Source organism: Bombina bombina, chromosome 1 (assembly GCF_027579735.1).
Source record: "Bombina bombina isolate aBomBom1 chromosome 1, aBomBom1.pri, whole genome shotgun sequence".
NCBI classification, from domain to species: Eukaryota; Metazoa; Chordata; class Amphibia; order Anura; family Bombinatoridae; genus Bombina; species Bombina bombina.
Genome location: NC_069499.1, coordinates 1,520,037,169 through 1,520,559,668, shown reverse-complemented (window position 1 = coordinate 1,520,559,668; position 522,500 = coordinate 1,520,037,169). Strand labels below are relative to the sequence as shown.

The 522,500-nt window shown below is 39.5% G+C and overlaps 3 protein-coding genes across 5 annotated transcripts in view; 2 read left to right on the top strand and 1 right to left on the bottom strand.

Annotated features, from left to right (window-relative positions):
• The first annotated feature begins 89,598 nt into the window (after window positions 1–89,598).
• Window positions 89,599–353,057, top strand: TOM1L1 (target of myb1 like 1 membrane trafficking protein). Of its 3 annotated transcripts, XM_053708287.1 has the most exons (17): window positions 89,599–89,830; window positions 169,628–169,712; window positions 182,128–182,206; window positions 194,720–194,869; window positions 196,945–197,076; window positions 242,933–243,019; window positions 251,844–251,918; window positions 264,649–264,765; window positions 272,883–273,016; window positions 283,394–283,454; window positions 287,255–287,405; window positions 301,663–301,759; window positions 308,707–308,767; window positions 310,294–310,402; window positions 325,776–325,866; window positions 326,436–326,509; window positions 350,847–353,057. In XM_053708287.1, the coding sequence occupies exons 1-16, from the start codon at window positions 89,773–89,775 to the stop codon at window positions 326,500–326,502; spliced, it is 1,554 nt and encodes a 517-aa protein (XP_053564262.1). In that variant the 5' UTR covers window positions 89,599–89,772; the 3' UTR covers window positions 326,503–326,509; window positions 350,847–353,057. The 3 variants fall into 3 exon arrangements, with proteins under 3 accessions (XP_053564262.1, XP_053564271.1, XP_053564276.1); XM_053708296.1 differs by lacking the exon at window positions 242,933–243,019; XM_053708301.1 differs by lacking the exon at window positions 89,599–89,830 and having other exon boundaries at window positions 169,653–169,708.
• An 18,868-nt stretch (window positions 353,058–371,925) lies between these two features.
• LOC128654383 (cytochrome c oxidase assembly protein COX11, mitochondrial) lies at window positions 371,926–400,284 on the bottom strand. Its single transcript, XM_053708280.1, has 4 exons — window positions 399,983–400,284; window positions 389,844–389,999; window positions 376,783–376,908; window positions 371,926–372,534 (listed from the first exon to the last, which is right to left on the bottom strand). Exons 1-4 carry the CDS (start codon window positions 400,229–400,231, stop codon window positions 372,352–372,354), a joined length of 714 nt encoding a protein of 237 aa, XP_053564255.1. The 5' UTR covers window positions 400,232–400,284; the 3' UTR covers window positions 371,926–372,351.
• Window positions 400,246–522,500, top strand: part of STXBP4 (syntaxin binding protein 4) — a 736,191-nt gene continuing 613,936 nt past the window's right edge. Inside the window, exons 1-5 of the mRNA XM_053721597.1 lie at window positions 400,246–400,346; window positions 412,113–412,171; window positions 418,728–418,860; window positions 453,824–453,930; window positions 519,004–519,014. Coding sequence (XP_053577572.1) covers window positions 412,149–412,171; window positions 418,728–418,860; window positions 453,824–453,930; window positions 519,004–519,014 — 274 coding nt within the window. The 5' untranslated portion in view covers window positions 400,246–400,346; window positions 412,113–412,148. The remainder of the gene's footprint in view (window positions 400,347–412,112; window positions 412,172–418,727; window positions 418,861–453,823; window positions 453,931–519,003; window positions 519,015–522,500) is intronic.

Here is a 522,500-nt window from a genome sequence, read left to right as displayed (position 1 = left end):
GTCTTAAGTATGGGAATAACGTAAATTATATATCATTGGATGATCACATTAACTTTCTATACTGAACTATAATGTGCAAAGGCACAAGGAGTATTTGAATGATATATTTTACAGAATATTATAGATTGAATGACATGATTTCAAGCTGGATGTTATTATTTATGATATTGCTTCTATGTAAGGAATTTTAGAATATAAACTAGTGAAATATATGAAGAGAAAAATGGAGAATAAAAGTTTAAAGTGACAGTATGCACCATTTTTCATATATCTACATGTAATAGACACTACAATAAAGAAGAATATACACAGATACTGATATAAAATCCAGTATAAAACCTTTTAAAAACTTACTTAGAAGCTCCCAGTTTAGCACTTCTGATGATGTTAGGCTGGGACACCCAGTGAAAGGGGCTGGGAAAGCAGACACTCCCCCTCCCACTTTGCTGCATATGAAAAGACAGATTACACAAACAGAAGACAACATGAGTTTGTAAATGCGTGTATACATCTAATACTGTGGGGCTTGGTTAGGAGTCTGAAAATCAGTACAATCTTATTAAAGGGACAGTCTAGTCAAAAATAAACTTTCATGATTCAGATAGGGCATGTCATTTTAAACAACTTTGCAATTTACTTTTAGTATCATTTTTGCTTTGTTTTCTTGGTATTCTTCTCCTTCTTCTTTAGTTATAAAGCGCCAACAGATTCTGCAGTGCTGCCCATGGGTGCAAGGATAGGAGTACAACGGAGAAACAATACAATAAAAGACAAAATTTACAGACAGATACAGGGGGAAGTGAGGGCCCTATTCCCATGGGAACTTACAATCTATTCTTAGTTGAAAGCTAAACCTAGGTAGGCTTATATGCTAATTTCTAAGCCCTTGAAGACCACCTCTTATCTCAATGCATGTTTACATTTTTTCCCAACTACAGGGCATTAGTTCATGTGTGCCATATAGATAACATTGTGCTCATGCCCGTGGTGTTACCTAGGATTCAGCACTGATTGGCTAAAATGCAAGTCTGTCAAAAGAACTAAGATAAGGGGGCAGTCTGCAGAGGCTTAGATACAAGGTAATCATAGAGGTAAAGGTATATTGATATAATCGTGTTGGTTATGCAAAACTGGGGAATGGGTAATAAAAGGATTATCTATCTTTTTAAACAATAAAAATTCTGGTTTAGACTGTCCCTTTAAAAAAATAAGCAGAACTATACATTGTTACAAAAACACCCAAAGATGGGTTATATAAATTGATCGTCTACAAAGCATTTTAGCAAAGAAAAATCTAGTGTACAATGCCCCATAATTACTTCTATTATCAGATTTGCTTTGTTCTTTTGGTATCCTTGGTTGAAAAGTAAAGCAAGGTAGGCTGATCAGAGCTCAGGAGTGTGCACTTGACTTAGCAGTGTCTGCAACTATGTATAATATTGCTATAAACATTGCTGCAAACATTGCTGCCAGATGGATAAAAACACATGCAGGCTCCTGAGCTCACCTAGGATTACTCTTTAACAAAGCATACCAAAAAAACTAAGCAAAATTGATACCATGGGGCCTATTTAACAAAGGTCTGACAGTGCGGATCATGTCCGACAGACCTCGCTGAATGCGGAGAGCAATACGCTCTCCGTATTCAGCATTGCACCAGTAGCTCTTGTGAGCTGCTGGTGCAATGCCGCCCCCTGCAGATTCACGGCCGCCAGCAGGGGTGTCAATCAACCCGATTGTACTTGATCGGGTTGATTTCCGGCGATGTCTGTCCGCCTGCTCAGAGCAGGCGGACAGGTTATAGAGCAGCAGTCTTTAGACCGCTGCTTCATAACTGGTGTTTCTGGCGAGCCTGAAGGTTCGCTAGAAACACGGGCTTCAAGCTCCATACAGAGCTTGATAGATTTGCGCCTAGAAGTAAATTGGAAAGTTGTTTAAAATTCCATGCTCTATCCATTTAAGTGTAATTTTGACTTTACTGTTCTTTTAGAGCCGATAGCTAAATGTTCTAAAAAAAACATATAACCGTTGTGGGCCAGATTACTAGTGGCGCATTAACAGTTATACGCCAGCGATAAGGGGTTAATGGCGAGTGTTTGTGCATGTCGGGTTTGCCGCTCGTAATTTCAAGTTGAAATGTGTTTTGAGACATTTTTTTGACTCGCTTAACAGTTAACTATAGGGCTCTGAAGTCGCTGTAATCATTCTAGCGTAAATCACGATTGCGATCGCGCGTTTACATTTACTTTCAACTTGTAACATGGACAGAATATAACTTGCGCACAAACGACACAAAGTCCCAATATCACTTGTGCGCAAACGATATTGCGCCACTCATAATCTAGACATTATGAGTCTGTGATTCACTGATGACATTTGTGATAAAAAAATCTATAGCTCATTCCAAATTAGTAAAAAGAAAGGGCTCTTGTATTACCTTTTTATTAAAGATGTGTGGGTTATGCAAATTTATATTCAATGATCCCTTAAAGTAAAATTATAGTCAAAATTACATTTTCATGTTTCAGAAATAACAAGCATCAAAACAGAAATCAAATTAACTTATATTACTTATATCAAATTGACGTTGTTCTCTTTTGGACATTGTGTTTCTTTCTATTTGAGTTTACCTAGGAACGCTCAGGAACCTCCAGTGTATAACATTGTTACAAACATTTTTCAGACACTGCTGCTATAAGATCTTTTGAGCCTACCTCAGCAAAGAATACCAAGAAAACAAAGAAAATCTGATAACAGAAATATGTACATAGGAATTTTTTTTCAATTATAAATTTATTGAGGACAGTATACCTTTAAATATTCGCACACTTACACGCATGAGATACGTGCAAGCGCTTGAACACATGACCATTATCAGATTTTATTTAGATTATTAACTTTTTCATCTTTGAAAATAAATGTCTTACTTTAGGATCTTTTAATTCTTGAACTTAAAGGGGCATACCAGCCAAAATTAGAATCCACCTGTTTCAAAAGTGTATTTAGGTATGCATCGTGCACCAGCATTTTAAACTCAACACTTGTTCAGAGAGCCTTAGGTGCTTGTATCATATAGTAATGACTCAATTTCTAAATTGCTGAAATGATACAAACCCCATTGGCACTCTGAGCAACTGCACTATTTAAAATGCTGGTACGCCGAGAATATCTAGCTATGCTTCACATGCATGGACAGAGAAAAATGTACTAGAAACATTTTTGGTAATACATACCGTATATATTGCAAATATATTTCCATGCAAAGACGTAATTCATCTATGAGCATTTAAATTTTGACCGGAATGTCCCTTGAAGAGGTTTCCCCCCCCCCCCCCAATGCACAATCTTTTATAAAAGGAAACATTTATATTTTCATGCAAACTTAATAAAGAAAATAACATTTCAAAATACTGCAAGAGGTAAAAAAAAAAAAAAAAAAAAACTTGTATGGCAATATATAAGATAAATAACATAATGCAAAAAATGTGTACGCAAATAAATACGAGGGCAAAATGGAAACTGTGTAAGTGAATGCACCATTTGTCAATTTATAGGCTACTTGAGCAAGTACCATTGCAAAATTATGTAAAAATATGTACAGCTGTTATAACATTTGGTATCCTTAGATTATTGCCACATAAAGCTAGATAAACTGAATTATTTACTTGCACTATCAGAAGGCCAATAACAAAAATGTTCTACCTGTAATATACTGAAATGGCAGTATCAGATTTTATAGGGCATAAAACTAAGGCTAGCATAATGTTGTCTTTACACTCAAATGTGTATCAGGACGATAGTTATAATAATGCACAGATTCTCCTTACATCTTGTACTAGATATGGGTAAATATGTGAATAACCTTCTAGAGACGCAGCATAGCGTACACATACATTGGTATAAATTGTTATGGTATAATTAAAGGGACATGAAACACAATGTTTTCAATTTACTTTGATTATCAAATTTACATTTTTCTTTTTGCATCCTTTGTTGAGAAACAGGTAGTGCTTGTTTCTGCAACATTATATGACAGAAAGTTTGCAAGAATACTTTTAACAATATTATGCATTTGCATAAACACAAGATGACAGCAGTGTTTTCTGCCATGTAGTGTTCCAGACATGGGAATATTACCTACCTAGGTATGCTCTTTACCAAAGAATGGCATAAGAACAAGGTAAATTAAACCCTGAAAAGGTTGCAGACAGATTAAGAAGCAGTGGCCTGAAGACCAAAGACAGGTTCTTCTTCCCTTTTGGTTTTAGGCTCGCATGAGCAAGCTTACACCTCAATGTCTAAGAAGTTCCTTGTGCACCTTCATAAAGGGGGGGGGGGTCTCTTCCAGCTTGTAGCTAGGTAATCATAGGAAGCTTTACTTAGGTTATTGAGGCTGATTGGTTGCAAGGAGCTCTGGAATCTGATGTTGAGTATTGCTTCTACATCCCTAAACCCCTTTGTTATAGGCTACTGCTATGGGTAGGGATCTTTACACAGTAATCTGCTAAACTCACTGGGTAATTGCTTTGTTTCTGACAACAGATTTTACATCTAATGCATGAAATGCAGTGTGACAATGTGACAATGTGGCATAATTTATTTGGGGACTCAATAGATATATTAATTATACAAAAGGTGGTCACATAAACATATATGTATGAAGCAGAGTTTTTTGGGGGGTTTTAATGTTATTGACTTTATCAGAGACATGGGTCACATGATTCTTCTCAGTGGATAGAGACCTGCAAGTCAGTTATTTATATTAGTTAACGAATGACATCTATTTATATGCATACAAGAGAGTGTTCTTAAGAAACAAGTCTAAAAACAAATAAATCCCTAACTTGTAAGAGTAGTTTCTTCATTTTGGGGCCACATTGCATAATAACTATCAAAGGATTCACATGTTAATTGGCGTTCTGTAACTGTTTAGGTTAATAAATGTGGAGATCCCTAGCCCAGTTAAAAAAAAAGTCTTAGTTAAATAGTAAACCAGTGCGCTCACAGTCTAACCACAACAATGGAAAGAGACAGTGGCCAGAATGAAATTTACAAAATACTTAAAGTGATGGTAAATCCTAGCGTTTGTGAAACGCTTGGATTTACCAGTTCAACAAATTAAGGGGACTTTCAGTCATGAAGTATAAAATACTTCATTCTGAAAGTTCCTTTACTTGTCTTCAGCGTTCGTTGCACTGAGCGCCTTAGGCAGCCCATGGCAGAACACTATTTTGTCAATGAGGTGACGTTTCCACCTCTTAGCCAATAGCTGTGTGGGCCAGCTGGCATTATGCCGGATAGCTAACACACTATTGGCTAAGATCACCTCAATGCAAAATATCGTTCTGCCGTGGGCAACCTGAGGTGCTCAGCGTGGAGAACGCTGCAGACAAGTAAAGGAACTTTCAGCATGAAGTCTTTTGTAAATTTCATTCTGGCCACCATCACTTTAAAGGATCTGTGTATTCATTATACTATATATGTATGTTTGAAAGTATATTTTAGCATTTTATACACATTAGTGAATACATATGTGTATTCATTTGTATGTGTTCATATATTTTTGCAACAATCACCTAGGTTACGAGTTTTGCATTCGTGTTTTAACGCTGAAAAAAATGGCAATTTTAGCGTTAAAACAGCAACACAACCATTACGAGTCTTGTCAGTATAGCCTTTTAGCCTGTAACGCAACGTCAGTCCCGCACTAAAAAAAATGATCTTTTTCATGGGATTCCCCTAGTTCTGCCATTACGAGTTTTGCGGTGAGGCTAAAAAATTTACAGCCTATACCGACATGATCCGTTTCGCAATCTGAGAGCAGCAATCATGAGTTTTATGCAACAAAACTTTTTACATAAAACTCATAACTAAAGTGTTACAAAGTATACTAACACCCATAAACTACCTATTAACCCCTAAACCAAGGCCCTCCCGCATCGCAAGCACTAAATTAAAGCTATTAACCCCTAATCGTCTGCTCCTGACATCGCTGCCACTAATAAAATGTATTAACCCCTATTACGCCGCTCCCCGACATCGTTGCCACTATACTAAAGTTATTAACACCTAATGCCCCACACCCCAACATCGCCCACACTATAATAACGATATTAACCCCTATTTCGCCGCTCCCCGACATCGCCTCCACTAAATAAAGTTATTAACCCCTAAACCTCTGGCCTCCCACATCACTACCACTAAATAAACCTATTAACCCTTAAACTGCCAGCCCCCACATCGCCAAATACTAAATTAAACTATTAACCCCTAAAACTAATAACCCCCTAACTATAAATTAAAATTACAAGATCCCTCTCTGAAAATAAATAAAAACTTACCTGGGAAATTAAAAAAAAAAAGTTTAAACTATAAATTAAACTAACATTACTATTAGACTAAAATTAAAATAACTATCAATTAAATCAATTAAATTACTCATTAAATGAAAAAAAAATCAACATTTACAAAAAATTAAAAATACTAAATTACAAAAAATTTAAAATACAAAATTACAAAAAATAACAAACAAAATTTTCCAAAATAAAAACAATTACACCTAATCTAATAGCCCTATCAAAATAAAAAAGCCCCCCCAAAATAAAACCCTAGCCTACAATAAACTACCAATAGCCCTTAAAATGGCCTTTTGTAGGGCATTGCCCTAAAGAAATCAGCTCTTTTCCCTGTAAAAAAAATACAAAGATCCCCCAACAATAAAACCCACCACCCAACCAACCCCCCAAAATAAAAAACCTAACTCTAACAAAAACCTAATCTACCCATTGCCCTGAAAAGGGCATTTGCATGGGCATTGCCCTTAAAAGGGCATTCAGCTCTTTGTCTTGGCCTTAAAAGGGCATTTAACTATTTTAAGACAAGCCCAAACCCTAATCTAAAAAAACAAAACAAAAAAAAACCTAACACTAACCCCTCTTTAGGTACTTACAGTTGCTGAAGTCTGACTTGAACGATCTTCATTCCAGCGGCTCCATCTTTATCCAGGCGGCTGCATCTTCATCCATTGAGGGACTGGCATCTTCTTCATCCACTGCGGAGGCGGAGCGATCGATGCGCGGAGGCGGAGGTCCAGGCAAAGGTTCAAGGCAGAGGTCCAGACGGAGGTCCAAGGCGGAGGTCAATTGATCCAACGTGGAGGTCCTCTTCATGCGATCATCTGCCGCACACTGAGGATTCAAATGCAAGGTTCCCCTTTTATACTGGGGGTAACCATTGCATTCCTATTGGATGAAAAATTTAAATCAGCCAATAGGAATTGGAGCTGCTAAAATCCTATTGTCTGTTCAAATCAGCCAATAGGATTTAAGCAGCTCTCATTCCTATTGGCTGATTGCCCTTTTAAGGCTAATGCCCATACAAATGCCCTTTTCAGGAGTAGATTAGGTTTTTTAGTTAGTTTTTTTTTTTTTGTGGGTTTGGGGGGTGGGGTTTGTAATATTAGGGGGTGTTTGTTTTTATTTTACAGAAAAAGAGCTGATTTCTTTAGGGCAATGCCCTACAAAAGGCCCTTTTAAGGGTTATTGGTAGTTTTTTATAAATTAGGGTTCTTTTATTTTGGGGAGGGTTTTTTTTAAAACAGGGTATTAGAATAGGAATATTTTTTATTATTTTGAATAATTTGTTTGTTATTATGTGCAATATTTTTTTTTTCTTTCTGGGTGTTTTTTTTTTTTTTAGAATAGCCATTTTTTTATTTTTAATGGGCAGTAAAATAGCTGAATGCCCTTTTAAGGGCAATGTCCATAAAAATGCCCTTCTCAGGGCAATGGGTAGATTAGGTTTAACTTTATTTTTATTTTGTGGGTTTGAGGGATGGGGGGTTTTATACTGTTAGGGGGTGTTTGTTTTTCTTTTGTAGGAAACAAGCTGATTTCTTTAGTGCAATGTCCCAATTTACTTTTATCACCAATTTTGCTTTGTTTTCTTAGTTGAAAGCTAAACCTAGGAGGTTCATATGCTAATTTCTTAGACCTTGAAGGCCGCCTCTAATCTAAATGCATTTTGATAGTTTTTCACCACTAGAGGGCATTAGTTCATGTTTTTCATATAGATAACATTTAGCTCATGCACGTGAATTTACCATGGAGACAGCTCTGATTGGCTAAAATGCAAATCTGTCAAAAGAACTGAAATAAGGGTCAGTCTGCTGAGGCTTAGATACAAGGTAATTACAGAGGTAAAACGTGTATAATTATAACTGTGTTGGTTATGCAAAACTGGGGAATGGGTAATTAAGGGATTATCTATCTTTTTAAATAACAAAAATTCTGGTGTTAACTATCCCTTTAAGGGCCCTTGGTAGTTTATTATAGATTAGGGATTTTTATTTTGGGGTGTTTTTTTTTTTTAAACAGGGTATTAGAATAGGAATAATTTTTATTGTTTTGGATAATTTCGTTTGTTACTTTTTGTAATGGTAGTTTTTTATTTTTTGTAATGGTAGTTGTTTCTTTGTAATGTTAGGTTTTAGTGTAAGGCATCTTAGGTTTTACTTTTATTTCACAGGTAAGTTTGTATTTATTTTAACAAGGTAGTTAATAAATAGTTAATAACTATTTACTAATTAGTCTACCTAGTTAAAATAAATACAAACTTACTTATATTGTAGCTAGCTTAGGTTTTATTTGTATTTGACAGGTAATAGTTATTATTTAGTTAATAATTGTAAGTTTAATTTAGGTCTATTTTAATTATGTTAAAGTTAAGGGGTGTTAGGTTTAGGGTTAGGGTTATGGTTAGGGTTAGGTTTAGGGGTTAATAAAGTTTATTTTAGGTTGTTGCGATGTGGGGTGCTAGCAGTTTAGGGGTTAATAGGTTTATTTAGTGGTAGTGATGTGGGAGGCCAGAGGCTTAGGGGTTAATAACTTAATTTAGTGGTGGTGATGTTGGGGAGCGGTGGAATAGGGGTTAATATCTTTATTATAGTGTGGGCGATGTTGGGGTGCGGGAGAATAGGGGTTAATAACTTTTTTATAGTGTCGGTGATATCAGGAGCGGCAGATTAGGGGTCAATAGATTTATTTTGGTGGCGACGATATCGGGAGCGGCAGATTAGGGGTTAACAACACTATGTAGGTGTCAGCGATGTCGGGGGAAGCAGATTAGGGGTGTTTAGACTAGGGGTTTATGTCAGGGTGTTAGGTTTAAACATAACTTTTTTTTTCCCCATAGATATCAGTGGGGCTGCATTACTGGGCTTTTCATTCTGCAATCACAGGTGTTAGGTTTTTTTCTAACACTCTCTCCCCATTGATGTCTATGGGGAAAGCGTGCACGAGCATGTCAAAGCAGCGCTTGTATTTTCTGCGGTATGGAGCTCAACACAACCATATCGCATGCACAACTCGACTTTTCTAAAACTCGTAATGGCAGCAATGTGGAGGGTGAAAAAAATGCAACTTTTTTGCGTTTGTTTCGCACCGTCTATAGCACAAAACTTGTAATCTAGGTGTATGTGTTTATATGTTTTTGTATGTATACACAAACTGCAGCCACACACACAGACAGACAAAGAGACAGACAGACATAGAGTACATACAGACAGACAGCACTTTAATTAAGTGATATATCCCACTTACGACCTCTCAGTTACAGCAGCCATCTGATTGTCCTCACTATATTATTGTTTGTCACATATTTCAACATTACAGTCCTTAATATTTGCTTTTTTTCACATATCCTTATAGTCCATAAAATTTAAAGGGTTAGTAATTTAACATAAAATAGATGTGCACTGCGTTCATCAGAAAATAACTATGTCGCCATTTATGTCAAATGTAAATTGCGTGTGTAGATAACGGTATTGGATTAAAGACAATAATAAGACATTTTTGTTGCTTTTATTTATTTTATCCTTTTATTGTTTTGCATAAAATCTTATTCTTATTGGTGTTAAATTTATTTATTTTTGTTGATGACTTTTTACTGAAAATACAAAGGTTTTAGCCAAAATGCTGCCTAAACGGACATGATTTACCACTGCTGATAAACCCTCTGTTCACTAAAGTAGAATATTATTGATTGCTAGAAGTGAAGTCATAAAACTGCTGATAATGACTGATAGGTCTTTCATGCATTGGGGAGGAAGCACTATATACCCAGCTTATATTGCTGTCTTTGGTATAAAGGTGAAGTATTCAGCTGCATCTGTTCTCTTTGCTGACATGAACCATCTGGTAAAATAATCTGGTTCCTTTATAATGATAAAAGACCATAGCTATTTCAGTAAGAGCTGAGTCCTAAAGCAATTTTATTGGTTAGCAGAGCACAGGTCATGCAGACGTTGGTTTGTGCTGGTCTTTTGTCCCAAGGAAAAGGAAATCTGTCTTTATCTTATTATAAAAATCTCCAGGGATTTGCTGTGTAATCAAAAACCCCACTGTGTCATAAAAATATATATAAATAGAATTTTTCATCAATTCAAGTAGCTGACAGTTTTGTAACAAAAATCATTTTTTGCTCCCTGGCTGCCAGAGAAACCTCCGGCAGCCAAGGAGTAAAATTATAAACCGTTATTTTCGTATATTATTAAAAAATAATACATTTGTGCGCTGTATATAATTTGTGCTTTTTAGCAAAGTATATGCTGTTACTGTTAGTAATTTATTATGATTGTGTATCTCGGTTACAAATTTATAAAGGTCTTAAAATTAAAAAAAAATGGTTCTTAAGTATTTTTATTTACCTTTTATAATATGTGAACCTTTTGTATGTTCTTGACTAGGGAGCAAAGAAAAATGATTAATTAAAGGCATTAGAGCAAACATTTTTATCATGTGTATATAAAAACAACGTGTGAGTATAAAAGAGCAACAGTTAAAAATAAAAAATCAAAAGTTAAAGGTGGAAGGCTATTTAAAGGACAGAAAGTGTTAAAAATTGTTTCTCCATATATAGTGGTTGATTTTATTTTTATTTTTATTTTTTCTGGGATTGGAAAAAACAGAAATGGACATTTTTTTATTTTTTTATTTAACAAAATGATCACTGTCAACACACAGACGAGATTATTAACTCAATCGAAATACGATCTCCATTTTCCAACAACAGCGCTAAGAACTTCTGATAATGGATGACAATCAGTGAACTCTGAAACGGATTAATGAGGTTAATGGAGTTCATGTGTGTATTTTGCAATTGGATAGATTGGTGCTTATGATAAGTGTTAGACTTTTAATATTTGAAAATTATTTTTTAATTTATTTTTAATTCATTAAAGGGACAATCTAGTCAAAATGTAACTTTCATGATTCAGATAGGGCATATCATTTTAAACAACTTTATAATTTACTTTTATAATCAAATTTGCTTTGTTCTCTTGGTATTCTTTGTTGAAAGTTAAAATTAGGTAGGCTCATATGCTAATTTCTAAGCCCTTGAAGGCCGCCTCTTATCTCAGTGAAAGTTGACAGTTTTTTACAGCCAGACAGCACTAGTTCATATGTGCCATATAGATAACAGTGTGCTTACTCCAGTGGAGTTACTTAGGAGTCAGCACTGATTGGCTAAAATGCAAGTCTGTCAAAAGAACTGAAATAAGGGGGCAGATACAAGGTAATCACAGAGGTAAAACGTGTATTAATATAACTGTGTTGGCTATGCAAAACTGGGCAATGGGTAATAAAGGGGTCATTTATCTTTTTAAACATTAACAATTATGGAGTAGACTGTCCCTTTAAGAAAGCCCTAAATCGTGCAAACAATATATGAAAAAAATATTGTGGGGCCAATCTGGGGCTATATTACATTTAAAATATTAAAACACTTAAAACCAATACATTTCAAATTATTAACAATCCTGGTAGATGTTTTTTTCTTCATTTTTGAAGCAATATTCCCATCTTCAACAAACCTATAAGTGGGTCCCATCTATACTTATTGACGTCATTGATCCTCATTTACAGTCTGCGGGACCAGGCTGTCTACAAGTAGCCTTTCTTGTGAAGTCTGTTAGCATAGGAAGTTCATTACGTATTTATTAGACTTGTACTGAATAATTTGTTTTAGACTAATTATTCAGAACAAACAATCTGAAAATGTACCCGTAGCACACTGGGGAGCCACGCTAATATGGAGAATTATCACGGCCAATCATATTGTTCCCAGTGATTTTTGTAGTGCATAAGCTCATTTACACTATGGGGTGGGCCGATGGGCCTCCGAAACAGAATGAGCTGCTAAATAAATGGAGCCTTTGGTGTCTGACTGAAAGTATCAAAGAAAATCACATAAACATACTCAAGAGTTTTTAACCTCTTAAGGACATATGACGGAATTTTTCCGTCATAAAACAATTGAGCAACCTGAAAGCTGTGTCCTTAAAGGGTTAAGGGGATTGTTTGTAGGGCGCTATGCTAACAAAACTACTGCTTTAAATGCTGTCACACCATCTATTGTATCTTGTGTCCTGATTTCTAGCATGCATGGTAAAACAGTGCTTCTAAGCCATTACAAAATGGTGCCATGTAAGTTAGCTGAGTTTATTTTGGGCCCCAGTTTCATCAAGATATTTATAAGGTCTACTTTTTTTTTCACTCTGTATATTTTGCACTTAAAGGGGTACTATACTCCAAAAAAAAATGTATCCTTAAAATGAAAGAGCAACATTGATGGTAATTTATTTATTTATGCTGCTAAAAAAAGGGGGGTAAAAGCTGTTTAATTTTAACATGAAATATATAGCTGTATCATATGCATACTTTCTGCTAATTTGGGCCTCCTGGCCAGCCAATGAACCTTGGAAGGATGTATTTTACTGATACATTTGTACTAGATTCAAATTAAATTTAAATAGCTTTAATCATGGACAAAAATCACCATATTTTACTGTAGCTATTTTATATGATGATAGATAACAATTTAAGTGCAATGTCCTTAGAGCTGGCATGAGGCGGTGAGCTTATATTTTATGTTACAATAGGACTGCACTTTGGACAGGGCGAGAGGGGCAACAACCCAGAGTCCCACGCTTTGAGGGACCCCGTAGGGGTGAGGTTCTGAGAATGTGCAAACTACATCCTGTATATAGTTTATGAAGAAGTGGTTATGCTATCAGAAGGTGTAATATTTAGGGTTATTATTTATATTGGTAAGACTGAATGTTGGAACAGGGTTGGGTCATCCAGGGGGTGGGGTATACAGGGGGAGGGGCATACACAGAGAGTTGAATAATTTTCTTGCCCATGGTTCAATTTTCTAAAAAGAAAATCCATATCTTGGGCTAAATTGAGCTATTGTAGCCTAACGGCTTCAATTTTAGTGTAGTATTCAGGCCCAGAGGTTTTATGATTCATAGGTGAGACTCATTTGCTCCTCGGCCTGGCTCATCATGGTGTCTTCTTGCTGACACTGTTCTCCGTGCAGCACTGACATGGATGCTGGGGCCTAATGCATGATCACAGCCACCTTAAGCCTTAGCATCACCACTGAAAGCAGCTAATGGAAGAACTGAGGAAGTAGAAAGGAGGGGAGAGGTTGTGGCCACTGGCCCTCACTTTGCCCCTGGATGGAATGTGCCCCTAGGTCCTATGAACCCCAGGTGACTGTATAGGTTTGCGTAATGCCCAGGCAGACGACTCTGGTAGTATTTATATCAGGATGTTGAGGTAATTTTTAGAGAACCAACAGAATGTGTATTAGTTCAGGACATGTGCATACTTTCCAACAATTCCCACAAGTTTTCTTAGATAGGTAAGTTAAAGAACTTGTGAGCAGGGGCCCACCACATTTTTTGAGCGGGACTGTCATGAGATGCAGGACATATGCAGGACACAGCAATGATGGTACAACTCTATTTTATTACAGAGCACAGAAACATACATCTAGTCAGGTTGATTTCACTAACCAACTGCGACACAGACTACCGGACCTAAGCCCCGCCCCCAACTAGTGACATCACATCCTGCTCTCATCACATCTTCCCCTTTTTCAAAGGCGAAGCATACATTTGAATATAACAAATAACAAGGTATACGAACAGAGTATACAACAACATTTTTTTTCGAACAATATATAAACAGATAGGTTCAGAAAATATAAACACATCCTGACTTGGACATCGGGGTAGACTACCCTAGTCCACAGTGACCATGGGATTATTCTGCCCATACTTCCGGTCACTGTTCTAGCTAAAGTCAGTCCCTATATCGGGCCAGAAGTCTCACCACTCTTCCGCTTGATGTAACTTTGCATGAACTGTCCTCTGATACAGAAGATGGTGAATTAGAGTCCGCTGGTGGCAAAGATATATCCCCACTGTGATTTTGCTGAGGGGAAGGCACCTCTCTTAGAACAGGGGATCCCACCGTCGGTGGTACTGAGGCATCCAGTTCCAGACTCTCAGGTACAGGCTGAAGATGTCTTCGGTTACGGCGTGTAACCGTCCCACCCTCAGTAAGGACTGTATAAGACCTTGGTTCTGGAGATCGGCTAACTACCGTAGCAGGTGTCTTCCATTTCTTCTCATCATCCAGTTTAATTCTGACAGTTTGCCCAGCATTCAGTTCCTGTAAGGGCCGGACAGAATGTCTCCTGTCGTAGAAGAAACGATAACCCTTTTTGGCCTCTTCATCCCTCCTAAGGACTTCGTCCCGAGGAACAGGGCCAGGCGGCTTGAAGACACCCACTGAGGGTAAAGTGGTGCGAATATGGCGTCCTAGCATCAGCTGTGCCGGGCTAAACCCGGTAGCTTGAATGGGCGTCGCCCTGTATGGCAAGAGGGCCAGGTACGGCTCAGATTGCTTTAGAATGAATTTTGTTGTTTGAACTGCAGATAATGTGGACTTGACGTGGAATGTACAAAGTCATATTCCCTGCTGAAAGCACTGAACTCTGTAGAAGTGAACTGCATACCATTATCACTCACCAGCTCCATTGGAATGCCCCACCAGGCGAACAAGCTTTTCAGGCGAATGATAACGGCTTGACTTGTGATATCATTCAGGGGTGCAATTTCTAAATACCTGGAATAGTAGTCGATCACAACAAGGAATTTTTTTCCGTGCAGTTCACACAAATCAGCAGCTATTTTCTGCCACGGCCCGCAGGCACCGGAGTAGAAATCAAGGGCTCCCTTCTCTGAGTAGGCCGGCGTTCCCAGCAAAAAGCACATTTAGACACGCTGTAGCTGCCCTTTCTCTGCACTTTGTAATGCCTAAGTGGCCATCGTGAATCCTGTTTAACATCTCCTTACTCATGCTGACAGGAATTACAATGCGGTCTTGGAACAGTACCAACCCCTCCAGCTCCGCGAGCTGCGACCTCTCTGGCTGGTAAGGACTTAAAGACATCCAGGCTGCCTAGCTCTTGGGCCAGCCTTCTTTTATGTACTTTATAATCTCTTGCAGATCTGTGTCCAAATATGTCTCTTTCTTTATTTCCTCCAGTTTCCTTGAAGAAATAGACTTAGAGGCCAGAACTGAAACAACATACACTTTCACATCAGATTCTGTGGAGGATTCTTCAGCAGCAGCCAGCGGGAGCCTGGATAGTGTATCCGCCACAACCAGTTGTTTCCCCGGCACATGCACTGCCTGAACATTGAACCTGAGTAGTCTCATTAAAAGTCTCTGGCATCTCAAGGTTGTTTTGTCAATGTCATAAGAATTGATTAAAGGGACTAGCAGTTTGTGGTCAGTTTCCAGACTAAATTTCTCCAAACCCACTAGATAACGCTGAAAATGCTCACAGGCCCAAACTGCAGCCAGGCAGTCTTTCTCAATTTGAGCGTATTTTGACTCCGCAGCCGTCAGTGTGCGGGAACAGTAGGAGATGGGCTGTAGTTAATTTTCATTTAACTGCAGGAGTGCAGCCCCCAACCCATAACTGCTTGTATCGGCACTAACCACAGTCTTTTTTGAAGGGTTGTAGAACCCCAGCACTGGGGCAGACCCCAGCAGGGACTTGGCCTGCAGAAAAGCTTTTTCTTGTGAAGGTCCCCAGACCCAGGCAACGTCTTTCTTAAGCAACTCTGTGATAGGGTGTAAAACTGTTGATAAATCTGGAAGAAACTTGCCCACGTAATTTACAAGGCCCAATATCTGTCTCAGCTCATGTACATCAGAAGGACTTTTCATCTGTTCAATAGCACAAATTTTCTCGGGGTCTGGCTTGATGCCATCCCCATTGATGATATGCCCAAAGTAGCATAATTCAGTTTTCCTAAAATGACATTTTTCTTTATTCAGCTTCAGCCCAGACTCTTTGATAGCCTGTAGCACACAACTTAAACGCTGATCATGCTCCTCCACTGTAGACCCATACACTAGAATGTCGTCCATGACGACTGCTGTGCCCACGTGGTCACTCAGGAGAGAACTCATTTCCCTTTGAAATATTTCAGGAGCGGAGGATATCCCAAAGGGGAGTCTGCAGAAGCAGAACCGACCTACCGGTGTGATAAAGGTAGTCAGTTTGCGGCACTTTTGATCCAGGGGGATCTGCCAAAAGCCGCTAGAAGCGTCTAATGTGGAAAAGAACTTCGCCCCAGCCAACTTTGGAGCTATATCTTCTAATGTCGGCAGCACAAATCTCTCTCTCTTCGCTGCCTCATTCAACCTTTTCAGGTCCACACAGATGCACACCTTTCCGTTTTTCTTTGCAACTGGAACAATGGGGGAACACCAATCAGTCGCTTCAACAACCTCTTCAATAACCCCCATAGACTTCATGCGCACTTTCTCCACTTGAGGCATGAGCGGGAACGGAATTCTACGGGGAGTAGAAATACTGTATGGGACTGCGTCACTTTTAAGTGCTATACGGACTGGTTTGCAATTCAATAGGCCCAGCTCGCCAAACATATCTTCGGAAATCTCATTCACTCTGGCCACGAGGCCCAAGTCACAGGCTGCTTTTCTGCTCAATAAATTGTTAACACACTAACCTCGAATCACATGCACCCACATGGTGAACTTTCTTTGCTTGTACTCACAGCTGGCAAGAAATTTCCCCACACAATCAATGCGGCCACCAGGACTATGGACATTTGTAGTAACCTTCGCCAGCTGGGGCTGTCGAGGCAGTTTCATAAATTCAGCAAAAGACATTACAGTGATATCTGCTCCTGTGTCAATCTTAAAATCTTAAAATCAACTTTGGCTCCCATTACAGTAAAAGTAACCTCCCAATCTTCCTCTGAGCTTGGCCGTTCCACAACGGACCCCACAAAAGACACTTCCTGACCCTCCTGGTCACTGTCCACCTGCATCTTCTTAATGTATTCAGTTTTACACACCACTTCAAAATGGCCCATTCTGTCACATTTTCTGCATCTTTTATCTCTGGTCGGGCATATAACACTCTGATCATGGGCACGGTAGCACTGTATGCACCGTATGCATCGGGCATGTTGCGCCCATCCACTTCTAGGCCTTTCCATTACTTTAGATCTACCGCTCACACTGTGCCTTTCACTAGCAGTTTTCCTGGACTGTTGCATCCACAATACTCTCAGAGCTCAGATCAGCACCAAATTTTCACCAGTTCCCTCTGGCGGGCCATCCTAATAGCCCCATCTAATGTTAAATCTCTAACTGCAGCTTCAGTGAGACTTCAGCATCTGCAATTCCAATAACTATTCTGTCTCTGATTTGCTCTTCTTTAGCAACACCAAACAGAATTCAGCTAATTCATACAGGCTGCGCACAAATGACTCCACAGATTCTCCCACACGCTGATTACGTTTGTGAAAACAAGCTCTCTCATGAATCACATTTCTTTTGGGCACAAAGTGGGCACTGAGTTTATCCATAACTATATCAAAGTCAAATTCTTCCCCTTCTTGGAAAGTAAAAGCATTGAACACTGGCTCCACATCTTTCCCCATAGAGTATAAAAGAGAATTAACTTGTACATCACCACTCTCCTTGTTCAGTTTGGAAGCAATCCTGAAGCGCTGAAACCGCTGACGCCATGCGGGCCAAGCTGCAGGCTGAGAAAGTCAAAAGGCTCAGGTGGGGTAAACTTTGACATTGCAATCGATCAGGAACAGAAGCGCAGGCCAGAACTTCTGACACCATGTCATGAGATACAGGACATATGCAGGACACATCAATGATGGTACAACTCTATTTTATTACAGAAACATACATCTAGTCAGGTTGATTTCACTAACTAACTTAGACACAGACTACCGGACCTAAGCCCCGCCCCCAATTAGTGACATCACATCCTGCTCTCATCACAGGGACCATGATGGAAGGGGAGTGGACAGCAAAGATATGTTGTGGTTGGGTCCCTGAAAACAGGAGATGCTGAGAAACTCAGACCTCTTAACCTTACAAATGAGGAATGAAATATAAGCTTTTAATTCTAAAAGTGCTGATGTTTTAAAAGCGAAATTGAATTTACTACAAAGTACCTATTGCAGCTGACATCATGTTTAACAGAAAAGCTTGTCAGTAGGGTTGCTGGCTGTCCATCACTAAAAATGCTGGACAATCAGTAGGAGAATTAGCACGATGGTGGCTGGAGTCACACAATGCTCCCCCCAAAATCTCCCAGTCATGATTCAACCAAGTATGTTTTTCACAACTGAACAGTTATTTTACGCCATGACTGCCAGTAACATATAAATACATTATTTTATGTCTTCAGCTGTTGCACTACAGCTTTTTCATAACTGAATAGTCATTTTACCTCAAGGCTGTCAGTAAGACAGCAATACATTATTTTTCCTCTTTAGCTGCTAAACCACACATAAACAGTAGTGGTTTGACCCCCGTGACTGACACTTACTTTTTCTGCTCCATACTTCTAATGCATTGAGCATAAGAGGCCTTTTACATTTAATGAAAACCTATGGACATTTAAGTGTATTTTTGTGAAACGTTTTACTGGACAGCCTGGTAAAATACTGGACTGCTCAAGTTTAATACTGGATGCCTGGAAACCTTACTTGTCAGACTAAAATGCAGGTTCATGTTAACGGAACCCATAACCAACATTTCCCTAAGGGTTTATTACTATGAACATTTTTATTTATTTTGTGAGTGTGTGGATGTGTGTTTGTGCGTACTTGTGTGTGTGTGTATATGTATGTGTGTGTGTACTTGTGTGTGTGTGTGTGTACATGTGTATGTGCATATGTGTGTACTTGTATATGTGCATATATGTGTATGTATGTGTGTACTTGTGTATGTGCATATATGTGTATGTATGTGTGTACTTGTATATGTGCATATGTGTGTGTATGTGCGTGCATATGTATATATATGCATATGTATGTGTTTATGTGTGTGTGCATATGTGTATATGTGTGTATATGTGCGTGTGTAGGCATATGTGTGTGTGTGTGCCTATGTGTGTGTGTGCGCCTATGTGTGTGTACAGTATGTATGGGGGGGTGCATACTTGTATTTGTGCATATGTGTGTGTGTGCGTATGTGTATGAACTTACTTGTATATGTACATATGTGTGTGAGTGTGCATATGTCTATATGTGCATATCTGTGTGTGTGTGTATAAGCGTGTGTGTGTATATATACATGTATGTGTGCGTGCATACGTGTATTTATGTATGTGCTTGTGTTTTTGTGCATACGTGTATATCATATGTGTGTGTGATATTTATTAAAGTTTTCCTGCATTTCTCTTCTGTTTAAATAAATGTACTTTAGTGAATACGTTTCCCTCCTTATCTAAAATAAAAAAAATTTTGCTCAAACAATTAATAGCTAGATATGCAACTTGTATTTCTTGTTTGATTCAGTTTAAATTAAAATAAAATGGTTTTAAGTGACCATTTAAACAAGTGTATGGTTCATGTTGAAGTTTTTTATTTTTATTCTGAAACCTACAGGACACTCATATTTGTGCACATCTGGGGCGCGATCCGATATACGGCGTACTTTTCGGCGCAAGCAAGGTAACCCGCGCCACCCGTAGTTTCACCTTGCACATTGGGGTATCCAATATACCCCGCCGGCAGTTGCTAAAGTGCCATAAGTCGGACAAACTAGAGATGTCCAGAAATAAGCGTAAGTAGACATTTCTGGAGTCGCCAGCGAATTACGGCACTTTAGAAACTGCCGGCACCTAAAAAAACTAACTAAACTTTTAAATCTCCCGTAACTGTCTAACACGCCTCCCAAAAATAGCCCGACACGTATACCCCTCTATCCGCAATCCCCCCTCTCACTCCTAACAATAAATGTATTAACCCCTAGACCGACAACCCCCCACAACGCAATAAGCCTAATTATTAACCCCTAAACCGCCATAGCCCACACCGCAATAAACCTATGCTAGTATTAACCCCTAAACCGTTGCTCCCGGACCCCGCCATCACCTATATTAAATATATTACCCGCTAATCTGACCCCCCTACACCGCCACCACCGATATTAAATATATTACCCCCTAATCTGACCCGCCTACACCGCCGCCACCTATATTAAATATATTAACCCCTAATCTGACCCCCCTAAACCGCCACCACCTATATTAAATATATTAACCCCTAATCTGATCCCCCTACACCGCCGCCACCTATATTAAATATATTAACCCCTAATCTGACCCCCCTACACCGCCGCCACCTATATTAAATACATTAACCCCTAATCTGACCCCTTTACACCGCCGCCACCTTTGTTAAATATATTAACCCTTAATCTGACCCCCCTACACCGCCGCCACCTATATTAAATATATTAACCCCTAATCTGACCCCCCTACACCACTGCCACCTATATTAAATACATTAACCCCTAATCTGACCCCCCTACACCGCCGCCACCTATATTAAATACATTAACCCCTAATCTGACCCCCCCTACACCGCCGCCACCTTTATTAAATATATTAACCCTTAATCTGACCCCCCTACACCGCCGCCACCTATATTAAGTATATTAACCCCTAATCTGACCCCCCTACACCGCCGCCACCTATATTAAATACATTAACCCCTAATCTGACCCCCTTACACCATCGCCACCTACATAAAATATATTACCCCCTAAACCTAAGTCTAGCCCTAACACCCCCTAACTTAATTATTATTTAAATAAATCTAAATAATATTAATATAATTAACTAAATTATTCCTATTTAAAACTAAATACTTACCTATAAAATAAACCCTAAGATAGTTACAATATAATTAATAATTACATTGTAGCTATTTTAGGGTTTATATTTATTTTACAGGTAACTTTGTATTTATAGTTAATAACTATTTAATAGCTACCTAGTTAAAATAATTACTAAATTACCTGTAAAATAAATCCTAACCTAAGTTACAAATACACCTAACACTACACTATCAATAAATTAATTAAATAAACTACAATTATCTAAGCTAAAATACAATTAAATAAACTAAACTATATTATAAAAAAACCACTAAATTACAAAAAATAAAAAAAATATTACAAGATATTACAAGAAGTTTAATCTAATTACACCAAATCTAAGCCCCCTAATAAAATAAAAAGCCCCCCAAAATAATAAAATTTCCCTACCCTAAACTAAATTACAAATAGCCCTTAAAAGGGCCTTTTGCGGGGCATTGCCCCAAAGTAATCAGCTCTATTACCAGCCCTTAAAAGGGCCTTTTGCGGAGCATTGCCCCAAAGTAATCATCTCTTTTACCTGTAAAAAAAAATAACAATCCCCCCCCACATTACAACCCACCACTCACACACCCCTACTCTAAAACCCACCCTATCCCCCCTTAAAAAAAACCTAAGTCTAACCCCCAAGTGGTCCTTACCTGTCCTGAAGACCCGGCGGAGAAGGTCCTGTTCCAGGCGGTGAAGTCTTCTTCCAAGCGGCGACCTCTTCTTCTTCCAGGAACCAGCCAGTGCGGAGCGGAGGAGTTGAAGACCGATGACCGTGGAGCTGAAGACCGCCGACTCTGGAACTGAAGACCGGCGACGCTGGAACTGAAGACCACAGAGCCATGGAGCGTGGAGGATCCTCTTCACACAATCTCCGCCGTACACTGAATAGGAATTCAAGGTACGCGATTAAAAATGGCGTCCCTTGAATTCCTATTGGCTGATTTGAGCCTTCAAATTCAAATCAGCCAATCGGATGAGAGCTACTGTAATTCTATTGGCTGATTTGAATAGCCAATAGAATATCAGTAGCTCTTATTCTATTGACTATTCAAATCAGCCAATAGAATTACAGTAGCTCTCATCCGATTGGCTGGTTTGAATTTGAAGGCTCAAATCAGCCAATAGGAATTCAATGGACTGGTAATAAAGCTGATTACTTTGGGGCAATGCCCCGCAAAAGGCCCTTTTAAGGGCTATTTGTAGTTTAGTTTAGGGTAGGGAAATTTTATTATTTTGGGGGGCTTTTTTATTTTATTAGGGGACTTAGATTAGGTGTAATTAGATTAAACTTCTTGTAATATTTTTTTATTTTTTGTAATTTAGTGTTTGTTTTTGTAATATAGTTTAGTTTATTTAATTGTATTTTAGTTTAATTAATTGTAGTTTATTTAATTAACTTATTGATAGTGTAGTGTTAGGTGTATTTGTAACTTAGGTTAGGATTTATTTTACAGGTAATTTAGTTAATTATTTTAACTAGGTATCTATTAAATAGTTATTAACTATTTAATAGCTGTTGTACCTAGTTAAAATAAATACAAAGTTACCTGTAAAATAAATATAAACCCTAAAATAGCTACAATGTAATTATTAATTATATTGTAGCAATTTTAGGGTTTATTTTATAGGTAAGTATTTAGTTTTAAATAGGAATAATTTAGTTAATAATATTAATATTATTTAGATTTATTTAAATAATAATTAAGTTTGGGGGTGTTAGGGTTAGACTTATGTTTAAGGGGTAATATATTTTATGTAGGTGGCGGCGGTTTATGGGGGTCAGATTAGGGGTTAATATATTTAATATAGGTGGCGGCGGTGTAGGGGGGTCAGATTAGGGGTTAATATATTTAATATAGGTGGCGGCGGTGTAGGGGGGTCAGATTAGGGGGTAATATATTTAATATAGGTGGCGGCAGTGTAGGGGGCTCAGATTAGGGGGTAATACATTAAATGTAGGTGGCAGTGGGGTCCGGGAGCAGCGGTTTAGGGGTTAAACACTTTATTAGGTATTGAGGTGGGGGATTGCAGTTGACAGGTAGATAGACATTGCGCATGCGTTAGGTGTTAGGTTTTATTTTGCAGGCATTTTAGGGAGTTACGGTGCTCCCATACTCAGCGCAAGGCTTCCTACGCCTGCATTTTGTGGCGAGGTGAAAATGGAGTAAGATTTCTCCATTTTCGCCACGTAAATCCTTACGCTGTATATTGGATACCAAACTGCGCATGTTTTGTATGTCAGTCTATGGGCCAAAAAACTACGGGCGAAGGCAAAAATATAAGAGCGTAACTTCTATGTTACGCCATATATGTGATACCAAACCCGCGCAAAATCTGGCATCACCGGCTTCTGCGGGCGACGCTGCATATCGGATGGGCCCCTGGTAAGGATAATCCCGCAGTTCTATTGGTCACAACAATATGCTCCACAAAAATGTTTTTGTGCACAATAACGTGTTTTTGAAAAATAAATTGTAATTATTTTTAAAATGTGACAGTGAAAAATAAAAAATACTTTAATGAATATATATATATATATATATATATATATACAGTATATATATATATATATATATATATATATATATATATATATATATATATATATATATATATATATATAGCAAAAAACAAGAAGCACTCCAGAAGTCTTTCAAATATTATCACCTTTAATAGTGAACGTTTTCGGGCAATAAACTGCCCGTCCTCAAACTTACAAGGTTACCAAAACTTACCACCCAGCTGTGTTATAGACCGCCACCAGAGAAAAGTGGCGGTCTATAACACAGCTGGGTGGTAAGTTTTGGTAACCTTGTAAGTTTGAGGGCGGGCAGTTTATTGCCCGAAAACGTTCACTATTAAAGGTGATAATATTTGAAAGACTTCTGGAGTGCTTCTTGTTTTTTGCTATAATCCTATTTTTGTTAGCACCCAAAGCTGTTGCCTACTTAGGATCTGGAGTGCACTTTGCCTGTTTATATATATATATATATATATATATATATATAAGCTGTGTGGAATCTGTTGTCCCTCTACAAATAGATGAAAATGTTACATATATATATATATATATATATATATATATATATATATATATCTGATTGATTGTTGAATATACAAAGGAGAACCTTTTCAAATACAAATCCCTTTAATGTTTTTGTAACTGTAATTTCTTTATTGTATTCTAATTGCAGCACAGACCAATTACGCATTAAAAATGTGTACGTCAATATAATTTATCGTAGTTGCAAACCATGAACTTGTTGGAAAGATCTGAATGTAGAAGCAGCTAGTTTTGGTGTAATAAATGAGATTTTCATTGGCAAATCGTTGTAATGTATGTAATGTTTAGGTTTACTGCTTTCTGTTTGTGCTGAGCGTTGAAAGAATAAATCTCTGAAACGTGTAAAATGTGCAGTGAAGGTTGGATTTTAACAGTGTAACATCTCTTGCAAATATATTTCCCATTATTTGTTCTGAAAAAGCCTTCACCTTCTGCTGTATCTGCTGAAGAGGTTCAATGCCTCTTTTGAAACATATTGGAGCAGATTAGCTAGTTTAAACAGTACACAGAAATACCTGGTAATTCCAGCCCAAATTATAGCATTTTTTAATGACAGATTGAGTTGTTCTAAGAAAAAAAAATCAAAAGAAAGCAAATTGAGTAGAAAAACAACAGTACAGCACTGCCACCTAGTGTTAGAAATAGGAAAAAGCATCTATTTTTATATAAAAGGGAGTCGCTGCGTTTCTTCTCTGTTTAAATTTCTTATAGGGTTGGAAATTTAGAAACTACATGATCAACAATACCAAAAACATTAAGGAACCAGAAAAAATATCTTAAATTATCATTAAGAGCCCTAGTTAATGTATAATGTGCTTGAAATCTTTAACAAGTATGTAATCAAGCAGTGAAATCATTATTAAATAAAATTAAGGGATTTTAAATCCATGAAAGCTTGCAACTGTTTTGACTTTTAGCTAGAAATCAATGGTATTATGTCTAAATTTGCACTTGTCGTGTTATTGAGACTGTAGACTTGGGGTAAAGGGTTGGGGCAAAAAGTTGCACTAGACATAACATAAATACATGTACACTCATATATTGTCATGCTCATAGTAGCGGGTTCAGGGGTTTGGAGCTCATGTGTAGAGATGTCGGATTCAGGGCTGTCTTGTGTACTTAAAAGGGCCAGTGAGCTGAACCTACCCCTTTTAGGCGTAGCTTGTCATGAATTTTTCATGACAGAACAGACTCCATGTTGTTATTTTTTTGTTTTAAGCTTAACCAGGGCTCAGCTATTATTACATTGAATTTTGTTTTCCGCAGTCTTGCTGGCTGAGAAGTTTCATATCAATATGTTTTCCATTATTCAAGGTAGTCCTTGCTTAGGCCCCAGCTAGTCGCTTATTTCTGTAAATAAGTGCAGTTTATAACCTTGATTGTAGTCTAGGAATGTTGGGATAAACATAAATATAATAAGTATTTTTCTAATATTTTTACCCTATATGCGAAAGCCATCTACTGTTAGAACAATAATATTTCATCTAATTAATTTTATGTTAATTAAAGATTAAAATATTATAATTAATGACTCCTCCTAGATGAGAGTAGTGATGTCACGAACAGTTCGCCGGAGAACAGTTCCCGGCAATCTTAGCTTGTTCGCGTTCGCCGCGGCGGGCAAACATATGCGATGTTCGATCCGCCCCCTATTCGTCATCATTGAGTAAACTTTGACCCTGTATCTCACAGTCTGCAGACACATTTCAGCCAATCAGCAGCAGACACTCCCTCCCAGACCCTCCCAGCTCCTGGGCAGCAGCCATTTTAGATTCATTCTGATCCTGCATTCTTAGTGAGAGGAGTGATAGTGCTGCTGCTGCTGATTTTTTAGGGAAATTGATAGCTAGGCTAGTGTATTCAGTGTCCACTACAGTCCAGAAGGACTCATCTGATCTCTGCTGTAAGGACAGCACCCCAAAAAGCCCTTTTTAGGGCTAGAACTTCAGTCGTTTTTTTTTTTTTTTTTTGTAATCTAATTGCATTTGCCTGCCTCTCCGTCTGTGTGTGAGGCTCACAGCATATACTGTGCCTACTTGCTCACTGCCACCACTCATATCTGGTGTAACATTAGTGTAAATTTAAAAAAAAAAAAAACTTTTACATCAGTCTGCTAGTGTTATTTAATTTGAGTTGCCAGGCCAGCCTGCCACTAGTGCCAGCCTGTGTGTCAGGCTCACAGCATATACAGGGAGTGCAGAATTATTAGGCAAATTGTATTTTTGAGGATTAATTTTATTATTGAACAACAACCATGTTCTCAATGAACCCAAAAAACTCATTAATATCAAAGCTGAATAGTTTTGGAAGTAGTTTTTAGTTTGTTTTTAGTTATAGCTATTTTAGGGGGATATCTGTGTGTGCAGGTGACTATTACTGTGCATAATTATTAGGCAACTTAACAAAAAACAAATATATACCCATTTCAATTATTTATTTTTTACCAGTGAAACCAATATAACATCTCAACATTCACAAATATACATTTCTGACATTCAAAAACAAAACAAAAACAAATCAGTGACCAATATAGCCACCTTTCTTTGCAAGGACACTCAAAAGCCTGCCATCCATGGATTCTGTCAGTGTTTTGATCTGTTCACCATCAACATTGCGTGCAGCAGCAACCACAGCCTCCCAGACACTGTTCAGAGAGGTGTACTGTTTTCCCTCCTTGTAAATCTCACATTTGATGATGGACCACAGGTTCTCAATGGGGTTCAGATCAGGTGAACAAGGAGGCCATGTCATTAGATTTTCTTCTTTTATACCCTTTCTTGCCAGCCACGCTGTGGAGTACTTGGACGCGTGTGATGGAGCATTGTCCTGCATGAAAATCATGTTTTTCTTGAAGGATGCAGACTTCTTCCTGTACCACTGCTTGAAGAAGGTGTCTTCCAGAAACTGGCAGTAGGACTGGGAGTTGAGCTTGACTCCATCCTCAACCTGAAAAGGCCCCACAAGCTCATCTTTGATGATACCAGCCCAAACCAGTACTCCACCTCCACCTTGCTGGCGTCTGAGTCGGACTGGAGCTCTCTGCCCTTTACCAATCCAGCCACGGGCCCATCCATCTGGCCCATCAAGACTCACTCTCATTTCATCAGTCCATAAAACCTTAGAAAAATCAGTGTTGAGATATTTCTTGGCCCAGTCTTGACGTTTCAGCTTGTGTGTCTTGTTCAGTGGTGGTCGTTTTTCAGCCTTTCTTACCTTGGCATGTCTCTGAGTATTGCACACCTTGTGCTTTTGGGCACTCCAGTGATGTTGCAGCTCTGAAATATGGCCAAACTGGTGGCAAGTGGCATCTTGGCAGCTGCACGCTTGACTTTTCTCAGTTCATGGGAAGTTATTTTGTGCCTTGGTTTTTCCACACGCTTCTTGCGACCCTGTTGACTATTTTGAATGAAACGCTTGATTGTTCCATGATCACGCTTCAGAAGCTTTGCAATTTTAAGAGTGCTGCATCCCTCTGCAAGATATCTCACTATTTTTGACTTTTCTGAGCCTGTCAAGTCCTTCTTTTGACCCATTTTGCCAAAGGAAAGGAAGTTGCCTAATAATTATGCACACCTGATATAGGGTGTTGATGTCATTAGACCACACCCCTTCTCATTACAGAGATGCACATCACCTAATATGCTTAATTGGTAGTAGGCTTTCGAGCCTATACAGCTTGGAGTAAGACAACATGCATAAAGAGGATGATGTGGTCAAAATACTCATTTGCCTAATAATTCTGCACTCCCTGTACTGTGCCTACTTCCATCCTCAGTGCCACCACTCATATCTGTTGTAACATTAGTGTAACTTGTTTAAAAAGAAAAAACTTTTACATCAGTCTGCTAGTGTTATTTAATTTTAGTTGCCAGGCCAGCCTGCCACTAGTGCCAGCCTGTGTGTCAGGCTCACAGCATATACTGTGCCTACTTCCATCCTCAGTGCCACCACTCATATCTGTTGTAACATTAGTGTAAATTTTTTAAAAAAAAAAAAAACTTTTACATCAGTCTGCTAGTGTTATTTAATTTTAGTTGCCAGGCCAGCCTGCCACTAGTGCCAGCCTGTGTGTCAGGCTCACAGCATATACTGTGCCTACTTCCATCCTCAGTGCCACCACTCATATCTGTTGTAACATTAGTGTAACTTTTAAAAAAAAACTTTTACATCAGTCTGCTAGTGTTATTTAATTGCAGTTGCCTTCCTGCCAGCGTGTGTGCCAGGCCCACTTGCCAACTAGTGCCACCAATCATATTTCTTATAACAGTAGTGTAAATATTTAAAAAAAAACTTTTTTGACTGTGAAACATCAGTCTGCTAGTGTAATCTAATTGAAGTTGCCTGCCTGCCAGCGTGTGTGCCAGGCCCACTTGCCAAGTTAGTGGCACCACTCATATTTGTTGTTGTAACAGTAGTGTAAATATTTTAAAAAAAAACTTTTTTGACTGTGAAACATCAGTCTGCTAGTGCAATCTAATTGCAGTTGCCTGCCTGCCTGCCAGCGTGTGTGCCAGGCCCACTTGCCAAGTTAGTGGCACCACTCATATTTGTTGTAACAGTAGTGTAAATATTTAAAAAAAAAACTTTTTTGACTGTGAAACATCAGTCGGCTAGTGCAATCTAATTGCAGTTGCCTGCCTGCCAGCGTGTGTGCCAGGCCCACTTGCCAACTAGTGCCACCAATCATATTTGTTGTAACAGTATTGTAAATATTTTTAAAAAAAAAACTTTTTGACTGTGAAACATCAGTCTGCTAGTGCAATCTAATTGCAGTTGCCTTCCTGCCAGCGTGTGTGCCAGGCCCACTTGTCAAGTTAGTGGCACCACTCATATTTGTTGTAACAGTAGTGTAAATATTTAAAAAAAAAACTTTTTGACTGTGAAACATCAGTCTGCTAGTGCAATCTAATTGCAGTTGCCTGCCTGCCTGCCTGCCAGCGTGTGTGCCAGGCCCACTTGCCAAGTTAGTGGCACCACTCATATTTTTTGTAACAGTAGTGTAAATATTTAAAAAAAAACTTTTCACTCTGAAACATCAGTCTGCTAGTGCAATCTAATTGCAATTGCCTGCCTGCCAGCGTGTGTGCCAGGCCCACTTGCCAACTAGTGCCACCAATCATATTTGTTATAACAGTAATGTAAATATTTAAAAAAAAAAATTTGGACTGTGAAACATCAGTCTGCTAGTGCAATCTAATTGCAGTTGCCTGCCTGCCTGCCAGCGAGTGTGCCAGGCCCACTTGCCAACTAGTGCCACCAATCATATTTGTTATAACAGCATTGTAAATATTAAAAAAAACTTTTTGACTGTGAAACATCAGTCAGCTAGTGTAATCTAATTGCAGTTGCCTGCCTGCCTGCCTGCCAGCGTGTGTGCCAGGCCCACTTGCCAACTAGTGCCACCAATCATATTTGTTATAACAGTAGTGTAAATATTTTTTAAAAAAAACTTTTTTGACTGTGAAACATCAGTCTGCTAGTGTAATCTAATTGCAGTTGCCTACCTGCCAGTGTGTGTGCCAGGCCCACTTGCCAACTAGTGCCACCACTCATAGCTGTTGTAACAGTAGTGTAAATATTAAAAAAAAAACTTTTTGGACTGTGAAACATCAGTCTGCTAGTGTAATCTAATTGAAGTTGCCTGCCTGCCAGCGTGTGTGCCAGGCCCACTTGCCAAGTTAGTGCCACCACTCATATTTGTTGTAACAGTAGTGTAAATATTTAAAAAAAAAAATATTTGACTGTGAAACATCAGTCTGCTAGTGTAATCGTATTGCAGTTGCTTGCCTGCCAGCGTGTGTGCCAGGCCCACTTGCCAAGTTAGTGGCACCACTCATATTTGTTGTAACAGTAGTTTAAATATTTAAAAAATAAACATTTTTGACTGTGAAACATCAGTCTGCTAGTGCAATCTAATTGCAGTTGCCTGCCTGCCTGCCTGCCTGCCAGCGTGTGTGCCAGGCCCACTTGCCAAGTTAGTGGCACCACTCATATTTTTTGTAACAGTAGTGTAAATATTTAAAAAAAAACTTTTCACTCTGAAACATCAGTCTGCTAGTGCAATCTAATTGCAGTTGCCTGCCTGCCAGCGTGTGTGCCAGGCCCACTTGCCAACTAGTGCCACCAATCATATTTGTTATAACAGTAATGTAAATATTTAAAAAAAAAAATTGGACTGTGAAACATCAGTCTGCTAGTGCAATCTAATTGCAGTTGCCTGCCTGCCTGCCAGCGAGTGTGCCAGGCCCACTTGCCAACTAGTGCCACCAATCATATTTGTTATAACAGCACTGTAAATATTAAAAAAAAACTTTTTTGACTGTGAAACATCAGTCAGCTAGTGTAATCTAATTGCAGTTGCCTGCCTGCCTGCCTGCCAGCGTGTGTGCCAGGCCCACTTGCCAACTAGTGCCACCAATCATATTTGTTATAACAGTAGTGTAAATATTTAAAAAAAAAACTTTTTTGACTGTGAAACATCAGTCTGCTAGTGTAATCTAATTGCAGTTGCCTACCTGCCAGTGTGTGTGCCAGGCCCACTTGCCAACTAGTGCCACCACTCATAGCTGTTGTAACAGTAGTGTAAATATTAAAAAAAAAACTTTTTGGACTGTGAAACATCAGTCTGCTAGTGTAATCTAATTGAAGTTGCCTGCCTGCCAGCGTGTGTGCCAGGCCCACTTGCCAAGTTAGTGCCACCACTCATATTTGTTGTAACAGTAGTGTAAATATTTAAAAAAAAAATATTTGACTGTGAAACATCAGTCTGCTAGTGTAATCGTATTGCAGTTGCTTGCCTGCCAGCGTGTGTGCCAGGCCCACTTGCCAAGTTAGTGGCACCACTCATATTTGTTGTAACAGTAGTTTAAATATTTAAAAAATAAACATTTTTGACTGTGAAACATCAGTCTGCTTTTTTGTGTCAGGCTCACAGCGTATACTGTGCCCACTTGCCCGGTGCCAACACTCATATCTTGTTTAATAGTAGTGTAAGTGTACATTTAAAAAAAATTAACTTTTTGGATTGTGAAACATCAGTCTTCTTTTTTTGTGTCCGGCTCACAGCGTATACTGTGCCCACTTGCCCAGTGGCACCACTCATATTTTGTTTAATAGTAGTGTAAGTCTACATTTAAAAAAAAAATGACAGGCAGAGGGAGGCCATCCCGCAGGTGCCGTCGTGGTCGTGGTGCTGTGATTCCCTTTGACCCTACAATAATGCACAGTGTTCAGAGGCCACGTGCCATGAATGCGAAAAGTTCTGAGGAGGACCTAGTTGACTGGCTAACACAGGACACCCAATCTTCTACAGCTTCCGCTCGGAACCTTGACGCACCATCCACCTCCAGCTTAGCTTCGGGCATCTCTCAAGTGACCAGTGCCACTCGCCCGCCTGCCACCACCACCAACACTAGCACCACAGCCGCTTCACTTGATCTGTCAGATGAGTTATTGACACATCAGTTGGAAGAAATGAGTGATGCGCAAACATCATTGACAGAGGATGTAGATAACAGTGATATGTTTCAGGCAGCATTACAGACATGGACGTATGGTGTGATGATGATGGTGATGTTGTACCCGCTGCTGCTTCCTTTGTTGATTTGTCAGATACAAGTGAAGCGTTTGATGATGATGCGTCTGTTTGATGATGATGCGCTAGAAGAGAAGAAGAAGAGGGGGAAAGTTCAGATGGGGAGACAGAGAAGAGGAGGAGGAGACGAGTTGGAAGCAGGGGGAGGTCGTCGCAAGGAGCTAGTGGCACAGTCAGACAGCATGCATCGGCACCCGGGGTCAGCCAGAGAGCACGCCAATCAACGCATGCTGTTGCCACCACCAGAATGCCGTCATCGCAGAGCTCAGCAGTGTGGCATTTTTTTTGTGTGTCTGCCTCTGACAACAGTGATGCCATTTGCAACCTGTGCCAAAAGAAACTGAGTCGTGGGAAGTCCAACACCCACCTAGGTACAACTGCTTTGCGAAGGCACATGGTCTCACATCACAAACGCCGATGGGATGAACACATGAGTAGAAGCAGCACACAAACTCAAAGCCGCCATCCTCCTCCTGGTCCAGCATCTTCAGCCACGTCAACCACTGCTGTACTCCTTGTCCCCTCTCAAGCATCCGCCACTCAGTCTCTCTTACGTAGCAGTTCCTGGTCATCTGCCCACAGTCAGGTGTCTGTCAAGGACATGTTTGAGTGTAAGAAGCCAATTTCCCAAAGTCACCCCCTTGCCCGGCATCTGACAGCTGGCTTGTCTGAACTCTTAGCCCGCCAGCTTTTACCATACAAGCTGGTGGAGTCTGAGGCGTTCAAAAAAATTGTATCTATTGGGACGCCGCAGTGGAAGGTACCCGGCCGAAATTTCTTTTCACAAAAGGCAATCCCCAACCTGTACTCGATTGTGCGAAAGGAAGTAATGTCATGTCTGGCATACAGCGTTGGGGCAAGGGTCCATCTGACCACTGATAGCTGGTCTGCAAAGCATGGTCAGGGCAGGTATATCACCTACACTGCGCATTGGGTAAACCTGCTGATGGCTGACAAGCATGGAATGCGTGGCTCTGCAGAGGAGTTGGTGACACTGCCACGGCTTGCAGGCAGGCCTGCTGCTACCTCCTCTACTTCTCCTATTCCATCCTCTTCCATAACCTCTTCCTCGGCTGAGTCCTCTTCTGCTGCTGCGTCTTGCTCCACATCAACGGCACCCCCCCAGCTCCCCAAGTACTATTCAACATCCCGGATACGGCAGTGTCACGCCGTCTTGGGGTTGACTTGCCTGAAAGCAGAGAGTCACACCGCACCAGCACTCCTGTCCGCCCTAAACGCACAGGTGGATCAGTGGCTGACTCCGCACCAAATGGAGATTGGCAAAGTTGTTTCTGACAATGGAAGTAATTTGGTGGCGGCATTGAAATTGGGCAAGTTGACACATGTGCCGTGCATGGCACATGTGTGTAATCTGATTGTACAACACTTTGTGCATAAGTACCCAGGCTTACAGGACGTCCTGAAGCAGGCCAGGAAGGTGTGTGGCCATTTCAGGTGTTCCTACACGGCCATGGTGCACTTGTCAGATATCCAGCGGCGAAACAACCTGCCAGTGAGGCTCTTGATTTGCGACAGCCCAAAACGTTGGAATTCAACACTCCTAATGTTCGACCGCCTGCTCCAACAAGAAAAAGCTGTTAACGAGTATTTGTATGACCGGGGCGCTAGGACAGCCTCTGGGGAGCTGGGGATTTTTTTTGCCACGTTACTGGATGCTCATGCGCAATGCCTGTAGGCTCATGCATCCTTTTGAGGATTTGACAAACCTAGTCAGTCGCACCGAAGGCACCATCAGCGACATCATACCATTTGTTTTCTTCCTGGAGCGTGCCCTGCGAATAGTGCTGGATCAGGCCGTAGATGAGCGTGAAGAGGAAGAGGAAAAGTTGTGGTCTCCATCACCACCAGAAACAGCCTTATCAGCATCGCTTGCTGGACCAGCGGCAATGCAGGAAGAGGATTGTGAGGAAGAGGAGTTAGAGGAGGAATGTGGCTTTGAGCAGGAGGAGGAGGAAGACCAAGCACAACAGGCATCCCAGGGTGCTCGTTGTTGTCACCTATCTGGTACCCGTGGTGTTGTACGTGGCTGGGGGGAAGAAGATACCTTCAGTGACATCACTGAGGATGAGGAACGGGACATGAGTAGCTCGGCATCCAACCTTGTGCAAATGGGGTCTTTCATGCTGTCGTGCCTGTTGAGGGACACTCGTATAAAAAAGCTAAAGGAGAACGAACTGTACTGGGTGTCCACGCTACTAGACCCCCGGTATAAGCATAAAGTGACTGAAATGTTACCGAATTCCCACAAGTTGGAAAGGATGGAGCAGTTCAAAAATAAATTAAAAAGTATGCTTTACACAGTGTATAAGGGTGATGTCACAGCACAATGGGAATCTAACAGGGAAAGAGATGAAAGTAATCCTCCTCCTCCCACAACCATGCCGGCAAGGACAGGACGCTTTCCAGACGTGTTGTTGATGGAGGACATGCAAACCTTTTTAACTCCTATGCATCGCCACAGCCCTTCGGGATCCAGCCTCAGAGAACGACTCAACCGACAGGTAGCAGACTACCTCGCATTAACTGTGGATCTCGACACTCTGAGGAACGATGGACCCCTTGACTACTTGGTGTGCAGGCTTGACCTGTGGCCTGAGATATCCCAATTTGCAATTGAACTTCTGGCCTCCCCCGCTTCAAGTGTCCTGTCAGAAAGGACCTTCAGTGCAGCAGGAGGTATTGTCACTGAGAAGAGAAGTCTAGGTTAAAAAAGTCTTGATTATCTCACCTTTATTAAAATGAATGAGGGATGGATCCTGAAGGGACGGAGATTGGGCGATACATTCGAGTAAAAAAGACCTGATGAGATGAGCTGCCTTGGGCTAAAAATGGTACACACGCTGCTGTATTTTATCTTCGAATGCCGGATGACTTGCATGACTTTTCCGCCAACAACTAGGGTTCACGCCGCAATGTTTTAGGGCACTTACCTAATTTTTCAGGCATGTGTACATGCCTAATTTTTCTGGCCTCTGGTGCTGCACTGTGGCTTCAAAACCGAAACCAAAAAAAAGGCACATAACAGGGATTAAACTGCTAAGAATAGTACTACTTAACACACCACTCATATCTGGTGGCACAGTAGATTGCACGCACAGTGCCCCAAATTTGAAGTAGGAGGACCGACCAAGCATCTTTTTCCATCTCCCGGTTCCTAAAAATTATCTATGGGTTCCTAAAAACGATGCCATACCTGTACTCGATTGTGCAAAAGGAAGTCATGGCATATGGGGTATTTCATGCTGTCATGCCTGTTGAGGGTCGGGGACCCTCTTATAAAAAGGCTGAAGGAGAACGACCTGTACTGGGTGTCCAAGCATCTTTTTCCATCTCCCGGTTCCTAAAAATTATCTCTGGGTTCCTAAAAACGATGCCATACCTGTACTCGATTGTGCAAAAGGAAGTCATGGCATATGGGGTCTTTCATGCTGTCGTGCCTGTTGAGGGTCGGGGACCCTCGTATAAAAAGGCTGAAGGAGAACGACCTGTACTGGGTGTCCAAGCATCTTTTTCCATCTCCCGGTTCCTAAAAATTATCTCCGGGTTCCTAAAATCGATGCCATACCTGTACTCGATTGTGCAAAAGGAAGTCATGGCATATGGGGTCTTTCATGCTGTCGTGCCTGCTGAGGGTCGGGGACCCTTGTATAAAAAGGCTGAAGGAGAACGACCTGTACTGGGTGTCCAAACATCTTTTTCCATCTCCCTGTTCCTAAAAATTATCTCTGTGTTCCTAAAATCGATGCCATACCTGTACTCGTTTGTGCAAAAGGAAGTCATGGCATATGGGGTCTTTCATGCTGTCGTGCCTGTTGAGGGTCGGGGACCCTCGTATAAAAAGGCTGAAGGAGAACGACCTGTACTGGGTGTCCAAGCATCTTTTTCCATCTCCCAGTTCCTAAAAATTATCTCCGGGTTCCTAAAATCGATGCCATACCTGTACTCAATTGTGCAAAAGGAAGTCATGGCATATGGGGTCTTTCATGCTGTCGTGCCTGTTGAGGGTAGGGGACCCTCGTATAAAAAGGCTGAAGGAGAACGACCTGTACTGGGTGTCCAAGCATCTTTTTCCATCTCCCAGTTCCTAAAAATTATCTCCGGGTTCCTAAAATCGATGCCATACCTGTACTCAATTGTGCAAAAGGAAGTCATGGCATATGGGGTCTTTCATGCTGTCGTGCATATTGAAGGTGGTGGACCCTTGTATAAAAAGGCTGAAGGAGAACGACCTGTACTGGGTGTCCAAGCATATTTTTCCATCTCCCGGTTCCTAAAATCCATGCCATATACACGTCCTCTAGGGCCTGGTTTCTCAACAGCCAGGCCGTGGCCCAGTACCGGGCCGTGATAGCCCTGCTGGTGGGCCCTGACCTGTCATGCCCCCACTGCACACTCTTACCCCAATGCACACAAGGGGCAGACTGAGACCAATCAAGGCCCCAGGAAAACTGTCTCACACTGACCCAAATGTATTCAAATTTATGCAAATGAACATGGTAGCCTCCCTGCCCTAACCCCAACAGGCCCATCAACCTCCAGAGCCAGGACCCCCAACATTAAGGGCCAAAGAAAGGGCCCCCAACCTTCAGGGCCAGACCTCACACTCCATGTCCCTCACAGCGACAGACCCTCGGCAGGACCCCCACACTCCAGGGCCCCCACTAAACCCACATTGAACTGCTTAGTTACTGATAGGGAAAATCTCTGCTGCTTACTATAAATATATATATATATATATATATATATATATATATAAATAAAACTACCGGGCCCTGGACATGTCCAGCTAAAATTTACCGGGCCTTGAGGTCACTTTGGTTGAGTCTAGGGGACACCGCAGTGGAAGGTACCCGGCCACAATTTCTTTGCACAAAAGGCAATCCCGGACCCCAACCTGTACTCGATTGTGCAAAAGGAAGTAACCTTACCATGGGTCACAGACCGCATGTCTTATTGTAATTCTCTGTCAGGGAAATTATATATCTATCAAATCTATCTATTTATCTATCGAATCTATCTAACTATCAATCGTATCTATCAAATATATATTGCATCTATTGATCTATGTAATTCGTATCTCAAATGTATATTGCATCTTTTAATCTATGTAATTCGTATCTATCAAATGTATATTGCATCTTTTGATCTATGTAAATCGTATCTATCAAATCTATATTGCATCTATTGATCTATGTAATTCGTATCTATCAAATGTATATTGCATCTATTGATCTATGTAATTCGTATCTATCAAATGTATATTGCATCTATTGATCTATGTAATTCGTATCCATCAAATGTATATTGCATCTTTTGATCTATGTAATTCTTATCTATCAAATGTATATTTCATCTATTGATCTATGTAATACGTATCTATCAAATGTATATTGCATCTATTGATCTATGTAATTCGTATCTATCAAATGTATATTGCATCTATTGATCTATGTAATTCGTATCTATCAAATGTATATTGCATCTTTTGATCTATGTAAATCGTATCTATCAAAACTATATTGCATCTATTGATCTATGTAATTCGTATCTATCAAATGTATATTGCATCTTTTGATCTATGTAATTCGTATCTATCAAATGTATATTGCATCTATTGATCTATGTAATTCGTATCTATCATATGTATTTTGCATCTATTGATCTATGTAATTCGTATCTATCAAATGTATATTGCATCTATTGATCTATGTAATTTGTATCTATCCAATGTATATTGCATCTATTCATCTATGTAATCTATGTATCTATCTATCAAATCTATCTATCTCGTGGCCGGACTGTTTTGTGACAGCCACTTGTGTTTCAGCCAAATTTGAAGTAGGAGGACCGACCAAGCATCTTTTTCCATCTCCCGGTTCCTAAAATCCATGCCACATACACCTCCCCCGATAGGGGGAGTAACAGGTATTAAACTGCTAAGAATAGTACTACTTAACACACCACTCATATCTGGTGGCACAATAGATTGCACGCGCAGTGCCCCAAATTTGAAGCAGGAGGACCGACCAAGCATCTTTTTTCATCTCCCGGTTCCGAAAATCCATGCCATATACACGTCCCCTGGTGGCGCAACTGCCTCTGGGAACCTTACCATGGGTCCCAGTCCGCATGTCTTATTGTAATTCTCTGTCAGGGAAATTATATATCTATCAAATCTATCTATTTTTCTATCGAATCTATCTAACTATCAATCGTATCTATCAAATATATATTGCATCTATTGATCTATGTAATTTGTATCTATCAAATGTATATTGCATCTATTGATCTATGTAAATCTTATCTATCAAATGTATATTGCATCTATTGATCTATGTAATTCGTATCTATCAAATGTATATTGCATCTGTTGATCTATGTAATTCATATCTATCAAATGTATATTGCATCTATAGAGCTATGTAATTTGTATCTATCAAATGTATATTGCATCTATTGATCTATGTAATTTGTATCTATCAAATGTATATTGCATCTATTGATCTATGTAATTCGTATCTATCAAATGTATATTGCATCTTTTGATCTATGTAATTCGTATCTATCAAATGTATATTGCATCTATTGATCTACAGTATGTAATTCTTATCTATCAAATGTATATTGCATCGATTGATCTATGTAATTTGTATCTATCATATGTATATTGTATCTATTGATCTAAGTAATCTATGTATCTGTCTACAAATGGACTGTTTGCTGTTGTTTGCGGTGCGTTACACGGGGAGTTTGGTCTGTCACTGTGAAGCGGGCGTAACCCTTACACTACCTGATCGATACAACATCATACCTGATGTTTTAAAGCACGTTATTCCAAACAATTTAGGAATGTTAGATGATTTAGGCCCTTTATGGCTTAAAACCAACTATGTAATTTTCCGTGGGAGTTTTGCCATGGATCCCCCTCCGACATGCCACAGTCCAAGTGTTAGTCCCCTTGAAACAACTTTTCCATCACTATTGTGGCCAGAAAGAGTCCCTGTGGGTTTTAAAGTTCGCCTGCCTATTGAAGTCAATGGCGGTTCGCCCGGTTCGCCGGTTCGCGAACAATAGCGGAAGTTCGAGTCCGCCGTTCGCGAACTGAAATTTTGAGGTTTGCGACATCACTACTTGTATGATGTGTCAGGTCACAGACCAGTGAGATTCTTTCTCTTTTTAACCAATCGCATGGTATATAACTTCTGGAGCATTATGTTCCCTGCTGTCAATAGACTTACAATGTAATGAATGCTTGTTTTTATCATAACAGATGCCTATCACAATAAAAGTGCACCGTACACTTGTATACATTCGTATAAAAAATGAGTTAATATTTTTATTAAACAAATTTGTTTCTTAATATCCAAATATATTTGTAGAGTATTTATTATTACCAAATTATTATCTGTAAAGAGCTTGAAGTGAACATAGAAAATAATATAATAATGGTAAAAAAGAATGTGTGCAAATGAGTGAATAGTTTAGGGCGAAAATTAATCAGGATAAATAAAAAAGATTGATGAAAATTAATAAAGAAAATTAAGTGATAACAATTATAAACAATAGTAAGGGGTGAAATACCTAGGCATTCTGTGTAATAACAAAATGTTTTTTGGATTGTACCATGAAATAGTATCTTAGGGGTGAAAAAAGTGACTTTTTAATATACCTTTTATACCATAAGTCTCAAAATATTACATTAAAGGGACCTTAAACACTAAATAAATGCTAGATAGAAACCATAGAACAATGCATTCAAAGAAAAGATTAGTCTGAGAATAACACGTAGATGTATTGTTTTTAAAGTTTCATTAGTTGTTTAAATATTGACAAAATAAGTGTAAAGTTTTAGGGGCCCATTTATCAAGCTCCGAACGGAGCTTGTGGGCCCGTGTTTCTGGCGAGTCTTCAGACACTCTTGTGAGCTGCTGGTGCAATGCTGAATACGGAGAGCGTATTGGTCTCTGCATTCAGCGAGGTCTTGCGAACCTGTTCCGCACTGTCGGATCAGGTCCGCAAGGCCTTTGATAAATTGTCCCTATAGTGTCTATAAAACAATGGGAGCTGCCATGTTGTAACTTAGGTTACCTTCTCTGCTGTGGCCAATTAGATACAGTTATAAATAGGTCACTAGAGTGGGCAGCCAATGGCTGTGTTGAATATAACAGTGTTTTGCACTTCCATTTCTAACAGGAACTGAAAATCTCACAATTTCATATATGATTTATCATTTTATATTACCATCTCAAAGTGTTTAATGTCCCTTTAACCTAAGTGTTTTCACAATAGACCGATAGTTGTCTATGTACAGTTGTCATTAGATTACTAATATCGTTATTGGTGATAATCTTAGTGTTACTTAGAGAACTAAGAAGTCTAAATCTTAATAATAATGACACTTGAGATATTTACATCACCTGATAGTTTGGCCAATAATCCTCTATCTTTTGTAAGGATACTATCAGACATGGGGATATATTTTTACCACCTTTACATGGGGTTATATATTAACCACATGGGTTATTATCTATAGCTACAAGCTATTGCACCATGATGTGTTTATGATGTATTCTTGATTAATTGGACAATATATCCATTGTTATACCATAGTTGGATTGTATATATAGATTATTATTATTATTATCAGTTATTTATAGAGCCCAAACAGATTCCGCAACACTATAAATGTAGGTGGTATACAAGGTCCTGCCTAGAGTCGCACTATTGTAGTCAGCTCTTGTGAAGGTGATCTGCAAGCAGTTGGGCTCATAAGTTTACATTCTAAGGGGGTTCATGGTGGATAGCAATGGAGGAAAGGAACTGGTATTAGGAAAGGTTAGTGTAGATTATAATGAGAATAGTCTTTAGGGAGTGCTTGAAGCCTTTAAAACTAGGGGAGAGTCTTGTGGAGTGAGGCAGAGAGTTCCACAAGATTGGAGCCAGTCTGGAGAAGTCCTGTAAACGGGAGTGTGATGAGGTAATAAGAGAGGAGGAGAGTAGGAGGTCATGAGCAGAGCGAAGGGGATGGGAGGGAGAGTATCTGGAGACAAGGTCTGAGATATAGAGGGGAGCAATGCAGTTGAGGGCTTTGTTTGTCAGAGTCAGAATTTTGTGTTTAATCCTGGCGGGAAGAGGAAGCCAGTGATTGTCAGAGAGGTGCAGCAAATGAAGAGCAAGAAAGATGAGCCTGGCAGAGGCATTCATTATGGATTGTAAAGGAGCTAGAAGGAAGCCAGGGAGACCAGATTGGACTTTTTTATGTCTGAAGAAGGGGGTAAACCCCCAAAAACATTCATGTATTAAAGGTGACCTTCCTGAGAAAGAATTCCCAGTGAGTGCTCTCTTTATTATGGATATATATAATAGTTGTGTACATTTATTACTTTCCTGATATAGAACTGCAAATTGTATATTAAGGTATGGGTAAGTAAGATATGTATTTCCCTGTCAATACTGACGTTTGGTAGATGCGCTAGGTGTATATCAGATTTAATAGCTGTTGGCTTTTTCACTTTCTTCCTGAAACATTAAGAAATCTGCCAGGTCTGTAAAAGTATACGACTATCTGTCTTACAGGATTTTATCATTAGATGAATAACTATGTATGTTGCCGACTATCACACAAAATTGCAGTGGTGTGCTCAGCTCTATTAGACTCAGATTGCTACACAAGCCTCCTATGTTTTTAAGGTCAACAGCTGGAGGGTTATTTATCAAGAACATTGGAGTTTGAAACAAGAAAGATTTATATCAAAACTTTTAGAGAAAAAGTACAGAATACAGTGTATGCTTTAAAGGGAAGTTTAAATTAAAGGGAAATGAAACCCAAATTTTTTATTTCATGATTCAGAAAGAACTTTCAAATTTACTTCTACAAATTTTCTTCATTCTCTTGGAATCCTTTCTTGAAGGAGCAGCAATGCACTACTAGACTTTAGCTGAACACATCATGCGAACCAATGTCAAACAGTATAAATGTGCAGCCACCAATTAACAGCTAGCTCCCAGTAGTGTGCTCTTGAGCCTACCTAGCTTTGAGTTTCCACATAGGATAGCAAGAGAACAAAACAAAAAAATAGATAATAGAAGTACATTGAAACATTGTTACAAATTGTATGCTCGATCTGTATCAAAACAGTTTAATGTTGATATTACTGTCCATTTAAAGTTTCATGAGTCAAATAAAACCTGTGGTTAAGAAAAAAAATCCAATATACTTTTATCAAATTTTTCTTTTTCTCTTGGTATACTTTGTTGGAACTTAGCTGTTAGAATGAGAGCATACTAAGGTAGGCTCTAGAAGTGTGCACAATGGCCTAGATCACTGTTTCTCAACTCCAGTCCTCAAGTACCCAAATAGGCCAGATTTTTATGTAGTGTTGCCACCTCGGCCATGTTTTCCTGGATGCTGCAGGGAGGGAGTAGGGACCTGTATTTTGCTGTTCATCAGCACTATCCATGCGATGTCCATAGGCACAATACATGTTCTGCCCCCATTACCATGCAGCATGCGTAACTCATAAGTGTCCAGGAAAACTGGCCGAGGTGGCAACCGTAGTTTTATGTTATCTTAACTACAGGTGAAATAATCAGCTAATTGGTGAGAGTAGATTAGTAGCCATGGTTACTGGTCAGCTGATTATTTCACCTGTGTTCTAGTTAAGATATCATGAAAATATGGCCTGTAAGGGTTACTTGAGAAATGGAGTTGAGAAACACTGGCCTAGATTGCAAATGGAGTGTAAATATATTAGCACTATTGTGCACTAACCTTACAGAAGTTAAATCAAAAGCACTTTTATGTTTGCGCTCATATTACAAGTTGAATTAGCCTCAAGTGAAAATCTAGGTCACGCTAGCATTGTGTCGGATAGCGCGGTGCACTAAATGTGGGCACGCGCTGAAAACTCATGTCGGCTATCCCTCGAGCACTAAGCCAAAGTTTAAATAGTGGAGTTTTTAACTAACTTTTAAACTGTGATTTTGTATTGAGATATATGTTTAAAACACTACACCCATACATACATTCATACACATATATGTAGGCACACACACACATGATCAAAGTCAGGCCGCCAGCCTCACGTGCCCACACCCCTTTCATTAGAACATGTCTCTTGTGGAAGACAGTGTAGCAAGTTTGATGGGGGTGCAGCTGCAAACACTGTGTAACTAGTCAGTGCCAATCACCCTCAATCATCATGCCCACTTACCTGGCCTGTTGCAGATTACGACTGGCATGTGACACAGATTAGGACCACTGCTAGCTAGCCCTAGCCCCACCCCACTTTTTCACTGACTTGGAGAGCAACAGAGAGGGGCAGAGCTGTGCAGTTCAAATAATCCATGAGAGAATGTAAATGCTTGTGTTGTTCAGTGTCATTATCTTTTCTTCTCAGGCTGTTTTGAGTGTTTGTGGGGGGACAGAAAGATTGGCTTATATTTATACAGGCTGTAACTGGGGGGCAGTTTTATATGTTAGCTCTTAGGCTGTGGAGGCTAAAATATATTTTATATAATTCAGTTCTTTGTAACATTGGCAGTGTGGTCAACTAAGTGGACAGTCAGGGGCATATTTATCAAGCTCTGTATACGATCGGGTTGATTGACACCCCCTGCTAGTGAAAAGAGCGTCAATTGCCACTGGATGGTTTACACAGTTATATACTTTAGCTCTTAGGCTATGGGGGGCTTAAAATATTCTTTAAAAAAATATATATATTTGAAATAGATCCCTTTGGCAAGTCTTTTTAACTGTTTTTGTTTGGATACTCCAGGCAGTATATTAATACAAATAAGTATTAGTATTGTATTGTTTATCCGCATTATTTCTATACCCTAGGACTAGCTGCAAAGCCTAATTTCTCTGCTTTTGACCCTGCACATTATGACTGTAACTAATTAATATAGTAAAAATGCCTAAATGAAATGTGTATTTACTGATGCCCTGGAATCAGATTTTCTTTTTTATACAACTGCACATGGTAGACATTCAGACATGAAAGATCATATAAACCCAAAGAAATAAAAAAAACGCACTCTCAGCATCAACATTTTTTAAAAAAAATGTTTTCTTACCTGATATAAAATTTTATTTCATGGTGGTGAGAGTCCATGATCCATTGCTCCTGGGAGTTACCCTTCCCTAACCCTAGAAGGAGGCAAATATTCCATAACCCCAAGAACTCTATAAAACTCCTCCCATCTCACCAGTACCTCGGTCAACGTATAGCAGACACAAAGAGGTAGGTAATAAGAGCAAACAAAATAGGAGCAGGGAAAAATGATGTGTGCAAAAAAAAGGAAATCAAAACCCTTAAGCCTTCAGAGACCCTCAGACATCCCACCAATCCTGAAAAAAGTGTGTCAATAGAGACAACAAACAAAAAAAGCCCAATGCATAAAGAGCTAATAGCTCATCTACCAAGACAGAAACAGATCCCCCTGTTTCTGCGCGAGCCTTCAGGCTCGCCAGAAACAGCTGTTAACAAGTAGCGGTCTTAAGACCACTGCTTCTTAACTGGTCCGCCGCCTCTGAGCGGCAGACAACAATCAAACCGACCGAATATGATCGGGTTGGTTGACACCCCCTGCTAGCGGCCGATTGGCTGCAAATCTGCAGGGGGCTGCATTGCACAAGCATTTCACTAGAACTGTTTGTGCATTGCTAAATGCCGACAGTGTAAGCTCAACTGTCTTTGCTCTGCCAAAAAAAGTCTCATAAAAACTGAATCTATAAGTCTCATAAAAACTGAATCTATAACCCCCCCCCCCAGAAAAGCAACCTTTATCTGAGAACCAGTAAACTGTTGGGAAAAATAACTTTCCATCCATGTTGTTGAAGAAACAACAACATTCTGAAGGAGAAAAATACTGCCAAATGGAAAGATGGAACTTAAACCAAGATACCATCCATGCCAAGAAAAAAAAGCAATACCCTAGGAACTCATTAGAGATAAGAGAATATCCAGAACCTCAGAGAATATTCTGAGAGCTGCAGCAAGACCAAACGGATGAGCAACCACCTGAAAAACCTCATCCAAAAAAGCAAATCTCAGAAACCACTGATGATCCCAGAAATAAGAGCATAAAGGTAAGCATCCTTAAAATCTATTGCGGACATAAACTGACCACACAAAAAGATCTAAATGGTTTCCATTTCAAAAGTCGGAACTTGAGAAACTTGTTCAAAGTCTCTCGATCAGAATAGATCTGAAAAGTTCCTTCCAACTTATTGAACAATGAATAGGTTGGAGATCCCATCTACCTAAACCTACAGAATTTCTATGAACATAGAATGGAAAAAAAACCTCCCTTGGGAAGCCTTGATCTGAAACCTAATCGATATCCTTGAATACAAGGAAGATGAACAGACTAAAACCAAGCTTACTGAAAAAAGAATAACTTACCCCTTATCAAAGCCTCTGGATTGAGGGTTGCACCTGTATGCAAGGAGATAAATTAGCCTGGTATCTAGCTTTGCATCCTTGCAAACAGAGGGTATAGTGCTCAAATCCAGTAAAAGACATTGACACATAAAGCAAAAACCGTTCTATCATTTCCAGGTTGAACCAAAAGAACTCTGTTACTAGGAGGAAAAAAGATTTCTAAGCCCTGTTCCAATGAAAGGGACACAACCCATATCTGAGCTTAAAATATTCCCTTGAACTATTAGTCCTGATGAAGAAAATGTCCTTATCCCCAGACACTGTAGAAATAATGAAAATCCAAACCAGAACCAAATAAACTCTCTCTCTGTAAAGAAAGAGGTAAACGTCTGGCATTATAAATCCTGTCAGCAGACAAGATTCTAAATATAATGTACTTCTAGAAAGAACAGCTAAATAAATACTTTAGCATTAATGAGTAACAACAAAAGAAAGCTTTTGCACACTTAAACAACATACAAGGTTTTCTCACAGGCATAATCAAAAGTAAACTGCCCAGAAAGACAAAGATCAAGCAACAGCCACATTAGCAATACATATCACTGGACTGAAAATATAACTTGCTTGCAAATAAGACCTCCTAAGGAAGGAAATAAACTTCCTTCCTAGAGGGACTTTAAAGGAATAGCTATCTTCCAAAGAAATGCTTGAACTTATAGCCAGATTAAAAATTACATCAACCGTTTTGAGACTAGCTTCCAAAAGCTCACTAATAGAAGCCTGAAAAGGATACGAATTCTTAAACATTGAAATGAAATAAAAGAAATAGAAATACCTGACTTAGTCCAATTTCTGGACATAATTTCAGATACTACAACATGGACAAGAAACACATAAAGGTATTAAACAGTATACAACATTTAACTGGTATATCCCCATCTACTTTGGGATCATGTAACCTCTATAGTAAGTAAGAAAGCAAAAATACTCTTAAAAATGAATATGCTTAACATAATATGTAATAAAAGGATATCAGTAAAAGAATAACAGTAAGATTCCAGATTAACAAAAAAAACACCCCTCTGAGAACACAGCAGCCTCATAACTAGAAACATTAACCTTAGCAGGCTAAAAACTAGTAGAAGATACATTCTGAACTGACCTTTTACACTTAGTTGAAAGAAAAATGACCAGCAACATTTCAGCACTGTTGTTCAAAAGACGTTCCTATTTCCAGAGGGAAAAGCAGTATATTCTTCCTGTAAGGAACAAACAGAAGGAGCAATAATACCTTTTAATGCAAGAACAGTAGTAGTAATGGTCAGAATGCATTAAAACAGTAATACATTTATTGTATAAGATTGCTGGAGGAAGTACCTTAGCATATAACAATATAAACATTTAATCTTGGTAGTAATAACTAATATAACACAAGTACATCTTGCATCCAGACAGCACACTAATAAAGTGTCATATATAATAAAAAAGGCACCAAAAAGTATGCACACTATCACGCTGACACATGCCAATGCATGCAGACCCGAAGGCTGGCGTCAAAAAAGTATGCACGCTAAAACTAGATATAGTAAGAAAGAGAAATCAATAATGAAAAATAGGTGCTCAGCTATGTGATTTCTTCCTGAAATACAGATCTAATCCTTTCAAACAGTTTTCTGAAAAAAAAAATTTGAGGAATGATCTTGTACAAATATTTTTCTTTTTTCCAATAACAACTTCTTTTTATAATTACTTAAGGTAAGTTTATCCTGCTTACCAACTTGTACCTCAATCTTATGAGGTAAGAGGTCAGCTCTTGGAGGGTAAAGATGATCTTTGTCTCTTGTATATAAGAGTCTCCAAGTATCCTGGTCTGCCTGTTGAAACCTCTTTTCAGATGTCGCTTCAATGTAAATCCCGGACTCTCTTATTTTATTTTAACTGGTGGTGAGAAACCTTGTCCCCTCAGACGATCATTCGGGATGTGCACTAATGAACCTGGATCACATATTCCAGCCCTGCATCTTGTTTGACCGTACTGCCGAAAGCAACATCTTGATGGACTATATTCCTTTTTTGCAAGACCAGTCTCCCTTTCCCTGTGTCTTCTGTAACATCTTTTTGTCTAAGTTCCTTCACTGCAATTGCACTGTGAAAGTGATCCCATTTTGCACCAGAACTATTTTGCAACCTGTACAAAAAGACTTGTGGGTGTGTGTTCATGTGCCCATATGATTGGCTGTTGCCTACATTGATTGCTCCATTTGTATGCCCTATGTGTCACTTCCAGTATCACTGATACCGATGTTCAGCTGGGAGTCCGGCTTGTACACCGTTGCGAGTAATGCATGCTGCATTACAATAGTAAGTACCTTATTGTTTTGTCGGGTTTAGCACACATTGCTAGCCATTGATATATATGCAAGCTTTGACCATTAACATGTTGTTTAAACTAGTTTGTTTTTCTCTGATTAGGTTATGTGGATCTGTTTGTGGGCTGTGGTTGTTGGCTCAGAGGCATTTTGGTTAGCGGTACGTCATATTCTGCTCTCTACTTATGTGCATTGTTATATAAGTTAGATTGTTAGTCTTGGATTAGGGTAGTTTAATTTGATTTCGGCTGTCGGTACAGGGGCTATGTGTTAGGCGGTACTTGTGTGATTGATCACATTCTACTCGATACTTATGTGTTCTGAGACTACATGGGTGGCTTACATGTCTTATGAAGCGCTAGTATATTTGAGATCCTATGAATGGTGTTGACATGTTTTTTATTCTGTGTTGGACATGAGTATGTTACATTTTCTCATACATAGGGGGTTTGAAGCAGGAGCTTTTACCCTATGCAGGTGATTATGTATTATTTGGGTCACTACTATGTATGGTTGTGAACACATATGTGATTTTCCATTCTTTATGACTGGTTGAGTTGGTCATATTTTTTGGCTTGTACTGGTCCAGCATGAGTAGGTGTGTAACTATTTATACAGCTAGAGTTTATGAACTATTTCTTATAGTGAACGTTGCGCCTCATATATTTATGATGTTGTTAATAGTAGCTGTCATTGGGGCTACAGAGTATGAGAGAAATTTTGACCTTTTCTTTTTTTCCTTGATTTTTAATATGTTGAGCTCAACTGTGAGCTAGCATGCCATTTTTCTGTGGTGAAGGATTATCACTGTTGTAATTAATTTTTAATATGTGTTTAGTATTGTATTTTGTCTGTTGTATTGTCTTCTTAGATTCCATTTGTATATTTTGTATTTTTTTTAGATCATAATTGTCTTGAAGAAGGCCCACAAATGGGTCGAAATGTCAACATTTAAACTAATGTGAAACACATTTAGAAATAAAATTGCACTGTTCTTTGCTTCAATACAAGTCCTGTGAGTGCCCTTCTACTTCAATACATTTCTACATATTGATAAGAGGATAGCACCCAGGCAGTGATTACACCTGTGTGGAAGGAGTGCTGGGCTACCCGCTATTTATTATTTACAGTATCTCACAAAAGTGAGTACACCCCTCACATTTTTGTAAATATTTTATTATACCTTTTCATGTGACAACACTGAAGAAATTACACTTTGCTACAATGTAAAGTAGTGAGTGTACAGCCTGTATAACAGTGTAAATGTGCTGTCCCCTAACAATAACTCAACACACAGCCATTAATGTCTAAATTGTTGGCAACAAAAGTGAGTACACCCCTAAGTGGAAATGTCCAAATTGGGCCAAAAGTGTCAATATTTTGTTTGGCCACCATTATTTTCCAGCACTGCCTTTAACCCTCTTGGACATGGAGTTCACCAGAGCTTCACAGGTTTCCACTCGAGTCCTCTTCCACTCCTCCATGACGACATCACAGAGCTGGTGGATGTTAGAAACCTTGCTTTACCCCACCTTCCATTTGAGGATGCCCCACAGATGCTCAATAGGGTTCAGGACTGGAGACATGCTTGGCCAGTCCATCACCCTTACCCTCATCTTCTTTAGCAAGAGAGTGGGCATCTTGGAGGTGTGTTTGGGGTTGTTATCATGTTGGAACACTACCCTGTGGCCCAGTCTCCAAAGGGAGGGGATCATGCTCTGCTTCAGTATGTCACAGTACATGTTGGCATTCATTGTTCCCTCAATGAACTGTAGCTCCCCAGTGCCAGCAGCACTCATGCAGGCCCAGACCATGACACTCCCACCACTATGCTTGATTGTAGGCAAGACACACTTTTCTTTGAACTCCTCACCTGGTTGCCGCCACACATGCTTGACACCATCTGAACCAAATAAGTTTATCTTGGTCTCATCGGAGCACAGGATATGGTTCCAGTAATCCATGTCCTTAGTCTGCTTGTCTTCAGCAAACTTTGTGTGGGCTTTCTTGTGCATCATCTTTAGAAGAGGCTTCCTTCTGGGATGACAGCCATACAGAGCAATTTGATGCAGTGAGCGGCAAATGGTCTGAGCACTGACAGGCTGACCCCCACCCATGTTGAGACCTGTTTTGAGTGTAACCTGTCCTGTGAAACCGCTGTATGGTCTTAACCCCATGCTGCAGCGCAGTTTCAGGGTCTTGGCAATCTTCTCATAGCCTAAGTCATCTTTATGTAGAGCAACAATTCTTTTTTTTTCAGATCCTTAGAGAGTTGCCATGAGGGGCCATGTTGAACTTCCAGTGACCAGTATGAGAGAGTGTGAGAGCAATAACACCAAATTTAACACACCTGCTCCCCATTCAGACCTGAGACCTTGTGACACTAATGAGTCACATGACACCGGGGAGGGAAAATGGCTAAATGGGCCCAATTTGGACATTTCCACTTAGGGGTGTACTGACTTTTGTGGCCAATGGTTTAGACATTAATGGCTGTGTGTTGAGTTATTGTGAGGGGACAGCAAATTTACACTGTTATACAGGCTGTACACTCACTACTTTACATTGTAGCAAAGTGTAATTTCTTCAGTGTTGTCATATGAAAAGATATAATACAATATTTACAAAAATGTGAAGATGTGAAGGGTGTACACACTTTTGTGAGATACTGTATGTATGTATGTATATATATATATATATATATATATATATACATTTGGTTGTAATAATATGATTTGTATGCATAGACTAATTTTATCTGTAAGGTAATGAAAGAGAGTCAGACACCATTATCTGTGTGCATGTTCTGACAAAGGGGGGCGAATCATGTCCGCTTGACCTTGCTAAATGCTGACAGCATACACTGTCGGCATTTAACATTGCACAAGCATTTCTAGTGAAATGCTTGCGCAATGCCGCCCCCTGATCATTCGCGTCCAATCGGTTGCTAGCAGGGGCCGTCAATCATCCCGGAGAAGTTAAGAAGCAGCGGTATTATGACCGCTGCTTCTTAATTTCCGTTTCAGGTGAGCCTGAAACGATGGGCGTAGAATGGAGCATCCGCTCCTTTCCAATTTACTTTTATTATTAAATTTGCTTTGTTCTCTTTGTATTCTTTGTTGAAAACTAAACCTGCGTAGACTCATATGCTAATTTCTAAGCCCTTGAAGGCTGCCCCTTTTAACATTTTTTTACGTGTTCCATATAAATAACATTATGCTCACTCCCGTGGAGTTATTTATGAGTCAGTACTGATGGCTAAAATGCAAGTCTGTCAAAAGAACTGAAATAAGGGACAGTCTTCAGAGGCTTATATACAAGGTAATCACAGAGGTAAAAAGTATATTAATATAACAGTGTTGGTAATGGAAAACTGGGGAATGAATATTAAAGGAATTATCTATATTTTTAAACAATAAACATTCTGGAGCAGACTGTCCCTTTACGTTCTAAGCCTGTACTCTGTACTGTGGCTGGTCTACTGGTTGCTGACCTCTGGAACATAACTTTTGATTATTCTTTTGCTCCTTCTGCTGTGACATTTGGTTATTGATGGATACTTTGGTATTGAACTTTGGCCTGGCTGACACTTGGTTTTGCTTATCTGGTGACAACAACTTCAACATGTTCTTGACATCCGTATAAATCACATCTCTTGCAAGTTTGGTCCAAGATTGATTATATTTAGCTGTAATTATAGATGCGCACCCCAACAGGAAGTTATGTAAGGTTTATGACAGCCAATTAGGTTTCTGCTGTAGATAAGGTTTTAGCGTTAGTTGCAGTACATGTAAACCTGGATTTTAATTTATTTATATTCCATGTGAGCCTTGGAAAAGAAACAAAATTGGTTCAAAGAGTAGAGATCTGAAAAATGTGGACAAGAACCAAATGTTGAAAAATGAGAGTTCAATCCTCACTATAATAAAGATTGTACTAAATGTATAGTCAGTTAATATAAGCACACTCAAGCATGTATACATGACTTTTTAATATTTTCTTAATATTAAATATTATACCTTGTATAAATGTTGGTAACGGCGTTTGTGTTTTTATTATATGTTATTTATTGTTTTGTTTTTTTATCAATTGCATAAATATTCAAAGAGAAATTAATAGACTTGGGGGCCACCCCCTGCAGATTCGTGGCCAATCAGCCACTAGCAGGTGGTGTCAATCAGCCCGATTGTATACGATCAGGCAGATTGATATCCGCAGCCTCAGAGGCGGCGGATGAGTTAAGAAGCAGTGGTCTCAAGACCATTGCTTCTTAACTGCTGTTTCCGGCGAGCCTAAAGGCTCACGCGGAAAAAGCTGCATTGGGGCCGATTGATAGCTTGCTAAATCGGCCCCATTTTGTCACTAAGGAAATGTAGTACAGAACGACATGGAGTTTAATTTTTAACGACTGTTTACAGTCTCTAAAGGTTTCTGTACCAGAGGGTTTAGAGAGTTGTGGTATAATGTGGCACAATGTTGGGGAATGGTTATGTGAGAGGTGGCAACCTCAAAGTTATATCCACCCATTATAGTTATAGCCAGTCCTCACCTGAACTACACAATACTGCACTGGACTTTGTGTATGCACATACTGATCTCCATTAGAGTTTATTCATTATAGAGTTGGTTATGTATTTGCAAGGGCTTTAATTGGTTAAAAAAACTCATCAGAAATGCAGGTTGTGCACAGCTTAGGGACTGATTGCTTACTGGTTGATGAGGACAACTCCCAAATCTCTGTTGATGTCAGTGACAGGCAGGGGTGGAACTACTGTTGGTGGAGCAGGTGCAGTTGCTCCAGGGACCAGGTGCTAAAGTGCCCAAGTAGCCAGTCTATACAATTACAAAGGCATGTACAGAATGTGTACATTCCTTATGCAGAGGAGCCTATTATTAGTGTAGGTTCTAGGTCTATGTCTATCTATCCTCACAATCATTATACAGAGCAGCATGTATATTATTACTATTTCTTACTATTTAGTTACCTTTGGGGGGGGGGCAAACATTATTTTGCACCAGGGCCCTCTGTTGAGTAGATCCGCTACTGGTGACAGGGCCTCAAAATCTTAAAGCACCAGTAAATACAGTAGATTTACATAATTAACAAATGCATGATAAAGGCAATGCAATAGCACTTAGGGGTCGATTTATCAAAGGCTTCACAAGAGAACCTGCACATCGTATTTATCAAGCAGCGGTCATTATACTGCTGCTTTCTTAACCTCTTCGCCACCTCTAAGGTGGCGAAATTCAATCTCCTCGGTCTCGTCCGACCGGGGAGATTGGCTGTGCGTGGGCAGGGGGCGGGATTGCACACAAGCGCACAATAGCGCTCGTGTGCAATGCTGAATTCTGCTAGGGGAATTCAGCCCACCAGAGGTATATAATTGCCCCTGTATATAATTGCCCCTGTCCACCTCAGCTTTATAAATCGCCCCTGAACTTTAAATGTGTAGTATATTTTTTTCTAACAAATTTTAAAGTTCTGTCTATTTCCACTCACCCTATATCATGTGACAGCCATCAACCAATCACAAAGGCATATACGTATATTTGGTGAATTCTTGCACATGCTCAGTAGGAGCTGGTGACTCAAAAAGTGTAAATATACAAAGACTGTGCACATTTTGTTAATGGAAGTAAATTGGAAAGCTGTTTAAAATTGCTACTCTATCTGAATCATGAAAGTTTAATTCTGACTTGAGTGTCCTTTTATTTTTTGCAGAGCTGTATGTTTGCAATATATTGCTTAATTTCTCATATGTACTATGTATTTATAAAAACTAAGTTTAATGTATATTTAAAGGGACATTGAGATTTTAATATAAAATATTTCATTGTGTGTAGTAAAAACAATTTGCAATATACTTTCATTATTTATTGTGTTCCCTTTTCCTGTAATTTATCTCTGAAATTGTAGAATTACCAATTCCTCTGAGTTTCGATAAAGTAATGTGAGCTGCTATGTTGTAAAATAGTTACTCTAGATTTACTAGTCAGTTAGTAACAGTTATAGATGCCCTAGTAAAGTAACTAGCTATTGTTTGCTCTTTAGTGACTCTATTATATCCATCTCTAATTATCGTTAGCAAAAGTGATTAGATAAGGGAAATCTAGGTTTTAACATGGCAGTGTCCATTACTTTATGGAAACTAAAATTTTACACTTTGTTTTTCTATATTTAAAGGGATAGAAACATCTAAATTGATAAGTGTGTGGGTGTATTTAAATTTTAAATAGAAGCATTTTTGCAATAAACTTTCATTAGCACAAAGTAAAAAGGACTACTGTTTTTAAGTGGCATAAACACATATGCTGTGAGGGCCCATGCCCCCTTTTCAAACACTACACCTTCTCAGAGTGTCAGCAGTGGCTTATATGACACAAATTAAAGGGCCACTAAACCCAAATTCTTTCTTTCATGATTCAGATAGAGAATAGAAATTTAAACAACATTATAATTTACTTCTATTATTTATTTTGCTCAATTTATTAGATATCCTTAGTTGAAGAAAAAGCAATGCACATGGTGAGCCAATCACACGAGGCTTCTATGTGTAGCAACCAATCAGCAGCTCTGAGCATATCTAGATATGCTTTTCAGCAAAGAATATCAAGAGAATAAAACAAATTAGATAATATAAGTAAATTAGAAAGATGTTTAAAATTGCATTATCTTTCCGAATCATGAAAGAAAAAATGTGGGTGTCATGTCCCTTTAAGTTTTCACAACACATTACATACCAGGATCAGCTCTCTGAGCTTGAATACTAGTGCAAGTGCCCTTGCAGCATATGTGTGTATGCCCCTCAAAACGGGAAGTAATTTGCAAAACACGCTTCTGTTTAAAATTGAAACACAATCCACGCACTTTTCAATTTTAACATTTCTATCCCTTTAATTAACTATTATAATTGTAAAAAATACACCTACGTATTATTCTCAGGCTTCTCTTTGCTTTGAATACATCATTATCTAGCAAGTATTTTGCATTTATTTATTGTCCATTTAATAGTTTGTTCTAATGTTATTAGATATCTGTGATTACTCTATTCATGGATAGATTCCTCTGATCGGCAGATTCCCTATAGATGAATGTAACAGATCTTCTCAGAAAACACAGCCGCAGCTACAAAGCAAGTCTAGACCCATTCATAGGATGAAACAAAAAGAAATGACAATACTAGCTTTGCTGTCAAGCCTTTCCAATGTACAATAATGCCAAGTACAGTCTAACATATTCATACAGTAAGACAGGCAAGAGCGTGGACTAAACTATTAGGCATTTAACAGCAGTAATAGCCAAACTGCTACAATTGCACGATAATGTTCTCAAAAAGCAATGAGATAATTCTACCAAAGTTGTTAAATTGTATAGCTTCACCAATCCTCTGTAAAGATCTCCCTAATATAGTAATAGCATTGAGAGCTTGGCTTAAAATGATGTCAGAAGGTGCGATAATTTGTCAATGTAGACAAGCTATGAATTCAAACACCAAAGGGACTCTCCTAGCAAGGCAAATTGATATTTAACATTAACATTTCTGTGATGCATATGAAAGAGCCCTGCGTTAATATGCTAAACATAGTTTTGCATGAGTAGAGGTTCCATTAAAGCTGTTTAAACTAATCAGAAATGCAGAGTGTGCACAATTTAGGGACTGATTGCTTACTGGCTGATGAGGACAACTCCCAAATCTCTATTGATAAACAGTGACAAGGCCTGAAAATCTTGAAAACAAAAATGAGTTTTATTTTGGATAAGACGGCAAATAAAGAAACAAATAGTAATACGTTAGGCGAGTTTTTGATCCTTAGGCCTATAGTCTTGAAGGATCTCTGACAAATTAGAGCATGTAATTTATTCACTAGAATGGCCCTTTAATAAAGATCACTAAGAGTGCGTCTATCTTTACTGTATACAAGAGTATTTTAAACCTCCCCAATCACAGCACTGTGGCTGCCAATGCTTTGCAACATATGGTGCTGCAGTAGCCAGACTGTGGCTCCAGGATTGTTGCTGCCGCGAGAGGTGACATTGCCACTAGAGGGCAAATAAGCCAACTCAGTATTACACAATATAGGTCTAACCACTAATGCTAACCTCAAATGTAACCTTTACCATGACCACAGCCATTAACCCTAATGACAATCTATAAATCTAGTCCCAACCACTAACCATTTACCATAAGAGACAGGAAACCCCCCAAAAAAGTTTCATGGTTCAGAAAGAGTATACATTTTTAAACACATTTCCAATTTACTTCTAATATCAATTTTTCTTCATTCTCTTGGTATCCTTTGTTGAAGGTGCAGCAGTGGGAGCTAGCTGAACATATCAGTAAACCAATGACAAAAGGAATCAATCAGCACCTCGCTCCATCCTCCTGAGCCTACCTAGGTATGCATTTCATCAAAGGATGGGTTTCACGTACCTTTATTATTGTACCGAACGTTATATGAGTTTGTCAACATAAAACTAGCAATGATTGATAGTAACAAACAGCTTCCCAGTAAAGAATGGCCTAATACTTTTATGATGTATTTGCTTAATTGTTATGACTGTTAGTTCTATATCCTGGAAGAAAAACAATACACGAGGAATCTACAAGTGATTTTAATATTACAAAAAAACAAAAACAGTATTGCCCAATATTTTTCCCGATTTCAAGTTTCTTCAACAAATGTAATTTCCGGCTTGCGGGAAACATTTTCATGTACAAAAGTTATTTTAAGTTGTCCTTATTTAAATAATTAGAGAGGCTAAGGTTTTGTAACACGGCAGCATATTACATCATTGTGCTTTTATGTCTAGTGTGCAATAACCTAACACATGTCTCCACAGGACTTTATTCCTTTACACCAGGGCCAGCCCTATTTTTCATGTAGTCTGTTAAATACACGCCCCATTATTCTCAAAGGGATTACTGAAATACTCCTTCCTAATTCAGGGCCATAAAAATGTTACATGATCTAGGAAATACAACTTACAAGGAAATACTTTGTCAGCTTAAAGGGACATTACACACTTTGATATGGTAACATAAAATGATAAATCATATACAGGCATACCTCACTTTATTGTGCTTCGCTTTACTGCACTTTGCAGATATTGCTCTTTTTACAAATCGAAGGTTTTTGGCAACCTTGTGTTGAGCAAGTCTATAAGCCCCATTTTTGCAACATGTGTACACATGTAAAAGACTTAAATACACATAAATACAAATACACACATAAACACATATATACACATGAATACACACCTATATAAACACACCACCAGCAAAATGATTATGACTCACTGAAGGCTCAGATGAGGGTTAGCAATGCATTATTTAGCAATAAAGTATTTTTTAATAGAGGTATGTACATTGTTTTTTTAGACACAATGCTATTTAACACTTAAATTGACATGAAACCCAATTTTTTTTTCATGATTCAGATAGAGAATACAATTTTAAACAACTTTCCAATTTACTTCTATTATTTAATTTGCTTCCTTCTCTTGTTATCATTTGCTGAAAGGTTTATCTAGGCAAGTTCATGAGCAGCAGAGAAACTAGGTTCTAGCTGTTGATTGGTGGCTGCATATATATATATTGAATGTGATTGGCTCACCCATGTGTTCAGTTAGAAACTAGTAGTGCATTGCTGCTTCTTCAACAAATGATACCAAGAGAATGAAATAGATTAGATAATAGAAGTAAATTAGAACGTTGTTTAAAATTGTATTCTATATCTGAATAATGATAGAAAATTTTTGGGTTTCATGTACCTTTAATAGACTACAGTATAGTGTAAATATAACTTGTATATGCCCTGTGAAACAAAAAAGTGAGTGTGACGCACTTTATTGCTATATTCACTTTATTGGGGTAGTCTGGAACTGAAACTGCAATATTTCTGAGGTACGCCTGTGTAAAAAAACTTTGCAATATACTTTCGTTATTTATTTTGTCCCCTTTCCTGTAATTCTATTTTGAAATTGTGAGCTTTTCAGTTCCTATTCAAAAAACGGTTCTATTCCACACAGCCTATGGGACCGAGTTATTAAGCACACAGGACGGAGGAATGATGTGTTCTATAGGAGCTTCAGAAGAGTCAGTAGACTGAGGAAACGGACGGGAAAGAGCATCAGCCTTTTTATTCTTGGTCCCAGGAAGGTAAGAGACTATGAAGTTAAAACGAGAAAAGAACAAGGCCCACCTGGCCTGTCAAGGATTGAGTCGATGAGCAGTTTCTAGGTACGTCAGATTCTTGTGGTCAGTGAGAATCTGAATGGGGTTTGTGATACCCTCTAGCCAATGACACCATTCTGTAAGGGCCATCTTAATGGCTAAGAGTTCACAATTACCCACATCAAAATTCCTCTCTGCAAGAGTAAACCGTTTGGAAAAAAGGCTACAGGGTGCAATTTGGAGGTTAAAGGGTCCCTTTGGGTTAACCTCTAGACTGTAGGTCAGGATCAGGATGGCGGAGCACAGAAGCAGAACAAAATACCTTTTTCAGATGAGAGAAAGCGTCCACAGCTACTGGAGGCCATTTCTTGCAATCTCTGTTTCGTTTAGTCAGCTCAGTGAGTGGAGCAACGATTTGGGAGAAGTTCTTTATAAACTTGCGATAATAGTTGGAAAACCCCAATAATCTCTGTAGTTCCTTCAATGAGGTGGGTTGAGGCAATTTCAGAACTGTGGTTAGATTTGTAGGATCCATGGCAAAACCCTCCTTTGAGATGACATATCCAAGGAACTGGATCTGGACTTGATCAAATTAACATTTCTCCAGCTTGGCTACCAGAGAATTGTTTCTGAGGCGAAGAAGTACCTGTTTCACATGCTCATGATGCTCCTAAAGGGTGGTGGAGAATATAAGGATGTCATCCAAATAGACGATGACAGTACGATTAAGGAGGTCACGGAAGACATCATTGACGAATGCTTGAAAGACAGCATGGGGCATTGCACAGCCCAATTATTTATTATTATTAATATAAATAATAATATATAGTTATATAAATATCTATGAACATAGTCTGTATACAGGATAACATTTATAGGGATCAAATAGGTAGAGTGCCCTGCCAAGAGTTGCACTGTTGTAGTCAGCTCTTATGAAGGCGATCTACAAACAGATGGGCACATAAGCTTACATTCTAAGGGGTTCAAGGGGAAAGCAATGGAGTAAGGAAAGGTTAGTGTAGGTTGTATGCATCCCTGAACAGTAGAGTCTTTAGGGAGCGTTTGAAGCTGTTAAAACTAGCAGAGAGTCTTGTGGAGTGAGGTAGGGAGTTTCACAAGATGTGAACCAATCTGGAGAAGTCCTGTAAATGGGAATGTGAGGAAGTAACAAGAGAGGAGGACAGTAGGAGATTGTGAGCAGAGTGAATGGGACAGAAGGGAGAGTTTCTAGAGACAAGGTCTGAAATGTAGGGGGGAGCAGTGCAGTTGAGGGCTTTGTATGTCAGAGTGAGGAGTTTGTGTTTAATACTGGAGGCAAGAGGAAGCCAGTGAAGGGATTCGCAGAGAGGTGCAGCAGATGAAGAGCGACGTGTAAAGAAGATGAGCCTGGCAGAGGCATTCATTATGGATTGCAAAGGAGCTAGGCGGCTAGGTAGATCAGAGAGGACAGAGTTGCAGTAGTTGAGACGGGAAAGGATGAAAGAGTGGATTAAAATCTTAGTTGTGTCTTGTGTAAGGCAATGTCTAATTTTAGAGATGTTTTTAAGGTTGAAGTGGTAGGCTTTAGCCAAGGACTGAATGTGAGGAGTGAAAGAAAGGTCTGAGTCTAGTGTGACCCCAAGACATCGGGCATGCGGGGTAGGGGTAATGATGGAATTATCAACAGTTATAGAAAATTGGGGGGTGGGGGGCAGAAACTTCTTCCTTGGTAACAGGGGCAAAAGAGCTAAATTTATGGGTATTTGGGTTTTGGATAAAAGTGAGCTTTTGAGAGGGTGGGAGATTGGTAGTATGTTGAGAGCTGATTTCATTTCTGATTGAGTCAATTTTGTTATTGAAGTAGCTGTCAAAATCTTGAGCTGAGAGAGAAGTTGTATTAGGAGGTGGTGGTGGGCGGAGAAGAGTATTGAACGTGGAAAACAGACATTTTGGGTTAGAGGAAAGAGTAGAGATGAGATTAGTGAAGTATTGTTGCTTATAAAGATTAAAGGCAGAATAGTAAGAGTTCAAGATGAACTTATAGTGAAGAAAGTCAGCTGAACTCCGAGATTTCCTCCAGTGTCGCTCAGCAGTACAGGAACATTTGCGTAGGTACCGTGTCAGAGGAGTATGCCAGGGCTGAGGATGAGAGTGTGGTTTCTGAGCTATGGTAGGAGGGGTCAGATTGTCAATGACCGCTGTAAGGGTGTAGTTATAGTGATACATAGATTGGACAGGGCAGGAAAAAGAGGGGATGGAAGAGAAGAGAGGCTCGAGAGAGCTAGCAAGCTGTTGCTGATCTAATGACTTAGTGCTTCTGTGAAGCTTGGTGTGAGGGGTAGAGGGCGGTGGCATTGTAGGGATGGAAGTAATGATGCAAGTTAGGAGATGATGGTCAGAAAGAGGAAAAGGGGAGAATGTTAAAATTTGAGATAGTGCATCAATAGCTGAAAATTAGATCAAGGGAGTGACTTTGGTCATGTATTCATAATGCCCTGCTCTTGTGTTAAAGGCAGTCTTCCACTCGTCGTAAAAAAAATATCCCTAATAACCTTTAGGGGAGGTGGGAAGGAAGGTATATCAACCTGGACCTCCTAGTACAGTCCTATGTGTAATAGGAGGTAGTGCCTAATGTCAGGATTAGATAATTAATTATAGAGTGTAAAGAATAAGAAGCATTATTTGGGCACACTTACAGGTCATATTACCATGAAAAGTTAGGTGGTGAGGTACGGTATGTGTGAGAAGAATTCAATAATTCATTGATAAAACATAACATTTATTAATCATATAAAGATAAAACTGTGGACCATGCCACTATTTAAAAACAAGTATAGAAAGAATGTGTGATTGTGTTTTAAAAAACAAAATTCCATATACCTTCCTTCCCACCTCCCCTAAAGGTTATTAGGGATATCTTTTTTACTATATTTCAAAGACTATTCAGTAGTCATACTTTTGGGAATAAATATGACCTCTATCAATTTGATGGAGGACTTTCTTAACAGAGAGAAAGATAGAAAGGCAAACATCGTTAAGCAGAGGGTTTAAATAAAAATAACTTTGAAGATTGGGAATCAGGCTTGAAAGTTCTTGGGGAGCTATTAAGAAAACATACAAGGCCAACATGGAATAAAAGCACATATGACAGATACTTTGCCAAACACATAATCCCCAGAGGCCTTAGAGTCGGACTTTTTCCCACTTTCAGCTTTCACATAGAAAGCTATAGAGGGAGATGGGAACAAGCTCTGATCTCATGCTCAGAAACCCTTGTAGCCATCCTGTCAGATTACAAAACAGAGATAGTGGAAGAATTGAACAAAGACATATCAGAAACTAATATAAAACTTAAAGCCTTTGAGGCCTTAGATAACTTCAAAACAGCATATAGGAATTTGAGGGATGAACTGGATGTGATAGAAAAAGAGATTATAAAAACTAAATGTGAAAAATTAAGTTGTGACATCAGAGATTTTGAACAGGGTAGGGTATTCACCTGGGATGAACAAAACCCCAGACGTAGGCAAAATTGCATCTAATACCAATAAAGATGATGTTTCTACCTCTGAGTTTGAGTCCTCGGCAGGAGATGAAGGGGCAGAGGGACTATCAAATAGAACTCTCCTAGTACCTAATGCCGATGATAGACAAGCACTCCTTTCAAAAAACGAGAAGGAAGGAAAACAAAAAGTAAAAGAAAAAGAAGGGGAGGGAAGAACAGAATGAAATTTGAGAAACAGAACTCGTTGGGGATACAAGAACAACGCGAGATCCCAGGAAGATTGGTCCAGTCGACCAAGGTGGTAGACACAAACAGTCTAGAGATAATAAATCTCTCTAATAAAGTCCTATCTATACATCATACTAGTGTATTAAGTAGAGGACTGTCTTTCTCACCCTCAAACAAGATAGATATCTAGAGATATGTTTGGACAGGTTCAATCAGACTTATACAGAAAAGAAACCGCTACAAATGCCATACTTAATTATGAAAGTGCACACCACCCTTTGACCAAAAAAGAGATTCCCTTTGGAGAATTCCTTAGGTTGAGACGTAATTGCTCTGATTTGCCTACCTTCAAAAAGCAAGCTAAGGATATGAAAAACAGATTAAAAGTCAGAGGATACCCTAAGAGTGTCCTAAAAAGAGCATACCATATGGCTCTACATACGGATAGACTAGACCTGTTGAAACCAAAATCCAGAACTAACACGGACAACAGATTTCGCTTCATTGGTACCTTTAATGAAGCACATAAAGAGATAAAAGAAATTCTAAACAAACATGCCCATATTCTCAGAACAGATGATGATCTCTCAAAATGTCTGGGGGACACAATCGCTATAAGCTGGAAGAGAGTACCCACAATAAGAGACAAAATAACAAGAAGTCACTTTGTGAAACACATTAATCGAAGGAAGGATAGGTTCAAGGGCACATATGCATGTTGCACATGTATATTTTGTCCCTACATGCTGAATGTACAACAGATTGACATTTTTCCTACCGGTACGATATATGTAACTGACTTCTTTAACTGTAAGAGCAAAAATATCATATACTGTATCGAGTGTAAATGTAAAAAGACATATGTTGGGACGTCTAAACGCAAGTTTAGAAAGCGCCTGGGGGAACATATATGCAGTATTAAAAATGCTAGAAAGGATTTGGAAAGAGATAAGAAATTAACAACGGTGGCTAGGCATTTCCTAGAGAAACACGACTGTAAACCAGATCTCCAATGTTGGATACTCCAAAAGGTAGACAAAAAGAGGGGAAGTAAGGGCGCTAAAAGCTAAATGACCAGGAACACTAAATAAAATGTATATACATATTTAATAAACAGTCAAAAAATGAAAAGTTAAAAATCAATCAAACATATATCTCTAAAACATCGGGACGTCTCCCTGTATATCTATTGAAAGTGCACTGTGCCAATAAAACAAATATAACAATCTAAAAATATATTGCAATATGAAAAGTTCAGAATCCAAATGCCAGAGTGCGATAAAGTGGTAGATACTGCATATATAGAAAGTTTACTCCTTAGGATATTGCCGTTATAGTATTAGCAAAGTCTCATATTGTAGTTTTTGGTCTTATATAACTTAAATACGTCTATACCTTATCTCAGATGTCTGGTATATTGTTTTACCCATAGCCAGTCTGTGTCACTTAGCCTTCGTGTGTGTTCCTCAAGGTTTCGGCGTCTGACGTCACTACTTCCGACTCGGGGGCTCGTCTCTATCCGGCCAACCACAAACCACCGTGAATTCCTGTAAGGTACTCCACTGTTCACCGAATATGAGTAGGCTCTCTATGGTCACAATTACAGTTGGAGATTGCTCTTAGTGCTGTGCATGCAACCTCTTTCCTACTATCTGCCAGGGGATATGAAAGTCAAAGTACAACCCGGGTTGATGAGTACTTTTCTATATGCTGATGGTTGATCCTCAGAGTTTAGTATATGGTACTAGTTTCGTTTCAACGCGTTTCACTCCTTTCAGAGCTTTATCAAGATTCTAGTGGCTGGATGGGTAGGACGACGAGAGGGAAGTATTCTGCAAGTTCTCTCTCTCTCAGCTTGTCTCTCCTGAAAGCGAGAATCCAGACTGATGCAAAGTGTTATGAAATTATCCAGGGGGGAAGATGGAACATCACGATAAGTGAGCTCATCCTTGATGCGCTCATACAGTCCTCTCCTGAAGGCCGCTTTGAGAGCACTCCATTCCAAATGGTCTCATGTGCCAAGGTGCAAAATTCAATGGTGCATTGTGCCACAGATCTATGCTCTGGCAGAGATCCAAGAGAGAGTATTCTGCAGCAGAAATGTGACCAGAAGTACCAAATACGGAAGATAATGCAGAAATGAAGTTATTTGCATCGTTCAGGAGCTGAGCACTCTGTTCAAAAAGGGGAGAGACCCAGGCTAGGGCCTTATCCTTCAATAAGGAAATAATAACGGTGACCTTTTACTGATGAGACTGGAAGGTATGAGGGTTATTGCAGAAATGCAGTCTGCACTGGTTGAGAAAACCCCTACAATTGGTAGTACCATCATACTTGTCAGGCAACGGTATCCTGGGTATACTACCAGAAGCAGGGAAGGAGGTTGCGGCACTAGCAGCAGGGACAGGCTGTGTGGCAACAAAAGCAGCATTTTTTGTCTGCAACAAGTGAGGAGAGCATACTAGTAATAGTCTCCAGTTTGAAATCCAGACTTTGCAGGCGTGAGGCGTGGGTTCCCAACATTTGTCCCTGAAGAGAGAGTGCTCTGGCTACCTCATTTGGGTTCATGGCCCAAGTATAATGTAATGTTTGTGGGATATTTCCCCATCAGACCAAACTTGGCCAGTAGTCTTCTTATCCCAGCATCAAGTGAAAGGATAAGAAAATTTCCCAGAACAAAGTGAGTTTAAGAAATGAGGTAGTACTCACAATAGACAGGCTACTCCTTCACGGCAATAAGGGTAAGGCAGAGAATGGTCAGAGACAAGCAGAGTCCGGCAACAAGTAGGATATCCAGGTATCAACAGAACAGGGTTAATAAGAAGAGTGGTCAGAGACAGGAAGAGTTCAGCAACAGAAAGGCAATCCAGCTGTTCAGGGGTAAACCAGTAGAATGGTCAGAAACAGGCAAAGTTCAGTAACGTTAAGGCAATCCAGAGTATCAGCAAAGACAGAAGATTAAAGTAGCACCCAGGAGCACAAGATAACTTATACTTGGGCAGTGTAGTAAGGAAAAGAAAGCAGGCAGATTGGCGCAGAGAAAACACAGGTGTGATCCAAGCAACATCCAGGAAGAAAATAGAAAGTAGTACTAATGGTAAGTACCTATAGGTGACAAATATTTTGTAATCAACAAGCACCTACTAGGGGGGCAATATAGCACTAAGGAGACTCATAGAAAAATGAGTTACAAAGTCTGTAACAAAAAAGAGTGTTTACCCCAACAATTATATAGGCAAAATTATCACTGAATAATACAGGAACAATTGTATAACCATTCATACTTTGGGGCCTATCTATCAAGCTCCGAATGGAGCTCAACGCCCCGTGTTTCTGGCGAGCCTGCAGGCCGGAATTCAACCCGATCAAGTCTGCAGGGGGCGGCTTTGCACCAGCAGCTCTTGTGAGCTGCTGGTGCAATGCTGAATACGGAGAGAGTACTGCTCTCCATATTCAGCAAGGTTTTGCAGACCTGATCCACACTGTTGGATCAGGTCCGCAAGACCTTTGTTAAATTGGCCTCTTTATCTTTATTGGTTTAACTATTCAATCACACATGTTTAAAAACACTTAAACTCTCTAGATATCGATATATAGCATAGGTGTGTGAATAACACCTCTGAGAATCATGTATCTAGATGCGAAACATTGTAATCGGTTTGTATAATATCAAGCAGTCAGATACAAACAATATCTTTTATAGCCGGCTATTAAAGAATTAAGAAATAACGTTGTAGCAAGAGGACCTGTTAATATGTGGGATGTCAGATTACGAGATTAAAGCTATCTAGCTAATATTTTATCTGTATTTATAAAGTCCTTGCTTGCACAGTTAACTTTAGCACAGCTTGTTTAGTTTAATAGATTCTGTGTGAATAATACCTCTGAGAATCATGTATCTAGATGTAAAACATTGTAATCGGTTTGTATAATATCAAGCAGTCAGATACGAACAATATCTTTTGTAGCCAGCTGTTAATGAATTCAGAAATAACGTTGTAACAAGAGGATCTGTTAATATGTGGAATGTCAGATTACGAGCTTAAAGCTATCTAGCTTATACTCTATCTGTTATTATAAAGTCCTTGCTTACAAGGTTAATTTTAGCACAGCTGTTCAGTGTAATAGATTCTGTGTGAATAATACCTCTGAGAATCAAGTATCTAGATGTGAAACATTGTAATCGGTTTGTATAATATCAAGCAGTCAGATACAAACAATATCTTTTGTAGCCGGCTATTAATGAATTCAGAAATACCATTGTAACAAGAGGACCTGTTAATATGTGGGATGTCAGATTACGAGATTAAAGCTATCTAGCTAATACTCTATCTGTAATTATAAAGTCCTTGCTTACACAGTTAACTTTAGCACAGCTGTTCAGTGTAATAGATTTTGTCTGCTAAAGACAATTCTATAGAGGGGGCTAGATTAACGTTTGACTGACTTGTTTTACTATCATAGCATAATGTCTGATCTCAGAATATAACACACATTTACATGCTATTGGCAAAAATTATTGCAATCAACAACTTATCATAGGGAGTAAGCGGTTAAACAACCTTGAGGGGTCTGGCTTCAGAGAGTACTGCATCGGTTGTGATCTAGTCCAGGTAGGACGAACAAAAGAGGCCCCTTGAACAATAATGTGATGGTTTAACCAATAAAGTCAGAGAGTGTTGAGTGTTGGGATTTAAGTATATCAGTTGTGATATCTGAGTATAGTCCCTGCATGTCACACATATACATGTGTATTTTGCATACAAAGAGAGAAGCGCTCTACCAGGAACGAACAACAGCTCAGTGGCTTGTTCTATGGCGATTTACCACCCGGAGGCAGCCTCTTTTAGACCAGTGTGCTTTTCACAGAAGAAAACTTTTCTGAAGTATATCAGTCTGATCCCGCCAAGTAAGGTCAGTCCAGCCCCGAAATACCAGGCAATTCTCCTCTGAACAAGGAACATGACAACCCCAGACGATCGTTTCGGCCTCCTATGGGCCTCGTCAGTGAGGTGCAGCCACATTCCTCTAAGCACACTGGGCAAGGAGTCCACGTCTGGTTTCCCCCATCACCCATAGGGAGACTTCCCCAGGGTCATAATAATTTGCATACAAAGAGAGAAGCGCTCTACCAGGAACAAACAACAGCTCAGTGGCTTGTTCTATGGCGATTTACCACCCGGAGGCAGCCTCTTTTAGACCAGTGTGCTTTTCACAGAAGAAAACTTTTCTGAAGTATATCAGTCTGATCCCGCCAAGTAAGGTCAGTCCAGCCCCGAAATACCAGGCAATTCTCCTCTGAACAAGGAACATGACAACCCCAGACGATCGTTTCGGCCTCCTATGGGCCTCGTCAGTGAGGTGCAGCCACATTCCTCTAAGCACACTGGGCAAGGAGTCCACGTCTCGTTTCCCCCATCACCCATAGGGAGACTTCCCCAGGGTCATAATAATTTGCATAGAAAGAGAGAAGCGCTCTACCAGGAACGAACAACAGCTCAGTGGCTTGTTCTATGGCGATTTACCACCCGGAGGCAGCCTCTTTTAGACCAGTGTGCTTTTCACAGAAGAAAACTTTTCTGAAGTATATCAGTCTGATCCCGCCAAGTAAGGTCAGTCCAGCCCCGAAATACCAGGCAATTCTCCTCTGAACAAGGAACATGACAACCCCAGACGATCGTTTCGGCCTCCTATGGGCCTCGTCAGTGAGGTGCAGCCACATTCCTCTAAGCACACTGGGCAAGGAGTCCACGTCTGGTTTCCCCCATCACCCATAGGGAGACTTCCCCAGGGTCATAATAATTTGCATACAAAGAGAGAAGCGCTCTACCAGGAACGAACAACAGCTCAGTGGCTTGTTCTATGGCGATTTACCACCCGGAGGCAGCCTCTTTTAGACCAGTGTGCTTTTCACAGAAGAAAACTTTTCTGAAGTATATCAGTCTGATCCCGCCAAGTAAGGTCAGTCCAGCCCCGAAATACCAGGCAATTCTCCTCTGAACAAGGAACATGACAACCCCAGACGATCGTTTCGGCCTCCTATGGGCCTCGTCAGTGAGGTGCAGCCACATTCCTCTAAGCACACTGGGCAAGGAGTCCACGTCTGGTTTCCCCCATCACCCATAGGGAGACTTCCCCAGGGTCATAATAATTTGCATACAAAGAGAGAAGCGCTCTACCAGGAACGAACAACAGCTCAGTGGCTTGTTCTATGGCGATTTACCACCCGGAGGCAGCCTCTTTTAGACCAGTGTGCTTTTCACAGAAGAAAACTTTTCTGAAGTATATCAGTCTGATCCCGCCAAGTAAGGTCAGTCCAGCCCCGAAATACCAGGCAATTCTCCTCTGAACAAGGAACATGACAACCCAAGACGATCGTTTCGGCCTCCTATGGGCCTCGTCAGTGAGGTGCAGCCACATTCCTCTAAGCACACTGGGCAAGGAGTCCACGTCTGGTTTCCCCCATTACCCATAGGGAGACTTCCCCAGGGTCATAATAATTTGCATACAAAGAGAGAAGCGCTCTACCAGGAACGAACAACAGCTCAGTGGCTTGTTCTATGGCGATTTACCACCCGGAGGCAGCCTCTTTTAGACCAGTGTGCTTTTCACAGAAGAAAACCTTTCTGAAGTATATCAGTCTGATCCCGCCAAGTAAGGTCAGTCCAGCCCCGAAATACCAGGCAATTCTCCTCTGAACAAGGAACATGACAACCCCAGACGATCGTTTCGGCCTCCTATGGGCCTCGTCAGTGAGGTGCAGCCACATTCCTATAAGCACACTGGGCAAGGAGTCCACGTCTGGTTTCCCCCATCACCCATAGGGAGACTTCCCCAGGGTCATAATAATTTGCATACAAAGAGAGAAGCGCTCTACCAGGAACGAACAACAGCTCAGTGGCTTGTTCTATGGCGATTTACCACCCGGAGGCAGCCTCTTTTAGACCAGTGTGCTTTTCACAGAAGAAAACTTTTCTGAAGTATATCAGTCTGATCCCGCCAAGTAAGGTCAGTCCAGCCCCGAAATACCAGGCAATTCTCCTCTGAACAAGGAACATGACAACCCCAGACGATCGTTTCGACCTCCTATGGGCCTCATCAGTGAGGTGCAGCCACATTCCTCTAAGCACACTGGGCAAGGAGTCCACGTCTGGTTTCCCCCATCACCCATAGGGAGACTTCCCCAGGGTCATAATAATTTGCATACAAAGAGAGAAGCGCTCTACCAGGAACGAACAACAGCTCAGTGGCTTGTTCTATGGCGATTTACCACCCGGAGGCAGCCTCTTTTAGACCAGTGTGCTTTTCACAGAAGAAAACTTTTCTGAAGTATATCAGTCTGATCCCGCCAAGTAAGGTCAGTCCAGCCCCGAAATACCAGGCAATTCTCCTCTGAACAAGGAACATGACAACCCCAGACGATCGTTTCGGCCTCCTATGGGCCTCGTCAGTGAGGTGCAGCCACATTCCTCTAAGCACACTGGGCAAGGAGTCCACGTCTGGTTTCCCCCATCACCCATAGGGAGACTTCCCCAGGGTCATAATAATTTGCATACAAAGAGAGAAGCGCTCTACCAGGAACGAACAACAGCTCAGTGGCTTGTTCTATGGCGATTTACCACCCGGAGGCAGCCTCTTTTAGACCAGTGTGCTTTTCACAGAAGAAAACTTTGGTGAAGTATATCAGTCTGATCCCGCCAAGTAAGGTCAGTCCAGCCCCGAAATACCAGGCAATTCTCCTCTGAACAAGGAACATGACAACCCCAGACGATCGTTTCGGCCTCCTATGGGCCTCGTCAGTGAGGTGCAGCCACATTCCTCTAAGCACACTGGGCAAGGAGTCCACGTCTGGTTTCCCCCATCACCCATAGGGAGACTTCCCCAGGGTCATAATAATTTGCATACAAAGAGAGAAGCACTCTACCAGGAACGAACAACAGCTCAGTGGCTTGTTCTATGGCGATTTACCACCCAGAGGCAGCCTCTTTTAGACCAGTGTGCTTTTCACAGAAGAAAACTTTTCTGAAGTATATCAGTCTGATCCCGCCAAGTAAGGTCAGTCCAGCCCCGAAATACCAGGCAATTCTCCTCTGAACAAGGAACATGACAACCCCAGACGATCGTTTCGGCCTCCTATGGGCCTCGTCAGTGAGGTGCAGCCACATTCCTCTAAGCACACTGGGCAAGGAGTCCACGTCTGGTTTCCCCCATCACCCATAGGGAGACTTCCCCAGGGTCATAATAATTTGCATACAAAGAGAGAAGCGCTCTACCAGGAACGAACAACAGCTCAGTGGCTTGTTCTATGGCGATTTACCACCCGGAGGCAGCCTCTTTTAGACCAGTGTGCTTTTCACAGAAGAAAACTTTTCTGAAGTATATCAGTCTGATCCCGCCAAGTAAGGTCAGTCCAGCCCCGAAATACCAGGCAATTCTCCTCTGAACAAGGAACATGACAACCCCAGACGATCGTTTCGGCCTCCTATGGGCCTCGTCAGTGAGGTGCAGCCACATTCCTCTAAGCACACTGGGCAAGGAGTCCACGTCTGGTTTCCCCCATCACCCATAGGGAGACTTCCCCAGGGTCATAATAATTTGCATACAAAGAGAGAAGCGCTCTACCAGGAACGAACAACAGCTCAGTGGCTTGTTCTATGGCGATTTACCACCCGGAGGCAGCCTCTTTTAGACCAGTGTGCTTTTCACAGAAGAAAACTTTTCTGAAGTATATCAGTCTGATCCCGCCAAGTAAGGTCAGTCCAGCCCCGAAATACCAGGCAATTCTCCTCTGAACAAGGAACATGACAACCCCAGACGATCGTTTCGGCCTCCTATGGGCCTCGTCAGTGAGGTGCAGCCACATTCCTCTAAGCACACTGGGCAAGGAGTCCACGTCTGGTTTCCCCCATCACCCATAGGGAGACTTCCCCAGGGTCATAATAATTTGCATACAAAGAGAGAAGCGCTCTACCAGGAACGAACAACAGCTCAGTGGCTTGTTCTATGGCGATTTACCACCCGGAGGCAGCCTCTTTTAGACCAGTGTGCTTTTCACAGAAGAAAACTTTTCTGAAGTGTATCAGTCTGATCCCGCCAAGTAAGGTCAGTCCAGCCCCGAAATACCAGGCAATTCTCCTCTGAACAAGGAACATGACAACCCCAGACGATCGTTTCGGCCTCCTATGGGCCTCGTCAGTGAGGTGCAGCCACATTCCTCTAAGCACACTGGGCAAGGAGTCCACGTCTGGTTTCCCCCATCACCCATAGGGAGACTTCCCCAGGGTCATAATAATTTGCATACAAAGAGAGAAGCGCTCTACCAGGAACGAACAACAGCTCAGTGGCTTGTTCTATGGCGATTTACCACCCGGAGGCAGCCTCTTTTAGACCAGTGTGCTTTTCACAGAAGAAAACTTTTCTGAAGTATATCAGTCTGATCCCGCCAAGTAAGGTCAGTCCAGCCCCGAAATACCAGGCAATTCTCCTCTGAACAAGGAACATGACAACCCCAGACGATCGTTTCGGCCTCCTATGGGCCTCGTCAGTGAGGTGCAGCCACATTCCTCTAAGCACACTGGGCAAGGAGTCCACGTCTGGTTTCCCCCATCACCCATAGGGAGACTTCCCCAGGGTCATAATAATTTGCATACAAAGAGAGAAGCGCTCTACCAGGAACGAACAACAGCTCAGTGGCTTGTTCTATGGCGATTTACCACCCGGAGGCAGCCTCTTTTAGACCAGTGTGCTTTTCACAGAAGAAAACTTCTGTGAAGTATATCAGTCTGATCCCGCCAAGTAAGGTCAGTCCAGCCCCGAAATACCAGGCAATTCTCCTCTGAACAAGGAACATGACAACCCCAGACGATCGTTTCGGCCTCCTATGGGCCTCGTCAGTGAGGTGCAGCCACATTCCTCTAAGCACACTGGGCAAGGAGTCCACGTCTGGTTTCCCCCATCACCCATAGGGAGACTTCCCCAGGGTCATAATAATTTGCATACAAAGAGAGAAGCGCTCTACCAGGAACGAACAACAGCTCAGTGGCTTGTTCTATGGCGATTTACCACCAGGAGGCAGCCTCTTTTAGACCAGTGTGCTTTTCACAGAAGAAAACTTTTCTGAAGTATATCAGTCTGATCCCGCCAAGTAAGGTCAGTCCAGCCCCGAAATACCAGGCAATTCTCCTCTGAACAAGGAACATGACAACCCCAGACGATCGTTTCGGCCTCCTATGGGCCTCGTCAGTGAGGTGCAGCCACATTCCTCTAAGCACACTGGGCAAGGAGTCCACGTCTGGTTTCCCCCATCACCCATAGGGAGACTTCCCCAGGGTCATAATAATTTGCATACAAAGAGAGAAGCGCTCTACCAGGAACAAACAACAGCTCAGTGGCTTGTTCTATGGCGATTTACCACCAGGAGGCAGCCTCTTTTAGACCAGTGTGCTTTTCACAGAAGAAAACTTTTCTGAAGTATATCAGTCTGATCCCGCCAAGTAAGTTCAGTCCAGCCCCAAAATACCAGGCAATTCTCCTCTGAACAAGGAACATGACAACCCCAGACGATCGTTTCGGCCTCCTATGGGCCTCGTCAGTGAGGTGCAGCCACATTCCTCTAAGCACACTGGGCAAGGAGTCCACGTCTGGTTTCCCCCATCACCCATAGGGAGACTTCCCCAGGGTCATAATAATTTGCATACAAAGAGAGAAGCGCTCTACCAGGAACGAACAACAGCTCAGTGGCTTGTTCTATGGCGATTTACCACCCGGAGGCAGCCTCTTTTAGACCAGTGTGCTTTTCACAGAAGAAAACTTTTCTGAAGTATATCAGTCTGATCCCGCCAAGTAAGGTCAGTCCAGCCCCGAAATACCAGGCAATTCTCCTCTGAACAAGGAACATGACAACCCCAGACGATCGTTTCGGCCTCCTATGGGCCTCGTCAGTGAGGTGCAGCCTCATTCCTCTAAGCACACTGGGCAAGGAGTCCACGTCTGGTTTCCCCCATCACCCATAGGGAGACTTCCCCAGGGTCATAATAATTTGCATACAAAGAGAGAAGCGCTCTACCAGGAACGAACAACAGCTCAGTGGCTTGTTCTATGGCGATTTACCACCCGGAGGCAGCCTCTTTTAGACCAGTGTGCTTTTCACAGAAGAAAACTTTTCTGAAGTATATCAGTCTGATCCCGCCAAGCAAGGTCAGTCCAGCCCCGAAATACCAGGCAATTCTCCTCTGAACAAGGAACATGACAACCCCAGACGATCGTTTCGGCCTCCTATGGGCCTCGTCAGTGAGGTGCAGCCACATTCCTCTAAGCACACTGGGCAAGGAGTCCACGTCTGGTTTCCCCCATCACCCATAGGGAGACTTCCCCAGGGTCATAATAATTTGCATACAAAGAGAGAAGCGCTCTACCAGGAACGAACAACAGCTCAGTGGCTTGTTCTATGGCGATTTACCACCCGGAGGCAGCCTCTTTTAGACCAGTGTGCTTTTCACAGAAGAAAACTTTTCTGAAGTATATCAGTCTGATCCCGCCAAGTAAGGTCAGTCCAGCCCCGAAATACCAGGCAATTCTCCTCTGAACAAGGAACATGACAACCCCAGATGATCGTTTCGGCCTCCTATAGGCCTCGTCAGTGAGGTGCAGCCACATTCCTCTAAGCACACTGGGCAAGGAGTCCACGTCTGGTTTCCCCCATCACCCATAGGGAGACTTCCCCAGGGTCATAATAATTTGCATACAAAGAGAGAAGCGCTCTACCAGGAACGAACAACAGCTCAGTGGCTTGTTCTATGGCGATTAACCACCCGGAGGCAGCCTCTTTTAGAACAGTGTGCTTTTCACAGAATGAAATGAACATGGCACGGAAGTTTTTCCAGCTTTTGTTCTGTCTCAGCTGAGTGCATCTCTCTCTATTTTTATATTTATGCAAATTGCTCTTGGGTCTCCCTAAGAGTAAAAGGGGAAACCAGACGTGGACTCCTTGCACACATGCCCTTAGAGAGATGTGACTGCACCTCACTGACAAGGCCCACAGAAGGCCGAAACGATCGTCTGGGGTTGTTGTTTCTCTTGTTTAGAGAAGAATTGCCTGGTATTTCGGTGCTGGACTGTCATTGGGCAGGGTCAGACTGATATGCTACAGAATATTTTTTCTCTGTGAAGGGGCATAGTGTGCTAAAAGAGTATGCACCCTGAGTGGCACCCTAAAATGAACATGGCACGGAAGTTTTTCCAGCTTTTGTTCTGTCTCAGCTGAGTGCATCTCTCTCTATTTTTATATTTATGCAAATTGCTCTTGGGTCTCCCTAAGAGTAAAAGGGGAAACCAGACGTGGACTCCTTGCACACATGCCCTTAGAGAGATGTGACTGCACCTCACTGACGAGGCCCACAGAAGGCCGAAACGATCGTCTGGGGTTGTTGTTTCTCTTGTTTAGAGAAGAATTGCCTGGTATTTCGGTGCTGGACTGTCATTGGGCAGGGTCAGACTGATATGCTACAGAATATTTTTTCTCTGTGAAGGGGCATAGTGTGCTAAAAGAGTATGCACCCTGAGTGGCACCCTCAAATGAACATGGCACGGAAAGTTTTTCCAGCTTTTGTTCTGTCTCAGCTGAGTGCATCTCTCTCTATTTTTATATTTATGCAAATTGCTCTTGGGTCTCCCTAAGAGTAAAAGGGGAAACCAGACGTGGACTCCTTGCACACATGCCCTTAGAGAGATGTGACTGCACCTCACTGATGAGGCCCACAGAAGGCCGAAACGATCGTCTGGGGTTGTTGTTTCTCTTGTTTAGAGAAGAATTGCCTGGTATTTCGGTGCTGGACTGTCATTGGGCAGGGTCAGACTGATATGCTACAGAATATTTTTTCTCTGTGAAGGGGCATAGTGTGCTAAAAGAGTATGCACCCTGAGTGGCAACCTCAAATGAACATGGCACGGAAGTTTTTCCAGCTTTTGTTCTGTCTCAGCTGAGTGCATCTCTCTCTATTTTTATATTTATGCAAATTGCTCTTGGGTCTCCCTAAGAGTAAAAGGGGAAACCAGACGTGGACTCCTTGCACACATGCCCTTAGAGAGATGTGACTGCACCTCACTGACGAGGCCCACAGAAGGCCGAAACGATCGTCTGGGGTTGTTGTTTCTCTTGTTTAGAGAAGAATTGCCTGGTATTTCGGTGCTGGACTGTCATTGGGCAGGGTCAGACTGATATGCTACAGAATATTTTTTCTCTGTGAAGGGGCATAGTGTGCTAAAAGAGTATGCACCCTGAGTGGCACCCTTAAATGAACATGGCACGGAAGTTTTTCCAGCTTTTGTTCTGTCTCAGCTGAGTGCATCTCTCTCTATTTTTATATTTATGCAAATTGCTCTTGGGTCTCCCTAAGAGTAAAAGGGGAAACCAGACGTGGACTCCTTGCACACATGCCCTTAGAGAGATGTGACTGCACCTCACTGACGAGGCCCACAGAAGGCCGAAACGATCGTCTGGGGTTGTTGTTTCTCTTGTTTAGAGAAGAATTGCCTGGTATTTCGGTGCTGGACTGTCATTGGGCAGGGTCAGACTGATATGCTACAGAATATTTTTTCTCTGTGAAGGGGCATAGTGTGCTAAAAGAGTATGCACCCTGAGTGGCACCCTAAAATGAACATGGCACGGAAGTTTTTCCAGCTTTTGTTCTGTCTCAGCTGAGTGCATCTCTCTCTATTTTTATATTTATGCAAATTGCTCTTGGGTCTCCCTAAGAGTAAAAGGGGAAACCAGACGTGGACTCCTTGCACACATGCCCTTAGAGAGATGTGACTGCACCTCACTGACGAGGCCCACAGAAGGCCGAAACGATCGTCTGGGGTTGTTGTTTCTCTTGTTTAGAGAAGAATTGCCTGGTATTTCGGTGCTGGACTGTCATTGGGCAGGGTCAGACTGATATGCTACAGAATATTTTTTCTCTGTGAAGGGGCATAGTGTGCTAAAAGAGTATGCACCCTGAGTGGCACCCTAAAATGAACATGGCACGGAAGTTTTTCCAGCTTTTGTTCTGTCTCAGCTGAGTGCATCTCTCTCTATTTTTATATTTATGCAAATTGCTCTTGGGTCTCCCTAAGAGTAAAAGGGGAAACCAGACGTGGACTCCTTGCACACATGCCCTTAGAGAGATGTGACTGCACCTCACTGACGAGGCCCACAGAAGGCCGAAAACGATCGTCTGGGGTTGTTGTTTCTCTTGTTTAGAGAAGAATTGCCTGGTATTTCGGTGCTGGACTGTCATTGGGCAGGGTCAGACTGATATGCTACAGAATATTTTTTCTCTGTGAAGGGGCATAGTGTGCTAAAAGAGTATGCACCCTGAGTGGCACCCTAAAATGAACATGGCACGGAAGTTTTTCCAGCTTTTGTTCTGTCTCAGCTGAGTGCATCTCTCTCTATTTTTATGTTTATGCAAATTGCTCTTGGGTCTCCCTAAGAGTAAAAGGGGAAACCAGACGTGGACTCCTTGCACACATGCCCTTAGAGAGATGTGACTGCACCTCACTGACGAGGCCCACAGAAGGCCGAAACGATCGTCTGGGGTTGTTGTTTCTCTTGTTTAGAGAAGAATTGCCTGGTATTTCGGTGCTGGACTGTCATTGGGCAGGGTCAGACTGATATGCTACAGAATATTTTTTCTCTGTGAAGGGGCATAGTGTGCTAAAAGAGTATGCACCCTGAGTGGCACCCTAAAATGAACATGGCACGGAAGTTTTTCCAGCTTTTGTTCTGTCTCAGCTGAGTGCATCTCTCTCTATTTTTATATTTATGCAAATTGCTCTTGGGTCTCCCTAAGAGTAAAAGGGGAAACCAGACGTGGACTCCTTGCACACATGCCCTTAGAGAGATGTGACTGCACCTCACTGACGAGGCCCACAGAAGGCCAAAACGATTGTCTGGGGTTGTTGTTTCTCTTGTTTAGAGAAGAATTGCCTGGTATTTCGGTGCTGGACTGTCATTGGGCAGGGTCAGACTGATATGTAACAGAATATTTTTTCTCTGTGAAGGGGCATAGTGTGCTAAAAGAGTATGCACCCTGAGTGGCACCCTAAAATGAACATGGCACGGAAGTTTTTCCAGCTTTTGTTCTGTCTCAGCTGAGTGCATCTCTCTCTATTTTTATATTTATGCAAATTGCTCTTGGGTCTCCCTAAGAGTAAAAGGGGAAACCAGACGTGGACTCCTTGCACACATGCCCTTAGAGAGATGTGACTGCACCTCACTGACGAGGCCCACAGAAGGCCGAAACGATCGTCTGGGGTTGTTGTTTCTCTTGTTTAGAGAAGAATTGCCTGGTATTTCGGTGCTGGACTGTCATTGGGCAGGGTCAGACTGATATGCTACAGAATATTTTTTCTCTGTGAAGGGGCATAGTGTGCTAAAAGAGTATGCACCCTGAGTGGCACCCTAAAATGAACATGGCACGGAAGTTTTTCCAGCTTTTGTTCTGTCTCAGCTGAGTGCATCTCTCTCTATTTTTATATTTATGCAAATTGCTCTTGGGTCTCCCTAAGAGTAAAAGGGGAAACCAGACGTGGACTCCTTGCACACATGCCCTTAGAGAGATGTGACTGCACCTCACTGACGAGGCCCACAGAAGGCCAAAACGATCGTCTGGGGTTGTTGTTTCTCTTGTTTAGAGAAGAATTGCCTGGTATTTCGGTGCTGGACTGTCATTGGGCAGGGTCAGACTGATATGCTACAGAATATTTTTTCTCTGTGAAGGGGCATAGTGTGCTAAAAGAGTATGCACCCTGAGTGGCACCCTAAAATGAACATGGCACGGAAGTTTTTTCCAGCTTTTGTTCTGTCTCAGCTGAGTGCATCTCTCTCTATTTTTATATTTATGCAAATTGCTCTTGGGTCTCCCTAAGAGTAAAAGGGGAAACCAGACGTGGACTCCTTGCACACATGCCCTTAGAGAGATGTGACTGCACCTCACTGACGAGGCCCACAGAAGGCCGAAACGATCGTCTGGGGTTGTTGTTTCTCTTGTTTAGAGAAGAATTGCCTGGTATTTCGGTGCTGGACTGTCATTGGGCAGGGTCAGACTGATATGCTACAGAATATTTTTTCTCTGTGAAGGGGCATAGTGTGCTAAAAGAGTATGCACCCTGAGTGGCACCCTAAAATGAACATGGCACGGAAGTTTTTCCAGCTTTTGTTCTGTCTCAGCTGAGTGCATCTCTCTCTATTTTTATATTTATGCAAATTGCTCTTGGGTCTCCCTAAGAGTAAAAGGGGAAACCAGACGTGGACTCCTTGCACACATGCCCTTAGAGAGATGTGACTGCACCTCACTGACGAGGCCCACAGAAGGCCAAAACGATCGTCTGGGGTTGTTGTTTCTCTTGTTTAGAGAAGAATTGCCTGGTATTTCGGTGCTGGACTGTCATTGGGCAGGGTCAGACTGATATGTAACAGAATATTTTTTCTCTGTGAAGGGGCATAGTGTGCTAAAAGAGTATGCACCCTGAGTGGCACCCTAAAATGAACATGGCACGGAAGTTTTTCCAGCTTTTGTTCTGTCTCAGCTGAGTGCATCTCTCTCTATTTTTATATTTATGCAAATTGCTCTTGGGTCTCCCTAAGAGTAAAAGGGGAAACCAGACGTGGACTCCTTGCACACATGCCCTTAGAGAGATGTGACTGCACCTCACTGACGAGGCCCACAGAAGGCCGAAACGATTGTCTGGGGTTGTTGTTTCTCTTGTTTAGAGAAGAATTGCCTGGTATTTCGGTGCTGGACTGTCATTGGGCAGGGTCAGACTGATATGCTACAGAATATTTTTTCTCTGTGAAGGGGCATAGTGTGCTAAAAGAGTATGCACCCTGAGTGGCACCCTAAAATGAACATGGCACGGAAGTTTTTCCAGCTTTTGTTCTGTCTCAGCTGAGTGCATCTCTCTCTATTTTTATATTTATGCAAATTGCTCTTGGGTCTCCCTAAGAGTAAAAGGGGAAACCAGACGTGGACTCCTTGCACACATGCCCTTAGAGAGATGTGACTGCACCTCACTGACGAGGCCCACAGAAGGCCGAAACGATCGTCTGGGGTTGTTGTTTCTCTTGTTTAGAGAAGAATTGCCTGGTATTTCGGTGCTGGACTGTCATTGGGCAGGGTCAGACTGATATGCTACAGAATATTTTTTCTCTGTGAAGGGGCATAGTGTGCTAAAAGAGTATGCACCCTGAGTGGCACCCTAAAATGAACATGGCACGGAAGTTTTTCCAGCTTTTGTTCTGTCTCAGCTGAGTGCATCTCTCTCTATTTTTATATTTATGCAAATTGCTCTTGGGTCTCCCTAAGAGTAAAAGGGGAAACCAGACGTGGACTCCTTGCACACATGCCCTTAGAGAGATGTGACTGCACCTCACTGACGAGGCCCACAGAAGGCCGAAACGATCGTCTGGGGTTGTTGTTTCTCTTGTTTAGAGAAGAATTGCCTGGTATTTCGGTGCTGGACTGTCATTGGGCAGGGTCAGACTGATATGCTACAGAATATTTTTTCTCTGTGAAGGGGCATAGTGTGCTAAAAGAGTATGCACCCTGAGTGGCACCCTAAAATGAACATGGCACGGAAGTTTTTCCAGCTTTTGTTCTGTCTCAGCTGAGTGCATCTCTCTCTATTTTTATATTTATGCAAATTGCTCTTGGGTCTCCCTAAGAGTAAAAGGGGAAACCAGACGTGGACTCCTTGCACACATGCCCTTAGAGAGATGTGACTGCACCTCACTGACGAGGCCCACAGAAGGCCGAAACGATCGTCTGGGGTTGTTGTTTCTCTTGTTTAGAGAAGAATTGCCTGGTATTTCGGTGCTGGACTGTCATTGGGCAGGGTCAGACTGATATGCTACAGAATATTTTTTCTCTGTGAAGGGGCATAGTGTGCTAAAAGAGTATGCACCCTGAGTGGCACCCTAAAATGAACATGGCACGGAAGTTTTTCCAGCTTTTGTTCTGTCTCAGCTGAGTGCATCTCTCTCTATTTTTATATATATACATGTGTATACCTTTAAACTCTCCTTGACTCCCTGTTTAAGGCCCCTCCTCCTCTACCTCTTTGCTAGGTAATTTGCCACAGTGGACTACTGTCTCCCTTCTGAGCAATACTTCTAGCCTGTTTCTGCAGGTTTTCCGACCGCTACGCTAAACCTTGGTATTTGAAGATATCTGTATCCACTTTTCAGTCTCTTCTTACAGCTTTTGTCACTGCCTACAGCTACCGGAACATCAGGCTACTCACCTCCGGTCTCTTTATTGGGACTCAGCACTTCCCTCAGCACGCTGTTCACAAGCAGCACCACTGACGTCACAGAGCCGACCCGCTCTCCTCTGCTCTCCTTTGCTGAACAATCCAGATACCATTCCTGCAGCTGAAGTACGGTATTGTCTTCCATTTAACTCCATATCTTCTGTATGCTGCTTGCTACTCATAAAGTTATACTTACCATAAAGACTGCCTCCCATCAGCTTATGAATTGTGCATCTATAATCTGTGCTTTCAAGCTTCTCACACGCTGTGTGTTAATTAACAAACTGCTACCTCCTGCATGTGATCTGTGACTCTGCCTTACCTTGCTATTTCTGGACTATGTCTTGCTAATAACTCCTACTGCAAAAATGCCAGTGACAAAACTGAACAGATATCTTTAATTCTTATTGACAATATTTAGTGATATCCTGTTATTAGGAATCGTACTACAGTCTTACATTATAATCTATTCTAAATCTCTACTTCTTCCTGTAAATGACTATATCGTCATCCCCCAGTGAATGAGCATAGCAGGACTCCTAATAAAATCTAAGAGTCCGTGGTCTGGTGTGAGACTGGGTGGTCTGGTGTGAGACTGTTTTGAGATTTTGGGGAATATTTAAGAAAGCTCAATATAAACTAAATACAATCCTTACACTGCACCATCTGTGCAACATGCAAAGCTGTAGAGGTCTCATATGAAAACATATGAAAACAAGCAAAAGGGATCACAACTGATGCTGCAATCATGAGACCTAAAACGTCCATGCATATAGCCACTTTTCTGTTACGGATAGAGTCATGGACACTGAATCTAGCTGGAAACCTAAAAAGGTGACCTTTGTATGAGGAATCAAGAAACTCTTTGATAAATTGATCATTCAACCATGTTTTTGAAGAAACAGCAGAAGATGGTTTGTGTGAGATTCTGCTAAATGAAAAGATTGAGCTAGTACCGTCCAAATAAGGAAACACAGAAAAACCATGCTCTCTGATTACAGATAGAAGGGCACCTAGAACTTTTGAAAATATTCTTGGTGCTGTTGCAAGGCTAAACGGAAGAGCGACAAATTGGTAATGCTTGTTTAGAAAAGAGAATCGATAGTGATTTGGATGAATCGGAATGTGAAGGTAAGCGTCCTTTAAGTCTATTGTGGACATGAAGTGACCTTGCTGAATAAAAGGCAGAATAGTCCTTATAGTCACCATCTTGAAAACAAAACGATTTAAAGTTTTCAGATCCAAAATTGGTCTGATAGAATTTTCCTTCTTTGGTACAATGAATAGATTTAAATAAAAACTCAATCCTTGTTCCTGCTGTGGAACTGGGACAATTACCCCTGAAGGTTCTAGATCTGAAACACATTTCAGAAAGGCTTGAGGTTTTACTGGGTTTTATGGTACATGGGTAAGAAGGAATCTTCCCAAGGGAGGTCTTATTCTGATTTCTATTCAATACCTCTGAGAAATTATATCCTGAATCGACTGTCTTTGGACAGAGTCTGTCCAAACTCTTTGAAATAGCTTTAGTCTGCTCCCTACCAGAAGAACCGGCTTGAGGGTCGCACCTTCATGTAGGTTTAGGATTGGATAGATTCAATTCGGAGATGGTCTCCAATTAGAGTCAGAGGCCTTATGGGAAGGAGTGGTTTTCTGTTCTCTATTCTAACTAAAAGGAAATAAAATGATTGGGAGCTTTAAATTTACCCTTAGATTTCTTGTCTTGGGGCAGAAAAACTCCCTTACCCCCAGTACCAGTGGAGATAATAGAATCCAATTGTGAACCAAAAAGATTTTTACCTTGAAAAGAGAGAGACAATAATCTAGTTTTAGACAACATGTCAGCATTCCAATATTTAATCCATAAAGCTCTTCCAGTTAAAATGGCTAAAGACATGGATTTGACATTGATCTTCATAAAATCAAATATAGCATCACAAACAAAATTATTTGCATGTTGAAGTAAAACAATAATGTTAGATCATTCAGAATCTGAAGACAACTGCTGTGCTAAACTGTCTAACCAAAAAAGTAGAAGCAGCAGCAAATTAACAGGTCTAAGAATATAGCCAGTATGTAAATATGCCCTTCTTAGATAAGATTCAAGCTTACTATCTAAAGGATCCTTTAAAGAAGAACTGTCTTCCATAGGAATAGTAGTACGTTTGGCAAGAGTGGAAATTGCCACATTCACTTTAGGAACTGTTTCCCAAAGTTCTAAATTGGCCACAGGTAAAGGATTCACTTTCTTAAACCTAGAAGAAGGCTTAAAAGAGCTACCAGGCTTAGAACATTCTTTAGCAATCACATTAGAGATAGCGTCTGGAATAGGAAATACTTCAGGAGTAATAACAGTAGTCTTAAATACAGAATTTAGATGGTTACTAGCTTTATCATCAGGAGGTTTAGACTCCTCAATACCCAAAGTAAAAAAAACTTCCTTGAAGAGAGAGCGAATATATTCTATCTTAAATAAAAAAGATGATTTGTCTATATCTGTTTCTGATGTGGCATCCTCTGAATCAGAGGAAACCCCATCAGTAGAGGATACATCAGTATGCTGAAGGTCAGAACTTAATTCACTAGGTTTGGGAAAATTTTGCAAAACCCTTTTACGTTTATTTAAAGGTGGAATAGCACCACTGCATTCTCTAAAGCTGCAGGAATAAAATCTTTCATTTCTGCAGTAATGCTATGTACATTAGACTGAGATGGAATAACAGTGGGTGTATTTGTACTCATAGAAATATTATCAGCATTTAACAAATTGTCAAAACAAGAGCCACATAATTGATCTAAAGAATTTAGATCAGCTTTACAACAAACACACTTAGCTTTGGTAGATATGTGTTCCGGAAGCTCAAATCCTATGGTAACATCAGAGGCAGGTTCAGTTTGAGACATAATTGCAAAACTAAATTTGATAAAAAATGAATTAATTCTGCAAATTTATATCCATGCTCCTATATTAGATATATATATAACAGGCTTGAGAGAATTGGAAACAGAGCAAAAATGTATAAAAAAAAAAAGAAAACTGATTAATAAAACAATGCTGCATGAAAGCTTTCTAAGCGTTTTCTGAGAGTACTGAATGAGCAGGAGGCGGAGCTTATAACAGCATATTTGACGGGAAATTTTGGCACCAAAAAAACGTTGCAAAATGATGACACGTCACGCTATGGCATAAAAAGATTCATCAAATGGGCGTTTGCGCGCAAATTTCTAATACACCTATCACTCTAAAAAGCAGCCAATAGAATGCGAGCTCAATCTGATTGGCTGATTGGATCAGCCAATCGGATTGAACTTGATTCTGATTGGCTGATTCCATCAGCCAATCAGAAAATTCCTACCTTAATTCCGATTGGCTGATAGAATCCTATCAGCCAATCGGAATTCGAGGGACGCCATCTTGGATGACGTCCCTTAAAGGAACAGTCATTCGTCGTTCAGTCGTCGGTCCGGATGGATGTTCCGCGCTGGAGGTCTTCAGGATCCTGCCGCTTCGCTCCGGATGGAAGAAGATCGAAGATGCCGCTTGGAGAAGATGTTTGCCGGTCCAGATGTCCTCTTCTTGCCGGATAGGAGGAAGACTTTGGAGCCTCTTCTGGACCGGATTATGGATCGCCAACCCCCGCTTGGGTTGGATGAAGATCTTGGAGCCAGGACGGATCGGTGATACCTGGATGGTGAAGACAAGGTAGGAAGATCTTCAGGGGCTTAGTGTTAGGTTTATTTAAGGGGGATTTGGGTTAGATTAGGGGTATGTGGGTGGTGGGTTGTAATGTTGGGGGGGGGGTATTGTATGTTTTTTTTTACAGGCAAAAGAGCTGAAATTCTTGGGGCATGCCCCGCAAAGGGCCCTGTTCAGGGCTGGTAAGGTAAAAGAGCTTGTAACTTTTTTAATTTAGAATAGGGTAGGGAATTTTTTATTTTGGGGGGCTTTGTTATTTTATTAGGGGGCTTAGAGTAGGTGTAATTAGTTTAAAATTGTTGTAATATTTTTCTTATGTTTGTAAATATTTTTTTATTTTCTGTAACTTAGTTCTTTTTTATTTTTTGTACTTTAGCTAGTTTATTTAATTGTATTTATTTGTAGGAATTGTGTTTAATTAATTTATTGATAGTGTAGTGTTAGGTTAATTGTAGGTAATTGTAGGTAGTTTATTTAATTATTTTATTGATAGGGTAGTGTTAGGTTTAATTATAACTTAGGTTAGGATTTATTTTACAGGTAAATTTGTTATTATTTTAACTAGGTAACTATTAAATAGTTCTTAACTATTTAATAGCTATTGTACCTGGTTAAAATAATTACAAAGTTGCCTGTAAAATAAATATTAATCCTAAAATAGCTATAATATAATTATGATTTATATTGTAGCTATATTAGGATTTATTTTACAGGTAAGTATTTAGCTTTAAATAGGAATAATTTATTTAATAAGAGTTAATTAATTTCGTTAGATAAATATTATATTTAACTTAGGGGGGTGTTAGTGTTAGGGTTAGACTTAGCTTTAGGGGTTAATCCATTTATTAGAATAGCGGTGAGCTCCGATCGGAAGATTAGGGGTTAATAATTGAAGTTAGGTGTCGGCGATGTTAGGGAGGGCAGATTAGGGGTTAATACTATTTATGATAGGGTTAGTGAGGCGGATTAGGGGTTAATAACTTTATTATAGTAGCGCTCAGGTCCGCTCGGCAGATTAGGGGTTAATAAGTGTAGGCAGGTGTCGGCGACGTTGTGGGGGGCAGGTTAGGGGTTAATAAATATAATATAGGGGTCGGCGGTGTTAGGGGTAGCAGATTAGGGGTACATAGGGATAACGTAGGTGGCGGCGGTTTACGGAGCGGCAGATTAGGGGTTTAATAAAATATGCAGGGGTCAGCGATAGCGGGGGCGGCAGATTAGGGGTTAATAAGTGTAAGGCTAGGGGTGTTTAGACTCGGGTACATGTTAGAGTGTTAGGTGCAGACGTAGGAAGTGTTTCCCCATAGCAAACAATGGGGCTGCGTTAGGAGCTGAACGCTGCTTTTTTGCAGGTGTTAGGTTTTTTTTTCAGCTCAAACAGCCCCATTGTTTCCTATGGGGGAATCGTGCACGAGCACGTTTTTGAGGCCGGCCGCGTCCGTAAGCAACTCTGGTATCGAGAGTTGCTTTTGCGGTAAAAATGCTCTACGCTCCTTTTTTGGAGCCTAACGCAGCATTTGTTTGAACTCTCGATACCAGAGTTAATTTTATGGTGCGGCCAGAAAAAAGCCAGCGGAGCGTTAACAGCCCTTTTACCGCCGAACTCCAAATCTAGGCCTTAGTGTGTCTAAGGTTAGAGGTCTTGGGGATTAGCTGTTAGGGCGTTAAGCAGTGTAGGGGTTATTGCAGTGGGGGTTGTGGCAGATTAGGGGTTAATAGGGTAGGGGATTTATTATGATGGTGAGTTAGGGGTTAATAGTGTAGCGGTTAACACGAATGGTGGGTTATGACTGATTATGGGTTAATAGTGTAGTAGGGTAGTTTGTGATGTGGGTGTGGTGGTTTAGCAGATAATAGTTTAGGTAGGTGGTAACAATGGAGGTTATGGCAGATTAGGGGTTAATAGTATAGCGGGGTTAAGTTGCGCTGGAGATGAGGGTGCATATGGGGTTAGCCGCAACTTTCAATTTTTACTAAGCTGCCTTTGTTTAACTTTGCAATGTAAAATATGCAGTTATGTAAAACTATATAGTCTTTTATAACATACTAGTCCTAAAGCCCGTTCACACGGGCCATTTTTTGCAGTACAGCGGTCCCACCCCTTGCGCTCTCTCCCTCCCCCTCTCTTTTGCTCTCTCTCTCTCTCTCTCTCTATTTTGAGCTCTCTCCCCCCCTCTCTTTTGCGCTCTCTCCCCCTCTCTTTTGCACTCTCTCTGTCCCCCCTCTCTTTTGCGCTCTCTCTCCCCCCTCTCTTTTGCTCTCTCTCTCCCCGCCTCTCTTTTGAGCTCTCTCCACCTTCTCTTTTGCGCTCTCTCCCCCTCTCTTTTGCGCTCTCTCTCCCCCTCTCTTTTGCACTCTCTCTCTGTCCCCTCTCTTTTGCGCTCTCTCCCCTCTCTTTTACGCTCTCTCTCCCCCCTCTCTTTTGCGCTCTCTCTCCACCCCTCTCTTTTGCGCTCTCTCTCCCCCCTCTCTTTTGCGCTCTTGCCCCCTCTCTTTTGCGCTCTCTCCCCCCTCTTTTGCGCTCTCTCTTCCCCCTCTCTTTTGCGCTCTCTCCCCTCCTCTCTTTTGCGCTCTGTCCCCCCTCTCTTTTGCTGTCTCTCTCCCCCTCTCTATTTTGCTGTCTCTCTCCCTCCTCTCTTTTGCTGTCTCTCTCCCCCCCTCTCTTTTGCTGTCTCTCTCGCCCCTCTCTCTTTTGCTGTCTCTCTCCCCCCTCTCTTTTGCTGTCTCTCTCCCCCTCTCTTTTGCTGTCTCTCTTCCCCTCTCTCTTTTGCTGTCTCTCTCCCCCCTCTCTTTTGCTGTCTCTCTCCCCCTCTCTTTTGCTGTCCCTCTCCCCCTCTCTTTTGCTCTCTCTCTCCCCTCTCTTTTGCTGTCTCTCTCCCCCTCTCTCTTTTGCTGTCTCTCTCCCCCCTCTCTTTTGCTGTCTCTCTCCCCCTCTATCTTTTTGCTGTCTCTCTCCCCCCCTCTCTTTTGCTGTCTCTCTCCCCCCTCTCTTTTGCTGTCTCTCTCCCCCTCTCTCTTTTGCTGTCTCTCTCTCCCTCTCTCTATCCCCCCTCTTCTGCTCTCTCTATTCACCCTCTTCTGTTCTCTCTCCCCCTCTCTTTTGAGCTCTCTCTCTCTCTCCCCTCCTCTCTCTCCCTTCCCCTCTCCCCCCCCCCCCCCTCTATCTCTCCCCCTCTCTATCTCTCTCCCTTCTATCGCGTGACCGTGCCCGGCCACGCCCCCTTCATGCCCGACCACGCCCCCTTCATGGCAATTCACGCCCGACCACGCCCCCTTCACGCCGGTCACGCACACTTCTGCTGCAGATCAGCTAGGGACTCAAAGGCCAGGTGTGTTTGTCCTCGTGCTGTCTCTACTGCGCATGACAGCTTCGGACAAACACACTTGGCCTTTTATTATATAGGATTTATATAACGAAAAATAAATTATTGTTTAAAAAAAAGACCACGCAAAAAAAAGCACAGCTGTTTAAAATCACTACAATACTTAAAATATATATATAATATAAATGATACATTGTATATACATGTATTGGCATAACTCTTATAGTTTTAATAGGAAGGTTTTTTTTGTCTAGTATTATTAGGGTAGATTGCAGATATGATGTAGATGTAGGTGTTCAGTGGGAGTAACCTGCAATTTAATGGGTTAACATTGCCAGTAGTGCAATATATTCCAAGTGTTCCAGGTTAGGTACAGGTTTTTAGCTAGTTGTCCTGCCACCTTTTTAGTGGTGAGACTTTTTAGTGTGAGGAATGTAGTGCTTCTACACAGAAACCCCTTTAGTTTCAGCGAACGCACTGTCTATGCTGCGTAGAAACACTTCAAATATGCCCCCCCCCCCCACTGATATTCCAGACAATGTGAAGTGACAATGTCGGTGATCTCTATTATTTCCTATGGGAGATACATCGCCACTTGTTGACACAGTAAGGTCCGAACCCAAACAGGCAGTTGCTCGATGTTTTGAATATCGGGCCTTAGTGCGTGAGTGATAAATATATTTAGTGCACCACTTTTATTCTGGCCCTTTATGTTAACCCTCAGTAAAGGTAAAGTTCTGTTTAGAAGCCATAAGCACTGATGATTGGCAGAGTCATGCAACTGCTAATGCTGATTGGTCCACCATCTGTTTCCTGCTTGAGACCTGTAACAAATTAGATCATGCCATTTTTCCACTGCAATGTCTATTTAATATACATGAAGGTTCTTATCATACATCTTTTAAGCTATTTATAATTTTTTTAAACCATGAACCATTTTAGTAAAAGAAGCAAGGGCATAATGGTTTACATAGGTACATAGTTTCCTTTGTTGAAGAAACAGCAATGCACTTCTGGGACCTAGCTGAACACATCAGATGAGCCAAAAGCATGAGGCAAATATGTGCAGTCACTGTTCAGCAGTTCCTGAGCCTACCTAGGTATCCTTTTCAGCAAATGATGCCAAGAGAACAAAACCAATTAGATATTAGAAGTAAAATGGAAAGTTGTTTAAAATGATCTGCTCTATCTGAATGATGAAATAAAAAAATAAAGCTTTCATGGTTCACATAGAGTATGCAACATTACGAGACAATGCTTCTATTAGCAAATTTACTTCTCTTGCTGTCCTTTGTTTAAAACCATACCTAGGTTATTGCCGTGGAATCTGTTGGCGCTCTACAAATAACCGATAATAATAGATAGGCTCATGAGCAGCAATGCACTAATAGCAGTTAGCTGGTGAATGATGGCTGCACACATATGTCTTTTGTCATTGGCTCACCAGCTAGCTCCAAGTTGTGCATTGCTGCTCTGGAACAGACTATAATTATGTGTAAAATCCATTTTCAGTTATCTGCCAATAGTGCAACAATAAAATGATCTGACATATTACTGCAGTGTCTGTCACTTTAAACGGATAGAAAAGTAAAAAATAAACTTGCATGATTCAGATAGAGCGTGTAGTTTTAAGACACTTTTAAATTTAGTTCTATTTTCAAATGTGCTTTGTTCTCTTGGTATCCCTTGTTGAAAATGAATACGCACATATAATGCACTAGTGGGAGCTAGCTGCTGATTGGTGCCTGCACACATTTGTCTCTTCTTATTGGCTAACTAGATGTGTTCAGCTAGCTGTCAGTAGTGCAATGCTGCTGATTCAGCAAAGGATAACAAGAGAATGAAACAAATTTGATAATAGAAATACATTGGAAAGTTGTTTATAATTGCATGTTATATCCAAATTACGAAAGAAACATTTTGGGTTTCCTATCCCTTTAAGTCTCCCTGAAGATTTTTATTCCAGTAGAAAATGATAAACAAAATGATCCTGTCAGTTATTTCTATGTAAGCCTATGTTTACATGCAAACAAAACATGTTCAAACCAGAGTAAAGTTTCTGCTCTCAGGGTTTACACAAAACATGACCACAGCCAACACTATCTCTATACAAAGTACTTTTATACTAATTTTGCATCACTGTACAGAGGGACAGATATATAGATAGATAGATAAATAGATAGATAATAGATAAATAGATAGATAAATAGATAATAGATATATAGATAGATACATATATAGATAGATAACAGATATATATATATATTAAATAGATAGTAAAACAGATGATAGATAGATAACAGATATATTTATATAGATAGATAGATATAGACAACTAGATAGACAGATAGATCGATAATAGATAAACAGATGATAGACAGATATAGATAAATATAGAGGTAGATAAATTGATAGATAGATGATAGATAGATAGACAATAGATAAACAGATGATAGATAGATATAGATAAATTGATAGCTAGATAGATAGCTAGATAGATAGATAGATAGATATAGATAAATTGATAGCTAGATAGGTAGATAGATAGATAGATAGATAGATAGATAGATAGATAGATAGATAGAGATAGATCTGATGGTCACATAAATAATTTTTATATTTTATAATGTATTCTATTTGCTTCCTAAAGATTATTTCCTGTATGTTGACATGGCCGTGGTTCCTGTTCTCCAGTTAAATTGTATAACTGATTTTAAAAAAACACTCCCTGCAGCCTTATCATTATCTCACATATTTTCCTTTGGCTGTCACAGTCCACAATCTATATTTGCCTAAGCACTGTACGCTGTTTCCTGGGTATCCATTAGTCACAGACTCCTCCTCCCTCAGCCCAGCCCATTTTGAGACAGGTAAACTGGTTCTCAGCTGCTAGTTGCAGCTTTTTTTTCCTACTCTATTTTACAGACTTTTCATGGAAGCTACAAACCCAGAATGTAAAAGATCTTTTGGAATCTGAATATACAATTTTCTCCCATGAGATTTAATCGGTGACTGCTTTGTTTACATGACAACAACTTGTTGAATAAGCATGGCTTTTGGGAAGAGTTCCAGAGATCCGTTCAGCACCCCTGTGGGGCATCTAATTGGTGAGTGAGACCTGTATGCAGCTGTTTAATAACACCGAGAGTGTACACTGCCCCTTGAATTGTGTTTCACATATAGGTAACTATATTCCAGGTTTGTTCACTGTGAGAAAGAATACAGGAACACTTTTTTTCCAGCATATAAGGGGTGTTATTTATACAATCTAAAAAAACAAAACCTGCTTTGCAGAAAGATCTAAGGTGTTTAATTATATGACAGAAGAAGAATATAGGGGGATTCAGCCACAAATACATAGGGTTTCATTCCATGCAGTTCTTGGTTCTAAGCAGTGATTTTGTATTCAGTATGGTAGAGAATGAAGCAAACACATAACAAAGATACAATTACTGGCCATGCAAATCCAAGTGTGTCGTGTTGTGCTCACCTGTATGTGTAGACGTTGTCTAATGATAACATATACACGAGGCCTATAATTAGGAACCTTAAGAATAATAAGTACATACTGTGTATGGAAAGTGAATAATATAACAAAACTGGCCCATAATATGATTTAAAGATCAAATCAACCCAATTCACTAACAGTTCAGAAAACTTTTTAGAGATAAAATCTCACAAGCTTCCATGAGTTAGCATTCCAACTTTTAGTGAATAAGGATAATATAGAAATTGGAAAACGTATCTCTCATCCAGGGACGGATACTAGGCCTGGGCTTAAGGCAACATCATTTAGAGTGGGTAGCAAATTTTGAAAGGTAGATTCAAGAGCTAAAATGTTAGGGTTGATAGGTTCGGGGTTCTTCAGGTTTCCCAGTGCCTGAAGCAGTACAAAAACTAGATATGTCACTGATTTCATCAAAATAATTGAAATTCTTAGGTAATGTAGGTCTTTTTTTTTTTCTAATACACTTTATGGTACCTTAATGAAGGTGACGGTGACAAGAGTACCTTACTGGAGGTGACAACAAGGCATATTGTTTTTATTTATAATTGTAACAAAATGTTACCTTGTACTACAAATGATATTGCAGAGCTACACAAGGAAGGTCATATGTCTTACTGGTTTTTATACATATTTTTGTACACCCACAAACCTTCACAAACACACACCTACACACATCTACATACACACAAACACACCTACACACACACACACCTACACACACACACATCTACATACACACAAACACACCTATACACACTCCTACATACACACACACCTACACATACGTATGCACAGACAGAAACCTACACACACCTACACATGAGCGCGTGCACATATATACACACCTGCATACACACACACACACACACCCCTACACAAACACACACACATACACCTACATACAAACAAAAACACCTACATACACACAAACACACCTACACATATGTACGCACAGACACACACTTACACATGTGCGTGCCCACATACAGTATACTCACCTACATACACACACCTACACAAACACACACAGACCTAGATACACATAAACACTCCTACACATACAGACACACCTACACATGCACTCGAACACATATACACATCTACACAAACATTCAAACACCTACACATACCCACACACACATTATATATATATATATATATATAGAGAGAGAGAGAGAGAGAGAGAGAGAGAGAGAGAGAGAGTTAGAAAAAGGCATGCACTCTCTGGATTTGTGCAAAAAAGTGCTTTAATGGAACGTCAAACAGGTAACGTTTCGGGGATCAATCACCCCTTCATCAGACCAAGTGAACAAACACTAGTGATTATAACAGGTGTGAACCCCACCCCCAATCAAAGAAGAACAGCCCATCTTGTAACAGGAAATGACATAGAAATATTTAAAATTCCAAATAAGATTCTATGTCAAATATAAGTGATCAGAAATAACATAATATAGGGCTGTATACATAATATATACACACAGTGTTAACCATTAAAAAAGGGAAGAAAAGTAAAATAAAATAATTAAAAGTAAAAATATATACACAATAGGGTCCTAATAAGTGAGTTCTATCCATCGATCCTCATTATGATGCGGGAGAGAGAGAGAGAGAGAGCTACTACAGGGACTAGTGTCGCAACTAGTAATATAAACTTGTCATATACAATTCAGTACCAAACCTTGAAATAACAGAACCGGATAATAGACATGCACTGCGTTGTCTATTCGTGTTGTGTCTACGTTGAGGGCCTTTCGCTTACACAATTTATATGAGTTTATATGCGTTTGGAGCGATCTTGATACACTGTATGTAATTGCTAATACTATCTAAGACCTGTGAGATTTTAGCGATCTACTTAAGACATGACGCAGTCTGACACGCCCTCGTCTTGAATACTTGGCGTTCTAAATGTGCTTTGTTTGTAGCAGTGCATGTCTATTATCCGGTTCTGTTATTTCAAGGTTTGGTATTGAATTGTATATCACAAGTTTATATTACTAGTTGTGACACTAGTCCCTGTAGTAGCTCTCTCTCTCTCCCGCATCATAATGAGGATCGATGGATAGAACCCACTTATTAGGACCCTATTGTGTACAGTATATATTTTTAATTTTGAATTATTTTATTTTATTTTTCTTCCCTTTTTTAATGGTTAACACTGTGTGTATATATTATGTATACAGACCTATATTATGTTATTTCTGATCACTTATATTTGACATAGAATCTTATTTGGAGTTTTATATATTTGTATGTCATTTCCTGTTACAAGATGGGCTGTTCTTCTTTGATTGGGGGTGGGGTTTACACCTGTTATAATCACTTGTGTTTGTTCACTTGTTCACTTGGTCTGATGAAGGGGTGATTGATCCCCAAAACGTTACCTGTTTGACGAGCCATTAAAGCACCTTTTTGCACAAATCCAGAGAGTGCATGCCTTTTTCTAACTTTGTGAGTACACTTGCCTGCACCCTGGTAGTTGCCCTTTAGGTGAGAGTGCGCTCTACATTGGAATTTTATATATATATATATATATATATATATATATATATATATATACATATATACACATACGTTTATACAAATACACATACACACAAACATATACCTACAAAAACACATACACACATCTATACACACACACATACATACACACATACATACATACATACATACACACACACACACGCACGCACACACACATACACACACACATACATACACACATACATACATACACACATATATATATATATATATATATAAATACACACATACGTTTATACAAATACACATACACACAAACATATACCTACAAAAACACATACACACATCTATACACACACACACACATATACACAAACACGCACAGACACATGCACCATTGCAGAAAAATACAAATGCAGACTGTGTTCGTTCAATAAATGATATAAATTTGACTATAAATAATGTCCAGTTGATATCACTATGGGCCTGATAATCAAAACCTTGCAGCTCATGTGAGATGATCTAAGAAGTCTCGTTGGTGCAGCAAGTCCCTTTAAAGAATTTAAAAACGCAAATGTTATCTTGAGACATGTTAATGTAGTTATGTAATGTTCTTTATGTGAAACAGAGACTTCTACATTACAATACAAGGATTTCTCTCCATGGCGGCAAAGTTTTGAATATCAGGCCCTGGGACACAGTCTTCATGGATAAAACCAGCACCAACATGCAAACACTTTCCAGCGTTCCCCACTTCTTGCTATACTGAGTCATGAGAAACATAAAATACTGGGATATGTACCAAGAACAGGTGTGGTCCTGAACAAGCCTCTCCCTTTATTCTGTATTTATACTCAATGCATCCCGTATTGTTAACATCATGGTTCATTATGTTCTACTAAATTTGCTTACTGGAGCTTGAGATCTGTAGCAAAACCTTATTATTTTATAAGAGAGAGTTTAGCTTATCAGCGAGTGAGCTATCAATCCTTAAGGCCCTGTTGTAAACAGACATGCACTTCCTGATTGCTTTAAAATAAACTGCTTTAACATAATAAATGCAAAAACATTTAACATATGTGAATTGTGCCCTTTGATATGTATAAATGAGGATGATAATATGATCAACATATTAACTCTCTAGAGTCTAGAGCTGTGTTTTTTAGCCCCAGTCCTCAAGGGACACTAACAGGACAAAGTTATTTGATCTATAGAGCACAGGTGAAATAATCAGCTGATGAGTGAGAGGTTAGTAACCATGGTTAATGATCAGCTGATTATTTCACTAGTGCTCTAGTAAATATCTAGTCCAGATAGCACCTTGAAAACTAGAGTTGAAAAACTCTGGTCTAGAGCATGCTAGTGTATGTAATAGTGAACTACTGTAAACACAGTTAAAATGTTTCCCAGAAGTCAATAATCCCATTTAGAGGCATTTTTTGTAGAAATTTCTCTCATTTTCCTCAAAAATGTAGACTGAGGGGGGCGGAGCTAGCCAACACCGAGAGAAGTCATCCATCTGTATAGCTCCTGAACCTTTTAAAAAATAAATACAATTTAAGAGCCATACTTCCACTGGGATTGGACTTAATTCCTCCTAACAGACTACCGACTACCCCCGGTTGGACTTGAGAGCAGATCCGGACGTGTGCCTTATCAAAAATAAAGTTTCTGAGTGAGATCGTGAAACGCTGAGGCCTGGGGCCTTTCCAGCTGAGGGAGTAGCGAGACGGTCGGAGTGAGATCAATCGGTCTCACTCGACATTCATTTGGCCACAACTGCAGGAGGATTTGAGCTCTAACAGCACAACTAGGAGTTAGAGATCGCTGGAAGCGGTGGCTGGGTGAATCATCGGCTAGGAAGGCTGGGGCTGAGGTTTGGCGCAAGTCGCCATTTTCAAGGTGCGCAATAATTGAGAGCCCGGCCCCAGACCCCTGATTAAATCTAGCCCCAAAAACTACAATTCAGACCTTGCAACAGAGTTCCAATATAACCCCCCACAGTGCTCTTTATGGTATGTGAATGAAGCTGTGAAGCAGTGATAAGGGGAGGACATTAACGTTTGTGCAGCCCGCAAACCACAGCAGCTACAAACCTTAGCTTCCCAAATAACACAATTCTTCCCCAAGGAACCTAATAAAAAAATAAGGAAGCAACACTTACACCTCCTGCTTTGTTGGGGGATCTTTGTTCAGGAGGGAACATAAGACCTATACAGTCTCCAACATTTGAATCCCCAGACATCCACACTATCAGGCTCTGCTGCATAGTAGATTGGATTCACCAGCAGTAAACCTACACTATATTAACACCAACCTAGTGTCACACAACAGTACTCACTCCCTATCCCTTTTCTTGCCAACCTGTGTGTTGGTGGGTCATATGATCAACTCCCTTCCCGTGATCGCCCTGTGAGGGTAACCTCCCTGGGGAGCTGAGTGCCACAGCAGCCCAATTAACTTGCTTGGGGGATCAGAGGGCCCACTAACGATTGAGGAGTGAAAAATCACTAAGATCCATGTCTCTTTCTACATTTATCTAACCATTAGCAATAAAAATAAGAGATAACCCCGACATTGCTGGAATTCAAATTGGGCCCCAGAATTATAAGGTCTCATTATTTGCGGATGATATCATACTCACACTTACCAAACCACTCCTGTCACTCCCGTCTCTATATTCTATTATCCACATATTTGGACTCCTGTCGGGCTACAAAATTAATGAAGATAAATGTGAGGCCATAGGAGTTTATCTCCCGCAACAGACAAAAAAACTTCTAGAAATCAACTTCTCATTCAGATGGCCTAAACAAACGCTTAGATATTTGGGAATCAATTTGACAGCCAAAGTATGTAACCTTTACAAAGCTAACTACACTCCAATGTTTAAGCACATTAATCAGTTAATGACCAAGTGGGCTAAATCTAGAATATCCCTCTATGGCAGAATTCTTATGGCCAAGATGACAGTTCTCCCTAAACTCCTCTATCTATTTAGGTCCCTACCACTTACTGTACTAATGCTTGAGTTATGCAAAATCCAGAAAGATATATTACATTTTATATGGCAGGGTAAAAGAGCACGCATAAACAAACAGCTGATGCTCAGAGGCCGAGTGGAGGGTGGAATTGGGGTTCCTAATTTGATTGCCTTCTATCAAGCAGCACACATGGCACAAACACTTCACTGGGCCAAACATGAGAGTGACAGGCAGTGGGTCGAACTGGAGGCCAGGTTCATTGATTTGGATAGAATAGACAGAATCCTCTGGACTCCCAAAAACAAAAGACCGCAGAGAAAAGTTGTTTTCATAGCTATTGAGCATATACAGTTGTGGGACAAGTTAACCCAAAAATTTCCCTTGCTAAACCGAAATTCCATTCTCACACCCCTTGTGGATATAGATTCTCCAATAGAACAGACACTGGAAACCAAATGGGCCAACAAAGGCCTATACAGAATAGCAGATGCTTTGACACATAATAAACTCATATCTTATGATCATTATACAAAGCTAGATGGTGCAAAAGGCTTTCAATGGTTCCATTACCTTCAATTAAAATCCAGAATTGGCGGATACTGGGTGGGGAAACGGGGAGCATCGGCACTAGGTTTGAGGGGTTGTACTTGTCTAAAGAAGTAATCAGAAGTTACATTTTTAAGTTGTATTCAATTTTCAATACTACTAGTAGAACTGTTAAGCCAACTTTCATGATAAAATGGGAAGAGGAGCTGAGTACCACTTGGACACTTGAGCAATGGGAAGAAAACATATTTGGTGGTATGGCCTTCTCAGTAAATGCCTTCCTAAAAGAGAATCTTATGAACGTCGCCTATAAGTGGTAAATATACATAGCAAGATTCCACAACACATCAGAGTCAGGAAACCAAATATGTTACAGAGGTTGTGGGGAACGAGGCACATATCTTCATATGTGGTGGGTTTGTACCAAAATTAGAGGTATATGGGAAGAAACATCTAAATTTCTAGAGAAGTTGTTTTCTAAGATAACTCTCACACCAGAACAAGTCCTGTTACACTTTCCAAATAAGGACATTCTCAAACACTATCATAAATTAGCTGAAACGGTATTCACGGTAACAAGATTGAGCATAGCTAAATTTTGGAAATCAGCTCCTCCATCCTATACATATGTGCTACGTAAACTAGAATCCCATTATCTTAGAACTGAACTGACGGCAAAAGATACTTAATAGACAAAGCCAAATTTTTACGGAATGGAAACCCTACATAATGTTTTATGAGGAAACTAGAATGATAATCAGAATAACTGATTCATAAATTAGAAATGTATTTCTATAGTTTGCTGGGATGATACTACGACCTTAAGCTTGATGAATGATATTGATGATTCAGTTTTTTTTCGAACTTAACAGCTTGTTGAATATGGGAATTATTTCAATCTATGTACGAATGTGCAATGTTTTCTATTTTTTGTTATACTTGTTTATTTATTTATAAATAAAGAAAAAAATGTTTTCATCAACAACAAAAAATGTAGACTGAATTTGTACACATAGTGAATGGTTTTATAACAAAAAAGTAACTAACATACACTGTTTAACGAGCAGCAATGCAACACAGAGTGATCAGGTATATAGGAAGTAGACAAACATTGATGCTACAAATGCTGGAAATGTACAAATTGTTGGTGTATAGGCAGTTATCCCCCACACAGTAGACATGTATATATGTAAATCTACATTTATTTTAATTTGCATGTAAGTACAGGTATACTGTCATAATTTTTGACAGTTCACTGAATTCCTGATGCAAAAGCACTCACATGCCTTCTTAAACTTATTTAGGAAACACTCACATTTCTCTCAAACTTAGTATAAAGTATATCCTGTTTTGAACAAAATACCTAATAGAGGGCCTGAATACAAGTGGAGCTGTATTAAACGCTCCCGCTAGCGTGCAAACTTTCCTAACATCTTCCAAAAATATAAATTATGAAAAAAACATAATTTATGTAAGAACTTACCTGATAAATTCATTTCTTTCATATTAGCAAGAGTCCATGAGCTAGTGACGTATGGGATATACATTCCTACCAGGTCCCAAACCTCAAAATGCCCATAAATACACCCCTCACCACACCCACAATTCAGTTTAACGAATAGCCAAGAAGTGGGGTGATAAGAAAAAAGTGCGAAAGCATATAAAATAAGGAATTGGAATAATTGTGCTTTATACAAAATCATAACCACCACAAAAAAAGGGCGGGCCTCATGGACTCTTGCTAATATGAAAGAAATGAATTTATCAGGTAAGTTCTTACATAAATTATGTTTTCTTTCATGTAATTAGCAAGAGTCCATGAGCTAGTGACGTATGGGATAATGACTACCCAAGATGTGGATCTTTCCACACAAGAGTCACTAGAGAGGGAGGGATAAAATAAAGACAGCCAATTCCTGCTGAAAATAATCCACACCCAAAATAAAGTTTAACGAAAAACATAAGCAGAAGATTCAAACTGAAACCGCTGCCTGAAGTACTTTTCTACCAAAAACTGCTTCAGAAGAAGAAAATACATCAAAATGGTAGAATTTAGTAAAAGTATGCAAAGAGGACCAAGTTGCTGCTTTGCAGATCTGGTCAACCGAAGCTTCATTCCTAAACGCCCAGGAAGTAGAAACTGACCTAGTAGAATGAGCCGTAATTCTCTGAGGCGGAGTTTTACCCGACTCAACATAGACAAGATGAATTAAAGATTTCAACCAAGATGCCAAAGAAATGGCAGAAGCTTTCTGGCCTTTTCTAGAACCGGAAAAGATAACAAATAGACTAGAAGTCTTACGGAAAGATTTCGTAGCTTCAACATAATATTTCAAAGCTCTAACAACATCCAAAGAATGCAACGATTTCTCCTTAGAATTCTTAGGATTAGGACATAATGAAGGAACCACAATTTCCCTACTAATGTTGTTGGAATTCACAACTTTAGGTAAAAATTCAAAAGAAGTTCGCAACACCACCTTATCCTGATGAAAAATCAGAAAAGGAGACTCACAAGAAAGAGCAGATAATTCAGAAACTCTTCTGGCAGAAGAGATGGCCAAAAGGAACAAAACTTTCCAAGAAAGTAATTTAATGTCCAATGAATGCATAGGTTCAAACGGAGAAGCTTGAAGAGCTCCCAGAACCAAATTCAAACTCCAAGGAGGAGAAATTGACTTAATGACAGGTTTTATACGTACCAAAGCTTGTACAAAACAATGAATATCAGGAAGAATAGCAATCTTTCTATGAAAAAGAACTGAAAGAGCAGAGATTTGTCCTTTCAAAGAACTTGCGGACAAACCCTTATCTAAACCATCCTGAAGAAACTGTAAAATTCTCGGTATTCTAAAAGAATGCCAAGAAAAATGATGAGAAAGACACCAAGAAATATAAGTCTTCCAGACTCTATAATATATCTCTCGAGATACAGATTTACGAGCCTGTAACATAGTATTAATGACAGAGTCAGAGAAACCTCTTTGACCAAGAATCAAGCGTTCAATCTCCATACCTTTAAATTTAAGGATTTCAGATCCTGATGGAAAAAGGGACCTTGTGACAGAAGGTCTGGTCTTAACGGAAGAGTCCACGGTTGGCAAGAGGCCATCCGGACAAGATCCGCATACCAAAACCTGTGAGGCCATGCCGGAGCTACCAGCAGAACAAACGAGCATTCCTTCAGAATCTTGGAGATTACTCTTGGAAGAAGAACTAGAGGCGGAAAGATATAGGCAGGATGATACTTCCAAGGAAGTGATAATGCATCCACTGCCTCCGCCTGATGATCCCGGGATCTGGACAGATACCTGGGAAGTTTCTTGTTTAGATGGGACGCCATCAGATCTATTTCTGGAAGTTCCCACATTTGAACAATCTGAAGAAATACCTCTGGGTGAAGAGACCATTCGCCCGGATGCAACGTTTGGCGACTGAGATAATCCGCTTCCCAATTGTCTATACCTGGGATATGAACCGCAGAAATTAGACAGGAGCTGGATTCCGCCCAAACCAAAATTCGAGATACTTCTTTCATAGCCAGAGGACTGTGAGTCCCTCCTTGATGATTGATGTATGCCACAGTTGTGACATTGTCTGTCTGAAAACAAATGAACAATTCTCTCTTCAGAAGAGGCCAAAACTGAAGAGCTCTGAAAATTGCACGAAGTTCCAAAATATTGATCGGTAATCTCACCTCCTGAGATTCCCAAACTCCTTGTGCTGTCAGAGATCCCCACACAGCTCCCCAACCCGAGAGACTTGCATCTGTTGAAATTACAGTCCAGGTCGGAAGCACAAAAGAAGCCCCCTGAATTAAATGATGGTGATCTGTCCACCATGTTAGAGAGTGTCGAACAATCGGTTTTAAAGATATTATTTGAGAAATCTTCGTGTAATCCTTGCACCATTGCTTCAGCATACAGAGCTGAAGAGGTCGCATGTGAAAACGAGCAAAGGGGATCGCGTCCGATGCAGACCTAGAATTTCCATGCATAAGGCTACCGAAGGGAATGATTGTGACTGAAGGTTTCGACAAGCTGCAATCAATTTTAGACGTCTCTTGTCTGTTAAAGACAGAGTCATGGACACTGAATCCATCTGGAAACCCAGAAAGGTTACCCTTGTCTGAGGAATCAAAGAACTTTTTTGTAAATTGATCCTCCAACCATGATCTTGAAGAAACAACACAAGTCGATTCGTATGAGATTCTGCTAAATGTAAAGACTGAGCAAGTACCAAGATATCGTCCAAATAAGGAAATACCACAATACCCTGTTCTCTGAATACAGACAGAAGGGCACCGAGAACCTTTGTAAAAATTCTTGGAGCTGTAGCTAGGCCAAACGGCAGAGCCACAAACTGGTAATGCTTGTCCAGAAAAGAGAATCTCAGGAACTGATAATGATCTGGATGAATCGGAATATGCAGATATGCATCCTGTAAATCTATTGTGGACATATAATTCCCTTGCTGAACAAAAGGCAAGATAGTCCTTACAGTTACCATTTTGAACGTTGGAATTCGTACATAACGATTCAATATTTTTAGATCCAGAACTGGTCTGAAGGAGTTCTCCTTCTTTGGTACAATGAAGAGATTTGAATAAAACCCCATCCCCTGTTCCGGAACTGGAACTGGCATAATTACTCCAGTCAACTCTAGATCTGAAACACATTTCAGAAACGCTTGAGCTTTTACTGGATTTACTGGGACACGGGAAAGAAAAAATCTCTTTGCAGGAGGTCTCATCTTGAAACCAATCCTGTACCCTTCCGAAACAATGTTCTGAATCCAAAGATTGTGAACAGAATTGATCCAAATTTCTTTGAAAAAACGTAACCTGCCCCCTACCAGCTGAGCTGGAATGAGGGCCGCACCTTCATGTGGACTTAGAAGCAGGTTTTGCCTTTCTAGCTGGCTTGGATTTATTCCAGACTGGAGATGGTTTCCAAACTGAAACTGCTCCTGAAGATGAAGGATCAGGCTTTTGTTCTTTGTTGAAACGAAAGGAACGAAAACGATTATTAGCCCTACTTTTACCTTTAGATTTTTTATCCTGTGGTAAAAAAGTTCCTTTCCCACCAGTAACAGTTGAAATGATGGAATCCAACTGAGAACCAAATAATTTGTTACCCTGGAAAGAAATGGAAAGTAAAGTTGATTTAGAAGCCATATCAGCATTCCAAGTTTTAAGCCATAAAGCTCTTCTAGCTAAAATAGCTAGAGACATAAACCTGACATCAACTCTGATAATATCAAAAAAGGCATCACAGATAAAATTATTAGCATGTTGTAGAAGAATAATAATATCATGAGAATCACGATGTGTTACTTGTTGTGCTAAAGTTTCCAACCAAAAAGTTGAAGCTGCAGCAACATCAGCCAAAGATATAGCAGGTCTAAGAAGATTACCTGAACACAGATAAGCTTTTCTTAGGAAGGACTCAATTTTCCTATCTAGAGGATCCTTAAACGAAGTACCATCTGACGTAGGAATAGTAGTACGTTTAGCAAGGGTAGAAATAGCCCCATCAACTTTAGGGATTTTGTCCCAAAATTCCAATCTGTCAGACGGCACAGGATATAAATGCTTAAAACGTTTAGAAGGAGTAAATGAATTACCCAATTTATCCCATTCTTTGGATATTACTGCAGAAATAGCATTAGGAACAGGAAAAACTTCTGGAATAACCACAGGAGCTTTAAATACCTTATCCAAACGTTTAGAATTAGTATCAGGAGGACCAGAATCCTCTATTTCTAAAGCAATTAGTACTTCTTTAAGTAAAGAACGAACAAATTCCATTTTAAATAAATATGAAGATTTATCAGCATCAACCTCAGAGACAGAATCCTCTGAACCAGAGGAGTCATCAGAATCGGAATGATGATGTTCATTTAAAAATTCGTCTGTAGGAAGAGAAGTTTTAAAAGATTTTTTACGTTTACTAGAAGGAGAAATAACAGACATAGCCTTCTTTATGGATTCAGAAACAAAATCTCTTATATCATCAGAAACATTCTGCACCTTAGATGTTGAAGGAACTGCAACAGGCAATGGTACTTTACTAAAGGAAATATTATCTGCTTTAACAAGTTTGTCATGACAATCAATACAAACAACAGCTGGAGAAATGGCTACCAAAAGTTTACAGCAGATGCACTTAGCTTTGGTAGATTCAGCACTTGACAGCGATTTTCCTGTAGTATCTTCTGACTCAGATGCAACGTGAGACATCTTGCAATATGTAAGAGAAAAAACAACATATATATAAAGCAAAATTGATCAAATTCCTTAAATGACAGTTTCAGGAATGGGAAAAAATGCCAAGAACAAGCCTCTAGCAACCAGAAGCAATAAAAAATGAGACTTAAATAATTGAGACTAAAGTGACGCCCATATTATTTGGCGCCTAAATGCTTTTGGCGCCAAAATGACGCCACATCCGGAACGCCGACATTTTTGGCGCGAAATAACGTCAAAAAATGACGTAACTTCCGGCGACACGTATGACGCCGGAAACGGAAATAGAATTTTGCGCCAAAAAAGTCTGCGCCAAAAATGACGTAATAAAATGAAGCATTTTCAGCCCCCGCGAGCCTAATAGCCCACCGGGAAGAGTCAAATTTTTGAAGGTAAGAAAAAATGAATAAATCAAAAAATGCATTATCCCAAATATGAAACTGACTGTCTGAAAATAAGGAAAGTTGAACATTCTGAGTCAAGGCAAATAAATGTTTGAATACATATATTTAGAACTTTATAAACAAAGTGCCCAACCATAGCTTGGAGTGTCACAGAAAATAAGACTTACTTACCCCAGGACACTCATCTACATATAGCAGATAGCCAAACCAGTACTGAAACGAGAATCAGCAGAGGTAATGGTATATATAAGAGTATATCGTCGATCTGAAAAGGGAGGTAAGAGATGAATCTCTACGACCGATAACAGAGAACCTATGAAATAGACCCCGTAGAAGGAGATCACTGCATTCAAATAGGCAATACTCTTCTCACATCCCTCTGACATTCACTGCACGCTGAGAGGAAAACCGGGCTCCAACTTGCTGCGGAGCGCATATCAACGTAGAATCTAGCACAAACTTACTTCACCACCTCCATCGGAGGCAAAGTTTGTAAAACTGAATTGTGGGTGTGGTGAGGGGTGTATTTATGGGCATTTTGAGGTTTGGGAAACTTTGCCCCTCCTGGTAGGAATGTATATCCCATACGTCACTAGCTCATGGACTCTTGCTAATTACATGAAAGAAATTAGAAGTATGTTTTTGTACAAAAGCTGACATCTAAATTAAAGGTGAATAAGTAACACTTGAAATAGTATACCCAGTGTTCATCTGATGCCACTCCCACAGTCGCTATGTGCAGCTCAATCAGTTAGTGATTGCAGATGGATTTTCATGCCCTTTTTTATATATATTAAATATTATTCATAAATCATAATGCAATAGTGCTGCAAAAGGAAAATTATTCCAAAAATGTATGCAGGTTTAATAAGAGGGGGGAAAGTTATGGATGCAGTATATGGCAGTTACAGTTGTGAAGGGAATAATGGTAATCTACCAGATTGTTGTATGCCTCTTTAGCTCTAAATCACTGTAAATCGGTTTAAACATAACAAAATCGCTGCATATTTTTAATATGTGGACAAAATTATATTATTCATTAATACTTGACAATACAATTGGTTTCCTAGGTTTATTTTAGCTGGTCAATGGAGAGTTTTGAGTTTTTGTTGGTTGCTAAATCTTATATACCCAGCAACCTGCACTAATAAGACAACTATTTAGCTTTCATTCTGATGACTTAGGAGTTTAGTAAATAAAACGCATCGTTGTCTAGGTAGCCTAAATTCTTTATTATTATATCATCTTTGAAAATACCAAAATAAGTATGGTTCAAAGGAAGTAAAGAATGTTCTATATATGTTATTTTTTACCACAGTATAATTTCCTTGTAAAAGGGGAATTTTCCCTTTCTAAAATAACTTAGCTTCTTGTTTTTGGAACTTTAAAGTGATATTAAATTCAGTTTGTATATCCATAGTGTAAACCAGCAGTTAATCACTAAATATGCATTAATAACTATAATTTTGTTAGCAAATTTTACATTATTTAGCATCACAGTGACTAACCCAAGGAAATATCTATATTTTTACTATATCTCCACTGAAGTGGCCAATTAGAGAGCTATATAAATGAATTTCTATAATGAACAAGCAATCACTGTGTAGTATGTGCACACCAGCCTCACTGAGGGAAGTAAAAATATCACAATTTTTACAATTAGATTACAGGAAAATGAGTCAACATAAATATTTTTTTACTAATTAAAGGATTATAAAATACAGTAGAATTGCATAATTAACAGTCAAATATGACTTACTGTGTATATCATCACTGTGGAAGTCACTTAAATGGAGCTTAGATATGCATGCTGGACGTTACAGACTTAGAAAAAGTTCAAAGAAGGGCCCAAAACTAATAAGGGGAATGGAGAATGTAAGCTATGAGAAGAGGTTAGTCAAACTTGGTCTGTTTTCTCTAGAAAAGACACTTGAGAGGTGACATGATTACTTTATATAAATATATTGAAGACCCATATACAGATATGGCGGAAGCACTATTTATGCCAAGAAAATTGTTTGGGACATGAGGTCACAATTTAAGGCTGGAGGAAAGGAGATTTTATCTCCAGCAATGTAAACTTTTTTTCACTGTAAGAGCAATTAAATTGTGGAACTCATTTCCTAAGGAGGTAGTAAATGCCAGTACCTTAGATACATTTAAAAATGGTTTAGATACATTTCTGACTAGAAACAGAATTCAGGGATTTGATTACTGCTATTAAATGGGTCACCTTTTTAATAAGATTAATTTAGGATCAACTGGAGCTTTTATTGTAGATAAATTAAGATTTGTATAAGTTGAAGTCGGTGTCTCTTTTCAACCTCATCTACTATGTTACTATGCTGGTATCAGGCTCACTGGGCTATCACTGGATTTCTCAGGAGTGAGACAGTCTAGTGATGCCCAATAAATCGTCTGGCTTGTCTCAAACCCTCCCTTTCTCTCCCTGTGAGCACATAGGTCAATAAAAGTGTGACATTTATTTTAAGAAAGTGTATTATTTATGTATTTTTTTTTATAAATTTTATTTTAATTAAGTGGGGGGGTTTTTTGTTTGTTTTTTATCCCAAAATCTTATTATTTGCCCCTGGTGATCAAATGGATACATAAAATGTGTCTTTCTCCACATCTATAGATTTGTGTAGCAGTTTTGTATTGGGTGACCGCTATTAAGCATACAGCCCAAGCATAGCAAATTTTAGTAAAGTGATGGTATAGAATAGAATTTGTATTGTTTTAAAAGATAATCCCTTTATTACCCATTCCCCAGTTTTGCATAACCAACACAGTTATATTAATATACTTTTTACCTCTGTGATTACCTTGTATCTAAGCATCTTCTGACAGCGCCCTGATCACATGACTTTTTATTTACTATCTATTGACTTGCATTTAGTACTGTGTTGTGCTAAATCTTAAATAACTCCTCGGGCGTGAACACATTGTTATCTATATGGCCCACATGAACTAGCAGTCTCCTGTTGTGAAAAGCAAATAAAAAAGCATGTGCTTAAGAGGCTGTCTATAGAGCCTTTGAAACAGGCAGGAATTTAGAGGTTTAAATGTTATAAAGTATATTAATCTAGCAATGTTGGTTGTGCAAAGCTGGGGAATGGATAATAAAGGCGTTAAATATCTTTTTAAACAATAATAATTTTAGTGTAGACTGTCCCTTTAAAAGATTAATGGGACCCTTTGAAAATATATGAATTTTGCAATTTACTTACATTAGCAAAAACGTGTCTAGTAAAAGTTATTACTATTTCAGCAGCATATGCACATATGCTACATGTGACTAGTGCATCAGGATTTAAACACCAGGCCTGCTCAGCTGTGTATAAATGCCAGTGAAGACTTAATTTGTGTCATAGAAGCCACTGCTGACTCTCTGAGAAGGTGTGGGGTTTTGTTGCTAGTGTATGGGGCCCTTACAGCATATCTGCATATTCTGCTGAAAAACAGAAATAACTTTTACTGGAAGCTTTTTTGCCAATGGAAGTACAATGCAAATATGTTTCCTTTTAGAAATGAAATACACCCATTTTTCATTTCAAGTTTGCCCTTTGTATCTTTTTAAATCTATGTTCTCTGCATTTTACATTACTCACTTCAAACCTAATCAAGGAGTAACAGAAGACTCCATAACATTTCTCATAAATATCAGAACTTTCTTTAGACTTATTTTTTATGAAGGAGGAACTTAGCAAGAATGTTCTTTTTAGTAAATACTGTGTTGGAGAATTAGAGAATGTGTACTTTTTACTACCATGAAAAGGTCTTCGAACTAAATTTTGTAAAAGATGATCAATTCATTTCAAATATGAGATCTCCTTTATAATGAGTTTTTTTTTGTCAACCTCCATTTTTTTCCTTTGATTGCCAGTGCCGGATTGCATTTCTCATGTGTTAATAACAATGCACATTCATACACCATATTCATCTACAGGATTACGATTGGCTAGTGAGGGTCCTTTTGTTCTGGAGACAAGGACATAAAGAAAAAAAGGATTAAAACATATACTTATTATACAAAAGAAATCTGTATTATTCATTGCATAATGTATCTCAGATAGGAAGCTGCAGTTTCAGACAGTTCAAACAGTTTTCAATTTGTGTTTCATGCCCCTTTAAGGTTTTTTGCTACATTGTTGCTACAGTTTTTGCTACACTAAAGTAGATGCATTTTTTAAAAAAAAAGTTTCACTTTATTTCCATGATCAAATTGTGCACAATCTTTTTTATGCATACTTTTCTAAAGGCACTAGCTCCTAGTGAGCTTTTGCAAGAGTTCAATGTATGCGTAATGCACATATATGTCTGTGATTGGCTGATGACTGTCACATGATACAATAGGCAGGGAGATGAAAGGAAACTTAGAAATGTGTAAGGCGAAAATCAACTGCATGTCTTAAATTCACAGGAAGTGTTATTTTATTGTCCTTTTATTATGCATTTGCTGATTATGCAATTGTACGTTGTTTAATGATCCTTTAAGCAATTTTGAGCGTGAAACAGTTGTTGGTTGTGGGGGGGGGGGCGTTGAGCATATCTAGATACTGTAGGGCTTACAGAGAATGGCGCAAAAAACAAAAACATTCAGCAAACAGCAATTCTGTGGTGAAAATGCTTTATTATTGAGGATGGTCAGAGGAGCGCAATGAAGTTGACCAAAAGACAACAGTAACTAAAATAATCACACAATACAACATTGCTATGAAGAAGTGCTTCTCTGAATGCACAACACATTTAGCCTTGACGTGCATAGGCTACAGATGCAGAAGAGCAAACCTGGTTCCACTTCTGTCAGCTAAGAACAGGAATCAGCTAAGAACGTATCATGTCCGCCGCACATCGATAAATGCAGACAGCAATACCGCCCCCTGCAGATTCGTGGCCGCTAGCAGGGGGTGTCAAACAGCCCGATCGTATTCAATCGGGCTTATTGCTTTCCACCACCTCAGAGGTGGCAGACGAGTTAAGGAGCAGCGGTCTTAGGACCGCTGCTTCTTAACCTCCGCTTCAGGCAGAACTAAAGCGGAGTGGGTTGGAAGCAGCATCCGCTGATTCATAAATCGATCCCTGAGTGTTTATCGGCTTGCAGGTATATACTTTAAGATCAATTGTCATCTTTATTCACAAGAGTAACAAAGGAAAGTCACTTCCAAGCAGCTAAGTCTTGGGTTTTAAAGGGGCATTTAAATCTACAAGAATATATTTTTAAAGAAAATTCATTTTTTTACAGACATTGCATTGCTGACACAATTTTTTTTATAATAATGGAAATTTTGGCTGTCTATCAACAACGCTTCATTACATTAGCTATCTTTATCAAAGTGTTAGCATTCTAAATTTACACATCTTTTATGACGCAAAAATATTTTTTATATATATATATATTGCTATTTTAAACATAGTTTGAGTTTCCTTTTCAGTTCAATTTGCTATTTAAGTTCTCTGGTATGTATCAGTTAATGGCTTCCAGGGATTCTTTAGCATTATGATATTATTGGGAAAGCAAGGTTGCATTGTGTTTTATATAAGAACACAAATTTACTAACATTTTCAATTATAGGTAAACATTCCGTTTTAAATTAATACTTTCTCTTGTAAATGTTAAACTATTTTTTTATGACTTCTTAATGCACTATATCATTTCTCTATGATGAAGTCACATTAGATTATAAGAAGCAAATTTATTAACCCCTCCCTCACAAGCACTGCTTTCAGACTAGTTGTAACTTATTCCTTTTGTGTTTTTGGAACCAGAAGATTTTATTTTTTTATTTTTTTTTAGGATAGATTCCTTAAGATATTTTCTGCAATATTGAGTGCCAGCATTAGTATTAAGTTCTCTGTTATTCTTGCTCCTAAAATCCATTGCCATAGAAACCACATAACCAACTGTTATGAACTGAGCAAGCTATAGATAGTTATGACTTTAAAAATAATGGCATAATTGCTATAAAAATGTGTACAAGGTTATCTAAGAGTCTAATAGGGAAACTTAAAGGCAGTTTAAACCTTATACTGAATCTCCCCAGTGTACTTACACTGTCCGGTTAGGGTCCTTGGGGGGATGACCCAGAAATGTAGTAGTTGGTGCCAGGGCACGGTTGGGTGTGTAGTGTCCACCAGGAGATTTTGCATATCTATACTTAGCACAACCCCACCAAGTAACAATATTCTACATTCAAGGAACCCCAGGGAGTTCTGGTGAACAGGAAGAAGAAGAATTGCCAACAAGGGCATGACAGTGAGCTTCCTCGTGGGTGGGTGGGCTGCTCACATGTCAGTGTCCTCCTCTTCTCTGCTACTGTCACCCCCAAGGGACACTCCTGGGGTAATTTAAAAGACCACACTCAATTCAGTAGAATTACACTATTAACACGTACATAATAAAAAGACAATACAATAGCACTTACTCTGAATTTCAAATAAGCAGTAGATTGTTTTTAAAAAAAAATATTTATTTCTCCAATTTTTTGGGCCCCCTGAATTATGTGACAGACATTAGCCAATCACAGACTAGTATATGTATACCCTGTGAGCTTTTGCACATGCTCAGTAGCTTCCCCAGAATATAAAAATACTGTGCAAAATTTGATAATGGAAGTTAATGGGAAAGTGTCTTAAAACTGCGTTCTCTAACTGAATCATAAAAGTTTATTTTGACTTGAGTGTCCCTTTAAGTAATCTTGGTGCAGTTAGATATTTGGGAGATAGGGCGCTATTTTAAGTTCAGAAAATAAAAGCACTTTATTTAAGAAAATAAGGGGGAAAAATCATTTAAAAAAAAGTTAAAAAAAACTGTTGTCCTATCCCCTCACTACATGTACAATACGCTTATCACCTATCTCAAGTTGCAAGGAGAGGTCATAAACAAAGTAAATGCAAGCTTAGTCCTGGAAATCCACTTCCAGTAGTATTTCAAATTAACATGTTTGGCATTTAGAGGGTTTAAAGAATACATTTGTGTCTATAGCATATACAGTGATCTAAAGAAAGTGTAATAAACATGCAGTTTTTCTATGTAAACGTTAACTTGTTTTTAAGGTTTGTGCAATGTAGCCAGCAAACTGCAGCTGCATAATGATTATGGAATACAATGGGGGGATTCTCAGTTAAGCTATGATGTTTTGCAAGATTTTCTTTATTATACACTGAAGTGTCATAGCACTTACAGGGCCAGGAGACTATAAAATATTAATATTCTACAGCTTGTACAGAGCAGTATGAAGTCAAAATGTCAATCTGTTCTGTCTAGAAGAGTGAAAGAGAGAGAAAAAGGTAAAGAGATAGAGAGAAAAAAGAAATGAAACGGGAGAGAGAGAGAAACAATCGGCTAGATTTGGAGTTTTGTCGGTAACGACCCGAAAAACTAACGCCGGCTTTTTTCTGGCCGCACCATAAAAATAACTCTGGTATTGAGAGTCCACATAAAGGCTGCGTTAGGCTCCAAAAAAGGAGCGTAGAGCATTTTTAACGCAGCTTCAACTCTCGATACCAGAGTTGCTTACGCAAGCGGCCAGCCTCAAAAACGTGCTCGTGCACGATTCTCCCATAGGAAACAATGGGGCTGTTTGAGCTGAAAAAAACCTAACACCTGCAAAAAAGCCGCGTTCAGCTCTTAACGCAGCCCCATTGTTTGCTATGCGGTAACCCTTCCTACGTCTGCACCTAACACTCTAACATGTACCCCGAGTCTAAACACCCCTAACCTTACACTTATTAACCCCTAATCTGCCGCCCCCGCTATCGCTGACCCCTGTATATTATTATTAACCCCTAATCTGCCGCTCCGTAAACCGCCGCTACTTACATTATCCCTCTGTACCCCTAATCTGCTGCCCTAACATCGCCGACCCCTATATTATATTTATTAACCCCTAATCTGCCCCCCACAACGTCGCCTCCACCTGCCTACACTTATTAACCCCTAATCTGCCGACCGGACCTGAGCGCTACTATAATAAAGTTATTAACCCCTAATCCGCCTCACTAACCCTATAATAAATAGTATTAACCCCTAATCTGCCCTCCCTAACATCGCCGACACCTAACTTCAAACATTAACCCCTAATCTGCCGACCGGAGCTCACCGCTATTCTAATAAATGTATTAACCCCTAAAGCTAAGTCTAACCCTAACACTAACACCCCCCTAAATTAAATATAATTTACATCTAACAAAATTAATTAACTCTTATTAAATAACTTATTCCTATTTAAAGCTAAATACTTACCTGTAAAATAAATCCTAATATAGCTACAATATAAATTATAATTATATTATAGCTATTTTAGGATTAATATTTATTTTACAGGCAACTTTGTATTTATTTTAACCAGGTACAATAGCTATTAAATAGTTAAGAACTATTTAATAGCTAAAATAGTTAAAATAATTACAAATTTACCTGTAAATATTTTGGGGCGCTTTGTTATTTTATTAGGGGGCTTAGAGTAGGTGTAATTAGTTTAAAATTGTTGTAATATTTTTCTTATGTTTGTATATATTTTTTTATTTTTTGTAACTTAGTTCTTTTTTATTTTTTGTACTTTAGCTAGTTTATTTAATTGTATTTATTTGTAGGAATTGTATTTAATTAATTTATTGATAGTGTAGTGTTAGGTTAATTGTAGGTAATTGTAGGTAGTTTATTTAATTAATTTATTGATAGTGTAGTGTTAGGTTTAATTGTAACTTAGGTTAGGATTTATTTTACAGGTAAATTTGTAATTATTTTAACTATTTTAGCTATTAAATAGTTCTTAACTATTTAATAGCTATTGTGCCTGGTTAAAATAAATACAAAGTTACCTGTAAAATAAATATAAATCCTAAAATAGCTATAATATAATTATAATTTATATTGTAGCTATATTAGGATTTATTTTACAGGTAAGTATTTATCTTTAAATAGGAATAATTTATTTAATAAGAGTTAATTAATTTCGTTAGATGTAAATTATATTTAACTTAGGGGGGTGTTAGTGTTAGGGTTAGACTTAGCTTTAGGGGTTAATACATTTATTAGAATAGCGGTGAGGTCCGGTCGGCAGATTAGGGGTTAATAAGTGTAGGCAGGTGGAGGCGACGTTGTGGGGGGCAGATTAGGGGTTAATAAATATAATATAGGGGTCGGCGGTGTTAGGGGCAGCAGATTAGGGGTACATAAGGATAACGTAGGTGGCGGCGCTTTGCGGTCGGCAGATTAGGGGTTAATTATTGTAGGTAGCTGGCTGCGACGTTGTGGGGGGCAGGTTAGGGGTTAATAAATATAATACAGGGGTCGGCGGTGATAGGGGCAGCAGATTAGGGGTACATAAGGATAACGTAGGTGGCGGTCGGCAGATTAGGGGTTAAAAAAAATTATTTGAGTGTCGGTGATGTGGGGGGACCTCGGTTTAGGGGTGCATAGGTAGTTTATGGGTGTTAGTGTACTTTAGAGCACAGTAGTTAAGAGCTTTATAAACCGGCGTTAGCCCAGAAAGCTCTTAACTACTGACTTTTTTCCTGCGGCTGGAGTTTTGTCGTTAGATGTCTAACGCTCACTTCAGAAACGACTCTAAATACCGGAGTTAGAAAGATCCCATTGAAAAGATAGGATACGCAATTTACATAAGGGGATCTGCGGTATGGAAAAGTCGCGGATGAAAAGTGAGCGTTAGACCCTATTTTGAGTGACTCCAAATACCGGCGGTAGCCTAAAACCAGCGTTAGGAGCCTCTAACGTTGGTTTTCACGGCTAACGCCAAACTCCAAATCTAGGTCAATGAGAGCAAAAGAGACATAAAGAGGTAGTGAGATAGAGAGTGAAAGAGAGGAAAAATGAAGGAGAAATGAGGAGAGAGGTAGTGACATAATTAGTCATATTTCTGGTGTTTTATCTATTTATTAAAGGGACTGTAATCTTTCTTATCAGATTGAGCATGCAATTTTAAACAACTTTCTAAATGACTTCTATTATCTAATTTGCTTTCTTCTTTTGGATTCTTTGTTGAAAAGCATACCTAGGTAGGATCATGAACGGCAATACACTACAGGAAGCTAGCTGGTGGTTGCTGACTGCACATATTTGCCTCTTGTCGTATGCCTACCACGACTATATTTAGTAAGCTTGGCTAGAATTGTCTGCAGCCTTCATAATGCATAGGGACCGAATTATCGAGCTCCGAATGGAGCTTGATGCCCCTTGTTTCTGGCGAGAAACAGAAGTTATGAAGCAGCGGTCTAAAGACTGCGGTGGAGAGAAATCAACCCGATCAAATACGATCGGGTTGATTGACACCCCTGCAAGCGACCGATTGGTGATTCTGATGAACTGCTTGTGCAATGATAAATGCCGACAGCGTATGCTGTCGGCATTTATCGATGTGCAGCGGACATGAAACGCTACATCGTATCATGTCCGCTCGCACTTTGATATATATGCCCCATAGTATTAACCAGTATTTCATCATATATACAATCTGCTTGGCAACCTTTGGAAATTACATATACCATTGAAATATCATGGCGCAAGGAATTTTCTTTGGGATTAGCATATGTTGACAGGATGATCTTGGAATATGATGTTTAAAAATGTGTTGCTATAGATATCTAATTTTTATGAGTAAAGTGATAATATTGTATTTACCTTTACAGGCTAACTGTTCTGCTGCCTAATGTCAATTATGTATGATCAATGTTATGAACTAGATATGTGCGATTCGTTTCCGATCGATTCGGAAATTCGGATCGAACCGAATTTCCAAATTAAAATACTGCCGAATTTACCGAATAAATCCGAATTACTTCGGATTTATTTGGTAAATTCGGATGGCCATGGATTACACTACTATTGTACAGTATAAATCTAATCCCACCTAACACTTACCGAAAATCCGAACCGAATCGAACCGAATCCAGCCGAATTTAGTACATAATACTAGTCTAATCCCACCTAACACTTACTGAAATTCCGAATTTCCGAACCGAATCAAACCGAATTCAGCCGAATTTATTTGAATCCGAAACAAATCTGAACCGAATTTATTCGAATCCGAATGAATCCGAAACAAATCCGAACCGAATTGATTAAAATTTTTCCGAATTCGAATTTCTCCGAACCGAAATTTTAAAAAATCCGAATCGAATCGAACCGAACCGAATTTTTTCGCCATGCACATGTCTATTATGAACAGTATTTTTTGTTTATGCAGCTTCCTAGATCTTCTTCTATGTTTTGTATGTAGACATCCTGGTCTGTTTTAGTTTTTGATTTCCATTTACAACAACCAGGGTCAGGCTTAATTAATTTAGCTGAATTACTAATTTAGCCTCAGATATAATGAGCATAGTTCATGATATAATAGGTTTAATTTCTTTATTGCTCCACATTTAGTTTCCTCAGTTTTCCCAAAATTTTAATATACTACCTATTTAAAATGGAGGGTACTGTTTGCTTAAAGGGACACTAAACCCACTTTTTTCTGTCATGATTCAGATAGAGCATGCAATTTTAAGCAACTTTCTAATTTACTCCTATTATCAATTTTTCTTTGTTCTCTTGCTATCTTTATTTGAAAAAGAAGGCATTTAAGCTAAGGAGTCAGCCAATTTTTGGTTGAGGACCCTTGACAGCACTTGTTTATTGGTGGGTGAATTTATCCACCAATCAGCAAGAAAAACCCACTAATCGGTTTGGCATCTAAACTTATGTTAGTTATGTTGGTTATGCAAATCTGGGGAATGGTAAATAAAAGGATTATCTATCTTTTTAAACAATAACATTGTTGGCGTTTACTATCCCTTTAATGACAGTAGAGTGTTAATAACAGCTAAATATTTATTGTGGGTTCGGTTCCAGACCACAGCAATAAAGCGAATATCGCAATAAAGCGAGTCACACAAATTTTTGGGTTTTCCAGTGCATATAGAAAAGTTTACACTATACTGTAGTCTATTAACCGTGCAATAACATTATGTATAAAAAAACAATGTACATATCTAAACTAAAAAAATATTTATTGCTAAAAAAAATGCTAACCATATTCGTGATCTTTTTGCTGGTGGTGTGTATGTGTGTGTGTATATGTATGTGTGTATGTATGTATATGTGTATGTGTGTGTGTATATATATATATATATATATATATACTGTATATATATATATATATATATATATATATATATATGTGTGTGTGTGTGTGCCTACAGTGTATGTGTGTATATATATATATATATATATATGCAGCCAAAAGAAAATGCACTCTCAGGACTTTCATAAACAGGTTACTTTTATTTCTGTAACGTTTTCGGAGGTCTTGCCTCCTTCATCAGCATAAATAAAGTGAAAACAAACAAACTCTTAAATAGTGACATACTCACTCAAAATCATTTCAAACCACTACCTGTGCTGGCGCCAAAATTACCGGTGTTGGAACGCATAATGCGTTCCAAATGTGCTAAGTGGCGGAAGTAGTGCGCCAAACTACTTCCGGTTGTCAAAATTCTATAGCCGTAAATAATCGGCTTTCTCTATGTGAATGCCATAATTATAAAACCATTGTGGCATATTATCTAAACGCATAAAGCAAACTCTTAGCGTGCAAACGATTGTGCTGATACTTTGATTAGTGATAGTAAATGTGACAGCCGCTTGTTGCCATGACAACTTAAACAATGCTGGAGTGTAATCCTGTACAGGGACAGACTAACAGTAACTATGTTTCTGAATACACCAAAGTGTGTTAAAATAGGCATGATGTTTGGCTACAATGTGAGTGTTTAAAGATGGTGTATATATTGATAAAAGAGGATAAACAAATCTAATTATTAGGCACGCCAGCTGATATATTGTGCTATATGTATATATGTGTGTAGTGTTACCTTATATTGAAGATATTGAGTCAATGTGTCCAATATTCATAGAGGAATCTCATATGGAGATATGTACCTCCGATATATAGCCTTCAAATTCTACATAACTAAAATATTAACGATTATCGTTTATCTGCGATCTTCCCATTAGTATGAGCTGTTAACATGCATATTATTCCTATCCTCTGTCAAAAACCCTTTATGTATTTTTGAAATTTATACCGCTCACCTAGTTCCTATTCAGTGATGGGGTTATATATTAACACCATATTAATTCTCGTTATAAGAGCTACGTGGGTCATATATGTATATTCCACTGCTATCTTGTGGCTAACAATGCCCTCATATGCTCCCTATTTAAACACTCCAAAGCGTTTAGGCACAAACGTACAAAAGATGAATAAACTTAAACTTAAAAAATAAACTTAAAAAATAATAAATAAAAGCAATTGATGTGACGGTCTTTCCATTAATTTAAACACTATCCCATTCGGGATGGATTTAGCTCTAATAGTCCTTGATTTTCATATATGCAGAATAAAGGACGTTGAGTCATTCACTTCTGTATTTATGTATAATGTGATCCACTCTGAGTTTATTTCTGTGCGTTCTTCGTTGTCTTCTATTGCCCCCTGGACCTCTAGGTTAATATTGCCTTTAGGATTGAATGCTTAGTATGCATCATATTCTCCTGGTTATTATGCCATCAAATTATTTTCCATGTTGTTGTTTTCTTCTTCCTGGGATGCTTAAGGATCTAGTGTCCAGTTTTGGCTATGTGTACTGCTATGTGTGAAAAAACTGGTAACTCCAAGGCACCACTATCCGACTTCCACGCAGGTATTAGAAATACCAAAGACTCCTACCCCTGGTGCTGTGTGCCAACATGGTTTAGGAGCACCCCTAGAACGAGGCACGCCGACCATACGGCGCACAGAGTCATAATAGTCTAGGTGCCGTACCCTGCGCTTGTATCACATTATATAGCTGTATTACACCAAAGCCTTGAAGTCAGGGGTGGTGTTGAGCCCCCCTGGATAAATGGTACCCAGTCGGTACATCCATTGTGCCTCCCGTTGCAGAAGTATTTTACCTCTGTCTCCCCCTCTATCTAATGGGGGTACATGATCAATGAGTGTGTATCTTATTGATGCCACCGAGTGTCTGTACTCTGCACAGTGTCTCGCTACCGGTTGTTCTGATTCCCCGGATTTGTGAGCCGACCTTATGGCATGCCGATGATTGGCCATCCTTTCTCTCAGGGTACCTGTCGTTTTACCGACATAGTGCCAAGAGCATGGGCATACCAATAAGTAGATGACAAACGTGGTCGTACAGGTAATCGAATGTCGTATGTGGAACTGCTTGTTGGTATGGGGATGGTTAAATATTCTGGTACTTATAAGTCCATTACAGGTAGTGCATCCTAAGCATCGATAAGATCCTCTGATGTTGGTATGTGTCCTGGGATTATAGCTTGCCTTTGAGTCAGTCTTGACTAATAAGTCTCGCAGATTTGTGCCCCTCCTATAACCGACCATAGGCGTAAGATGTTTGCTAAATTGTAATTTTGGATCAGTGGAAATGATAGGCCAATGTGTCCTTAAAGAGAGTCCAGCATTTCTGGTACTAGGAGAAAATGTAGTTGCCAGTATAATTCTGTCATCCCTGGTTTGTCTAGGTTCTTGGGCCAATAGTTGTGCTTGTGTTATTTGTGACACTTCCTTCATCATCTGGCTGATTTGTTGGGTCTTATATCCCCTCTCTTCAAATTTTGCACCCATTTCAGACAACTGGGTGGCTCCTAATATAGGATCCGAATTGTTTCTAACTGTTCTGATAAGCTGCGATTTCAATATACCCTTTAGTAATGCTGGGGGGTGACAGCTATCTGACCTCAATAGGGAGTTCCTGTCCGTAGGTTTACTGAATAGTGTGCATCCTAGTCCCTGTGTGGTTTTATATACTTTGAGGTCAAGAAAGTTAATAGACTCTGTGTCACTCAACATTTTGAATCTAACAGTGGTCTGTGTATTGTTGATCGTTTCAAACCACTCATGGAGGTCATCCATGCCCCCTCTCCAAATCAAAAAGATATCGTCAATATACCTACGGTAGAAAATGATGGATGAATTACATTTTCCCCATAGGTATATGTTCTCAAAATGTGACATGAAGATGTTAGCATAGGAGGGGGCCATGGATGACCCCATGGCCGTACCCGCTATCTGAAGAAAGAATTTGTTTTCGAATCTGAAATAATTCTTGTGTAAACAAAATTCAATGAGAGATAGTAAGTATTCAATGGGGGGTCCCTCATAGAGGGGATTGTTCGTGAGGTGTGCCCTAACTGCTTCTAATCCCTCCCCGTGGGGAATGATAGTGTACAGGCTGTTCACGTCCATGGTGACCAAAATGTCACCAGTCTGGACGTGAACAGCCCCCAACAGTCTAATAAATTCGCTGGTATCCAGCAAAAAGGATCGTGTTCCTCTGACAACCGGCTGTAGCAGCAGGTCAATGTACTGTGACACCGGTTGGCATAAGGAATCTACTGCCGACACGATAGGACGACCCGGAGGTGCCTTTGCATCCTTATGCACCTTTGGTATTGTGTATAATATGGGTATCCTTGGATGTGGTGTGATGCAATATTTCTTGATGTGTTCAGAGATGAAACCCTGTTCGCAACCCATCTGAATTAAATCATCCAATTGTTTTTTGTATGTATCTGTTGGATCACCCTTCAGAGCCATGTATGTAGATGTATCTGAGAGTTGATGTACGATATCACTTTTGTAGTAATCATAGTTCAAAAGGACTATGGCCCCTCCCTTATCCGCTGGTCTAATGGTAAGGGAGGTGTCATCCTGGAGTGTTTTAATAGCTTCTCTTTCTATTTGTGTTAAATTATGTTTCCATATAGAATGCTCTCTGTCCTTATCTAGGTCTTGAGAGACCATACGAATAAAGGTCTTGGTGCTGGCGCTATAATTGGTAGGCTCAAATGTGCTTGGTATATGACATTGGCGTTCAATTGCGGTTTTGGTGTTATCTGATATAGTGTTCTGGAAAAACTCCTTAAGCTTTAAGGTTCTGCAAAATTTGTGAATATCAACTTTCTGTTCATACTCATTGATTGTTGTGCTGGGAACAAATGATAGTCCCTTATTCAGAAGTTGTATTTCACCATTTGTCAGAACATGAGAGCTTAAATTAATTATTGCATCCCTCGCCTCCCCCTTCTTGGTGGTCTGTGTCTTGGTGCCCGCCCGCCTGATGTGGGGTCTCGTATGTCTGCTCTCTGTGAGCGTGTTGTAACCCCTAAAAAATGTCTTGGTGTTGACTGTGCATTGTAATGGTCAAAATTGTCACCTGTACCCGGTGGGGTATATGGCCTTGCACTAGGGGCTCTCTCATTATCGGTGGACTCAGCTCCACTTGTATCCACTGTGTCAAAGCGTACACGCCTATCTCGCTGTCTTCTCCTGGGCTGTATCTCTCTAGTGCCTGTGAGCCATTTGTATACCTTGCCCTGGGAGTAATCTAACTTAACGGTATCCAGTTTCCTATTTTTAAATGTAATTAAATCATTTTTGTATTTATCAATTTGAGTTTTGATTTTGGATAACCAGTTTTCTTGTTGATCATTAGCAAGAATTGGGTTATGTGTTGTTTCAAACTGCTGAATTTCAATTTTAACCTTAGTTAAGATAGAAGTGACTTCTTCAATGACCAACAATATTAAATCAAAAGAACATTTGTTTAGAATATAGCACCACTTCTTTCTGAATTCAGGGTTGTCTCTGCCTATGGTGGGAATATTGTGTACCCTAAACCCCCTTGGAATTTGCCCATTTCTGTGGTAGTCTGAGAGATAGCTCCCATGTAACGATAAATCTATCTCACGTTTTTTCAATTTTAACAATGCAAAATATAAGTTAATAGGAGTCTCACCAGTCGTTCTGGATATGGGTGCAAACAATATGCGGTTAGCATCATCCTCGGTGTAGGAAACCGTCCCTGTTTGTGCTGCTTTGGCTTGTATTGCCGGATCTTCAACCGTTTCCACATAAATGGCAATAGGATCTTGTTGGTTCTCACCTTGTGATGACATGGTTAGTTCCGGAAAATAAAGGAGCCTATAAAACAAATTCCACAGCAATCACACTGACCCTTTATGAAAAAGATGTGTCCAATCTTGTATATTTAGAGCCAAATCACAGTACGAAAGTTCCGTTTATCAAGTGGTAGAAATGATGAGGTTAATTCAGGAGGGGCACGCCTGGTCGTGTGTATAGGTATCCAAAACACCAAAACTCGCCCACAAAGGAAAAATGCCTGGGTGCAAATTTGTAGAAGATATGCAGCCAAAAGAAAATGCACTCTCAGGACTTTCATAAACAGGTTACTTTTATTTCTGTAACGTTTTCGGAGGTCTTGCCTCCTTCATCAGCATAAATAAAGTGAAAACAAACAAACTCTTAAATATATATATATGTGTGTATACATATTTACATGCGTATAGATGTTTTATAAAAATATAAAACAGATGATATATATATATACATACATATATATAAAAAGCAGTATAGTATATTAGAAATAATTATAATAATAAGTCTATACGTGGTGTTATACCACAAAAGACAGCATTCTAAGAATATTTTAAATGGCAACGTCTAGCAATTATTATTGTAATGTGAACTTAGAGTTAAAATTTCAGTAGCAAAACAGTACAGAGTACACTCAATAATATCAAGAACAGTAAATTACCACTTATAAACAGTTTTGGCCTTGAGCAGGGAGTATACTATTAGTTCCAAATGAGTCGCATGACACGCCTGCATGATAGGTTTTATGTGACTGTAGTTGCCACAGACTTGACTGGTTGTTAACAAGACAAAGTTTAAACTTTCATGGCTGAGCTAAATCATGAAATTTTAGGAGCCATTTAATCTTACGTCTATTATCAAATTTACTTTGTTCTCTTGATATCTTTTGTTAAAAAGCATCCTAGATAGACTCAAAAGTAGCAATACACGACTGGGGGATCTATTTATCAAAGCGTCAACTGAAAATACGCTTGAATTCCACATCATATTTGTTGCGAGATTGATCCGCCGTAGTTATCAAAGCGTCAAGATCGGCAAATGTTGAAATTTGTGACGTAATATGCGATCCCACGATCTCAATCTGACTCAACCAATAGGATTTTTTCTACCTTAATTCCGATTGGCTGATAGAATTCTATCAGCCAATCGGAATCTAAGGGACGCCATCTTGGATGACGTCATTTAAAGGAACCTTCATTCGTCGGTAGTCGTCGGAAGGAAGAGGATGCTCCGCGTCTGATGCCTTGAAGATGGAGCCGCTCCACGCCGGATGGATGAATATAGACGATGCCGTCTGGATGAAGACTTCTGCGGGCTTGGATGGAGACTTCAGCCGCTTCGTTGAGGACTTCTCCCGGCTTCTTGGAGGATGGATGTCGGATCTTCAAAACTGTAAGTAAATCTTCTGGGGTTAGTGTTAGGATTTTTTTAAGGGTTTATTGGGTGGGTTTTAGTTTTAGATTAGGACTTGGGCTGCAATAGAGCTAAATGCCCTTTTAAGGGCAATGCCCATCCAAATAGTTAATTTAATTTGTAGTTTAATGTAATTTTAGTATAACAGTTAGGTTAGATTAATTATTAATTTAATATAGTTTAATGTAATTTTAGTATAACAGTTAGGTTAGATTAATTATTAATTTAATATTTTAATATAGTGTAATATAATTTTAGTATAACAGTTAGGTTAGATTAATTATTAATTTAATATAGTTTAATATCATTTTATTATAATACTTATAATAGGTTAATTATTAGTTTAATATAGTTTAATTTAAATCTAAAGGTAAGTTTAAATTTATTATAAGATAGGGAAGAGTTAATATTTAATGTACAGTTAGCGGGTTGTTAGGTTTAGGGATTAATTGGTTAATTTAGTTAATGGCGATGTGGGGGGCTGGCGGTTTAGGGGTTAATATGTTTATTTAGTTGCGGTGGGCTCCGGGAGCGGCGGGATAGGGGTTAATACTTTTATGTAGGTGGCGGCGGTGTCGGGGTGGCAGATTAGGGGTTAATAAGTATAATGTAGGTGGTGGTGGTGTAGGGGGCTGCAGATTAGGGGTGTTTGGACTCGGGGTATATGTTAGGGTGTTAGGTGTAAACATAACTTTCATTCTACCATAGGAATCAATGGGATATCGGGCAGCAGCGAACATAAGCTTTTGCTGCTTTCAGACTCCTATGGCATCCACCGCCGCCAGGGCGGCGAATTGAAAACCAGGTACACTGGGCCGGAATAGTGGCGAGCGTACCTGGTAGACATTTATTAACTAGCAAAATTAGTCAGATAGTGCCGAATTTGAATTCGGAACATCTGTAATGATGTAAGCATCGATCTGTGTCGGACTGAGTCCGTCGGATCGTATGTTACGTCACAAAATTCTACTTTTGCCGGTCTGTAGGCTTTGATAACTAAGGCGAATCAAGCTCGCCACAATTACGCTGCGGAATTCGAGCGTATTTGCGGTTGACAGCTTGATAAATAGGCCCCACAGTGTAGTATTTTAGACGAGGATTTTAAAATTCTAATTGATGTTTGATTCAATATAGTCTTAAGCTGATAGCTCAAAGGGATAGCCCACCTAACATTAAACTGTCATGATTCAGATAGAGCAGAAATTAAAATCACCTCTTTACTGCCATGCTATTTTCAGTGTATTTCTTCCATTTTCAGTAAGAAATGTCATCTTATATGCCAGCCCATTTTATAACACCTGTGAAGGGGTGGTTTTTAAAACTATATTGCAATCAGGAGGGGTTACACAGGTACAGAGAGAAAACTGGCCCAGCTCTTAAAATATCCATTAATTGCAAATAAATACATATGATACCCTGATTACATTATATATTTGCAATTATTCCTGCTCAGAATAATAATAATAAATTTACACTATATACATATAGTGGTATAAATAAACACAGAGATATGAAGACAACATTGTTTAGAACAAAAAGAGGAATTTAGGGAAAGTAAATATGTTTGAAAAAGATTTCTGACATAACACACACACACACACATTTATATATACTGTATATATACAAGTATGTGCAAAGATATATGTACAAATTCTAGCATTAATAATCATTTATTAAAAAAAAGTATTATATAACAGATTTTTTTGTATAACAAATAAATATAAAAATAACTTTCTATGAAATATTGTTTGTTGAGGTATAAATGTAGCTATTTCTTGGAAATTAACAGTTGAAAAATAAAAGATTAGCTTTAGAGAAATGTACTTGTTCATGGACACTAATAAAATGGTATAAATAAAGTTTGGTAAAACCCGAATAACAGCGACATCAATGACTGTTAGTTAACAACAGTCCGATGCTCTTCGCACCGTACTTGATGCGCGTGTTTTTGACGTCTTTTTTGATAAATAAGGGGATCGTATTCAGATCCACGTCAGCGATGTCTTGCAAGCGTATTGACGCCGGCGAATGCACTGAGATTGACGCTTTGATAAATAGACCCTTGGGAGTTATCTGGTGGATATTGGTGGCTACATGCACATGCTTCTTTTCATTGGCTCAAAATGGGCTAAAAGTGGAGCACTATTGTTAGCGCGGGACGCAATAAGCAATATTGCGACAGCATTAACTAGAGCGCTTATTACAAGTTGAAAGTAAACAAAATTTGCACTCACCAGATTAGCTCGACTGAAGACCTTGCATAAAAGGGTTAAATAAAATTGCATCAAACACAATATATATACATTTAAAGGGATAGTCAAATCCAACATTTTTATTGTTTAAAAAGATAGATAATCCTTTTATTACCCATTCCCCAGTTTTGCATAACCAACACAGTTATATTAATATACTTTTTACCTCTGTAATTACCTTGTATCTAAGCCTCTATTGACAGCCCCATCACATGGCTATGTATTTATTATCTATTGACTTGCATTTTAGCCAATTAGTGCAGTGTCAGCCACAACTCCACGGGCGTGAGCACAATGTTATCTATATGGCCACATGAACTAGCTCTCCCCTGTTGTGAAAAGCTAATAAAAAAAAGCATGTGATAAGAGGCTGTCTATAGTGGCTTAGAAACAGGCAGAAATTTAGAGGTTTAAATGTTATAAAGTATATTAATATAATAATATTGGTTGTGCAAAGCTGGGGAATGGGCAGTTAAGGCGTTATCTATCTTTTTAAACAATAACAATTTTGGTGTTGACTGTCCCTTTAAATAATAAATATATATAAATATAATAAAAATAAAAATGTTTTATAAGGGTTAAAAGGTATATGGTATATGGAAATGTATTTGAAAGGGCTATAATGTGTATATTTATGTGTAAAAAGGTGTATTTGTGTATATGTTATGGGTAAAGTCAGATATCCTAGGATTACCCGGGTTAAGCTGAATTACCCAAGCGGCTGTGGGTAAACACTGATGTAATGTAATTCCCCCATCTACACTATTTTTTTGCCTCTGCCTGCGGGGTTCAAGGAAGGCACCAAACTGATCCTCTGCCATCCACCCCAAGTGAACCCCCCAGGGGGAGACAAAAAAGATATTGAAGATGTGTGAATTACAGTGCATTGTATATAGATTTGATGCAGTGACTCAATGCACTCTGAGAAGATTTATCATGTTACATCGGGCTTTACACAGTCCCACAGCCACTTGGGCAATGTCAGGTTTATCCGGGTAATGCTAGGTTTACCCAATTTCTTACTTTACCCACAACACAACATATATATGTGTATACATGTGTCCATACATGTGTATTTATGTGTTTATATGTGTAAATATGTATATACATACATACACACACACTTTTGAGCCATTTCCACTCAAATACCTTTAAACATGAAATATAATTTTTATTATCTTTTTATATATTTTAATGTGTTTCACTGTGTTTTTAATATAAATATTTTACATTCCAATGATCTTCACTAAGAAAAAAATGTTCTTTGTATTTTTAAATAGATATTTCTATTTATATGTATATCTATACCTGTATATATTCAATAGAAATATTAGGATAGGTATATATTTTACAAAATAAATCATCATATTTATAGAAATAAATAATTAAAAATAAAAGGATAATTTTCTTCTATGTTAATGACATTGGAATGTAAAATATTTATAACTAACTGCAGCTTTAGATCAGTTAGTCTAATGTCTTTTCGGGTTAGCGGGCGAGCAATAAAGTCTTCGGACTTTCGCTCGCATGCTTTTCTACTTTTTACCTGTAATCTACATTTAAAGTAGTAAGCATGTAAGTGAAAAAATCTGTTAGAGCACCACTTGTAATCTGGCCCAATATGTGTACAGCTAGCTCACAGCAGTACATTGCTGCTTTGTAGCTGACTAACTATGCATTTAAGCCCTTTGCCAGTGAATGCAGTCAATAGTATAATAATAAAATCCTCAGATCACCTTATTTTTGTACTTGTATAACCCTTTAATAGGACTGATGTACTAGTAATGCATTTCATCCTCATATCAGTGAACTATGAGCATGTAAAATATAAGAATTGAAAGTTAAAGAGAAAACTTCTTTGATCATTCTATGGTGTTGAATAGAATGCTTTTATTAAAAGGGTGTAAAACTAGTTTATGTTTCACCCAGCACTTTAAAGGACATGGCCAGATTTAATTATAACATTGTGTTCTGATATAACAGCCGCATAATCCTAGAGATTTGCTTTCGTTGTTTTAAAATGTTACTTTAACTGACTCATCTGTAATGAAGACCCATGATTTACCTGCTAGATGAAAGTCATTAATTTTTTGGGCATATCATTGAATCCATTAAAAGAGTAATCCAGCACCATAGATACCTCACACTGCAGAATTATCAAGGTGAACCCTGCTACATATTAGCAGAAAACAAAATGCAAAGCAATGCCATTTTTACCAACCTAATGTTTATGCCAGTAACAAGTCAGGATTGGTTCTTCCAAAAAGGAAATGGTGGGTGGTCAGGGTCAGACTGTCCTACCAGGACACCAGGAGATTTCCCAGTGGGCTGCTGGTGCTGCAGCCGGCCAAACACAATTCAAAAGGGCTGTGACATCGGTACTTGCAGTCACTTATGGATACACCAAATGTTTTTATCCTTACTGTGGATAGTATGTAGGGAATCGGGTAAGTACACTTGTGTAACCCCCACCCTGTACACCCCACCACTCTTAGCACACAGACCCTTTTCGCTCACAGCGGGCTGCACACAGTGGTGGATCCTGGGGATGGGGGCAAAGGGGCATGTGACGGATCCCCTGCTACCCCGACTGGGTAGCTCCACCAAAACAATCTTCCAACACCTAGAACCAGCCGCTATGTAGCAGAGAGAGAGAGTGATTTCAGAAATCCCCACCCAAAAAATTAGACAACTAGCATTTAGGTGGAACAAAGAAGAACACTATTGGGACGAACACACAACATTTATACAGGAACTCATCTTGATAAGACAAAGGACAATCCCACAATATTTACCGTTATTCCCGCCCCTCCAGACAGGCTGGTGCCTCCATAGCAGCCACCTTACCACAGAGTACCCAGGGGCGGCGGTTTCGGGGTGATCCCAGTGAAGCAGAGTCACTTCCAGGGTGTCATTTTGAAGCTCTCGGTCCAAAAAGTTACGTGATTTGTTACTGGGGACCGGAGTTACAGCCTGGTAAAGATTGGGGGTAGGGGTGTCCAAAACCCCCAGTTCCCCAAGTAGCCCCCTCCTGCAATTCCACCACCCCTTATCCTCCCTAGGGGCTACCCATCCCCAAAAGAGCGGAGCTCTGGGGCAAAGGGCCGCTGGGGTGACCAGGGGCAAAGTTAGTGGGTGTCCTGCTGTATTGTGGCGGACCGGGAGTTCCAGGAGCCCGGCCAGCCGGAGAGGGGTTAGGCGGTTGTCTGTTGTAAGGCGGCTGACCGGGAGTTCCAGGAGCCCGGCCAGCCTAGGAGGGTTTTTCCGGTCAGAGACCAGCTCTTCTCTGACAAAGTAGGAACCCAAAAACAAGCACACAGAAATTCCTAGAGATCATGGTGGCTCTGAGGAGCCCAAGTCCACTGACAAACAACAGGGGTGAGGTAGTAGGGGGTAGGGGTTTAACCCTTGCAGCCCGGTGCACTTGACAGGGCACCCAGGATTTGCTCATCTTGATACAGGTGCAGATTGAGGACTGTGGGCTAAGGCCGCCAGTGAGTTGGGGCTGGTTGCCAAAGCCCCACCCACCTATCAGTCAGGTCTTGTAGGGCTCCATTAAATTTTTTAAGCCCCCTACACCCCAAGCACAATCTCAAAGAGGTTCATGCACCTCTGTATTTTTTCTTCATCCGTAGCAGCAGTTATGTATATTGCACCTGTCACTGGCACAGATGCTCTAACCTCATTTACCTCCTTTTTACCTCTCCACATGCAGCGCTGTTATCCTTGGCTGTGAATTGTAAGAGGACAGAATCCTCATCATAAGGTCAGAGGGGAAATAATTGCTTTCTCAGGGTGAGATTTTATAACCATGTTATTTTCCACCTCACTCATATATAGTTATACATTGGGCAAGAGAACCTGTCTGCCTGCAATCGCCGCATGCGATTCTGCATCACATGACAAAACAAATTTAAGGACAAAGATAAATTGTACAGGTACATAAGATTACACAATTATTAGAACATATGACAACGTGACAGTGACCATAGAGTCTCAAAAATGAATGTCTAAATTGTATCTGCAAAGCAGCACTAATCATATGGACCAACAGCCCTCGTTTTTCTAACATCCTAAAGCAAATAAGGCCACTTTTTGACCCCTCACACCAAGAAAATAATGTATTTGAGGAGGAATACATAATCACAAGGCCACTCGTGGACCTTCCTAGTGAGGGATGGTTGTGCTATTTGTTAAATATAAAAAGAAATGATATGAACAAGTAAGTCACAGAACTAAACATTGATCAAGTATAAGGTTCTTAGCAAAACTAGACAAGAGCAGAACTTATGGATAAATATTTTCCCCATATAACTACTTTCCTGCTGTACGCTGCCATCAAGTAGCTTCTGTCAGCAGGGTCAAAATAAAGGGCTCTTGTTGCAATGCTATTACTTTTAGTAAATACACAATTTAAAAAAAAATTAAATGTCAACAATAAAAGGCAAACATGTAAACTGTGTTACCAGTCGTAATAGTAAAAGGGACATGAAACCAATTTTTTTTTTTTTCATGATTCAGACAGACCATGCGATTTTAAACAACTTTCTAATTTACTTCTATTATCATTTTTCTTCATTCTCTTGGTATCTTTTGTTGAAAAACAGGGAGGCTTCTGGAGCACTAAATGGCAGCACTATTTCCTGTCATGTAGTGCTCCAGATGCCTACCTAGGTATCTCTTCAACACAGAATATCATAGGAACAAAGCAAATTTGATAATAGAATTAAAATGGAAAGTTTTTTTTTTAAATGGTCTGAATCACAAAAGAAAAAGTTTGGGTTTCATATCCCTTTAACCCCTTAAGGACCACAGCACTTTTCCATTTCTGACCGTTTGGGACCAGGGCTAATTTTACATTTCTGCGGTGTTTGTGTTTAGCTGTAATTTTCCTCTTACTCATAAAAAAACTTCAAAATTAGCGATATTTACATTTTAACACTGATATCTGTATCATGTATATATTTTTTTGATAGACAACCCAAAGTATTGATCTAGGCCCATTTTGGTATATTTCATGCCACCATTTCACCGCCAAATGCGATCAAATAAAAAAAAATTGTAAAATTTTTCACAATTTTAGGTTTCTCACTGAAATTATTTACAAACAGCTTGTGCAATTATGGCACAAATGGTTGCAAAAGCTTCTCTGTGGTCTCCTTTGTTTAGAAATAGCAGACATATATGGCTTTGGCGTTGCTTTTTGGTAATTAGAAGGCCGCTAAATGCTGCTGCGCACCACACTTGTGTTATGCCCAGCATTGAAGGGGTTCATTAGGTAGCTTGTAGGGTTAATTTTAGCTTTAGTGTAGAGATCAGCCTCCCACCTAACACATCCCACCCCCTGAACCCTCCCTAACCCCCCTCAAACTGCTCTCTTCCCTCCCACACCTCACAATTGTCACCGTCATCTTAAGTACTGGCAGAAAGTCTGCCAGTACTAAAAAAAAGCATTTTTCCCCCCCCAATTGATTCTGCAGTGTTGGATCCCCTCTTAGCCCCCAACCTCCCTGATCCACCCATACAGCTCTCTTACCCTCCCCCCTCTACCTATTTGTGTGTATGTGTGTATGTATGTTTTTATGTATGTGTGCGTGTGTATGTTTGTATGTGTGTATATGTTTTTATGTGTGTGTGTGTATATTTTTATGTGTGTGTATGTTTGTATGTGTATGTTTGTGTCTCTGTGTGTGTGTGTGTATATTTGTATGTGTGTGTGTATATTTTTATGTGTGTATGTGTGTGTGTATGTTTGTATGTGTGTGTATGTGTGTGTATGTGTATATTTTTAAGTATGTGTATGTGTGCGTGTGTATGTTTGTATGTGTGTATATGTTTTTATGTGTGCATATGTGTAACAACCTATGGAGGTTTATTAGAACAGTAACTGAAACTCAAGTGCAGAAAAGCAGCAGCAAGCACAAACAAATATCCAGAGAACAAGGTATCCAAAAAGGGGTGAGGCAAAATCAGCGTCAAGCAGGCCAAAGTTCAAGGCAGGCGCCAAAAAGAGAAGTCAGGGATAAGCAAAGGTCACAAAATACAAATAACAGGATTCACAAGGAATAAACGCCAGGAGTTCATAAGCAGGATGCAAAACAACCAAGCACTGACTGACTATAAAGGGGTTACTGAATCACATGACCTGGCCTAACCTGTTGGTACAAGTTACCTGAAGTCAATATAAGTGGAGGTAGGACTTGGCGTCATCTTGGTTACTTCACTCTCCTTGTCCCACCTTCCGGCCATGCTCCCGAGCTCCGCCACCGTGACCGGTTATCCTGCATGGCGGCCGCCATCTTGGATAGACGGAAGGACCGCTGTGGTGACCTTGGCTGTGGGCTGAGTTACAGAGGTAAATGACCAGGGAGCAGGGGCTTCAGGTATCGTGATCGCCACAGAATGACTTTGTGAACGCCGCAGAACAGGTGAACAGTGACACCAGGGTATGTGACAGTATGTATATATATGTATGTGTGTGTATGTGTCTTTGTGTGTGTGTAGGTTTGTGTGTGTGTGTACATTTGTATGTGTGTGTTTGCGTGTCTGTGTATGTGTATATTTGTGTGTGTGTGTTTGTATGTGTGTCTGTGTATGTGTATTTTTTTATGTGTGTGTATATGTTTTATGTGTGTGTGTATGTTTGTATGTGTGTACTGTATATGTTTTTTTTTGGGTGTGTATGTTTATGTGTGCGTCTGTGCGTATGTTTGTATTTGTATATGTTTATATTTGTGGGTGTATGTGTGTGTATGTACTGTATGTGAGTGTGTATATTTATGTTTGTGTGTGTATATGTTTATATATGTGTGTATGTTTATATGTGTGCGTGTGTATGAGTATATGTATGTAAGTGTATATTTATGCATGTATATATGTTAATATGTTTGTGTGTAAGTTTATATGTGTGCATGTGTGTGTATGTATTTATGTAAGTGTATATCTATGTATGTGTGTCTATGTATTCATTTTCCTCGAAATGTTTACACCAATTTTTAAGAAAAAAAAACATTGGGGAAGGAGTATCCCACTAATCCCTTTGAGAAAAATGTGTCACCTGCATTTTATGGACTCAGCAGAATAGAGGACTGGTCTTCAGGAGCTGCTTTTTATTCCCATACTGGCCCTATGGGTGGAGGTTTGCTATTGAAAAATAATTGCAGCAAACAAGGCATTAATGCTGTCAAAACATTTTCGCACTCATTTTTGCTTTGAAAATGTTAAGAATTACCTTATATGTTATTCTATAGCAAGACAACAGAAATCTCTATTTACAAATTAGATTTAAAACCATCATTTTGTTGGCAAAATTTGCATTATTTTTCAGTCCAGGGACATACCCATACCCCTTATATAGCCCCTTGAACATTTTTTTACTTATCCAGCTTCTATGGAGACAGTGAAAAGCAACAATTTGGGTTAAATTACAGGACAAATCAGCTAAATATATGATAAATATATGCTACATTGTTTGATTTTTAATATGCATAATTAAAGGGGTATACATGCATAAGAACATTTTGTTACTACACTGTTGGATGTATAGCTACTGTATATGCTTATCTCCAGACTATTCAAACCAATAATACATGGAAAACTATCACAAATTTAAAAATAAAGTTAGCTGAGGTGTGAATTTTAGTATGTCCCAAAGCATGCTGGGATTGCTGTTCTGTATTTAGAGAACAAAAGCTAATGTTGGATACTGGTATATCAGCATAAGAGCCTGGTGGTGTTAATTAGTGCTTTTATATGATGAACAATATTAAAGTGGTGAGTATCTGATTTATTTTAATTATTTTCTTTCCTACTATTTCAAAGTAATTATTTCATAGCTATTCAGACATTTTTTATTCGTTATATTTCTTTTCTTTTTGACAGATCTTTTCTATTTAGTTAGTAGCATCAATAATAATGATTACTAATTAGTATGTACAGTAAGTTATTGTAATAGAACAATTACTAATTGGTATTATGAAAATTATATACATTTATTCCTGTTTGCTATTCAGTTGCACTGTTTGAGTGTGCAGTATAAGGAGAGACTTACATCATCATTAAAGGTGTCTTTAAAAAGATTTGACAAGAAACTAAAGGAAATTTTCTGGTTAAATTTTTTTTTTAGAGAAATTTAAATAGCTCTCCAATGAGAGGGTCCTTTCCAGTGTACCAGAGGAGAATATGCAAATGTGCGGCTTTTTGCAGTGTTTTCAAAAATTGTTTTTCAATTGTTTTTTCAGTGACTTTTATCCTCAGCCCAATCATCACAACAGGGGTGCAATCTAAAAGAGTAAGAAACACCATAGTCTTGACCTCATAAAAAACATAATTTATGTAAGAATTTACCTGATAAATTCATTTCTTTCATATCGGCAAGAGTCCATGAGCTAGTGACATATGGGATATACAATCCTACCAGGAGGGGCAAGTTTCCCAAACCTCAAAATGCCTATAAATACACCCCTCACCACACCCACAATTCAGTTTAACGAATAGCCAAGCAGTGGGGTGATAAAGAAAGGAGTAGAAAGAATCAATAAAGGAAATTTGGAAATAATTGTGCTTTATACAAAAAATCATAACCACCATAAAAAGGGTGGGCCTCATGGACTCTTGCCAATATGAAAGAAATTAATTTATCAGGTAAATTCTTACATAAATTATGTTTTCTTTCATGTAATTGGCAAGAGTCCATGAGCTAGTGACATATGGGATATCAATACCCAAGATGTGGAGTCTTCCACTCAAGAGTCACTAGAGAGGGAGGGAATAAAACAAAAACAGCCATATTCCGCTGAGGAAATAATCCACAACCCAAAAATAAGTTTATTTTCACTTTTAAAAGAAAAAAACTTAAATCAAAAAGCAGAAGAATCAAACTGAAACAGCTGCCTGAAGAACTTTTCTACCAAAAACTGCTTCCGAAGAAGCAAATACATCAAAATGGTAGAATTTAGTAAATGTATGCAAAGAGGACCAAGTGGCTGCTTTGCAAATCTGATCAACTGAAGCTTCATTCTTAAAAGCCCATGAAGTGGAGACTGATCTAGTAGAATGAGCTGTAATTCTCTGAGGCGGGGTTTGACCCGACTCCAAATAAGCTTGATGAATCAAAAGTTTCAACCAAGAAGCCAAAGAAATAGCAGAAGCTTTCTGACCTTTCCTAGGACCAGAAAATAAAACAAATAGACTAGAAGTCTTCCTGAAATTTTTAGTAGCTTCCACATAATATTTCAAAGCTCTTACCACATCCAAAGAATGTAAGGATCTCTCCAAAGAATTCTTAGGATTAGGACATAAAGAAGGGACAACCTAAAATTCACAACCTTAGGTAAAAATTGAAAAGAAGTCAGCAAAACTGCCTTATCCTGATGAAAAATCAGAAAAGGAGACTCACAAGAAAGAGCAGATAGCTCAGAAACTCTTCTAGCAGAAGAGATAGCCAAAAGGAACAACACTTTCCAAGAAAGTAGTTTAAAGTCCAAAGAATGCATAGGTTCAAATGGAGGAGCCTGTAAAGCCCTCAGAACCAAATTAAGACTCCAAGGAGGAGAAATTGACTTAATGACAGGCTTAATACGAACTAAAGCCTGTACAAAACAGTGTATATCAGGAAGTATAGCAATCTTTCTGTGAAATAAAACAGAAAGAGCGGAGATTTGTCCTTTCAAGGAACTTGCAGACAAACCCTTATCCAAACCATCCTGAAGAAACTGCAAAATTCTAGGAATTCTAAAAGAATGCCAGGAGAATTTATGAGAAGAACACCATGAAATTTAAGTCTTCCAAACTCTCTAATAAATCTTTCTAGAGACAGATTTACGAGCTTGTAACATAGTATTAATCACTGAATCAGAGAAAGCTCTATGACTTAGAACTAAGCGTTCAATTTCCATACCTTCAAATTTAATGATTTGAGATCCTGATGGAAAAACGGACCTTGAGATAGTAGGTCCGGCCGTAACGGAAGTGGCCAAGGCGGGCAACTGGACATCCGAACCAGATCCGCATACCAAAACCTGTGTGGCCATGCTGGAGCCACCAGCAACACAAAAGACTGTTCCATGATGATTTTGGAAATCACTCTTGGAAGGATAACTAGAGGTGGGAAGATGTAAGCAGGTTGATAACACCAAGGAAGTGTCAGTGCATCCACTGCTTCCACCTGAACATCCCTGGACCTGGACAGGTATCTGGGAAGTTTCTTGTTTAGATGAGAGGCCATGAGATCTATCTCTGGAAGCCCCCACATCTGAACAATCTGAGAAAACACATCTGGATGGAGAGACCACTCCCCTGGATGTAAAGTCTGGCGGCTGAGATAATCCGCCTCCCAATTGTCTACACCTGGGATATGCACTGCAGAGATTAGACAGGAGTTGGATTCCGCCCAAGCAAGTATCCGAGATACTTCTTTCATAGCTTTGGGACTGTGAGTCCCACCCTGATGATTGACAAAAGCCACAGTTGTGATATTGTCTGTCTGAAAACAAATGAATGGTTCTCTCTTTAGTAGAGGCCAGAACTGAAGAGCCCTGACAATTGCACGGAGTTCTAAAAAATTTATTGGTAATCTCGCCTCTTGAGATTTCCAAACCCCTTGTGCTGTCAGAGACCCCCAAACAGCTCCCCAACCTGAAAGACTCGCATCTGTTGTGATCACAGTCCAGGTTGGGCGAACAAAAGAAGCCCCTTGAACCAAACGATGGTGATCTATCCACCATGTCAGAGAGTGTCGTACATTGGGATTCAAGGATATTAATTGTAATATCTTTGTATAATTGATTCAGCATACAAAGCTGTAGGGGTCTCATGTGAAAACGAGCAAAGGGTATTGCGTCCGATGCTGCAGTCATGAGACCTAAAACTTCCATGCACATAGCCACTGAAGGGAATGACTGAGACTGAAGGTGCCGACATGCTGCGACCAATTTTAAACGTCTCTTGTCTGTTAGAGACAGAGTCATGGACACTGAATCTATCTGGAAGCCTAAAAAGGTGACCCTTGTCTGAGGAATCAAGAAACATTTTGGTAAATTGATCCTCCAACCATGTTTCCGTAGAAACAACACTAGTTGATTCGTGTGAGATTCTGCAGTATGTAAAGACTGAGCTAGTACCAAGATATCGTCCAAATAAGGAAACACCGCAATACCCTGTTCTCTTATTACAGATAGTAGGGCACCCAGAACCTTTGAAAAGATTCTTGGAGCTGTTGCTAGGCCAAATGGAAGAGCAACAAATTGGTAATGCTTGTCTAGTAAAGAGAATCTCAGAAACTGATAGTGATCTGGATGAATCGGAATATGAAGGTATTCATCCTGCAAGTCTATTGTGGACATATAATGTCCTTGCTGAACAAAAGTCAGAATAGTCCTTATAGTCACCATCTTGAAAGTTGGTACTCTTACATAACGATTCAAAATTTTCAGATCCAGAACTGGTCTGAACAAATTTTCTCTCTTTGGTACAATGAATAGGTTTGAATAAAACCCCAAACCTTGTTCTTGAGGAGGAACTAGCATGATTACCCCTGAAGACTCCAGGTCTGAAACACACTTCAGAAAAGCCTGAGCTTTTACTGGATTTACAGGGATGCGTGAAAGAAAAAATCTTCTCACAGGAGGTCTTACTTTGAATCCTATTCGATACCCTTGAGAGACAATGCTCTGAATCCAATGATTTTGGACAGATTCTATCCAAAAATCCTTGAAAAACCTTAATCTGCCCCCTACCTGCTGAGCTGGAATGAGGGCCGCACATTCATGCGGACTTAGGGGCAGACTTTGGTTTCGTAAATGGCTTGGATTTATTCCAATTTGAGGAAGGCTTCCAACTGGAAGCAGATTCCTTGGGAGGAGGATTGAGTTTTTGTTCCTTATTCTGACGAAAAGAACGAAAATGGTTAGAAGCCTTAGATTTACCCTTAGGTTTTTTAATCCTGAGGCAAAAAAACTACTTTTCCTCCAGTGATAGTTGAAATAATAGAATCCAGCTGAGAACCAAATAAATTATTATCTTGGAAAGAAAGAGATAGTAATCTAGATTTAGATGTCATATCAGCATTCCAAGATTTAAGCCACAAAGCTCTTCTAGCTAATACAGCTAAAGACATGGATCTAACATCAATTTTGATAATATCAAAAATGGCATCACAAATAAAATGATTAGCATTTTGCAGTAAGCGAACAATGCTAGATATGTCAGAATCCAATTCATGTTGCGCTAAATTTTCCAACCAAAAAGTTGATGCAGCCGCAACATCACCCAAAGAAATTGCAGGTCTGAGAAGATGACCTGAATATAGGATTGAGTGGCTTAGAACACTGATTGGGGGTGGAAACACCTGTATCGTTTTTTGCTCCACAGAAGAGAAGTCTGTATCTAAGACTTGTGGTAATATTGTAAAGGTGTATGTAAAGCGCTGCTTTCTTTTTTCTTTTTTCTTTTTTCTTCTGAATATAAATAGGCCTTCCTTAGATAAGATTCAAGCTTCCTATCTAAAGGATCCTTAAAGGAAGTGCTATCTTCCATAGGAATAGTGGTACGTTTAGGGATCTTTTCCCAAAACTCTTTAGATTTTGCTGGTAAAGGATACAATCTCTTAAACCTTGAAGAAGGAATAAAGGAAGTACCTGGCTTATTCCATTCCCTAGAAATCATATCAGAAATAGCTTCAGGAATGGGAAAAACACCTGGGGAAACCACAGGAGGTTTTAAAAACAGCATTTAAACGTTTATTAGACTGAACGTCAATAGGACTGGTCACCTCAATATCCAAAGTAATTAACACTTCTTTTAATAAAGAACGCATATACTCTATTTTAAATAAATAAGTAGATTTGTCAGTGTCAATATCTGAGGAAGGATCTTCTGTTTCAGGTAGATCATCATCAGAAGAGGATGAATTATTATGTTGTTGGTCATTTGAAATTTCATCAGCTAAATGAGAAGTTTTAAAAGACCTTTTACGTTTATTAGAAGGTGGAAATGCAGACAAAGCCTTCATAATAGATTCAGAAACAAATTCTTTAAAATTTACAGGCATATCATGCACATTAGAAGTTGAAGGAACTGCAACTGGCAATGTACTATTACTGATAGAAACACTATCTGTGTGTAAAAGTTTATCATAACAACTATTACAAATGACATTCGGTGGAATAATTTCTACAATTTTACAACAAATGCACTTAGCTTTTGTAGAACCCATGTCAGGCAGCAATGTTCCAGCAGAAACTTCAGAGGCAGGATCAGATTGGGACATCTTGCTCAATGTAAGAGAAAAAACAACATATAAAGCAAAATTATCTATTTCCTTAAATGACAGTTTCAGAAATGGGAAAAAATGCAAAAGCATAGGTCTCTTGATAGAAAAGAAAGCAGGAGGCAAACAACAATGGGGTATTGAAATAATGAAGAAAAAATTGGCGCCAAGTATGACGCACAACGTAACGTAAACTTTTTTGGCGCCAAAAATGACCGGAAATGACACACTTGCGTCACTAATGACGCTGCCGTGTGAAAGGTCTCGACGTCACGTATGACGCCGGAAATTACGAAGTTGCTTCAAAAACGTAATTTCTCGCGCCAAAAAAGTTTGCACCAAAAATGACGTAATAAAGTCTAACATTTGACGCACCCGCGGGCCTAATACCCGCAAATGCAAAAAGTAGTCAAATTGAAAAAGACTAAACCCCAGGTAAGAATACATTTCTTAAAGTGTTTATATTCCCAAATATGAAACTGACAGTCTGCAGAAGGAAATACATGAACCTGACTCATGGCAAATATAAGTACAATACATATATTTAGAACTTTATATAATTTGCATAAAGTGCCAAACCATAGCTGAGAGTGTCTTAAGTAAATGAAAACATACTTACCAAAAGACACCCATCCACATATAGCAGATAGCCAAACCATTAATAAAACAGTTCTTAGTAGAGGTAATGGTAAATTTGAGAGTATATCGTCGATCTGAAAAGGGAGGTAGGAGATGAATCTCTACGACCGATAACAGAGAACCCATGAAAAAGCCCCCCATTAGAGAAATCATCGTATTCAATAGGTGATACTCCCTTCACGTCCCTCTGACATTCGCTGTACTCTGAGAGGAATCGGGCTTCAACAATGCTGAGAAGCGCATATCAACGTAGAAATCTTAGCACAAACTTACTTCACCACCTCCATAGGAGGCAAAGTTTGTAAAACTGAATTGTGGGTGTGGTGAGGGGTGTATTTATAGGCATTTTGAGGTTTGGGAAACTTTGCCCCTCCTGGTAGGATTGTATATCCCATATGTCACTAGCTCATGGACTCTTGCTAATTATATGAAAGAAAACATTCTTGCCTATTCTGAACAGTATAGTGCATTACCTCCAATGCATCTCATATATTGTGAGATTGTCACAGGTTGGGAGGTCTGTATATGTATACATGTGTATGTGTGTATATATATATATATTTAGCTGTTTTTATTTCAGCTTTATTGTTTAACTGATTCCAGTTTGCTTTTATCCCCTACCTTCTTGTGTGTGTGAGTAATTAGGGTAGGGATTATTTTTCACCTTTGTTGGACCAGCAAACAATATAAATTTAAAAAATTTAAGGGATAGAAAACTACAAATTTTTTTTCTCCCCTCATACAGAACATTCAATTTTAATCTGTATTGCCATAGATATCTATCACTTTAAAAGTATGGTTTTAGTGGGGGCGGAGCCGGGCCAAGCTGGGAAATGGCCGCACATTGAAAGGGCTCCCATCACCATAGCCAGCAAAAACTGCTAAACACAGTGCAAACCCTCATGTTTTAAGCACTAAACTAGAGCCGGGTAATGAGGGGAGCAGGGCGCACCATCTGACACCGAATACCTGTCTCGATCACCAGATTACTTGAGAGCCGTTAATTTCCGCATGCGGTACAGGCCGCAAGCAGCGCGACGTACTTCACGCTACCCAGGAACAATACACCTCACCTGGAGCGGGCTGAAGCCCGTTACGGGGCGGCTACAACTTTATACCGGAGGGGAGAGGGGCGAAAACAGAACGCCTGACTGAGGAACACTAACAGGAGATTAGCCGCGATCACATAGCGGAGACTGCTGGAAAACGCCTAAGGTAATAACTGTCTCACTGCAAGGGACTTACCCCCCCATATTACCCTCACAGAAAGGACAGGGACCCTCAGGCTAGACAAGGGCATAGCAACTAAGTACCTCCGCACTTAATTTCCTAACGCAATTACACTCATTTAGGCAAGGACCAAGTGAAAAAGGTAGGCCATTATTACAGGGCTGTGACATAAACCATCAGCAATATAGGTCACAGCACGCACGTGGGCCTCTGAGTTCCAGCACCACTAACTAGTAACTACTGTCCTTAGAGCAACCATTGCTGCTTATTTACTGATCTCAAGCCTACACAACACCACATCTCGCAGCTCAAGTGCCTTGGGTGAAGGACCCACTTATCCCTCCCTATCTTTATCTTTGGATATTCTGGTAAACTACAGAAGCTGCTAAATAACGCGCACCCTTGAGCTTCCCCCAAGTACCTCAACCCTATGTGATGCCTTGCAAGAAACAACACAAAGCAGGAAAACTAAAGCCTAATAACTCCCTCAGCCACTATTTAAAACCTGTTGAATCTAAAACAGACAACAGCAGAGAGGACATGGCAAATAGACAGGACAAAAAATCTATGCAAAGCAATCAAGATGATACATCCCAGACACCTAATATCACAAAAGACGACTTGCAGCACCTATCTTCAAAAGAGGATATACAGGGTGTACTACAAGAAATGAGGTCTCTTTTTGGGGATCTAAGAAAAGATATTAGTGCCTTGGACCACAGGGTCTTGAAGATAGAGGAACAACACAACGCAGTCACAGAAAACATCAAACACAACACAGCGGACCTACGGAGTCAATCCGAACAAATTTATTATCTAACAGACAAAATGGAGGACTTGGACAACCGTTGCAGACTCAACAACCTCAGGTTCCGAGGGGTGTCTGAGACAGTTCACCCTCCTGCTATTGAGGGTTATCTACAAGCCCTTTTCAGGATAATTAAGGACGATCCTTCTGCTAATGAGATCCCAATTGAAAGGGCCCATAGGGCTCTCAGGCCGAAGCCTCCCCCTAAAGCCCCTCCTAGGGACATCATAGTTAAGTTTTTGAGTTTTAAGGACAAGGAAGAAATACTCAAGAGCGCAAGAGCAAAACACCCTATCCTACATGTAGGGGAGGAAATACAGATTTTCACAGACCTGTCCCCAGTCACCTTGCAGAAACGCTGTGAACTATCTCATATAACATCTTATTTGCGCAAGAATAAGATACAGTACCGCTGGGGGTTTCCAGTCTCCATAATAGTGACCCAAAACAACAAGGCGGTAATCTACAGACCTGGCATTAACACTCAACTCTTCTACAAAGAACTGGACTTAACAAAGAATGCTGATATAACCTCACAACAGTCATCAAGAGGAGTTTCGCCCAGACCAGGATCATCAAAGGACAATGCTAATTCAGATGAGTAGATGTGTATTCAGTTTGTTGCTAAGAAAATTAACATAGGCATACCACTAGTTAATGTAAATCCTTTTCTTTTAACTCATGCAGGACTGTCAAGGAACATGCCTCCTTGAGGCATATCACTCAGAATGCTAGATAATCTTTCAACATAGAGTTAGAGGTGTCTTTGTATAGATCAGTTCCTAACAAGAAATGATTGGTTAAGCAGTTTAATATGTTTGCATTGACGTTTCTGTTCCCTCACCATCCATACAAAACGAAGATGTTTAGAAATATGTGATTACCATCCTGGATCTCTCTTCCCACTCCCTTTGCCCTTTCCCCTCTCTTCTTCCTTCTCTCCCCTGACCTCCTCTTTTTCCCCTCTCCCTCCCTCTCTTTTACCCCCTTCTCCCTTTCCCTATCCCCCTTCCCCCCCACCTTTCCTTATCCCCCTTCTCCCCTCACCCCCCCTTTTTTCCCCCCTCACCTCCCTCTCTACACCTCCCCCTTCCCTCCCCTCCCTTCTCTTCCCTATGGGGAGTATAGTTACTATAGGTCTGAAATTAGACGATGGGAACTATGCTCGCTATTAGCTAATGCTTGTTTAGTTAAATTAACCTATGCAAAGTTTTCAGTTCTATCGCTGATAACAAGTAAATACAGGAACATTGTTGTTTTTGCATTTTGATAAGTTCACAATAATTTTCCTAGTTCCATGTCATTTTTATATAATGTGAAATTTTACTGTTTAAGAAGATACCCCTGACCTTTCTCTTCCCCTCTTATGCCCTTTCCTTCACCTCTTCTTCCCTTTATCCTCTTCATCTCCCCTCTCCCCCTCCTCCTAACATGCTTTCTTTACTATCTGAATAAGTTATCTGGAGCTCTCTGGATAGCTCTTGTCTTGCCTAGTCCTGAGAGAGAAGGACTAAGGTCGTAGCTAATACTATACTATTCTTCATTTCTACAACTATACTTAACTCTTTCCCTTTCTTGCTCTTTCTCTCCTCCTCTTAAATCCCTACCTTCTTCCCCTCTACCCTACTCCCCCCCCCTTTTTTTTTTTTTTTTCTCCCATTCCAAGATGCAGCCCAAGATCAGCAAATTCCAAGACCACACATTACAGATAACCACAATTAACGCCAAGGGTTTAAATAACCCAGGGAAGCGATCAATAGCCTTTCGAGACCTGAACAAAATTAATAGTCATATTCTCATGATCCAAGAAACACATTTTCAAAAAGGGAAAGAACCCAAATGGTTTAATAAGCAATACCCCTCCGCTTACTTCGCCTCCAGCCCTAACAAGAGTGCAGGTGTGGGCATTCTAATCCACAGATCCTTACCCATACAAATTCTCCATGTCGAAAGGGATCCCACTAGCAGGTACATTCTACTGAAGGGCCTTCTGTACAGTCACCCTATCACGATCATTAACATTTATGCCCCGAACCAATCACAAACCGGCTTCTTCAAAAAGATAGCTAACTTGATCCTAGACCACTCGAGTGGTGTAGTTTTTCTAGCAGGAGATTTCAATCTTGCAATGGAGCCACACATAGATTCCTCAAGAGGGACCTCTAGCCTAGCAGCTAGAAAACTGAAAACTATAAAAAAAAATCTTATACGATCTTACACTCCATGACATATGGAGGACCCTGCACCCCTCAGAGAGGGATTACACTTTCTATTCCAATCCCCATAAGTGTTATACAAGGATAGACCACATATACACTGACTCACAGGGCCTCTCTATCACAGGGGATTGCAGCATTGGCCCGATCACGTGGTCAGACCACGCCCCAGTGACTTGCAATATACTCTGGCCAGACATCCCAGTTTCACATAAAATTTGGAGGCTAGAGGACTCTTTACTAAATGACACAATATTTCTAGGCCTGATCCAAAAGGAAATCACTGAATATTTCTCCCTAAACGCTCAAACCTCTTCCTCTAGACAAATAGAATGGGAAGCACATAAATCTGTGATCAGAGGCATGTTCATAAAACAGAAGTCTAAATTAAATAGATTATCTAGTGAAAAACACACTAAACTCTTACAAACGATTAGATCTCTGGAAATAACCCATAAACAAAACCCTCACAACGAGCAAACCCTTCACGAACTTACGGACTACAGGCTACAGCTCAAACAGCACTTAACAGAAATACACCAATGCAAAGCGTTATACCTTAAACAATACTTTTACGAAGGAGGTAATAGACCCGTTAAAATATTGGCCAGAAACTTAAAACGAAAACAATTAAACACATATGTTCACTCCCTAGAGACATCTGACGGCAAAACAGTGAAAGATAGCCCTAAGATAACGGATACCTTCCGAAATTATTATAATAAGCTCTATAACCTAGGTCATCAAGCCCCTCAGGGCTCCTTTACACTTCACAATCACTTAGACCACTACGTCCAAAACTTACATCTCCCAACAGTAGACAAAAAGACAGTTGACTCCTTGTCCGCAAAAATAACATCAGAGGAACTCCAACAAGCCATAAAAGATATCCCCTCTGGGAAAAGCCCTGGCCCAGATGGACTTACATCCACATACTTTAAGAAATGCAGGGAAGTGTTAGCACCACACATGCTACAACTGTATAACAAACTTAGGCCTAGATTTAGAGTTGGGCGGTAGCCGTGAAAACCAGCGTTAGAGGCTCCTAACGCTGGTTTTTACCGCCCTCTGGTATTTGGAGTCAGTCAGGAAAGGGTATAACGCTCACTTTCCAGCCGCGACTTTTCCATACCGCAGATCCCCTTACGCAATTTGCGTATCCTATCTTTTCAATGGGATCTTTCTAACGCCGGTATTTAGAGTCGTGGCTGAAGTGAGCGTTAGAAATCTAACGACAAAACTCCAGCCGCAGAAAAAAGTCAGTAGTTAAGAGCTTTCTGCGCTAACGCCGGTTTATAAAGCTCTTAACTACTGTGCTCTAAAGTACACTAACACCCATAAACTACCTATGTACCCCTAAACCGAGGTCCCCCCACATCGCCACCACTCGATTAAATTTTTTTAACCCCTAATCTGCCGACCGCCACCAACGTTATACTTATGTACCCCTAATCTGCTGCCCCTAACACCGCTGACCCCTATATTATATTTATTAACCCCTAATCTGCCCCCCTCAACGTCGCCTCCACCTGCCTACACTTATTAACCCCTAATATGCCGAGCGGACCGCACCGCTACTATAATAAAGTTATTAACCCCTAATCCGCCTCACTCCTGCCTCAATAACCCTATAATAAATAGTATTAACCCCTAATCTGCCCTCCCTAACATCGCCGACACCTAACTTCAATTATTAACCCCTAATCTGCCGACCGAATCTCGCCGCTACTGTAATAAATGGATTAACCCCTAAAGCTAAGTCTAACCCTAACACTAACACCCCCCTAAGTTAAATATAATTTAAATCTAATGAAATAAATTAACTCTTATTAAATAAATTATTCCTATTTAAAGCTAAATACTTACCTGTAAAATAAACCCTAATATAGCTACAATATAAATTATAATTATATTATAGCTATTTTAGGATTTATATTTATTTTACAGGTAACTTTGTATTTATTTTAACCAGGTACAATAGCTATTAAATAGTTAAGAACTATTTAATAGCTAAAATAGTTAAAATAATTACAAAATTACCTGTAAAATAAATCCTAACCTAAGTTACAATTAAACCTAACACTACACTATCAATAAATTAATTAAATACAATATCTACAAATAAATACAATGAAATAAACTAACTAAAGTACAAAAAATAAAAAAGAACTAAGTTACAAAAAATAAAAAAATATTTACAAACATTAGAAAAATATTTCAACAATTTTAAACTAATTACACCTACTCTAAGCCCCCTAATAAAATAACAAAGACCCCCAAAATAAAAAAATGCCCTACCCTATTCTAAATTAAAAAAGTTCAAAGCTCTTTTTCCTTACCAGCCCTGAACAGGGCCCTTTGCGGGGCATGCCCCAAAGAATTCAGCTCTTTTGCCTGTAAAAAAAACACATACAATACCCCCCCCAACATTACAACCCACCACCCACATACCCCTAATCTAACCCAAACCCCCCTTAAATAAACCTAACACTAAGCCCCTGAAGATCTTCCTACCTTATCTTCACCTCGCCGGGTATCACACCGATCCGTCCTAACTCCGATGTCTTGATCCAAGCCCAAGCGGGGGGCTGAAGATGTCCATGATCCGGCTGAAGTCTTCATCCAAGCGGGAGCTGAAGAGGTCCATGATCCGGCTGAAGTCTTCTATCAAGCGGCATCTTCAATCTTATTTCTTCGGGATCCATGTTCATCCCGCCGACGCGGAACATCCAACTTCACCGACGACTTCCCGATGAATGACGGTTCCTTTAAGGGACGTCATCCAAGATGGCGTCCCTCAAATTCCGATTGGCTGATTGGAACAGCCAATAGAATGCAAGCTCAATCTGATTGGCTGATTGGATCAGCCAATCAGATTGAACTTGATTCTGATTGGCTGATTCCATCAGCCAATCAGAATTTTCCTACCTTAATTCCGATTGGCTGATAGAATCCTATCAGCCAATCGGAATTCGAGGGACGCCATCTTGGATGACGTCCCTTAAAGGAACCGTCATTCGTCGGGAAGTCGTCGGTGAAGATGGATGTTCCGCGTCGGCGGGATGAACATGGATCCGGAAGAAAGAAGATTGAAGATACCGCTTGATAGAAGACTTCAGCCGGATCATGGACCTCTTCAGCTCCCGCTTGGATGAAGACTTCAGCCGGATCATGGACATCTTCAGCCCCCCGCTTGGGCTTGGATCAAGACATCGGAGCCAGGACGGATCGGTGTGATACCCGGCAAGGTGAAGATAAGGTAGGAAGATCTTCAGGGGCTTAGTGTTAGGTTTATTTAAGGGGGGTTTGGGTTAGATTAGGGGTATGTGGGTGGTGGGTTGTAATGTTGGGGGGGTATTGTATGTGTTTTTTTTACAGGCAAAAGAGCTGAATTCTTTGGGGCATGCCCCGCAAAGGGCCCTGTTCAGGGCTGGTAAGGTAAAAGAGCTTTGAACTTTTGTAATTTAGAATAGGGTAGGGCATTTTTTTTATTTTGGGGGGCTTTGTTATTTTATTAGGGGGCTTAGAGTAGGTGTAATTAGTTTAAAATTGTTGTAATATTTTTCTAATGTTTGTAAATATTTTTTTATTTTTTGTAACTTAGTTCTTTTTTATTTTTTGTACTTTAGTTAGTTTATTTCATTGTATTTATTTGTAGATATTGTATTTAATTAATTTATTGATAGTGTAGTGTTAGGTTTAATTGTAGATAATTGTAGGTATTTTATTTAATTAATTTATTGATCGTGTAGTGTTAGGTTTAATTGTAACTTAGGTTAGGATTTATATTACAGGTAATTTTGTAATTATTTTAACTATTTTAGCTATTAAATAGTTCTTAACTATTTAATAGCTATTGTACCTGGTTAAAATAAATACAAAGTTGCCTGTAAAATAAATATAAATCCTAAAATAGCTATAATATAATTATAATTTATATTGTAGCTATATTAGGGTTTATTTTACAGGTAAGTATTTAGCTTTCAATAGGAATAATTTATTTAATAAGAGCGACGTTGAGGGGGGCAGATTAGGGGTTAATAAATATAATATAGGGGTCGGCGGTGTTAGGGGCAGCAGATTAGGGGTGCATAGGGATAATGTAAGGCTAGGGGTGTTTAGACTCGGGGTACATGTTAGGCTGTTAGGTGCAGACGTAGGAAGTGCTTCCCCATAGAAAACAATGGGGCTGCGTTAGGAGCTGAACGCGCCCCATTGTTTTCTATGGGGGAATCGTGCACGAGCACGTTTTTGAAGCTGGCCGCGTCCGTAAGCACCGCTGGTATCGAGAGTTGAAGTTGCGGTAAATATGCTATACGCTCCTTTTTTGGAGCCTAACGCAGCCATTCTGTGAACTCTAAATACCAGCGGTATTTAAAAGGTGCGGCCAGAAAAAAGCATACGTAGCTAACGCACCCCTTTGGCCGCAGAACTCTAAATCTAGGCGTTAGTGAAGACCCCACACTGACAAATACTCTACTAGAAGCGCACATAACAGTCATAGCCAAACCAGGTAGACAACTCACAAGCCCGAGTAATTATAGACCCATATCATTAATCAACACAGATATGTAAATACTAGCCAAAATTTTAGCCAATAGATTGAACAAAATCCTACCAGCCCTGATAGATAGGGATCAAGTTGGGTTTATTCCAGGTAGGGAAGAGAGATAACATTACTAAGGTCATCCAACTAATCAATCACGCAAAGGTTACGAGCACTCCCATGGTCTTGTTCGCAACAGACACGGAGAAGGCCTTTGATAGGGTAGGATGGCCTTTCTTGCAGAAAGCTATGAGTGAGATGGGCATCCTACAAGCCTTTTTAAACATGACAATGGCACTTTACTCGGCCCCGAATGCGAGGGTTCGAGTTAACGGGACACTCTCGGACACATTCTATATAAGCAATGGAACAAGGCAGGGATGCCCACTGTCACCCTTACTGTTCGCTATATCTATTGAGGTCTTAACTCAGAAAGTACGGTTAAATGATAAAATTAAAGGCGTGAAGGTAGGCACCCAGGAGAATAAACAGGCTTTATATGCAGATGACGTGCTCTTCACACTCACTGATGCTGAAACATCTGTACCAGAATTATTGCATGAACTTGAATCATACGGGGCTATGTCCAACTTCCATCTTAACTTAAATAAATCTGAACTAATGAACATTAATACCCTCCCACACCATATAACCTCCCTCTACAAGAAATATAATATACAGATAGCTCATCAAAAACTCAAATATTTAGGAATATACCTTGTGTCCAGGACCTCTTCAAACACAATTACATCCCCTTAAAAAATGACATCATTAGGGACCTCTCTAGCTGGAAGACCAAGCCTCTCTCGTGGTTGGGGAGGATAGGAGTATTTAAAATGAACATCCTCCCTAGAATCCTTTACATCCTTCAAGCGTTACCCATCCCTCTGCAAGGAGGTTATATCAAACAACTGCAATCTATAATAGAGCAATACATTTGGGCAAACACTAGGCCAAGGGTACCGAAGAAAATGATGTATATGCCAAGAGACAGAGGAGGGTTGGGCCTGCCAAATTTGGCAGTATATAGAAGATCGATTTTCCTACAGAGAATAGTGGAATGGTCACACAACAGCACAGACAAAGCGTGGATAGGTCTAGACAGGCAAATATTTGCAATAAATAACATAGGTACTCTAGCATGGATAGAGCATAGGCCAAAACACTTGCATAAGTACATCATCTCAGCGGAGACCCTGCTGGAATGGGACAAGACACTGGCCACCAGCACTCATATCTCATTTAGAACATCGCCCCTAACGCCAATAATTGAAAACCTTGACCTTCCATACTGGAAATTGGGCTTCCGCAACTCTTCCCATTACGGTCTAAGAGAGGGATCAATGCAGTTCCTTAGAGATAATAGTACCCTGAAAACACAAGCTCAACTTGCTGAGACCCATAGGGAGATCTTCACCCCCTGGCTCAATTTTAACCAACTACTCCATTACATTTCTCATCATAAAAAGCGGCAGATATGGGTCGTAAACCCACGCACTTCGAGTAACTTTGTATTTGCCCAAATTTACCCAGACATCTCATATCTTTGCTATATAAGATCAGCTCTACTGAGAGCGAGTCACCCCTACCATCATATACTACTATATGGAACACAGAAATAGCACAAGACATAGGGTCAGACTCCTGGAAACAAGCTTTTGCACTTACAAAGCGTTCCTCTGTATCAGCAAACATCCAAGAAATGCACTTTAAACTTTTGAGCAGGTGGTACCTCACCCCCGTTAGGCTTCACAAAATATTTCCCACACTAAGCAACACCTGCTGGAGAGGCTGCGGGGAAGAGGGCTCTATCCATCACATTTGGTGGTCATGCCTCAAATTCGGCTCTTATTGGGAGAATATCTTCTCCTATATATCCAATTTACTGAATATTCATCTCCCCAATTCGATGGGGAGCATCATGTTTTGCTCCTTACCCAAAATCAAAGATCCGGCTAAACTAGCTCTTCTACTGATTATGATCACGGGTGCTAAAAAATTGATACCCAAGAGATGGAAAACCCAAAAGATTCCTACAATTTAGGAATGGAGGAACGAGGTTACGGATCTTCTCATCCTTGAGAGATATCATTACCTCAAAATAGACAGACTAGAGATACACGTGATGATACTGGCAACTTGGAATGGTAACATTTGAAATTCTCCTCCCTTCCTCTCTCCCCCAAATGCAGCGCTGCGGCATTTGACTGCACTCACTATCTCACTACCATGAACTTTCTGTGTGTGCTGCAGACACAAGCCATGTGCATTGCAATCAGTTCCAGCTGAGTTCAAGGAGATCCCACAGACCGATACTGCCTACAGCGTATTGGAGCATTGACGGTGACGTCATCTGCCTGGGGGTGTCTGTCGGGCGACTCTCAACGGTCCAGACTTGCGGTGTAAGGCACGCTGAAAGTGCCGCCACGATTGTGAGTATTCACTCAGAGGGTTTTTTTTTTACCTGTATATATTCCCTCCCACCTAAACGATACTGTTTTATGGGTCTGGCGCCTCTCTTTCCATCTTTTTGTACATCTAGGATTCCGTCGGGAGTTCATTTGGGGAGCGCAGCCTCTGTACCAAGCCCACCGGAACGGAACTAATATCCAGCAGCGCACCTCCTGAGGATAGCTGGATTATCCTTTTTTAAATGATTTAACTAATAAAGCTCTTTTGAAAAAAAAAAAAAAAAAAAAAAGTACGGTTTTAATATACTTTATTTTATAAGATTATAATGTAGCATAAGCCCTCTAGAAGTAAATGATAATCTTCCATAAAGTGCAATCGTACGCACATATCATCATTTCCAAAGATGGCCGCCTGCTCATGCCCACTTGTATCCATACACCTGCTATGTCACAGTAACGCTCAAGTAGTTGCAGGCTTGGCATTACTGTGTACAAGCAGGAAGGGCTGTGCTAATGGGAGGTTACTTGCACTGCTTGGCACTCCCTTTTACTTACGTAGCTGTGCTGCTGTTTTCTGAACATCATAACAGCATAAAAGAAAGCACAGGATGGAGACTTCGCTATTTGTTAGGCCTATAGTATGATAGAATTTAAGGGACCCTGTCTTTTCTTTTATGCAATATTATACCTTGTATACATCATTTGATGTAGATCTATCATTCAGATATAACAACATGGTAGGACATTCACCATCTGGAATCTGCCTTCATATGGAACCAGAGCAGCGATCGGGCTCCGGTTCCATATGCAGGCAGATGCCTGGAGTTTAGGAACTCCATCTCTCGGCTGTAAAGTTACACCACTGGTGCTTCCTGCAGCTCGGACGTATATATATATATATTTAATCCAGTACCTTATAGATAAGAGAATATGGTAGAGCTATATGAGATACCATGGCTAAAGTAGGGGATTTCAGCACTCAAAATTATAACCCATTTAATCCAATTTCTTAGATATGTAAGACTGCGGAACAGCATTGAATCCAACGTGCATTAGATTTTTTAGCATGCAATCAATGTTTCTTGTAAATAAGTTGCTAAACAAAAAAATGCCTGCCCGGGAAATTCAAATTCTAACTGAAGAAGCAAGCCTGGATCTTGCGGTAATCAAGCGGTTCTTACAAGTCGCCTGGATACAGTTTATGCACAGAGGCAAATAATTCACCTGCAAGTTTGTGTCCCCAGTGAGCAAGGAGACACGGTTGTGAGAGGTGAGATAAGGATGTTGGAGGCTCATGTCCCGCTCCGGTTTCTATTAGCCCTGTGATTTTGTTTTCTCGGATGTTGCTGCGATATCTACACACAGGTCTGTTTCACTATTTCTGTTTTTCACCACTGTGATATGGTTTATCTGCTATCAAGCTGCACAAGTCCCCAGTTTAAGCTAACATTAGAGGACACTTTTATCTCGGTTAACACATACCACTAAACATATGTTTGCAAATTGGTTCATTCAGTTGGATTACAAAGTTGATACAAATTGCTACTAACTGAGACATCTGATCTCCTCTATTCGGGACTTATATGGTCTGTAAAAAGGACTTTATTTTTCTCCTCATCATAGAGGAATCTATATGAATGTTTAACTTAAGTGTATATTTCGGTTGAGAATCTATAAGCTGTGTGTTTCCAACTTTTGCTTGCTGCATATGTTTTTTTATATATCTGTGATGACTCTTTAATATGTTTGATATGCCTTATTTTTAATCCACTGCAGTGGTGTATTCTAGAGATAATGAGTAATTTCAAGCTGTTTATTTTGTGGTAGCAATTTTTTGCAATAAACTGTTTGCATGTGGTTAAGTCTGTGCATGTGCAGTTCATTCTTTTTGGATTCGATGCTGTTCCGCAGTCTTACATAGCTAAGAAATTGGATTAAATGGGTTATAATTTTGAGTGCTGAAATCCCCTACTTTAGCCATGGTATCTCATATAGCTCTACCATATTCTCTTATCTATAAGGTACTGGATTAAATAAATTTTTGAGGGGTCTGCACCACGTTTGATTTCAGCTGACCCTGAGTCATTCGGTATACATATAAATAATTTCATCAGAGTAAAAATTCCTAGTGTCTTTGTATAAAGATAGGTTCTGGTTTTTCTTGTTTTTCATCCACAATTTTTGAATTGATATATATATATATCTACGTTATGCGGTACGATGAGCTTCGTACCCCATGACGGATATATACGTCCAATAGTGTTAAAGAGTTAAAGAGACATGAAAGTCAGAATCATACTTCCATGATTTAGATAGAGCATCATTTTAAGACTCTTAAATTCAAATCACATCAAATTGACTTTGTTTGTTTGGCATTCTTTTTGTGTACACATTACCCTCAGCCTCAGCAAAGCACTACTGAGAGCTAGCTGGTGAATGGTGGATACACACATATGCATATTGTCATTGGCTCACCCGATGTGTTCAGTTAACTCTCAGTAGTGCATTGCTGATATGTAGCTAACTTTAAATATAAGTTTAACCCCCTTTGCAGAAGTTAAACATATATTTATTTGTAAGCAATAGTGCAATAATAAAATAGTCTAACATATTTTATGCTCTGTCTTAATTTATAAAAACTTTGATGTCCCTTTGAACATTTTTACATTTCTTTGTAGCTCACACTTTATGTGCAGAATACAGTCTACAGTGAACAGTGCAAATATAGAATTGTCACTCTGTCTATGCCAAAATAATGCTGCCAAACCTTTGTGTTTACCTAAGGGTCAGCTTACTTAGGCCTAGATTTAGAGTTCGGCGGTAGCCGTCAAAACCAGCGTTAGAGGCTCCTAACGCTGGTTTTGGCCGCCCGCTGGTATTTGGAGTCAGTGATTAAAGGGTCTAACGCTCACTTTACAGCCGCGACTTTTCCATACCGCAGATCCCCCTACGCCATTTGCGTAGCCTATCTTTTCAATGGGATCTTCCTAACGCCGGTATTTAGAGTCGTTTCTGCAGTGAGCGTTAGAGCTCTAACGACAAGATTCCAGCCGCCTGAAAAAAGCAGGAGTTAAGAGCTTTCTGGCTAACGCCGGTTCATAAAGCTCTTAACTACTGTACCCTAAAGTACACTAACACCCATAAACTACCTATGTACCCCTAAACCGAGGTCCCCCCACATCGCCGCCACTCGATTAAAATTTTTAACCCCTAATCTGCCGACCGCCACCTACGTTATACTTATGTACCCCTAATCTGCTGCCCCTAACCCCGCCGACCCCTATATTATATTTATTAACCCCTAACTTGCCCCACACAACGTCGCCGCAAGCTACTTAAAATAATTAACCCCTAATCTTCCGACCGCAAATCGCCGCCACCTACGTTATCCCTATGTACCCCTAATCTTCTGCCCCTAACATCGCCGACCCCTATGTTATATTTATTAACCCCTAATCTGCCCCCCACAACGTCGCCGACACCTACCTACACTTATTAACCCCTAATCTGCCGAGCGGACCTGAGCGCTACTATAATAAAGTTATTAACCCCTAATCCGCCTCACTAACCCTATCATAAATAGTATTAACCCCTAATCTGCCCTCCCTAACATCGCCGACACCTACCTTCAATTATTAACCCCTAATCTGCCGACCGGAGCTCACCGCTATTCTAATAAATGTATTAACCCCTAAAGCTAAGTCTAACCCTAACACTAACACCCCCCTAAGTTAAATATAATTTTTATCTAACGAAATAAATTAACTCTTATTAAATAAATGATTCCTATTTAAAGCTAAATACTTACCTGTAAAATAAATCCTAATATAGCTACAATATAAATTACATTTATATTATAGCTATTTTAGGATTAATATTTATTTTACAGGTAACTTTGTATTTATTTTAACCAGGTACAATAGCTACCTAGTTAAAATAATTACAAATTTACCTGTAAAATAAATCCTAACCTAAGATATAATTAAACCTAACACTACCCTATCAATAAAATAATTAAATAAACTACCTACAATTACCTACAATTAACCTAACACTACACTATCAATAAATTAATTAAACACAATTGCTACAAATAAATACAATTAAATAAACTATCTAAAGTACAAAAAATAAAAAAGAACTAAGTTACAGAAAATAAAAAAATATTTACAAACATAAGAAAAATATTACAACAATTTTAAATTAATTACACCTACTCTAAGCCCCCTAATAAAATAACAAAGACCCCCAAAATAAAAAATTCCCTACCCTATTCTAAAATACAAAAATTACAAGCTCTTTTACCTTACCAGCCCTGAACAGGGCCCTTTGCGGGGCATGCCCCAAGAATTTCAGCTCTTTTGCCTGTAAAAAAAAACATACAATACCCCCCCCCAACATTACAACCCACCACCCACATACCCCTAATCTAACCCAAACCCCCCTTAAATAAACCTAACACTAAGCCCCTGATGATCTTCCTACCTTGTCTTCACCATGCCAGGTTCACCGATCCGTCCTGGCTCCAAGATCTTCATCCAACCCAAGCGGGGGTTGGCGATCCATAATCCGGTGCTCCAAAGTCTTCCTCCTATCCGGCAAGAAGAGGACATCCGGACCGGCAAACATCTTCTCCAAGCGGCATCTTCTATGTTCTTCCATCCGATGACGACCGGCTCCATCTTGAAGACCTCCAGCGCGGATCCATCCTCTTCTTCCGACGACTAGACGACGAATGACGGTTCCTTTAAGGGACGTCATCCAAGATGGCGTCCCTCGAATTCCGATTGGCTGATAGGATTCTATCAGCCAATCGGAATTAAGGTAGGAATTTTCTGATTGGCTGATGGAATCAGCCAATCAGAATCAAGTTCAATCCGATTGGCTGATCCAATCAGCCAATCAGATTGAGCTCGCATTCTATTGGCTGTTCCGATCAGCCAATACAATGCGAGCTCAATCTGATTGGCTGATTGGATCAGCCAATCGGATTGAACTTGATTCTGATTGGCTGATTCCATCAGCCAATCAGAAAATTCCTACCTTAATTCCGATTGGCTGATAGAATCCTATCAGCCAATCGGAATTCGAGGGACGCCATCTTGGATGACGTCCCTTAAAGGAACCGTCATTCGTCGTCTAGTCGTCGGAAGAAGAGGATGGATCCGCGCTGGAGGTCTTCAAGATGGAGCCGGTCGTCATCGGATGGAAGAACATAGAAGATGCCGCTTGGAGAAGATGTTTGCCGGTCCGGATGTCCTCTTCTTGCCGGATAGGAGGAAGACTTTGGAGCACCGGATTATGGATCGCCAACCCCCGCTTGGGTTGGATGAAGATCTTGGAGCCAGGACGGATCGGTGAACCTGGCATGGTGAAGACAAGGTAGGAAGATCATCAGGGGCTTAGTGTTAGGTTTATTTAAGGGGGGTTTGGGTTAGATTAGGGGTATGTGGGTGGTGGGTTGTAATGTTGGGGGGGGGGTATTGTATGTTTTTTTTTACAGGCAAAAGAGCTGAAATTCTTGGGGCATGCCCCGCAAAGGGCCCTGTTCAGGGCTGGTAAGGTAAAAGAGCTTGTAATTTTTGTATTTTAGAATAGGGTAGGGAATTTTTTATTTTGGGGGTCTTTGTTATTTTATTAGGGGGCTTAGAGTAGGTGTAATTAGTTTAAAATTGTTGTAATATTTTTCTTATGTTTGTAAATATATTTTTATTTTCTGTAACTTAGTTCTTTTTTATTTTTTGTACTTTAGATAGTTTATTTAATTGTATTTATTTGTAGCAATTGTGTTTAATTAATTTATTGATAGTGTAGTGTTAGGTTAATTGTAGGTAATTGTAGGTAGTTTATTTAATTATTTTATTGATAGGGTAGTGTTAGGTTTAATTATATCTTAGGTTAGGATTTATTTTACAGGTAAATTTGTAATTATTTTAACTAGGTAACTATTAAATAGTTCTTAACTATTTAATAGCTATTGTACCTGGTTAAAATAAATACAAAGTTACCTGTAAAATAAATATTAATCCTAAAATAGCTATAATATAAATGTAATTTATATTGTAGCTATATTAGGATTTATTTTACAGGTAAGTATTTAGCTTTAAATAGGAATCATTTATTTAATAAGAGTTAATTTATTTCGTTAGATAAAAATTATATTTAACTTAGGGGGGTGTTAGTGTTAGGGTTAGATTTAGCTTTAGGGGTTAATACATTTATTAGAATAGCGGTGAGCTCCGGTCGGCAGATTAGGGGTTAATAATTGAAGGTAGGTGTCGGCGATGTTAGGGAGGGCAGATTAGGGGTTAATACTATTTATGATAGGGTTAGTGAGGCGGATTAGGGGTTAATAACTTTATTATAGTAGCGCTCAGGTCCGCTCGGCAGATTAGGGGTTAATAAGTGTAGGTAGGTGTCGGCGACGTTGTGGGGGGCAGATTAGGGGTTAATAAATATAACATAGGGGTCGGCGATGTTAGGGCAGCAGATTAGGGGTACATAGGGATAACGTAGGTGGCGGCGGTTTACGGAGCGGCAGATTAGGGGTTAAAAGTGTAATGCAGGGGTCAGCGATAGCGGGGGCGGCAGATTAGGGGTTAATAAGTGTAAGGTTAGGGGTGTTTAGACTCGGGGTTCATGTTAGGGTGTTAGGTGCAGACGTAGGAAGTGTTTCCCCATAGGAAACAATGGGGCTGCGTTAGGAGCTGAACGCTGCTTTTTTGCAGGTGTTAGGTTTTTTTTCAGCTCAAACAGTCCCATTGTTTCCTATGGGAGAATCGTGCACGAGCACGTTTTTGAGGCCGGCCGCGTCCGTAAGCAACTCTGGTATCGAGAGTTGCATTTGCGGTAAAAATGCTCTACGCTCCTTTTTTGGAGCCTAACGCAGCATTTGTTTGAACTCTCGATACCAGAGTTAAATTTATGGTGCGGCCAGAAAAAAACCCGCGGAGCGTTAACAGCCCTTTTACCGCCAAACTCCAAATCTAGCCGTTAGTAAATATATTTGCTTTGCAAAGTTACTGAATATGCAACAATAATAATTTTGCTGAGGTATTCTACTGACAAGGAACTTTTGGTTGTGTTCCATCTCCTTCAAATTTAAATTGGCAACACTTCAAGTAGTAAAAAAAAATAACACAAGTAATAAAATATATTAAGTGCCAAATCAGCAGCTTGGTTTCTATATTCCTGCTTGTTTTACAAATAAAAGAACTCACAGTTGCAATGGGAATTATTTAAAAGGGGCTACTACACACAAAGATAAAGGTTAATTAAAGGGATACTGAACCCAAATTTTTTCATTTGTGATTCAGATAGAGCATGCAATTTTAAGCAACTTTCTGATTTACTCCTATTAGCAAATGTTCTTCATTCTTTTGGTATCATTATTTGAAAAGCAAAATTATAAGTTTAGATGCCGGCCCATTTTGGTGAACAACCTGAGCTGTTCTTCCTGATTGGTGGATACATTCATCCACCAATAAACAAGTGCTGTCCTAAGTTCTGGACTTTCTTTTTCAAATAAAGATAGTAAAAGAACAAAGAAAAATTGATAATAGGAGTAAATTAGAAAGTTGCTTCAAATTGCATGCTCTATCTGAATAACAAAAGAAAAAAAATTGGGTTCAGTGTCCATTTAAGACAAGGGGGTTAAAGGGACAGTCAACTCAAAAATGTTTATTGTTTAAAAAGATGGATAATACCTTTATTACCCATTCCCCAGTTTTGCCCAGAAAACATGGTTATATTAATATACTTTTTATCTCTGTGATTACCTTGTATCTAACCATCTTCTTACAGCACCCTGATCACATGACTATATCTAATGACTTGCATTTCAGCCAATTAGTGCTGTGCTGTTAGAACCCTCAGGCGTGAGCACAATGTTATCTATATGGTTCACATGAACTCAAACTCCCCTGTTGTGAAAAGCTAATAAAAACTAGCCCTTTAGTATGCTTTATTGTACTATTGGGCCTAGTAGTCTAGGCCCAATAGTACAATAAAGCATACTAAGGGCTAGTTTCTCTAAAACTTGCTGGCACAGAGACAAATGATCAGCTTTATTTTAATGTCAGGGTATAGGACAATTAAAATGACAAGTTAAAATGAATCCTAAGCTCCGTCTCAGTGTATCTCTTCCCAAAAGATAAACAAATAAAACAAAATGTGTGCAAGTAACAGAGATAAAGCTCTAAAATAGCACGGATACCAGGATGAAAAATAAAAAAATCAATTTAATATACGATCAACATCTAAATTCTATGTTTACATAAATAGGGATTAAAATATATCAATAAAATACAGATACACTTCTAATTAAGAAGTCAAAAGCTCTGGTGGATTCATTAAGTGGGGTAGAGATAAGTGGTGGTAACTGAATAGCAAACAACAGATAATATCACCCAGAGTATATTGGATAAACACCTTCTTAAAAAAGACTCCAATGCCTCTAATGTCTCTGCACCAATTCATGTTGCCTATTAAGCCTTAAAGGAAAGTTTGTATCACTTTGTATATGTGCTTAACAGATGAAAGGTAGCTTACCAGCTGCTCCTATAGGCCTTTGAGGATAAGTGGTATCAGCGTGTTTGTGTGTCAAACATGGAAATCAGGTAGCTTACCAGCCGCTTCTATAGGCCTTTGAGGAGAAGTGGTATCAGCGTGTTTGTGTGTCAAACATGGAAATCAGGTAGCTTACCAGCCGCTCCTGTAGAATTTCAGAACGCTGTATGACTTAATGTATCCATTAGAGCTTTTGACTTCTTAATTAGAAGTGTGTTATATGTATTTTATTGATATATTTTAAGGGAGACGTCCCTATTTATGTTTACATACGCCTAGATTAAGAGTCTTGCGTTAGGGTTAAAAAGCAGCGTTGAGAGGTCCCAAAGCTGCTTTTTAACGCCCGCTGGTATTACGAGTCTTACAGGTACAGGTGTACCGCTCACTTTTTGGGCGCAACTCGAAAATACCGCAAATCCACCTACGTCAATTGCGTATCCTATTTTTTCAATAGGATTTTCCTAACGCCAGTATTACGAGTCTTTCTAAAAGTGAGCGGTACACCCTCTACCTCCAAGATCCCTAACGCATTTGAAAGTCAGTAGTTAAGAGTTTTAACTGCTAACGCCGTAGTATATAACTCTTAACTAAAGTGCATAAAAGTACACTTAACACCCATAAACTACCTATTAACCCCTAAACCGAGGCTCCCCCACATCGCAAACACTAAAATAAAATTTTTAACCCCTAATCTGCCGAACGGGACATCGCCGCAACTATAATAAATATATTAACCCCTAAACCGCCGCACTCCTGCCTCGCAAACACTAGTTACATTTTATTAACCCCTAATCTGCCATCCCTAACATCACCGCCACCTACCTACATTTATTAACCCTAATCTGCCGCCCCCAACTTCGCCGCCACTATATTAAATGTATTAACCCCTAAACCTAAGTCTAACCCTAACACCCCCTAACTTAAATATAATTTAAATAAATCTAAATAAAATTACTATTATTAACTAAATTATTACTATTTAAAACTAAATACTTACCTATAAAATAAACCCTAAGATAGCTACAATATAACTAATAGTTACATTGTAGCTATCTTAGGGTTTATTTTTATTTTACAGGCAACTTTGTATTTATTTTAACTAGGTAGAATAGTTATTAAATAGTTATTAAATATTTAATAACTACCTAGCTAAAATAAATACAAAAGTACCTGTAAAATAAAACCTAAGCTAAGTTACAATAACACCTAACACTACACTATAATTAAATTAAATCCCTAAATTAACTACAATTAAATAAAATTATCTAAATTACAGAAAATAATAAAATAATTACAAGTTTTTTAAACTAATTACACCTAATATAATCCCACTAATAAAATAAAAAAGCCCCCCAAAATTATAAAAAGCCCTACCCTATACTAAATTGCAAATAGCCCTTAAAAGGGCTTTCTGTGGGGCATTGCCCCAAAGTAATCAGCTCTTTAACCTGTAAAAAAAAGTGCAATACCCCCCACCCACACACCTAACCCTACTCTAAAACCCACCCAATCCCCCTTAATAAAACCTAACACTAACCCCTTGAAGATCACCGTACCTTGAGAAGTATTCACCCAACTGGGCCGAAGTCCTCAACGAAGCCGGGGGAAGTGGTCCTCCAGACGGGCAAAAGTCTTCATCCAAGCCGGGAAGAAGAGGTCATCCAGACAGGCAGGAGTCTTCATCCAGACGGCATCTTCTATCTTCATCCATCCGGAGCAGAGTGGGTCCATTTTCAAGCCTTCCGACGCGGAGCATCCTCTTCATCCAGAGTCTTCTTACTAAATGACGGTACCTTTAAGTGACGTCATCCAAGATGGCGTCCCTTCAATTCTGATTGGTTGATAGAATTCTATCAGCCAATCGGAATTAAGGTAGAAAAAATCCTATTTGCTGATCCAATCAGCCAATAGGATTGAGCTCGCATTCTATTGGCTGTTCATCTTGGATGACGTCACTTAAAACCGTCATTTAGTAGGATGCTTCGCGTCGGATGGCTTGAAGATGGACCCGCTCCGGATGAATGAAGATAGAAGGTGCCGTCTGGATGAAGACTTCTGCCCATCTGGAGGACCTCTTCTGCCCGGCTTGGATGAAGACTTCTGCCCGTCTGGAGGACCACTTCGCCTGGCTTTGTTGAGGACTTCGGCCCGGTTGGGTGAAGACTTCTCAAGGTAGGGTGATCTTCAAGGGGTTAGTGTTAGGTTTTATTAAGGGGGGATTGGGTGGGTTTTAGAGTAGGGTTGGGTGTGTGGGTGGTGGGTTTTAATGTTGGGGGTATTGCACTTTTTTTTACAGGTTAAAGAGCTGATTACTTTGGGGCAATGCCCCGCAAAAAGTCCTGTTAAGGGCTATTTGTAATTGAGTATAGAGTAGGGCTTTTTATTATTTTGGGGGCTTTTTTATTTTATTAGGGGGATTAGATTAGGTGTAATTAGTTTAAAAAACTTGCAATTATTTTATTATTTTCTGTAATTTAGTGTTTGTTTTTTTTCCCTGCCAAACAGCTCTCTATCCTCCCCCACCCCACAATTGTCCCCGCCATCTTAAGTACTGGCAGAAAGTCAGTATTTTTTTTTTAAAGCATATTTACATATGCTGCTGTGTAGGGTCCCCCCCCTTAGCTCCCAACCTCCCTGATCCCCCCAAACAGCTCTCTAACCCTCCCCCTCTACCTTATTTGGTGCCATATTGGGTACTGGCAGTTGTCTGCCAGTACCCAGTTTATACAAAAATATATTTCTTTTTTTATTTTATTTTTTATTTTCTGTAGTGTAGCTTCCCCCCCAAAAGACCATCCCCCCACCCCCTCCAAGATCCCTTCGCAACTTATTAACCCATTCCCTCCCCCCTTTCTCCCACTTGGAAGTTTTTTTTTCTGTAGTGCAGCGTTTCCCACCCGCTCCCTCCCCATGCAAGCACGCACGCACCCGCCCGCCTCCTCCCGTGCACTTGCGCGCGTCCGTGCGCACCCACAGCGGCCACACCCTCGATCCCGCCATCGATGGCCGCCCACCTGCCTCCCACTTTGGCTCCCACCCACCAACGATTTTCAGCCATCAATGTCCGGTTCAGAGAGGGCCACAGATATCGAGGCACCACTGCAATAACTGGAAAGCGGCTGGAAGTGATCAGGATCGCTTCCAGCCACTTTAAACCCCAATGTCGTACAGGTTACGTCGCTGGTCTTTAAAGACCAGCTTGTGCAAGACGTACCCTGCACCACATGAGTCGTTAAGGGGTTAAACTGCATATTAACATATGTTCTTCACATATAAAGTATAAATGTAGCCACCAATCAGCAAGCGCTACCCAGGGTACTAAACCAAAAATGGGCTGGCTCCTAAGCTTACAATCCTGCTTTTTCAAATAAAGATACCAAGAAAACCAAGAGAAAAATTGATAATACGAGTAAATTAGAAAGTTGCTTATAAATGCATGCTGTATCTGAATCATGAAAGGAAAAAAATTGGGTTTAATATAATTTTAAGATTGTATAATGTATATATTCAGCACAGGCACATCCATTTTTAAAAAAACATAATTTATGTAAGAACTTACCTGATAAATTCATTTCTTTCATTTTGGCAAGAGTCCATGAGCTTAGTGACATATGGGATATACAATCCTACCAGGAGGGGCAAAGTTTCCCAAACCTCAAACTGCCTATAAATATACCCCTCACCACACCCACAATTCAGTTTAACGAATAGCCAAGCAGTGGGGTGATATAGAAAGGAGTAGAAAGCATCAGCAAAGGACATTTGGAAATAATTGTGCTTTATGCAAAAAATCATAACCACCATAAAAAGGGCGGGCCTCATGGACTCTTGCAATATGAAAGAAATGAATTTATCAGGTAAGTTCTTACATAAATTATGTTTTCTTTCATGTAATTGGCAAGAGTCCATGAGCTAGTGACATATGTGATATCAATACCCAAGATGTGGATCTCCACTCAAGAGTCACTAGAGAGGGAGGGAATAAAAATAAAAACAGCCATATTCCGCTGAAAAAATTAATCCACAACCCAAAAAAATAAGTTTATTTTCATTTTTGAAAGAAAAAAACTTAAATCAAAAGCAGAAGAATCAAACTGAAACAGCTGCCTGAAGAACTTTTCTACCAAAAACTGCTTCCAAAGAAGCAAATACATAAAAAACAGTAGAATTTAGTAAATGTATGCAAAGAGGACCAAGTTGCCGCTTTGCAAATCTGATCAACTGAAGCTTCATTCTTAAAAGCCCATGAAGTGGAGACTGATCTAGTAGAATGAGCTGTAATTCTCTGAGGCGGGGCCTGACCCGACTCCAAATAAGCTTGATGAATCAAAAGTTTCAACCAAGAAGCTAAGGAAATAGCAGAAGCCTTCTGACCTTTCCTAGGACCAGAAAATAAAACAAATAGACTGGAAGTCTTCCTGAAATCTTTAGTAGCTTCCACATAATATTTCAAAGCTCTAACCACATCCAAAGAATGTAAGGATCTCTCCAAAGAATTCTTAGGATTAGGAGATAAGGAAGGGACAACAATTTCTCTACTAATGTTGTTAGAATTCACAACCTTAGGTAAAAATTGAAAAGAAGTCCGCAAAACTGCCTTATCCTGATGAAAAATCAGAAAAGGAGACTCACAAGAAAGAGCAGATAACTCAGAAACTCTTCTAGCAGAAGAGATGGCCAAAAGAAACAACACTTTCCAAGAAAGTAGTTTATTGTCCAAAGAATGCATATGTTCAAATGGAGCAGCCTGTAAAGCTTTCAGAACCAAATTAAGACTCCAAGGAGGAGAAATTGACTTAATGACAGGCTTAATACGAATTAAAGCCTGTACAAAACAGTGTATATCAGGAAGTATAGCAATCTTTCTGTGAAATAAAACAGAAAGAGCGGAGATTTGTCCTTTCAAGGAACTTGCAGACAAACCCTTATCCAAACCATCCTGAAGAAACTGTAAAATTCTAGGAATTCTAAAAGAATGCCAGGAGAATTTATGAGAAGAACACCATGAAATGTAAGTCTTCCAAACTCTATAATAAATCTTTCTAGAGACAGATTTATGAGCTTGTAACATAGTATTAATCACTGAGTCAGAGAAACCTCTATGACTTAGAACTAAGCGTTCAATTTCCATACCTTCAAATTTAATGATTTGAGATCCTGATGGAAAAACGGACCTTGAGATAGTAGGTCCGTTCGTAACGGAAGTGGCCAAGGCGGGCAACTGGACATCCGAACCAGATCTGCATACCAAAACCTGTGTGGCCATGCTGGAGCCACCAGCAACACAAAAGACTGTTCCATGATGATTTTGGAAATCACTCTTGGAAGGAGAACTAGAGGCGGGAAGATGTAAGCAGGATGATGACACCAAGGAAGTGTCAGCGCATCCACTGATTCCGCCTGAAAATCCCTGGACCTGGACAGGTATCTGGGAAGTTTCTTGTTTAGATGAGAGGCCATGAGATCTATCTCTGGAAGACCCCACATCTGAACTATCTGAAAAAACACATCTGGATGGAGAGACCACTCCCCTGGATGTAAAGTCTGGCAGCTGAGATAATCCGCCTCCCAATTGTCTACACCTGGGATATGTACCGCAGAGATTAGACAGGAGCTGGATTCCGCCCAAGCAAGTATCCGAGATACTTCTTTCATAGCTTGAGGACTGTGAGTCCCACCCTGATGATTGACATAAGCCACAGTTGTGATATTGTCTGTCTGAAAACAAATGAATGGTTCTCTCTTTAGCAGAGGCCAGAACTGAAGAGCCCTGAGAATTGCACGGAGTTCTAAAATATTTATTGGTAATCTCACCTCTTGAGATTTCCAAACCCCTTGTGCTCTCAGAGATCCCCAAACAGCTCCCCAACCTGAAAGACTCGCATCTGTTGAGATCACAGTCCAGGTTGGCCGAACAAAAGAAGCCCCTTGAACCAAACGATGGTGATCTATCCACCATGTCAGAGAGTATCGTACATTGGGATTCAAGGATATTAATTGTGATATATTTGTATAATCCCTGCACCATTGATTCAGCATACAAAGCTGTAGAGGTCTCATGTGAAAACGTGCAAAGGGGATCGCGTCCGATGCTGCAGTCATGAGACCTAAAACTTCCATGCACATAGCCACTGAAGGGAATGACTGAGACTGAAGGTGCCGGCATGCTGCGACCAATTTTAAACGTCTCTTGTCTGTTAGAGACAGAGTCATGGACGCTGAATCTATCTGGAAGCCTAAAAAGGTGACCCTTGTTTGAGGAATCAAGAAACTTTTTGGTAAATTGATCCTCCAACCATGTTTCCAAAGAAACAACACTAGTTGATTTGTGTCAGATTCTGCAGTACGTAAACACTGAGCTAGTACCAAGATATCATCCAAATAAGGAAACACCGCAATACCCTGTTCTCTGATTATAGATAGTAGGGCACCCAGAACCTTTGAAAAGATTCTTGGAGCTGTTGCTAGGCCAAATGGAAGAGCAACAAATTGGTAATGCTTGTCTAGAAAAGAGAATCTTAGAAACTGAAAGTGTTCTGGATGAATCGGAATATGAAGGTAGGCATCCTGCAAGACTATTGTGGACATATAATGTCCTCGCTGAACAAAAGGCAGAATAGTCTTTATAGTTACCATCTTGAAAGTTGGTACTCTTACATAACGATTCAAAATTTTCAGATCCAGAACTGGTCTGAATAAATTTTCTTTCTTTGGTACAATGAATGGGTTTGAATAAAACCCCAAACCTTGTTCCTGAGGAGGAACTGGCATGATTACCCCTGAAGACTCCAGGTCTGAAACACACTTCAGGAAAGCTTGAGCTTTTACTGGATTTACAGGGATACGTGAGAGAAAAAATCTTCTCACAGGAGGTCTTACTCTGAATCCTATTCGATACCCTTGGGAGACAATGCTCTGAATCCAATGATTTTGGGTAGATTTTATCCAAAAATTCTTGAAAAACCTTAATCTGCCCCATACCAGCTTAGCTGGAATGAGGGCCGCACCTTCATGCGGACTTAGGGGCTGACTTTGGTTTCCTAAATGGCTTGGATTTATTCCAATTTGAAGAAGGCTTCCAATTGGAAGCAGATTCCTTGGGGGGAGGATTGAGTTTTTGTTCCTTATTCTGACGAAAGGAACGAAAACGGTTAGAAGCCTTAGATTTACCCTTAGGTTTTTTATCCTGAGGCAGAAAAACTCCTTTTCCCCCAGTGATAGTTGAAATAATAGAATCCAACTGAGAAACAAATAAATTATTACCTTGGAAAGAAAGAGATAGTAATCTAGATTTAGATGTCATATCAGCATTCCAAGATTTAAGCCACAAAGCTTTTCTAGCTAATACAGCTAAAGACATGGATCTAACATCAATTTTGATAACATCAAAAATGGCATCACAAATAAAATGATTAGCATGTTGCAGTAAGCAAATAATGCTAGATATGTCAGAATCCAATTCTTGTTGCGCTAAATTCTCCAACCAGAAAGTTGATGCAGCCGCAACATCAGCCAAAGAAATTGCAGGTCTGAGAAGATGACCTGAATATAAATAGGCCTTCCTTAGATAAGATTCAAGCTTCCTATCTAAAGGATCCTTAAAGGAAGTACTATCTTCCATAGGAATAGTGGTACGTTTAGCAAGAGTAGAAATAGCCCCATCAACTTTGGGGATCTTTTCCCAAAACTCTATAGATTTTGCTGGTAAAGGATACAATTTTTTAAACCTTGAAGAAGTAATAAAAGAAGTACCTGGCTTATTCCATTCCCTAGAAATCATATAGAAAAACCCCTGGAGAAACCACAGGAGGTTTAAAAACAGCATTTAAACGTTTATTAGACTCAACGTCAATAGGACTGGTTACCTCAATATCCAAAGTAATTAACACTTCTTTTAATAAAGAACGCATATACTCTATTTTAAATAAATAAGTAGATTTGTCAATGTCAATGTCTGAGGAAGGATCTTCTGTCTCAGATAGATCCTCATCAGAAGAGGATGAATTATTATGTTGTTGGTCATTTGAAATTTCATCAGCTAAATGAGAAGTTTTAAAGACCTTTTACGTTTATTAGAAGGTGGAAATGCAGACAAAGCCTTCAGAATAGAATCAGAAACAAATTCTTTAAAATTTACAGGTATATCATGCACATTAGAAGTTGAAGGAACTGCAACTGGCAATGTACTATTACTGATAGAAACACTATCTGCATGTAAAAGTTTATCATGACAACTATTACAAATGACATTCGGTGAAATAATTTCTACAATTTTACAACAAATGCACTTAGCTTTGGTAGAACCAATGTCAGGCAGCAATGTTCCAGCAGAAACATCTGAGACAGGATCAGATTGAGACATCTTGCACAATGTAAGAGAAAAAAACAACATATAAAGCAAAATTATCAATTTCCTTATATGACAGTTTCAGGAATGGGAAAAAATGCAATAGCATAGACCTCTGAAAAAAGCAAGAAGCAAACATACAAGGGGTGTTAAAATAATGAAAAAGTTTGGCGCCAAGTATGATGCACAACGTAACGTAAACTTTTTTTGGCAGCAAAAATAACCGGAAATGACACACTCGCGTCACTAATGACGCAGCCGTGTGAAAGGTCTCTGCGTCACGTATCACGCCGGAAATGACGAAGTTGCGTCATAAACGTATTTTTTCGCGCCAAAAATATTTTCGTGCCAAGAATGACACAATAAAGTTTAGCATTTGACGCACCCGCGGGCCTAATACCCACAATTGCAAGAAGTAGTCAATTGAAAAAAAGACTAGACCCCAGGTAAGAAATACATTTCTTAAAATGTTTATATTCCCCAAATATGAAACTGACGGTCTGCAGAAGGAAATTCATGAACCTGACTCATGGCAAATATAAGTATAATACATATATTTAGAACTTTATATAAATGCATAAAGTGCCAAACCATAGCTGAGGTGTCTTAAGTAATAAAAAACATACTTACCAAAAGACACCCATCCACATATAGCAGATAGCCAAACCAGTACTAAAACAGTTATTAGTAGAGGTAATGGTAAATTGAGAGTATATCGTCGATCTGAAAAGGGAGGTAGGAGATGAATCTCTACGACCGATAACAGAGAACCTAGGAAATAGACCCCCGTTAGGGAAATCATCGTATTCAAATAAGCGATACTCCCTTCACGTCCCTCTGACATTCGCTGTACTCTGAGAGGAATCGAGCTTCAACAATGCTGAGAAGCGCATATCAACGTAGAAATCTTAGCACAAACTTACTTCACCACCTCCATAGGAGGCAAAGTTTGTAAAACTGAATTGTGGGTGTGGTGAGGGGTGTATTTATAGGCATTTTGAGGTTTGGGAAACTTTGCCCCTCCTGGTAGGATTGTATATCCCATATGTCACTAGCTCATGAATTACATGAAAGAAATTAAAATAAAGCACTGCAATACATTTTTGAAATTTTTTATTTTAAATAGGATAGAGAAAATATTTGAGATTCATGTCCATTTAAAGGCACACGAATATCATTTTTTATAACACACACAGAGCTAACAATCATTTATTTATTGTACAAGATTCAGATTTCAATGTGAAATTACCAGGATGTAATTTAAACAGTTTATTGTTTGACTTTACACCTGCCTAAAATGTGTGTATTTTCTGCAGTCGCCCATCACATTTTTACTTATTTTGTGTTTCAGATGGAAATCAAATACATATAGATTACATTTTTATTATTTTATAGTAGAACAAGAGGAGGTGATATATATTTTATTTATTGTGTGCTGTGATCGTATTAGGTTTCTTCACCTTTCTATAAATGTTTAGTTGGAAGGTAGGTATATATGAATACGTTTACTGATGAGGCCGTGACCTCTTTTTCATACATAGAACAACAAGAAGTATGCAGCGTAGGGCTGCAGGTTTCAGAAAATAAGTCATTTATTTTAGCCAACCAAATGGTAGGAAATAAGAAATAGATACAAATTTATAAGTTCAAACAAACAAAAAAATAAGCACATAATGGGTCAGCACTTTTCAGTTTACTCATTTGAGGATTTTTAGTCAAAGCTACAGTGACAGCTACTGTACAATTCTTCCTGAAACTTGGCATAGGGATAGAAATCACAGGGTAGTTATACCTTCTGATTGATTAAAAAATACTCCAGAAATCTAAAACTTCTAAATTGTATGTGTGGTGTATGTGTGGTGTATGTGCGGTGTATGTGTTGTGTATGTGTGGTGTGTGTATGGTGTGTGTGTATTTGTGTGGTGTTTGTGTGTGTGTGTGTGTGTGTGTATGTGTGTGTTTGTGGTGTGTGTGTGTGGTGTGTGTGTGTGTGTGTGTGTGTATGTGGTGTGTGTTTATGTCTGTGTATGTGTAGTGTGTGTATGTGTGTGGTGTGTCTGTGTGGTGTGATGTGTGTGTGTTTATGTGGTGTGTATGTGTGTTGTATGGTGTGTGTGTGTTTATGTGGTGTGTATGTGTGTGGTGTGTCTGTGTGGTGTGATGTGTGTGTGTTTATGTGGTGTGTATGTGTGTGGTGTGTGTGTGTGTGTCTGTTTGTGTGTGAGCGTCAGAAAATGTGTCTTCATTAACAGATGCACATTTTGACCGTCTACAACAAAGTTATACTGATGTCATTCTGATTTGATTTTAGTAAATTTCAGGTACAATTTTGGTGACCAACTGACTGACTGCAAGATTTCAAATCAGCCCAGCTGGTATATATTGCCCAGGAAACTGGATTTAGTTACTATAGAGAAAGTTTAGGACAATTTTATGCTAATTATAAAGGATTGTTTAGATAGGTTTGATACTATGGGGCGATTTAAAGGTTTACTTTCTGTTATAATTTTTAAGCCAAACAACTAACATATTAAAGTTAATAAACATTAATTAAAACCTACTGACCTATATTTTCTCCAAAACAAAGTTTCATAACGTTATAAAAGTTATATCTTTTATTCGCCGATGATGTCACGTTATCCTGCCCACTATTTTCAGCACTGCGTGTTCAAAATACTTAAACCAATGAAATTGTGTTTAAAGCGCCATTTTGAAACCTAGGTATTGTAAACGGATTGGTACAGAGCAAAGGATACCCACGGAGTGGGTTTGGAAAACAATTAAATTTGCAGACAAGATTTCTGATATACGGTAGAGATATGTTAATGAAATGCTATTGATAAAAAGCGTATTTGGGGTAGTTAGTTAGTAACAGGCATAGAAAATATTTACTTACAGTGGCCCTTTAACAAGGGCCAAATGGCCCTTATTCCCCTTGTTTCCGCGCAAGCCTTCCGCTGCTTCATAACTTGTCCGCTACCTCTGAGGCTGCGGTCTTCAATCCGCCCGATCCTATACGATCCTATATATCGGGCCGCGAATCTGCAGGGGATGGCATTGCATAAGCAGTTCTGGTGAACTGCTTGTGCAATGATAAATGCTGACAGCGTATGTTGTTGGTATTCAGCGATGTCTGTCTGTCTGATACGTACAGTGTATCATGTCGGACAGACATTGACAAATCTACCCCTATGACTAGAGAACTTAATTTGTGTTTTTTTGTGTGGATTAAGGTTGTTAAGATTTTTGTGTTAAGATTTTTGTGTTAAGATTTTTGTGTGGCTCAGATTGTTCTTAAAATATAAAGATTCATAGCTTATTTTTGCATGAATTAAAGGGACATAACCCCCCACATTTTGTGTATAATTCAGACAGAACATACAATTTGAAGCAACTTTTCAGTTTACTTCTGTTATAAAATTTGCTTTATTCTATTTTGCTGAAGAAGCAGCAATGTACTACTGGGAGTTAGCTGAACAAACTGGGTGAGCCAATGAAAGGAGGCATATATGTGCAGCTAGCTTCCAGTAGTGCATTGCTTCTCCTGAGACTACCTAGATATGCTTTTCAACAAAAGATACCAATTAGATAATAGAAGAAAATCTGAAAGTTGTTTAAATTTGCATTCTTTATCTGAATCATGAAAGAAAAAAAAAGTTGTATGTTCCCTTTAAGAGAGCTTGGATAGAGAATTTGTAATTTTGTATAGAATTATTTTATTTTTTGAATCTTCAGATTGTTATTACACTGACTGACGTTTGGTAAACTTCCAAAATTTGTTTAATCATTTATTAAATGTTCCTTCCCCCATATCATGTGACAGACATTAACCAATTACAAAATGCATATATGTATATGCAAATTCTGCCACATGATCAGTGGGAGTTGGTGCCTCAGAAACACTGTGTACATTTTGATAATTGAAGTGAGTTGGAAAGTTGTTTAAAATTGCATGCTCTATCTTAATCTTGACATATTATTTTATTGACTTTAGTGTTTGAATAATATAAAAATAATAATTTTACTTTTACTTATTATTTTTACAGACATTAACACATCTGCTACAGTTAAATCTGAAGACTGGGGTCAGTTTATGAATATCTGTGATTTCATTAACACTACAGGAAGTGGGTATGTAGTCTTTTTATGTTTTATATATATATTATGTATCATAAAAGATATTTTTAGGTAAAATATCTCCTTTTTTTCCTTGAGATGTTCTTGTGATATTTTCTAGTCAGCTTTTTACAGATGTGTTTGTATTAAAGCACTCAGCTCGGGATGGGTGAATGTGTTTATATTCAAATTTAAATGCTAGAACGAATGTTATTGTAGAAATTCGATTTACATAATAGAATGTTGATAGGAACGAATATTCTTAAAAATTCTATTATCGAATGTTATTTACAGTTTTCAAATGTCACATTTGAATTCGAATGTCACATTCGAATGTCACATTCGAATTCAAATATTACATTTATAAAACACAATTGTAGACTAGAAATACTATTTTGAATTTGAATGTCACATTCACATTCAAATATTACATTTAAACACAGTATTAGACTAGAAATACTATTTCGAATTCGAATGTGACAGTCAAATTCGAATGTCACATTCAAATTCGAATATTACATTTAAAAAACACACGGCCAGATTACGAGTTTTGCGTTAGAGGCTATGCGGTGCTAACGAGCAGTTTTCTCTCACTGCTCACTTACCAGCAGCGCTGGTATTACAGGTTTTTACAAACCCGGCGTTAAAAGGCAAGAAGTGAGCGTTGAGCAAAATTGGGCTCCTTACCGCACTCCAATACCAGCACTGCTTAAGTCAGCGGTGAGCTGATCGTACGTGCTCATGCACGATTTCCCCATAGGAATCAACGGGGAGAGCGGCTGAGAAAAAATCTAACACCTGCAAAAAAGCAAGCATTGATTCCAATGGGGAAATAAAATTTATGTTTACACCTAACACCCTAACATTAACCCCAAGTCTAAACACCCCTAATCTTACACTTATTAACCCCTAATCTGCAGCCCCCGACATCGCCAACACCTACATTATACTTATTAACCCCTAATCTGCCGTTCCGGACACCAGCGCCACCTACATTATATGTATTAACCCCTAATCTGCTGTCCCCAACATCGCCGACACCTACATTATATTTATTAACCCCTCATCTGCCGCCCACCAATGTCGCCACAACCTACACTTATTAGCCCCTAATCTGCTGCCCCCAACGTCACCGTCACTATAATAAACATATTAACCCCTAAACATCCGCACTCCCGCCTCGCAAATATTAGTTAAATATTATTAACCCCTAATCTGCCATCCCTAACATCGCCGCCACCTACCTACATTTATTAACCCCTAATCTGCAGCCCCCAACGTTGCCGCCACTATACTAAATATATTGACCCCTAAACCTAAGTCTAAACCTAACCCTAACACACCCCTAACTTAAATATAATTACAATAAATCTAAATAAAAATTAATATTATTACCTAAATAATTCCTCTTTAAAACTAAATACTTACCTATAAAATAAACCCTAAGCTAGCTACAATATAACTAATAGTTACATTGTATCTAGTTTAGGGTTTATTTTTATGTTACAGGCAAGTTTGTATTTATTTTTATTTTATTTTTTTATATTTGTAATTTTTATTGATTTTTGTTAGAATAAAAGTGGAATAGATACAACAACTGTACGAGACAATCGTACATCAAGTACAAATACAACAAATATCATTGCATTTACGAAAACCAGACATGAAGAAAATTTTAATAGAAAGTGAATCAGTGTCCTAACAGGACATAGGCTATCATCGAAAGGGGGGGGGGGGAGGGGGGGAGGGAGAGGAAAGGGGCAAAGGGTAGGGATATTACACTAAGATGATTTCAAGGGGGGGGGGTTAGTGCGACTTTTGTAAGGGTGGTGTCAGATCTACTGTACATGTGGTTAGGGGTGTTCTGCCATTTAGGTTTCGAAGGTAGGGAGCCAGAGGGTATCGAAGCTGTTTTTCCAGTCGGACCAGATCAGTTCAAAGAAATCGGTCCTACCCGAGGCATAGTAGATGCTCTTCTCCATAGAGTACATGTAAGCCATGGTGGATATAATATCCGACCAGGCTGGGGGAAGGGATCTTTTCCAAGATCTCGCTATATTAAGTTTAACTGCTGATAGAAGGTAAATACAGAGAGCCCCATAATGTTTGGGTAGTTTACAGACACCTAAATGAAATAGGGCCGTCTCGGGAGTTCTGGGTAGGTTAATACCAAGACTGGTTAGTGTAGAGAAACATTTGTTCCAGAGAGGTTTAAGTCTGGGACAGCTCCCCCAAATGTGGATCATATCTCCTATGTGCGTGCAGTCTCTCCAACAAGTGGGGGAGGCCTCTGGAAAGATCTTTGCCAGCCTAGCTGGGACATAATACCAGTGTGTGAGCACTTTAATGTAGGTTTCAAGGATGGTGATGCAGTGAAGGGTTTTCTTTGTGAAAAGGAGCGTGCGTTGCCACTCTAGAGAGGGTTTCGTAAAGTCTAACTTCCGTTCCCATTTCAGAATATGCTGGGCTTTGTCGACTGGGGCAGCGCCTTCCATAAGGGAATAGTGTAAGGACATTGGTTTGCCCAATCTAAGCCCCTGTTGCCATCTAGCTTCCCATATGGTAAGCTGTCGAGATAGAGATGGTTTGAATCCCCACCTTAAGTTTGTATTTATTTTAACTAGGTAGAATACTACCTAGCTAAAATAAATACAAAAGTACCTGTAAAATAAAACCTAACCTAAGTTACAATGACACCTAACACTACACTATAATTAACAATTAAATAAATTAAATTAGCTAAAGTACAAACCCCCCCCACTAAATTACAGAAAATAATAAACAAATTTCAAGATTTTTAAACTAATTACACCTAATCTAATAGCCCTATCAAAATAACCCCCCCAAAATAAAAAAAAAACCTAGCCTAAACTAAAATAGCCCTTAAAAGGGCCATTTGCGGGACATTGCCCCAAAGTAATCAGCTCTTTTACCTGTAAAAAAAAATACAAACAACCCCCCCGAACAGTAAAACCCACCACCCACACAGCCAACCCCCCAAATAAAATACTAACTAAAAAAACCTAAGCTCCCCATTGCCCTGAAAAGGGCATTTGGATGGGCATTGCCCTTAAAAGGGCAGTTAGCTCTATTGCAGGCCCAAACCCTAACCTAAAAATACAACCCACCCAATACACCATTAAAAAAACCTAACACTAACCCCCTGAAGATCGACATCGATGCAATCAGCCAATAGGATTGAAGTTCAGTCCTATTGGCTGATCCAATGCTGAGCCAATAGGATTTTTTCTACCTTAATTCCGATGGAAGTCGATCTTCAGAGGGTTAGTGTTAGTTTTTTTAAGGGTGTATTGGGTGGGTTTTATTTTTAGGTTAGGGTTTGGGCCTGCAATAGAGCTAACTGCCCTTTTAAGGGCAATGCCCATCCAAATGCCCTTTTCGGAGCAAAGGGGAGCTTAGATTTTTTTAGTTAGTATTTTATTTGGGGGGTTGGTTGTGTGGGTGGTGGGTTTTACTGTTGGGGGGGTTGTTTGTATTTTATTTACAGCTAAAAGAGCTGATTACTTTTGGGGCAATGCCCCGCAAATGCCCCTTTTAAGGGCTATTGATATTTTAGTTTAGGCTAGGGTTTTTTTTTTTTTTTGGGGGGGGCATCTTTTATTTTGATAGGGCTATTAGATTAGGTGTAATAAGTTTAAATATCTTGTAATTTGTTTATTATTTTTGTTTTTTTTGTACTTTAGCTAATTCAATTTAATTTATTTAATTGTTTTTAGTTTAGTAAATTTATTTAATTATAGTGTAGTGTTAGGTGTTATTGTAATTTAGGTTAGGTTTTATTTTACAGGTACTTTTGTATTTATTTTAGCTAGGTAGTTATTAAATAGTTAATAACTATTTAATAACTATTCTACTTAGTTAAAATAAATACAAACTTGCCTGTAAAATAAAAATAAACCCTAAGCTAGCTACAATTTAACTATTAGTTATATTGTCGCTAGCTTAGGGTTTATTTTATAGGTAAGTATTTAGTTTTAAATTGGAATTATTTAGGTAATAATATTAATTTTTATTTAGATTTATTGTAATATATATTTAAGGGGGTGTTAGGGTTAGGTTTAGATTTAGGTTTAGGGGTTAATACATTTAGTATAGTGGCGGCGACGTTGGGGGCAGCAGATTAGGGGTTAATAAGTGTAGGTAGGTTGCGGCGACATTGGGCGGCAGATTAGGGGTTAATAAATATAATGTAGATGTTGGGGGCAGCAGATTAGAGGTTAATACATATAATGTAGGTGGCGGCGGTGTCCGGAGTGGCAGATTAGGGGCTAATAAGTATAATGTAGGTGGCGGCGATGTTAGGGACGGCAGATTAGGGGTTAATAATATTTAACTAGTGTTTGCGAGGCGGGAATGTGGCGGTTTAGGGGTTAATATGTTTATTATAGTGGCGGCGATGTCCGAAGCAGCAGATTAGGGGTTAAAAATTTAATTTTAGTATTTGCGATGCGGGAGGGCCTCGGTTTAGGGGTTAACAGGTAGTTTATGGGTGTTAGTGTACTTTTTAGCACTTTAGTTATGAGTTTTATGTTACGGCGTGTACCATAAAACTCTTAACAACTGACTTTAAAATGCGTTAGGGATCTTTGAGGTAGAGGGTGTACCGCTCACTTTTTGGCCTCCCAGGACAGACTCGTAATACCAGCGCTATGGAAGTCCCATAGAGAAAAGACTTTACGAAGTTTACGTAAGTCGTTTTGCGGTAAGGCCAAAGAAGTGTGCGGTACCCCTAAACCTGCAAGACTCGTAATAGCAGCGGTAGTGAAAAAGCAGCGTTAGGACCTGTTAACGCTGCTTTTTCAGCCTAACGCACAACTCGTAATCTAGCCGACAGTATTAGACTAGAAATACTATTTCGAATTTCAATCTTACATTCAAATTTGAATGTCACATTCGAATTCGAATATTACATTTCGAAATTGAATTCTATTATCCGAACAAATATTTTCGAATTATATTGAAAAATTCAAAAACGAAAAAATTTGAAAATAGAATGTTAGGCCTAGATTTAGAGTTTGGCGTTAGCCGTGAAAACTAGCGTTAGAGGCTCCTAACGCTGGTTTTAGGCTACCTCCGGTATTTGGAGTCACTCAAAAAAGGGTCTAACGCTCACTTTTCAGCCGCGACTTTTCCATACCGCAGATCCCCTTACGTAAATTGCGTATCCTATCTTTTCAATGGGATTTTTCTAACTCCGGTATTTAGAGTCGTGTCTGAAGTGAGCGTTAGAAATCTAACGACAAAACTCCAGCCGCAGGAAAAAAGTCAGTAGTTAAGAGCTTTCTGGGCTTATGCCGGTTTATAAAGCTCTTAACTACTGTACTCTAAAGTACACTAACACCCATAAACTACCTATGTACCACTAAACCGAGGTCCCCCCACATCGCTGCAACTCGATTAAATTTTTTTAACCCCTAATCTGCCGACCGCCACCAACGTTATACTTATGTACCCCTAATCTGCTGCCCCTAACACCGCCGACCCCTATATTATATTTATTAACCCCTAATCTGCCCCCCACAACGTCGCCGCCAGCTACCTACAATAATTAACCCCTAATCTGCCGACCGCAAAGAGCCGCCAGCTACATTATAGCTATGTACCCCTAATCTGCTGCCCCTAACACCGCCGACCCCTATATTATATTTATTAACCTCTAATCTGCCCCCCTCAACGTCGCCTCCACCTGCCTACACTTATTAACCCCTAATCTGCCGAGCGGACCGCACCGCTATTATTATAAAGTTATTAACCCTTAATCCGTCTCACTAACCCTATAATAAATAGTATTAACCCCTAATCTGCCCTCCCTAACATCGCCGACACCTAACTTCAAACATTAACCCCTAATCTGCCGAATGGAGCTCACCGCTATTCTAATAAATGTATTAACCCCTAACGACAAAACTCCAGCCGCAGGAAAAAAGTCAGTAGTTAAGAGCTTTCTGGGCTTATGCCGGTTTATAAAGCTCTTAACTACTGTACTCTAAAGTACACTAACACCCATAAACTACCTATGTACCCCTAAACCGAGGTCCCCCCACATCGCCGCAACTCGATTAAATTTTTTTAACCCCTAATCTGCCGACCGCCAACTACGTTATCCTTATGTACCCCTAATCTGCAGCCCCTAACACCGCCGACCCCTATATTATATTTATTAACCCCTAATCTGCCCCCCACAACGTCGCCGCCAGCTACCTACAATAATTAACCCCTAATCTGCCGACCGCAAAGAGCCGCCAGCTACATTATAGCTATGTACCCCTAATCTGCTGCCCCTAACACCGCCGACCCTTATATTATATTTATTAACCCCTAATCTGCCCCCCTCAACGTCGCCTCCACCTGCCTACACTTATTAACCCCTAATCTGCCGAGCGGACCGCACCGCTATTATTATAAAGTTATTAACCCTTAATCCGTCTCACTAACCCTATAATAAATAGTATTAACCCCTAATCTGCCCTCCCTAACATCGCCGACACCTAACTTCAAACATTAACCCCTAATCTGCCGACTGGAGCTCACCGCTATTCTAATAAATGTATTAACCCCTAACGACAAAACTCCAGCCGCAGGAAAAAAGTCAGTAGTTAAGAGCTTTCTGGGCTTATGCCGGTTTATAAAGCTCTTAACTACTGTACTCTAAAGTACACTAACACCCATAAACTACCTATGTACCCCTAAACCGAGGTCCCCCCACATCGCCGCAACTCGATTACATTTTTTTAACCCCTAATCTGCCGACCGCCAACTACGTTATCCTTATGTACCCCTAATCTGCAGCCCCTAACACCGCCGACCCCTATATTATATTTATTAACCCCTAATCTGCCCCCCACAACGTCGCCGCCAGCTACCTACAATAATTAACCCCTAATCTGCCGACCGCAAAGAGCCGCCAGCTACATTATAGCTATGTACCCCTAATCTGCTGCCCCTTACACCGCCGACCCTTATATTATATTTATTAACCCCTAATCTGCCCCCCTCAACGTCGCCTCCACCTGCCTACACTTATTAACCCCTAATCTGCCGAGCGGACCGCACCGCTATTATTATAAAGTTATTAACCCTTAATCCGTCTCACTAACCCTATAATAAATAGTATTAACCCCTAATCTGCCCTCCCTAACATCGCCGACACCTAACTTCAAACATTAACCCCTAATCTGCCGACTGGAGCTCACCGCTATTCTAATAAATGTATTAACCCCTAAAGCTAAGTCTAACCCTAACACTAACACCCCCCTAAATTAAATCTAACGAAATTAATTAACTCTTATTAAATAAATTATTATTTTACTTACCTGTAAAATAAACCCTAATATAGCTACAATATAAATTATAATTATATTATAGCTATTTTAGGATTAATATTTATTTTACAGGTAACTTTGTATTTATTTTAACCAGGTACAATAGCTATTAAATAGTTAAGAACTATTTAATAGCTAAAATAGTTAAAATAATTACAAATTTACCTGTAAAATAAATCCTAACCTAAGTTACAAATAAACCTAACACTACACTATCAATAAATGAATTAAATAAAATACCTACAATTACCTACAATTAAACCTAACACTACACTATCAATAAATAAATTAAATACAATACCTACAAATAACTACAATGAAATAAACTAACTAAAGTACAAAAAATAAAAAAGAACTAAGTTACAAAAAATAAAAAAATATTTACAAACATAAGAAAAATATTACAACAATTTTAAACTAATTACACCTACTCTAAGCCCCCTAATAAAATAACAAAGCCCCCCAAAATAAAAAAATGCCCTACCCTATTCTAAATTACTAAAGTTCAAAGCTCTTTTACCTTACCAGCCCTGAACAGGGCCCTTTGCGGGGCATGCCCCAAGAAGTTCAGCTCTTTTGCCTGTAAAAAAAAACATACAATACCCCCCCCCAACATTACAACTCACCACCCACATACCCCTAATCTAACCCAAACCCCCCTTAAATAAACCTAACACTAAGCCCCTGAAGATCATCCTACCTTGTCTTCACCTCACCGGGTATCACACCGATCCGTCCTGGCTCCGATATCTTCATCCAACCTAAGCGGGGGCAAGACATCCACTGAAGAAGTCCAGAAGAGGGTCCAAAGTCTTCATCCTATCCGGGAAGAAGAGTAGATCCGGACCGGCAACCATCATCTTCCAAGCGGCATCTTCTATCTTCATCCGATGAGGACCGGCTCCATCCTGAAGACCTCCACCGCGGATCCATCTTCATCCGGCGACGTCCAACTGAAGAATGACGGCTCCTTTAAGGGACGTCATCCAAGATGGCGTCCCTCGAATTCCGATTGGCTGATAGGATTCTATCAGCCAATCGGAATTAAGGTAGGAATATTCTGATTGGCTGATGGAATCAGCCAATCAGAATCAAGATCAATCCGATTGGCTGATCCAATCAGCCAATCAGATTGAGCTCGCATTCTATTGGCTGATCGGAACAGCCAATAGAATGCGAGCTCAATCTGATTGGATCAGCCAATCGGATTGAACTTGATTCTGATTAGCTGATTCCATCAGCCAATCAGAATATTCCTACCTTAATTCCGATTGGCTGATAGAATCCTATCAGCCAATCGGAATTCGAGGGACGCCATCTTGGATGACGTCCCTTAAAGGAACCGTCATTCTTCAGTTGGACGTCGCCGGATGAAGATGGGTCCGCGGTGGAGGTCTTCAGGATGGAGCCGGTCCTCATCGGATGAATATAGAAGATGCTGCTTGGAAGATGATGGTTGCCGGTCCGGATCTACGCTTCTTCCCGGATAGGATGAAGACTTTGGACCCTCTTCTGGACTTCTTCAGTGGATGTCTAGCCCCCGCTTGGGTTGGATGAAGATATCGGAGCCAGGACGGATCGGTGTGATACCCGGTGAGGTGAAGACAAGGTAGGATGATCTTCAGGGGCTTAGTGTTAGGTTTATTTAAGGGGGGTTTGGGTTAGATAAGGGGTATGTGGGTGGTGGGTTGTAATGTTGGGGGGGGGTATTGTATGTTTTTTTTTACAGGCAAAAGAGCTGAACTTCTTGGGGCATGCCCCGCAAAGGGCCCTGTTCAGGGCTAGTAAGGTAAAAGAGCTTTGAACTTTAGTAATTTAGAATAGGGTAGGGCATTTTTTTTATTTTGGGGGGCTTTGTTATTTAGAGTAGGTGTAATTAGTTTAAAATTGTTATAATATTTTTCTTATGTTTATAAATATTTTTTTATTTTTTGTAACATAGTTCTTTTTTATTTTTTGTACTTTAGTTAGTTTATTTCATTGTAGTTATTTGTAGATATTGTATTTAATTAATGTATTGATAGTGTAGTGTTAGGTTTAATTGTAGGTAATTGTAGATATTTTATTTAATTAATTTAATGATAGTGTAGTGTTAGGTTTAATTGTAACTTAGGTTAGGATTTATTTTACAGGTAATTTTGTTATTATTTTAACTAGGTAACTATTAAATAGTTCTTAACTATTTAATAGCTATTGTACCTGGTTAAAATAATTACAAAGTTACCTGTAAAATAAATATTAATCCTAAAATAGCTATAATATAATTATAATTTATAGTGTAGCTATATTAGGATTTATTTTACAGGTAAGTATTTAGCTTTAAATAGGAATAATTTATTTAATAAGAGATAATTAATTTCGTTAGATGTAAATTATATTTAATTTAGGGGGGTGTTAGTGTTAGGGTTAGACTTAGCTTTAGGGGTTAATACATTTATTAGAATAGCGGTGAGCTCCAGTCAGCAGATTAGGGGTTAATAATTGAAGTTAGGTGTCGGCGATGTTAGGGAGGGCAGATTAGGGGTTAATACTATTTATTATAGGGTTAGTGAGGCGGATTAGGGGTTAATAACTTTATTATAGTAGCGCTCAGGTCCGCTCGGCAGATTAGGGGTTAATAAGTGTAGGCAGGTGGAGGAGACGTTGTGGGGGGCAGATTAGGGGTTAATAAATATAATATAGGGGTCGGCGATGTTAGGGCAGCAGATTAGGGGTACATAGGGATAATGTAAGTAGCGGCGGTTTACGGAGCGGCAGATTAGGGGTTAATAATAATATGCAGGGGTCAGCGATAGCGGGGGCGGCAGATTAGGGGTTAATAAGTGTAAGGTTAGGGGTGTTTAGACTCGGGGTACATGTTAGGGTGTTAGGTGCAGACGTAGGAAGTGTTTCCGCATAGCAAACAATGGGGCTGCGTTAGGAGCTGAACGCGGCTTTTTTGCAGGTGTTAGGTTTTTTTTCAGCTCAAACAGCCCCATTGTTTTCTATGGGGGAATCGTGCACGAGCACGTTTTTTGATGCTGGCCGCGTCCGTAAGCAACTCTGGTATCGAGATTTGAAGCTGCGTTAAATATGCTCTACGCTCCTTTTTTGGAGCCTAACGCAGCCTTTATGTGGACTCTCAATACCAGAGTTATTTTTATGGTGCGGCCAGAAAAAAGCCGGCGTTAGCTTTTCGGCTCGTCACCGACAAAACTCTAAATCTAGCCGTTAGAATGTTATATAAACATTCAAAATGTGATTCAAACGAGCGAATGTATCAAAAAACAATTTAATTTCGAATTTTTAGAAACATTCGCCCATCCCTACGCGCAACCCGTCCCTGGGATTATTAGCATTTTAGCCCCCAGTTATGTTGGGATCCAACCCTTCTTTATAGCAACCTCAGAATAAAAGGACTGACAAGAGCGCAATATCATCAGATAAACAGATTTACTAAATGGAAAATACTGACAGAGGGTACGTTAAAACAAATTCTTTTATTCAGAAAAGACCAGGACACAATTGCAATAAAATTCATAGCTTTAATAAAAATCAAAGTTATAAGCTCAGACAAATAAACAAACACATTTTTACAGATGGGCTGCATCACTCTCAAGTGATTCTGCATTTGGGCATACTATTCCTTTAATATGGCTGCTCTGTCTATAACAGCTGGCAATAATTATTATATCATCTATTGGCCTTAGAAAGTCAAAACTTTTATAAAACTTTACAAGATTGTTTTGACATTTTCCCCCATACATATTTTTTGGATTCTTTATACAATAACTAACGTTGTGCTATTTTTAGCTTTCATACCCCTGAGACTTGAACAAATAGTGTGCTTAATATCAACTAATTCCTGACCTCTTTCTGAGGATCCTGTGCAGATACTTATAATGTGCGTGTATAGGAAGTTACACTCTTAAACATGGTTATTTAGTATTTGTCTTCACAGGTCATGCGAGCAAATTAAAGGGACACTCAATCAAAATTAAACTTTCATTTTTCAGATAGAGCATGCTATTTTAAACAACTTTCCATATTACTTCCATTAACAAAATGTGCACAGTCTTTTTATATTTAAACTTTTTGAGTCACCAGCTCCTACTGAGCATGTGCAAGAATAAGCGTGTATGCATTTGTGAATGGCTGATGGCTGTCACATGGTACGTGTATGCATTTGTGATTGGCTGATGGCTGTCACATGGTACAGGGGGAGTGGAAAAAGACATAACTTTTAAAATTGTTTGGTCCTTTAAGTTAATGTGGCTCATTTTTTTAAAAAAAAAAAAAAAGCTCCAATCTCTTTACAAGTGTTTTACTGATATACCAAGAAGTAAGATATTTCAGTTCCTGTATTTAGCCTCAAGGAAATACATATTGTGATGCCTGACAACCTGAGTTGGTATTGGCATGTACAAAAATAAGTTGCATGTTGTGTCTTAGATATTCCTGTACAACGTAAGCTCAATCTTAAAGGGACATAAAACCCCAAAAATGTATTTCATGATTCAAATAGAGCATATCATTTTTAACAACTATCCAATTTCTTCCGTTATCCAATTTTCTTTGTATTGTTGCTATTCTTGTTGAAAAGCTGGATGGTAAATTTAGGAGTGTGCACGTGTCTATTGTACTATACAGCAGCAGTTTTGTAACAGTGTTATATATTAGCAAGCGCTATAGTTAACAGCACTATTTCCTGTCATGTAGTACCCCAGATATGTGCACACTACCTATCTATATATCTTTTCAACAAAGAATAAAAAAGAGAATGAAGTAAATTTCATAAAAGAAGTAAATTGTTAAAAAAATATATTTCTTTAAAGTGACATAAATTCTATATATATTTTATAAGCATAGTATTGTTATTCCCCCCCCCCCCTTCCTCAAGTCATTGGTGCTGACATTTTGAAATCTAGCTTTCACTGCATTCTAATACTGACCTGTTTGCACTCTTCTTCAGATACATGCAGTGAAAACTAGGTTACAAAATGATGGCACCCATAATTAGAGGGAAGTGCATGAAATGTTATTAAGGGTTTAGTGTCCCTTTAATAGGCTTGTAAACAAATACACTAATATGTATTTTGTATTTTAAGGTCCAAAGATGCAGTAAAAGCTTTCAAGAAAAGGATCAACAAAAGCTACAACCATAAGGAACTGAAATATTCACTCTCAGTAAGTAACATGATTATTGTATTGCAGGGCTTAACAAATCCTAGTGCCAGGAGGTCACTGGCTCCATGAAATTAGGCCATGGTTCCCTGTTTTGGAGTCCCCAAGACACCGATTTATCTTGGTGCTGCTGAATCCTTTCTAGGCCTCTCAGCTTTGAAATACAAATCCAACTTATAAAGCAATTAAACATGACATTGAAAAAGGTCGGCATACAGAATAAATTCTTTAAATGTATCTAAAATGTTTTGCAGATCAGGATTATACCCCTTTAAAATCCCGTTGAATATGTTATTCTTATCCTATATGGGGCTAGATTACGAGTGAAATGGTAGTTTGTGCTCCCACTTGGGCGTTAACTCTGCTAGTCTTCGGCTTTTTGAACAAGACAGGTTCACTCGCTTGCATGCTAACCCGATGTGCACAAAAGCTGAAGTCCAACCGCGTTAATGTATTCCCCCATCAACCTCAATGGAGGGGGAAAAGTTAAAAAAACACCTTTATGTTTTATATATATATATATATATATATATATATTTCTTCCTATATATATATATATATATATATATATATATATATATATATATATATATATATATAATATATAGGTATATTTATATGCAGATATATATATATATATATATATATATATAGGATTATCTATTTATAAATACACCATATTCCCCTATGTGAAGAAAATAGTTACAGTAAATACTTATTTAAACCCTTTTTTAACCCCTTAACGACCGAGGACGTGCAGGGTACGTCCTCAAAAAAAAGGCAGTTAATGCCTGAGAACGTACCCTGCACGTCCTCGGTTTGGAAAGCAGCTGGAAGCGATCCTGCTCGCTTCCAGCTGCTTTCCGGTTATTGCAGTGATGCCTCGATATGGAGGCATCCTGCAATAACCTTTGGTAGCCATCCGGTGCAGAGAGAGCCACTCTGTGGCCCTCTCTGCACCGGAGATCGGTGGCTACCTGCGTTGGTGGGTGGGAGCCGGACCGGGAGGCGGGTGGCGGCCATCGATGGCCCTGGTTATGTGCAGGGGGGGCGGGATCGTGGGCGGGGACGAGCAGGGGCGCGCACGGACGCGCGCGCGTGCACGGGAGGGCGGGGGCGGGCGCGTGCACGGGGAGGGAGCGGGTGGGAACCGCTACACTACAGAAAATGATTTAATAAAAAATGTATAAATTTCGAAATCTTTTAAAAAAAAAAAGATCAGCAAGGTGGTGGGGGTTTGTCTGTGTGGGGGGGGGGAAGCTACACTACAGAAAAAAGCCCCAAAAAAATAAAAAAAGCACTTTTTTTTGCAAACTGGGTACTGGCAGACAGCTGCCAGTACCCAAGATGGCCCCCAATGAGGCAGAGGGGAGGGTTAGAGAGCGGTTTTGGGGGGGATCAGGGAGGTTGGGGGCTAAGGGGGGGATCCTACACCCTAGCATATGTAAATATGCTAAAAAAAATTTTTATTTTTTTTAAAAAACCCTTTTATTTTAGTACTGGCAGACTTTCTGCCAGTACTTAAGATGGCGGGGACAATTGTGGGGTGGGGGAGGGAAGGGAGCTGTTTGGGAGGGATCAGGGGGTGGGATGTGTCAGGTGGGAGGCTGATCTCTACACTAAAGCTAAAATTAACCCTGCAAGCTCCCTACAAACTCCCTAATTAACCCCTTCACTGCTAGCCATAATACACGTGTGAGGCGCAGCAGGATTTAGCGGCCTTCTAATTACCAGAAAGCAACGCCAAAGTCATATATGTCTGCTATTTCTGAACAAAGGGGATCCCAGACAAGTATTTACAACCATTTGTGCCATAATTGCACAAGCTGTTTGTAAATTATTTCAGTGAGAAACCTAAAATTGTGAAAAATTTAACTTTTTTTTCAATTTGATCGCATTTGGCGGTGAAATGGTGGCATGAAATATACCAAAATGTGCCTAGATCAATACTTGGGGTTGTCTACTATACTACACTAAAGCTAAAATTAACCCTACAAGCTCCCTAAAAGCTCCCTAATTAACCCCTTAACTGCTGGGCATAATACACTTGTGGTGCGCAGTGGCATTTAGCGGCCTTCTAATTACCAAAAAGCAACGCCAAAGCCATATATGTCTGCTATTTCTGAACAAAGGGGATCCCAGAGAAGAATTTACAACCATGTATGCCATAATTGCACAAGTTGTTTGTAAATAATTTCAGTGAGAAACCAAAAGTTTGTGAAAAAATTTGTGAAAAAGTGAACGATTTTTTGTATTTGATCGCATTTGGCGGTGAAATGGTGGTATGAAATATACCAAAATTGTCCTAGATCAATACTTTGGGATGTCTACTAAAAAAAAATATATACATGTCAAGGGATATTCAGGGATTCCTGAAAGATATTAGTGTTCTAATGTAACTAGCGCTAATTTTGGAAAAAAGTGGTTTGGAAATAGCAAAGTGCTACTTGTATTTATGGCCCTATAACTTGCACAAAAAGCAAAGAACATGTAAACATTGGGTATTTCTAAACTCAGGACAAAATTTTGAAACTATTTAGCATGGGTGTTTTTTGGTGGTTGTAGATATGTAACAGATTTTGGGGGTCAAAGTTAGAAAAAGTGTGTTTTTTTCAATTTTTCCTCATATTTTATATTTTTTTTTTATAGTAAATTATAAGATATGATGAAAATAATGGTATCTTTAGAAAGTCCATTTAGTGGCGAGAAAAACGGTATATAATATGTGTGGGTACAGTAAATGAGTAAGAAGAAAATTACAGCTAAACACAAACACCGCAAAAATGTAAAAATAGCCTTGGTCCCAAACGGACAGAAAATGGAAAAGTGCTGTGGTCATTAAGGGGTTAAATATGAATATTGCATGAATATGTTTTTACTATATTTACCAGGAGACACAGGTGTGTGGAGTGTGACGTTAACTGACGCGTTTCACGCCCTTCTGGCGCTTTGCCAAAGATGTGGCATCTTTGGCAAAGCGCCAGAAGGGCGTGAAACGCGTCAGATGACGTCACACTCCACACACCTGTGTCTCCTGGTAGTCACACCGCTATTGTATGCTGAGTGTTTGTCCGACATGCCACAATAAAGGTATGATTGAATCACTTTACTTCGACTTATGTGCCTGTGTTGTGCCTTAAACAGTGGACATTTTATTTGGTCTGGGAGCATACTATAGGGGATATTCTTCTTTATTTTTATATATATATATATATATATATATATACACACATATACATATAGTAAACAATCATTATAGGAAAAGCACTCTTTGCAATTGCAGTGGGCATACTAGGTAGTTTGGTGTAAATATTATTGTGTATGTACAAATATATATTGATATTTAGCTATTAGATGAAGATTATACATAATATGTGTGTAGGTTTAAATAGCTGTTTAATCAATTATTAAAGGAATAGGAAAGTCAAAATTAAACTTGCATGATTCAGATAGCACGTTATTTTAACACACTTAAATTCACTTCAATTTTCAAATGTACTTTGTCCTCTTGATATCCACTGTTGAAAAACAATATGTACATATCCTACACTAGTGGGAGCTAGTTGGTGATTGGTGCCTGCACACTTTTGTCTCTTGTGATTGTCTGACTAAATGTGTTCAGCTAGCTCCCAGCACTGCAAAACTGCTACTATATCAAGGGAATGAAGCAGATTTGATAATAGAAGTAAATTAAAAAGCTGTTTAAAATTGTATGTTCTATCTGTATCCTGTAAGAAAAAAAAGGTGTTTCATGTCCCTTTAACTGAGCTGAATCATTGATAAACCACCTTAAGAAGGGGGCAGACCACCTTAAAGGGACACTAAACCCTAAACTTTTCTTTCATTATTCAGATAGAGAATACAAATTTAAACAACATTACAATTTACTTCTATTATTTATTTTGCTTCATTATTTAGATATTGTTAGTTGAAGAAAAAGCAATGCACATGGGTGAGCCAATCACACAAGGCTTCTATGTGCAGGAACCAATCAGCAGCTACTGAGACTATCTAGATATGCTTTTCAGCAAAGAAAATCAAGAGAATAAAACAAATTAGATAATGAAAGTAAACTAGAAAGTTGTTTCAAATTGGATGCTCTTTCTAAATCATGAAAGAAAAAATAAGGGTATCATGTCCCTTTAAGGTAGGAGAAGAGGGCAGGGCTACCCCAATCACATTTTTTAACTACACTTGTGAAAACAACACTTCATGCTCAAATCATATAAATACATTAGTTTAGGATTGGTTAGCAAAGGTCATTTTGGGACAGGGACATCAGTGAAAGGTAAAACAATATAATTATTTGATAAAATAAAGCTTTATTATTATTATTTGTGAAATACTTCTCAGATATGAGCGTGCATTATCATTAGGGTTGCAACCGCGGCCATGTTCTCCTGGACACATGAGTTACACATGTTGTAGGGTATGCAGGGAGGAACATGTATTTTGCTGTTCATCAGCACTATTCATGTGCTGTTCAGAGGCACAATACATGTTCCGCCCTGCTTACACTGCAGCATGTGTAACTCATAAGTATCCATGAAAACATGGCCGAGGTGGTAACCCTAATTATCATGCAACTTACAGTTTGTGTCCCTTATGATGGTGGTGTCTATTACTAAATCTCTACACTTATTTCTTTAATAGTTAAACAACTAATAAAATTTAAAAATACATTGTATTAAACTCAGGCTAATCTTTGCTTTGAGTACATCATTATATCTAGCATTTAACTAGTGTTCATATTTAGTGTTCCCCAGATGGTTTTGAAAATATATATATCACTCTCATTATGATTTTTGGTATTTCATCTTTTATGAGATGTAAATCGACTTACATTATGTATTTAATAACATCTACAGCACGTGGGGCGTACTTCACAAGATATACGTACACGTGTTAGAGAACATTTAGCAGATATAAGGCATAAAGATCCTTGCTCAATTTTACATTTTATTGATGTTCACAAACAAATAGTCACAATATTTAAATGGCAAGCAATAGAAAAACATAATTTATATAAGAATTTACCTGATAAATTCATTTCTTTCATATAAGCAAGAGTCCATGAGCTAGTGACGTATGGGATATACATTCCTACCAGGAGGGGCAAAGTTTCCCAAACCTCAAAATGCCTATAAATACACCCCTCACCACACCCACAAATCAGTTTAACGAATAGCCAAGAAGTGGGGTGATAAGAAAAAAAGTGCGAAAGCATATAAATAAGGAATTGGAATAATTGTGCTTTATACAAAAAAATCATAACCACCACAAAAAGGGTGGGCCTCATGGACTCTTGCTAATATGAAAGAAATGAATTTATCAGGTGAGTTCTTACATAAATTATGTTTTCTTTCATGTAATTAGCAAGAGTCCATGAGCTAGTGACGTATGGGATAATGACTACCCAAGATGTGGATCTTTCCACGCAAGAGTCACTAGAGAGGGAGGGATAAAATAAAGACAGCCAATTCCTGCTGAAAATAATCCACACCCAAAATAAAGTTTAATGAAAACATAAGCAGAAGATTCAAATAGAAACCGCGGCCTGAAGTACTTTTCTACCGAAAACTGCTTCAGAAGAAGAAAACACATCAAAATGGTAGAATTTAGTAAAAGTATGCAAAGAGGACCAAGTTGCTGCTTTGCAAATTTGATCAACCGAAGCCTCATTCCTAAACGCCCAGGAAGTAGAAACTGACCTAGTAGAATGAGCTGTAATCCTTTGAGGTGGAGTTTTACCCGACTCGACATAGGCATGATGAATTAAAGATTTCAACCAAGATGCCAAAGAAATGGCAGAAGCTTTCTGGCCTTTTCTGGAACCGGAAAAGATGACAAATAGACTAGAAGTCTTTCGGAAAGACTTAGTAGCTTCAACATAATATTTCAAAGCTCTAATAACATCCAAAAAATGCAACGATTTCTCCTTAGAATTCTTAGGATTAGGACATAATGAAGGAACCACAATTTCTCTACTAATGTTGTTGGAATTCACAACCTTAGGTAAAAATTCAAAAGAAGTTCGCAACACCGCCTTATCCTGGTGAAAAATCAGAAAAGGAGATTCACAAGAAAGAGCAGATAATTCAGAGACTCTTCTGGCAGAAGAGATGGCCAAAAGGAACAAAACTTTCCAAGAAAGTAATTTAATGTCCAATGAATGCATGGGTTCAAAAGGAGGAGCTTGAAGAGCCCCCAGAACCAAATTCAAACTCCAAGGAGGAGAAATTGACTTAATGACAGGTTTTATACGAACCAAAGCTTGTACAAAACAATGAATATCAGGAAGATTAGCAATCTTTCTGTGAAAAAGAACAGAAAGAGCAGAGATTTGTCCTTTCAAGGAACTTGCGGACAAACCTTTATCTAAACCATCCTGAAGAAACTGTAAAATTCTCGGAATTCTAAAAGAATGCCAGGAAAAATTATGAGAAAGACACCAAGAAATATGTCTTCCAGACTCTATAATATATCTCTCTAGATACAGATTTACGAGCCTGTAACATAGTATTAATCACAGAGTCAGAGAAACCTATTTGACCAAGAATCAAGCGTTCAATCTCCATACCTTTAAATTTAAGGATTTGAGATCCTGATGGAAAAAAGGACCTTGCGACAGAAGGTCTGGTCTTAACGGAAGAGTCCACGGTTGGCAAGAGGCCATCCGGACAAGATCTGCATACCAAAACCTGTGAGGCCATGCTGGAGCTACCAGCAGAACAAACGAGCATTCCTTCAGAATCTTGGAGATTACTTTTGGAAGAAGAACTAGAGGCGGAAAGATATAGGCAGGATGATACTTCCAAGGAAGTGACAATGCATCCACTGCTTCCGCTTGAGGATCCCGGGATCTGGACAGATACCTGGGAAGTTTCTTGTTTAGATGAGAAGCCATCAGATCTATTTCTGGGAGTTCCCACATTTGAACAATCTGAAGAAATACCTCTGGGTGAAGAGACCATTCGCCCGGATGCAACGTTTGGCGACTGAGATAATCCGCTTCCCAATTGTCTATACCTGGGATATGAACCGCAGAGATTAGACAGGAGCTGGATTCCGCCCAAACCAGAATTCGAGATACTTCTTTCATAGCCAGAGGACTGTGAGTCCCTCCTTGATGATTGATGTATGCCACAGTTGTGACATTGTCTGTCTGAAAACAAATGAACGACTCTCTCTTCAGAAGAGGCCAAGACTGAAGAGCTCTGAAAATTGCACGGAGTTCCAAAATATTGATCGGTAATCTCACCTCCTGAGATTCCCAAACCCCTTGTGCCGTCAGAGACCCCCACACAGCTCCCCAACCTGTAAGACTTGCATCTGTTGAGATTATAGTCCAGGTCGGAAGAACAAAAGAAGCCCCCTGAATTAAGCGATGGTGATCTGTCTTACAATCGGTTTTAAAGATATTAATTGGGATATCTTTGTGTAATCCCTGCACCATTGGTTCAGCATACAGAGCTGAAGAGGTCGCATGTGAAAACGAGCAAAGGGGATAGCGTCCGATGCAGCAGTCATAAGACCTAGAATTTCCATGCATAAGGCTACCGAAGGGAATGATTGTGACTGAAGGTTTCGACAAGCTGAAATCAATTTTAGACGTCTCTTGTCTGTCAAAGACAGAGTCATGGACACTGAATCTATCTGGAAACCCAAAAAGGTTACCCTTGTCTGAGGAATCAATGAACTTTTTAGTGAATTGATCCTCCAACCATGATCTTGAAGAAACAACACAAGTCGATTCGTATGAGATTCTGCTAAATGTGAAGACTGAGCAAGTACCAAGATATCGTCCAAATAAGGAAATACCACAATACCCTGTTCTCTGATTACAGACAGAAGGGCACTGAGAACCTTTGTAAAAATTCTTGGAGCTGTAGCTAGGCCAAACGGCAGAGCCACAAACTGGTAATGCTTGTCCAGGAAAGAGAATCTCAGAAACTGATAGTGATCTGGATGAATCGGAATATGCAGATATGCATCCTGTAAATCTATTGTAGACATATAATGCCCTTGCTGAACAAAAGGCAGGATAGTCCTTATAGTTACCATTTTGAATGTTGGTATCCTTACATAACGATTCAATATTTTTAGATCCAGAACTGGTCTGAAGGAATTCTCCTTCTTTGGTACAATGAAGAGATTCGAATAAAACCCCAGCCCCTGTTCCAGAACTGGAACTGGCATAATTACCCCAGCCAACTCTAGATCTGAAACACATTTCAGAAATGCTTGAGCTTTCACTGGGTTTACTGGGACACGGGAAAGAAAAAATCTCTTTGCAGGAGGTCTTCTCTTGAAACCAATTCTGTACCCTTCTGAAACAATGTTCTGAATCCAAAGATTGTGAACAGAATTGATCCAAATTTCTTTGAAAAAACGTAATCTGCCCCCTACCAGCTGGGCTGGAATGAGGGCCGCACCTTCATGTCGACTTAGAAGCTGGCTTTGCTTTTCTAGAAGGCTTGGATTTATTCCAGACTGGAGATGGTTTCCAAACTGAAACTGCTCCTGAGGATGAAGGATCAGGCTTTTGTTCTTTGTTGAAACGAAAGGAACGAAAACGATTATTAGCCCTGTTTTTACCCTTAGATTTTTTATCCTGTGGTAAAAAAGTTCCTTTCCCTCCAGTAACAGTTGAGATAATAGAATCCAACTGAGAACCAAATAATTTATTACCCTGGAAAGAAAGGGAAAGTAGAGTCGATTTAGAAGACATATCAGCATTCCAAGTTTTAAGCCATAAAGCTCTTCTAGCTAAAATAGCTAGAGACATAAACCTGATAATATAAAAAATGGCATCACAGATAAAATTATTAGCATGTTGAAGAAGAATATTAATATTATGAGAATCATGATCTGTTACTTGTTGCGCTAAAGTTTCCAACCAAAAAGTTGAAGCTGCAGCAACATCAGCCAATGATATAGCAGGTCTAAGAAGATTACCTGAACACAGATAAGCTTTTCTTAGAAAGGATTCAATTTTCCTGTCTAAAGGATCCTTAAAGGAAGTACCATCTGCCGTAGGAATAGTAGTACGTTTAGCAAGGGTAGAAATAGCCCCATCAACTTTAGGGATTTTGTCCCAAAACTCTAATCTGTCGGACGGTACAGGATATAATTGCTTAAAACGTTTAGAAGGAGTAAATGAATTACCCATATTATTCCATTCTCTGGAAATTACTTCAGAAATAGCACCAGGAACAGGAAAAACTTCTGGAATAACCACAGGAGATTTAAAGACCTTGTCTAAACGTTTAGATTTAGTATCAAGAGGACCAGAATCCTCCATTTCTAATGCAATTAGGACTTCTTTAAGTAAAGAACGGATAAATTCCATTTTAAATAAATATGACGATTTATCAGCATCAACCTCTGAGACAGAATCCTCTGTATCAGAAGAATCATTAGAATCAGAATGATGATGTTCATTTAAAAATTCATCTGTATAAAGAGAAGTTTTAAAAGACTTTTTATGTTTACCAGAAGGAGGAATAACAGACATAGCCTTCTTAATGGATTCAGAAACAAAATCTCTTATGTTATCAGGAACACTCTGAACATTAGATGTTGATGGAACTGCAACAGGTAATGGTACTTTACTAAAGGAAATATTTTCTGCATTAACAAGTTTGTCATGACATTTAATACAAACAACAGCTGGAGGAACAACTACCAAAAGTTTACAGCAGATACACTTAGCTTTGGTAGTTCCAGCACCAGGCAGCGATTTTCCAGTAGTATCTTCTGACTCAGTTGCAACGTGTGACATCTTGCAATATGTAATAGAAAACACAACATATAAAGCAAAATTGATCAAATTCCTTAAATGACAGTTTCAGGAATGGGAAAAAATGCCAGTGAACAAGCTTCTAGCAACCAGAAGCAAAAAATAACGAGACTTAAATAAAGTGGAGACAAAAATTGACGCCCACATTATTTGGCACCTAAATGCTATTAGCGCCAAAAATGACGCCACATACGGAACGCCGACATTTTTGGCGCAAAAAACCTCAAAAATGACGCAACTTCCGGCGACACGTATTACGCCGGAAACAGAAAAAAAAAATTTGCGCCAAGAAAGTCCGCGCCAAGAATGACGCAATAAAATGAACCATTTTCAGCCCCCGCGAGCCTAACAGCCCACAGGGAAGTCAAATTTTAAGGTAAGATAAAAATGATATATTTAAATGCATTATCCCAAATATGAAACTGACTGTCTGAAATAAGGAAATGTTGAACATCCTGAGTCAAGGCAAATAAATGTTTGAATACATATATTTAGAACTTTATAAAAAAGTGCCCAACCATAGCTTTAGAGTGTCACAGAAAATAAGACTTACTTACCCCAGGACACTCATCTACATGTTGTAGAAAGCCAAACCAGTACTGAAACGAAAATCAGCAGAGGTAATGGTATATATATAAGAGTATATCGTCGATCTGAAAAGGGAGGTAAGAGATGAATCTCTACGACCGATAACAGAGAACCTATGAAATAGACCCAGTAGAAGGAGATCATTGAATTCAAACAGGCAATACTCTCCTCACATCCCTCTGACATTCACTGCACGCTGAGAGGAAAACCGGGCTCCAACCTGCTGCGGAGCGCATATCAGCGTAGAATCTAGCACAAACTTACTTCACCACCTCCATAGGAGGCAAAGTTTGTAAAACTGATTTGTGGGTGTGGTGAGGGGTGTATTTATAGGCATTTTGAGGTTTGGGAAACTTTGCCCCTCCTGGTAGGAATGTATATCCCATACGTCACTAGCTCATGGACTCTTGCTAATTACATGAAAGAAAAGATCAGTTTCAAACTGAGGGGTGGTGACCATTTCTAAGAACTTCACAAGAGAGAAACGTATTGAATTTTTCATTTAAATCTAGAACACTGCTAGGTTTAAGTTCAGCCTATGATCTTATAAATTATTGGGAATAGACAAAATATATAAATTTACAAAAATATATCCAATCTGAAGTCAATATATGACATTGTATATAAGAAAAGTAAAAAGCAATTTAAAAGCATTGTTGTTTGAATTCAACTATAGAAAATGTATTCACTAATTGTATATTCAGGGGTCATATAGTGAAATAGGCTTCCTAAGGGTTAAATGGGAGTGTGTGGTTTTATCTAATCGCATTATCGCACGTGTGTGCGTTTTTTCTACAGCCTGAGGGCTAAACGCGTCAGATGCACTTTGTTTACAAATTGTTCTTTCCCTACTTAAAGGGATTTGAAACCCAACATTTTTCTTTCATGTTTTAGATAGAGAATACAATGTTAAAAAACTTTCCATTACTTCTATTTAATTTGCTTCCTTCTCTTGTTATCCTTTGCTGAAAGGTTTATCTAGGTAAGCTCAGGAGCAGCAAATAACCTAGGTTCTAGCAGCTGATTGGTGGCTGCATATATATACCGATTGTCATTGGCTCACTCATGTGTTCAGTTAGAACCAGTAGTACATTGCTGCTCCTTTAACAAAGCATACCAAGAAAATGAATCAGATTTGATAACAGATGTAAATTGGAAAGTTGTTTAAAATTGTATGTTCTACCTAAATCATAAAAGAAAACAAATTGGGTTTAATGTCCCTTTAAGAAACAACAAAAATACGCCTACTCCTAAATAGTCTTCAAAAACAACACCTCTCCCCCTCCAATCTACCATAAATGTTTCAGCTAGACTCATCCACCTAAGTCACGATCAACATCAGCTGCCCCGCTCTTCCAGTCCCTACCCTGGTTCCCCTTACACTTTAGAATACAATTCAAAATATTACCCTTAACCTATAAAGCAATCAACAACCCTCATTCCCAACTATATTTCCTCTGTCATCTCATGACCCAGCTTCCTTAATCACCCTCTGACCTACGTCTCTCCACTTCTATTACACTTCCTCCATCTCTCACCTCCAAGACTTCTCACGTGCTGCTCCTGTTCTCTGGAACTCTCTACCCCGCTCCATCAGATGGTCTACAACCTTGTATAGCTTTAGATACTCTCCCATACCACCTATTTAAAGAAGTTTACCATCTCTCCTCTGTTTTTTATCCTAACCCAATACACCTTGAACTGCCTTCACTCGTTGCTGAAATTACAATCAACTTAGCTTAAATCTTATGTCACTGCACCCTCAACCTGTAGACTGTAAGCTCTTGAGGGCAGGGATGCCCTCTTCTTGTACTAACCTGTTTTGTTTATTTTGTTGTGTATTTGTTTCTTACTACAAATCTTTATCATTGTATATTTTTGTACCCAGCTCTACTAAATTTTACAGCTCTATACAAATAAATTATATTAATAATATTAATATTACTTTTATTTTTAGCATTGTCCTTTAGAACACTCATCTAGATGTCTATACATAATAACTATCTTGTATTAGTAGGTAGGAGATGAATTTGCATTCTTGCTGATTTCCACCTTCTTTTTATACATTAAACATGACTCATGCACTACATATATTATTTGTACCAATACATTTGTTTTTTCTACAGCTGCTGGAGATGTGTATGCAGAACTGTGTGCCAGCTTTCCAGTCCTTAGTGGTGAAAAAGGAATTTTGCAGAGATGTGCTTGTTAAAATGTTAAACCCAAAGTACAGCCTGGCAGTACAGATGCAAAACAAAATCCTTCATCTTATCAGGGTAAGATCTATGGAAGAATAAATAAAATGCAAATTGAAAACAAGCAATTTCTTGAGGGTTGATTGTGAAGATTCCAAAGCAAAGTACATTTTGAATTTAAAAGATCCATCAGAAACATTATCATTGCCTACAATGTTTATTTAATATATAGGGGAAATATATATTTGATTTTTTTATATTATTTGCAGTTATAGTTTAAAGGGAAGGTGAAAAATAGTATCCCTTTTAATTTGTTTCTTATGATCTATTTTATCTGCTGTATTAAATTATTTACAAATATTCTACTTTACAAATAACAACTTTCTTTATATAGATTATTATTGTAGCGAAGCTATGTAAACAATAGACATATTTAGAGATCAACCTCCCAATCAGAGATGTGATAGCATAGCCCATTTGAAAGGGTGTTCTTGCAGCTTCTATTAATCCAAGTCACTTTTTTCAGATGCTTTCCTAATTATATTTCTTATCATATTTCTATAAAATTGATGGTAGCATTCAAGTATTCCCAACTAATGAGTAATGTCTCCAAAGTGACATGATTAAGTGTGAATAACCCATTGTTGCTGTGTGCCTATATGCTTTCTGTAAGCTAATAAATGACATAAAGACAAGAATATTCCTCTTTATTTGGTGCTGTGGAATTCTGCTGTTAACGTGTATGAGGAGTATATATGGAACAAGTTTCCTGTTTAGTAAAATTACAGGAATTATGTTTATATATTTAATAGTTCCCTCCCTGTTTAAGCCTTTCCTTGTATAACCCTAGGCACGCCCTTTAGCCCCTGATCCCATTTAGGAAGCTGCTATGGTTTCAGGATAACCAAATGGCTAGGACGTTCCATGCCCAGCCGTTAAAGCCCAGCACAGTTGGGAAGGCATGGAACGTCCTAATGGCAGGAAGGGGTTAAGATTAAACTATTTCACATATATGGAAAAAGTACAAGGTGCATTCTTCTAAAAGATTATTATAGACCTGACATGTTTTGGGACTTAAGATTGCCTTAATCTTAAACACTTATTTCTCCCTATCCTAATACAGATACCTGTCACTCTGCCCTCCTCACCTGTATGTGTCATACTTGAGCATAAAGTTTTGCCTAGTTGTCTTACATATCAAGTTGTATTTGCTTTTAGGTTAAAACGAACCCCCCCCCCAAAAAAAAAAAAACAGGTGTACTTAAAGGGACAAAATATGTTGTGATAGTAAAATACTCTAATGGACTAGAGTGTTTTATTGTTACACTACAACATACATCTAACTATGGGGTTGATAACAATCCTGTAGAAAAAGTTTTTAGGTATTTTTGTAGATAAATCATTAGATAAACATTGCTATAGGATTGTGATTAAACCCTATATGCTTAAAGGGACAGTCTAGTCCAAATCAAACTTTCATTATCCAGATAGGGCATGTAATTTAAAAAAAAAATCAATTTACTTCTATCACCAATTTTGCTTTGTTCTTTGGTTTTCTTAGTTGAAAGCTAAATGTAGGAGGTTTGTATGCTAATTTCTAAGCAATTGAAGACCTCCTCTTATCTCAGGGCATTTTGAGAGTTTTTCACCACAAGAGGGTGTTAGTTCATGTGTTTCATATAGATAAACACTGTGCTCAAGCACGTGGAGTTCCTAGGAGCCAGCACTGATTGATTAAAATGCAAGTCTGTCAAATGAACTGAAATAAGGGGCAGTTTGCAGAGGCTTAGATACAAGATAATCACAGAGGTAAAAAGTGTATTAATATAACTGTATTGGTTATGCAAAACTAGGGAATGGGTAATAAAGGGATTATCTATCTTTTAAAACAATAAATATTCTGTTGTAGACTGTCCCTTTAAATTCGGAAACACTTCTACCGCTGGATATAATTAGTTAGCCAATCAAGAACAGCATATGTGTGTAGAAGCCAATAGCCTGCATGAGTCCAGCTGAGCAGCAGAAGTCTATTGCTGCTCTGAAAAGTAAATTTGAGTTCAACCCATTTAAATGGTTAAACCTCTGTTCTGTGTACCATTACAACTACGGTGTTTAAGAAACAGTAGGTGACTTGTTTGTATATTTCTTTAAACCAGACATGGTCGACAGGTTTACCAGAGAATGTTGATACAAGTGAAATTAAAGAATTATATTTGGAGCTGGTAAAGAAAGGCATTCGATTCCCGTCAGTGGAGGCAAATGGGGAACCAGAGACTGAGAAAGCGGAGGTATGTGATTGGCTAGTTATTACTGCACATGTTGTATCATTTGTATAAATGGATGGATGTAGAATTTGGAGAGTTTAAAGAAACATTATAGTGCAAAAAAAATTCTAATTTGTTAAAGGACCACTAAACAAAAAAATTTGTAAACGACATGATTTTGAACGTTCATATCTGAGAATAATTTTACAATGAAAAGTGCAGCTTTATTTTGTCAAATTCGTATATTGTTTTATGTTTGTTCATTGCACAGATTTCCCCGTCCCCCAGAACAAAAGAATCTTTGCTAACCAATCACAAACTAATATTCAGATATAGCACAAACTCTCACCTAGATTAGGATTTTTGCGGTAACAGGGGTGCGGTGCTAACGAGCAGTTTTCCCTCACTGCTAACCTACAGACAACGCTGGTATTACTGGTTTTAGAAACCCATCGTTAGGAAAAATGAGCGGAGAGCAAAATTTTGCTCCACATCTCACCTAAATACCAGCGCTGCTTACGGTAGCGGTGAACTGGCAAAACTTGCTTGTGCACGATTTCCCCATAGGAATCAATGGGGGAGAGCCGGCTGAAAAAAAACCTAACACCTGCAAAAAAGCAGCGTTCAGCTCTTAACACAGCCTCATTGATTCCTATGGGGAAATACTTTTTAGGTCTACACCTAACACCCTAACATGAACCCCGAGTCTAAACACCCTTAATCTTAAACTTAGTAACCCCTAATCCGCCGCCCCTGACATTGCCGCCACTATATTAAAGTTCTTAACCCCTAAACCTAAGTCTAACCCTAACCCTAACCCCCCTAACTTAAATATAATTTAAATAAATCTAAATAAAATAACTACAATTAACTAAATTATTCCTATTTAAAACTAAATACTTACCTATAAAATAAACCCTAAGATAGCTACAATATAACTAATAGTTACATTGTAGCTAGCTTAGGATTTATTTTTATTTTACAGGCAACTTTGTATTTATTTTAACTAGGTAGAATAGTTATTAAATAGTTATTAACTATTTAATAGCTAACTAGTTAAAATAAAGACAAATTTACCTGTAAAATAAAGCCTAACCTAAGTTACAATTACACCTAACACTACACTATAATTAAATGAATTCCCTAAACTAAATACAATTAAATACAATTATCTAAAGTACGAAAAAAAACACTAAATTACAGAAAATAATAAAATAATTACAAGTTTTTTAAACTAATTACACCTAATCTAATCCCCCTAAAAAAATAAAAAAGCCCCCCAAAATAATAAAAAGCCCTACCCTATACTAAATTACAAATAGTCCTTAAAAGGGCCTTTTGTAAAAAAAAAAGTACAATACCCCCCCAGCATTAAAACCCACCACCCACACACCCAACCCTACTCTAAACCCACCCAATACCCCCTTATAAAACCTAACACTAACCCCTTGAAGATCACACTACCTTGACAAGTTTTCACCCATCCGGGCCGAAGTCCTCAACAAAGCCGGGCGAAGTGGTCCTCCAGATAGGCAGAAGTCTTCATCCAAGCCGGGAAGAAGAGGTCCTCCAGACGGGCAGAAGTCATCATCCAGACGGCATCTTCTCTCTTCATCCATCCGGCGCGGAGTGGCTCCATCTTCAAGACATCCAACGCGGAGCATCCTCTTCAAATGATGTCCAACTGAAGAATGAAGGTTCCTTTAAATTACGTCATCCAAGATGGCGTCCCTTCAATTCCGATTGGCTGATAGAATTCTATCAGCCAATCGGAATTAAGGTAGAAAAAATCCTATTGGCTAATGCAATCAGCCAATAGGATTGAGCTTGCATTCTATTGGCTGATCCAATCAGCCAATAGAATGCCAGCTCAATCCTATTGGCTGATTGGATCAGCCAATAGGATGGAACTTCAATCCTATTGGCTGATTGCATCAGCCAATAGGATTTTTTCTACCTTAATTCCAATCAGCTGATAGAATTCTATCAGCCAATTTGAATTGATTGGATGCCATCTTGGATGACGTCATTTAAAGGAACCTTCATTCTTCAGTTGGACGTCGTTTGAAGAGGATGCTCCACGTCGGATGTCTTGAAGATGGAGCCGCTCCGCGCCGGATGGATGAAGATAGAAGATGCCGCCTGGATGAAGACTTCTGCCCCTCTGGAGGACCTCTTCTTCCCGGCTTGGATGAAGACTTCCGCCCATCTGGAGGACCACTTCGCCTGGCTTCATTGAGGACTTCGGCCTGGTTGGATGAAGACTTCTCAAGGTAGGGTGATCTTCAAGGGGTTAGTGTTAGCTTTTATTAAGGGGGTATTGGGTGGGTTTTAGAGTAGGGTTGGGTGTGTGGGTGGTGGGTTTTAATGTTGGGGGGGCCTTTTAAGGCCCTTTTAAGGGCTATTTGTAATTTAGTGTAGGGTAGGGCTTTTTTTATTTTGGGGGGCTTTTTTATTTTGTACTTTAGATAATTTTTTTAAATTGCAATTAATTTTATTTAGTTTAGGTAATTAATTTAATTTTAGTGTTAGGTGTAATTGTAATTTAGTTTAGGTTTTATTTTACAGGTAAATTTGTCTTTATTTTAACTAGGTAGTTATTAAATAGTTAATAACTATTTAATAACTATTCTACCTAGTTAAAATAAATACAAAGTTGCCTGTAAAATAAAAATAAACCCTAAACTTGATACAATGTAATTATTAGTTATATTGTAGCCATCTTAGGGTTTATTTTACAGGTAAGTATTTAGTTTTAAATAGGAATAATTTAGTTAATGATAGTAATTTTATTTAGATTTATTAAAATTATATTTCAATTAGACGGTGTTAGGTTTAGGGTTAGACTTAGGTTTAGGGGATAATATATTTATTATAGTGGTGGCGATGTCCGGTTCGGCAGATTAGGGGTTAAAAATGTATTTTAGTGTTTCCGATGTGGGAGGGCCTCGGTTTAGGAGTTAATAGGTAAGTTATGGGTGTTAGTGTACTTTTAAGCACTTTAGCTAAGAGTTTTATGCTACAGCGTTGTAGTGTAAAACTCTTAACTACTGACTTTTAAATGCAGTATCAGTCTTGACAGGAGAGGATCTACCGCTCACTTTTGGTTAGACTCGTAATACCGGCGCTATGTAAGTCCCATTGAAAATATAGGATACACAATTGACGTAAGTGGATTTGCGGTATTTCTGAGTCTGGCCAAAAAAGTGAGCGGTGAGCCTGTCATTTCAAGACTCGTAAAACCAGCGGGCGTTAAAAAGCAGCGTTGGGACCTCTCAACGCTGCTTTTTAACCCTAACGCACAACTCGTAATCTAGCCGTCTGTTTGCACATCTGCAGTTGAGAGAGACTGGGGATGTCTGTCCATATCTCTTCCCTTAAAGGGAAAGTCAACTAAAAAAAATGTATTGTTTAAAAAGATAGATAATCGCTTTATTACCCATTCCCCAGTTTTACATAACCAAAACTGTTATATTAATTTACTTTTTACTTCTATGATTATCTTGTATCTAAGCATTTTCTGACAGCCCCCTGATCACATGACTTTTTATTTATTATCTATTGACTTGCATTTTAGCTGTGTTGTGCAGAACCCATGGGTGTTAGCACAATGTTATCTATATGGCCCACATGAACTAGCAGTCTCCTGTTGTGAAAGCATGTGATTAAGAGGCTGCCTATAGTGACTTAGAAACAGGCAGAAATTTAGAGGTTTAAATGTTATAAAGTATATTAATATTTCAATGGTGGTTGTGCAAAGCTGTGGAATTTGTAGTAAAGGTGTTATCTAACTTTTTAAACAATAACAATTTTAGTGCTTACTGTCCCTTTAAGGTGGTTTAGCACTGATTCAATATAGTTACTATTGCAAAGAATGCTTCTCCTATAATGATTGTTGAAGCAATACTGATAATCCACCCTTTACAAACATGTGACTGCTGAGAAACTTAGGGAGGGGTTAAAGTAAACAAAAGCTTACATAAATTGCCTAAAACTATTAATCCAATCCTCCCTGTGAGAAAGTAAAACAATCACACATTTTAGATGTATTTTACAACAAAGGCAGCAAAAGAAATAATGAATGTATATTGCAATAATGAAACATTGAAGGTGTTTCATTATTTTTTTATTTTTGCACTATTGAGGCTCCAATTCTGTGTTTAACCCACACAAATGCATCAATAACAAATCAGAGCATGCCATTTCTCTTGTTAAGTGTGTTCAGTCCATGGGTCATCCATTACGTATGGGATATATTCTCCTTCCCAACAGGAAGTTGCAAGAGGATCACCCAAGCAGAGCTGCTATATAGCTCCTCCCCTCACATGTCATACCCAGTCATTCTCTTGCAAGTCTCAACAAAGAAGGAGGTCGCGAGAGGAGATAGGAGTTTTTTACCTAATTATTCTTCAATCAAAAGTTTATTATTTTAAAATGGCACCGGAGTGTGCTGTTTTTTCTCTCAGGCAGTATTTAGAAGAAGAATCTGCCTGCGTTTTCTATGATCTTAGCAGACGTAACTAAGTTCCACTGGCTGTTCTCGCACATTCTGAGGAGTGGGGTAACTTCAGAAAAGGGAATAGCATGCGGGGTCCCCTGCAAATGAGGTATGTGCAGTAATATTTTCTAGGAATGGAATTGACTAAGAAAACACTGCTGTTACCCATATGATGTAAGTACAGCCTTTAATGCAGTAGTAGCGACTGGTATCAGGCTGATAAATGTATGCGCAGTTGAGTTATTTTCTAGGGACTAGAATTTGACTGAGAAAATACTGTTAATACTGAAATAAATGTATGAGCCTTAACTGCAGTAGAAGCGACTGGTAGCAGGCTTAGTGATAACTTTGCATAACACTGGAAAGTTGTTTTTAAAACGTTTACTGGCATGTTTTTCGTTTTGTGAGGTACTTTGGTGATAAATCCTTTTGGGCATGATTTTTTTCCATATGACTAACGTATATTTCTGCATAGAAACCGTTGTAACAGGTCTCCCACTGTTGTAAATGAGTGGGAGGGGCCTTTTTTAGCGCCTTGTTGCGCAGTTAAAATTCTAGCACAGTCTTCCTGCTTCTTCCTCCTTGATCCAGGACGTCTCTAGAGAGCTCAGGGGTCTTCAAAATTCATTTTTGAGGGAGGTAATCCGTCACAGCAGACCTGTGACAGTGTGTTTGACTGTGATAAAAGCGTTAAATCTTAAATTGATTATCCGTTTTTGGGTATTGAGGGGTTAATCATCCGTTTGCTAGTGGGTGCAATCCTCTGCTAAATTCATACATTTACTGTTAAAATTGTTGGCTATAACTGAATTAGTTCATTGTTATTTCAACTGTGACAGTTTTTTGTGTTTTTAAAAGCGCTGCAGCGTTTTTTCTATTGCTTGTAAATTTATTGAAAGATTTTTTCCAAGCTTGCTAGCCTTCATTGCTAGTCTGTTTAAACATGTCTGATACAGATGAATCTACTTGTTCATTATGTTTAAAAGCCAATGTGGAGCCCAATAGAAATATGTGTACCAATTGTATTGATGTTACTTTAAATAAAAGTCAGTCTTTACCGGTAAAGAAATTATCACCAGACAACGAGGGGGAAGTTATGCCGCCTAACTCTCCTCACGTGTCAGTACCTTCGCCTCCCGCTCAGGAGGTGCGTGAGATTGTGGCGCCAAGTACATCAAGGCCCTTACAAATCACTTTGCATGATATGGCTAATGTTATGAAAGAAGTATTATCTAATTTGCCTGAGTTAAGAGGCAAGCACGATAGCTCTGGGTTTAGGACAGAGCGCGCCGATGACACGAGATCCATGTCCGATACTGCGTCACAATTTGCAGAACATGAGGACGGAGAGCTTCATTCTGTGGGTGACGGATCTGATCCGGGGAGACCGGATTCAGAAATTTCAAATTTTAAATTTAAGCTTGAGAACCTCCGTGTATTGCTAGGGGAGGTGTTAGCGGCTCTGAATGATTGCGACACGGTTGCAATCCCAGAGAAATTATGTAGGCTGGATAAATACTATGCGGTACCGGTGTGTACTGACGTTTTTCCTATACCTAAAAGGCTTACAGAGATTATTAGCAAGGAGTGGGATAGACCCGGTGTGCCCTTTTCCCCTCCTCCGATATTTAGAAAAATGTTCCCAATAGATGCCACCACACGAGACTTATGGCAGACGGTCCCTAAGGTGGAGGGAGCAGTTTCTACTTTAGCCAAGCGTACCACTATCCCGGTGGAGGATAGTTGTGCTTTCTCAGATCCAATGGATAAAAAAATTAGAAGGTTACCTTAAGAAAATGTTTGTTCAACAAGGTTTTATATTACAGCCCCTTGCATGCATTGCGCCCGTCACTGCTGCAGCGGCATTCTGGTTTGAGTCTCTGGAAGAGGCTATCCGCACAGCACCATTGGATGAGATTATGAACAAGCTTAAAGCCCTTAAGCTAGCTAATGCATTTGTTTTGGATGCCGTTGTGCATTTAACCAAACTAATGGCTAAGAACTCCGGATTCGCCATCCAGGCGCGCAGAGCGCTATGGCTTAAATCCTGGTCAGCAGATGTAACTTCTAAATCTAAATTGCTTAATATTCCTTTCAAAGGGCAAACCTTATTCGGGCCCGGCTTCAAAAGAAATTATTGCTGACATTACTGGAGGTAAGGGTCACACCCTTCCTCAGGACAGGGCCAAATCAAAGGCCAAACAGTCTAATTTTCGTGCCTTTCGTAATTTCAAGGCAGGAGCAGCATCAACTTCCTCCGCTCCAAAACAGGAAGGGACTGCTACTCGTTACAGACAGGGTTGGAAAGGCAACCAGTCCTGGAACAAGGGCAAGCAGGCCAGAAAACCTACTTCTGCCCCTAAGACAGCATGAAGAAAGGGCCCCCTATCCGGAAACGGATCTAGTGGGGGGCAGACTTTCTCTCTTCGCCCAGGCCTGGGCAAGAGATGTCCAGGATCCCTGGGCGTTGGAGATCATATCTCAGGGATACCTTCTGGACTTCAAAACTTCCCCTCCACAAGGGAGATTTCATCTGTCAAGGTTATCAACAAACCTAATAAATAAAGAGGCATTTCTACGATGTGTAGAAGACCTCTTAGTAATGGGAGTGATCCACCCGGTTCCGCGGACGGAACAAGGGCAAGGTTTTTACTCAAATCTGTTTGTGGTTCCCAAAAAAGAGGGAACCTTCAGGCCAATCTTGGACCTGAAGATCTTAAACAAATTCCTAAGGGTTCCATCGTTCAAAATGGAAACTATTCGAACCATCCTACCCATGATCCAAGAGGGTCAGTATATGACCACAGTGGACTTAAAGGATGCCTACCTTCACATACCGATTCACAAAGATCATTATCGGTACCTAAGGTTTGCCTTTCTAGACAGGCATTCCCTTCGGGTTGGCTACGGCCCCGAGAATTTTTACAAAGGTTCTGGGCTCGCTTCTGGCGGTACTAAGACCGCGAGGCATAGCGGTGGCTCCGTACCTAGACGACATTCTGATACAAGCGTCAAGTTTTCAAAATGCAAAGTCTCATACAGAGAAAGTTCTAGCATTTCTGAGGTCGCATGGGTGGAAAGTGAACATGGAAAAGAGTTCTCTGTTACCACTCACAAGGGTTCCCTTTCTAGGGACTCTTATAGATTCTGTAGAGATGAAGATTTACCTGACGGAGTCCAGGTTATCAAAAATCCTAAATGCTTGCCGTGTCCTTCATTCCATTCCAAGCCCATCAGTAGCTCAGTGCATGGAAGTAATCGGCTTAATGGTCGCGGCAATGGACATAGTGCCATTTGCGCGCCTACATCTCAGACCGCTGCAACTTTGCATGCTAAGTCAGTGGAATGGGGATTACTCAGATCTGTCCCCTTTACTAAATCTGGACCAGGAGGCCAGAGATTCTCTTCTCTGGTGGTTGTCGCGGGTTCATCTGTCCAAAGGAATGACTTTTCGCAGACCAGATTGGACGATTGTAACAACAGATGCCAGCCTTCTAGGCTGGGGTGCAGTCTGGAACTCCCTGAAGGCTCAGGGATCGTGGACTCAGGAGGAGAAACTCCTCCCAATAAACATTGTGGAATTAAGAGCAATATTCAATGCTCTTCTAGCTTGGCCTCAGTTAGCAACACTGAGGTTCATCAGATTTCAGTCGGACAACATCACGACTGTGGCTTACATCAATCATCAATAGGGAACCAGGAGTTCCCTAGCGATGTTGGAAGTCTCAAAGATAATTCGCTGGGCAGAGTCTCACTCTTGTCACCTGTCAGCGATCTACATCCCAGGCGTGGAGAACTGGGAGGCGGACTTTCTAAGTCGCCAGACCTTTCATCCGGGGGAGTGGGAACTTCACCCGGAGGTGTTTGCTCAACTGATTCTTCATTGGGGCGAACCGGAGCTGGATCTCATGGCATCTCGCCAGAACGCCAAGCTCCCTTGTTACGGATCCAGGTCCAGGGACCCGGGAGCGGTGCTGGTAGATGCACTAGCAGCCCCTTGGGTTTTCAACATGGCTTATGTGTTTCCACCATTTCCGTTGCTACCTCGACTGATTGCCAGGATCAAACAGGAGAGAGCATCTGTGATTCTGATAGCGCCTGCATGGCCACGCAGGACCTGGTATGCAGACCTAGTGGACATGTCGTCCTGTCCACAATGGTCTCTGCCTCTGAGGCAGGACCTTCTAATTCAGGGTCCTTTCAACCATCCAAGCCTAATTTCTCTGAGGCTGACTGCATGGAGATTGAACGCTTGATTCTATCAAAGCGTGGTTTTTCGGAGTCGGTTATTGATACGTTTATACAGGCTCGGAAACCTGTTACCAGAAAAATTTACCATAAGATATGGCGTAAATATTTATATTGGTGTGAATCCAAGAGTTACTCATGGAGTAAGGTTAGGATTCCTAGGATATTGGCTTTTCTACAAGAAGGTTTAGAAAAGGGTTTATCTGCTAGTTCGTTAAAGGGACAGATTTCTGCTCTGTCTATTCTTTTACACAAACGTCTGGCAGAGAATCCAGACATCCAGGCTTTTTGTCAGGCTTTGGCTAGGATTAAGCCTGTGTTTAAAACTGTTGCTCCTCCGTGGAGCTTAAACTTGGTTCTTAAAGTTCTTCAGGGTGTTCCGTTTGAACCCCTTCATTCCATTGATATTAAGCTTTTATCTTGGAAAGTTCTGTTTTTGATGGCTATTTCCTCGGCTCGAAGAGTCTCTGAGTTATCTGCCTTACATTGCGATTCTCCTTATCTGATTTTTCATTCAGACAAGGTAGTTCTGCGTACTAAACCTGGGTTTTTACCTAAGGTTGTTTCTAACAGGAATATCAATCAAAAGATTGTTGTTCCATCATTATGTCCTAATCCTTCTTCAAAGAAGGAACGTCTTTTGCATAATCTGGACGTAGTCCGTGCCCTGAAGTTCTACTTACAGGCAACTAAAGATTTTCGGCAAACTTCTTCTCTGTTTGTCGTTTATTCTGGTCAGAGGAGAGGTCAAAAGGCTTCGGCCACCTCTCTCTCTTTTTGGCTTCGTAGCATAATACGTTTAGCCTATGAGACTGCTGGACAGCAGCCTCCTGAAAGGATTACAGCTCATTCCACTAGAGCTGTGGCTTCCACCTGGGCCTTTAAGAATGAGGCCTCTGTTGAACAGATTTGCAAGGCTGCAACTTGGTCTTCACTTCATACCTTTTCAAAATTTTACAAATTTGACACTTTTGCTTCTTCGGAGGCTGTTTTTGGGAGAAAGGTTCTACAGGCAGTGGTTCCTTCTGTTTAATGTTCCTGCCTTGTCCCTCCCATCATCCGTGTACTTTAGCTTTGGTATTGGTATCCCATAAGTAATGGATGACCCGTGGACTGAACACACTTAACAAGAGAAAACATAATTTATGCTTACCTGATAAATTTGTTTCTCTTGTAGTGTGTTCAGTCCACGGCCCGCCCTGTCTTTTTTTGAGGCAGTTCTAAATTTTAATTAAAACTCCAGTCACCACTGCACCCTATAGTTTTTCCTTTCTCGTCTTGTTTCGGTCGAATGACTGGATATGACATGTGAGGGGAGGAGCTATATAGCAGCTCTGCTTGGGTGATCCTCTTGCAACTTCCTGTTGGGAAGGGAATATATCCCATAAGTAATGGATGACCCGTGGACTGAACACACTACAAGAGAAACAAATTTATCAGGTAAGCATAAATTATGTTTTTTGCAATAGAATGCCATTTTAACATAAAGAGAAGTATGTTTGAATGTAGAAGGAAGAGTTTGATTATTTTAAGAGCGGGGATTCCTAAATCCAGTACTCAAAGCAAATCTACAACCAGGATTTTGTTTAGTTGATAGTTGTTCAGATTTATGTTGTAATTTCAGGAAACGTTGTAAAAAATAAAATACCTGCATTTAATAATGTTTTTTTATTTAATTGCTAGTGAAATCTTTTAACAAATAAATGAAGGAATGAATCTTGTATCGTTTGTTGCTCAAACAAAATATATTTTTGTGCTGAATAACCCATTTTATTCTGCCAGAGTTGTTCCTGTTTAGGCATAAATTACACTTTAAATTTAAACTTGTTTAACTGCAGCTCTTTTAAACACATGATATAAACACTAAGTACAATGATCTTTTAACACTGGATGTGCATGGCCAGATTACGAGTGGATCGCTATTTAGTGCTTTCGCTAGAGCGTGGGGATGCGCTCATTACAAGTTGAAAGTAAAGAGTATGCTCTCTTGCGCTAACCTGACGTGCACAAACAACTTATAGTGGAATTAAAATATTGCGTGCGAGATAACCTATTCACCCATAGAAGTCAATGCGCTATCCCGACATAAAGAGATGAATATTTCACATTCCAATGTTCTTCACATGGAAGAATATGTTCTATTTATTCATAAATACATATTTCTACATATATCTGATGGTATTTGCATACAATATATATCTATACCTATCTATACATACATTTACTGTATATACATGATAGATCTAAAAACATATATATATATATATATATATATATATATATATATACAGTATATATATATATATATATATATATATATGTATGTAGGTAACAGATATAGATTAGTTGCATGTAAAGAGCGCTCACCTGCTTCTATCCACGATCATCTGTAGAACCGGCACAATGGAGCGAGGGCGGGGACACACCCCCTGCGTTGACCAATGCCTAGACTGCTACTGCGGGCGGAACTGCCATAAACTCCCCAAACAAAACATTGACAAGTAATCCAATATGCAGAAGCGCCGTACAAAGCACAGTGTGTTGAAGAAATATCAGTAACAAATCTTTCTTTCAGGGGTCTTTTAGTTTTACCAGTATACTGTATTTTACACATTTTACAGGTAAGTACATATACAAGTACAAGTTAACTACTTTATTAACTGTGCGACCACTCATGTTGTATATGTACTTACCTGTAAAACGTGTAAAATACAGTATACTGGTAAAACTAAAAGACCCCTGAAAGATTTCTCCAACATCTTAGATCCGTAGAAGACAAAGAGGCAGATACCCCGGTATCTAGACATTTAAAACGAGTACACAACTCAGATATTTCCTCCCTCATTATTCAAGGAATAGATCATGTTACAAAATGGAAAAGAGGAGGTGATAGGGAGCTATTACTATATAAAAGAGAGATTTCTTTCATGTAATTAACAAGAGTCCATGAGCTAGTGACGTATGGGATATACATTCCTACCAGGAGGGGCAAAGTTTCCCAAACCTTAAAATGCCTATAAATACACCCCTCACCACACCCACAAATCAGTTTTACAAACTTTGCCTCCAAGGGAGGTGGTGAAGTAAGTTTGTGCTAGATTCTACGTTGATATGCGCTCCGCAGCAAGTTGGAGCCCGGTTTTCCTCTCAGCGTGCAGTGAATGTCAGAGGGATGTGAAGAGAGTATTGCCTATTGAATGCAGTGATCTCCTTCTACGGGGTCTATTTCATAAGGTTCTCTGTTATCGGTCGTAGAGATTCATCTCTTACCTCCCTTTTCAGATCGACGATATACTCTTATATTTACCATTTCCTCTACTGATTCTCGTTTCAGTACTGGTTTGGCTTTCTACAAACATGTAGATGAGTGTCCTGGGGTAAGTAAGTCTTATTTTCTGTGACACTCTAAGCTATGGTTGGGCACTTTATTTATAAAGTTCTAAATATATGTATTCAAACATTTATTTGCCTTGACTCAGAATGTTCAACTTTCCTTATTTCCAGACAGTCAGTTTCATATTTGGGATTATGCATTGAATTATCATATTTTTTCTTACCTCAAAAATTTGACTTTTTTCCCTGTGGGCTGTTAGGCTCGCGGGGGCTGAAAATGCTTCATTTTATTGCGTCATTCTTGGCGCGGACTTTTTTGGCGCAAAAATTCTTTTCCGTTTCCGGCGTCATACGTGTCGCCGGAAGTTGCGTCATTTTTTGACGTTATTTTGCGCCAAAAATGTCGGCGTTCCGGATGTGGCGTCATTTTTGGCGCCAAAAGCATTTAGGCGCCAAATAATGTGGGCGTCTTATTTGGCGCTAAAAAATATGGGCGTCGCTTTTGTCTCCACATTATTTCAGTCTCATTTTTCATTTGCTTCTGGTTGCTAGAAGCTTGATGTTTGGCATTTTTTCCCATTCCTGAAACTGTCTTATAAGGAATTTGATCTATTTTGCTTTATATGTTGTTTTTTCTCTTACATATTGCAAGATGTCTCACGTTGCATCTGAGCCAGAAGATACTACAGGAAAACCACTGCCTGCTGGATCTACCAAAGCTAAGTGTATCTGCTGTAAACTTTTGGTAGCTATTCCTCCAGCTGTTGTTTGTAATAATTGTCATGACAAACTTGTTAAAGCAGATAATATTTCCTTTAGTGATGTACCATTGCCTGTTGCAGTTCCCTCAACATCTAAGGTGCAGAATGTTCCTGATAACATAAGAGATTTTGTTTCTGAATCCATAAAGAAGGCTTTGTCTGTTATTTCTCCTTCTAGTAAACGTAAAAAGTCTTTTAAATCTTCTCTCTCTACAGATGAATTTTTAAATGAACACCATCATTCTGATTCTTTGGACTCTTCTGGTTCAGAGGATTCTGTCTCAGAGATTGATGCTGATAAATCTTCATATTTATTTAAGATGGAATTTATTCGCTCTTTACTTAAAGAAGTACTAATTGCTTTAGAAATAGAGGATTCTAGTCCTCTTGATACTAATTCTATACGTTTGGATAAGGTTTTTAAAGCTCCTGCGGTTATTCCAGAAGTCTTTCCTGTTCCTAATGCTATTTCTGCAGTAATTTCCAAGGAATGGGATAAATTGGGTAATTCATTTACTCCTTCTAAACGTTTTAAGCAATTATATCCTGTTCCGCCTGACAGGTTAGAATTTTGGGACAAAATCCCTAAAGTTGATGGGGCTATTTCTACCCTTGCTAAACGTACTACCATTCCTACGTCAGATGGTACCTCGTTTAAGGATCCTTTAGATAGAAAAATTGAATCTTTTCTAAGAAAAGCTTATCTATGTTCAGGTAATCTTCTTAGACCTGCTATATCATTGGCTGATGTTGCTGCAGCTTCAACTTTTTGGTTGGAAACTCTAGCGCAACAAGTAACAAATCGTGATTCTCATGATATTATTATTCTTCTCCAGCATGCTAATAATTTCATCTGTGATGCCATTTTTGATATTATTAGAGTTGATGTTAGGTTTATGTCTCTGGCTATCTTAGCCAGAAGAGCTTTATGGCTTAAGACCTGGAATGCTGATATGGCTTCTAAATCAACTCTACTTTCCATTTCTTTCCAGGGAAACAAATTATTTGGTTCTCAGTTGGATTCTATTATTTCAACTGTTACTGGTGGGAAAGGAACTTTTTTACCACAGGATAAAAAGTCTAAAGGTAAAAACAGGGCTAACAATCGTTTTCGTTCCTTTCGTTTCAACAAAGAACAAAAGCCTGATCCTTCGTCCTCAGGAGCAGTTTCAGTTTGGAAACCATCTCCAGTCTGGAATAAATCCAAGCCTGCTAGAAAGGCAAAGCCTGCTTCTAAGTTCACATGAAGGTACGGCCCTCATTCCAGTTCAGCTGGTAGGGGGCAGGTTACGTTTTTTCAAAGAAATTTGGATCAATTCTGTTCACAATCTTTGGATTCAGAACATTGTTTCAGAAGGGTACAGAATTGGTTTCAAGATGAGACCTCCTGCAAAGAGATTTTTTCTTTCCCATGTCCCAGTAAATCCAGTGAAAGCTCAAGCATTTCTGAATTGTGTTTCAGATCTAGAGTTGGCTGGAGTAATTATGCCAGTTCCAGTTCCGGAACAGGGGATGGGGTTTTATTCAAATCTCTTCATTGTACCAAAGAAGGAGAATTCCTTCAGACCAGTTCTGGATCTAAAATTATTGAATCGTTATGTAAGGATACCAACGTTCAAGATGGTAACTGTAAGGACTATATTGCCTTTTGTTCAGCAAGGGAATTATATGTCCACAATAGATTTACAGGATGCATATCTGCATATTCCGATTCATCCAGATCATTATCGGTTCCTGAGATTCTCTTTTCTAGACAAGCATTACCAATTTGTGGCTCTACCGTTTGGCCTTGCTACAGCTCCAAGAATTTTCACAAAGATTCTCGGTGCCCTTCTGTCTGTAATCAGAGAACAGGGTATTGTGGTATTTCCTTATTTGGACGATATCTTGGTACTTGCTCAGTCTTTACATTTAGCAGAGTCTCATACGAATCGACTTGTGTTGTTTCTTCAAGATCATGGTTGGAGGATCAATTTACCAAAAAGTTCTTTGATTCCTCAAACAAGGGTAACCTTTCTGGGTTTCCAGATAGATTCAGTGTCCATGACTCTGTCTTTAACAGATAAGAGACGTCTAAAATTGATTACAGCTTGTCGAAACCTTCAGTCTCAATCATTCCCTTCGGTAGCCTTATGCATGGAAATTCTAGGTCTTATGACTGCTGCATCGGACGCGATCCCCTTTGCTCGTTTTCACATGCGACCTCTTCAGCTCTGTATGCTGAACCAATGGTGCAGGGATTACACGAAGATATATCAATTAATATCTTTAAAACCGATTGTTCGACACTCTCTAACGTGGTGGACAGATCACCTTCGTTTAATTCAGGGGGCTTCTTTTGTTCTTCCGACCTGGACTGTAATTTCAACAGATGCAAGTCTCACAGGTTGGGGAGCTGTGTGGGGATCTCTGACGGCACAAGGAGTTTGGGAATCTCAGGAGGTGAGATTACCGATCAATATCTTGGAACTCCGTGCAGTTTTCAGAGCTCTTCAGTTTTGGCCTCTTCTGAAGAGAGAATCGTTCATTTGTTTTCAGACAGACAATGTCACAACTGTGGCATACATCAATCATCAAGGAGGGACTCACAGTCCTCTGGCTATGAAAGAAGTATCTCGAATTTTGGTTTGGGCGGAATCCAGCTCCTGTCTGATCTCTGCGGTTCATATCCCAGGTGTAGACAATTGGGAAGCGGATTATCTCAGTCGCCAAACGTTGCATCCGGGCGAATGGTCTCTTCACCCAGAGGTATTTCTTCAGATTGTTCAAATGTGGGGGCTCCCAGAGATAGATCTGATGGCCTCTCATCTAAACAAGAAACTTCCCAGGTATCTGTCCAGATCCCGGGATCCTCAGGCGGAGGCAGTGGATGCATTATCACTTCCTTGGAAGTATCATCCTGCCTATATCTTTCCGCCTCTAGTTCTTCTTCCAAGAGTAATCTCCAAGATTCTGAGGGAATGCTCGTTTGTTCTGCTAATAGCTCCGGCATGGCCTCACAGGTTTTGGTATGCGGATCTTGTCCGGATGGCATCTTGCCAACCATGGACTCTTCCGTTAAGACCAGACCTTCTGTCACAAGGTCCTTTTTTCCATCCGGATCTGAAATCCTTAAATTTAAAGGTATGGAGATTGAACGCTTGATTCTTTGTCAAAGAGGTTTCTCTGACTCCGTGATTAATACTATGTTACAGGCTCGTAAATCTGTATCTCGAGAGATATATTATAGAGTCTGGAAGACTTATATTTCTTGGTGTCTTTCTCATCATTTTTCTTGGCATTCTTTTAGAATACCGAGAATTTTACAGTTTCTTCAGGATGGTTTAGATAAGGGTTTGTCCGCAAGTTCTTTGAAAGGACAAATCTCCGCTCTTTCTGTTCTTTTTCACAGAAAGATTGCTATTCTTCCTGATATTCATTGTTTTGTACAAGCTTTGGTTCGTATAAAACCTGTCATTAAGTCAATTTCTCCTCCTTGGAGTTTGAATTTGGTTCTGGGAGCTCTTCAAGCTCCTCCGTTTGAACCTATGCATTCATTGGACATTAAATTACTTTCTTGGAAAGTTTTGTTCCTTTTGGCCATCTCTTCTGCTAGAAGAGTTTCTGAATTATCTGCTCTTTCTTGTGAGTCTCCTTTTCTGATTTTTCATCAGGATAAGGCGGTGTTGCGAACTTCTTTTGAATTTTTACCTAAAGTTGTGAATTCCAACAACATTAGTAGAGAAATTGTGGTTCCTTCATTATGTCCTAATCCTAAGAATTCTAAGGAGAAATCGTTGCATTCTTTGGATGTTGTTAGAGCTTTGAAATATTATGTTGAAGCTACGAAATCTTTCCGTAAGACTTCTAGTCTATTTGTTATCTTTTCCGGTTCTAGGAAAGGCCAGAAAGCTTCTGCCATTTCTTTGGCATCTTGGTTGAAATCTTTAATTCATCTTGCCTATGTTGAGTCGGGTAAAATTCCGCCTCAGAGAATTACAGCTCATTCTACTAGGTCAGTATCTACTTCCTGGGCGTTTAGGAATGAAGCTTCGGTTGACCAGATCTGCAAAGCAGCAACTTGGTCCTCTTTGCATACTTTTACTAAATTCTACCATTTTGATGTATTTTCTTCTTCTGAAGCAGTTTTTGGTAGAAAAGTTCTTCAGGCAGCGGTTTCAGTTTGAATCTTCTGCTTATGTTTTTTGTTAAACTTTATTTTGGGTGTGGATTATTTTCAGCAGGAATTGGCTGTCTTTATTTTATCCCTCCCTCTCTAGTGACTCTTGTGTGGAAAGATCCACATCTTGGGTAGTCATTATCCCATACGTCACTAGCTCATGGACTCTTGTTAATTACATGAAAGAAAACATAATTTATGTAAGAACTTACCTGATAAATTCATTTCTTTCATATTAACAAGAGTCCATGAGGCCCACCCTTTTTTGTGGTGGTTATGATTTTTTTGTATAAAGCACAATTATTCCAATTCCTTATTTTATATGCTTCGCACTTTTTTTCTTATCACCCCACTTCTTGGCTATTCGTTAAACTGATTTGTGGGTGTGGTGAGGGGTGTATTTATAGGCATTTTAAGGTTTGGGAAACTTTGCCCCTCCTGGTAGGAATGTATATCCCATACGTCACTAGCTCATGGACTCTTGTTAATATGAAAGAAATGAATTTATCAGGTAAGTTCTTACATAAATTATGTTATTTTGGATTTTTAACCTCCAGACCAGTGATCCTAAAGGTCTAAATATGAGGTGGGATTTAGATCTTTTCCTTTAGACTAACTATTCTTAATATTGCTAATAAGTCATCTTTAGTTGTGTGAGTTTGTATATACTTTCGGTTGATTTATTATCAGCACCACATTTTGTTTCTGTATATATTCTATAGGGGTATGCACTTAACCTTAAGTACAGTTTCTGCAGTGAAAAAGAAAGAGAAAAATAGAATAGCTAGACAAGCATCTTTTATATATTCTTGTATCACTGTGCAGATTTTGATACAATGTACAAGTTTTTTTGTGATGTGCATGTAATTTAAGCCTTTAAAATTTATATGAAAGTTCTGGTTTATCTTGATAATAGTCTATTGACATAATCACATATTGGCATATATTTGACTTATCTAATATATCTATGACTGCTTTATGTTAACAGGCAATACATTGGCTCTTCTCACATACACTAATGAAATTTGCCATATAAATACTCTTATCCAATCAGGTTTTACTATAAAGAATTTTGTTAATTGAACAGCCTTAAAAAAGGCTCATGAACTGATTCACAGGTAAGCAGTGATCAAGTGCGCAAACTCGTCTGCGTGTGAATCTGTTCTATTTTTCAACCTGATGTTTGTGTTGCTGGCCATTTGGCTAATCTGTTTTTAAACTTTGGAATAAAGATTTTTTTTGTATTTTTTACCCTTTTGGACTTTGCTCATCTATGTGATTGTTACTGATATTTCTTCAACACACCGTGCTTTGTACGGTGCTTCTGCATATTGGATTACTTATATATATATAGGTATATCTGTTTAAAAATAAAAGAACATATTCTGCTATGTGCAGAACATTGGAATGCAAAATATTTACAGTAAACACACAGTATTACACTTTTTTATTGCATAAATATGATTTTACATGTTTTCATTTACTATATATATATATATATATATATATATATATATATATATATATATATATACACACACATACATACATATACTTCTTACGAGATGCATATGTATGTATCTCAATGTTAAAGCCCTTTGCCTATTTGATGTTGTTATTATGAGTGTAAGAGAACTTTGTAATGTATTTTTTTATGTGTTTTGTGACCCTTTTTTGTTTTGTGAAACAGTTAACCACATCTCAGAGTATGCGCTAACCCGATGAACATTAACTTGAATTGCGCTCAAGAGATTGTGTTTACTTTCAACTTGTAATACCAGCGCAATTTAACCTGCGTGCAAACGAACGTGATAAACCGATATCGCTTGTGCGCAAATGTTTGTGCTCCACTCGTAATCTTGCCCACAGTTGGGTAGTAGAAAGAGGAATGGATGGGATTTAGATCACTTAAATCATTAGTACTGTTTCAAATTATAAACAGTTGAAACAATTTTCAAACCTTTCTGCAATTCATTTCTACAAAACTTGAGTTGATTATTTACTTTTATTTTTTTATTTAATCATCATTTTACAATGTTCAGTTACTTTCTCATCTGTGTCTTAAAGGGACATTTAACACCTCGTGTGCTTTGTCTCACACTCCCCAGAGAGGCCAAAAAGCTAATGCTGTAACCTACAAATGCTGCAAATCACTTACAGCTAGATTTGGAGTTTTGTCGGTAACGACCCGCGTAGCTAACGCTGCCTTTTTTTTGGCCGCACCATAAAAATAACTCTGGTATTGAGAGTCCAAAAAAAGGCTGCGTTAGGCTCCAAAAAAGGAGCGTAGAGCATTTTTAACGCAACTTCAACTCTCGATACCAGAGTTGCTTACGCAAGCGGCCAGCCTCAAAAACGTGCTCGTGCACGATTCCCCCATAGGAAACAATGGTGCTGTTTGAGCTGAAAAAAAAGCTAACACCTGCAAAAAAGCCGCGTTCAGCTCCTAACGCGGCCCCATTGTTTCCTATGGGGAAACACTTCCTACGTCTGCACCTAACACCTTAACATGAACCCCAAGTCTAAACACCCCTAACCTTACACTTATTAACCCCTAATCTGCCGCCCCGCTATCGCTGACCCCTGTATATTATTTTTAACCCCTAATCTGCCGCTCCGTAAACCGCCGCTACTTACATTTTCCCTATGTACCCCTAATCTGCTGCCCTAACATCGCCGACCCCTATATTATATTTATTAACCCCTAATCTGCCCCCCACAACGTCGCCGCTACCTACCTACACTTATTAACCCCTAATCTGCCGAGCAGACTGCACCGCTATTATAATAAAGTTCTTAACCCCTAATCCGCCTCACTAACCCTATAATAAATAGTATTAACCCCTAATCTGCCCTCCCTAACATCGCCGACACCTAACTTCAAACATTAACCCCTAATCTGCCGACCGGAGCTCACCGCTACTATAATAAATGGATTAACCCCTAAATCTAAGTCTAACCCTAACACTAACACCCCCTTAAGTTAAATATAATTTTAATATAACGAAATTAATTAACTCTTATTAAATAAATTATTCCTATTTAAAGCTAAATACTTACCTGTAAAATAAATCCTAATATAGCTACAATATAAATTATAATTACATTGTAGCTATTTTAGGATTAATATTTATTTTACAGGCAACTTTGTAATTATTTTAACCAGGTACAATAGCTATTAAATAGTTACCTATTTAAAATAATTACAAAATTACCTGTAAAATAAATCCTAACCTAAGTTACAATTAAACCTAACACTATACTATCATTAAATTAATTAAATTAAATACCTACAATTACCTACAATTAAACCTAACACTACACTATTAATACATTAATTAAATACAACATCTACAAATAAATACAATGAAATAAACTAACTAAAGTACAAAAAATAAAAAAGAACTAAGTTACAAAAAATAAAAAAATATTTACAAACATTAGAAAAATATTACAACAATTTTAAACTAATTACACCTACTCTAAGCCCCCTAATAAAATAACAAAGCCCCCCAAAATAAAAAATGCCCTACCCTATTCTAAATTAAAAAAGTTAAAAGCTCTTTTACCTTACCAACCCTGAACAGGGCCCTTTGCGGGGCATGCCCCAAGAATTTCAGCTCTTTTGCCTGTAAAAAGAAACATACAATACCCCCCCCCCAACATTACAACCCACCACCCACATACCCCTAATCTAACCCAAACCCCCCTTAAATAAACCTAACACTAAGCCCCTGAAGATCTTCCTACCTTGTCTTCACCATCCAGGTTCACCGATCCGTCCTGAAGAGCTCCTCCGATGTCCTGATCCAAGCCCAAGCGGGGGGCTGAAGAGGTCCATGATCCGGTCGAAGTCTTCATCCAAGCGGGGCAGAAGAGGATCTTCCATCCGATTGAAGTCTTCATCCAGGCAGCATCTTCTATGGTCTTCCATCCGGAGTGAAGCGGCAGCATCCTGAAGACCTCCAGCGCGGAACATCCATCCGGCCCGACGACTGAACGACGAATGACGGTTCCTTTAAATGACGTCATCCAAGATGGCGTCCCTCGAATTCCGATTTGATGATAGGATTCTATCAGCCAATCGGAATTAAGGTAGGAATATTCTGATTGGCTGATGGAATCAGCCAATCAGAATCAAGTTCAATCCGATTGGCTGATCCGATCAGCCAATCAGATTGAGCTTGCATTCTATTGGCTGATCGGAACAGCCAATAGAATGCGAGCTCAATCTGATTGGCTGATGGAATCAGCCAATCGGATTGAACTTGATTCTGATTGGCTGATTCCATCAGCCAATCAGAATATTCCTACCTTAATTCCGATTGGCTGATAGAATCCTATCAGCCAATCGGAATTCGAGGGACGCCATCTTGGATGACGTCATTTAAAGGAACCGTCATTCGTCGTTCAGTCATCGGGCCGGATGGATGTTCTGCGCTGGAGGTCTTCAGGATGCTGCCGCTTCGCTCCGGATGGAAGACCATAGAAGATGCTGCCTGGATGAAGACTTCAATTGGATGGAAGATCCTCTTCTGCCCCGCTTGGATGAAGACTTCGACCGGATCATGGACCTCTTCAGCCCCCCGCTTGGGCTTGGATCAGGACATCGGAGGAGCTCTTCAGGACGGATCGGTGAACCTGGATGGTGAAGACAAGGTAGGAAGATCTTCAGGGGCTTAGTGTTAGGTTTATTTAAGGGGGGTTTGGGTTAGATTAGGGGTATGTGGGTGGTGGGTTGTAATGTTGGGGGGGGGTATTGTATGTTTCTTTTTACAGGCAAAAGAGCTGAAATTCTTGGGGCATGCCCCGCAAAGGGCCCTGTTCAGGGCTGGTAAGGTAAAAGAGCTTTTAACTTTTTTTAATTTAGAATAGGATAGGGCATTTTTTATTTTGGGGGGCTTTGTTATTTTATTAGGGGGCTTAGAGTAGGTGTAATTAGTTTAAAATTGTTGTAATATTTTTCTAATGTTTGTAAATATTTTTTTATTTTTTGTAACTTAGTTCTTTTTTATTTTTTGTACTTTAGTTAGTTTATTTCATTGTATTTATTTGTAGATATTGTATTTAATTAATGTATTGATAGTGTAGTGTTAGGTTTAATTGTAGGTAATTGTAGGTATTTAATTAAATTAATTTAATGATAGTATAGTGTTAGGTTTAATTGTAACTTAGGTTAGGATTTATTTTACAGGTAATTTTGTAATTATTTTAACTAGGTAACTATTAAATAGCTATTGTACCTGGTTAAAATAATTACAAAGTTGCCTGTAAAATAAATATTAATCCTAAAATAGCTACAATGTAATTATAATTTATATTGTAGCTATATTAGGGTTTATTTTATAGGTAAGTATTTAGCTTTAAATAGGAATATTTTATTTAATAAGAGTTAATTAATTTCGTTAGATTAAAATTATATTTAATTTAGGGGGGGTGTTAGTGTTAGGGTTAGACTTAGCTTTAGGGGTTAATCCATTTATTATAGTAGCGGTGAGCTCCGGTCGGCAGATTAGGGGTTAATGTTTGAAGTTAGGTGTCGGCGATGTTAGGGAGGGCAGATTAGGGGTTAATACTATTTATTATAGGGTTAGTGAGGCGGATTAGGGGTTAAGAACTTTATTATAATAGCGGTGCGGTCCGCTCGGCAGATTAGGGGTTAATAAGTGTAGGTAGGTGGAGGCGACGTTGAGGGGGGCAGATTAGGGGTTAATAAGTGTAGGTAGGTGGAGGCGACGTTGAGGGGGGCAGATTAGGGGTTAATAAGTGTAGGTAGGTGGAGGCGACGTTGTGGGGGGCAGATTAGGGGTTAATAAATATAATATAGGGGTCGGCGGTGTTAGGGGCAACAGATTAGGGGTACATAGCTATAATGTAGGTGGCGGCGCTTTGCGGTCAGCAGATTAGGGGTTAATTATTGTAAGTAGCTGGCGGCGACATTGTGGGGGGCAGGTTAGGGGTTAATAAATATAATATAGGGGTCGGCGGTGTTAGGGCCAGCAGATTAGGGGTACATAGGGATAACTTAGCTGGCGGCGCTTTGCGGTCGGCAGATTAGGGGTTAAAAAAAAATCGAGTGGCGGCGATGTGGGGGGATCTCAGTTTAGGGGTACATAGGTAGTTTATGGGTGTTAGTGTACTTTAGGGTACAGTAGTTAAGAGCTTTATGAACCGGCGTTAGCCCAGAAAGCTCTTAACTCCTGCTTTTTTTCTGCGGCTGGAGTTTTGTCATTAGAGCTCTAACGCTCACTTCAGCAACGACTCTAAATACCGGAGTTAGAAAGATCCCATTGAAAAGATAGGATACGCAATTTACGTAAGGGGATCTGCGGTATGGAAAAGTCGCGGCTGAAAAGTGAGCGTTAGACCCTTTTTTGAGTGACTCCAAATACCAGAGGGCGGTAAAAACCAGCGTTAGGAGCCTCTAACGCTGGTTTTGACGGCTACCGCCAAACTCCAAATCAAGCTGCTTTAGGTTATTTGCAGTATTTAGAAAACCTTGGTTACAGAATCTGCTTTGCTGTGCAAGTTTTTTGTTGTGTTTTTATTAATGTGAGTGACATGAGCCCATAATGACAAGTCATGGCTTTTCTATGTTTTTTCTGCCCTCTGAAAATATGATATATCAGCACATTTTTGGTTCAGAACCTGGGTTATGCTTGCTTATTGGTGGCTTAATGTAGCCACCAATAAGCAAGCGCTATCCAGGGTGCTGAACATAAAATGCGCTGGCTCTTAAAGGGACATGAAACCCAATTTTTGTTTCTTTCATGATTTAGAAAGAGCATGCAATTTGAATCAACTTTCCAATTTTCTTCTATTAACTAATTTGCTTCATTGTCTTGATATCCTTTGTTCAAAAGCATATCTAAATAGGCCCAGTAGCTGCTGATTGGTGGCTGCACAAAGATGCCTTGTGAGATTGGCTCACCCATGTGCATTATTATTTCTTCAACAAAGGATATCTAAAGAATGAGACATATTAGATAATAGAAGTAAATTGAATTTTGCTTAAAATTTTGTTTTCTATATGAATCTTGAAAGAAACATTTTGAGTTTCATATCCCTTTAAGCTTTACATTCCGGCTTTTTAAATAAAGATAGCAAGAGAACTAAGAAATATTGATAATAGGAGTAAATTAGAAAGTTGCCTAAAATTTCCATGCTCTATCTGAACCATGGAAGAAAAAAATTGGGTTCAGTATCCCTTTAAGTAAACTAGTTCACTACTGCTCTGTATGAGCATGAGAAGGGGATTATGTGACAGACAGATGGTTAATACTGATTTGAATGCAGCTAATATGGGTTACTGTGCCTGACAAGAGGTAATAGTGCTGTGTATGAGCCTGACAAGGGGGTAATGTGGCCGACGGGGTTAATAATGTATTGAATGAAGCTTATATGGGTTACTGTTGCTTACAAGGGGTAACAGTGCTCTGTATGAACCTGACAAGGGGGTAATGTGGCATACAGGGGGTTAATAGTGATTTGAATGCAGCTGATATGGGTTACTGTGGCTGACAAGGGGTAACAGTGCTCTGCATGTGACTGACAGAAGGGGATTGCAGTTTCTCTCTGGTGGGGGTTGCAGATTAAACTGTGCACACAGCTTTTACTTCATTCTTTGAGGCCAAAAAAATCAACCTGTTTAAATGTTGTTCTTTCATAAGCTTAATAGATTAAGTACAATGGGGCCGAATTATCAATGTCTGTCCGACATGATCCGCTGTGCTTATCATGTCCGACAGACATCGCTAAATGCCGACAGTATACGCTATCTGCATTTAACATTGTACAATGGTGAACTGCTTGTGCAATGCCACCCCCTGCAGATTTGCGGCCAATCGGCTGCTAGCAGAGGGTGTCAATTAACCCAATTGTATAGGATCGGGTTGACTGCTGTCCGCCACTCAGAGCAGGCAGACCAGTTAAGGAGCAGCGGTTTTAAGACCGCTGCTTCATAACTGCTGTTTCCGGCGAGCCTTCAGGCCCTTGATAAATCAGCCCCAATTGGGCCGATCTATCAAAGTCTGGCGGACATGATACGCTGTCGGCATTTAACATTGCACGCAGTTCTGGTGAACTAAAAAAACAGAAGAATCTGCACAACGGAGCACTCCTGATTCAAAAGTCCGCCAACAACGGCACAATAGAGAGAGGGCGGGAACTCATTTCCCTTACTCACAGGATAACTGGGTCATGGGTCAAGGCAGCTCCTTCCTGCGTGACTACTCAGCACGCCAAATTGAACAAAGTGAAATTAGAAGTAGGAAACAAAAGCGCACTTGAAATCCCAGTATATTAAAAAAAAATCAAAATTTTATCATAAATCCTTGTAGGGTAAAAACATGGGTATCAAAACATACAAAAAGAATTCCAGAATGGTGTGCAGGTACTCAGTGTGCAATGCTGCCCCCTGCAGATAATCGGCCGCTATCATTGGGTGTCAATCAACCTGATCGTATAGGATCAGGTGGATTGCAGACCGCAGCCTCAGAGGCAGTGGACCAGTTAAGGAGCAGCTGTCTTAAGACCACTGCTTCATATCTGCTGCTTCCGACGAGCATGAAGGCTCACACGGAAACAGGCATCAGGGGCCATTTGGCCCTTGATAAATCGGCCCCAATGTCTCTTTAAATAGCTGACCAGCTACCATACTGTAAACATGCCATGTGATCTCTACCGCGGCTCATCCAAAAGGTTGCTCAGATTTTGTACTGTACTACTGACATGGCTTTCATAGTATTTTTTTTTCTTGCAGTCAATTTAAAGCGAAGTTAAAGGAAGAAACATGCAAAACAATACTGTAATGTGTTAGTGCATTTTATTATTGTACAACTGCCTGCAAAGGAGTTAAACACATACTTGAAGTCAGCTTCAGAGCAACAATGCACTACTGGTACTTGGGAACACGTGGTGACCCAATGACAAGAAACATGTGTGTGTAGTCTTCAACCACCAGCTAGTTCCCTGCTTCTGAAACTACCTAGGTGTGCTTTTTGGCAAAAGATACCAAGAGAACAAAAAAAGTAGTAAATGTCTCTTTAAAATTGTATTCTGAATCATGGAAGTTTAATTGTGGCTAAGTAGCAGGGCCGTCCTCCTTTGTGTGAATGAGAATCCCATGTAGTATTATTTCATATAAATCAGCTAAATTCATTGATATATATATATATATATATATATATATACACACATACTAGTCCTAAAGCCCGTGTACACAGGCCATTTTTTGCAGTAGAGCGGTCCCACCCCTTGCTCTCTCTCTATCCCCCCTGTCTTTTGCTCTCTCTTTCTCCCCTCTCATTTGCTCTCTCTTTCTCCCCTCTATTTTGTTCTCTCTTTCTCCCCTCTCTTTTGTTCTCTCTCTCCCCCGTCTCTTTTGCTCTCTCTCTCCCCCCTCTCTTTTGCTCGATCTCTCCCCCCTCTCTTTTGCGCTCTCTCCCCCATCTCTTTTGCGTTCTCTCCCCCTCTTTTGCGCTCTCTCCCCCCTCTCTTTTGCACTCTCTCCACCCTCTCTTTTGCAGTCTCTGCCCCCTCTCTTTTGCGCTCTCTCTCCCCCTCTCTTTTGCGCTCTCTCCCCCCTCTCTTTTGCGCTCTCCCCCCCTCTCGTTTGCGCTCTCTCCCCCCTCTCTTTTGCTGTCTCTCTCCCCCTCTCTTTTGCTATCTCTCTCCCCCTCTCTTTTGCTGTCTCTCTCCCTCCTCTCTTTTGCTGTCTCTCTCCCCCCTCTCTTTTGCTGTCTCTCTCCCCCTCTCTTTTGCTGTCTCTCTCCCTCCTCTCTTTTGCTGCCTCTCTCCCCCTCTCTTTTGCTGTCTCTCTCCCCCTCTCTTTTGCTGTCTCTCTCCCCCTCTCTTTTACTGTCTCTCTCCCCCTCTCTTTTGCTGTCTCTCCCCCCCCTCTCTTTTGCTGTCTCTCTCCCCCCTCTCTTTTGCTGTCTCTCTCCTCTCGTTTGCTCTCTCTCTCCTCTCTTTTGCTGTCTCTCTCCCTCTCTTTTGCTCTCTCTCCAATCTCTTTTGCGCTCTCTCCCCTCTCTTTTGCGCTCTCTCGCCCTCTCTTTTGCGCTCTCTCCCCCTCTCTTTTGCGCTCTCTACCCCTCTCTTTTGCGCTCTCTCCCCCTCTCTTTTGCACTCTCTCCCCCTCTCTTTTGCGCTCTCTCCCCCTCTCTTTTGTGCTCTCTCTCCCCCCTCTTTTGCGCTCTCTCCCCCCTCTCTTTTGTGCGCTCTCCCCCCCCCTTTTGCGCTCTCCCCCCCCCTCTTTTGCGCTTTTTCCCCCTCTCTTTTGCGCTCTCTCCCCCTCTCTTTTGCGTACTCTCCCCCCTCTCTTTTGCGCACTCTCCCCCCTCTCTTTTGCGCAATCTCCCCCCTCTCTTTTGCGCACTCTCCCCCCTCTCTTTTGCGCACTCTCCCCCCTCTCTTTTGCTCACTCTCCCCCCTCTCTTTTGCGCTCTCTCCCCCCTCTCTTTTGCGCTCTCTCCCCCCTCTCTTTTACTGTCTCTCTCCCCCCTCTCTTTTGCTGTCTCTCTCCCTCCTCTCTTTTGCTGTCTCTCTCCCCCTCTCTTTTGCTGTCTCTCTCCCCCTCTCTTTTGCTGTCTCTCTCCCCCTCTCTTTTACTGTCTCTCTCCCCCCTCTCTTTTGCTGTCTCTCCCCCCCCTCTCTTTTGCTGTCTCTCTCCCCCCTCTCTTTTGCTGTCTCTCTCCTCTCGTTTGCTCTCTCTCTCCTCTCTTTTGCTGTCTCTCTCCCTCTCTTTTGCTCTCTCTCCAATCTCTTTTGCGCTCTCTCCCCTCTCTTTTGCGCTCTCTCGCCCTCTCTTTTGCGCTCTCTCCCCCTCTCTTTTGCGCTCTCTACCCCTCTCTTTTGCGCTCTCTCCCCCTCTCTTTTGCGCTCTCTCCCCCTCTCTTTTGCGCTCTCTCCCCCTCTCTTTTGTGCTCTCTCTCCCCCCTCTTTTGCGCTCTCTCCCCCCTCTCTTTTGTGCGCTCCCCCCCCCCTCTTTTGCGCTCTCCCCCCCCTCTTTTGCGCTTTTTCCCCCTCTCTTTTGCGCTCTCTCCCCCTCTCTTTTGCGTACTCTCCCCCCTCTCTTTTGCGCACTCTCCCCCCTCTCTTTTGCGCAATCTCCCCCCTCTCTTTTGCGCACTCTCCCCCCTCTCTTTTGCGCACTCTCCCCCCTCTCTTTTGCTCACTCTCCCCCCTCTCTTTTGCGCTCTCTCCCCCCTCTCTTTTGCGCTCTCTCCCCCTCTCTTTTACTGTCTCTCTCCCCCCTCTCTTTTGCTGTCTCTCTCCTCCCTCTCTTTTGCTGTCTCTCTCTCTCCTCTCTTTTGCTTTCTCTCTCCCCCCTCTCTTTTGCTGTCTCTCTCCCCCTCTCTCTTTTGCTGTCTCTCTCTCCCTCTCTCTATCCCCCCTCTTCTGCTTTCTCTATGCACTCTCTTCTGCTCACTCTATCCACCCTCTTTAGAGCTCTCTGTCTCTCGGCATCTGGCCCCATCTGGCCCCGCCCGCGCCACGCCCGGCCACACCCACTCCGCACCCGTCCGACCACGCCCACTCCACCACACAACGTCAGGTCAGTTGGAAGACCAGGTGTGTTTGTCCTCGCGCACAGTCTCTACTGCGCATGACAGCTTTGGACAAACACACTTGGCCTTTTATTATTATAGGATATATATATAATTTTTTTTTAAACTGTTGTAGAGTTTCTTGTTAGACATTGTCCCTAACCCACTTCATGGTGTATTTGCTAATCTTTTACTCAAAATATAAACTGATAAATTTATTTGGTACATTTAATTTCATCATTTATTTTTAATTATATTTTTATCTGTTGTTGTTTTTTTTTTATTGTATGTCATGCTTCCCCTGTTTTGGACACTATTTATGGAGGTTTATTAATATTGCCCAACAACAAGTTATTTCCTATTTGTTCCTAGATTGAGCATCTCTTTTGTTCTATGATGTTAAAATAAAAGAATAATGGACTATTTCTGAACAAACTGAATCATTAGATTAACATTTAAAACAAATAACGCTCTTTTTTTGAGTCTTAAAATACATATGGCCAGAAGTGAAGTGCAAAATATAACTTTCGCAAATGTGCGCTGGTATTACAGGTGAGGTGCAATGCGAACACAAGATTGCACTAAAGCATTACGCTCACGAGAGCAGGCTTCTATAGGTTCCAATGGGAGCCTCATTCTCATGCCGTCAGACACAGCTGAGAACCTAGCGCAGCGAAGGGGGTAAGTCAAGCAGCAATGGGCAGCAAATTTAAATATATATGTATATGATTATATATATATATATATATATATATATATGTGTGTGTGTTTATGTGTGTATATGTGTATATTAACACATAAATATATATGTATATAAGCATATACATATATATTTACAGGGAACACACAATTTCCATAGACCGCAATGTAAAGAAAACTAACACCTAAGTTTGGGGGCAATTGGGAGACATTTAGAAAATTAACCAGAGGTCTGACCTCTGGTTAGTTTTCAGAGCAGTAATTGCTACCGCGAGCTTGCAGTAGCAATAACCAACCACTAGTAATGGCTGGTTATTTATTGCACGCCCACAAATAGGCAAATTTGCCCATTTGCAGGCGAGTGATTAGTTAGCGGTCCACTTGTACTCTAGTCCAAAGTGTTTGTCTTCTTAGTAATTGTTTATTGTCAGTGAAACTTTTTCAGCTTTTTTTAAAAACAACACCTTTTTCAGCTGTGTACACTATCGGCTCCATATACTAAAAGGCTAGCAAACAACATTCTCAGTTAGGGAATCTGTCTTTACAAAGAGCAAATAGCCGGCGCTGCAAGTCTGCTGCCTATAGTTATCTTTGCACAAGGATTCCCTTGTGCATTGCCAACCATTGCTTTTGCACAACCAATAAAACGAGAGAAGAGCCTGTCAGTTAGAGTGATTTATGTTTGCTACTCTAAGCTCGTATCGCCACTGCTTCTAAACTTGCAGTAAGCCCTAAAACATGCAGCCCTATGTGCTCACTGAAAAAAATGCTAGTGCAACAGTACTCTTATCTAATATGTTATTTTTAATTACAGGTAACCCTCAGTTTACGCCGGGGTTAGGTTCCAGTAGGAATGGTTGTAAATCGAAACCGTTGTAAATTGAAACCCAGTTTATAATGTAAGTCAATGGGAAGTGAGGGAGATAGGTTCCAAGCCCCTCTCAACATTGTCATAAGCAACACCTAATACATTATTTTTAAAGCTTTGAAATGAACAAAATATATAATTAAACTAAGTTAAATGAACAAAAACATTTGCTAAACAGCATTATAAACCTAATAAAATAATCACACAACACAGACTTCACTTGCATTTTTCTGCAAACAGTTCTTTCTATGCATTCCAATCTGGACTGAGTTATAGACAGGAAGATCTTATTCCTTTGAAATCTGCTCGATAGCTCAGGTCTGGTTAAACTGATTAATTTCAGCTTGCTTGGCTTTGCTGCAACACAAGCAGACAGCTCCACCTACTGGCTATTTTAATAAATGCACTGCTTCTCAATGCTTTTCAACAGCAGTCACATGACTGGAAAAAAAGGTTGTTATTCTGAAACGGTGTAAATTGAACCGTTGTAAAACGAGGGCCACCTGTATACTCCTAGATTGTAAATTCCCACAGGAATAGGGCCCTTAATTCCTCCTGTATGTGTTTGTAAAATCTTGTCTTGTCTCTTACAAGTTTGATATCATTGTTTTATTTAAATTAATTGTACCCATGGACAGTGCTGCGGAATATGTTGGCGCTTTATAAATAAAGTATAATAATTATACTTATAACTTTAGTTAACGTGGCGAAAGCCACTTGTAATCTGACCCAGTGAGTGAATAAAGGCTATAACTGGGTTTTTAGCTCAGCTTATGCTGCAGTTAAATCTTCTTTATAAGGCCCCTTTTATCAAGCTGCATATGAATGAGCGAACCTGCAGCAAAATGAAACAGCGTTCATCAGACCGCAGCTTCCTAACCAGTACACCAGCTATAAACTTGCAGATTAAATTAACCAGGTATGTTTGCCCTGGATTGATTGACAACACCTACTCACACTCACAAAGGCCAGCATTTATCATCTGCTGGGCGGACAGTGTTATCTCAGGTGAACCAGTCCCCCCGGGATCACAAAATGCGAAACGCTAGTGTAATATTAGCAATGGCAATTTATTGCAGCAATACGCTGTCCGTATTTAACATTGCACAAGCGTTTTGCAATTTGCAATGATAAATGCTGGCCTATGTGTTAAAAGCCGTTCTACCTCCAACATTTTGCAATGACCTCCAAATATGCTTTGCCATAAGTTATTCTCATATTAGGTTTTAGATTGTCTGCAAGGATCTTGACCAGATCTAGAGCCCATACTAAACCATGAAATGTAAGTAAAAATATTAACTATAAAGCTAAATATCAAAGATGTAGGATATTGATGGAGGACCTTATATCCTCCGACCTTTCCCGCATTGTTTTTGACTGCTCTCCTAGCTCTATCTGCATTTTGCAAAAAAAGCACTACCTTGCCAATTCTATGCAGCCGGTTCCTCAGAGGTTACAGAAATGATTGACAGCTTATGGCACCTTCTAGTACCCCCTAAAAGTACACCCTAAAACTGCCACTGGATACAAGAGTAATACACAGGTCGGGGAATTCAGAAGGTAAAAATCACAGTATTGGCTTTCAAAAGAACAAAATAAATCTTCAGAATAAATACCTTTAAAGGTACATTTAACACATTGAGATGGTAATATAAAATGTTAAATCGTGTGTGTGTATATATATATATATATATATATATGCAACATTTTCCTGTAATTCTATTCTGAAATTGTGAGCTTTTCTGTTTCAACACACGGGGTTTGTTTTTCAACTAGCAGCGGCGGTTGCTACGGTTGCTGGAGCTGCGTCATATTGGTGTAACGCCTTATTTGATATGATTGAGGGCGAACCCTCTTTCGAGGAGGTGCAGGAGAAGATTAAGGCCCTAAAGGTGGCCAATTCCTTCATTCGTGATGCTAATATGCAATTTATCCACCTGAATGCTAAGGTATCAGGTTTTTCGGTTCTAGCACGCAGGGCTCTGTGGCTAAAATCGTGGGTTGTGTGCATTTCTGGGTTGTGTGCCTTAAAAAGGCAAAGACAGCAGCCTTGTCTTAGACATGACCTCTAAGACAAGGCTGCTGTCTTTGCCTTTTAAGGGCAAGATCCTGTTCGGTCCTGGTCTGGACTCTATCATATCCACGGTTACAGGAGGCAAGGGTGCCATCCCCAGGATAAGAAATCAAAACCTAAGGGTTCTAATTTTCGTCCTTTTCGTGGGGATAAGGAGCAACGCCAACAGACCTCAGCGAAAGTGGACCAACAGAAAGGGCACCTGGAAGCCTGTCCAAGCCTGGAACAAGTCTAAGGAGAACAAGAAGCCAGCCGAGACTAAGTCCGCATGAAGGGGTGGCCCCCAACTGGTCGGTGGACCGAGTGGGGGGCTGATTGTCTCTATTCTTAGACAACTGGTTGCAGGATGTCCAGGACCCCTGGGTTCTGGAGGTAGTTGCCCAGGGTTACAGGATAGGGTTCAAGTCCTCTCCGCCCAGGGGCAGATTCCTTCTGTCAAACTTCAAGGCCGGAAAAAAGGGAGGCTTTTCTGGGTTGTGTGCTGGATCTCTCCGCTCTAGGGGTTATCGTACCAGTACCCCATGCAGAAAGGGGTCTAGGGTATTACTCCAATTTGTTCGTGGTCCCAAAGAAGAAGGGCACGTTCCGCCCAATTCTGGACCTCAAATGTTTAAACAAGTTCCTGTCCGTTCCATCGTTCAAAATGGAAATGATAAGATCCATTCTGCCCATAGTTCAAGAGGGGCTGCAATGACCTCTATAGACTTGAAGGAGGCCTACCTTCATGTTCCGATTCACAGGGACTATTACATGTTCCTCAGATTTGCCTTTCTGGATCAGCATTTCCAGATCGCGGATCTCCCCTTCGGTCTGGCGACGGCCCTGAGAGTCTTTACAAAGGTTCTGGGGGCCCTCCTAGCAGTAGCTAGATCCCAAGGCATCACAGTGGCGCCCTACCTGGATGACATCCTGGTTCAGGCCCCATCATTTCATCTGGCAGAGGCCCACACCATGGTCCTGCTGCAGTTACTTCAATCTCACGATTGGAAGGTCAACTCTGGTTCTCTGGTTCCCAGTACCAGGGTGGAGTTTTTGGGCACGATCATAGATTCTGTCTCCATGAAGATCTTTCTCACGGACAAGCAACGCACAAAGATGGCGTCTACCTGTCTTGCCCTTCAGTCTACAGTGAGACCATCTGTAGCTCAGTGCATGGAAATGATTGGGCTCATGGTCTCCAGCATGGACATCATTCCATTCACCAGGTTTCATCTCAGAACTCTTCAATTGTGCATGTTGATATACATGGATGCATGGACTCGGATTTCCCTCTCCTGGTGGATCCACCCGGATCACCTGTCCATGGGGAATCCTTCCTGAGACCGTCCTGGGAGATTGTGACCACCAATGCGAGTCTGGTGGGATGGGGAGCTGTTTGGGGTGCCAGGATGGCACAGGGGAAGTGGTCTCACTTCGAGTCTCTTCTTCCAATAAATATTCTGGAGCAATCTACAATGCTCTGAGGGTGTGACCTCGCCTGGAAGACTTCGGCTTTATCTGGTTCCAGACGGACAATATTACCTAGGTGGCTTACATTAACCACCAGGGGTGCACGAGGAGATCCCTGGCAATGAGGGAGGTGTCTCGGATTCTGGAGTGGGTGGAGGCCCACAACTGTTCGCTCTCTGCAATCCACATCCCGGGTGTGGACAACTGGGAGGCGTATTTTCTCAGCAGGCAAACTTTTCACCCGGGGGAATGGTCTCTTCACCCCGAAGTGTTTGCGGAGATCTGTCTCAGATGGGGGACGCCAGAGATGGATCTCATGGCATCAAGATTGAATTGCAAGCTTCCGCGATACGGATTGAGGTCAAGGAACCCCCAGGCGTAGCTGATAGATGCATTAGCGATGCCTTGGAGGTTCGGTCTAGTATACAAATTTCCTCCGTTACTGCTTCTTCCTCGTGTAGAGAGAGTGTCCTCCCTTCTGATTGCACCCTCGTGGCCAAGGAGGACGTGGTTTACGGATCTGGTGAGGATGTCATCCTCTCCGCCGTGGAGGTTACCCTGTCGCAGGGATCTGCTGGAGCAGGGTCCTTTTCAACATCAAAATCTAGCTTCTCTGAAGCTGACTGCGTGGAGATTGAACGCTTATTCTTGGCAAAGAGGGTTTTTTCTGAGAATGTGATTGACACTCTAGTTCAGGCAAGAAAGCCGGTCACTTAACGCATCTATCAAAAGGTGTGGAGGACTTACTTGTCCTGGTGTGAGAGTCATGACTACCCTTGGCACAAGGTGAGGGTATCCAGGATTTTGTCCTTTCTCCAAGAGGGTTTGGAGAAGGGTCTTGCTGCTAGTTCCCTAAAAGGACAAATTACGTCTTTATTGGTTCTGTTGCATAGGAGACTCGCGGGTTTCCCTGACATCCAATCTTTTGTTCAGGCTCTGTCTCGAATCAGGCCTGTTTTTAGGCAGGCTGCTCCACCTTGGAGATTAAACTTGGTTCTTAAGGTCTTACAGAGGGTTCCGTTTGAGCCTATGCATTCTCTTGACATAAAGGATTTCTCTTGGAAGGTTCTCTTTCTGTTGGCCATTGCATCGGCACGCAGAGTCTCTGAGCTGGCAGCCTTGCAATATGAGCCCCCTTATCTGGTGTTTCATGCGGATAAGGCTGTTCTTCGCACAGGCTTGGGGTTTCTCCCCAAGGTGTTGTCTAACCGTAACATCAATCAGGAGATAGTTGTTCCTTTATGTCCTAACCCTTCTTCTCCTAAGGAGAGGTTACTTCATAACCTGGATGTGGTTCGTGCTTTGAAATTCTATCTTCAGGCCACAAAGGATTTCAGACAATCTAAATCTCTTTTTGTTGTATGTTCAGGGAAGCGCAGGGGTCAGAGGGCTTCTGCTACTTCTTTGTCTTTTTGGCTGAGGAGCTTGATCCGCTTGGCCTATGAGACAGTTGGACATAATCAGAGGATTACGGCTCATTCCACTAGAATGGTAACTTCATCCTGGGCCTTCAAAAATGAGGCTTCTATGGAGCAAATTTGCAAGGTGGTTACCTGGTCCTCCTTGCAAACCTTCACTAAGTTTTACAAATTTGACGTTTTTGCTTCTGCGGAAGCTGTTTTTGGGAGAAAGGTTCTACAGGCTGTGGTGCCCTCAGATTAAGGGTCCGCCTTTTACCTTCCCGGTTTCATTCAGTGTCCTCTAAAAGCTTGGGTATATGTTCCCACAAGTAATAAATGAAGCCATGGACTCTCCTCCCCTTTAGATGGAAAACATAAATTATGCTTAACTGATCATTTTATTTCCATTGTGGGGAGCAGAGTCCTCGGCCCCCACCCGTATCTCTGATGGGCGGACCTAAATTTAGTATTTTCTTCTGGCACCATTTATACCCTGATATTTCTCCTACTGTTCCTTGTTCCCTCGGCAGAATGACTGGGGGATGAAGGGAGTGGGGGAGGTATTTAAGCCATGGGGGCATATCTATCAAGCTCCGTATGTAGCTTGAAGTCCCGTGTTTCTGGCGAGCCTTCAGGCTCACCAGAAACACCAGTTATGAAGCAGCAGTCTAAAGACCGCTGCTCCATAACCTGTTCACCTGCTCTTAGCAGGTGGACAGACATTGCCACGTACGATCGGGTTGATTGACACCCCCTGCTGGTTGCCGCAAATCTGCAGGGGGTGGTGTTGCACCAGCAGCTCACAAGAGCTGCTGGTGCAATGCTGAATACGGAGAGCATATTGCTCTCCGCATTCAGCGAGGTCTGTCGGACCTGATCCGCACTGTCGGATCAGGTCCGACAGACCTTTGTTAAATAGGCCCCTTTGGCTGGGGTGTCTTTGCCTCCTCCTAGTGGCCAGGTTCTTAATTCCCACAAGTAATGAATGAAGCTATGGACTCTCCTCCCTACGATGGATATAAAATTATCAGGTAAGCATAATTTATATTTTTTATATTCAGCATACATTTCTTAGGGATTTTTATGTCCTTATAAAAATTAACATAATAGATAAATGCTCCATTAATAATAATAGGCAGAGTTGCTAATTTCTTTTTCTTGTAGCAGGCATGTGTCTTTGTTTTTGGACGAATTCCATATTCATCCCATTTCATCTGAAAGCAATACATGAACAACCCGTTAAAGGACAACTAAATAATTGACAAATACACAATAAAAAATACAACACAATAGCACTTTCAAAGTTAATCCGATTTTCCCTCCCCCTATATCACGTGACAGTGATTAGCCAATAACAAAATGCATATACGTATATACTGTGCACTTGAATTGTTACCTTCTGGAAAGTATTTGAAAGTACTGAGTACTAGAACACCTGGCACTGGAGCAGCCTTTTTTCACAGGCCATTTACCTTATGAACAAATTAGTCTACCTCCAGGGTTCTTCTCAGTGGAACACTACCATTGCTAGTGCAATCCTTACTGTTAGGGCAATTCTCTATAGTAATAAAGTTTGTTTATATTGCATTTTTTGCACATAAATGTACTTTTTCCCAGAAAATTGTATTCTGTCTTAGTAATTATGTTTTATATTGTACATTGTATCTCTTTATATTTATGTATCTGTTCTGATATTGTATATATAACATGGAGGCTCATTCACCAAGAAAAATACCTTGCACACCTGGCACACACCTCCCTCACATTCTCTTCCCTTGAAGTCCATACAATTCATTTATTCTCACCCCCATCTGTTCATGTTACTGTCATTTATCAACCCCCCCCCCCCACCCCGGTCACCAACCCATTTCCTTGACCACTTCATCTCATGGCTACCGTATTTCCTCAACTGTAACTCACCTACCATCATTCTTGGGGACTACAATATTCTCATTGATAAGATTCAAAGCTTCTGGAGTTAACCTAATCATTTGGTCTCTCACAGTGGAATAATTCTCTCACTCACAATGATGGACATTAAATTGACCTAATCTTCAGCCACCATTGTTCTGTTTCTCAGTTTACTAACTACACATTCCCACTCTCTGACCACCATCTCTTGAAATGTATCATCACTACACTGACTGCACACCTAACACCTAACCCTTCAAATAGTCTCCAACACACGTAAACACAAAACTACTCTCTCACACTGTAAACCCCCTTCTCCCTGTAATCTCCTCTCCACTATTTTAATTTCCACCCGTAAAGGGGCAAATTTGCTTGTTTACGTGCGCACTTTAAATAACCGGCCAGTACAAGGGGCATGAAGCAGTTATAAGGGGTTAAAGTGAGGGGATGTGGGGGTAAAAAAAATTGGCGCTGAAAAGTGCCTTTACATAGCGGCCTATGGGGACTATTTTAAACTGCAAATATATATACAGGGAGTGCAGAATTATTAGGCAAGTTGTATTTTTGAGGATTAATTTTATTATTGAACAACAACCATGTTCTCAATGAACCCAAAAAACTCATTAATATCAAAGCTGAATATTTTTGGAAGTAGTTTTTAGTTTGTTTTTAGTTTTAGCTATTTTAGGGGGATATCTGTGTGTGCAGGTGACTATTACTGTGCATAATTATTAGGCAACTTAACAAAAAACAAATATATACCCATTTCAATTATTTATTTTTACCAGTGAAACCAATATAACATCTCAACATTCACAAATATACATTTCTGACATTCAAAAACAAAACAAAAACAAATCAGTGACCAATATAGCCACCTTTCTTTGCAAGGACACTCAAAAGCCTGCCATCCATGGATTCTGTCAGTGTTTTGATCTGTTCACCATCAACATTGCGTGCAGCAGCAACCACAGCCTCCCAGACACTGTTCAGAGAGGTGTACTGTTTTCCCTCCTTGTAAATCTCACATTTGATGATGGACCACAGGTTCTCAATGGGGTTCAGATCAGGTGAACAAGGAGGCCATGTCATTAGATTTTCTTCTTTTATACCCTTTCTTGCCAGCCACGCTGTGGAGTACTTGGACGTGTGTGATGGAGCATTGTCCTGCATGAAAATCATGTTTTTCTTGAAGGATGCAGACTTCTTCCTGTACCACTGCTTGAAGAAGGTGTCTTCCAGAAACTGGCAGTAGGACTGGGAGTTGAGCTTGACTCCATCCTCAACCCGAAAAAGCCCCACAAGCTCATCTTTGATGATACCAGCCCAAACCAGTACTCCACCTCCACCTTGCTGGCGTCTGAGTCGGACTGGAGCTCTCTGCCCTTTACCAATCCAGCCACGGGCCCATCCATCTGGCCCATCAAGACTCACTCTCATTTCATCAGTCCATAAAACCTTAGAAAAATCAGTCTTGAGATATTTCTTGGCCCAGTCTTGACGTTTCAGCTTGTGTGTCTTGTTCAGTGGTGGTCGTCTTTCAGCCTTTCTTACCTTGGCCATGTCTCTGAGTATTGCACACCTTGTGCTTTTGGGCACTCCAGTGATGTTGCAGCTCTGAAATATAGCCAAACTGGTGGCAAGTGGCATCTTGGCAGCTGCACGCTTGACTTTTCTCAGTTCATGGGCAGTTATTTTGCGCCTTGGTTTTTCCACACGCTTCTTGCGACCCTGTTGACTATTTTGAATGAAACGCTTGATTGTTCGATGATCACGCTTCAGAAGCTTTGCAATTTTAAGAGTGCTGCATCCCTCTGCAAGATATCTCACTATTTTTGACTTTTCTGAGCCTGTCAAGTCCTTCTTTTGACCCATTTTGCCAAAGGAAAGGAAGTTGCCTAATAATTATGCACACCTGATATAGGGTGTTGATGTCATTAGACCACACCCCTTCTCATTACAGAGATGCACATCACCTAATATGCTTAATTGGTAGTAGGCTTTCGAGCCTATACAGCTTGGAGTAAGACAACATGCATAAAGAGGATGATGTGGTCAAAATACTCATTTGCCTAATAATTCTGCACTCCCTGTATGTATATGCTTATATACATACAGTATATATTTATGTGTTAATATGTGTATATACACATATAAACACGTAAATATATATGTATATACACATATAAACACGTAAATATATATCTATATACACATATAAACACATAAATATATATCTATATACACATATAAACACATAAATATATATCTATATACAAATATAAACACATAAATATATATCTATATACACATATAAACACATAAATATATATCTATATACACATATAAACACATAAATATATATCTATATACACATATAAACACATAAATATATATCTATATACACATATAAACACATAAATATATATGTATATACACATATAAACACATAAATATATCTGTATATACACATATAAACACATAAATATATCTGTATATACACATATAAACACATAAATATATCTGTATATACACATATAAACACATAAATATATCTGTATATACACATATAAACACATAAATATATATGTATATACACATATAAACACATAAATATATATCTATATACACATATAAACACATAAATATATATCTATATACACATATAAACACATAAATATATATCTATATACACATATAAACACATAAATATATATGTATATACACATATAAACACATAAATATATATGTATATACACATATAAACACATAAATATATATGTATATACACATATAAACACATAAATATATCTGTATATACACATATAAACACATAAATATATCTGTATATACACATATAAACACATAAATATATCTGTATATACACATATAAACACATAAATATATCTGTATATACACATATAAACACATAAATATATCTGTATATACACATATAAACACATAAATATATCTGTATATACACATATAAACACATAAATATATCTGTATATATTCATATACATATATATTTTAAATACCCCCTGTGCTGCACTAGGTTATTTGCAGTGTCTCACAGCATCAGAACAAGGCTCCCATTGGAGCCTATGGAAGCTTGTGAGCGCAATGCTTCCAGGCAATGCAAACATGAGATTGCGTTCGCATTGGGCTTAACTTGTAATACCAGCGCACATTTGCGTTCGCTGGTATTACTGAGTGGAGCGCAAATATTGTATTTGCTACCCATAGGAAATAGCCAACAAATGGATTTTCATTAATAAAATAATTCTGTATAACCCGCTTAACAATTTTTTTTTCCGTGACGAATGACTTATCTGAAATAATGTATTTCTCCATGCACTTGTATTTTTTAGTACATTTTCACCATAAACAAAAAAGAAAGAAAAGGAAATTTATCAAAAATATTTTTGTTTATGCTGCTTAAAGCAGAATATGATTTACTAAGTTTCGGACAGCATGGTTACGTTGTTTTATATTGTATTCTGTGATTCTTGTTTTCTGGACTATTGAAGTTTTCCCATAATTACAGTTCATTGAAGCAGTTAATTATTTTAGTGTGTTTTGATGTAATTAGATCCTGTTTATCATGTTTGCCCGGCTGCACTGTTTACTTTGCGAGCAAAGGCACCAAAATTGATTATTTTTTTTTTATGTGCGTTTCCTTTTCTATTCTCCCATCTGTAGTAAAGAAACTCTAATTAACAATCAGCAAGTGACACGTCTACATACTAAATATTATTTTAACAGATGCTGAAGTACTAGATTGTACTTGCAGGCACATTATTAGAATTTTCAGTTGTGTTCTAAAATTTCCTTAACAAATTGCTGTCAATCTGAAGGATCAAAATTATTTCTTTTAAAAGATTAAAAAATAAAAATAAATTCACTAAAGATATTTTGCATAGGTAACCTCTTTCTACACCATTTAGAGAAGATAGGACAGACTGGCTGGTCACCACATCTGCTGAAGCCTCACAGGTAGACCTGAGACAGAAAGCCTGGGGCATTCTGAACAAACATAACATTTGCTGCACCTTCGCTGCGTAAAACATATTTCTCAAAGAGCCCACAGCACTGAGGCAAATGCATATGGCACACGCAAGTGCAATAATAATTCAGACAATAGAGACCTACCACATCTTATGGTTTTATTACAAAGAGATAAATAAACTGTAGACATAAAATTTGTCTATCTAAACAGTATGGGGTAAAGTTACCAAATGTTGGGCTGCCCGACATCGATCAGTACCGAAACAAGCATTTCTGGTGAAGTGTTTGTGCAATGCCGCCCCCTGCACATTTGCGGCCAATCGGCCGCTAGCAGGGGGTGTCAATCATCCCGATCGTATCTGATCAGGATGATTGCTGTCCATCGGGATGATTGCTGTCTGCCACCTCAGAGGTGGCGGATGAGTTAAGGAGCAGCAGTCTTATGACCACTGCTTCTTAACTTAAGTTTCAGGCAGACCTGAAACTTCGGGGGTAGATTGCAGCATCCGCTGCTTGATAAATCTACCCCTATAGCTCAAGTCCCTGTAGAACCCTGTACAGTCTCTATACTGGTGGTGCATGTTGGGGCCCTTGATGTATTCCAGGCAGTGCTACCTGTTTGAGTGAGCACAGAAAAGGTGTCCCACTACCTAAATCACCCAAAAAAGGCGATCTGGCTGAAATCTGTCCTTTGTGGTCTTTTAGTCTCAACATGCGGGCCAATAGTATTTTTTCAACCTTAATTCCGATTGGCTGATAGAATTCTATCAGCCAATCGGAATCTAAGGGACGCCATCTTGGATGACGTCATTTAAAGGAACCTTCATTCGTCGGTAGTCATTGGAAAGAAGAGGATGCTCCACGTCGGATGTCTTGAAGATGGAGCCGCTCCGCGCCGGATGGATGAAGATAGAAGATGCCGTCTGGATGAAGACTTCTGCAGGCTTGGATGAAGACTTTGGCTGTTTCGTTGAGGACTTCTCCCGGCTTCTTGGAGGATGGATGTCGGGTCTTCAAAACTGTAAGTAAATCTTCTGGGGTTAGTGTTAGGATTTTTTAAGGGTTTATTGGGTGGGTTTTAGTTTTAGGATTAGGACTTGGGCTGCAATAGAGCTAAATGCCTCTTTTCAGGGCAATGGGGAGCTTAGGTTTTTTTAGTTAGCTTTTTATTTGGGGGGTTGGTTGTGTGGGTGGTGGGTTTTACTGTTGGGGGGTATTTGTATTTTTTTTTACAGGTAAAAGAGCTGATTACATTGGGGCAATGCCCCGCAAAAAGCCCTTTTAAGGGCTATTTGTAGGTTAGGGTTTTTTTTATTTTCGGGGGGCTTTTTTATTTTCATAGGGTCCTTAGATTAGGTGTAATTTGTTTAAAGCTTTGATAATTTCTTTTTTATTTTTTGTAACTTAGTGTTTATTTTTTTTGTAACTTAGTGTTTATTTTTTCGTGTAACTTAGTGTTTGTTATTTTTTATAACTTAGTTGTAAGTTTTTTGTAACTTTGTAATTTTTTAGTGTAGATTTAATTTATTTGAGTAGGGTTAGGTGTAAATATATAATATAGTTAATTTAATTTGTAGTTAGTTTTATGTAATTTTAGTATAAAAGTTAGGTTAGATTAATTTTTATTTTAATATTGTTTAATGTAATTGTATTATAATAGTTAGGGTAGGTTAATTATTAATTTAATATAGTTTAATGTAATTTTAGTATAAAAGTTAGGGTTGATTAATTCATAGTTTAATACAGTTAATTTAAATCTAAAGGTAAGTTTAAATTTATTATAAGATAGGGATGAGTTAATATTTAATGTAAGGTTAGCGGGTTGTTAGGTTTAGGGGTTAATAGTTTAGTTTATGGCGATGTGGGTGGATGGCGGTTTAGGGGTTAATAGGTTTAGTAAATGCTTGTGATGTGGGAGGCCAGGGGTTTAGGGTTTAATAATTTTATTTAGTTGTGGTGGGCTCCGGGAGCGGCGGAATAGGGGTTAATAACTTTTATTTAGATGGCGGCGGTGTCGGGGTGGCAGATTAGGGGTTAATAAGTATAAAGTAGGTGGCGGCGGTGTAGGGGGTGGCAGATTAGGGGTGTTTAGACTCGGGGCTTATGTTAGGGTGTTAGGTGTAAACATAACTTTTATTCTACCATAGGAATCAATGGGATATCGGGCAGCAGCGAACATAGCTTTCGCTGCTTTCAGACTCCAGGTCGGCGGATTGAAAACCAGGTACGCTGGGCCGGAATAGTGCAGAGCGTACCTGGTAGATATTTGATAACTTGCAAAAGTAGTCAGATAGTGCCGAATTTGCATTCGGAACATCTGTAGTGACGTAAGCATCGATCTGTGTTGGACTGAGACCGGCGGATTGTATGTTACGTCACAAAATTCTACTTTTGCCGGTCTGTAGCCTTTGATAAATAAGGCGAATCAAGCTCTCCACAATTACGCTGCGGAATTCCAGCGTATTTGCGGTTGACGGCTTGATAAATAGGCCCCAATGTCTGCAAGAAAAAAAAAGGTATTATTTGCGTTTTACCTCACAGAAAAAAAAGATTTTAAATGTATGTGTTAATGCAATGAGGGCCAAACAACTAAAAATAGTTTCAGTATAGATGTGTGAAAATGGCTCAGCAGCGAAGAGGTTAAATAAATCGTATACAAACATTATGTATGGCCTAGTTCTGTGCTATAGTACCAGTTAAATACTAAATCCGCTAATATGGCATTCTTGATATGTTCCCCTCATATATGGTATTTTTTCCTGAACTGTATGTTTCCTTGGTACCCTTTTTTTAGTGCATATCGACTGCACACCTTATGTATGTTATAACTTGTAACCTATGTTACTTAAGTAATTTTTCTGATATGCTTTACTAGAGTACTAATACATTTTATTACATTTAAAAATCTAAAAAATCATTTTTTGATTGTAATTCATCTGTTAAATTGTCTGAATAGTCAAATAATGCATTTGAACACATTGTGATAAATTGGTTGCATGGGGGTTTTCAAACCATTTGAAATGGGTTTGTATTCAAACACTCAAGAAAATCTATCTATGCAATATATTTTATAAAGTCCTTTTTTAAGCATATGACCCTAATATTTTATGTGTATACAAATTAGAATTTTGCTTGAATGGAATGGGGTACAGTATCAATAAAGTTTTTTTTGTGGTTTTTTTGTTTGTTTGTTTTTGCTTAATCTTGTAGCAGCATATAAACTCTAAAATAACTAGAAACTATAAGGTGTGAAGCAAACTCAAAAGTGTAAAATTACACATACATTTATCAATTGTTCAACAGTTTACAATATTTTTTATAAGAAGCCACAAATATTCCCTAATCTCACATAAATACTTTCATAAATCAAAGCATCATTTTCTAAGATTTGACAAAGAAAATGACAGAAGTCTCTGAACCCTTTTTAAATACAGACAGATAAGTACAGAAAATGATGTGGGGTTTTTTTGTACTATTTGTTACTGTGCATTGTGTGTATTATTTTATTTATACAATACATTCCCACAATGAAAAAATGACCAGTCCTTAACTTGAGAGCTGCATATTAGTGAAATTATCTTCATTCTGCAAAACGCATGAAAGAAATAAAAGCTCTCTTTATCAATAGAGTCTGCATTAAGTATTTAAGTGTATTTATAGTATATTTAACTTATGGAACACTGTATGTATTCAAAATGAGGTTTTATGTATTGTATGAAATGCTGCTGAAAACGGTTATATTGTACAAGCCTTATTGCTTGTCCTTGATGTAAAAATAAATGGTTTGTGACAGTACACTTCTATCTCTCAATTTAAGTCTTTCTCTCTGTCTCTCACCTTCTCTCTCTCGCTTTCTCTTTTCTGTTTTAATCTCTGATTTGAACAGCCAATAGGATTTCAGTAGCTCTCATCCTATTGACTGATTTGAAAATGTCAGCCAATAGGAATGCAAGGTATCCCATTTTTTAAACGGGTACCTTGTACTCAATCCTCAGTGTATGGTGGTGATCGTACGAAGACGATCACCATGCTGGATGGCTCTGCAGTTGCCGGTCTTGTTCCGCGGTCACCTCAGTGGAGGCTCCTCTATAGGAGCACTTGAGCACGTGAACCCCCTGGCCCCTGATGCCCCTGATGAACACCCTGACCCCTGACGAAAAAAAAAGAAAAAAAAAGAGTGAGAAATAAAACAAAATAAATAAAAAAAATTTTTTTTTTTTGCTGATTTAAATAAAAACATTCATCCAGGCTCCACTGCAGTTTTAACTAAAAACATTTAAAATGGTCATTTTAAAACATTTAGGCTGAAAGTGGAAAGGTCTTTTGCCTAATACTTCTATCTATCGCACGTGCGATAGGTAGAAGTATAGGCAAAAGACCTTTCCACTTTAAAACTGCATTGACTGCAGTGCCACCTACAGGCCAGCCTATAGCTCTCCTTACCGCACAGCTCTTAGTGTGCGAGAGGCAGCTGTCACGTGACACTCGCACACTAAGAGCTGTGTATGTGAGCACTGGGAGGTGGAGCATCTGGGCTGACATCAGGCATCATGATCTCATCGGCTGGTGGCGGGAACTACAGTACTGAAGAGGAGGGAGCTGCAGCAAAAGACTGAGTGCCTGTCTGCCTGCCGAGTGAGTAATGTTTTTTCCATGTGGCATGTTTGTCACCGTCTCCCATACTGATCATATTTCTACTAGAAGAATAAGAGAAAGAGATGGCACTAGGCACATTATATAAATGACTGTCTGAGGGATATGATCTATACAAGTGACCCCTTGTTCTGGTCATATTGGATGAATAAATTTATATAATGTGCCTACTGCCATCTTTTTTTCTTATTCTTCTGCATCTTCTGCATTAATTCACGTGACTGTGTGAGTGTGACTGTTTCTCTTCTTGCCATGTTCCTGATTGTCTAGGTCTGGCAGGAAGAGAGGGAGCCGAGTCACATGTCCTGGGACTCCTGCAGAGAAGAGCTGCTGGTGCTAAGAAGGACCAAGTTAGTGGTGAGTGCGTGGAAATCTGGATTAAAACTGTACATTGACAGTCTGTGCTCTCTTGATGCTCAAATTTGCCAAACTGGTGTTCAGATTCACATAAACATATTTAGTTATAGCCACTCTGCTTACTGTTAGTCATCCGTGTAGTAACTGACCTTAATCTTAATCAGAATTTTAACAATGGTCAGTTACTTCACGGATGACTAACAGTAAGCAGAGTGGCTATAACTAAATATGTTTATGTGAATCTGAACACCAGTTTGGCAAATTTGAGCATCAAGAGAGCACAGACTGTCAATGTACAGTTTTAATCCAGAGACATTGCGAGGCAGTCAGTCACATGGGTTGCTGCAAACTGTGAACGGTGTTATGCTCAATTTACTAAAAAATCATCCCTCCCTTCTGCTGTCAAACACTTACTGTCTGTCTTTTCTCCACAAGCTGGAATAACTTCATTATCTTCCATATTAGTAAAGCTTGAATCCCATACTTAGTATAATCGTGAGATGAGCAGTGCAGCAGTCATTTGGATAAAGTCTAACTTTGTTTCTCTGTGTTATTACTGCTGGACATGGAATTTACACTGACATTTGCTATGGACAATTAGACATGTATACCTTTACTTTTAGTATAGCCAAATGTAGGCACTGGTAGCACATTTTATAAATCATTTTAGAGTGTCTGTATTGTAGGAAAATGTGGACTTTTTGATTAACTGTATGTCACAAAGGAATGTGTAAGGTATGATTGTTTTTACGTTAGCCCTACACTAACAGCTGCAGGTACTGTCTACCGTAGCTACATTGGTAAGGAACTCCAGTCCCACATCTGTCTTTGATTCTAAACTTCCTCCCCCGTGTCTCTCCAGCAGTCAGTGAGAGGCTGAGAGCAGGCAGTGGCACTGCTACTAGGAATAGGAAGGGGAGTGTGTTAACTCAGAGCAGCAGCCTTTATGTGAGTAGGTGTCTTGTAGCACTAGCAGGCGACTTACTCTTCATCTTATCTGCACTAATCATAAGACTGTTAAAATGTTTATAAAATTGTCACGTATTGTATTTGTTTTCTTTTTCATAAAAAATATTTTTGTCTCTGAGGACCTCTAGTGGTCATTTGTAGTATCGCTTTTCTGACAGCAAATATAATTAAATTTTTCATGATTAGTGATACTGTCTGCCCTCAACAGTTAAAAAAAGAAATTAACATAAATTTTATCTGTCTATTTTGGTTCTATGTCAACCTGGTGTCAATTTAAAAAAATATTGGAGAAGAGAGGGGGAAAAAAAGGCAAAAAATAAATAAATAAAAAAGACTGGCTATATTGTTAGAGAATTAATGCTGTTTAGTTTATTAGCTAGTGTCACTATCAAAGAAATATCTCTAACTGCATCATCTGCCCCATTATACCTCTTTAGTCAAGATTTTATCTTAAAATTCTACATTTGTTTGAAATGTTTTTTTTATTTATTATTTATGCAAATGATAATTTGCCTATTATTTTGTACAAATCTGTACTGCTTCAAAAAAAAAATTCAAACAAGTGTAGAATTTTAAATAAAATCTTGACTGAAGAGGTGATCTTATTCAATCTAAGTGCTGCAGTCTATATATATATATATATATATATATATATACATATATATATATATATATATAGTGTGTGTGTGTATATATATATATATATATATATATATATAGTGAACCCCCATTTGAATAACCCACGAGCCGCCACTGGGTCACCTCCGCTCTGCGTCGCCTTTGTCCTGGATGAAGCTAGAAGAGCTCCCCGTGCTGGAAGATGTCGCCGCCTCCAAGAAGACTTCACCGCCTGGAGGAAGACCTTATTTTTTATAATTTAGTTAATTTTTTTCTGTAATGTTAGACTTTTGATTTTTTTGTAATTTTAGATTAATTTAATTTTATCTTAGTTTTTTTTTTTTAAGTAATGTTAGGTTTTTTTATTTTAATTATAACTTAGTATTTTTGTATTTAATGTAATTGGGTTTAATTCAGGGGGTATTAGGTTACGGGGCTTAGTAATTAAATTAGTTATTTGCGTTTTGAATGGTTTGGCGGTTTAGGAGTTAATAGCTTAATTAGGTTTATTGCGATATGGGGGAATGGCAGTTTATGGGTTAATAGGTTAGTTACTTTGCGATGTGGGGTGATGGTGGATTAGGGGTTAATAGATGTATTAGGTACTTTGCGATGTTGGAGGATTTAGGGGTTAACACTTTTATTAGGTAGATTGCGATGTGGGTGAATGGCGGATTAGGGGTTAATAGTTTAATAGGCATAGTGCGTTGTGGGGGTTGGCGATTTAGGGGTTAATACTTTTATTATTAGTTGCGATGTGGGGTAATGGCGGATATAGGGGCTTTGACGTGTCGGGTTTATTTTTGGGAGGCGGGTTAGACTTTTACAGGAGATTTTTTTTTTTTTAAACTTTCTTAGGCGCCGGCAGTTTATAAACTGCCGTAAGTCACTGACGCCTCCAGCAATGTGTATTTACCCACGGTTTATCCGACTTACGGCAGTTTATGAACTGCCAGCGGGGTTTATGTGATTCCCCAATGTGCGAGGGGAAATTATGGGCGGCACGGGTTTCATCAGTTATGCTGAAGCTTGTGCCGCATATGAAATCTTGCCTAGTTGGTATTGTGAAATTGCATAAATGCAGTTGATAGAGTGAGAAAGTATTATCTATAGTTTCTATTGGCTGCTCATTACAAAACATGTTTTAAAATGTGAGAAATGCTGCTGCCATTTTTATGCAAAATATTTAATATCACTTACTGGTAATCTTGTTTCTAAATCAAAAACATGCGAAAATGCAAAACATGTTTTGTTTTTTTATATTAAATCAACTGTGAAAAAAAAATGTATACTGTACACCTCATATACAAATGCACTGCGTACCCATAATGCACCAGCTCAAACGGCTTGAACAGTGAACCAGTCGGGGCAGTATATGTGTGTAGCATACAATCACCAGTCATGTTCAACTCTGGAGCAGATCTGCATTGCTGCTCAGAGATTACTTTAAAGTGATGGTAGACTTTAGCTAATCAAATGCCATATATGTAATCTTTGCCATTAAAATAGTCCATGTGTACCTTTAATTCTCTGTGAAAAGCACATGTTGAGCAAAAAGAGGCTGCTTATTGGGGTAACTAGCCATAGAACAAGCTATTATGCTATTGTTCATTCCCAGTTTGAGCGTTTCTCTCTTTTTATTTATGCAAATTATGACTCTTGGGGAAGTCTCCTTAAGCGTGATGCGGGAATCCAGATGTGGACCCGTTGCTCAGTGTGTCTGGAGGGATATGGCTGCACCTCACTGATGAGGCCCTAACCCTAATTTGACCACTCCTGTAGAATGCTACAAAATGGTCACGAACAGCTATTTGTTTTTCTTCTGTGAGGTTTCTGAGACAGTTTCCATTCTGTCCAGTGAGACATCAGCAACCTAATAAAATGAACATGGGAATAATTTAATTTCTGAACATTTACAAAATCTGTTGTGTGAGCGTATCTCTTACCTACTGTTTTTTTTTAAGCTTCTAGTGGTTCTTGTTTATATATATAAATTACAGTCCACTAGCGTAGCCAGTGTTTTCCCCAGGGTCTTTCTAGTGGGCACACCCCAAACTGATTTTACAGACCATCTGGATAAAATTTAAGCCAATAATAAGATAAGATAAGTTAATATTAAACGTTTTCTATGTTTGTTGCTCAAATTATCATTAAACCAATTTGTGTTAGAATATGCAATTCATTTGTGCATTGGATAGCTTATGTAATATTTATAAATTATAGAAAATGTTATATTACACTGTCCCCTTTCTGCTGGCAAACTTTTCTGTGGAGGACACTGGTAGTGCTATAAAATATAGATAAATTGGCTTGAGTGAATTTCAAACATGATCTTGTCTTAAAGGGAGAGTAAAGTCAAGACTAAACTTTTATTATTGACAGAACATGCAATTAAAAAAACAACTTTCAAACCTATTTCTATTGTCTAATTTTCTTTCGCCTAGATTTAGAGTTCTGCGTTAGCCGTCAAAACCAGCGTTAGGGGGTGCTAACGCTGGTTTTTACCGCCCGCTGGTATTTAGAGTCAGTCATTAAAGGGTCTAACGCTCACTTTCCATCTGCGACTTTTCCATACCGCAGATCCCCCTACGCCAATTGCATATCCTATCTTTTCAATGGGATCTTTCTAACGCTGGTATTTAGAGTCTTGGCTGAAGTGAGCGTTAGAAATCTAACGACAAAACTCCAGCCGCAGAAAAAAGTCAGGAGTTAAGAGCTTTCTGGGCTAACGCCGGTTCATAAAGCTCTTAACTACTGTGCTCTAAAGTACACTAACACCCATAAACTACCTATGTACCCCTAAACCGAGGTCCCCCCACAACGCCGCCACTCTATTAAAAATTTTTAACCCCTAATCTGCCGACCGCACACCGCCGCCACCTATGTTATCCCTATGTACCCCTAATCTGCTGCCCCTAACACCGCCGACCCCTATATTATATTTATTAACCCCTAATCTGCCACCCCAAACGTCGCCGCCACCTACCTACACTTATTAACCCCTAATCTGCCGACCGGACCTCACCGCTACTATAATAAAGTTATTAACCCCTAATCCGCCTCACTCCCGCCTCACTAACCCTATAATAAATAGTATTAACCCCTAATCTGCCCTCCCTAACATCACCGACACCTAACTTCAAGTATTAACCCCTAATCTGCTGACCGGACCTCGCCAACACTATAATAAATGCATTAACCCCTAAAGCTAAGTCTAACCCTAACACTAACACCCCCCTAATTTAAATATAATTTAAATCTACCGAAATAAATTAACTCTTATTAAATAAATTATTCCTATTTAAAGCTAAATACTTACCTGTAAAATAAACCCTAATATAGCTACAATATAACGAATAATTATATTGTAGCTATTTTAGCATTTATATTTATTTTACAGGCAACTTTGTATTTATTTTAACCAGGTACAATAGCTATTAAATAGTTATTTACTATTTAATAGCTACCTAGTTAAAATAAATACAAAACTACCTGTAAAATAAATCCTAACCTAAGTTACAATTAAACCTAACACTACACTATCAATAAATTAATTAAATAAAATACCTACAATTATCTGCAATTAAACCTAACACTGCACTATCAATAAATTAATTAAATAAAATACCTACAAATAAATACAATTAAATAAACTAACTAAAGTACAAAAAATAAAAAAAGAACTAAGTTACAAAAAATAAAAAAATATTTACAAACATTATAAAAATATTACAACAATTTTAAGCTAATTACACCTACTCTAATCCCCCTAATAAAATAACAAAGCCCCCCAAAATAAAAAAATGCCCTACCCTATTCTAAAATACAAATAGAAAAGCTCTTTTACCTTACTAGCCCTTAAAGGGCCTTTTGCGGGGCATGCCCCAAAGAATTCAGCTCTTTTGCCTGTAAAAAAAACATACAATACCCCCCGCCCCAACATTACAACCCACCACCCACATACCCCTAATCTAACCCAAACCCCCCTTAAATAAACCCTAAGCCCCTGAAGATCTTCCTACCTTATCTTCACCTCGCCGGGTACCACCGATCGGTCCAGGCTCCGAAGTCTTCATCCAAGCCCAAGCAGGGGCTGAAGATGTCCATGATCCGGCTGAAGAGGTCCATCATTGGGCAGAAGTCTTCATCCTATCCGGGCAGAAGAGGAGATCCGGACCGGTAGACATCTTCATCCAAGCGGCATCTTCGATCTTCTTCCATCCGACGACGAGCGGCTCCATCTTCAAGACCTCCTGCGCGGATCCATCCTCTTCTTCTGACGTCCTAACACAGAATGTCTATCAGCCAATCGGAATTAAGGTAGGAAAATTCTGATTGGCTGATGGAATCAGCCAATCAGATTCAAGTTCAATCCGATTGGCTGATCCAATCAGCCAATCAGATTGAGCTTGCATTCTATTGGCTGATCGGAACAGTTACAATAATATTTTATTGGTTTTGCAACAGTTCAGTTTCATTTGAGACAAGAGATAACCTTTTTTCTTTATTTTCCAATGAATAGCAAGCAGATACTTTGAATCAATAACAAGGACTTTAAACACTAAGGGCTAGATTACAAGTGGCGCTCTAAATTATCATCTGGGATGGTTATGAATCACTGCACTAACCCTAGCTAAGTTTATAAGCTGTGTGAACAGCGATACTTTGGCGTAAAGGGAACCTGCTGAAAAGCAGACTGAAGTAAAAAGGTGTGCAGAATCCTTTGCTGCATTGGAAACAATGTAATTCAGAGGTTTTCTGTGGGAAAACAAGCCTCTGGGCCTGTCTAGATTTGTTAATGAACTACACAATGAGCTATTTTGTTTATACATATATATATATGTTTGTGTAAAAAAAGGATTTTCTTAGATGTGAACTAAACCTAGGTTTAGGTCACACTGGAGGCGCTAAAGCAAACACTTATTGATGAAAAGCTGCTGGAGTGGGCCTATAGGTGTGTTCACACTACCCTTACGTGTAATCACACTGTATTAATTAAAGAGAAAACAAGGAGTGGCTCGCTGCACAGCGCTAATCAGATGTTCCAAAATAAGTAAAAGACCTAAGATGTGATAGTACCGTGATATAACCTTTTACAAATACACACAGTAAATAATCTGACCGTTCTAAACTAGTAAGCGGTCACTACTGTAATAGAGTATTGGCAGTATCAATTGAGTTAAAGAACTGCTATAAATAGACACAAAGTAAAGTAAGTAACAACATAAAACAGAAATGAAACCAAAGGTATACGAAAAAAATGTAGCAATGTGGCTAAAGGTCTTCTTAGCACTGAGTTCAAAGGCTACTATAATACAATAATACAGTCTTATACAGGATCTGCAGTACAGATATTTAGTCCAGACTTGTAATACTTCTAGACAGTGAACGACAATCCTTGTAGGGGCTCACAGCCTACTTACTTTCGTGGACCTCAATCACATGAGGTAAGATACAGGTATAGTCGACGGTAGTCTGCTCCACCGTTCCCCAGATGGTTTGCCTCAATTCCCGTGTGAAATCCCAAAAGGTTGTGGCCTTCTATGGGTTAGCGAGGCTCCGTGGGATGTTCGTGACCTGTTCGCCTCCCCAGACTTATCTCCCTTCACCGGGAGAGATGGTGACCTTCCTCTTACGGTTCCGGTGTCACTGGTTGAAGCAGATGCGCATGGCAAACGACTACCGGAGCTGATCGGCTGATGAGCTGCGAGTACGGTAATACGTGAATCACAGGAGTAAAATAGTAACGGATTTACCTGAAAGTTCTATAATGCACAAAAATAAATAAACAACAACGCCAGTGAGCCACTTCCAGAACACAGCAGGTAGTAAAGGTAAATCTTAGTAACTAATAACCAGATGAGATGTGAGAGCATCTGGTTATAGAACTTTCAGGTAAATCCGTTACTATTTTACTCCTGTGATTCACGTATTACCGTACTCGCAGCTCATCAGCCGATCATCTCCGGTAGTCGTTTGCCATGCGCATCTGCTTCAACCAGTGACACCGGAACCGTAAGAGGAAGGTCACCATCTCTCCCGGTGAAGGGAGATAAGTCTGGGGAGGCGAACAGGTCACGAACATCCCACGGAGCCTCGCTAACCCATAGAAGGCCACAACCTTTTGGGATTTCACACGGGAATTGAGGCAAACCATCTGGGGAACGGTGGAGCAGACTACCGTCGACTATACCTGTATCTTACCTCATGTGATTGAGGTCCACGAAAGTAAGTAGGCTGTGAGCCCCTACAAGGATTGTCGTTCACTGTCTAGAAGTATTACAAGTCTGGACTAAATATCTGTACTGCAGATCCTGTATAAGACTGTATTATTGTATTATAGTAGCCTTTGAACTCAGTGCTAAGAAGACCTTTAGCCACATTGCTACATTTTTTTCGTATACCTTTGGTTTCATTTCTGTTTTATGTTGTTACTTACTTTACTTTGTGTCTATTTATAGCAGTTCTTTAACTCAATTGATACTGCCAATACTCTATTACAGTAGTGACCGCTTACTAGTTTAGAACGGTCAGATTATTTACTGTGTGTATTTGTAAAAGGTTATATCACGGTACTATCACATCTTAGGTCTTTTACTTATTTTGGAACATCTGATTAGCGCTGTGCAGCGAGCCACTCCTTGTTTTCTCTATAACATATATATATATATATATATATGTGTGTGTGTCTGTATATATATATATATATATATATATATATATATATATGTGTGTGTGTATATATATATATATATATATATATATATATATGTGTGTGTGTATATATATATATATATATATATATATATATGTATATGTGTGTGTGTATATATATATATATATATATATATATATATATATATGTGTGTGTGTGTGTGTGTATATACATATATATATATATATGTGTGTGTGTGTGTGTGTATATATGTGTGTGTGTATATATATGTGTGTGTGTGTGTATATATATATATATATATATATATGTATATGTGTGTGTGTGTGTGTGTGTGTGTGTGTGTGTATATATATGTGTGTGTGTGTGTGTGTGTATGTAAAGAAAAAAAAATGTGTATATCATTTTTAATTCATTAAACTATCAACAAGCATGGTTATAAAAACGCTGTATATAAAATAAGGGTAACAGCTTTGTGGATTTAAAAAAAAAAAAAAAATTAAAAAAATTAAATTCAGCATTTCTTTAAATTTTCGTTTTCTAATTAGTTTTTTGTGTTTGCAGTTTTCCATACCCACGGATCACTCCCCTGCCTCAATCTCTATGGAGTCTACAGCAGTACATCTCTCTCCTGAGCAGGTACAGCATAAAAACCTACAGACATAGGTTGGCGCAGACAAAAATATTAAGGCAGCATTCTTAATAAGAACCATGACATATTTGCTAGCATCTATTCTTTTTTTAACTAATGTTTCATGTTATGCCATACAATAATTTGATCATATTTTCTTTTTCATGTACCCAGTTGACCACACTCTGTTTCATATATGAAATTTGTCTCTCCTTCCCCATCACTGTGTTAGTTGTAGTACACCATCCTGGTCCACAATAGTAAAAACATATATGTTAAATCAAAATAAACATAAAAAGAAACAGATTGTGTTAAAAACAACAAACAACTTTTCTTGCTACCATCACACAGCTTTTTCTACTGTCACATGATTTTACATCAAAAGTCCTCTACTGAGCATGGGCAATAAACTGACTACAGCTACAGCAGATGAAAGGAAAATATATTCCTTCATCTTCCTGTGAAGACCACAACCCCTTTTGTGACAGTAAGTAATAGACCCTTCAAAAATTAGGTTAAAAATAGAAAAAAAATGGTAAAATCCTTTTAAAATGATGAATAATAAAGATTTAAATGATTTCTATTAAGTATAACACACTGTTTAGTTATTATTCCAACAATTACTGTTTTATAGCCCTTAAAGCATTCATTTAAAAAAAAAAAAAAAAAAAAAAAAAACCTTCTCCACACCACTTCTCACCATACAACCTCCCTAAACTCGACTACTACACTCAGTAGTATTTCAGAACATACTTTGAAGGACCTTTATTTTTGTTTGCTTTATAGTTCCATGAACTTTTTTGTAGAATACTTTATCTCCCGCTTACTCTTTCTTGTATTTATATGCATCAAATCTGCTAAATGAGTCACAGACTCTAACAAATTGTCTCTCTAATCCACAGCATACTGAACCCAAACACTGGGAGATACAAAACTGTTTGGTTTATAGTATTTGGTTCCCCAATTTTTCTATGAACCTTTTTTATAATAAAATCCTGCAAAGCCAACATTTGTCTTAAAGGGATACTAAACCCAATGAGGCCCATTTATCAAGCTCCGAATGGAGCTTGAGGGCCCATGTTTCTGGCGAGTCTTCAGACTCGCCAGAAACAGCAGTTATGAAGCAGCGATTTAAAGACCGCTGCTCCATAACTCTGTCTGCCTGCTCTGAGCAGGCGGACAGGAATCACCACAATTCAACCCGATCGAGTACGATCGGGTTGATTGACACCTCCCTGCTGGCGGCCCATTGGCCGCGAGTCTGCAGGGGGCGGCATTGCACCAGCAGCTCTTGTGAGCTACTGGTGCAATGCTGAATACGGAGAGCGTATTGCTCTCTGCATTCAGCGATGTCTGTTGGATCTGATCAGCACTGTCGGATCAGGTCCGACAGACATTTGATAATTCGGCCTCAATTTCTTTCTAATGACAGGGTGAGTCCACGGATCATCATAATTACTGTTGGGAATATCACTCCTGACCAGCAGGAGGAGGCAAAGAGAACCACAGCAAAGCTGTTAAATACCACTCCCTTACCCACAACCCCCAGTCATTCTCTTTGCTTGTATCAGTTGCAAGGAGGGGTAAAGTTAGGTGTCTGTTTCTTCAATCAAGAGTTTGTTATTTTTTTAGTAGTGCAAGTTTGCTCTGGTCTTTTGGGGTTTAGCCGTAGTCCATGTCAGTCTCTTCAGTAGAGCAGTGGTGGCTTTTAAGAATTTTGGAACTTGTGGGGTATAATCCCCACTGTGCCTCCCAAGTAGTTTTGTGCTGCCCTTCTTTAAAAGCCTGAGCAGGTTTACTCAGTCTTTTTCGTTTCCACAGGTTCATGTGAGGGATGATGCCTTTCAAACCTTGTGAGCTGCCCTGCTGCCAGGCAGATTGTTATGGAGGTAAGTGTTATTTTTATTTCTGGTATGTGAACAGAAAGTTTGGCACTTATTGGGTTAATTTTCTTGGGATAATATCCCTGCTTGTGTGCAGGTGTTTTTACTTTGTAGCAGTTTTGTGGGGCACTGTTAGAGGCTTTAGGTATTCTGGCTCTGGCTTTTTTTTTTAGGAGTGCTAGTTATTATTCCTTGTTATGGCTCTATGAAGGTTATTTGTTGTTTGTGTAGGTTACACTTGAAGAAGCGCAAACTGGTCACGCAGTTTCTTTTTACTCCCAGCGGCTGTTTTGCTGAGATGAGTGTCATGCCGGCCGGGAGGTGGTTGTGTACGCCCACGATGGGCGGAGTTTGTTTAGCGCGAGTCTTTGCACGCTTTTCCTTCAGTTGCTTCCTAGTAACGGAAGTGAGAGGTTGTCGGCTTTTTCTTTGGCGTTAGTGGTTGCTGAGAGTGGAGTCCGGATTGTTTTTGTTTTCATTTTATCCTCCGGTCTTTAGGTAAGCACCTCAGCAAGGCTTGTTGAGGTGTATAGGTGCTTGATAAGGGCTCAGGGTTCATTTGAATTTCTGGCCCTTTATGTTAACGTTACTTTCTTAAAGAGATAGTAACGTTTTATTTTGGGGTTATTTTTTTCTGCAGCATTTATTTGAATAAATTATTTTTTTGTTTTTATTATTCATTGTGGAAAATGGACCAAGAGTACCTGCAAGCTGTTGCTTGCACTTTATGTGGAGCCACCTATCCCTTTTTGTTCCTCATGTATTGAGAGAACATTGCATTACAGGGATAGGCTTTTTGATTCAGAGCCTTCATTGTATAAGGCGGATGTTGTTCAGGGGTCTCCTGTTCAAGCTATACCGCAGCTTTCTCCCCATTCATCCCAATCCTTATCCTCTTCTCATGCAGTGCCCTGCGTTTTGTCTCAGGTTGTTATTTCTTTACAGGGTATGGTGACCCATATATCTTCGGCAGTATCTGAGGCTTTGTCCGCTTTTCCTGTGTTGCAGGGGAAGCACAAAAGGAAGTATAAGGTTTCTGACTCTGTTGCAGTTATGTCAAATGTTTCATCCCATAGGTCTGAGGAGGAAGATACTTCTGTGGCGTCTGAGGGTGAAATTTCAGACTCTGACAGTGTAATTCCTTCTTCTGATTCTGCGTTTTTTCCTTCAGGTTTAAGCTTGAGCACCACCGTTTGTTACTCAAGGAGGTTTTGGCTACCTTGGATGACTCTGACGCGACGGTCATAGTTACTCCTAAGAAGTCTAGTAAGCTTAATACGTTTTTTGATGTTCCTTCCGCGATGGAAGTGTTTCCTGTTCCAGATCGTGGAGGGAGCAATATCTACCTTGGCTAATAGAACCATCATTCTTATGGATAAGAAGTTGGAGGCATTGCTTAAAAGGATGTATGCTCACCAGGGAACATGCAGTGTGTATTGCTACTGTCACTAGTGCGGCAGCATATTGGTTTGATGCGTTGTCTGATTCTCTTCAGCAAGATACTTCTCTGGAGGAGATTCAGGAAAGGATCAAGGCTCTGAAGTTGGCCAATTCCTTTTTTGCGGATGCTTTCTTACAGGTCGTTCTATTCTTTCTTTGGTTGAGGAGGGTCAGTTCATGACCACAGTGGATTTAAATGATGCATATCTGCATATTCCCATCTACAGGGACCATCACAGGTTTCTGAGATTTTCATTTCTAGACAAACATTTTCAGTTTGTCGCTCTTCCATTTGCTCTTGCAATAGCTCCCAGAATTTTCTCAAAGGTTCTGGGAGCGTTGTTGGCGGTGCTTCGGTTGCAGGGTGTTGCAGTGGCGCCTTATCTGGACGACATTCTGGTTCAGGCCCCATCTTTTCAACAAGCAAGCTCCCACACGGAGTTGTTGTTGTCTTTTCTGCGCTCCCTCGGTTGGAAGATGAATTTAGGAAAAAGTTCCTTGATTCCAGCTACAAGAGTGGTATTTTTGGGAACCATTATAGATTTGGTTCTTCCCATAAATATCCTAGAGCTTGTGGTCATCTTTAATGCTCTTTTGACGTGGCCTCAGTTAGCTTCAACCCAGTTTATCAGGTTTCACTCGGACAATATAATGTCAGTGGCTTACATCAATCATCATAGAGGAACTCGGAGTTCCTTGGCCATGACAGAGCTTGCCAGGAATATTCAGTGGGCAGAGACCCACAGTTGTTGTCTGTCTGCGATCCACATTCCAGGGGTGGACATTTGGGAAGCGGATTTTCTGAGCAGACAGACTTTCCATCCAGGGAAGTGGGAACTTCATCCAGAGGTTTTTTCTTACTTGATCCTCAAGTGGGGACAGCCGGAGTTGGATCTCATGGCATCTCACCAGAATGCCAAGCTTCCGAGGTATGGGTCAAGGTCAAGGGACCCTCAAGCTGTACTGATAGATGCTCTGGCAGTTCCTTGGGATTTCAGTCTAGCGTATGTTTTCCCTCTGTTCGCTCTCCTTCCATGGGTCATTGCTCGAATCAGGCAGGAGAGGGCGTCAGTAATTCTTATTGCTCCGACATGGCCTCGCAGGATCTGGTATGCAGATCTGGTGGAGATGTCGTCATTTCCACCTTGGAGTCTTCCGTTAAGTAAGGACCTTCTTCAGGGGCCCTTCCTTCATCCAAATCTTGTTTCTCTGAAGCTGACTGCTTGGAGATTGAATGCTTGATATTATCTAAGCATGGTTTTTCTAAGTCGGTTATTGAGACTATGATTCAGCCGCATAAGCCTGTGACTAGAAAGATTTACCATAAAATATGGAGTAAATATCTGTATTGGTGTGAATCCAGAGGCTACTCTTGGAGTAGAGTTAGGATTCCTAGGATTTTGTCTTTTCTCCAGGAGTGTCTGGAGAAGGGTTTATCTGCTAGTACCTTGAAGGGTCAATCTTCTGCTTTATCTATTTTGTTACACAAGCGTCTGGTGGATGTGCCAGATGTTCAGTCTTTTTGTCAGGCCCTGGTTAGAATCCGGTCTATGTTTAAGTTTGCTACTCCTCCTTGGAGTCTTAATTTGGTTCTTAGAGTTCTTCAACAGGCTCCATTTAAGCCTATGGTCCATATTTATCAAGCTCCTTACGGAGCTTGAAGGGCCGTGTTTCTGGCGAGTTTTCAGACTCGCCAGAAACACAAGTTATGAAGCAGCGGTCACCAAGACCGCTGCTCCATAACCTGTCCACCTGCTCTGAGCAGGCGGACAGATATCGCCGGAAATCAACCCGATCGAGTACGATCAGGTTGATTGACACCCCCTGCTGACGGCCGATTGGCCGCAAGTCTGCAGGGGGCGGCGTTGCACCAGCAACTCTTGTGAGCTGCTGGTACAATGCTGAATACGAAGAGGGTATTGCTCTCTGTATTCAGCGAGGTCTGGCGGACCTGATCTGCAATGTCGGATCAGGTACGCCAGACCTTGATAAATAGAGACCTATGCGTTCTTTGGATATTAAGATGTTATCCTGGAAAGTTTTGTTTTTGGTTGCTTTTTCGTCGGCTCAGTTTCCGAGCTTTCAGCGTTGCAGTGTGAATCTCCTTTCCATGTTTTTCATTCTGATAAGGTAGTACTGCGTACTGCGTTAGGTTTCCTTCCCAAGGTGGTTTCGGATATCAATATTAATCAAGAGATTGTTGTTCCTTCCTTGTGTCCTAATTCTACTTCTCATATGGAGCGTATGTTGCACAACCTGGATGTGGTGCGTGCGTTAAACTTTTATTTGCAGGCGACTAAGGATTTTCGCCAGTCTTCTTCTTTATTTGTTGTTTTTTCTGGGAAGCGCAAGGGTCAGAAAGCTACGGCTACTTCTCTTTCTTTTTGGTTGAGGAGTGTTATTCTCTTGGCGTATGAGACTGCTGGACAGTAGCCTCCTGAGAAAATCACGGCTCATTCCACGAGGGCTGTTTCTTCTTCTTGGGCCTTCAAAAATGGTGCTTTTGTAGAACAGATTTGCAAGGCTGCCACTTGGTCATCTTTGCACACTTTTTCTAAATTTTACAAATTTGATACTTTTGCTTCTGCTGAGGCTTCTTTTGGGAGAAAGGTTCTTCAAGCAGTGGTACCTTCTGTTTAGGTTTACTGCCTTGTCCCTCCCTTATCATCCGTGTCCTCTGGCTTGGGTATTGGTTCTCAGCAGTAATTATGATGATCCGTGGACTCACCGTGTCATTAGAAAGAAAACAAAATTTATGCTTACCTGATACATTTATTTACACGGTGAGTCCACGGCCCAAACTGTATTTTTCAGTTTATTATTCCATAAACCTCAGGCACCTCTGCACCTTGTATTACTTCCTTTCTCCTTTCCCTTTGGTCGAATGACTGGGGGTTGTGGGTAGGGGAGTGGTATTTAACAGCTGTGCTGTGGTGCTCTTTGCCTCCTCCTGCTAGTCAGGAGTGATATTCCCAACAGTAATTATGATGATCCGTGGACTCACCGTGTCAAGAAATAACATAATTTATGTAAGAACTTACCTAATAAATTAATTTCTTTCATATTAGCAAGAGTCCATGAGCTAGTGACGTATGGGATATACATTCCTACCAGGAGGGGCAAAGTTTCCCAAACCTTAAAATGCCTATAAATACACCCCTCACCACACCCACAATTCAGTTTAACGAATAGCCAAGCAAGTGGGGTGATAAGAAAGGTGCGAAAGCATCAAAAAATAAGGAATTGGAATAATTGTGCTTTATACAAAAAAATCATAACCACCACAAAAAAGGGTGGGTCTCATGGACTCTTGCTAATATGAAAGAAATTAATTTATCAGGTAAGTTCTTACATAAATTATGTTTTCTTTCATGTAATTAGCAAGAGTCCATGAGCTAGTGACGTATGGGATAGCAGATACCCAAGATGTGGAACTTCCACGCAAGAGTCACTAGAGAGGGAGGGATAAAATAAAGACAGCCAATTCCGCTGAAAAAAATAATCCACAACCCAAATCAAAAAGTTTTAATCCTTATAATGAAAAGAACTGAAATTATAAGCAGACGAATCAAACAGAAACAGCTGCCTGAAGTACTTTTCTACCAAAAACTGCTTCAGAAGAAGAAAACACATCAAAATGGTAGAATTTAGTAAAAGTATGCAAAGAAGACCAAGTGGCCGCTTTGCAAATCTGATCAACAGAAGCTTCATTCCTAAAGGCCCAGGAAGTAGAAACTGACCTAGTAGAATGAGCCGTAATTCTTTGAGGCGGGGACTTACCCGACTCCACATAAGCATGATGAATCAAAGACTTTAACCAAGATGCCAAAGAAATGGCAGAAGCCTTCTGACCTTTCTTGGGACCAGAAAAAAACAACAAATAGACTAGAAGTCTTTCTAAAATCTTTAGTAGCTTCAACATAATATTTCAAAGCTCTAACTACATCCAAAGAATGTAACAATCTTTCCTTAGAATTCTTAGGATTAGGACATAACGAAGGGACAACAATTTCCCTACTAATGTTGTTAGAATTCACAACCTTCGGTAAAAATTGAAATGAAGTCTGCAACACCGCCTTATCCTGATGAAAAATCAGAAAAGGAGATTCACAAGAAAGAGCAGATAACTCAGAAACTATTCTAGCAGAAGAGATAGCCAAAAGGAACAATACTTTCCAAGAAAGTAATTTAATGTCCAGAGAATGCATAGGCTCAAAAGGAGGAGCCTGTAAAGCTGTCAAAACCAAATTAAGACTCCAAGGAGGAGAGATTGGCTTAATAACAGGTTTGATATGGACCAAAGCCTTTACAAAACAATGAATATCAGGAAGATTAGCAATCTTTCTGTGAAAAAGTACAGAAAGAGCAGAGATTTGTCCTTTCAAAGAACTTGCAGACAAACCTTTATCCAAACCATTCTGAAGAAATTGTAAAATTCTAGGAATTCTGAAAGAATGCCAGGCGAATTAATGAAAAGAGCACCAAGAGATGTAAGTCTTCCAAACTCGATAATAAATCTTTCTAGAGACAGATTTCCGAGCCTGTAACATAGTATTAATCACTGAGTCAGAGAAACCTCTATGACTAAGAATTAAGCGTTCAATCTCCATACCTTCAAATTTAATAATTTGAGATCCTGATGGAAAAAAGGGCCTTGAGATAGAAGGTCTGGCCTTAACGGAAGTGTCCAAGGCTGGCAACTGGCCATCCGAACGAGATCCGCAAACCAAAACCTGTGAGGCCATGCTGGAGCCACCAGCAGTACAAATGAGCGCTCCAATAGAATTTTGGAGATTACTTTCGGAAGAAGAACTAGTTGCGGAAAGATATAAGCAGGATGATAATTCCAAGGAATTGACAACGCATCCACTGCTTCCGCCTGAGGATCCCGGGATCTGGACAGATACCTGGGAAGTTTCTTGTTTAGATGAGAGGCCATCAGATCTATTTCTGGAAGTCCCCACATTTGAACAATCTGGAGAAAAACCTCTGGATGAAGGGAGCATTCGCCCGGATGTAACGTCTGGCGACTGAGATAATCCGCTTCCCAATTGTCTACACCTGGGATGTGAACCGCAGAAATTAGACAGGAGCTGGATTCCGCCCATACAAGTATCCAAGATACTTCTTTCATAGCTTGAGGACTGTGAGTCCCCCCTTGATGATTGACATATGCCACGGTCGTGACATTGTCTGTTTGAAAACAAACAAACGATTCTCTCTTCAGAAGAGGCCAGTACTGAAGAGCTCTGAAAATCGCACGGAGTTCCAAAATATTGATTGGTAATCTCGCCTCCTGAGATTTCCAAACCCCTTGCGCTGTCAGAGATCCCCAAACCGCTCCCCAACCTGATAGACTCGCATCTGTTGAGATCACAGTCCAGGTTGGACGAACGAAAGAGGCCCCTTGAATTAAACTATGGTGATTCATCCACCACGTTAGAGATGATCGAACATTGGGATTTAAGGATATCATTTGTGATATCCTTGTATAATCCCTGCACCACTGGTTCAGCATACAAAGCTGGAGTGGTCTCGTGTGAAAACGAGCAAAAGGGATCGCGTCCGATGCAGCAGTCATGAGACCTAAAATCTCCATGCATAATGCTACCGAAGGGAACAATTGAGACTGAAGGTTTCGACAGGCTGAAACCAATTTCAGACTTCTCTTTTCTGTCAGAGACAAAGTCATGGACACTGAATCTATTTGGAAACCTAAAAAGGTTACCCTTGTCTGAGGAATCAAGGAACTCTTTGGTAAATTGATCCTCCAACCATGTCTTTGAAGAAACAACACAAGTTGATTCGTATGAGATTCTGCAGAAAGTGAAGACTGAGCAAGTACCAAGATGTCGTCCAAATAAGGAAATACCGCAATACCCTGTTCTCTGATTACAGAGAGAAGGGCACTGAGAACCTTCGAAAACATTCTCGGCGCTGTTGCTAGACCAAATGGAAGAGCAACAAACTGGTAATGCTTGTCTAGAAAAGAGAATCTCAGGAACTGAAAGTGATCTGGATGAATTGGAATATGCAGGTATGCATCCTGTAAATCTATTGTAGACATATAATGCCCTTGCTGAACAAAAGGCAGAATAGTTCTTATAGTTACCATCTTGAATGTTGGTATCCTTACATAACGATTCAATATTTTTAGATCCAGAACTGGTCTGAAAGAATTCTCTTTCTTTGGTACGATGAATAGATTTGAATAAAACCCCAGACCCTGTTCCAGAACTGGAACTGGCATAATTACCCCAGCTAACTCTAGGTCTGAAACACATTTCAGAAACGCCTGAGCTTTTACTGGATTGACTGGAATGCGTGAGAGAAAGAATCTTCTCACAGGCGGTCTTACTTTGAAACCTATTCTGTACCCTTGTGAAACAAGGTTCTGAATCCAAAGATTGTGAACCGAATTGATCCAAACATCTTTGAAAAATCGCAACCTGCCCCCTACCAGCTGTGCTGGAATGAGGGCCGCACCTTCATGCGGATTTAGGGGCTGGCTTTGACTTTCTGGAAGGCTTAGATTTATTCCAGATTGGATTAGGTTTCCAACCGGAAACCGTTCCTTTAGGGGAAGGATCGGGCTTCTGCTCCTTCTGACGAAAGGAACGAAAACGATTAGCAGCCCTGTAATTACCTTTAGATTTTTTACCCTGAGGCAAAAAGGCACCCTTTCCACCAGTAACAGTTGAAATTATAGAATCCAACTGAGAACCAAACAATTTATTACCTTGGAAAGAGAGAGAAAGCAAAGTTGATTTAGAACTCATATCTACATTCCAGGATTTAAGCCATAAAGCTTGTCTAGCTAAAATAGCTAAAGACATATACCGGACATCAACTCTAATGATATAAAAAATGGCATCACAGACAAAATTATTAGCGTGTTGAAGAAGTTTAACAATGCTATAAGTGTTATGATCTGTTACTTGTTGCGCTAAAGTCTCCAACCAAAAAGTTGAGGCCGCAGCAACATCAGCCAAAGAGATAGCAGGTCTAAGTAGATTACCTGAACATAAATAAGCTTTTCTCAAAAAAGATTACATTTTCCTATCTAAAGGATCTTTAAACGAAGTGCTATCTGCCTTAGGAATAGCAGTACGTTTGGCAAGAGTAGAGATAGCCCCATCGACTTTAGGGATTTTATCCCAAAATTCCAGTCTATCAGATGGCACAGGGTACAATTTCTTAAACCTTGGAGAAGGAGTAAATGAAGTACCCAGACTATCCCATTCCCTAGCAATCACATCTGAGATAGCATCAGGAACGGGAAAAACTTCCGGAATTAACACATGAGGTTTATAAACCGAATTTAAACGTTTAGTAGTTCTAGAATCAAGAGGACTGGACTCCTCCATATCTAGAGCAATCAAAACTTCTTTAAGCAATGAACGAATAAACTCCATTTTAAATAAATATGAAGATTTATCAGAATCAATATCTATAGTAGAATCTTCCGAACCGGAAAAAACCTCATCAGAAACAGATAAGTCAGAATGATGGTGGTCACCTAAAAATTCATCAGAAAAATTAGAAGTTTTGAAAGACCTTTTACGTTTATTGGAAGGAGGAATAACAGACAGAGCCTTCTTAATAGAATTAGAAACAAATTCTTTAACTTTAACAGGAACATCCTGAACAACAGATGTTGAAGGAACAACAACAGGTAAAGGATTATTACTAATAGAAACAGAATCCACTTTGGAAAGTTTATCATGACAGCTTTCACAAACCACAGCTGGGGTAACAGATACCACAAGTTTACAACATATACACTTAACTTTGGTAGGTACAGCATCAGGCAACGTCTGTTCATTAGAGGATTTAGATCCGGGGTCAGGATGAGACATCTTGCAATATGTAATAAAAAGAAAAAACATATAAAGCAAAATTATCAAATTCCTTAAAAGACAGTTTCAGGAATGGGAAAGAATGCCAAAATAATAAGCTTCTGGAAACCAGAAGTCATGATAAAAAAATGTTTAAATAAAGTGAGTAAAAGATCCGCCCACATTTTTTGGCGCAAAAAAATGTCTGAATACGCATGCGTAACAGAATACAACTTCCGGTGTAACGTCACCGGAAATGACAATTTTTTGCGCCAAAAAAAGTATGCGCCAAAAAATGACGTAAAAAGAAACATTTTCTGCCCCCGCGAGCCTAACAGCACACGGTAAAAAAATGGTCAAATGAAAATTTTTCAAGGTAAGAAAAAATAAAGTAATGCATTATCCCAATAATGAAACTGACAGTCTGTATAAAAAAGGAATACTGAAAACCCTGAATCAAGGCAAATATAAGTTTATAGACATATATTTAGAACTTTACAAATAAAGTGCCCAACCATTAGCGCAGAGTGTCACAAAGAATAAGATTTACTTACCCCAGGACACTCCTCTACATGTAGTAGATAGCCAAACCAGTACTGAAACGAGAATCAGTAGAGGTAAAGGTATATAGAGTATATCGTCGATCTGAAAAGGGAGGTAGGAGAAGAAATCTCTACGACCGATAACAGAGAACCTATGAAATTGATCCCCTAGAGGTAGACCATTGTATTCGAATAGGCAATACTCTCTTCACATCCCTCTGACATTCACTGCACTTCGAGAGGAAAACCGGGCTTCAACCTGTTGCGAAGCGCATATCAACGAAGAATCTTAAGCACAAACTTACTTCACCACCTCCATAGGAGGCAAAGTTTGTAAAACTGAATTGTGGGTGTGGTGAGGGGTGTATTTATAGGCATTTTAAGGTTTGGGAAGCTTTGCCCCTCCTGGTAGGAATGTATATCCCATACGTCACTAGCTCATGGACTCTTGCTAATTACATGAAAGAAAAATAAATTTATCAGGTAAGCATAAATTATTTTTTTTCTTTCATGATTCAGATAGAGCATGCAATTTTAAGTAACTTTCTAATTTACTCCTATTAACAATTTTTCTTCGTTCTCTTGCTATCTTTATTTAAAAAGCAGGAATGTGATGCATAGGAGCAGGCCCATTATTGGTTGAGAACCTGGGTTATGCTTGCTTATTGGTGGGTAGATGTAAGCCTCCAATAAGCAAGCGCTATCCATGGTGCTGAACCTAAAATGGGCTGGCTGCTAAGATTTACATTCCTGCTTTTAAAATAAAGATAGCAAGAGAATGAAGAAAAATTGATAATAGGAGTAAATTAGAAAGTTGCTTAAAATGTCATGCTCTATCTGAATCATGAAATGTGGGTTCAGTGTCCCTTTAAGTATACGTCACTGCTAACTGCTTTTTTATTATAACAATTAAACAGACTGTTTCATATCCCTTTAAATTTTGATTCTTGTTTATGGGGGAAAAAGATGCACAGAGATTTCCAGTGGGGGATTAGGGTGAGGATGATCACCATGTTTTGTTCTATTTATTTAAAGATTGGAAAATTATACAGTGAGATTGACATGGTAAAAATGAATGTAAAAGTGATGTCAGAGATACTGCTCGAAACTTCACCAGGAACTGAGAAACCTGACGACATGGAGCTTCTACAGGTAATTATTGTAGATCCTTATAATGATAGATGATAGATAGATAAATAAATAGATAGACAGACAGATGATAGATAACCAGATGCTATGATGCATAGACATGCAGATAAAACAGATTGATGAACAGGAAGACAAATGGATGGGCAGATGGACAAATAGACAGGCAGACAGATGCTATGATGCATATGCGGGCAAATAAAAACATATATTATCAATAGATAGATAGATAGATAGATAGATAGACACACAGATTATTAGATTGACAGGCAATCAAACAGGCAGATAGCAACAGAAATATAAGTTTTGGATAGATAGATAGATAGATAGATAGATAGATAGATAGATAGATAGATAGATAGATAGATAGATAGATGGGTAGACAGTCGGACAGACTGACAGGCAGGCAGACAGATGCTATGACGCATTGACACATAGACAGGCAAATAAAAACAGATATATTAGTTTTGGATAGATAGACAGACAGATGTACTGACAGGCAGGCAGAGTGACAGGCAAGCAGGCAGACAGATGCTATGATGGACAGACAGGCAAATAAAACAGATATATTAGTTTTGGATAGATAGACAGACAGATGTACTGACAGGCAGGCAGAGTGACAGGCAAGCAGGCAGACAGATGCTATGATGGACAGACAGGCAAATAAAACAGATATATTAGTTTTGGATGAATAGACAGACAGATGTACTGACAGACAGGCAGACGGACTGACAGGCAAGCAGGCAGACAGATGCTATGATGCATAGACAGGCAAATAATAAAACAGATATATTACTTTTGAATAGATAGACAGATATATAGATAGATAGATAGATAGATATATAGATAGATAGATAGATAGATAGATAAGTAGGCAGACAGATGCTATGACACATAGACAGGTAGATAAAAACAGATATATTAGTTTGGGGGAACAACTGAGAAATGAGAGAGCACTTTCCTATTGAAGTAACTAAGACAATATTTGTAAGCAAACAGCCCACTTGGGCACATATGGCTTTTGGTAATCTTCTCAAGAGCATTGCTAGGTTTTAAATAGACGAGAGAAATCTGCGCACCTGATGTATACAATTATTTGTAGAATAAACATAATAATAATATTACAGCTCTAAGTGTGTATCCATTCCACAATCAGGGAACAGTCATGGGCGCACACTGTTACATTTTTCTTTTTTATATTTTATAAAAAAATAATTGAGGTTCAATTCAAGGCATACAAAATAGAAAAAAATATCAAGAAAATTTGTTTCAAGGCATACAACCAATATGAGCCATAAGATCGCTGCTCCTTAACTCGTCCGGCACCTCTGAGGAGGCGGACAGCAATCCGCCCGATCGGATACAATCGGGTGATTGACACTCCCTGCTAGCGGCCGATTGTCCGCAAATGTTCAGGGGGTGGCATTGCACAAGCATTTCGCTAGAAATGCTTGTGCAGTGATAAATTCCGGCAGTGTATGCTGTCTGCATTTACCAATGTGCGGCGGACATGATCCGCTACATCGGATCATGTCCTCCCACACATTGTTAAATTGGCCCCAAAGTTTCTCAGCAATAATTGTGTAAAATAATATAATGTGTAGTTTAGGTTTTCTACTATATCTGAGTGTAGCTAAGAAAGCATAGTATCACACTAAATAGTTACTATAAACTGTAAAATAACTATATTATTAACACTGAAACTCTAAAAATTAACTAGCAGGAGATTAGGTAAAAATAATCAGAATATACAGTATATCTGGTGCCCTGGTTATTTCTTATATGTATGGTCTCGTCAATCTGAACTCCTATCAAGTAGATTGTCCCAATAAATGCTGTTTGCACATCAAGTAAATTCAGCAAACTAATAGCGTGTACATTTCAATTGGTGAAGCAAAACAAATAGAGAGATAAGAAATACAGCGTATTACCTCTAAAAGTCAATCAAACCGGGAGTTATAATCAATATAGATAATTGTGTGCATATTTGAGAAATATAGCCATATAACTTATATATAGGCAAGCAAATAGAGGGGCGCCTCGTGTGTGTATCTGTAGGTTCAAGAAGTGATATATAAAAGGTGTTGAAAAGGTACTCACATTTTGATAGAGTATACTTATGTGCTGGTAGTGGCAGGCTGATAGATTCAGGGTGCACCAGCTCACCCTCTACCGGTATCAAGAACAGTCTGCAGTATATCTGGATCTTATTTAATCCCAAAGAAGGCTAGGACAAAAATAATTATCCAAAAGCAGGGTGAAAAGTAGCACCAAGGTTACTAAATGGCTGTATTATAAGCAATTCTACCAAACTGCTAAAAGTTAAAAAGTCTTTATTAAAAACACATTTAAAAATAAGAAGCAGCAGGTATATAAGGGGGTATTGTACAGTCCCCTAAGTATATGCAACGCATTTCTCGGCTCTCATACTTGGCTTTTTCATCAGGCATACCTATTACAACAATACAGCTCTTATTTAAAGCTTGAGCTAACCTATAAGGTTCATGATTAAAGAATAAACCACATGTGTAGACTAATTAGTCCACACCTGAACAATTTAAACAACATTGTTTTGTGTCAAAAATGAATACATCCATTTGTTACAATGTCATAAATAAATTCATGGTAAATAAACATTTACACATTTATACACATTTGTATTTCATTTTGTTATGAACAAAATTTTAAATATCTATCCACAAATCTTTACATGCAAGCATGTTTTTTAATTTTTTATATCTTTTGTTTTTAACCCCTCTTTTTCTAAGAGGATAAAACAATTCTGATTGAATAGGGACAAAGAAGTGAGTCTCAATGAGCATACAATCCAAGCCAAAGAGCAGGTGCCCATTTATCTCAAATTGCAGCCATTATAGTCTCCGGCCATCTATATGTCTAACAACAAATGTTATTCAGAGTTTTTTTTAGCATACAGAAAATACAACAGAGAGGCACTGTGCTAGGTACCGTACATAATTATACCATACATAATGTCACACTAAAATCTGAGTCCACAGGAAAATTTCTCCTGTTAGCAAGTCACACTAAATAAACTCTAAGGTTAAAATAACCAAGCCACCCAAGCCGCAGGCAACTGGTGTAATTATGTTCATTTAAGAAAGGTATAATAAATATTCAATTCCATATATAGCTTAAACATTGATTTTATCTTTGCAGATTATTTTTATAGTCAATGTTAGGGCTATAATTTACCAGCAATAGAAACTCATAAAGTAGAAAACACTTTTATGTTACATATAACCAAGTACGATCCACTTGCAGTGTTACTCACAATTTATAATAGAAAGCTATAATTCTCATGTAAAAGGAACTCATAAAATAAATAACACTTTTACATTAGATGTCCAAAAAATCTCTTGCAGCATTACCCACAATGTATAATATAAAGCTAGAATTTTTATGCAATGGGAACTCAGAAGATAGGTAACACTTGTATGGTATCTAGCGAACGTTGAAGCCTCCTGCGACCTTATTCCCAGAATGTAGCATTTGTACTACCTAAGTGCAGAGAAATGGTGTGTATGCAAATAGATTACCAGCCATACTAATCAACGGTATAGAGGAACATAATATGTTCCGCTTGACATCCGCATAGTACAATTATATAGCTGTTCAAGAAAGTCTCATATCTATAGATCTTCATACAGAGGCAGCTAAAGGAACTTAAATAGCAGTGTTCTCAGCAAAGTCTGTCCGATACCGGTTCTAGAATAGCTGCATTCACTTTCTCCCAAAGAAGAGCAAAATAGCTGCACTGTCCGTAGTGAACTAATGTTGGCGGTCTTGAAAAGATCTCCCTCGCCATTCTTCTTCCCCCTTAACAAACTAATGTTGGCAGACTTGAAAAGATCTCCCTCTCCATTCTTCTTCCCCTTAACTACCATGACTAGCACCTCAGGCTTGTTGCTGCTTGTCAGGACTCCAGCTACTCCCAATCAGGACGATTGCATCCTACCAAGTGACTGCTACGAGCAGCTTCACAACAAGCCTCCTCTCGTCTCTCATAGCTGGCCATATGTCCTCATACCACATTGAGGTCTTGGGGACCTGAGCCTCTATAGAATCAGTATTTTTACTTGCCTTAACTGTTGAAGTACTGTAGATATGCAAACAATCTCCGGTTGCAGGGGCCCATTCTTCTGTATATAAGATGTTGTGATCAATCTGGCAGCACACCTCTGGTCTTGAGGTGGTGTTGGCATGCACTTCATACTTCTGCTCCATTAAACATGTCTCCATTTGCTCCCGTCCATTTTCTCACAAGTATAGTGCAGAAGGGGTTGTTTCTACCTCTGGTTGCGCAATCAGCCTGTCAATCCTTTGACAAATTTCATATTAAAATTCCTCCAATAAAGTTGCTAGTTAAAGCTCCTTCATATCTATATTAAAAGTATTGCTCTGGTGGCTTCTCCCAATTAACTTGGGTGGGGGGAATGCAGCAGCCTAAACTCTGCAGTTAGACTATTATTAGATAGCTGTGGTCTTGTTAATAGTGTTGCCCTCGTGGCTTCACTGGATACCATAGGACAGGAATATGATCCTAGCAGGTGCTCTCTAGTCCATCAAATACATCACTGGATAATGGTTTTCACAAGGATCCTAAATAAAAATCTATACTATTGCAGTAACATCTGAGAAAAACTCCAAAATCTATAAGCAATCTAAGAGCTAATGCAATGCATGTCCTGCCGCTCCAGCAGTTAGCTCCACCCCTAAAGTTACATTTTTATTATGATGAGTTATATCAGGGACTGTTTCGGAGATATTTAGTTCAGTCAGTACAGAATTATGCTAAGTTATCATCAGTCACCTGTGACATAGTAATATCCCTGGTTTTTTTTTATTTAAAAAATACCCTAATCTCAGAAATATTAAATTTAATTAATAAAAGCCCAGTATAAAACAATGTACTTAAAGATATTTATTACTCAACTATGTTTCTACCATGTATATAAAAAAGCAACAGTTTAAAATGTTAAAACTGTTCAATTTTAATCTGAAATTAACAAGTTGTATATAACTGTGTACAACTGATCGCAATGACTCGCTCGCTGATAGAAACAACTGATATAGACAACTCCCACAGGAAAAGTGGGTTAATTCAGTGCAGGAATGTTAGTTTGAAAGAAAAGAAAGAACTTGAGAACAAAACTCTATCACACATTATGAAACATTCCCTTTTAGATCGAACATATAACAGTTTGAACATTGTTTCCTTTTAAATATGCTGTAGTTTATAGGCGCAGAGGGCATAACTGACAGAAAGCCTTTTCCAGCCTCTCCAGCTTCACCAGTTCTTGTTATTTTATGCAGTTGATTCATGAAAAAAATGAAGAGGTTAGTGAGCTTAAGGGACTTGGCTTCCTAGAGCCTCATAGGGACTGATGAAGCTACACTAGTCAGCCACAACATTAAAACCACTGACAGGTGAATAACATTTATTATTTTATCACAATGGCACCTGTCAAGGTGTGAGATATATTAGGCAGCAAGTGAACAGTCAGTCCTTGTGTTGGAAGCAGGAAAAATGGGCAAGCAAAAAGATCTTAGTGACTTTCACAAGAGCCAAATAGTGATGGCTAGGCGACTGGGTCAGAGCATCTCCAAAACGGCAAGTCTTGTGAGTTGTTCCCGGTATGTAGTGTTTAGTACCAATCAAAAGCGGTGCAAGGAAGGTCAACCGGTGAACCGGCATCAGGGTCATGGGTACACAAGGCTCATTGATGCATGTGGGGAGCGAAGGCTAGTCCATCTTGTCCGATCACACAGAAAAGCCACTGTAGCTGAAATTGCTGAAAAAAATAATGCTGCCCATGATAGAAAGTTGTCAGAACATACAGTGCATGGCAGTTTGCTGCATATGGGGCTGCGTAGTCACACACCAGTCAGAGTGCCTATGATGACCGCTATCCACCGCTGAAAGCTCCTCTAATGGGGACATGAGCTTCAGAACTGGATCATGGAGAAATGGAAAAAGGTTGAATGGTCTGACTAATCATGTTTTCTTTTAGATCAGGTGGATGGCCAGGTGCGTGTGTGTCGTTTAACTGGAGAAGAGATGGCAGCAGGATGCACTATGGGAAGAAGGCAGGCCGACAGAGGCAGTGTTATGCTCTGGGCAATGTTCTGCTGGGAAACATTGGGTCCTGGCATTCATGTGGAAGTTACTTTGACACGTACCACCTACCTAGAGATTGTTCCAGAAGACATGCACCTCTTCATGGCAATAGTGTTACCTGATGGCAGTGACCTCTTTCAGCAGGATAATGCACCCTGACACACTGCAAAAATTGTTCAAGAATAGTTTGAGTAACATGACAAAGAGTTGACTTGGCCTCCAAATTCCCTCAATCCGATTGATCATCTGTGGGATGTGCTGTTGCAATAAATCCGATCCATGGAGGCCCCAACTCACAACTTTCAGGACTTAAAGGATCTACTGCTAATGTCTTGATGCCAGATACCACAGGACACATTCAGAGGTCTTGTGAAGTGCATGCCTCAATGCATCAGAGCTGTTTTGGCAGCATGAGGGGGACCTACATGATATTTTAGGCAGATGCTTTTAATGTTGATAAAGGCCCACTTATAGGGGCCGAAACGCGTTGACACACAATGGTAAGCCTATTTACAATATCATACAAAGATGGCATAGATATTCTTCACTATTGTTATTTATTTATTTAGGACACTTCAGGATTTTCACAAGGACTTCAAGGATAATCAAGGGATTCGAATTGGGACATACTGGGATACTCCACACACAGCAAGTTTTTTGAATTTTTACTATTACTTTTTCCCATCCCAGATTTTTGGCATTTTTGCACACGTGTTTGCAGATTTTTTATTTTCGCATTTTTTTGTATCTCTGCACATTTTTTGCATTTCCACACATAATTGACTGATCGGCCGACTACTTTTGAGGATATTTTTTTTTTACTTTTTTACTTTGGACTTATAAAAGACATTTATTTCTTTCAGTAGTTTTATTTTAGTCACTCTTGGACATTTTCTATTCCAACTTTATAGGGTTAAATCCTTGTAAGATTGCACCTTATGACACGATCTTTGATATTATACTCGACTAATCATTAATTAGAACGCTCTGTCATCAATATTAGTTTTCAGCAATAATATTGCTAATTTTAGGAACAATATTTTAAACATTGTTTATACATGGATCCATGTTTTTAATTTTAATGTATATTGTATATTTTTTATGTTGGATAGTATTTTAATAAATTTTCATATTTGAGCCAGCTTAGGCTTTTGTTTAAGCACTCTATACACACCCTTTTATTTTATATTCAGTTTTTATAGGTTTGCTAGGAAACCTTTTGTATAGAGCTAAAGGTGATTTTACCTAGTGCTTAGTCTTCCAGTTCTATTACACTTCTCTTATGCACAATCCCAGACAACATCTACTATAGGGAAGTTGTCAGTGTGTACTGGCACTACTCCCCTATCCATTATGGCTACTGGCGGCTCAAGACATTGTGCTGCCTGGGGCCAAACCTAAAGTAATGCTCTTCCAAATCTCTGTGCACTATAGCCTAAACGCAGCCATACTCATTAGCCTAGAGTCCAGCAGAATGAAATGTTACACAAGAGCATGGTTATGCCCAGCTAATGGTCCTATATGAGAGTTTTAGCCAAATTAAGCTCTTCTAATGTGTCAAATGGTTTTGGGTCCTGTGGTCGACCTGCTCTAATTATAGACCCAGCCCTGGCACTGAGGGTATCTTTTAAGGATACTTGGTGATAGATTATCATTCCATACTGGTAATGATAGTTCCACAAAAGAACTGTACTTGCATAACTGTAGCTACTTTGCAAGTTATCATATTCAGTTTGATACAGTAGTATGTGGTATATGAGTAGCAACTGCTTGCAAGACATAGTAGGAAGTAGTGGTGGCCTATACTTTCTATAAAAGCCACAAAAGGAAATTAGTAGTCATATCCTATGGCTTTCACCATAATCCTGCAGCTTTACTGTAACTAGCCGGTTTTATTCTGTTAGAATTTATTGGTTTATTGTCCATTAAGGATGTCTCTTTCAACCCTTGATAAACACAATCTTTTGTCATTGCTACTTTATAGGATCTGCAGAAAGCATGCCAAGAAATGCAGAAGAGAATTCTGAAGCTTTTAGAAACAGTGCAAAATGAGGAAGTCATTATAGAACTGGTGCAAGTAAATGATGATTTGAATAATGTATTCCTAAGATATGAAAGGTAAATTTAAATTTTTATTTTATTTTATTTTTTGTTTGTTTCTTGTTACTACTAATTGTACCTACTGTTCACTGTGCATGAAAGTCTTTATTTCCAATATTCCTGTTTAATTTTATATATATATATATATATATATATATAGAGAGAGAGAGAGAGAGAGAGAGAGAGAGAGAGAGAATTATTCCATTTATGGTACACTCTGAGTTAAAATTCAGAGTTTTATTTCCTACTAAAATATTTAATTATGCATTGTACAAAGGTTGCAATGTACACAAAAAGACATATGCTCAAAACCTTATGTAACCTCCATACTAAATACCCATAACATCAGCAATCAAATATCTATTAGAGACATTAATACTGGTATAAAATATGAGAAAAGAGAACATTATAATTGTAACATGGACTATGTGGTATATTTAATAAAATGCCTTTGTGGGAATGTTTATATAGGGGAGACCACTAGAAAAGTTTTTGAAATAATAAATCAACACAAAAAGTAAGATGCAACACAAACTGAGCCAACTGCAGTTCCAGGTTTTGGAACAGGTTAGTTGTAAGAGAATGGTTGGTGTTATGGGCCGCATATAAATTTATGGCTATGAAAAACACAAATAATATGGGCCAAATTACAAGTGTCACACCAATTTTTGCTTAAGCACTAATTACACTCAAACTAAAAAAATGATCTAGTCTGGGTTAACGTGTGTATTACAAGTTGAAAGTTAGCACGCAATCAAAAGACTCAGGCACGCTAACTTCAGGATATTGTGACGAAGCTGACTCCTCCCCATAGGCTTAAATGGGGCGCATTAAAAGATGCCTTATTAATTAACATTAGGGTGCTAACCCGACACTGCACTATATCAACTCAGCTAAAGCTAAAGGTGTGCTAGGAATACTTTACATTCCTATGTTCTTCACATAGAAGAAAATGTTATTTTTATTTTTAAACAGATCTTTCTATATATCTGATTATTTTTTATGTAAAATATATATCTATACCTATATATCTATAACTATATATCTATATGAATATATAGAGATATAGATAGATATATGAATAGATATTGTATATATACAGATATACTGTATATAGAAATATCTATTTAAAAAAAAAAACCATTTTTCTAAGTGAAGAAAATAGGAATGTATTTATATTCAAAACACATTAAAACATGTTAAAATGAATAAAAATTATGTTACATGTTTCAAGCTGTTTGACTGTAAAGGGCTCAAAAGCAGGGTGGTATAAAAACATAAATTATGCTTACCAGATAATTTCCTTTCCATCTGTATGAGGAGAGTCCACGGCTTCATTCCTTACTTGTGGGAATACTGAACCTGGCCACCAGGAGGAGGCAAAGACACCCCAGCCAAAGGCTTGATACCTCCCCCACTCCCCTCATCCCCCAGTCATTCTGCAGAGGGAACAGTAGGAGAAATATCAAGGTATAAATGGTGCCAGAAGAACAAAAATGTTTGGTCCGCCCAACAGAGGAAATGGGTGGGGGCTGTGGACTCTCCTCATACAGATGGAAAGGAAATTATCTAGTAAGCATAATTTATGTTTTCCATCTTAATATGAGGAGAGTCCATGGCTTCATTCCTTACTTGTGGGAAACATATACCCAAGCTCTAGAGGACACTGAATGAAAATGGGAGGGTAAAACGAGAGGCAGACCCTCTTCTGAGGGCACCACATCCTGCAAAACCTTTCTCCCAAAAGCTGCTTCAGCCGAAGCAAAAATGTCAAACTTGTAAAATTTTGAAAAGGTATGTAAGGAGAATCAGGTAGCCGCCTTACAAATCTGCTCCATAGATGCCTCATTCTTGAAGGCCCAAGAGGAAGCCACTGCTCTAGTAGAGTGAGCCGTAATCCTCTGAGGAGGCTTATGTCCCGCTGTCTCATAAGCTAAGCGAATAATGCTCCTCAACCAATAAGACAAGGAAGTGGACGAGGCTTTCTGCCCCTTACGCTTCCCAGAATAGACAACAAACAAGGAAGAAGTCTGTCTAAACTCCTTAGTGGCTTGAAGATAGAACTTCAAGGCCCGAACCACATCCAAATTATGAAGTAACCGCTCCTTCAAAGAAGAAGGGCTAGGACACAAGGAAGGAACAACAATCTCCTGATTGATTTTGCGATCAGAAACAACCTTAGGAAGAAAACCTAACCCAGTACGAAAAACAGCATTATCAGCATGGAATACTAGGTAAGGGGGCTTACATTGCAAGGCAGCCATCTCAGATACTCTGCCTGCCGAGGCAATAGCCAGTAAAAAAAGAACCTTCCAAAAAAATAATTTAATGTCAAGGCCATGCATAGGCTCAAACGGAGCCCTCTGCAAAACCTTAAGAACAAGATTTAAGCTCCAAGGAGGAGCGCTAGGTCGAAACACAGGTCTGATTCTAGACAGAGCATGAACAAAGGACTGGACGTCTGGAAGCTCAGTGAGCCTCTTGTGCAGTAAAACAGAGCTAGCCAAAAGGCCCTTCTCCAGACCATCCTGGAGAAAAGAAAGAATCCTGGAAACCGTGAACTTATGTCAGGGAAATCCACGCTCTTCACACCAGAATAAGTAGGTCGTCCACACCTTATGATAGATGCGACGAGCAACCGGTTTATGGGCTTGAATGAGAGTATCAATAACTCTCTCAGAAAAACCTCTCTTGGCTAGGACTAAGCGTTCAATCGCCACGCAGTCAGCCTCAGAGAATCTAGATTTTGATGAACAAAAGGACCCAGTTCCAGCAGATCCCTGTGACAAGGTAACCTCCATGGAGGAGAAGATGACATCCCCACTAGATCTGAGAACCCCATCCTTCACGGCACGAGGGAGCAATCAGTATCACAGATGCCTGCTTCTGTTTGATGCGGGCCACTACACGAGGAAGGAGTGGTAACGGCGGGAAAAGGTAGATTAGACTGAACCTCCAAGGCACTGCAAATGCATCTATTAGCTCCGCCTGAGGATCCCTGGACCTCGACCCATATCTGGGTAGCTTGGTATTGAGACAAGATGCCATGAGATCTATGTCCGGCATCCCCCACCTGTTGCATATCTCCGCAAACACTCCGGGATGGAGAGACCATTCCCCCGGATGAAAGGATTGTCTGCTGAGAAAATCCGCTTCCCAGTTGTCCACGCCCAGAATGTGGATCACTGACAGCAAATAGCTGTGGGTCTCCGCCCACTCCAGAATCCGAGATACTTACCTCATTGCTAGGGAGCTTCTCGTCCCCCCCTGATGGTTGATGTAAGCCGCCGAGGTTATGTTGACTGATTGGAATCTGATAAACTGGGTCGAGCCCAGAAGGGGCCAAGCCTTCAGAGCATTGAAGATTGCTTGAAGTTTCAAGATGTTGATTGGGAGGAGGGATTCCTCTCGAGTCCATAGTCCCTGTTCTGTTCTGGCACCCCAAACAGCTCCCCATCCTGAGAGACTCGCGTCCATAGTCACAATCTCCCAGGATGGTCTTAAGAAGGAAGTCCCTTGGGACAGGTGATCTGGACAAAGCCACCAGGAGAGAGATTCTATCGATCTGCTGTCCAGAGAAATCTGTTGAGACAAATCTGAATTGCCGTTCCACTGTCTCTGCATGCATAGCTGAAGAGGTCTGAGATGGAATCTGGCAAAGGGGATGATGTCCATGCAGGACATCATGAGTCCAATTACCTCCATACACTGAGCCACAGGTGGCCTGAAGGAGGTCTGGAGGGCAAGACAATTGGAAGTTTGCTTGTAACGTCTCTGGTCTGTAAGAAATATCCTCATAGATATGGAATCTTTTATCGTACCCAGGAACTCCACCCTGGTACTGGGAATAAGAGAACTCTTTTCTAAGTTTATCTTCCATCCATGAGATCGAAGAAGAGAAAGAAGAGCTTTTGAATGGTCCTCTGCCAGACGACAGGACGGTGCTTGAACCAAAATATCATCAAAGTACGGCACCACTGCAATCCCTCTGGTTCTGGACACTGCGAGCAGAGTCCCTAGAACTTTCGTAAAATTTCTTGGAGCAGTGGCTAGATTGAACAGAAGTCCAATGAACTGGAAGTGCTGGTCCATAAACGCAAATCTTAGGAACTTGAAGTTTTCCTTGTGAATAGGGATGTGAAGGTAGGCATCCTTCAGGTCTATCGTGGTCATGAATTATCCTTCCTGGACTGATGGACCTTATTGTCTCCATCTTGAACGAGGGGACAGACAGGAATTGTTTAAACACTTTAGGTCTAGAATTTGACGAAAAGTACACTCCTTCTTTGGGACCACAAACAGGTTTGAGTAGTATCCCAGACCTCTCTCTGATGGAGGTACTGGTACAATGACCCCCCAGGGCGGAGAGATCCCTCACACACCCTAGAAAAGCCTCCCTCTTTTCTGGCCTTGAAGACAGGTTTGATAAGAGAAATCTGCCCCTTGGAGGATGAGACTTGAAACCTATCCTGTATCCCTGAGCAATGACCTCCAGTACCCATAGGTCTTGCATGTCCCCAAACCAAGCTTCTGAAAAGAGTGATAGTCTGCCCCCTACCAAATCCAAAGCCAGATCGGGGGTCACCCAAATTTGACTCGGCAGACTTCTCATTCTGCTTGGATTTATTTCAGGACTGAGGAAGTTTCCAAGTTCCCTTGGATTGCTCCCTTAAATGGGAGAGAAAGAAGTCTAGTCCGCAGACCAAGATTTCAACCAGAGTGCCCTATGGGCTAGCACAGAAAAATCTGAAGCCTTGGCATTCAGGCGAATAATCTGCATATTTTCATCATAAATAAAAGAATTAGCTACCCTTAGGGCCCTAATTCTTTCCAGGATCGTGTCAAGGGGACCCTCCACCTCGATCAACTCAGTCAAGGAGTCGCACCAGTAGGTAGCCGCTCCCACAACCGCAGCAACAGCCGCTGCTGGTTGGAACAAATATCCTGTATGCTGAAACATTTTTCTTATAGAGTTTCCAGCTTCTTATCCATGGGCTCTTTAAATGACAAACTATACTCGAGATAGCACAGTCTACCTTAGGGACGGAACCCCAGAACTCCAACTGAGAGTCCGGAACTGGGAACAATTTCTTAAAGGAAGAAGAAGGGGAAAAAGAAGAACCTAGTCTTTTCCATTCATTCTTAATAATGTTTGCCATCTTTACGGGAACCGGGAAAGTCTGTGGTACAACCCTGTCCTCGTAGACCTTATCTAATTTAGGAATGCAAGGTTCCTCAGGTTATTAAGGCTCAGGAACCTCTAACGTAGCCAACACCTCCTTTAGCTGAAAGCGTAAGAGTTCAATCCTACATCTAAAGTCTGGTTCCTCCGCAGCTGGAGGCTTAGAGGCAGCAGATTCCGACCCAGAAAGAGCATCCTCTGAAGTATCAGAGGCTCCTTCATCATCGGATAATCTTGTATCAGATAAATCCAATAAGCTAGTAGATGACCCCTGGGAAGGATAGCAATATTTAACCTTTCACTTGCGCTTAGCAGTGCGAGGTAAAGCAATAAAGGCCGCAGACACTGCCATCTGTAACTGTTCAGTAAAGTCTGGTGGTAAAAGGGCCCCCCCAGATGGAGGAATAGGAGTGCTATGGGAAGCTGCATGTGTATTAGGAGATGAATGTAGGGTGCGCACCTCATGGGATGGAGACTCCTCAGACGTAGAAGGCTCAGTAGTACTAAACATATTAGCTTTCTTTGATAAGATTACTTTATCAAGGCATGTGGAATATAATTGAGCAGGTGGGTATACGTGGCCTCCTCACAATATAGACAGGCATTAGCTTTGGGTAAAGAGGGAGTACCCTCTAACGTATCAGAGTCCTTATAAAAAAGGAGAAAAACAAAGATAAATGGCACCTTTATACCTCCAATGGCTGGGGCACTCACCACCTCCTATGACCCAGGCCCAAGAGAGAAACCGGTTTGACCCAGGCCCAAGAGAGAAACCGCTTTGTCTTCAGACACCGCTACGGTCAGGAAGAAGAGAATCACTATGTCCACACCCGGTCACATGGTGCGCCATGCAGGACCGCCCCTGTCCCACTAAAAGGGTGCCAAGCCTAACTGGCTGTGCATCGCTCCAAAGTGAAAGTAAAACCTTTACGTTCCAACATCTGCCTGAGCCACATCTCATACATGTCACAGCATAAACACGATATTAAAAATATGTGATTAATCCCTCCTGTTCAATAATACCCTTCCGGAGACATTAACCCTCGATTCCATTCAGATAAAAGGAGTCACACTGTGACCCTGTCTTCTTGCGTTATCAATTGTGTATAAAAAATTAAACGATCTTACCGGAATCTATGCTGTGGAACAGAAACACAGCCTCTCAAGTTTGACAGTCTTGTAGCATTGCTCCTGACATGGACTTGAGTGATAGAAGCAGGCAGTGAAACTCGTCAACACTGATTGCTTAGGAGCTGTTAATACGAGTCTGGATGGGTTTGCAGAAAGACTCTGCCTGCATCTCCAGACTCTAACATTCGCCAATGCTCTCACTGAGAGGGTGACAAGACTACTTAAAACTCCAGTCCCATTTCGAAGAGTACTACCCTCCATAAGGAACTACTCTGTATCTTCTGACACTTCTCTGCCAACCTCCTGTGACGAAAGGCAAAGAATGACTGGGGGATGTGGGGATTGCGGGAAGTATTTAAGCCTTTGGCTGGGGTGTCTTTGCTTCCTCCTGGTGGCCAGGTTCAGTATTCCCACAAGTAAGGAATGAAGCCGTGGACTCTCCTCATATTTAAATAGAAAGCAATTATTGGTAAAAAAAAAATAGGATTTTTTTTAAAAATAAAATGCTTTTTTTGATGAAAAATCTATCTAAATAAAGTTTCTATTTAATGTACTTTATTCTCCGATGGTTATTCATCCTGAAATAAGGATTTGCTGTAATGGTTAATGTTTTGGTGAATTATTTCCATTAATCCATTGACAACGTCATGCTATCCCAGAGGTTTCTGTCAGATAATTTTTTTATTTTTATTTTCTGTTTAAAAGATACAGTATTCACATATTCTTGGTTTTGTAATTCTCAAAACTGTAAATTTGTGTCTGCAGAAATATCTTGCCTCTTCACATCAAAAATGTTAAAAAAATAAACATACAGAGTTGAGAAATAGACCTTAAAGGGACATAACCCCACTTATTTTTAATGATTCTGATACAGCTTACAATTTTCAGATTTCAGATTTGTACTTTTATCAAATTTGCTTCATTCTCTTGATATCCTTTGTTGAAGGAGCACAATGATATACTGGGAGCTAGTTGAACATATTGAGTGAGCCAATGACAAGAAGCTAGCTAACAGTAGTGCATTGCTCCTGAGTCTACCTACATATGCTTTTCAACCAAAGATACAAAAAGAACAAAGCAAATGAGATAGTAAAAGTAAATTGGAAAGTTTTTTAACATTGCATGCTCTATCTGAATCATAAAAGTTTAATTTTGACTACTGTTGCTGTAATCGTAATGCCATTGTTCCCCTGCAAATCTACGTACAAAGAATACTTACTAAGTTTCAAGAAGCTCAGTGAATTGAAGATTGTTTGGAGCGTTAAAGATCTGCACAAGGACCTAAGTGTGAGGAGGGAGGGGCAAGTAGTAAAAATGAAATATAATATTATTGTTTAATTAAATAAAGCTAGTTAAATTGCTATTATTATGGTAATCATTATTTTTCTCCTTCCAATAAAGTAGAGCTATAAATGGACCCAAATATGAACCTATTAAACTGGAGATATTTCACCTCCCAATAATTTAATTAATTGAAATGATCTAGCTATTTCTAATTGTTTATAACTAAATCCGTATTTTCTGATAAAACTGGAAAAATTATCTGAATTATTATTATTATAAAAATGAAACCTTTATGTAGAAAAGCATGATTTCAAATTATTTAAATTGAGTCTTACCGCTAATTATTTAAATTGTGCTTTAAATCATGATTTAAATCAAATCCACCTTGCTCAAAAATGTATATATGTGTTTATATGTGTTTATATGTTTATGTGTGTGTTATGTGTATATATGTATGTATGTGTGCACATATATACACATATATAGACATGTATACATACACACATACACATATTTAGACATATGTATGTATATATATACTGTATATTGAATCCTTTTCCAGTCAAGCACTTTGTCATATATCATATCCCTTTTTAACCCTTTTAAAACATTTTTAACAATATTAAAATAAATTTTTTTTAAAAAAGTGCATATATGAGTATAATACTTTATTTTATAATTTTTTTGATGTGTTTGGTGAAAAAAATTTTTTAGCCCTTACACTTTACTTAACTTGAGCTAAATGTTGTAGCGCAGTTTGGGCTTTTACTTGAGTCAGCCATTCTAATCCTTCTCTAGTAAATAGGATTTACCATGGACTTGTAATATCAAGTTGTACTCTAATGATAGCACGGTCCAGCGATATTGTGTGCCACTTAATATTGGCACACCACTTGTAATCTGGGCTATATATATATTTGTTTATTTAAATGTCCACATTTTTAGTTCTGCTTTTTCCTGGGGCCATACAATCTAGAGTAGAGGACAGCCAGATGGACATCCCTGATAGAGTATTGTGTACAGTTCTGACCTAACTATATGTAGCTTAAAGGAGAAAAGGGAAAGAGGTGATATGATAGTAACTTTATTTTAAAGGGACATTTAATTTGTTTTGTTCACTTTTTATCCTTTTTTGAAAAGTATTCCTAGGTAGGCTCAGAAGCTTCTGATTGGTGGCTACACATATATGCATCTTGTCAATGACTTTCAGCTAACTCCCAACAGTGCATTAGTGCTCCTTCAACAACGGATACCAACAGAGTGAAGTGAATTAGATAATAGTTGTTTTTAGAATTGTATGTTGTATCTGAATCATGAAAGAAAATGTTTGGGTTTCATGTCCCTTTAAGGGAATCAATGCTGAAAGCATTTTTCAGAAAAAGAGCAACACCTGAACAAGAGGTCATGATGTTATGTTAAAGGGTAGCAGATTCAGGAGAGATTTGCACAGAATAGGTGGTTGATTCATGGGATAAATATAGAGGTTTTAAAAACAAATACTGTCTAGGACTTTAACCTTTTAACGCTGTTATGCCGTTTTATTCTGTCATATTTACACTGGGCTTTAAAGCCGTTATGACGGAATAGAACGTCATAACAAACGGCTGTCCTGAAGCCTTCTGTGCTTCAAGGACTTGATCGCGGTCTGGAGGGCGTTCCTAGGGTTGTAGGGACGCCCCCCAGATGCGATCCAATAATTGAAATCTCGCGATCGTGCACAGGTGTTCCGATGTAGGCACTTTAACCCTGTCACGAAAGGGTTAAGAATGCCTGGGTCTGGGAAAAGCACAAGGCTTTCCTACAATATAAGTGACCTTACACTTTGTAGGACATATAGATATGGAGATATAGATTAAGGTTTGGCAGCAATAAGATGTTTTGGTCAAAAAATATAACTATCCACTTGCAATACCACATTGTATGTTATTCTTTAATGAGGTTACGCAAGACAACGCACCCAGCGCTGCCGAATGCACTACACTTGTAATTTAACTTAAATGTGTAAAATGATAAAAAAATGTATTACTCTATAAAGTATTATAAGTTTCATGTCTCTTTAAAATGCTTCATAAAGGATGTGCTCAGTGCTTATGGTGAGAGTCATCGTAAAAAGTGAACATATGAGAGCATTTCTGCAGAATCAGTGGGTTTCCTTTAGTTGAACTGCATCATGCTTCTAATACAGTCTGTACACACTGAGGCTGCTAAACATTTATTTGCTTAAAGGGACAGTCTAGGCCAAAATAAACTTTCATGATTCAGATAGAGCATGTAATTTTAAACAATTTTCCAATTTACTTTTATCACCAATTTTGCTTTGTTCTCTTGGTATTCTTAGTTGAAAGCTTAACCTAGGAGGTTCATATGCTAATTTCTTAGACCTTGAAGCCCAACTCTTTCAGATTGCATTTTAATAGTTTTTCACCACTGGAGGGTGTTAGTTCACATATTTCATATAGATAACACTGTGCTCGTGCACGAGAAGTTATCTGGGAGCAGGCACTGATTGGCTAGACTGCAAGTCTGTCAAAAGAACTGAAAACAGGGGCAGTTTGCAGAGGCTTAGATACAAGATAATCACAGAGGTTAAAAGTATATTATTATAAATGTGTTGGTTATGCAAAACTGGGGAATGGGTAATAAAGGGATTATCTATCTTTTAAAACAATAAAAATTCTGGTGTAGACTGTCCCTTTAAATCATTTTGTTCCTAATTCAATATTTTAGTTTTGTGGAAGGAAATCTACAGCAGCCTAATGTATCTCATTACATAATATCTGAAATGATCTATCTTGCAGGTTCTCACGAACAAGAGCTAACAGGCCGTCTGTGCTTATGAGGCCAGCTCCGGTCTCAGAGGTAAGATATGACAATGCAAATGTATTAAACCTATGTAAGATGCAGAATAGCTTTTAAATGGACATTTTCCATAAAAATTAAAAAGAGCAGCTTGATTTAAAGGGACACTGAACCCAAATGTTTTCTTTCGTGATTTAGATAGAGCATGCAATTTTAAGCAACTTTATAATTTACTCCTATTATCATTTTTTCTTCTGAGGAGGCGGACACAGATTGTATGAAAGATTGCGTGACACCCCCTGCTAGCGGACAATTGTCTGCAAATCTGCAGGAGGCGGCGTTGCACCAGCAGTTCACAAGAGCTGCTGGTGCAATGCTGAATGCGGAGAGCGTATTGCTCTCCACATTCAGCGATGTCTGTCGGACATGATCCGCTGATCGGATCATGTCGGACAGACATTTCATAAATAGGCCCCACTGACATTACTTAAAGGGATACTGAACTCAAATTTTTTCTTTCGTGATTCAGATAGATCATGCAATTTTAAGCAACTTTCTAATTTACTCCTATTATCAAATGTTCATCATTCTCTTTGTATGTTTATTCGAAAAAGCAAGAATGAAAGTTTAGATACCGGCCCATTTTTGGTGAACAACCTGGGTTGTCCTTGCTGATTGGACAGCACTAAAAATCAAGTGCTGTCCATGGTTCTGAACCAAAAATGTGTTGGCTCCTTAGCTTAGATGACTTCTTTTTCAAATAACTATAGCAAGAGAATGAAGAAAAATTGATAATAAAAGTAAATTAGAAAGTTGCTTAAAATTGCATGCTCTATCTGAATCATGAAAGAAAAAAATTAAGTTCAGTGTCCCTTTAATTCATATTGGATGACATTAACATGAAAGTTTAATTTTGACTTTACTGTCCCTTTAAATACCATATATTGATCAGAGTATCTAATCTCACCACTCTATCAGTGAGTCATACCAAAGTATAAGAAGCATTTATAGTCAATTTTTATTTCAAAAGACAATTAACAACGGTAAAACTCAGTGGGCCAGATTGCGATAGGATTGTTATCATTTGCGCGAAAGCGATATTGGGTGTTCACACTCGTAATACAAGTTGAAAGTAAATGCAAATTTACGCTAGAATGATTACTGCATCCTCAAAGCTCTGGTTAACTGTTTCACTAAACTAAAAGGTGTCACAAAACACATCAAAAATACATTAGAGAGTACAGTTACACTCATAATAACACCATCTTATAAAAATGTGTCCAAAGAAATATTGCACTCAAAGTTATGAGATCTCAGGTGCTTAAAAAACAAGTTAGGCAAAGGGCTTTAACATAGAGATACATACATATACATGTCTAACGATTTATATGTATGTTTATATATATATATGTATATATACACTCACCAGCCACTTTGTTGGGTACACCTGTTCAATTGCTTGGTAACACAAATTGCTAATCAGCCAATCACATGGTACCAACTCAATGCATTTAGGCATCTAGACGTGGTGAAGACGACTTGCTGGAGTTAAAACCGAGCATCACAATGAGGAAGACAGGGGATTTAAGTGATATTGAATGTGGCATGGTTGTTGGTGCCAGACGTGCTGGTCTGAATATTTAAAAAACTGCTGATCTACTAGGATTTTCATGCACAATCATCTCTAGGGTTTACAGTGAATGGTCCGAAATAGAGAAAATATCCCGTGAGCTGCGGTTGTGTGGACGAAAAAACCTTGTTGATGTCAGAGGTCAGAGGAGAATGGGCAGACTGGTTTGAGATGATAGAAAGGCAACAGTAACACAAATACCCACTTGTTACAACCAAAGTATGCAAAATACCATCTCTGAATGCACAACACATTGAACCTTGAAGAAGATGGGCTACAGCAGCAGAAGACCACACACCAGGTGCCACTCCTGTCAGCTAAGAACAGGATACTAAGGCAACAATTTGCACAGGCTTACCAAAATTGGACAATAGAAGATTGGAAAAATGTTGCCAGGTCTGATGAGTCTTAATTTCAGCTGCGACATTCAGATGGTAGGGTCACAATTTGGCACAAACAACATGAAAGCAAGGATCCATCCTGCCTTGTATCAACGGTTAAGGTTGGTGGTGGTGGTGTAATGGTGGGGAGGGGGGATATTTTCTTGGCACACTTTGGGCCCCTTAGTACCAATTCAGCATCCTCTGATGACTACTTCCAGCAGGATAATGCAACATGTCACAAAGCTCAAATCATCTCAAACTGGTTTTGTGAACATGACAATGAGTTCACTGTACTCCAATGGCCTTCACAGTCACCAGATTTCAATCCAATAGACCACCTTTGGGATGAGTTAGAACATGAGATTCGCATCATGGATGTGCAGCCGACAAATCTGCAGCAACTGCGTGATGCTATCATGTCGATATGGACCAAAAGCTCTGAGGAATGTTTCCAACAACTTGTTGAATCTATTTCACGAATAATTAAGGCAGTTCTGAAGGCAAAAGGGGGTCCAACCGTTACTAGTTGTACATATGTTTTTATGTTTTTATATGTGTATATATGTATTTACAGACATATATACACATATAAACACATACATATATATGTACATAGTGCATTGGACCCCTTTGCTGTCAACTAGATGAAAACACGAAAAAGCATATTTATGCAATATTCATTTATAATAAAGTGTTATACTGTGTATTTACTGTAAATATTTCACATTCCTATGTTCTGCACATAGTAGAATATGTTCTATATATTTATAAATAGATATTCCTATTTATATCTGTATATATCTATACACATATATAATCATATAAATATATAGCTTTAGATCTATATTGTACCAAAATACCACCAGCAATATATAGAAACGTATTTAAGAATAAATAGAACATATTTTACTATGTAAAGAACATTGGAATGTGAAATATTCATATTTTTATGTCAGGTTAGTGCATTCAAGAATAGGTGTTCAGATTAGCACACGAGTGGGGTGTCTTTTATTGCTCAATTGACTTCTATGGGGAATACGTTTTCACGCTCGTGATATTCTAACCTTTTTTACGTGCATCCAATTTGTGTGTAATTGATAACTTTTTACTTTCAACTTGTAATTTCGAGCGCAACTCAACACGCAAAATATTTACTTCTAGCGCAGTTAGCGCGCAAGCGAAAGCACTAAATAGCACTCCACATCTCATAATCTGGTCCAGTATATTTATATGAAAGTGATAAAAAAAAGTCTAAAATCATTTCTAGTGTGCATGGTCATTCGACAGCTTTGTTAGCTCATGGATTTTGGCTAATTTTTGTGCCGGTTTTATGCTTGTGAAAGATCACCACACTAAGATCTGGATTTCCCCAGATCTTATGTGATCTTTCAGAAGCATAAATCTGGCATTGACAATAGCCGAAGTCCACAAGTGGCCGCTCACTTCTGCGCATTCAGCAGCTAACAAAGCTGCCGAATGCCCATGCCTAATTTCTAGGCATGGGCGAAAATGTGTTATTTGGCATTCATTTACAAAACAAAAGCCCAATATGGCCACAAGCAGTGGCATTTATCTACTCTTGGCGCCGGATTTATTAGTGACGAAGTGCAAAATTCAAAGATCTGGGCTTGCACGGGTCTTTGTGTGTTGCACATTGACACTAAAAAAATTGACACCAAAATACCAAATGCTGCTGCCTGTGGCCATATTCTGCATTTGTTTAAAATAACACATTTACACCCTTGTCTTATAATTTCTTTTAAATTATAAATGATAACATGCACAACACATTTTGTGACAGTTCACCTTTAAAGAACAGTTTCTTAAGTTTCTCTCTATTCTTCCAGATCAATGACAACCAGCCTTCAGCGCCATCACTTATTGAGATTGACCACCGGTCTCCAGGAGTTAATAAACAAATCAACGCAGATGATATGACTATACCTTACAGCACCTTTTATGAATCAGTGACAGACACACCCTGTCCTCTGGTCACAGGTAAATTACTGATGCTACAGTGTAGATTAGAGAATGGGGTCTATTTATTAATGTACGGACAAACATGATCCGATATAGCGAATTTATCAGTGCACCAGCAGTTACTGTGTGCAGTAATCCCTTTCTTTAAAGTGACAGTAATGTATGCCACTTGATTCTTTCTATGTCTTTCTATAAAATATTTCTTTAAAGGGTTGCACCAGGTTTTGTTAAACATAGTAGTATTAACTCCTCCCTCCGATTCTATATAATAAGTTCTTGTGAACTGCTGGTGCAATACAGCCCCCTGCAGAGGCGAGCCTGAAGGCTTGCGTGGAGACAAGGGGAACAGGGGCCATTCGTCCCTTGTTAAATAGACCCCTTTATGTTAAAACAATTCAAATTGCAATAAAGATGATAATTGATTAACTAATTATGTGAAATATGTAATACATGAATTGCTACTAAGGTTTACTGTTTAATAAGCTTAAGAATGGGCATCAATATATTTTCTATGAAGTGCACATTTTGAAAGAGAAAGAAAAGTCAAAATTAAACTTTCATGATTCAGATAGAACATGCAATTTTATACAACTTTCCATTTTACTTATTTTATAACATTTGCTTTGTTCTGTTGGTATCCTTTGTAAAAAAAAAACATACCTAGGTAGGCTCCGGGGAATCAATGCACTACTGTGAGCTAGCTGCTGATTTCTTTCAGACATATAAGCCTCTTGCCATTGGTTCACCTGATGTGTCTAGATTTACTCTTTAACAGAGGATACCATGGGAATGGGGAAATTTGATAACAGAAGAAAAGAAGAAAAATACTTTAAAGGGACATGAAACACATACACCTAGATTACGAGTTTTGCGTTAACAGGGGTGCGGTGCTAACGAGCAGTTTTCCCTCACTGCTTAATTACATACAGCGCTGGTATTACGAGTGTTTACAAACCCGGCATTAGCCACAAAAAAGTGAGTGTAGAGCAAAATTTTGCTCCACATCTCACCTCAATACCAGCGCTGCTTACGTTAGCGGTGAGCTGGTAAAACGTGCTTGTGCACGATTTCCCCATAGGAATCAATGGGGGAGAGCAGGCTGAAAAAAAACCTAACACCTGCAAAAAAGCAGCGTAAAGCTCCTAACGCAGCCCCATTCCTATGGGGAAAATACATTTATGTCTACACCTAACAACCTAACATGAACCCCGAGTCTAAACACCCCTAATCTTACACTTATTAACCCCTAATCTGCCGCCCCCGACATCGCCGACACCTGCATTATATTATTAGCCCCCTAATCTGCCTCTCCGGACACCGCCGCCACCTACATTATAGTTATGAACCCCTAATCCGCTGCCCCCAGCATCGCCGAACCCTACATTATATTTATTAATCCCTAATCTGCCGCCCCCAATGTCACCGCAACCTAACTACATTTATTAACCCCTAATCTGCCGCCCACAATGTCGCCACCACTATAATAAAGTTATTAACCCCTAAACCTAAGTCTAACCCTAACCATAACCCCCCTAACTTAAATATAATTACAATAAATCTAAATTACTACAATTAACTAAATAATTCCTATTTAAAACTAAATACTTACCTATAAAATAAACCCTACGATAGCTACAATATAACTAATAGTTACATTGTAGCTATTTTAGGGTTTATTTTTATTTTACAGGCAACTTTGTATTTATTTTAACTAGGTAGAATAGTTATTAAATAGTTATTAACTATTTAATAACTACTTAGTAAAAATAAAGACAAATTTACCTGTAAAATAAAACCTAACCTAAGTTACACTAACACCTAACACTACACTATAATTAAATAAATTAACTAAATTAAATACAATTAATTACAATTAAATAAAATTATCTAATGTACGGAAAAAAACACACTAAATTACAGAAAATAATAAAATAATTACAAGATTATTAAACTAATTACACCTACTCTAATCCCCCTAACAAAATAAAAAAGGCCCCCAAAATAAAAAAAGCCCTACCCTACACTAAATTACAAATAGCCCTTAAAAGGGCCTTTTGCGGGGCATTGCCCCAAAGTAATCAGCTCTTTTACCTGTAAAAAAAAAGTACAAATACCCCCCCAACATTAAACCCACCATCAGCCAATAGGATTTTTTCTACCTTAATTCCGATTGGCTGATAGAATTCTATCAGCCAATCGGAATTGAAGGGATGCCATCTTGGATGACGTCACTTGGTAAGAAGACTCCGGATGAAGAGGATGCTCCGCGTCGGCTGTCTTGAAGATGGATCCGCTCCGGATGGATGAAGATAGAAGATGCCCGTACTGGAGGACCACTTCTGCCCGGTTGGATAAAGACTTCTGCCCGTCTGGAGGATCACTTCTGCCCGGTTGGATAAAGACGTCTCACGGTAGGGTGATCTTCAAGGGGTTAGTGTTAGGTTTTTTTAAGGGGGGATTGGGTGGGTTTTAGAGTAGGGTTGGGTGTGTGGGTGGTGGGTTTTAATGTTGGGGGGGTATTTGTACTTTTTTTTTTACAGGTAAAAGAGCTGATTACTTTGGGGCAATGCCCCGCAAAAGGCCCTTTTAAGGGCTATTTGTAATTTAGTGTAGGGTAGGGCTTTTTTTATTTTGGGGGGCTTTTTTATTTTGTTAGGGGGATTAGAGTAGGTGTAATTAGTTTAAAAATCTTGTAATTATTTTATTATTTTCTGTAATTTAGTGTTTTTTTTCGTACTTTAGATAATTTTATTTAATTGAAATTAATTGTATTTAATTTAGTTAATTTATTTAATTATAGTGTAGTGTTAGCTGTTAGTGTAACTTAGGTTAGGTTTTATTTTACAGGTAAATGTGTCTTTATTTTAACTAGGTAGTTATTAAATAGTTAATAACTATTTAATAACTATTCTACCTAGTTAAAATAAATACAAAGCTGTCTGCAAAATAAAAATAAACCCTAAGATAGCTACAATGTAACTATTAGTTATATTGTAGCTAGTTTAGGGTTTATTTTATAGGTAAGTATTTAGTTTTAAATAGAAATTATTTAAGTAATTGTAGTAATTTTATTTAGATTTATTGTAATTATATTTAAGTTAGGGGGGGTTAGGGTTAGGGTTAGACTTAGGTTTAGGGGACGTTGGGGGTGGCAGATTAGGGGTTAATAAATGTAGGTAGGTGGCAGCGATGTTAGGGACGGCAGATTAGGGGTTAATAATATTTAACTAGTGTTTGCGATGCGGGAGTGCGGCGGTTTAGGGTTAATATATTTATTATAGTGGTGGAGATGTCCGGTTCGGCAGATTAGGGGTTAAAATATTTATTTTAATGTCTGCGATGTGGGAGGGCCTCGGTTTAGGGGTTAATAGGTAGTTTATGGGTGTTAGTGTACTTTTTAGCACTTAAGTTAAGAGTTTTATGCTACGGCGTTGTAGTGTAAAACTCTTAACTACTGACTTTAAAATGCTGTACCAGGCTTGACAGGAGAGGGTCTACCGCTCACTTTTGGTCAGACTCGTAATACCGGCTATGCAAGTCCCATTGAAAATATAGGATACGCAATTGACGTAAGTGGATTTGCGGTATTCCCGAGTCTGGCCAAATAAGTGAGCGGTGAGCCTGTCATTTCAAGACTCTTAATACCAGCGGGCGTTAAAAAGCAGCGTTGGGACCAGCCAGCGCTGCTTTTTAAGCCTAACGCACAACTCGTAATCTAGCCGATATTTTTCTAAACAACTTTACAATTTAATTCTATTATCTAATTTGTTTTGTTCTCTTGGTATCCTTTGCTGAAAAGTATACCTAGGTAGGCTCAGGAGCTGCTGATTGGTTGCTACAGATATATGTCTCATATTATTGGCTCACACAATGCTCACAGTAATGCATTTCTGCTTCTTCAACTAAGAATAGCAAGAGCACAAAGACAATTAGTAAATAGAAGTAATTTGGAAAGTTGTTTAAAATTGTCCTATCTCAATCATGAAATAAAAAATTTTGGGCTTCATGTCCCTTTAATGTGTTATATACAAGAAACTAGACTTGGTTAGCTGCCAAATGTGAAAGAAGATGCCCACTTGCGGCCTTCAGCTCTTTTGGGAGCCGGATTTCTGCTTGTGAAAGTGCAACACACTAAGATCTTATTGTTTGCACAGACTTTAGTGTGTTTCATTTTCACAAGAAGAAATCCGGGTCTGCGAGTGGCTAATGAAGATGCTGAATGCACATGTCTACAAGCAACAGTGCAATAATAATAAACTGCATAACTGCAAAGGGGTTGAACACATTGGAGGAGCCAATGACAAAAGTAGCTAGCTCCCAATAGTGCATTGCTGCTACTTAGCCTACTAACTATGTATGCTTTTCAACAAAGGATACAAAGAGAACAAATTAAATTTGATAATAGAAGTAAATTGGAAAGTTTCTTAAAATTGCATGTTTTATCTGAACCATGACATCAATATGGAAAAGGGAAAATGTGTATGATAAACAATCAATAGAAATTATTATCAAGGGAAAGATTTCTACTTCAATATAAGGTAATAGGCAAATTACCTGGTTTGTTGGCAGGAACAAGTAGTGCAGAGAATGAGCAGCAAACAGTTGTCTAACATCTGGGAGTGAGCAATATATTGGGAGTCCACAGTAATAGTTTAGAACATAATGATACATCAAATCTGCTACTGGAATGAGTTTTCTAAATCAATGAAACATGTTTTTGGTTACTCACTTGATCTAATAAGTTGAGGTCAGCCATTTTGTGAAATATTTCCAGCCTGGTTTGTTTGTGTTGCTTTTAGAAAGAATACTTAGGATCAACAAATTAGACTATAATTGTCAGCATTTAAACTAATGCTTTAGTAATGCTTCTGTACAATACTATTGCTACAAATAAAGCCATAGTGTATAGAATATTTCTCATTTCACTTTTATGGCTCAATTAGAGTAAACAATTGAAGAATTAAAAGAGTTGGAATTTAATTATCATCAAATTTTACTTTTTCTCTTGATATCCTGAGCCTGGTTTAGTATTTCCATGAGGGCACACTAAAGTAAGCTCATGAACTCATGGAGGACCATTAAATACAGAAGAATTTAATTATATTACTGCTACTGCTCAGGCCAATTAGGGACAGATATGTGGCATGGTTAGACTTGGAAAGTCTGCAGTGCTTATTTCCAATGCTTACAATTAGAAAACTTACAATTTATATTACAGGAATAAAGGGCAAAATAAATAATGCATTTTTTTTTACCAACCATAACTGAACATGTAATATTACAATCTTAACATGTTTTACTTTACTTTCAGTTTCTATTTGTGTTTTTTTTTTGTTTGTTTTTTGCCTTAAGCCATTAGGACGTAGATGCTACCTCACAGGGTACTTTGCCTAGCATACCCTTTTGAAATAGTACCTACGTTCGAACTTCTGGCTCATGCTGTGGTCCCTGCTGTCAGCTTTGACAGTGAAGACTGCAGCCAGAGGTAGAAGGCATCTGCCTTCATATGGTAAGCCATATGAAGGCAGATCGCCAATACAGACAGTGACACTCTTGTGTGATGTCATGGGAGGTGTGAAAAGGGAAGAAGGGCAGATGGCACATCGCAGGAGGGGGGTAGGGGAGGGTTTCCTACACTACAGAAAAAAGTTTGGTAAGGGAGCCATATATGTCTGCTATTTCAGAACAAAGGGGATCCCAGAGAAGCTTTAAAACCATTTTTGTTATGACTGTGGAAGCAGTATGTAAAGAATTTTTAAATTCTTTACATTCTACATACATAATCAAACCCAAAGTTTGTTAAAAACGTAAATATTTTTTTTTATATGATCGCATTTGGCGGTGAAAAAGTGTCATGAAATATACAGAAATGGGCTTAGATCAATACCTTAAGATGTCTACTTGAAAAAAAAAGTTTTGATAGATTTCTGTTTAACCCCTTTAAGACGAGTGCCATACCCTGTACATCGTTGGTCATTTAGCCCTTAAGAAACAGTGCCATACATTACAGAAGTGTGGTGCACAGCTGCAATTAACGGCCTTCTCATTATCAAAAAGCAATGGCAAATCATGCATGTCTGCTATTTCTAAACAAAGGAGATCCCGGAGAAGCTTTTACATCCATTTGTGTTATGATTGCACAAGTGGTATGTAAATAATTTCAATAAAAACCCAATTTTGTTAACATGATCGCATTATGTGGTGAAACAGGGGCATGAAATATATCAAAATGGACCTAGATTAATACCTTGGGTTGTCTACTTAAAAAAAAAATAGTTTTAATAGGTAAATAAAAAACAAGGCTCTACTATTTCTGTTAAACACCTTACGTACAGCGTCGTACCCTGTACAGCGCTGGTTGTTTAGAGTAGACCTTAGGGACCAGGCCACACCCTGTATGGATCTGCTGTCCTGGGCCTCTTTCTGATGCAATCTTGCTAATAGTGGCGAGATTGCGCTATTTCTGCATGCCTCACAAGATACACTCTTTTCCTTCTCTGCATCGGGTAATGGTGCTGCCAATCGTTGGTGGTGTGGGAGGGTCAGGAAGGAGGCGGGTGGGTGGCCCATTGCTTGTGGGGGGCGGGGGGGTAGGGAGGGCAGTGGGAACAGGCTACAATTTCCACACAGAGTGGGAGGGAGAGAGGGAAAAATTAAATATTAGAGAGGAGAGGGGAGCCCTAGAAAAGGATCGCTTGGAGGGGGGGTTATATAAACTGGGTACTGGATGACAGCTGCCAGTACCTAAGATAGTGGACACAATTTAGAGGGGAGAGGGTTAGAGAGGTGTTTGGGAGGGATCAGGGAGATGGGAGGGTAAAGGGGAACTCTACACTGCAGAAAATAAAAAATAAGATTAAAAAAGCACAAAAAAAGCACTAAAACTTCACATTGGCAGACTGTCTGCCAGTACCTAAGATGGTGGTGACCAGTGTGTGGGGGAAGGGGGGTGAGGGAGGGAAGAGAGCTATGAGAGGTAGGTTTTAGGGGTGGGAGGTAACAGGTGGGAGGGTAATCTCTACACTACAGGTAAACTTAACCTTACAAGCTACCTGATTAAATTTCAGGAATGGGGTTTGCAGCTGCAATCGGCAGCCTTCTAAATACAAAAAAGCAATGGCAAAGCATGCATGTCTGCTATTTCTAAACAAAGGCAATCCCAGAGAAGGTTTTACAACCATTTGTGTTATGACTGCATACAGGGTATGTAAATAATTTCAGTGAGAAACACAAAGTTTGTGAAAAAGTTAAAAAAAATTAAAATGATCACATTTCACAGCAAAACGGTGGCATGAGATATACCAAAATGGGCCTAGATCAATACCTTGGGTTGTCTACTAAAAAAAAAAGATATAGTTTTGACAGGTAAATAAAAACCTGGCACTATTTCTATTTAAATGGAGTAATGGCAAAATGCTAAAAATTATCCAGTCTTTTGGGCAAGTTTTTATCTGAAATGCCTGATCCTTAAGGGGTTAAATTAGCTAAAATTCCTGGTCCTGAAGGGATTAAAGTTCTCTTTATGATAATAAATATTTTAGGTCTATATATGTCGCTAACCCATAGCCTTAAGCTATTTTCATAAATACAGGGGATAGAAAAGCATTTTTCTTTTAAAAGTGTGTGTATTAATAATTGATACAGATTAAAAAAAAGAAGATTAAAAGCAGGCATGATATAGTGCTGCCATTAGCAGCTTAGAAAACAGTTCTCCGCCACCCTCATTTTCATAAGTAGTTTTATTATAAACCTGGTATTTCAAATGTTTTTAAATGTGAATAACCAGCTTGCTTGAAACTTTGTATTTCAGTTGTGATTGACTCTCACAATTAAAGATTTCATGTGGATCTGTACTGTAGCAATTGAATATTTTTATGCTCAAAAGTACAGATTTTTCAAAATTCTGAAATTGAAGTCAGTGTGAAATATTTAGCCAGAGGCACATAGAAATCCATTAAACACATTTGTTTGACATTTAGCAGGGTGACAGTACCAACTGCCCAGATATACCCTTTTATCAAAAGCCATTTAATCTGTTTTTAGTTTCTGAGATATAAACACTTAAAAGTAGCAGTTTGTTGCATTTTTATGTGCATGCAAAAATGTATTTGCAAACTTTGTACAACGTGAAAATATTAAAGTTTAGATAAATTAATTTTTGGATTTTTACAGAATTGTCTTTACCCAGCTATGGCTGATTCATCGGTCCAGTTGCCTGGATTACCTGCTCTGTACTAAACAAATAATTATATTGTTTTACTTAAATTGACACCAATTTTCATATAACTGCATGTAACAGACACTACTATAAAGAATATGCACAGATACTGATCTAAAAATCCAGTATAAAACATTTTAAAAACTTACTTAGAAGCTCCCAGTTTAGCACTGTTGATGAGGTTAAGCTTGGACACCCAGTGAAAGGGGTTGGGAAAAAAGAAGAGTATAAATTCCCCCCTCCCCCTCTGTAATGCATATGAAAAGACAAATAACGTAAACAGGAGCCAGCAGGAGTATGTAAACGCACGTATACATCTAACACTGTGGGGCTTGGTTAGGAGTCTGAAAATCAGCACAGTGTTATTAAAAATAAGCAAAGCTATGCATATTTACAAAAATACTACCAGGTGGGCTATCTAAATGGATCATCTACAAAACATTTGTGCAAAGAAAAATCTATTGTAAAATATCCCTTTAATGTGGAGAGGTTTTTCTCTCACCCAGTGGTGGCTCTACAGGGACGTATGGGGCATAAGAGGAGCGAGAAAATTAATCTTATTTTACTAAGTATGATATATTTACGCAAATCAAAGCCTATCAGTGAACACCCATTAATGAGATACACAGTTGCCAAGGCAAAAACTGCCTTTAAACAATCCCTCAGGGACCTCATAATACTGACAAGACATCTTATAAAATCTCTCCAGACCAGAGAGCTTTAGGTAATCTGGCCATTTTATTAATTATTATAGTTTATTTATAAAGCGACATCATATTGCGCATCGCTGTGTAGAGAGCCTGGCCCTTGAGTCACTGTAAGCTGTAAACTATTTTTACATAAAATGAAAAACAGGACAGGTGGACTTGTAAACTTATATTCTAAGTCAGATGTATCAGATTTGTAGATAGCCATTTGGACAATTCTGTGAAATTGGTGTGTACATACGTTCCTTTCTTAAGTTGATGAGAGTCCACAATTCTATACTGTTGGGAATTCATCACCTGGCCACCAGGAGGAAGCAAAGACATCCTACACCACAGCTTTAATATCCCTCCTACTTCCCTGACCCTCCCAGTATTTCTTTGCCTCGTTCATAGGAGCAGGCGAAGATAGAGGTGTTTGAGTTTTATTTAATTTTCTTGGGATATATTATTCCTTTATTCCCTTATGAGGTGATACTTGAAAGAGAGGGGTTTAGGCAAGTACTGGCTGTGCAATGTAAATCTCCTTGTGGCAGTTGTAGTCACAAGCTGGCCACAGGTGTTGCTGGGACAGTTTATTTCGCCTCCTCCTGTTGGACCATGAAGATGTACACCCTCACTATATCATTTACTGTTAGCTACAGTTCAGGATGGGCTTCTACTGCATCCTTTGGAAACCACAGCTGAAGGGTAAGAGTAGTGGAGTGGGATCTCTTTTAGTGTAAGTACCCAAGTTTTGTTGCATTATATTACCTGCTTTGTTTTTAATTATTTGTTTTAATAAATACTATACATTTAAATTTTTACTCATTCTTTATTGTATATATTTATGTATTTACACTTTAGCTTATCTAGTGGCGCTCCCACCCTTTGATATTTGTATCGCTATAATTTGATTAGGAATCAGTAGGAGCTAGTGTAATATTCTTTATTGGTGCTTCAATATTACGTATCTATTCTTTATTTTGGTAGTGGCTCCTTTAAATCCCTCTGCTCAGGAAGCAACTGTTTACCTCAGTGCTCCACTTGCTCATTTACAGGAGTGCTGAGGTTCTCACAGATCTCAATGAGTTTAGTCTCCTCAGGAGGCAAGACTACAAATAAATGTCTTGGAACTCAGGGTGATCTTCAGAGTTCTTCAGTCTTGGCCTCTTGTCTCATCAGTTACTTTCATTGGTTTTCAATCAGACAATATCAAGGCAGTAGCCTACATCAATTATCAAGGAGGTACCCCCAGTTCTTTAGCAATAAAAGGGATATCTCGGAATCAGTCAACAACTGGGAGGCAAACTATCTGAGTCATCAGACCTTACATTTAGTGAATGGTCCCTGAATCAGAAGCTTTTTGACCAGTTGGTAAATCGTTGGGGTCTTCCAGAGATAGACTTTATGGCTTCTCGCCTGAACCACGAACTTCCCAGATGTGGAAAAGGTCAAGGGATTCCCACGTGGATCTGATAGTGGTGCCTTGGTCTTATCAGCTGATTTATCTGTTTCCATCACTTGTTCTCTTGCCCAGAGTTATTGCCCGGATCAAGCAGTAGCAAATCTCAGCAATGTTAATTGCTCCCACTTGGCCTCGAAGGACATGGTATGCAAATCTTGTCTAGATATCCAGTGTTCCTCCTTGGCATCTTCGTTAATTGTCAGGATCCCTTCTTTTATCAAAATCTTCAATCCCTAAGGTTGACTGCTTGGAAATTTAATGATTAGTTATGTCCCAAAGAGGATTTTTTGACTCTGTTATAGAGACTTTGATTCAGACTCATAAGCCTGTCACTAGGAAGATATACCACAACGTTTGGAAGGTGTATTTTTCTTGGTGTTCTGATAGGCGATATTTGTTGTATTCTGTTTGAATTGTGGACTCTCACCAAATTAAGAAAAAAAACATAATGTATTCTTACCTGATAAATTCCTTTCTTTCTTGATGTGAGAGGCCACAAACCCAACAGATTGTGCATAGTGGTGGCATTTCTAGTTTGCACCTCTTTACCCTACTATATTTCTTACTTCTTCTTCTTCCTATTCTTGGCTATACGAAATATTGGGAGGGTCAGTGAAATAGAAGGGATATTAAAGCTCTGATATAGAGTGTCTTTGCCTCCTCCTGGTTGCCACCTGATGAATTCCCAACAGTAAGGAATAGAGAATTCTCACCAACAAGGAAGAAAGGAATTTATCAGGTAAGAATAAATTATGTTTTTCCAAACTTTTAAATATTATATTGAATTTTTTTGTTAAAATAATAATCAAGCAATAACTAGGCTGACCTACAGGTGTGTTGTGGTCGGATAGTTTGGTAGGTCAGGGGTGGGTAGTCCATAGTTTCACTCTGCAAATAGCAATATTTGCAATAAATGAGAAGCTGTGGAGTAAGGAGATTCACAGACTGTTATAATTAGGGTGACCATATTGCCGCTTTAAAAAGGGACATATATGAAAAATACATATGTCAGGGTAATTATACAAAACATTTCTTTAAACAGCCCTGACATATGTATTTTTCATATGTGTCCCTTTTTAAAGCGGCAATATGGTCACCCTAGTTATAATCCCACAATATGTATGACAATTGGGAACTCTAGAATTCATTAGGGCATGTATATTTTGAACTGAAATATATAGTTTCTCCACAAGAAGTAAAACACATAGGTACATTCTGCTCAGGAGCTGTAAGCCTTGCAGCAGGGTTATGCGACTGCCACTTCTGATCCACTGATCTGGTGTGAATCTTTTTTTTTTTTTTTTAATTATTGCATTAGAATGTTGCATTTAACATTAAAAAAAAAGCTGTTCCAAAAGCCATTATGCTGTGCAAACAGGTCAAGATGTATCTCAGATCAGAATAGGAAAGTTGAAAAGTCCAAGAAAAAAAGCTTGCAAGGTAGATTATTATTAAAAGAAAAGGCCATGTTGTAACCATGTTGTAACTGGATTTTTCAAGGACAGGTCTAGAATTTGAATTTTGTCAAGAAGGACATTTTGCAGGGGTTGTCTAAGAGATTATAACAGACACCCTGCTCTGATCTAGAACATATGTAAAACAAAGATTGTACTACTTTTTTGCCTTTAAAATAAAACTTTTGTTTCTGCTCTTTAAAGGGATAGAAAGGTCAAAATTGAAATGTGCATTTTAAATTGAAATAGAAGTATTTTTGCAATATGCTTCCAATAGCAAAAATGCTTCTAGTAAAAGCTATTACTGTTTTTAGCGGCATACGCAAATATCCTGTGAGGGCCTGTGCAGCAGTATTCAAACACTATGCATGCTCAAAGAGGTTGCTGTGCTGTGTATTGCTTTTGAAGACAGAATTTGTGTCATACAAGCCACTGATCCCCCTCTGAGAATGTGCATACTGGTGCATGGGGCCCTCATAGGATATGTGCGTAAGACTAATAACGTATATTAGAAGCATTTTTGCTAATAGAAATATATAGCAAAAATGCTTATATTTCAAACTGAAATGCACCTATGCACATTTTGTTTTTGACCTGTCTATCCCTTTAACCCTTTAAGGACACAGCTTTCAGTTTGCTCAATTGTTTTATGACGGAAAAATTCCGTCATATGTCCTTAAGAGGTTAAAGGGACATCAAAGTTAAAATTTAACTTTAAGGATTTAGATAGCTCATGACATTTTAAGAGACTACTATTATCAAATGTATTAAATTCTTATTTATCCTTTGTTAAAAAAACATGCCTAGATAGCTTTGCCCTGAGATCTATCAACAGGTTTTAGGAAACATTAAAGTGTCAGTAAACCTTAAAAATAATGTTATATAATTCTGCACATAGTGCAGAATTATATAACATTATATTAGCGCAAACGTTATAAAACAAAATTTCCCCTTTGAATTTTAAAAAAAAACCTGCTGTTTTACAGACCCGCTCTCTGTGATCTTCTGAGCGGGTCTTTTTTTTCAAACAGCGAATCGGGCCAGCTGTATAGTCACAGCCCGGCCAGACCGCGCCATAGCACTAAGTGCAGCTCGCTCCTGCTGTCTGACAGAGCAGGAGCGAGCTGCACTTAGTGCTATGGCCCGGTCGGGCCGGGCTGTGACTATACAGCTGGCCCGATGCGCTGTTTGAAAAAAACAGACCCGCTCAGAAGATCACAGAGAGCGGGTTTGTAAAACAGCAGGGTTTTTTTAAAATTCAAAGGGGAAATTTTGTTTTATAACGTTTGCGCTAATATAATGTTATATAATTCTGCACTATGTGCAGAATTATATAACATTATTTTTAAGGTTTACTGTCCCTTTAAAGAAATCAGAGATCAAAAAATAAATAAATCATGATACTGATAAAGTATTGCACATTGGCTATAATCACATTTTTTAGCAAATAAGTTTCTGGTATCTCCTCCATTCTCATCCATTTCTGCTTAATATCAGCACCATTTGGCTCTTGCTATAAATTATTCTTAAAGAGCAATACAATTCAAAATGAAACTTTCATTATTCAGACAGAATATAGCATTTTAAGATACTTTCAAATGACTTCTTTTATCAAATTCACGTCATCCTTTGGTATCCTTTTGCTGAAAAGCATACCTAAGTAGGCTCAGGTGCAGCAATGTGATTGGTGGCTACATTCATATGCCTCTTGTCATTGGCTCACCATGAGCCTGATATTCAAAACACAAATGTTAACTTGAGACATGTTTATGTTGCTATGTAGTGTTCTTTATTTGAAATATAGACTCCGACATTTACAATACAAGATCTAAAAAACAAAACAAAGATTTTGCACGATTTTTCTCCATCCAGGTTTTGAATATAAGTCCCCATATGTGTTCAGCTAGCTCCCAGTAGTGCATCGCTGCTCTGGAGCTTTCTTTAAAGGGACACTAAAGTTAAAATTAAAGTTTATGATTCAGATAAAGCATGTAATTTAAAAAAAAAAAAACTTTCCCATATTCTTCCATTATATATTTATATGCACAATTTCTGAGTCTCTAGCTCCTATTAAGCATATGCAAAAGTGCACAGTATATATGTACATGCATTTTGTGATTGGCTAGTGGCTGTCACATGATACGGGGGAGGGGGGATTGTATTAACTTTGAAATTTACCAGAAAATATTTTACTGCTCATTTTAAATTTGAAGTAAGTGCTATTGCATTCTCTTTTTATTGTGTATGTGTCACTTACTCAATGCTACTGTATTAATGTGTTTAAATCCTTGTATAATTTCAATACATTATTATTTGCAATCAACAGTAACATCACAAAATGCATTAGAACATTTTCTTTTTTTAATTTTCATGTATTCTGAATTCTCAGACTTCAACTCCTCTCGTATCTGGAGACTAAATATTTCATATTTTTGTTTATTTCTAATTTCAGATACTGGAACTTCAGTACAGCCTGTTCCTGGGCAGCCAAAACCATTTATTTATCCCCAGATGGATTTACTAGGACTCAGAGAAGCTGTGAATACACCGTAAGTGCAATAGACAGATAATAATAAATACAAAAATTACACTTTGCTTTTCTGTTGCAAAATTTTACATTTGTTTAACTTATTTGCTTCTATTATGTAGAGAAATGCTTTCAAAATATAACTTTGTGTCATTTATATTTACTTTATCTGCTGCCAATTTTATTATGGATTTGAAAGGGATTTAATTATTTATTTTCATTTATTTGCCAGTGTCTGCCCTTGTATTGCTGAACTGAAACTGAAAATAACTGAAATTATTATTTTCTGGTGCTGAATAAGGTTCAGGATTGTGTTTTTCGGTCATTTCGGTCAACCAAAGCCTATTTTGATACACCTTATAGGCTTACACTGATGAAGACACTCACATGACCAAAACCCGTTGGTGGGCAGGGCTCTGGAGGTGCTACTTTGGGCAAAATTGATAAATTTGCAAGTGGACAGGATTCACATGTTTGTGAACCTGTCCGCATCTTATCGCAAATAGTGGGGTGAATTTGTTCCCCATATTTATCATTGCACAAGTGCAATACCGCCACCCTACCCTCATGCAACAAATTGCACGAAGGTGGAGATTGTCAATTACCCCGGGCGAATAAATCCAGGGTGATTTCGATCCGCCAACTGCAGTTTGGCAAAGAGGATTTATGAAGCAGTCGGTTTAAACTGCAGACCACCGTTGACTGCAAGATTTAATAAGGCTGAACCTGGCATTGTTAACAACTATTTGTTAGATGTAAATTAAATCAAAACCCAATGTTCTTAGTGCAGTTTAACTTAGGTTTCCTTCCAGTTTTGCTTATTTTTAATACCAGTTTTTCTTGTTTAAACTAAGCATAAAAGCAATTGAAAAAAATAGATCTGTGAATCCTGCAGATGTAAAGGGCATCATAAATGCACCAAGAGCTGAAAAATGCCCCTGAGGAACGTCTATGATCAGCCCAACTGCTGATACGTTTATGTTGCATAAAATAAGAAATACAATTGTATATTTAAAAAAACAAATTTATTCCTGAATACGGTGCTATAAGCAAAAGGTGAAATCTAAATTGAATATAACCTAAATGTATTTATGCTTAAACTTGTCTCTCATTGACATAGAATGTAAAACATGCCCATTGAAAGATACAGAGAATTATTAAATACATTTTCCTTAAAGGGACATAAAACCCAAAATGTTTCTTTCATGATTAAAGGGACACTGAACCCAAAATTTTTCTTTCGTGATTCAGATAGAGCATGAAATTTTAAGCAACTTTCTAATTTACTCCTATTATCAAATTTTCTTTATTCTCTTGGTATCTTTATTTGAAATGCAAGAATGTAAGTTTAGATGCCGGCCCATTTTTGGTGAACAACCTGGGTTGTCCTTACTGATTGGTGGATAAATTCATCCACCAATAAAAAAGTGCTGTCTAGATGTCTGAATCAAGAAAAAAGCTTAGATGCCTTCTTTTTTAAATAAAGATAGCAGGAGAACGAAGAAAAATTGATAATAGGAGTAAATTAGAAAGTTGCTTAAAATTACATGCTCTATCTGAATCACAAAAGAAAAATGTTGGGTTCAGTGTCCCTTTAAGATAGAACATATACATTTAAACAACTTTCCAGTTTACCTCTATTATCATATTTTCTTCATTTTCTTGTTATCATTTGTTGAAAAGCAGGAAGGTAAGTTTAGGAGTGTGCATGGGTTTGTAGCACTATATGGCAGCAATTTTGCAACAATGATATACATTAGCAAGAGCACTAGATGGCAGCACTATTTCCCGTCATGCAGTGCTCCACATATCTCTTCAACTAAGAATAACAAGAGAACAAAGCAAATTTGATAATAGAAGTAAACTGGAAACTTGTTTACAATTGTATTCTCTAGCTGAATCGTGATATGAAAACTTTGGGTTTCATGTCCCTTTAAAGCGATCGTAAACTTGACATGTTTTAAAATCAGGTCTGGAATCTAAGCAATATATGCCATGTTTCCGTCATCCACTTCAAAATACTTTTTTTTGTGAGCTAAAGGTTTTGACTGTTCTCCAATCGGTGCTCTAGCCATATGGCACTCACACATTTTTTTTCTAGCTAAATCACTGATTGGAGAACAGTCAAAACCGTTGGCTCAAAAAAAAAACAAAAAAAAAACGTGAGTCGATTTCTCGGCTGGATTTATGTTAGTGTATGAAACTAAATTATGTTATGTCTTTATACACAAAATTAAAATAAATTTGAAAAAAAAGAGAGTTTTAAATTTGGCGGCGTATTAAGTTTTGAAGTGGGTGGTACGGGGTATTAGAATGTCACGGCAAGATTAAAAAGTAAGTTACAGAGCATTTTCATTAGAAGTGATCATTTAAAGCCCCTCTAAAATATCGCTTAGATTCCGGACCTGATTTTTAAACATGTAAAGTTTACCATAACTTTAAATGAATTCCATGAAGAACATTACACCACATGCGTCTCCCAAATGCAGCTCCCTACTATAATGAATCTACCCTAGTATAACAACTAAAGCAAAACATTTTTTAAAACGCAGAACAAATCTCTAGACTCAGGACATATATCAATGTGCGAGCGGACATGATACAAAGTAGCGTATCATGTCCGCCGCACATCGATAAATGCTGACGGCATAAGCTGTCAGCATTTATCATTGCACCAGCAGTTTCGCGGCCAATAGGCTGCTAGCAGGGAGTGTCAGAGCTTGATAAATATGCCCCTCAGTGTTAAGCTAAGCAAACTAAGGGCTAGATTATGAGTGGATCGCTATCTGTTCCGTGCAAGCAATAAGGGGTTATTTTGTGGCTTTTTGTGTCGGAAGTAGCGTGTATATTAGTTGAAAGTAAGCGCATTCCCTTGAGTGCAAACAAATTTAATGCACGCCGGGTTAGCATGAGTGGCTAACTGCTAAGCGCAACAAAAAGGTTGCACAAAACACATCAAAAATACATTTTAAAGTACAGGTACAGTCATAATAACACTGTCTGATAAAAAAATATTTAAAGGAACATGAAACACAATTTTTTTCTTTTTTGAGTCAAATAAAGCATGTGTATCCTTTATAGAAGGGTGCAGCAATGCACTACTGAGAGCTAGCTAAACACATCAGTAGACCAATGACAAGAGGCATATATGTAAATCCACTAATCAGCAGCTATCTCCCAGCTCCTGAACCTATTTAGGTATCTTTTTCAACAAAGGATATCAAGAAAACAAAGCAAATTAGATAAAAGAAGTACATTAGAAAGATGTTAAAATGGTATGCTCTGTCTGAATCATGAAAGAACATGTTTATGTTTCGTATCCCTTTAAAAAAAATTGCATTAAAAAGTTATTAGGGTATAAATATATGAGGTCTCAGAGATAAGAAGGAAAAAAAAGTCTGCAAAGGGCTTTAACATAGAGATACATACATTCACATGGCTAAATAAATATATATATTTAATTTTTTTCCCTTTTAACTTGTAATACAATGCGCGCAAAAAGCCTCTGTCTAGCAAAGATAAAGCTAAATAGAGCTCCACTCATAATCTAGCACTAAATATGTCTTCTCGCAAACAAACAAAGCACAACAGTCAGGTCTGCCACATTTTCTATTTCATATAGTAAAAAGGTTATATTATACCATAATTATACAATTATTTATAATTAGATAAAAGCAAGGGTTCAATTAAATGTATGTTATTAACATAATTACGACCAATACTGTAATTAATAATAATATTTTAAATAGATATGAGCTAAAAAAAATGTAACTTTGCTTTAGAAAAGATAAGCAATACACTTTGGCTGGTATTTATTATTCTGCATGTGGACAATGGTTCTCATAGAGGGCCTGATAATAAAAAGTTTGCATTTAAAAGGATGAAAAACTACGTTTAGCCTCACAGGGACAGTCAATTATCAAAGAAAATAATATTAAAGGGCCATAATGCCCAAATGTTTAAACACTTGAAAGTGATGCAGTATAGCTGTAAAAGCTGACTAGAAAATATCACCTGAACATCTCTATGTAAAAAAGAAAGATATTTTACCTTAAAAGTTTATCAGTAGCCACATCTCATTGTAAAGGACTTCTAAGCAGCAAATCAGTATGTCTGTCCAGGGACAGAGGAAGGAGCGAGCTTTTGTGCACACTCATCTTATTTCCCCATGCAGTGTAAGGAAGTTAAAATGAAATCTCATGAGAGTTAAAGGGACAGTCAAGTAAAAAAAAAAAACTTTCGTGATTTAAATAGGCCATGCCATTTGAAACAACTTTCCAATTTACTTTTATTACCAATTTTGCTTTGTTCTCTTGGTATTCTTAGTTGAAAGCTAAACCTAGGAGGTTCATATGCTAATTTCTTAGACCTTGAAGAACACCTCTAATATGAAAGTATTTTGACAGTCTTTCACCACTAGAGGGCATTAGTTCATGTGTTTCATATAGATAACATTGAGCTCAGGCACGTGAAGCTCGTAGGAGTGAGCACTGATTGCCTAAAAATGCAAGTCTGTCAAAAGAACTGAAATAAGGGGGCAGTTTGCAGAGGCTTAGATACAAGGTAATCACAGAGGTAAAACGTGTATTATTATAACTGTGTTGGTTATGCAAAATTGGGGAATGGGTAACAAAGGGATTATCTACCTTTTTAAACAACAAAAATGCTGGTGTTTACTGTCCCTTTAAGTCAAATCTCATGAGATCACAGTAACAGAGTTCATGACCTCAGCACTGCTGATGCTGATTGGCTGCTGTTAATTTCTTCGTTTTTTTTTTATTTATTTTTTTACCTGCAGCTGAATTTCTGTGTCTTTTGCACATTTAGTGTACTTAAATTACGATTTACGCTGAGCATATTTAACATGATTTATTCCTGTGTAATTTACATACAAATTTAAATTTTTTGATAAAATATGTTTTTTAGTAAACAATTTTGTTTCGATTTTTGATGTACCGCATATTTTGTGTCAATGGCTTAATTAATCGTTTCATATGATAATTAAAGTATGGGAGCACCGTAACTCCCGTAACTGCCTGAAAATATAAACTAACACCTAACGCATGCGCAATATCTATCTACCTGTCAATCGCAATCCCCCACCACAATAACTAATAAAGTATATAAACCCCTATATTCACCATCAAACCCACACCGCAAGTAATAATTATTTTACCCCTATATAATAATAATTAAAGTATTAACCCCTAAATCCGCCAACCCCAACATCGCAAACTACCTAATAAAACTATTAACCCCTAATCCACCATTAACCCACAACGCAATAAATTATTTAAGTATTAACCCCTAACCTGCCATACCCACACAACGCTAATAAATCTATTAACCCCTAAACTGCCAAAGCCCACAACTCAATGAAATAATTAAATTACTATGCCCCCTAACCTAACACCCCCTAAATTAACCCAAATTACCTACATTAAAAATACTAAAGTTACTAACTATTAAAATAAAAAACCTAACATTACTTTAAAAATAAAATTAAAAAGTTTAAAGTAAGCTACAATTACAGAAAATAAAAAAGTCTAATATTACAGAAAATAATTAACAAATTATCAAAAATTTAAAAATTAAACCTAATCCCTATGAAAATAACCCCCCCCCCAAATAAAAACACCCCCTAATCTAATTCTAAACTACCAATAGCCCTTAAAAGGGCTTTTTGTAGGGCATTGCCCTAAGCTGAACAGCTCTTTTACCTTCAAAATAAACAAAGTCCCCCCTAACAGTAAAACTCCCCACCCACCAAACCCCCCAAAATAAAAAACCTAACTCTAAAAAACCTAAACAACCCATTGCCCTGAAAGGGGCATTTGTTTGAGCATTTAGTTCTTTGCTGCCCTTTAAAGGGCATTTAGCACTTTTACGAAGTGCCCACCCTAATCTAAATAATAAAAAAAAAAAAACCTAAGTCTAACCCCCAGGTTGGTACTCATGGTTCCTGATGTCCGGCGGAGAAGATCCTGTTTCATGCGGTGAAGTCTTCTTCCAAGCGGCGACCTCTTCTTTCTTCTTTCAGGAACAATCCGGCACAGAGCGGAGGGTGGAGCTGAAGACCGGCGACCCTGGAACTTTAGACTGACGACCGTGGAGCCATGAAGCATGGAGGATCCTTTTCGTACGGTCTCCACCGTACACTAAATAGTGAATTCAAGGTACGCGATTAAAGATGGCGTCCCTTGAATTCCTATTGACCGATTTGATTCTTCAAATTTAAATCAGCCAATGGGATGAGAGCTACTGAACTTCTATTGGCTGATTTGAATAGCCAATATTAGTTACGATGTGGGTTTGATGGGGGATATAGTGGTTTTACGTGTCAGGTTTAGTTTTGGGAGGCGGGTTATATTTTTACTGGAGATTTGATATTTTTTTTATTTTTCTTAGGCGCCGGCAGTTTCTAAAGTGCCGTAAGTCACTAGCGGCTCTAGAAATTTGTATCTACGCTCATTTCTGGACATCGCTAGTTTATCCGACTTACAGCACTTTATGAACTGCCGGCAGGGTTTATTGGATACCCCGATGTGCGAGGTGAAATTACAGGCGGCGTGGGTTGCAGCGCTTGCGCTGAAGCCTGCGCTGTATATGTAATCTCGCCCCTTGTTTTCAGGGTAAAAGGTAGCTTTAGATCATTCCACCAGGCAAATAGAAGTACTGGCGTACATTCTTAAATAATCTCGCCAGCCCACAGATCTTTAGATAATCGGGTCCAGAGAACCCGTTTGTGACGTCCACAATCTCTGAGCTTGCGGAGATATTGAGAAGCAGCGATCGTACGACCAGTTCTTCTTAACTTTCAGTTGCCAACTCACAGACCTGAAGCTGCTTAAGAAATTGGAGCCTTTCACATGATAATGGAAAATTCTGGGTAGGACCATAAATGTATTACTGATACAATAAAACATATTCAATGTGTTTACCACTTTTCTTGTTTCCAATTTAACATAGGCTTTCATATGTGACCCAAACTCAAGTTCCCAGTGTTGTCCCAAGAAGCGTGTATGACAACGTAAGTCTAAAAACTGGCTGATAAATTACATTGTTGTTGTTGGTTTGCTTGAAAGATAATATCAAGCATATGGAAATATGTTCTATACTGTATGTTTACATGAGATATAAAGTTCTTATAAAAAATGCATTTTGCACTATAGAATAACAACTTAATAGGATATAAAACTAACCTGGTTCCAACAATAAAGCTCATAAATTAAAAAAAAATGTAAAATCAACAATGATTATTGCTATTGGCAGAGTTTTGTAATAGTGGGTCATTAATGTTAAAGGGAAATTAAACCCACATTTTCCCTTCATGATTAAGAGCATACAATTTGAAATCATTTTCCAATTTATTTCTATTATTTAATTTGCTTAGTTCTTCTGGTATCCTTTCGTCAAAAGTATACCTAGATAGGCACAGAAAGTGGGAGCTTGCTGCTGATTGGGGGCTGGACATAAATGCCTCTTGCCATTGGCTTACCAATGTGTTCAGCTAGCTCTCCGTAGTGCATTGCTGCTCCTTCAACAAAGGATATCAAGAGAATGAAGCAAATTGGCTATAGAAGTAAATTGGAAAGTTGTTTAAAAATGCATGTTTTGGTGTCCCTTTAAACATTTTAAACCATTTCAGAGTCCTGCCCTACAATGCCCAAAAGAAGATGCAGTGAGCTGATAAAATCATATTGCTTGTTCTAGAGCGTAAACAACTATTATTTTAAGAATCTCACAATAAGGGTGTTAGATTGTGATAATCTGTGTTATGGATAATTGTTTTCATATGGAATAAATACAATAAAGGGACATTTTTTTTTCATTATTCAGATAAAACATAATTTTGAACAACTTTCAAATTTACTTCTCTTATCACAGTTAAACATTTTTACTCTTGGTATCCTTTGTTAAAAAGCATATCTAGGTAGGATCAGGAGCATGCACATATCTGGAACCCTATATGGTAATAGTTTTGCTGCAATGCTTTTTTTTACAGTCTTATACAATTTTCAGCACAAGATGACAGTAGTTTTTGTACAATATATAGGATTGTTACAGAACTGCTGCCATATATTGATCCAGACACATTAACACTGCTGAGCATACTTAGGTATTCTCTTCAGCAAAGGACAACAAGAGAATGAAGTACATTTGATAATAAAAGTAAATTGGAAAGTTATGTGAATCAGGAATTTTAATATAATACAGTGTTCTTCCCTGGACCTTTTTAACCCGGCTGATTGTACTGACCATCCAGCTCATTTGTAAGCCAATATTAAGCTAAAATGTTTATTACACAAATTATCATTAAATACATTTATGTTAAATTATGAAATTAATGTGTGCTTTGGATAGCAGAAAATGTTATAATATAAAGTATTAGACTACGCTGACCCAGCTACTTCATAATTCTACCAGACTGGCAAGAACACTGTAATATAATATAATATAACTTAATTAGCAACTCTATTCATTTATGAATTTAGAAAATAGCTGATTATTTTTCTTCCCCTTTCTTGAATATTTTACGTTTGCTTCTAATTTTAGGTTTCAGTTCCATCTGCAACACCTCTGCTTCCTACAGTTCCAGCTCTTCAGCCCACACTTATACCTTTGCAGAGCAACATATCTAAACCCACATCCGATAGCAACTCAGGTCGGTGCTAGAGACTATTGCCTGTGACACTGAAGGGAAAGGGTTGGGGGAGGAGCTATTTGTGAATCAGGATTTGTTTCCAAAAGCATAAAGCAATTTAGGGCCAAATTGCAAGTGGAGTGCTAACAGTTACGCGCAAGCAAGTGGTTTATTGTGTGCGTTTGCAAGGGTCGGGTTGAGCGCTCATATTACAAGTTGAAAGTAAACGCAAACAACTGAGCACAATCATGATTTACGCTAGAATGAATAACGCATTCTCAGAGCTCTGATTAACTGTTTCATGAAACAAAACACATCTAAAATACATTACAAAGTACACTTATACTCATACTAACACTAGCTGCTAAAAATTATTATAAAAAGAATATTGCGCAAAAAAGTTATAAGGGCTCAAAGATATCAGCTCTTAGTTGTTAGAAAAAAAAAGGCTTTAATAAGATATCTATAAAGATGTATATGTATGTTTCTGTATATATGTTTGTACATATGTATTTATGTTTTTATATGTGTATATATGTATTTAAGGACATTTACGCATATAAACACATAAATACATATGTACAGACATAAAACATAAAAATAAGTGCATTGGAACCCTTTGCAGTTTAGTAGATAAAACATATAAAAACATATTTACGCAATATTCATTTTTAATAAAGTGTTATACTATGTTTTTATTGTAATTATATCACATTCCAATGTTCTGTACATAGCAGAATATGTTCTATGTATTTATAAATTGATATTCCTATATATATCTGTATATATTTATACCTACATATAATCATATATATATACTGTATATATATATATATATATATATACATATATTTTGTTACAAAAAAACATCAGATATATATATAGAAATTTGTATTTATGAATAAATAGAACATATTCTGCTATGTGCAGAACATTGGAATGTAAAATATTTATATTTTTATGTCGGGTTAGTGCACTTGAGAATATGTGATTGTGTTTGCGCGTGAGTAGGGTGTTTTTTCCACTTTTTTTGCTCTATTGTCCTCTATGAGGGAATAGGTTATCGCGTGCGAGATATCCTAAGTTTGGCTTTTTACACGTGTTAGGTTAGCGAACGTGTGAAAACAGTTTACTTTCAACTCATTATCCCAGTGCAACCGTCACGTGCAAAAATCCTTATTCTAGCGCAGTTAGTGCTCGAGCGGGTAAACTTTCTTTCAAAAGATTGACCTTGCAACATGCTGCACATTAATTGCTTGATCTATGCTGGGACTAATTCATATTTCTTTCATGCAATTAGCAAGAGTCCATGAGCTAGTGACGTATGGGATATACATTCCTACCAGGAGGGGCAAAGTTTCCCAAACCTCAAAATGCCTATAAATACACCCCTCACCACACCCACAAATCAGTTTTACAAACTTTGCCTCCTATGGAGGTGGTGAAGTAAGTTTGTGCTAGATTCTACGTTGATATGCGCTCCGCAGCAGGTTGGAGCCCGGTTTTCCTCTCAGCGTGCAGTGAATGTCAGAGGGATGTGAGGAGAGTATTGCCTATTTGAATGCAGTGATCTCCTTCTACGGGGTCTATTTCATAGGTTCTCTGTTATCGGTCGTAGAGATTTATCTCTTACCTCCCTTTTCAGATCGACGATATACTCTTATATATACCATTTCCTCTACTGATTCTCGTTTCAGTACTGGTTTGGCTTTCTACTACATGTAGATGAGTGTCCTGGGGTAAGTAAGTCTTATTTTCTGTGACACTCTAAGCTATGGTTGGGCACTTTTATATAAAGTTCTAAATATATGTATTCAAACATTTATTTGCCTTGACTCAGGATGTTCAACGTTCCTTATTTCAGACAGTCAGTTTCATATTTGGGATAATGCATATGAATAAATCATTTTTTTCTTACCTTAAAAATTTGACTTTTCCCTGTGGGCTGTTAGGCTCGCGGGGGCTGAAAATGCTTCATTTTATTGCGTCATTCTTGATGCGGACTTTTTTGGCGCAAAAATTATTTTCTGTTTCCGGCGTCATACGTGTCGCCGGAAGTTGCGTCATTTTTGACGTTCTTTTGCGCCAAAAGTGTCGGCGTATAGCGATGCGGAATCTGTTGGCGCTCTACAAATAACCGATAATAATAATAATAATAATGTGGTGTCATTTTTGGCGCCAAAAGCATTTAGGCGCCAAATAATGTGGGCGTCTTTTTTGGCACTAAAAAATATGGGCGTCACTATTGTCTCCACATTATTTAAGTCTCATTATTTTGTGCTTCTGGTTGCTAGAAGCTTATTCACTGGCATTTTTTTTCCCATTCCTGAAACTGTCATTTAAGGAATTTGATCAATTTTGCTTTATATGTTGTTTTTTCTATTACATATTGCAAGATGTCCCACGTTGAAGCTGAGTCAGAAGATACTTCTGGAAAATCGCTGCCTGGTGCTGGAGCTACCAAAGCTAAGTGTATCTGCTGTAAACTTTTGGTATCTGTTCCTCCAGCTGTCGTTTGTACTGTTTGTCATGACAAACTTGCTAATGCAGATAATATTTCCTTTAGTACTGTTACATTACCTGTTGCTGTTCCGTCAACATCTAATATTCAGAGTGTTCCTGATAACATAAGAGATTTTGTTTCTAAATCCATTAAGAAGGCTATGTCTGTTATTCCTCCTTCTAGTAAACGTAAAAAGTCTTTTAAAACTTCTCATTTTTCAGATTAATTTTTAAATGAACATCATCATTCTGATACTGATATTGGTTCTTCTGATTCAGAGGATTCTGTCTCAGAGGTTGATGCTGATAAATCTTCATATTTATTTAAAATGTAATTTATTCGTTCTTTACTTAAAGAAGTCCTAATTGCATTAGAAATTGAGGATTCTAGTCCTCTTGATACTAAATCTAAACGTTTAGATAAGGTTTTTAAATCTCCTGTAGTTATTCCAGAAGTATTTCCTGTCCCTGGTGCTATTTCTGAAGTAATTTCCAGGGAATGGAATAATTTGGGTAATTCTTTTACTCCTTCTAAACGTTTTAAGCAATTATATCCTGTGCCATCTGACAGATTAGAATTTTGGGACAAAATCCCTAAGGTTGATGGGGCTGTCTCTACTCTTGCTAAGCGTACTACTATTCCTACGGCAGATGGTACTTCCTTTAAGGATCCTTTAGATAGGAAAATTGAATCCTTTCTAAGAAAAGCTTACTTGTGTTCAGGTAATCTTCTTAGACCTAATATATCTTTAGCGGATGTTGCTGCAGCTTCAACTTTTTGGTTAGAAGCTTTAGCGTAACAAGTAACAGATCATAATTATCATAGCATTATTATTCTTCTACAACATGCTAATAATTTTATTTGTGATGCCATCTTTGATATCATTAGAGTTGATGTCAGGTATATGTCTCTAGCTATCTTAGCTAGAAGAGCTTTATGGCTTAAAACTTGGAATGCTGATATGTCTTCTAAGTCTACTCTGCTTTCCCTTTCTTTCCAGGGTAATAAATTATTTGGTTCTCAGTTGGATTCTATTATCTCAACTGTTACTGGAGGGAAAGGAACTTTTTTACCACAGGATAAAAAATCTAAAGGTAAATTTAGGTCTAATAATCGTTTTCGTTCCTTTCGTCGCAACAAGGAACAAAAGCCTGATCCTTCATCCTCAGGAGCGGTATCAGTTTGGAAACCATCTCCAGTCTGGAATAAATCCAAGCCTTTTAGAAAACCAAAGCCAGCTCCCAAGTCCACATGAAGGTGCGGCCCTCATTCCAGCTCAGCTGGTAGGGGGCAGATTACGTTTTTTCAAAGAAATTTGGTTCAATTCCGTTCACAATCTCTGGATTCAGAACATTGTTTCAGAAGGGTACAGAATTGGCTTCAAGATAAGGCCTCCTGCAAAGAGATTTTTTCTTTCCCGTGTCCCAGTAAACCTAGCGAAGGCTCAAGCATTTCTGAAATGTGTTTCAGATCTAGAGTTGGCTGGAGTAATTATGCCAGTTCTAGTTCTGGAACAGGGGCTAGGGTTTTATTCAAATCTCTTCATTGTACCAAAGAAGGAGAATTCCTTCAGACCAGTTCTGGATCTAAAAATATTGAATCGTTATGTAAGGATACCAACATTCAAAATGGTAACTATAAGGACTATCCTGCCTTTTGTTCAGCAAGAGCATTATATGTCCACAATAGATTTACAGGATGCATATCTGCATATTCCGATTCATCCAGATCACTTTCAGTTTCTGAGATTCTCTTTCCTAGACAAGCATTACCAGTTTGTGGCTCTACCGTTTGGCCTAGCAACAGCTCCAAGAATTTTTACAAAGGTTCTCGGTGCCCTTCTGTCTGTAATCAGAGAACAGGGTATTGTGGTATTTCCTTATTTGGACGATATCTTGGTACTTGCTCAGTCTTCACATTTAACAGAATCTCATACGAATCGACTTGTGTTGTTTCTTCAAGATCATGGTTGGAGGATCAATTTACCAAAAAGTTCATTGATTCCTCAGACAAGGGTAACCTTTTTAGGTTTCCAGATAGATTCAGTGTCCATGACTCTGTCACTAACGGACAAGAGACGTCTAAAATTGATATCAGCTTGTCGAAATGCAGATGCAGGGATTACACAAAGATATCTCAATTAATATCTTTAACACCGATTGTACGACACTCTCTGATGTGGTGGACAGATCACCATTGTTTAGTTCAGGGGGCTTCTTTTGTTCTTCCGACCTGGACTGTAATTTCAACAGATGCAAGTCTAACAGGTTGGGGAGCTGTTTGGGGGTCTCTGACAGCACAAGGGGTTTGGGAATCTCAGGAGGTGAGATTACCGATCAATATTTTGGAACTCCGTGCAATTTTCAGAGCTCTTCAGTCATGGCCTCTTCTAAAGAGAGAATCATTCATTTGTTTTCAGACAGACAATGTCACAGCTGTGGCATACATCAATCATCAAGGAGGGACTCGCAGTCCTCTGGCTATGAAGGAAGTATCTCGAATTCTGGTATGGGCGGAATCCAGCTCCTGTCTAGTTTCTGCGGTTCATATCCCAGGTATAGACAATTGGGAAGCGGATTATCTCAGCCGCCAAACGTTACATCCGGGCGAATGGTCTCTTCACCCAGAGGTATTTCTTCAGATTGTTCAAATGTGGGGACTTCCAGAAATAGATCTGATGGCCTCTCATCTAAACAAGAAACTTCCCAGGTATCTGTCCAGATCCAGGGATCCTCAAGCGGAAGCAGTGGATGCATTGTCACTTCCTTGGAAGTATCATCCTGCCTATATCTTTCCGCCTCTAGTTCTTCTTCCAAGAGTAATCTACAAGATTCTGAAGGAATGCTCGTTTGTTCTGCTGGTAGCTCCAGCATGGCCTCACAGGTTTTGGTATGTGGATCTTGTCCGGATGGCCTCTTGCCAACCGTGGACTCTTCCGTTAAGACCAGACCTTTTGTCGCAAGGTCCTTTTTTCCATCAGGATCTCAAATCCTTAAATTTAAAGGTATGGAGATTGAACGCTTGATTCTTAGTCAAAGAGGTTTCTCTAACTCTGTGATTAATACTATGTTACAGGCTTGTAAATCTGTATCTAGGGAGATATATTATAGAGTCTGGAAGACTTATATTTCTTGGTTTCTTTCTCATCATTTTTCCTGGCATTCTTTTAGAATTCCGAGAATTTTACAGTTTCTTCAGGATGGTTTAGATAAAGGTTTGTCTGCAAGTTCCTTGAAAGGACAAATCTCTGCTCTTTCTGTTCTTTTTCACAGAAAGATTGCTAATCTTCCTGATATTCATTGTTTTGTACAAGCTTTGGTTCGTATAAAACCTGTCATTAAGTCAATTTCTCCTCCTTGGAGTTTGAATTTGGTTCTGGGGGCTCTTCAAGCTCCTCCGTTTGAACCTATGCATTCATTGGACATCAAATTACTTTCTTGGAAAGTTTTGTTCCTTTTGGCCATCTCTTCTGCCAGACGAGTTTCTGAATTATCTGCTCTTTCTTGTGAGTCTCCTTTTCTGATTTTTCATCAGGATAAGGCGGTGTTGCGAACTTCTTTTAAATTTTTACCTAAGGTTGTGAATTCTAACAACATTAGTAGAGAAATTGTGGTTCCTTCATTGTGTCCTAATCCTAAGAATTCTAAGGAGAGATCATTGCATTCTTTGGATGTAGTTAGAGCTTTGAAATATTATGTTGAAGCTACTAAGAATTTCCGAAAGACTTCTAGTTTATTTGTTATCTTTTCCGGTTCTAGGAAAGGTCAGAAGGCCTCTGCCATTTCTTTGGCATCTTGGTTGAAATCTTTAATTCATCATGCTTATGTCGAGTCGGGTAAAACTCCGCCTCAAAGGATTACAGCTCATTCTACTAGGTCAGTTTCTACTTCCTGGGCGTTTATTAATGATGCTTCGGTTGATCAGATTTGCAAAGCAGCAACTTCTTTGCATACTTTTACTAAATTCTACCATTTTATATGAAAGTTTTTTTTATTGACTTTTGAATGTTATTACATACAGCATCTTAAATAACAGTTAGAAACATAAAAACAAAAAATACAAATACAATAACATTACAGCCTTCAAGTGATTGAATATGTGAGTTTTCCACACAAGACAAGAGTAATTTTGGTTTATCGACCTTTCAGTAACATTCCAAAATATAATGGTGTGTTAATTCCGCTTTCCATCTAGCCTGACTCAATCTCAATCATGATCAAATCCCTATTTCCTCCCCCCCTCATCTCTACCCATTCATCTTGCTCCTGAAGACTCAATTATCTCACTCATTGAGGATTGTTTCCTACTGATCTTGTTGGTTTGCTAGGATTCTAGCTCTATTTTCTTTTTCAGTATACATAATATATGGTTCCCACTGTTGTATAAACTTATCCCTGGTATTAAGAAGCTCTGCCGAGGCGCTACTCATTGTAAAGTGATAATCTATTCTACTTTTAATATATTCAAATGAGGGTGGATCCACCTTCCAAAATCTAGCTATGCTTACTCTCACAACCGTGCAGATCAAGGCTATTAGCTTGTGATGTCTTTTCACTTTATTATCTGGAGGAAAATGAAGCAAAGCCTGTTCAGGGGTAAGTGTGATATTAGTTTCTAGAATTAGGCTTAGATACCTTGAAGTCTGATTCCAAATCTCTGTAACCTTTCCACAATGCCACCACATGTGTAAGTATGTCCCTTCCTCCCCACAACCCCTGTAGCACAAGTGGGGCCTGCTGTCCTGTGTATTGGCAAATCTTGTGGGATATATGTACCATTTATAGAGTACTTTAATATAGTTTTCCTTCAACATGGCATTTGGAGAAAACGATAGACCTCTATTAATGTTTGATACCCAATTATCTATTGTCCATGTCCTGCCCAAATCCTGTTCCCATTTAGTCATTATTACACTCTTGTCCCTATTTGAGCCACCATTAATAGCCGGATAGAGCAATGCTATCAGTCCCCTCCTAACCTCCTTCGATAAACATAGTGATTCTAATATAGTATTGTTTGGAGGCTTATCTAATCCCATTATCTCTCGAACTCTGGATTTAAGTTGTAAGTAGTGGAACCACTCATTTTGCCCGGGTGTGCCTAGCTCTGCATATTGAGAGAAGGATAGTAGGTCACTATTAACATAAACATCTGCTATTCGGTAGAGGCCTTTATTCTCCCATTTCCTTTGAGTATGTATGTCAACTAAAGATTCAAGAGGGGAGAGCGGGGTCAGTCTGGACCTCTCGTTGAGTAAATGATACTTCCTAGTCGTTGTGTCCCAAATAAAAGCAGTGTGTGTGATCGCAATGAACTGTTTGATGTGACCGGGTCTGTTTTGTTGTGTTGCCCAAAGAATATTATCCAATCTTCTTACATTAAGCATGTCTTTTTCTAGTTGGACCCATTGTGGTGTAAGTCCTAATTTAAACCATTGTGTGGTCTGGGCCAATCTAGCTGCATAATAATATGATATTAGGTTAGGTAATCCGATGCCTCCCTCTCCCCTATGTCTCATCATATTGTGTTTGTTTATTCTAGCCCTTTTCCCTCCCCAAATGAATTTTAAAATTGCCTTCTGCATTACATATAATTCTGACAACGGTATTGAAATTGGGAGTGTTCTGAATAGGTATAGGAGTTTGGGCAATATTGTCATTTTGACAGATATTACTCTTCCATACAGGGAGATGTTAAATTTAGTCCATTTCACTAATAGCTCTCTAATGTGTGTGAACATGGGGACATAATTTTCCCTATAAAGTTAGTGCACATCTTTTGTGAGGTTGATTCCTAGATATTTGAGAGATGATTTGGCCCATTTAAATGTAAAGTTAATTTCTAATAATTTCTTTGTTGGCTTTGGGAGATATGTGCTAAGGGCCTCACACTTGCCTTCATTAATTTTATATCCAGACAACTGTCCAAATTTATTTATTATGGAATATACCATCGGGAGCGAAAGTAAAGGTTTTGTGACTGCAAGGATGACGTCATCAGCAAATAATGAAATTTTATATTCCTTATCCCCCACCCGTATACCTGCAATATTTGGATTATCCCTTATCCTAACCGCCAATGGCTCAATACATAGAGCAAAAAGTAGGGGTGACAGGGGGCAACCTTGTCTTGTGCCATTACGGATTTTTATTCTGTCTGATTGATACCCTGAGAGTCTTATGTATGCATCTGGGCTTGAATATATCTTTTTTAAGGCAGTAGTGAAGGGGCCTTTAAATCCCATTTTGCTAAGCACTGCAAACATGTATTCCCAGTTAACTCTATCAAATGCCTTCTCTGCGTCCAATGCTAGAAACAGAGAAGGCATCTTCCCAACTGTCGCATAATTAATCAGGTCAATCACTTTCCTAGTGTTATCTGGTGCCTCTCTTTGCGAGATGAAACCCACTTGGTCATTGTCTATCAAATTTCTAACGGGTAGGGTCAATCGGTTAGCCAAAATTTTTGTGAATAATTTTAGGTCCTGGTTGATTAAGGAAATTGGCCGGTAATTTTGGCAGTATTGTTTGCTCTTGCCAGGTTTTGGAATGACCGTCACCCTTGCAGTCAACAAATCTGGGGGAATATCTACTCCTTGCAAGATGTTATTAAACAGTATCCTCAATTGGGGAGCCAGTGATAACTGCAGGTCTTTATAAAATGAGCCTGGAAACCCATCAGGGCCTGGTGCTTTGTTTCTTTTAAGTTCTTTGATAGCCAGCATAATCTCTTGTATTGTTATGGGGGAGTTCAAATTCTCTAGTTCTTTTTCTGTGATAGTTTTTAATTTGCTATCTTCTAGGAATCTAATCAATTCTTCTCTCTTGTTATTATTTGTATTACTACTAGGTAAATTATAAAGATTGTTATAAAAGTTGGCAAACTCATTGGCTATTTGTTGGGGATCATTTGTGACTTGTCCCAAGGTAGTTTGTATTTGTGGGATTGTAGTCGCCCTTGTCAGGTCTTTTAGTTTATTTGCCAGCATCCTATCTGGTTTGTTTGCGTAAATATAATATCTGGTGTCTACCGCTTTTATCGACTGGATCACTTCTCTATCTAATAGTTTGTTTATTTCTTCGTTTTTAATTTTAAGTAATTTTAAGACCTTTTTTTGGGGGCTTTTTTTTATTTGTTCTCTGAGTGCAGCAATTTCTACCCTCAAGCTATCTAGTTTGGCATTATAATTCTTCTTTATTTTGTTAGATTCGGCAATTAGCAGGCCTCTCACCGAGGCCTTAAGTGCACTCCATACAAAATTTGGATTGGACGTTGATCCTGTATTAATATCTACAAAATCTTTAATGTGCTGCTGTACTTTCTGAAGAACAATGGTATTCTGAAGTAGGCTAGGGTGGAGTGACCAGGATCTAACTCTATTGGGGTTGATCATTCCCTCTAGATCAATTATCATCATATCGTGATCAGACCATGAACAGTTATGAATAAACGCTAGCTTTACCAGTGGCAATAGGACCTGACTGATTAGGATCAAGTCTATTCTTGAATGGGTACCATGCACTGTGGATTAATAAGTGAAATCTTTAGTTCCCTTGTTAAGTGCCCTCCAACTGTCTATTAGATTGAAGTCTAGTAATAAGTCAGCTAGAAGCTGTTGGGCTGGTGTTGTTCTCCTTTTTTTATGGGGTGTTTGTGAAGTTCTATCTAGATCGTCATTTAACGTTAAATTAAAATCTCCTCCTATTATGATTTTACTTCTCTTCCATGACAGGAGTAGTCTGCCTATTTTAGTAATGAAGGGGCCCTGATTCTCATTGGGTGCATATACATTCATTAATACCACTGGGACGTTATGGATTGTCCCCTTGACTATTAGAAATCTCCCTCCCTTATCTTTAACTATCTCTTCCTCCTTAAAGTTCAGAGAGGTATGTATGAGGATGGAAACTCGGCATTTTTTCTTGTCAGTGAATGCATGATATTGCAATGGAAAGCTCTTATCCCAATATTTAGGTGTTACATCTGAGGTGAAGTGCGTTTCTTGGAGCATTATTATTTGGGCTTTCTGGGCCTTGTAATCTATAATAGCTTTTTTCCTTTTTGTGTTGGAGTTAAGCCCCCTAACATTGTGTGAAATTAATCTAATGAATATGACTTCTTACCGCGAGCACTGCTTATATAGGTCCTCTTTATAAGTCGCCTATCTATACCTCTTACCTTTATACCTGAACATCTTAGGAAAGCAACATTCTTAATACCTCGAATATTACCCTTTATATTAATTGTCTTGTGAACTTCTATTTTGATGACACTTGAGACTGCATACAAACATATATAAAAACATAACATTAACATAAAACTTAGTGTGTTTGAACAACTGAATAACATTTGAACGTTTTTCTTGTTTTAAATAAAAATAAACAATATAATCAACTCTGGAACTAACATATATTGATCTATGATCTCATCTTATCACATAAGGCAGATTTTAGAGAACCAATCATATCCTTGGTATTAGCATCAGTGAATATCAAGTATTAGTATTAGGGGAAGGTTAGAAGGGAATGAGTGGGAAAAAGCTGGGGGTAAAGAAGAATGAATAATTAGGGTAGAGGAGAGCAAGCAAACAATGAGATTACCCCCTTTCAACATTGTTCATCGTTCTGGTAACAGTACCTTCATCTTAAATATTATTATTATCATTGTATGATCCATAGATCACACTTCGGTTTTCTTTTTCTCTTTATCAAACCTCGAAGCTGTCTCTGTTGAGAGAATCACGGCACTGGGTATGCCTCTGTGCTATTGTTGCTTCCACCATCTTCTCTTGTGACATTAGATTTGGGTTTTTTAGGTCTCCCATTCCTATTTACCTCAGTCCATTCTTTCTGTGGTAGTCTCCTAGTGGTTTGTGGGGGGTCCGGCAAAACATCTTCCTCTATTGGAATCTCAAGCTTGGCAAGCAGCAACCGTCCCTCTTCAACCGTGGTGCATGAATAGGTGGAGTTCTTACATGTGAAGATTAATTTGAACGGAAAGTTCCATCTATATCTCAATTTTTCTCTTATGAGGGCTGTCACTACTGGTTTCAATTCTCTTCGCCTTCTTAGTGTCACTGGTGATAGATCTGTAAATATCTGGATATTATGCCCTTCATATGTAATTGTGCGTGCTTGTCTTGCAGCTTGAAGTATTAGTTCTTTAACATGGAAATAATGTAGTTTGACTACTACATCTCTTGTCTTGGATTGAGAGGGTTTGGTTAAGGCTCTATGGACCCTGTCCATCAAAAGCATGGAGGGTTCTGTATCTGGGACAAGTTGATGAAAAATCTCAGTTACATCTGCTTGCAAATTTTTGTACTCTTCTGGAAGATTCCTTATTCTGAGATTGGAGCGCCTCGATCTATTTTCCAAATCTTCTACTTGATCCTCCAGCTTCTTGATGTATATAGAATGATCCATTAGAGTAGTTTTAATCTGAGGGATGTCTTCTGAGATATCTTCCAGCCTATTTTCAATCTCCGTTGTTCTTCCTCCAATCTCTTTGATGTCTTGCTTAAGGTCATATAAAGCTGTTTTTAGTTCCTCATGGAAGAAAGTTTTGATTTGAGACAGAAGCTCATTATTTGGTATATCTCCAGGTTGTCCCACCTCATCATCTGATGTTTCTGCTTGAGTATGTTGTTTTGGAGGACTATTAGCTTTGTCTGCTGCTTTCAATTTTAGCTGTGACTTAGTGAGGCACTCTTTCACAGATTGGTTTCTGCTCTTCATCTTGAAAAAATTATTTACGTCTTCCCTTAATCAGTTCAGAGTGTATCTTCCCCTCTATGTCGCTAGGCTTCTTAGCGTGCAATTTAATTATTATGAATAAAGGGCAAAAGTATGGATTTATTCTCTCATATTACATTTATTTAAAGATCATGACTGGCTTTATTTGTTCCAGGTTGATATTTAATGCTTTAACATTGCTTTTGAACTTTATATATAATGGTGCAGAGCATTATTATTGGTTTTTACATAGGAAATTGCAGTATCTCCATCTCCTGACTTTTAGGGCCCTGAAAAGTTCTCTAATCGTATCCCGAAAACACCACTGAAGCTGCACCTTCAGGTTAGAGAGTCTTGTAGTTGTTATCTGTGAAAACCCTTATAGAAGAGATACTGAACCAAACTTCCTATTTATTTCCCTTTACATTTGCATGTGCAGTCTACAGGTAAATGAAGAGTTTATTAGTTGCTTATGTTCTTGTTGTCATTGTTTTAGTTCATTATATTAACTTTATAGCCCTTACAATGTCCAATACTCCCATAGAATGGAGTCTCAATATTAGGCCTTGTAGCCTCTAATGAAAATACAATAAAAGTAATTCCTTGATAGTCTGATTTTTGCTAGTGTAAGTGTCTGAAATATCTAGATGACAGTGATGTATATTACACACAGTGGTTTGCTGCTTGTTTGTTACTAACACTGTGAAGGTTCCTTCTTTTCTCCTCCTTTCAGTCTTTAATGTGTAATCTGCCTATATTTAATACCTGCTTAGATCCTGATGTGCAGTTATTTATCAGGGATGGTAGTTCTGCCTGCTTTAATCTTATTCTTTCATGAAGATTTCAGGCACTTTAATGAGCCAGAGATTTCCGAGGTAGGCCGAAGCCTGGGATTTTCCTGAAAATCCTCTGGAACTCCTTTCTGGGTAGATCGAAATTTGCCTCAAACTCAGCCAAATTTCAGCCAGTGGTCCCTTGTAGTGAGTAAATACTGCTCCAAAGTTTTATTCTGGGAATCAGCTCCTAAATAGTGCTTTTTAGGGCTAATAAATGACAGGTTTTAACTAGAGCTCTGTTAAATTGTGACTGTCTAGGCTGCTGGCTAGCTCCTCCTCCCTAAATTCTACCATTTTGATGTGTTTTCTTCTTCTGAAGCTGTTTTTGGTAGAAAAGTACTTCAGGCAGCTGTTTCAGTTTGAATCTTCTGCTTATAATTTCAGTTTTTTTCATTTAATCTTTATTTTGGGTGTGGATTATTTTTCAGCGGAATTGGCTGTCTTTATTTTATCCCTCCCTCTCTAGTGACTCTTGCGTGTAAAGATCCACATCTTGGGTAGTCATTATCCCATACGTCACTAGCTCATGGACTCTTGCTAATTACATGAAAGAAAACATAATTTATGTAAGAACTTACCTGATAAATTCATTTCTTTCATATTAGCAAGAGTCCATGAGGCCCACCCTTTTTTGTGGTGGTTATGATTTTTTTGTATAAAGCACAATTATTCCAATTCCTTATTTTTTATGCTTTTGCACTTTTTTCTTATCACCCCACTTCTTGGCTATTCGTTAAACTGATTTGTGGGTGTGGTGAGGGGTGTATTTATAGGCATTTTGAGGTTTGGGAAACTTTGCCCCTCCTGGTAGGAATGTATATCCCATACGTCACTAGCTCATGGACACTTGCTAATATGAAAGAAATGAATTTATCAGGTAAGTTCTTACATAAATTATGTTTTTCCCCAAATAGACCACAGCAAGGAAAACAAGATAAACATATCCAAGATGCCTGGATTCCAAAACAATGAACAGTTTATTTTTTTTTTAATAATAATAATTAAAAATAATTCACACATCTGGAGAGCCAATGACATATCTATGATTACGGTCTCCTAAACCAGTCAGACATTTATGTGTTTGGCTTAGGATTTTTTATCTATTTCCTGTATTTTTAATGTATCCGAATAAAGAGTGATTTTTTACTTTTTTCAACTATGGAGCCTTTTTGGACTCTTTTTTTGCATGACACATATATGCATAGCCACAAAGTAACAGCTAACCAGTAGTGCATTACTGCTCCTCAGCCTACCTAGGTATGCTTTTTAACAAAAGATACCAAAGGAACAAAGTACATCTGATAATGGAAGTAAATTGAAATGTCTTTTAGAATTGCATGATTTATCTGAACCATGAAAGCTTTTACTTTGATGTACAATTTTGCAATTTTTACATTATACTATTATTTGGAAGAAGAAGAATTTCCTAATTTAAATGAGTTTCTCATAGGTGTTTTGATTGTGACATGGCAGTGGTAGGAAGAGAGGCACAGTTTCAGAGGCCTCAAATATTTATTATTTCAAGTGTATCCTACTGATAGATATCATTTTTTTATTGATCATGTGCTAACAAGATAGTCATGTGACTTCTCATTTGAAAGAGGATATGCCCTTCTTTTCACCATGTACCTCTAGATTGCATGGAACCTTTCCTGTTTATCCCTAGGGCATTTGCCCCTCTTGTCCCCCTCCCATAGACACTACATATTCTATAGTGAGATTATGAGATATGATTATAATTCATAATTTGTTATCTTTATCTGTATGTTTCTTGAGACATTCAATTTCATATTTGCACCGGACGATCATAATCTAGATGTTACAGTTTAGATACGCATCAAATCAGGTAGAATTACACTATTTTCTATAACCATCACAGCTGGATTCTGATATCAAACAGATTACGTATATGAGACAGAAGAACAGATTAAACTGAAATTTAGATTTTGTTTTGCATATTTTCTTGCAAGTACTTTTCAACATAGTCTGAAACCTTTACAAATACCCACAGCTGGCTGCACACATCATGGAGCAGATCTAGGGTCGCTATAGACCATACATTTTCGGGGTGCAAATATATCAAGGGTGTATGGATGGGTAATTTTTTTTTCAAGCGGTTTCCTTTCTATTTTTTTAAATGCCCTATTCTCTCCTCTAACTCTCTCCTTGCTTTGCATGAATCAATGAACAAACAAACGACACCACCTCTCAATGTAAGAGCAGTTGGCACCTTTGCAGTTTTATATTTTTTTTTTACTTTTTTATTTCAAAGCAAAAAAATAAAAAAGTACATTACATAATTTTCCTTTTTTTTGTTCTAGATGTTTCCCAGAAAAATTCTTCATTACCCGTTTACTACGAACTTTTAGAGTTTGATCCTCTTGCTGAAAGTAATGGAGTTCATACAAAAGAGTACGTAATGAGTATATTTTTTATGTATCATGGGTTAACATTACACCAAGCTCCATATATTTGGAAATATACAATAAAAAATAAAGTGATCATGAATAATCTGGTGAATGCAAGCCAGTGTGTCTGATATTGTTAGAATTAAAGGGATACTGAACTCAAATTCTGTTCCTTTCATGATTCAGATAGAGCATGCAATTTTAAGCATCTTTCTAATTTAATCCTATTATCAATTTTTCTTCAGTCTCTTACTATCTTTATTTTAAAAAGGAAGAATGTAAGCTTAGGAGCTGGCCCATCTTTGGTTCAGCACCTGGGTAGCGCTTGCTGATTTGTGGTTAAATGTAGTCACCAATCATCAAGCACTACCCAGGGTGCTGAACCAAAAATTGGTTGCACCTAAGCTTTACATTCCTCCTTTTTAAATAAAGATAGCAAGAGAACAAAAGAAAATTGATAATAGAAGTAAATTATAAAGTTGTTTAAAATTTGGGGTTAGTATCCCTTTAATAATTCTGTTAATATTTTGTTTTAAATTAGTGAACCCTGTTTTGTTTTTCTGTTCATTCCAGTCCCATTTATGAAGAAATTGATAGCACCTTGTGGAAAAGAGAGGCGAAAAATTTTACAAGCTGCTGATTTATTGGTAAAGATATTTTTACTTTCTTCAAGAAGCCCTTTTTTTCCCCTGGAGAATTGAGATAATTGATACAGTGATACAAGAAAATAATTTACAAAATATGAATCAATTGCTGAGATATTTGTTGAGGGAAAGCTATTCGCAATCTACCAGTATTGTTCCATTCATTAAAAGCACATAAAAAAGAAAACGCCCTGATATGTTAGAACATTTTATTATTGCACTCTTACTTGTATAACTGTGTTTGTAAACCCTGCACATTGATTAAACACATAGGGGCATATTTATCAATATTTAACTTCTTCAAGTTATGAAGCAGTGGTCTAAAGACCGCTTCTCCATAACTTGTCCGCCTGCTCTGAGGCGGCGGACAGAAATCAATACGATCGGGTTGATTGACACCCCCTGCTACCGGCCGATTGGCCACAAATCTGCAGGGGCAGCATTGTGCCAGCAGTTCACAAGAACTGCTGGGGCAATGATAAATGTTGACAGCGCATGCTTTCGGCATTTATCGATGTGCCGCAATGTGCAGCGGACATGATACGCTACTTCGTATCATGTCCACTTGCAAATTGGTAAATATACCCCATAGTTAAAATCAGCTCCAGAGGAGAAATGCACTACTGGGAGCTAACTGAACATATCTGGTAAGCCAATAACAAGAAACTATATCTCTTTCAGTAGTGTTGAATATATGCACATTGTTTTTCAACAAAGAGATACAGAGAACAACGTCAATTTCAAAAAGGAAGTGAATTTAAGTGTCTTAAAATGACATGCTCTATCTTAATCATGCAAGTTTTTATTTTGACTTTCCTATGAAGTTTTAAAGAGGTGAGTTGATTTAGTTGTGATTATATGCATATATTTAATAAACAATATTTGTATTAAACCTAGGGTTCTTTTCAGTAGATTGTGACACCATTTAGTGGCCCTATGTATTCATAAGACCTTACAGATCTCTTCCTGATTTGTTTATTCTTCAGAGGCCGTACTTCTGAAGAACAGACATGTGCAGTCTTGAAAGCTTATAAAATATTAAATCTTGATTTATGAATATGTTGGCCCATTAAAATGTATCACAACCTACTAAAATAGCATTCTGTATAGGACCAATATAGAAGCAGACCTCCCAATTGTCTCAGATATTAAAGGATTGTTAGGGCTCTGAGTTTTGACCACTGTTCCTTCCACACCTCCCTTTGTCAGAGCAAACAGCCCAAACACGTTGGGCCTCTGAACACAAGACCATAGTTGCCAACAGTCCTCCAGGATGCTGGGATTTGTATTTTTGTCCCACGCATTATAGCATCTGACTCTGCAAATTTTTTACCACAATTAGCCAAGATCCTTTTTTTTTTAACCAGCAAACACCCCACCTACCCGCTCCCCCTAGTGTTAAACTGCAATGTTTTTTTATTTTTAACTAATGGTACTGGGTCTGGTGGAGGAGAAGGAATGGAAATATCAGCTGAGCTCTGCAAAGCAGTACTGTACTACAGGTGGCTGGCCCTTCAGTGAATTTACTTTGTGGTCTTTAAAATAGCTGATTAGATTCTTAGGGGCGAATTTAATAAGCAGCCGGTGCTGCTTTATGCACCTGTAGTTTCCGGATCACCGGGAACAGCAGTTAAGAAGCAGCGGTCATAATATCGCTGCTTCTTAACTTGTCCACCACTTTTTAGGTGGGGGACTGCAATCATCCCGATCAGATACGATCAGGATGATTGACACCCGCTGCTAGCAGCCGATTGGCCTTGAATGTGCAGGGGGCGGCATTCCACAAGTATTTCACAAGAGATGCTTGTGCAATGTTAAATGCCTACAGCGTATGCTGTCGGCATTTAGCGATGTTGGCAAAACATGGTTCCCTATAGCGAATCATGTCTGCCCGACATTTGGTAAATTGACCCCTTAGCATTGTGTCAGTCTGTAATGCTTTAACAACAATTGTTTATTTAGTTAGTTTGTAGCTTTTCAAGTTCAATCAGTTCACTAAGTGAATGAACTGGAATAAAGAAAAGCAATTTAATTTTAATTAAGAGAATGACCCCACCTGAAATAGGGATTTGTTAGAATGTGAGCATATTGCAGGGTAGCAATAATTTAATATACTTTTAACTTCAAACTGAGAATTCTCACATGCCTTCCAACAACTAATTGTATGAGTGATGATCTCTAGAAGCTTACGGTAAGAATGATTTTAGAATACTGACTTGATTGCAGTTCATATAGTTAGAAGATTCATCATAAGTTGTAGCTCATATTTACAAGATATATCATCAGATACAGTTCATATATTTACAAGGTTTATCATAGGATGCAGTTCATAGGTTTTCAGTGTTTGTTATATATTGCAGTTCATAGTTGTACAATATCAGTCGTATAACGTAAGTCATATATTTACATGGTTTATAATATGTTGCAATTCCTTGTGTAGAAAGGTAAGAGCATAAGATGTTATAACTTTAACAGGAACATAACGTCTCTAATATCAAGAGAATACTTGCGTGTAGAGCTGTGTAGTGTTTTGCGAAGCAGATTAAGGAGCTGCGGTACTGTGACTGAATCACTCCAGAGCGAGGCTGTCTGACGTCTGAATAGTAGCGTAGGTTGATGTAACAAGCAATTGGAGGATCCAGTGTTGCAAGTTAACAATCCGTAGGTATAGCTAGATTTGTAGAGATTGTTCCACATTGCAAGGAGAGAAAGACTAAAGTAATTAAACCTTTATGAAAAGGTAAACAAGGGTTCATACTCTTACTAATAAGAGAAAGTAAAACGGCTGTGAGAGCTAAAGTGAACAGCTACAGGTGTAATTAAGAAACACAATAACTAAGCACTGTTTAGGAGGATATGACATCCTTAAATAGCAGATGGTGGTAAAGGAAGGTGTTCTTCTTAAAGGTATAGATCCCATGACACAGTCTCTGCAAAGACTGCTGTGCAGAGCAGCACAAAGCAATAAAGTGTACTACCTGCCGACCGCATATGAAGAGGAGGGAAGGTTACAAACATAGCATAGCAGGAGAGATAAATGCCAGTCAGGGTGTTGATACAGAGGCACATCTAGAATATCTATTCCACAACATTCTAGAATATCTTCCACAACAACACAGCACATGTATCTCAGAATCTCTTGGGAGAAAGACTTTAAGGTAATTCTTTATTACCCCTAATACTGAAGCACACAAAGCAACAACACAAAGATATCATTTTTTTTTACTGTGAAATAATTTCAAGTTTGTCAGAATGTATGCCTTAAAGGGATATTAAACACTATGGGGCCTATTTATCAAGCCATCAATCGCAAATACGCCGGAATTCTGCAGCGTAATTGTGGAGAGGCTGATTCCCCTTATTTATCAAAGCCTATAGACCGGCAAAAGTTGAATTTTGTGACGTAACATACAATCCGCCGGTCTCAGTCCGACACAGATCGATGCTTACTTCACTACAGATGTTCTGAATGCAAATTTGGCACTATCTGACTACTTTTGCTAGTTAACAAAAATCTACCAGGTACGCTCACCACTATTCCGGCCCAGCGTACCTGCTTTTCAATCCGCCGCCCTGGAGGCGGCGGATGCCATAGGAATCAATGGGAGTCTGAAAGCAGCGAGAGCTATGTTCGCTGCTGCCCGATATCCCATTGATTCCTATGGGAGCAAAAAAAACTTATGTTTACACCTAACACCCTAACATGTACCCCGAGTCTAAACACCCCTAATCTGCCACCCCCTACACCGCCGCCACCTACAATATACTTATTAACCCCTAATCTGCTGCCTCAACACCGCAGCCACCTACATTATACTTATTAACCCCTAATCTGCCGCTCCCGACATTGCCGCCACCTACATAAAGTTATTAACCCCTATCCCGCCGCTCCCGGAGCCCACCACAACTAAATAAAGTTATTAACCCCTAAACCGCCAGCCCCCCATCGCAATAAACTAAATTAACCTATTAACCCCTAAACCTAACAATCCGATAACTTTATATTAAATATTAACTCATCCCTATCTTATAATAAATTTAAACTTACCTTTAAAATTAAATTAAACTATATTAAACTAATAATCAACCTACCCTAAAATTTATAATAAAATTACATTAAACTATATTAAAATAAAAATGAATCTACCCTAACTATTATACTAAAATTACAGTTTGGGGATTTATTTCTGCTTAATGTGAGCGCTTTTTAGGCTCATAGGCTGTATGTTTTTGGCTTGGAACAAACAGATTTCACTTTAGTTTTTGAAGTGTTGTCAGCTCATAATAGCTTGGCACCCTTTTTCATAGCAGGGGAAGTCCTGTCTTACGTACCACGTGACCGGGTGCGGTCTCTTTCATTTTCTAAGATCCTGCTGCAGACATCACTCCTGAGGAGAGTGTGTTCACTATTAGCTGTCTGGGTCTAGGAGGTGGTGAGTGCCCCAGCCATTGGGAGTATTAAGGTGCCCTTTTTTAAATAAAAGCATTTTTTTCTTTTTGATTGTCCTTCTGTGGATATATACAACGCTATGGAGGACTCTGATGCTACATTAGAAGGTTCCACTCCTTCTGTACTGATTAATAATTGCTGTTTATATTGTCAGGAGGATGTGGTTTGCCCGCCTGCTCAATTTTGTTCCATTTGCCTAAACACTGTTCTAAAGTCTAAGAAGGGAGACAAGCCTGCTAATACTCATAGCGCTATTAGCCCATCTGAGCCGTCTACTTCTCAGGAATTTGGGTCCCGATAAATTTCTACCCTTTCTACATTACCCGCTCCACATGCAGTTCCCTGCGTCTCAACTAATCCTCCATCTGAAGGGGGCTTTTTTCCAGCTGACTTTATCGCGCAGTTACAAGGTTAAACATAGTACTCCTGACTGTTTGTCAGATTTAGCTACTATATCCCAGCTATCCGAGTATGAGTTAACCGCTGTAGCTTCAGAGGATGAACTTTCTGAGTCGGAGACTTCAGTAACTAAACCTCCTTCAGTGGAGGAACCCTCCTTTAGATTTAAAATTGAGCATCTGCGTTTTTTTTTTTTTAAATTCTTTATTTATGTAACCAGCACTGAACAAGGCAACAAATGGTATGCACAACAAAATTTGCAAAATATGATGACAAAAATTGCTACCAAAGACAGCACTGTATTTTCTTCTATAATCTATTAACATAGCTACTCCAGACATTACTTATCCTCTCTCTCTCCTCTTCTAACTTATTATAACTAGTTCCCCCTATCTAGCAAGTCAACAGATAACAGTATAGCTTGCATAACATATTGGGTCAGATCAAAAGTTCTCCAAGAGTCTCTAGTATTTTGTAGTTCTTTGCAATCAGCAAGTCATTGCAGCTCTATTATGAGTGAGTCTCTCATTCGATGTTGGGTTGCATATATCAACAGATTAATTTCCCCTCCTCCCCATCTAGCTCTGCTTCCTACTCTCTCCTGACTTAACCCAGGGCGCCCCCCCCAGGGTTCTGTTCCTGTCTCTCATCTTAGTCTCTCCATTGGTTTATTACCTTGTTAATTGGGAAGTTTAGAAAATGTTCCATTTGCCCCGTAACTGGGCTTCCAGAACGAATTCTGAGTTTTTGAGTGGGTACAGAATTTGTCTCTGGTGTGTTAAGTCTAAGCTGTGAATCAAGGGTTCCCATTTGTTGAGAAAATGTTTAGTTAGTTTTATGATGTCACCCTGTGTGTCTACTTGTTCACGAACCATTTGCTGTTGTAATTCTAGTTTGAGATGTGCTAGTGTTGGTGGGTCAGGCTCCATCCACTTCTTGAAGATGAGCTTTCTGGCAAACAGTATGACATTATGAGTAAATGCCATATGTTTGTTTGTGTCTGACTGTGTGTGGAGGAATATCACTACGTGAGTGTTTAGGTCTATACTCCCTCCCGTAACTCTCATTGCCCACTTGTGTGCCATGTTCCAGAATCTCGTGAGTTTTGGGCATTGCCAAATCATATGGAGAATGTTGGGGTTTGGGTGCGCGCATTTTGGACAAAGTCCCGAAGTCTCAGGACTCCATTTGTGGAACATCTTTGGTGTTATGTATGCATTATGTAGTAGCTTTGTATGTGATTCCCGGATGTCATTTGATAATGATGCCTTCCTCACCTTTGAAACACTTTGTTCAATGATTTGGTCTGTAACTGGATTTTCAGTCCAAGTGCTCCATTTATGTTGAATTTGATCCCTCGTAGCTTTATTAGTCAGCGTTTGGAGTGCTGTGTATGTATGTGAGATTGAGGTCGGTCCTCCTCTTGTCAGGGTCAGTAGCTTGTATATTTCACAGTTGGTGTCCGGCATGTCTCCCATCCCCAGAATGCTTTGAACGTAGTGTCTTGTCTGTAGGAATGCGAAGTGGTGTTTGTAAGGTAGATTAAATTCTAATTGTAATTCGGTAAACGATTTGACTGATTTTTGGTCTGGCGTCAGGACTTGTCTGATAGTAGTCAATCCCCTTGTTTCCCATTGTCTAAAAGGCGATGTGGTGAAGCCCGCCTGGAAATTTGGATTACCTCGTAGGGGTAGGTATACAGTATTCTTGCATGTTATTTTAAAGGCCCTGCAGATTTTCCACCATGCTATTACAGGTTGGAGGAAGATAGTATTGTGCCCCACTATTCCCTCTAGTTGTGTGCGAGTCATGTGTGGGAGCATTTTTAGTGACCACGGAGCAATAAGTTCTGTCTCTAGTGCACTATTGGTGAAAACATTTCTGTCCAAAAACCAATCCATTACATATTTAGCTAAAGCTGCCCAGTTGTAGTACTCTGTATTTGGGAGTGCTAGTCCCCCCATCTCTGGTGTGCATGTCATTTTTTTATGTCCTATTCTATGTCGTTTCCTTTTCCATAAAAAGTGTAGTATGTCTCTGTTTAGTGCCTGTAGGTCTTGTTTGTGAATGAGTTCGGGTAGCATTTGTAGTGCATATAGCAGTTTGGGAAACAGGATCATTTTAATTAGCCCCACTCTTCCCGACAATGTCAGTGGTAGTGGTGTCCAATTTAGGAGTGTGCGTCTTAGTTCCTTGATTAGTGGTCGGAAGTTAAGTCCATACCACTGTCTGGGGTCTCTAGAGAGAATAATACCTAGGTACTTAAACGAGTTAGTTACAATCTTAAAGTTATCTTGTAATGGTTCTGCTGGCGACTCATTCCGTAGCCACAACAGCTCTGATTTATCTTTATTTATGCAATATCCTGAAATTTGACCGAACTTGGTTATGGTGTGCATTAAAATAGGGATATTTCGCCTGGGGTCTCTTGTGTATAGAATCATATCATCTGCGAAAAGGGATATGTGGAGGGTTTCTTTGCCTATAGTTAATCCTTCCGTGTTTTTCCTAATTTTGGTTGCTAATGGTTCAAGGGCCAGGTCAAAAAGGAGCGGAGAGAGTGGGCATCCCTGGCTCGTGCCTCTCATTAGCGGGAAAGAGTTTGATGGTTCGCCATTAACTAGAATTGCTGCTCGGGGTTCGTTATACAGTGCGTAAGTGGCTGTCATAAAGTCGCCCTGGATCCCAAATTTCCCAAGAGTTGTGAAGAGGTGGTCCCATATTATCTTGTCGAACGCTTTCTCAGCGTCTACCAATAGTATACAAGCGTCTCCTTCCCTCTGGTCTCCCTCCTGCTTTTCTTCCCCCCAGTAGTGTGACAGGACTAGCTGCAATTTTCTCATGTTCTTAACTGAGGATCTACCCCTAACAAACCCTGTCTGGTCTTCGTGTAGCAGGTCCGGTAATATCCCCGTCAGTCTATTGGCTAAAATTTTGGTAAACAGTTTGTAGTCTGAATTGAGTAGTGAAATTGGTCTATACGAGGATGTCAGTAGTGGGTCTCTGTCTGGTTTGGGGATGACTGTCACATTCGCTTCCATAAATCTGTTTGATAGGTCTGCCCTTCCTTTCATTATGGCATTGAACAGTAAGGTGAGTGTCTCCGCCACCTCCTCCTTGATCATTTTATAGAACTCCCCCGGTAGGCCGTCTGGCCCGGGGGTTTTCTCTAGGGGAAAAGCGTCAATAGCTCCAATAATCTCCAGGGAGTTCACTGGGCTATTTAAGGTCTGTAACTGCACCTCAGTTATTTGAGGGAGGGCTAAGTCCTTCCAAAAGTTTTGTTTCAATTCCTCATCTACCCTCTGGGGGCTATACAGTTTGGAATAGTAGTCTACAAATGTCTTATGTATATCCTCTTTCTTTGTTAGTATTGTTCCTTGTTTCTGTATGGCTGTTATAGTATTAGGTTTCCTGGTTAGTTTGGTGATCTTTGCTAGTAATTTACCTGTGCGATTCCCATATCGATAGAATTTAGCCTGCATCCGAGTTTGGGCTCTGCCTGCTGTCTGAATAAGATGAGTGTCTCTGAGGGTCTTGATGTCTTTGTATTTTAATCTGTTTTGGTCTGTCGGGTGTCTAAGGTATTGATTCCTTGCATTTAGGAGCTGGCGGAGAAGTAGTTCCCCTCTCTTTCTGCTAATTTTATTTATTCTAATTGCATAAGCTGTGATCCCCCCTCTTAGCACCGCTTTTGCCGTTTCCCAAAACAATGAAATCTCGTTTATGTGTTGCTTGTTAAGGTCTTTGTAAACTAGCCACTCTCCCACCAAGTGTTTTCGCAAGTTGAGGTCGTGGTACAGATGCGTAGGGAATCTCCACCCACACATCTTTCTCTGAGGGGCATCAGTAATTAGCTCTAGTGTCACTGGTGAGTGGTCTGAGATGGTTATGGGATCTATCATAATGTCTCCTACCCTAGAGCATAATTGACTTGAGACTAGGTAATAGTCTATGCGGGAGAGTGTGGTTTTTGATGGATGTGCACATGTGTAATCACGAGCCTCAGGGTTTCTTTCTCTCCATACATCTAAAAGACCCAAACTATTTCTGAAGTTTTTAAGTATCAATGTTTCTCTTCTAGATCCTGTCCATGGCTGTTTGGGTTTTGTGTTGCTAGTGGGGTTACGGAATCTGTCCGCAGGTGTGTGTGGCGCTATATTGTAATCTCCACCCACTATAATGGGTAGGTCTGGAAATTGTAAGAGTTTGCTTTGGAGGTGTACTAGAAATTCTCTCTTCTGTGTCTGGGGGCCATATATACCGCAAAGTATCAGGGATAGTGTATCAATCCTTAGTTTTATAATCAGATATCTTCCCCAACATCAGAGATCACCTGTGAGATGTCATAGTTCAGTCCCTTTCGGAATAGCATTGCAATCCCTCTCGCTCTTTTCTTTTCATAGGGCGTGAAGAGTACTTCTCCCACCCATCCCTGCTTAAGTTTTTGATGCTCTATTTGCGAAAGGTGTGTTTCTTCTAGTATGGCTATGTCGTTTTTTTTTGTATTCAACTGTCTCAGAATCGCCTTTCTTTTAATAGGCGATGTTATCCCTCCCACATTCCACGTGGTGATTTTCATTGTCCTACAGTGAGTATCTTGTTGTGTGTGGGTGTCACAATTTGTCAAGGCTGTGAAGTGTGGAGTGTTATGTGTAGGTGTTGCAGTATAGGTTAATGAGCCTTACTTACTGTTTTCTGCAGTGTCCAAAATCTGTCTACTCTCCCCCTGAGGGAGCGCCCTGAGAGCTGATGGATTCTATCACTATGACAAACAATAAGCAATCAGGTTAGTGAGTATTAACTTTTAAACTTTTAAAACCGCTTCTTGAACTTGTTTAAAAGAGACAAATACATGCAATAAGTTTCAACAATATAACAGACAATAAACAGTAACAATTTTTTCACTTCCCGCTCCCCCCCACTTGTAAAGGATATAAGTTGTCATGTCATTTAGTTTTTAAGAGGCTTTACTCTATGATTTCTGAGGCCTTAAACAGTGTCTCTGTTTTCAAGTGTCATCTGGCTGATCGTCGTGGTCCTGTTCTTGATTCCGTCTTTCTTCTCTCTGCAGATGTAGTTTAAGCTGGTTCGGAGACTCAAAGAATAGAGGTCCATTGGCTGTGTGGAGCCTCAGCCTCGCCGGATACAAAAGGGCTGCCATTCTGCCTTGCTCCATGAGTTGCTTGCAGTAAGGCGTAAACTCTTTTCTTTTGGCTGCAACTGTTGCTGAGTAATCTTGAAATAAATATATTCTCCGCCCTTCATATTCCAAAGGTGAAGCTTTCCTGTAGGCCTGCAAGATCGCTACTTTTGCTCTGAAACTTAGGTACTTCTCCATTACCTGGCGTGACTGCTGGCTATTTTCCCCTTGTTTTCGTGGGTCTCCCACTCTGTGTGCTCTCTCCACTACGCACGGGAGGCAGGACTGTGGCATACGCAGCAACTTTGGGAGGATGTTTTCTGCAAATTCTGTTAGCTCTGATCCCAGGACAGTTTCGGGGACTCCTACAATTCTCAGGTTGTTTCTTCTCGACCTGTTCTCCAAGTCATCAACCTTTGCCCACAACCGGTCATTCTGTTGTTGTAATGCACGTATATTAGTTTCCGTTTCTCTATGGCGGGTTTCTCCTTCTGCCACCCTCTGTTCCACCTGTGTCAGTCTGCCATTAAATGACTTAACCTCAGTTGTGAGTGAGTCCATCCCTGTTTGTAGCTGTTCAATTTTGGGTAGGAACAGTGCAGATATCTGTGTGACAATTGGATGTGTATCTATATTGTTAGAGTTTGTTAAGGCCTCTGTCTCCATTGTGGTCTGCTGTGTCTCTAAGTGATTCTTTTTTTTCTCTGCGTTTTAAAGCCTGCCTGCCATTGTCCCTGTTGTTTTTATATAGGAGTTGTAATATTTTTGCATGCAGCTTTAGTATTTTATCAATCAGCTTGCTATTTTCTCTGTTAATTTTCAAGGCCTCAGAATAATGTTGAACACAGGTTCACTGTTGTGCTTGTTAAGCGCTGGGTGGGAAGGGTAGGGACAGGTCTGTGCCTTCTAGCCTCTCATAGTGTGATAGCCTGTATTATCTGTTAGAAAAAAGCAGTGTCCAATGATCTAAAGTTCATACTTCTCCTCCTCCTGTCTCCTGTGCAGCCCTACACACTTTGTGTTACATCAAGTTTTGGAAGCAGTGTTGTCTCTGAGGCTAGGGAGCGATACTCTTGTATGTAAGTAATGTTGCTCTTGTTATCGACACTAGTTGTTGCAGATGACTTTGTCTCTTACTGGGGCTATGTAGTGTATTATTAAGTGATCTTCTCGCCTGCGTATGCGTGTCAGTTCCCAGTGCCTTCCACTCAGTTAGCCCCTGGATCTGTGAGGGCTATGGTAGGGAAAGTAATTAATACTCAGCGGCGTTATTTTTAACTATGGAGTTTGTTACTGGCTCCTAGTTCTTCTAGGTGTAACTGGCAGTAATGGGGGCAGTGCAGGGATGTTGCCCGCTACTTGCAGTTATCTTTTAAACAAGCGCGGCAGTGGGGGCAAGATGGCGGCGTTCCCGCCGTTACTTAAGTTCCCAACTCTGTGTCCCACCCTTCGCTTGTGAGGGTCTGAGTCTTTTATTCCGTATTATACGGTACTAATCCTTGGCTCCTTGTGTTGCGTGGAGCACTTATTAATTCCCCCTGTCTATTTATGGCCCTCGCGGCCACAGCCGCTACTCACAATCACTTTGGTGGCTTGCTACTTCTCCGTAAGGGGATTCCGCTGTTAGAATCCCTGCCGGCTTGCGTCCGGGCAGTTAGGGGTGTCTCTGCCAAGGGTGCCGGCTTTTTCTGGTGCAGTGTGCAGGGTTTTTTTCCCAGTTGTATAGCTGGAAACTGCGGAGCTCTGTTCTGTGCGTCTGCTCTCTCCACCCTCCTACCGGAAGTCCGGCATCTGCGTTTTTTATTAAAGGAGGTTCTGTCTACTCTAGAGGTTCCAGAGGCTACACTCCCTGAGGAGCCTAAGATCCCTAAATTACACAGGGTTTACGAAGATAGGAAGGTCCGTCTGACTTTTCCTGCGCCAGTTAAGATGGTGAACATTATTAGTAACGAATGGGAAAGAGTAGGAATTTCTTTTTCCCCCTCGTCTACTTTTAAAAAATTATTGCTGGTCTCAATTAGATTTGTGGCGCTCCATCCCAAAGGTGGATGGCGCTATCTCCATGCTGGCTAAGCATACTACTATAACTTTGGAGGATAGTTCTTCTTTTAGAGAGCCTATGGATAAAAAAAATAGAAACTTTACTGAGGAAGATGTTTCAACATAATGTACAGGGTTTTTATTTCAACCGGCGGCAGCTGTAGCCGCGGTTGCTGGAGCAGCTATCTACTGGTGCAACATTCTGAAATTCGGAGCTCATTGAGGTGGAGACTCCCCTCAAGGATATTCAGGAGAGAATTAAGGCACTGAGAATTGCTAACTTCTTCATCTGTGATGCAAATTTGCAGATTATTCACATAAATGTGTCAGGGTGCCAGGAATCAGACTGAGACGAGAAGTGCAAAAATAATCACATCTTTATTAATAGCAAAAAATAATAAAAAGTCCACAAGTCAAATAACAAGCCAGGAATCAAAACCAGAGCTGGTAGTCAGACGAGTTGAGTCAGGAGCCAAAGTGAATAGTCAGATGAGCCAGAATCAGGAACAAGGTGATCAGCAGTGTCAGGAACAAGCCAGAGATCAGGAACCAGGAGGGACATCAGACAGCCAGGTAATACACAGGAGCTCTCACAAACAGGTCTAAGACAACGCAAGGGCAAAGCATACTGAACAGAGGCCCTTTAAATAATAAGGGATGACATCACAATTCTGAGACTGCATTCTGTCTCACACGGATGATGTACACCAGTCTGGCCATAAAAGGAAGTGCAGGAAATGAGCAGCATAACACAGTATGCACCAGAGTCAGCAAGAGATGTGAGTAAAATGGCTGCCAGCAGCACATGGCAAACATGGCAGGAAAAAAAAACCCTGACAGTACCCTCCCCTCAACGACCCCCCCCTGCGGGAGGACAAAAGGCTTATTGGGGAAACGGGCATGGAAGGCACGGAGGAGGGCGGGAGCAGGAACATCAGAGGAGGGAACCCATGAACGCTCCTCCGGACCGTAGCCCCTCCAGTGAACCAAATACAGTACACGGCCCCTGGACATACGAAAGTCAATAATGCAGCTGACCTCATACTCCTCATGGTTGTCAACAAAGATAGGACAGGGACAAGGCAACACAGTGGTAAACTGATTACAAACCAATGGTTTCAAGAGGGAATCATGAAAAACATTGGAGATGAGCATTGCAAGAGGAAGGTCAAGAGCATAGGCCACAGGATTGACCCGTAGGAGTATTCGAAAAGGACTAACATAACAGGGAGCCAGTTTATTGGAAGGCACACGAAGGTTCAAGTTGTGGGAGGACAGCCAAACTCTCTCACCAACCTGGTAGGAAGGCGCGGGCAGACGCCTACGATCAGCCTGGAACTTTTGGCGCTGCATAGAACGATGAAGGCAATCCTGAATCTGCACCCACGTGGAACGGAGTTGCCAGAGATGCTGCTCTAAAGCCGGAATACCCTGAGACATGAATGAATCGGGCAACAAGGATGGTTAAAACCCATAATTCGCCATGAATGGGGATAACTTGGAGGAAGCATTAATAGCACTATTACGAGCAAACTCTGCCCAAGGTAACAGTTCAGACCAATTATTATGGTGAGCAACTGTTCCAGAGCTTGATTAGACCGTTCCGCAGCCCCATTGGATTGAGGGTGATATGCCGAGGAGAAGGAAAGCTGGATCCCCATTTGAGCACAAAAGGAACGCCAAAATCTGGACCTCCCGCGCAGGCAACTTCTTCAAGGGAATGCAATGTGACATTTTAAAAAGAACCATAAGGATAACAGTATTGCCATCGGAAACAGGGAGCTTGACAATGAAGTCCATGGAATGATGTGTCCAAGGACACTCACCATTAGCAATAGGTTGAAAAAGACCCACAGGAAGATGTCAAGGAGTCTTATTCTGTGCACAAACTGAGCAGGAGGCAACATACGCAGCAACATCAGAACGAAGAGCTGGCCACCAGAATTGTCGAGTGACAGACCAAATCATTTGGTTCTTGCCTGGTTGACCTGTGGCTTTAGGATAGTGGTAAGTGTGCAAAAGTTTAGTTTGAAGATTCTCAGGAACAAAACACTTACCACTAGGTTTTTCAGGAGGTGCATTGGTTTGTGCAGCCAGGATCTCCTCCGCCAAGGGAGAAGTCAAATTAGTACATATGGTAGCCAAAATATGGTCAGGAGGTATAACTGGAGTAGGTACAGACTCCTCCTTGGACAGAGGCGAAAATTGTAAAGAGAGGGCATCAGCCCTAACATTCTCACTACCAGGCAGGTAGGAGACCACATATTTAAACCGAGACAAAAATAGCGCCCATCTGGCCTGTCGGGGCGACAAACGTTTTGCTTCAGATAGATAAGTTAAATTCTTGTGATCAGTAAGAATGAGCACTGGCATGCTAGTACCCTCGAGAAGATGCCTCCATTCCTTGATTGCCAAAATTATGGCCAGTAATTCCCTGTCGCTAATTTCATAATTGCACTCCGCTGGAGACAATTTCTTAGAGAAGAAACCACACGGATGCAAGGAACCGTCAGGTGTAGGACATTGAGACAAGAGGGCACCTACTCCAGTCTCAGACGCATCGAACTCAAGAACGAAAGGCAGGACAGGGTTAGGATGAGCCAGAACTGGAGCGGAAGCGAAGGCAGTCTAAAGACTATCAAAGGCCTTAATGGCAGTAGGTGACCAATGGAGTGTATCATTCTCTTTACGGGTCATGTCTGTGATAGGTTTGACCAAGAAAGAAAAGTTTTTAATAAACTTTCTATATTAATTGGCGAACCCCAAAAAACGTTAAATAGACCGAAGACCAACTGGGCGAGGCCACTGCAGAACTGCAGATAACTTGTCAGGATCCATGGAAAACCCTGCAACGGAGATAACATAACATAGGAAGGTTACTTGAGTCTGATGTTTACAAAACAGGCCGTTCTCACGTAGTCTCTGAAGAACCCGTTTAACATCAGAACGATAAGCCTCAAGTGTGGGTGAGTGTATGAGGATGTCGTCTAAGTACACCACAACACACTGTTGCAACATATCTTGTGGGACATCATTAATAAATTCCTGGAAAACAGCAGGAGCATTACATAGGCCAAAGGGCATTACAAGATACTCATAATGCCCGCTCCTGGTGTTAAATGTTGTTTTCCATTCGTGGCCCTCCTTGATCCTAACGAGATTGCACGCTCCTCTCAAATCAAGTTTAGTAAAGACCGTAGCTCCCTTGAGGTGGTCAAAGAGTTCCGTAATGAGCGGAATAGGGTAAGCATTCTTAATGGTAAGATGATTAAGACCCCTATAATCGATGCATGGTCTTAACTCACCACCCTTTTTCTTCACAAAGAAGAAGCCAGCCCCTGCAGGAGAGCAGGATTTGCGGATGATCCCCCGTGACAGAGCATCGGCAACATACTCCTCCATAGCACAATTCTCCTCAACAGACAGAGGGCCCCGAGGAGGAATGGCTCCGGTTGCAGGTCTATGGCACAATCGTAAGATCAGTGACATGTCAAAAATGTCTAGGAACTCTCGGTACTCCTCTGGCAATTGAGATACCGAAGACGTGCACAAGACTTTAACTGGTTTCCGAAGACAAGTGGAAATACATTGCGGAGACCACAACAAAATTTCGGACCCGCGCCAGTAGAGACTGGGATTGTGCTTTTGGAGCCATGGATAACCCAGAATAACTAGAAAATGCGGAGAGTTTATCACCTGGAACTGGAGGGTTTCAAAATGGAGAGCCCCAACAGCCATGGATAACGGAGCAGTTTCATGAGTAACGAGTGTGGGCTGAAGGGGCCTGCCATCAATGGTCTCAATAGCAAGCGGAACGGACTGAGGAAAAACAGGAATGGAGTGCTTTGATACAAAAGCACTGTCAATGAAATAGCCCGCAGCACCGGAGTCAACAAGAGCCTGGGTGACTATGGAGGAGTCCACCCAGGAAAGGACAACCATAACCAAAGGTTTCTCCTTTAGCAGTTCTGAGGATGAGGATAAACCACCCAAGGTTTTCCCCCGACAGGACCTTAGGTGTGAGCGTTTCCCGGCTGTGTAGGACAAGACTTCAAAAGGTGGCCCTGTAACCCACAATAGAGGCAGAGCCCCTCCCTCCTCCTAAAGGCCCTCTCCGCCGTAGAGAAACGTGTGAATCCCAACTGTATCGGCTCAGCAGTACCTGGTGACTCGGGACCAGGAGGCATGGGAGGAGAGGGAGGCATGGGTGGGAATGAACACGTAGGAGACAACGGAACAGGAGGCTTCCGCAAGCACTCCTTGAAAGAGAGCCTCTCACTTAGTCTGATGTCAATTAGGATCAAAAAAGACACCAATGCCTCGAGATCTTCTGGTAAATATCTGGCAGCAACTTTGTCTTTAATCGCATCAGAGAGCCCATGAAAGAAGGCAGCAACAAGGGCTTCATTGTTCCAACCTACCTCTGTGGCAAGCGTACGGAACTCAATGGCATACATAGCAAAGTATGTTGACTGAATGGACATGAGTCGTTTAGCAGCAGAGGAGGAGCGAGTCGGAACATCAAATACCCTTCGAAAGGAGGCCACAAATTCAGGGCAATTTGAAATCACAGGTTTATTAGTCTCCCACAAAGGATTAGCCCAGACAAGCTCTGTGTCAGAGAGTAACGAGATGAGAAATCCCACCTTAGCTCTGTCAGAGGAAAACGCCTGAGGTGTAGAACCGGACATGCTCCTGGTAGGACTAGGTGCAGCAGCGGAAACAGGAGCAGTCATAACTTGCGGGACACTTTGGTCCAAATGTGCAGTGCGAGTCAGCAGGGTTTGCAGGGCTAGTGCAAATTGATCCAAGCGGTGATCCTGTTCATCCATCCTTGAAATTATGTCAGGTAAAGGTGGATTATTAGCACCATCAGGATTCATGGCCCTTGCATAATGTCAGGGTGCCAAGAATCAGACTGAGACGAGAAGTGCAAAAATAATCACACCTTTATTAATAGCAAAAAAATAACAAAAAGTCCACAAGTCAAATAACAAGCCAGGAATCAAAACCAGAGCTGGTAGTCAGGCGAGCCGAGTCAAGAGCCAAAGCGAAGTCAGACGAGCCGAGTCAGGAGCCAAAGCGAGTAGTCAGATGAGCCGGAATAAGGAGAACAGCAGAGTCAGGAACAAGCCAGGGATCAGGAACCAGGAGGGATGTCAGGCCGCCAGGTAATACACAGGAGCTCTCACAAACAGGTGTGAGACAATGCAAGGCAAAGCATACTGAACAGAGGCCCTTTAAATAATAAGTGATGACATCACAATTCTGAGACTGCATCCTGTCTCACACGAATGATGTATACCAGTCTGGCCATAAAAGGAAGTGCAGGAAATGAGCAGCATCACACAGTATTCACCAGAGTCAGCAAGAGAGGTGAATAAAATGGCTGCCAGCAGCACATGGCAAACAAGGCAGGGAAAAAAACCCTGACAAAATGCTGCTTTGCGGTTCTAGCCCGTCGGGCTCTCTGGTTGAAGTCTTGGTCTGCGGATATGACTTCTAAATCCAGACTCCTTTCAAGGGGAAGATTTTATTCGGTCCAGGGCTGGACTCCATTATCTCTACGGTTACCGGAGGGAAAGGTGCCTTCCTACCGCAAGATAAGAAGAATAGGCCTAAGGGACGGCAAATGTCTAATTTTCGTTCCTTTCGTGCTGACAAGTTGCAACAACAGCAGTCCTCTTCCAAGTCTGAGCAGCCCCCGAGAGTACTTGGAAGCCCACTCACTCCTGGAATAAGTCCAAACAGACTAAGAAGCCCACCGAGAACAAATCGTCATGAAGGGCCGACCCCCGATCGGATTGAGTAGGGGGCAGACTGTCTCTTTTTTCAGATGCTTGGTTCCAGAATGTACAGGATCCTTGGGTCCTGGAGGTTGTATCTCAAGAATATAGGATAGGATTCAAGTCTCATCCGCCCAGGGGCAGGTTCCCAATCTCCAGTCTTTCGACAAGACCAGAAAAGAGGACTGCCTTCTTAGGTTGCATACGGGAGTAATTGTCCCGCCTCAATACCAAGCTACCAAGGTACGGGTCGAGGTTGAGGGGTCCTCAGGCGGAACTGATAGCTGCCCTATCAGTTCCATGGAGGTTAAGGCTCATATATCTTTTTCCTCCGTTACTGCTTCTCCCTCGTGTGGTGGCTCGCATCAAGCAGGAGCAAGCATCAGTGATTCTAGTTGCTCCGTTGTGGCCACGAAGGACATGGTTTGCGGATCTGATAGGGATGTCCTCATTTCCTCAGTGAAGGTTACCTTGTTGCAGAGATCTGCTAATACAGGGTCTCTTCATTCATCAAAATCTAGATTCTCTGAGACTGACTGCGTGGTGATTAAACGCTTAGGCTTAGCCAAGAGAGTGTTATCGACACTCTAGTTTAAGCTCATAAACCAGTTAGTCGTTGTATCTACCATAAAGGGGAGGACTTACTTGTACTGGTGTGAAGAGTGTTGCTTTTACTGGCATAAGGTTAAGGTTGCCAGAAGTTTAGCTTTTCTCCAGGATGGACTGGAGAAGGGTTTATCTGCTAGTTCCCTGAAGGGACAGATATCGACCCTGTCTGGATTACTGCACAGAAGATTGGCCGAGCTTCCGGATGTGCAGTCCTTTGTTAAGGCTTAGGCTAGGATCAGACCTTTGTTTAGATCTGGGGCTCCACCTTGGAGCCTCAATCTTGTTCTTAGTGTTTTGTAAAAGGCTCTGTTTGAGCCTATGCATACTGTTGACATTAAATTGTTACCTTGGAAGGTTATTTTTTTGTTGGCTGTTGCCTCTGCATGCAGAGTTTCTGAAATTTCTGCTTTGCAATGTGACCCCCCTTATCTGGTTTTTCATGTGGATAAGGTGGTTTTGGACACTAAACTAGGGTTCCTCCCTAAGGTGGTGTCGAATCGTAACATCAATGAAGAAATTGTTGTTCCTTCCTTGTGTTCTAATCCTTCTTCCTTCTCAGTGAAGGAACGTTTGCTTCACAATCTAGATGTGGTTTGTGCCTTGAAGTTCTATTTTCAGGCAACTAAGGAATTCAGACAATCTTCCTCTTTGTTTGTCATCTATACGGGGAAGCGTACGGGGTAGAAGGCTACTACGACTTCTCTATCTTACGACTTCTCTATCTTACTGCTTGAGGAGTGTCATTCGCTTAGCTTATGAGACAGCGGGACGACAACCTCCTGAGAGGATAACGACTCATTCTACTAGAGCAGTTGCTTCCTCTTGGACTTTTAAGAACAAAGCCTCAATGGATCATATTTGTAATGCAGCTACCTGGTCTTCCTTACACACTTTTTCTAAATTTTACAAGTTTTGCTTCGGCTGAAGCAGCTTTTGGGAGAAACGTTTTGCAGGCTGTGGTGCACTCAGAATAGGCTCTGCCTCTTTTTTTCTGTTCCCTCCCGTTATTCATTCAGTGTCCTCTGGAGCTTGGGTATAGTTTTCCCAACAGTAAGGAATGAAGTTGTGGACTATCCCTGCCTTATGGAAGGAAAACATAATTTATGCTTACCCGATGTATTTCTTTCCTTCCTGGCAGGGAGAGTCCACGACCCGACCCGTAATTTATGTTTTGTTGGGCGGCTCCCTTTTTTATATTATTTCTTCTGTCACCTTTATCCCCTGATGTTTCTCCTACTTTTCCTTGTTCCCTCTGCAGAATGATTGGGGGATAGGGGAAGTCGGAGAGATATTTAAGCCTTTGGCTGGGGTGTCTTTTTCTCCTACTGGTGGCCAGGTGTTGTATTTCCCAACAGTAAGGAATGAAGTCATGGTCTCTCCCTGCCAGGAAGGAAAGGAATTTATTTGGTAAGCATAAATTATGCTTTTAAAAAAGTTTCCAATTTACTTCTATTATCAGTTTTTCATTTTTCTCATAATATTCTTTGTTGAGGAGCACTGCATAACAGGAAATAGTGCTGCCATCTAGTGTTCTTGCTAATGTATAACATTGTTGCAAAACTGCTGCCATATGGTACTGCAGACATGTGCACACTCCTGAGGTTACCTTACTGCTTTCCAACAAAGGATAACAAGAAAAAAATGTTAATAGAAATAAAAAATGATATCTGAACTATAAAAGAAAAAAATTAGGTTTTATGTTCCTTTAAAATGTAATTTAAATATGCATTTTTCATACTTTTTGTTGTAGATAAAATAATGGTATAGCTTGAATCTGCTGGGTCTGCTGAGGAAAAAACAATATAAAATATCTGTTGGGGAGGGGTTACTGAAAAACGATCTACAGTGGGGCTGAAATATGACTAGCACCTAAAAACTCCAAAACAGCTCAGCACACAGAAGGAAATGTCTTACATAGTAACATAGTAGATGAGGTTGAAAAAAGACCAAAGTCCATCAAGTTCAACCTATACAAATCTAAAATACTTACAAAAAGCTCCAGTTAAGCTTAAATAATCCAACTAAAAGGTGACCCATTTAATATTACCAATCAGTTGCGTCACTAGGTGGTTCGGGCCGCACCCGGGTGACACCCTCCAGGGGGTGACACCACCAGAATTATTTTTTTTACATTTTATTGAAATTCAAAGAAATACAATGTAGAGATACATAGATTATTTTATTAGATGGGCCAGCATTTGTTTTTTTGCCCCTTGAGCCAGCGCTGCAATTTCCACAAATAGTTTTCCCTGCTGCTTTTGCTTGTTTATACTTTGCTCCTCCCCTGCCCAATTTCACTATGAATGTTGTGGGCGTGCCGTGGGGCTTGCAAAGTTGCGCTGCTAGCCAAAATCTGCCTGCCTATCTGTGCTCACTGCTCAGACATGTGTGGAGCAGTGGAGTCACTCACTGCTGTGCTGTCTCTCTGGGAACAGGGAAATCATGAGGGGGATGCCTGGCACCTGACTGCATGACTGTCTGACACTGTCTCTAAAGTGAAGGAGCCACGTATGATGCCCACCAGACCGGTACAGTTACGGTAAACTAAGTGCACACTGAAGAGGTAGGAGGGGAGGGAGGGTAGGGGTCTGGAGGTGGGCAGAGTGCAGAGGTTATTGGTCATAAGAAGCGGTAGGCATGCGGCCCGGGGCTGTGCACTGACAGACTTGGAACAGAGTCAGAGCAGAATTTTCATAGTTTGCGCGCCTAAACCTTTTCTTTAGTGATTTATTTTTGGAGTGCACTGTTTATCTTTCATTTGATGCTCTGCTGAGCCAGGGAGCAGCTCTAGGCATGAACTTTATAATGAATGCAGTGCACTTTACATATTTTGTATGTGTGTGTCTGAGTTTTTGTGTGTTTGTGTCTAAGTGTTTGTGTGTGTGCCTAGGTGTTTGTGTGTGTGCCTGAGTGTGTTTCTGAGTGTTTGTGTGTGCATCTGAGTGTGTTTTTAAGTGTGTCTGAGTGTGTGTATGTGTGTGTGCCTGTGTGTTTGTGTGTCTCTGCTTTCTGGGGTGTGGAGGGGGGGTGACACCATATCTTACCACACCGGGTGACACCAACCCCAGTGACGCCACTGCTACCAATCATATCCATGAATTTTGTTTCTAGACAGAAATGTATCAAACAATTTTTAAATGTATCTAGGGTATTGGCATTCACTACCTCCTTTGGTAATGAGTTCCACAATTCTATTGCTCTTACAGTGAAAAAACACGTTTCCATTGCAGATTAAATCGCCTTTCCTCCAATCTTAAATTGTGACCTCTTGTCACAAACAATTTTCTTGGAATAAACAGAGCTTCTGCCATCTCTGTATATGGGTCTTGAATATATTTATATAAAGTAATCATGTCACCTTGCAAGCGCCTTATTTCTAAAGAAAACAGACCCAGTTTGGCTAGCCTCTCCTCATAGCTTAAATTCTCCATTCCCCTTCTCTGAACTTTTTCTAGTTCTGCAATATCTTTTTTTGTGATCGGTCCCCAGAACTGCACTCCATACTTAAGGTGAGGTCTTACCAGGGATTTATATAGTGACAGAATTATGCTTTCCTCCCTTGAATCAATGCCTCTTTTAATACATGCTAGTATCTTATTAGCCTTTGTAGCCACTGCCCTGCATTGTGCACCCATCTTTAGCTTGTTATCTATTACTACTCCCAAATCCCTTTCCTCCTCTGTTTGGCTAAGTCTTGTCACATTTAAATAATAAGTTGACAGTTAAGGGTTAATTAAACTTTCTTGAGGGAGAATTATATCATGTTCTATCTGACTTTGATGTCCCTTTAAAGGGACACTAAACACTTTGAGATTTTTAAATAAAATATTTAGTTATGCATAATAAAACAACTCTGCAATATATTTTCATTATTTATTTGGCCCAATTTTCATGTAATTTAGCTCTGAATTTATTGCAATTTCTAACTCTTAGACCTTGAAATGCTCCTTCTAACGTCTCAAGGCTATGGGGCCTATTTATTAATGTGCGAGCGGACATGATCCGATATTGCGGATCATGTCCTCCGCACATCGATAAATGCAGACAGCATAAGCTGTCAGCATTTATCATTGCACCAGCAGTTCTTGTGAACTGCTGGTGCAACGCCGCCCCCTGCAGATTCGGCAGGGGGTGTCAATCAACCTGATCGTATTGGATCAGGTTGATTTTAGGCGATGTCTGGCCACCGCCTCAGAGCAGGCGTACAGGTTATAGAGCAGCGGTCTGCAACATAACAGAAATGTCTTGTCATTACAATGTTTTACTGTCCCTTTAAGTCAGAATGTATTCTTTGCTTTATCCCCACTTGGTGACAGTTGTTATGGCAGCTCCCTCAGGGAGAGAGGCCATTGTATAACGAAATCTTAATACTGTGACTCTGCATAACACTGGGTTTTATTATGCCTTAAACATATCCTGTATTAATCAGCACAACATTGCTTTTATTTAGGAGTGAAATAAACATAGGATTGTATTTGTATAAACATAAATAGTTTATGCAGGTTTTTTACAATCATAAGTGGCAGTTACAGTAATCAAGTGTTAAATTATAGCTAACATTGTAAGCACTATGCTTAGTACTGCTAAACAAAAAAGCCATACAAATAATAATGCTCTAGTTAAACATGCTATTTTTCATGAAAAAACGGGATTAAAAAAATGTTTGAAGATATAAGGAAGTGCATCTTTGTGCACATCTTATTCCTAGTGACATTTAGCTCTCTGGTTGATTAACCAGCTATTAAAGCTTACAGGGATATGACTTTTTTTCTTTTATGATTCAGATAGAGCATGCAATTTTAAGCAAGTTTCTAATTTACTCCTATTATCAATTTTCTTCGTTTTCTTGGTATCTTTATTTGAAAAGCAGGAATATAAGCTTAGGAACCGGCCCATTTTTGGTTCAGACCCTGGGTAGCACTTGCGGATTGATGGCTACATTTAACAATGTTAGCACGCGAGCAAAAGTCTGATGCAGGCTAACTTTAGGACTTTGGATATCGCAACCGCACTAACTTCTTCTTTCATAGACTTTAATGGGGTGCACTGTTAAAAAATAAATAAAAAAATAATGCTTAATTGCCTACGTGCTAACCTGAAAGCACATTAGACAAACAGCACTAAAGCCAATGGTAGTTAGGAATACTACATTCCAATGTTCTTCAAATAGAAGAAAATTTGCTTTTTATTATTAAATAGATATTTTTATATCTGATTTTTGTAATTATATGTACAGTATATATTTATTTAAAAATAAAAACTACATTACAATGTTCTGCACATAGAAGAAAATGCTAAGTATTTATATTAAAAACACAATAAAACATTAAAATATTACATTTGATGAAAAATTATATTTCATGTTTTAAGGTAACTGGAAACGAAGAGCTTAGTTATAGCTCTGAAAAGAGTCCCATTTGGAGTTTGTATGCTCTGCCTTACAGACTTCACTATTGTCTCTTATTCTTCCTTGGAGGTTTGTTACAGAAAGGAAATCAGAATGTTTGGATTTCGGAATTCCAGATTTGGAGATTTGTACCTAAACCATATTACTTTTAACCCTTATAAAAAAAATATATATTGCTATTTTTTTATCAGAAAGCCTATATATGATTGTAATAGTTTCTTTGAATGTGTTTTTGATGTGTTTGGTGAACATTGTTTTTAACCATTACAATTTAATCCCTTTAAGCAGCCCGAAGTCCTGAAGTTAGCGCACCTAAGTCTTTCGCTCTTGAGCTACCTTTTACTTGTAATGTGCGTGCTAATGCACCTGCAACAATTTTTTACTTTTTTACGAACGAGAAAAAAAATTTGTGCTCCACTCAGCTTGTAATCTGCCCCTTTATGAGGATTTAATTTTGAATTTTTAAATCTGTTTATTTTTTTATTTTGTTTTGTTATTTTTTGCAGGGATACATCTGCAGAAAAACATGAAAGAAGAATGAAAAACATGGCAGAACTTGGGGACTTCTTTTGCGCTCTAGATATGAATTATCTTCTGTCAGACTGCACACTAAAAGTTCCTTCTGTCTCAAAGATAAGGAACTTGTAGGTGAAGCACGTGCTTAATTGCTCTTCAGACTCTGAGTTCCTCATGGTAACAGCAGCTGGAAATGTGTCCCATAATGCAGTGACCCAAAATTTAAAAAAATCACACATTGTAGCCTAATACAGCATATATATATATATATATATATATATATATATATACATACTGTATGTATTGTGCTGTTATGCCATGCCTCCTACAAACTACCCCTGCACTGGGAGTAAAAAACAAGCAAAGATTAAAAAATATGTCACACTGTTGTCAGTCTGCCGTGGCACACCTGAGGATCTCTCACGGCACACTGGTTTGCCACGGCACACTGGTTGAAAAACACTGCCATAATGAATGGGTCGAACAAGTCAGCCTCTGATTGAACATATCTATCACTCCTTTAAAAAAAAAAAAAAAACTACTGAGAAAGTGGGATGCCAGGGGTTGCACAAATAGGTACATTTAATCAAAAGTGCAAAATTAGATGTTTCAGATGCATTGCTTGCTTATAAATTATGGAGGTGACACGTTGAATTGAATGCATCACTGCCATAGCCCTATTAATTGATCAGCATGTGTCACAGCATGTGTCCTTATACAAACTGCTTTATTGCTTTAACTCAGATCGTGTTGTGTCACAGCACTCCTTAGTTCAAGCTTCTCAAGTTATAAATCAAATATACATCCAGGAAGCTTAGTTAAACCTTAAATGTGCTTAAGCCATAGATACTAATAGTTCAAAGACATATATTGCATTCAGACAGGTTTGAATTAGCTACAAAGATGCTTCATTTGGACTGGAAAAACTTTGCAATTAAAGGGATAGTAAACACCAAAAATGTTATAGTTTGAAAAGATAGATAATTCCTTTATTTACCATTCCACAGTTTTGCATAACCAACACTGTTATAGAAATATATTTTTACCTCTGTAATTACCTTGTATCTAAGCTTCTGCTGACTGCCTCCTTATATTAGACTTTTTGACAGACTTGCATTTGAGGCAATTAGTGCTGACGCTTCAATAACTCCACGTGCATGAGCGCAATGTTATTTTTATGAAACACATGAACTAACGCCCTCTAGCTGTGAAAAACTGTCAAATGCATTCAAAGAAGAGGTGGCCTTCAAGGGCTTAGAAATTAGCATGAGCCTACCTAGGTTTAGCTTTCAACTAATAATACCAAGAGAACAAAGGAAATTTGATAAAGTAAATTAGAATCATGAAAGTTTAATTTAGACTTTACTATCCCTTTAAGAGCTGATAAAAATGGGACCTATGGTAGCACCTGTTAACCAGTGTATATATACAAACGTTTACAAAGCGCTCCTGTTACCAGGGTACATGACATATATCATGTATTCCAGCAGTCCCTCTTCTAACAAAACGGGGGTCATCGCAATATATGTCTCAAAGAGAATATGTTTAGTAAATGGTGATTTTTTTTTTTTTTAATGGACCAGGGTATTCTTATAAATGTTTTTTTTATTCAGCTGTGAGCTTAGCACTGCTTCTCTTAATTGGGCAGAAGCTGAAAGACAGAGCTCTTGACTTTCCTGCATTTTTTAGTGTTAAGTTTTTGGTAGTTCTACCTGCTGCTCCTCTTCAGATCCTTTTGAAAATCATTGTTAGCCAAGGGTTGACTAGCCACACCCCAAAACACAACTCCGCCCCCAGATCCCCATGACTAAGTCACAAGTGTTGTGCTTGTTCCACACTCCCTATATAATTGGCCAAAAATCAGTTTCTATAACCCTCAAATGCTGCAAATCACATAACTGTTTAGGCAGTTTGCATCATTTTGAAAAGCTAGGTTCCATTTTTTTGCCTTTTGACCATTTTAGGGAGAGTGTGACAAAGCACAGTTTTTATACCTAATGAATAGGTGTTTTAATGTAATTTTGCTAGTGAATTGTTATTTTTTGAACATTTCTATACTAAAGGTTCTACACAAAATGCTAACAATTTATTTTTAACTTTTAACCTAGATTTAGTGATATCACAAGTACATAGAAAATAAACTGTTCTGTCTAAAATTATACTCATTACAGAACATGAATATTATAGCAATAAATAAAACATCTGCCAAGACTTTTCCTTATTATAAATAAAGAGAAATTTATATATATATATATATATATATATATATATATATATATATATATATATATATATATATATATATATATTATTTTTTGCATACTATAAATCAGCAGTTTAATACACTCCAACTTCTTTGGGGGCAGTGTGGATTTTTTTTTTTAGAGATAAATTACATGCAAAGGAGGCAACAGAAATAATGTAAGGACATTGCTAAGGTAATTCGCTATGCATATTTAAACATTTTATAGGCAATTCAGTAATGCTTTTTTTATCCAACAGGCATTAATACATGTATTATGTAATAGGTGTTATTGCTAGATTGTTGGATGATTCATCTACATATGTGTACAATGTTCTTGAATAACTGTTTTCTATGAAAAATTTGAATGATTAGAAATATACTACGAATAATATTTTTGAAAGGTTTCTGTACATTTCATGTTTAGGATTTTACATATTTTTTGGAGCACCTTTTAATTTATAAAACAGATTTATTGTCTCAAATAAATAGTTTATTGAAAGAACTGTGTTTTTCTTAATAAAATGGGGTTTGAGCAGGGGTGGAACTACTGGGGATGCAGAGTCCCTGACTGCGACCGGGCCCTGGAGGTCTATATATATATATATATATACAGTATATGTAAATGTGTGTGTATATATATATATATATATATATATATATATATATATATATAAATCACACATACTATGGGTCCTTATGAATGTCTGTGACCTGAGGGGGGGGGGCACTGGGGCCCTGGAGTTTCTAGTTACGCCTGTGTTTGAGTCTCCACAGTTATTACAAAGCGCTGAACAGTCCGGCATACTGAGGGATTGTTTGATTTTAGGATTTCGTCCCTGTCCTACAACAGCTTCTCATTTATGGTAGTCGCTATTTGCAGTGTGAAACCAGGGACTACCCCGACCGTGGGCTTGCAGACTTTGTCTTACCACACCCGTGGTTATTGCTTAACTATCATTTCAACAAATACTACTGTCACACCGATTCAATTTCATTTTTTATTTTGCGTGATGTTTTCATACATTACTTCTAATTTCTTTTTTATTTGGGTAACAAGAACAGTGCCAAGCCCTGAAAGGGTTAAAAGCTGCCCAAATGAGACAGGCTTTTGGAGCAGAGGAGCCAGAAGTGATGGCTATCATACTTTGCTATTTTTTATTTTTAGTAAGAGATGGAAACAATAAAGGTACATGATAGACCATTTAGTACTTTGCTATTACTTTGTCCCTAACCTTGAATGTCAGAGAGAGAGTATAACACCTACAAATGTTCTATACGTTGTTGGTAACCAAGATGAGAACAGCCAGCCATAGTGTACTCTGACTGCACTCACGCTGTGTTATGTGCATGCTTGTTCCAATCTGCTATCCTCATGAGAAACAAGGCTATTCTGTAATACCTGAAACTAGGGGCTCCCAAACCACCCCAATCTTTTGCTCTGTAAATTGTCATCTTTGAAATTCTAGGTAGGCGGTGTTGCCAAATTTATGAATTGATTGTATTTTGTAGCTTATTAAAGGGACAGTCTAGTCAAAATTAAACTTTCATGACTCAGAGAGGACATCATTTTATACAACTTTCCAGTTTACTTTTATCATCAAATTTGCTTTGTTCTCTTGGTATTTTTAGTTGAAAGCTAAACCTACACAGTAGGCTCATATGCAAATTTCTAAGCCATTGAAGGCCGCCTCTTATCTGATTGCATTTGACAGCTAGATGGCGTTAGTTTATGTGTGCCCTATAGATAACATTGTGCTCACACCCATTACTTATGAAAGGGCACTGATTGGCTAAAATGCAAGTCTGTCAAAAGAACTGAAATATTGGGGCAGTCTGCAGAGGCTTAGATACAAGGTAATCACAGTGCTAAATAGTACATTAACATAACTCCATCGGAGTGAGCACAAAGTTATCTATATGGCCCACACGAAATAGCACTGTGTAGCTGTAATAAACTTTCAAAAAGAGGTGGCCTTTAAGAGCTTTGAAATTATTAAATTAGCGTATGAGCATAGGTTTAGCTTTCAACAAAAAAACCAAGAGAACAAAGCAAACTAGATGATAAAAGTAAATTAGAAAGTTGTATAAAATTGCATGCCCTATCTGACTCATGAAAGTTTAATTTTGACTAGACTGTCCCTTTAACTATCTTCCAGTGTATGTTTGTTGTGTTTCCTAAGTGAGGATTACGGGTTGACAAGTCAGCTGGGCAGCTATGAAGTCCCAAGCCTGTGCGTTTAGCACCTGTGTGTACTCCATTACATGCAAGTGCGCTGTACCATCTTTTAATATTAAATTCACAGACTATACTTGGGTATGTGGCGCCCCTGTCTTTTTCAGTGTGGACTTTGAGGAGAGGAGCTATCTCTCATTACAGGGAACTGCCTGGGTTGGTCACATTACAGAATACCACATAAAAATCCACAGTATGCCTTTTCCTGAAATTGGATTGCATGTTTAATTTGATTGAGGGAACATTGGTTTTAACTACATTTTGGGACTTTATGAAGGAGGGCAACCCCTATTATCTGGTACATATACTGCTTGGGTAGCAGCATGGTAGGGCTTTAAAGAAGAAGCAAAACTGCTGGTAACACTGACGTGTCCAACTCTAGGGGGCGCAATAGTACAATGGTGTGGTGTTAAAAATACTAACATCTATAATCGCATAGGAATATATAAACAAATGTAAAACAACAAATATGTAGTATCAAAGATCTTATCTGAGTCCATATAGAAGAATGCAAGACAGTTCAAATGTCCGGATAGACTTTGATAATGGTAGGTGTAATCCCAGGTGGTAAAAGCCTCAGTGTGTGGTCCAGGCTGCTCCACTCAAAAGTATAAAATGAATCCAGGCATCTGTGGAAAAAAAAATCTCAAAAGCGGGCGCCTCCTAGTGTGGTACTGTGGTTGTAACATATATCAGGTGTGTGTTGTGATAATACTCACAAGGAGAGCAGCAGCAATTGTGCTAAGTGGCGCAGTCTGGGAACTCTGTGTCTCAGCAAACTGATCCTTGGTAGGGATGTAGAAACTCAGGTATCCAGGAAGAGCAAAAAACAAGCGCAGGCTTCCAAAAGGTGCAGTATATTTTTTATTAAAAACAGAATAAAAGGGGGGGGCGGAGCAAGCCTGGGTACTGAGAGGTCGCGTTTTATTTCAGCTCTACTGATATGGCATACAATCTCACTTTTTTGACCCTTCAGCCCAGTTTAAATCCATATCTTAGGTACATCTAACCCCTGAGAGGAAGAAAGGGAAACATAGACCACCGGATAGTAATTTTAAAGAAGAGAGAGTTGATGTTTTTGTGGCCTGACTAATGCTGAGACAGCCTAGGAGCGGCCATTTTCTCATCTGTGTAAGCGCTTCCTAGTGAATCAAGAGGCCTTGTTTACATAACGTATGTGATCGGCCACACAGGATAGAAGAGAGTGCCACCGTGGTGATAGCATGGCTACCTGCAGCGTTGAACTAACAACCGCTATCTCCCACCTACTAAATGCCCACTTTAGCCGCCTTTCAGACTGCCTCGCATCGGAGTGGGGCTCCATATACAAGCGGATGCCCCACAATGGAATAGACTTACGCTTGGTGGAGGTGGCAGATCTTGGGCAGGAGGCTATAGACGATGATAGATGCGGACAGGCAGAGGTAAATAATATAACAATTAAGGATCCGGCAATAACCGGAACACATTACAACCAGGGCGATCTCCCTGAAGGGATGGGCTCCTTGCATAGTTTACCTCCTGTGATAGAAGAGGAGAGGGCGACATCTGTGGTGAGATGGCTGATCACTGAGGAGCCGGTGGGGCTGCCCGCTGCAACTTGTGAGCAGATCTATGTCTATGCAATGCGGCCAGCTCACCGATCATCTCAGGCACTAGCGACGGAAGAAAGCCCTCAAGGTCCGGTAACTATTCCTTTGAGACTTGTACACTATTCAATTTCTCCCAGCCACAGAGCGCCCACTTTGTATCTCCCAGAAGCGGACATTAACCACCTTAGGAGCAGAAGTGAGAATTTATTCTGCTTGCTGGTGTGGTCCTCTGCTTCCCATGTACTTCAAAAAGAAGGAGTCGGTTAAAAACAGGAAGACTCAAATCTGTCTGGTGCTTTAGACAGGCCTTAAGCGACATTATGGACACTTAATATGGACAATACGTGAACTTACCAATCAACAGTTGTGCCTGGTCAAGTAGGTCTTTGAATCGGCTGACTTTTGACACACATGACATTTAAAGGTTACACGATATGTTGGGATTTCGGTAACATAACCCTTAACTATTTACTATTTAGTTTTAGAAACTTAAATTTTCTTACTCTCCAACTTTATATTTCATTCCGGTTCAATAAGTGTCTGAAGCCTAATTTATTTTATATTATATGTCTAACATTAATAATGCCTTCAGGAGTTTCTATACCCAGTTTCACAGGTTGTTGGACCCTTGCATTAGTTTAAAATTGTGATGTAAGGAGATTGGAGATGACTGGCTTAATACATTATGGTACTATTTAAGTTATCTTTATGGGGATAAAATTAGGATACTGCTATAGTCTTTTTTAAAATCCCAGTTAGCCTCCTCTGATTTAAAGCTCAATAAGCATATCTTTGAAGCAAGACAGTCTGTATTATGCTGTTAAAAGGCTAAAACTACAATTTAAGGGGTGAGAACATCTAGTACTTTACTGTTAAGATTTATAAGTATTCTTGCTGGGTATAGGGCCCATACCCAGGGGAGAAGATGTAAGACAGCCCAGTTATAGAAATGCAGATCCTTTTGTTACAATAGAATTGATATGCTTGCACTTAGGTCCTTAATTCAGTCAGTCTTAAAGACAGATACAGCATTCTTTAACCCCTATTTAGTAATTGCATTATCCACTTATAATCCTACTACTCCATATGACTATTATAGGCCTGTGCACATATATATTCATATATATATTTATAAAAGGGGAAAATGTGTACAGGAGTATCTTAAGCGAGAGTTTTAGCATCTTCCCATCCCTATTTAACAAATGCTCCGTTTAGGGAGAGAAAAAAAAATAAAAAAAAAATAAAAAATAAAAAAAAAATCTTGCATTATTTCAAAACTTTAAAGTATCTATAAGGTTTTATAGAGCAGGCTGGTCCTGCAATGTTAATATCTGGCATTATTTCCTCTCTCACTATATCTTAAATAAGTTATGAAAATTACACCACATTTCTAAATTTGGATATTTCGGTCCTACCCTGTTAGATATCTCGTAGACATAACATGCAATCAGCACTTTTTACTCCTGTACTTGCTAGTAATTCAGTTGCTCTTGCACATCTCCACATAGTTAGGTTGTTAGAATATGCTAGTTCTAATTCACCTTGCAATTGTTTCCCTTATTCCTCAATGAAGGCATAGTATTTCCCCTTCTCTTCGAGGAGGGGCTGCATATCTTACTATAACTAAGTAACTACTTAACCCCCCTCCCCCCCCCCGCACATACTAATACACCTCCTACTTTTGGAGGGTTAACTACACGGCTTATCTTGCCTATGCCGCACCTTAACTACTCATACCAATATACCGTGTTATTTACACTGCACAATTATATTTTTACTTTTATTATCATTTACAACACTACTTGTTAAAATGCCCTCAGTTTACAGGCCCAAAAGGGACTGCTAAAATCGCTCACTTTAATTTTAGTTTATACCAAGAGGAAAGAGAAAGAGAGGTTTCAGTTTTTCCTATAAGATTGTTGATATGAAGAATTTTATCTTTCTCTCCCTACAGAAGTTGTTCAATTAACATGTGATATTTAAGTTCATTTCGCAAAATGTTATAAAAATGAGGTTTATGGTTGAGATCCATATGTGGTCTCATATATTTATAATTTCCTTCTCTAGCTTTAATATTACCTTTTTATTATAGAGGTCCAAGAGCGACCTATGGTGTCATTTAGAAGGTTTTCAGATGTTTGGCATCCTATTTTCTTAATGTCTATACGATTTGTAAAATGTTGGTTTTATATCTTGCGCCTTTTTTAAAGCTGAAGTTTTTTTTCATATGATGTAAGAATTGTTTTTACGATGCTGTATGCCTTTAAGTGAACCTCAAATAAAAATATTTTAAAAAAAAAAAAAAAACAGAATAAAAAACTAAGGGTGTGTACATTCACCCAAAGTGTATAAAAACAATGCAAACAACAGATTGCAACGCGTTTCGTAGTTGTGCTAGCTGTTTCATCAGGCATCTGTTTACAGACTGGAAGCTCTGGCTTTTAAACATCTACTAACCAATCCCAACCCTTGAACAAACACAACCCATTACCTGTCTGTACAGGTGCAAGTAATTGACAATCATTCACTAACCCATGTGTGTTTACAAAGTGGCAAAACGATTGAAATGTTAACATCCATCCACTAACATATAAAGATTTAATACATCTAAGATTAACATTGACCGTATTCGTCTAAATGTAAAACACTTTAGATATAGATTGTGTAGATGGTCTATGGTAATATAACCAATTTCCAATGGTGTAACAATCGTTATAAGACACTATCTTGTCCACACAAATAAATTCATGCATCATTACAAGAGAGAGACCCATATATAGTATATATAGATCCCTATATTCCCCCTCCTTGTATTCACCAATGGGGCTCCGCATGTATATTTATTGTACAGAAATCGTAAAAATGTAAACCCAAAGTATTCCCTAAATGATTCTTACTGTGAGAGACCCAGCCGATGATAATGTGATTGTTAAAAAATACTTTAATATACAATCTAAATGAAAGACTCGCTCGTGTGTTTACACCGTATGCGTCACTGGGGGCGTGACACATACGTCATTAGGGGTGTGTGGAAAATTGGGCTGTTTGCAGGATGTGACAGGAACATGCCCCTATAACAAGGCAAGTTCCTGGAAGATGGGAGTAGTCAGCTGCTACCAGTAGCGGTGATGTTAAATTCCTTACACATACACTATCTTGTTGTCAATAATAATATACACAATAATTGTCTAGAAAAACTCTTATATAATGTTGACTATAACTGTGAAATATGAAAATAAAATAAAGAGAAGGTATATAAATTATTAGAACAATCCTCAGTCTATTGTGTACACTGTGAAATATGAAATGTGACTGTCTAATGGTATATTTGTAGTGACCTATAAATTAAATTGTATATCTACATATCTAACCATATATAGTGATAAGGGAATAAATGTCTAAATAAATATTAAACCATCTGTTATCTGATGGATCAAAAAAACATTGTGCTGTGACTTTATCTACTAATGGGGGGGTGTATATTAAAATCAATATTAAAGGGACAGTAAACACCAGCATTTTTGTTGTTTAAAAATGTAGATAATCCCTTTATTACCCATTCCCCAGTTTTGCATAACCAACACAGTGATAATAATATACTTTTTACCTCTGTGATTACCTTGTATCTATGCCTCTGCAAACTGCCCCCTTATTTCAGTTCTTTTGACAGACTTGCATTTTTAGCCAATCAGTGCTGACTTCCTAGGAGCTTCACATGCCTGAGCTCAAAGTTATCGATATGAAACACATGAACTAATGCCCTCTAGTGGTTAAAGACTGTCAAAATGCTTTCAGATTAGAGGCGGCCTTCAAGGTCTAAGAAATTAGCATATGAACCTCCTAGGTTTAGCTTTCATTTAAGAATACCAAGAGAACAAAGCAAAATTGGTGATAAAAGTAAATTGGAAAGTTGTTTAAAATGACATACCCTATTTAAATCATGAACTTTTTTTTTAACTTGACTGTCCCTTTAACATACTGATAATGACTAAGTGATAGGTCAAAAGGATAATTGCGAGGAATTTATGTGAATTATACCATGTCGTCTGTGTTTAAATCGGACCAATGTTATATGTATAACAATGTGCGGATCTATAAACTTATAGATGTCAGAGTAAAAGTAAATGAGATGAAACTATGTGTTTATATTCTGGATACTTCTATTATATGGTGAAAGAACACAGTGCTAAAGATAGTATGTAAATCTGGGATATTATGGAGCCTATCAAGGAGTAGCCTAATATCAGCTCAAAACTGTGGGAGGGGAAGTCATCTATATTCCTAAAAAAATTAAATATGATAAATAGGTGACTATTGATGTGAGATAATGATAAAATGATGCTAAGGCAAAGGACTATGGTGAAACTAATCAAGGAAAGTGATGGGAAGGGGATACAAGTCTTAGAAAGACAGACTGTAGTATATATTCATTGTTAGGAGTGACAAAAATGCTGTACTTCCTATGGCTTGATAATAGGATGGCAAGCTTTGTGCATGATATTATGAGGGACATGGGTGAGTACAATGGTGGAATTACAGATACAAAGAATAGATACGAGAGGATTATTCCTCCCTAGGACAAGTTATTACTAAAAAGCTGCCATGTCAATATTTTCATTTAATCCCTCCGGAAATAGACTGCCAAACTTAAAAATCCAGTAGGTCTTTCTTTGGCGGAGTCTCGTATACCTATTGGAACCCTTAAAGTTTATAGATTCACCCATTGTTATACATATAACATTGGTCCAATTTAAACACAGTCATCATGGTATAATTCACATAACGTCCTTGCAATTACCCTTTTGACCTATCACTTAGTCGTTATCAGTATGTTAATATTGATTTTAATATACACCCCCATTAGTAGATAAAGTCACAGCACACAATGGTTTTTTGATCCATCAGATAACAGATGGTTTAATATTAATGTATTTAGACATTTATTCCCTTATCACTATATATGGTTAGATATGTAGATATACAATTTAATTTATAGGTCACTATAATTCCCAAGCATCACCTCACTTAGTTATCACTTTTTATATACATACAAGAACTCTTATCATCAATGGCCCTTGAGTTTCTCATTTATTATAGTTATATTATTCTGAAATTATTTTATCAATTGCACACGTTCATATACCATTAGACAGTCACAGTTCATATTTCACAGTGTACACAATAGACAGAGGATTGTTATAATAATTTATATACCTTCTCTATTTTATTTTCATATTTCACAGTTATAGTCAACATTATACAAGATAGTTTTTCTAGACAATTATTGTGTATATCATTAGTATTGACAACAAGATAGTGTATGTGTAAGGAATTTAACATTACCGCTATTGGTAGCGGCTGACTACTCTCCCCTTCCAGGAACTTGCCTTGTTATAGGGGCACATTCCTGTCACATGCCGCAAACAACCCAATTTTCCACACACACCCCTAATGACGTGCATTATACACACCCTTTATGACGTATGCGTCATGCCCCCAGTGACGCATACGGTGTAAACACACGAGCAAGTCTTTCATTTAGATTGTATAGTAAAATATTTCTTAACAATCACATTATCATCGGCTGAGTCTCTCACAGTAAGAATCATTTAGGGACTACTTTGGGTGTACAATTTCTGTACAATTTATATACATGCGGAGCACCATTGGTGAGTACAAGGGGGGAATATAGGGATCTATATATGGGTCTCTCTTGTAATGATGTATGACTTTATTTGTGTGAACAAGACATATAGTGTCTTATAACGATTGATACACCATTGGAATTGGTTTTATTACCATAGACCATCTACACAGAAATGTACAGGTATACCTCACTTTACAGCATTTCGCTAATACAGCGCTTTGTGGAGCTGAAGTTCAACCTCCAAGGATTTTAAAACAGTGCTGTAATCTTTGTGAGATTGCGAGAAAAGTGACTGGCACCATTTTGTTATGCGCCGTTCACTCTGTTTACAGCATTACAGTGCAATCTGTGTCTCAGTGCTAAAGTTTGGCAAGTTTTACTACAGTAGTTGTCACTATTTTACAGGTACAGCATTTATTGAAGTTGCACCCCTAATATATGTTGGTTCACACATGTTTTATCTTAGTTCACACATGTTTTCAAGTTTTTAATCACACTGGCAAGTGACAAGAAAGCTAAAACCGCCTTGTTTCACTTTAAGGCGATTTTCACTTTACAGCGGGGCTCCGGTCCCTAACCTGCTGTATGAGCGGGGTATACCTGTACATCTAAAGTGTTTAACATTTAGACGAATACGGTCAATGTTAATCTTAGATGTATTAAATCTTTATATGTTAGTGGGTGGATGTTAACATTTCAATCAATTGTTTTGCCACTTTGTAAACACACATGGGTTAGTGAATGATTGTCAATTACTTGCACCTGTACAGACAGGTAATGGGTTGTGTTTGTTCAAGGGTTGGGATTGGTTAGTAGATGTTTAAAAGCCAGAGCTTCCAGTCTGTAAACAGATGCCTGATGAAACAGCTAGCACAGCTGAGAAACGCGTTGCAATCTGTTGTTTGCATTGTTTTTATACACTTTGGGTGACTGTACACACCCTTAGTTTTTATTCTGTTTTTAATAAAGAATATACTGCACCTTTTGGAAGCCTGAACTTGTTTTTGCTCTTCCTGGATACCTGAGTTTCTACATCCCTACCAAGGATCAGTTTGCTGGGACACAGAGTTCCCAGACTGCGCCACTTAGCACAATTGCTGCTGCTCTCTTTGTGAGTATTATCACAACACACACCTGATATCTGTTACAACCACAGTACCACACTAGGAGGCGCCCTCTTTTTGTGATTTTTTTTTTTTTTTACAGATGCCTGGTAGGGTTTTAAGTATATTCTTAGTCGTGGTAGTTCATTAATTTTTAAAATTTGAAAATGACCCTGCCAGGAAACAGAATTTATGCTTACCTGATAAATTACTTTCTCCAACGGTGTGTCCGGTCCACGGCGTCATCCATTACTTGTGGGATATTCTCCTCCCCTACAGGGAAAGGCAAAGAGAGCACACAGCAAGAGCTGTCCATATAGCTCCCCCTCTGGCTCTGCCCCCCAGTCATTCGACCGACGGTTAGGAGAAAAAGGAGAAACCATAGGGTGCTGTGGTGACTGTAGTGTATAAAGAAAAAATGTTCAAACCTGATTAAAAAACCAGGGCGGGCCGTGGACCAGACACACCGTTGGAGAAAGTAATTTATCAGGTAAGCATAAATTCTGTTTTCTCCAACATTGGTGTGTCCGGTCCACGGCGTCATCCATTACTTGTGGGAACCAATACCAAAGCTTTAGGACACGGATGAAGGGAGGGAGCAAATCAGGTTACCTAAACAGAAGGCACCACGGCTTGCAAAACCTTTCTCCCAAAAACAGCCTCCGAAGAAGCAAAAATATCAAATTTGTAAAATTTGGCAAAAGTGTGCAGAGAAGACCAAGTCGCTGCCTTACATATCTGATTAACAGAAGCCTCGTTCTTGAAGGCCCATGTGGAAGCCACAGCCCTAGTGGAGTGAGCTGTGATTCGTTCAGGAGGCTGCCGTCCGGCAGTCTCATAAGCCAATCGGATAATGCTTTTCAGCCAGAAAGAAAGAGAGGTAGCAATAGCTTTTTGTCCTCTCCTCTTACCAGAGTAAACGACAAACAATGATGAGGTTTGTCTAAAATTCTTTGTTGCTTCTAAATAGAACTTTAAAGCACGGATTACATCTAAATTGTGTAACAAACGTTCCTTCTTTGAAACTGGATTCGGGCACAGAGAAGGAACAACTATTTCCTGGTTAATATTCTTGTTGGAAACAACTTTTGGAAGAAAACCAGGCTTGGTACGCAAAATAACCTTATCTGAATGGAACACCAGATAGGGTGGATCACACTGCAAAGCAGATAATCCAGAAACTCTTCTAGCAAAAGAAATAGCAACCAAAAACAGAACTTTCCAAGATAGCAACTTGATATCTATGGAATGTAAGGGTTCAAACGGAACCCCCTGAAGAACTGAAAGAACTAAATTTAGACTCCAAGGAGGAGTCAAGGGTCTGTAAACAGGTTTGATTCTGACCAAAGCCTGTACAAAAGCTTGTACCTCTGGCACAGCTTCCAGTCGTTTGTATAACAAGACAGATAAAGCAGAAATCTGTCCTTTTAGAGAACTCGCTGACAATCCCTTATCCAAACCTTCTTGGAGCTTTTCCATATTTTATGGTAAATCTTTCTAAACACAGGTTTTCTGGATCTATCACTGAATCTGAAAACCCACGCTTGGATAAAATCAAACGTTCAATTTCCAAGCAGTCAGCTGCAGAGAAATTAGATTTGGATGTTCGAATGGACCTTGTACTAGAAGATCCTGTCTCAAAGGTAGCTTCCATGGTGGAGCCGATGACATATTCACCAGGCCTTCTCCTGTCTGATCCTGGCTACAAGCCTGGGAAGGAGAGGGAACGGTGGAAACGCATAAGCTAGGTTGAACGACCAAGGCGCCACTAATGCATCCACTAGAGTGGCCTTGGGATCCCTGGATCTGGACCCGTAGCAAGGAACCTTGAAGTTCTGATGAGACGCCATCAGATCCATGTCTGGAATGCCCCATAATTGAGTCAACTGGGCAAACACCTCCGGGTGGAGTTCCCACTCCCCCGGATAGAAAATCTGACGACTCAGATAATCCGCCTCCCAGTTGTCTACTCCTAGGATGTGGATTGCAGATAGGTGGCAGGAGTGATCCTCCGCCCATTTGATTATCTTGGATACCTCTCTCATCGCCAAGGAACTCCTTGTTCCTCCCTGATGGTTGATGTAAGCTACAGTCGTCATGTTATCTGACTGGAATCTTATGGATGAGGCCAAGCCCGGAGAGCATTGAATATCGCTCTCAGTTCCAGGATGTTGATCAGGAGAAGAGACTCTTCCCGAGACCATAAACCCTGAGTTTTCAGGGAATCCCAGACCGCGCCCCAGCCTGATAGACTGGCGTCGGTCGTGACAATGACCCACTTTGGTCTGCAGAAACTCATTCCCTGAGACAGGTGATCCTGTCTACTGGAGCATGCACAGTTGTAATGGTCTTAGATGAATTCGAGCAAAAGGAACTATGTCCATTGCTGCAACCATCAACCCTACTACTTCCATGCACTGAGCTATGGAAGGCTGCAGAACAGAGAGAAGAACTTGACAAGCGTTTAGAAGCTTTGACTTTCTGACTTCTGTCAGGAAGATCTTCATTTCAAAAGAATCTATTATTGTTCCCAAAAAGGGAACTCTTGTCGACGGAGACAGGGAACTCTTTTCTACGTTCACCTTCCACCTGTGAGATCTGAGAAAGGCTAGAACAATGTCTGTATGAGCCTTTGCCTTGGAAAGAGACGACGCTTGAATTAGAATGTCGTCCAGATAAGGTGCCACTGCAATGCCCCTTGGTCTTAGAACCGCTAGAAGGGACCCGAGCACCTTTGTGAAAGTTCTGGGAGCAGTGGCTAGTCCGAATGGGAGAGCCACGAACTGATAATGTTTGTCCAGAAAGGCGAACCTTAGGAACTGATGATGATCTTTGTGGATAGGAATATGTAGATACGCATCCTTTAAATCCACGGTAGTCATATATTGACCCTCCTGGATTGTAGGTAAAATTGTTCGAATGGTTTCCATTTTGAACGATAGAACTCTGAGAAATTTGTTTAGAATTTTTAAATCCAGAATTGGTCTGAAAGTTCCCTCTTCTTTGGGAACTACAAACAGATTTGAGTAAAAACCCCTGACCTTGTTCCACAGTTGGAACTGGGTGTATCACTCCCATCTTTAACAGGTCTTCTACACAATGTAAGAATGCCTGTCTACTTATTTGGTTTGAAGATAAGTGAGAAATGTGGAACCTTCCCCTTGTGGGTAGTTCCTTGAATTCTAGAAGATAACCCTGAGAGACTATTTCTAGTGTCCAGGGATCCTGAACATCTCTTGCCCAAGCCTGAGCAAAGAGAGAGAGTCTGTCCCCTACTAGATCCGGTCCCGGATCGGGGGCTACCCCCCTTCATGCTGTCTTGGTAGCAGCAGCAGGCTTCTTGGCCTGTTTACCCTTATTCCAGCCTTGCATTGGTTTCCAAGCTGGTTTAGTCTGGGAAGCGTTACCCTCTTGTCTAGAGGCTGCCGAGTTAGAAGCCGGTCCGTTCCTGAAATTGCGAAAGGAACGAAAATTGGACTTATTCTTAGCCTTGAAAGGCCTATCCTGTGGGAGGGCATGGCCCTTTCCCCCAGTGATGTCTGAAATAATTTCTTTCAATTCTGGCCCAAAAAGGGTCTTACCTTTGAAAGGGATATTAAGCAATTTTGTCTTGGAAGATACATCCGCCGACCAAGACTTTAGCCAGAGCGCTCTGCGCGCCACAATTGCAAACCCTGAATTTTTCGCCGCTAATCTCGCTAACTGCAAAGCGGCGTCTAAAATAAAGGAATTAGCTAACTTAAGTGCGTGAATTCTGTCCATGACTTCCTCATACGGAGTCTCCCTACTGAGCGACTTTTCCAGTTCCTCGAACCAGAACCACGCCGCTGTAGTGACAGGAATAATGCACGAAATAGGTTGAAGGAGGTAACCTTGCTGTACAAAAATCTTTTTAAGCAAACCCTCCAATTTTTTATCCATAGGATCTTTGAAAACACAATTGTCCTCAATGGGAATGGTCGTGCGTTTGGCTAGTGTAGAAACCGCCCCCTCGACCTTAGGGACTGTTTGCCATATGTCCTTCCTGGGGTCGACCATAGGGAACAATTTCTTAAATATAGGAGGAGGGACAAAAGGTATGCCTGGCTTCTCCCACTCCTTATTCACTATGTCCGCCACCCGTTTAGGTATCGGAAAGGCATCAGGGTGCACCGGGACCTCTAGGAACTTGTCCATCTTGCACAAGTTTTCTGGGATGACCAGATTGTCACAATCATCCAGAGTAGATAGCACCTCCTTAAGTAATGCGCGGAGATGCTCTGATTTAAATGTCACATCATCAGGTTCTGCCTGCTGAGAAATTCTTCCTGTATCAGAAATTTCTCCATCTGAGAAACCCTCCCTCACTGCCACTTCAGACTGGTGTGAGGGTATGACAGAAAAATTATCATCAGCGCCCTCCTGCTCTACAGTGTTTAAAACAGAGCAATCGCGCTTTCTCTGAAATGCTGGCATTTTGGATAAAATATTAGCTATGGAGTTATCCATTACTGCCGTCAATTGTTGCATAGTAACAAGCATTGGCGCGCTAGAAGTACTAGGGGTCGCCTGCGCGGGCATAACTGGTATAGACACAGAAGGAGAAGATGTAGAACTCTCTCTACTTCCTTCATCTGAGGAATCATCCTGGGCAACCTTACTATTTGTGACAATACTGTCCTTACTGTGTTTGGACGCTATGGCACAATTATCACATATATTTGAAGGGGGAACCACATTGGCTTCCATACATACAGAACATGATCTATCAGAAGGTACAGACATGTTAAACAGGCTTAAACTGGTTAATAAAGTACAAAAACCGTTTTAAAACAAAACCGTTACTGTCTCTTTAAATGTTAAACAGGGCACACTTTATTACTGAATATGTGAAAAACTATGAAGGAATTATCCAATCTTTACCAAATTTTCACCACAGTGTCTTAATGCATTCAAAGTATTGCACCCCAATTTTCAAGCTGTTAACCCTTAAAATGTGGAAACCGGAGCCGTTTGCAATTTTAACCCCACTACAGTCCCAGCCACAGCCTTTGTTGTGACTTCAACTATTCCAGGGGGGTATTTCAAGCCTTCTAGGAACTTTTTCAGTGGACACCAGACCCTCTCACATGCATCTGCATGCACTGTACTTAAAAGAAACTGTGCAAAAATGGCGCGAAAATGAGGCTCTGCCTAATACAGTGAAAGGCCCTTCCTGACTGGGAAGGTGTCTTAACTAGTGCCTGGCGATAAAAAACATTCCCCAAATAATAAAAGTGTGAAATCCACTTCAAACTTTAAATAAAAACTTAAATAAACAATCGATTTAGCCCTTAAGAGTGTCCACCAGTTAATAGCCCATAATAAGCCCTTTATTCTTTCTAAGTCTAAGAAAATGGCTTACCGATCCCCATGAGGGAAAAATGACAGCCTTCCAGCATTACACAGTCTTGTTAGAAAATGGCTAGTCATACCTTGAGCAGAAAAGTCTGCAAACTGTTCCCCCCAACTGAAGTTCTCTCATCTCAACAGTCCTGTGTGGGAACAGCAACCGATTTTAGTTACTGCTGCTAAAATCATACTCCTCTTTTAAACAGAACTCTTCATCTCTTTCTGTTTCAGAGTAAATAGTACATACCAGCACTATTTTAAAATAAACTCTTGATAGAAGAAATAAAAAACTACAACTAACACCACAAACTCCTCACCATCCCCGTGGAGATGCTACTTGTTCAGAGCGGCAAGGAGAATGACTGGGGGGCAGAGCCAGAGGGGGAGCTATATGGACAGCTCTTGCTGTGTGCTCTCCTTGCCTTTCCCTGTAGGGGAGGAGAATATCCCACAAGTAATGGATGACGCCGTGGACCGGACACACCAATGTTGGAGAAATAATGTTTTATTGGCTTGTAGAAACATTCCAAATCTGTTTAAAAAGTTTTCCCACAAACATTACAGATAACCAATGGGAGTGAGGTAAATCCTCAAGTATTTAAAAGACCAATAAATACTGTAGATTTGCATAATCAACAAATGCATGATAAAAAGACAATGCAACAGCACTTAGTCTGAAAATTTTCAGTTATGTCTATTTCTACTCCTCCTGTCATCAGCCAATTACAAATACATAAATGGATATTCTGTGAATTCTTGCACATGCTCAGTAGGAGCTGGTGACTTATAAAGTGTAAATATAAAAAGACTGTGCATATAAAGTAAATTGCAAAGTAATTTAAAAATGACATGCTCGATCTGAATCATTAAAGTTTAATTTTGACTTAAATGTCCCTAAAGAATTTTTTTTTATTTGTAAGACTGAAACATTGACAATTATAGACTTGGATTTATTAATAAAGCAGAGGGAATAAGCAATTACTTTTTTTTTTTTTTCTTGCTCAATCCCATGATAAGAGAGTTAGCCCCTTTGTTGCGTCTCATTTGCTTTATGCAGATGTAGGATGCCATTATGTAACGCTATCAAACATTTTTGCATAAGATAATCCGATTATATAAAAAAATATATCACTATGTTATCTGCACAGACACTTTTCATTATTAATAAGAACCTGATCATGTTTTCCACACTCTCTCATCAGATAAAGTTGACAAGATTAGGTAGCACTGTGTTTATCAAGTTTGCAAATAGATAAACTGATTTTGCTATCCAATTTGGGAAATATCAATATGTGAGGTAACTTGTCCACTAACACCTTACTGAAATAGCAAAATTGCAAATGGTGGTATAAAGGCTATTTGTCTTTTAATAAGGTCTTGTGATTTAATCACATTCCAACACGTGCAAAGGTAATTGGTTCCTATTTTTTTTTTAAGGTTTCTAACCTGTATACTGCAGAGAGAGCCACTTCCCCAATAAGTTAGCAAAAGAGCAATGTAATGATATTAAAAAGGTCAAGACCAGGAAGAGAATTTTAAAAGATCAAAATATCATACAGAAGTGTAAGCAATATAATACCACTTGGAAACTGCAAATAGGACAGTGCCCGAAAGTTAAAGGTACATTAAACACCTTATGTGTAAAACATTGGGCCCCATTTATCAGGCTGTAAAAGTGGCCAATAATTGCCTAAACCAGCTATATGATTTTCTGCATTTTAAATATATAGGTCAGAGGTCGACAAATCTGTTTAAAATTTAGGAAACAGACAGTGGTATTTGTATATAGATATATGGAGAATAACCCAAAAAGTTAGGAGCCAGGGGGTATAATTCTAGGAGCCAGTGGCTCCCTGGGTTTGTCAAGCCCTGGTGGTCTAGGTTACAGAATTGATTTGCCTCTGAGACTTTTCAAGCTGTTAACCCTTAAAATTTCTTTATACAAAAAAAGTGTTTAATGTTCTTTAATGAGTAGGTCAAGAGGAAGCTGAAAAGGGAGGCTGCCACTATGCCAACAGCTGCAAGAGACATAATGCCCTACATATTACAATGATGTTAGTGTACTCCTCAAGAGTTACCTGCAAGAAAGAAGCCATTTTTTCCAAACCAAGAACACCCAAACATTTAGAAAAAGCTCAGCTCCCAAAATAACGTATGGTTAATGTCTTATGGTCTCATGAGCTCAGGTAGAACCATATGTCATTAGTAAAAAAAAATTACTATCAGCACTGAGCTTGCTATAGGCCAGAGGCAGCAAAACAATAGATGCTTTACTACAGAAATATATAAAATTAGCCAGAAATGACATACAGGCAGGTAGAGCCAGCAGGTACAAACTTAGTATTGACTGCTGGATAGGACCAAAGGTCAAGTACAACAGACTAGGCCAGTATCACTACTGAGGGTAGCACTTCCAAGAGTATATACATATCCCTTTAAACAAGAATATGATCCCAAAAAAAATAAGTAGGAGGGGGGGACTTGTAACAGATATGGAAAGCAGGCAAATGTATAAAGAGCTTACAATCAATAGTCCTAGTCACATATAAAGGGCCCATACATAAAATGATACAATAAAGCACACTTTATGGTTTAATGGTCGACCAAATAATGACCCATACTATATGAATGGGAGTCAGGGTGCAAGCCTGATCATAAGCACACAAGCCCTACCTAGGTTTAGTTTTCAACAAAAAAATACCAAGAGAACAAAGCAAATTTGATGATAAAAGTAAATGGGAAAGTTGTTTAAAATTGCATGCCCTATCTGAATCATTAAACTTTATTTGTTATTCATAATGCATTGAGTTATTGTGGTAAATTCTATGTGAACCTTGGCCAGCCAAGGCAATTAGCTGAAGTTCTAATTAAAATAAGCATTTTGATAAATAAAATCACTTTTAATTTAACTCTTGAGTAAGAGTATCATTTGTAAAGCTACTTCATGAGCATAGATTCAAGAACATACTCAAAGTGTAAAGAACTATTTGTAGCCTGAACGTAATGATCTTCTGCCTCTAATGGTTGTTATAAGCATACAAGGCTACTATGTGGTTTTGTACCTAAAATGGCTTCCAAGTGTTCTCACCACACATTGTTATCAACGTAAGCATAGTTTCTTTTACAATATGTAATATTTAATACAAAGTTCCGTAACTTTATATAAAATAAGTTGAATTTACATTTAAATATAAAATATTGAACTAGGTGCCTTGTCACAATCAAGTCATTTTATGTAGATATAAAGAATCCACGAGGTCAGAGCAGCAGTCTTTTAGTCTCTTGAGAGAAAAGGAGGAAATAGTTCAGTTGTACCCAGGAACAGGCAATTTCTGACCCTCCTTGGCTTCAAAGAATGTATATGACAGAGTGATTGTGTCCACTTTGGCCATCCGAGGATCTTCTGCAAACTCGGGGTCTATGAAGAAGAATACGGGCATGTCTACTTCTTCATGAGGATTGAGCCTTTGTTCTTCAAAACAAAAGCACTGCAAAAAAGAAACGTTTAATATTTAGCAAATGTAAAAATATTTAAAAAATAATAACTGAAAGGGACACTGAACCCAATTTTTTTCTTTCATGATTCAGATAGAGCAGCAATTTTAAGCAACTTTCTTATTTACTCCTATTATCAATTTGTCTTCGTCCTTTTGATATCTTTATTTGAAAAAAGACGGAATATAAGCTTAGGAGCCGGCCCATTTTTGGTTTAGCATTTGCTGATTGGTGGCTACATTAAGCTCCCAATCAGCAAGCGCTACAAAGGTGCTCCTAAGCTTACATTCCTGCTTTTTCAAATAAAGATAACAAGAGAACAAAGAAAATTTGATAATAGGAGTACCGTAAATTAGAAAGTTGCTTAAAATTGCATTCTGTAAAAATTTGGGTTCAGTATCCCTTTAATACACACAGTACCATTATGTATGCTGGTGTGGTGATAACTGAGAAATGCACTATAACAATACCCACTGAATAAATACATGATACAAGATGTACAGAATTCTAAGAATTGAGCAAAAGCTTGATTGATCAATATGTTTGATGTAAATAACCTTTATGAACAAAAGCAATTTTTTTTTAGCTATAAAGCAAATTGAGTCTATTCTTGTATAAAGGGAAAACCTGGCTCTAATTATTCAATTATGAAGAAAGCATCAGTTAAAGAACAAATGAAGGGAGAGCCCTGAATATTACAATGAATGAATATGTCCTGTAAATTTCAGCTAAATACATAATAATAAATACAAAAATGCTTCTGAAGGTTGTAATATCAGACAGGAAGGTTAAACAGGAATGTAACACATATTTCCAGTTTTAACTAATATTTCAACCACTTATACCTATTTTTTCTTAGAGAAAAACATTTAAAGGGACATTTGAATGCAAAAATGACATGCTTTAATGTGTTCAGTAATTTTAGCACCGCTGACCCTGCGAGTCTATGTTTTTAAACCCAGCAAAGGTATTAAAACACATATTTCAAGTACTGCTTGGGAGCTGCAGAAAACTGGTCCTGGGCAGACATTGCCAGTGAACTGCATTTTGCGACTGCCCCTGCAGATTGGTTCATCAGCCATGTGTGCTCGACACCAGCAGTTCTCTGTGGTACCCAAGCAGTACTTTAACTCCTTTGAAGGGGTTAAACACAGACTTGCATGGTTGGTAGAGCTAAAATGACATGCTCTAACAAACTAGAGTTTGTAAACTTTGCACTAAAATGTACCTTTAACATCATTAATTGGTACTCCTTAGCATGTATGACAGAAACGTTCAACATTAAAGGGACAGTTCACCCAAAAAATTTCTCCCCTTTAAATTGTTCCCAATGATTCATTTTACCTGCTGAAGTGTTTTAAATTGTTTACAAGTAGCTCCTTTACCCCTAATTTGGCACTTGAAATAGATGATTCAGCTTGTGGTTTCCCAACCTATACTGAAAGTTTCTATACTGGAGTATATTCTATTGAATAGCCTAAGTAAACACAGCCAGCAGAAGACATTACACTCTCAGTGGGGGGCATGATAGCCAAGTAATAAAATGATAATTTTATTTGTTCTCTCTAAGTATTGAGCTTTGGTTTTCTAGACAAATTTAAGATAAGGAAGCAAGTGTGTGTACATAAAAGTGATAACATAATGAGATCTGATATACCTGAAGCTCAACCTATTGTAATAGGTTGTGGTTTAAAAGCACAAAACCAGCTACTTCATATACACAAACCTGAAAATGCAATTTCTCATAAATTATATACTCTGCAGCTGTTATAACAAGTCATTGAAAATACATTAATATCAATTTTTTTTACAGTGTACTGTCCCTTTAAGGGTTTTGATAAAGTGACCAGAACAAGGTGTCATGATCTCAAGTTGAAGGCCAGTAGGTTCAGGAGTAATTTGCAGGAAGCACTTCTTCACAAAAAGGGTGGTTGATTCATGGAATAAACTTCCTTTAGACTTGGTAAAGACAAACACTGTGGTTGACTAAGAATAAAGCTCTCCTACAAACTATAAAAGATATGCAAATGCAAAATTAGGTTAACAATAAGATAAAGAATATGTACTCCCCTCACAAAAAGACAGCTGCTGTTTCACAGTCAGTATTGTTGTATAATAGCATTTTGATAGAAGGTGGTTCTGGTCTTGGGGGGATCCTCAGTAAATAGGACCACTTCTGGATGACACCACACATCTCCAGCAGGGTATAAGGTCTCTTGATGACACTATGGAAGAATCCACAATAGTGCAGTATACAAACCCAGAGTGAATACTGAATAGGAAATACAGGTAATAGGTTCTAAACTTCAGTAGATTTATTAAAAACTTAGCAGCAGATAACAGCTCCATTGTTTTATATATATCTCAATAAAGTGTTTTTAGCCCAACATCTTTTTCAAGAGTATAAAAAAATATATATATCTCCTAGTAATTTTTTCACGCTCTTGAAAAAACAAAAAAACCTACTAAAGTTAGGAACCTATTCTCTGCGAGTATTTCCCATTCAGTATTCACTCTGGGTTTGTATACTGCACTATTGTGGATTCTTCCATAGTGTCATGCACCCAGCTGGAAATTTGTGGTGCCATCCAGAAGTGGTCCTATTTACGGAAAGTCTCCTCCTAGACCAGCGCTACCTTCTATCAAAATACTCTCCTACAAACTATACATTATATACATTCAGTGCTTGACAAATCTGTTTAAAAATTAGTAGCCAGTAAGAATGTTTAGGAGCCCGACAGTGGGATTTGTATATAGATATATGGAGAATAACCCAAAAAGTTAGGAGCCACGGGTAAAATTCTAGGAGCCAGTGGCTTGCAGGCTCTTGGGTTTGTCGAACCCTGCATTTATATATCCTTAAAATGTGGCCTGTAAGGGAGGCCTGAGAAAAGGTATGGTAAATTTACAATTTAACATCCCATTTAAAGTGATGGTAAACAATGAGTGTCAAACATGCAGTACCGTAGTAAATCAAAATCGAAATGGACTTTCATTCAGTAAAGTTTCAACTATCTCTATACACCATAAATTTAGTCACAGTTTAAACATTATAATCACTAACTTCTTTTCTGCAAATGAATATATATTTATATAATAAAGATGTTTTAAATTACCCTACTGTGCCGTTCCTCACTCCTCCCATCAGCCATTTCCTTATTTCATACTGAATGACGTATAGAGCGGTCCCACCCGCTCTATACGTATCTCCAAAGCGCGTTCACGAGCACACAAGGAACAACGCATGCGCATAGCGTCGTCTACTGATTACAATGTGCATGCGGTAATCCACTTTTTTTTTACCAAGCACTTGCGTCATTCTTCTACAATAATATTTGCATGCGCAAAACGGGTGCGCTTGTCTGACAAGATTAACTAAGAGATCCTAAACGAATGCGCAGAGGATACAGGAGGCAGATGACGTAGATCTCTGGCCGCCTAACTGACAGAATTTCAATTGGATATGAAAAAATGTGACATGCGAAGAAAAAAAAAAAGAAAAAAATTGTGTTGATTTTACGGATAGCCCAAATGTAAGTATACAGATATAAATCTCAGTTTATACTTAATTGTAAAAAAAATGATGAATGAAAGTGCCATTCATTTAGATGGACAAGCAAAACTACATGACATACAGTGAACTTTACCTTCACTTTAAATCTCTTAAAACGCTATTTTTTTTAAAATATTTACTTTTATAATCCAGCAATTGACCATCCGTTCCTCCACCCGTAGAATTGCCGCCATTGATTTTAAAAGTCACGTTTTTTTAACAAAATCCAGGCCAGTCGGCGACTGTAAAAAACCTAACACGCCCCCCATTTGCAAAGCGCATGCACTACATGTTAGATTGCAGACTGATAGACTGAACGCATACGCAAATCTATTCGTGAAGACAGAGATGCCCAAATGACGACGTAGTGAGTGGGTGGATCTGCTCTTTACTCGGATCATGAACAAACCAGGAAGTAATGCCGGGGGCGAAGCTAGCAACGTTAAAGCTCGGTAATTAAAATCTAAAATTTATAAACATACCCATTACATAATTATAAAAAAAACCATAGTGATTTAGGTGCTACAGACATGAGGAATACGCTGGTAATTCCAAATTGCACTAAATTTACAATCACTTTATGGAAAAACAAACAAACAAAAAAAAAAAAAACCAGAAGAAATCTTCATATTAATTAAGTTTCACTTTTGTTCTCAACTTATCTATCGTTTTTCATTAAATACAGTACCTGAATCTTGTTAAAATATTGCCCAGCTTCATAGGGTACCACGTTATATGTAGAAATCCCAATCACCGGCTTGTCAGTGGAATTCCGAGCTCTATAAAATGCTAAAGCTGTTTCTCCTGGGACCAACTGGAAAAGTAAAATAAAAAGAGGAGACACCCCATTTATTATGTAGTCAAAGTTTTTTTTTTCATCTAATACAATGTATTCTCCAGAAAAAAAGTAAACATTTAAAATATTATATATTAATTTTTTAGCAAAAAAATAAATAAAATAAATACAGATTCAAAATAGTTTTTTTCTCATTTGCATAAACCTACCCAGGATTCTCAGCTTAACTGGAGAGCAATAGACAGATATGGATCTATCTATATCGCTCTAATCTATATATCCCTCTATATTTACATTGGATTCATCTACAAGAGTATATCAGAATACAATTTAAAGTGACATGAAACCCAATTTTTTTTCTTTCATGGGTCAGATAGAAAATACAATTTTAAACAACTTTCCAATTTACTTCTATTATCTAATTGACTTCATTCTCTTTGTATCCTTTCTTGAAGCAGCAATGCACTACTGGGAGCTAGCAGAGTGCACTGGGTGAGCCAATAACATAAGGCATATAGATGCAGCCACCAATCAGCAGGTCCTAAGTCTTCAACAAAGGATATCAAGAAACAAAACAAATTAGATAATGGAAGTAAATTGGACAATCACATGACCTATATGAATCATGAAAAAAGGGACAGTTTACATAAGAACTTTCTCTCCGTTAATTTGTTCCATTAATCCATTTTACATGCTGGAGTGTATTAAGTTGTTTACAAATAGCTCCTTAGCCTTTATATTGGCACTTGAAATAGCTGATTTAGCCTGTAGTATCCCTACATATACTGAAAGTTTCTATACATAGATATAGTCTATTGAGTGACTATGAAACCACACAGCCAGCAGAAGAAATTACACTCACAGTGGGAGGTGGAAGGGATATAGTGTTCTTTCTAAGTATAGTACAGAGACAGAGATAAGAAGGGGAAACATTTGAGGGATAAGATAACAAGATCTGATCTGTCAGCAAGCCAATCCTATTTTGATTGGCTGTGGTTTCAAAGAGCAAATCCAGCTCTTTTGCAAAAAGAAGCATAAATTAGCAATTTCTCACATATTTTATAAGCTGCAGCTGGTATAACAAGTCATGGGGAACACATTCAGGGAAAACAATTTTACAGTGAACTGTCCCTTTAAGGACAGTATATGCAAGCAATAAACTCTCTCTGTATGTAAAATGCAGCTGAACTTGCAGCAACAGACTCACTGTGCCCATGTTTTATTCCTTTGTGCAGCGTTGCACCTGTAACTTGACTGCATTGCTCAGCAGCCTGTTGATCCCTGTCCCTCAGAATGAACACAGAGAAACGAGATCTCGCCTCCTATAAATCAGGATTGCAGTTTCACCTTTCAATAGCAAAAAAGGTGTCTAGTAATTTAATTATAGTGTTTTTCTAATCATATACAGTTTTATAGTGCACATAATATACATCAATTAGTTATTTAAGGTTTCAGAGATATCTTTATATGAAAAAAATATTAATTCCACTCCTCCCAAAAACATGTATATCAGAGCGTGCCCACTTTGGTGATTCTACAACTTCTTCTTCCCCACTGTCTGTCTGTTCAGGGTGCAGCTTAATAGCTACCTGCCACTCAAAACTCAGATCCGTCCTCTCCATGCAGGTACATGATGTACAGCATAGCCCATGGTTCCTGCAGTAATAAACCAAGCATTCTCACAGCAGATAACGCTGTGTATAAGAAAAGCTGCACAGATCTTGAAGGGAAAATTAAACACTAAACAAATGCTAAGTAGAGTGATGGATTCAAATAAAAAAGATTAGCCTGAGAATAACATGTCAATGTATTTTTTTTCATGTTTCATTAGCTGTAAAAATATTGACAAAATAAGTGTAAGATTTTAGTGTCTATAAAATAATGGGAGCTGCTATGTTGTAACTTAGGTTATCCTCTCGGCTGTGGCCAGTTCTAAATAGGTCATTAGAGTGTGCAGCCAATGGCTGTGTGGAATAGGGCAGTGTTTCTTACATGTTTTTTAGGAACTAAAAAGCTCACAATTTCAGAAAAGAATTACAGGAAAAGGGGACAAAATAAATAATAAAGTATATTGCAGTTTTTTTTTTATATATGATTTGTACTCAGTCTTACTGTAATGTAACAATGAACAACAATAAAGTAAAGGGAAAGTGATCTGAGGTGTGCCGTGGTCCCATAGTTAGTATGCCTAAAAGGGGGCATACCCAAAGAAAAGTAAATGAGAAAGAAAATAAAGGGATGGGTGGGTGGGGAAAACGTAAAGGAAACCCAGACAAGATGGGAGAGACCAGAGCAACTACAGTCGTATGCAAAAGTTTAGGCACCCCTGACAATTTCCATGATTTTCATTTATAAATAATTGGGTGTTTGGATCAGCAATTTCATTTTGACCTATCAAATAACTGAAGGACACAGTAATATTTCGAAATGAGGTTTATTGGATCGACAGAAAATGTGCAATATGCATCAAAACGAAATTAATTAATTAGACAGGTGCATAAATTTGGGCACCTTGTCATTTTGTTGATTTGAATACCTGTAACTACCTAGCACTGATTAATTGGAACACACAATTGGTTTGGCGAGACCATTAAGCCTTGAACTTCATAGACAGGTGCATCCAATCATGAGAAAAGGTATTTAAGGTGGCCAATTGCAAGTTGTTGTTCTCTTTGACTCTCCTCTGAAGAGTGGCAACATGGGGGCCTCAAAACAACTCTCAAATGACCTGAAAACAAAGATTGTTCAACATTATGGTTTATGGGGAAGGCTACAACATCATCTTGCTGCAGATGGTGTCACTGTGCATCGTTCAAAAATTCAGCACACTTTGCACAAGGAGAGGCTGTATGGGAGAGTGATGCTGAAGAAGCCTTTTCTGCACACACACCACAAACGCACATTTGGACAAGCCAGCTTCATTTTGGAAGAAGGTGCTGTGGACTGATGAAACAAAGATTGAGTTATTTGGTCATAACAAGGGGCATTATGGATGGTGGCAAAAGAACATAGCAATCCAAAACAAAACACTTGCTACCCACAGTAAAATTTGGTGGATGTGCCATCATGCTGTGGGGCTGTGTGGTCAGTGCCGGTACTGGGAATCTTGTTAAAGTTGAGGGTTGCATGGATTCCACTCAATATCAGCAGATACTTAAGAATAATGTTGAGGAATCAGTCACAAAGTTGAAGTTACGCCGGGGCTGGATATTTCAACAAGACAACGACCCAAAACACTGCTCAAAATCTACTCTGGCATTTATGCAGAGGAACAAGTACAATGTTCTGGAATGGCCATCCCAGTCCCCAGACCTGAATATCATTGAAAATCTGTGGGGTGATTTGAAACGGGCTGTCCATGCTCGGCAACCATCAAACCTAACTGAACAGGACAGGTTTGGAGAAATGGTCCAAAATACCTTCATCCAGAATCTCATAACAGGCTATAGGAAGCATCTAGAAGTTGTTATTTCTGCTAAAGGAGGCTCTACTAAATATTGATGCAATATTTTTGTTGGGGTGCCCAAATTTATACACCTGTCTAATTTCGTTTTGATGCATATTTATGTTAATCCAATAAACCTAATTTCACTACTGAAATATTACTGTGTCCTTCAGTTATTTGATAAATCAAAGTGAAATTGCTGATCCAAACACCCAAAAGCATGGAAATTGTATGGGGTGCCTAAACTTTTACATACGACTGTATTTATAAGGTGTAAGACTCCTACAAATTCAGGCTAGCTTATAGCTAGCCTTCCTACTTGTACTCAGAGTCTTACTGTAATGTAACAATGAACAACAATAAAGTAAACGGAAAGTGACCTGAGGTGTGCCATGGTCACATGGTCAGTATGCCTAAAAGGGGGCAAAAAGAGACACAATAGGATGGAGTAAATATGATAACAAATAATACAACCAGATTAATTCAACCCAAAGGTAAAGCACGTAACACAACCTATGGATCAGGAATATATCTAACAAACAAGATAAAAATCATCTGCCTAACCTTAAAATGAAATGAGCTGGAGCCCCAAATAGAGAGGCTGCTGAAGCCACTTCTATTCTAAGGTAATGGTCAGAGTGACTAAGGTCAGAGTGACCAAAAAAAATGCAATGTTTAAGAAAATGGTAATGGTAGTGTGGGAACAAAGGGGAAAGGAAAAGCAGGACATCCCTAGGTATAACTAACAGCTTAAACATGAGCTGGGACAAGACAGCTACCGGGCACCGTGAGTTAAGATTAAATAGGATATAAAATTTGAAAAAACAAACAAAAGGAAACTAAGCAAACCTGGACATAACAGAAAATCATACTGGCGAAGACACTGACAGCAAATAAGTGTCAAAAAATATCAGAATAGCCTATGGAAGCTACAGCACCCATGACTACATGAGGAAAAGACAAACTGCTGGAATAACATGGATATGACATGCCAACATTAATAAACTAGACCCTTATAAGTAAATCAGAAAAGCAATATCAAGCTTAATTAAAGAATCAGAGACAAGGGCCGAGAGATGGTAGCACCCAGGAGGGAAGCCAAATTCACATTCTAATCCTCTAATAAACTTCTAGATGTTAACGGGCACAAAATGCACCGGAGTGACAAAGAGGGTGCAAGCAACCACACCTGAGGCTACAGCAAAGGCAGAGACACAATTGCAGAGCAGCAGGTGTCTCAATAGTAGACGAGAGACTCAGATAGCATCAACCCTAGCCCGAAGTTCATAAAATGAAGTAGACAAAGAAAACAGAAAAAGTATAAATCTAAGTCAGAGACGTAGCAACAAGAAATACCCCTGCACTGTAATCAGTCATGAGTTTAGGAATGGTTCAAAACTTAAATGAACATGTACTCCCGAGTCACGATCTCCTGATAGGAGATGGCAAGACATAGGCAAACATAAATAGTAATGACAATAAATCATAAAAACTACAAACTCAATAACCTAAATAAATCAAATAAGAGGTAGGAATGTTATGATACGAAATGAACGTACAGTATGACGTATGAATCTACGGACAAAGAAACTTGCCACCAAAAAAGTAAATTAATAAAACGATAACCCAGTCCGTATGCACCCATTAAAATGATGGGTAACAACAAGTAGTGATCAATGCTATATATGAAACGTAATGAGGACATGACGTAATATAAATGCAACAAAAACTAAAAATAGTGAATGGGGTGCAAATGAACAGGCACAAAAACAGAGATAATAAACAACATGACTGAAAAACGTAACAAATGAGAGGTAGGAACGTACGTGTTCCTTAACATAAAATCAGAAATATGTAGTGCAAGCGAGCAGATTTACTAGGGTGATAGTAATTAAATTATAAACGAACACTCAACATGCACGGGACCAAAAACGTGTCAGTCCCTACCTGTAAAGGAGGCCGAGTTACCTGGGGCGTACAAGGCAAATTAAAAAACTTAAAACTCAGGCCTTATACATACCTAAAGACGTGTTAGGTAAGAGGTAGGAATGTTTATGATATGACGTGCACGTATAACGTATGAATCTATGGACAAGAAACTTGCCACCAAACAAGTCAATTAACAAACGATAACTCAGTCCATAGGCGCCCATAAAGGTGATGGGCAATAAGTGGTGATAAAACGCCAGAAAAGACAAAAATACAGCTATAAGTGAAATGAAATGTGTTTGAATGACAAACGTAACAAAACAGTAAATATGCGAAGATGATGGTATATATATACAAATTAAGGGTAGCTAATAGCTAGCCTTCCTACTTATTTTATATTACCATATCAAAGTGTTTAATGTCCCTTTAAATAGTTACAACAAAAATATAATTGTGTATTTGGAGAACAGATAAAAAAAAAAAAAAAAAAAAAGTAAGTATATAATACTTAAAAACAATAGAAAAAGAAAAAAAAAAAGAAAATTGCTATTAAATTCTATATTGCCTATAGATATAATTTGCATATTTTAGTGCTTTTATTATGGGCCTTTAATGTCAGTATTTATTACTTTAAAACCATGCATGTAAATGCACATTGCACTAGAAAAATACCTTCTATTTAAAAAGTTTGAATTTTAAAGTTAAAAAGCTTTTTAAATTCGAATTAATACAGCAGTATTATACTAATGCCCAACAAAGGATATGTTCAATATACATTTATTTACCTATTAGCAAATGAACAAAATAAGCCAATTTGCATTGGGCTATAGATAGACATTTTTGGCCTACAACATTCCTTTGAGACCAACATAAAAAATAATTGTAGATAAGGATCAAATTAAACAGAGACTAAGTGAATTTATATTTGAATGAATAAGTGACTGGTTTTAAAAAATACTATTAAAAACAGGGGCACTTTAATTCATCAAAATTTACATTGAAGCGTTTAAAAAATAAAAAAATCTTACCTTTTTCTTTTGGAAAACCAGACTGGCGCTTCTCTTGCTGTATATCGATGATGAAACCAGCTTCCTCCAATCGTTGCGTGGCCTCACGAGCTGGATGCCTTGGGGTGCTTGCAACGATTGGAGGAAGCCGGATTGGTCATTGCGATGCCAAGAACAGAGGAGCTGCGGGCGGAAGATTGCCGGTCTGGTTTTCCTAAAGAAAAAGGTAATATTTAAAAAAAAAAGCTTCAATGTAAATTTTAATGAATGAAAGTGCCCCTGTTTTTAATAGTATTTTTAAAAACAAGGCACTTATTCATTCAACTTTACATTCACTTTAAACATTTTTTAGCTTTTGTGTAAAAATTGTGCTTTGTCCTACGCTCCCATTGAGAGAACAAAAAGCAACATTTGCAACTTAGCTGTTCAAAATGCTGCAAAATTACCCAAACCAATTATTTAATTGACAGTTTACAAATTTTGCTTTTCGGCATCTCTAATCCAAATTGTTATTTAAGGAGCTTAAACAATGAACTGTAAAATTTGTTTCCCTTTCATTTTTTTTTTTGAATTGTTACACATACTGCAGATTATCAAATGTATGCAAATGAATCTATTCATGTTTATTTTTGTATTTGAAATCACTGTTTTTGTTCATTAAAACCATTACCTATTTTCCTCAAGTATATGCCCATTGTAATGGGCTGGCCCTGCAGCAAAAGCAGATGTGGTCATCTTACCCGATTTTGAACATAGAGCCTAATATATGGGAACTGAAATGCTAATTAAAGGGATACTAAACCAAAAAATGTTTCCTTTCATGATTCGGATAGAGCATGCAATTTTAAGCAACTTTCTAATTGACTCCTATTATCAATTTTTCTTCGTTCTCTTGGTATCTTTATTTGAAAAAGCAGTAATGAAAGCTTAGGAACTATCCCATTTATGGTTCAGCACCTGGGTAGCACTTGTTGATAGGTGGCTAAATTAAAGATACCAAAAGAAACTCCAGCAGGAAAAAACATAAATTATGATTTTCCAGATAATTTCCTTTCTTTCGATACAGGGAAAGTCCACAGCTGCATTCATTACTTGTGGGAATACAGAACCTGGCCACCAGGAGGAGGCAAAGACACCCCAGCCAAAGCCTTAAATACCTTCCCCCACTTCCCTCATCCCCCAGTCATTCTGCCGAGGGAACAAAGAACAGTAGGAGAAATATCAGGGTGAAAAAGGTGCCAGAAGAAAAACAACTTAAAATTTAGGGCCGCCCACCGGAGAGGAAAGGAAATTATCTGGTAAATTATAATTTATGTTTTCCTTTTAAATACAGGGAGAGTCCCCATCTGCATTCATTACTTGTGGAAAATTATACCCAAGCTACAGAGGACACTGAATGCTAACGGGAGGGTACACATAAGAGGCGGCCCAACCTGAGGGCACCACAGCCTGCAAGAAACCCAAACTCCCAAAGGCTTCCTTGATAGAAGCAAAAAATGAATAAGAAGAAGAATGTTAGGAAGACCAAGCAGCCGCCCAACAATCAGAACCATAAGATCTCATGTCAGAGACCCAAAAAGATGACACTGCACTCGAACTGAGTCATAAACCTCTAAGGAGGCTTGTGTCCCGCTGTTTCCTAGAACCAGTGAAAGACACTCCTCCACCAAGAAGGAGGAAGGTAATCAGCTTCCAAAACCTTGCACTCCCCAGATATGAATAACAAAGGAAAAAACTGTCTATTCTGATGAAGTCTGACAGAAACCTCAAGGTAAGATTGCCCAAAAAAGGAAGAACCTCTTCCCATTTGGACAAGGAATCTGACATCTTAGGGAGAAAAAAACTTGGATAGCCTTATTAGAAGGAGGCCACAATAAGGAAGAACGTATTGTAAATTGCAACACAGAAACTATGACACGTAGAAAAACAATCTACAGACGAAATAGGTCCTTCAATAAGAATTCAAAGACCACCTCCTGTACAGCTACAAAGGAAACCCGATGCAACTCCTGAAGGATAAATACAACCCCAAAAGGAGCAAGGAATTGACTTGCCAGTCCTGTCACAGGCAGTGCCCTAGCAAAAAACAACTGAACACCTGGAAGATCAATGAACATCTGGAACTGGAACACAAAAAAAGAAGCATCAAAAACTGCTTGCGAAAACACATACCAGAGAAAGGAACCACAGCTGGTATCCATCTGCAACCTTCTGCTTGCCAGGCAGATAAGCTAACCAGTGAAAAGAGAAAGAGAGCGCCTCATAGTGCAGATATCTCTATGCAGTGTAAGGGTATAGTATAAACCAAAAAGCAGGTACTCACAAGCGGAGTGGCACTTTTCGTTAAAAAAGTGCAGACAAGCGGGCTGACATTTCCAGCAGTCAGTACGCTGACCAATGCAGTATGGTGTAGGTCCGTGGGCGTCTCACGGTCGGGATGGCCTCCGGTATAGCCCTGATGGTGTTGGGAGCCGTACTCAGCAAGGTGCCTCTTTTACCCAACCGGGATCGAATCCTCTTAAGCAATGGCCGATGGCCAATGTGAGCTGTTAAAAGACTATTTTATCACGTCTCTTTGTATATAAAATGGAACACAGTCCAGACTGAGTGGTTAGGAAATATGTTTAATGGAGCTGATAACGCGTTTCTCGTCCGTTAGCTCCTGGCCGTTTCATCAGATCAAAAGATAAGCTAACCAACAGGCAGGCTGCCCCTTCGAACAAGAACTAGCTAGACAAGCCCTTCACCAGCTCATTCTAGAGGGGAAGAAGAATACTCCAGGATCCAGAAGAGAGAGTCAGGACAAACTAGCTCCTCCCGACAAAAAGAGAGGGAGTTTTCCACGCCTAAAATAGGTGACGAAGAACCAGGTACGAGCTGAAGGAAAGGACCGAAACCCTTAAAAAAAACCCCAAAACAAACACAACAACTCTCGGCTAAGGCCTAGCAACCCCTCCCAAATCACCCCAGAAGAAGAGATTCCAAGATGCAAAGAGACCCTGACCCGGTAGATCCCTGCAACAAGGGAACTCTCATGGCAGCGAGCCAGTCTAGACCGGGATTACGAACTCGGGGGCAAAAATGGAGCATCAGTCTCACTGACGCCCACTCCAGATAGGATCGAGCCATCCTCGAAAAAGGAGTGACATGGCCGAAAAGAAAGAAGGTTAAAAATAGACCTCCTCAGATTAAGAAAACTGCCAAAGCAGGATTCAACTCCAAGCCTACAGGTCCTGCGGGCCTCAGCTGAGAAACTCGATTCAGACACACATTTGAAAACCTCTGGATAGTCAGATCAAACGGATGATCGTAAGGAACATCCGTTCCGGAATAGTACGCTCAGTGAATGGATTTCTGTCAAGAGCCGTAGTGGGCCTCTGCACACCACCAAATTTGAGGCCCTCCCGTCTATGCAGGAGGAACTCACTAACTCAGAAATATCCACTCACCAAGAGGTCACGACTGGCATGGACCCAGAAGACCAGAACTCAGAGCCAAATGCTCGGGTGAAAAAACCCCCCCAAGGATTACTGGAAGGAAAATCCTGATTCACATACCCCAGAAACCACTCTCTCCCTGCTGACAGGGAAGAGACCAAGATAAAACTGCCCCGGGGGACTAGGAGAAAAGTCCCCAACACTGGAAGAGCTGGACTGAAAACTGGAAAACAATTCCCAACCGAAAAACCACAAAGACTCTAGGCAGAGTCAAGAACCCAAGCCATGTCGAAGACTCGATCTGGGCTGAATTCACACAACGCCAACTAGGGCCTGAAGGTGAATTGGAGGGCAGAACCCAATTAAGTGAATTTAACTTCGTAAGCTCTAAAGCAAAAAGCCTTCTTGTCTGAAAGACCAAACCGCATTCCAAAGGATTCAACCTGGTTACAACCCCAGGTCTCAAGTCTAGGTCCACCTCTGAGGATGGAACCGGCAGGAATGAAATCCCAAAAGCTCTACTAGAAGATGCTGGAAAACACAGAAACACCAAGAATCGGGAGCCGCTGCAACACCTAGAAATAGGCTACTGTCACATTAAACCCCAGATCCCGAAACAGAGGACCGAAGCGAGGTTCTAGAAGAAAAACTGTCCCTAAGAACCAGACCTGCTTAAACGATCATGATTTTAAATTAACATTCAGCGACAGCCGCCGGATTCTCATCATCCACCTTCTAGTTACATAGAGGAAACTACCAGACTACACTGGACTGCTTTGGACAGGAAAGATAACCTTCTTCCCAAATCCAGGTAGATAAATTGTATTCTCTCAGAATAAAGAGATCAAGAAAGATCTTTTTAAAGATCATCGGACCCAGAAGGACAAGAAAACCCCTCCCCTAATTGGGCCGTTCACCCACAGTGTATAACACTGCGAAGAGTACTGGGACAAGACTCCAAAAGTCCCCTAGTCCAGAAAAAAAAAAAAAAAAAAAAAAAACACGGAATAAAAAGCTCAACTTCAGCCTCTAGGAATCCCCGGACTCTTATGATCCAGCAACAAGTGCCCATCCAGAAGAACCGAAGACAGGTCCTGTCTGTCCTTCGGTATAGAAGGGCCCCCTTTGCCCAGACCAGAAAATAGAAAAGGCTCCTTCTCTATTTTAGAAAGAAATAACAGACTGAACTATTACCCAAAACGGGTCCTGTCTGTCATCAAGGGTACGACACGTCTGTCATGACGAACAAACAACTTAAGTTCCAGCAGCGCTAAGAACTGAAAATAAACAAATATAAAAACAAGCTCTGAGGCTTAAACTTTCATATTTATAAAATCGAGGGAACATCACCCCGGACCAGAGATTTAGAAGCTTCCATCGGAAGACATCCATCTCGACCATCAAAGTCGATATAACCAGAGCAATCCAAGAGACTAAACTCCTAAAAAAGAGTTTCCGCAAGAACCCTGAGCTCCTAAAACAAAAACTATCCGAGACGGAATAGAAAATAAAATGGTTAAACGCACCAAAAGGATTCAAAAGTGTGTGCAAATGAACAGGTCCTGCCTGTGTACAACACAAACCCCCCATGGAGCTTGGGACTGGGATTCTATAACTATATACATAGAGACGATAAAGGAGAGGATCCAACCCTCTCCACTCATCTAATCAAGATTTTTATCTGATATAGAGGACTGAGAACCACATGACTGATCAGGACTGGGAAACTCCAACATCGCCAAAATTTCTCTCAGTAGTAAACGTAGGCGTGCCACTCTAAGTCTAAAAGCCAAATCCTCCTCAGTCGGAGTAATCAATTCAGGCGATTCCGACCCCAGAGGTTCTACCTCTGAAGCCTCAGAGGGAACCCCACCCCCAGATGACAGATCTGGCACAATCGTCATTTTACACAACGGACCATGTTTAGGAGTGCACAGATTAACCCTTTGCTTCGTAGGTGGAAGAGGCAAACTCGCTAAAGCCATAGAGATGGCCAATGTGAAAAGTGCAGTAACCTCAGGTGGAAAAAAGTCTTTAGACAAAAAAGCAAACTGGCACCTACACCCCTAATGGCTGGGGCATTCACCACCTCCTATGACCCAGACAGGTAGAGAAATTAACTGCTCTTCGCAGCCACTCGGTCAGGAAAACGGAAATGAAAAAATGAGACATGACTACATCCAGTCACCTGGTGCCTCATGTAGGATCGCCCCTGCTGGAAAAAGCGCGTCAGCTTAATAAAACTGCGCAGCTCTGTAACCTGTATGTTCCGTATCAGCCAAAGAGCCTAAAAAATCTCCTTACACATATGCAGTCAAAATCACATAAACATGATTAAAAAGACCCCACTGTTCAACAATCCCCCTAAGGAGATATTAACCCTTGATTACATAAAGATAAAGGAGTCCCACTGAGACCCTGTCTTCTATCGTTAACATGTGTGTATAAAATGAAACAATCTTACCGGAATCCAATCCGTGGAACAGCAACATGGTTCTTCAAGTATGACAGATAGTAGCAGCGCCTCTGACATGGACTTGAGTGAAGAAAGCAAGCAGCGAAACTCATCAACGCTGATTGCTTATAGGAGCTGTTAATCTGAGTGGATGGTTTCGCAGAAAGACTCTCCCTGCATCTCCAGACTATAACTTTCATCAATGCTCTCACTGAGAGGCTGACAAAACTACTTAAAACTCCATTTCCATCCCGAAGGGCAGGTACCCCTCATAAAGGAACTACTACGAAAAAACTTCTGACACTTCTCTGTCAACCTCCTGTGACGAAAGGCAAAGAATGACTGGAGGATGAGGGAAGAGGGGGAGGTATTTAAGCTGTTGGCTGGGGTGTCTTTGCCTCCTCCTGGTGGCCAGGTTCTGTATTCCCACAAGTAATAAATGCAGCTGTGGACTCTCCCTGTATTTAGAAGGAAATTAATCACTAGGAACATATTAAAAGGGGAGAAATTTTACAGTGTGATGTCCTTTTAAGCAATGCTCATAATCTGTTTTATGGCAACTAAAATTAAATACCTGCTTTGATTAAATGGCGTACGTACTTAGTGCTCAACAAAAAGCACACACCTAACATGAAAGAAATTCTTTCAGTTTCACAGATTTTATAACCAACATAACTTACATAAACTTCTGTTTGTTGAGGCCTGAAATTCCAGTGTAAGCTGGCATGTACATCTGCATTAAAAGTGACTTTAATTACACGATATCTGACTGGCTCCATGCTCTCAATCTGTTCTGAGCTATGTCCAGCTACTGCTGTCCCACCAAGTCCAGTTGCCTGAATAAAAAAAAAAAAAACATTAAATAGTCAGACAGGGTTTATTTACATTGTTTGACTTCTCATATGCTTCTAGAAAAGTGTATTCTTTTTTTCAATACAAGTGGCAGCATAAAGTCTACAGGTAGCTAGATCAACCTCATTTTTTAAATGACTAATGATTTAGGGAAATTCAATATCTGCTTGACAATCTAAAAGAGTGGATATTAATGTTTAAAGTGACACTCAAAATCAAACTTCAACTTGAATGATTCAGACAGAGCATGTAATTTTAACCCTTTAAGGACACAGCTTTCTGTTTGCTCAATTGTTTTATGACGGAAAAATTCCGTCATATGTCCTTAAGAGGTTAAACAACTTTCCGATTTACTTCCATTAACAAAATGTGCACAGGTTTTTATATTTACACTTTTTGAGTCACCAGCTCTTACTGAGCATGTGCAAGAATTCACAGAATATATGTATATGCATTTGTGATTGGCTGATAATAAATAAATCTACTACTCATTTGAAGTTCAGACTAAGTGCTATTGCATTGTCTTGTTATTACGAATTTGTTGATTATGCAAATATACTGTATTTAATGGTCCTTTAAAAATAAAAATAAATTAGAATTAGATCAGGCAAGCCTTGGTCTACGTAACCGCAGAAAAACAGATGACACTAGAAGTATTCACAGAGGCCTGTGAAGGATCCGGCTACGTGAACCAATTGTAACACACCAAGGAACTGGTCATATGTTCATATATGGATTACTGGGATGCTGGTGGGAGCCGTATAATTTCCTTCTATATGGGGTGTAGTGATGCAGTCAAAAATTAACTTTCATGATTTAGATAGAGCATGCAATTAAGCAACTTTCTAATTTACTCCTTGGAATCTTTATTTGTAAAAGCAAGAATGTAAGCTTAGGAGCCAGCCTATTTTGGGTACAGAATCTGGGTAGTGCTTGCTGATTGGTGGCTACATTTAGACACCAATAAGCAAGCGTAATCCAGGTGCTGTACCAAAAATGGGCAGGCTCCTAATCTTACATTCTATGATTCTTGCTTTTTCAAACAGTATTTAAGGGGAGAATGTGTGTGTGTGTTTTTTTTTTTTTTTAAATGACTTCTCCCAAGATGGAATGTACACTTGCTATGTATTTTCCTTAGTCTGCTTTTTTTTTTTTTTAATGACCAAATCAGTATGTTTAGACAAGGCATGTGCATTCATATTCTGCATTCATTTTAGAAACCTATGTATAGGCAGCGACATTCCGCTCTTTTCAGGCACTGGATTTATTAGTGTAAAAGTGTAACACAAATATCTAGACTTACTATATAAAGGGAAGACTCCCCAGTGCACTACTGAAACCAGGCTCACTAAATCTGTATTTGTAAACCTGAGATGTAAGCGGATCTCAAATTCTGTGACCCCCTGATACACAAAGATATGATCTTATGGAAATATCCTAAAGTATCCCGTTTTTTCCATCTCCTTCTTTGCTACCTCACATGGTATATTATGTTGTTTAATCAGAAAAAAATACAACAAAAACAAAGGCTGCCCCAAATATATAAATTCTCAGTCATACTTTTATGATTACTCACTAATTGCAGCATATAAGCCTATTCTCTGAGGTGCACAGATAAGACCCCATGTATAATGATGCCCTGACACACATAGGTATATCCATTTCCCCCATGTACACCAAATGCCTTAAAAAATGCACAGGTAGATCCTTCCCAAGCTGCTTCATCTATTCCAATGCCCAAACACACATCTATAACCTCCCCATTAGTGCTGCACGATTAATTGCGGATGCAATTTTAAACCGCGATTAATCGCCGTGGTTTTAAAACCACGAGTATGCGATTTTTAGCCCTGCCCCATTTTAAGTCACCTATGACGTACAGGAGGGCCGCCGACTTGCCATGCCCGCCTTGCAACATTGAGCCGACTTACGGGGGAGCGCTGTGGCTGATGCCGCCGGTTACAGGGAGGGGGGCCGACTTACCGGGGTGCGCTGTGGCCGATGCGGGTTACAGGGAGGGGGGCCGACTTACCTGCCACTTACTTGACATGCCCGCCTTGCAACATTGAGCCGACTTACGTGGGAGCACTGTGGCTGATGCGGCCGGTTACAGGGAGGGGGGCCGACTTACCGGGGAGCACTGTGGCTGATGCGGGTTACAGGGAGGGGGGCCGACTTACCGGGGAGCGCTGTGGCTGATGCGGGTTACAGGGAAGGGGGCCGACGTACCGGGGAGCGCTGTGGCTGATGCGGGTTACAGGGAGGGGGGCTGACTCACCGGGGAGCGCTGTGGCTGATGCGGGTTACAGGGAGGGGGTTGCACTGTGGCTGATGCGGGTTACAGGGAGGGGGGCCGACTTACCGGGGTGCGCTCTGGCTGATGCGGGTTACAGGGAGAGGGGCCGACTTACCGGGTAGCACTGTGACTGATGCGGGTTACAGGGAGGGGGGCTGACTCACCGGGGAGTGCTGTGGCTGATGCGGGTTACAGGAAGGGGGTTGCACTGTGGCTAATGCGGATTACAGGGAGGGGGGCCGACTTACCGGGGTGCGCTCTGGCTGATGCGGGTTACAGGGAGAAGGGCCGACTTACCGGGGAGCACTGTGACTGATGCGGGTTACAGGGAGGGGGTGCGCTGGGACGTATGTGGGTTGGGGGCTGATGGTGGTTACAGGTGATGCTTATAATGTTAAAGGGGGTGCTTATTGGGGGGTTACAGTGGGGACTTATGTAGGTACAAAGGGGGGCTTATGGGGGTTACAGGGGGTGCAGGGTTACAGTGGGAGCTGATGGGGCTTATGTAGGTTGCAGAGGGGGGCTTATGGGGGTTACAGGGGGTGCTGACGTTAAAATTGCAATTACATTTTTTTTCCCATATCGCCCAGCCCTACTCCCCATGTATACCCAAGCTCTTACACGTAAAGGTGCATCTATCCCCAGCTGTCATATGCATTCAGTGTCTTTAAAGGGACAGTATACTATAAAAGTGTTTTTCCATTAATGCGTTTTCAATTACTTTTTTTTTTTTTTTTTCCCAACTACAGAGTATAAAATATAAGAAAATGTGCTTTTTAAGGTTTATCTGTGTATATGAATTAGCCGATTTTGTGTTTTAAATCCGCAACCTAATAAAATGGGTTGAGCTTGTAGGTATAACCAGATCTCATTACTTTATCACATTGTGTACATATAATGCTTTATCTTATATCTGTCTGTAAACCAAAGACCAATACGTGGAGAGGACAATGGAAAATTCACATTTTATTACCTTATCTCGTCTATACCCCACTGGGTGTGTAATTTCTACTGCTGGCTATGTTTACACAGCTTATCTATAGCTTGGACCTAAGGCCAGAAACATTCAGAATAAAAATAAAATAAATAAATGTATGTTAAATTATGCAATTACTTTGTGCTTTGTATAGCAGAAAATGTTATAATATTAGAGAGCATTACACTGCCACCAACCTGGCTTCTTTATAATGCAAAAGAACACTGTATTCCCCATACTCAATCACTGTTATAACCATATTACCATGTGCCCAAGCTCATACAAGCACCCATGAGTACCCCATGGTAGGGAAGTAATGAGTTATAGGTAGATCTCAACAAGACAAACTGATGCTTCGGTGACATGGTAACAATAGCCTATGTTGGATTTTATTATCATCAATGTTTAATTGTACAGTGCCACCAAATTCTGTAGTGCTAGGTAGGAGAGTAGTAAGTAGGGGTATGCAGTGGCTAGGATTAGTGATAAGATACATACACATAGACTAAACAAAACAAACTAGTACAGGAGGACGAGCCCTGCTCTTACAGGCTACAGGTTGAGGGTGCACATACATAAAGTTTAGGGTTGCTTTTCACGTGGATTGTACATGCAACAGTGAGACAAGAAAGTCCAATATTTATTTTGGTTATGTTGGAAAGTTAAATATGTTAGAATATCGCAGACCACATTTACAGTGACGTGGTGACAAAACTGATGGTTACTCTATGGATGTCAGATAGTGCTTCAGTACATTGTTTAGTAATATGGTGAATCCCCTTTGTAATCTTGTGGGTTAAAGGGGCAGGAAAGTAATGCATGTAATTTTATGTATATCCAACCCCTTATATGCACAGGTATAATCCATCACCTAGTTGCATTATATATGCCAATGCCCTTATACACAAATACACACCTGCCTCAGTTGCATTATATATGCCAATGCCCTTACACACAAATACACACCCTGCCTCAGTTGCATTATATATGCCAATGTCCTTATACACAAATACACACCCTGCCTCAGTTGCATTATATATGCCAATGCCCTTATACACAAATACACACCCTGCCTCAGTTGCATTATATATGCCAATGCCCTTATACACAAATACACACCCTGCCTCAGTTGCATTATATATGCCAATGCCCTTACACACAAATACACACCTGCCTCAGTTGCATTATATATGCCAATGTCCTTATACACAAATACACACCCTGCCTCAGTTGCATTATATATGCCAATGTCCTTATACACAAATACACACCCTTCCTCAGTTGCATTATATATGCCAATGCCCTTACACACAAATACACACCCTTCCTCAGTTGCATTATATATGCCAATGCCCTTACACACAAATACACACCCTGCCTCAGTTGCATTATATATGCCAATGCCCTTACACACAAATACACACCTGCCTCAGTTGCATTATATATGCCAATGTCCTTATACACAAATACACACCCTGCCTCAGTTGCATTATATATGCCAATGTCCTTATACACAAATACACACCCTTCCTCAGTTGCATTATATATGCCAATGCCCTTACACACAAATACACACCCTTCCTCAGTTGCATTATATATGCCAATGCCCTTACACACAAATACACACCCTGCCTCAGTTGCATTATATAGGCCAATGCCCTTACACACAAATACACACCTGCCTCAGTTGCATTATATATGCCAATGCCCTTACACACAAATACACACCTGCCTCAGTTGCATTATATAGGCCAATGCCCTTACACACAAATACACACCCTGCCTCAGTTGCATTATATATGCCAATGCCCTTACACACAAATACACACCTGCCTCAGTTGCATTATATATGCCAATGCCCTTACACACAAATACACACCCTGCCTCAGTTGCATTATATATGCCAATGCCCTTACACACAAATACACACCCTGCCTCAGTTGCATTATATATGCCAATGCCCTTACACACAAATACACACCCTGCCTCAGTTGCATTATATATGCCAATGCCCTTACACACAAATACACACCCTGCCTCAGTTGCATTATATATGCCAATGCCCTTACACACAAATACACACCCTGCCTCAGTTGCATTATATATGCCAATGCCCTTATACACAAATACACACCCTGCCTCAGTTGCATTATATATGCCAATGCCCTTACACACAAATACACACCTGCCTCAGTTGCATTATATATGCCAATGCCCTTACACACAAATACACACCTGCCTCAGTTGCATTATATATGCCAATGCCCTTACACACAAATACACACCTGCCTCAGTTGCATTATATATGCCAATGCCCTTACACACAAATACACACCCTGCCTCAGTTGCATTATATATGCCAATGCCCTTACACACAAATACACACCCTGCCTCAGTTGCATTATATATGCCAATGCCCTTATACACAAATACACACCCTGCCTCAGTTGCATTATATATGCCAATGCCCTTACACACAAATACACACCTGCCTCAGTTGCATTATATATGCCAATGCCCTTACACACAAATACACACCCTGCCTCAGTTGCATTATATAGGCCAATGCCCTTATACACAAATACACACCCTGCCTCAGTTGCATTATATATGCCAATGCCCTTATACACAAATACACACCCTGCCTCAGTTGCATTATATATGCCAATGCCCTTACACACAAATACACACCTGCCTCAGTTGCATTATATAGGCCAATGCCCTTACACACAAATACACACCCTGCCTCAGTTGCATTATATATGCCAATGCCCTTACACACAAATACAAACCTGCCTCAGTTGCATTATATATGCCAATGCCCTTACACACAAATACACACCTGCCTCAGTTGCATTATATATGCCAATGCCCTTACACACAAATACACACCCTTCCTCAGTTGCATTATATATGCCAATGCCCTTACACACAAATACACACCTGCCTCAGTTGCATTATATATGCCAATGCCCTTACACACAAATACACACCTGCCTCAGTTGCATTATATATGCCAATGCCCTTACACACAAATACACACCTGCCTCAGTTGCATTATATATGCCAATGCCCTTACACACAAATACACACCCTTCCTCAGTTGCATTATATATGCCAATGCCCTTACACACAAATACACACCCTGTCTCAGTTGCATTATATATGCCAATGCCCTTATACACAAATACACACCCTGCCTCAGTTGCATTATATATGCCAATGCCCTTACACACAAATACACACCTGCCTCAGTTGCATTATATATGCCAATGCCCTCACACACAAATACACACCTTGCCTCAGTTGCATTATATATGCCAATGCCCTCACACACAAATACACACCCTGCCTCAGTTGCATTATATATGCCAATGCCCTCACACACAAATACACACCCTGCCTCAGTTGCATTATATATGCCAATGCCCTTACACACAAATACACACCCTGCCTCAGTTGCATTATATATGCCAATGCCCTTACACACAAATACACACCCTGCCTCAGTTGCATTATATATGCCAATGCCCTTACACACAAATACACACCCTGCCTCAGTTGCATTATATATGCCAATGCCCTTACACACAAATACACACCCTGCCTCAGTTGCATTATATATGCCAATGCCCTTACACACAAATACACACCTGCCTCAGTTGCATTATATATGCCAATGCCCTTATACACAAATACACACCCTGCCTCAGTTGCATTTTATATGCCAATGCCCTTACACACAAATACACACCCTGCCTCAGTTGCATTATATATGCCAATGCCCTTACACACAAATACACACCTGCCTCAGTTGCATTATATATGCCAATGCCCTTACACACAAATACACACCTTGCCTCAGTTGCATTATATATGCCAATGCCCTTACACACAAATACACACCCTGCCTCAGTTGCATTATATATGCCAATGTCCTTACACACAAATACACACCTGCCTCAGTTGCATTATATATGCCAATGCCCTTACACACAAATACACACCCTGCCTCAGTTGCATTATATATGCCAATGTCCTTACACACAAATACACACCTGCCTCAGTTGCATTATATATGCCAATGCCCTTACACACAAATACACACCTTGCCTCAGTTGCATTATATATGCCAATGCCCTTACACACAAATACACACCCTGCCTCAGTTGCATTATATATGCCAATGTCCTTACACACAAATACACACCTGCCTCAGTTGCATTATATATGCCAATGCCCTTACACACAAATACACACCCTGCCTCAGTTGCATTATATATGCCAATGTCCTTACACACAAAAACATCCTGCCTCAGTTTCATTATATATGCCAATGCCCTTACACACAAATACACACCCTGCCTCAGTTGCATTATATATGCCAATGCCCTTACACACAAATACACACCTGCCTCAGTTGCATTATATATGCCAATGCCCTTACACACAAATACACACCCTGCCTCAGTTGCATTATATATGCCAATGCCCTTATACACAAATACACACCCTGCCTCAGTTGCATTATATATGCCAATGCCCTTACACACAAATACACACCTGCCTCAGTTGCATTATATATGCCAATGCCCTTACACACAAATACACACCTTGCCTCAGTTGCATTATATATGCCAATGCCCTTACACACAAATACACACCCTGCCTCAGTTGCATTATATATGCCAATGTTCTTACACACCTGCCTCAGTTGCATTATATATGCCAATGCCCTTACACACAAATACACACCCTGCCTCAGTTGCATTATATATGCCAATGTCCTTACACACAAAAACATCCTGCCTCAGTTTCATTATATATGCCAATGCCCTTACACACAAATACACATCCTGCCTCAGTTGCATTATATATGCCAATGTCCTTACACACAAATACACACCTGCCTCAGTTGCATTATATATGCCAATGCCCTTACACACAAATACACACCTGCCTCAGTTGCATTATATATGCCAATGCCCTTACACACAAATACACACCTGCCTCAGTTGCATTATATATGCCAATGCCCTTACACACAAATACACACCCTGCCTCAGTTGCATTATATATGCCAATGCCCTTACACACAAATACACACCCTGCCTCAGTTGCATTATATATGCCAATGCCCTTACACACAAATACACACCCTGCCTCAGTTGCATTATATATGCCAATGCCCTTACACACAAATACACACCCTGCCTCAGTTGCATTATATATGCCAATGCCCTTACACACAAATACACACCCTGCCTCAGTTGCATTATATATGCCAATGCCCTTACACACAAATACACACCCTGCCTCAGTTGCATTATATATGCCAATGCCCTTATACACAAATATACACCCTGCCTCAGTTGCATTATATATGCCAATGCCCTTACACACAAATACACACCCTGCCTCAGTTGCATTATATATGCCAATGCCCTTACACACAAATACACACCCTGCCTCAGTTGCATTATATATGCCAATGCCCTTACACACAAATACACACCCTGCCTCAGTTGCATTATATATGCCAATGCCCTTACACACAAATACACACCCTGCCTCAGTTGCATTATATATGCCAATGCCCTTACACACAAATACACATCCTGCCTCAGTTGCATTATATAGGCCAATGCCCTTATACACAAATACACACCCTGCCTCAGTTGCATTATATATGCCAATGCCCTTACACACAAATACACATCCTGCCTCAGTTGCATTATATAGGCCAATGCCCTTACACACAAATACACACCCTGCCTCAGTTGCATTATATATGCCAATGCCCTTACACACAAATACACACCCTTCCTCAGTTGCATTATATATGCCAATGTCCTTACACACAAATACACACCTGCCTCAGTTGCATTATATATGCCAATGCCCTTACACACAAATACACACCTGCCTCAGTTGCATTATATATGCCAATGCCCTTACACACAAATACACACCTTGCCTCAGTTGCATTATATATGCCAATGCCCTTACACACAAATACACACCTGCCTCAGTTGCATTATATATGCCAATGCCCTTACACACAAATACACACCCTGCCTCAGTTGCATTATATATGCCAATGCCCTTACACACAAATACACACCCTGTCTCAGTTGCATTATATATGCCAATGCCCTTACACACAAATACACACCCTGCCTCAGTTGCATTATATATGCCAATGCCCTTACACACAAATACACACCCTGTCTCAGTTGCATTATATATGCCAATGCCCTTACACACAAATACACACCTGCCTCAGTTGCATTATATATGCCAATGTCCTTACACACAAAAACATCCTGCCTCATATATATATATATATATATATATATATATATATATATATATATATATATATATATATATATATATATTATATCTTACACACATTCCCTGAAATGTCCTAAATGTTCAAATGCCATAAAGGTGAGAACCTTCCCCCAGTTAGTTGTCCTGTGGGTGCAAATACATAATCACCTATGTATGTTAATTAGTTTAAAGTTACAAGTACGACCCCTTTCCTGAGTGCCCCAAATACACCAATGCCCTTACCCCCGTGCATGCCAATGTGTCACAACAGCCTCCCTCCAATCGTCTCATACATGTCGATCCCTCAATATTAGTGTCCCTTGTGTAAGACATATAGCCTGTTGCCCAGGGTTACTTGCCTGGCAGTATAGCCGATACAGTGGCACAGCAGCATAGGACATCCCCACCATTCCTACCACCGCCGCAGCCACGTAGGTCAGCACGGTTTTATTTCTATTCTTCCACTCCTGCTCTTGTCCTCGGGTATACGGGTTACGGCTCTTGAATCCCCTGAGCTGGTACTGCAGTACGGTTGCCCGGGCCGGGCACTGCCGCGTTGACCCCCAAACATGACCCCGACACCCCAACCTTCCCAATAATAACAGCATGTTCCCGTGTCAGGAACCGACCTCCGTGGGATTTCGCGACTCGCGAGATTTCCATCTTTACTCGCTGAGGCTCTCGGCGATTTCCGGAGAGAGACTTCGGCTGCTTCCGGAAGAGGTGCTGGGGTTGGGGAGAGGGATGTGGGTTGTTTGGTCCTGCGTGTCCGTGGGTTGGCGTGGGATGTTTGGACACTGAGACAAGGTTCGCAGGGAAGGTCACAGACGGACTTGACAGTGCTACTTTAACCCTTTGTCTTTCAGGAAGAGCTGCAATGTATTGTTGGTCAAGTGGTTTACAGCTCTGCAAATAAGGGTTAATGTCGCACTGTATTGCGACTTGTCTGCTGCATATCGTTAGGTCAGGAGGGTGTTTAGTTTTGATAGTATTAGACGTCAGCCATTGTCTTTGGCATTTGCAGGAGCGGGGGTGGCATGGGTGCTAAGTAAATGTCGCCTGGGTGGCAATGTCTCTGCTGTGCCATGATAGGAATATAGCTCCTATGCTGGAATACTGAAGGGCATCCCTATAGATGCTAGATAGTGCATAGTGTAACAATGTGATGCAGCCGCTTTGGTATTCAGTGGGTTAAACCACAAACATTTCTTGCACCAGCAGCATAAGTGTAGGTTTGTCAGGTTCCAGTATTTCACCAGACTGTGTTTCAACAAGTTGCCCTGAAAAATATATGAAACTATTTTACACTTAAAAGGGTCACAGAACCTAATTATAAAATATTTTTGTTGTTTTATTATTGAATAACATCAGCTAACTAAACATTTTAAAACAAATTAACATCTTTTTGTTTGTGAATTGTTTGATTCAATTGTTTTTCAAAATCCAAACTCCACCCACCTTTTGCCTTATTTGGTGGAGCCAATCCAGACTTTGTCTTCAGACAGCAAGGCATGCTATAGTCATCATATTATTAGTATAAAGCAGTGGTTGTCAAAAGTGTGAGGCAGGCCCCCCAGGGGGCACTAGAGCATATAAGGGGAGGCGCAGGAGCAATGACTGTGCACTATCCCAGGGTTCAGAAACCTTGGCACCCTAAATGTTTTGGAACTACATGTTCCACAATGCTCAGACAGCCTAAAGAGTATCTCAGCATCATGGGAAATGTAGTTCCAAAACATCTGGGGTGCCAAGGTTGCTGACCCCTGCACTATCCTATGGAAACCACAAGCAGCTGCTGACTTTGGCAAAACAGTATAGTTTTGTAAAAGCTGACAATTATATTTGCCATGTTGTGGTGGAATAAGGCAAAGGGTAGGATGTAGGTGGGATAAAAGCACTGAGGTTGAAATAGCTCGGAGACCATTTGTTGTCTTGATCAGTAACTTGTGTTTAACACAGGAGTAACAAAGTTCAAATTGAAATGTGAGTAAAGCTCTTTTGATTGACAGAATCAGCTCTTGAGAGCTGTGTGTGAACCCTGGATCAAAGGAAAATTACACAAATTATAACTAAGAATACATATTACAATTTTCTTTAAAAATAAAAAAAAATAAAGTAACATCTATTATGGGGGTGGGTGCTATATTGTAAATTTCATCAGAGGGGAGGCTAACCGCTCAAGACTTTGAAAATCCCTGGTATAAAGTGAATTGTTTTGCAGATGTTCTCTGCTAAAGCCAGATAGGGAGAGATATGTATCAAGGTTAGCCTTGAGAAGTCTACAGTGTGTATTTCCACCTCTGAGTATTAGAAATTTCACAATTATTAGAGCGATATTACATGAAAATAGGACTAAGTAAATAAAGTATAATGCAAAGTAATCTCAAGGTGTTTGCAGTCCCTTTAAAATGGGGTCAAATATGACAACTGCTTTTGGTATATGTCTAATGAGCTGTAGATATATGCCCATACTATCCTTTAGATTACAACTGGCAGAGGAAAGTACACAATGGAATCGGATCTGAGGGCTGATTATTACTGAAAGGGACATGAATCACATTTTTTTCCTTTGATGATTCAGATAGAGCATGCGGTTTTAAACAACTTTCCAATTGACTTCTATTATCTAATCTATTCTCTTTGCATCCTTGATTGAATGTTATACCTAGGTAGGCTCAGAGGCAGCAATATACTACTAGGAACTAGCTGCTGATTTGCGGCTGCACATATATGCCTCTTGTCATTGGCTCACACTATGCATTCCTGCTCCCTCAACAAAAATTCCAAAGAAAAAGAAGCAAATTTTATAACCAATATAAATTGAAAAGATGTTTAGAATTGTATGCTGTATAGAATCTATCTGAATCATGAAATGTAAAATATTTTGTTTTATGTCCCTTTAACATACCTCTCCCCAGATCTCCCACTGATTTTCATAATGTTTTTTTTAGTGACAGCAGGTAATCCTACATATGTGACAAGTCTACCCTTTAAGTCCTGTCTTCCTGTTTCTGATCACTAATTTGTAGAAGCCAGTCAATAGTTTATACAGATATGTAAAATATAATAACAACCCATTTGAACAATTATGCCTAGTTTAGATTTGCCAACATTTAAAAACAAAAAACAAAAAAAAACACAGTCCATCACAATTTGCATGCTTAACCTCTTAAGGACATATGACAGAATTTTTCCGTCATAAAACAATTGAGCAAACTGAAAGCTGTGTCGTTAAAGGGACATTTTATTATTAGGCAAATATTTATTGCAAGTTGTGTATTTAATCCCCAGCAAAAGTGTTAAGTACATATCTAAAGTTTTACTGAGGAGCTGCAGTCCATTACTGCTCTCAAGAATGACATGGCGAGTGAGCAAATTGCAAAGCATTTTTGATATCACTCCATTTAAATAGAAATAGAGCCTTGGCTTTTATGGTTTACATATCAAAACTTTTTATTTTGTTTTAGTAGACAACCCAAGGTATTGATCTTGGCCGATTTTGGTATATTTTTTAGACCATATTCCCGCTAAATGCAATCATATTAAACAAATTGTAAAATTGTTCACAAACTTTCGGGTTCACACTGAAATGATTTACATACCGCTTGTGCAGTCATAACATAAATGTTGTAAAAGCTTCTCTGGGATTCCCATTTCAGCATTTTATCAGACATGCATGGTTTTGCCTTTGCTTTTTAGTAATTAGAAGGCCGCTAATTGCAGCTGCTCACCACACTTCTGAAATTCCTAGCAGTGAAGGAGTTAATCAGGTAGCTTGCAATGTTAAAGGGATATGAAATCCAAAATATGTTCTTCATGATTCAGAAAGATCATACAATCTTAAACAACTTTCCAATTTACTTCAATTATCTAATTTGCTTTGGTCTCTTGGTATCCTTTGTTAAAAAGTATACATAGGTAGGCTCAGGAGCTGGAAGTTAGCTGCTGATTGGTGGCTGCACATATACACTTCTTATCATTGGCTTACTGATGTGTTCAGCTAGCTTCCAGTAGTGCATTGCTGGTCCTTAAATAAAGGATACTAAGAGAATAAAATCAAATTGATAATAGAAGTTAATTGGAAAGTTGTTTGAATTCGCAATGCTCTATCTGAATCCTGAAAGAACAATTTTGTGTTTCCTGTCCCTTTTAAGTTTAGCTCTAGTATAAAGACTACCCTCCTAGTTGACACCTCCCACCCCCTGATACCTACCTGATCTCTGCCCAACATCTATCTTCACTCCCTCACCCCCACTGGTCACCCACCATCTTAGGTACTGGCAGACAAGTCTGCCACCATTAAGTTTTAGGGCACACTTTTTTTATTTTTTTTATTTAATTTTTTTGTGTATTATTTTCTGCAGTGTAGGATTACCCCTTATCCTCCCACCTACCTGATTCCTCCCAAACAGCTCTTTAACCCTCCCCCTCTAATTCTTTCCGCCATCTTGGGTACTGGCAGCTGTCGGCCAGTACCCAGTTTATATGTATTTATATAATTATTTTTTTTTTTTTTAATTCATAAAAAAAACAAAAAACTGCAGTGTAGCAGCCCCCCTCCAATCGATTTATCATGCATTGCTCCCCTCTCATTGTCCCCTTTTCCATAGTGTAGTGGATCCCTCCCTCTGTGTAAAAAAAATTCTGTTGCATAGCGATCCCACCTCACATACCACTAACTGCACCACCGCAAGCCGATGCAAACAGGGACACAGGGTTCCTGTTTGCATCAGTGATCTGATTCATATGGTAACGCTAGCGCTGTCATTGCTTCCTAACTATATGAAGACAGATGTCTTCTCCCTCTGTCCGCGGTCTTAGCTGTCGGAGCTGACTGCTGGCACTGCAGTATGAGGGAGAAGGTTTACGCAGCTACTACGTCAACAGGGTACGCAGAGCAAAGTATCCTGTGATGTAGTAACTACATCAAGGTAGCTTAAGGGGTTAATCACCCCAGTCATGGTCCCTAATGTACTATGCACAAGTAGTCAGTAGGGGTCCCCGTAACTTGCAATTACTAACCAAACAAAAGCATAGGCAGAAACAAATAGGAGTTTGCTGTTGACTTCTGCTTGTTCTTTAAATGTACATTTTGTTTTGCTAAATGTTTAAACTCTTCTCACAACCTTATTCATAAAGGAAAAATAATGCAGATAAAATTTGTTGTATTGTCACGGGATTCCCTGGCTGTGTGTGTGTTTTGTGAACATGTTGGTGAGTGTGTGTCTGAGTGTCATTTTTCTCTATGAGGATCGCACATAGCTAATTTTATGCCTCTTTAAATGTGCCCGCTCATTTTAGTCACTTGGACAAAAATTGCAAAGACCATTTTTTTTGCGCACACTGCTAAAAAATAAATATATAAATTAGAGGAATATTGCTTCCAGAATGCACACAGTGTATGGGGAAAAAGCCTTACTACATTGAGTTAGAGAGTGATTAACAATATCCACAAAAGATTAATTGAATTGTTTTCACTGATAATCTCCTCACTTGTGTGGTATATTGATGTCAGACATCCCAACCTGCAAAAACTAATTTCAGGGAGGTGGCTTCACTCGCTACTGTGCCCCTCCCTCCCAGTTATATATTGGACACCTTGAAACTCTAAATAAGATAGACTTATCTTTAAAGTAGCTTCCCACTAAAGTCACATTAAAAAAAAAGTAGCTTTATTGCACAACCACATACAACAAACCTATTTTCCAGTGATCGTACGCTTGTTGAATGCTTAGATATTTTAGAATACAAAGTTTAATTCTGTGCAGTAAATAAGGTAGTATTTGTGTTTTATTTTATTAAAATAAGTGGGGGCTTTTTGGTTACTGATGCATGCTTTGAGGGTCCTATAACGTCCCAGTAACTAAAGGCATTCTTTAAAGAAACACTTTTCCGGATTTGCGCCACATTGGATCATAGTACTTGGAGTTTCAGGGAGATTGCATTCCATTTGCTGGCATCAGGGAGCCGCTCTTACAATCAGGGAGACTCCCTGAACTTCAGCGAGGGTTGGGATGTCTGTGATGTATAAGAAACACTTGTATACCCATCTGACAAGGGCTTTGTTTTGGACTATATTGTAATAATCCCAGGTGAAAAAGTTTAACCCCTTCACTACCGGGACTTTCAGAGAAAAACATTCACAAAATACCGGATAATTTTTAGCATTTTTGCTATCACTACATTTAAACAGAAATAGAGCCTTAGGTATTTTATATACCTGTCAAAACTATATATATATTCTTTAAGTAGACAACCCAAGGTATTGATCTAGGCCCATTTTGTTATATTTCATGCCACCATTTCACCCCCAAATGAGATCAAATAACAAAAAAAAAAAAAAATGTTGTTTTTTTCACAAACTTTGGGTTTCTCACTGAAATTATTTACATACTGCTTATGCAATCATGGTACACATAGTTGTAAAAGCTTCTCTAGGATCCCCTTTGTTCAGAAATATCAGACATATATGGTTTTGCCTTTGCTTTTTGGTAATTAGAAAGTTGCTAATTGCAGTTGCGCACCACACTTCTATTATTTCCGGCAGTGAATGGGGTTAATTAGGTAGCTTGTAAGGTTAATTTTAGCTTTAGTGTAGAGCTTACCCTCCCACCTGACACTTCCCACCCCCTGATCCCTCTCAAACAGCTCTCTTCCCTGCTCCACCCTCCACTGGTCACCCCCATCTTAAGTACTGGTATGTATATATATATATATATATATATATATATATATATATATGTATATATATATATGTATATATATATATATATATATATATATATATATATATATATATATATATATATATATATATATATATATATATATATATATATATATATATATAAAAAAAATCTGCTGTGCAGGATCCTTCCTTACCCTCCAACCTCCCAGATCCCTCCTAAACAGCTCTCTAACATTCCTCACTCTAGCTATATCTGCCATCTAAAAAAAAAAATTTTTTCAATTATTTTCTGTAGTGTAGTGGCCCCCCTCCCACGATCATTATTTAGGGCCCCCCAAACCCCTTTTTCTGTAGTGTAGCTGCCCCATCTTTTCCTGACCCTTTTATTTTTTTCTGTAGCGTAGGGTCCTCCCACTCTCTCCCCCTCAATCCCCCCTCCACTGCTGGGCCTGCCACCCGCCTACCGCTCACACCTCCCGCCGGCACCAGCAACGATCGTTACAGACGGTGACACACAGTTTCACCGTCTGTAACAATAGGGCATCTCCCATCATATGGAACCAGAGCACCGATCTTGCTCCGATTCCATATGCGGCAGATGACTGGAGCTTCGGGAACTCCAGCTCTCGGCTGTTAAGTTACAGCACAGACGTGTGTGTATGTATATGTACATATATGTGTGTGTGTGTATATATATATATATATATATATATATATATATATATATATATATATATCTATATCACACACACGTCTTGTGGTATGATTAGCAAAGTACCGCAAGACGTATATATACGTCAGATTGAGTGTGGGGTTAAGAAGCGCTAAAGAATTAGACCATGTAATTCTTGCACTGCAATATCCCTTTAACCCAGGGTTTGATTTTACTAGGTGCCTAAGTGCCACTGGTGCCCTAAAAAGTGGTCAAGTTGCTTACATTTTGAGGTCCTACAGCGTCTCCTGATACTGATGACCAAAAACAGCCGTCGCCGATGTATGTGGGGGAGTAGTCTAGTCTTACCGCAGCATGTACTCAAACTCATTCATTTATATGTAGCTTTATTTGTATGTCTCATTAAATTATAATTATGGACTAACCCTTTTAGTGTTTCTATGAAAAGTTTGTGTATATGTATACATATTAGGGATAGACCGATATATCGGAGCGGCCGATTATTAGGGCCGATATTTGGAATTTCTGAAATAATCAGTATCGGCCAGAAACTTACCGATATGGAGCAAATCAAAAGAAATTTTTAACTCTGTGTACTTCAGGGAAACTAAGTAGTTTTAAGTGACACAAATCATAACACAAATCATCTATAGCACATACATGGACATAGCATCTAATAATAAATAGCACTGATAGCAGAGTCCAAGCCCAGGTGTTCCTGGGAGCTCAGTTACCAACTACCATACCCCCCAATGGCAGGCCTGTAGATGTACTTGCATAAACAAACCTACAGTATATGATTTGTGAAATGGAAAATGTGATCTTTAAGTGGCACTTAAAGGGACAGTCTACCATAGAATTGTTATTGTTTTAAACGATAGATAATCCCTTTATTTCCCATTCCCCAGTTTTGCATAACCAACACAGTTATATTAAAGTGAAGGTCAAGTCTGCGCTTCTGCTTATCAGTTTCTAATATGTTTTTAAAATTCAATATGATGTTCATTCATCAAATACTTAGTAAATCAAATCAAAAGTAGTAAATTTGATCTGTTGAATGCACTCCGTTTATGCTGTATATTCCGCCCGTCATCGACCCTCTATTGATTGACAGAGTTTAACTCCAATCTATTGTCCAGCCCCTTTTCATTTTCGTCATTGAGAGCTTCCGCGCATGCGTGTAAGGAAATATTGCGTCATCATCGGCATGCTCGTCCATGTTACGCGCATGCGTTGTACGCTCGCAGAATTCTTGTCACTTGGAATCCACAGCATCGCTCACTCGCATACTCGGCAATTAGCTGTGTTATATATAACAACCTGTAAGATTGAAGAGGCAGAGCAGATAACTAACGAATTGGGCAACCTTACAATCTATCTATTACTCTTTATGGCATTATTTTTTTATTCTCGATTGGGGCTAACATATCAATTAGTTATTTCTTTGGCCAATTGCATACAAACTTACGGCCGTGAAAGAAACGCATGCGCTATTGAGCTAACTATACGCATGCGCACTGCAAATTAAAACAAGGGTGCACGAGCGTAGTCCGCTTGTAATAAACAAAGCGGCATCAGAGGATCAAAATAAGGAAGTGTTGTATGGGCGGAGCAACGCGTGATAACAAAGGTAAATTATATATTAATTTTATTCGAAAAGGAATCATAATTTATACATATAAAGTTAGCGACTTTAATATTTATAACATAAGCTTTAACATGATGTATTGAGAGCAGAAAAAATTGACCTTCACTTTAATATACTTTTTTACCTCTGTGATTACCTTGTATCTAGGAACCTTCTTCCAGCCCCCTGATCACATGACTGTGACTGTTTATTATCTATTGTCTTGCAGTTAGCATTGTGTTGTGCTAAATCTTAAATAACCCCCTGTGCCTGAACACATTGTTATCTATATGGCCCACGTGTACTTTCTGTCTCTTTGTGTTGAAAAGAGATTTAAAAAGCATGTGATAAGAGGCAGCCCTCAAAGGCTTAGAAATTAGCATATGAGCCTACCTATGTTTAGTTTAAACTAAGAATACCAAGAGAAAAAAGCAAATTTGATGATAAAAGTAAATTGGAAATTGTTGATTAAAATTAAAAGTCCTATCTGAATAATGAAAGTTTAATTTATACTAGACTGTCCCTTTAAAGTTACATAGTTTCTCTGAAGTACACAGAGCTAAATTACTTTTGATTTGCTCATTGGTGTCAGCAAGAAATAAAATCAATCTGCTTGCTAATTGCTGTCACAAATAGAACATTATTTGTTGCATTCTGATAAATTTTACACATTTGCAAAACATTTCACTAAAGCTGCTATATCTGATGATTTTTTAATTTTAAATATTTTATTTTCCCCTTTCATGGGCATAGAAAAAAAGATTAAAAAAAAATGATAGTTCAGGCACATCAATTAAATGTCCACAACAAACCTTTAGTAGAAAGCTATGCAGTATAGGAGACTAGTATCATTATTCTCTTTCATTGGATAACAATGCTCCGACCATTAGGTTGCGCTGTTACACATGTATAAAACTGCCCATAAGTGACATAATAAAGAAACTTAGAGTCCACTCCTCAGTACCAGGGAAGGTATTTGCAATCCAGTAAATATATGAGCATATTAAAAATTAAAACAAATAAATCTAGCACTGATATTCCAGCATGTCCTTTCTTTCCCTGTCAAGTGGCAGTATATACTGTATATATTTTTTTACTTTTAACCCTTATCTATAAAGTGTACCAAGTGAGCGTGTTTTTAGTGAAGTGGCAGCAATATATGAAAAAAACCCAGAAGCTGTTTAACAGGAGAACATGCTGAAATGTTATGCTTTTTGCACTATGTTTTTTCTACTTAACTGGGAGTATTAAACAAATTGTGTAGTGTCTAGCTTTGCAGTAGTGACTTCAAGGGACACTGAACCCAATTTTTTTCTTTGGTGATTCAGATAGAGCATGACATTTTAAGCAATTTTCTAATTTACTCCTATTATCAAACTGTCTTCATTCTCTTGGTATCTTTATTTAAAATGCAAGAATGTTGAAAATGTGAAAGTTTAGATTCCGGCCCATTTTTTGTGAACAACCTGGGTTGTCCTTGCTGATTGGTGGATAAATTCACCCACTAATTAAAAAGTGCTGTCCAGAGTACTGAACCAAAAAAAGTTTAGATGCCTTCTTTTTCAAATACAAATAGTACATTAGAAAATTGCTTAAAATTGCATGCTCTATCTGAATCAAGAAAGAAAAAAATTGGGTTTAGTGTCCCTTTAAATTTATTTTATATCAGTGTGCAGTTTAAAAGGGATTTATGCCATTTTTCTATGTTTTGGGAAGCCATTTAATAAGTTAATTTTCAAGCACTTTATTTTTCCGAGTTAATTACTTTTAATGTTTAAAATTTTAATAAGCATGTTCAGTTTATACCTGATTTGTATAGAAACTGTGTTGATTTTTCAAAACTTTAAATGTATAGAATATCGGCCCCTGTTATCGGCCTTAAAGGCGGTCAATAAAAAGGTATTGGTATCGGACCTGAAAAAACGATATCGGTCTATCCCTAATACATACTGTATACATATATGTGCTATGTATGTGTGTGTGTGTGTGTGTATATATATTACTGTGTATGTATGTATATACACATCTATTAAAAAAATACCGTAGATTAAAAAATAAAAGTCTTGAAGGCTTGAACTAGCAGTTGTATTAACTTTCAATACAATTGCTGGTTAAATTCATCAAGTGTTCAATAATCTGCAAAAAGTGTGCATTTTTTTATAATTAAAACCATTTAAAACTATTTTATTATACAGGTAGAGATGCCCATATCCGGAATTCCAAAATCCAAACTTATTCTGAAATCCAAACTTTTTAATTAATACTGTATATTGTTTAAAATGATCAAAAAATACTAATTTTCCCTGCCTAAATATAGGTAGGCTCATATACTAATTTCTAAGCCCTTGAAAGCTGCCTCTTATCTGATTACATGTTACAGTTTTTCACAGCTAGAGTGCGTTAGTTCATTTGTGCCATATAGATAACATTGCGCTCAATCCTTATGAGAGGGCACTGATTGGCTAAAATGTAAGTCTGCAGAGGCTTAGATACAAGGTAATCACAGAGGTAAAAAGTATATTAATATAACCGTGTTGTTATGCAAAACTGTGGAATGGTTAATAAAGGGATTATCAATTTTTTTTTAAACAATAACAATTCTGGAATAGACTGTGCCTTTAAACACATGTATATTTAAGCAATAGTACAATAAGGAATGAGCCTTTGACCATACAACAATAAATACTGCAAGAGATTAAATAACACAATTTTACTAGAAAAGCCCTTTCAGTATATATCAAGCCAGCTACCTTAAAGGGACACTGTACTCAAAAATTTAATTTTGTGATTCAGATTGAGCATGAACTTTTATGCAAATTTCGAATTTACTCCTATTATCAAATTTTCTTAATTCTCTTGGTATCTTTATTTGAAATGCAAGAATGTAAGTTTAGATGCTGGCCCATTTTTGGTGAACAACATGGGTTGTCCTTGCTGATTGGTGGATAAATTCATCCACCAATAAAAAAGTGCTGTCCAGAGTACTGAAACCAAAAAAAAAGCTTAGATGCCTTCTTTTTCAAAAAATGATAGCAAGAGAACGAAGAAAAATTGAAAATAGGAGTAAATTAGAAAGTTGCTTCAAATTGCATGCTCTATCTGAATTACAAATGAACAAATTTGGGTTCAGTGTCCCTTTAAAAATATTTAATAGGTGTTTTTTTTTTAAATTTGTTTGCGGGAATTAAGCACACAGTAGTTTTGATAGTTTTAAAATGATATGCGGTAACAACTAAGAGCATGTAATGCTTTTACTATAATGGCCGTTTAAATAAGAGCGTAAATGTAAAGGAAATATTGGTAAACAATTGAAAAAAAACGCTACAGCAGGTAAAATGTATCTCTTTATATAGCTGAGACTAGATTGAAAATAATGAGAAGTGCATTTCATAATCATGTGTAATGTTTTTGTTCCCTGTGATGATTTGCATTTCCTGTTTAGCAGAATGTAAACATCTGAAGTTATTGGTGAAAATAAAAATAAACCTTTTTGTTTTTCAGGCAATTAAAATTATTCTAAGTTGACTGGGCGTCGTCATGGCAAGTTCTTCCAAAATAAGGTATTCTGTGAAAATGTATATTTATTATCCTCTTAATCAATCTTTAAGGGAAGGTAAACTTGAGCCTACTCGCTCAAGTCATAGGATATAATTTAAAAAATGAGCTAGACTTTAATTAATGAAATCTGTCATTTTATACAGAACTTCTTACATATTTACATTTTAATAGTCTTCAGCCCCTTTGCACAAACGTCACAGCCCGGGGGAAACAACAATTAGTTGATTGCAGACGAGTCATCTGTCCATCAACTGAAGACTATGGCGAGCTGAGGAACGGCGTTTATCGTTCCTGCATTAAAATGTGAATATCTAAGAAGTTCTGTATAAATTACCAATTTCATGAATTAAAGTCTAGCTCATTTTTTAAATTATATCCTATGACTTGAGCGAGTACGCTCAAGTTTACCTTCACTTTAAAGAGACATTTTCTTATAATTTAATATTAAAGTGATGGTAAATCTGAGCGTTTAATAAATGCACGGATTTACCATCACTTAAAATAAACTCTAGTTTCTGTCATCACTAAATAAACTCACCCTATCTGTGCTGGAGTAGATTGCTAAACACAGCGCCTCCGGACACCCACGGCTCATCACTCCTCAACGAGGTGACGTTTCCACTTATAAACCTATAGCGTGTCAACTGACATCCTAGCATAGCTATAGGTTTACAGGTGGAAACGTCACCCTGTTGGTAAAGAGTGCTGTGCCGTGGATGGCCGGAGGCGCTGAGTTTAGAGATTTACTTTAGCACAGAAAGGGTGAGTTTAGCACTCCTTTTTTAGTTAGTGATGACAGAAACTAGTTTATTTTTAGTGATGGTAATTCCGAGCGTTTGTTGAACGCTTGGATTTACTATCACTTTAAAGCAGGGGTCAGCAACCTTGGGCCCACAGATGTATTGGAACTACATTTCCCATGATGCTCAGACAGCCTAAATAGTGTCTCAGCATCATGGGAAATGTAGTTCCAAAACATATGGGCGCCCAAGGCTGCTGACCCCCTGCTTTAAAGGACCACAATACAGTAGAATAGCATAATCAACAGATGCGTAATAAAAAGACAATGCTAAAGCACTGTCTGAATTTCAAATGAGTAGATTAATTTCAAAGTTAGTTTTATTTTACTTTCCAACGCATCATGTGACAGCCATCAGCTAATCACAAAATGCATATGCATATATTCTGTGAAGTCTTGCACATGCTCATTTTGAGCTGGTGCCTAAGAAAGTGTGCACATTTAGATTATGGAATTCAATTGAATGCATGTTGCAGACTATGGCCAAGATGATAAATCCAGGGCAATTTACAGCATGTGGAACATTATTTTTACACTTGGTCTTGTGTAAACTACAATGCTTTATTGGCTACTATATGTTGTTTACTAAAATGTTTAATTAACTCCTTAATGACCACAGCACTTTTCCATTTTCTGTCCGTTTGGGACCAAGGCTATTTTTACATTTTTGCGGTGTTTGTGTTTAGCTGTAATTTTCATCTTACTCATTTACTGTACCCACACATATTATATACCGTTTTTCTCGCCATTAAATGGACTTTCTAAAGATACCATTATTTTCATCATATCTTATAATTTACTATAAAATTTTTTATAAAATATGAGGAAAAAATTGAAAAAAACACACTTTTTCTAACTTTGACCCCCAAAATCTGTTACACATCTACAACCACCAAAAAACACCCGTGCTAAATAGTTTCTAAATTTTGTCCTGAGTTTAGAAATACCCAATGTTTACATCTTCTTTGCTTTTTTTGTAAGTTATAGGGCCATAAATACAAGTAGCACTTTGCTATTTCCAAACCATTATTTTTCAAAATTAGCGCTAGTTACATTAGAACACTAATATCTTTCAGGAATCTCTGAATATCCATTGACATGTATATATTTTTTTTTAGTAGACATCCCAAAGTTTTCATCTAGGCCCATTTTGGTATATTTCATGCCACCATTTCACCGCCAAATGCGATTAAATACAAAAAATCGTTCACTTTTTTACAAATTTTTTCACAAACTTTTGGTTTCTCACTGAAATTATTTACAAACAGCTTGTGCAATTATGGCTTAAATGGTTGTAAATTCTTCTCTGGGATCCCCTTTGTTCAGAAATAGCAGACATATATGGCTTTTTAGTAATTAGAAGGCTGCTAAATGCCACTGCGCACTACACGTGTATTATGCCCAGCAGTGAAGGGGTTAATTATGGAGCATGTAGGGAGCTTCTAGGGTTAATTTTAGCTTTAGTGTAGTGTAGTAGACAACCCCAAGTATTGATCTAGGCCCATTTTGGTATATTTCATGCCACCATTTCACCGCCAAATGCGATCAAATTAAAAAAAACGTAAAATTTTTCACAATTTTAGGTTTCTCACTGAAATCATTTACAAACAGCTTGTGCAATTATGGCACAAATGGTTGTAAATGCTTCTCTGGGATCCCCTTTGTTCAGAAATAGCAGACATATATGGCTTTGGCGTTGCTTTTTGGTAATTAGAAGGCCGCCAAATGCCGCTGCATTTCACACGTGTATTATGGCTAGCAGTGAAGGGGTTAATTATGTAGCTTGTAGGGAGCTTGCAGGGTTAATTTTAGCTTTAGTGTAGAGCTCAGCCTCCCACCTGAAACATGAGACCCCCTGATCCCTCCCAAACAGCTCTCTTCCCTCCCCCACCCCCCAATTGTCCCCGCCATCTTAAGTACTGGCAGAAACTCTGCCAGTACTAAAATAAAAGCTATATTTGGGCTTTTTTGTGTTTTTTTTTTATAGCATATTTACATATGCTGCTGTGTAGGATCCCCCCTTAGCCCCCAGCCTTACTGATCCCCCACCAAAGAGCTCTCTAACCCTCCCCCTCTGCCTTAATGGGCGCCATCTTGGGTACTGGCAGCTGTCTGCCAGTACCCAGTTTAGTGAAAAAATGTGCCTTTTTTAAAAAAAAAAAACCCTTTTCTGTAGTGTAGCTTCCCCCCCCCCCCCCAAGATCAACCCCCCACCCCTTCCACATCTCTTAGCTGTTTATTTACAGCTTTCTAAAACTTATTTTTTTGTACTTTTGAAAGTTTATTTTTCTGTAGTGTAGCGGTTCCCTCCCGCTCCCGCCCCGTGCGCGCTCCCGCCCCCGATCCCGCCCCCCTCCACTCCACTGGGCACATCGATGGCCGCCCACCCGCCTCCCAGACTTGCTCCCACCCACCAACGATACCGGCCACCGATGTCCGGTGCAGAGAGGGCCACAGAGTGGCTCTCTCTGCATCGGATGGCCAAGGGGGGTTATTGCAGGATGCCTCCATATCGAGGCATCACTGCAATAACCGGAAAGCAGCTGGAAGCGAGCAGGATCGCTTCCAGCTGCTTTCCAGACCAAGGACGTACGCCACACGTCCTCGGTCATTAACTGTATTTTTTTTGAGGACGTGTGGCGTACGTCCTTGGTCCTTAAGGGGTTAAAGCTTTTTTTATGGATCCAAGCACACCCTATGGGAAGCGGTTGTAGCAAGTGTATAGTGCTCATATTACAAGCAGTCAGTTAAGTTTTGCACTTTTTAAATGGATAGTCTATTCCAAATTTGTTATTGTTTAAAGGGACACTCAAGTCAAAATTAAACTTTCATTATTCAGATAGAGCATGCAATTTTAAACAACTTTCCAATTAACTTCCATTAAAAAAAAGTACATATTCTTTTTATATTTAAACGTTTTGTGTCACCAGCTCCTACTTAGCATGTGCAAGAATAAGCATATATGCATTTGTGATTGGCTGATGGCTGTCACATGGTACATGTATGCATTTGTGATTGGCTTATGACTGTCACATGGTACAGGGGGAGTGGAAATAGACATAACTTTTAAAATTGTCAGAAAAAAATCTACTATTCATTTGAAGTTTAGACTAAGTGCTATTGCATTGTCTTGTTATCTTGTATTTGTTGATTAGGCAAATCTACTGTGTTGACTGGTCCTTTAAGAAGATAATTAATCCCTTTATTACCATTCTCCAGTTTTGCATCACTAACACAGTTATATTAATATACTTTTTACCTCTGTGATTACTGTGTATATAATCATCTGCAGACTGCCCCCTTATTTTAGTTATTTTGTCAGACTTGCAATTTAGCCAATCAGTGCCCTCTCATAAATAACTCCACAATTGTGAGCACATTATTATTATTTATATGGCACACATGAGCTAGCGCTGTCTAGCTGTGAAAAACTGTCAATGCATTAAAATAAGAGGCAGCCTTCATGGGCTTAGAAATTAGCAGATAAGATTACTTAGGTTTAGCTTTCAACTAAGAATACCAAGAGAACAAAGCAAATTTAATGATAAAAGTAAATTGGAAAGTTGTTTAAAATTGCGTGCCCTATCTGAATCATTAAAGTTTAATTTTGACTAGACTTTCTCTTTAAAGTATTTGAAAAGCTAGTATAAACACTTGCTAGTGTGCATTTAAATACTCATTAAAATGCTGTAGAATTGAATAAATTAATGTAAATTAATGCTCCGTAAATAAATATAAAACAGAAAAAAGGTATTTAGGAAGAGTTAAAGGGACAGTAAGTCTTATCTTTTTATTTGTTAAAACAGTTAAAAAAGTGGTGTGTTAGTAAAAGTTATATTGTGTTGGGCCTTATTTTTTTTTGTTATCTCAGAAGCGTAGTATTTTAGAGCTCCCCGGTCACCCTCAGGCAAGCTGCTTTTTTAATATTTCAATCTGCTAGTGGTACAGCCAATGAGGACTGCACCACCAGGGTTGTGCACTCCACCAAAACCAAGTGTCTTCCTCATAACACAAGAGGGCAGCTTGTGTGGGAAGTGTGAAGAGGGAAATTTAAAAGACAAAGTAAATAACAAATAAAAAAAAAAGTCTTACTGTCCCTTTAAAGAGATCAGGTATATGACAATGTGCATTATTCTATGCTAAAACTCGCTCCATAAACATCGATTAGGATTGTGTTTCTGCAATGTTAGCAAATCATACCACTTGCATTGTTAGGCTGAACTTGTCATTTGCAATCATATAGCAGGGGTCTTCAAGCCTCCCTAACAGGACAGATTTTTAGGATTGTCTTGGTTAAGACAAGGTTAATAACCATGTTTTCAAATCGGCTGATTATTTCACCTGTGCGCCAGTTCAGATATCCTGAAAATCTGACCTGTTAGGGAGACCTGAGGACAGGTTTGAAAGATCCCTGATTTAAATGGACAGTAAAGTGAAAATTAAACTTTCATGGTTGAGATACAGCTGGCAGTTTTAACAACTTTCCAATTCTAGCTAATTTGCTTAGTTCATGTTTTATCCTTTGTTGAAAAGCATACCAAGGTAGGCTTGAGCATTAATACACTACTGGTAATTAGCTGCTGATTGGTGGCTGCACATATATGCCTCGTCATTGGCTTACCAGATATTTTCAGCTCCCAGAAGTGCATTGCTGCTTCTTCAACAAAGGATACCAAGAGAAACATAGAAACATAGATATTGATGGCAGATAAGAGCCATAGGCCCAGCAAGTCTGCCCAATATTACCTAACAGTATAAACTTATCTAGTTTGTAGGATAGCCTTATTCTTGTCCCATGCATTTTTAAAGTCCCCCACAGTTTTTTTTGCTTCTACCTCTTGAGGAAGTTTATTCCATAAATCAATCACTCTTTCTGTAAAGAAGTGCTTCCTCAAATTACTTCTGAATCTACTACCCTTTAGCTTGAGCTCATGACCCCTTGTTCTTGAATTTTCCATTTTATGTAAAATACCCACAGCCTCAGTTTTACTAAACTCTTTAATGTACTTGAAAGTTGCTATCATATCACCTCTTTCCCTTCTCTCCTCTAAGCTATACAGAAAGAAGCAGACCTGATAACAGAAGTAAATTGGAAAGTTGTTTAAAATTGTTTGCCTTAGCAGAATCAAGAAAGTAAAAAATAAATATAATAATTGGGTTTCATGTATCTTTAAAGACATTCAAGCCATGGATGCATTTCTGTATTGAACAGAAGCATTTTGTAATATACATGTGTTAGCAAAAATGCTTCTAATAAAAGCTATAGCTGTTTCAAAAGTGTATTTAAGTATGCACTGTGCACCAGCATTTTAAACATAGCACTTGCCCATGACTTAATTTGTTAATTGCTGACATCATACAAGCCCTACTTGTGCTCTGAGCAGCTGCAGTATTTAAAATGCTGTTGCACTGAGAATATCTAGCTATACCTCACATGTATGTGCAGAGAAAAATGTTAACACTAAAAAAGAAATAACTTTTACTAGAAGCATTTTTTTTGACAATACATGTATATTGTAAATATGTTTCTATTTATAGATGTAATTCAACTATGTGCATTTAAATTTCGACTGGAATATCCCTTTAATACTAAAATGCTCTGACAAATTAGCGTAATTGATTACTCATCTAGAATGTCACTTGGAATACATTTCATATTGTGTTTGTTTTTTTTCTTCTTTCTCGTGCTTTACTTAGTTCTTTAAAGCTTTTGTAGAATTGCTATCAATTAATTGTGTTGTTATGTGTTTGTTTTTCAGCGAGAGCAATATGCAAGTAATTACAGTAACCAAAGAAACAAGTCTCGGCTTGAGCCTTGTTGGAGAGATTAGCAGAACAGAAGGACCATTGATTTATATTAAGGACATTATCCCTGGAGGAGACTGTCACAAGGTAAAGACAATATAAATTATTGTTAAGTTAAAATGGCATTTAGTCTATAATACAAAGATCAGTGCTGGTACACTCTGTACAGCATTGTACCGTCCATACAAACACTTCCACACTCATCATTACATATTGATGAATAATAATGTAAGTTGTCAGGTTGTAAACTGAAGATAAGGGCTGAAAAACATCATGGTAAAGGGAGGGCAAAGAGTGCTGGTTCACTGCCTTCGCTTTAGAAGGGATTCTCAAAACTCCAGAGATTTTGGTTTGCGTAGGATGCGGCGTTGCTGTGCAATTTTGCCCTGCAAAGGAAAATTAAAGGGACAGTCAAGTCAAAATTGAACTTTCACTATTCAGATAGGGCATGCGATTTTAAACAACTTTCTAATTTTATTTTATCATCAAATTTGCTGTTTTCTCTTGATATTCTTAGTTGAAGCGAAACCTAGGTAAGCTCATATGCTAATTTCTGCCTCTCATCTCTGCATTTTGACAGTTTTTCACAGTTAGACAGTGCTAGTTCATGTGTGTCATATAGATAACATTGTACTCACTCATGTGGAGTTATTTAGGAGTTTGGCTAGAATGTTAGTCTGTCAAAAGCACTGAGATAAGGGGCAGTCTGCAGAGATATAACAGTGTTGGTTATGCAAAACTGGGGAATGGGTAATAAAGGGATTATCTGTCTTTTTAAACAATAACACTTTTGGTGTAGACTGTCCCTTTACATTTAAAATTTATTCACTTATGAAGTATTTAAAGGAACATGAACGTCAAAATTAAACTTTTATGATTTAGACGAGCACAAACATTTAAGAGACTTTTTAAATTTACTTCTATTATCAAATTTACTTAGTTTTTTTTTTTTTTTGCTGAATAGAATAACTATCAGTGCACTAGGAGTATCAGTACCCTGCTGGGAGTTAGCTGGTGATTGGTGGCTGCTCATATGTCTTGTGCCACTTGATCAACAGAGGTGTTAGATCCCAGTGGTACAGTTCTGTTCTGGAGATGATTTTAGCCATGTGTTTAACCCATTAGCTAGAGTTAAACACATAGTTATATCAGTGCCCTGCTGGGAGTTAGCTGGTGATTGGTGGCTGCTCATATGTCTTGTGCCACTTGATCAACAGAGGTGTTCAGCTAGATCCCAGTGGTACAGAGCTGTTCTGGAGATGAGTTTAGCTATGTGTTTAACCCATTAGCTAGAGTTAAACACATAGTTATATCAGTGTTTTCCCAGGCTGTGTATGATCCTGCACACATAGCTTGTTCACTTGTTGTATATCTCTCCTCATGTGCTATGTACCACAGCATTATTGAGTTCTCACGGTTCTGTCGCGCTTAGTACAGATTTGGATGACCGGTGCTTTGTATTGTCACCAGCTCTGTCTACTCTTCTTCTGCTAGCTCATCATGGTTGAGTTCTTCTATGCCAAGATAAAATGTATAATAATTCCTCAAACATCCATATCTTGTTAAAGGACTCGTCTGGCGTCCCTGCTCTTTAGTTACTGCTTTTCAAATAGTTGTGTTTCGGGCTTTAGTTAAAGGGACGGTCTACACCAGAATTTGTATTGCTTAAAAAGATAGATAATCCCTTTATTACCCATTCCCCAGTTTTGCATAACCATCACAGTTATAATACTATACTTTTTACCTCTGTGATTACCTTGTATCTAGGCCTCTGCTGACTGCCTTCTTATTTCAGTTCTTTTGACAGACTTACATTTTATCAAATCAGTGCCCTCTCATAAGTAACTCCACGGGCGTGAGGCAAAATTATCTATATGGCACACATGAACTAACACCTTCTAGCTGTTAAAACTGTCAGGTGCATTCAGATAAGAGGCAGCCTTTAAGGGCCTCGAAATTAGCATATAACCCACATAGGTTTAGCTTTCAACTAAAAATACCAAGAGAACAAAGCAAATTTGATGATAAAAGTAAATTGGAAAGTTGTTTAAAATTGCATTCCCTATCTGAATCAGGAAAGTTTAATTTTGACTAGACTGTTTCTTTGAGTCATTCTTATGTAATTAAGCCATGATATGGAAAACATTTAAGCATGATTTTATTTTTGTTTGTTCACTTCTGTCTTTAATGTGACTAACTAGAGATTAGGGTTAAACAGGAATCTGTAATTCATTACATTATTTTCTACGATGCTGCTAATATTTCCTAAACTCCCTCTAGAAAGTGTCACAGTCTTTACTTCATTAAAAAATGTCCTTTAAAATAATCCAATATAAGACCAATCATTTCAATAAGTAAACCTAGGAAAAACATAACTTATTTAATTGGGGTGATCTATGTCAGATTTGAATGTACGTTGTTTTTAAAAAAGTTTTAGGTTTGGATAGATTTTGAGCTGTCGGCCGCTTTACCCAGTATAGGTCAACATTTAGTTAAATGGCGCAATGTGATTAGACATTGCGCCTGTGACGTGCTTTTGAAAACACAGGAGCAAAAGAGGCTGGGCAAGGAATGTAAGGTAAGTACAGTTTTTTGGGGGGATTAAATCTCTGAAATCTCATTTTATATGAAGGTGTTGCTAGGTTAAAGTTACATAATTCTGCACATAGTGTAATATTTTTTTTTACCCTTACTGTCCCTTTAATTGATGAGCGTTGCTGAGGAAATCACATTCTCAAGCAAACTTGTTGGCTGCTATTAAGCACTTTAGAAATATAGACAAGTGCATTGTGGGGCATGGTTTCAGGTCTCAACTGACAACAAAGAACATGACAATCTTGTAGCACTCGCAAATATGGAAAATTAGAAGATACCCTTAAAGGTACAATATTTTATATAAAATGTTTAGTTATGCATAGTTAAACAACTTTGCAATATATTTTCATTATTTCATTATTAACTTAGTAAGGAATTGAAGGCTATCGATTGTTTAGCTAAGGAAAAATCGTTTCGCAAGACACTTTGAAAGCCCTTTTGGGTTCTTTCTGGGGTTATTACCCATATGGCTGTTTTATTCACTTAGGAGTGATTTAGTAGTCCTCACAACTCCGGAGTAGAGTGGGAGGGGCCTAATTTCGCGCCTCAGATGCGCACTTAGAATTACAGAGAAGTTCATGCTGCTTCACATGGAGGGTCCTGCTGTTGTTTGAGGGCCTTAAAGAAGCTATATTCCCCCAAATCTGATCCCTAAGGGCAGGTAGGGCCACAGCAAGGCTGTGGCAAGGTGCTGTAGTAATTTTAACCGGGTGTTGGCTTTAAGCTGCTCCGGTTTGGGCATTAAGGGGTTAATCGTTCTGCAACTTGTGGTGCAATCTTATTAAGGCTTTAGGTACATACTGTGAAAATTTCAAAAGGATTGCTGCATTTTTCACTGTTTTGTAAAATTGTGTGCTCTTTTTATCTCTTAAAGGCACAGTAACGTTTTTTTCCAATTTTGTTTTTTATTTGATTAAAGTGATTTCCAAGCCTGTTTGTGTATACTACTAGTCTGTTAAACATGTCTGACATTAAGGAAAATCCGTGTTCAATGTGTTTAGAAGCTATGGTGGAACCCCCTCTCAGAATGTGTCCCACTTGTACTGATATGTCTATACACTTTAAAGATCATATTGTTGCACTTAAGAATGTGGCCCAAGATGATTCTCAGACTGAAGGTAACGAGGGTAGCCCGTCTGCCTCTCCCCAAGTGTCAAAACCAGTTACGCCTGCGCAAGCGACGCCTAGTACCTCTTGTGCGTCTAACCCTTTTACATTACAAGACTTAGCGGCAGTCATGGATAATTCTCTTACAGCCTTCTTATCTAAACTGCCCTTGTTACCTGCAAAGCGTGATAGCTCCGTTTTTAAGAACAGATTATGAGCATTCTGACGCTTTGGTAGCCGTATCCGATATACCCTCACAACGCTCTGAAGTGGGAGCGAGGGATTTGATGTCTGAGGGAGAAGTCTCTGATTCAGGAAGGGTTCCTCCTCAGACAGATTCAGATACATTGGCTTTTAAATTTAAACTTGAACACCTCCGCGTTTTGCTTAGGGAGGTATTAGCTACTCTGGATGACTGCGATCCTTTGGTGATCCCAGAGAAATTGTGTAAAATGGACAAGTACCTAGAGGTCCCTGTTTACACAGATGCGTTTCCGGTCCCTAAGAGGATTGCGGATATCGTTACTAGGGAGTGGGATAGACCAGGTGTTCCTTTTGTTCCCCCTCCTGTTTTTAAGAAAATGTTCCCCATATCTGACCCTGTGCGGGACTCGTGGCAGACGGTCCCTAAGGTGGAGGGGGCTGTTTCTTCACTTGCTAAACGCACAACCATACCAATTGAAGACAGTTGTGCTTTCAAAGACCCTATGGATAAGAAGTTAGAGGGTTTACTTAAAGGGACACTGTACCCAAAAAAATTCTTTCATGATTCAGATTGAGCATGAAATTTTAAGCAACTTTCTAATTTACTCCTATTATCAAATTTTCTTCATTATCTTGGTATCTTTATTTAAAATGCAAGAATGTAAGTTTAGATGCCGGCCCATTTTTGGTGAACAACCTGGGTTGTCCTTGCTGATTGGTGGATATATTCATCCACCAATAAAAAATTGCTGTCCAGAGTACTGAACCTAAAAAAAGCATAGATGCCTTCTTTTTTAAATAAAGATAGCAAGAGAACAAAGAAAAATTGATAATAGGAGTAAATTTTTTTGGGTACAGTGTCTAGCAGGGCGCTATGGCTAAAGTCCAGGTCGGCCGATGTGTCGTCTAAATCCAAGCTTTTGAACATCCCTTTCAAAGGAAAGACCCTCTTCGGGCCTGAATTGAAAGAGATTATTTCAGAAATCACCGGGGGAAAAGGCCATGCTCTCCCTCAGGACAAGTCCTTTAAGACAAAGGTCAAAGCTAATTTTCGTTCCTTTTGTAATTTCAGGAACGGCCCCGCTTCATCCTCTCCGGCTGCAAAGCAAGAGGGTAACGCTTCACAGCCCAAGGCAACTTGGAAACCTTACCAGGGCTGGAATAAGGGGAAACGGGCCAAAAAGCCTGCAGCTGCCACCAAGACAGCATGAAGGGGTAGCCCCGATCCGGGACCGAATCTAGTAGGGGGCAGACTCTCTCTCTTCGCTCAGGCCAGAGCAAGAGTACACGATCCTTGGGCGTTAGATATTGTATCCCAGGGATATCTTCTAGAATTCAAGGGTTCTCCTCCAAGGGGGAGGTTCCACATTTCTCGTCTGGCTACAGATCAGACAAAGGCGTTTTTACGCTGTGTAGAAGATCTACATACAATGGGAGTGATCCAACCAGTTCCAATTGCAGAACAAGGACTGGGGTTTTACTCAAACCTGTTTGTGGTTCTCAAAAAAGAGGGAACTTTCAGACCCATCCTGGATCTAAAAATTCTAAACAGATTCCTCAGAGTCCCATCTTTCAAAATGGAGACCATTCGGACAATCTTACCAATGATCCAGGAAGGTCAATATACGACTACCGTGGATCTAAAGGATGCATACCTACACATTCCTATCCACAAAGATCATCACCATTTTCTCAGGTTCGCCTTTCTGGACAAGCATTACCAGTTTGTGGCTCTTCCTTTCGGCTTAGCCACTGCTCCCAGAATTTTCACAAAGGTGCTAGGGTCCCTTCTGGCGGTGCTAAGACCGCGGGGCATAGCAGTGGCGCCTTACCTAGACGACATTTTAATTCAGGCGTCGTCTTTCCAAAGAGCCAAGTCTCACACGGAGATTGTATTGGCCTTTCTGAGGTCTCACGGGTGGAAGGTGAACATCAAAAAGAGTTCTCTTTCCCCTCTCACAAGGGTTCCCTTCCTAGGAACTCTAATAGACTCGGTAGAAATTAAAATATTTCTGACGGAGGTCAGAAGATTAAAACTCTTAAATACTTGCCGAGTTCTTCATTCCATTCCCCGGCCATCTGTGGCTCAGTGCATGGAGACAATCGGATTAATGGTAGCGGCAATGGACATAGTCCCTTTTGCTCGGATACACCTCAGACCACTGCAACTATGCATGCTCAAACAGTGGAATGGGGATTATGCAGATTTGTCTCCTCCAATTCAGTTGGACCAGGAGACCAGAGATTCTCTTCTCTGGTGGTTGTCTCAGGACCACCTGTCTCAGGGAATATGTTTCCGCAGGCCAGAGTAGGTCATTGTAACAACCGACGCCAGTCTGTTAGGCTGGGGTGCGGTCTGGGACTCCCTGGAAGCTCAGGGCTTATGGTCTTGGGAAGAAATGCTTCTCCCGATAAACATTCTGGATCTGAGGGCGATATTCAACGCTCTTCAGGCATGGCCTCAACTAGCTGCGGCCAAATTCATCAGATTTCAGTCGGACAACATCACGACTGTAGCTTACGTCAATCATCAGGGGGGGAACAAAGAGTTCCCTAGCGATGACGGAAGTAACCAAAATAATCAGGTGGGCGGAGGACCACTCCTGCCATCTCTCAGCAATTCACATCCCAGGGGTAGACAACTGGGAGGCGGATTTTCTAAGTCGTCAGACTTTTCACCCGGGGGAGTGGGAACTCCACCCGGAGGTATTTGCTCAGCTGACTCAGCTATGGGGCACTCCAGAATTGGATCTGATGGCGTCCCGTCAGAAAGCCAAACTTCCTCTCTACGGGTCCAGGACCCGGGACCCCAAGGTGGTATTGATAGATGCTCTAGCAGCGCCTTGGGCCTTCAATCTGGCTTATGTTTTTCCACCGTTTCCTCTCCTCCCGCGCCTGGTCGCCAGAATCAAGCAGGAGAAGGCTTCGGTGATTCTGATAGCGCTTGCGTGACCATGCAGGACTTGGTATGCAGACCTAGTGGACATGTCATCTGTCCCACCATGGACACTGCCAATGAGGCAGGATCTTCTAATACAGGGTCCGTTCAAGCATCCAAATTTAGTTTCTCTACGTCTGACTACTTGGAGATTGAACGCTTAATTCTATCAAAGCACGGTTTCTCTGAGTCAGTTATAGATACTCTGATTCAGGCTAGAAAGCCTGTTACCAGGAAAATCTACCATAAGATATGGCGGAAATATCTTTGTTGGTGTGAATCCAAGGGTTACTCATGGAGTAAGATTAGGATTCCCAGGATATTGTCTTTTCTCCAAGAAGGATTGGAGAAAGAATTGTCAGCTAGTTCCTTAAAAGGACAAATATCTGCTTTGTCTATCCTGTTACACAAGCGTCTGGCAGAAGTACCAGACGTTCTAGCGTTTGCTCAGGCTTTAGTCAGAATCAAGCCTGTCTATAAACCTGTGGCTCCATGGAGTTTGAATCTAGTTCTTTCAGTTCTTCAAGGGGTTCCGTTTGAACCTTTACATTCCATAGATATCAAGTTGTTATCTTGGAAAGTTTTGTTTTTGGTAGCTATCTCTACTGCTCGAAGAGTTTCAGAATTATCTACCTTACAGTGTGATTCACCTTACCTGGTGTTCCACGCAGATAAGGTAATTTTGTGTACCAAGCCTGGTTTTCTTCCTAAAGTTATTTCTAACAAGAATATTAACCAGGAAATAGTTGTTCCTTCTCTGTGTCCTATTCCATCTTCGAAAAAGGAACGTCTTTTACACAATCTTGATGTAGTTCGTGCTTTAAAGTTCTATTTACAAGCAACTAAGGATTTCAGACAAACATCTTCCTTGTTTGTTATCTATTCTGGTAAGAGGAGAGGTCAGAAAGCGACTGCTACCTCTCTTTCCTTTTGGCTGAAAAGCATCATCCATTTGGCCTATGAGACTGCTGGCCAGCAGCCTCCTGAAAGAATTACTGCTCATTCTACCAGAGCAGTGGCTTCCACATGGGCTTTCAAAAATGAGGCTTCTGTTTAACAGATTTGTAAAGCAGCGACTTGGTCTTCACTGCATACTTTTGCCAAATTTTACAAATTCGATACTTTTGCTTCTTCGGAGGCTATTTTTGGGAGAAAGGTTTTGCAAGCAGTGGTGCCTTCCGTTTAAGGTACCTGTCTTGTTCCCTCCCTTCATCCGTGTCCTAAAGCTTTGGTATTGGTATCCCACAAGTAAAGGATGAATCCGTGGACTGGATACACCTTGCAAGAGAAAACAGAATTTATGCTTACCTGATAAATTACTTTCTCTTGCGGTGTATCCAGTCCACGGCCCGCCCTGGCATTTAAGTCAGGTAAAAATGTTTTTGTTTAAACTACAGTCACCACTGCACCCTATGGTTTCTCCTTTTTCTTCCTAACCTTTGGTCGAATGACTGGGAGGTGGAGCTAGAGGGGGAGCTATATGGACAGCTCTGCTGTGTGCTCTCTTTGCCACTTCCTGTAGGGAATGAGAATATCCCACAAGTAAAGGATGAATCCGTGGACTGGATACACTGCAAGAGAAAGTAATTTATCAGGTAAGCATAAATTCTGTTATCTGTAGACTAAAGCTCAGATTGGCTCCTCCATATAAGGCAAATATTTTGGTATTGAAAAACAATTTCAGTAAAAAGGATAATTTGTTAAGGTTAATTTGTTTAAAAAAATGTTTTAACTTGGCTGATTTGTTATTCTACAGCAAGACAACAAAAATGTCTTGTAATTACAAGGTGTTTACTGTCCCTTTTTAAAGAGATTGTTTTGTAGCACTGACTTAAACCCTTAAAGACAGAGGACATGCCAGGTACCGTTTACACTACGGAAAGTAATCTAGTGCATGGAAGGAGAGAGAGGGGAATAATAGTTAGGAAAGTGACCTGGGAGGGGGTAGGGAAATGAGGGGGGCAGCTACACTACGGAAAAAAAGTGTATTTATATAAAATATATTACAAAAAAGCCAAAACTTATAGCAAAATAGGTACTGGCAGAGAGCTGCCATTACCTAACATGTTGGGTAGAGAGGGAGGGATTGGGGTGATCTTTGGGGGGTGGGGGAGGGAAGAGAGCTGTTTGAGAGGGGTCAGGGGGTGGGATGTGGGAGGCTGATCTCTACAATAAAGCTAAAATTAACCCTATAAGCTACCTAATTAACCCCTTCACTGCTGGGCATAATACAAGTGTGGTGCGCAGCGGTATTTAGCGGCCTTCTAACTACCAAAATGCAATGCCAAAGCCATATATGTCTGCTATTTCTGAACAAAGCGGATCCCAGAGAAGCATTTACAACTGTTTGTGCCATAATTGCTCAAACTGTTAGTAAATCATTTCAGTGAGAAACCTAAAGTTTGAATGGTGGCCTGAAATATACCAAAATGGGCCTAGATCAATACTTTGGGTTGTCTTATAAAAAAAATATATACATGTCAAGGAATATTCAGGGATTCTTGACAGATATCAGTGTTCCAATGTAACTATTGCTAATTTTGAAAAAAAAAAAAAATGGTTTGGAAATAGCAAAGTGCTACTTGTACTTATGGCCCTATAACTTGCAAAGAACATGTAAACATTGGGTATTTCTAAACTCGGGACAAAATTTAGAAACTATTTAGCATGGGTGTTTTTTGGTGGTTGTAGATTTTGGGGGTCAAAGTTAGAAAAAAAATATTATTTTTTTTAATTTTTCTTTAGAAAGTCCATTTAATGACGAGAAAAAAATGAGAGGAAAATTACAGCTAAACACAAACACTGCAGAAATGTAAAAATAGCCCTGGTCCTTAAAGGGACATTATACACTCATTTTTTTCTTTGCATATATGTTTTGTAGATGATCTATTTATCTAGCCCATAAAGTGTATAGTTTTGCTTATTTTTAAATAACATTGCTCTGATTTTCAGACTCCTAACCAAGCCCCAAAGTTTTATGTGAATACCGTCAGCTACCTTCTCCAGCTTGCTCCTGTTTGTGTAAAGGGTCTTTTCATATGCAAAAGAAGGGGGAAGGGGGGAGTGTCTTATTTGCCACTTGCAGTGGGCTTAACAGCTACCTTTTCAACAGAGCTAAACTGAGAGCTTCTAATTAAGTTTTTAAACAGTTTATACTGGATTTTTATATCAGTATCTGTGCATCTTATTCTTTATAGTAGTGTCTATTACATGCAGTTATATGAAAATTAGTTTATACTGTCCCTTTAAGGGTAAGAAATTAAAAAAATTGTTTGTTCCTTGAAGTAAATGTAAATTTAGATGATAGAAGTGCCCGGTTTTTAAAAATCAGATTAAAAACAGGGGCACTTTAATTTACATTTCACTCGTGTTGTGAAATTACTTACCTTTTAATCTTGACAGCCACTCCAGCGATTCCCCAGGTCGTCGCAAGCCTCTTCATAAGTCAGAAATGACGGATAGGTCATCCGCCAATCACGGCTTCCCCCTCGGGGGAATCAGTGTCTGATTCAACACCGTGATTGGAGGTAGCCGGATTCCTCATGTTAGACCCGGGAAGAGGCTTTGCGAGGGGCGAGGGAAGCTATGCAGCGGCTGTCAAGATTAAAAGGTAAATAATTTACAACACGAGTGAAATGTAAATGTTGATGAATTAAAGTTGGACTAATTGGGGTTTATCAAGCACAATTACTAAACATTAAAGAAATGTTCTTTACTGGTAATTCAAACTTCTTCCACTAGAGGTCCCCATTCGTTTGGTTCTAATTTATTCTTTTGCAGCTGCAGCAGTAAATGTGACCCAAATATAAATCATTAATTAAATTAAAACGAATTATTAATTGCAGAAATCACATATTTTTTAAAATAAATAAATGTATAATTTGTGTAAACTCGCTCTATGTCCTATGTGATAATCTGGTGATATCCCCGTTATTAGACTGCAGATGTAGTGTGTGTTTGCTCACTTTGCATCTGCAGATCCCTTTTTATAGTACTGAGTAAAATAGAGGTTTTACATGGTTCACTGGGGGTTTTGAGACAGGATGGGATGGGTCGAATTCACTATATCGGTCAGTAGTTTTTTTTATGTAGTGCTGCACTGTGTAGTTTGTGGCATGGGATCATTTTCAGCTGTTTTTGATAGTGAAGTTTGCAACTGTGTTTTTTTAATTCTTGTGAATTGGGGAACTTTATATCCACACCTGCAGTGGTGTGAATTAAATATTTGCTTCAAACCTCTCTGTTTGTGTAAATAAGCAAGAGGATATTGTGTTTAAAGGGACACTCAGGCTTTATTAAATTTTCATGATTCAGATAGAGCATGTAATTTTAAACAACTTTCCAATTTACTTCCATTTAAAAAAATGTGCACAGTCTTTTATATTTACACTTTTTTTGAGTCACCAGCTCCTACTGAGCATGTGCAAGAACTCAGACTATACGTATATGCATTTTTGATTGGCTGATTGCTATCACATGGTACAGGGGGAGTGGAAATATATATAACTTTAAAATGTGTTAGAAAAGAATCTACTACTCATTTGAAATTCAGAGTAAATGCTATTGTATTGTCTTGTTATCTTGCATTTGTTGATTATGCAAATCTGCTGTGTTTACAGATCCTTTAAGAAATGGGGGCTTCATCATAAGGGATTTCAGGCTCCAAAAAGTCCTGTCTGATAAAGGGAAAAGTATTGTTTAGTTGTAAACGCCCCAACCCACATAGCCAGACATACCCTCAACCCGATCTTCTCCTCAGGCAACCACATCTCAGTCAACCACATAACCGAACTCCACTGGACTGACCACCACTGTATACACTTCTCCTTCAACAAACCCACTACTCATCTCTGGCATCCCCACCCGCCCCGCAGAAACTGGCACATCACCCAAGAACAACTGCACTCCACCCTGATCAAGTCCCACCCCCCCTGCGACCTCCACTAACGCCAACTCATCCACCTACATTGCTGGATCACAGACTGCGCCAACACCCTCGCCCCCCCTCAAGAAACCGTCCAGCCGCCAGCCCACCAACAAGGCCAGCTGGTTCACCCTCACCCTCCAGGACTCCAAAGGCCACTGCAGACGATTGGCGAGAACGTGGAGATCCAGCAAGTCCCCCTCGGACAAACCCGCCTACAAAGAAGCCATCACCACCCACCACCACCTCATCAAAACCACCAAGAAAGCCACCATCATAGACAGAATCAACGCCAACACCCACAACAGCAAGGAGATGTTCACAGTCATCAAGGAATTCTCCAAACCCAACATCGATACCAAGAACATCCCACCCTCACAGGACCTCTGCGACAACATCGCTACCTACTTCCGCCGCAAGATCATCAACATCTATGATGGCCTCGATCTCCAGAACTCACCATTCACCGCCGACCCACCACCCCCCTCCGTCCACGGACTACCTGGATCCCCCTCACCATGGAGGACACACTCAGAATCATCAAATCAATCCACTTCGGAGCACCCTCAGACCCTTGCCCGCACCACATATTCAACAAAGCAGGCTTTACCCTCGCCCAGGAACTCTGCCTCACCATAAACTGCTCCATCAAACCGGCACTTTCCCAGAAGACTGGAAGCACACAGAGCTGAAACCCCTGCTGAAGAAACCCACAGCAGACCCCTTAGATCCTAAAAACTACTGCCCCATCTCTCTACTCCCCTTTCCAGCCAAAGTAATCGAGAAGGCCATCAATGCACAACTTGTTGACCACATCTTGGACCCCTCCCAATTCGGTTTCAAGAGCAATCACAGCACCGAGACCGTCCTTCTCGCCGCCACAGACGACATCTGTGCCCTGCTCGACCAAGGAGAGACCGCCACCCTCATCCTCCTAGACCTCTCAGCCGCATTCGACACTGTAGCCCACAGAACCCTCCTCACCCGCCTACACGAGGCCGGCATCCGCAATAAGGCCCTGGAATGGATCACCTCCTTCCTCAGCGGCAGAACCCAGAAAGTCAGACTCCCACCCTTCTTCTCCAATCCCACAGCAATCATCTGCGGCGTACCCCAAGGCTCTTCTCTCAGCCCCACTCTCTTCAACATTTATATGGCCCCCCTCGCCACCATCGTCCAATGACACAACCTCAACATTGTCTCCTACGCCGACGACACCCATTTAATCATCTCACCCGAGACCCCGCCACCGCCAAGAAAAACGTCCTCAAAGGACTAACAGCAATCGCGACCTGGATGAACAACAACCACCATCTCAAACCGTCTCGGACCCTCCGAATCCGCATGGGATGACTCCAGGTGGCCCACAGCCTTCGGACACCCTCCAACTCCAACACACCACGCACAAAATCTAGGCGTCATCCTCGACAGATCACTTTCCATGGACCGCCAAGTCAACACCGTCTCTTGGACTTGTTTTCACATACTCCACCTACTGTGAAAAATCTTCAAGTGGATCCCCACCGAAACCAGAAAATCTGTCGCCCTCGTAAGTAGTCAACTGGACTATGGCAATGTACTCTACGCTGACTCCAACGCATCCAGAACACCTCAGCCAGACTTATCCTCTACATCCCTCGCCAAAGCCACATCACCGAACACCTAAGAAACCTGCACTGGCTCCTCGTCAACAAGAAAATCACCTTCAAGCTCCTAACCCACACATTCAAGGCCCTCCACAACATCGATCCTGAATACATCAACCACTGCGTCAATTTCTACACCCCATTCAGACAACTCCGCTCTGCCCACCAAGCACTCGCAGTCACCCCCCCGCATTAAGAAAACAGCTGGAGGAAGATCCTTCTCCTATATGGCAGCAAAGTCATAGAACTTCCTCCCACTGCATCTCAGACAATCCACCTCCCTTACAAACTTCAGGAAGGACCTCAAGACCTGGCTCTTCGACTGAATCGTCTTCCCTTAGCCCCTCCCTCTTTCTCTCCTCCCTTAGTGCCTTGAGACCCTCACGGGTGAGTAGTTCATGCTTTACAATTACCAAATAGAATAGAATAGTGGATATTACAGTTCTTATTATATATGTATGTGAAATATACCTTTGAAATGTGTTGGAGGGTCAGCGTACTGGAATTGACAAATGCCCTCCAGCCTACTGTAAAGTAGGAGTCTGTAAAGATGTCTATTAGAAAAGACTGCTCAGAATATATTGCTTTTTAATTACTGAAACAATTCTGTAAAGGATATTTTTTGTGTGTGTGTTTTTATTAGACTTGTGCACAGACAGTGAATTAGTTTCAGACAAAGCACTACTGGGAGCTAGCTGCCTATTGGTGGCTGCACATATATGCCTCTTGTCATTCGCTCACCTGTAGTGTTCAGCTAGCTCTCAGTAGTGTATTACTGCTCCTTTGACAAAAGATACCAATAGAACAAAGCAAATATAATTATAGATGTAAATTGGTATGCTCTATCAGAACCATGAAAGAAAAAAATGGGTTTTATGTCCCTTTAAAGTTAACTTAGTAGCTAGTGCTACAAGCTGGTAGCAGCACAATTTTTTTTTTTCTCTTGTTAAGTGTTTCCAGTCCACGGATCATCCATTACTTGTGGGATATTCTCCTTCCCAACAGGAAGTTGCAAGAGGATCACCCACAGCAGAGCTGCTATATAGCTCCTCCCCTCACTGCCATATCCAGTCATTCTCTTGCAACTCTCAACTAAGATGGAGGTCGTAAGAGGACTGTGGTGTTTTATACTTAGTTTATTTCTTAAATCAAAAGTTTATTTCTAAATGGTACCGGAGTGTACTGTTTATCTCAGGCAGTATTTAGAAGAAGAATCTGCCTGCGTTTTCTATGATCTTAGCAGAAGTAACTAAGATCCTTTACTGTTCTCACATATTCTGAGGAGTGAGGTAACTTCAGAGAGGGAATAGCGTGCAGGTTTTCCTGTAATAAGGTATGTGCAGTTAAAATATTTTTCTAGGGATGGAATTTGCTAGAAAATGCTGCTGATACCGAAGTAATGTAAGTAAAGCCTTAAATGCAGTGATAGCGACTGGTATCAGGCTTATTAATAGAGATACATACTCTTATAAAAGTGTATTTTAAAATGTTTGCTGGCATGTTTAATCGTTTTTTACATATGTTTGGTGATAAAACTTATTGGGGCCTAGTTTTTTCCACATGGCTGGCTTGAATTTTGCCTAGAAACAGTTCCCTGAGGCTTCCCACTGTTGTAATATGAGTGGGAGGGCCCTATTTTAGCGGTTTTTTTTTGCACAGCAAAAATTACAGACATAGACATCCAGCTTCTTCCTGCATGATCCAGGACTTCTCTGAAGGGCTCAAAAGACTTCAAAAGTCGAATTGAGGGAGGTAAAAAGCCACAGTAGAGCTGTGGCAGTTGTTGTGACTGTTTAAAAAACATTTTTCTCATTTGTTATTCCGTTTTTGGTATTAAGGGGTTAATCATCCATTTGCAAGTGGGTGCAATGCTCTGCTAACTTATTACATACACTGTAAACATTTTGTTAGTGTAACTGCATTGTTTCACTGTTAAAATTTGTGTTTCTTAAAGGCGCAGTAACGTTTTTTTATATTGCTTGTAAACTTGTTTTAAAGTGTTTTCCAAGCTTGCTAGTCTCATTGCTAGTCTGTTTAAACATGTCTGACACAGAGGAACCTACTTGTTCATTATGTTTGAAAGCCATGGTGGAGCCCCATAGGAGAATGTGTACTAAATGTATTGATTTCACCTTAAACAGTAAAGATCAGTCTTTATCTATAAAAGAATTATCACCAGAGGGTTCTGTCGAGGGGGAAGTTATGCCGACTAACTCTCCCCACGTGTCAGACCCTTCGCCTCCCGCTCAGGGGACGCACGCTAATATGGCGCCAATTACATCAGGGACGCCCATAGCGATTACCTTGCAGGACATGGCTGCAATCATGAATAATACCCTGTCAGAGGTATTATCTAGATTGCCTGAATTAAGAGGCAAGCGCGATAGCTCTGGGGTTAGGAGAGATACAGAGCGTGCAAATGCTGTTAGAGCCATGTCTGATACTGCGTCAAAATATGCAGATCATGAGGACGGAGAGCTTCAGTCTGTGGGTGACATCTCTGACTCGGGGAAACCTGATTCAGAGATTTCTAATTTTAAATTTAAGCTTGAGAACCTCCGTGTATTGCTTGGGGAGGTATTTGCTGCTCTGAATGACTGTAACACAGTTGCAATTTCAGAGAAATTGTGTAGGCTGGATAGATACTATGCAGTGCCGGTGTGTACTGACGTTTTTCCTATACCTAAAAGGCTTACTGAAATTATTAGCAAGGAGTGGCATAGACCCGGTGTGCCCTTTTCCCCACCTCCTATATTTAGAAAAATGTTTCCAATAGACGCCACTACACGGAATTATGGCAGACGGTCCCTAAGGTGGAGGGAGCAGTTTCTACTTTAGCAAAGCGTACCACTATCCCGGTTGAGGACAGTTGTGCTTTTTCAGATCCAATGGATAAAAAATTGGTGGGTTACCTTTAGAAAATGTTTATTCAAGAAGGTTTTATTTTACAGCCCCTTGCATGCATTGCGCCTGTCACTGCTGCAGCGGCATTCTGGTTTGAGGCCCTGGAAGAGACCATCCAGACAGCTCCATTGAATGAAATTATTGACAAGCTTAGAACGCTTAAGCTAGCTAACTCATTTGTTTCTGATGCCATTGTTCATTTGACTAAACTAATGGCTAAGAATTCCGGATTCGCCATCCAGGCGCGTAGGGCGCTATGGCTTAAATCCTGGTCAGCTGACGTGACTTCAAAGTCTAAATTACTCAACATTCCTTTCAAGGGGCAGACCTTATTCGGACCTGGCTTGAAGGAACTTATTGCTGACATTACTGGAGGCAAGGGTCATACCCTTCCTTAGGACAGGGCCAAATCAAAGGCCAAACAGTCTAATTTTTGTGCCTTTCGAAATTTCAAGGCAGGAGCAGCATCAACTTCCTCCGCTTCAAAACAAGAGGGAACTGTTGCTCATTCCAGACAGGCCTGGAAACCTAACCAGTCCTGGAACAAGGGCAAACAGGCCAGAAAGCCTGCTGCTGCCCCCAAGACAGCATGAGGATCATGAAATGGACCTAGTGGGGGGCAGACTTTCTCTCTTCGCCCAGGCGTGGGCAAGAGATGTTCAGGATCCCTGGGCGTTGGAGATCATATCTCAGGGATATCTTCTGGACTTCAAAGCTTCTCCTCCACAAGGGAGATTTCATCTTTCAAGGTTATCAGCAAACCAGATAAAGAAAGAGGCATTCCTAAGCTGTGTGCAAGACCTCCTAGTAATGGGAGTGATTCATCCAGTTCCGCGGACGGAACAGGGACAGGGATTTTATTCAAATCTGTTTGTGGTTCCCAAGAAAGAGGGAACCTTCAGACCAATCTTGGATCTAAAGATCTTAAACAAATTCCTCAGAGTTCCATCATTCAAAATGGAAACTATTCGGACCATCCTACCCATGATCCAAGAAGGTCAGTACATGACCACAGTGGACTTAAAGGATGCCTACCTTCACATACCGATTCACAAAGATCATCATCGGTTCCTATGGTTTGCCTTTCTAGACAGGCATTACCAATTTGTAGCTCTTCCCTTCGGGTTGGCCACTGCCCCGAGAATTTTTACAAAGGTTCTGGGCTCACTTCTGGCGGTTTTAAGACCGCGAAGCATAGCAGTGGCTCCGTATCTAGACGACATCCTGATACAGGTGTCAAGCTTTCAAATGGCCAAGTCTTATACAGAGATAGTTCTGGCATTTCTGAATTCGCATGGGTGGAAAGTGAACGTGGAAAATAGTTCTCTATCACCACTCACAAGAGTCTCCTTCTTAGGGACTCTTATAGATTCTGTAGAGATGAAAATTTACCTGACGGAGTCCAGGTTATCAAAACTTCTAAATGCTTGCAGTGTCTTCCATTCCACGCCCGTCAGTGGCTCAATGCATGGAAGTAATCGGCTTAATGGTAGCGGCAATGGACATAGTGCCATTTGCGCGCCTGCATCTCAGACCGCTGCAATTATGCATGCTAAGTCAGTGGAATGGGGATTACTCAGATTTGTCCCCTCTACTAAATCTGGATCGAGAGACCAGAGATTCTCTTCTCTGGTGGCTTTCTCGGGTCCATCTGTCCAAGGGTATGACCTTTCGCAGGCCAGTTTGGACGATTGTAACAACAGATGCCAGCCTTCTAGGTTGGGGCGCAGTCTGGAACTCCCTGAAGGCTCAGGGATTGTGGACTCAGGAGGAGAAACTCCTCCCAATAACTATTCTGGAGTTAAGAGTAATATTCAATGCTCTTCTAGCTTGGCCTCAGTTAGCAACACTGAGGTTCATCAGATTTCAGTCGGACAACATCACGACTGTGGCTTACATCAACCATCAAGGGGGAACCAGGAGTTCCCTAGTGATGTTAGAAGTCTCAAAGATAATTCGCTGGGCAGAGTCTCACTCTTGCCACCTGTCAGCGATCCACATCCCAGGCGTAGAGAACTGGGAGGTGGATTTTCTAAGTTGTCAGACTTTTCATCCGGGGGAGTGGGAACTTCATCCGGAGGTGTTTGCTCAACTTGCCCATCGTTGGGGCAAACCAGAACTGGATCTCATGGCGTATCGCCAGAACGCCAAGCTTCCTTGTTACGGATCCAGGTCCAGGGACCTGGGAGCAACGCTGATAGATGCTCTAGCAGCTCCTTGGTTCTTCAACCTGGCCTATGTGTTTCCACCGTTTCCTCTGCTCCCTCGACTGATTGCCAAAATCAAACAGGAGAGAGCATCGGTGATTCTGATAGTGCCTGCGTGGCCACGCAGGACCTGGTATGCAGACCTAGTGGACATGTCATCTCTTCCACCATGGACTCTGCCTCTGAGGCAGGACCTTCTAATACAAGGTCCTTTCAATCATCCAAATCTAATTTCTCTGAGACTGACTGCATGGAGATTGAACGCTTGATTCTATCAAGGCGTGGCTTCTCCGAGTCAGTCATTGATACCTTAATATAGGCTCGGAAGCCTGTCACCAGGAAAATCTACCATAAGATATGGCATAAATATCTTTATTGGTGTGAATCCAAGAGTTACTCATGGAGTAAGGTTAGGATTCCTAGGATATTGTCCTTTCTCTAAGAGGGTTTGGACAAAGGCTTATCAGCTAGTTCTTTAAAAGGACAGATCTCTGCTCTGTCTATTCTTTTGCACAAGCGTCTGGCAGAAGTTACAGATGTCCAGGCATTTTGTCAGGCTTTGGTTAGGATTAAGCCTGTGTTTAAAACTGTTGCTCCCCTGTGGAGCTTACACTTGGTTCTTAAAGTTCTTCAGGGAGTTCCGTTTGAACCCCTTCATTCCATTGATATTAAACTTTTATCTTGGAAAGTTCTGTTTTTGATGGCTATTTCCTCGGCTCGAAGAGTCTCTGAGTTATCTGCCTTACATTGTGATTCTCCTTATCTGATTTTTCATTCAGACAAGGTAGTTCTGCGTACCAAACCTGGGTTTCTTTCATGTAATTAGCAAGAGTCCATGAGCTAGTGACGTATGGGATATACATTCCTACCAGGAGGGGCAAAGTTTCCCAAACCTCAAAATGCCTATAAATACACCCCTCACCACACCCACAATTCAGTTTTTACAAACTTTGCCTCCGATGGAGGTGGTGAAGTAAGTTTGTGCTAGATTCTACGTTGATATGCGCTCCGCAGCAAGTTGGAGCCCGGTTTTCCTCTCAGCGTGCAGTGAATGTCAGAGGGATGTGAGGAGAGTATTGCCTATTTGAATGCAGTGATCTCCTTCTAAGGGGTCTATTTCATAGGTTCTCTGTTATCGGTCGTAGAGATTCATCTCTTACCTCCCTTTTCAGATCGACGATATACTCTTATATATACCATTACCTCTGCTGATTCTCGTTTCAGTACTGGTTTGGCTATCTGCTATATGTAGATGAGTGTCCTGGGGTAAGTAAGTCTTATTTTCTGTGACACTCCTAGCTATGGTTGGGCACTTTGTTTATAAAGTTCTAAATATATGTATTCAAACATTTATTTGCCTTGACTCAGAATGTTCAACTTTCCTTATTTTCAGACAGTCAGTTTCATATTTGGGATAATGCATTTTAATTTAACATTTTTCTTACCTTAAAATTTGACTTTTTCCCTGTGGGCTGTTAGGCTCGCGGGGGCTGAAAATGCTTCATTTTATTGCGTCATTCTTGGCGCGGACTTTTTTGGCGCAAAAATTCTATTTCCGTTTCCGGCGTCATACGTGTCGCCGGAAGTTGCGTCATTTTTTGACGTTATTTTGCGCCAAAAATGTCGGCGTTCCGGATGTGGCGTCATTTTTGGCGCCAAAAAACATTTAGGCGCCAAATAATGTGGGCGTCTTATTTGGCGCGAAAAAATATGGGCGTCACTTTTGTCTCCACATTATTTAAGTCTCATTTTTTATTGCTTCTGGTTGCTAGAAGCTTGTTCTTTGGCATTTTTTCCCATTCCTGAAACTGTCATTTAAGGAATTTGATCAATTTTGCTTTATATATATGTTGTTTTTTCTCTTACATATTGCAAGATGTCTCACGTTGCATCTGAGTCAGAAGATACTACAGGAAAATCGCTGTCAAGTGCTGAATCTACCAAAGCTAAGTGTATCTGCTGTAAACTTTTGGTAGCTATTCCTCCAGCTGTTGTTTGTATTGATTGTCATGACAAACTTGTTAAAGCAGATAATATTTCCTTTAGTAAAGTACCATTGCCTGTTGCAGTTCCTTCAACATCTAAGGTGCAGAATGTTCCTGATAATATAAGAGATTTTGTTTCTGAATCCATAAAGAAGGCTATGTCTGTTATTTCTCCTTCTAGTAAACGTAAAAAATCTTTTAAAACTTCTCTCCCTACAGATGAATTTTTAAATGAACATCATCATTCTGATTCTGATGATTCCTCTGGTTCAGAGGATTCTGTCTCAGAGGTTGATGCTGATAAATCTTCATATTTATTTAAAATGGAATTTATTCATTCTTTACTTAAAGAAGTACTAATTGCTTTAGAAATAGAGGATTCTGGTCCTCTTGATACTAATTCTAAACGTTTAGATAAGGTATTTAAAGCTCCTGTGGTTATTCCAGAAGTTTTTCCTGTTCCTAATGCTATTTCTGCAGTAATTTCCAAAGAATGGGATAATTTGGGTAATTCATTTACTCCTTCTAAACGTTTTAAGCAATTATATCCTGTGCCGTCTGACAGATTAGAATTTTGGGACAAGATCCCTAAAGTTGATGGGGCTATTTCTACCCTTGCTAAACGTACTACTATTCCTACGTCAGATGGTACTTCGTTTAAGGATCCTCTAGATAGGAAAATTGAGTCCTTTCTAAGAAAAGCTTATCTGTGTTCAGGTAATCTTCTTAGACCTGCTATATCTTTGGCTGATGTTGCTGCAGCTTCAACTTTTTGGTTGGAAACTTTAGCGCAACAAGTAACACATCGTGATTCTCATGATATTATTATTCTTCTTCAGCATGCTAATAATTTTATCTGTGATGCCATTTTTGATATTATCAGAGTTGATGTCAGGTTTATGTCTCTAGCTATTTTAGCTAGAAGAGCTTTATGGCTTAAAACTTGGAATGCTGATATGGCTTCTAAATCAACTTTACTTTCCATTTCTTTCCAGGGTAACAAATTATTTGGTTCTCAGTTGGATTCCATTATTTCAACTGTTACTGGTGGGAAAGGAACTTTTTTACCACAGGATAAAAAATCTAAAGGTAAAAACAGGGCTAATAATCGTTTTCGTTCCTTTCGTTTCAACAAAGAACAAAAGCCTGATCCTTCATCCTCAGGAGCAGTTTCAGTTTGGAGACCATCTCCAGTCTGGAATAAATCCAAGCCAGCTAGAAAGGCAAAGCCTGCTTCTAAGTCCACATGAAGGTGCGGCCCTCATTCCAGCTCAGCTGGTAGGGGGCAGGTTACGTTTTTTCAAGGAAATTTGGATCAATTCTGTTCACAATCTTTGGATTCAGAGCATTGTTTCAGAAGGGTACAGAATTGGTTTCAAGTTGAGACCTCCTGCAAAGAGATTTTTTCTTTCCCGTGTCCCAGTAAATCCAGTAAAAGCTCAAGCATTTCTGAAATGTGTTTCAGATCTAGAGTTGACTGGAGTAATTATGCCAGTTCCAGTTCCGGAACAGGGGATGGGGTTTTATTCAAATCTCTTCATTGTACCAAAGAAGGAGAATTCTTTCAGACCAGTTCTGGATCTAAAAATATTGAATCGTTATGTAAGGATACCAACGTTCAAGATGGTAACTGTAAGGACTATCTTACCTTTTGTTCAGCAAGGGAATTATATGTCCACAATAGATTTACAGGATGCATATCTGCATATTCCGATTCATCCAGATCATTATCAATTCCTGAGATTCTCGTTTCTGGACAAGCATTACCAGTTTGTGGCTCTGCCGTTTGGCCTAGCTACAGCTCCAAGAATTTTTACATTTAGCAGAATCTCATACGAATCGACTTGTGTTGTTTCTTCAAGATCATGGTTGGAGGATCAATTTACCAAAAAGTTCTTTGATTCCTCAGACAAGGGTAACCTTTCTGGGTTTCCAGATGGATTCAGTGTCCATGACTCTGTCTTTAACAGACAAGAGACGTCTAAAGTTGATTACAGCTTGTCGAAACCTTCAGTCACAATCATTCCCTTCGGTAGCCTTATGCATGGAAATTCTAGGTCTTATGACTGCTGCATCGGACGCGATCCCCTTTGCTCGTTTTCACATGCGACCTCTTCAGCTCTGTATGCTGAAGCAATGGTGCAAGGATTACACGAAGATATCTCAATTAATATCTTTAAAACCGATTGTTCGACACTCTCTAACATGGTGGACAGATCACCATCGTTTAATTCAGGGGGCTTCTTTTGTGCTTCCGACCTGGACTGTAATTTCAACAGATGCAAGTCTCACAGGTTGGGGAGCTGTGTGGGGATCTCTGACGGCACAAGGAGTTTGGGAATCTCAGGAGGTGAGATTACCGATCAATATTTTGGAACTCCGTGCAATTTTCAGAGCTCTTCAGTTTTGGCCTCTTCTGAAGAGAGAATCGTTCATTTGTTTTCAGACAGACAATGTCACAACTGTGGCATACATCAATCATCAAGGAGGGACTCACAGTCCTCTGGCTATGAAAGAAGTATCTCGAATTTTGGTTTGGGCGGAATCCAGCTCCTGTCTAATCTCTGCGGTTCATATCCCAGGTGTAGACAATTGGGAAGCGGATTATCTCAGTCGCCAAACGTTGCATCCGGGCGAATGGTCTCTTCACCCAGAGGTATTTCTTCAGATTGTTCAAATGTGGGAACTTCCAGAAATAGATCTGATGGCGTCCCATCTAAACAAGAAACTTCCCAGGTATCTGTCCAGATCCCGGGATCCTCAGGCGGAGGCAGTGGATGCATTATCACTTCCTTGGAAGTATCATCCTGCCTATATCTTTCCGCCTCTAGTTCTTCTTCCAAGAGTAATCTCCAAGATTCTGAAGGAATGCTCGTTTGTTCTGCTGGTAGCTCCGGCATGGCCTCACAGGTTTTGGTATGCGGATCTTGTCCGGATGGCCTCTTGCCAACCGTGGACTCTTCCGTTAAGACCAGACCTTCTGTCACAAGGTCCTTTTTTCCATCAGGATCTGAAATCCTTAAATTTAAAGGTATGGAGATTGAACGCTTGATTCTTGGTCAAAGAGGTTTCTCTGACTCTGTGATTAATACTATGTTACAGGCTCGTAAATCTGTATCTCGAGAGATATATTATAGAGTCTGGAAGACTTATATTTCTTGGTGTCTTTCTCATCATTTTTCCTGGCATTCTTTTAGAATACCGAGAATTTTACAGTTCCTTCAGGATGGTTTAGATAAGGGTTTGTCCGCAAGTTCTTTGAAAGGACAAATCTCTGCTCTTTCTGTTCTTTTTCACAGAAAGATTGCTATTCTTCCTGATATTCATTGTTTTGTACAAGCTTTGGTTCGTATAAAACCTGTCATTAAGTCAATTTCTCCTCCTTGGAGTTTGAATTTGGTTCTGGGAGCTCTTCAAGCTCCTCCGTTTGAACCTATGCATTCATTGGACATTAAATTACTTTCTTGGAAAGTTTTGTTCCTTTTGGCCATCTCTTCTGCCAGAAGAGTTTCTGAATTATCTGCTCTTTCTTGTGAGTCTCCTTTTCTGATTTTTCATCAGGATAAGGCGGTGTTGCGAACTTCTTTTGAATTTTTACCTAAAGTTGTGAATTCCAACAACATTAGTAGAGAAATTGTGGTTCCTTCATTATGTCCTAATCCTAAGAATTCTAAGGAGAAATTGTTGCATTCTTTGGATGTTGTTAGAGCTTTGAAATATTATGTTGAAGCTACGAAATCTTTTCGTAAGACTTCTAGTCTATTTGTTATCTTTTCCGGTTCTAGAAAAGGCCAGAAAGCTTCTGCCATTTCTTTGGCATCTTGGTTGAAATCTTTAATTCATCTTGCCTATGTTGAGTCGGGTAAAACTCCGCCTCAGAGAATTACAGCTCATTCTACTAGGTCAGTTTCTACTTCCTGGGCGTTTAGGAATGAAGCTTCGGTTGACCAGATCTGCAAAGCAGCAACTTGGTCCTCTTTGCATACTTTTACTAAATTCTACCATTTTGATGTATTTTCTTCTTCTGAAGCAGTTTTTGGTAGAAAAGTACTTCAGGCAGCGGTTTCAGTTTGAATCTTCTGCTTATGTTTTTCGTTAAACTTTATTTTGGGTGTGGATTATTTTCAGCAGGAATTGGCTGTCTTTATTTTATCCCTCCCTCTCTAGTGACTCTTGTGTGGAAAGATCCACATCTTGGGTAGTCATTATCCCATACGTCACTAGCTCATGGACTCTTGCTAATTACATGAAAGAAAACATAATTTATGTAAGAACTTACCTGATAAATTCATTTCTTTCATATTAGCAAGAGTCCATGAGGCCCGCCCTTTTTTTGTGGTGGTTATGATTTTATATAAAGCACAATTATTCCAATTCCTTATTTTATATGCTTTCGCACTTTTTTATCACCCCACTTCTTGGCTATTCGTTAAACTGAATTGTGGGTGTGGTGAGGGGTGTATTTATAGGCATTTTGAGGTTTGGGAAACTTTGCCCCTCCTGGTAGGAATGTATATCCCATACGTCACTAGCTCATGGACTCTTGCTAATATGAAAGAAATGAATTTATCAGGTAAGTTCTTACATAAATTATGTTTTTTACCTAAGGTGGTTTCTAACAGGAATATCAATCAAGAGATTGTTGTTCCATCATTGTGTCCTAATCCTTCTTCAAAGAAGGAACGTCTTTTGCATAATCTGGACGTAGTCCGTGCCTTGAAGTTTTACTTACAGGCTACTAAAGATTTTCGTCAAACATCTGCCCTGTTTGTCGTTTACTCTTGACAGAGGAGAGGTCAAAAAGCTTCGGCAACCTCTCTCTCCTTTTGGCTTCGGAGCATAATACGCTTAGCCTATGAGACTGCTGGACAGCAGCCCCCTGAAAGGATTACAGCTCATTCTACTAGAGCTGTGGCTTCCACCCGGGCCTTTAAAAATGAGGCCTCTGTTGAACAGATTTGCAAGGCTGCGACTTGGTCTTCGCTTCACACCTTTTCAAAATTTTACAAATTTGACACCTTTGCTTCTTCGGAGGCTGTTTTTGGGAGAAAGGTTCTGCAGGCAGTGGTTCCTTCCGTTTAAGTTCCTGCCTTGTCCCTCCCATCATCCGTGTACTTTAGCTTTGGTATTGGTATCCCACAAGTAATGGATGATCCGTGGACTGGATACACTTAACAAGAGAAAACATAATTTATGCTTACCTGATAAATTTATTTCTCTTGTGGTGTATCCAGTCCACGGCACGCCCTGTCCTTTTAAGGCAGGTCTAAATTTTAATTAAACTACAGTCACCACTGCACCCTATGGTTTCTCCTTTCTCGTCTTGTTTCGGTCGAATGACTGGATATGGCAGTGAGGGGAGGAGCTATATAGCAGCTCTGCTGTGGGTGATCCTCTTGCAACTTCCTGTTGGGAAGGAGAATATCCCACAAGTAATGGATGATCCGTGGACTGGATACACCACAAGAGAAATAAATTTATCAGTTAAGCATAAATTATGTTTTCTCTTGTTAAGGTGTATCCAGTCCACGGGTTCAGCCATTACTTGTGGGGGATATTCTCCTTCCCAACAGGAAGTTGCAAGAGGACACCCACAGCAGAGCTGTCTATATAGCTCCTCCCCTAACTGCCACCCCCAGTCATTCTCTTGCAACTCTCGACAAGAAAGGAAGTATCAAGAGATATGTGGTGACTTAGTGTAGTTTTTACCTTCAATCAAGAGTTTGTTATTTTTAAACGGTACCGGCGTTGTACTGTTTTACTCTCAGGCAGAAATTGGAAGAAGAATCTGCCTGGAGGTTGATGATCTTAGCGGTTTGTAACTAAGGTCCATTGCTGTTCTCACACATAACTGAAGAGTATGGAAAGAAAACTTCAGTTGGGGGGACGGTTTGCAGATCACCTGCTTTGAGGTATGTTCAGTATATTATTTTTTTCTAGAGAGATGATAAGGTCTAGAAAATGCTGACAATGCCTGGTATATTTGAGGTAAGCCTGATACAGTGATTTAATGACTGGGATCATGCTTACAAGATAAGGGTAATATTCATGTTAACTCTCATATTACTTAGTGTAAAAACGTTTGCATAACTTACAGAAAAAACGTTTTTTCTCTGAGGGTGATAAATCTTTATTTGGGGCCTAGTTTTCCACATGGCTTGTTAGAATACTCCTAGGAGTACATTTTTAAGGGCCTCTGGCATTGAGTGCATGGTGGGAGGGGCCTATTTTCGCACACTTTATGCGCAGTTGATATTCAGACTGAGACATCCAGCTTCCCTAAAGGAGTCCTCTGGCATCTAGGACCACTATAGAGGGTTTTTTCCCTGCAAAAATCGTGTTTAAGGGCAGGTAGGAGCCACAGCAGAGCTATGGCAGTGTGTTTGACTGTTTTTTAACGGTTTTACAGTTTTTCTTATCCGGTTTGGGGCCTAAGGGGTTAATCATCCATTTGCAAGTGGGTGCAATGCTGCTTTAGTCTCTTATACACACTGTAAAAATTTCGTAGAGTTTACTACTTTTTAACACTGTTTTGCAGTTTATGTGTTAGTTTTTTTCTCTTAAAGGCACAGTACCGTTTTTGTTTAATTGCTTTTTCACATTTATTAAAGTGTTTTCCAAGCTTGCTGGTCTCATTACTAGTCTGTTAAACATGTGTGACATAGAGGAAACTCCTTGTTCATTATGTTTAGAAGCCATTGTGGAACCCCCTCTTAGAATGTGTACCAAATGCACTGACCTTTCTATAAGTTATAAAGACCATATTATGGGTTTTAAAGATTTATCACCAGAGGTTTCTCAGACTGACACAGGGAGGTTAAACCACCTAGCTCTCCCAATGTGTCAGAACCTTTATTTCCTGCGCAAGTGACGCCAAGTACATCTGGCGCGTCCAATGCGTTTACCTTACAAGACATGGCAGCAGTTGTGAATCATACCCTCACAGAGGTATTGTCCAAACTGCCACGGTTACAAGGAAAGCGAGACAGCTCTGGGGCTAGAACAAAACAGAGCTTTCTGAAGCTTTAGTAGCTATGTCTGATATACCCTCACAATGTACAGAAGCCGAAGCAGGAGAGCTTCTATCTGTGGGTGACATTTCTGATTCAGGGAAGGCGTTACTTCAGTCTGACTCTGAAATGACAGCATTGAAATTTTTTTTTTTTTTTTCAAAATAATTTTTATTGAGGTAAGACAACATACATAAACAGATTCTTGAGAAAACAGCATGGCAACATGCCCATATGACATACAGTAAAGTTTATACAGCTAATAAAACAGACATGTCCTCAAGACTATATATCCTATACAGGTCTAAACCTGGAAGCACATTATCCAGCCATGAATGTTACCTCTTTTTACAAAAGTACATTTTCTATCGGACATTGAACATGCAATATAACAAATAACCAGTTTTAAGCCTAGATTTCGGTAGTAATTTCTTAGTATACTCAGGCTTATACTTGTCCATAATAAGGAAATTAGTAGTATCAGTAATATACATTTTTTCACAGAACCCCCTGAAAACACGCGAAAATATGTGGTATATACCTCGTGTGAAAATTAGCGACCACTCTAGGGCCACAGGTGTTAAAAATAGGAATGAGGTAAATGTAAGGGGTTATAGCTGCAGGGACCCTCTAGGGCCCAATATATAAAGCTTGCTCGCCCGATACTACTATACCATAGTAACCTCTATAGTAACCTCTATTTTTTTCCCTCCTTAATAACCAAGGCCACTTACAGACCCCGCAAATGTATAACTCTAGTCTGAGGGATTGTGAGCCACTCAAGCCCCCTTCGGGCCTGCACTTTAGTTCAAAATATGCAACAGTTATAACAACCTAAGCAGAGAGCCAAAAGCTCCCAGGAAATCAAGAGCCATTAGACAGAGGAGCATATTGACATGTTGAACTTAGTCTCAAATCTAATTTTCTACACAAATCTTAAGACTAACAAAGTGAGCCAGTATTAGTCCCTGAAATATATGTATATATATATAGTGGGTAGTATGAGTTCAAAAGTTAAAAGGAAAGTTAAGGCCTCCACAAAGGACTAAAAATGGTAATTCTTGTCCTAATCTTACTATAATCTATAGGTACCATATGTAGCAATTTTGAGTAGGGATCCTACTATATAACTAGACCCCAGATATCTATTCACTAAATCTCTAGATACTCCAGAGTATTCCAGGGGAAAAATGTGCCCTAGCTGCACAGTCTCGGCCGCAGACAGCGCACCCAGGTTGCTAGGGAACTAAAGACATCTATGTGATAAAAAGCAAGCTACTCATTTATAAGGAGGCTTCCCCTACTACCCACTAAAATAGACAGAGAGTTACATATGAATTAACGTTGTGCTCAGGCTAAAGAGATAAATTCAGAGAGCTATAGTATAGCAAGGCCCACATAATCAGCTCAGTTAATGGCACACATATGAGGTAACATCTAGATATAGAAATTATATTAGACATGTGAACGCTAAAATGCACCCCAGCAAGATATCCTTAATATACACGCTGCATCAGCTATAGAACTCCTATCATGACTAAGTATAATAGCACCCTTAATACACAGAATTGATAATGAACTTAGACAGATAACACAGTGGAGTTCCTCTTGTAAACACATATATGGAGGTAGCACAGTTAGGAATCTTAATGACACTTACAACAGAACAGGGGGTATTAACCAGAATTTGAGTACAATACAAGCAGTCTCTCCTCTATTCGAGTGAATAATATATAAAGTCCATCATTACTACAGGAAATAGAGACATGACGGTTTCCATTCACACTTATAGTAGCCATACATAACCTCCTTATCGGAGCATCGGACTCTTGGTCGTCATAAAATAAATAGGGTCGCAACTCGCAACCCCCTGAACCGACAGTATGTTGGATGTTTAGGCAGGAACATAACAGACAAGAACCGTCTCACCTACTTTAACAGTCCTCAGCTGCCAACAAGTTGTAAGAATTTATCCTACCTCTGTTCTATTATGAGAAATGTCCCAGCAGTTCATATCTTGTTGCAGGGCGGCTTGCCAAAACAGATGTAGCATATCGAAGTAACGCCCCAGGACATCCATGTAACAGGGGTATTGATAGGAATGCCCAGCCGGGCCTTTTACCTCCTGAGACGTAGTGCCGTGATCTCTAAGCGATCCAGCACCAGAAGGGCCAATTCCGCTCTCACACAGGTCAGCAGGGGAACATCCCGAGCCGGGGCGCCGAGAGTAATCCTCCACTGATGAGTCTCGCACCTCCTTGTGTTCCCCGGGTCGCCAGTAGGTGTCTGTAGGATCGCCCCAAATAACCTCCGCTGGCTCAAAGTCCCGTTCTGTAAAGTGTCACACGGGAGGAGGGGGTCAGATAAACTCTGCATCATGCAGCTACTATCTCCTGCCGCTGGACAAATTTCTGAGCTTACGCTCTGCAGCTCAGGGAACCGCAATGCTCTCCATGACACCTCTCCCCACGTGGCAGCTCTATCATTCGTAGATAATATAATTTTGTCTATTCTCGCACATATTTTCATCTCGTAGTCCTCCATCAGAGCCTTGAAAACACAATATAACTCCTCCATGGCAGTAAAATAACAAATGAATGCAGAGGCACAGTGTTTACTCTGCTCACCCAGTTCCCTGGGGGGGGGGGGGGGTGCTGAGTACTCTTCCTTACAGGCCGCCAAGAGATCTCCCAGCAATCCAGTCTGGGAGGCCTCTGTCCTTTTAAATATAGGTATCTTTCAATCCAGCTGAGAGTCGGCTGCTTAAATAGATTCAATTTTAGGCTGGATGGGTGCACAAATTGTCATTTACAAGGCGGATTGCAAATCATTTGGACAGAGCTCCCAGTTTAGCAGCCATCTTGGGCTTTGAATTATATTTATCATAAATTTTGTTTTTAATTTTAAGTTCTTTTAACTGTACATACCACATTGCAGTTTGACAGATGACATTGCACTCATAATTTCATATATTGTACTTCTTGCATAGAATGGCAATTTATTTTTGTAGGTTTTACATGTTGTTGATGTTGTTTTTTGTTTTTTTTTCTTTTAAACTAATCCTCTCTTAGTGTCACCAGTGGTTTTATTTCATTTTTTTTTTAAAGGGTTATATCCTTTACCATTTTCTGTGTGCTCACTGTGCCTTCTATACACACTGCTGTTTTGTAGAGTTTCCTGCCACGTTTAAATTTAAGCTTGAACACCTCCGCTTGTTGCTCAGGGAGGTTTTAGCAACTCTGGATGACTGACACCATTGTAATCCCAGAGAAATTGTGTAAAATGGACAAATACTTTGCAGTGCCTGTTTACACTGATATTTTTCCAATCCATAAGAGGTTTTCAGAAATTATTACGAAGGAATGGGATAGACCAGGTGTACCGTACTCGTGGCAGACGGTCCCTAAGGTGGAGGGAGCAGTCCCTACCCTAGCTAAGTGTACAACTATCCCCGTTGAGGACAGTTGTGCTTTCCTAGATCCAATGGATACAAAATTAGAGGGTTTCCTTAAGAAAATCTTTATACAACAAGGTTTTATTCTCCAGCCTCTTGCATGCATTGCCCCAGTCACTGCTGCAGCGGCTTTCTGGTTCGAGTCTCTTGAAGAGGCTCTACAGGTGGAGACCCCGTTGGATGATATCCTAGACAGGCTTAAAGCTCTTAAGTTAGCCAATTCATTTATTTCTGACACAGTTTTTCATTTAACAAAGCTAACGGCTAAGAATTCAGGTTTTGCCATTCAGGCGCGTAGGGCGCTATGGCTTAAATCCTGGTCAGCTGATGTTACTTCAAAGTCTAAGCTTCTCAACATTCCCTTCAAAGGGCAGACCCTATTCGGGCCTGGACTGAAGGAGATCATTTCTGATATTACTGGAGGAAAAGGCCATGCCCTTCCCCAGGATAGTTCCAACAAATTAAGGACCAAACAGACTAATTTTCGTTCCTTTCGAAACTTCAAGAGTGGCGCAGCTTCAACTTCCTCTACTGCAAAACAAGAAGGAAATTTTGCCCAGTCCAAGCCAGTCTGGAGACCTAACCAGGCTTGGAACAAGGGAAAGCAGGCCAAAAAAAACCTGCTGCTGCCTCTAAGACAGCATGAAGGAGTAGCCCCTGATCCGGGACCGGATCTAGTTGGGGGCAGACTTTCTCTCTTTGCCCAGGCTTGGGCAAGAGACATCCAGGATCCCTGGGCTCTGGAGATTGTTTCCCAGGGATATCTTCTGGATTTCAAAGCCTCATCTCCAAAGGGGAGATTTCATCTCTCACAATTATCTGCAAACCAGATAAAGAGAGAGACATTCTTACGTTGTGTTCAAGACCTTCTGGTTATGGGAGTGATTCACCCAGTTCCAAGGAAGGAACAGGGGCAAGGATTCTATTCAAATCTGTTTATAGTTCCCAAGAAAGAGGGAACTTTCAGACCAATCTTGGATCTCAAGATCCTAAACAAATTTCTCAGGGTCCCATCCTTCAAGATGGAGACTATTCGAACCATCCTACCTATGATCCAGGAGGGTCAATATATGACTACCGTGGACTTAAAGGATGCTTATCTCCACATTCCGATACACAGAGATCATCATTGGTTTCTCAGGTTTGCCTTCCTAGACAGGCATTACCAGTTTGTGGCTCTTCCCTTCGGATAGCCACGGCACCAAGAATCTTTACGAAGGTTCTAGGGTCTCTACTGGCGGTTCTAAGGCCACGAGGCATAGCGGTGGCTCCTTACCTAGACAACATTCTGATACAGGCTTCGAATTTTCAAATCGCCAAGTCCCATACGGACATTGCTCTGGCATTCCTGAGGTCTCAGGGGTGGAAGGTGAACGAAGAAAAGAGTTCTCTCTCCCCTCTCACAAGAGTTTCCTTCCTAGGAACTCTAAGATTCAGTAGAAATTAAGATTTTTCTGACAGAGGTCAGGTTGTCAAAGCTTCTAACTTCCTGCCCTGCTCTTTATTCCACTTCTCAGCCGTCAGTGGCTCAGTGTATGGAAGTAATCGGCTTAATGGTAGCGGCAATGGAAATAGTTCCATTTGCCAGCCTACATCTCAGACCACTGCAACTTTGCATGCTCAATAAGTGGAATGGGGATTACACAGATTTGTCCCCTCTGCTAAATCTGGATCAAGAGACCAGGGATTCTCTTCTCTGGTGGCTATCTCGGGTCCATCTGTCCAGGGGAATGAGCTTCCGCAGGCCAGAATGGACTATAGTGACGACAGATGCCAGCCTTCTGGGCTGGGACGCAGTCTGGAACTCCCTGAAGGCTCAGCGTTCGTGGACTCAGGAGGAAGCCCTCCTTCCGATAAACATTCTGGAACTAAGAGCGATATTCAATGCTCTTCAGGCTTGGCATCAGCTAGTTGCGGTCAGGTTCATCAGATTTCAGTCGGACAACATCACGACTGTAGCTTATATCAACCATCAGGGGGGTACAAGGAGCCCCCTGGCCATGTTGGAGGTTTCAAAGATAATTCTATGGGCAGAGGTTCACTCTTGCCATCTCTCAGCTATCCATATCCCAGGAGTAGAGAACTGGGAGGCGGATTTTCTAAGTCGGCAGACTTTTAATCCGGGGGAGTGGGAGCTCCATCCGGAGGTATTTGCCCAGTTGATTCAACTATGGGGCAAACCAGAACTGGATCTCATGGCGTCTCGTCAGAACGCCAAGCTTCCTCGTTACAGGTCCAGGGATCCCAAGTCAGCGCTGATAGGTGCTCTAGCAGCGCCCTGGTCCTTCAGCTTGGCTTATGTGCACCGTTTCCTCTGCTCCCTCGTCTGATTGCCAAGATGAAGCAGGAGAGAGCTTCGGTGATTTTGATAGCTCCTGCGTGGCCATGCAGGACTTGGTATGCAGATCTGGTGGACATGTCATCCTTTCCACCATGGACTCTGCCGCTGAGGCAGGACCTTCTACTTAAAGGTCCTTTCAAACATCCAAATCTAATTTCTCTGCGTCTGACTGCTTGGAGATTGAACGCTTGATTCTATCAAGGCATGGCTTTTCCGAGTCAGTCATTGATACCTTAATTCAGGCTCGAAAGCCTGTCACCAGGAAAATCTATCATAAGATATGGTGTAAATATCTTCATTGGTGTGAATCCAAGGGTTACTCATGGAGTAAAGTCAGGATTCCTAGAATCTTATCCTTTCTCCAAGAGGGATTGGAGAAAGGATTGTCTGCTAGTTCCTTAAAGGGACAGATTTCTGCTCTGTCTATTCTTTTGCACAAACGTCTGGCTGAGGTTCCAGACGTTCAGGCGTTTTGTCAGGCTTTAGTTAGAATTAAGCCTTTGTTTAAACCTGTTGCTCCGCCATGGAGTTTAAATTTAGTTATTAAAGTTCTTCAAGGGGTTCCGTTTGAACCTTTGCATTCCATAGATATTAAACTTTTATCTTTGGAAAGTTCTGTTTCTAGTAGCTATCTCCTTGGCTCGAAGAGTTTTGGAGTTATCTGCTTTACAGTGTGATTCGCCTTATCTGATTTTCCATGCAGATAAGGTAGTTTTGCGTACCAAACCTGGGTTTCTTCCTAAGGTAGTATCTATTAAGAACATCAATCAGGAGATTGTTGTTCCTTCATTATGTCCTAATCCTTCCTCAAAGAAGGAACGTCTTTTCCACATGGGCTTTTAAAAATGAGGCCTCTGTTGAACAGATTTGTAAGGCGGCGACTTGGTCTTCGCTTCACACTTTTTCTAAAATTCGATACTTTTGCTTCTTCGGAGGCTATTTTTGGGAGAAAGGTCTTACAGGCAGTGGTGCCTTCCGTTTAAGTTCCTGCCTTGTCCCTCCCTTCATCCGTGTCCTAAAGCTTTGGTATTGGTATCCCACAAGTAATGGATGAACCTGTGGACTGGATACACTTTTATAAGAGAAAACAAAATTTATGCTTACCTGATAAATTTATTTCTCTTGTGGTGTATCCAGTCCACGGCCCGCTCTGTCATTTTAAGGCAGGTGTTTTTTATTTTTAAACTACAGTCACCACTGCACCCTATAGTTTCTCCTTTTTTCTTGCTTGTCTTTGGTCGAATGACTGGGGGTGGCAGTTAGGGGAGGAGCTATATAGACAGCTCTGCTGTGGGTGTCCTCTTGCAACTTCCTGTTGGGAAGGAGAATATCCCCCACAAGTAATGGATGAACCCGTGGACTGGATACACCACAAGAGAAATAAATTTATCAGGTAAGCATAAATATATATATATATATATATATATATATATATTTTTTAAACGGTGATCAAGATTGGCTAAGAATATAAGTGACACAAACTTAATGGCTGGCCCAGAAATTAGTTAACTGAGAAGTACATTGCTGGATTGTTATTGAGTAGTGTAAATTTGAAGCCTGCAGAAAAGCTTTATAGTGACAGTTTTAACCCTCTGAATGAATAAACAGTTACATTTCATTAATTGTAGTATTAGTCTTAAAAAAACAAACGCCCCATGCTTTTGAAATTATGCTGTTAGGTTTATTTGTTTTCACAGAATTCCCGTCCATTATTTTTCTCCCTTGTCTTTATTAGGATGGGCGCTTAAGACCTGGAGATCAGCTTGTGTGTATAAATAAGGACTCGCTGGTTGGTGTGTCATGCGAGGAAGCAAGAAGCATATTAAACAGAGCTAAGTTAAGGTAAGTTCTCCTGACACAAGCATCTCTTTACCTGATTAGAATTAGCTCTAAGATATCATCTTTTATCTGTACTATAATCGTGTTTGTAACGCCTCCGTCGGTGTCGGTCAGTTGCGCACGCATCCTCAAAGGAATGTTGGCAGCGTGAGGCAGCCAACAGAACTGGATGCAGCGTAATAGATGCCATTTTCGGAATCCACCTGGGTGCAGCAAAGGCAAACGGAGCATTAGAAAAAAAAAACAAAAAAAACCCAGCAATAAGTATTTAAAAAAAAAAAATTAACTGCACGCAATAAGTATTTAAAAAAAAAACCTAAGCGCCCGCAATAAGTATTTCTCCAACATAGGTGTGTCCGGTCCACGGCGTCATCCTTACTTGTGGGATATTCTCTTCCCCAACAGGAAATGGCAAAGAGCCCTGCAAAGCTGGTCACATGATCCCTCCTAGGCTCCGCCTACCCCAGTCATTCTCTTTGCCGTTGCACAGGCAACATCTCCACGGAGATGGCTAAGAGTTTTTTGGTGTTTAAATGTAGTTTTTATCCTTCAATCAAGTGTTTGTTATTTTAAAATAGTGCTGGTATGTACTATTTACTCTGAAACAGAAAAGAGATGAAGATTTCTGTTTGTAAGAGGAAGATGATTTTAGCAGACGTTACTAAAATCGATTGCTGTTTCCACACAGGACTGTTGAGATGAAGTAACTTCAGTTGGGGGAAGCAGTTGGCAGACTTTTCTGCCTGAGGTATGACTGGCCACATTTCTAACAAGACTTTGTAATGCTGGAAGGCTGTTTTCCCCTATGGGGACCGGTAAGCCATTTTCTTAGATTAAGTAAAAGAATAAAGGGCTTCATAAGGGCTTAAAAAACTGGTAGACATTTTTCTGGGCTAAAACGATTACTTTGCTAAGCATATTTGGCAGATTATAACTCTTAATAGTTTTTATAATCTTGGGGATTGTTGTTAAAAAACGGCAGGCACTGTATGGACACCTTTTTCAGATGGGGGCCTTTTCTAGTCATAGGCAGAGCCTCATTTTCGCGCCACTAATGCGCAGTTGTTTTTGGAAAGCAAGGCATGCAGATGCATGTGTGAGGAGCTAAGAACCACTGAAAAAGCTTATAGAAGGCGTAATTTGGTATCGTATTCCCCTCTGGGCTTGGTTGGGTCTCAGCAAAGCAGATACCTGGGACTGTATAGGGGTTAAATGTAAAAACGGCTCCGGTTCCGTTATTTTAAGGGTTAAAGCTTTCAAATTTGGTGTGCAATACTTTTAAGGCTTTAAGACACTGTGGTGAAATTTTGGTGAATTTTGAACAATTCCTTCATGCTTTTTCGCATATTCAGTAATAAAGTGTGTTCTGTTTAAAATTTAAAGTGACAGTAACGGTTTTATTTTAAAACGTTTTTTGTGCTTTGTTGACAAGTTTAAGCCTGTTTAACATGTCTGAACCATCAGATAAGCGATGTTCTATATGTATGAAAGCCAAGGTTTCTCCCCATTTAAATATATGTGATAATTGTGACATAGTGTCCAAACAAAGTAGGGACAATGATGCCACAGATAATAATATTGCCCAAGATGATTCCTCAGATGAGGGGAGTAAGCATGGTACTGCATCATCCCCTTCTGTGTCTACACCAGTTTTGCCCACACAAGAGGCCCCTAGTACATCTAGTGCGCCAATACTTATTACCATGCAACAATTAACGGCTGTTATGGATAATTCTATTGCAAACATTTTATCTAAAATGCCTACTTATCAGAGAAAGCACGATTGCTCTGTTTTAAACACTGAAGAGCAAGAGGACGCTGATGATAACGGTTCTGACATACCCTCACACCAATCTGAAGGGGCCAGGAGGGAGGTTTTGTCTGAGGGAGAAATTTCAGATTCAGGAAAAATTTCTCAGCAAGCTGAACCTGATGTTGTAACATTTAAATTTAAATTAGAACATCTCCGCGCACTGCTTAAGGAGGTATTATCTACTCTGGATGATTGTGACAATTTGGTCATTCCAGAGAAATTATGTAAGATGGACAAGTTCCTAGAGGTCCCGGTGCCCCCTGATGCTTTTCCTATACCCAAGCGGGTGGCGGACATAGTAAATAAGGAGTGGGAAAGGCACGGCATACCTTTTGTTCCTCCCCCTATATTTAAGAAATTATTTCCTATAGTCGACCCCAGAAAGGACTTATGGCAGACAGTCCCCAAGGTCGAGGGGGCGGTCTCTACTCTAAACAAACGCACTACTATTCCCATAGAAGATAGTTGTGCTTTCAAAGATCCTATGGATAAAAAATTAGAGGGTTTGCTTAAAAAGATGTTTGTTCAGCAAGGTTACCTTCTACAACCAATTTCATGCATTGTTCCTGTCACTACGGCAGAACTAGAAAAGTCGCTCAATAAAGAATCTTCGTATGAGGAGGTTATGGACAGAGTTCAAGCACTTAAATTGGCTAACTCTTTTATTTTAGATGCCGCTTTGCAATTAGCTAGATTAGCGGCGAAAAATTCAGGGTTTGCTATCGTGGCGCGCAGAGCGCTTTGGCTAAAGTCTTGGTCAGCGGATGTGTCTTCCAAGACAAAATTGCTTAACATCCCTTTCAAGGGTAAAACACTGTTTGGTCCTGATTTGAAAGAGATTATTTCAGACATCACCGGGGGAAAGGGCCACGCCCTTCCTCAGGATAGGTCTTTTAAGGCTAAAAATAAGCCTAATTTTCGTCCCTTTCGCAGAAACGGACCAGCCTCTAATTCTACATCCTCTAAGCAAGAGGGTAATACTTCTCAACCCAAACCAGCCTGGAGACCGATGCAAGGCTGGAACAAGGGTAAGCAGGCCAAGATGCCTGCCGCTGCTACCAAAACAGCATGAAGGGATGGCCCCCGATCCGGGACCGGATCTGGTGGGGGGCAGACTTTCTCTCTTTGCTCAGGCCTGGGCAAGAGATGTTCAGGATCCTTGGGCACTAGAAATAGTCTCTCAGGGTTATCTCCTGGAATTCAAGGAACTACCCCCAAGGGGAAGGTTCCACAGGTCTCAATTATCTTCAAACCAAATAAAAAGACAGGCATTCTTACATTGTGTAGAAGACCTGTTAAAGATGGGAGTAATTCATCCAGTTCCAATAGGAGAACAAGGGATGGGGTTTTACTCCAACCTGTTCATAGTTCCCAAAAAAGAGGGAACATTCAGACCAATTTTAGATCTCAAGATCCTAAACAAATTTCTCAGGGTTCCATCGTTCAAAATGGAAACCATTCGAACGATCCTTCCTACCATCCAGGAAGGCCAATTTACGACCACGGTGGATTTAAAGGATGCGTACCTACATATTCCTATCCACAAGGAACATCATCAGTTCCTAAGGTTCGCTTTTCTGGACAAGCATTACCAGTTTGTGGCACTTCCATTCGGATTAGCCACTGCTCCGAGAATTTTCACAAAGGTACTAGGGTCCCTTCTAGCGGTTCTAAGACCAAGGGGCATTGCAGTAGTACCGTACTTGGACGACATCCTGATTCAAGCGTCGTCTCTGTCAAAAGCAAAGGCTCATACGGACATCGTCCTAGCCTTTCTCAGATCTCACGGATGGAAAGTGAACATAGAAAAAAGTTCTCTGTCCCCGTCAACAAGAGTTCCCTTCTTGGGAACAATAATAGACTCCTTAGAAATGAGGATTTTTCTGACAGAGGTCAGAAAATCAAAACTTCTAAGCTCTTGTCAAGTACTTCATTCTGTTCTTCGTCCTTCCATAGCGCAGTGCATGGAAGTAATAGGATTGATGGTTGCAGCAATGGACATAGTTCCTTTTGCACGAATTCATCTAAGACCATTACAATTGTGCATGCTCAGACAGTGGAATGGGGATTATACAGACTTGTCTCCGACGATTCAAGTAGATCAAAGGACCAGAGATTCACTCCGTTGGTGGCTGATCCTGGACAACCTGTCACAGGGAATGAGCTTCCGCAGACCAGAGTGGGTCATTGTCACGACCGACGCCAGTCTAGTGGGCTGGGGCGCGGTCTGGGAACCCCTGAAAGCTCAGGGTCAATGGTCTCGGGAAGAATCTCTTCTCCCGATAAACATTCTGGAACTGAGAGCGATATTCAATGCTCTCAAAGCTTGGCCTCATCTAGCAAAGGCCAAATTCATAAGGTTTCAATCAGACAACATGACGACAGTTGCATATATCAACCATCAGGGGGGAACAAGGAGTTCCCTGGCGATGGAGGAAGTGACCAAGATAATTCAATGGGCGGAGGATCACTCCTGCCACTTGTCTGCAATCCACATCCCAGGAGTGGAAAATCGGGAAGCGGATTTTCTGAGTCGTCAGACATTCCATCCGGGGGAGTGGGAACTCCATCCGGAAATCTTTGCCCAAATAACTCGATTATGGGGCATTCCAGACATGGATCTGATGGCCTCTCGTCAGAACTTCAAGGTTCCTTGTTACGGGTCCAGATCCAGGGATCCCAAGGCGACTCTAGTAGATGCACTAGTAGCACCTTGGACCTTCAACCTAGCTTATGTATTCCCACCGTTTCCTCTCATTCCCAGGCTGGTAGCCAGGATCAATCAGGAGAGGGCTTCGGTGATCTTGATAGCTCCTGCGTGGCCACGCAGGACTTGGTATGCAGACCTGGTGAATATGTCATCGGCTCCACCATGGAAGCTACCTTTGAGACAGGACCTTCTTGTTCAAGGTCCATTCGTACATCCGAATCTGGTTTCCCTCCAACTGACTGCTTGGAGATTGAACGCTCGATTTTATCAAAGCGTGGGTTTTCAGATTCTGTAATAGATACTCTGATTCAGGCTAGAAAGCCTGTAACTAGAAAAATTTACCATAAGATATGGAAAAAATATATCTGTTGGTGTGAATCTAAAGGATTCCCATGGAACAAGATAAAAATTCCTAAGATTCTATCCTTTCTACAAGAAGGTTTGGAGAAAGGATTATCTGCAAGTTCTCTGAAGGGACAGATCTCTGCTTTATCTGTTTTGCTTCACAAAAGGCTGGCAGCTGTGCCAGACTTTCAAGCGTTTGTTCAGGCTCTGGTTAGAATCAATCCTGTTTACAGACCTTTGACTCCTCCCTGGAGTCTTAATCTAGTTCTTTCAGTTCTTCAAGGGGTTCCGTTTGAACCCTTACATTCCGTAGATATTAAGTTATTATCTTGGAAAGTTTTGTTTTTGGTTGCTATTTCTTCTGCTAGAAGAGTTTCTGAGTTATCTGCTCTGCAGTGTTCTCCGCCCTATCTGGTGTTCCATGCAGATAAGGTGGTTTTGCGTACTAAGCCTGGTTTTCTTCCGAAAGTGGTTTCCAACAAAAATATTAACCAGGAGATAGTTGTACCTTCTTTGTGTCCGAATCCAGTTTCAAAGAAGGAACGTTTGTTACACAATTTGGACGTAGTCCGTGCTCTAAAATTCTATTTAGAGGCCACTAAAGATTTCAGGCAAACATCTTCTTTGTTTGTTGTTTATTCTGGTAAAAGGAGAGGTCAAAAAGCAACTTCTACCTCTCTTTCTTTTTGGCTTAAAAGCATTATCCGATTGGCTTATGAGACTGCCGGACGGCAGCCTCCTGAAAGAATCACAGCTCATTCCACTAGGGCTGTGGCTTCCACATGGGCCTTCAAGAACAAGGCTTCTGTTGACCAGATATGTAAGGCAGCGACTTGGTCTTCACTGCACACTTTTGCCAAATTTTACAAATTTGATACTTTTGCTTCTTCAGAGGCTATTTTTGGGAGAAAGGTTTTGCAAGCCGTGGTGCCTTCCATTTAGGTGACCTGATTTGCTCCCTCCCTTCATCCGTGTCCTAAAGCTATGGTATTGGTTCCCACAAGTAAGGATGACGCCGTGGACCGGACACACCTATGTTGGAGAAAACAGAATTTATGCTTACCTGATAAATTACTTTCTCCAACGGTGTGTCCGGTCCACAGCCCGCCCTGGTTTTTTTAAGCAGGTCTGATGAATTATTTTCCTAACTACAGTCACCACGGTATCATATGGTTTCTCCTATGCATATTTCCTCCTGTACGTCGGTCGAATGACTGGGGTAGGCGGAGCCTAGGATGGATCATGTGACCAGCTTTGCTGGGCTCTTTGCCATTTCCTGTTGGGGAAGAGAATATCCCACAAGTAAGGATGACGCCGTGGACCGGACACACCGTTGGAGAAAGTAATTTATCAGGTAAGCATAAATTCTGTTTTTAAAAAAAATAACCGCTGCCCGTACTAAGAAAAAAATAAACTAACCGCCACACAAAGTATTAAGAAAAAAACGCCAACTACCTAATAAAATTATTAACCCCTAATCCGCCAACCCCCCACAACGCATTAAACCTAATTTACCTATTAATTCCTACACTGCCAACCCCCAGAACACAAAAAAATAATTTTATGACTAAGCACCCTAACCTAACACCCCCTAAATTAACCCCTTAATTACAATAAAAAAAATAAATTACAATAGAAAATAAAAAAAATTACATTAATCTAATTACATAAAATAAAAAAAACGCTAACATTACAAAAAATAATAAACAACACTATCCTAAATAAAAAAATTAAACCTAATCCCTATGAAAATAAAAAAGCCTGTAGAGATGGGGTGTGTGTAGCCAAGCGCTAAAATAATCCCTAAGCTGTATACAAATAAAAAAGCCCCCCAAAATAAAAAAAAAACCCTAATCTAATGCTAAACTATCAATAGCCCTTAAAAGGGATTTTTGTAGGGAATTGCCCTAAAGAAATCAGCTCTTTTACATTACAAATAAACCAAGTCCCCCCTAACAGTAAAACCCCCCACCCACCAAACACCCCAAAATAAAAAACCTAACACTAATAAACCTAAACTACCAATTGCCCCTAAAGGGGCATTTGTATGGGCATTGCCCTTTAAAGGGCATTCAGCTCTTTTTCACTGCCCTTAAAAGGGTATTCAGCTCTTTTGCAATTTTGCCCAAAAAAAAACCTAATCTAAAAAAACAAACCCCCCCCCCCAAAATGTAAACAAAACCTAACACTAAAACCCCAAATAGGTACTCACGGTTTCAGAAGTCCGGCGGAGAAGGTCTTATTCCAGGCGGGTCCATCATCTTCATCCACAGCGAAGGCGGCGGGGAGCGGAGGTCCGGATCGGTCTTCTCAGAAGTGTCGATAGTCATTGGCGGTGGTGGTGCTCCGCGGCGGCGGTCCTCTGCACTGAAGATTGAATTCAAGGTACTCCATATTTATTGGGGTACCTTGAATTCCTATTGGCTGAAATGTTCAAAATTAGCAAATAGGATGAGAGCTACTGAAATCTTATTGGCTGATTTGAACAGCCAATAGGATTTCAGTAGCTCTAATCCTATTGGCTGTTTTGAAAAATTCAGCCAATAGGAATGCAAGGTACCCCAAATTGATTGCGGTACCTTGCATTCAATATTTAGTATACCATGGACATCGGATGAAGAGGAGCCTCCATGCCGCCAAGGACCGCCGCTGTGCACTGCCGCCGCAGATGGCCACCACCGAGGATTGCCACATCTGGGAAGACCGCTCCAGACCTCCGCGCCGCCTTCGCTGTGGATAAAGATGATAGACCCGTCTGGAAACTGTGAGTACCTATTTGAGGCTTTAGTGTTAGGTTTTTTTAAAAATGTTTTTGGGGGCGTTTTGTTTTTTTAGATTAGGTTTTTTTTTTGGGCAAATTGCAACAGAGCTGAATGCCCTTTTAAGGGCAATGCCCATACAAATGCCCCTTTAGGGGCAAGGGGTAGTTTAGGTTTATTAGTGTTAGTTTTTTTATTTTGGGGGGGTTTGGTGGGTGGGGGGTATTACTGTTAGGGGGGACTTTGTTTATTTTTAATGTAAAAGAGCGGATTTCTTTAGGACAAGGCCCTACAAAAAGCCATTTTATGGGCTATTGGTAGTTTAGTATTAGATTAGGGGGTGTTTTTATTTTGGGGGGATTTTTTATTTTTATAGGGGTATTTAGTTTAGGTTTAATTGTATTATTTTGGATAGCTTTGTTTATTTTTTTTTGTATTTTTACTTTTTTATTTTTTGTAGCTTGGGGGGTTTCATTTTTAACACACAGACTGCCCTCTGGGCAGACTTATCAACTAGTTATTAATAATATTGGATAATGAAAAATTGGGATATTTGTGTTTTTTTTATGCGTCTAAATTGAAGCAGCCCTGAGAGTTTAAAATCAGAAGGGAGTCGTGGGTAATTGAATGAAATACATGTTACTGAGCAATTGTTAAGTAAAACTAGATGTCTTAAAGGGATAGCTGTGCGTTTTTAGATTTGAAGTATTTTTACAATAGACTTGTATACTTACTGTGCACACAAATGCATTCTCCTTCCACACATACTGTTGTGAAATGATGTGGCACATGAGTGGCTTTTAGATTTGTGTCCATGTGGTCTACCTTATATAGGCAACAGTTTGTGTGCATTTGAAACACAGCTTTTCACTCCTTTTGAAGGTACATGGACCATGTGATTATTGCTCCTTTCATGCACTGAGAAGAAACAAGTAGATTTGATTTTTATATTTTGATAATAGAAGCATTTCTAGGTTAGGAACACAACTCAAGCTGTTTAAAGTAACCGTATACACCATTTTCAAATAACTGCATGTAATAGACACTACTATAAAGAATAAGATGCACAGATACTGATATAAAAATCCAGTATAAAACCGTTTTAAAAACTTACTTAGAAGCTTCCAGTTTAGCTCTGTTAAAAAGGTAACTGGAACACCCACTTTAAGTGGGAAATAACACACTCCCCCCTCCTCTGCATATGAAAAGACTTTACACAAACAGGAGCAAGCTGGAGTAGGTATACCTTGGTATTCTCCTAAAACGTTGGGCTTGGTTAGGAGTCTGAAAATCAGAGCAATGTTATTTAAAAATAAGCAAAACTATACATTTATTAAAAAAACCAAAAACGTTATGGGCTATATAAATGGATTATCTACAAAACATTTATGCAAAGAAAAATCGAGTGTATAATGATGCTTTTATACCACTTGTTTTCAAACCTGTCCTCAGGCCTCCCCAACAGACCAGGTTTTCAGGTTTACCTTGAATTAGAGCAGGTAAAATAGACATGTTTACTTAACAGCTAATTATTTCACCTGTGCTCTAGTTCAGATATCCTCAAAATGTCTGAGGACAGGTTTGAAAACCAGTGTTTTATACTAACTAGCAAAAAAGAACGTTGGAGGCTTACAGCCAATCAAGTAGCTGCTATGGGTTAAAATTAAAGCTTAGAAGCCGCTCCATTTTTAGCTCAGCACATGGGTAGCGCTTGCTGGTTGGTGGCTAAATGTAGCCACAAATAATCAAGCAGTATCCATGGTGCTGAAGCTAAAATGGGCCGGTTCCTAAGCTTTACATTCCTACTTTTCAAATAAAGATAGCAAGAGAACTAAGAAAAAAATATAATAGGAGTAAATTAGAATTAGTTGCTTTAAAATTGCACTCTCTGTCTGAATCATGAAATGAAAATTTTGGGTTTAGTATCACTTAAAATTTTACACATTGCACTTTGCATTGTACAATCCCAGCATACTATTGAGTACACATTTGCAAAACATTTTACTAAAGCTGCTATATTTGACGATTTTTTTATTTAAATATTTTTATTTTCCCCTTTCATGGGCATAGATTTAAAAAAAATTAAATGTCCACAACAACAAACCTGGAGTAGAAAGCTATGCAGTATAGGAGACTAGTATCAATATTCTCTAGCAGTGGATAGCAATGCTCTGACCATTAGGTGGTGCTGTTACACATGTATAAAACTGCCCATAACTGATATAATAAAGAAACTTATAGTCCACTCCTCAGTACCAGGGAAGGTATTTGCAATCTAGTAAATATATGAGCATATTAAAAATTAAAGCAAATAAATAAATCTAGCACTGATATTCCAGCATGTCCTTTCTTTCTCTGTCAAGTGGCAGTATTATATATATATATATATATATATATATATATATATATATAATTTTACTTTACTTTTAACCCTTATCTAAAGAGTACCAAGTGAGCATGTTTTTAGTAAAGTGGCAGCAATATATGAAAAAAACAGGAGAACATGCTGAAATGTTATGCTTTCTGCATTATAATGTTTTTCTACTTAAAGGGACACTGTACCCAAAATTTTTCTTTTGTAATTCAGAAAGAGCATGCAATTTTAAGCAACTTTCTAATTTACTCCTATTATCAATTTTGCTTTATTCTCTTGCTATCATTATTTGAAAAAGAAGGCATCTAAGCTTTTTTTTTTGGTTTCAGTACTCTGGACAGCAGTTTTTTTATTGGTGGATGAATTTATTCAACAAAAATGGGCCGGCATCTAAACTTACATTCTTGCATTTCAAATAAAGATACCAAGAGAATGAAGACAATTTGATAATAGGAGTAAATTAGAAAGTTGCTTAAAATGTCATGCTTTATCTGAATCACGAAAAGAGAAAATTTTTGGGTACAGTGTCCCTTTAACTGGGAGTACTGAAGAAATCGTGTAGTTTCTAGCTTTGCAGTAGTGACTTAAATTTAATTTTATGCAGTTTAAAAGGGATTTATGCCATTTTTCTATTTTTTGGGAAGCACTTTAATAAGTTAGTTTTCAAACACTATTTTTCCCAGTTGTTTGCTTTTAATGTTTAAAATTTTAATAAGCATGTTCAGTTTATACCATATTTGTATAGAAATTGTGTTGATTTTTCAAAACTTTAAATGTACAGAATATTGGCCCCTGTTATCGGTTATCGGCCTGAAAGGCGGTCAATAATCGGAATTGGTATCGGCCCTGAAAAAACTATATCGGTCTATCCCTATTTTTAACATAAAATTACAACAATTTCCACAATTAAGTTTTTTTGTTTTTGTGCACTTGATTACATGAAATAAATAGATGTTGGAAATAAAAGTTCAAAAAGCAAATGTTTAAATGCATTAAAAAAAATGTTAAAGGGACATTAAACACAATTTTTTTCTTTCATGGTTTAGAAAGAGCATGCCATTTTAAACAACTTTCTAATTTATTTCTATTGTCTAATTTGCTTCATTCTCTTGCTATACTTTGCTGAAAAGCATATCTAGATAGGCTCAGTAGCTACTGATTGGTTGCTGCACATAGATGCCTCGTCTGATTGGCTCACCCATGTGTAATGCTATTTCTTCAACAAAGGATATCTAAAGAAAGAAGCAAATTAGATAATAGAAGTAAATTGGAATGTTGTTTAAAATGGTATTCTCTATCTAAATCATGAAAGAAAATTTTGGGGTTTAGTGTCCCTTTAAGTTTGCACTCTTGATTGCATATAACAATGTAATTTAATCCCTTTAAGCACATAGAAGCGCATCTGTATTTTATGCCATGTTCTTATACATTGGGAAGTCTTGCACATGCTCAGTAGGAACTGGTGCATCAGAAAGTGTGCATATAAAAATAAAATCTTTTTTACATAGAGATGTTCAGGTGATATTTTCTAGTGAGCTTTTTACAGCTATACTGCATCACTTTCAAGTTTTTCAACATTTGAGTATTATGGCCCTTTAATTAACTGCATACCTGTATATTTGCTTTGATTTAGGGACAATTAACAACTTGAGATTTTAAATGGACAGTAACGTTAAAAGTAACAGAGCATACCATTTCTAATTTACTTCTGTCATCAATTTTGCTTAGTTCTCTGGGTATCCTTTGTTAAAGGGTAATCCTAGGTGAGCTCAGGAGCGTGCACATGTTTGCACTTGCTTTATAGCAATGTTATGAATAGAAAAAATTCAATGGCAGCAGTTTGCAACTATGTATAACATAACTATAAATATTGTTGCAAACACTGCTGCCAGATGGCTAATGACACGTGCTCGCTCCTGAGCTCACCTAGGATTATTCTTTAACAAAGTATATCAAGAGAGCTAACTAAAGTGATAAAAAGTTGAATTGGAAAGTTGTTTAAAATTGCATGTTTTGTGCAAAGCATTGACATTTAATTTAGACTTTACCGTCCCTTTAATTTAAAATGTTTAGTTATTCGTGCTAATAGAACTTTACAATAAATTTAAGCAGCTCTCATCCTATTGGCTGATTTGAATTTTTCAGCCAATAGGAATGCAACAGTACTCCAATATAAAAGGGGTACCTTACATTTAAGCTTCAGTGTGTGGTAGTCGATCGCACGAAGAGGACGTTCCGCGCTAGATGTCTCCGCCGGTCATGGACAGCTCCGCGACGCCACAGCTCCACGCCACCGGGATGAAAATAGAAGATGCCCCCGCGATAAAGGAAGATGTCGATGCCTGGAGGAAGACTTCTCGCCGCCTCGCTCAAGATAGATGACCGGACTTCAGGAACTGTAAGTAGATTTCCTAGTGTTAGTATTAGTTTTTTTTTTGTTTTTTTTTTTGGGTGGGTTTTTTTTTTTTAGAAAAGGGCTTTTTCTCTTGTTAAGTGTATCCAGTCCACGGATCATCCATTACTTATGGGATATTCTCCTTCCCAACAGGAAGTTGCAAGAGTTCACCCACAGCAGAGCTGCTATATAGCTCCTCCCCTAACTGCCATATCCAGTCATTCTCTTGCAACTCTCAACATAGATAGGAGGTCGTGAGAGGACTGTGGTGTTTTATACTTAGTTTATTTCTTCAATCAAAAGTTTGTTATTTTTAAATGGCACCGGAGTGTGCTGTTTATCTCAGGCAGTATTTGGAAGAAGAATCTGCCTGCGTTTTTCTATGATCTTAGCAGAAGTAACTAAGATCCATTTGCTGTTCTCACACATTCTGAGGAGTGAGGTACTTCAGAGGGGGAATGGCGTGCAGGTTTTCCTGCATATAAGGTATGTGCAGTAAAATATTTTTCTAAGGAATGGAATTGACTAAGAAAATACTGCTGATACCGAAGTAATGTAAGTAAAGCCTTAAATGCAGTGAAAGTGACTGGTATCAGGCTGATTGATAGAGATATATGCTAAGGTATGTGCAGTAAAATATTTTTCTAAGGAATGGAATTGACTAAGAAAATGCTGCTGATACCGAAGTAATGTAAGTAAAGCCTTAAATGCAGTGATAGCGACTGGATCAGGCTTATTAATAGAGATACATACTCTTATAAAAATGTGTTTTAAAACGTTTGCTGGCATGTTTAATCGTTTTTTGACATATGTTTGGTGATAAATCTTATTGGGGCCTAATTTTTCCACATGGCTGGCTTAAATTCTGCATAGAAACAGTTAACTGAGGCTTCCCACTGTTGTAATATGAGTGGGAGGGGCCTAATTTAGCACTTTTTTGCGCAGTTAAAATTACAAAATGAATCATCCAGATTCCCTCAGCAGTCCCATGAATACTACAGGACATCTCTAAAGGGCTAAAAAGACTTCCAAAATCGTTTATAGGGAAGGTAATCCACAGCTCAGCTGTGGCAGTTTAGTTTTGTTGTTTGTTTTTTTAATCTGTTTTTTGCATTAAGGGGTTAATCATCCATTTGCAAGTGGGTGCAATGCTCTGTTAACTTATTACATATACTGTAAAAATTTCGTTTGATTTACTGCCTTTTTTCACTGTTTTTCAAATTTTGATAAAATTTGTTTCTCTTAAAGGCACAGTAACGTTTTTTATATTTGCTTGTTAACTTGATTTAAAGTGTTTTCCAAGCTTACTAGTCACATTATTAGTCTGTTCTAACATGTCTGACATAGAGGAAGCTCTGTGTTCATTATGTTTAAAAGCCATGGTGGAACCCCATCTTAGAATGTGTACCAGATGTACTGATTTCATGTTAAACAATAAAGATCATTTTTTGTCTTTAAAAACATTATCACCAGAGGATTCTGTCGAGGGGGGAGTTATGCCGACTAACTCTCCCCACGTGTCAGACCCTTTGACTCCCGCTTTAGGGACTCACCCTCAAATGGCACCAAGTACATCAAGGGCGCCCATAGCGTTTATTTTACCAGAGGATTCTTTCGAGGGGGAAGTTATGCAGACTAACTCTCCCCACGTGTCAGACTCTTCGACTCCCGCTCCAGGGACTCCCGCTCAAATGGCACCTAGTACATCAAGGGCGCTTATAGCGTTTATTTTACAAGACATGGCAAAAGTTATGAATAATACTATGGAAGCGGTATTAGTCAGACTACCTGAAATTAAAGGAAAGCGAGATAGCTCTGGGGATAGATACAGAGCATACAGATGCGTCAAGAACCATGTCTGTTACTGCCTCACAATATGCAGAAGCTGAGGGGAGCTTCAGTCTGTGGGTCATATTTTTGACTCAGGGGAGATGATTTAACCTGATTCCGATATTTCTACATTTAAAATTTATGCTTAAGATCCTCCACTTGTTGCTCAGGGAGGTTTTAGCAGCTCTGAATGACTGGGTTACAATCACAGTGCTAGAAATTGTGTAGACTGAATAGATATGATGCAGTGCCGGTGTGTACTGATGTTTCTTCCAATACCTAAAGAGGTTTACAGAAATTATTAATGAGGAATGGGATAGACCAGGTGTGCCGTTCTCTTCCCCTCCTATTTTTAGAAAAATGTTTCTAACAGATGCCACCACACGGGACTTATGACAGACGGTCCCTAAGGTGGAGAGAAGAGTTTCTACTCTAGCTAAGCGTACCACTAGCCCTGTCGAGGACAGTTGTGCTTTTTTAGATCCAATGGATAAAGAATTAGAGGGTTACCTTAGGAAAATGTTTATTCAACAAGGTTTTATCCTGCAGCCCCTTGCATGCATTGCTTTTGTCACTGCTGCTGTGGCGTTCTGGTTTGAGTCTCTGGATGAGGCTTTACAGGTAGCGACTCCATTGGATGAATACTTGACAAGCTTAGAGCACTTAAGCTAGCCAATTCCTTTTTTTCTGATGCCTTGTTTTTTTGACTAAACTAACGGCTAAGAATTCTGTTTTTACTATGCTGGCGCGCACAGCGCTAGGGCTTATATTATGGTCAGCTGTCGTGACTTTAATAAATAAGCTACTTAACTCCCCTTCAAGGGGCAGACCCTATTCGGGCCTGGTTTGAAGGAGATTATTGCTAATATCACTGGAGGAAAAGGTAATGCCCTTCCTCAGGACAGGTCCAAATCAAGGACCAAAAAAGTCTAATTTTCGTGCCTTTCGAAACTTCAAGGCAAGCGTAGCATCAATTTCCTCTAAGGCAAAACAAGAGGGAACTTTTGCTCAGTCCAAGACGGTCTGGTGACAACCGGACCTGGAACAAAGATAAGCAGGCCAAGGAGCCTGCTGCTGCCTCTAAGACAGCAGGTAGAACGGCTCCCTATCCGGTAACGGATCCTGTAGGGGGCAGACTTTCATCTTTCGCCCAGGCGTGGATGAGAGAGAGAGGCCCAGGATCCCTGGGCATTGGAAATTATATCCCAGAGATATCTTCTGGATTTCAAAGCTTTTCCCCCCAAAGAAGGGGAGATTTCACCTTTCACAATTATCGGCAAACCAGATAAAGAAAGAGGCATTCTTACACTGTGTACGAGACCCATCCAGTTCCAGGGGAGGAACAGGGATAGAGTTTTTACTCAAATCTGTTTGTGGTTCCCAAGGAGAGGGAACCTTCAGATCTATTTTGGATCTAAAGATCTTAAACAAATTCCTCAGAATTCCATCATTTAAGTTGGAAACTATTCGTATCATCTTAACTATGATCCAGGAGAGTCAATAGAGGACTACAATGGATTTGAAGGATGCTTATCCTCACATTACGATGCATAAAGATTACCATCGGTTTTTCAGGTTTGCCTTTCTAGACAGGCATTACCAGTTTGTAGCTCTTTCCTTTGGGTTAACTACAGCCCCAAGAATCTTTTTGGAGGTTCTGGGGTCGCTTTGGCGGTCCTTAGGCCGCGGGGCATAGAAGTGGCCCCTTATTTAGACAACATCCTGATACAGGCGTCAAACATCCAAGTTGCCAAGTCTCATACGGACGTAGTACTGGCATTTCTGAGATCGCATAGGTGGAAAGTGAACAAGGAAAGAGTTCTCTATCCCCAATCTCAAGGGTTTCCCTCCTAGGGATTCTGATAGATTTTGTAGAAATGAAAATTTACCTGACGGAGTCCAGGTTGTCAAAGTTTCTAAATTTCTGATGTGTTCTTCATTCCATCCGCGCCCTTTGGTGGCTCAGTACATGAATGTAATCGGCTTAATGGTAGCGGCAAGGGACATAGTACCGTTTGCACGCCTACATTTCAGACCGCTGCAACTATGCATGCTCAGTCAGAGGAACGGGGATTACACAGATTTGTTCTCCTGTTAAATCTGGACCAAGAGACCAGAGATTCTCTTCTCTGGTGACTATCTCAGGTCCATCTGTCCAAGGGTATGACCTTCCGCAGGTCAGATGGGACAATTGTTACAACAGATGCCAGCCTTTTAGGTTGGGATACAGTCTGGAACTCCCTGAAGGCTCAGGGATAGTGGACTCAGGAGGAGACCCTCCTTCTAATGAATATTCTGGAACTGGGAGCGATATTCCATGCTCTTCAGACTTGGCCTCAGTTAGCAACTCTGAGGTACATCATTTTTCAGTCGGACAATATCACGACTGTGGCTTACATCAACCATCAAGGGGGAACAGAAGTTCCCTAGCGATGTTAGAAGTCTTAAAATAATTCACTGGACAGAGACTCACTCTTGTCTATCAGCTATTCATATCCCAGGTGTTGAGAACTGGTAGGCGGATTTTCTAAGTCGTCAGACTTTTCATCCGGAGGAGTGGGAATTCCCTCCGGAGGTGTTTGCACAAGATCAAGCAGGAGAGTGCTTTGGTGTTTTTGACAGCTCCTGCGTGGCCACGCAGGACCTGGTATGCAGATCTGGTGGACATGTCATCCTTTCCACCACGGTCTCTGCTTCTGAGACAGGACCCTCTACCTCAGGGTCCTTTCAACCATCTAAATATAACTAATCTGAGATGGACTGCCTGGAGACTGAATGCTTGATGTTATCAAAGCATGGCTTCTCCGAGTCAGTCATTGATACCTTAATACAGGCCTGAAAGCCTGTCTCTAGGAAAATTTAACATAGATATGGTGTAAATATCTTATTGTTATGAATCCAAGGGTTACTCATGGAGTAAAGTCTGGATTCCCAGGATATTATCTTTTCTCCAAGATGATTTTGAGAAAAGGGTTGTCAGCTAGTTCCTTAAAAGGACAGATTTCTACTCTGTCTATTCTTTTGCACAAGCGTCTGACAGGTATTCTAGACGTTCAGGCATTTGGTCAGGCTTTGGTTAGAACCAAGCCTGTGTTTAAAACTGTTGCTCCGCCATGGAGCTTAAACCTGGTTCTTAAGGTTCTTCAAGGAGTTCCTTTTGAACCTTTTCATTCCATAGATATCAAACTTTTATCTTGGAAAGTTCCTTTTTGGTAGCTATTTCCTCGGCTCGTAGAGTCTCCGAGTTATCTGCATTACAATGTGATTCTCCTTATCTGGTCCTCCGTTCGGATAAGGTAGTCCTGTGTACCAACCTGGGTTTTTACCTAAGGTGGTATCTAACAAGAATATCACTCAAGAGATTGTTGTTCCATTCTTGTATCCTAATCCTTCTTCAAAGAAGGAACGTCTATTACACAATTTGGACGTGGTTCGTGCTTTAAAGTTTTACTTACAAGCTACTACAGATTTTCATCAAACATTCACCTTGTTTGTTGTCTATTCTGGACAGAGGAGAGGTCAAAGACTTCAGCAACCTCTCTGTCTTTTTGGTTAAAAAAGCATAATTAATTTAGCTTATGAGACTGCTGGACAGCAGCCTCTTGAAGGGATTACAGCTCATTCTACTAGAGCTGTGGTTTTCACTTGGGCCTTTTTAAAATGAGGCTTCTGTTGAACAGATTTACAAGACGGAGTCTTGGTCTGCGTTTTATACTTTTTCAAATTTAACAAATTTGATACTTTTTTTCTTCGGAGGCTATTTTTGGGAGAAAGGGTTTTTTATAGGCAGTGGTAACTTCCGTTTAAATACCTGCCTTGTCCCTCCCATCATCCGTGTACTTTAGCTTTGGTATTGGTATCCCATAAGTAATAGATGATCCGTGTACTGGATACACTTAACAAGAGAAAACATAATTTATGCTTACCTGATAAATTTATTTCTCTTGTAGTGTATCCAGTCCATGGCCCGCCCTGTCCTTTTAAGGCAGGTAATTTTTTTAATTTAAACTACAGTCACCACTGCACCCTATGGTTTTTCCTTTCTCTGCGTGTTTTCGGTCGAATGACTGGATATGGCAGTTAGGGGAGGAGCTATATAGCAGCTCTGCTGTGGGTGAACTCTTGCAACTTCCTGTTGGGAAGGAGAATATCCCATAAGTAATGGATGATCCGTGGACTGGATACACTACAAGAGAAATAAATTTATCAGGTAAGCATAAATTATGTTTTTTATTTTAATGGGCAGTAAAGCTACCTAGGGGCAATGGGTAGCTTAAGATTTTTTAGAGTTAGTTTTTTTTATTTTGGGGGGTTGGTTGGGTGGGGGGTTTTACTTTTAGGGGGGACTTAGTAATTTTTAAAATTTAAAATAGCTGTTTAATTTTGGACAATGCCTTACAAAAGGCGATTTTAAGGGCTATTGGTAGTTTATTGTTAGGTTGTGTTTTTATTTTGGGGTGGCTTTTTTGTTTTATAGGGCTAATAGATTAGGTGTAAATTTTATTATTTTGGATAATTTTGTTTATTTTTGTAATCTTAGTGTTTTTTTATTTTCCGTCATTTTAGCGTTATTTTATTTTTTGGTAATGTTCGATTTTATTTTTTGTAGTGTTAGGTTTTTTTAAATTTGTAATTTTTTATTTTTTTATTTTTTCGTAGTGTTAGGTTATTTTATTCTTGTAATTTCGTTTTTTTATTTTATTTTATTAAAGTTTTTATTTATTTTAAGATAGTAATATTGTAAATTTAATTTAAAGTTAGGGTGTGTTAGGTTTAGGAGTTAATAGTTTAATTTAGTGATTTGCAATGTGGAGGGCTGGCGGTTTAGGGGTTACTAGGTTTATTATAGTAGTAGCGATGTGGGGGGCAGCGGTTTAAGGGTTAATACGTTTAATATAGTATTTGAGATGCGGGAGGGTGGCGGTTTAGGGGTTAATAGGTAGTTTATAGGTGTTAGTGTACATTATAACATTTTAGTTATGAGTTTAGTGAAACATTTTTGTTTTGCAAAATCCATAACAACTGGTCTCGGATCGCAGAATATATTGCGGTGGTATAGACCATAACGCTAGCATTTTAGCCGGACCACACAACTTGTAATACAGCGATATGGAAATCCCGTACTCAATTCATTTTTGAGTGCAGAATGGATCGTTTAGTTACAGGCTAAAACGCTTTCTTTATAGCAGTGATTTTCAACCTTTTTTTTTTTTTTTGCCGTGGCACATTTTTTTACATTAAAAAATCCTGTGAATCCTGAAATTAAAAAAAAAAATAGTTCCATGTCCTTTTAATAAAATACATTTTCAAATGTGTGCACGCCGCCATGAAATATCTTTTGGTCTGATAACAGTCGTACCTTATCATATTTTTCATTACACCTGTTTAACTCATACATAATAAATATGCATCAGTAAGACATCGAAAATTATTATGTGGGAAACACATAAATACACACTCATACATAAATACACACACATAAATACACACACATAAATACACACTCATACATAAATACACACACATAAATACACACTCATACATAAATATACACACATAAATACACACTCATACATAAATATACACACATAAATATATACACATATAAATATACACACACATAAATTCACACACATAAATTCACACACATAAATTCACACACATAAATTCACACACATAAATTCACACACATAAATACACACACATAAATACACACACATAAATACACACACATAAATACACACACATACATAAATACACACACATACATAAATACACACACATACACACACACACACACACATAAATACACACACACACAAGATGACAACGAAACAATTACAACAGTCCATATTTTTTTCATAAGAAGATAAAACAGATATAAATGGAAAAGGAAAGCAACTAAGCAACACACACACAGGGACATGATAGAACACACACACAGGGACACAGAACACACCCACACCCACACTTCAGGACACAGAACACACCCACACTTAGGGACACAGAACACCCCCACACTTAAGGACACAGAACACCCACACCCACACTTAAAGGGACAGTCTACCATAGAATTGTTATTGTTTTAAAAGATAGATAATCCCTTTATTACTCATTCCCCAGTTTTGCATAACCAACACAGTTATATTAATGTACTTTTTACCTCTGTGGTTACCTTGTATCTAGGAACCTTCTTCCAGCCCCCTGATCACATGACTGTGACTGTTTATTATCTATTGTCTTAAATTTAGCATTGTTTTGTGCTAGATCTTAAATAACTTTCTGTGCCTGAACACAGTGTTATCTATATGGCCCACGTGTACTTTCGGTCTCTTTGTGTTGAAAAGAGATTTAAAAAGCATGTGATAAGAGGCAGCCCTCAAAGGCTTAGAAATTAGCATATGAGCCAACCTATGTTTAGTTTAAACTAAGAATACCAAGAGAAAAAAGCAAATTTGATGATAAAAGTAAATTGGAAAGTTGATTAAAATTCAAAGTCCTATCTGAATAATGAAAGTTTAATTTATACTAGACTGTCCCTTTAAGGACACACCCACACTTAAGGACACAGAACACGCACACACACACCGCCTGAGGTCCACCACACTGGAGACCCCCCTCCTGTTTTATTAAAATGGACACAGAACACACACAAGTTCTAGTAAGATTTAATAAAATTGGAAAAATAGATTTAATCCAGCATAAAGGTGCTGCAGATATATACATACATATACAAACATATATAAATATTACACACATATTAAATGTTTGTGTATATATATATATATACAAACATAATGTGTGCAATATTTATATACGTTTTCGTGTGTGTATATATAAATATATATATATGTATGTGTGTATGTGTATATGTGTATATGTGTATGTATATATATATTTTAACAAGAACTATAAGAAAAGAGATGGAACATTTTCGTGTGTGTATATATATATATATATATATGTATGTGTGTATGTGTATATATATATATATATATATAACAAGAACTATAAGGAAAGAGATGGAACATCTTATTAAATGCACCATGTATAAGAAAGGGAATCGAGCACTCTTTTTAAATAATAAAGAACAGTATTTAATAATCTCTATAATAGAGATGATATTTCAGATCAAATATATCAAGATACTAACTGTAAAAAACTACAGCAAAGTGCACCAAAATATAAATAAAATCCCCACATTGTGTTTGATATAAAGAAGAAGTCACGTGACTGAACATTACACTCTGCATGTCATATGTATCAAAGATGGAAACATAGTGTACACAAAATATTTAAAATTTACACCTCACACTGCGTACCGCTCACACTACACCCCAGCTGCACACAGAACCCCTGCAATCTTAGGTGCCAAATTCTGGGCAGGTATGCATAAGGGATCTAAGTGTGGCGATATTATGTCAGGTGTTTACACTCTCATCCGGCTACCAGGCAGTTGTTACCATATGCAAAGACCAGTACATATAATACATGGTATATGAATACAGCTTGACCACAAAAGCACAGTTCAAATATTATAAGGGAGTTCCGTATTCGGGCAAATGGATCTAACACGGTAGACCCTCCACTATGCGGTATTGCCAGTCAAATATGATAATGTTGTATAATGTATCACTTATCTGTGCCATCTTAATCCGTGTGGTAAAGAAACTGCTGCCGTAGTGAGGCAAACAGACGCCAACTCATATGGCGTGCAAAAACTCGTATTGGCTGTGGATTAGAGAATCACGTGACACACCTGCATGTGGAAGGAAGTTTGCTTCTTCTCACACTCCTTAGCCGCGGCTCGAATGACAGCTTCTCAGGATCAAAGCTGGAGTGATCGGTGCAGGCTGTTTGCCTGTAGTAGCTGCTCTGCTTACTGCTGCAGCTCTCAACCTCACCATGGTCCTCGAGTCTGGGCTAGTGAAGATCTCAAAGGGCTTTCTTTTTCCTCTGCCAGTTTGTGCGTCTCCTGCTTAAACTCCTCCCATATAGACTCTATGGGAGGAGTGTAAGCAGGAGACGCACAAACTGGCAGAGGAAAAGGAAGGAAACGAAACTGCTTGCGGGCAGGGGGGTATTAGGCACATTAGCTTTTTACTCACTAGGCTAGGTATGTGTGATGCCAATTGTGAGCTGGTCTCATTACAGTTTTTTTTATTACCCACTAGGGGCCCGATCCGATATGCAGCCTCGCCCGCAAAAGCCGGCGACACTAAATTTTGCGCGGGTTTGTTATCACATATACAGTGTAACCTAGAAGTTACGCTCGTATATTTCTGCCTTCGGCCGTAGTTTTTTGGCCCATAGACAGGTATACCAAACCAGCGCAGTTTGGTATCCAATATACAGCTTAAGGACTTAAGTAGCGAAAAATGGAAAAATCTTACTCCATTTCTCCAACATAGGTGTGTCCGGTCCACGGCGTCATCCTTACTTGTGGGATATTCTCTTCCCCAACAGGAAATGGCAAAGAGCCCAGCAAAGCTGGTCACATGATCCCTCCTAGGCTCCGCCTTCCCCAGTCATTCTCTTTGCCGTTGCACAGGCAACATCTCCACGGAGATGGCTCAGAGTTTTTTGGTGTTTAAATGTAGTTTTTATTCTTCAATCAAGAGTTTGTTATTTTAAAATAGTGCTGGTATGTACTATTTACTCTGAAACAGAAAAGAGATGAAGATTTCTGTTTGTAAGAGGAAAATGATTTTAGCAACCGTTACTAAAATCGATGGCTGTTTCCACACAGGACTGTTGAGAGGAATTAACTTCAGTTGGGGGAAACAGTGAGCAGACTTTGGCTGCTTGAGGTATGACACATTTCTAACAAGACTTGGTAATGCTGGAAGCTGTCATTTTCCCTATGGGATCCGGTAAGCCATTTTCTGAATTTTCAATATAAGAATAAGGGCTTCACAAGGGCTTTAAAGACTGGTAGACATTTTTCTGGGCCAAAACGATTACTTTATAAACATATTTAATGGTTTACAACTTTGGAGAGTTATTTTAATCTTGGGAATTCTGTTAAAAAAACGGCAGGCACTGTATTGGACACCTTTTTCACTGGGGGCCTTCTCTAGTCATAGGCAGAGCCTCATTTTCGCGCCACTAATGCGCAGTTGTTTTTGAGAAGCAAGGCATGCAGATGCATGTGTGAGGAGCTCAGATCCACTGAAAAAGCTTATTGAAGGCGTCATTTGGTATCGTATTCCCCTCTGGGCTTGGTTGGGTCTCAGCAAAGCAGATACCAGGGACTGTATAGGGGTTAAATGTAAAAACGGCTCCGGTTCCGTTATTTTAAGAGTTAAAGCTTTCAAATTTGGCGTGCAATACTTTTAAGGCTTTATGACACTGTGGTGAAATTTTGGTGAATTTTGAACAATTCCTTCATACTTTTGCGTATATTCAGTAAAAAAGTGTGTTCAGTTTAAAATTTAAAGAGACAGTAACGGTTTTATTTTAAAACGTTTTTTGTGCTTTGTTATCAAGTTTATGCCTATTAACATGTCTGAACTATCAGATAGACGATGTTCTGTATGTTCGGAAGCCAAGGTTCCTCTCCATTTAAATATATGTGATGAATGTGACAAACAAAGTAGGGACAATGATGCCACTGATAATAATGTTGCCCAAAATGATTCCTTAAGTGAGGAGAGTAAGCATGGTACTGCATCATCTCCTTCTATGTCTACACCAGTCTTGCCCACTCAGGAGTTCCCTAGTGCATCTAGTGCGCCAATCCTCCTTACTATGCAACAATTAACGGCTGTAATGGATAATTCTATTAAAACATTTTAGCCAAAATGCCCACTTATCAGCGAAAGCGCGACTGCTCTGTTTTAGATACTGAAGAGCATGAGGACGCTGATGATAATGGTTCTGACATGCCCTTACACCAGTCTGAAGGGGCTAGGGAGGTTTTGTCTGAGGGAGAAATTTCAGATTCAGGAAAAATTTCTCAACAAGCTGAACCTGACGTTATTACATTCAAATTTAAGTTGGAACATCTCCGCGCTCTGCTTAAGGAGGTGTTATCTACTCTGGATGATTGTGACAATTTGGTCATTCCAGAGAAATTATGTAAGATGGACAGGTTCCTAGAGGTCCCGGTGCCCCCCGAAGCTTTTCCTATACCCAAGCGGGTGGCGGACATTGTAAATAAAGAATGGGAAAGGCCCGGCATACCTTTTGTCCCTCCCCCTATATTTAACAAATTATTTCCTATGGTCGACCCCAGGAAGGACTTATGGCAGACAGTCCCCAAGGTTGAGGGGGCGGTTTCTACTCTAAACAAACGCACCACTATCCCTATAGAAGATAGTTGTGCTTTCAAAGATCCTATGGATAAAAAATTAGAGGGTTTGCTTAAAAAGATGTTTGTTCAGCAAGGTTACCTTCTACAACCAATTTCATGCATTGTTCCTGTCACTACAGCAGCGTATTTCTGGTTCGATGAACTAGAAAAGTCGCTCAATAAAGCATCTTCTTATGAGGAGGTTATGGACAGAGTTCAAGCACTTAAGTTGGCTAACTCTTTTACCTTAGACGCCACTTTGCAATTAGCTAGATTAGCGGCGAAAAATTCAGGTTTTGCTATTGTGGCGCGCAGAGCGCTTTGGCTGAAGTCTTGGTCAGCGGATGTGTCCTCCAAGAACAGATTGCTTAACATCCCTTTCAAGGGGAAAACGCTGTTTGGCCCTGACTTGAAAGAGATTATTTCAGACATCACTGGGGGAAAGGGCCACGCCCTTCCTCAGGATAGGTCTTTTAAGGCTAAAAATAAAACAAATTTTCGTCCCTTTCGCAGAAACGGACCAGCCTCAAATTCTACATCCTCTAAGCAAGAGGGTAATTCTTCTCAAACCAAGCCAGCCTGGAGACCGATGCAAGGCTGGAACAAAGGTAAGCAGGCCAAGAAGCCCGCTACCGCTACCAAAACAGCATGAGATGCTGGCCCCCGATCCGTGATCGGATCTGGTGGGGGGCAGACTCTCTCTCTTCGCTCAGGCTTGGGCAAGAGATGTTCAGGATCCTTGGGCGCTAGAAATAGTTTCTCAAGGTTATCTCCTGGAATTCAAGGAACTACCCCCAAGGGGAAGGTTCCACAGGTCTCAATTGTCTTCAGACCAAATAAAAAGACAGGCATTCTTACATTGTGTAGAAGACCTGTTAAAAATGGGAGTGATTCATCCTGTTCCATTAGGAGAACAAGGGATGGGGTTTTACTCCAATCTGTTCATAGTTCCCAAAAAAGAGGGAACATTCAGGCCAATTTTGGATCTCAAGATCCTAAACAAATTTCTCAAGGTTCCATCGTTCAAGATGGAAACCATTCGGACAATTCTTCCTACCATCCAGGAAGGTCAATTCATGACCACGGTGGATTTAAAGGATGCGTATCTACATATTCCTATCCACAAGGAACATCATCGGTTCCTAAGATTCGCCTTTCTGGACAAGCATTACCAGTTTGTGGCACTTCCATTCGGACTAGCCACTGCTCCAAGAATTTTCACAAAGGTACTAGGGTCCCTTCTAGCGGTGCTAAGGCCAAGGGGCATTGCAGTAGTACCCTACTTGGACGACATACTGATTCAAGCGTCGTCTCTGCCACAAGCAAAGGCTCATACGGACATTGTCCTAGCCTTTCTCAGATCTCACGGGTGGAAAGTGAACGTAGAAAAAAGTTCTCTATTCCCGTCAACAAGAGTTCCCTTCTTGGGAACAATAATAGACTCCTTAGAAATGAAGATTTTTCTGACAGAAGCCAGAAAATCAAAACTTCTAAGCTCTTGTCAAGTACTTCATTCTGTTCTTCTTCCTTCCATAGCGCAGTGCATGGAAGTAATAGGTTTGATGGTTGCGGCAATGGACATAGTTCCTTTTGCGCGAATTCATCTAAGACCATTACAACTGTGCATGCTCAGACAGTGGAATGGGGATTATACAGATTTGTCCCCGACGATCCAAGTAGATCAGAGGACCAGAGATTCACTCCGTTGGTGGCTGACCCTGGACAACCTGTCCCAAGGGATGAGCTTCAGAAGACCAGAGTGGGTCATTGTAACGACCGACGCCAGCCTGGTGGGCTGGGGCGCGGTCTGGAAACACCTGAAAGCTCAGGGTCTATGGTCTCGGGAAGAATCTCTTCTCCCGATAAACATTCTGGAACTGAGAGCGATATTCAATGCTCTCAAGGCTTGGCCTCAACTAGCAAAGGCCAAATTCATAAGGTTTCAATCAGACAACATGACGACTGTTGCATATATCAACCATCAGGGGGGAACAAGGAGTTCCCTGGCGATGGAAGAAGTGACCAAAGTAATTCAATGGGCGGAGATTCACTCCTGCCACTTGTCTGCAATCCACATCCCAGGAGTGGAAAATTGGGAAGCGGATTTTCTGAGTCGTCAGACATTTCATCCGGGGGAGTGGGAACTCCATCCGGAAATCTTTGCCCAAATAACTCAATTATGGGGCATTCCAGACATGGATCTGATGGCGTCTCGTCAGAACTTCAAGGTTCCTTGCTACGGGTCCAGATCCAGGGATCCCAAGGCGACTCTAGTAGATGCACTAGTAGCGCCCTGGACCTTCAACCTAGCTTATGTGTTCCCACCGTTTCCTCTCATTCCCAGGCTGGTAGCCAGGATCAATCAGGAGAGGGCTTCGGTGATCTTGATAGCTCCTGCGTGGCCACGCAGAACTTGGTATGCAGACCTGGTGAATATGTCATCGGCTCCACCATGGAAGCTACCTTTGAGATGGGACCTTCTTGTTCAAGGTCCGTTCGAACATCCGAATCTGGCATCACTCCAACTGACTGCTTGGAGATTGAACGCTTGATTTTATCAAAGCGTGGGTTCTCAGATTCTGTCATTGATACTCTTATTCAGGCTAGAAAGCCTGTAACTAGAAAAATTTACCATAAAGTATGGAAGAAATATATCTGTTGGTGCGAATCGAAAGGATTCCCATGGAACAGGGTAAAAATTCCTAAGATTCTATACTTTCTACAAGAGGGTTTGGAGAAAGGATTATCTGCAAGTTCTTTGAAGGGACAGATTTCTGCTTTATCTGTTTTACTTCATAAGAAGCTGGCGGCTGTGCCAGATGTTCAGGCTTTTGTTCAGGCTCTGGTTAGAATCAAGCCTGTTTACAAACCTTTGACTCCTCCTTGGAGTCTCAATTTAGTTCTTTCAGTTCTTCAAGGGGTTCCGTTTGAACCCTTACATTCCGTAGATATTAAGTTATTATCTTGGAAAGTTTTGTTTTTGGTTGCAATTTCTTCTGCTAGAAGAGTTTCAGAGTTATCTGCTCTGCAGTGTTCTCCTTTTGCGTTTTGCGTACTAAACCTGGTTTTCTTCCGAAAGTTGTTTCTAACAAAAATATTAACCAGGAGATAGTTGTGCCTTCTTTGTGTCCGAATCCAGTTTCAAAGAAGGAACGTTTGTTGCACAATTTGGATGTAGTTCGTGCTCTAAAATTCTATTTAGAGGCTACAAAGGATTTCAGACAAACATCTTCCTTGTTTGTTGTTTATTCTGGTAAAAGGAGAGGTCAAAAGGCAACTTCTACCTCTCTCTCTTTTTGGCTTAAAAGCATCATCAGATTGGCTTATGAGACTGCCGGACGGCAGCCTCCTGAAAGAATCACAGCTCATTCCACTAGGGCTGTGGCTTCCACATGGGCCTTCAAGAACGAGGCTTCTGTTGATCAGATATGTAAGGCAGCGACTTGGTCTTCACTGCACACTTTTACCAAATTTTACAAATTTGATACTTTTGCTTCTTCTGAGGCTATTTTTGGGAGAAAGGTTTTGCAAGCCGTGGTGCCTTCCATCTAGGTGACCTGATTTGCTCCCTCCCTTCATCCGTGTCCTAAAGCTTTGGTATTGGTTCCCACAAGTAAGGATGACGCCGTGGACCGGACACACCTATGTTGGAGAAAACAGAAATTATGTTTAACTGATAAATTACTTTCTCCAACGGTGTGTCCGGTCCACGGCCCGCCCTGGTTTTTTAATCAGGTCTGATGATTTATTTTCTCTAACTACAGTCACCACGGTATCATATGATTTCTCCTATGCAAATATTCCTCCTTTACGTCGGTCGAATGACTGGGGAAGGCGGAGCCTAGGAGGGATCATGTGACCAGCTTTGCTGGGCTCTTTGCCATTTCCTGTTGGGGAAGAGAATATCCCACAATTAAGGATGACGCCGTGGACCGGACACACCGTTGGAGAAAGTAATTTATCAGGTAAACATAAATTCTGTTTTTCACCTCCCCACAAATTGCAGGCGTAGTAAGCCTTACTCTTAGTATTGGAGCCCCGTAACTCCCTAAACTACCTGCAAAATAAAATCTAACACCTAACGCATGCGCAATGTCTATCTACCTGTCAACCGCAACCCCCCGCCGCAATCCCTAATAAAGTGCTTAACCCCTAAACAGCTGCTCCCGGACCCCGCCGCCACCTACATTAAATGTCTAACCCCCTAATGTGATCCCCCTACACCGCCGCACCTACATTAAAATTATTATCCCCTAATGTAATCCCCCTACACCGCCACCACCTATATTAAAATTATTACCCCTAATGTGAGCCCCCTACCCCGCCGCCACCTATTTTAACTACATTACCCCCTAATCTAATCCCCCCATTACAACCCACCACCCACACACCCCTACTCTAAAACCCACCGTATCCCCCCTTAAAAAAACCTAAGTCTTACCCCCAAGTGGTCCTTACCTGTCCTGAAGACCGGCGGAGAAGGTCCTGTAGAATAAGAGCTTCTGTAATTCTATTGGCTGATTAGAATAGCCAATATAATTACAGTAGCTCTTATTCTATTGGCTAATCAAATCAGCCAATAGAATTAAAGTAGCTCTCATCCGATTGGCTGATTTGAATTTGAAGGCTCAAATCAGCCAATAGGAATTCAAGAGACGCCATTTTTAATTGCGTACCCTGAATTCCGATTCAGTGTACGGCGGCGATCGTATGAAGAGGATCCTCCACGCTCCATGGCTCTGGTCTTCAGTTCCAGCGTCGCCGGTCTTCAGTTCCAGAGAGGACGGTCTTCAACTCCGCTCCTCCCCGGCTGGTTCCTGGAAGAAGAAGAGGTCGCTGCCTGGAAGAAGACTTCTCCGCCTGGAACAGGACCTTCTTTTAGTTTAGGGTAGGGACATTTTTTTATTTTGGGGGGCTTTATTTTATTAGGGGGCTTAGATTAGGTGTAGTTAGCTTAAAATTCTTGTAATCTTTTTTTATTTTTTGTTATTTAGTGTTTGTTTGTTTTTGTTATTTAGTTTAGTGTATTTAATTATATTTTAGTTTAGATAATTGTAGTTTATTTAATTAATTTATTGATAGTGTAGCTGTATTTGTAACTTAGGTTAGGATTTATTTTACAGGTAAATTGGTGATTATTTTAACTAGGTAGCTATTAAATAGTTATTAACTATTTAATAGCTATTGTACCTAGTTAAAATAAATACCAAGTTACCTGTAAAATAAATATAAACCCTAAAATAGCTACAATGTAATTATTAATTATATTGTAGCTATCTTAGGGTTTATTTTATAGGTAAGTATTTAGTTTTAAATAGGAATATTTTAGTTAATAATATTAATATTATTTAGATTTATTGCAATAATAATTGTTAGGGGTGTTAGGGTTAGATAGGGTTAATATAGTTAATATATATAATATAATAACTATATTAATTATTAACTACATTAATAATATATATAATATTATAACTATATTAACCCTAATATAATTAGGGTTAATATAGTTAATATATAAGTGGCGGCGGTGTAGGGTGATCAGATTACAGTTAAAAGAGCCGATTACTTTGGGTCAATGCCCCGAAAAGGCCCTTTTAAGGGCTGGTAATAGAGCTGATTACTTTGGGGCAATGCCCCGCAAAATGCCCTTTTCAGGGCTATTTGTAATTTAGTTTAGGGTAGGGACATTTTAGTATTTTAGCGGGTAATACATTTATTATAGGTGGAGCCGGGGTAGGGGGATTAGATTAGGGGTTAATCATTTTAATATAGGTGGCGGCGGGGTAGGGGGATTAGATTAGGGGGTAATGTAGTTAAAATAGGTGGCGGTGGGGTAGGGGGCTTACATTAGGGGTTAATATAGTTAAAATAGGTGGCGGCGGTGTAGGGGGCTCACATTAGGGGGTAATATAGTTAATGTAGGTGGCGGCGGTGTAGGGGGCTCACATTAGGGGGTAATATAGTTAATGTAGGTGGTGGCGGGGTAGGGGGCTCACATTAGGGGGTAATATAGTTAAAATAGGTGGCGGCGGTGTAGGGGGCTCACAGGGGGTAATATAGTTAATGTAGCTGGCAGCGGGGTCCGGGAGCGGCGGTTTAGGGGTTAAGATATTTATTGTTAGGAGTGAGAGGGGGATTGCGGATAGAGGGGTATACGTGTCGGGCTATGTTTGGGAGGCGTGTTAGACAGTAACGGCCGATTGTATACTTTAGTAATTTTTTTTACGCGGTAGCAGTTTCTAAAGTGCCGTAACTCACTGGTGACTCCAGAAATTTGTACTTAAGCAGATTTCTGGACATCGCTACTTTGTCAGACTTACGGCACTTTAGCAACTGCCGGCACCGTATATGAGATAGCTTGCTGTTCGAGCTGAAACTACGGGCGGCGCAGGTTTCCGCGCTTGCGCCGAAACCTGCGCCGTATATCTGATCGCGCCCCAGGAATCTATGGGGATGTATCTATTAAATATGAATTTGCAAAATAAAAAAAATTATGAGCCTGTCAGTCTGTTGCGGCACACTTGAGGCACACTGGTTGAAAATTGCTGCTTTATAGCTATACCGCAGCGACTTGTAATACGGGAGACCTGCCATTCCACGTGCAATGACCAATTTTTCAGTGGTATAGCCATACCGCAAAACTTGTAAAAAGTGTATTTCTCCAACATAGGTGTGTCCGGTCCACGGCGTCATCCTTACTTGTGGGATATTCTCTTCCCCAACAGGAAATGGCAAAGAGCCCAGCAAAGCTGGTCACATGATCCCTCCTAGGCTCCGCCTTCCCCAGTCATTCTCTTTGCCATTGCACAGGCAACATCTCCACGGAGATGGCTAAGAGTTTTTTGGTGTTTAAATGTAGTTTTTATTCTTCAATCAAGAGTTTATTTTAAAATAGTGCTGGTATGTACTATTTACTCTGAAACAGAAAGGAGATGAAGATTTCTGTTTGTAAGAGGAAAATGATTTTAGCAACCGTTACTAAAATCGATGGCTGTTTCCACACAGGACTGTTGAGATGAATTAACTTCAGTTGGGGGAAACAGTGAGCAGACTTTTGCTGCTTGAGGTATGACACATTTCTAACAAGACTTGGTAATGCTGGAAGCTGTCATTTTCCCTATGGGATCCGGTAAGCCATTTTCTTAATTTTTAATATAAGAATAAAGGGCTTCACAAGGGCTTTAAAGACTGGTAGACATTTTTCTGGGCTAAAACGATTACTTTATAAGCATATTTAATGGTTTATAACTTTGAAGAGTTATTTTAATCTTGGGAATTCTGTTAAAAAAAACGGCAGGCACTGTATTGGACACCTTTTTCACTGGGGGCCTTTTCTAGTCATAGGCAGAGCCTCATTTTCGCGCCACTAATGCGCAGTTGTTTTTGAGAAGCATGGCATGCAGATGCATGTGTGAGGAGCTCAGATCCACTGAAAAAGCTTATTGAAGGCGTCATTTGGTATCGTATTCCCCTCTGGGCTTGGTTGGGTCTCAGCAAAGCAGATACCAGGGACTGTATAGGGGTTAAATGTAAAAACGGCTCCGGTTCCGTTATTTTAAGAGTTAAAGCTTTCAAATTTGGTGTGCAATACTTTTAAGGCTTTAAGACACTGTGGTGAAATTTTGGTGAATTTTGAACAATTCCTTCATACTTTTGCGCATATTCAGTAATAAAGTGTGTTCAGTTTAAAATTTAAAGTGACAGTAACGGTTTTATTTTAAAACGTTTTTTGTGCTTTGTTATCAAGTTTATGCCTATTAACATGTCTGAACTATCAGATAGACGATGTTCTGTATGTTCGGAAGCCAAGGTTCCTCTCCATTTAAATATATGTGATGAATGTGACAAACAAAGTAGGGACAATGATGCCACTGATAATAATGTTGCCCAAAATGATTCCTTAAGTGAGGGGAGTAAGCATGGTACTGCATCATCTCCTTCTATGTCTACACCAGTCTTGCCCACTCAGGAGGTCCCTAGTGCATCTAGTGCGCCAATCCTCCTTACTATGCAACAATTAACGGCTGTAATGGATAATTCTATTAAAAACATTTTAGCCAAAATGCCCACTTATCAGCGAAAGCGCGACTGCTCTGTTTTAGATACTGAAGAGCATGAGGACGCTGATGATAATGGTTCTGACATGCCCTTACACCAGTCTGAAGGGGCCAGAGAGGTTTTGTCTGAGGGAGAAATTTCAGATTCAGGAAAAATTTCTCAACAAGCTGAACCTGACGTTATTACATTCAAATTTAAATTGGAACATCTCCACGCTCTGCTTAAGGAGGTGTTATCTACTCTGGATGATTGTGACAATTTGGTCATTCCAGAGAAATTATGTAAGATGGACAAGTTCCTAGAGGTCCCGGTGCCCCCCGAAGCTTTTCCTATACCCAAGCGGGTGGCGGACATTGTAAATAAAGAATGGGAAAGGCCCGGCATACCTTTTGTCCCTCCCCCTATATTTAAGAAATTATTTCCTATGGTCGACCCCAGGAAGGACTTATGGCAGACAGTCCCCAAGGTCGAGGGGGCGGTTTCTACTCTAAACAAACGCACCACTATCCCTATAGAAGATAGTTGTGCTTTCAAAGATCCTATGGATAAAAAATTAGAGGGTTTGCTTAAAAAGATGTTTGTTCAGCAAGGTTACCTTCTACAACCAATTTCATGCATTGTTCCTGTCACTACAGCAGCGTGTTTCTGGTTCGAAGAACTAGAAAAGTCGCTCAATAAAGCATCATCCGATTGGCTTATGAGACTGCCGGACGGCAGCCTCCTGAAAGAATCACAGCTCACTCCACTAGGGCTGTGGCTTCCACATGGGCCTTCAAGAACGAGGCTTCTGTTGATCAGATATGTAAGGCAGCGACTTGGTCTTCACTGCACACTTTTACCAAATTTTACAAATTTGATACTTTTGCTTCTTCTGAGGCTATTTTTGGGAGAAAGGTTTTGCAAGCCGTGGTGCCTTCCATCTAGGTGACCTGATTTGCTCCCTCCCATCATCCGTGTCCTAAAGCTTTGGTATTGGTTCCCACAAGTAAGGATGACGCCGTGGACCGGACACACCTATGTTGGAGAAAACAGAATTTATGCTTACCTGATAAATTACTTTCTCCAACGGTGTGTCCGGTCCACGGCCCGCCCTGGTTTTTTAATCAGGTCTGATGAATTATTTTCTCTAACTACAGTCACCACGGTATCATATGATTTCTCCTATGCATATTCCTCCTTTACGTCGGTCGAATGACTGGGGAAGGCGGAGCCTAGGAGGGATCATGTGACCAGCTTTGCTGGGCTCTTTGCCATTTCCTGTTGGGGAAGAGAATATCCCACAAGTAAGGATGACGCCGTGGACCGGACACACCGTTGGAGAAAGTAATTTATCAGGTAAGCATAAATTCTGTTTTTGTAATATTCATCTTAAATATTAATAGCTTAAAAATAAATAACACCAAAACTTGGTCAGCTGTCTCAAGACAGAAACACATTAGCCTTTTTATTTTGAAGCGACTGCCCTTCAGAAAGCACCAAGCTATTCATAGTATGTATTCATTATTTTTATCATCTGACCTCGTTTAAGTGTGTTATTGCTGTTTCTTGGCAGTCTAGTTTGATCTTTAATGAATAAACATCTTCTGTACAATGAATTGATCACATCCACTTATATAAAGGACAAGTATCAAGTGGCCCTTGTTTCTCCAACATAGGTGTGTCCGGTCCACGGCGTCATCCTTACTTGTGGGATATTCTCTTCCCCAACAGGAAATGGCAAAGAGCCCAGCAAAGCTGGTCACATGATCCCTCCTAGGCTCCGCCTACCCCAGTCATTCTCTTTGCCGTTGTACAGGCAACATCTCCACGGAGATGGCTTAGAGTTTTTTAGTGTTTAACTGTAGTTTTTATTATTCAATCAAGAGTTTGTTATTTTAAAATAGTGCTGGTATGTACTATTTACTCAGAAACAGAAAAGAGATGAAGATTTCTGTTTGTATGAGGAAAATGATTTTAGCAACCGTTACTAAAATCCATGGCTGTTCCACACAGGACTGTTGAGAGGAATTAACTTCAGTTGGGGGAACAGTGAGCAGTCTCTTGCTGCTTGAGGTATGACACATTCTAACAAGACGATGTAATGCTGGAAGCTGTCATTTTCCCTATGGGATCCGGTAAGCCATGTTTATTAAGATTGTAAATAAGGGCTTCACAAGGGCTTATTAAGACTGTAGACTTTTTCTGGGCTAAATCGATTCATTATTAACACATATTTAGCCTTGAGGAATCATTTAATCTGGGTATTTTGATAAGATTATATCGGCAGGCACTTTTTTAGACACCTTTCTCTTTAGGGGCTTTCCCAAATCATAGGCAGAGCCTCATTTTCGCGCCGGTGTTGCGCACTTGTTTTTGAGAGGCATGACATGCAGTCGCATGTGTGAGGAGCTCTGATACATAGAAAAGACTTTCTGAAGGCGTCATTTGGTATCGTATTCCCCTTTGGGCTTGGTTGGGTCTCAGCAAAGCAGACACAAGGGACTGTAAAGGGGTTAAAGTTAAAAACGGCTCCGGTTCCGTTATTTTAAGGGTTAAAGCTTCCAAATTTGGTGTGCAATACTTTTAAGGCTTTAAGACACTGTGGTGAAATTTTGGTGAATTTTGAACAATTCCTTCATATTTTTTCGCAATTGCAGTAATAAAGTGTGTTCAGTTTAAAATTTAAAGTGACAGTAACGGTTTTATTTTAAAACGTTTTTTGTACTTTGTTATCAAGTTTATGCCTGTTTAACATGTCTGAACTACCAGATAGACTGTGTTCTGAATGTGGGGAAGCCAGAGTTCCTTCTCATTTAAATAAATGTGATTTATGTGACAATGACAATGATGCCCAAGATGATTCCTCAAGTGAGGGGAGTAAGCATGGTACTGCATCATTCCCTCCTTCGTCTACACGAGTCTTGCCCACTCAGGAGGCCCCTAGTACATCTAGCGCGCCAATACTCCTTACTATGCAACAATTAACGGCTGTAATGGATAATTCTGTCAAAAACATTTTAGCCAAAATGCACACTTATCAGCGTAAGCGCGACTGCTCTGTTTTAGATACTGAAGAGCATGACGACGCTGATAATAATGGTTCTGAAGGGCCCCTAAACCAGTCTGATGGGGCCAGGGAGGTTTTGTCTGAGGGAGAAATTACTGATTCAGGGAACATTTCTCAACAAGCTGAACCTGATGTGATTACGTTTAAATTTAAGTTGGAACATCTCCGCATTCTGCTTAAGGAGGTATTATCCACTCTGGATGATTGTGACAAGTTGGTCATCCCAGAGAAACTATGTAAAATGGACAAGTTCCTAGAGGTCCCGGGGCTCCCAGAAGCTTTTCCTATACCCAAGCGGGTGGCGGACATTGTAAATAAAGAATGGGAAAGGCCCGGTATTCCTTTCGTCCCTCCCCCCATATTTAAAAAATTGTTTCCTATGGTCGACCCCAGAAAGGACTTATGGCAGACAGTCCCCAAGGTCGAGGGAGCGGTTTCCACTTTAAACAAACGCACCACTATACCCATAGAAGATAGTTGTGCTTTCAAAGATCCTATGGATAAAAAATTAGAAGGTTTACTTAAAAAGATGTTTGTTCAGCAGGGTTACCTTCTACAACCAATTTCATGCATTGTCCCTGTCGCTACAGCCGCGTGTTTCTGGTTCGATGAGCTGGTAAAGGCGGTCGATAGTGATTCTCCTCCTTATGAGGAGATTATGGACAGAATCAATGCTCTCAAATTGGCTAATTCTTTCACCCTAGACGCCACTTTGCAATTGGCTAGGTTAGCGGCTAAGAATTCTGGGTTTGCTATTGTGGCGCGCAGAGCGCTTTGGTTGAAATCTTGGTCAGCTGATGCGTCTTCCAAGAACAAGCTACTTAACATTCCTTTCAAGGGGAAAACGCTGTTTGGCCCTGACTTGAAAGAGATTATCTCTGATATCACTGGGGGTAAGGGCCACGCCCTTCCTCAGGATCGGCCTTTCAAGGCCAAAAATAAACCTAATTTTCGTCCCTTTCGTAGAAACGGACCAGCCCAAAGTGCTACGTCCTCTAAGCAAGAGGGTAATACTTCTCAAGCCAAGCCAGCTTGGAGACCAATGCAAGGCTGGAACAAGGGAAAGCAGGCCAAGAAACCTGCCACTGCTACCAAGACAGCATGAAATGTTGGCCCCCGATCCGGGACCGGATCTGGTGGGGGGCAGACTCTCTCTCTTCGCTCGGGCTTGGGCAAGAGATGTTCTGGATCCTTGGGCGCTAGAAATAGTCTCCCAAGGTTATCTTCTGGAATTCAAGGGGCTTCCCCCAAGGGGGAGGTTCCACAGGTCTCAGTTGTCTTCAGACCACATAAAAAGACAGGCATTCTTACGTTGTGTAGAAGACCTGTTAAAAATGGGAGTGATTCATCCTGTTCCATTAGGAGAACAAGGGATGGGGTTCTACTCCAATCTGTTCGTAGTTCCCAAAAAAGAGGGAACGTTCAGACCAATCTTAGATCTCAAGATCTTAAACAAGTTTCTCAAGGTTCCATCGTTCAAAATGGAAACCATTCGAACAATTCTTCCTTCCATCCAGGAAGGTCAATTCATGACCACGGTGGATTTAAAGGATGCGTATCTACATATTCCTATCCACAAGGAACATCATCGGTTCCTAAGGTTCGCATTCCTGGACAAGCATTACCAGTTCGTGGCGCTTCCTTTCGGATTAGCCACTGCTCCAAGGATTTTCACAAAGGTACTAGGGTCCCTTCTAGCTGTGCTAAGACCAAGGGGCATTGCTGTAGTACCTTACTTGGACGACATTCTGATTCAAGCGTCGTCCCTTTCTCAAGCAAAGGCTCACACGGACATTGTCCTGGCCTTTCTCAGATCTCACGGATGGAAAGTGAACGTGGAAAAGAGTTCTCTATCTCCGTCAACAAGGGTTCCCTTCTTAGGGACAATAATAGACTCCTTAGAAATGAGGATTTTTCTGACAGAGGCCAGAAAAACAAAACTTCTAGACTCTTGTCGGATACTTCATTCCGTTCCTCTTCCTTCCTTGTTTGTTGTTTATTCCGGTAAAAGGAGAGGTCAAAAAGCAACTTCTACCTCTCTCTCTTTTTGGATTAAAAGCATCATCAGATTGGCTTACGAGACTGCCGGACGGCAGCCTCCCGAAAGAATCACAGCTCATTCCACTAGGGCTGTGGCTTCCACATGGGCCTTCAAGAACGAGGCTTCTGTTGATCAGATATGTAGGGCAGGGACTTGGTCTTCACTGCACACTTTTACCAAATTTTACAAGTTTGATACTTTTGCTTCTTCTGAGGCTATTTTTGGGAGAAAGGTTTTGCAAGCCGTGGTGCCTTCCATCTAGGTGACCTGATTTGCTCCCTCCCATCATCCGTGTCCTAAAGCTTTGGTATTGGTTCCCACAAGTAAGGATGACGCCGTGGACCGGACACACCTATGTTGGAGAAAACAGAATTTATGTTTACCTGATAAATTACTTTCTCCAACGGTGTGTCCGGTCCACGGCCCGCCCTGGTTTTTTAATCAGGTCTGATAATTTATTTTCTTTAACTACAGTCACCACGGTATCATATGGTTTCTCCTATGCAAATATTCCTCCTTAACGTCGGTCGAATGACTGGGGTAGGCGGAGCCTAGGAGGGATCATGTGACCAGCTTTGCTGGGCTCTTTGCCATTTCCTGTTGGGGAAGAGAATATCCCACAAGTAAGGATGACGCCGTGGACCGGACACACCGTTGGAGAAAGTAAGTTATCAGGTAAACATAAATTCTGTTTTTGTTTCCTGTGTCTATAATATGATGAATTTTATGATTTGTAAGGATTGTAAATGAACTACACACTTTTATTCAAATAACGGCAAATGGCCCTTTCAAAGTGAGAATTCAGCGCAGTTATACCAGAAAGAGAAGCCATTCTTTTTCATTCTTGTATCAGGGATGTCACATTACAGCCTTGAGGGTTGCAGTAATGCCAGGTTTTGCAAATTGCTCTTACGCCCAAGTAATCAGCTTCAGCCATTCCGTATTAAAGGGACATAATAATCATCTGCTAAATCACTTGAAACTGATGCAGTATAACTGTAAAAAGCTGACAGGAATATATCACCTGAGCATCTCTATGTAAAAAAGGAAGATATTTTACCTCACAATCTCCTCAGCTCAGCAGAGTGAGTTCTGTGTAAAAAGTTATACTCAACTGCTCCCAGCTGCAGGTAAAAAATGTTTAAAAAATGAAGAAATGAACAGCAGCCAATCAGCATCAGCAGTGCTGAAGTCATGAACTTTTACTGTGATCTCATGAGATTTGACTTGACTCTCATGAGATTTCATTGTAAACGTCCTTTGCCTGATTGGTGAAATAAGATGAGAGTGCACGATGCTCATCCCTTCAGATGTCCCAGGACAGACACACTAAAATGCTGCTTAGAAATCCTTTACAATGGGAGGTGGCTACTGAGGAACTTTTGAGGTAAAATATCTTTCTTTTTTACATAGAGATGTTCAGGAGATATTTTCTAGTCAGCTTTTTACAGCTATGCTGCATCACTTTCAAGTGTTTAAACATTTGGGTATTATGGCCCTTTAAGGCAGCTATGTGCATGCAGAGAAGTCATAAAACCAGCATTGGTGTCAGGAAATAAACTCCACAGAAGCCTCAGATGGGTTTATTTTCAAGAATACCTCTACATAATTCTATAACATTTTTATACATTAAAGGGATGTAAATTTAAAATAAATCTTTTATAGCTCACATAGAGCATGCATTGTTTTCAATTTACTTCTGGTATCAAGTTTACTTAAAGGAACAGTGAAGCCAAAATCAAACTTTCATGATTCAGATAGGGCAGTGATTTTCAACCAGTGTGCCGTGGCACACTAGTGTGCCATGAGAGATCCTCAGGTGTGCCACGGCAGACTGACAACAGTGTGACATATTTTTTAAACTTTGCTTGTTTTTTACTCCCAGTGCAGGGGTAGTTTGTAGGAGGCATGGCATAACAGCACAATACATACAGTATGTGTGTGTTTGTGTGTATGTGTATATATATATGCTGTATTAGGCTACAATGTGTGATTTTTTTTAAACTTTTGGGATGGTGGTGTGCCACAGGATTTTTTAATGTAAAAAAGTGTGCCACGGCAAAAAAAAGGTTAAAAATCACTGAGATAGGGTATGCAATTTTCAGCAACTTTCTAATTTACTTTTATCATCAAATTTGCATTGTTCTCTTGGTATTCTTTGTTAAAAGCTAAACCTATGTGGGCTCATATGCTAGTTTCTAATCCCTTGAAGCTTCGCCTCTTATCTCAGTGCAATTTGAGTTTTTCACAGCTAGACAGTGCTAATTCATGTGATCACACCAGTGGAGTTATTTATGAGTCAACCCCCCCACAGGTTTTAAGCCTTTTTTGGCCAAGATATTTTTTGGTCAGGGTGTAATGTGATTTTGTTTTCATGGCATTTAGTTAAGGCACCTGCTGCTCCCAACAGAAACTCAAAGTGCTGCTCCCCCAATCTGCCGCCCTAGGCAAGTGCATTGTTTGCCTAGGCCAAAATACGCCCCTGTATATTAATATAACCATGTTGGTTGTGCAAAACTGGGGAATGGATAATAAAGAGATTAACTATCTTTTTAAACAATAACAATTTTCAAGCAGACTGTCCCTTTAATTCTCTTGGTATATTTGTTTAAAAGTATACCTTGGTAGGTTCAGGAGCAGAAATGTTCTACTGGGAGCTAGCTGCTGATTGGTGGCTACACACAAATGCATCTTTTAATTGACTCACCAGTTCCCCAGTAGGGCATTGCTGCTCTGGCGATGACGTTAACTTTGAGTTTAATCCCTTTTCAGGGATAATAATATGCTCCAATACATTATTATATTTTCTTTTACTTCCTTTTAAAGGTGCATGGAAGTCAATAGTAAAAACAATGTGCTTTTAACTGTAGATTGATACCACATGCACACTTCTAATGCCCATGTGCTGACCGTGATGTTGCTGTAAACTTTAAAATGTCTCATTCTTTTAAAAAATGCATTTTTAAAGATTCTTTTTCTTTCATGTAATTAGCAAGAGTCCATGAGCTAGTGACGTATGGGATATACATTCCTACCAGGAGGGGCAAAGTTTCCCAAACCTCAAAATGCCTATAAATACACCCCTCACCACACCCACAAATCAGTTTTACAAACTTTGCCTCCTATGGAGGTGGTGAAGTAAGTTTGTGCTAGATTCTACGTTGATATGCGCTCCGCAGCAGGTTGAAGCCCGGTTTTCCTCTCAGCGTTCAGTGAATGTCAGAGGGATGTGAGGAGAGTATTGCCTATTTGAATTCAATGATCTCCTTCTACGGGGTCTATTTCATAGGTTCTCTGTTATCGGTCGTAGAGATTCATCTCTTACCTCCCTTTTCAGATCGACGATATACTCTTATATACCATTACCTCTACTGATTCTCGTTTCAGTACTGGTTTGGCTTTCTACTACATGTAGATGAGTGTCCTGGGGTAAGTAAGTCTTATTTTCTGTGACACTCTAAGCTATGGTTGGGCACTTTTATATAAAGTTCTAAATATATGTGTTCAAACATTTATTTGCCTTGACTCAGGATGTTCAACGTTCCTTATTGCAGACAATCAGTTTCATATTTGGGATAATGCATATTGAATAAATCAATTTTTTTCTTACCTTAAAATTTGACTTTTTTCCCTGTGGGCTGTTAGGCTCGTGGGGGCTGAAAATGCTTCATTTTATTGCGTCATTCTTGGCGCAGACTTTTTTGGCGCAAAAAAATTATTTTCTGTTTCCGGCGTCATACGTGTCGCCGGAAGTTGCATCATTTTTTGACGGTTTTTTTGCGCCAAAAGTGTCGGTGTTCCGGATGTGGCGTCATTTTTGTCTCCACATTATTTAAGTCTCATTATTTATTGCTTCTGGTTGCTAGAAGCTTGTTCACTGGCATTTTTTCCCATTCCTGAAACTGTCATTTAAGGAATTTGATCAATTTTGCTTTATATGTTGTTTTTTCTATTACATATTGCAAGATGTCCCAGATTGACCTTGAGTCAGAAGATACTTCTGGAAAGTCGCTGCCTGGTGCTGGATCTACCAAAGTTAAGTGTATCTGCTGTAAACTTGTGGTATCTGTTCCTCCAGCTGTTGTTTGTAATGAATGTCATGACAAACTTGTTAATGCAGATAATATTTCCTTTAGTAATGTTACATTACCTGTTGCTGTTCCATCAACATCTAATACTCAGAGTGTTCCTGTTAACATAAGAGATTTTGTTTCTAAATCCATTAAGAAGGCTATGTCTGTTATTCCTCCTTCTAGTAAACGTAAAAGGTCTTTTAAAACTTCTCATTTTTCAGATGAATTTTTAAATGAACATCATCATTCTGATTCTGATAATGATTCCTCTGGTTCAGAGGATTCTGTTTCAGAGATTGATGCTGATAAATCTTCATATTTATTCAAAATGGAATTTATTCGTTCTTTACTTAAAGAAGTCTTAATTGCATTAGAAATAGAGGATTCTGGTCCTCTTGATACTAAATCTAAACGTTTAAATAAGGTCTTTAAATCTCCTGTAGTTATTCCAGAAGTTTTTCCTGTCCCTGATGCTATTTCTGAAGTAATCTCCAGGGAATGGAATAATTTGGGTAATTCATTTACTCCTTCTAAACGTTTTAAGCAATTATATCCTGTGCCATCTGACAGATTAGAGTTTTGGGACAAAATCCCTAAGGTTGATGGGGCTGTCTCTACTCTTGCTAAACGTACTACTATTCCTACGGCAGATAGTACTTCCTTTAAGGATCCTTTAGATAGGAAGATTGGATCCTTTCTAAGAAAAGCTTACTTATGTTCAGGTAATCTTCTTAGACCTGCTATATCTTTAGCGGATGTTGCTGCAGCTTCAACTTTTTGGTTAGAAGCTTTAGCGCAACAAGTAACCGATCATAATTCTCATAGCATTGTTAATCTTCTTCAACATGCTAATAACTTTATTTGTGATGACATCTTTGATATCATTAGAGTTGATGTCAGGTATATGTCTCTAGCTATTTTAGCTAGAAGAGCTTTATGGCTTAAAACTTGGAATGCTGATATGTCTTCTAAGTCAACTTTGCTTTCCCTTTCTTTCCAGGGTAATAAATTATTTGGTTCTCAGTTGGATTCTATTATCTCAACTGTTACTGGAGGGAAAGGAACTTTTTTACCACAGGATAAAAAATCTAAAGGTAAATTTAGGTCTAATAATCGTTTTCGTTCCTTTCGTCACAACAAGGAACAAAAGCCTGATCCTTCACCCACAGGAGCGGTATCAGTTTGGAAACCATCTCCAGTCTGGAATAAATCCAAGCCTTTTAGAAAACCAAAGCCAGCTACCAAGTCCACATGAAGGTGTGGCTCTCATTCCAGCCCAGCTGGTAGGGGGCAGATTACGATTTTTCAAAGAAATTTGGATCAATTCAATTCACAATCTTTGGATTCAGAACATTGTTTCAGAAGGGTACAGAATTGGCTTCAAGATAAGGCCTCCTGCAAAGAGATTTTTTCTTTCCCGTGTCCCAGTAAATCCGGCGAAGGCTCAAGCATTTCTGAAATGTGTTTCAGATCTAGAGTTGGCTGGAGTAATTATGCCAGTTCCAGTTCTGGAACAGGGGCTGGGGTTTTATTCAAATCTCTTCATTGTACCAAAGAAGGAGAATTCCTTCAGACCAGTTCTGGATCTAAAAATATTGAATCGTTATGTAAGGATACCAACATTCAAAATGGTAACTATAAGGACTATCCTGCCTTTTGTTCAGCAAGGGCATTATATGTCCACAATAGATTTACAGGATGCATATCTGCATATTCTGATTCATCCAGATCACTATCAGTTTCTGAGATTCTCTTTCCTAGACAAGCATTACCAGTTTGTGGCTCTGCCGTTTGGCCTAGCAACAGCTCCAAGAATTTTTACAAAGGTTCTCGGTGCCCTTCTGTCTGTAATCAGAGAACAGGGTATTGTGGTATTTCCTTATTTGGATGATATCTTGGTACTTGCTCAGTCTTCACATTTAGCAGAATCTCATACGAATCGACTTGTGTTGTTTCTTCGAGATCATGGTTGGAGGATCAATTTACCGAAAAGTTCATTGATTCCTGTCTCTGACAGACAAGAGACGTCTAAAATTGATCTCAGCTTGTCGAAACCTTCAGTCTCAATCATTCCCTTCGGTAGCCTTATGCATGGAAATTCTAGGTCTTATGACTGCTGCATCGGACGCGATCCCCTTTGCTCGTTTTCACATGCGACCTCTTCAGCTCTGTATGCTGAACCAGTGGTGCAGGGATTACACAAAGATATCTCAATATCTTTAAAACCGATTGTTCAACACTCTCTGACGTGGTGGACAGATCACCATCGTTTAATTCAGGGGGCTTCTTTTGTTCTTCCGACCTGGACTGTAATTTCAACAGATGCAAGTCTGACAGGTTGGGGAGCTGTTTGGGGGTCTCTGACAGCACAAGGGGTTTGGGAATCTCTGGAGGTGAGATTACCAATCAATATTTTGGAACTCCGTGCAATTTTCAGAGCTCTTCAGTCATGGCATCTTCTAAAGAGAGAATCGTTCATTCGTTTTCAGACAGACAATGTCACAACTGTGGCATATATCAATCATCAAGGAGGGACTCACAGTCCTCTGGCTATGAAAGAAGTATCTCGAATACTGGTATGGGCGGAATCCAGCTCCTTTCTAATTTCTGCGGTTCATATCCCAGGTATAGACAATTGGGAAGCGGATTATCTCAGTCACCAAACGTTACATCCGGGCGAATGGTCTCTTCACCCAGAGGTATTTCTTCAGATTGTTCAAATGTGGGGACTTCCAGAAATAGATCTGATGGCTTCTCATCTAAACAAGAAACTTCCCAGGTATCTGTCCAGATCCAGGGATCCTCAGGCGGAAGCAGTGGATGCATTGTCACTTCCTTGGAAGTATCATCCTGCCTATATCTTTCCACCTCTAGTTCTTCTTCCAAGAGTAATCTCCAAGATTCTGAAGGAATGCTCGTTTGTTCTGCTGGTGGCTCCAGCATGGCCTCACAGGTTTTGGTATGCGGATCTTGTCCGGATGGCCTCTTGCCAACCGTGGACTCTTCCGTTAAGACCAGACCTTTTGTCGCAAGGTCCTTTTTAGCATCAGGATCTCAAATCCTTAAATTTAAAGGTTTGGAGATTGAACGCTTGATTCTTAGTCAAAGAGGTTTCTCTGACTCTGTGATTAATACTATGTTACAGGCTCGTAAATCTGTATCTAGGAAGATATATTATCGAGTCTGGAAGACTTACATTTCTTGGTGTCTTTCTCATCATTTTTCATGGCATTCTTTTAGAATTCCGAGAATTTTACAGTTTCTTCTGGATGGTTTGGATAAAGGTTTGTCTGCAAGTTCCTTGAAAGGACAAATCTCTGCTCTTTCTGTTCTTTTTCACAGAAAGATTGCTAATCTTCCTGATATTCATTGTTTTGTACAAGCTTTGGTTCGTATAAAACCTGTTATTAAGTCAATTTCTCCTCCTTGGAGTTTGAATTTGGTTCTGGGGGCTCTTCAAGCTCCTCCGTTTGAACCTATGCATTCTCTGGACATTAAATTACTTTCTTGGAAAGTTTTGTTTCTTTTGGCCATCTCTTCTGCTAGAAGAATTTCTGAATTATCTGCTCTTTCTTGTGAGTCTCCTTTTCTGATTTTTCATCAGGATAAGGCGGTGTTGCGAACTTCTTTTAAATTTTTACCTAAGGTTGTGAATTCTAACAACATTAGCAGAGAAATTGTGGTTCCTTCATTATGTCCTAATCCTAAGAATTCTAAGGAGAGATCATTGCATTCTTTGGATGTAGTTAGAGCTTTGAAATATTATGTTGAAGCTACTAAGAATTTCCGAAAGACTTCTAGTCTATTTGTTATCTTTTCCGGTTCTAGGAAAGGTCAGAAGGCCTCTGCCATTTCTTTGGCATCTTGGTTGAAATCTTTAATTCATCATGCTTATGTCGAGTCGGGTAAAACTCCGCCTCAAAGGATTACAGCTCATTCTACTAGGTCAGTTTCTACTTCCTGGGCGTTTAGGAATGAAGCTTCGGTTGATCAGATTTGCAAAGCAGCTACTTGGTCTTCTTTGCATACTTTTACTAAATTCTACCATTTTGATGCATTTTCTTCTTCTGAAGCAGTTTTTGGTAGAAAAGTACTTCAGGCAGCTGTTTCAGTTTGATTCTTCTGCTTATAAATTCAGTTTTTTTCATTATAAGATTTAAACTTTATTTTGGGTGTGGATTATTTTCAGCGGAATTGGCTGTCTTTATTTTATCCCTCCCTCTCTAGTAACTCTTGCGTGGAAGATCCACATCTTGGGTAGTCATTATCCCATACGTCACTAGCTCATGGACTCTTGCTAATTACATGAAAGAAAACATAATTTCTTTCATGTAATTAACAAGAGTCCATGAGCTAGTGACGTATGGGATATACATTCCTACCAGGAGGGGCAAAGTTTCCCAAACCTTAAAATGCCTATAAATACACCCCTCACCACACCCACAAATCAGTTTTACAAACTTTGCCTCCAAGGGAGGTGGTGAAGTAAGTTTGTGCTAGATTCTACGTTGATATGCGCTCCGCAGCAAGTTGGAGCCCGGTTTTCCTCTCAGCGTGCAGTGAATGTCAGAGGGATGTGAAGAGAGTATTGCCTATTGAATGCAGTGATCTCCTTCTACGGGATCTATTTCATAAGGTTCTCTGTTATCGGTCGTAGAGATTCATCTCTTACCTCCCTTTTCAGATCGACGATATACTCTTATATTTACCATTTCCTCTACTGATTCTCGTTTCAGTACTGGTTTGGCTTTCTACAAACATGTAGATGAGTGTCCTGGGGTAAGTAAGTCTTATTTTCTGTGACACTCTAAGCTATGGTTGGGCACTTTATTTATAAAGTTCTAAATATATGTATTCAAACATTTATTTGCCTTGACTCAGAATGTTCAACTTTCCTTATTTCCAGACAGTCAGTTTCATATTTGGGATTATGCTTTAAATTATCATATTTTTTCTTACCTCAAAAATTTGACTTTTTTCCCTGTGGGCTGTTAGGCTCGCGGGGGCTGAAAATGCTTCATTTTATTGCGTCATTCTTGGCGCGGACTTTTTTGGCGCAAAAATTCTTTTCCGTTTCCGGCGTCATACGTGTCGCCGGAAGTTGCGTCATTTTTGACGTTATTTTGCGCCAAAGATGTCGGCGTTCCGGATGTGGCGTCATTTTTGGCGCCAAAAGCATTTAGGCGCCAAATAATGTGGGCGTCTTATTTGGCGCCAAAAAATATGGGCGTCGCTTTTGTCTCCACATTATTTCAGTCTCATTTTTCATTTGCTTCTGGTTGCTAGAAGCTTGATGTTTGGCATTTTTTTCCCATTCCTGAAACTGTCTTATAAGGAATTTGATCTATTTTGCTTTATATGTTGTTTTTTCTCTTACATATTGCAAGATGTCTCACGTTGCATCTGAGCCAGAAGATACTACAGGAAAACCACTGCCTGCTGGATCTACCAAAGCTAAGTGTATCTGCTGTAAACTTTTGGTAGCTATTCCTCCAGCTGTTGTTTGTAATAATTGTCATGACAAACTTGTTAAAGCAGATAATATTTCCTTTAGTGATGTACCATTGCCTGTTGCAGTTCCCTCAACATCTAAGGTGCAGAATGTTCCTGATAACATAAGAGATTTTGTTTCTGAATCCATAAAGAAGGCTTTGTCTGTTATTTCTCCTTCTAGTAAACGTAAAAAGTCTTTTAAATCTTCTCTCTCTACAGATGAATTTTTAAATGAACACCATCATTCTGATTCTTTGGACTCTTCTGGTTCAGAGGATTCTATCTCAGAGATTGATGCTGATAAATCTTCATATTTATTTAAGATGGAATTTATTCGCTCTTTACTTAAAGAAGTACTAATTGCTTTAGAAATAGAGGATTCTAGTCCTCTTGATACTAATTCTATACGTTTGGATAAGGTTTTTAAAGCTCCTGCGGTTATTCCAGAAGTCTTTCCTGTTCCTAATGCTATTTCTGCAGTAATTTCTAAGGAATGGGATAAATTGGGTAATTCATTTACTCCTTCTAAACGTTTTAGGCAATTATATCCTGTTCCGCCTGACAGGTTAGAATTTTGGGACAAAATCCCTAAAGTTGATGGGGCTATTTCTACCCTTGCTAAACGTACTACCATTCCTACGTCAGATGGTACCTCGTTTAAGGATCCTTTAGATAGAAAAATTGAATCTTTTCTAAGAAAAGCTTATCTATGTTCAGGTAATCTTCTTAGACCTGCTATATCATTGGCTGATGTTGCTGCAGCTTCAACTTTTTGGTTGGAAACTCTAGCGCAACAAGTAACAAATCGTGATTCTCATGATATTATTATTCTTCTCCAGCATGCTAATAATTTCATCTGTGATGCCATTTTTGATATTATTAGAGTTGATGTTAGGTTTATGTCTCTGGCTATCTTAGCCAGAAGAGCTTTATGGCTTAAGACCTGGAATGCTGATATGGCTTCTAAATCAACTCTACTTTCCATTTCTTTCCAGGGAAACAAATTATTTGGTTCTCAGTTGGATTCTATTATTTCAACTGTTACTGGTGGGAAAGGAACTTTTTTACCACAGGATAAAAAGTCTAAAGGTAAAAACAGGGCTAACAATCGTTTTCGTTCCTTTCGTTTCAACAAAGAACAAAAGCCTGATCCTTCGTCCTCAGGAGCAGTTTCAGTTTGGAAACCATCTCCAGTCTGGAATAAATCCAAGCCTGCTAGAAAGGCAAAGCCTGCTTCTAAGTTCACATGAAGGTACGGCCCTCATTCCAGTTCAGCTGGTAGGGGGCAGGTTACGTTTTTTCAAAGAAATTTGGATCAATTCTGTTCACAATCTTTGGATTCAGAACATTGTTTCAGAAGGGTACAGAATTGGTTTCAAGATGAGACCTCCTGCAAAGAGATTTTTTCTTTCCCATGTCCCAGTAAATCCAGTGAAAGCTCAAGCATTTCTGAATTGTGTTTCAGATCTAGAGTTGGCTGGAGTAATTATGCCAGTTCCAGTTCCGGAACAGGGGATGGGGTTTTATTCAAATCTCTTCATTGTACCAAAGAAGGAGAATTCCTTCAGACCAGTTCTGGATTTAAAATTATTGAATCGTTATGTAAGGATACCAACGTTCAAGATGGTAACTGTAAGGACTATATTGCCTTTTGTTCAGCAAGGGAATTATATGTCCACAATAGATTTACAGGATGCATATCTGCATATTCCGATTCATCCAGATCATTATCAGTTCCTGAGATTCTCTTTTCTAGACAAGCATTACCAATTTGTGGCTCTACCGTTTGGCCTTGCTACAGCTCCAAGAATTTTCACAAAGATTCTCGGTGCCCTTCTGTCTGTAATCAGAGAACAGGGTATTGTGGTATTTCCTTATTTGGACGATATCTTGGTACTTGCTCAGTCTTTACATTTAGCAGAGTCTCATACGAATCGACTTGTGTTGTTTCTTCAAGATCATGGTTGGAGGATCAATTTACCAAAAAGTTCTTTGATTCCTCAAACAAGGGTAACCTTTCTGGGTTTCCAGATAGATTCAGTGTCCATGACTCTGTCTTTAACAGACAAGAGACGTCTAAAATTGATTACAGCCTGTCGAAACCTTCAGTCTCAATCATTCCCTTCGGTAGCCTTATGCATGGAAATTCTAGGTCTTATGACTGCTGCATCGGACGCGATCCCCTTTGCTCGTTTTCACATGCGACCTCTTCAGCTCTGTATGCTGAACCAATGGTGCAGGGATTACACGAAGATATATCAATTAATATCTTTAAAACCGATTGTTCGGCACTCTCTAACGTGGTGGACAGATCACCTTCGTTTAATTCAGGGGGCTTCTTTTGTTCTTCCGACCTGGACTGTAATTTCAACAGATGCAAGTCTCACAGGTTGGGGAGCTGTGTGGGGATCTCTGACGGCACAAGGAGTTTGGGAATCTCAGGAGGTGAGATTACCGATCAATATCTTGGAACTCCGTGCAGTTTTCAGAGCTCTTCAGTTTTGGCCTCTTCTGAAGAGAGAATCGTTCATTTGTTTTCAGACAGACAATGTCACAACTGTGGCATACATCAATCATCAAGGAGGGACTCACAGTCCTCTGGCTATGAAAGAAGTATCTCGAATTTTGGTTTGGGCAGAATCCAGCTCCTGTCTAATCTCTGCGGTTCATATCCCAGGTGTAGACAATTGGGAAGCGGATTATCTCAGTCGCCAAACGTTGCATCCGGGCGAATGGTCTCTTCACCCAGAGGTATTTCTTCAGATTGTTCAAATGTGGGGGCTCCCAGAGATAGATCTGATGGCCTCTCATCTAAACAAGAAACTTCCCAGGTATCTGTCCAGATCCCGGGATCCTCAGGCGGAGGCAGTGGATGCATTATCACTTCCTTGGAAGTATCATCCTGCCTATATCTTTCCGCCTCTAGTTCTTCTTCCAAGAGTAATCTCCAAGATTCTGAGGGAATGCTCGTTTGTTCTGCTAATAGCTCCGGCATGGCCTCACAGGTTTTGGTATGCGGATCTTGTCCGGATGGCATCTTGCCAACCATGGACTCTTCCGTTAAGACCAGACCTTCTGTCACAAGGTCCTTTTTTCCATCCGGATCTGAAATCCTTAAATTTAAAGGTATGGAGATTGAACGCTTGATTCTTGGTCATAGAGGTTTCTCTGACTCCGTGATTAATACTATGTTACAGGCTCGTAAATCTGTATCTCGAGAGATATATTATAGAGTCTGGAAGACTTATATTTCTTGGTGTCTTTCTCATCATTTTTCTTGGCATTCTTTTAGAATACCGAGAATTTTACAGTTTCTTCAGGATGGTTTAGATAAGGGTTTGTCCGCAAGTTCTTTGAAAGGACAAATCTCCGCTCTTTCTGTTCTTTTTCACAGAAAGATTGCTATTCTTCCTGATATTCATTGTTTTGTACAAGCTTTGGTTCGTATAAAACCTGTCATTAAGTCAATTTCTCCTCCTTGTAGTTTGAATTTGGTTCTGGGAGCTCTTCAAGCTCCTCCGTTTGAACCTATGCATTTATTGGACATTAAATTACTTTCTTGGAAAGTTTTGTTCCTTTTGGCCATCTCTTCTGCTAGAAGAGTTTCTGAATTATCTGCTCTTTCTTGTGAGTCTCCTTTTCTGATTTTTCATCAGGATAAGGCGGTGTTGCGAACTTCTTTTGAATTTTTACCTAAAGTTGTGAATTCCAACAACATTAGTAGAGAAATTGTGGTTCCTTCATTATGTCCTAATCCTAAGAATTCTAAGGAGAAATCGTTGCATTCTTTGGATGTTGTTAGAGCTTTGAAATATTATGTTGAAGCTACGAAATCTTTCCGTAAGACTTCTAGTCTATTTGTTATCTTTTCCGGTTCTAGGAAAGGCCAGAAAGCTTCTGCCATTTCTTTGGCATCTTGGTTGAAATCTTTAATTCATCTTGCCTATGTTGAGTCGGGTAAAATTCCGCCTCAGAGAATTACAGCTCATTCTACTAGGTCAGTATCTACTTCCTGGGCATTTAGGAATGAAGCTTCGGTTGACCAGATCTGCAAAGCAGCAACTTGGTCCTCTTTGCATACTTTTACTAAATTCTACCATTTTGATGTGTTTTCTTCTTCTGAAGCAGTTTTTGGTAGAAAAGTTCTTCAGGCAGCGGTTTCAGTTTGAATCTTCTGCTTATGTTTTTTGTTAAACTTTATTTTGGGTGTGGATTATTTCAGCAGGAATTGGCTGTCTTTATTTTATCCCTCCCTCTCTAGTGACTCTTGTGTGGAAAGATCCACATCTTGGGTAGTCATTATCCCATACGTCACTAGCTCATGGACTCTTGTTAATTACATGAAAGAAAACATAATTTATGTAAGAACTTACCTGATAAATTAATTTCTTTCATATTAACAAGAGTCCATGAGGCCCACCCTTTTTTGTGGTGGTTATGATTTTTTTGTATAAAGCACAATTATTCCAATTCCTTATTTTATATGCTTCGCACTTTTTTTCTTATCACCCCACTTCTTGGCTATTCGTTAAACTGATTTGTGGGTGTGGTGAGGGGTGTATTTATAGGCATTTTAAGGTTTGGGAAACTTTGCCCCTCCTGGTAGGAATGTATATCCCATACGTCACTAGCTCATGGACTCTTGTTAATATGAAAGAAATGAATTTATCAGGTAAGTTCTTACATAAATTATGTTTTATGTAAGAACTTACCTGATAAATTCATTTCTTTCATATTAGCAAGAGTCCATGAGGCCCACCCTTTTTGTGGTGGTTATGATTTTTGTATAAAGCACAATTATTCCAATTCCTTATTTTTTATGCTTTCGCACTTTTGTCTTATCACCCCACTTCTTGGCTATGCGTTAAACTGATTTGTGGGTGTGGTGAGGGGTGTATTTATAGGCATTTTGAGGTTTGGGAAACTTTGCCCCTCCTGGTAGGAATGTATATCCCATACGTCACTAGCTCATGGACTCTTGCTAATATGAAAGAAATCAATTTATCAGGTAAGTTCTTACATAAATTATGTTTTTTCTTAAAATCTGCTTTAGCATGTAAAAATGTTTATGTACAGAAAAATAAACTACCCAATGGCTTTAGTAAAGATAATTTTCTGCCTTCAATATTACTTCAAAGCAGCTGCAAGACCACATTTTTTAGATGCCTCACCAGAGCTCCATCATAGAAATAGCACTATGAAGGCAACTCCCAAGCAAGCGATCGCTATAACAGCGTGTCCCAGTAATCCCATGCCTGTCAGTGTTGCATTTGTGGTTCCTCTGGTACATGAGATACATTCTGAGATCAGCATGTATCTCAAGCTGTTGCTGGATGCCTGCATATGATGATGTCCAGCAATAAGGCAGTAACAGTCAAGTATGATTGTTGCTGTGTATAGAACCACAGTGACAGCCAATCACTGCAATTGTATACTTTAATGCAGCCTAGAGATACTGGCATGCTGGTATTAGGCCCAGTGGGCTATCACTGAATGCCTCAAGAGTGAGGTAGTTAAAGTGCCCCATCCATGGTCATGTGATCACTGTGACAATGGCTTGACTAGGTAAACAATAGCTTGTCTTGGTCCCTCCTCTCACCTCTTTGTCAGCACCTCTAATCTGCTCACAGAGAGGACACAGTTGATACAAAGTGTGTCTAAATGGCTCTAGATAAATGCCCTGGGGTGTCTAGTTTCTACTAATAAATACATTTATGTAGCGGTTTTAGATTCAGTGACTGCAATTAAACTTACAGCCCAGAACATTTTGCAAACTTTTAGCTTTAATGGGACATTAAACAGCTGAGTACAACTCCAGTAGCGGTTACTACTCCCTGTGCTCCCTGTGAAACTGCACTGCTTCTGTCACATGATGCAGCAATACATGAGCTACAAGATGGCGGCGCTCAGTATAAAGTGCAGAGTTTTACCAACTGGATTCTATAATGAGTTAAAATAAGAGAATGGCTTTAAAAAAAACTGCAGGTACAGGAAAAAACAATAGCATGGTGAGTAGTAAACAGTTACTGTAGTTATACCCAGCAGTTTAAAGGGATATAAAAGGCAACATTTGTTATTTAATAATTCCACAATTCAGTGTAAACATGTATAATGCTTAAATACCTTATATCTTGTAAAATCCACAGATATCTATCTGGCTATCCTAAAGGGGACGCACTAAAAAACTTCAAACAGGGGAATGATGAAAAATGAAGTAATAATGTGAATGTTGTAAATAGCAACTGAAAACTATGCAGAGTAATGATCAATTGTTTGAAAACAAGGCTAAATAAAATTGGAATAAAATAAATAAAAAAATATATAGTTATAGTAAAGTTTGCAATATGTTTATATAATCACAAAGTCAATTGTGATACATCTGTACTGTACCAATACTGAACCAGGCCAATATAAAGGACAACTTCCAAATATAAAAAGTTAAAAACAATCCTTTTTTGTTCTTACAACGCGTTTCTTGACCACATACACTGGTCGTTTCCTTTATGCAATAAAACAAATAAAAACAATAGTGATTAACCTCTTTAAATACATATGGTATAATTAAGACAGGAAGTTGTACTTTAAAATATTTAAACAAAAAATCACAAAGCTAATGTCATAATGGTGTTTGAGCCCTATATGATATGGTCTCAAATATAAACATATTCCTGAATAAAAGAAAAGTAGAGTGTTAGTGAGGTAGTATAATCCCAACTGAAGGGAAAGGGATAATAGTCAGTGGTGTACAAGATAAATAAGTATGGTATATAATAAGGAATAATCTGTTATTTCATGTGAATATGCATGCTAATGATAATTGGTTCTGTACTACAAATGGAATATATCATATATACACAGATATATGATATATTCCATTTGTAGCACAGAACCAATTATCATTAGCACCATCCACACCTCACTATCATCACACACACATTCACGTAAAATAACAGATTATTCCTCATTATATACCATACTTATTTACCTTTTACACCACTCACTATTATCCCTTCCCTTCATTTGGGATTATACTTCCTCACTATCACTCTACTTTTCTTTTATTTAGGAATATGTTTGTTTTTGAGACCATATCATGTATGGCTCAAACACCATTATGACATCAGCTTAGTGATTTATTTGTTTATTTATATTCACAATGCAGATTCTAGTTTTTTATCTTTTATACCATGACATCCACATCACACAACGTCCCACACTCGTGCACAATTACACATGTGAACATCACACTGAATCAATATAGTGTTTGTCACAATATACATTTTTTATATTCTATTCACACTCCCTTTTTGTCAACACTAGACTTATTCTGCGATTTGTCTCAATATATTTTTACTTATTATTTACACTTCCTTTTTGACAACATAAGACCAATTTTTGGACAAACCACATCTAAATTTTTTTTCACAACACACAACATTCTACACTCATGCGCGATCATGTATATGAACATCACAATGCTCAAAATTAATTTTGAAACCAACCTCATCTGATAACTTTTTCCCCTATTACTTCAAAATTGGCCCAGAGATGGAAACACCATTTTTGAATACATTTCACTTCTATATTATCGTTTGAATTTCAAAACTATTTAGTTTTCTTATTTGATATACACACTGTGAATATACATGTAAAAACTGGATTATCATAATTATAGGTCTCAAATATATGGTTGTTTTTATGCTCTTTTAAATGTATTGACGATGTATGAGGCATATATATCTCTAATCAATCATATATGGACAAAAAAGATAATTGTCTTAATATTCATATTATGGCCTTTTTGATTAGATCATACACAAGTCTTGATGTACATAAGCATCAAACATATGGTTTACAAGAATTGTTAGTTTGTGACATTTTCCAGTCAATCATATATGTAGGATTAGATCATTGTTTCAGAATTCATAGTTCTGCCCTTTTATGAGACGATATACAAACCGTACTGTTTTTTCACAAACTACATACAAAAGTTTTCTAATATACAGGGAGTGCAGAATTATTAGGCAAATGAGTATTTTGACCACATCATCCTCTTTATGCATGTTGTCTTACTCCAAGCTGTATAGGCTCGAAAGCCTACTACCAATTAAGCATATTAGGTGATGTGCATCTCTGTAATGAGAAGGGGTGTGGTCTAATGACATCAACACCCTATATCAGGTGTGCATAATTATTAGGCAACTTCCTTTCCTTTGGCAAAATGGGTCAAAAGAAGGACTTGACAGGCTCAGAAAAGTCAAAAATAGTGAGATACCTTGCAGAGGGATGCAGCACTCTTAAAATTGCAAAGCTTCTGAAGAGTGATCATCGAACAATCAAGCGTTTCATTCAAAATAGTCAACAGGATCGCAAGAAGCGTGTGGAAAAACCAAGGCGCAAAATAACTGCCCATGAACTGAGAAAAGTCAAGCGTGCAGCTGCCAAGATGCCACTTGCCACCAGTTTGGCCATATTTCAGAGCTGCAACATCACTGGAGTGCCCAAAAGCACAAGGTGTGCAATACTCAGAGACATGGCCAAGGTAAGAAAGGCTGAAAGACGACCACCACTGAACAAGACACACAAGCTGAAACGTCAAGACTGGGCCAAGAAATATCTCAAGACTGATTTTTCTAAGGTTTTATGGACTGATGAAATGAGAGTGAGTCTTGATGGGCCAGATGGATGGGCCCGTGGCTGGATTGGTAAAGGGCAGAGAGCTTCAGTCCGACTCAGACGCCAGCAAGGTGGAGGTGGAGTACTGGTTTGGGCTGGTATCATCAAAGATGAGCTTGTGGGGCCTTTTCGGGTTGAGGATGGAGTCAAGCTCAACTCCCAGTCCTACTGCCAGTTTCTGGAAGACACCTTCTTCAAGCAGTGGTACAGGAAGAAGTCTGCATCCTTCAAGAAAAACATGATTTTCATGCAGGACAATGCTCCATCACACGCGTCCAAGTACTCCACAGCGTGGCTGGCAAGAAAGGGTATAAAAGAAGAAAATCTAATGACATGGCCTCCTTGTTCACCTGATCTGAACCCCATTGAGAACCTGTGGTCCATCATCAAATGTGAGATTTACAAGGAGGGAAAACAGTACACCTCTCTGAACAGTGTCTGGGAGGCTGTGGTTGCTGCTGCACGCAATGTTGATGGTGAACAGATCAAAACACTGACAGAATCCATGGATGGCAGGCTTTTGAGTGTCCTTGCAAAGAAAGGTGGCTATATTGGTCACTGATTTCTTTTTGTTTTGTTTTTGAATGTCAGAAATGTATATTTGTGAATGTTGAGATGTTATATTGGTTTCACTGTTAAAAATAAATAATTGAAATGGGTATATATTTGTTTTTTGTTAAGTTGCCTAATAATTATGCACATTAATAGTCACCTGCACACACAGATATCCCCCTAAAATAGCTATAACTAAAAACAAACTAAAAACTACTTCCAAAACTATTCAGCTTTGATATTAATGAGTTTTTTGGGTTCATTGAGAACATGGTTGTTCAATAATAAAATTAATCCTCAAAAATACAACTTGCCTAATAATTCTGCACTTCCTGTATAGTATAGATGTAATATGAAAGGTTCAAGTTTTATCATTTTGACGTCCGACACAATGTAAACAATTGCATGTGACTAATACAATGTATTCCATTGGTTATTTTAAAAGTACAACTTCCTGTCTTAATTATACCATATGTATTTAAAGATGTTAATCATAATTTGTTTTTTTATTTGTTTTATTGCCTGAGGAAACAACCAGTGTATGTGGTCGAGAAACGCGTTGCAAGGAACAATAAAGGATTGTTTTTAACTTTTTATATTTGGAAGTTGTCCTTTATACTGGCCTGGTTCAGTATTGGTCATTAATCATTTCGCCTTTCACACTTCGCTGTTCGTTGGGAGACAGTTGGAGCCTCCTTGGGACCGTAGCTGAGAACACACGCAGAGGAACACAACAAATCCATTGCCAGTTAGCTAACCGTTGCATAGTGCTAGCCTGCCTTCAGGTACTGGTCAAAGTACGGTGCCACCTATCTGGTGTCCTATTTGCATTTACCTTTGCATACTAGCATTCTGAAATGCACTATGAGGCACCCCTTTCTTCTTTTCTTACGTTCTATCTTGTGTTTTCCTATTTCCATACTTACCGTGGGACTAATTTGCCTAGCCCAATTATGGTGGGCAACCTAGGTTCTCTGCTTGGCGAACGTGCACGAACTGGTGCATGCACAATGAGTAAATTATTGATGTCAAGGTCTTAGCTCCCACGTGACCACCGTCAGCAACATAGAAAGCGGTGCAACTTAGCAAACACCCCTAGATAAACGAGCAATAAATTGAATTATATTAAAGCTGCATATAGTGCCTAAAACATTATCGCATTGCTAGACTGAAGATTATGATTGATGTGATGAAGGAACATAAGAGTCCTTTTGCGCAAACATTATTTTATGGGCTACATTTTTAGGAAATGCACATGCGATTGTTAGCTCACACAACCCTCATTATTATGCAGATTTAAGCACTGTGATTGGCTATTCTTTATTGAACAAGTCACAACCATTTTATGGGCTGTATTATTTGGCGTCAGGTTATAAATTTAAAATATATATTTTTCTGAGGATAGCAGCTTCGTTTCCAAAATGAAGTGTAATGTGCACATGGTTAAATAATGTTTCTCTTGTTAAGTGTATCCAGTCCACGGATCATCCATTACTTATGGGATATTCTCCTTCCCAACAGGAAGTTGCAAGAGGATCACCCACAGCAGAACTGCTATATAGCTCCTCCCCTAACTGTCATACCCAGTCATTCTCTTGCAAGCCTCAACCAAGATGGAGGTCGTAAGAGGAGTGTGGTGTTTTATACTTAGTTTATTGTTCAATCAAAAGTTTGTTATTTTTAAATGTTGCCGGAGCGTACTGTTTATCTCAGGCAGTATTTAGAAGAAGAATCTGCCTGCGTTTTCTATAATCTTAGCAGAAGTAACTAAGATCCATGGCTGTTCTCACATATTCTGAGGAGTGAGGTAACTTCAGAGAGGGAATGGCGTGCAGGTTTTCCTGCAATAAGGTATGTGCAGTTAATATTTTTCTAGGGATGGAATTTGCTAGAAAATGCTGCTGATACCGAACTAATGTAAGTAAAGCCTTAAATGCAGTGATGGCTACTGGTATCAGGCTTATTAATAGAGATGCATACTCTTATAAAAATGTAATATAAAACGTTTGCTGGCATGTTTAATTGTTTTTATATGTATTTGGTGATAAAACTTATTGGGGCCTAGTTTTTTTCCACATGGCTGGCTTGAATTTTGCCTAGTAACAGTTTCCTTAGGCTTTCCACTGTTGTAATATGAGTGGGAAGGGCCTTTTTTAGTGCTTTTCTGTGCAGCTAAAAATACTGACAGAGACATTCAGTTTCCCTCTGCATGATCCAGGACATCTCTGGAGGGCTGAAAAGGCTTCAAAGTCGTTTTTGAGGGAGGTAAAAAGCCACAGTAGAGCTGTGGCAGTTGTTGTGACTGTTTGAAAAAAAAAAACAAAAAACATTTTTTGTCTTAGATTATTCCATTTTGGGTATTAAGGGGTTAATCATCCATTTGCAAGTGGGTGCAATGCTCTGCTAACTTGTTACATACACTGTAAAAATTTCGTTAGTGTAACTGCCATTTTTCACTGTTATTTCAAATTTTGACAACATTTGTGTTTCTTAAAGGTGCAGTAACGTTTTTTATATTGCTTGTAAACTTGTTTAAAGTGTTTTCCAAGCTTGCTAGTCTCATTGCTAGTCTGTTTAAACATGTCTGACACAGAGGAAACTACTTGTTCATTATGTTTGAAAGCCATGGTGGAGCCCCATAGGAGAATGTGTACTAAATGTATTGATTTCACCTTAAACAGTAAAGATCAGTCTTTAACTATAAAAGAAATATCACCAGAACATTCTGACGAGGGGGAAGTTATGCCGACTAACTCTCCCCAAGTGTCAGACCCTTCGCCTCCCGCTCAGGGGATGCACGCTAACATGGCTGCAATCATGAATAATACCCTGTCAGAGGTATTATCCAGGTTGCCTGAATTAAGAGGCAAGTGCGATTGCTCTGGGGTTAGGAGAAATACAGAGCGCGCAGATGCTGTAAGGGCCATGTCTGATACTGCGTCACAATATGCAGATCATGAGGACGGAGAGCTTCAGTCTGTGGGTGACATCTCTGATTCGGGGAAACCTGATTCAGAGATTTCTAATTTTAAATTTAAGCTTGAGAACCTCTGTGTGTTGCTTGAGGAGGTATTAGCTGCTCTGAATGACTGTAACACAGTTGCAGTACCAGAGAAATTGTGTAGGCTTGATAAATACTATGCGGTACCGGTGTGTACTGATGTTTTTCCTATACCTAAAAGGCTTACAGAAATTATTAGCAAGGAGTGGGATAGACCGGGTGTGCCTTTTTCCCCACCACCTATATTTAGAAAAATGTTTCCAATAGATGCCACTACACGGGACTTATGGCAGACGGTCCCTAAGGTGGAGGGAGCAGTTTCTACTTTAGCAAAGCGTACTACTATCCCGGTTGAGGACAGTTGTGCTTTTTCAGATCCAATGGATACAAAATTGGAGGGTTACCTTAAGAAAATGTTTATTCAACAAGGTTTTATTTTACAGCCCCTTGCATGCATTGCGCCTGTCACGGCCGCGGCGGCATTCTGGTTTGAGGCCCTGGAAGAGGCCATCCATACAGCTCCATTGACTGAAATTATTGACAAGCTTAGAACACTTAAGCTAGCTAACTCATTTGTTTCTGATGCCATTGTTCATTTGACTAAACTAATGGCTAAGAATTCCGGATTCTTCATCCAAGCGCGTAGGGCGCTATGGCTTAAATCCTGGTCAGCTGACGTGACTTCGAAGTCTAAATTACTCAACTTATTCGGGCCTGGTTTGAAGGAAATTATTGCTGACATTACTGGAGGTAAGGGTCACACACTTCCTCAGGACAGGGCCAAAGCAAAGGCCAAACAGTCTAATTTTCGTGCCTTTCGAAATTTCAAGGCAGGTGCAGCATCAACTTCCTCTGCTTCAAAACAAGAGGGAACTTTTGCTCAATCTAAGCAGGCCTGGAAACCTAACCAGTCCTGGAACAAAGGCAAGCAGGCCAGAAAGCCTGCTGCTGCCTCTAAGACAGCATGAAGGAACGGCCCCCTATCCGGCAACGGATCTAGTAGGGGGCAGACTTTCTCTCTTCGCCCAGGCGTGGGCAAGAGATGTTCGGGATCCCTGGGCGTTGGAGATCATATCTCAGGGATATCTTCTGGACTTCAAAGCTTCCCCTCCACAAGGGAGATTTCATCTTTCAAGGCTATCTGCAAATCAGATAAAGAAAGAGGCATTCCTACGCTGTGTGCAAGACCTCCTAGTTATGGGAGTGATCCATCCAGTTCCGCGGACGGAACAAGGACAGGGTTTTTATTTGAATCTGTTTGTGGTTCCCAAAAAAGAGGGAACCTTCAGACCAATTTTGGATCTAAATATCTTAAACAAATTCCTCAGAGTTCCATCTTTCAAAATGGAAACTATTCGGACCATCCTACCCATGATCCAAGAAGGTCAGTACATGACCACAGTGGACTTAAAGGATGCCTACCTTCACATACCGATTCACAAAGATCATCATCGGTTTCTAAGGTTTGCCTTTCTAGACAGGCATTACCAATTTGTAGCTCTTCCCTTCGGGTTGGCTACAGCCCCGACAATCTTTACAAAGGTTCTGGACTCACTTCTGGCGGTTCTAAGACCGCGAGGCATAGCGGTGGCTCCGTATCTAGACGACATCCTGATACAGGCGTCAAGCTTTCAAGTTGCCAAGTCTCATACAGAGATAGTTCTGGCATTTCTGAGGTCGAACGGGTGGAAAGTGAACGAGGAAAAGAGTTCTCTATCCCCACTCACAAGAGTCTCCTTCTTAGGGACTCTTATAAATTCTGTAGAAATGAAAATTTACCTGACGGAGTCCAGGTTATCAAAACTTCTAAATGCTTGCCGTGTTCTTCACTCCATTCCGCGCCCTTCGGTAGCTCAGTGTATGGAGGTAATCGGCTTAATGGTAGCGGCAATGGACATAGTGCCATTTGCGCGCCTTCATCTCAGACCGCTGCAATTATGCATGCTGAGTCAGTGGAATGGGGATTACACAGATTTTTCCCCTCTGCTTAATCTGGATCAAGAGACCAGAGATTCTCTTCTCTGGTGGTTGTCTTGGGTACACCTGTCCAAGGTTATAACCTTTCGCAGGCAAGATTGGACAATTGTAACAACAGATGCCAGCCTTCTAGGTTGGGGTGCAGTCTGGAATTCCCTGAAGGCACAGGGATCGTGGACTCAGGAGGAGAAACTCCTTCCAATAAATATTCTGGAGTTAAGAGCGATATTCAATGCTCTTCTGGCTTGGCCTCAGTTAGCAACACTGAGGTTCATCAGATTTCAGTCGGACAACATCACAACTTGATGGGGGAACTCCTAGTTCCCCCATCAAGGGGGAACTAGGAGTTCCCTAGCGATGTTAGAAGTCTCAAAGATAATTCGCTGGGCAGAGTACCACTCTTGCCACCTGTCAGCAATCCATATCCCAGGCGTGGAGAACTGGGAGGCGGATTTTCTAAGTCGTCAGACTTTCCATCCGGGGGAGTGGGAACTCCATCCGGAGGTGTTTGCTCAGTTGATTCATCGTTGGGGCAAACCAGAGTTGAATCTCATGGCGTCTCGCCATAACGCCAAGCTTCCTTGTTACGGATCCAGGTCCAGGGACCCGGAAGCGACGCTGATAGATGCTCTAGCAGCGCCTTGGTTCTTCAACCTGGCTTATGTGTTTCCACCGTTTCCTCTGCTCCCTCGACTGATTGCCAAAATCAAACAGGAGAGAGCATTGATGATTCTGATAGCACCTGCGTGGCCACGCAGGACTTGGTATGCAGACCTAGTGGACATGTCATCCTTTCCACCATGGACTCTGCCTATAAGACAGGACCTTCTGATACAAGGTCCTTTCAATCATCCAAATCTAATTTCTCTGAGACTGACTGCATGGAGATTGAACGCTTGATTCTATCAAAGCGTGGCTTCTCCGAGTCAGTCATTGATACTTTAATACAGGCACGAAAGCCTGTTACCAGGAAAATCTACCACAAGATATGGAGTAAATATCTTTATTAGTGTGAATCTAAGAATTACTCATGGAGTAAGGTTAGGATTCCTAGAATATTGTCTTTTCTCCAAGAGGGCTTGGACAAAGGATTATCAGCTAGTTCCTTAAAGGGACAGATTTCTGCTCTGTCTATTCTTTTGCACAAGCGTCTGGCAGAGGTTCCAGACGTCCAGGCATTTTGCCAGGCTTTGGTTAGAATTAAACCTGTGTTTAAACCTGTTGCTCCCCCGTGGAGCTTAAACTTGGTTCTTAAAGTTCTTCAAGGAGTTCAGTTTGAACCCCTTCATTCCATTGATATTAAACTTTTATCTTGAAAAGTTCTGTTTTTGATGGCTATTTCCTCGGCTCGGAGAGTCTCTGAGCTATCTGCCTTACAATGTGATTCTCCTTATCTGATTTTTCATGCAGATAAGGTAGTCCTGCGTACCAAACCTGGGTTTTTACCTAAGGTGGTTTCTAACAAGAATATCAATCAAGAGACTGTTGTTCCATCATTGTGTCCTAATCCTCCTTCAAAGAAGGAACGTCTTTTACATAATCTGGTCGTAGTCCGTGCCTTGAAGTTTTACTTACAAGCTACTAAAGATTTTCGGCAAACATCTACCCTGTTTGTCGTTTACTCTGGACAGAGGAGAGGTCAAAAAGCTTCGGCAACCTCTCTTTCCTTTTGGCTTCGGAGCATAATACGCCTAGCCTATGAGACTGCTGGACAGCAGCCCCCTGAAAGGATTACAGCTCATTCCACTAGAGCTGTGGCTTCCACTTGGGCCTTTAAAAATGAAGCCTCTGTTGAACAGATTTGCAAGGCCGCGACTTGGTCTTCGCTTCACACTTTTTCCAAATTTTACAAATTTGATACTTTTGCTTCTTCGGAGGCTGTTTTTGGGAGAAAGGTTCTTCAGGCAGTGGTTCCTTCCACTTAATCCTGCCTTGTCCCTCCCATCATCCGTGTACTTTAGCTTTGGTATTGGTATCCCATAAGTAATGGATGATCCGTGGACTGGATACACTTAACAAGAGAAAACATAATTTATGCTTACCTGATAAATTTATTTCTCTTGTAGTGTATCCAGTCCACGGCCCGCCCTGTCCTTTTAAGGCAGGTCTACATTTTAATTAAACTACAGTCACCACTGCACCCTATGGTTTCTCCTTTCTCTGTTTGTTTTCAGTCAAATGACTGGATATGACAGTTAGGGGAGGAGCTATATAGCAGCTCTGCTGTGGGTGATCCTCTTGCAACTTCCTGTTGGGAAGGAGAATATCCCATAAGTAATGGATGATCCGTGGACTGGATACACTACAAGAGAAATAAATTTATCAGGTAAGCATTATTTATGTTTTTTTATTTGTTCATTTTTTTAAACTTTTTTATAATTCTTTAATGTCCCTTTAAACAAATAATTACATCTTAGTATCTGGCCTATATTTGCTAAAAAAAATAGCTGTGGATCGAGATACATGAGATATTCCTAAAATCAGGATAATTAAACAGGGAAAAGCCTCCGTCCTTAAAGGGGCACTCAAGTTAAAATTAAACTTTCATGATTCAGATAGAGCATGACATTTTAAACAACTTTCTAATTTACTTCCATTAACAAAATGTGCAGTCTTTTTATATTTACTTATTTTGAGTCACCAGCTCCTACTGAGCATGTGGAAGAATTCACAGAATATACACCTATGCATTTATTGGCTGATGGCTGTCACATGATACAGGTGGAGTGGAAATAGACGCAACTTTGAATTTTCTCAGAAAAAAATCTACTACTCATTGAGGTTTAGACTAAGTGCTATTGCATTGTCTTTTTATCATGCATTTGTTGATTATGCAAATCTCCTGTGTTAACTGGTCCTTTAAAATTGCCACCCTTTCTAAACCCATGAACCACCTAATTACACAACAAACATCAAGGCTATATTTTAAGGTGATATGGTATATGAGAAGGCGTTCAACAGGGACGGGATAAATAATATAGATACATTGATATTAGTTGATGGCCTCTGTGCTCATGTGATTTGCTATGCAAGGCTAGTGGATAAAATGCATTGAGGATTATGGCTGCACAGTATTGGTATCATGATTATAGTTAAGGTGCAGTCATTATGTTCAAATGAACTATCTATTTCAAATACTGATTCGTTAATACTTGTAACTAAGTTTGCCAGCTGTCCTTCACAAAAATACTGTCAGTGACTGGGCACTATGGTAGGTAGGGTTGCACAATGCCCCCCCCCAAAGAACTCTGCCTGTTCTCCACCTCTAAGGTGGAGTATTTTAATCTCCCTGGTCTAGTCTGACCGGGGACATTGACAGCTCCTGCCCACGCCTGATAGGCTGTGCGTGGGGTTGCACGCAAACTCAAAGGAGCGCTTGTGTGCAATGTTAAATTCAGGCAGCGTATTGCTGTTCTCCAGAGGAGATCTTGGGCGGACAGGGGCAAATATATACGCTTAAAAAAGAAAAAAGAAAAACCAATGGCACTACTAGGTTAGGAGCAAGCTCTAGATCTCTTTATATAACGTGATCCGAAATATGTTCTAGATAGTATATATCTAATAATAGAGTCAGCGGTGCTGACGTCAGGTATATATAACCCTTATAGAACTATATTGATATTATCATTTTATTCTCAGCCTCAATAGAGGTGATTCTCATATACTGACCCCCTTATCGGTCCCAATAGCCTGCCATTTTTTTCTAATCGACACAATTACACCAATTTCAGTTTGTGTTTTTAACTATTTGTTGTTTTCCGCAAATTTTAACACTGTTTGACTAATAAACGTTAAGTTTTAATTTTAGTTAGGTAAGTGTATATTTAGAGACTGGTGCTATTTCTGAACGCATTTATATATTGAACTCTTTAGTATAATCCATTATACTTATTTAGCTCTTGAGTGCTACAAGTGTACTCTTTGTAGTGGTTATCTCTTTAACCACTATCCGCTTTTCTAAGCAAATATATACGCCCCTGTCCACCATGAATTGATAAATTGATCCCTTAAAGGCATTTTCATTAAAGTCATATATGTGCTAAACCTGTTTGTATATACTGAATATGTGTTCTCTACTAATCAATATTGTGATATAAACTGCTAATACATTGACTATTGATTATTTGTCTACGGAATCATGAACATTTTTCCATCCGTTACAAAGTTCTTTTACATTAGCTAACAATCAGAGATTTTAAAAAAATGGACATTAAAGTGTTAAGTATTTGTGCAAAGACTTTATTGGACAGCCTGCTAAAATACTGGACATAAATCTAGTGTTATCTTAATGTTTATTTATTTTTTTTTTTTTTTAACTTTAATCTTTTATTGAGGTTTAAGTAAATGTAACATCCAAGGTATGTCCATTAAAAATGATTGTACCATATCAGGGTGTATACAATTCTCATATGTCGCATATATGTCATCATTAGAATAACGGTAGTACTCATAGATTGTAGTTGTACATGGCGTTACCGTACTGTTGTAATGTACTATACATACATAATTGACATTAGTATATGGTAAAGCATTATCTGAGAAAAAGGTGAAACTGCAAGCACAATCTAGAAATACATGTCCTGAATCTTAATTGTTTATATAAAGGTAATGTAACTTGTAAACAAGATGTTAAACAGGGAGTAGCAGCATGAACCCTGTCTGCATGTGTGTAACTAGTAAGGACATATAGAGATGGGACCTCATTTTAGAATCTCAGTGAATGTTCCCCTCATTGCTCAGAGGGTCACTCTTGGACCCAGTTAATCTAGTGGTTCAAGGGCGAGGGGCCTTAGACTTTGTCCCGGTCACTCTTGGACTTTTGAATATAAGCACCTACTAGGATAATGATGTTCTTTAAAACCTTAGAGCATACAAGGAGGAGAGTGAGTAGAAAACAAGAATTAAATAATAGAAGTACTAGATATAGATACCTATGAACAGTAAAGGAAGACTTAATGGAGATGGGGTTGGTGTAGTTTGACTAAGATTTATCATTTAGGTGCATGTCCTTAATTGTATAGGCTCCCCTAGCAGTGTATCTGAAGCTGAGCTGGTTTGATAAACCACTTTATTTGGGAATCCTCTACTGACTGTATGCATTACCTATTGTAAATACAACTTACATTTAACTTAGTTGATCAGTCTGGGATGCTTATAAGGGTGCACACATGTGAAGAGAGCGTCTAATCTGAGAGACATAGTTCAAATAAGGGGGCCTCTGTTCTAAACTAGGTTTGGAAACTGTTGGATTAAAGGGACACTGAACCCAAACATTTTTTTTCTGTGATTCAGATCTTAATTATATTTACAGCTTTGGTAAACCCCAGCCCCACTATGCAACTTGATTTGGTTATATAATTTATCTTCCTTATTGCTACATATATTCCTCATAGACCCAGTTGTATGACTGCCGGCAGGCTATTAAAATGTATGTATAATGCTCTACCAGTTGGTTTACTTAAAGGGACACTGAACCCAAATTTTTTTCTTTTGTGATTCAGATAGAGCATGCAAATTTAAGCAACTTTCTAATTTACTCATATTATCAATTGTTCTTAGTTCTCTTGCTATCTTTATTTGAAAAGCAGGAATGTAAGTTTAGATGCCTGCCCATTTTTGGTGTACAACCTGGGTTGTTCTTGCTGATTGGTGGATTACTTTAACCAACCAATAAACAAGTGCTGCCCAGGGTCTGAACCAAAAAATAGCTTAGATGCCTTCTTTTTCAAATAAAGATAGCAAGAGAATGAAGACAAATTTATAATAGGAGTAAATTAGAAAGTTGCTTAAAATTGCATGCTCTATCTGAATCACAAAAGAAAAAAATTGGGTTCAGTGTCCCTTTAAGTAAACCAACTGGTAGAGCATTATACATACATTTTAATAGCCTGCCGGCAGTCATACAACTGTGTCTATGAGGAATATAAGTGGCAATAAGGAAGATAAATTATATAACCAAATCAAGTTGCATAGTGGGGCTGGTGTTTACCAAAGCTGTTAAATATAATTAAGATAAAAATGAGTATACATGTAGATAGATAATCTAATAACATTGTATAAACTGAGTTAAGTATATTAGTGGTTTGAAAGGCTAAATTAATATATATATATACATATATTTTCAAATACATGTATGTCCAACTCGGAACCTCATTCGCTTTTTCCAATTATAGAAAGCAATGGTTATCTTGAGGTTTCTGCCTAACTAAAAGGACTATGTCAGGTCTTATCACATTCATTAGGAAGCTTATAGTCAGATACCTCTATCACAGTATAGCAGGCAGTCCAATTTAACCTATACCATGGCGGCAGATTGGGTTAGGAATAGTCACTTCAGCTTGTAATAAAGAGACTCTGGTATGGCAACCTCTGTGGTATAGGGTGTAGTAGGATGGATGTTGAGAGGCTTTAATCACGATCACAGAAGCTGTCTGACCAAGTCCAGATTGTGCACAATATCGTCGTGGCATATCTGGGAGCCAGCCGCATCCCCCAGCCTACCAGACCAGCACACAAGCTTGTCGTAGTGATGATGAGGCTCAGTCATGGAACAATTCGCCTTCTTACTTAGCAACTCTTGAGCCGCATAGAGGCCTCCATCCGTGCTATTACCCACATCGGGAATGGATAGGTCTCCTCTTGTGTATGCCTCCTGTGTAAAACCTGACACGTGCTTCTGTGGGTTCCCTGCCTTAACCACCATGTCGGTTTTGTGTGCTGACGTTCTCAACGATGGTGCCGGTGGTTGTAGACCCAAGGCGATTGAGTATTATGCTGACTCTCAGGATCACATTTCTACTCTTTTTTCCAATGAGAAACTGTCTGCCAGCTTGTCTCTAGTCCACACTATGTTGATCAGGCTGTTTATTCTTTTGCAGAATGCCACCTCAAAGCTCTCTAATAACACCTGCACTGTGCAATTAAACACCTCCATTTCCATATTTAAGGATATATGGTACCTAGTAGTAGATTAATTTAGTTGATAAAGTCCTCCTATATATTACCTGGGTTACCAGGGGGTGGGAGGGATAGTTGTAAAAGTTATTGTATGGCCGCCGCCCAGCTACTTTTAACGGTCCGGATTAGAATCTCTGCTGGATCAAATGTTATAAAATGAATGCCATTTGAGTCTGCAA

Excerpts from the sequence above, each read along its gene's own strand:
- TOM1L1 (XM_053708287.1), top strand. The coding sequence starts at position 89,773 with ATGGCTTTTGGGAAGAGTTCCAGAGATCCGTTCAGCACCCCTGTGGGG. Across the intron at positions 308,768-310,293 it reads CAAGAAGCGTGTATGACAAC|GTTTCAGTTCCATCTGCAAC; the intron begins GTAAGTCTAAAA and ends TTCTAATTTTAG. Across the intron at positions 325,867-326,435 it reads AATGGAGTTCATACAAAAGA|TCCCATTTATGAAGAAATTG; the intron begins GTACGTAATGAG and ends TGTTCATTCCAG.
- LOC128654383 (XM_053708280.1), bottom strand. The coding sequence starts at position 400,231 with ATGCTGTTATTATTGGGAAGGTTGGGGTGTCGGGGTCATGTTTGGGGG. Across the intron at positions 376,909-389,843 it reads CTCAACAAACAGAAGTTTAT|TTGGTCCCAGGAGAAACAGC; the intron begins GTAAGTTATGTT and ends TTACTTTTCCAG. Across the intron at positions 372,535-376,782 it reads AATATTTTAACAAGATTCAG|TGCTTTTGTTTTGAAGAACA; the intron begins GTACTGTATTTA and ends TCTTTTTTGCAG.